At 52.5% G+C, this 485751-nt stretch overlaps 9 protein-coding genes and 4 long non-coding RNA genes across 32 annotated transcripts in view; 5 read left to right on the forward strand and 8 right to left on the reverse strand.

Moving 5' to 3' along the window:
- TCF20 (transcription factor 20) overlaps positions 1-19997 on the reverse strand; it is a 91469-nt gene extending 71472 nt beyond the window's left edge. For 2 of the 3 annotated variants that reach the window (XM_081310339.1, XM_081310337.1), the window contains exon 1: positions 19691-19996. The gene's annotated coding sequence lies outside the window, so the exon portion shown is untranslated. Of the gene's footprint in view, positions 1-19690 lie in introns of all 3 variants that reach the window. The other variant, XM_081310338.1, reaches the window with a different exon arrangement.
- On the forward strand, positions 19025-25790 carry LOC308657983. The gene is made up of 4 exons (XR_014024115.1): positions 19025-19447; positions 22573-22922; positions 24584-25055; positions 25202-25790. It is a non-coding gene; the product is annotated as an uncharacterized lncRNA (long non-coding RNA).
- Positions 25791-111386: 85596 nt separating this feature from the next.
- NFAM1 (NFAT activating protein with ITAM motif 1) lies at positions 111387-143116 on the reverse strand. 2 transcript variants are annotated; one of them, XM_081309561.1, is made up of 6 exons: positions 141762-143106; positions 126841-127176; positions 125554-125666; positions 122057-122155; positions 114667-114753; positions 111387-113283 (listed from the first exon to the last, which is right to left on the reverse strand). In XM_081309561.1, exons 1-6 carry the CDS (start codon positions 141877-141879, stop codon positions 113224-113226), a joined length of 813 nt encoding a protein of 270 aa, XP_081165687.1. In that variant the 5' UTR covers positions 141880-143106; the 3' UTR covers positions 111387-113223. The 2 variants fall into 2 exon arrangements, with proteins under 2 accessions (XP_081165687.1, XP_081165686.1); XM_081309560.1 differs by lacking the exons at positions 111387-113283; positions 114667-114753 and adding an exon at positions 118695-119539 and having other exon boundaries at positions 141762-143116.
- Positions 132801-324457, reverse strand: CYB5R3 (cytochrome b5 reductase 3). Of its 4 annotated transcripts, none has more exons than XM_081309557.1 (11): positions 324299-324457; positions 317531-317662; positions 314651-314723; positions 314193-314299; positions 312669-312798; positions 312143-312226; positions 311974-312059; positions 310676-310775; positions 144091-144188; positions 134572-134966; positions 132932-133073 (listed from the first exon to the last, which is right to left on the reverse strand). In XM_081309557.1, exons 1-11 carry the CDS (start codon positions 324317-324319, stop codon positions 132947-132949), a joined length of 1353 nt encoding a protein of 450 aa, XP_081165683.1. In that variant the 5' UTR covers positions 324320-324457; the 3' UTR covers positions 132932-132946. The 4 variants fall into 4 exon arrangements, with proteins under 4 accessions (XP_081165684.1, XP_081165683.1, XP_081165682.1 ...); XM_081309556.1 differs by lacking the exon at positions 132932-133073 and adding an exon at positions 133877-134033; XM_081309558.1 differs by lacking the exon at positions 134572-134966 and having other exon boundaries at positions 132801-133073.
- Positions 236780-255663, forward strand: SERHL2 (serine hydrolase like 2). Of its 3 annotated transcripts, none has more exons than XM_081309223.1 (12): positions 236781-236904; positions 239165-239314; positions 239403-239516; positions 239776-239817; positions 240150-240169; positions 240591-240665; positions 241887-241996; positions 243077-243156; positions 248205-248239; positions 252946-253028; positions 253901-253997; positions 254887-255663. In XM_081309223.1, the coding sequence occupies exons 1-12, from the start codon at positions 236901-236903 to the stop codon at positions 255004-255006; spliced, it is 930 nt and encodes a 309-aa protein (XP_081165349.1). In that variant the 5' UTR covers positions 236781-236900; the 3' UTR covers positions 255007-255663. The 3 variants fall into 3 exon arrangements, with proteins under 3 accessions (XP_081165350.1, XP_081165349.1, XP_081165351.1); XM_081309225.1 differs by lacking the exon at positions 236781-236904 and adding an exon at positions 236911-237088; XM_081309224.1 differs by lacking the exons at positions 248205-248239; positions 252946-253028; positions 253901-253997; positions 254887-255663 and adding an exon at positions 247925-248189 and having other exon boundaries at positions 236780-236904.
- Positions 252297-253894, reverse strand: LOC308657492. Its single transcript, XR_014023947.1, has 2 exons — positions 253503-253894; positions 252297-252640 (listed from the first exon to the last, which is right to left on the reverse strand). It is a non-coding gene; the product is annotated as an uncharacterized lncRNA (long non-coding RNA).
- RRP7A (ribosomal RNA processing 7 homolog A) lies at positions 255580-262812 on the reverse strand. The gene is made up of 7 exons (XM_081309226.1): positions 262662-262812; positions 261619-261761; positions 258563-258688; positions 257736-257853; positions 257311-257408; positions 256735-256933; positions 255580-255719 (listed from the first exon to the last, which is right to left on the reverse strand). Exons 1-7 carry the CDS (start codon positions 262795-262797, stop codon positions 255634-255636), a joined length of 906 nt encoding a protein of 301 aa, XP_081165352.1. The 5' UTR covers positions 262798-262812; the 3' UTR covers positions 255580-255633.
- POLDIP3 (DNA polymerase delta interacting protein 3) lies at positions 272118-303826 on the reverse strand. 2 transcript variants are annotated; one of them, XM_081309221.1, is made up of 9 exons: positions 303237-303785; positions 290634-291024; positions 289851-289937; positions 288582-288677; positions 285698-285877; positions 285092-285169; positions 281545-281674; positions 274018-274084; positions 272118-273060 (listed from the first exon to the last, which is right to left on the reverse strand). In XM_081309221.1, exons 1-9 carry the CDS (start codon positions 303293-303295, stop codon positions 272883-272885), a joined length of 1266 nt encoding a protein of 421 aa, XP_081165347.1. In that variant the 5' UTR covers positions 303296-303785; the 3' UTR covers positions 272118-272882. The 2 variants fall into 2 exon arrangements, with proteins under 2 accessions (XP_081165347.1, XP_081165348.1); XM_081309222.1 differs by lacking the exon at positions 289851-289937 and having other exon boundaries at positions 303237-303826.
- A 3395-nt stretch (positions 324458-327852) lies between the features above and the next one.
- Positions 327853-335892, forward strand: LOC308657653. Its single transcript, XR_014024031.1, has 4 exons — positions 327853-329123; positions 330123-330229; positions 332837-334062; positions 335401-335892. It is a non-coding gene; the product is annotated as an uncharacterized lncRNA (long non-coding RNA).
- A 27098-nt stretch (positions 335893-362990) lies between these two features.
- On the reverse strand, positions 362991-406997 carry A4GALT (alpha 1,4-galactosyltransferase (P1PK blood group); the record flags this gene model as incomplete). Of its 10 annotated transcripts, none has more annotated exons than XM_081309342.1 (4): positions 362991-364743; positions 365961-366100; positions 383413-383798; positions 406651-406997. In XM_081309342.1, 3 exons carry the CDS (start codon positions 383654-383656, stop codon positions 363637-363639), a joined length of 1491 nt encoding a protein of 496 aa, XP_081165468.1. In that variant the 3' UTR covers positions 362991-363636. The 10 variants fall into 10 exon arrangements, with proteins under 10 accessions (XP_081165468.1, XP_081165471.1, XP_081165470.1 ...); XM_081309345.1 differs by lacking the exon at positions 406651-406997 and adding an exon at positions 365282-365589 and having other exon boundaries at positions 383701-384020; XM_081309344.1 differs by lacking the exon at positions 406651-406997 and adding an exon at positions 365282-365593 and having other exon boundaries at positions 383701-384020.
- Positions 383885-406643, forward strand: LOC308657555. Its single transcript, XR_014023969.1, has 3 exons — positions 383885-384026; positions 384064-384243; positions 406167-406643. It is a non-coding gene; the product is annotated as an uncharacterized lncRNA (long non-coding RNA).
- Positions 406998-423865: 16868 nt separating the features above from the next.
- Positions 423866-469469, reverse strand: ARFGAP3 (ARF GTPase activating protein 3). Of its 2 annotated transcripts, XM_081311121.1 has the most exons (16): positions 469292-469469; positions 464293-464411; positions 456406-456478; positions 453535-453666; positions 452451-452534; positions 449683-449770; positions 444956-445015; positions 443098-443144; positions 442367-442506; positions 437202-437330; positions 436454-436576; positions 432096-432227; positions 430882-431005; positions 429876-429966; positions 426293-426414; positions 423866-424891 (listed from the first exon to the last, which is right to left on the reverse strand). In XM_081311121.1, exons 1-16 carry the CDS (start codon positions 469358-469360, stop codon positions 424874-424876), a joined length of 1551 nt encoding a protein of 516 aa, XP_081167247.1. In that variant the 5' UTR covers positions 469361-469469; the 3' UTR covers positions 423866-424873. The 2 variants fall into 2 exon arrangements, with proteins under 2 accessions (XP_081167247.1, XP_081167248.1); XM_081311122.1 differs by lacking the exon at positions 464293-464411 and having other exon boundaries at positions 469292-469444.
- Positions 438395-439231, forward strand: LOC308658445 (signal transducer CD24-like). Its single transcript, XM_081311131.1, has one exon. It carries the CDS (start codon positions 438794-438796, stop codon positions 439025-439027), a length of 234 nt encoding a protein of 77 aa, XP_081167257.1. The 5' UTR covers positions 438395-438793; the 3' UTR covers positions 439028-439231.
- Positions 469470-485751: the final 16282 nt, after the last annotated feature.

The raw sequence follows: 485751 nt of genomic DNA on the forward strand, positions 1-485751 counted from the left end.
CTTGTCGAGCACATGTGAGGCACTGGGTTTGATTCTCAACAACACATAAAAAAATAAAGGTATTATGTCCATCTACAACTAAAAATATTTTTTAAAAAACCTCACATAATGTATGCCAGAGTGAACTCAAGGATCAACTATAGAATTTCATTAATAATAAAATAACAAGGACTGGGCTTGTGGCTCTGCTGTAGAGCGCTTGCCTAGCACGTGCAAGGCCCTGGGTTCAATCCTCAGCACCATATAAAAAGAAATAAATAAAATAAAGGTATTGTGTCCAACTGCAACTAAAAAAATAAATAAATATTTTTTAAAATAATAAAGTAACAAGCTGGATGTGGTGGCACACGCTTGTAATCCCAGCAACTCGGAAGACTGAGGCAGGAGGATCACAAGTTCAAGAGCCACCTCAGCAACTTAGCAAGGCCCTACAACTTAGCAAGACCCTATCACAAAATAAAAAATAAAAAAGGGCTGAGAATGTGGCTCACTGGTTAATGGCCTTTGGGTTCAATCCCTAGAACCAAAATACCAATACTACTAATAATATATCAATAACTTATTTTTCAATTACAGCAAATATACCACTCTAATGTGAGAGATTAACAGGGGAAACTAATTGGGGGGAGTGGTATATATAGTAATTTCCTGTACCTCTCATTTTTTTTTCTGTGAACCTAAAATTGCTCTAGAAAAACCTATTAATTAATAAGGGTGTGTGCTGGGGACAGCCCTTTTTTATATTTTATTTAGAGACAGGGTCTCACTTAGTTGCTTAGGGCCTTGCTAAGTTGCTGAGGCTGGGTTTGAACTGTGATCCTCCTGCCTCAGCCTCCCAATCTGCTGGGATAACAGGTATACCACCACTCACAGCTTCATTAGTTTTTAATAAGAAATCCATACACTGCTTGGACATGGTGACCCATCTATAATCCCAGCAATTCAGGAGGCTGAGATAGGAGGATCACAAGTTTGAAGTCAGCCTCAGCAATTTAGCAAGGCCCTAAGCAACTGAGAGAGACCCTGTCTCAAAATAAAAAATAAAAAGGGCTGGGGTTGGGGCTGGGCTGGGGTTGTAGCTCAATGGTAGAGTCCTTGCCTAGCATGCATGAGGCACTGGGTTCAATCCTCAGCACCACATACAAAAAATAAAGATATTGTGTCCACCTAAAACTAAAAAATAAATATTAAAAAACAAACAAAAAAGCTGGGGATGTGATTCAGTGGTAAAGCATCACTGGGCTCAATCCCTAGTACAAAAAAAGAGTTAATAATATCAGGGAACAAAACCTCACAAAACCACAACAAATATACACATTTTTAGTAGCACTATTCAAAACAGTCAAAAGGCAGAAACAGGGGTTGCAGTTGTGGCTAAGTGGTAGAGTACTTATCTATCACACAAGGATCACTAGGTTCGATCCTCAGCACCTCATAAAAATAAATACATAAAGGTATTGTGTCCATCTACAACTAAAAACTATATTTAAAAATTAATCAAAAAAGGCAGAAACAACTGAAAAGTCGATTGACAAATAAACAGATTGTGCTAGTATTCAGCCATAACCAGGAATTAAGTATTTATCCATGCCACAAAGTGAAGGAATCTCAAAAGCACCATGTAGGGGGTGGAGAGCAGCTCAGTGGTAGAGTGCTCGCCCAACATGCACAGTTCATGGGTTCAATCACAAATAATAATAATAATAATAATAATAATAATAATAATTATAAAAATAAACAAGGAAAAAAAGGCACTATGCTAAGTGGATGAAACCAGATATGAAAGATCATATACTGTATGATATCATTTATCTGAAATATCCAATATAAATTAGTCCATAGAAAAAGTAGGCAGATTGGTAGTTGTTGGGATGTGGGAAGAGGGTAATGGATACCAGATTTATTTTGGGGATGATGAAAATGTTTTGGAACAGGACAGAGGTCGTGGGTGTACAACACTGTGAATATACTTAAATGCCACCAAATTTTTCAATTAAAAATGGTTAATTTTGTTGTGTAAATTTCACATTAATTAAAAAAACGGGGGGGGGGGAATCTCACATCACTTATCTCTACCTGTAAGAGCCCAGGACACCCAAAGTCAGTAATTTCATTTCTTGGTCTCCCCTTGACTCACTTCCCTTACTCCTAGCTCACGCTCAAGGCAGTCAATCTTAGTCCTGACCCTAAAACGGCCTCCTCCTGCATGATGCCAACCTGTCTCCCACCTGCTGATATCACTGGCTCTAACACTTGGACCTTTTGTGGCATTAACTGAGGCTCCCTAGTGCCTTCCCTCCTCCGTGGCCAAGTTCTTGCAACATATTGTCATGATCTAGTGGTTGTTTCTCCTCCCTGTACTCTGAAGATCCTAAGGACAAGTACTGGAGCTCTTCCCTGAACTTGATTTTTTTTTTTTTTTAATGTGGGTATGTATTGTTTAAGGATTTTTTAAAATTGCTGATGGACCTTTATTTTATTCATTTATTTATATGCAATGCCCAGAAATGAACCCAGTGCCTCACACATGCAAGGCAAATGCTCTACTACTGTGCCACAACCCCAGCCCTTCCCTGAGCTCTTTATCTGGTGGTTTCCCTATTCAGTTTCTTGCCTTCTCCTCCAAAACGCAAGACCCCTTATACTTAATTCTTTATCTATATAAGGTTCTTGATCACTAAAACAATCCTTGGATAAGAACAAGTCTTTCTTGTGCCAAAACTAAACATAATACATTTGATCAATCAGTTTTTATACTTGTTCTTTTCTACCCAAAAAACTATTCAGGAAGCCAAGGCAGGAAGATTGCAAGATCCAGGGTGGCCTGGGTAACTCAGTGAGATCCAGTTTCAAAATGAAAAATAAAAAGGGCTGAGGATGTGGCTCAATGGTAGAGCACCCTGAGATCATCCCCAGGGCTGGAATGAATGGATATTCCATTTGCTCGTGTGCTCAATGTACTGCAGAGGACTCAGGAAGGAGGGAAAGAATACATCCAAGAAAGGTATCACAAAAAAAGAAAACTGAGCTGAGGATGTAGCTCAGTGGTGGGGCACTTACCTAGCATGCTTGAAGCCCTGAGTTTAATCCTTAGCCCGGGGGGGGGGGGGGGGGGGAGATTAGCAATACCTAAGAAAATTACAAATGAAAGAGACTCCTGATTGAGAAAATATTGTTTCACAGAAAAAGAACATTTGAAAAAGTCCTTAAAAGGTAACAGTCTCAGGAAATGGTGAATGGGAAAAAAGGACAGGGACCCCCCCCCCCCCATATAGGAATGGGGACACAGCTGCAGTGGAGGACACATGAGGGGAAACTGGGAAATGACTGCAGAGGCAGGGCAGAATCTTCCCGTGCAATCCTGAACACCGAGGTGAAGCAACTGCATTTCCAATTCACAAATACAGCAAGACCCTCTCTGGCAGAGGTCAGGAAAAAAATCAGAGACTAAGAAATTTTCTATTTATGAGGTTGCAAGAACAGCTCAGGCAGGTCTATCACCATGCCTGTCCAAACCACTTCCAACCTACTTCCACAGCAGCTATGACTTCTCTCATACACACAAGGTTCCTTGGCATCTCCACAAGGTACCCCTCTTCAACACCCTCACTTAAACCACTGCCTATGGTTGGGCACAGGGGCAAAGCCTGAGGCAAAAGGAACACATATTTGAGGCTAGCCTGGGCAACTTAGCAAGATCCTGTCTCAAAATAGAAAATAAGGGTGGGGATGTAGCTAACCAAACCACATACCCAACACTATCTTAAAAGCAAAAAAAAAAAAAAAAAAAAAAAAAAAAAAAAAAAATCCTATGAAACTGATTATAAGCTAATATTATAGAAGACATAACCTTACAGTACATGTTCTTTTTTTTTTTTTTTTTTTTGGGCGGGGTCGGGGTGGGGATTGAACCCAGGAGTACTCAACCACTGAGCCACATCCCCCCCGCCATTTTGTATTTCATTCAGAGATAGGGTCTCAGTGGGCTGCTTAGTGCCTGGAAGCTGCTGAAGCTGGCTTGAACTCACAATTCTCCTGTCTCAGTCTCCCAAGCCACTAGCATTACAGGTGTGCACCACTGCACCCAGCTTATGGTACATATTCTTCACAATAAATATGTTATTTTTCACTGTGTGCCAGGCACTGCTCTGGGCAACAAGAATAAAGAAGGCAAGGCTTTCATCCAATGGGGCCTACATTTTAGTGGCAGAAACAGATAAAAACCTCAGAAGAATGCTATGAAGAAGAAGAGAGGGAAGACCTTTCTGTGCATGCAAAAGCAAACAGTCATGTGATGTGTATTTTTTTTTTTTTTTACACATTTTACATTAAAAAGGAGAAACAGGGTTTGATGTTGGTGGTGGTGGTGCTGCTGCTGCTGGTGACTGAACCCAGGGCTTCGTGCATGCTAGGCAAGCACTCTATTAACTGAGCTATTTCCCCAGCCTCCAGAAACGGGTTTTGAAGTCACACAGAGCTGAGTTCCAGTCCTGGCTCTATCACCTTGTGGCTGCGTGACCTCTCCTAAATTACCAAATCTATTCCTTTAATCCCCATTTTACAGATAATGTATTGACTTTGTTAAGGGGCTATTTTATAAGAATTACATAAAAAACACTATGCCTAGCACTTGATATGGGATCTATAAATATTAGCCACTGATTTATTACATTAGTGGTTTACTACTAGATAGAAGTTAGCATAAACTATCTGAAACAAATATGGTCTCCCTTTGTATGTACAGAGGATTAGTTCCAGGACCCCCACAAATACCAAAGTCTATGAATGCTCAAGTCCCTTACATAACAAGATGCAGAATTTGTATAATTTACACAGATCCCTCTGAATACTTTAAATCATCCCTAGATTACTTATAATACCTAACACAATGTAAATGCTTTGTAAATAGTAGTTATGCTGTATTTTTTAGGGAATAATATGGGAAAAAATGTTGATATATGTTCAGTGCAGATGCCTTAGAAAAAAAAATTTTTTTTTGTAGATTTTAAAAACATGGTTAAATCGGTAGATATGGAATCTACCAGTACAGAGGGCTAACTGGGAGACATACCACTTCCAAAGAGAAAACTGGAAAAAAATTTGTGAAACAATATTATGAATGAATCACCTTCATGCTGGGCATGGTGGCACACAACTGTAATCCCAGTGACTCAAGAGCTGAGATAGAAGGATTCTAAGTTGGAGGCCAGCCTTAGCAACTTAGGGAGATCTTTAGCAACTTAGTGAAAACCTTTCTCAAAATAAGAGATAAAAAAAGGCTGGAGCACACACCTGTAATCCCAGTGGCTCAGGAGGCTGAGACAAGAGTCTCAGCAAAAGCAAGGTGCTAAGCAATTCATTGAGACCTTGTAATAAAATACAAAATAGGGTTGGGGATGTGGCTCAGTGGTAGAGTGCCCCTGGATTCAATCCCCAATAACCCCTTATCCCCACCCCCCAAAAAAGGAATCACCTTCATCCATACACAAGATGGTTCTACAAGCTGGTTTAACCAAAGCACAAGGCGAACAACTGTGATTTTTTTTTTTTTTTTTTTTTTTAATGCTGGGGATTGAACCCAAGGCCATGTGCATACAAGGCAAGCACTCTACCTACTAAGCTATATCCCCAGCCCCAACTGTGAAATATTTTAACATATACAATTCATTTTCATAACTATTTCAGCAAAATAATTTTTCATATGATCATTTTTAACTCTAGAATAAAATACTGTTATAATAGTATTTTTTTTCCAATTTAGTAGAGTCAATGTTGGACATAAAAAACATTAAGAGGTATATATTTTAGTAGGGCTAATAAGGTAAACCAAGTCAACAAGAGAAACAAGAACTAAGTCTATTGGTTTATAGATTGAAAACAACATTTCCCATTTTCCTATTCTTGTATGACTTAATTCAGAATGAACTAAAGCAGAAAACATTAGTCCATTCTTCCTTAGAAACCTACATCATCTATTAATTTGCTAATGAAATCAGATATATGGCTTCTACATGATCAATGTTGTGACTTTACATTAGCAGAGACACTTCTTGAATTGTATTATCTTTGGGTTCCTGGAAGAGAATTTCCCAGTGAACCACTCACTAAGGAAGCTTCTTCAGCAAGATATAGATGGATCAGTATCAAATATTAAGAATACTACTGAATAATAATAATAATAATAATAATAGAATCTGTTAAGAAATGTTTATTAAACTTCTCTAAAAGGGATTACATACAAATGTTAGCTATAATAATTGGAATTCAATTCCAATACATCTTAAATACAGGCATATGAAAAACCAAAAGCAACAATAAAAGAAATCTAATTTATATAGAGATTTCTGTTGAAATCTTAAAAGTTTAATATTTTGATTTTGAAAATATTTTTTTTTTTAAAACCAGAAAACAGTAAGTAGAACCAGAAAACCCACGGAACTCTTTAATGGCACATTCCTTCAAAAGCTGGCAGCAAAATTCCACTTCATTTATTGCTTCACTCAAAAAGTACTCACTGAGGGCTGGGGTTGTGGCTCAGCAGTAGAGCACTCACCTAGCACGTGTGAGGCCCTGGATTCAATCCTCAGCACCACATAAAAATAAATAAATAAAATAAAGATATTGTGTCCAACTACAACTAAAAATTTTTTTAAAAAAAGGTACTCACTGAGGGCTGAGGTTGTGGCTCAGTGGTAGAATGCTTGCCTAGCACATGTGAGGCACTGGGTTCAATCCTCAGCATCACATAAAAATAAATTAATTAAGTTATTGTGTCCATATACAACAACAACAGCAAAAAAGGTACTTGCTGAACACTACTACATACCCAGGACTGTTAGATGCTGAGTATACCATGGGGAGCAGAACAGTACTTGCCCCCTATAGCTGAGGTTCTTGCAGACAGGTCCTAGGACGGCATTTCTAGGCTCCCTTTTGCTCTTTCTACAATCCAAAAACAAACTCTTCCCCTTCAAAAAGGCCACAAACTTACTCAGCAAGTTATTTTCCAGTTCATTCAAATTAAACACAGAATTGCACTAAGTACAGGTTAAAGGCAGAGTCCAAAGCCAGGGTGCCCCATTCCAAATGCTGGTTCTGCTCCTACTTGGGTGTGGCCTTCATCTAGTCACTCAACCTTTTCTATTCAGTTTTCTCATCTGAAAAACAGAGAAAACATTATCTCTTATTTTTTTAAGTGAGTTAATATTTGTCAAGTGTTTAGAACAATGCCTATCACCCTGATCTTTATTATATAAAGATTATTTGTTACATACTATTGAAGCTTTTGGTAAATATGCTACATTGTTTAGGGAATATCTATCCATCTGTTTTGGTAACAAAGCAACTGATCTCCCCAATTTCCTGGAAGTCCATTTTATTTAAACCAATTGCTACATTTTAGATTCTTCTTATATAGATTAGGGCTTTGGGCATGGGAAAACAAAACTAGAAAGAGGCAAAGATCATCAGTTCCTTATTTGGTTCCAGCGCTCCCTTTCCTTTCCATGACCAGTCCTTCTCACAGTCAGAACCTTCTCTCAACTGTAATGTCACACCCCCTTTCACAAAATTTCGTTCCATTTATGAGAGTCAAGTGTCCAGGTTTAAAGCCTATCACCAAGCTATTCACCTCACTCCACTTGGGCCATGTTCCCTTTTGACCTCCAATGCCTGTCATCTTTAGAATCCCTACCCCAAAAGCCCATACTTGGCTATGCAATATGTCACACACTTTTTGAGTCTTGGCTTTTTTTTTTTTGCCAATGGGCCTTTATTTTATTTATTTATATGCAGTGCCAAGAATGGAACCCAGTACCTCACACATGCTAGGCAAGCGCTCTACCACTGAGCCACAACCCCAGCCCCTTGCGCCTTGGCTCTTGATGGACCTATCCTTGGAATTCTCCTTCCTTCATCCTCCCACCTGGCTCTCTCCCATCTATTCTTCAAGGCCTACACAAATGTCCCCTCCTCTTCAGCCTTCTGATATTCTTACTCTTTCCTGGTTCTACTACTCCATCTCTGGCTACACCACTGTTATAGCCTCAAGATCCATTAAAGATTTTACAAATATAAATTTTCTGACTGAGTCTCCCACAGACATTGACTCTAGGGAAAGGGAAGATATTTAATTTTGGTTTGTCTTGTGCCTATAGCATGGTACCTCCTTAGCAATCTTGTTTGAACCAAAATATTCTATTTCTCTGATGCATTTCCTTCCCACAGGCTTCAGGGGAAGCCAACTTCTAGCACATGAGCTGGTCAATATAGTGTTTTGTTTTGTTCTGTTTAAGAGACATTTAATCACTGATGTAGATGACAACATTCTTCAAAAAATTTCCCATGGTGTATGCTATAACTTAAGTCCACTTCTACAAAGTCTTCAACCAAACAAGATGAAAAATCTACCTATTTTATTACATTAATTAATTTTTTGTGGTGCCAGGGATCAAACCAGGAAAGAGAATGTGTGTTCTACCACTGAGCTATCACCCAAGCCCCCACCCATTATGTTTAAACTCTTATCAATGGGGAAACATACACAGAGAGAACTAATTTCAATGTAAACTACACTTTTTCCATTATGTCTGTTCACAAATGTACAGGTACTTGTAAATCTGTTTAGGTTCATTTACACTGATTGTGCATGTCGAGTTTATGGGAATCATCTTGCTGGATTTTTCTTTTTCTTTTTTTTTTTTTTTTTTTGTACTAGGGACTGAACCCAGAGGTGCTTAACCACTGAACCACATCCTCAGCCCTTTTTTATATTTTATTTAGAGACAGGTTCTTGACAAATTGTTCAGGACCTTGCTAACTTGCTGAGTTTGGCTTTGAACTTGGGATTCTCCTGTCTCAGCCTCCTGAGCTGCTGGGATTAAGGTATGCACCACCACACCCAGCATTTGCTGGAATCTTGAGGGCATATTCCCTATACATCTGCTATTAAGTAGGAATTATTGAACATAAATAAGTCTATGCTATTCTAAAATTCTCCAGGAGAAAGTCCCAGTGTTCCTTATGAGGCAAGGAGTTCTCCATTTTCTTCACCTAAATCACCAATACTCCCTGACATCTGCTGTTACTTTTCAGAGTGGAGGAACAACTGACTATTGTTCTTTAACATACTCTAAGACCAAGATTCCCACCAACTCATTGCTTAGAGTACTTTATCAGGATAAATTAACTTAGTTCTTTGGCTTATATTCCCTCAGAGCTACATTCCAGCCCTTTTCATTTTTATTTTGAGACAGGGTCTCACTAAGTTGCTGGGGCTGGCCTCAAATTTGCAACCCTCCTTCCTCTACCTCCGGAATCACTGGGATTACAGGTATGCACCACTGTGTTTGGCTCTTTATCGATTTCAATTGCTCTTAGGAACACTTCACAAGTTTTCTACAACAAAATCCAAATTCAAAATTACTTTAATATCTACTATGTGAAAGAGCATGTTGGCCATCTAAGAATACACAAGCATGGTACAACAGAGACATTTTCTGTATCAATTGTAACATACAACCTGCACTAATATGGTTAAAGACCCGCAGAGGGTAGGGGATTCTAAAGAGGCTCATAAGCAAAATGGTGCCCTTACTCTCAATGCACTGACAGGCAACAAATGAGATACTGGGGCTATAAAATAAAGCAATGTAGAGGGCTGGGTTTGTAGCTCAGTGGTAGAGCACTTGACTAGCATGTGTGAGGCACTGATGAATAAGACTTCATCACCACTGTCAAGACGGAAAAAAAAAAAAGACTTCATCAAAACTGAAAAAAAAATTTTAAAAATAAAATAAAATAGTAAAGCAAAACATGGACTGGGGTTGTGGCTCAGAGGTAGAGCACTTGCCTAGCATGTGCAAGGCCCTGGGTTTGATCCTCAGCACCACATAAAAATAAATAAAGGTATTGTGTCCAACTACAACTAAAAAAAAAAAAAAAAAAAAAAAAAAAATATATATATATATATATATATATTTTAAATAAAGCAAAACAGCTCTAACCAGAAGGACCTCAAAGCCTGTCAAACAGTATATGAAAGTATTTTCTGAGACACTTCAGTAAAAATAATAATTAATTAATTAATGTAGATACCCCAGAGATAATACAAGAAGAGATATTCCAGCTGGAGCTGGGAAGAGGATGATCCTCACACGCTGCCCAAGCCCCAGGATGCCTCTGCAGATCTGGGGGCAGCCCAGCACTGAGGGGATGACTACTCCCCACTTATTCTGCTATTCTGACAACACAACACATTGCATCTACCTGCACAGTAAATGCTATGTAAGTATTTGTTAAATAAAACATGAAGGTCACCGGTCTAATAATGAATGGGGATGGCAGGTGTGTGAATTGGGGAGCTGGGGGTGATGTATGAGATTGCCAGACACAAGTAGGAGAAGCTGAGTCCAAATCACTGAAATCCAAATCACTGAGTCCGTTGACAGCTCTCATTCCATCACCATCATCCTTAGTGACTTCACTCAAGTCAACAGGTCTGGCCCAGGTGTGTCCAATACTGCTGTAGACATTAAATATACAGAAGTGAACAAGAAAAGCTCAGTCTTAGAGGCGGCAAACAAAACAAAATTCCTAAAGGTGATCAGTTTCTCTAAAAATCCCAGGAGGTAGAAAACTCATCTTAACCACTTTTTACTTTCCTCCTCCAATTTTTTTCCTTAGTCAGCTCCATCTGCTGCCACAGCAATTTCTTCAAAACTTCCAGCTCTGCCTCCCTCTGTTCCTCAGTAGGACCTTCCCAGCACACACAACAGCCATCCTCACCAACCTGCGACCAAGTGCACCATTTCCCACCCACACTTTGGCTTTGGCTTGCCTTAAGAAAATCTTAAAATCCAATGCCAACTTCCCTGGATCACCCCGAGTTCCCTGGAAGGTCCTCAATGCAGCAGCACTCTCTTGCATCTCAATGCTGTCCTCTGTGCTGGTTCCTTCCCATCAGGATTTACACACGCTCTTCTTCTGACCCCTTCTCCCTGCAGCAATTTTTTTTTTTTTTACTTTTCTTCAACTGCCAGATTTGGGGAAGGTTGGACTCCAACCTTACTGCCTCCATCTCTGCACTGCACGTTCTCATCAGCACACAGCAATCTGGCTCTGGTCTCCTCTCCTCCCCAGAAGATGCTTCCTCCCCACCCAACTGACATTTCTCAGTCATCTTATTCACTGCCTCTGATGTAAAACACACTCTTTCCTCATGTCACACTCTCTAGGTTTTCCTCTTGCTCCCTTAAATGTTCCTCTGGGTTCTGTCCTGAACCCTTGAGTACTTGTCATTGTTAGCAACAATAACATAACTCCTTGGCAGGGAGGGTGTTCAAAACTACAAAACCTCCAGTAAGTCCCCAATACTGACTGGAGATGCCCAACACTCAAGCAGGAAACACGAAAGGAACCACTTCTGTACGCAGTCAAGCTGCTTATTTACCCGAGACCCACCTCATACACTCCAGGCTGGAATTATTACATATGTATGAACCTCCAAGTCATAATTTACAGTCCAGTTACTTTGCCTAAATGTTAGATCTGTGCTCAACCATGTGCTGCCTTACAAGCATTTCAAACTTAAGTTCTAAAACTAAATTCACTTTATACCCCACTTCAATCTTCTTTTGGCCACTGTTTTTCTATTGCAGTGCATGGCACCCTCACCACCTAGCCTCCCACCTCAGTGAGTCCATCAACAACTCTCATTCCATCATAGCATAAGTAAGTTCTTAACTTCTGCCTGTTCTAGACTGTCTTTCAAGTAAGAATCATCCGTTATGTACTATTTTTGTGTCTGGCTCTTCACTGGCATTTTATTACATGTATCAGTAGTTTGTTACTTTTTATTGTTGAGTGACCTTCCATTGTATGCACATGCCAGTTTGTTTATCCGTTCTGCTGATGGACATTTGGACTGTTTCTAGTTATTTGGTTATTATGAATACAACTGCTATGAACATTCTTATATAAAGCACACTTAAGAATATTTTCATTTTTCCTCTAATAGCTAAAAATAAAAACTTCCAGATTGTAGATAAATGTCCAACTTTTTAATAAACTGCCAAAGAGTTTTCCAAAGTGGTTACATCCTTTCATACTCCCATCAGCAGCATATTCAATTCCAGCTGCCTAAATGATAGGTGTTTTACTTGAATAACTTCACTTATGACACAACCAGATTCACATTCCTTCAGTAATCCAGATACACCTTTACACACACACACACACAGAGAGAGAGAGAGAGAGAGAGAGAGAGACAAACACACACACACAGTTTTAAAGAACTCTGTATATGCATGCACTCCAAGCACACTGTTTTTTCTTACCGCATCCCTGATGCTGCTTTCTCATGGTATTTATTCACTCAACAAACATCCTGAAGGATGAGAAAAGGCTGGGCTGCCTACAGTGTTCTGGATAGAGAAAGCAGCATATAAGAAAGTTCCTCAAGTGAGAAAGAGCTTGGCACCTTTAAGGAACTAGAGGAAAGTGAGTGTAGTCAGAGGACAGTGAGCAAAAGCAGAAGAGGCAATCAGAGAAGTAGCAGGGGCCAGGTTATTCAAGGCCTATGAACCACAAGAAGGAGCCTGGATTCTTTTCAAAGTGCTATGGGAAACCGTTAAAGGATTTTAAGCAGGAGAGAGACAGAAAACTCTTGGCAGCTCTGGCAAAAGCCGAATAGTGGCAGATGTGAACAGAAATAAGGAGGCCATGTTAAGAGGCCACCACAGTGTTCCAGTAGATGAGGGCAGCTAGGAGGGTAATGGCAGTAGGAATAAAATAAATGGAAGTCTTACTGGAGATAGCACTGACAATAACTGGGTGGACAATTAGAGGGTAGTAAGAGAAAAGAAGGAATCTGATTTGAAAAACTAGGTAGGTGGCTGCACCACTCATGGAGAAGGGAGCAGATGAGGGAAATTTGTGAGTAATGTTCAGTTTTGGACTTGAAGGAGCTCAAGATACCAGTGAGAATTCCAAGAAGCTGTACCAAGAAAGAATTGGAGAAGCTGAGAAAAGTCTAGCTAAAGATATTAAAGTGGACATCATCAGCTTATGGAGAATCATGACAGCCCAAGGCTACCCAAGATCACCCAGGAAGAGAGTACAACGAAAACAGAGGGTCCAGAGAATACCAATGGTTGAGACAAAGAAAAGGAACAAGGCACTGAGGTGAGAAAAGACAACCAACAGGAAGCACAAGCTCCTTCTCTGAGAAGCCTCCAGGGACCTTTGAAGTCAGGGTTATTGCCTGATACAGCACCTTGTATTCTGTCAGAGTCCTTCTGATAACCCTGTTTACTCGCCCTTCTCTACTGGGCAGGTATTTAAGGATATAAAATCAATAGCATCAGCAAGAAAGAGCTGAATGAATAAGTACCATGAGTTCTAGTCCAGCATCCTGGCACACAGCACAATATGGAATGCTTGCTAACAGACAGCGACCATTCTGAGCACCACCCACCAGTGATGCATTCCAGCACATACTTTGCCATTTTAATTCCTTTTCCCAATAGCCTACTAAGGTTGCTTTAATTTCATTTTACAGATGAGAAAACTTATGGCTCAGACAAAATGCCCAAAGTCACTGTGAGGAAGTGATGCAGCTAGATTGAGGGGGCACATCCTCCTTTCCATGTTCTGAAATGCTTCCACAAAGTGCCCATCACATGGACTCTTTACAGCAAGCGTGCTCTCTAACATTACCACCAAAGGGACACACCATCTGCCCCTAGGTAACTGGCCCACCACATCACTGAGTCAGGGAAACGCCTAGTGAAGAACCTCTGCACTTCCCCAAAACCCTACTCTTGCCAGGCACAGTAAACACTCTCCAGGCTCTCAAAGCAATGCTTCACACTCAGGGCATTGTTGTTGTTGTTGTTGTACTCTATCATTGGGCTACATCCCCAGAGGTGTGCACCACCTGGCCCAGCCTTACTTACAGCATTTCTAACTATAGAGATGACACTCAGGCTTCCCTGAAACTGAGGTTTGGAAGGAAAAGAACTTAGAACTACTGGGACCTTCATTCTTTTGAATTCTAGAACTCATTTTAACCACATTTCAGAAGGTGCCCTGACATCTAGAAGTCCTCACTTTAACTGAGAATTAATGCTGAACGTGACAGATAGACTCTGACCATGCCATCCATTGTGGACCTAAAGAATCCACTAGGGCTATGAAGCCACCACTACAGGTTTTTGTGAAAAATAACAATGACACAATTTTCTTTGTCCACACTCTGCTTTATATTGATGTGTCTACTCTCCCTTAATTTCTCAAGATTGGAACTACATGGGCTTTTTTATTTCCTAAGAACATTAGAACCCAAGGGCTTCCTTTTTCTACTCAGGAGCCACTGTCAGCTTTCAGTGTTCTGATGAGAGCCTGGATTGCAGCAGAAAGAACACTGACCTAGCTGGTGAAGAACAGGGTCCTATCCTTGATCCTGTCAGTGAAACACTGCATGTCTTTGAGAAAGTCATCACCCTCCTGGTGTCAGATTTTCTGAGCTATAAAGCCAAAGGGTTAGAGTAGACAGTTTCTTTGGTGTCCCCAGCTCTAAAATGTTGTAATCAGAGTATGGAAAGGGTGGGAGAAGGCATGCTGGATGCCAGCTGGCCAGGAAAGACAAAGGATGAACCCTTCTAACAATGGGTAATGAACTCTGTCTGACCTGTACTACCAGAGCCTCTGCACAGAGTTACCCGTGCTTCCCTCAACATCCTTCCACTCAAGTTCCACTCAGTCACTTGGGATCCTCTATTTTAAGCAATACCTAGCAAAATGTCCTAAATACAGAAGTGACTAGTGTTTACTGGCTTCATGTGTAGCTTTAACAAAATACAATGATTGTAATATTCCAATTCAATTCTTCCAAAAAGAAACATAAACACACCCAAAGGATGTTTCCTACCTTGCTTAATACTCACCAATTTTATAACATCTCTGCATTTTTAAAAATCAGGACAATTAAGTAAAAAAGCAGACAACATTCTCTCTTCCTAGCCTTTACAAGGTACCACTAATGATCTCCCTGAAGTTCTTCTGATCAGGTCCCTATCCACAAACATGAAGACATAAACAGAGGGAAAACTTCTACCAGCTCACTTCCATCCTTCAGATTACCTTCTCTAGCGGTTCAGACAAGCAAATTATTTACTTTAATTCTGTTCTCCTTCATCCTACAGACCAAATTTGACTGCCCTGCTGGCAGAAAAACCTTCAGAACAAGGAACATCTTTGAGAACCCCCTGAAGTAGTACTGCGTCTCTCCGTCTTCTTATTTTGTTTTTAAACTCTCTTCACAGCTATTATTACCACCCGAAATTCTTACATATTTAATGTCTGCAGTCCATCTCCAGAGCAGACTCCTCTATCTTGTCCACCACTGCATCTTCCATGCTTATAGCAGTGCCTATAAGCACTGGTTACTGAAAATCAGAACATACACAGAAGGACCTTAATCCATATTCAGGGATGTGACATTCAAACATGGAAATCATCTTCCCACTGGGCTAATATTCAAGTGTTCCATAGAACAGATATCCTTTCCTACAGAACCTAGATGTGCATATTGCAAGGAGGATATTTCCCCCAAGAGCTAATGTTTTCTCTTCCTTAAAGATGTTTTCTACATAAAGATGCCTCAGATAATAAGCCACAGACATACTAACAACTTATGTTATGTAGTGCATCTTCCTGATGAGTGGTGCACACCACCTGCAATACCAGCATAGTTCTACTGTCCAGAGTCCTGTGTTTGTTGTCATGAGAGCCTTTTCACCCATATTGAAGGTACTATGGGTATTAAAGGTCTTTAATACTCAGGATGTAGCTCAGTGGTAGAGTACCTGTGTAGCATGCATGAGGCCCTCGGTTCCATTCCCAGCAGGGGGGTGTAAGAGGCAGGACATTCAAGAGCCTAATAAAATTATACTTGAATATGAAGAAAGCAATGATGGAAGCCCCAGGTTGATGTGATGATTGCTAAAGTGCCATGAACACAAAGCCCCCAAGAGGAAGTGTGCTTAAGTCATACTGAGGAAAGGACTGTCTTTTGTAAATATATGTATCAAGACCCATCTGGTCAAAGTAAGAGCAGCCACAATGTGATTCCTGTGCATTGTAAACCACTAACAGGAAGACAGACAGCATTTTATGTACTATATAATTCTTTGAGTTGAATACAAGTTTTCAGCTCAAGACAGAATGGAAGAATTGGGTATGAAAGAGAAACCTCTTACAGATTAAATCTCAGGCACACAGGCCAAACTGGCCAGGTAGAGGGAAAGTGAAAGTTCAGAAAATTCCCAGGGGCCACAAAAGTAAAAGCAGTCACAAAATCATGCTTTCCAGTATTTTGCCCAAGTCCAAGTTTCAGGTTCATCACAGCTTTAAAAAAAAAAAAAAAAAAAAAAGGGCGGGGGGGTGGGCAACAGGAAGATAAAGATTCCAGGACCACATCCACATCTACCACTAGCTGATTTTTGCCTTGAACAGGCAGTGAACTGTAACAGACCTGGTACAGGCTTTGAAGCCAAGAGGAGGGCTCCATCCAGACCCTGACTCTCCCTGACTCTATAATCTTTGAGGAAAAGGGAAGTTGAAGTACCTCTCAGGTCTGTTGGATGGCCATTGTAAGACAATTCAAAATACCTTGAATATGCAGCCGAGCATGGCTGGCGCATGCCTATAATCCCAAGGACTTGGGAGGCTGAGGTAGAAGATCCACAAGTTTGAGGTCAGCCTCAGTGACTAAGCAAGACTGTAAACAACTTAGTGAGACCCTGAGGGCCTGGGATGTGGCTCAGTGGTAAAGCACCTCTAGGTTCAAGTCCCCAGTACCAAAAAAATCAAACAAAAACAAAACAACAAAAATCTTGGACAGAGCCTAGCATATGTGTTTGTGGAGTTTGTTTTGATTTGGTTTTGTACTGGGGACTGAACCGAGGGGTGCTTTAACACAGAGCAACATGTCCATCCCTTTTTAATTTTTTTATTTTGAGACAGGGTCTATAATTTTGTTGCTGAGGCTGGCCTCAAACCTGTGATCCTCCTGCCTCAACCTCCTGAATCACTGGAATTATAGGCATGCACCACCACACCTGGCAGTTTTTTTTTTTTTTTTTAAATACAACTGTTAATATCCTTTTCTATCTATATGAAGATGCTGAACTTACCAAGAGCCTAATTCTAATTTTCTGGTCAAAACAGATGTGATCATGCCAACTATATTCCCTTTTATTTTATATCATTAAGAAAAAGGTATACTGCTAAGGTTACGAAACCTAAAAGTTCAAGTCTCCTAACAGTTTACTTAAATTTAGCAGCCTTCTCTCACATACATACACACAAATTACCTCAGTAGAATAAGTTTTATAATTTTCCCCTATGTTATAAGCGAACATAATATATACATGGGAATGTGATAAGTACTTATAATTTTGAGTAACTATGGTTGTTTAAACCTAGGATTTGAGTAACCAGTAACTAAGGTTGGTTTAAACTGCACACAGTCATAATTCAAATCCTAATAGAATAATTGCTTATTTGTAAAATTTCAAATAATTCGTCTGTGTAATCATAAAAAAAAAAAAGTGACTATATGATAAGCCTGATGTTAGCACAAAAGAAAACCTCTACCAACCCATCTCCAAAAGTGTCATTATGAGCACAGCTTCCAACCACCCTAAGATCCTTCTGGAAACCATGCGGACTGAGTAAAAAAGTGAATCTAAGAAAGGCATATTACACCACATTAAGTACATGTCCCTCAAGTATCACTAAAAATTTAAGACAAGCAAGACCAAATTTGAGGTTGGTCTAGAAGTACTTACCAGTCAAAAGCATGGCCTAAGGCCCTCACACACCATAAAATAAGTGAAACTAATTGGGGTTCTTCAGCATCTGTGAGGCGGCATCTTGCTACCATTAAGGGATAAATCGGGGATGCAAATAATTAGTGCACCCTGAGGTGACAGTTAATTCCTCTAGCCTACCATTTCACAGGAGATTTTATGGATGCCTACTTCACCCCGACTGAGAATACCAAAGCTGGAAATTTCAAAAGCTAGCCAAATGTCCCACTGAAAGAACTTTAAATAAGATGTCTCTACAATCCCCAGCAAAGAAAGATCTTCAAACCTACAAAGACCCTGTTGCACACTAGCCACACTTGCAAAGTATTCAAACATTCTCTGAATTTTTTTTTTCTGAAAACTCTTTCATAAAGAAAAAAATATATAAGGCGGACTTGGCATAGAACAGAATAACAATACTGCACAGTTTCTGTTCTGAAGCACAGAACAGCACCTGGGATTTGATGAGGAAAGCCTACCCTGGCCAACTTTTACGCTCTGGTGGAAAAGAGGCTGGAAGCTAAAGGGCAGGTTTTTTTCAAAGCCAGGTTAGGTAGAGCTAGTATTTCTCGAAAAGTTGCCTATGGACAAATGGAAGCACAAAACAGGCAAGCCCCAAAAACAAAACGAAATAACGCCAACCGAGGCATTCAACGAATGGGGAAATGGGGCCTTGGGAGGGGCGGTCACTTGCCCTGGGTTACAGTTTATTTGGTGGTAAAGCTGGAAGCAGAGTCCTGGTCTCCCAGGTGAGAATTCAGTGGTTTCGCATTCACCAAGCTGCCACCCCACGTGAGGATGTTTTATAAAACTCTTCACTCTTCACTGAGGCTGTTAACATAAGGGTCCAATTATCATTCAAAGATCAGCCAGTTAGATAATAGCTCAAAAATTCCATCCATTTTACAGCATTTACCAGAGTCATCTAATCTCCTAGGGCAAAGGAAAGCAAAGGAAAGGGAGAGATCCTGATTTTGACCTGTCCCCTAAGGGCAAACCACAGGGAAGGATAGAGACAGCCGAAGCCCCCACCCACAGACCCAGGAGGGCGGCCGCTCCTCGCCACCGCCCCCCCAACGCACCGAATTCCACTCCCACCGCGGCGTACCCCCGACGTTCCACCTCCCGCCGCAGCCCGAGCGGGTCGGCAACTCGCCCTCAACCACCGCTCGGCCCCGAGAGGAGGGATGAGGCGCTCAAGCCGCAGGTCCGCCAACGATCCCGCTCGCAGAGCCCGCGGCGGCGGAGCGGGGAGAGCCACAGGAAGTGTGTCCTGCGCCCGCAGCTCGCGACCCGGCGGGTACCTGCCCTCCGCCGCCAGCAGGCGAGCAGCAGCCGCGTCCACATGGCTTCAGGTGTTCCAGGGCCGCGGCCCGCGCTCCGACTCCCGGGCGCCCCGGCGCGGCCCCTCCCCGCGCGGCCCCCCGCCCCGCCGGCCTCGCCTCCGGCCCGCAGCGAAGCGCCTCGGGTCCCCCCGGGACGATCGCGGGCCCCGGCTGTGGCGCGCACCCCGCAGCCCCCCGGAGCCGCCCGTTCACACCCGCCGCTTTTGCACCCAAGGCCGCGACGAGCAGGTACTCCTCCCCGCACCCTCGGGCTGTCCCGGCGCCGCCGGACCCCTCGCCCCGGGTTAGGCCGGGCCCAGTCCCCCGCAGTTCCGGGCCGGGACAGTGCCCTCATCACCCCCGGCCGCGGCGCGGACTCCGGGGGGCTCCCCCTCCCAGGTCCAGCCAGGCAAGGAGCCCTGCGCCGGCCGCGAGAGCAGACAGGTCGGCCCGCCCCGGGCTGACCCCTCCCCCGGCCCGGGCGGCGGTTACCTGCGGGAGCCCCCCCGCCCCGTCCCTCGGCCTCCGCCGGGGGCGGGAGGGGAGGGAGCGGCGGTGGCGGGCGGCGCTGCGCGGGGTGGGGGTGGGGGTGCCTCCGCCGCCTCCAGCTCGGACGCCCGGGCCGGCGGCGGGGCCGCAGCCCCTCGAGGCTCGCTCCGGCCCGCGCGCTCGCTCGCTCGCTCCTCGGTCGGGCACGCCTCAGGGTGGGCTCCCCCGGCGGAGGCCGCGGCCGCCTCGCAGGGGCCGAAAGCGGCTCGGCTCGGGGTTTTTTCTCTCCATTCTCCCAACACACAGGAAATAACAGAGCGTCAGGTGACGGCGCGCGGCCAATAGGGAGGCTCCGGGCCGCGGCGCGCGGGCGGGCGGGCGAGCGCGCGGCGGGGCGGGGCGCGCGGCGGGGGCGGGGCGCAGGGGGCGGGGCCGGCGCGCGCGTGCCCACCCGCGTGCGGCGGCGTCGAGGCTAGCGCGCGCCGCGCGGAGGCCGCCGAGACTCTAGCGGGGCGGCCGGGGTCGCGTGGGGTGGGCTCTAACGCGCTGAGCGCAGCACGCCGCCCGCCCGGGGCCTTCTTCGGGGTGGCCGGGAGCCAACTTTCTGGGAGTTGGTGGCCTGGAATCTCACTGGGATTTCTGGAGTTCTCTGGAGCCTCCAGTGCCAGAGTCGCGCCTTTCAGCAGCCTGGGGAGGCCGCGGGCGAGGGCCGGGTCTCCTCCCCGCAACGGTGTAGTCGGGCGGGTCCTGCCAGCCAAGCACCCTTGGCCCTGGGGAGCCCAAGGCCGTGCCAGGCAGGCCTGGTTTTCTTGCCTCAGCTCCATGGCGCCTAGTTTCTTTGGACTTGCTCCTTCTGAGCCTCTTTTTCCTCCGCAGTAAAAGCGAAGGGCAGCAGGAGGGAGACCGGGCTACCTACCTCACCAGACGCTCCACAAATGCCAGTTGACTTCTCCAGCTGCGGCATTGAGAAGTCAATGAAGTGTCTGGCAGGCCGGACCCAGCGTCCACGACAGACTTGGGAGACTTGCAGTGCCTCTACCTCAGCCCCTGCCCAGCCTTCTTTGCAAACCTGATGTGTTTATAGAGCAAAAGAAGGGCTTGACGTATTTTTTTTTTCCACTAAGAAAATCTGTTGTAGAAAACCACTGTGTGCATGGTGGTGCCATGGGACCTTCTAACAAAGCGAGGCCAATAAGGATGGGACATGTTTGGAGTATTTGTATCCTGCCTCATACTGGCCCAGTGACCTGGCCAAATTCTCTCTACTTTGCCTCTGTCTCCTAATGGTATAATGGGAAGGAGGAGAGTTTGAATTAGATGTCCCTAATGTGAGCTAAAATAGCTGATTTTTAGGCCAATATCTGTTGTAGATGTTAGAGAAGTATGTGGCTCCCTCTCCTGAAGCAGCCCCGCTTCAAAGTGCATTAGGACTGGAAAAGTGCTTCTGGCAGCAGATGAGGCCTGGGGTACCTCACTATATTTGAGCTACTTTAGCTCCCTGAGGCCGGGATTTACCCTTTCACGTTTCACCCCATTTGGCCAGAGCAGTTAATGCTTTGCTTTGCCTCAGGCCACCCAGGGAGGGCCTGGAGTAGTTCTGGGCACCCTGGCAGGATGTGGTTGGGGAAAGCAGTGATTTCCCCTGGCTTCTGTCCAACCTGTCAAAGTGGAGGACCGCTCCAATGCAGGTCAGGACTGTTCCTGGGGATTTGATTCCCAATATCTCCTGCATGCCAGGCAGGGTGCCAAACTCTTCGGGGCAAAGCTGAACAGGCCACCAGGCCCTTCCCTCTGGCTGTTCCCATTGTTCCTCTGTGAGTTTCATTTTCAAATTCTCAGGCACAATGACTTTAAAAAGAGCAATGCCTGGCTTCAGCCTGGGTCAGGGCTGCAGAAGCAAAAGTAACAGGACTCAGCAGGCTCACGCCTTCTGAACAAACATTGGAGAAGCAGAGGAGCTTCCTGAAAACCACGTTGGGGGCACCCTCTGCTTGAGAGAATTCACAAGGAAAAGGGGAAGCCCCTTTCCTCAGCCTCCAGCCCCATCATCCCTCCTTCGCTCATTGGTCTAAGGGTTAGGGGATGAGGATAGGAGACAGGCTTCAACAGAGCCCTATTCAAGAAAGAATGCAACAGATTGCTGGGTCCAGGCTCTTGGGCATTTCTGCCTCCTGAGATCGACCCTGGCCCCACTTTTAGACCCTGCTGGACACTGCCTAGATGACTTCTACCTGGAAACTACCCAGTTCAAGCCAAGTCTTCTGGCCTCTGGTGACTTTCCCTTTTGGTATCATTGGGAGGATATGCACAGGCATCATGGACAACAGACAGAAATGTGTTACTCTTATGCTAGGTGGTCACTTCACCTCTCTGAATGTTGGTTTTTTCACCTGTAAGATGGGGATATTATTATTCACACATAGGTACTATGGGACTCCAAAGAGATTTGCATAAAGAATTCAGTACAGTACCAGGCACATATTAACAGTAGCTACAGTTGCATGATGTCCACAATGTGACACAGGAGCCAACTGAAGCTTAGAGGGGTTAAGTTACTGCCCAGGGTCCTATAGTATCAGAAGCTCAATAACTTCCTCTTTGGTCACATAAGTATCTCTGTTCTTTTGTTGTTTCAAATGTATGGATCCTGGTTTTCCTTCAGACTGTATACTCTTTAAGGAAAAGACAGTAGATCAGCTGTTCTTTTTTCCCCCTGCTACTAACCCAGTCCACTAAAAAAAAAAAAAAAAAAAAAATCTTATTGAACTTGAATCAGTATCAATTCCAGAAGCAAAATTAATCCTTTCCCTCCTCCTCTGGCTCAAAGATGACTTTTGGAAACCCATGTCACTCCTTTTATTACAAACTCCTCTGCCCTCCTCCAGGCGCCTGGGCCACTCTGGGATTACAAATGGAGCCTTCTGCCTCTAGGTCACTGATTCCGCTACCATCTGTCAGCACCGATTGATTGAGTAGACTGGCCCTGCTCTGCAGATCAGTGACTTGTGCGAAGTGAGCCGGGGTGTTGGTGCCTTCGGCAGCAGGCTGATGTCCTTCCTCTCACTCACTGGCTCTTGAGCATGCAAACAGCCCTCACCTTTATCCTTCACCAGCCCTGGATCTCCTTCCTCTTGGGAGGAGCCAGCTGCTCACAACCCCAGTATACCAAGAGGGAAGCCTGGAAGCCCTGCTTCTCAAGCCTGAGCCCCGGGCTCCGCTTTCAGTCTTCCAGAAGGTAACTCACAGAAATCTCTGGTTAACAGAGAGAACACTCCACACAGCATCCTGCTGGGCCTGTCCCAAGCCAGACACTATCCCTGGTAAAGTGCAGGGGTGGCCTGGTGTGGAGCTTTGTGGGCACCCTCTCATTCCACCCCAGCACCTGCTGTTTGTGAAGCTCCCAGCCCTGAATGGGGGGTGAGGGGTCAGGGGAGACTCTAATGCTGAGGGTAGGGGTGTCCAAACAGGGCCAAGGAATGCCAAGATTAGATATGTGGGCAACAGCCAGCAGCTATGCCCAGGAGGGCTGTACCCAGTACAGAACCCTGAAAGGTATTGTATCTGTGACACACTTGAGCATGAATGTTTCATTAAGTATCACGGTGACCTCTGTTCATCAACTTGCCCCTCCATCTGCTCTCCAGAGCCAAAGATGTGGCTCCCACTGATCACCCTGTGTACTTGGTGCATGTCCAACTCTCCTTCTAGACTAAGGATTTGTAAGGCAGAGATACCTCTTTGTCTGGTGTGAGGCCTCCTATGCAGGGTAGGGCACTGTGTCCACAAAATGACATGTTTATGATGACAATACAGAGCAGGGAACTCCAAGCTGACTAAGAACTTGGTGCTGGACAGATTTCCCTTTATCACCCCAGTTAATGTTTGTAACAACCTGATGAGGTTGGTACTGATGTCACACCCCACTTTACAGATGAGACCTCTGAGTGCAGGGAGTTTAAGTAACTGTTTCTGAGTCACATGGCTTGGAAGAAGCCTAGCAGGGCTAGAACCCAGTCCTCCAGAGCCACCTCTTCGCCATGAGCTCCCTAATACTCAGTAAACACAGGCAAGATGGGCATGGACATGGGCAGCTGGTGGGTCCAAAAGTCTGCAGGTGGACAGGGAAAGAGATGCCAGAAGACAGCAGGGTCAGCCCCAGTCTCTCCCCTCCAGTGATGTGTTCAGGCCTGGAGATGGGGCAGCCTGGGGGCTGGACTCTCAGGCCCCATACCTGGAGGACCTGGCCTGCCTCACAGATGGTGGCCACTGTGCCTCAGCCTCCCCCCGGTTAGCAGACCTGAGAAACTGGAGACCTCTGCAGCCAGGCAGCAGGGGAAGTCACCCTCCACCCCTGGACACTCACTGCCTGGTAGCTGGACTCTCCCTGAGCAGCTGCTGGCATGGTGGTGTCAACACAGGTCACTGAGCTGGGGACCAGCCTGGTCTCACTAATGTGTCATTTTCAGTCAATCATTCAATGGCTGTGAGTCTCAATTGCTTCATCTGTAAATTGAGATTGTGGGGGAAGGGCCTGGTGCTGCCAGGAAGTCAGGTCCCCCATCTGGGTGATGCCACTCATTGCTCACAAGCAAGCTTTGAGGCAGAGATCATTGTCTTCATTGTACAGAGCAGGGAATGGGTGCACAGAGAGGTTAATAGATCCATCCCAAGTTACACAGCTAGCAAAAGGCAGAACTGAAATTTGAACTCAGACTTTTGGCCCCAGAACCTCCAAGTTGCTCAGAACACTACAAAGAATAAAGATGAAATGGTGTCACAATAGTAGTGGCAAAGTCACATGCTAAACACTTCACCTGCATTAACCCATTTAATTCTTGAGTAAAAAAATCTAACAAGTGGAGGTATTTGTCTTAACGTTCTTGCTTCATTTTGCAGATGAGGAGACTGAGGCACGGAGCAGTGAGGAGGAATCAGAGCTGGAATCCAAACACAGGCTAGTGGGCTGCAGAGCCCCTGCATCTTCGCTTTATCATGAGATAACAATAGGGAGGTTCCTTTCCATTGGGATTATTTCTGCTTGAAAGCACAAGACTTTTAGCCACATCATTGTCTGGGCTCCACAGGAAGGCAGTGCCACATGCTGAGGCATGCTGGGAAAAGACTTTGTTCCATCCTGTTTTGTTGACATGCTCTTCATTTTTAAGCCTGAAACCCAAGCTTCCTGCTAAGATTTCAAATCGTGGAGAAAAACCCAACCATGATAATGGCCACGACTTCCTAAGCCTCCAGTGAGCCCTGTGCTTGGGGCTCCAGATATGTCATTTAACCTCAACCTTCACAATGACAGGAGCAGCCCCCAGAACACAGCTGGAGAAACTGGAGGTCAAAGTTGCTAAGATGCCTAAAGGTACGCAGCTATTAAGTGGTTTTACCCTTAGGTCCTTGTCCCTGGATTCTCCACTCTTGACCATGGTTGCTGCCTCCCTACAGAGGCTCAGGGGGAGACTGTTCCTGAGCATTGACAGAACTGTTTCTGCTTATCTTCTGCCACAGGCTGGCCCAGGATGCAGGTGTGGTGTGGCCCTAGATGCTGCCTTCTCCGACAGCGGGAGCTGAGAGACAGGGATGCCCATGCTCCCTCCTCTCTCGCTCCCTCCAGTGACTCAGGATAGCCACCCTGCTGTGCTTAAAAAGGCACCTGTCTTCTGGAAGGAGCCCCACCACTGAGGATCCTCATCGATGCCTGTCTCCCCACCAGCTCCTGGGGATAACCGCCAGAGCAGGTGTGCCCTGCCTCAGGACCAGCACAGCAGGAGTGGGGGCTCCTCCGACCCTCAGCCAGTCCTTGACTACAGCCTCTTTTCCCAGCCCACCCATCCCTGCAGCCGACTCATTTCCACCCCAAACCAGCTTTGACCTTACTCTCCCTGGATCAGTGGTTTTCAGTGGGTGCCGAGTGACACCAGAATTCACGGAATTCACGTTTGTTCCTGTCTTGGAAGGCAAAGCCCTCATCTGGCTCAGCTCACCTTTCCCACCTTCACTCCTGCCTCTCAGTCTGTCTCTGCCCGACTAAACAGACTGTTCCTGTCCCGAGCCTGCCTGTCCCCAAGGGAGAAATGTCCTTTCCTTTTCTTTACAGATAAAAGCTACCCTCTTTCAAATCTTACTCAGATGCCACCTTCCCCATGAAGCCCTGCCTGTGTACTCATTCATTTACTCAGCAAACCCTCACTGAGCCTGTATTACATGTTAGGCATTGGACCCGGTGGCCCTTGTGCTTATGACCCACGGGGCTACACGATGAGGTTAGACGAGAGTGCCTGGCAGAAGCACTGCATGGGCAAAGGCCCTGAGGCAGGAAGGAGCAAGTAAGTCTCCACAAAAGGGAAAGAGGCCAGAGTAATAAGAGAAAAGAGGAACTGTAGATGCTGCTGGAGCAGGGAGGAGCAGGCCATAGGGGCTCTGGGACTTCATCCCAGGCCAGAAGGAAGATCCATGGATTCTGAGCAGAGGAATCAAGCCAATATTCATTTCTAAGCCATCTTGCCTGCTGCCCTGTGGCTGACCTTCTGGGAAGCCCAGATGCTGTGTCAAGCCACCCCTGCACCCCAGTCATCTGTTCATTGGGGTGTTTTTGCATCCTTCCTCCTGGACTGTGTGTGTGTGTGTGTGAGAGAGAGAGAGAGAGACTGACCCATGGCCTCATGCATCTATAGGCAAGCACCCTATCATTAAGCTAAATTCCCCAGCTCTTTGGAAATTGTTTTATTAGGTGTCCAAACTGGCCTTGATCCTCCTGCCTCAACCTTCCAAGTCAATAGGGTCACAGGCATGAGCTCTCCAGAGCAGGGCTAACCTCTGGTCAACGGGCCTTATCCCCACCAGCCAGCCCAGTGCCCAGCCCAGGGAGCTGTTCAAAAACGTAACGAACTAATGGACAGGATGAGCCTGAACCAGAACTACCCTCACCCCCCGGGGACAAGGCAGCCTGAGGAGGCCTTTCATGTTCTCCATAAGTTACAAAGTTCAGGGTTTTAGTGAAGCCCCAACTCAGGGAGGCCTTGGGAGCAGAGCTGACATAGCATTGATGTCCACATGCAGTCAGCACACAGCATGACACCACACAGGACCTGCCCATGGTCATCACGTGAAAGACCAGAAACAAAACCAAAAGATTTCACAGTTGTAAGCAAGGAGGAGCAGAAGCTTCCAGGCACACAACATGCATTTCACATGCAATTCCCACAGAGTCCGCCCTGGCGGGGGGGGGGGGGGGGGGGGACAGTTACAGGTCCATTTTACAGATGAGGAAACTGAAGCTCTAAAATGGAAGGTCCTAGCAAGGCATGCAAAAGCCAAGACTAGCACACAGCCTAAATTCTGGCTGTGTATGGTCTCTTTGGGATTAAGAGAGTTTTCCAGAAATTTCTTTTAAACTGTTTTAGACTGACATATTTCATCAGATGTCTGTCAGGCCAGCAGTGGGAGCTAACACACCGATTCTCAGAGGCTGTTCTCCTTCCTCAGCAGATTCACATGCTCAGCCCCCCGCCCAAGCCTGGTGGCTTAGCCCAGGCATCAGAGGAAGCTCCCTGGGCTTGGGTTGGCATACTGCAGGTGCTCAGTATAGTGGGTGAACGAGGAGAATCTGAACTGGCTTGAGAGAACCACAAGGGAGAATATTCCGGTAGCTTTCCCACGTGCTGGGCAGTGCTGAGCACATTAGCCACGTTAACCCCGTCCTTCTCAGGATGCTGTGAGGCGACTGCAGTGGTGGTCCCCAAACACAGGTAGAGAACCAAGCTCAGCCCAGGGAGTACTCAGCCTGGGATTCCAACCCCTGGAGTGCCCGGAGGCAACCCCATGCACTGGCCAAGTGCAGGTGGGCAGAAACACCGTGGTCAGAGGAACCGTGGCTTATACTCCTCAAGGACATGCCAAGTGGGGTACCCCCCATGCCTGATGACTGCTCCTTCCATTTTCAATACATCTCTGAGGCAAACAGCAGCAACACCTGCACGGCGCCACCTCAGCCCAAGTTTTGTGTCTCCCCAGTCCCCTCCTCTCGTGGTGGCCTCTGGACTCCCACCTTTATAACCTGCTCAGGTTGGGTGTGAAAAGAACCTTGAACAAACTCCCTAAGCTCTGGGGCCCTCAGCTTTTTCGTCTGTACAGTGGGGATACTGACATCACCCATGGGGGGGGGGCTGCATCCCACACACTTTACCACCTTGCGCTAAAGGCCATTTCTCTTAGGTGCCCCGAGAGGTGGAATTGTTCGCCTCAAGAGCCCCAGGCTCAGGGAAGGGCACCCCCAATCACCTACCCCAGAGCAGTGGGTGGGGCAGGGGTGAGCTGGTTCCAAGATGGTAATGCTGGGGAGGAAGTGAACTGCCGGTCCTCGTGCAATTAGCTGCCAGCTGCAGACACCCGCACCTGGGTATTCCCTGCATGCAGTACATGACAAGGTACTGGATGGCCCAGGGCCCTCAGGATGCCCCCTGGGGACCATCCTACTGCCAAACCCTCTGGGTCCCCACCCCAGCCTAGGTGCCATGCTAGTGGGGCTGGGAGAGCACCATGAAGGGCCCCTCTGCAGGCTGCCTGCAGTGCGAGAGGAAGGAAAACCAGGGGGCCGACGACACCACCCCACTTTCGTGGACACCGTCCAAGACATTCAGCAACAGGAGCATCACCACCCCTTAGAGCAGCAAGGGACCTAAGAGGTGGACAGACCCAAGTCCCCATTATATGTACGGGGAAACTGAGGTCCAGGATGGTGACTAAAACATGCTTGAGGGCTGGGTGTGTCAGTGACTCTGCCATGTAAGAGGGGTGCCTGGCCCCACGACTCATCTGCAGTAGTGGGTGGGCCCTACTGGCCCTCAAGACTCTCCAGTCCTCCACCATCCACTGGTCTTGCCCACACTAACCAAAGGCACAGGTTTAGCCTCATCTGGAAAATACCAACTCCCTGGGCCTCTTTTCCTGCATACTTTCAGCTCCGGGATGCCCAGGGCCCCACCCTGCTCACACATAGCTCAAAGCAGGGAAACCATTAAACAAGCTAAGATAGGTGGCTGGACACTGCCTGCCCAACTCAGTAATGGCTTCTAAAATCTGAACTATTATTACCACCAGCACAATAATCATCCCATTTTACAGCCAGGAACCTGAGGCATGGAGGGACTATGGCATTGGCCCACAGATACCAGGTGCTGAGGCTTCCCTGTGCGAGGCTGCCTTTTCTTAAGCTAACAACGTTGTGTGTGTGTTGGGGAGGCACGGGATTGAATTCTGGGGTGCTCTACCACTGGGCATCTGTGCTACACCCCTAGCCTTTTTTATATTTTGGGACAGGGTCTTACTAAGTTGCCAAGGCTGGCCTTGAACTTGTGATCCTCCTGCCTCAGCCTCCCAAGTAGCTGGGATTACAGGTGTGCACCAGCCTGCCCAGCTAAGCTTCCTATCAAGTGCCCCCTAGGAGCCATGCTCTGGGCTGAGTGCTCTCTAAGAATTTAACTCATGTCACCTTTTCCACAGCCCTGTGATATGGGTGCTACTATTAGCCTAGGACACCAAGACTCTAAGAGGGCAGGTGATGTGCCTAGGGCCATACAGCTTGGGGCCAAATCACCTTGGCCCCTATTCTTTGGTTCTCTATACTGCCATCTCAGTCAGGGATAGGGCTGGGGACTGTCACCCCAGCCTCTTTTAGGAGCTTCCTATCACCTCAGGGACCAGCCTGGAGAAACTGCTTTAAGAGCCCTCACCAGAGGCAGGCCCTTGACCAGGCCTCCAAACTGCTTCCCCCAAAACCTTGGCTCCAGCTCAGAATATGGCCTAGGCCAGCCCTAGGCCCCAGGAGTCCAGAGATTTCAAATTAAAGGAATCCAGCATGAGATTCTGGGTTCAATCCCAGCATGGGGGAGAGAGGGGAAAAAAAAATCCGGGCTAGTTCTCAGAGTGTGGGACCACCTGGGAATCCCCACACCACAAAGCAGCTTGAAGAGCCTGGCCGGGGAGGAGCTAGGACAAGCCAGCTCTGCAGGATCCTGGAGAACGTGTCCACAGTAAGTTGCTAAGAGCCGAGATGTTTGGGAAGATCTCACCTAGTCTGTCAAGTCAGCTCATCCTTCCTCCAGAACTGGCTCCCAATGTCAAAGAACTGGGCCCCCTCTTCCAACCCTGTTCACCCTCTCTTTGACATGCCGAAGACCCCCTGGAAGCTCTGCTCTTGAGCCCATCTCTAGTGGCACAACCTCCCTTCTTTGCCTGGCAGACTTCTCCCTACACTTCAAAGACTACCTCCTCTGGGAAGCCTCTTTAGATTACCCTGTCAGAATTCACAAGGGGACCCAGGGAGAGCATTTTTTATCTTGCTCCAAGTTACCATTAACACAGCTGCCATTAATTGAGTAACTGCTGTGTGCAGATGCAGTACCTGTGGTCTCCTTAATACCCATAAGGAAGGGATCACCACTCCTACCTTTTAAAACTGCAGCTCTGAGACTAAGTAACTTGCCCAAGATCACATAACTAGAGCATAACTAGTTGCATCCAGGAAGGCTACAACTTAGGTCTGGCTCATCGGAGTGGAGGTGCCTGGAGGCGGGGGGGTGTGCTGTGCTTTTCCCACCTGTCTGCCAGACAGGCTACCAGCTCCAAGTGGGCAGGCACTCTGAGGACCTGGATAGGGTAGAGGGGGCTGACAGGGACCAGCTGGCCCTCACTGTGGATGCCCAGCCTGGTGCTCCCAGCACATCTGGCCAGGAGGCACTCCAGCCCAGGGCTTGAAATGGACCCAACACTGTGGCCTTCGGGAAAATCTATCCATACCTCCCTCCTTTCCCATCTGGCACAGAGTCCATGAGGCACCAGAGCCCCAAAGGTCATCAGGGTGGCTAAACCCCAAAGCTAAGTCCATTCAAGCAGGCAACTGCTCCTCCTCACAGCCCCTGGTGCCCCAGCTCAGGTTCCATGTCGCCTCTCATGTGCATGGCTGCACATGCCAGACTCTGTGGGGGAAATGCCCCTTTGTGTGGGTTTGTCCAAAGTGAGCCCATTACACTGTCAAGGATGGGGGCAGGGGGGAGCCACTCCATCCTGGTGGTACCACTTCCTGGGAGATCTCCAAGTCTGTTCCCCTGAGCTGCAGGAACAAACCCCTGCTCAGTTTTGAGCAGGTGCCAGAGATGCAGAGGGGATGCCTGAAAAGTCAGTGGACTGAAGGACACCCACCCAGGCTCCATAACCAAAGGCCCAGCAGAATGACAGATCCACCGCAGTGTGACCAGGAAGACAAGAGGGCCCAGTGGTAAACAGGGTGCAAGCCCCCAGCCCACCCAGGGTAAGGGCAAGGGAGGCTTCCTGGAGGAGGGACTGAGTCCAGAGGATTAGACCAGGCAAAATAGGAGGTGGTGAGGTCCAAGAGAAGGACCAGCTCTGGGGGAAGCAAGACTAGAATGTGGGCAGCAGCCTGAGGCCCAGAGTGTGACAGGCTGGGCCCTGGCCAGAGCCTTCCCCTGAGCCTCTACCCGTAGAAGGTTCCCACTTTGTTCCTCAGCTCAGATCATCTGGGCCACCTGGGCCTGAGCTGTGGCCCATCCCTCTGAATCCTCCAGAAGCTTGCTCTGAACACACTGACCACCTGTGTCCAAGTCACCGCACCTGCTGAGCCCCATGGCAGCCCAGGTCCTTGGGCTGTGGCTGCTTTCTGGCCAGGGGTGTGCTCAAGCTCCCTGTTCCAACGGCCAGTCAGGAGTCAAGATCCTGGGACATTTGGCCAACACCTCCCACAGGCCAGGCCAGCACTGCAGCTGGGGGTGTGCCCAGCCCTGGCCTTCTCCAGGGCCTTCTCCAAGGCCCCATCCCAGCCCTTGTCCCCACGAACCCTTGGGAAGCAGTTGTGCAAAAGTAGTCTTCAGAGACCTCAGGCCACCAGGCTGAGACAGTGATGGAGTGGTGACCCTGGCTAGGGACAGAGAGACCTGAGCAGGAGGCGGGTAAGATAGGGCAATGGTTGGGAGGGTTGTCAGGACAGCTGCCCAGGCCTCCTGTGGGTGGGGAGGGGCTGACAAGCCAAGAGGAAGGGGGCCCAGCTCCTCCGGCCATGCTGGCCTGTCTATCTCCAGCTCTTCACTGTAAAATAAATGGAAGCAGCACAGCCAGACAGAGAAAAGGGAGGAACAAATAAAACCTCAAACCACCCAGCACCGGCTCCCTTGGTGGGTCCAGGCCAAAGCCTTGGCCTGGGTTACTTGCTGCTGCTTTTCCCGGGAAACCACTGGTGCCAAATTTGCATTTACCACAAACAGAGACAGCACAATGTCATAATCCTTCTCCTGTCATTCTCCCTCTCTCCCTCCTCCCACCTCAGACACACACGCTAACACAAAATGACGGCTCCCTCGACAGCCTGAGCAGCAAAGCCCTCGATCTGCCTCTTAATTGTTGGCGTTTCTCTCCGGCCTGCGCTCCATGCCCCTCGCCCAACTCGCAGCAGACCACCCACTGCCCCCTCCTTTGTCCCCCATCACCGCTGACAAATGGCCTGCTGGAGGTGGAAGAATCTGTCTGGAAATAATGGGGGGCTCCAGAGTCACCCCCGCCCCCATGGCCGCTGCACCTCGCTGCTGGGGTCTGGGCCACCGACGGTGGCTGGACCAGAGGGGACAGAGTGACAGGAACTGGGCCCCTGGGCCCCTGACCCGGGGGCCTTGCCCTTGGGCCCCGCTCTGCCCGGGCCACGGCACCGACAGAGCCGCCCCCGCCCTCCCCGCGGCCGCCTCCCGGCGCCGCTCGAGCTTCCCCCGCGCTCCCTCCCTCCATCGCTCTTTATGGCAGTTTCAAAGCTGCAGCCGCCACTCGAGCAGCTGCGGCCTTTTGATGGGGACAAGGCAGTTAAGGCCGCCTGGGAGGCCCCGGCCCGGCCCGGCCCTGGCCCTGGCGGCCCCTGCCCGCCCCCGGGGAGCCTGGGGCCCGGGCGCCCCGCGCAGCGAGCGCCCCGCGGGCACGCCTCGCTCGCCACAGCAAACTTTCCCGACCGAGCGCCCCGCGCACGTTACCTCTGCAGCAGCATCCTGCCCCGCACTTGCCCCGGGCCCCGACAGCCCTGCCAGCCGCGGAGGAAAACAACTCCCGGCCGGCGGGGAGGAGGGGAAAGGGAGAACCCAAGAAGGAAAAGGGAAGGGGGCAGTTTCTCCTCAGCCTCAGCTTCCTACAGCTCCTCCTGCCCGAGCCGGCAAGTGAAGTCACAGGGCCGGGGCGGTGACATCAGCTGAGCCTCTGACATCACGGCCCCTGCCGGAGCTCACCTCTGCAGGGTGGAGATGGAGGAGCAGCAGGGAGGAGATGGATGGATGGATGGATGGATGGATGGATGGATGAGGGAGGGGAGCCTGAGATCTCTCCTCTCCTCAACTGCAGAGAGCGTGTGCCAGCGTGTGTGTGGGGGGGGGGGGTAGGGGAGGGAGGGGCGGGTGGCTCATCTCTGAAGAATGCGTTTTATCTCCATAGATAGGGGCCATTATGTGTCTATTTATAATTGGCCCCAGAGTGAATGGCTTAAAAGGGGTGAACGCCCACTGAGGGTGAGAATCACAGTTCACTGCTGTTCTTGGAGGCCGTGAGGTACACAGAAGGGGGACTGTTCACAGAGCACCTACTGTGTGTTGGAGACACAGGCCCAGCACCTTGGGTGGTGTCGTGAAGACCAAAGAGGGCTCCCTGTCACATAGGGAGGATCAGAGAGGGAACAGCGTCCCTGGGGCTGCACAGCAAGAAGCTGAGCTTGGGGTCACAGGAGATAGAAAGGGCTGGCCAGGGCCAGTCGAGCAGCTCCAGAGCATTCCAAAGCTTCCCCAGGCCACTGGCATGAGCCCTTGCATCTAATTTCTCAGCCTTTCAAGACCCCTTACAAAGGTGGGTTTCAATAGGGGTGGGGTAAGGCAGAGCAGTGCCAGCTACCCCTTGCCCTGAATCCCATCTCAGGGAGATGGCATTCAAGAGAGGCCTGGCCTGAGGTCCCACTCTGCCCCTCGGTATCCCACAGTGGTGCTAGCTCTGAGGGGCCAAGGACCTACTATGTGCAGGCCTAGCACAGGGCACATCACACTTCACATCTAACCCTGTGACAGTGCCTGAGAGGTCAGTACCAATGCTCCATATCCAGAAGGGGAAACCAAGGCCTAGGAAGTGGTAGGACACCACAGGGACCCATACTTCAGGACCTAGGCCAGATCCTTGGCCCCCAGCGAGCTTCCTGCTTCACAGCTGTTCACGCCACGCCATCCTTGGCTGGTAGGGCCTCCCCTGTCTGATGCCCACCTCCTCCAGAAAACCATGCTCTACCCTCACCCTTGGAGGAGAGCCACCAGCTCACTCTGCTGTGCTCCCTTCAGTCTGTGGCACCAGCCTGGCCGAGGGCCACCCCAGACCCTGCTCGGCCAACTCCACAGCAGAACCCACCCTCTTTCCTGGTGCCACAAGGCACCCGGGAGGGTGACCACTGGCCATCCCCAACTCAGCACACACCTGACCTTTGATGAGGGTCTACTAAATACCAGTCCTCAGTGACTTCATCCTTCCCACATGCAAACTTTAGGGTTACCAGGGAGAACATGAAGCCACTCCACTGCCTGGAAAGCACTTCTGTCCCTCCCGGCCTTTCCCCACCCTGAGCCAGGGTTCCCACCTCAGCCCTGGGGACACCACCGTCTTCTGCGTCAGTCTTCCCTCCTCCAGGGCTGGGACTCTACACAAGACCCGCCATGGTGCAGAATCCCCACCGGGCACTCAGCAAGCCCGTGTAATTGGCCCTCCTCAGAGGACCTGCTTGTAACTACAAGTGCCAGGGAGAAATCTAGAACACCTTCATTTGGTTCTCCAACCAACCTTGCTCTCTCCTGCCTGCAGGCCTTTGCACCCACTGTCCCCGCACTGGACACCTTCTCCTCGCCCCTCTGCCTCCCTGCCCAGGTTCCATGAGGCTCTCAACTGCCACCGAGAAGCCTGACCTTGAGTCCAAGTCGGGCTCTCCATGTTTTCCCCATGGCAGCTCCTACTCAGTGTCCTAAGAGGAAGCAAGAAGCAGTGGCTGTGAGGCAGGCTGCTCAGGTCCAAATCCTGGTCCCCATGCTCGCTGTATGACCACAGACAGGACACCTAGCCCCTCGGAGCCCATTTCAGCCTTTGTGAAGCAGTAAGATCAGTGCTGCTTAAGAGGGTCTCAGCATAGCACAGACCCTCACCAGACGCCAGCAGTCCCACACCTGGCTGTTCATTTGCCAGTCCCCACAAGTGGGGCTTTGAGGCTGGCCAAGGACACAGGTCTGTCCTGTCCTCGGACCCTTGGCTGGGGCCCCTCTGATCTTGCATAGAGTGGATGCCACAAGAAATAAGCATAGAGGAACCCAGGCAGGGTCAGCTGAAACAGTGGATTGGAAAAAATACAAATATACAAATATTTATGTATGTTTATATATATTTCTTTTTTTTATAGTGGGGATTGATCAGAGGGTGCTCTATCCTTGAGCTACATCTCAGTTCTTTTCATTTTGAAACAGAGTCTCTCGAAGTTGCTGAGGATCTCACTAAGTTGCCTCAGCCTCTTGAGTCACTGGATTGCAGGAGGGCATCACCTACCACACCCAGATCAGGCAGGAAAATTTTAATTCGATTTGGAAGCAACTACACCAGGCTGTCTGGTTTTAAATCTCAGCCCTACCACTTCCTTCCTGCGTGACCTGAGGCAACTTGCCCTCTCTAAGCCACATAAGCTCCACCTGTAAAATGGGTGCAAGCATCAAGTTGCTGTGGGATGATGCGAGGGATGCAAAATGCTTAGGGCGGACACTCAGCAGGAGCCGATGGACATTTGCTGCCATCATTATTACTTCCTCTGGCCAGGGCATGCAAGGTGCCCAGCAGAGAGCACTGGAGGTGCAGCCGGGCTGCAGGAAGGAAGTGAGCTGCACAGGGCTCCTCCAAGAGCCGCACTCCCCCCACCCCTGCCACCGAAGCAGAGTGACACTCCACTTTCCTGAGATTCTGAGTGGTAATATCAGACAAGGAATGCAAACAAATGTGCCTGCTAACACAGGGTCAGGCACTTAGTAGATGAGTAACAAATGTGGGTTCCCTTCAGTCCCCCTTGAGCCATGGACACACACAACTAGTCGCTTCTTGAATACCCCATTATGAGTGAGGCGGGGGCTCAAGTCAACAGCAGAAGATGCAGGGAAAGTACAGAGCAGGCACCAGGAAGGGCTTCCCAGAGGAGGAGGTGTGTAAGCTGGGTCAGGCACCCAGGCTGGGGAGGGGAGGGGGCCAACACATGGACAGGGGCATTGGGGCACCCACACCCAAAAGCAAGGCTCATTTCCATGGCAACAACTCCCATGCACCCTTGGGTGGAGGGGCTCTGCTGCCTCCATTTGGAAGCAAAGGTTTTGGGGCATATGTGGGTAAACTGTAGGGTTTGGGGTACACTGAGTCTATGGGCACATTACTATTTGGGGAACGAGGCCAATATCACAGAGACAAAACCCACTGAAGTAGGAGGGATGCTGGAATCATCTGGTCCAACTGTTTTGCAGATGAGCAAACTGAGGCCCAGAGAACTGAACTTGAGCTACCCAGAGGTTCTCAGCTAATAAAGAGCAGAGCCAGGATTTATCTCCAGACTCTCCAGCTCCAGAGTCCGGGCTTTTAACCAACACCCTCTCCTGCCTGTCATCATAGCACGCATCCTGCCCATCATGCATGCATGCACCCATCCACCCGTCATGCGTTCATTCAAGCAGGGCTTATCTCAGCTCCAACTGTTCCAGCCACCGAGGTGTCAGCAGTGAATGCACAGCCAACCCCATGGAGCCCGCCTGCCTCTCCCTGACCCTGCTGCCTTGCCCTGGACTGTGCCCAGCTGTTCCAGAGCTCACTGAAACCGGTCCTCCTGAAAAACCTGGTTTTGAATGTAGCTGCTCAAGACCACAGACCACTCTACTGCTGGGAAACCACAAACCAACCCCCTTTCAAAGGCCATTATGTTGCTTGCATGGGAAAGGGGGGTGGTGAAGATGATTGATCCAGTATCCACTACTGGACAGAATGATGAGTTGCATGGAGATTCCAGGCCTCACTAGCAAAAAAAAAAAAAAAAAAAAAAAAAAAAAAAAAAATCCTACAAATCAGATTTGGAAATGTTCCATCAACAGGGCTTGAAGCAGTTGAATACAAAAGCCCAACAGTTGAATTCTACCACCTCAATAGCGCTTGGCAAAGAGGCAGCATGCCCCCATGTGTGCTGGGTCTCCTTTAGAATGCCTTCTGGGACCCCCAGGCCTTTTCTGGCTAACAGAGCCGAGTGCCAGCTCTGTTCCAGGCCCAAAAGGCTGACACAAGTGTCCCATTTTGCAGATTAGGAAACTAAGGCTTAGACAAAGGAAGACTTGTCCAAGGTCAACATAGATCTGTTTGGCTCCAAAGAGGGGATCCTCCTTCAACACCGCCACTTCAGTGCCACCTTGGCCAGACCTCAGTCACTCTCTGGTCTCTGGTTTCCTTGTGCTTAAGGAGAAGGCAGTAGGGAAGACCAGGAGCTCCCTTCCAGCCCTGGCATCTGGGGCTTCCATCTGAGGCAGCCAGACTGGGGCTGAGGGCTGTGTAGAAGCCCAAGTAGACATTTCCCCGTCCTACACCACCACCAGCCTCCGCTCACCCCCACCAGCGCCCCAGGTTAGACTGTAAAACAGCCCCAGAACCACAGACCCTAAAACAAGAATTGGCTTTTCTGGCTTGGGCCCCGATTTCAGGGATTTGAGGTATTTCTATGCCAATTTTACAGATGAGACCACAGATTCAAACCTGTAAGATAATCAGTGTTCCATCCCTGCCATCACAGCCTGTGGACACATGCTGGGAGACTCCAGGCAACGGATCTGCTGTTGCCCAAAGAGGAGAGACAGGGCAAGAGGAACTGGAGGCCACTGAAGTCAGGTTATTAGTAGAATTATTAACAATGATCCCCAACAGCTGTGCAGCAAAATGCATTTTTGCACCACTCCTGAAAAATGCCACAGCCTGTTTCCTCCTTCATGAAATGGTGTGTGTGCGTTCTGGGGGTAGATATTTTCATGGCGGGGCAGGAGTCATGCATCCCTTTAACAGATGAGGTAACTGAGGCCCAGGAAGGTGACTGGGAAGGGTAGAGTGAAGCCACCACTCAGAGCCGGTGACCCTGAATGCAAGAGAATGAAAGAAAGCCTGGGCGGGGGTCCGGAGGGCTGCGATTCTAACTGGCACGCTTCTATCAGCTGGCAGTTCGCCAGTGGCTGTAAACCAGGGGTGATCTGTCCAGCCAGGGCCACCAGGAGCCTACAACCTGCCCAGGATACAGCTGCTACCCTGGCAGGCCCCTAAAGAGCCCCCCCAAAGATCACTGCACTCCTGAGCTTTTTTCCCATTCCAAACATGCCAGAGCCCCGCGGACCCCGGAGGCTGCTACTTAGCGCCAGATTAATCACACCGAATTCTCCATCCAGATATTGCGTGCAGGCCGAACTCCCACCGCTAATCGCCGTAATATTCTCCTCGGCGTGTGCAGCCGGCCGGGGCGATGTTCCAGGAATATTAATTCTCCACAGCCGGCTCACTCCCGCCGCACGCATGCGCCCCCTGCACCCGACGGCGGCTGCTGGGGAATGGGGGCCAGCCAGGGGGACAGGGGCCTGCAGGAGGTAGGGCTAGGCCCCCACCCTCCCTGGGACCTGGCCAGCCAGGCAGGAAGCTGCAGCCCCAAGGTCTGGTCAAGGTTTTAAAGCCAGGCCGGAGGTGGGGCTGGGACTGCAGCAGCCTGTCCCATTCATCCTGTCCGGACCCCCAGTTCCCTGCCCCAGTACCTGCAGGAGGCTCAGGATCCCTGAAAAACAGCACAGCACAGGACCTCTGGTGTCTCTCAACAGAGGGCTTTGAGAAATGGGCAGCCAGAGACTGGCTAATCCGGTCCCCAAAAAAAGCACACAAAAAGGAGTGGAAATCTTTCATCTGCTCAAAAATATAAAAACACGCATGACAAGGGGGACCCCACAGAAGGGGACAGGGCTCAGCTGTAGGTCTGACCTGTAGGGGACAGGCTGTGGTCTGTTGGAGCAGCCCTCTGCTCCTGACCCTTGCTCAGCACAAGAAAGGACCCTCTCCAGATAGTGCAGCTGGTGATATCAGAAGCCCGGGGAGGGCACAGAAGCAGAAGGCTTCTGGCTTCAAGGGTCCCTGAGGAGAAGGAGCACATGCCTGGCTCAAGCTGACAGGTCCGGAGGAAGTGTATGCCACTGGCCTCCTCCTTTAGTGGAGTGAGGGGCTGGCCTGTTCTTAGGCTGCACCTGGTGATATAAGGGAGAGATCAGCCTCCCAGAGCACACGAGGACCTCAGTGCTGCCCACCCGGACCCCCTAAGGCCCTCAGAACACTGCTAGGACTTTGCAAAGTGTCCCCTCTTGCTGTACCTAGATTGAATCTCACTATAACCATCGTATGCAGTTTTAACATGCTCACTTGCAAATAAGGAAACCGAGGCACAGAGAGGTAAGTGACCCAGGTAGGTCCACCTCTGAGCTCCCAGATTCAAACCCAGGGCCCTTTCCTTTACACCAGGCAGCTCTCTGCACCCTAGTCCCATCCCTTTATGGATGAGGAATCTATTTCCTTTGCTCGGAAATGATCTTTAAGGTTCTTCCAGCTTCCATATCCTGTCCAACAAGCACAAGCATATATTGAGTGCCTACTGTATGCCAGGCCCAGAGATCTGGAAAAGCACAATGTTCCTCAAGAAGCTCACAAACTGGTGGGAAGAAAAGTAATACCCACATCCAGCCTGAGCCCTGAGGGTGGACCCTTCCCCACAGGCCCTGGGAGTCTGGCAGGGTTCCAGAAGGAGATGGTCATTGAGGGATCTTCACACTAGTCCAGACAGAGCAGACAGACAGGTATACTACGGCTGCTGTGGGTCACAGGCCTTAGGGCTCAAGCCAAATGGCCAGGCCCTGGGCTGCCGCTCCACAAGGCACCAAGAGCAGCAGTCCCTATGCTGGCGCCATCCCTGGGGAGCACCACCTCCCAAGAGAGCAGTTCCGTTAGTAGCTGTGCATGCGGTGAATGCAGCCTCTGCGTGGGGAATCAGATGAGCGCAGGAAGGGTGTGGCTGAGTGGAAGGGTGTGCAAGGCAGGGCAGGGGAGGCCCAGGGTGGCTGTGGACCCAGGTGAGCTGAGCTTGTCCCTGGCTCCAGTGCCCTGAGATGGCTCAGCCAGGTGAACTTGAGGCCCTGGCCAAAGGGTGCTAAGGAGGCAACCTCTTGAATCCTATCTCCTGATTCTAGTCCAGTGCTGTCTGAATGGGAGGCAGAGAATGTGGCGGGGCCTCAAGAAACAAATGCAGGGGCTTCTAAGGATGGGGCTCAGCCATTCCCTTCAGTAGAGATAAAGAATATCAAAGTTTAGACTTCAGATGTGAGGGACGCAGGGCTCCATGGTGCCCCCAACAGCAGCCAGTGCCTATCCAGGCTGAGGAACCCTGGTTATGCCCCTGCCCCTGTGGACTGGAGGCCTTTGACCTGGGCAAGTGCAGGCACCTCTCACCACCATGCAGGCATCTCATGAACATGAGAAAACCAGAGCATTTCTCTTCCATTTCTCAGATAAGGAAGCAGAGTTTTGGAAACACAAAAGCACAAATGAACATTCCTGGGCCCCTTCTACACACTAGGCCTCTACTCCTCATCTCAATGTCAAGGTTAACACACCATCCACACTGGGAGCTTGCCCAGCTCCCATAGACAGTAAGAGGGTCTGGCCTAAACCTTCTGGGTCCTGTTCCTCTGAGGCCCCAGTGCTCAGGACAGTGTATGCACAGGGACAGAGGATGCAGTAAAAGGACGATTTCTGTCCTTGTCCTGACTGTGGTCCCCATGGACCGGATTTACTTTATGGATGAGGAATCTGAGGCAGATTTGGGACTAAGCAGGGACCCAGCAGATGCTAGCTTGAGGACCACACTGGGGTCTTCTAGGAGATAACATCATAGTGTGCCAATTGCAGCCAACACAGGCTGAGGGACTGTGGGGAATAGGCAGGGAGTGGGCCTGGCAAAATCCTAGGAGTACTCCAGAGGGGGAGTCTAAGCAGGAACCTGGCAGACAAGGAGGCCTGCTTGAGCTGCAAAGCACCATGCACATGATAAAGTGCCCCAGGGCCAGGGCCAGGGCCAGCATGAGGCCCAGGCAGCTCTCTGGTGCCTTCTTACTCCAGGTCAGCGTCTACATGCCTCTGTTCTCTGCACCTCCAGGGAATGTTTGCCCAAGGCCTGTCCTAGGACAGGCCCAGTCCCAGAGCCCTACTGAGTGACTGGTCTGACCATGTGTGGCACAGATCACATGCTCTGCAGCCCTTCCACAGCCCTCAGCCCTGGGCTCTAGATCTCATACAGTGGCCTTCAAACCCCACCCTGGTGCTCTCCACCAAGAGAGGCAGGGCCTGGGACCTACAGGCACAGGAGGGGTCAGGAGTCTGCCCCTAGAGCAAGGCAGGAGCAGAACAGGAAGCCTGGGTGGACCAGAGGCCCAGCTCCTCCCTCCTCTCCACAGAGAGCCTCCTGGCCAGGCTCAAGGCCTAGAGCTTGCTGGCAAGTGCCTTCATTGGCTTTCCAGCTTCTCAAAGGGGAAAGACCCAGATCTGGACCCAGCCTGCTCACTCCTGGCTGCAACTCTGAGCAAACCACCTTCCTGCTTTGAGCCTCAGTTTCCTCCTCTAAAACATGGGCTGACCACACCTATCTTTCAAGATTAGGGCCAGCATTCAGGGTGTAAAGTTGTCACAAAGTGAGTGACAGAGGAGCAAAGGTTGGCTCCTTCCCTAAGACTGGGCATTTAAAAAGATCCAGGGGGAATAAAGACGGCCTCTCCTGGACAAGGAAGTGCACATTTTACCTCTGTTATTGCTTATGACAACCTAGAGAGAGAGAAACAGCTGTCCTAATTTTACAGGTGAAAATCAGAGGGCAGACAGGTGTGGGGCTAACTCAAGGTCACAGCTCCAAATTGCAGGTGTGCCTTACCTGACTCTAAGGGAGTGTTTCAGGGTAGGGAAGGGATGGAGAGAGAAGCAGCCCGGGGCACCTCACACCAGCCTGAAGGCCAGGCCGGGAAGGAAAGGGCTTAGCCGGGCCCATCCCCAGCTCAGAAAGAAAACAGCCCCTTGCCCTGGCTCCCACGCCTGCAGCCATCTTGGCTCAGACAGGGGCTGGTTTTGAAATCCAGGGGCCCAAGGAGCTCCAGACTCGGGCCAAAAAGGGCCTGGGAAGTGGGACATGCCGCAGGGCGAGCCTCGGGGTGGGAATCGCCGCCAGCGCGCTCAGCTCCCCGCGCCGCGCCCGCAGTGCGGTGCGTTCCGAGCCCCGGAGCCGCGCGCACACCGGCAGGCACCTGCCAATCTCAGCCCACGGCCCCCGCCCAGCCCCCTCTCCCCGAGGACAGATAATTCTCTCGCTCTCCTAGCCTGACAAAATAACTAATGCTAACTCAATAAAGTCCCCCTTGAAGGTTTTTAATTACCAGACTGTGCCGAAGACTAGACTCCAGGAGCAGCGGGGGAAGGCCTGGGGCGCCGATAGGGATGGGCGTGGCAGAGGCAGGGACGCCTGCGGGTGGGAAAGGGACCTCCCTCCCACTCCGGGAGAGGGCAGGGCCAGGCCGTTGCTGTCCAGGGTGCTGGGCCCGGCGGTCACAAGGATTTCGGATTCATATTTGCAACAGCGGCCACTGATGGAGCGGGGCTAGGCTCCTGGCAGGGACTCGCAGACTCTCCTTTAAGCCTAGCGGCCAACCATGGTGTCCCCACTATACAGACAGGGACAATAGGGTCGAGGGGGGCAGGGGTTTGCGGAGATTGTTCAGTTTCACCAGTTGCCAGTCCAAGAGTATTATGCTGCCCACAGGGGAAAACACAAACCAGAGAGGTGGTGGAATGGCGCCTGAGCCCCCAAGGGCTCAGTGGCTTCAGTTCAAGGAGATGTGCTTGGTTCAGAGCACAGAGAGCATGGCCAGGCACCGGCAGGGCTAAGGCTGCCCAAGGGGCCTACACAGAGCCTACAGGAGGGCAGACGCATTCAGACTGGGCCTGCTCAGCACACCACCAGTCACAGGGGACTCAGAGACTCCACGATAACTGTGGTGCAGGGCACAGCAGGAAAGCTGGTGACAACCTGGCATCTAACTCTCATAACCCCAGCCCAGGCACTTCCTCCTTGATGGAGAAAAAATACAACACCCAAAGGGAAAGGCACACTACCTCTGCCAGAACAACCCTCAGACTCCTCTTCCTGCAGCAGCCCGCCTCCCGCACACCAGCCTGGCTTGCTTGGCTGCACCCACCCTGCACACCAGCTCCACCACGCCAACCCTGTTTCGGCCTGAAGACCTCTGCCTGGCTGCTTCTCCTCCCTGGGATGCTCCTCCCTTATGGTCTTGCACAACTGGCCCATGTGCCTCCTCAAACCAGCCTTCCCTGAACTCCCCCCTTGGCTCTCGGGCAAAGGTGGCTGCTGGCTTTATCCAGGGCAGCCTTCAGCCCACGCCCCAGCATCATCCCCTCCTCCAGGCAGCCCTCTGGGTCCCATGCAGAATGACCAGCTCCTTGAGTGCTGCCCTCAATGCTCAGACCCAGGCACCACCCAGGGTTCAGGCGCTGAGGCCAGCCTGCTCGAGTACCAGGCTTGCCCAGGCCACTAATGTGCTGGAAATGGATCTGTCCCCTCATCTGAAGGGTGGGCAAGCACAGCCTCACCTCAGTGGCGTTTTGGGGGACTACTAAGCGAGCTTACAGTTGTAAGGACTCCACGGGCACCTGGTGAGGACGTGCTTGGGTTGCCTAGCAGCACCACCACCACCACCACCCTCTTCAGCAGCAGCCTGTCCTCTCCCCACCAGGCCTTGGCCCCTGGGATGCTCATCTTTGCCTCCACACAGGCCTTGGACACATGGACACTGAGTGCTAGCAGGATATCTGGCCCATGAAAGAGGCCACGGGGGTGTGCACCAGCCCCACTCTCTGGACGTGGACAGGGGGCTGCAGGAGGCGCCATACCACTCCATGGACCCTCTGTCCTGCCTGTGCTCTTCTCACTGCTACTCCCACTAATCTGCTCTACAGATTCCACAGATCCCTTTGTGGAGGCACCAACTTGGGGGGCAGTGCTAAGAGCTGGTGCAGCTGTGACCAGATCCCCAAGGGCTGCAAGGGGCGGTTGGAGGCCCCAACATCCAGCCCTGCCTGGAGTCTCCTGGCTGGGATCACAGCCCTGCGGCGTTCGAGCTGCTGCCCACCAGCCGGCCCCCTGGCATCGGGCCCGGGATGGCAGCCAGCCGGGAGAGGAAGCAGCTTGGCTGCCAGCCAGCTCACAGTGCTCGAGCTGTCAGCCGGGAGGCAGGCCAGGCAGGGCTGGGACCCCCGCCCCTGAATGGGGCCCTGGCCAGGCCACCATGACAGGGCCAAGTTCCTCCTCACCACCAGAGCCTCAAGGGGGTCCTCTCGATGCCAGACCCCAGGCTCAGAGACATCATCTCACTAGGTGGGGACCTGGGAGGCCCTGTACCCATTATTCAGTCAGCTTTTCATGAACCACAACTATTGTGGAACAGCATGCGGAGCAGGAGAAGATTTTCAAGTCAAATAATAATAAAAACAGCAGCAACTAGAGCTGACACTGAGCAAGTACCTACTCCGTGCCGGGGGCCTGACGTGCTGCTGCCCTGACTCCTCCCGGAGGGAGACGCGATTATTGTCACACATGGCCACTGAGCTCAGAGAGGTGCTTAATAACTCACCCAAGGCCATGGAGCAAGATGGAGGGGCTCAGGATTGGAACTCAGCCCTCAGAGCCTATACCCCAGTCTCGTGTTCCATAGGCTCAGACAGGCCTAGGCACCCGGGGCCTGCGCTGGCCTACCCAGCCAGAGATGCTGGGCGAGGGAGCTGCCCATCTATAAAATGAACAGTCAGAGAGGGCCACACTGCTGAGCCAACCAGGGACCAAAAATAGAAAACAGGCAAGGAGACACTGCCCATCACCCACCAGGCCTGGGCAGAGGACAGGTTCCCTAAATACACTGGTGGATAGTGAGGAGTTTCAGCGCTGGGAGGTGTGCCTCAGAACCACAGCAAGGGCCTGTGTCGCTGACGCTCTCACAGAGCAGGCATCTGTGAGCATGTACTGGGTTCACGGCTGGGCACAGAGAATACAAAGATGAACACTCAGCTCAGCTGCTCTCATTTGTTCAAAGTGCTGCTTTCCCCTGAGGCCCCCCATCTATCTTCTCAACCTATTCAAAACAAGCCTGTGGGAGAGAAGATATTGCCACTACCTCCAGTTTTCATGCACCCAGAGAGGGCCAGTGACTTGCCCAAAGTTGCACAGCTAATCAGGGTGTAAACCAAAGCCCCAGAGGCTCCTTTCATCAGATTTTCTAGGTCAGGGGAGGGCCCAGAGCTGCTGCTCAGCTCCCAGCTCAAGTGGGAGGCTGAGAGGGAGCAGGGGATGCCCCAGGACAGAAAGGCTTCACAGGATGAAAGTACCTCTAAAGGGACAGGTGAGGGGCGGCACCTGGGCAGCTACCCTCATGGGCTGACTGTGGTTGGGACTCCCAGCAGGTGAGGAGCACCTTCTGTTGAGAAGGCACTAGAGAAAGGCAGGGCACCACTGTCACTAACTCCAAGGAGGGAAACAGCAGACTTGGGATGACCTGGCGAGGGAAGGGCTTCAAGAAGTGGCCAGAGCCCTCCAGCAGAGGGCCCCAGACCTGCTGCATAAGTCTCCACACCTCTGAGCCTGGAAGGGTGTAGTGATGGTCCCTGGAGGGGGGAGCAGGATAGATAATACCTACATGTCCCCACGGGCCTACGGGCTGGCACAACGACAAATTTCCCCTGCTTCTGCCTCTGTACTTGCCTTTGGTGGCTTTGCCTGACTGACAGACCTAACTACAGAAAGTGAGCAGGGCAGGGCCAGAGACTGGAGTCGGGGCAGGGGACAGTCCTCCCCATAGACAGGCCCAATGGGCCTCCCCAGGCCAGTCCAGAGCCAGCCTCCCAAGAAGCCACCCCTGCAGTGAAGGGATGGAAGGGACCAGGGAGGGAGGCCCCTGGCACCATGCCAACGCAGAGGAGGCACCCACTGATGTGTCTTCACACTGGGATGAGGACTACAGTGACAGGGAATCACACACCAGGGCTTTTTCAGCCACCTCCTGCCCTCTGTTGGGGTTGTGGGGGGGGGTATTCAAGGAGTCTAGACTAACCTGGACCGGAGCCCTGGGAGTCCAACCTGAGAGCCTGGGAGGATGGTTGAGGCTGGGGGTGGTGGGCAGAGATAAGGCCAGCCTGCGGTCCTGGAGGACCTGTGGGGGTGGGGCACCCCTCAGCCTCTCCTGTGTCCACTGCCTCCCCATGCACCCCAGTGCCACTCACCCCAACATGCCCAGGTTAGTCTGGGGTTCCCAGAGCCCTCTCCAGCCACTCATCACCCACAACCCTGGCCCCTCAAGAATGAAAAGGGCTGCAGCCCTAACTGGCCTCAGAGCCCCAGGGGACTGGGATGGGGTAGAGGTGGGTCACGCCTCCCCAGAAGGCACGCCCCCCTCAATCACCACTAGCTCTCCCCTGCACCTCTCCCCATGCAGGGCCCCTCCCACCACCCCAACATCTCAGCCTCCTGGGGGTGATCTGGCTGGGTCTCTCCAAGCCAGGTAGGTAATGAAAGGCAGGAGCAGGAGGCAATTAGCAGGTACCTGGAGGAGGCGGGTGGAGAAGAGCAGAGGAAGTGGGGGGAAGAGGGAGGAGGAAGTGGAAGGGCGGGGGAGGAGGGGAGGGGCAGCAGGGAAAAGTGGAGGGGGCGGAGGGGGAAGGGAGCCGAGGAAGAAAGGGGGGAGGGGCGCGCAATCACCGCAACATCAAAGCTTCCCCCGCCGCAGAGCACGGTCACGTGCGGCCTCGTTCCTTTGGTTCCTTCGCTGGGAGAAGCCGCTGGGCCTGGGGCTGCTGAAGGAATTTTAAAACGAGGCAGATTGTGGAGAATTTTGGGGGGTTGGGGGAGAACACAGTTTTATCTTCAGGCGGAAGAAGGGGAGGCGGGTTCAGCCACCGGTCCCCTGGAGAAGAGTGGCGGGACAGGAGGGCCCCAGCTCAGCCGCCGGGCAGGGGGCCAAGAGTTAGGACCACCCAGCTCCTCCCATCATAGAGCTCGTGGCGGGCCAGCCCAGTTAGAAAGGGAAGCTGGAAAGCTGGGTTTTTATGTGAAAAGCTTCCCTATTTTAATATTGGCTCAAGTTTAAGAAAAAAGAAAAAAGCCCACGTGGGTGAAATGGAGCAAGTGGGGATGGTTGGGCCCAGGACCTGAAATATTCATGGAAACCACCATCACAGTCACCTACCAGATAATCCCCTGTGCCAAGTTCTGTGATGCAGAATCCAGCTTTATCCTCTCCACCCCCACCCTGTAAACAGAGGTCATTCACACTGTGTACTGAGGGGGACTGAGGCCAGAGAGACCCTGCCCCAGTCCTAGATCATACAGAAACAGTAAACCTAGCAACTGACAGCATCTACTCAGTGGGACAGGGACCCCAGCTCAGCCTTGTTTACTCATTTCATGAGCACAGCAACCCCCAGGGCAGCTCTTACCACATCCCCTTTCCCGGACCAGGGTACGAAAGCCCGGGGACTGCAGCAAGGGGCTGGGCTGGGTTCCAGGCTGCTGGCCTCACTCCTGATCACCTTCTCAACCAGCCAAGGTGGACAGGAGGGAAAGCCAGACTCACAAGCGCAGCTGGTCCTGGGGGCCTCTGCCCTTCACACATTTCCCCAGGGGACCCTTGAGAGAAGGGACGCATCTGTGGGTGGGTGGGAGATGCAGGCCGTGTGGGGATGGTTCAGACCCAAGGGAGGAGGAGGAAGAGCAGGAAGGAGGAGAAAAGAGGAAGAGGATGTGGGGAGGAGCAGGGGGCAGGGAGAAGAGGTGGGAAGAGGAGGGGGTGCAGGAGGGAAGGGGCTTCTCTCCAGGTGCCCCAAGACCACAGTCCAGTCCACCTGGGGCCGAGGCTGCAGCCCCTTCTGTGCCAGGAAGGTCTGTCCCCTCGCTCCGCGGCTAGAACATCAAAGCTGGTTCCCAGCCAACCCAAAGGTAGCATCCTTTGAGGTTTGGTGGTGATGGGGCCATATTTCAGGCTGATACGCAGCGGGCTGTGCCCCACCCTCTCCCGCCCGCAGGGAGATCCCCATCTGGGCTGTCGACTTAATACCCCATTACCAGGAAAATATACCGCTGGCTCCTCGGCCTCATCTGCCCACTCCTCCTAAAGATCAAAGCTGCACCGGATTCCCGCCTCGAAACTCTGTAAATAGATGTGGGAGACGCAGGTGGAGTCCAACATGGTGGTGACCACAGAAGGTGGGGCTGGGTGCTACAGGGTGTCACCAAGAGGTGGCAGGAGGGGAGGGAGGGGAGGCACACGCCGCAGCCAGGGCTCCTCAGCCTGCTGCTCATAGGCCTCCTGGTAGACACTGTCCCTGGAGGGAAGAGGCGGGGTGGTCAGCCTTCAGCGGTTGTGCCAGGCAGGCCACTGGCTGTCCATTTAGCCCCCGCCCACCCTGTGAGGAGGGCAGAATCATTTTACAGCTGGGGAAACTGAGGCACAGAAAACTGGAGTGGCCCAGGGTGCCGAGGACCTCCAGGCACTGGGCTGCCGTCAGGAGTGCCCTGCGGCCTGGGTGGCCCTGGTGAGTGTGAACCAGGTGTGGTCTTCCCCAGGTAGACCGTCAGCCACACCCTGGACAGCCAGGAGTGGGCACTGGGCCTCCTCTAGGTTTGGAGTGCCCACAGTTCCAGCTCAACCTGGCCCAGTTCCACCAGCAGCCATGCCCCAGGGTCCGCCTGTCTGCATGGCTCGTGCCCTTTCCAACCGGGAAGCAGGCTCCGAGAGGCTCAGAGACCCCTGGGGCAGCTCTGGATGCACCTGGTTACCCACAGGGTGACCTGCACCCCACCTGATCCCCTCCCACAGCCCCCCTCAAGCACTGCCAGCACAACCCAAGCCAAAGTCACCTCCCTCCTCCCCTCAGGGAGTGGCACTGTCACCAGAGTCCCCAGTATTCTTCTTGGTCCTCCTGCATTCCTCTTCCACACTCCACGTTGGCCAACCATAGGTCTCTCCACACTACACACCTGCATAAGTATCCCCCAGCTCCCCGGGGAGGCCACACTCTTCACTCTGGACACCTGGTTCATCCTGAGTCCAGGGTGTCACCCTAGCAGCTGCATAACCGCCATCTATGGACAGACGGACAATGTTTTCTGTTCCTTGGCACATGGTACTCCTCTTCCCCACCCACCTCCCAGACTCTTGGCCTCCATACCCCTGGCCATCCAGCATGAGCCTTAGCTGCATGTGACCATCAGTGTGCCATCTACCTCCCCAGGGCCCTGGGGGACCATCCCTCATCCCCATCCATCTCCACACAGGCCTGGCCACAGAAGACTCAAGGCAGGACACTGGCAGCTAGAAGCCCACTCCAGTGGCACTCAAGGTGCAGGGGGCAGGGTGACCCCAGAGACCTCTGCCCCTTCGTGGTCCACAAAGGCTGACACTGGCAGGTCCCCCTCCACCTCCTCTCACCAGCGCCACCAGGGATGGAGCAGCAAGCCCAGGGCCAACCAAGCAATTTCCCAGACCTAGTGGGGCTCAGCGAGCCAATTTGAGCACAGAATAAACCTCTGGCCTCTGCGAGGGGGCACAGCACACAGTGCGGGCACAGTGGCTGCTGCTGCCACCCCCTCCCACCACCCCCCACCTCGAGCAGAGAGCACGGCTGGGCCAGCGGGGCCGTGCGGCTGCCAATTCCCCGGCTCAGCAGAAAGCCTCCATTTTGCAGGGAGAAATTAATGAAAGGGAGAAGCCTGGGAAATTACGAGTTGCCACCTGCAATTTCTCCTTCCAAGGAAAGCAGCGCGATGGCTGATTAAAGCTGCAGCCGCCCTGCCAGGCTGGGCAACAGCTGAGGATCGTCCGCCTGCTAGGAGGCAGGTGGGAAGCAGCAAGGGGGGAGCCACCGGGGCACCCCAGGCTCAGGCAGCTCCTCCCAGCAAACTCAGAACAGGGAAGCCTCCAGCCGAGACAGACTCCCTCACCCTCCATCACCCGTGATCCCCAGTGGGCTTCCGCTGGGAGCCAGAGAACCCCATGGACTACGGGGCACAAGAGGAGCCCGAGCTGACTCCTGGCAGGCAGGCTGGTGGGAGACGGGGGGAAATGTCACTTCGCCCATGCCTGGGGCTGAAGCTGCTTAACTTCAGTGTCACCTGGGCACTGTCACCACTGCAGCTAGTCTCCTGGCCAGGGGGAGGACAACACTTGTTCAAGACCGAGGTGAGGGAGAGCCAGGGCTGGCACCCACCCAAGACGCCTGGTGGCAACAGCACAGAACTGTCCCCCAAGGAGCTGAGGGACACACCGGACATCCACTGTGGTAGCTATGCCCCACATCTGACCAGTGGCACTTGGCTGTCAGATCACAGCCATCTTCCTAGATGGTGAGGGCAGACCCTCTCTGGTGACCACCCTGTGGTTCCTTCCGCAATCCAGCCTCATTGATTCCCAGCCTCCCAGCTGTGCTCAGGACTAGAGCAGCAGACAGCTGGAAAAGAGGACTGGGATGCCGCTGCTCCAGGACCCACAGTGGCCTCACCTACTCACTGAAGCCAGCCATTCCTTCCTTCCAATAGCCCACTGAACTCTGGGTCCCTCGGATCCCAGCCTGCACCGGGATGTGAGTTCAGGCTAAGATGGGAATGAATGACATCAGCTCCCCCTCTAGGGTCTGTGCATTCTAAAGCACTAAACTGGACTCCCCAGCTGTGAAGAAGACGATTCACAGAGGTAAGGAGCTGAGTTAGAGGCCCTCTGGGAATCAGGCAGCTCCACCCTGGCTCCAGGTTTCCTGTACAGAGTGCGCGACCTTCCAGAAGAGCAGGTCCCCTGTGCCACCTCACCCCCAGCAGCTGTGCATGCTCTGCCAAGCCCCCAGGCCTCTCTGAGCATCTCTTCACACTCTCCCCAACCCATCTGTGTGACCCCAGGTAGGTCCCTCAGGCTCTCTGGGCTCCAGCTTGGACAGGTGGGAGGCAGCCTCTGTGGTATCCTCTGGAAGGCGAACTTTGAGGCACCGCTATCTCCCAGCTCCGCGGCCCTGGCCATATATTATTATAATGGCCGTGGCCAATAGGGGCGCAGGCTATTAGAATGAGTTAAGACCAGATTAATCTGCTTAAAAAAATATGCCTGGTTTTACGCTGTGCATTCCCTCCTAACAACTCCGGCTCCTTCCAGGCCATTATCTCGTTTTATCGTTAATTCAATTCCATAAACATGTATTAAGTGTCTATTATGTGCAGATCCCTGGTCTGGTGGCTGGGGTGGGATGAGGGGCCACAGCGGGGTGGCCCCCAGTCCCCAAGATGTCTGCAGTCAGGCAGGAGACCCAGCTGACCCTCAGGCCCCAGCCTGGGCCAGGAGTTGAGACAGATCAGAGGAAGGAGAGGTCCACCGGCCAGAGGGTTTGGAGGTGCTTCCTTGACGGCCAGAGAGCGCTGGAGAAGAGACAGATTCAAGAGGGAGCCATGATCCCTGTGGGACCGTCACAGGGGGAGAGGATGACTCCTTCCAACCACTCTGGGGCAGGAACCAATGTCACCCCATCTCACAAGTGAAGACCAGAGGTCGCTTACTAGAAGTCACAGAGCACCCTAGGTGAAGTCTTAAACGCAAACATCATGGCCCAACTTCAATTTCCTCCGTGCCAGGGCCTAGAGAGGTGCCTGAGGTGGTGGTGGGGGCACCAAACACCCAGAGCGAATGGACCAACAGGCCTGTACCTTTCCCACGCCAGGACTGGGCTTGGGCGCTCCGAGTGGGCCCCCAAAGGATGGCTAGACTATGTTGAGCCGGGATGCGGTGGGTACCAGGGAGGGCGTCACCCCTAAGCCAGGGGCAAGGCAGGCCTGTGGAGTGAGCCAGACCTGGCTCCCAATCCCGACTCCACTGCCTGCATAGACGTGGCACCTGCCTGCTGGGCAGAGGTGAGGTGAAATGGGCTGGGACTACCCCTGCCATCCCAGGTCTATCCAGTGTCCACACAGGCCTGAGAGCAGTGTTTACCGAGGGGCACTGAGCGCTCGGGTGGACACTGGCATCTGCTGCCAGGTGGAGGGCTGAAGGACACACCAGGGAGTCAGCTGGCCCAGACTGCTGCTGGGGGGGCTGAGAGGAATGGACAGCAGGTCAGGGAGCAGGGGCCCGAGGATGGCGGGGGGCAGACAGCACATATTCATTCTGCATAAGACCATCCCTGAGGGACCGTCACTGGGCTCCTTAAGTTCACACAGAGGGTTTCTTCGTGGCACATGCTCCCCAGGAGTAAGTACCAGTAGTCCTTGTCTGCCCGGCCGGCCTGGAGGGGACGCGGCTAGGGAGCAGGGCAGGCATTAGACAAGTAAAACTGAGGGACCACAGAATCTGGGAGCTGCCAGGAGCCAGGGCTACTGTGGCCACATGCCAGAACCACAGCGACAAAGCACATGCCGAGGCTCAATGCGCCACTAGGCGCCCGCTGGACACCCCTGCCCCCTCTGGCCAGTCTCCTTCCTTTCTGCTCCCCTCCCCCCCACCTGCCCCAGCAGCCCCCTGGCTCCTGAGTCCCCACACTTGCCCCCTCCCACCTGTCCACCTTCTGCCCACTCCTTTCCATTCCCACCTCTGCCTACAGTCCCCAACGCCAGCAGCGTCCTTCGGCACCCTTTCCTGGAGAGTGTGCAGTCTTCTTCCAGGCTCAGCTCAGACCTCCTTCCCCAGAAATCACCACAACGACTCCCCCTCCCCGGATGGAGCTGGACAGTGGGTGATGAAGCTTTAGAGTCTGGCTTTCCAGGGACTTGCTGCAGGTTACGTCACCTCCCTGAGCCTTGCTGTGAGATGCCAGGACCTCCCAGTGCCGCAGTGAGGGTGGAGGCAGTTTTCACAGACACCCCCACATCAGGACACACTGAGGTCCTGTCCACGGGGCCAACTCCCCCAAGGCCGTCTCCCGAGCCCTGCACACAGCTCGTGAGCAGCAGCTGCTGAACTGGAAGGCTCCACAGGAGAGGTGGTGCCTCTTTGGGCTCTGAAGGATGCCTAGGAGTAAAGTGAAGGAATGGAGCGGCCAAGCCCAGGGAGCTGTCGCCCTACTGGCAAGTTCAGACCTCCTCCTGGAGGCAGCAGCAAACAGAAATTTTTAACCTTTCTTTTTTGGGGGGGCATGTTACTGGGGATTGAATCCAGGGGAGCTTAACCACTGGCTCCCATCCCCAGCCCTTTTTATTTTTTATTTAGATAGGGTCTTACTAAGGCTCTTGCTAAGTTGCTGAGGCTGGCTTTGAACTTATGATCCTCCTGACTCAGCTTCCTGAGATTCTGGGATTACAGATAGGCACCACTGCACCTGGCCAAAGTTTTTAACCAGGGCAAAGAGACATTTGCTATTCATGCACTGAACATTTGCTGAGGGCCTACTATGTGCTGGGTACTGGAGATACAGAGGAACAGCTCCCAGAGGTCCAGAGCCTGTTTCGGGGGAGACAGACCGCGTAACAGAATCTCACAGAGAACTCGATGGTTCTAGCTGTCTGGAGGGTTCAGCAGAAGAGGCAGATGGTGTTGGGACTGTCGAGGACAACAGAAACCCAGTCTGGTGTGCGTGTGAGCTCTGAGGGAGCCGTGTTTCCCCCAGACCTGAAGGACAGGACATGCAGAGGAGGGAGTGGCAGATCAGGAGGGAGGGGCTGGCGTGGGCCACTGCCTAGAGAGGGACAGGCCTGGGGCAGAGCTGAGCAGTTTGCATTTTATCCCCAGGCAATGGAAAGTTTCCCAGACATGGTCACCCTGCAAATTCCAGGATGGGAAACCACCAAGCAGCCCTGACAGGTAGATCCGTGGTTTACAAAGACCCTCTGGGAGCCTGAGGGCCGCGCACCCTCGCCCTCCCCCTCCCAGCCCCACCGAGCCTGTAGGCAGATTGATGAGGCACGGGCTCCATCCGTCTTGAGTTCAGCTCAGCTTCGGGCTGCATCTTGGTGACACTGGCTCATCAATACCCGAGAAAATACAGCCTGGAGGGGACCAATTAGGAACTGCACAGCTGGCCAGGGCTGGCCCGCACGGGTCCACGATTGCTCCCCTTGGAAGACGGACATGTGAGCGCAGTGACAGCAGGTGGGACACAGGTGGGTGGCCAGGCTACCGAGCTGCTGCTCACACGTAGCCTGCTGGCTCTCCATGTGCCGCAGGCTCCAGCCAGGGTCCCAGCACAGCTACTGACAGAGGCATGTGGTTGGGAGGCAGAAGGTGCCCAAAGATGTCATCTCCTGGCACCAAGTCCAGGCCAGAGAGTTTTCCCAGCTGACCTGGGGTGGGGAAGCCCTACATAATGTCCATGTTCACAGCCACCCCCCTCATCCCTCACTGCCCAGAACCATAGCTGCTCTTGCCCAAGTCACACTGTGAGGTCCCAGTCGTCTTCCATCCCTTCCTGAGCCTCAGGCTTCTGTCTGAAAGATGTAAAGTCACTCCTCCGTGAAAAGCCAGGAGACCCAGGTCCTTAGGGACTCAGAGCACCTCCCTCCTGGTCTCTTGAGCAGTAGGGCAAGGCAGAGGTGCCCAGCCTCTGCCCTCCAACCTCCCATGCCCATATGCCTGACAGGGACCACATATGCACAGCCCAGGAGAGATGCCCGGAGGACATGTGGCTCCCAGGGAGCTGGCATGGTGTTGGGGTGGTTTGCGGTTCTCTGTCCAGGTATATTCAGGACAACCAGGTCCTAGCAACCTTCCCAGCATGGGTTTCCCTGCCTGGCCCACACCATTACCATGCTGTGGCCCCAACACAAGCCGTGCGACCTCTCTGGGCCTCCCTACCTAGGAGTGCAGATAGGCGTTCACGTGCAGTGATAGTCTACAGCGTTTGCTATGCAGCTTCGGTGAGGCTGCTGAGATGTGGGCGAACCCCCCCTCCTGGCGCACAGTAGGACTCAAGCCCTAAGGCTGCTGGTCCCACAGCGCTGACCCAGCCCAGCACGGTGTCCTCTGCCTGTTGGGGAGGGGCTGGCTTTGCCCGCAGAGCCCCAACCAGGCCTTCCCTGCCTGCTGCTCCTGCAGGCCCCCCCACGCTGACTCCACCAGGCAAAATCCTGCTCCCCTTCCTGGCTCGCACCCAACACCACCTCCTCCGGGGCTTTCCTTGATCACCTGCCAGGGTTCCTCTCGCCTTCCCCGGGATGCTGCTGGGGCTGTTTGGACCTGGCTCTACCCCTGACGACTCCCAGGCACCCGGGGCTCACTGCAGCCTAAACAGAAGCCTTTCTGCAAGCGGAGTCCCACCTCGGGGCCTCTGCGCAGTCTGTTCCCTCTGCTTGGGATGCCTTTCCTCAGACAGGAGCACGCAGGCTCCTTCCTGTCCTTCACCTCTGAGGACAACGGCAGAGCCCTGACTGGGGTGCCTTTGTGCCCAGCCAGTGCCTAGGACTCGCTGGATTCAGGGGCAGTTCTGAGGGCCCGGCTGGGGCTGCCCACAGGGCCCCACATGGTCACCTAAGACAGGAGGAGACATCTGCACCAACCCCATGACCTGCAGATAAACCTGGGTGTGTGTCTGGACCGGCCGGAATCCGTCTCTTCCGGACGCGTGCTCTGGGGCAGACGCCTAATGCAAATCGCTTCTGTCATCAGGACACCGAGGGGCTTGACACGGACCAGCTGCCGCTGCCGGGGGACAGGCTGCCAGAGCGCCAGTGGGCTCTCAGCAAAATTGATGGCCGCTGTCAGAAAATGATTTCCCCACGGCCGCATCACAGGCCCTCGGAGGCGCTCAGATCCCAGGCAGCGGTGCCTCCTGCAGCGGTGAGTGGGCAGGCAGCCAGGCGGGTGGCCAGGCGGCCCACACCTGGCCCAGCCGCCGCCCAGAGCAGGGAGCCAACAATTACCAGCGGGAAGAGGAGCCCACGGGGCCTGCACCCATGAGGCCGGAGCCAGGCCGAGGGGCAGCAGGAAGCCCTGTCTCTCTCCAGTGAGAATGAGGAGCCTGCCCTGGGCCCCCGTCATTTACTCTACCCCCAGGCCAGCGGAGGGCTGGCGCAACACAAGCACCCAGCAAACTGGGCACAGTGAGCGAGAGAAATTCCAGAAGGCTCAAGACTTGCACCTGTGGAAGGGACTCTAACAAGCACACCAGGAGTGGGGGCATGAGCCTGGGTGCCAGAGCCTGGCCATCCACCCCCACCCAGGGAGGGGTGGGCCAGGTCCCTCCCAGCCGGTCTCCAGATACAGGTGCAGCAGCCCATTCGGCCTGGGCTTGCTGCTGCAAGAGAGGCAGCAGGGAGCTGGACCGGAACGCACACAGCTTCCACCGAATTTTCCAGAAATGCTGGGAATCAGGAAAGGCCCAAGGAAATGCAGGGGCTGAGGAGAGGCCCCAGCACCTCCAGAGAATCCTGCAGGACACATCCCGCCTCGAGGGAAGGTTCCAGAAAGGTTCAGTCCATCAGCTGTCACCAAACACCCAACAAGACCGAAATACCAGAAAGTGGGAGAGGACAACAGGGGCCTCAGGGTGCCACGCCAAGCCGGAGGCCCAGGAGAGAAGCTCGGTGGACGCTGCCTGAGGTCCCTGGGAAGGTGGGTGGGAAGGTGGGCGCCAGCCCAGGGAGGATGCATGGAGGGCAGGATGCAGGGTGGGAGGTGTGGTCCAGGCAGGTGTGTGGGCTGGGCGGAGGCAGGACAGCAAGGCCCACTTGGAATGTCCTGAGCTGGGGTAAAAATCGAGTCACACTCCCACCTCTGGGTCACTCCAGGCTGGTGGTGGAGGCAGGACCAGGAGCTGGTGGTCACAGAAAGGTGTAGGCAGAGCCGCTGACAAGGGGCCCGGGGCCCCGCTCACTGGGAGCACAGAAGTCACCCACCACCTGGCAGGACTGGTCAGGAAGGACTTAGAGGTGACATCATCACAGAGTGGCAGACGGGCCAAAGGTAGCCGGGCAGAGGAAAGGCATCCAGGCAGAAGGAACAGCATGAACAGAGAGAGAGAGAATAGAGGCTGCGTCAGGGGCTGGGCTTTCTATCTAGTCCCAGGGAGCCCTACACAGGTTCTGAGAGGGGAGTGATCTGCCCCCATTTGCAGGCCAGGAAGGGCACAGGGTACAAACAGGGTGGAAGCAGCAAAGTGCCATGCAGACTCCTGGGGTCAGGATAGTGACAAAATGCTGTGGGGACGCCACTGGACCCTGACCCTGTGGAAACACAGCAGCCCCAAGTGCACGTTGGTCTCCGCTCAGCCCAGACACTGGGTTCTCCACCAGCAGCTGGGGACACCATGACAGTCCAAGAAGGCCGACTGGGAAGACTTCACGGCTCACCCTCTCAGGCCAGGAGGGTCAGAGGAGCCCAGCCATGCCTGGCCTGGACAGTCCACGCTGCTTCGCAGCCACTCTGCCTCAGGATCTGCTCCCTCAGGAGTCAGCCCCTCATCCAGGAAGCCTCCCCCATGGCATGGGGGAGGGGTGGGGCCTCCCCAGCCCCTGGTGACCTCACCCAGCACTGGTCCCCGAGGGCCACAGTTCACATGCACATCTCCAGCCCTGCCTATGAGCCCCTGGAGCGCAGGGCCATGCGTGGCCATTGCCAGGCGCCCAGGGCCCTGTCTGACCCTGGCACCAAGTCGGGGCTCCAATACTGTGAGCTAAGAGGAAATGGGGTCTCGGAGAGGGGAGGAGAGGTGGCTCCAGGGCCACTTGGGTTTCAGTATCCGACTTGAGGTCCCACTGGGGGCACCAGGTCCTACTCCAGGAACTGCCGAGGGCCATCAAGACAGGGCCTAGAAGGTTTCAGCAAAGGTCCTTGGTTGGCCCTCGTGTCCCTTAGCCCTGCCAGCTTGGACCCAGTCAGTCTCCCAGTTCCTAGAAGTTCCAGAGGCCGCAGAAAGGTCCCTGGCCACACAGGGACCTTCCCTGCCACCCTAGCAGTCCTCATGGCCCCCCAACAAGCTGACCTTCAGCACCCTGCTCCACCTCCCTCTAGATCACCACTGGACGACAGTGGTGGCCAGACCCGCAGCCCTGAGCCAGGACCCTGCTTAGTGGCAGCAGGAGCCTCCGGGGAAGACCAGGCCAACGTCCCTGCACACACAGAAAGGCACACACACCAGAGCCCCAGCGGGGACCAGCACCTGCCCCTCCCTCCAGGGCATTTGAGGCAGCAGCGCCCCCCCCACACCCCGTCCCAGGACAGTGCGATATGCAGACCCTGAACCTCTTTCCACCACTGCCCCACTTGGCAGCTGAGGAAACCAAGGCCCAACGACAAAGGACGTTCCTTGGCCCAGGCAAAGGGCAGCTTGTGGCTACGAGGGCTCCCAGAGGGACTGGAACTGCTCTCCGCCATCAACGCCATCACCTGCATTTGGAGTGCCTCACGCCAGGCCCTCTGGCCCAGCTTTTCTTTCTGAAGCTGAGATCTGACCGCCCCCTGCTCCAGTGCCATCAGGGGCTCCCGCTGACCCCCAGATCACACCCCAACTCCCTGGCTTCCAGCCCCTAAAACTGGAACTGGAGAAACCTTCCGGTCTCATCCCTCTGACTGTCCAGTCTAATGTCACCCTCCTCCAGAACGTCAGGTGTCTGCACCTCGGAGTCTCAGGGCTCACGCACTTCTCTCCCCCTACCATGTCCCTCCTCAGACCTCCGCACTGCCAAGGGGGCTCTGGCGTGCCCTGAGGCCTCGCTCCAAGAGCCGATGCCTTGGGCAGTCCTCCCAGACACCCCAAGTCCCCCAGGGAGCACTGGCCAGTCTCTGCCCCTCCTGCAGACCAAGTGCTCCCCATGGGGCAGTCTGACTCAGCCCACGCTCCCCAGCCGCCTCGCTTGCCTGGCACACCCTGGACACTTGCTGGAATGAACACATTACCTCATTCAGCCACAGCCGCCCGGGTGCCGGCAGTTGAGCCAAGAGCCCTGGCGTGGAAATCACCACACTGAAGGTGGCAATACTTCACCTCGCCCAGAAACACACTGCCAGTTCTGGAGTCTTATCAGAAAGGGCATCTGTGTGTGGTGCTGAAGGGGTGGCGTGGGGATGCCGGGCTGGGCGGCAGTCACTGCGGGCAGGAAGCCCCGTCCACCTCCCTGGGTCTGGCCCACCCCAGGCCCCAGGCCCTTCCCCAGGGTCTCCTCAAAGCTCCCTTGTCGGCCTCCTCACCACCCTACAGAGGATGTGGGTGGAGGAGAGCCTCCACTTCCCGGAGGCAGATGCGAGCTCAGAGAGGCTAAGGGACAGGCCCAAGGCGTCATGGAGGGTCAGGCTGGCCTCAACCCACAGATACAGAGCTCTGCTGGGTCTGCCCTGCTGGGGTGGGTGGGAAGGGGTGCGGGCACAGCAGAGCAGCTAGAACACGGCAGGGACGGGTGTCCACGGCCTGTCCCAGGCCCGGGTGGGAAGGGCTTGCTGGGAGTCGGGTGGGCTCAGGCTGCTCGCCCTCACAGACCTGGTAAGAAAAATGGCAGGCAGCCAGTAGGGCCCACTTAGGTAGCTGGCTTCCACGTGCCCATGAGCCATGAAGGGCCAGATGAGCTCGAGCCTGGGCAGGGAACCATTCCAGCTCCTCACCACGTGTGCCTGCTCATCCCCTAGCTGCCCTGTTGGCCCCACTCCCAGAGCCCCAAGGGGCAGGCAGGCCCAGGCAGGCTGGGCACCTCACTGGAGGCCCAGACAAGCCCCAGAACAGGGCATGTGCCAGGCCAACTTGGGCCCTGACCCCACCAGCACCCCTGGCCCACTTACCTGCCGGAGGCCCTGGCCATGGCCATGGGCCCTGCTTGGGCACCCCAGGCCCCGCCCTGCTCGCCAGGCCTGATTTGCATATGCTAATTAGCAGCACATCCCTTGCTCCCCTTGGAGCCAGCTTGTTTGGGGAACGGCTGGATCTGGCTATACCTGTACCGTGCTGATGTCACGCCGAGCTATTTCCAGCCTGGTTACCATGGAAACCACAAGGCCTCAGCTCCAGTTAGGAGTTCAATATATAATTTACTTACTCCCCCATCCCCCCCAGACCCACCCCAAAGAGACTGGGGCGTACGGGGAACAATCGGCTAAAATATACAATAACACCCTCCACTTCCCTCGGCAGCCCGTGAGAGGAGGGGGAGGAGGAGGGCGGAGCGCGGAACGGTAAATCCATTTTGGAAGCAGGGGGGATGGCAGGGAGGGAGAAGAGCTTCCTCATTAAGAGAAGAACAGCCTGGCACTGGGGACGATTCCAGGAGGCGGCCTTGGCCTGATGAGGGGACGGGACGGGCCCTCTGCCCAGCGACCCCAGCACTGCCCGGCGGAGCCTTCATTAGGGGCCACGGCTGAGGGACGGCTAGGGGCCAAGTCACCAGGCCACAGGTGACCAGCTTGTGAAACATCAGCACTGCTAGCTCAGGTGTCACCATTCCTGGGACCTCCAGATGCAGAGATGTCACCAAGGGTTAATCTCCCAAACAAGGGGTGGTGGCTACCTCCAGGCCTAGTGTGCAGGTGCTCCCGGTCAACAAAGTGGTCAGCTTGAGGCCCGGGGCCAAGAAACCAGCCAGGGGTGGCAACTTCCCAACGAAGCTCAGGCCCCTGCCACCCACCCAGTCTGACAGTTCCACAGCCTGGATTCACTGACACCTGTTCTGTCTGTGCCCTTCCCTCGGAAGGACGCTGGGGGCCCAGGAGGACTCAGACACAGCTACTCATGCAGGGAACCCCCAGGTCAGCTGCAGAGGGCAGCCAGGTCTGCTCTCCACTCTAGTGACGTCAGCACAGGTGCGTAGTGTCAGAGGCAGCCAGGGAAGGCTTCCTGGAGGAGGTGCTGGCCTGAGCTGGAGGGCTGGGAGCGGACGCTGCCGGGGAAAAGCATAGCATGAGGCCCCACAGGCACGGCGACCTGCGGGCCTGGCCACCTGATGGGGCACCACACTCTCCAAGTGTCCCAGCCTTCCTCAGGTCTTCTGGGGCCTGGGCATCCAGGGCAGGCCATGGGAGCCTTGTCCAGGCTGGGAGAGGCAGGGTCCCAGCCCCAGGCTTCTCTCCCCGGGTTCCGTGGCTTCGAGGCCTGGCCATGTTAGGACCTGGAAAGGGCTCTGGGCAGGCTGGGTCCCTGCCCCAGAGTGGGGACCTGATTCTAACCTCGCCCCCTGCTGCAGCCCTCCTGAACAGCAGGACCTGTTTTCTGGATGAAGAAACCGAGGCCGTGAGGGAACAAGGCCAAGAGTCAGGGCGAGCTTGCGCTCCTCCTTGCCCCCGGGGAGCCGGCTGCACTGATCCCCAGAGCAGGGCTGGGATCCCGAGGCACCCGGATCTCTCACTGACCCAGGAATTCCCCCACAGGCACCCCAGATCCTGCCCACTGAGCTGCACCCCAAGGGCCCACTCTCCCATTTCCATCCTCCTCCAGCCCCCGCTGCGCCTTGGTGCGGGAACAGGGCACTGAGCCCTCGAGGCCAGCCTCCCGCCTATCCCCGGTCCCCCCTTCCGCCCTCCCCCTGCTCGCTCGGCTCCAGCCACCCCAGCTGTCCTCAAACTCCCCAGCCACATCCCAGACTCTGGGCCTTTGCACAGTCTGTTCCACCCACTCAAAAAAGCCCTTTTCCCAAGAGCTACACACAGAGCCGTGAGAACGCCGACCCCTGAACGGGACAGCCGGGTCTGACACTGGCTCTGACGCCTGGCAGCTGCTGACCTTGGTGCCCACAGCCCCTCATGGCCCCGCTGTGTGGGCTGAGTTAGCACAAGCAGAGGAGGGCCCGGGGCCTGGAGGCCACCCTCAGCACTTCGGCCCCTCCCTCCTGCAGGTCTCTGCCCCCGTGAGCCTTGCCACCCCCTTACCTGGCCTTAATTTCCTCTCAAAGACACCCCCAGCCCCAAGCATGCACTTTATGATTATTTGTCTGAGTTAATGTCCCTCTCCTCAGCACACCCTCCCTGGGAAAGCGGAGCGTGGTCAGTGACACTCCTGCTGTCTGTCTCCAAGGTGGGCACACGGAGGGCTTTCAGCACGTGTGTGGGGATGGATGAGGGAGGGACACACCCCTCGGCACACCGAACAAGACACACGACCCAGGGGCCTGGCCTTCCCGAGCCCTGGAGCCATCCCCAGCCGGATCCCAGTTCTCCTTTGCAACTGTGGGGGAGCTGGGCACTGTGAACACCTGGCTGGCAGGAAACACCTCTCCTGGGGGGCCTGCCAGAGGTGGGGGTCCCCAGGTTGGCCGCGGGGACTGGGCACACTCACAGCTATGTTTGTCCACAGGCGCGGCCGTTCCCTTCCCTCACCGCCCCAGTAATGTACACACAGCCTCCCAGGAAACTGCAAAAAATGAGTTAATATAACATTATGGCTGAGAATTTAAATACACAGGAGTCAGGCAACGCAGACTTACAGTTCCCCAAGCAACTGTAAAAACCGCACAAGCAATTCAGCACAGGGCGGGAAGTGGATCTAAGGCCTCTCGGCCAGAGGCAGACTTGGGGGCTCCTGCCCCAACCGCTCAGTCACGGCCAGGTTCAGACAGATGGTCCCGTGGGGCTTAAGGGGATGCTGCACCAGGGACATGCTACTCAAGCCACATGGCTCACTGGACACAGCCCCTTTGGGGACACCAAGGAGTCCCAAGCAGGAGTTAGAAGGAGGACCCCTGCCCTAGGGTCTTGCAAGTGGAGCCCTCAGTTCTACCCTGACATTCTCCCATCCCCAGCTCCCTCTTAAGGGCTCAGGACCTGGCTGGTGGCTTCGCACTCCTGCCTGTGCAGGAATGTCCCATGGGACTACTTTCTAGGACCCTCTGTCTCCCCTTCCTCCAAATGGATGGAGACCTGAGGAGAGCTGCCCATCCACTCGAGCCTCAGTTCCCTCGTGGACAACAGGCCTGGGGCAGTAAGAGGAACCAACATCCGTGAAACATCTGGAACAAAGCCAGCACACAGCCAGGGCTCAGTGAACAGGAGCAACGACTATCCCCACCGTTACCAGTGCTGCCATCCCTGTTTCCCTTTCTCACCCCAAAACAATCTGGGGGACACAAAACACAGAGGACTGGAGGAAACCAGGGCAGCAAAGGCTTCCTCGGTCACTTGGCGAAGGGCCCTAGGGCTGCTCCCGCTGGGCCTCATTCTGAGCCTGGAGGGGGAGCTGTCAACACCCAGCAGCCCTACAGACGTCCCGCACACCTCGAGGTCCCTTCCACAGCTGGCTGCAATCTGGCCCCGGCTTCCCTGGCAGCATGGGGTGGGGGAGGGCTGAGCGGGGTGACAGCTGAGCAGGGTGACGGCTGAGCAGGCCCCTCCTTGATCAGGATCAAAGCTAGCAGTGAGGGTCCAGGTCTCCCTAGGGAGGAGCCTCCTCTTGGGGCTGGGATGAGCTTGAGCCTGGAGCATGAGGCTCCCAACAGAGAGGGAGTGAGCGAGTCAAAGCATTTGGATGAGCAGAGGCAGGTGGACTCCGAGGCTCCCAATGGTGGGGCCCTGGCATCTCGAGCCCCAGGTCTGGATCGCTCACCTGGCTTGGCTTGCGTGGACCCCCGGATCAGAGGCCACAGCTCCTGCTGGGCAACCCCCTCCAGGACCCCAGTCAGGAAGGTCTGGACCAGGCTGCAGGGTGGACATGACATCAGGGGACCCCCAGACAGGAGTGCCGGATCCCAAGGGCAGTGAGGTTGGGGGCCTTCAGAGGTGATCCAGTTCAAGCCATCAGCACACAGGGCACAGGCTCAGGTGAAGGGACATAATGACAAAGGGAATATGCTACTTACTATGAGTCCCTGGGGGTGGCCTCCCAGGGATGGCAGCTGGCTGAGTCACAAGCACCTGGGTGAGAACTGCCCCAGGATCAGAGGCAGGACCCAGCCGACCGAGGAACAGGAGGGATTCCCACTGAGGACACGGAGACCGGCCCCAGCTGGCCTGACCCTGGCCGCTGCCTGGCTCAAGTGCAAGGGACAGAACCGAAGGAAAAACCAGGCCACGGAGGGCACCAGGGTCCAAAGTACAGAGCCAGAGCCAGGGTCCCAGGTTTGAACCCCAAAGAAGCCTCAGTTTCCTCTTTTGTAAAATAGGGGTAACAACCACACCTGCCACCCAATGAAGCTATGAGGATAAAACAAGGCCCACAAGCAGGTGTCGTGGGAGTAGGAGCTGCTGCTACTGGAGGGGGAGAGGGAGGGGAGGGGAGGGAAGGGGGGGAGGGGAGGGGAGGAGTGGGGCAGGGGGAGGAAGGGGAGGGGAGGGAGGGCATACTGGAGGGAGGACAGGAACCAACCAGCCACAGCAGCAAGAAGGCATGGGTTAATTCCACCAAAGCTGATAAGCGGGGAGAAATGGAAGTCAGGAGACAATCAGAAGTGGTGGCATCAAAAAGCCTTCACTGAGACAAACCCCCTCGCCTGCCATTTGTTCTGAACCAGGCAATTTGCTAATGTCCTTTTCCAGCCACTGCCTTGTGTGGTCTCCACACAAGGACAGTGCGTGATCCCCATCTTATAGGACAGGAGAGGACACCCAGGCCTGGAGGGGCAAGGGCCAGCACATGGTCTGGCACAAAGGGAGACCAGAAGAATCCCAGATCTGGATGCACCGGCAGGACCCTGCCGTCACAACCAGTGCTGCGTGCTCCTCGTGCCTAGCCTGGTGCCTTGAGGACACGGGCCAAGATGTGACCTCTCCAACCCCAGGCGTTGCCCAGGGCCTGCGTGGATGGTAGAGTGGGAAGAGGGTGGACGGAGATGGATGGACAGCAGGCACACACCAGTGGGCCTCACACTGGCTGGCCGCTCATGCTTCCCGGTGCCCAGGCCTCGGCCTCCTCAGCAGGGGGCACGCAGATGTGCAGTGGTGGCAGCACCTCTGGGCTCCTCTGTCTGCTCTGGGGCTGGGTCAGCACGGGACAGCCCTTTCCGGGAGTCCAGAGAAGCAACAGCCCCCCCCCCCCACTCCAGATGGCTCCGGGAGGCAAAAACTTCCAGGAAAACTGTCCCAAGGTGTCCCTTCCTTCCCACTGGCCCTTTATCAGGCTCCTCTCATCTGATGGGCAGAGTCCCTGGGCCTGGCCCAGCTGACTGTCCCCGCAGTCCCACAGCTTTCTGCCCAGCAAACCCTGATGGCCTCCCTGAGGTCATCACTGAGGCAGGGCTGGCAGCGGTCAGGCGGCAGGCCACCCCGGCACGGGGGAGGGGAAGGGCCCGAGATAGTTTTCCATCCACACAGCACCCGGGGCTGGGCATCCTGCCAGGTGTCCCCAGCAGGCAGGCCACACGCAGGGTCACATCCCGGCCTTCGAGGAGCTCACAGTTCAGACTAAGTCAAAGCTGAGCCAACCCAGAGCAAAGGGCCCCGAGGACGGAGGCCAGGGCACGCTCAGCTGTCGGGGCTTCTAGAAGCTGTGAGAAGCCAGGCACCATGATCCCAGGACCCCTGAGACCAGTACACGGGTCTCTGGAGCTGCCAGGCACAACTGTGTCCCTCAGTAGAAGGAGGTCCCTCTGTCATAGGCAGACCCTCTCCTGGTGACAGTGGCACCGGCAATTGGCTAACACAGGTTAGAATATTAAGTCCCCTGCGTTGGACTGGAACAGCTCTGCAGGCCATGGGGCCAGGGGGATCACCGGACGGCCCCCCACGGTCTAGTGCCTGACCCTTTCCCCGTGAGCCTTCCCCAGGCCACCCCCAGTTTGGCTGCAGCCAGAGGGCCGTGGGGTTCAGTGGCCAGCAGACAGGAGAGCAGCACTGTCTTGTGGGCTCTCCTGGAAGATGCACCCTGCACTGAAGTCTGCACAGATCCCGAGGTGGCAAAGAGCTGCGCCCACCCCCACAGGGCCACAGCGGCCCTGCTCTGCACCGGGCTCTCCTTTCACTAGCGTTGCCCGAGGGTCTCTGATCGTGAGGGAAGCGCAGCTCTTTCTCCTCGGCCTGAGTCCCTGGGCATCAGACAGGAAGGGGAGGAGGGGACGGGCATCACAGGACTGCCGGGAGCAGGTGCTCCCCAGACCCCAGCCTAGGCCGGGCCTGCCAGGTGAGTGGTGCCACCCAACTTGGAGCCGGGAAGGGCTCGCCCTGGCTCTGCCTCCAGAGGTTGGCACTGCTGTGGCGGGGCCACTGAGAAGCCCTGTGCACAGCACCTAAGAGCACTGCTGGATGCCGTCCTTCCTGATGACATCCCCAGAGAGGGACAGGCCTTGCCCTGAGGAACAGGAGGGAGGGGTGGCCCTGCCATGGGCCACCAAAGACCCAAGTAAAGTACCCTGACCCGGGCCTAGAACTCGCCTTCCCCTGACCTACCGATGACACAGAAGCCAAAGGCACACGGCACAGGCTTCCCCACCAACCCACAGCTGGGCCCAGAGGGTAAGTGGAAGCCCAGGAAATCAGAGGGTGCTCATTCACTTCCCGAGTGGGGCCTTCAGGCCTGGGGCATCCACACACATGGCTACACCAAGATTTGATGGAGGGCAATAAGCCCATTTTACAGATGTGGAAACAGAGGCTCAGAGATGACCTGACATAGTGGGCAGAAGTAGAACCAGGCTATAGATCCTGAGATTTCCTGACCCGGGGCTCTGACACTGCAAACTCACCAAATCCAAAAGTCCATCTGTGACATCTGATTTGACCACTTCCCAGAGGTCCTGCCTGGTCAGGCACGACATCCCCACTCAGATCTCCTTGTTCCAACTACCGGTGCCACTTTCCATTTCCCCAAACTACACACTCCCTGCACCAGGGCCTTTGCAACAGGACTTTCACCTCTGTCAGGTCTGACGTCCACTGCTGACCCTGGGTCAGGCCCTGTCTTCTCCCACCTGAGCTAAGGCATCTTCACCACTCGTCTGCCAAGGGCCAGCCATGCAGGAAGACCACCCAGCCTGGCTGCTCTGCCCACAGGGTTACTCCAGCCAAGCTGGACACGGCCTCTGCAGAGCCCAGCTCTCAGCCAACGACCAGCCCAGCCTCCCTGAGGGCACCCTGGTGGGATTCCTCAAGGCAGGGCAAAATGGTGACCTCACAATCCAGGCACCTAATGGCCCTGAGGTCCAGGCCCACCATGGGTCAGTCCTGAGCGCTCAGTGGCCCCTGAGCCCCACCGGCTCTGGCCAGTTCTCCGGCACTGCTCCTGGCCACAACCCACCTTGAGCCTGGCCTGGTCTCCACCCACCGGCCCTCCTGCCATCCAGCTCTCGGCTACAAGCCCTGTCTCTGACTTCAGATGCCCACTCCCTGGCTGTGTGGCACTGACCAGGTCACTTAACCTCTCTGTGCCTCAGCTTCTCATCTGTGAAATGAGGAAGGGGACTGCACGGCTCATAGGGTCATGGGTGGATGAAGGGGGTGCCACCTGTGACGTGTGTGGCCCAGGACCAACACATAGCAAGGGCCTGCCCACCTCTGTCACTGAAGCTGTTAGCAGGGCCTGCGCCAGGTCCCAGGGGTGACCTGGGCAGGCGAGAGCATTGGTGGGACAGTGCCTGGGCCGGGGTGGGCAAGGCCCGCCAGCCCTCCCGAGGGTCGTCCAGCCCCGGCCTCGGGAGATCTGAGATGCCTGAGCCAGCCCACCCCCACCTGGCCGCCTGGGCCTGCCCACCCCCACCCCTCTAAGAGCCAGGGCAGGTGGGGTCAGGGGTTCTGAGAGGCTGGAGCAGGCCGCGTGGGGCTGAGGCCGGGAGGCCCCTGGTGTGGGCTCCGGGTAACAGGGAGCCAGGGACGCGCAGAGGACAACAAGGAGGCCACCACAGGACGTAGGAAGGGGGTCTGGCTCCTTCACTTGACAGCTGGGACACTGTGGCCTGGCACAGAGTGGCTACGGGAAATGGCTCAGGTGGCTGCAGGAGCTGGGCTCTGAGGGACAAGCCATAGCCCCACCTGCTCCCTCCCTCCCAGGTCCTCTCCTATCCCATCCCCGGCCAAGCCACCAGCTGAAAGCAGCTTCACAGGCAGCAACAGGAGCGGGACTCAAGACCACCAGGTTCAGATACAGGTCCTGCCCAGAGTAACAGGAGACCCTGGACTGCCCCTGCCTGCCCGCCTCCACCAGGCCAGCCTTCAGCCCTGGACAGGGCACCAGGTCCCCGCTCTGCCCCTTCCTCGTCCCCAGTCCCTGCAGACTCTGCCCCAGGCTGAGCAGCCAGCCCCTGGCCCAATGCCTCCCAGGAGGCCACCAGGCAGGCTGCGGGACACCACCTTCCCATACAGTGAACCTTGGTTCCCCATCTACAGCATGGGACAATTACCCTCCCCCAGAGCTGGCAGAAAGCTCAATGGAGAGATCGTCAGAAGGAAGGTGCCCAGCGCAGGGCAAGAACAGTCCCTTCCTGGGAAGCACTGACACCTTCAGCATCTGGAAGCTCATGTCACACCACTTCCTCTCGCTACCACAGGGTCTTCGCATCTGCTCTTTCTCCTGCCTGGAACACTTGTCCTGTTTCTCTTCCCATTGGTTGCTCTGGGGTCAGATGCCACGTCCTCCAGGAAGCCCACCCTGGCATCCAAGGGGGCTGAAGGTCTCCCGAGTCTCCGGTACCAGACCACAGGCTCCAGGAAGACAGGACAGGACCTGGCCTGACCGCCGCTGTGTGCTCTCGGTACACATTTGCTGGACGAGTGGATGAGTGAGTGAATGAGATACAACTGCTCCGTATCGTCTCCAGGGACAAAGCGAGGCTGTCATGGTGACAGAGCCTGTCCTGAAGGGCTGTGGGTGCCCGTGGAAGGCCCTGACAGCCAGAGGGGCCGGGAAGCACTCCCAGGGGAGGAGACACTTCAGTCCGAAACCCAAAACTTAAAAGTTGCAAGGTTCCAATGCCCACTTCACAGATGAGGGAACCGAGGTCCAGGGCCAAGGACTGCCCTGTGGCCATCCTAGGGACCAGGCCTGCTCATTTGTCCAAGGCTCTGCCAAGTCACTTGCCCAAGTAGCCCATTCACTCCATGGGGGCTGCCCTACCCAGGGCCACCACCTCCCGCCCGGCCACCCTGCTGGCAGGGCCGCCTGAGGCTGGGGCGGTGCTGGGCGCTGGGCACGCGGTGCACTGCTGAGCCGGGCAGCTGGCAGCAGCGCAGCTCCAAACCAGCTGTTTGGATGACAAACTGCGTTCAAGCTTCATTAGGGTAATCACGGGCTCCCCTCCCGGCAGCGCCGCGGAGCGCGACTGTCAACCTGAACTAATCAAACCCGGCCCCAGGACACCCGCCCGCCTGGCTGACAGGCCGCTAAGCCGCCGAGCCACCTCGCGCTGCGCAGATCACGGCGAGGCCTGATCCCTGGGCCCTGGAGACGCCAGCCTTGGAGACCTGTGGCAGCTCAGGGGACCTCAAAGGCCCAGGCCCCACCAGCACTGGGAATCCCAACAGCCACTCCTCTGTGACAGTGGGGAGCTGCACTCAGAGGGAAAGTGATCCAGGGCCACCAAGAGCCAGGGGCGGGCCCAGGCTCGAACCCAGGTCGGCCAGCTGGCCCGGGCCCGCCTTCCACACCCCGCAGGCCAGAGCTGCAGCTCCAAGGCTGGGGTCAGCTGGGTGGCCTCGGCAAGTCCCTTGATGGAAGTGGCCTTACGCCCTGCATCCTGACAGGGGCTCCAGTCCAGAGGTGTGGGAAGCAGACTGCCAGGCCCCAGGGTGGGGCTCAAGCCGGCACCGCCGTCCGGTAGAAACCCAGTGACCCCCCTGCTCAGCTGGGTGGCCACAGGTGGCTGCCCCATGTCCTTGGAATCAGGCCTGGGCCCAAGGGTGGGGGGGGGGGGTCTGGCTCCTTCACTTGACAGCTGGGACACTGAGGTCCAGCGAGGGCATGGAGCCCGCAGGGAGGCAGCAGACCACGCCCACTCCCTCTCCACAGAGCCCTGGCACCACTCAGCCAGCGGTGGCTCCGCCGGGCACGGGAGCTGCTGAGTGAACACACGGGGAGTGAAGGAGCCAACACCGTGTGCGGATGGCCATGAACCCCCCAGACACCACCCGGCCTTCCAGCCTGTCCGGCGGGGGAGCAGGTGCTTCAAAGATACTTCATTACAAATGGCACCAGCCACGTGGAAACAGGAACCGTCGGGTGACATCCACCAAGAGGGCCACTGTCTGGCCTGGGAAGGCCCCAGTGGGCTCCCTGGAGGCGGCAGCCCTGCAGCCGGGGGCCCCTGAGGGGGAGCCCAGGGTAGGCGGGTGGGGGTGGGCAGCAGAGTGGAGGCCCAGAGCTGGGAAGGAGCTTGGGGCTTTTAAGGACGAAAAGCCCGTCTATGTTGCCAGAGGTAGTAATGGGTGCAGGAGCGGAGGCTCCTGGGCCAGGGGCAGGACCAGGCCTTCATTCCCAGGGAGAGGCAGCCTCCAGACGACTAAGCAGGAGCAATGGCGTTGGGTGCCACGGGGAGAATGAACAGAGGGCTCTGACCCACAAGAGCACAGCCATGGGGCCTATGTGACAGGGGACAGACCTCAGGAAGCTGGGCACGGGAAACACACACAGGGACAAAGCCAACCTCCAAGGTAAGACTCCGGGGCTGCCGGGTGGCAACTGGGAGATGCAGAGGGAGCCTCCTGGGGCACCGGAGGGAGTGTTCCAGGTCTGCATGGGGGGCTGGTTACCGGGTGTCATGACTGTGCGCTCAGGCCTCCAAAGAAAAGATCAAAAGCCAGGCTCCACGCCTCAGCCTCTCCAGGTTTCCGTTTTTGCATCTGCAAAATGGGGACAGTGACAGGAGCTGCCTGGCTACACAGAGGTTTAGGAAGATGGCGTGTCCCCAGGGGCGCTCAAGCCCGGCTGAGGGCCACTGCACCACGCAGGCAGGTCACACCAGAGCAGGAAAGCACGCGGCACCTGCCCAGCATGCACCAGGCTCTGGGCTTCGTCCCCAGCGCCCCCAGGAAATAAAAATCAAAACAAAGCAGCGTTTCCCGCAGGCCCCTTGGCCTTGTCTGGTCCTCGGTCTCCTCATCTGGGAGGGGCTAGGGGTATCCAGCTGCCTCAGTGGCAATGGGGAACACAGTCCGCACCCTCAGATCCAGGCCCCATGAGCCCGCACTTCCCAGACTCACCCTGAGCGCAACTTCGAGGACAGAGCGCCTGCCTCACCGGTGTCACCCCGATCCACACACAGCAGGCGCCAAAACAGCACTCAGGGCCAAGGCCACACACCCAGCACCAGCAGGGGACGGCTGGCTCTGGCCTCCAGGTCCCCACCCTGACTTGGCTTCTTCCTGCTCACCTACTGTGTGCCAGGCCCAGCTCTTCCAGGGACCCACTGGGCAGTGGGAGCACAGGATGATGGGCACTGGGACCCAGCCCTGGGTGCACCCCGCCTGGGACAGAGCTCGGGGCGAGTCCTGCAGGAATAGGGTCTCTGAGGCCCGGGGCCAGGGCACAGGGAGCTGGAGGCTGGGAGGGGCCCTGTCCCCTGTGGAGCCTGAGCGAGTCCCTGGGTGGCCTTGGGCAGTCATGCAGTGCCACCAACACCAACATGCCTGCAGGCTCAGCGACCTGGGGATGGGGCCTGGTGTCAGGGTCATCGTCAGCTCCACTTTACAGGAGGCTCTGAGAGGTGTCCAGGACTGCCCCAGGGAGGGGCCAGGAAGCAGCCGGATGGCTGGGACCCCTCGAGTCGGCCCACCGGGCACAGCTCAAGCTCCCAGAGGAGAAGCGGGTATGATCTGTGCCCTGTCCGCCCACCACCTGGGGCCGCTGAGTCAGTCAACACACACCCACTGTGCGCCACAGGTGCAGTTCTCGTGGCTGATTCATAGCAAATGCCAAGAATCCCAACACCCAGCACCTGCCCTGCGCCCGGTGCTGCGCCCAGATCATCGCGTTTCTCCAGGCAGTCCTCCGAGAGGCACTGCCATGGCCATTTTGTAGATGAGGACACTGAGGCTCAAATTAGCCGCCCTGCCTGAGCCTGGCCTAGGCCTCTCAGCAGCGAAGACCAGGACAGCGGGCTCCTCAGCTGAGTCTTGTACCCACATTACCATATGGGACCTGCACCCCGGCCATGGGCAGCAGGTACCCAGCGGGGCCTCAGGATGAAGCCAGACCCAGAACTCCAGGCCTGTCCCCTCTCCCAGGCCCCGGCTGGGGACAGCACCTACAGCTGCACACCTCCAAGCCCATAACCCAGACTGGGCTTTCACTTCTGCCTGTGCCCATGATCTGGCCTCTGGGGATATCAGAGACCACGCCTGCTCCCAGGGCTCTGCTCACACCAGTTCAGCCCCATTAGAGGTCCTGGCTCCCTGCTGGACCCCACAGACATGAGAAGACACGGGACAGACAAGAAAGTAGGCCATACCACCTGGGATGCTCGCCCCCCTACACCTCCCATGGCTGGCACCTTCTTTCCCCTCAGGTCTGGATAAAGGCCTCCCTAAACCATGCTGCCTACATTAGCAACCGCCCCACACCCATTCTCCAGGACCTCCACTTTCCTACACAGCTCTGCCCACAACCTGACACAGGACACAGGTTTCTGTGTCTGCTGGTTTACTGACGGTGTTTCCTACTGTCCGGTGAACCCCACGAGGGCCGAGACCTTCCTGCTTTATTCAGAGGTTCCCCTCCCAGCACCACATCCGGAACACAGGAAGGCCTCAGTGTCCTTGTTAAGTGAATAAATCTGCTGATGGGCAGGGGGGACACTCACATTGGTGTCACCTGTGACCCCCCACCTGGAGCAAAGGCAAGGCAGAAGTGAAGCCTGGGGCCAAGAAAGCAAGGACAGGACTCTGGGGGACTCCAAGGGCAGTCTTGACAGTCTTGAGTGTGACGGAATGTAAGCTGGAGGCAGCAGAGTCGCGGAGCGGTGACGGAAGCCTTCGGGATCCCAGCTCCAGCCCAGGCTGCAGGGCCACTCGTCTGCCCCTTCCCACGGCACCAGATGCACGTCCTGGTGCCCACCCACAGGTCGAGAGCCAGCTTGCCACCCATGCAGGCCACATCCCGAGACCTTGGCCCTGTTAGCATGGCCTCCTCCAGCTGGGCGCACCAGCTGGTGCCAAGACAGAGCAGCTCAGGTGAGCGACTTTCTACAGAGGGATGCCGGCCGGAGGCTGTGTCCCTCTGTGCTCCAGCCAGGACCTGCAGGGGCAGGTGTGTGTGTACACATGCACTTGTGTACATGTGCCAGAACTGGCTGTGAGCTAACAGCTCTCAGCCCCACGATGGACTCACCTGGCACGGGCCTGGGTCGGGTGGGAAACTCGCCCAGACATGGTCCTCTCTCTGGCCCCAGCCAGGCCTTGGCTCCCACCTCCCCTCCGGGTGCACCAGCTCGAGAGGCCCCTGCAGCCTCACCCCAAGAGGTCCCTCAGGTAGGCCTGCCCCAGGCCTGGACTCTCTAAGCTCCAGCCACACTGCCACCTCCCTCTCCCCCCACCTCTGCCTCCAGACCTGCCACCGACAAACCCCAGCACAGGAGAACAAAGTCCGAGAGAAGGGTCTTGGCCCCACAGCCTCACATGGTCTGGCCCTGTACCTCCCACAGCCCTTGTGTCCACTAAGTTCCCGCCACACTGGCCTCCGTTCTGCCGCTTGGCCAGCAAAACTCAGACTGCCACAGGGCTGTGAGCCTGCCTGCCTCGAGGGTCTTTCCCCTGATCTCCCGGTTGGTGCTCCTCATCCTTTGGGTCCCAGTTCAAAGGCCTCATGTCAGAGAAGCCTCCTCAGAGTACCCTGGCCAATGGAACCTCCGTGTCCGGCCCAGCTGGCGCCGTTCCCATCCTCACGCACCTTCTTCCTTGTGCACGGCCTGCCCTGCAGCCCAGGCAGCTGCTACATACGAACTGACACTACTGCTGCGTCCTCAGGGCCCGGCCCGCAACAGGTGCTTCAGAACTGCTTAACGGATAAGCATGAGAACTGCCGGTCTCCACCATGCAGGCGGACCTGACCGCCAGGGACTCCCGGGACCTCTGGAGGCCACTGCCCCGAATCCAAGGCCCCTGTGCTGTGCCCTTGCTACTTCTCCAGCCCCGATGCCCTCCCTCACTCTGCTTCGCAAACCACCTGCTGTGATGCTCAACTGTCCCCTCTGGGCCACCGGTTTCCATTCATCTTCCCCAGGTTCTCTCTCTGACCTGCCCAAGCCCACACGTCCTCCCCTGGCCACCCGGAGTCCTGAACTCCTCCCCACCTCAGCGTTACCGCCTGGCCTCCGCTGCCCTCCTCCCCGCTTCCTGTCATTTCTGCTTCAGGTCCTGGAGCCGCAGCCAGTTCTCGGTCCCCAATCTGTGCTTTCACCCCCCTGCCTCGCCCCCTCGTCCCTCTGGCTCAATGCCTCCCCTCTTCTCTGCTGAACAAACTCCTATTCCCCCTTCAAGACCCAAATTAAAATGTCACCTCTTCTGTAAAATCCTGCCTGACTCCTCTCCTCCTACAGCAGTCAGGACTTTATTGGATGCAAGAGAAAGAAACTCAGCTTAAATAAAAAAGGGACCATGTCAGTTTATATAGCTGAAAATTCCAGGGGTGCCTTCAGGCATAGCTGGATCTAGAGGCCCAAGTAAAATTCATCTGTCCTCTGCCTCAGCTCTCCCTCCCTGCATGCTGACCGCGTCCAAGACTGCCTCCTGGATGTGGCCGTGGAGAGGGTGGCCAGCAGCCCACACTCACACCCTCCAGCTTCGGCAACCACAGCCGAGTCAAGCTGGCGTGGGCCAGGGCAGCCGACTCGGTCCACATCCACTCAGCTCTAGGTACAAATCTCAGGGAGGCCTCGGACTGGCTCTGAGGAGACTTGTGCCCATTTCTCCATCCCTGTGGCTGGAAAAAATGGGGTCCCACCTGGGTCTCAAGCTCACCCTGGGAGGGAGGGGGAATGGTTCCCACCCATCAGACGTGTTCCACTCTGCCCAGACCTCCTCTGTCAGTCTCCAAGTATCCCCTGTGCTGCATGTTGTCTGCCCTCCCAACGCCTTACATGTCCATAGGTCTATGGCACAAAGAATTCCACCTCCCTCACAGCTGGGTCCCCATGCCTGCAGAAGGCCTGAGAAACCTCGGCTTGCTGAATGGAGGTCCACTGTACGGAGACGGCACGTGCAGGGTGTGTAATAACGGGTTAACCATCACCCCTGGCAGGCGGCAGATCTGCATTTTCACGGAGGCCTCAGGGGGACACAAAGCCTAAATGACAACGCGGGAAGTCAGGAGGGAGGTGCCCAGGGGGCCCTGGGCAGAGCCCAGTCCCAGCAGCCTAGCCTGCGGGGGCCACTCAGCCAATCCCGAAGAGCTGGCTAAGGGTCTGCGAGTGGAAGGGCTGGGAAAATAATTACCGAGGAGGCCCGGGAGGGAGGCGGGGAGGCTGGCGAGAGGCTTAATGAACCTGCTAGCGCGTTAGTGATTCCTGCCTGCTCGGGGAAGGCGGAGGCAGACAGCCATGTTGCCAGCTCCCGCGACTGAGGCTGCCAGGCGGGACGGGCGGCAGGCACCAGGCGGCAACAATAGGCACCGCTTCATCATCTGCCTTCCAACATGCGACTTTCAGAGGGCAATCTTAATATATTAAAGTCCAGATGACAGCCTGTTTCAACACATCTCTTATTAAATTGGGCTGGAGTCCATTCAGATGCATTATAAATACAACGGCTAAAATTTGGATTCAACTCAGAATTACAGAGAGCTGAAGACCAGGTGAGCAGGGCGCCCAGTCCACTTTCCAGAAGAGACACAGGGCCCCCAAAGGTCCTCTGCGTGCAGGTGGGCAGGCTTGATCCAGAAGGCATCCAGCCCTGACAGCCCTCCCATGGTAGCCCCTTGCTTCCCCCCCCCCCTTCTCGTCAGTCTCAGAAGAGTCTGGAAGGTGGCAGACGGCACTGCCCCTGTAAACAGATGACCCGGAAGAGTCTGGATCGAAATGCCACCGTAAGGGCAGGTGGGGGCTCCACCCGGGGCAGAGACTCCTGTCCAGCACTCACCCTCACTCTCACTCCCGGGTCAATGAGAGCCACACTGTGCTCTGCAACTCACAGCAGCTCCAGGTGGGAGAACAGGCACAGAGAAGTTAAGCAATGCGCCCAGGCCACACAGCTGGGCAGCTTACAGCGCCAGGGCTCGGATCCCAGACATACGCACTTTTGTTCAAACATTCCTCAGGACACTTGGTATCCCCTGGCTGGCTGCAGGAGAGACCTGGGGAGGCAAAGAAGCCCAGGCTCCACCTCACCAGGGTTCTTCGAGCAGCCAACTGCCAGGAGGGCCATGTCAGAAGTTAGGGCAAATGCCCAAGGCCAGAAACGACCCTGAAAACAGTGGTCTGCTTCCGCTTTGTGTCGGTATGAGCTGGGCACCCAGCAGCGAGAGTCCCCACTGTGGGATGAGGAAACAAGGACACTGAGGCCTGGAAGAGCGAAGTCACATGCCCTAGACAGGGACCCTGAGGAAGTGAGTAGGTGCTGCAGCCCGAATGAGATCCACCCACCCCAGGTGGTCCTGCTGCCAGCTCCTGGCCAGGGGGGGCTCATAGAACCCAGTCTCAGGCACACACTGGGACAGGAATGGAGCTGGACCTGACCCCTCCCACTACCCCAGGAACTCCAGGGCTGGGAGACACAGGTCTGGGGGAGGGCCTCGTCCCTGCACCCCACCCCTTCAGCAGTCCAGTCTGGGTGCCCAGTGGGACAGGAACACTAGCTGGTCCCCCACAGCAGGGTCTAGTGCAAACAAGGCCTTCAGAAAAGCCTCCCCACTTCCACTGCCCGGTGCCTTGAGGCCTCCCGGGCATCCTAGGCCCAGGAAGGCTGCTTTCAAAGGGTCCCAGAAGCTCATGAAGTCTGTCTCTACTTGTCCCTAGGTCTGCTTCTCCAGAAGGGTATAAGAGGGTCACCTCTGAACCACCTCTGTGGGCATAAGACCCCACGCCAGATGTTATTCTGGTGACCAAGTCAGTGAATAAATGACAGAGCCAGTGCCACCCCACCCAGTGCCGCGGTCACGCCCACAGCAGCCTGCTCCCAGGTAGAGCCCTGGGTTCTGTCCAGTGAAAGGGACCCACTGTCTGAGATGAGACCAGCCTTGGCCCTCAACCACCGCAAGTCAAGGAAACTGAGGCTGGGAGGGCCGGGGCCTCGCAAGAGGGACCTGGCCAGGATTCGAACCCGCAGGCTGTTCCGGCGGCAAGCGCTGCCCTGCCCACGTCCATCCGCTGACACCTCGATTCCACACCGCCCTGCCCCCACCCCACCCCAAGGGACACAACCATGCCCATGCCTCTGACAAGGACCTCTGGCTACAGAGCAGTCGAGGACCCAACCAAGGTCAGATCGTGGCACACACAAGGCCTGGCTCAGCGGCTGCCTCCAGCCCCTCGCGTCTCCTCCACAGCTGAGGCTGCTCCTTCCCCATCATCAGCGATAAAGAAGGGAAGGGGGAGGGGAGCGGAGGGCGGAGGGGGGCGGAGGGGAGGGGAGCCCCCCACAGCCCGCAGCGGGCTCCTTTCTGGTCAGGGGAAAAGCCTCTAATGAAGGCCCCACGATGCCGCTGAGCTGGCGGTGTCAGCCCGGGAGCCCCGCGGAGCTGCGGGCCGCGCATCTCTGCCCCCAATTAGCACACAGGTCCTCCATCAAAGCACACGCCTGCTGCCAGGAGCAGAGGCCACGGGGACCGCCCTCCCAGCAGTGGGAGGAGGCCGCCACTCTCTAGCAGGCCCTGGCCTCTGCCCCTTGCCTTGGGGGGTGGACACCCAGCCCCCCCACCCACTCACACCCTCTCCAATCAGCCAGCTCAGGGCAGACGCCGTCACCCTGGGGGACGCACTAATGAAGATGGCCGACATTAATCTCTTCCCTCTCCCGACAGGTCAATTTATAGTTCCATGGGGAGCCCTGGCACTCGGCCAGAGGGCCTGACATAACTCTCCCTGTTCCCTGGGAGGACATCGGGGGTGGGCTTGATGGGCTGAGGGGGCTTGGGGTCCCTGGGGACAAGTCTTCCATCTCAGCACCCACCATAACTGCCTCAGCAAATCCAGGCTGGAAAGGACCTGGGCCCCTGAACTTGATGCCTGCAGGGACCTGAAAGCAAAAGCAGCCCTGGCTCCTCAGTCCAGGGCACCCTGCTCACCAGGAGGCCACCCACCCGAAGGGCCAGGAAGCTCTGACTTTCTGCTCTCACTGACCACAACAGGATTCTGAGAGCCCCTGTAAGGAGCAGTCTGTCGGCTTGTGCCAGGTTCCCAGATTCACACCTAAAAGATCGCCCAGCTGGCCACCCTGTGCAGACCCTGGGGACACTTCAACCCCAAGCCCACTCTACTGGAGCTGCCGTCTGGAGGGGGCGGCAGGCCTGACAGCATCCCACCCCACTGCAAGCCCTAGGACAGCGCTCCAAAAGCTGGGGCCCCAGGGGGAGGAGCACTCAGTCCTCCACCTGAGGGAGGGGGGCACCGCTGGGTCCCGAGGACAGCAGGAGGGAGCTGCGTAGGAAGGAAAACCAGGCAGGGAAGACCCAGTGCCCAGGGGCTCTAAGACCAGAGGACACCTGGCTCTCAGGGGGTGAGGCTAGAGGTGGACAGAGGAGGTTGAGGCAAAGCCCAGCCTCGAGGGATGGCTCAGGAGTTTGGCCTAGTTTAGGTCTGTGGACAGCTGAGGAGCCTGCCAGCGCAGAGCTGCATTTAGAAAGACAGCTTTGGCAATGGTGTCCCAGACCCATGGTCATGGTCACGGTCACGGTGGGGGAGGAGCCGCAGGTACGTCCAGGCCAGAGAAAAAAAAAAGAAAAGGCCCTGGGCAGAACCAACAGAACGCCTCGTGAACTGCATGGGCAGGGGGTACCTGGGTGTCTGGGAGACCCCTGCCCTGCGGTCTCCAGTTTGTGGACTGTGTGGGAGTGATGTCACAGGCCTGGAGTGGACAAGGATGGACCTGGGGAGCTCCCAGCAGGCCCCAAAAGCAAGGCCTGTGCTTAGGAGAATCAGGACCCAAATGCTGGCCCCAGGTTCAAAATTCTGCGCAGCACTGCTCCTGCTCCTGGGGAGGCCCGTTTCCTCAGGCAGAGATGAGGCCAGAGGAGAGGGCCGCTCAGGGAGGAAGCAGGGCCTGGCAAGGGCAGAGTGTGGGCGAGGTGTCCCCGCTGTGCTGGACAGAGCCCATCTACTGGAAACAAGCATATGGGTAGGGCTGCCCCGACCTCCCAGTTCCAGAGGCCAGCACTGCCCTGCACTTAGGTGCTCCATGAATCCCCTGAATGATGCCCCCTCCCCCGGGCGGTGGACCCTCCTCCCTCCTCCATCCGGAGTGGAGCTACCAGGTCCCATTTCGTCCCTGGGTGATACTGGGAGGGTCCCCTTTTCCCTAGGCTAGAGGCCCAGGCCCTGAGGGACTTAGCTTAGACGTCATAGTCACGACGGAATCAGGGTCCGACTGACCCCAAAGCACACTCTTATGGATAGGAGGAGAAAGAACAGGCCTAAATAAAGAGCCCAGACGCTTACAGTGGCTGCATTATGGTGGTGGGACAATGGATGGTTTTTTTTCTTCTTTTCTACAATAAAAGATTCATCCGCTGACTGCTCACTCTGGGCCCTGTGTGCCCTGGAGAGGAGAGCCATGGCTTCGGCGTCGAGCAGTGCTGGGGTCAAATCCGAGCTCGGCCACTTCCAGACCAGGAACCTGGAGCCAGCTCTTTGCCCTTTTGGCCTCCGTTTTCTCATCTGTACAATGGGGACAAACGCCCCCTCACTCCAGATGAGCCGGTCACGGCTGGCGCACAGTAGGCACGCTGTCAGTGCCAGCCTTTGAGCATCACACCCCCGCGTTCTCGCCACCTGTCCGGCCTCCAGAGGGAACTTGAGACGCCCCCACGTGCCAGACGCTGGCGCTGGGCCGGCGCCGGGCCCCCGGGGAGGACGCCCACCCTCCCCGCCCCCCGCCGCGCCCGCGCTGCCCCCTTACCCTGGCGGCCGGAGGGCCGGCATCGGTCCCGCAGGAGAGCCCGGGCAGCGGGGCCGGGCTCCGGAGCGCGGGGCGCGGGCGCGGGCAGGGCGCGCGGGGGCGCGGGCCGCGCGCTCCGGGCCGTGCGCCCCGCGGCCGCCGCGTCCTCGCCTCCAGCGCGGGCCCCGCGCGCCCCGGCCGGCCCGGGGGCAGGCCCTGCGCTGCGCCGCGCGGGGTGGGGGGCGGGCCTCGCGGGCCCTGGAGAGGCGCCCGGGCGGCGCGGGCTCCCGGCGGGCGCGGGCGGCGCCGCTGCGGTGGCCCCGCTGCTGAGTGGTGGGACGCGATTTACTGGCTGCAATTCCCGGCGCCCCTCGATGGCACTTAAGAGAGACCGGGAGGGAGCCGGGGAGAGCGGGCGGAGGGCGGGCGGGCGGAGGAGGGGCGGCGGGAGCCGTGCGCGCCGGCGGGGGAGGGGCGCGGGCGGGGGCGGGCGGGCGGGAGGTGGGGAGAGGCCCGGATGGAGGCGGCGGGCGGCCGCGGCGCGCCGGGCTGGGGTAGGGGGGGCCCTGCCTCCAGCCCCCGCCCACCCGCGCCCAGCCCCCCACGCGCCGGCGCCGCTGGGGGCTCAGGCCGGCCCCGACTCCAGCGGCCCACCCCACCCCGCGCCTTCGGAAGACCCGCCACCCACTCGCCCTCCTGCCCCCTTTCCCCCTGCACAGACCTCCCTTTAACCAGCTGCTCCACCCTGTGCACCCCCATCACCGCCGCCACCAGAGATCAGGAACTCTTGGCCCACGCGCCCTATGCCAGCCTGAAGCCATGCTTGGTTTGACACCATAGTATTTTTTGTTTTTAATTGGAATTAATTCCTATCATTTAAAAATCAGGAATTTTCACATGAAAATCCACCTAACTGCTCAATTTGGGTATGAGGAGTCTCGACAGAAGCCTCCCCCTCCGGCGGTGCCACTTGGTAGCGGTCTGGGCAGAAGGCTGACCTGCAGCTGGCTACAGTCCCCACTAGGCCCACCTGCCCGGCCCTTGAGGCATGCACGATCTCGCGCCAGCCTGTCATATCCCAAAGCCTTTGCAGGCCCTCTCCGTGGGATGCTGGGATGCGTACCTCTTGCTCCCTTAAGGCCCTCCTCTGGGCACTGCTCACAGTCCCTTCCTGCACCCACAGCACCCCCCCACCCCCCCGCGCCAGAAGGTAGTGGTGCCTGCCTGCCTCCTCACTGGCTGGCACCTGGGCGGCCTCTGTGGCTGCACTGCCACCACAGGGCTGCTGCTCTCTGGCTGGATTCTCCCTGTGTTCTGGCTCCAGGCCTGGCCCACAGTAGGCGCTCAATAAGTGTTGGCTTAGAGGCAACCAAAGAGGAATGGCTGGGATTGGGATTCCTCCAGGCGGCCTGGGCCGCGCTGGGCACAGGGCACTGGTCCCTGCAGCTGATGTTCGTTTTAAAAGCCCCAAATGTTCCTTCCGGGCAGCTTTTGCCAACCAAGAAAGCTAATGATTTCCACGCTTCATTTTTCTCCACCTTAATCCCACTGCCAAGGCTTCTGGGCCTCTGTTGCCACTGCCTTCCAACGGGCATCAAATCCCTCCCAAAAGGTGCAACCCACCTGGGGAGGACCAGGGGAGGCCCCACTCTGCTTCCCTGGCCCATGTGGCGTCATTTTCAGTTGCAGGGCCACAAGGTTAGAGAGTAAGAGCTGGCTGGCGCTCCAGGGGAAGGTCAGTAGCCCAGACAGCTCTGATGAGTCTCCTAGGCAGGTGTCTCTGCCATCCCTACATCCTGCTGCCTCCTGAACAAAAGGTAAAGCTAGACGTGGAGGGAACCAGCCAAGAGCTGCCCCTTTCCAGCCACCGGAGACATCACAGGTATTACTAAAGCTCTGTCACAAACCCAGCCAACATCCTGGATCCCACTTTACAGAGAAGAAACAGAGTCAGAGTGATCTCAAGGTCAAGGCTGGTAGGGCACTAAGCCAGGAGTATGGGTGTCCCAGAGTGTCCCTGCCCAGAAGGGAAGTGAGACTCCCTCAGGGCTGGATCCAGAGCTAAGTGCATGTGGTGCAATTGGTCTGTAATGCGGAGAAGTAAGTACCTGCATCACAGAGCTGGCTATAGACAGGTCTCCCTCCTGGAGATCTGTGTAACCTGTCCCTACCTCGACAACCACGCCCTCACCACAGCGGCCCTGCCAGGTGCCCTCATCAGTGAGCGGGCCAGGAAGCAGACCTAGCTCGAGAGTCGGCAACTCCCTGCAAGTCACCTAAACACCTTCTTGGGCCTCAGTGTGCTCATTTGTGATGTGGGGGAACAACCCATAGAGGGTGAACACCCCTGTACAGGCTACGGGGATACAAGACGGTGGACCAGCAAAGAGTAGGGACAACCAGGAAGTTAAATGCTCAGGCTCTGGGGTAAGCCAGCCTAAGTTCAAATCTAGATTTCCTGACCTGTCAGCAGTGACTCATCTGCTCAGGGCCTCCACTGCCTTCTCTGCAAAATGTGTCAGGGCTGAAGAGAAGACAAATGGATTTAAGACTGTAACAAGGCTGGCATGGGGTGATGCACGTGGAACCCTCAACACAACCAGACGACCATAGGTTCAAGATTTGCCACCCTGCCCAGGGAGGAGAAAGAACAAGGGAGGGAGCAGTGAGATGCACAGGCCCAGCAGGGCCCAGTGGCACACGCCCGTGATCCCAGGAGACCAAGGCAGGAGGATCACAAGTTCAAGGCCAAGCTGGGCAACCTAGTGAAACTCTGTCTCAATATGAAAAAGATTGGGGATGTAGCTCAGTAGTAGAGCACTTGTCTAGCATGTGCAAGCCCCTGGGTTTCATCCTCTGTACTGAAGGGGGGAAAAAAAAGAGGGGGTCCTGGAGCATTCCTGTCCCAGCTTTACTGCACAGTTATGCAGCTCTGAATAAGTCGCTTAACCTCACTGGGCCTCAGTGACTCTGTTTGTAAAATGGGAATATTAATGAGAGTTCCCACCTTGTCAGATTGTGCTTGGAATTAAATTAGGTAACTTGGGACCTGTGCTTAGATCAGTGCCTAGCACTAGTGATGTTCAAGCAGCATCAGTTTGTTTCTCATTACTCAGTCTCAAGTTCACTGAGACTTTCCTGCTGTCCCCAGGAGAGTTTGATTTTTTTTTTTTTTTTTGGTGTGTGTGTGTGGTTCAGAAAATAATCAGACCAACCTCCATTCAAATTCCACCTCTGCCAGCTGAGCTGGCTGGGCCCTCCTGGCAGGCCTCAGTTTCCTCAGCTAGAAAGTAGGGACATAGTGGCACCTGCAGCAGCCACCTCTTGGCACTGTGCCCAGGTAGCAGCCTTCTAATGCTTCTGAGATAAAGGGCAGACAGCTCAGTGGGGGACCCTGGCCACAACTCCAATGGTGGCCAGATGGGGCAGCCCTTTGCCTGGGATCAGAGCTGAAGCAGAGCTAAGTCCAGGTGTAGGGCTGGTCTATCAGGGGAGACAGGTGGGTGCCTGCTTTCCAGAGCTGGCTCTAGATGGGCCTTACTCCTGGAGTCTTGTACAACCTGGACAGTCCCTTGTCTGCAGGTCTGGGAGCTCCAGGACTGCCTAGTGACAGTCCTTAGTAGTAGTGAATTGGGGCAGGTGGTTGGAAAACCAGCTGAGCCTCTCAGTCCTAGGATTATTCTGAAGGTGATGAAGAGGGACCTACCTGGACAGAGGGGCAAAGGACCCTCAGAGAGGCCTCTCCTGAGCCACCTTCCCAGTTTCAGTAGTCCCCAATTCTGCCATATCACTGTTACTATAGTAACAATCATTATTTTTAGTCATCTTCATTCACCTGTGGATTGTCTTCATCCTCCTTCCTCTGAGTTCCAGGAGAACTGGCGTTTGGGTCTGTCTCTATCCCTTCTGTACTATAGCCCAGCATCTCATACAGTGCCAAGTACATAGTAGGTGCTCAACAAATATTTGCCACTTAGTAAGAATTCTCAGATGGTGACAGGAGCTCCCCTTCCATACAGCCCAGTCTGGTCCCAGCTGCTGCCCCCTTATCTCCCCACAGCTGGGATCAGGAGGAGTCAGTCCCACTCTGAAGCCGGGGAGCATGTCACCCTCGAACAGTGCTACAGGGCTTCTTGGGTGAGGCAGGGACCTGGGCAATTTCCTGGCTCACAGCTCATTCCAGGGCTGCCTGGTGACACAGACTGGCTTCCGCAGGCCCAGGGAGGCCCTGTTCCAGCAGAAGCAGCCTGGGACTCCCGCCCCAGAGCCCAGCAGGGCTTCTCCAGTCTGCCCACCCCCAGAACTGGAGGGGCTTCATGGCTGCGCCCTAGGATGTCATCTGGGGGCTGGGTTCCCGCCCCTCCCGCGTACATGGCACTCCCCCGCTACAGTTTACAAAGTGCGTTCACAGACATTATCACGTCGGCTCCTAAACGCCCCCTAAAAACCACAATAAATCTCTCGCTCTGGCTCCCGAGCCCACCGGCTGCTGCGTAATCAGTGAGCAGAGAGGCCTCAGGGCCCAGCGCCTGCCAAAGCCGCCGCGGCGCCAGCAGGGGCAGAGGGGGGTCCACGTGGGCGGGTGGCAGGTGGCGGGTGGCAGGCCCAGCTGGGGCGCTGCAGCAGCGAGGAACAAGCCTGAGGCCCAATCCTGCAAAGGCGAAAAATGCTGTCTCAACCCAGAAGGTCTCCTGGGAGAGGGACCAGTGGCCAGCGGGCCTTGAGGGGACAGACTGGGGCACGGGAAACAAGAGAAGGGGCAAGGTTAGGGAGCAGGAGGGGACGCGGAGGGTTTGTCAGCCCCGTAGGAGCATAGTTGTGGCTCAGTGGTAGAGCGCTTGCCAGCATGGTGGCACATGCTGGGGTCTCCTGGGGACAACAGGAAAGTCCTAGCAGCTCAGGAGGCTGAGGCAGGAGGATCGCAAGTTCAAGGCCAGCCTCAGCAACTTAGCGAGACCCTAAGCAACTGAGCCAGACCCTGTCTCTAAATAAAAAATAAAAAGGGCTGGGGATGTGGCTCCGTGGTTAAGATCCCCTGGGTTTACTCCCTGGTTCCAAAATGAAGAGTAGTGAGGCGATAAAAAACGGTCCACTTGGGACCCAAGGACAGACAGCCCCAGCTGGCTCTTCCCACCACTCCCAGGTAGCCGCCCTGAGCCGCAGGGTGTTCAGGGTACCCCCAGAGGGTGCTCCAGCAACCAGGCCTTTGCAGGGCTGTTCTCTGCCAGAAACATCCTCGCTGCCTTTTGGAAGTCCCTGCCCTTCTGGAAGGGCGGTTCAGGACCCTCTCACCCCGAGAACCCTCCCCAGCTTGCAGAGGCTGACCAGGATCCCCTCTACCTGAGCGGTCCAGCCCCTTTTCCACTTTGTTCTTCCTTCCCCAGAGGGCAGGGCTGTCTTGCTGCCTGGCAGTGGCCCAGAGCTGCTGCACACAGGTGGGTGAGTGAACCAGTCACAGGCGGTGACTTAAGGGGGACACCCACACCCAGAGGGCCAGAGGCTAGACCCGTGGGGCAGCCTCAGCAAGCACTGCTTCTGTTTTCCGCCCTGGGCAGCTGCAAAGAAAGAATCCCCCAAATGTCTGAGTCAAATCAGCCAGTGGCTGCGGTCGGGCTTTCGTATTTTGTAGGAGCTCAACTTACAAACTGTGGAAAGTTCAGGAAAGTTTAAATAAGCAGGGAGAGGGAGAGTCTGGCCTGAGGGGGCTGTGGCTGCTCTGGCAGGCCTGGGCCTCTCTGCCTGCCACCCAGGGAGGCCTTGGGCTTGACCTCTGGGCTTGGAAGTGTCTATGACCGGGTGGCTGTGGTCGTATCATGGCACACAAGGAGCAGGTGGTGGCTTCTCTGTGGCCACTTCTCAGAGGACCCAGAGTGTTCCTGTCCCAGCCTTCACAGGGCCTGCAGAGGGTGGGGCGTGGTAGGCCCTGTGAAGTATTGGCCCTGCAGTGTCTGAGGCCAGGAGATGCAGAGGACGTGGGGACTCATGAGCAGATGTCCACTCTCCAAGGTGAGGCCCCTAAAGTCCACAGCCCCAGGGCTGAGAGTTTATAGCTCAGGCCTGGCTCCTTGGCCTGGCGTCCCAGTTCCTTTCCCCTGCTAAAGGACTTGTATCCAAAAAGATGCAGAATTCCTACAACTCAACAACCCCATTTTAAAATGGCCAAAGGATTTTAAAAGATTTTTCTTCTCCAAAGAAGATGTATAGGTCTTGGGTTGTAGCAGAGTGCTTGCCTCGCATGGGTGAGGCACTGGGCTTGATCCTCAGCACCACATAAAAATAAAATAAATACAATAAAAATGCCATGTCCATCTACAACTAAAAATATATTTTTTAAATATACAAATGGTCAATAAATACATGAAAAGACACCCAACATCATGAGCCATTAGACAAAAACCACAAGGAAATGCCAGTTTACATCCACTGAGATGGTTCTAATAAAAAGACAGGCAGTAACAAGTGCTGGGGAGGATGTGGAGAAATGGGAATATCCGCACATCGCTTGTGAGAAGTTTAAAGGGGGGCTGGGGCTGGGGCTCAGCGGCAGGGCGCTTGCCTAGCACGGGTGAGGCCCTGGGTTCGATCCTCAACACCACATAAAAATAAATAAATAAAATTAAGGTATTGTGTTCATCTACAACTAAAAAAAATTTTTTTTAAGTAAAAAGAAGTTTAAATGCACGAACACTGTAGAAAACTGTCCATCTGTTTCCCAGAAGGTAGACTGGGCTACTAGATTACCTGGCAATCTCACTCGCAGGCATGCGTACCCGAGAGAAGTGGAAACACACGTCCACACAAAAACTTGGATACGAATGTTTACAGCAGCGCTGGTCACGATAGCCAAGAAGTGGGAGCGACCCAAATGACTGCTGATAGACGAGCCGGCAGACAAAGGACGGTAAGTCCACTCGCTGGACTATTATCTGGCCGCGAAAAGGCCTGAAGTTCTGGTTCCTGCCACTTCATGGATGGACCTTAAAACCATTATGCTAAGTGAACGAAGGCAGACACGGAGGTCACATATTGTCTGATGCCATTTGTGTGAAATGTCCAAAATTGGCAAATCCTAGAGACAGAAAGTAGATTAGTGGTGGCCGGGGGAGGGGAGGAAGGAGAGGAGTGATTGCTAATGGGAACAGGGTTCCTCTGGGGGATGACCGGAAGGTTCCAGAGGTAGACAGTGAAGATGGTTGGACAACTCTGAAGACACTAGAAGCCCCTGAATTAAAGGGGTAAATTGTATGATTATGTGAATTATATTTCAATGAAGCTGTTTAAAAAAACCAAAGGACCCCCACACTTTAATCTACCCAACAGGACACCCGGAACTAGCACGACCACCTTCCAGGCTCAGCCACTGCCCCTCCTCCCAAGCCACCATCCTACAACAGTGGGACTCAGTGGCGGGTACCAGACAGTGGGTGCCTTGACACAGGGACGCTGCTCCCTCCGTGGGTCTGGCCACCCTGCGCAGGCCCCTGCCTCCAGCCACTCCTTCTTCCTGAGACACTCCTTCCCCGCCTGCTCCCCCGCGGGGTCTCAGCTCCACGTCCTGGTCCCCGGAGGCCCTGCCTGCCCTGCATGCTGTGGCTGGTTCTCTCCACCTCAACGCAGCGCGGAGAGGGCGCAGGATACCACTGCCACCGCCGGGACGGAGGACGAGAAGCTCAGGAGGAGGCTGGGTGCGCTGGGAGGTGTGGGCAGAGCCAGTGGAAACCAGGAAACCGGGAGGATGAAGAGGGTGGCCCGTGGGACCCAAGCACCAGAGGGGTCCCTTGGCTGTTCTGGAGTCGGTGGAGCAGTGTGAGGCTGCGGCAGGAGGCCAGGAGGTTGTGGCCTTGGCCAGGTCTGGAGAGGCTGCACAGGAGAGTCTTGGGAAAGCACCGACGTGGAGAAGAGGGGCCCAGGACGAGGACGTTGCCTAAGCAGGGAGCACAGCGGGAGGAGCACTTCTAGGATGAAGCCCTCTGTGGTGGCTGACTTAGAGCCCAAGCGGGCAGCACGACCCCAGGTCCATCTGCTGGGCCCTGTGACATTTTTCATACCCACCCCCCTTGACACCCCACCACTTGAGGTAAGGTCTCACCCCTCCTGGGCCAAGGCCAAGGCCTGCCCACCTCAAACTCTTTGCCCTTTCTCATTTACCCTCCACGGTTCCACCAGTTAAAAATCGGCCCTGGGTGGTCGCTCTCCAGCTCACAGACCCTCAATGGTTCCCCTCGACTCTCAGAACAAGGGCCAGACACTCTAGACAGGCCCACAGACTCCTCAGTGAGCCCCCCTGGCTTTGCAGGCTCCCATCTCCCCCAGACCCAGCTCTTCCCACACCCTCTTGCTGACCCGGAGTCTTGGCTCATGCGGTGTGGCCCTCCCAGGACCCTCCGCCCTTCTCTGCCTCCTCGGAGCCTCCTTCCCTCTCGCAGCCTCAGTGGCCTGGAGCTTTCTGGAGCTTTTCCTGACTGTGATATTATTTTAAATGACTTGGAATGATGGACAATCAAGTCACATGTCGTCACACACTTGTTGAGTGACCTCAAATTGGAAAGAATTCAGAGTATCCATTGGTGCATTCTGTCCCGTGGGAAGGTGGCTGCAGCCTGGATGCATGGACACCAAGTCCAGAGGTGCGTGGGGTTCATGGAGGAGGCCTCAGCGCCAGGGACACCCACCTCAGGTGGCTGGGCACTGGGAGGAGGGATGGTGGCTGGAGAGGAAGAAAAGGGCGGGGAGGGGCGAGGAGGGAGGTCCGGGGTGGGGGCAGATGGTGGGTGGGCGGACAGGTAGAGGGCAAGTGGGGAGGGCTCATCAAGCCCGCGCCCTCGAAGCTCAGCCCCCACCTGGAGCAGATGGGGGGGGATTTGCGTTGCCCTGGGGGCTCTCAGGTGCAGAAGTCCCAGCCTTTAACCACAGCCCCCCACCCCCAGCTGGAGCCCCTCTTTGCCACAGGCGTCTGCCCATCTGACTTTGAGGCACCCCGCCCCCCACAGGTCCTGCTCCCAGCCCATCCTCAGTTCTGCCTCCCTCGGGCACAGCTGAGCCTCCAGGCCTCCCCAGCAAATTGACCAGAACTCTGTGGCGGCAGCCTTGACACCCTGCTCTGGCACATCCAATCCATCAGCAAATCGGTTAGATGATCTTCACCGGCCTCCTCTCCTCCTGCCCTCGCCCTTCCCCCACTAGTCTAACTCAGCAGCCGGAGGGATCCTTTCACACGGTGCCTCCAGGAGGCCTCGCCATCTGGCCCCCATTTCCTCTTGGAGCTCATCTGCTACCACCTCGCTCCCCCCTTCCCGCCCTGATTGTGCCAGGCCCAATCCCTGCTCCCCACATCGCCGCCACCCCTGGGACCCCTCCCCGCTTTCATCTCCGACCGGCAGTGCCTCCCCGGGAGCCATCCGCCTCACCTCCTGCCCATCTTTGCTCCAGGGGCACTCAGGAGGTCGCCTGGGGAACAGGACAGCGCCCAGCTCCCCTTCCCTGTCCGACTTTTCTCCTTAGCCCTTGGCACTCCTGATCACAACGTGGTCCCTTCCGTGTTAGCTCTCTTGTCCATGTTTCTCTGTTACAGCGTGACTCCATGAGGACAGGGGTCTTGTCTACCTTGTGCACTGCTGTGTCCCCAGCACTGATCACAGGGCCTGCAGGACGCATGTGCAGAAGGAAGGAATGACCGAGCGCACGCACCTCTCCACGGTCCAGCCTCAGCCCTATGGACTGGCCTGCCCTAGGCCCCCCAGAGAGTCCAGCATGCCCAGGACCAACTTGGGGCTTGTCCCTACTGCTTGAGCACACCAGGTACCTCCTTCTGCCTGCCCGCCTTCCTTCCTGTCCTAGGTCAGAACCCAGGGGCCCCTTGTTTATTGAGACACTAAGTTGTCCGTGCTGGCCTTGAACTTGCCATCCTCCTGCCTCAGCCTCGAGCGACTGGAATCACAGGGTGTGCCACCGCACCTGCTTCCCCACGCACTACTCTAGAGTCCCCCACCGTCCTGACCTGAGCCCCACCCAAGGGCCTCTGCCCTCTCCCACTGGCTGAATGGGCACAGCCACGGGTGGTGCCCCGAGCTGGACTGAGTTCAGTGGGAGACAACCGGGACAGGCGAACCCACACTTGGCTCATAGCTACCTACGCTGCCCCTCTCCAGCCGGCCAGGTGGAGCATCGTGGACTCCTCTGAAGGCCACCAGAAGCCACCAGGGACGCCTGGCACTTCTGCTGTCCCCCTCAGTCCTCTTCGTCCCTCCTTCCAGATGAGCCTCATGTCCAGCCTGGCCTGGTAGAGAGTGGACGAGGGACTGTGAGGCCACTCAACACACAGGGAGAGAGCCCACAAGGGGTGGGCTGCCTGAGGGCCCCGGTCCCCCTGCTGATGACCCTGGACAGACGGTGCTGGTTCCTCCCATGCCAGGCCTCTGTACCCATTCACTGGGCCAGAGTGGGGGGCCCCTGAACCCCATCCCACTCCCTGGGTGCTGACTGTCTGGAGGCTGAGGCCAAGGAATCGCTGAGCAGCATTTCACAGGGCCTTTGGCGGGTTCCCGGCGGTGAAGACAGGCCGGACACTGACCTGCAGACAGGGCTGGAGGAACGCGCCAGCTAGACCATGTGTGCTGTTTGCGCATGTACACACACGCACACGTGTATGTGTTACAGGGCACAGGTTCATGAACTGATAGAACACTCTGGGCCCCCACATCTACTCCCCTCATCCCAGCACTCCAGGCGGTGGCCTGGACATGGGCAAGGACACCAAGAGGGAGGGAAGGGGTCTGGGCCATTAGCAAGGGGCATGAGAGGACAGAGTCCCACCCAAGAACGTCAGCCAGACTCAGGTGCCAAACCCGACTACTCTAGTGGTCATTACACAGGCAGCCTCCATGCTCTAGGCCTCAGTTTCAGTCTCTGCAAAATGGGTCTAATAATCCCCTGTCACAGGGTGGTCAGCATCAAACAAGATGATGCAGGGATCCCATGGTGACCATTGCTCAGGTTGCTGGTTTCCTTAGGGATCCCACGTGAGCAGAATGGGGTGCCCATGCACTTAGAAGCAATCACCAAGACCCCAATCCTGCCTCACCATGAAGTCAGCACCAGACACGAGGCCCAGCTCTCAGGGGACCTACAGATCATGGAAATGACATGCATGAACAGGTGTGTCCCAGCGGGCTGACCTTCTGAGGCAGTGTGGTTTGCTGTATCAGAAGCACAACCTCATTTAATCCCCTAGAGAACCCTGAAAACTGGGGCTGCTCCTGTCATCCTGCAGATGAAGAAACAGAGAGGTGAGGCCACATGCCCAGGGTCACCCAGCAGGCATGGAGTCAGGGTCTGAGCACCACACCTCGGACAGAAACCTGCACAACCTGGTCACTGACTGCTCAGACTGAGGCAGCATAGGGGTCTGTGGGTATTCTGGGGTAAGGAGCAGCATTGGGTTGTGACTCAGGGAAGGACTGACAGGGGATACCAGTGATCAGGGCCTTAAAAACATGAAGGCTTGGACAGGACAAGAAGAGGAAGGCCAGGCCAAGCAGGGAGGACAGCCTGTTTAAAGGGCCAAAGTGGGAGAAGGGAACCCCACCTCAGGCCTCCTCTCTGCCCAGACCCTGGTTCTACCCTCCAAGCTGATGCAGATCTCGAAGGGCCTCATATCTTCTTGCTTTTGCCCATGCTGTTCCCTGTTTGCATGCTGTTCCCCATATTCTTCTCTGCTCCAGGCTCAGGGGTGGCAGGGCAGGATTTGAAAGCAGAACTGCTAGACTGCCAGTCATGTGACTGTCCCTCCTCACAGAAAGGGAGAAACCCAAGTCTGGGAAGATCAAAGTAGAGAGGGGGGATGTGCCAAGGTGAGGACAGAGCCAGGATGTGCCTGCGTTTGTCCTCTTGCCCAGCCTGGGATCCCCCATGGCACTGCAGGGCTCCAGAGCCGGTGCCCCTTTCACTGCCCTGCCCCAGGCGATGGCAGGACAGGGACAGAGAAAGCTCACTGACTTGGGGATCCCACGGCCCTAGGTCAGGGCCCCAGGTCTGACATTGCTCAAGTCAAGTAGCTTCTCCCTGAGCTCTGGCTCTCTCCTGCACAATGAGACTGTGCCTCAAAAATCATTCAAAGGTAGCGCGCTCGCCTGGCATGCGTGCGGCCCGGGTTCGATCCTCAGCACCACATACAAACACAGATGTTGTGTCCGCCGAAAACTAAAAATAAATATTAAAATTCTCTCTAAAAAAAAAATTATTCAATTATGTGTAAGGAAAGCCCCTGGGGCAGAGTAGGTGCCCACAAAAGCAGCTGTCTGCACCTGCTCTCTGGGTCCTGGTTGCAAAATGGATCTCTCTAGGTCCATTTCCTAGTCAGGAAGTTCTGAGGGGCAGCGGGCTCTGGCCTCCGCCTGGCGGGGCATTTCTGTGAGCCCTGCCTCTCCTGGAGGCCAAGATCCGAGGAGGCCCACGTCTCCGTGCACAGCCCTGCTTTTGCAAAACTCACGTGGAAGCTCCGGTTACTCAAAGTGCCAGCCATGGCCCAGCCCAGCTGACAGGTGAGCCTGGGAGACAGATGCGAGGGACCAACGTACCCAAGGCCTGGACACCCCATCTCTACCATCTAGGAAGAAGCTGGGGCTTGTGACAGGGGCTGCTCCACGGGGACTCTGTCCTCTGGCCATTACAGAGCAGCTTAGAGGCACCTTTCTGGGGCTCAGAAAAAAAAGTAGGGTGCCTTCCAGTCCTCGTTGACTCCTGGAGATTGTGACAGCTGGGAATTAATAGCCCCATCCCACAGATACAAAAACTGAGGCTTGGAGAGTCTCAGAAACCTGGACGGCTCAGCATAACCTGTGGCTTTAACCTCCTGCCTCTCACAGGCAGGGTTGCTTGAACTCCACTGGTGACTGACAGCTCACGCCCTCCAAGACCCTCTCCCCACAGACCTGCTGAAAAGTTTTTGGTAGTGTGGGCTGAGGCTGGCCCCTGACACTCTCCCACAGGCCTGAGGCTGCGCATAGAGCCCGCCCCTCTGTCCCCCAGACAGTGAACACAGCAGTTGGCCCCAGGAGGACATCCCCAGCTGAATAAAGATGGACCTCCCGGTGGCTGGTGTTCCTCCCTCGGGTTACTCTTCTTCTCTGAGCCTCAGCTTCCCGAGCTGTAAAACAGGGACCCCCTGCTGCAAGGGGGTGGCTTTGTGGCTTTCAGGAGCCCAGAACACTCATCCCAGAAGCATCTGGAGTCTTCAGAGAAGCCCCCGCTGAGGGGAGAGGCTCCAGGGCTTTCCAGAGACCTGACTCACCTTCCCCAAAGGAGGGGTGGCCACGTGGAGGGCAGCTCCCCCAGGGCTGCATGGTGAGCCTGTCACAGGCAGGGGCCTGGCTCTCCCAGCCGGCATGAGCTCACCAGGCCACCCAAAAGATGTGGCTCAGTCTTGCTAGAGGACCGCAGGGCTTGGGGCCAGACAGGTTCAGGTCCCTCATCTGCCATTTATCAGCTCTGTGGTGACAGCAGCTGTGGGTCACCTCTGTGCTCGGAGGCTCGGCTTCTCCGCCTGCTCTGTCAGGTCTGTGGTGCTCTGCAGAGGGTGAGGCCAAAGTTGGGTGGCCCATCAGGCAGAGCCCAGCAGGCCCCTGACCAAGGTCCTGCTGGGGACAGCCGGCCCACCCTCACCACTGTCCTCCCCGGTCCCTGAAGGAGGGACCGGAGAAACGCAGCCTGGGAGAAGACACCCGCTGGCACGTTCTGCACCCCACTCCCCACGCGCTTCCTGGAGATGCCACTCTACCCTCGGCTCCTCCAAGCACAAGTCTCCGCCTCTCCGGAGCAGGACAGCACAGCCGCAAGGGGACTTCCAAGAGTCCACTGCCCGGACTGCAGGGAGCATCCAGAGCTCCTCTCTGGGGGCACTGAGCCCCAGAAGTGAGTGAAGCATCTAGGATCCCGAGGCTGGGGGAGGAGAGCCTCGCTGCAGCCCAGGGCTGCCCCGCCACAGGGCCACAGTCCTGAGGCTGGCCTTGAACTTTGGATCCTCCTGCCTCAGCCTCCCCAGTCTCTGGGATTACAGACACGTGCCGCCAAACCTGGCTCCACTTCTCCTCCTCACACCTCTCCACACACACCTAAGTCTTTCCTCAACCTGTCCCCAGGCACTCGCCCTGCACCTCCCCTCCTGGGGCCCAACCTACACACGCCCCTGTCTCCACCCCCGTGGGTCTTTTGAGCTCTAAGGCCCTGTCTATGCAGGGAGCCCCCAGAGCTTGCTGTCCACCAGACCCTCAGCACCATCCAACTTCTCTTCTCCTTTGAGGCCAGCTCATGTAGACCCCCGTCTTCAGGGAGCCCCCTCCAAAGGGTGGGACCACTTGGGCCTCTAAGCCTGCTCCTGGACACCACCCACGCCACCTGCTTGGGATTTTTTGCTCAGAGTCAGTCTCCTCCCCTGCCCCCGGGCGAGGGCTCTGTAGACGGGACAAGGGATCTTGCTCAGAATCCAGCACAGAAACCGGCACAAACCAGCTGCTCAATACCTGTCCCCCTGCACGTGCCTTCACCCCCACACCCCACACCCTGAGTGGAGCATGTGCCCTCGGCTGGGAGCGAAGACAGGCAGAGCCCGCTCAAATGAAGTTCACCTTCCAGTAAAAAGGTGTACCGGAGGAGGTCGGTGGCAGGAAGTGCCACGAGAGCAGTGCAGTGGGACAATGACCTGGCAGGATGGTAAGGGAAGGTCTCTCTGCGCAGGTGACCTTTGATGAGAGCTCTAACAGAAGTAGAGGAGGGAGTGATGCCAACCAGAGGGAAGGGTGCCCTGGGCAGAGGGAACAGCAGGTGCACGTCCTGAGGCCAGGTACCCCGGTGACACGTGTCCTGGCGGGAGGGGGGAACAGAGGTCGGTGAGGGGATGAGCCGCAGCCACCTTCAGGAGCACTCTGACCCTGAATGAGCTGGGAGCCACAGCAGGGTTCTGGGCGGAGGAGCCCAGGATGTGACCTCAGTTCCAAGGGGATCGCTGAAGAGCGGGCTCCGAGTGGGTCAGAGGAAGCAGGGAGACCCAGGAGGAGGCCAGCAGTGCAGGTGGTGGCAGTGGGTGTGGGGGAAGGGTCACGGTGCTGATGCAGTTTGAAAGCTAAACCGATGGATCTGCCAATGGATTAAAGGCACAGGGAGACAGGGAGACCAAGGAGGCCCTGGAGGCTCTGGGCCTGAGCAGAGGAGGTGAGGGGAGGCCAGGTGCGTGGGCCCAGGACTGACTTCAGCGCAGTGGGTGACCGGCTGAGGTGGAGCCGCTGGATGACCACCAGAGCGGAAATGTAGCCCAAGGCGTTGCCTGGATGGGCCTGCAGGGCCTCGTGGGGTACAAGAACTGGCCACATCCCAGATCCTGGCTCCCGGAGAAGTGGACAAGGGACCTGGAGAGCCACCATGGGAGAAGAGCAGGGAAGCCCCTTGTCCAGTGCCCCAAAGTCTTGGCTGAGAGATGGGCATCATGGGCAGGCAGGTGCCCCAGTTTCGGGGCAAGGCGGGAACAGGAGGAGGAAGACCCATGCAGCCAGGTTGGAGGGCAGGAGCCCCGCCCTCATCCAGTCAGGGCTCTGGGGCTTTGGCAACACACCTCACCTCGGAGCAGGAATGACCGCCCTCCTTTCACGGTGGGTGTGAGAATCCAATGAATTCATCTGCATCGAGGCCACAGAACAAAGGGTGGCAGGTGGCAGTCAGTGTGGACTACCCACTAGTATCGTAGCCAAAGACAGTGGTGTGCCCAGCAGCCGGGAGGGTGGATGGAGCACAGAGCGGGGAGAACCGCCTGTGGGAGCCAGCACCAGGCACACGACCCAGCCGAGTGGGGGGACTTGGCTCCCTTTGGGCCATGTGGAGCCACGGAGAGTTCTGTGTGCAGAATTGAAGGGACGGTCCCACAGTCCTTGATCATCCTCTTCCCGTGCTCAGCTCGACAGGCCCCCTCCCAGCCTGGTCCCACGCGGGGACCATGTCATGACAGCGAACACTTGGTGCTCACCGCTATATCCCAGGCCTTCTGAAGCCATTAATCCCCTCAGCAGCCCGTGTGTGAGCGCAGGACTATCATTACTGTGGCTTGACAAATGAGGAAACCAAGGCACAGAGACTGTCACCAAGATCAATGGCGTCATGCAGATAACAGGTGGCAGAGCCAGGATGCAACACCAGGCATCGGACTCCAGAATGCACACAGGCCTCTCCCAGCTCTAGGGGGTCCGCTGACAGTGGCCGGACCCCCGTGTCCTGCCAGGCGCAGCAGCACGGGTTCTCTCAGCGGGCCGCGGGGTCCTGTGCCTGCCGGTAGAGAGAGAAACAGAGGGGGGGTGACTTGCCCAGGGACCTGCAGCAGGTCCACAGAAGAGCTGGACTCCAAACGCCCAACACAGAGTCTGAGCTTCCCTACACCTGGGCCTGCTGCACAGTGAGTGGATACGGACTGGAGCCCCTCCGCCTGGGGCTCTTGGGCTTTTCGCTCCCTGTTGAAGGGGGACACAACGAATCACCCTCCTAGGCTGCCCTGGGGCTTGTGTCACAGTCCCTCTACTTCATCCCCTCTTGACTCTCCTTTCAAAGATTTTTCATCTCAAGAAGTACCCTGGCCTATAGGTCCCTGTCCCTGCCCTGTGGACACACTGTCACCCCTCAAGCCCCACCAGGAGAAGTCCCGAGGGCTTCACAGCCAGGACACCCAGCAGAGGGAAATACAGTGTTTGTAGCCCCAGCAGGTCCAAGGTCACTCCATAAAAATGGATTCCTGGAAACTCACAAACCAGCAATTTACCCTGGCCTTAAAAAAAAAAAAAAAAAAAAGCTATCTCATTTGAATAATGAAGAGAGAGAAACCACTCCCAGTCCCCCTTTCTGATGAGTGAGGATGCACACTGTCAACAGAAACGAGACATTCTTGGGGAGCTCCGGGTCCGATTTCTTAGCCACTTTTGTTTCATAAAACCCAGCATTTCTATTAAGACAGGATGATGTCCACACAGTTTGCTTGTTTTTAAGCAAACTGTCTTGCATACGGAGCAAGACTTCGGTTTTGTTTTTGTTTTTTAAAATTTCTTAGACAAAGCTCTCATCCCCGACTTCGAGCCCTCCCCTCCGGCCCGAGGGGAAGGGATTTCCAAATCCATCTGATATGTCGGCTTCTTTGTAGCATCCACTTCATCGCTCAGAAGCCAGCCATGATGTCATAAGCCCATCAGATTTCCGGCAGGGGGAAAACGCTGGGGAATTGGAAAGAATGGATGTTTCTTCCCCCGTCAGGAGGAGGGGGAAGGGGCTGGGTGTGTTTGGGAGGAGAAGCCTGGTGGCCGGCGGTGGGGGGGGGGAGGCAGGCGCAGTGTTTGTGATATTAAATGTCAGGCAGAAACCTGAAAAGCCCAGCCACCCAGATGTTTTCTCCATATCCAGATGTCGGGCGCGGAGCAGACCGTGCCCCCCTCCCAGGAGGCGCTCGGCATTTCGGCGGCTTTGACCTCGGGGCTGCAGCGAGCGCCGCCAGGAGCTGGACACCCTCGGCTGCCCACCCTCGGGTCTGGAATTTTCTTTCCTAAATCTTTACACATGGATGACAGGAGTAACTAGGTCCAGATTTTTAAAAGCTGTTGAAGCAGTGATTTGAAAAGTTCAGTCCTTGGAATCGGCTGCCACAGAATCCTCTCTGCGAGCCAAAAAGGAGGGAAACAGCCCCAGCCAACACACACACACACACAAACATATGCGGCTCCCGAGCCACAGGACTTAAAACCCCACACACAACGGCGGGTCTGGGAACAAGGCGCACGGAGGAACCAGGAGCCTCCCCCAGGAGCCCACCTCCCCCAAATCAGAGCAACACGGAGCAGCTTTGTTCTTCCTGACAAAGCCCCTCGCTTCCAAGGCACCGGCGGTTGCCAACAAAAGCACCGAGTAGAACTCATTTACACTCGGCTGGAGGACTCATAAAGTACAGGAATGGAAATGGCTTTGCCGGGGAAGCCCCTCCCCACAGCTGGCAACAGGGACCCCTCCCTAGGCTTGGGGGAGCCCTGTAAGCCACAGACAGGCAGGGTGCTGGCCTCCCGGTGGCATGGCCACGCGCCCTACTGAGGCCACCTCCTAGACCTGTGACATCACAGCTAATTGCCCCTGAAAATGAGCCAGGAACTGCAGGCCCCTCAGGGCCATAACCCTGCGACTTCACAGGGAGCCTGGGAGGCAGCTGGGGAGGGGAGCGCTCCAATTAAAACCCAGGAAAAAAGAGTGGCCAAGGAGACCAGGGGATGGCATCTGGCAGAGGGCAGAAGAGGTGAGTGGGGGCTCAAGACTAAGGGTGGGGGCCTCCTTCAACAACCCCTGTGTTTTACAGATGAGGAAATCGAGGCCCAGGGTGGCAGAACGGCCCGCCCAAGGTCACCAGGCTAATTAGCTGGACAGCCAGGACTGGGGAACAGAAGACACAGGCCTGGCACCGCACTGCTCTTCCCTGAACGTTATCTAATTTAATCCTCAAAGCACCCTACCAGGAAGGGATTACCATTAACCCCAGTGTCCAGAGGAGCCAATGGAGGTGCAGAGAGGTTAAGTCACGTGCCCAAGGTCACGAAGCTTATCATCAGCAGAACTTGGCCTGAACTTCTGTGTCACCTGATTCTGAATCCAGTGCTTTTTCTGCTGGGAGGGGGGAGGCAGTCGAGATTTAACTGGGAGCAGTGAATCTGATTTAAATACATATTTAAAATGCTGGTGATCCCCACAGAACAGAAGGGAGTAAATCATTGCAAATTAATTTTTTTAAAGCCATTCCAGGCAGGAGGGCTGGCTGGCCGGGTGGGTGGGTGGGGAGGCTGCTTTTATTCTGTCCCTGCCAGAGCCTGGATAAAGCATGGAGACGTTTCTCTAGCCGTGCGTGGCGGCAGCTCAATCCCCTGAAGCGGGGCGGGGTGAAGGGGGGACGTGATAAAAGCTTTGTCGGGCATCTGCGAGAGCATAATCTGCCACAGGAAAGGTGCCAGGCGCACAGGTCTGCTGGAGCCAGGGGAGGGAGACGTTCAGAGTGTACAGAAAAAGTGAAAAAATAAAATAAGAGTCAGTCCCTCTGTGCTGATTCCTACCTTCCAGCTCCGAGTTCCAATGAGCTGTGGGCCTCCTGAGCACTTACTTGGGACCCAGAGATCTGGCTCCAGTTCAGGGAGGTGCTGCCTAGGGTGGTGCCTGCCCAGGATGGGGGGGGGGGGCGGCGAGGCCATCCCTGTGGCCCTGTACTGTGGCCATCTGGAGGGCTCCCATAGTACCACCTTCTCCCAGAGCAGTGATAGAAGGAGACAGCCTCCGGGAGCTGGGACAGAAGGACCGGAGTAGGCCAGCCTGAGCCCAAGGCAGCACAGGAGCCACCTCTGGGCCTTGTCCCACCAGGCCACTCTCCCCACAGCATCAGACCAGGCCTGCTGATCTCTTTCACGTGTTTCTGTGAACCACAAATGGGGTGTGGAGCCCAGGCCTGGGGCCAGAGAAGGGGAAAGAAAAGTTTCTGCCATCTGGACACCTGGCCCGGCTGAGCAGCTCCTGTTTTTCTGGGGAAAACCTATTCACCCTTAACGCCCTTTGCCTCCCATACACCCAGAAGAGAATTGGCTCCTGACCTCGTGGCACTTACAACGGAGGGCAGATGAACATTACCAAGTAAGGACACAACAGGCTATAGGGGCCCATTAGAGTGGAAGTGTCAAGCCGAGAGGACAGGAAGGCTTCTTGGAGCAGGTGACATTGGCCCTAAGTCCACAGAATGAGGAGCATTAACACCTCTATTCCTGTCTTCCCTTCTCGGACGGACATCCACCCAAGGCTGCCCTCCTCCCCAGGTCTTGTTCCCTTCTTCACTGTGTGTTGTCCATCATCTATGTCCCTGCCCTGGGCTGAAGTCCTGTGAGGCAAGAGACATGGTCCATCTTATTCACTGCTGTGTTGCCAGTGCCTTGCACATAGTAGGTGTTTCTAATTTTTTTTTTTTTAACTGGGGATTGAACTCAGGGACAATTTACCACTGAGCTACAGCCCCAGGCCTTGTTATTTTTTATTTTGAGACAGAATCTTGCTAAATTACCAGACTGACCTATAACTTGGCCTCCCCAGTAGCTGGGTCCACAGGAGTGAGCCACCACACCTGTTTCACAGTACATATTTGTCCATCAAAAGAATAAACACATACAAAAGCCTTGTGGTAAAAGGAGTCACAGAGGAGAAGGAATGGGGGCAAAGGGCACAGAGGGGGAGGGGAGATGAGACTGGCCCCCTCCAGGAGAGGGACATGTTGTTGTAGGTGTCTCCTAGACATGCAGGTACCTGCCAAGGAGCTCCTTTCTGCCCTCCCCTGCAGCAAAAACGGGGTACAGTGTTTCCTTCCCCTATGGGAGAGTGTCACATAATATCCTCCCTACCCTATCTTCTGGGGCAGAGTACCCTGGGGACAAAGCAGGTGGGCATCAGCATCCCCTCCCCAGCACTCTCTTGGCTACCTTTCCTCCTCCATTCATTCCCTGGCTGTGCCGCCACCTAGTCACAGTGGCAGTAAGAAGCAGATCCAGAGATCCCAAGCCAGGGCCTCTAGGCCCCCCACCCCTAGGTCCACCTGCACACACTCATGCCTGGCCCCCTTTCTCCTGACTGAGGCTGGGTGAGAGGAGAAAAGGAGACAGACGGGTGATGGTAGTCCCCTCTGATTTCCAGCGTGTGATGGGGACACCAAGTTGGCCCATCTGCCTCTGATTTCCCACACGTGCAACGCAGACACCTCAGGCGCCCAGCCAATCCTGTGGGATGGAGCAGGAGTTGAGTGAACCGGTTCAAAGGACTCTAAGTGAATCCCCTCTGATCCTGCTCTGGGACTCTTCACAGCCAACTCCTCCCACTCCGCGGCACGTGAATTCCAGCGGTGGAATCTGGGGCTTGGGGAGGGCGGCTGAGAGGCGACAGGTGAGCTCCGTCGGGCCCCCGGCGGCGGGGAGCCCGGCCTGTGGGCAGCTCCGAGCGCGCCCAGCCCTGCCTGCGGCTCGACGCACTCCAGCAAACTTTCTGCGCCTGGGACCCGCGGGCGTCTACACCTGCTTGCGGTTCTGCGACGCCTCAACCACAGGCGCGCGACGGCACTGCCTCATCTGCCCCCAGGTCGCTGCAGCGTGCCTCAGCCATACGTAGGTCCGCGTCTGCCCAGACTCACCAGCCGCGAGTGAGCGGGACGGCCAGCCTCAGCCTTGGGGAACAGTCTTAACCACCTCCAGATCTTGGAGGCGCCTCAGCTGCACCGCCTCCGCTCGTCTACACCGCCTTGACAACCATCAGGTCGCTGAAGACGCTTCAGCTTACGGACCGCGTCTACACCGCCTCGGCCATCCCCGGGTCACCGGAGATGCCTCAGCTCAGGGGCCGCGTCTACACCGCTCAGCGCTCACGAGACCCTTCAGGGGGCTGAGACGCCGCGACTGCTGCTCATTGGGGGATGATGCCCCCGATTTTCTCCGGGTGCCCCACATCCCGGGCGAAGCCAGCCGGGGCAGCTTACCTTTGCCCTCGCCCTCACGCTCCTGTTCTGGCTGAGCCGTCTCCTTCACACATTTTGCAATATTATCAGTGGCCAAAAGGAATGTTGTAAATCCTCCTGCGTGCACGTGGCTGCCCTCCCCAACCCGCTTCAATGCTTTTTTCGTCCTTTAGCACAATACTCGGCCCCAGCTGCCGGCCGCTGGCCACGGGGCTCCAAACAGGCGCGGCTGGCCACGGCGGGGCGGGGCCTGGGCGGGGCTGGGGCGGAGAGAGGGCGGGGCCTGGGCGGGGCGGCGCACACCGGCCCTGGCGGTCCTCCCCCGGGAAACCACAGCCTGAGACTGAGGCTCCTGTTCCAGCTCATGATTGGTCGACCGGCCGGCAATGCTGGCGTCTGATTGGTTGAGAGGAAGAAGGGCTCAGGCTGCGGTGGTGGTGGTTTGCAGATTTCATTCTCCAAGGCCTTTTCTTTCCTGCAGCCCCCTTTGCTCTTTGGAGCCCTCCTGAATTCTGCAGCGTTTTCCTCTCTGCTTCCGTGCTCATAACGCTTACTACCACCCCCAATGTACCTGCGTTCTTGTCCTTCTCTGGCATGTAGCACTTTTAAGTACTGGGGGTTTGTACTGCTCACTACTATCTATATCCCCAGGGTCCTGCACATAGTAAGTGCTCAAAACGTTTGTTGATTAAATTAATAAATTAATGGAAAATGTGTATATTTAGAGCTTCCCCCCCCCCCCCAGTACTGGGGGTTGAACCCAGGGGGGCTCCACCACTGAGCCACATCCCTGGTCATTTTATTTTTTATTTTGAGGCAGGGTCTTGCTAAGTTGCTCAGGCTGCCCTCATACTTGTGCTTCCTGCCTCAGCCTCCAGAGTTGCTGGGATTGCAGGTGTGTGCCACCGTACCTCACAGAGCTATCTTTAATGCTACCAACTTCGCTTGGGGGAAGGAAAGTGCAGGAAAAATACAGTCATCTGCCAGCGGGTGGCTGAGCTGATACCAGGACGTACTTACAAAACTGGACCCCAGTTCTCTACACAAAGATGTCCTGTGAGGTATCAGAGCCTGTTTCTCCTGTACTAAAAGAGTGTTGTATGAGGGCAGAGATGGGTATTTCAGTAAAGGTGCTGCATGTACCCAGCACAGTGCTGGGCAGTATCAATTATCCCATGTTAAAATCCTAGTTTCCCTTCATGGAAACCCACTCCCCACCCCAAATCATGGGGAAGTGAGAAGTACCCTGCTCAACCCAGGCTGCATTGCCCATCTCTGACAGTGGGCTTGTGGGGACAGTCGTGAGGACTGTCACTGAACAAACTAACTTGAACAGAAATACTGTTCTTTCATGGTGGTGTCCTTGGGAATCCCCTCCGTGGGTCCCTTTGATGGGGGGCGGTATCTGAGATGGAACCGAGGGAGAGGGCTTCCTCTGATGAAGGAGCATGTAGGATCTGCTCCTGGAGAGGGCTGGAGAGGGTTAATTGACCAGAAAAATGCTTACGGAGATCCTGTCTCCTGCGTAGTGGGTCACCAGAGGCAGGCACGCAGAGGAGCCGGCTTGGTAGCAGATGAATGAGTTCTTCCTCTGTCTGTGACTTTACATGGCCTTCTTACAAGGACACCAGTGGTTGGATTTAGGACCCACCCTAATCCAGTGCGACCTGATTTTAAGTTAATTGTATCTGCAAAGACCCTATTTCCAAATCATGTTCCATTCACAGATACCCATGGTCAGGTCTTGGGAAGCTATTTTTTCAACCCACAATGAGGCTCAACAAGACAAGAGCATTTGACTCTGAGAACAGGAGCAGAGCCCCTGAGGCTGCCCAGGTGGATTCCCTTCCCGGCTGGCCACTGCTCTCTTGGGCTTCCTTACCTCCAGCTCATCGCGATCCCAGCACCTAGCCGCTCCCTAACCAGAGCAAGGAGGAAGGCAGCCTTGAATACCAGGCCTTCTCAGGCCTGCCCTTTTGACTGGCCCAATCCAGCTGAGTAGGGCCCTGCCTGCCTGTCTCTCCCCACTGCCTGTCTGGTCCCCACCCCCACCGCATCTGAGATGGACAAGGACAATAAAAGCTATTTCACAAGCAGCTGGTGATTAATCACCAAGTTAATTAAATAGGCAGTAATTGCACTTCAATTCCAGGGGAAGGAATAATGTCTTGGGCAGGGGTGGGTGGTCAGCCTAGGTCCCCTGACAAGGTGGGGCCAGAAGACAGAAAGGGTTTGAAAAGGCAGGAAGAAGAAGCCAAGCAGCAATTTTAAGGAGTGGGTGCTACCACCAGTCCTGAAATGGTTATTTGTCAGATGGTGGGGCTACACGATTAAGCTCATCGCTGCGCTTTTGCGTGTCTGAAATATTTCATTAACAACCACTACCACACACACAAAAAAAAGTCAGGGGGGCGGGTTAAGTATTTCTTAACTCTAGTTTCGGATTTATAAATGGGCTCAAAGACCAGTGTGCCTCACTTTACTCAATAGAGAGGGCCTTAAAATAATGTGTAAATCGAATCCCGTTTGCCCACCCAGTACATCTTAAGGCCGCTGATGCTCTGTCTTCATTTCTGATTGATTTTCCCTGGCAGAGGCGCCAAATTCTTTGCTTTAAGTGTCAGGCTCTCTCTGTCAAGTAGTTAATGACCTATAAAGCACTTAAAATGTACTGGAGGAGATGCTATTTGGAGGCACCCTGCTGCGTATCCTCTCCTATTGTCAGTAATCACCCCTCATTTATTTGCTCTTATTGGTTTAGGATTTGCTATCAGGTTTCCCTAAAGCTGAGCCCACCAGGAAGGGTCCAGTTCTCTGGAGGCCCAAATGGGTGCTGGGGTGGCTATCCAGGAGCAGTGGCAGCGGGTGTGGCCTCTCTTCTCAAGAGCCCTTCAGTTTGGGTGCCGCGCTCAACTCTTGGCCACATGTTCCCTGGCTCTGCCTTTCTCCAGCTGGGTGACCTTGGGCAGTCACTGCCCCCCTCCCAGCCTCGATTTCCTTATCCACAATGCCCCAGAGCTGGTGCCTGTCCTTGGGCAACACCCAAGGATAACACCAGCCTGCAGAGGTCAGTGCCGGGAGCTAGAGAAGAGGCCCAAGGTCAGTGTGATCACAGAGGCTATGGCAGACACATGGTCAAAGCCAAGGCCAGAGTTGGGAGGAAGCATACCCAAGGGGTAAGCCACTGGCCAGAGGGTGAGGAGAGCTTCCCAAAGAGAGCTGACTAGGTCCCCCAGAAGGCGAAGTGTATTAGCTTTCTGTGGCTCCTGGAACCAATTACCACAACGCGGTGGTTTAAGACAACACACATTTATTCTCTCACAGCTCTGGAGGCTGGGAGTGCAAAATAGTTTCAACTGGCAAAAACCAAAGTGTCCGCCGGCTACGCTCCCTCGGAGGCTTTTGGAGAATCCCTTTCATGGCCCTTTCCAGCTTCCAGAGCTGCATCCCCTGGCTACTGCCCCTGCAGTGGGTATCTCCAAGCCTCACTCTGCTCCAGTGACACATGGCCTTCTGCCTGTAATCTCCCCCCGCATCCCTCTTATAATAATCCAGGATGATCTCCCCATCTCAAGAGTCTTAATCACATCGGCAAAGTCTTTGCCATGTAAGGTAATATTCACAAGTTCCAGAGACTAGGAATGTGGACATCAGAGGGTTCTGACACCATTGCTGGGGCTTAAACCTCAGCCACACCCTCCATCAGCTAGGGGGACTTGAGCAAGTTGCTATATATGGCTGAGCCTCGGTTTTCCCATCTGTAAAATGGGACCAGTGCTCATCTCCAGATAAGTCAGGAGGCATCTAACTATCAGGCTGAGGGAGCTTCCTGTGCAAGCCTGGAGGTTGAAAAAGGACCTAGAAGGGCCCTTCTGTAGGAGGGAAGGAGGGAGGGCAAGAGAGGGCACAGGGCAGGGCAGGCTGGAGTGTGTGTGGGGGGGGAGCTGGGCCAGTTCCCAGGAACCATACATATGTGCACTCTGACCTGGGGACAGTGGGCAGGGGACACAGAAAGAGTGTAAACAGTGATGTTTTGTGTTGTTTTATTGAAGTCAAATTCATATAGTAAAACGCACCCTCTTAAAGCGTCTCATTCAGTGGTCGCCAGCCTGTTCATAAGGTGGGGCAACCATCACCCCTATCAAATCCCAGAGCGTTTTCATTATCCCATAAAGAAGCTTGTACTCCTCGGCGGTCCCCAAGAGTGGGACAGTGGAGGATGGAGCATCCTGAAGGGTCTCCACAGTCTCAAACCCAGAAGGAAGACAGGGGCCCCCTGAGCACTGAGTTGTGGGGGGTAGTGAGGTGGACTCAGGGCGAGACCTTCCTGATGCCATGACCCTCTTCAGCGCCCCCAGCTTCCTCCCCTGGTCCCCTGGGGGCAGGAATAACCCAAAGCCCTGGACTGAGGGGAGGCTCCGGGCTCACTGGGCAGGCAGCACCTCGGTCACTGTTTCTGTCTGTGGATCTGGTTCCTCCTTGGAACTCAGTGTGTGCACTTGTCCCCACCGCTCAGAGAGGCCAGCCACTCTATCCCAGCATGCGGCACATCAGCGTCCTCAGCCACAGGAGGCGGTAGGCTGCGGGGCTGCTGCAGGCAGGTGCAGGGTGGGGTGGCCCTGGAGCCCGGAGCCTGACTGAGCAGCCCTGAGACTCCCCACCCCGATCCAGACACGCTGGGTGGCTGTGACCCAGGGGGATAAAGAGGGACCCGGAGGGGCTTCTCTAGGGCTTCCCCGCCCTCTGTCCTGGCTGGGCTCACTCCTGCTGGATTCTGGAGGGTCTCGGGCCCTCCGTGGCCAGGGGGTCTGGGCCTGCCTAGAGGCAGCTGAGACAGGAGGAGGCCATCTGGCGAGGCGAGAGATCATGGTGAGGACATTGCTGAGCCCGCTGAGGCATCCCCTGGCAGTGACAGGGGCTTCTGGGATCAATTAGCAGAACCACCCAACAGGGCTCCCAACCCTGATGCAGTCTGCAGGCACGCGTCACCAGAGCCTCTTGACAGCCTTGGTGGCCAGGAGTTGGGTGGGGGAGTGCTGCTGGCCTTTCCCCCTGCCTGGGCCTCGCCTCCCACGCCTTGGCCCAGAGCCTCTTCCTGCCTGGCAGACAAGAGGGTACTGGCCTTCCAGAACCTTCCTGAGCCTGATTTTTATTGCCTCTCTTCTCCCCATGTTGAGGATATAACCGCATGTCTGGCTTGGCTTTCACATATGTAAAATGGGTCACATACTAATTAAAGATCACTCCTTACAAATTGAAAAGAAAAATCATTCTCCTTTTGCAGCAAGAACAGGCACTGAATTGACAGCAAAGAAAAGGATCAATTTATTCTCTTTTGCTTGTTTGTTTTGTGTTAGAGACTGAACCCAGGGGCGCTTAACCAGAAAGCCATATCCCCAGCTCCCTTCCCCTTTTTGGGGGGGTATCAGGGATTGAACTCAGGGGCACTGGACCACTGAGCCACACCCCCAGCCCTATTTTGTGTTTTATTTAGAGACAGGGTCTCGCTGATTTGCTTAGTGCCTCGCTTTTGCTGAGGCTGGCTTTGAACTCTTGATCCTCCTGCCTCAGCTTCCAGAGCCACTGGGATGACAGGCATGCTTCACCTCACCCACCTTGTTGTTTATTTATTTATTTGTTTATTTTTTAAATATTTTCTAGACATTGATGGACCTTTATTTTATTCATTTATTCATATATGGTGCTGAGACTTGAACCCAGTGCCTCACACGTGCAGACAAGTGCTCTACCACCGAGTCCCAGCTCCAGCCCCTCGTTTACTTTTTAAACAAACAAGACTCAGAGTCAGAGCTCTGACTCTTGAGTCAGGCACAAAAGGGGAAAAATAACGTTCTCCGTGGTGGTGACACTTGGGCCTCCTGGGGAGCGGGCTGTGTGTGGATTGACTTGCTGTGATGTGGTGAGAGGACCAACGAGACTTGGTGAGGGAGAGGGGCCCCCAGAGGCCTCGTGGAGGGAATGGGATTTGAACATCAATCCTCGGGCAAAGAATGAGTGAAGGTCCTCGGGACCAAGAGAGCGGGAGCAGCACAGGCTCAGAGGTGGGGAGTCGGCACAGTGGGTACAGGAGCCATGGATGCGGCTTGGGTCCCGAATGAGCTGACTGACCCTGGTGGAAACGGAGGGGCCTCTTTCCAGCCCCAGCATAGGGCCTGGCGCACAGTCAAGCTGAACCATGTTGCTGAAAGAATGAAGGGTGACAGGAGCCCTGAGGGCAGGGCTAGGGTCAGCCTGGATCCTGCGGACAGTGGAAGGCTCCGTGAGGTTGCAGTGGGTGTGAGGTGGGCCCCACGTGGCCTTGGATGTCCAGGACCCCCAGAACCATTTGCAGAGAAGCCTGTTCCTTCCCTGTGGAATGATCTTGGACCCTTCCTTGGTGATAATGCAATGACCATGACCACAGGTTCCTACAGGGTTTTGAGAGGGTCAGGGCGTGGTCATAGCTCCACCGTAGAAAGGTCTATTAGGTGCAGAGACAGGGAAGCGCTGGAGGAGGAGGGGGTGGAGGGAGGCTCTGATGGTTGAGTTTGGCAGTGGGAAGATCGGGGATAAGGGAGAAAAGTCAGCCCTGGATCAGGACCATTGTGTGTGTGTGTGTGTGTGTGTGTGTGTGTGTGTGTGTGTGTGTACATGCACCCCTTCATGGGTGCATGTGGGCAGCACTGTGTCCTGAGCCAAGAACAGGAGCTCAGCTAGGGTCTGACCTACAGGCCCAGAGTGTCCAGTGGGGAATGGGGACGGGGCAGGTAAGGGGAGACAGAGAAAAATCCAGCAGTCCCTGGCCCCTCAAGGCCCATGAAGTAGTAAAATAAAATCAGACATAGCCACTTGCAAAGTAAGTTTTCAGGTAATGAGAGGGTTGTAAAGCGAACAATGCCAATTACAGCCGCATTAGCCTGGATTATAAAGCTTCTAAGGGGTGACTCGCACCCCAGGCCTGCTGTGCGGGAATTTCCAGAGAGACCTGGGATCCCAACGGCCAGCTGCCAGGACCAGGCCTCACAGCAGGCGTGGGCTGCCAGGCAGGTGCGGCTCAAGGACCCCTTGGGCTACCTCCACTGCCCCAGGAGACTGAACACCAGGAGGCAGGAGGGTCCCTATTTTACCGCCAACACACGTACAATTTGGGAAACTGAATATGAGCCTTGCAAGGATGACAGTCTAACTGAAGGAAATGTGTCCCTCCGCGGCTCTTTCTGCAACCCCCCCACCCCGCAATCCATCGCCCCTCACCTGACCCGTGGGGGCAGGAGAACCATACGGGTTTGGAGCCAGCCCAGGTTTGCCCTCCCCGGGCTGTGTGACCCTTAGCCAGTCAGCTTCCCTGAGCTGTAGTTCCTGCTTTGGTAAATTGGGGCTATGGGTTCCCTACTTCCTAGCACTGTTTTTAGGATTAAATCAAATTTCATGGCATGATCTCTGTGCCTGACTACTGGGCACTGTCATTGGGACTTTAAATGCCCACACCCTGAACCCCAGGAGCCCCTAGCCATGTTTTGTAGCCTGGCACAATGACAGGAGCCTGTAATTCCAGACATTCAGGAAGCTAGGGCAGGAGAATCACAAGTTGGAGGCCAGCCTGTTTCAGATTTAAAAAGTGAAAAGGGCTGGGGATGCAGCTCAGTAGTAGAGCGCTCCTCCGTTAAATCTAAGAACTGAAAAAAAAAAAAAAAGTTTTGTAGATGTTGTCCAAGGAGGCGCACACAAGAATGTTCCCTGCAGAACCTTACTCGAGGTTGAAAAATCGTAAACAACTGAAGAGGCCATTGGTAGGGGCCTGATTAAATCAGGATCCATCCGTCCTGTGAGTCCTCGGCTGTAATTAGAGTCTGGCAGCTCCTACATGCTGGCTCGGGCACATCCCCACCACGTGGGGCCGCGTGAACAAAGCCAGAGCTGACAACTTCTACAGAACGGCTCCACCTCAGCTCTCAGAACCCCCGCAGATGCCCCGTATGTCCCCATAGGGGTATAAAAATGCGATAAGAACCGTGAAGAACGCTGGCATTGTCGCAGTGTTGTGACCCTAAAATGGCAGTGACTTGGGAGGCTGAGGCTTGAGGATCACAAGTCTGAGGCAACTTAGCAAGACCCACCCTGTCTCAAAGTAAAATTTAAAAAGGGGCTGGGGATGGGGCTCAGGGGTGTGCCCTCGCCTGGCATGTGGTACAGCCTAGGTTTGACCTCATGTGCCACAGACCTAAATAAAAACAGCAAAGAGGAAAACACTCCCATGTGACCTTGGGGTTACCTCTGGGAGGGGCCTAGGGTGGAGGCTGGGGTGGAGGCTGGGGTGTGGCAGGCACAGCAGAAGGAATACCGTCTTGCTGTAGCTCTACCACAGCATGTGTCTGTGTCCTCTGCTTAGACACTCGCTCAAAATGGGCCAATGCCAAGTGCAGAGAGTACGGCCTGACCCACACACTGTCAAGACTCCGCCAAGACCCAGAGGCCCAAATCACGACCACAGTTCAAGGGAGGAATGAGAAAGGAAGGTGTCTCAGAGCTTCACGTTGATGTCCCCAACACTGAAGTCTGGATTTAGAGCTGGCAATGCCCCTCTGGGCAAATGACATCCCCTAGCATTGGGCAGCCGGGGGTACACCTCAGCCTGGCTGGGCTGAGGCAAAGGCCACCTCTCCTGGAGGAGCCGTCTGCCAAGAGAACTATTGAACTACGTAAAAATCCATCCCTGAAATCCCAGAGGCATCCTCAGAGTGGAGCGTGGCCTTTAAATTAGACGGGGAAAAGGCAGGTTTGTTGGTAACTTGATTTCAGGTTAGTGAGGGCTGGAGGCCAGAGCGGTAGCAGCGCCCGGCTGAGGCCACCTGCGGAAGTCCTGCGGTCCTGGCTGGGAAGGGAACCCAGCCTCACGGAGGATCAGGATTGGAGCCACAGGCACATGTTCCCATGGAAACTCAGCTGCACAGAAGCCTCTGGAAATTTTTTTTTGCTGAGGAGGGGCCACCACTCCTGCACCCACTTCAGGATCCTGGGCTCGGTTTCCAGGAAGGATTTTCTCACGTTCGTGTGTGTTGGGAGGAGCAGGCGCTAGGGAGGGTGGGTGGCTGAAACCCTCTGGAGCCCCAGACAGGGGCCATGGTTTCTAGCCATTTATCGCCCTGTTAGAGGCCAAGGGTAAGGAGCCTGCCCGGTCAGAAGTCCTTGAAAAGACTCAGATGCCCTGAGGCTCTGAAGAGCAGGTGGCCTTGGAGGGTGGGCAGGCTGGGCCACGAGAGAGAGTGGGCTGTCCCTCAGGGGCAGGGCAGGGGCAGGCAGAGGCCGCATCACTAAGACCCTGAGCCACAGGGCGGCCCTTTGGCACGGGCCTCCTTCCCTCCTAAGCTCTGTCCACGCTCAGGACGGTCACAACCACCCTTCCTTGGTGGAGCTCCAAGGACCCCTCCCCCCTGTCCTACTCTATCCTCTTCTCCTCTTCCAGGGACCCCCTGGCCCCAGAACCCCTGTCCTCCTCTCTGCTCGCCTTGCCCACTCTCCGGCCCTGGACAGCTCCAGCCTGTCGCCTGAGCAGGCTGCTTCTCCACAGCTGTGGCGTCCCGCCCAGGGAAGCCTGTCCCCCACTCAGCACACTCCCTGGGCTCTGCCCAGCAGCCTGCTTCTCTGAAGGATGAATCCCAGAGGGAACTGCACCCGCTGGGCCCTGCGAGAGCCAGGGAGTCCTCCACCGTCCTCTCAGACACACCAAGGGGCCTGAGGGTCACTGGAAACCAAGGCTCGGGAGGGCCAGGACTCGCTAAGTCACACTGTGGCTGGAGGTGGAGCTGGGAGCCAGGAGGCCCAGTGGCCACCCTGCCCTAGAGGGACAGCTCCTCTCTCTCTCCCGAGTCACAGCTGCTCCCTCGCTGTCTCCTGCTCCCCTCGACCCTGCACCAGCTCACCTGAGGCTCTCAGTCCTGGCGGTCTGGGGCCAGGTGCCCCGTCTTCTGTGCTGCCCACTGGGAGTCCCAGGACATTCTCCCCCAGCCTCCCTCCCGTCAAAGGCCCTCTCAGTCCCCCCTTCACCCCGCACCCTCTTCCTCCTCTTTCCCCCTCTCTGCTCACTCACTGGAGCTCACGGCACCTGCTGGCCTCCCGGCTCTGCACCCATCTGGCCAAGTCTGTGTCCAGAGCTCAGTACTCAAGGGTGTCTCAGGCCACAGACAGGAGCCGGGATTTTATTCCACACGAAATGGGAACCAGGGGTGGTTTTGAGCAGGGCAGGGATCCTTGAGCTGCTTGGTAGAAGAGACCGTGGGCAGGGCCACTGCAGGGGGCTGTGATGGGGGGGCCTGGGCCAGGACACACTGAAGTCCCTGCCAGGGTCCCCTCACTCCCCTGGAGAAGGCTAGAAAAGCCCAAGTCCCAGTCAGGAGGTTCAGGGGTCAAGGACAGAGAGGCCCAGGAGGCGGGGGAGGCAGCCCTGGCCAAGAGGCTCCTCTGGTCCTGCTGGCTGCAGTTTTCACTCCCCTGACCCCCACCGCAGGCTGCTGGAGGCTGAGTCTGAAGCTGGCTCTGAGCGAGGCTGCTGCCCTCCCTCCACAGGCTTGGACCTCACCAAACTCAGCCTCCGCAGCCCAGCCTGGTGATCCTGCTCAGGGTGGCCTAGAACCTAGTCAGGAGGCCAACAACCATCATAAGGGCCCAGGGAGGCCCCGTGCCACCTAGCAGAGTGCCTGGGGACACCTGGCGGTCATCAGGGCCACCCTCAGCCTTTCTCCCCACAGAGGACCTGATCTGCAGAGCAGGAGGTACTGACCGAGTGCTGGTGGCCCAGGGCTGCTTGGGTCCCCCACCCTACATGGGGATATTATAGTGGCCTTGAGGCACCCTAGAGACTTCTGGAGCAGCCTGGGAGGGAGGACCCAGGGGAAGGGGACAGATGACAGCCTGTGTGACCCTGAGCCCGCCTGCCTGGGGAACAGTGGTTCAGCTACCTTGCAGGGCTGCTTCCAGGGTGAGACGAGGAGTCACTTGAGCACCCGGAGGAGCAGACAGGCTCTGGGTCAGGCCCTGGGGAGCCACTGTTCTCCCAGCCTCCACCGCAACACAGAGACCATCTGCCCATCCAGGGGTGGGGCACCACACCAGGCAGCTGGACCACCATGGGAAAGGGAAGGGCTGAGGCAGCCAGGGTGGGCACGGTGTCCCATCTGGGTCAACACACGGGGGCCAGGAATGGGGCCGAGGATGGGAGTCAGAGGAGGCTGGATGGAGCTGCAGGTGGTGGGTTCAGGACCTGCCAGACAGAGCAACGTTGGGGGATAGGGTCTTGGGATGGAAAGGAGGAGCCAGGCCACGGAGACAACCCGGGGAGTCTCGTGGGGAGAGGGGAGAGCTCTGGCCACTCACCCAGCTCCTGCTCAGCCGGGCCTCTGCTGCACCCTAACACACCAGAACCCCCTTCTCAACAGCGTGCACAGGACCTTTTCTGCTCCAGGCCCCAGTCTGACGACCACCACTTGCCACATCCTCAGCCTGCGTATCTGTCCCTTGAGCCCCGTCTTGAGCCCCATGCTCCCGTGCCAGCCTCCTCCTCTGGGCAGGTGGGGTGTTCGCCTCTCCCCCCAACAGCACTTGTACACAGCACTGATGGGGGCCCTCGCTGTGTTCTCTCGGAGGGCTCATGGGCTGCACAGCAAGATGCCGGCTGGCACCAGGTGAGCCACACAGGCTCTGTGGGCAGGCACGGGCAGGTGAGGAGGCCTTCAGGAAGAGGCTGGGTCCCAGCGAGCCCCCAGGAACTGAGCAGCACTTCGCCAGCTGCAGCAGGGGAGGGAGATGGGACAGCCTAGGGAGGACCTGAAGAAGGGAAGCACTTGTCTGGGTGCAGGATGGGGGCCAGTGGCCACGGCAGGAGGACCTCGGATGTGAGGTTGAGGCCATGGGCGGGCCCTCACTCTTCATTCAGGTCAAGTTCTTGGGTTCAGGTCAAGGCCACACCCTGGGCTTCTGATCCAGGACAAGCGCTATGGCTGATGGAACCTGTCCTAGAGATTTTCATAGACCAGGTTCAATTCACTGTCGTCCTCAAACCTACGCAGTCTCTCCTGGGAAAGAAAGAATGGGGAGGAATAGAAGAGGGAGAAAGGAAGGGGTGGAGAGAGAGAGGAAGGGGTGGAGAGAGAGAGGAAGAAGAGATAAGAAAAAAGAGAAAGGGATAAAGAAGGAAGGAAAGAGAGAAGGAAGGAAGGAAGGAACATTAGGTAGGTAAAAGTGGACTTGCAGTAATTCAGTTTTCACGGGAGGCAAACAGATCACTTCCTGGGCAGAACTGACAGAGACGGCTGCCCTCCGCCCAAGGCCACCCCAGCAGCCTCTCCTGTCACCACGCTGCTGCCCCTGCCCCTGCCTCCAACTACATTGGCCCTCTGCCTGCCCCGCGCACCCCACTCCCTGACTCCCTCCCACTCACTTGCAGGGTTCAGGTCTCAGGGAGCCCTCCCTACCCCCAGCCCTGGCCTGGGCCCTTCTTGGAACCACCCCTCACAATGGGACTTTATATGTCTCTGCGTGTCCGTGGGGTCAGTGACTTTGTTCTTACAGGCCAAGGCTCCCAGAGGACAGGGACATACCTCACTCCTCTGTCCAGCACCCAGGGCCTGGGACAACGGTGGGCACTGCCTGACATCTTTAGGGGTCCCCGAGGCCCTGCTAATCAGGGCCTAATCTGGAGCTTGAGAATGAGATTCACCATGCAGTCCCAACCTGGGCTGGGGGGCACCCTGCACACCCTGCCGGCTCTTCCATGGTGCCTGGGGACCCCCCCTTGGGGGCTCCTATCCTGGCTTGACACCCTTTGCACTTTATAACGTTCAGAGCTCCAGTGCAGGTGTTACTCTTTTGGGTTCTGGGATGGATGGTGTTGCAGGAAAACATCACTCATCCACTTAGCAGATGAGCAAACTGAGGTTAAGGAGAGAAACTGTGATTGAGTAATTGGCCCGAGGCCCCATCATGGTCCCAGCAGAGCCCTGACCAGGCCACCCAACCTGGCACAAACTCAGCTCCAGCTCTAAATTAGTGAAGCCCAGCCTGGGGGCATCTATGTGCCCAGCACTGTCGACCAGATTGGCCAGTGTAGACACTGCGCTGTGCCCTCCAGGGGTAGCTCTAATGGCCACACTCATGGCGCCCACTCCTGGGCAGCCCTCTCAGCACAGCAATTGCCTCTCCTTGTGGCAATTCTGTGAGGTGGAGACTGTTTTAACTCTTCAGTTACAGACCAGGAGACAGCCCAGAGAAGGTAGTACCTTGGTCAGGGATGCCCAGCTGCTAGGGGTGGCTCGGAAGTCGGAACCCCCTTTGCCTTGGGAGGGTGCTGGGAGACAACAGCTGGGGTGAGTTCTGCCGTCTCCGCAGCCCCACTGTACAGATGAGAAGGTAGGGGCCGTGGAGAGCCGGGCCTGGCCTGCGCCCCAGCCTCCACATACCTGGGAGGGGCGGTTCCTGGCCGAGGGTGGGCTGCTGGCCTCGCTCTCGATGTAGGCGTAGACCTCGGGCTCGGGGTGCTCCAGGGCCTGCGGGAGGAAGACAGGGAGCAGGTCAGAGGCAGGTGCCGGGGAGCCGCAGCCCCAGCAGCCAGCCTCTCTGCCCGTCACTGTCCCGTCGTGTTGCGGGAGCCCAGGGGCAGGCAGTGCCATGCTGGAGTGGCCACACTGCCCCACGCACTGACCCACCAGGCCATCTCTGTCACCTCACCTGCTCCCCTCCTCGCCCAGGGCCACGTCCTCTCTGCTCCAACCACCTCCTCAAGGACCTCAGCAGAGTATGTGCTGGGCCCCGGGTCCAGACGCCCACTCACCTGGCAAGACGAGGGTCCCTGTCTGCCCCACCAGCCTGCCTGTCCTTGCCCGTGAGGGCACGGCCACCAGCAGCTCCTGGGTGACACTCATACCTACTGCTCCCTTGGGCACCCGCCCAGCATCCGCCTCACTCCTGGTTCAAAGTCCTTACCCCTTCAAGGGTCCCAAGCCCACCCCACTAGCCTCTCCTGCCATCCACACCGTTAGGCCTCCCCTGACCCACTGCCCATCGGGGGCTCACGGATAACCCAGGGTCCTCTGAGACCACACTCCCCACCCATCAAGCCTGGACCCTGGGGGGAGTCTGAAGCCCAGCTCAGGCTCTCAGTGCACCCCCCTCTCATTTTCCTTGTACTCCGCCGCTGCCCCTCCCAGCCACCTGGTTCCAGCCATTCCCACTCCCCATTCTGACCACAGCCCACGCAGCCCAAGGCTCCCTGGTGAAGGGGGAGCAGCACTGGGGCCAGGGCTGGGAGCCTGGCCCCGAGGCCCCCTGAACCCAGCTCCATCAGAGACTGGCTCTCCCCAGGCTCCTGCCAGATTGGAAGCCCCTGAGGCAGGGACTGTGTCTGGTTTGTCTCTGATTCCTGAACCTAAGCTGCTCTTGGCACAATGAGAGCATCACCAAGTCAACTATGAAGGGGCCACCTCCCTCATTTGGGTGTATCCCAGGGTCACACTCTCTTGGCCCAAGCTCCAGAGGCCTGACCACAGACCTTAAGGTAGTAGAGAAAACCAGGCTTTGACGCCAAATGAGACCAAGTTCAACTCCTAGTTCTAATATTTGCCAGCCAAGGGCAAACCCTTAAAAAAAAAAAAACTCTGTGCCTCAGTTTCTGCATCTATTAATGGGGGCTATCTTGAGGTCCAATGCAGGATTAAATGAGATATTATACACCAGGGGACCAACACAGAATTGGGCAAATAGTAGGTGCTTAATGAGCAGTGATTGAATGTCTTGAAGAAAGATATCATTGTCCTCCTCCCTCTGAAGCCCTAGCCTGGACTCACCCCAGACCTCACTGGGCTACAGAGCAGAGCCCCCCAACAGCCTGAGTAAGAGGCAGCAGCCTTCCCTTCCCTGAGTGTACGTGTCATATGGATGCCGGCTGGTTGCCAAGGAGGCGGTTTCCCTGGCAACAGTCAAGCAGGGGTTGCTGAGGCAGGCTGGAGAGACAGGTGGTGCTCAGAGGCAGGAGGAGGGCGGGGAGGTGGGAGGGGAGGAGGGCGGGTGGCGCTGGGGAGCAGCGGGGCATGAAAACCCGCGTAATCAACCATTTGGCACTTGGGAGACCCTCACACTTCAAGGGCATCTGACACAGGGATGCTGGGGTTCCCCAGAGGTCCTGTTTAGGGGCTCTCTGAACCAGAAAGAGCGTGGGTCTTGGGAGAGAGGTTTCTAACCTGCCTTCGTTCCGAGGAGGAACCCCACTTTCAAGGGAAGGAAACTTCCAAGGCCTTCTCTGACCCTTGCGGGTCCTGGCGCCCGTCCAGAGACCCAGGACGAGGTGCGCTGCTCAGTGGCCCGCACTCCCCACCCCTCCCCCAGGCCCGGGCCTCTCAGGTCTGACAGGCCGGACAGTCCCTCTGGGCTGGGCATTTCTGGTCACAGAGCAGGGGAGAAGCAGCCTCCTTGCCACACCTCAGCTGGGTGGCAGGTCTGGGTCACAGGTGGCCCCTTCTGCCCCGCCCAGTACATGTGGGCTGCCTAGCACAGGTGATCCCCAGAGGCCAGGGCTATCCCAGCCAGAGAAGAACACTTGCCCTGCGACCCTTCAGGCCTCAGACCCACAGATTGAGCGTGCTGTGGCGCAAATGAGGGGCCGAGAGCAGCAGAGATGGCCACCAGCAGCTGCGAGTGCAGCCTGTGGCAAGGCCTGACCGGCTGGGTCATCGTACACAGGGTCTGACTGCAGCAGCAGGCTGTGGAACACAGGGTGCCGCCTTGTCAGCGGACACCCTGACAAGGCCAGGTGCCCTCCCTCCACTGTGCCCGATGGGAGGAGGCAGGGCTGGCCTCTCCGGGGGTTGCCCGTGGGCTGTGCCGGGCAGGGCTGTGCCGGGCAGTGGTCATTGGTCTAAGACTCAGGTCCTACGGCCTTTTGCCTCCTGCTGCCCAGGGTAATGGTGCCGACCTGCCTGGTCACCAGCCAAGCAAAGGTGTGGCAGCAGTGCCAAGGCCATGCCCTGGTGGGCTGGGGCAGGGCAGAGTCAGCTGCCTTGGGCCTGGTGCTGGGTCCCTGGGTGAGAGCTGAGGGTGCTGCATAGAAAGGAGCTGACTCAAGGGAGAAAGAGCACCTGCTTTAGGTCGGGGGCTCAGCACGTCTGAAGTGAGCAGCCCCCTGCTCTGACGGCGTGGGGACGGCTTTTCCAGCACTGTGTCCGAGTTGGGTGCTAGAAAGGTCCTTTGGCAGCAAAGAGAGCAGGGAGGGCTGGAAGAGAGAGCAGGAAGGGGACACACATGGCCAGGCGGAGCTGAGGGGAGGGTCCAAACGCTACCCAGGGAAGCCAACCCCGCACCGACGCCCCACGTTGGCCACGATGTCCCTCTGTCCTGCACCCCGGCCACCCTGAAAAGGAAGAGACGATTCCTGAGCACCTATGTGCGCGGGGCGCTGGCTGCTGTGGGGCGGGAAGGAGGCTCCAGTCAGAGACACTCACCGAAGCTCACGGTGGCCATGAAGGCTACCGCGAGGCTGGAGAAAGGCCACAGAGTCTGGGTGGGGGTGAGGGAAGGGAGAGGTCAGGAGAGCGCCCGGAAGGCCTCCAGCAGAAAGCTGGAGGGAGACACCCTGGGGCAGCAGAGGAGCCAGCGTGGGGCGCTGCAGTGGCTGGGCAGCACCTGGGGACATGAGAGCTTGGAGGTTGTGAGCTCTGACTTTAGGTGCCAGGGAGCTTCCAAAGGACCATGGTGACTTTGAGAATTACTTCAAGGACTCCATCTGCAGGGATCAGGATGGACTGGGCCCCAGCTACTGGCTCTGAAACCCGCGAGCCTCGTCCTGGGCTCTCCCAGGGCCTTGCTGAGGGGGACTTCCTCGCGCACATCCACCTGCCCTCCCTCCCTCTTCCCTCACTGGGATGACCCTGCAGTCTGTTGGCCCTCCAGGAGTCCCCAGCTCCTCGCCGCCTCCCCTCTCAGGGACTTCTCTACCAGATCGCCGCTCCTCTAGTCCCCCTGCCCCTCGGGGACCTCGCCACCGAGGCTCTGAGCAGAGGGGTACGACCTGTCAGTGGTTTAGTGGGATCGCTCTGGCTGCTGCCATCCTAGGCAGACTGGGGACAAGGATGAAAATAGGCCACTGATTAGAGACCCACAGCAGTTCTCCAGGCAAGGGGCGGGGGAGGCCAGAGCAGAACCGGATCAGGATACGGTTTGAAGCCAGGTGTGCCGATGGGTCAGATTTGGGCGATGATCAAAAGAGAGAAGGAAAGGACAGCTTCAAAATGTCTAGCCTGAGCCACGGGAGAACAGAGTATCGTCTCCTACGACGGGAAGGGCGGGAGGGAGACGCGCTTGTTGGCTAAAGAACTGGAGCTTGGTTGGAGGCGGATGCCCATTAGACATCCAAGTGAGGAGGGTCTGGCCTTCAGAGATGTCCCGGCTGGAGATACAAACTTGGAGGTAGGTGTTCAGCACCTTGAGGCCAAGTGAGGTCACCGGGAGAGGGGAGTGAGGACAGAAGTCAGGGGTCCCAGCACTGGGCTCTAATGGTTACTCCATGTTTAGAGGTGAGGGTTCCACAGTTCCTGGAAGTGGGGCAGTGAGCCAGGGCAGGCTCAGGAGAGAGTAGAATGTCCCAGAATCAAGTGAAGACAGTATCGAGGAGGAGGGAGAACTCAGTGGTGTCAGATGCTGTTGATTCTTCAAGGAAGAGGAGAACCAAGAACTGCTTGCTGGATTTCACAATTCGGAGTCGTGGGTGTCCCCGAGGAGGGAGACTGTTCTCTGATTATGACAGAATTATCCAGAAATAAAAAACAGAATGGTCACTGGGTGTGGTGGTGCACGCCTATAATCCCAGCTGTTTGGGAGGCTGAGGCAGGAGGATCATGGGTTCAAAGCTAGCCTCAGCAATAGTGAGGCACTAAGCAACTCAGTGAGGCCCTGACTTTAAATAAAATACAAAATGGGGCTGGGGATGTGGCTCAGGGGTTGAGTGCCCCTGAGTTCAATCTCCAGTACCAAAAAAAAAAAAAAAAAAAAAAAAAAAAACCCAGAAAGATCTCCAGAAAATAATAATTAAAGTAAGCAAAACAGTTTAAGTAACCAGTAGGGCAAGGAAGAATTCTCAATGGGAAGTTTAGATTGAAAGATCATAAAAGTATGACATATCCAAAATCTTACGGGGCTGGGGATGGAGTTAAGTGATAGAGTGCTTGCCTCATGTGAGTAAGGTCCTGGTTTGATCCTCAGTACCGCAAACAACAACAAAAAGAGAATCTCCCCTGAGTCTTTATGGGATGAAGTTAAAGCCATATTTAAGGTGAAGTTCATATCCTAAAATGCACAAATTAGAAAAGAATGATCAAAAACTAAGTAGCTGGGCACAGTGGCACACACCTGTTAATCCCAGCAACTCAGGAGGCTGAGGCAGGAGGATCACAAATTCAAGGCCTAAGGCAGGAGGATCAAAAGTTCTGGGCTACTTAGTGAGACCCTGTCTCAAAATAAAAAATTTAAAGGACAGGGGATGTAGTTCAGTGGTAGAGCACCCCTAGGTTCAGTACCCAGTACTGTCCAAAAAGAAGAAGAAAGAGAATTTAAAAATCCTTCCCAGAGGTCTTAGGCAGTACAATAAAGTAGGGGAGAGAAAGGAGGTGGGAAGATTAGAAAGAAAAAAGTCAAATTTTGATGATTCATAGAGGACATGAATAGGCTCCAAGAAAATCCAAAGGAATCTACAAAGAAAGTATCAGAATTAATGAGTAAATTCAGCAAGGTCACTCTATATAATGCCAATATGCAGATCAATCACATCTCTGCATACCAGCAGTAGGTGACTTGAAGACAAAGACAACACCTGTGCCCTAAAGCCTCATCAAGAGGGTCAATGACACCATCAACGTAGTCTATGACAGTGCTGGGCGCACAGTAGGCACACAGCCAACGTCTCCTGAGACCATTCTGATTGTTGTTAGAGTCATTTTTCTTTGCCCAGGTCCAGTCCCAGCCTGTGGACCCTTGTCTCAAGGGCTTAGCAAAGTCCCGTGGTCTCTTCTCACACCTCCTTTCTGGTCCTGAACTGCTCCTGGGACCTGCAGACCGTTGGGCCTCTGCCACACTCTCGAGTCAGCTGACCCCCAGAGGATACTGCACACAGGCAGCAAGATGCTTCAGTTGGAAGAGAGTCTCCTCCATTAAAAACAACCTTAGAGAAGGCTATTTATTCATGTGGAAAAATATTCATGAGAGATTGTAACATGGGGAAGCTGCAAACTCCAATTTTCTTTCTTTCTTTCTTTTTTTTTTTTTTTTTTTTTTTTTTTAAGAAAAGTGCCAGGCGTGGTGGCACAGGCCTGTCCTCCTAGCTATTTGGAAAGTGAGGCAGGAGGATCCTGAGTTCAAGGCCAGCCTGGGCAACTTGGTAAGACCCTGTTGCAAAAAAAAAAAAAAAAAAAAAAAAAAAAGACCTGGGATGTAGCTCAGCAGGGGAGTGCTTCCCTAGCAGGGGCAAGGCCCTGAATTTAATCTCCAATATCACAAGACAAATAAGAAAGGCCTAGGAGCTGGGGGTGTAGCTCAGCAGGGAAGCTCATGTGTGAGGCCCTGGGTTCGACACCTAGCATGAAAAAAAGTGAGTGCATATATAGGTCCCTTTCTATGCATTTATAGAAAAAAAATATATACACATATATGTACATATATACACTCCTTCGTGTGTGTGTGTGTGCGCGCGCGCATATCCGTGTGCACGTGGAGGCAAAGGCGTTCCCACCAACAGCTGACACCAGTGCCCTCGTAGGGGAGTCCCACCAGTGGCTGGGCCACGGGACCCTGTGGGGGAGTCTGAGGCCACATGTGAAGGAGCAGCTGGCGGGAACCCTGGGGGGCAAGGCCGAGGGCCCTTTGAGAACTGCCGCGTTCTGGGAGCTGTTAACGCTGCCCCATGGGGACGTTCTGTTGGCCTCTCGGCCACCACCCCGTCCTCCGCCAGCGCTGCCCTGAACGTGCTCCGCGTGGGGTTTTGTGGCATCGGATGAAGCCCCGATTCCGCTGTGAATCAGTGGCGGGGACAGGAGCAGCGGAGGCTGAGAATGCCGGCCTGCGGAGGCCGCGACCCTGCAGGGCTTTGAACCCCCAGGCCCACAGAGAAGGGGGCCCAGCCCGGGGCTCTGGGTCCCACAGGACGGAGACCGGCTGACACTGGTGGTGTTTGTTCTCCACAGCGAGCTGAGAGTTTCCCAACTGGCAGAGAAGGTTCTCGCCCTCCTCAGCCCCAGCCCCAGGGGCAGGCCTCGTGCTGCGGGTGGGGAGGCAGGGCCTCCTCTGGCCTCTCCCCCACCAGAATGATGAAGACCCTGGTGTCTTCAGGGTGTGGGACGCAGGGTCCCAGCTGTCCCGGCTGTGACTGGGAGGACAGAAGCAAAGCCTGAGGCGGGGAAGGCAGAGTGAACAGTGGGAAATCACCCGTCTAGGGGGTGGCTGGCGCCTGACCTCTTCTTCTCATGGTTTTTGCTGTTGTCACCTCGGTGTTTGTGCAATCAAAACAGGAAGAGGCTGTGAGCTGGTGGACTCATGAGTCAGGAGGAGATTTCTTCATTCCCTCACTGCCCCTGGCTCCAGAAGTGGAGGGGGTGCCAGGGAGGGTGCCTCCCTGGGCAGGCCCACCAGGGGCCCATGCATGGGCTCCCCTTTCACCTTCTCAGACATTCCACAGGTAGGAATTCCTGTGCCCATTTTTCAGATGAGGAGCTTGAGGTTTGGACAGGTCCACAGCTGGCATGGACTGAGCCGGGGAGTTGGGCCCTGAATGAGGCCTGAGCGAGGTGGAGGAGCCCAGGCCCTGGGACTCACCGTGTAGATGGATTCAGCCGGAGCCTGTGCGGGTCTGCTGGCCGAGCCAGGATCCGGGTGCTCCTTGGTGGTGCGCTTTTCTGGAACCAGCATCTGTTTCTGAGGAGAGAAAGGAGCAGGCTGCTGGGGTTGGGATGAGCAGCTCCCAGTCCCTCTACCTCACAAGCCACCAGGAGAAAGGGAGGCAGACGTCACAGACCACACAGAAATCCATCACTCACACCTTCCACCCGGCCTCCGGGAGGCAAAGCCAATGTCTCCAGCACCTACAGGCGACCACGTGTGTGCCCGCGTGTGCCCGCGTGTGCCCGCGTGTGCCCGCGCTTAGGAACCCAAACCACAGGGGCAGAGGACTGGCACAGGGGAGGCAGGGGCTGCAGGGCCTGGTGCCAGCGTGGCAGGACCCAGACCTGGAGCTGAGGCTGTGGGTGGGCCCAAGCATGTGCCAGTCAGCTGGGCCTCCGGTCCCTCTGCCCTTTACTGGCTCTGGCCCGGAGCAGGCCATGCCCCGCCCACCCCTGGCCTCCAGAAATAGCCCTCCTTTTTGAGACTGTTCAAGTATTGGAGCCACAGCGAGGGCGAGCCCGGGGCGGCCGGGCATACCCCATCAGGCGGAGGTGCAGCCTTCCTGGCCTCCTGGCCTCCAGGGCCTTTGGAGAGATGGACAGAGAACCGACGGCGCTACCAAAATGTGGTGCGTGAGCGAGGGGCACGGAAAGGAGGAAACCAGAGGCCCTCGAGGCCACGTTGGCAGGATCTGAAGACAGAATCCATCAGCCAGGAGTGGGGCGCGTCCCAGGCACAGGGACCAGCCGCACCGGGCCTGAGAGGAGGCCAGCGCGGCCGGCAGGTGGACCTGCCCAAGGTCAGGACGGCTGCGTGGACGGTGTGGGGGGACGGAGGGTAGCGAGCGGAGCCCCCGAGGCACTGGTGGAGCCGTGGGCCTGGGGAAGGCCAAGGGCCGGTGACAGTCGGAGGCGCAGAGTGGGCGGCCGGACGACCCCTCATCACAGGCACCACGCTGCCAAGAGTGGAGCGACACCGCCTCGTCGCGGGGCAGGAGCTAATTAAAAACCCTGGCGGCCTGCCAACCCCAGCCCATTTACTTGGGATTAGCTCTGAGAGCCACTTAACTCGCAGGCAGCAGCCGCGCCGCCCCAGTCCCAGCGCTGTAATGGCTGGGAACACGGAGCCCAGCAGGGCTCTGCTTTATCTCTCGGCCCGTTAACCAACCTGCAGACAACCAGCCCTCCGTCCCCTCGGCTCTGCACAGGAGGAAGTGAAGGCTCAGAGAGGGCAGGGGCCTTGCCAAGGCCACACAGCCGGGAAGCGTCTGAGGCAGCACTCGAACCCAGGCCCGCGTTCCACCGAGACGCTGACCAACTTCACCTGGAGGTTGTCTTGCTAAATGGCAGGTCTCACGGACACTGTTGGACAGGCGCTGGCATGTGTGCGGTTCTTTACAGTGGACAAAGACCCCTGGGACTTGTCCTTATTCTCATTTAATTCTTGTCACAGCCTGAGGAGGTGGGCATGGATGGCCCACCTAACCAAGAGGAGACTGAGGCTGGTCCAGCCGGGAAATGGCAGCCCTCCGAGCAGGCCTAGGGGTCCTGTCCTCAAATCCCCTGCACGGCAGCTTCTGGAGGCCACCATTTCTGTCAGAGGTGATGGTCACCCCGGGCACCTCGGTGCCTCTTCTTGTCAAGACAACTGGGATCCCAGCCCTCTCCCCGGCGAGCCAGCCAGCCCAGGGTGGCCAAGGGTGGGGATGGGAGCGCCCAGGCAGGGCTCTCCTGAGGCCCCCTGGGACCAGCTGTCCAGAAAGTGCGGCCCCTGGATGCCAGACACCTCCCCAGGCGCACGCTGGGCCTGGCTGGGCACGGAGGACACCATGGTGTGGCCCCCTGGGCCTCCTAGTGGGTGGGTGGGGTCATCCCCCGGACATCCAGGGAGGCGAGTGCCCCTGAGGGTCCCAGGAAGGAGCCCCAAGCCTGCAGGCGAGTTGGTGTGCAGAGGAGCAGGACGGGAAGGGAGAGGAGAGCCGGGAGGCGGTCAGGCAAGGTCACGAAAGGTGGAGCGCCGTGTCTTTACCCTGTGGACAGCGGTCCACCAGGCGCAGGGTGATTGGAGGTTGGGGCAGTGGGGAGGAGGTGGGGGGCCTCCCAGCGGGGGCTCAGGAAGCCTGGGCCTGGCAGAGGGAGCTCCGTGGGAGAGCAGATGGGGGCCACTTTGCTGTCGCCGCAGGTGTGAGAGGCTCTGTCCCTGGAGCCAGCTCTGCCTGGTCAAGCTGTGGGCCTTTGTCCTTTCAAAGGTGATTTTTTTTGTACCAGGGATCGACCCCCAGGGCACTTAACCACTGAGCCACACCCCAGCCCTTTTCATATTTATTTAGAGACAGGGTCTCACTGAGTTGCTCCATCCGGCTTTGAACTTGAGCTCCTCCTGCCTCAGCCTCCTGAGCTGCTGGGATTCCAGGCGAGGGCCACTGTGCCCGGCTTCTCAATGGTGATTTCCAAGTGGAGAAACCGGCCAGGGCAGCCCCCTGGCCGAGGGCAGCCCCCTGGCCGAGCCCAGCCCAGGTGGCGGGGAGGGTGGCCAGGCCTGGCCGAGCCCGGCTCCGCACACCAGGGCTGATGCCTGGCCACCCTTAGTGTCCTCCTCTGAAATGGGAGGGATGGTGTTGCCTTGCCCATGTTGTGCCCGGTCACCTCCAAGTCACTTCTGGTGTCAGTGTGCCTGTCACCTGTCATTCCACCCACAAGCACTGACTAGGTGCCAGGGCTCCCCAGGACACACCAAGTCCCCACCCTGCAGGGGCGGCGCTCTGGAGGGGCGAGCCGTGTGAACCCAGGAGCCAGCGCGGTCAGCGGAGGACGGGAGGCAGAGGGGGAGGCAGAGGCCTGTGTTCCAGAAGAGGGGTGATGAGGTCGCGGGACCAGGTGGGCAGCAAGGGAGAAAGGGCTGGCCCTGGGCAGACTGTGGGGTCAGATGGGCTGAGAGGGGAGGAATACAAGCCCAAGGCTTGGGCCTGAGGGTCTGGGTGCCCAAGGCCATGGGCTGAGATGCGGAAGACGCGGGGTGTGGGGGGGTGAGGGGGTGGGAGGGGGTGGGGGGTGTCAGAGGGCTGCTCTGGACATCAGATGGGGAGGCCTCGGGCTCCACGCAGCGCCCTGGGGGGAGCTCGGAGGGCTATGGGGGTGTCACGGATGCACGGGGAATGTAGCCCCCGGAACAGAGTCCCCCCAGGGAAGAGCTCCGAGGAGGGAGCCTGGACTGTGCCAAGGCCCTGTGGCCCTCCAGCCAGGTCAGAGCTCCTCTCATGCAGGCGCCGTGGTCACCTCCATTTCCAGGACGGAGGCCTGTGCTGGTCTCTGAGCACCCGGGCTCCCCTGGGGCCCTGCATTCCCCTTGCAGCCCCACTGGAGAAACAGAGGCATGGGGGAGGCCAGCGCCCTGCCCACCCTGTGTGCTTCTGCTGTGTGTCCGTCCCGTACCTTTTTCCAGAGCAGCAGAGCTGTGCCCAGCACGCCCAGGGCAGTCAGGAGGCCGGTGAAGCTAAAGAGCAGGGGCTTCTGGACGCTCTGCGGGGGGTCCTGGTACCCTGTGTCTAGGAGGAAGGGCAGGAGAGCGGAGGGTTAGTCCCCAGGAGGAGCCAGGGCCCAGCCTCACCAACCCCGGCCCCACAGCCCTACACTCTCCTTCACCAGGGACCCTCCCCACAAGGCCCCCAGGTCCTCGTCTCAGGCTCGCTTTGCTGAGCCTCATGGGTAAGTGGCCTGCCTCGGTTTTCTTGAAAGATAAGGACATGTCCTTTGCTTCTTTAGGACCTGCCTTGGTGAACCGGATCCCCGGGGGGCTGCCTGTGGGACCCAGGGTGAGTCACATTGTCTTTTAGGGGCTCCCCTTTTCTCTATTTAAAATGGTGATAACGAGGATGGGTGTGGTAAGGGTTGGAGACAGGCTGGTACTGGGGCTGACAGGGGGCTGGGGGGACTCACAGGGCCGCTCCCAAGCCCCCATCCATCTCTCCTTCTCTTGCTCCTTCTCTTTATCTGGTTGGCAAAAACAGAGTGCCACCCAAGGGGCAGGCGCATCATTGCTATTTATCAAAGTTCCTCCTATTGCCCGACACTGGCCCGTTGGTGCAGGGCCTCACTGGGCCTCACCAAAGTCCTTGACAGACTGGGTGCAGTGACACGGGCCTGTAATCCAACAACTTGGGAGGCCGAGGCAGGAGGATCACAAATTTGAGGCCAGCCTCCACAAGTTAGTGAGACCCTGTCTCACAATAAAAAATAAAAAGGGCTGGGGATGCGGCTCAGTGGGAAAGTGTCCAGCCCCTTTCAGTGGGAATCACAGAGGAGGCCAGAGAATATGGCTTTGGTGATAGGCTTGTTCTTAACTTTCAGGGGTCTCACGTCTTTAAGAATGTGATCAAAACTAGGAATTTGTTCCCAGAAAGATGATCTTACATACATCCACACACCTGATTCTGCAGAGACCCCCTCCCCCTCCCCCGTAGTGCTCATGGGACACTGAGACCAAAAGGCCAATGACCTCTCTTAGGTCACCTGCCAGAGGTGGCTAGAGGCAGAGCCACAGCCCAGCCCCTCCCCAGCCCCTTTCTACACCTTCGGGCAGGGGGCTCTCTGGGGATGCTCTGTTCTGCTTTGCCAACGCTGAAGGTCAAGGCCGCCAGCTCCCCCCTTCACATCCTGGGCCCCCAGCTCTGCCAGGGACCCCAGCAGCCCTCACCCTGGAGGAGGCAAGAGGGGCTTCACCTCTGACCAGGATGAAGGTGCTGTTGCCAGTGACGGTGACCGTGGAGCTCGGCCAGAGGAGGCAGCAGTAGTAGGAGCCTGTGGCAGAGGCGTTGGGCAGCCTGAGGGTGACTCTGCAGTCCAGCGTGTAGGTCTGGTTCTCGGTGCCCGAGGCGGGTCGGCAGCTGGTGGGCTGCTTCCTGCTGGTCCTGCCCTGGAGATCCACGTGGAAGTAGCTGACAGTGAAGGGCTGGAATTTGGGGGTGTACTGGTAGGTGATTTTGCAGGTGAAGGAGACGGCTGAGTTGGCCAGGGAGGCCACAATGGGGAGGCCAGTGTGGGTCACCGACTGCCCTCCTGCAGGAGAAGCAACAGGAGACAGGTCACATGAGGCTACCTCCACCTCACTCCTCCCGTGCCCTCACCATGCACAGATGTGGTGCTGAGCGCAACCCACACAACTACACCTCTCCTGATACACCCCGAGGCCAGGCAAGAGCCCTGTTTGGCAGAGGAAGAGACTGAGGGTCAGAAAGGTCAAGTCACTAGCTCCCGATCCCTCACCAGGGCTGTGCTCCCAATCCCTTGCCCCCCCCCCCCCCCCCCCCGCAAAGGCCAAGAGGCTGCGCTGAATAAAAGCACAGCTGGAGAATGAGGAGCAAAGAGGCAGGAAAATGCAATGAACCCCAGAGTTTCCTGGCCGAGCTTGGAGCGGGAGCAGGTCCTCCCACACCTCTCGGTGCCAGAGGACGAGGCAGGTGGCCAGGCAGCCGAGGAGACAAACCTTTCCCAGAATCACAGCTTGATTTGTCAAGTTGCTGTGGAGTATAACAAGTGAGACCCCAGAGGGGAGCCGTTTCCAACAAGCAGAGTGCTCCACGTGTGGCCGCTCCAGCCGTGACCATGGCGCTCAGCGCTGGTGGCAGTCAGTTCCACAGCTGCTGCCCCTCCCCCTCCCGCACAGCAGAGCTCTCAGGAAAAAATCAAAGACCCCCGAAGCGATGCGACGGCCGGCCTGGCTGGGGTCCTAACCCCTCCTGCGGGCCTCTGAGATGCCGCTGACACCCAGGCGCGCGGCCGGGCTCAGCACTCCCTCTCCCGGGGCCTTCCTGTCCGGCAGCTGAGGAACAGACAGTTTTAAATTGGGGTCGGCAGCGAGCAGCCGAGAACACGCAGGCCGCCTTGTTAATCGGGAGAAGATCGTGCGTGTGAGATGCTCAGAGGGAGCCAGGAGATTTATTTTGCTGGAGAAAGTGAGGCGTGGGCCTCCTGCTGGTGGAGGAGGCTGGCCTGAGGCCAGGCCTCTCTTCTCAGGTCCCTGCAGCTCAGCCCAGGTCCCTGGGGGAAGCCAGGCCTTCCAGGAGACCCCGGGCGGGATGAAGATGGCTCTCCATGCCCATGTAGCTCTGGATGTGTTGATATTTGGGGTTTCCTGTTGAGCATTAGATAGATACCCCCTGCCCCCAAAGATCTGAAGACTCGGTTCCAGAGAACCCACCAGGTGTCCACTGTCACTTTGAGTCACTTTGTGATGATTAACATGACAGCGCTCACTGTGGCAGTAGCCACTGAGCAGGCAGCGGGCCCCCTCCGGGGCAGGGACCCCTGTGGCTGCCCCTGGGCTCCCCTGGTGAGCAGGTCAGGAGGGGTGTTGCAGGGTCCTTTGTATTCCTGGACTCGGGGGCAGGTTACAGTTTTGCAAAATCAACGTATTTGTTTTGTCATAAAACAAGGAACCTTGCTTCAGAACAGAGGTTGTCTGAGAGGCAGCAGGCAGGGAAGAAGGGGCAGGGGCTGGGACCCTCTGGGGTCCCCTGGATGCTGGGAGGACCAGAGGGTAGGGTGATCCATGAAGGACACGGCGTCTTCACTCCGCCCAGCAAGCCCCAGGCACAAGCCCCTTCTGGCTCTGAGCTCTCACTCTTCCTGTGGCCCCATAATGGCCTCCATTGCTCACATGACCTCAGGCCCCAGACTCGGCTCAGGAGTGAGGGCAGCGGGCCCAGCTGGTCCAGGGTTTCCTCACGAGGAGTTGGGATTACAACCCAATCAAAGCCACCAAGGAAATGCCCCCCAGGGAGCTCACTGAGACCTCTCTTCTGCTGGGACCTGCTCCTCCTCCAGTGCATTAAGAGACCACCCAGGACTGGGGGAGCGGGGACCTCCTGCCAGCTCCAGCCCCTTCCAATCTGTCCTGCAGGAAGACGTTGTCTTGAAAAATTCTCCCTATTTGAGGTCCCCTCCTGGAAAACGAGGGGACCTGTACTGCAATGAGGCTGATCTTCGTGAATCCTGGGATTCTGTAAAAATAGACACCCATGGTTCCACAGTCTCCTGTGGTTCGTTATTGTAAGGTCAGAGGTTAGGATCTTGAAAGTGCCAGCCCTGGCCCTGGTCAGCTGCAGGGAGCAGAGGCTTGGGAACGAGACCCTCGGGCCTCTGATGAAACTACCATCTCTCCAGAAAGTAGAGAGAGGAGGCGGCCTGCAGGGCTCCATGAGTAAGCTCAGCCCATCCTCAGACATCAGGCCCACCCAGGGGCACAGGGCTGGGGGACCCTGAGGCCCTGACCTCCCCATGATCGCCTGCTCTGCTCCTTTGCTGGGCCTCAGCACCCATCCCGGCCCACGGCAGCTGCCCAGCTCCCACACTTCTCCTGAACCTGAGCCCCAGAGGCCCCTGGGGTTTGGGCTGTGGGGATCCAACCCCCCTGTTCCAATGGGCCAGTTGAGGTCAGTACGGCAGGGAGGCCCACGGTCATTTACTTCCACGTCCACGAATGCTGTTCAGTTATCACGTCTTTATGCCTTTCGCTAATCAGGTGGGTCCCGTCCTGGGCCTGGGGGGCTCCCTGATCCTGCAACAGCCCCGAGTGACAGGCGAGGCTGACGTGGAGCAGATGGAGCCAGGGCAGGAGGACCGGTGGTCTGTCAGGGGTGGGGAGGGGCCTGTTGGTGACCTGGGCATCAGGAGGGCCTTCATGGCCTGGAAACAGGAGCACACAGTCAGCAGGGAAAGAGCATGATCTGGCCGGGTACGACACAGGCCCTGTGTCAATCAGACACCACCACAATTTGTCCTTTGAGACAACAATTGCAACCCCACTCCACGGGGAGAGAAACAGAAACAGATGGTCTCAGAGGCCCAGAGTTACAGAATGCAGGAGTGATGGAGCTGGGCTTTCCTCGGGGCTGTCTGTGCCGAGGGAGAACCCAGGCTGGGAGCAGCAGTCAGAGACAGAGCCACGTGGGGGCGCGACAGGCTGAGGGCAGGTGTGCGCCCGGCAGCACCAGGCACAGTAGCCACCAGATGGGTTTGTCAGACTCTAGGCAGAATTCCTAAGTTTGCATAGTCGATGGCTGAGAGGCGACTGCGAGAGCCCAAGGCCTGGTGGAATTACACCTCTGGATTATGTCTCATGGATCTTTTTCCCTTGTCCTAGCAAAGCCAGTGGGTCCCTCATGGGACAACGTGGGCCAGGGACAGTGAGCTGGCTCGGCGTCCTCTGAGACACCACTCACGCAGCTGCCTGGAGGGACACACACCCCGGAGGACTGGGAGAGCCAGGGAGGGAGGGAGAGCCGCTGGGCCGTGCTAACACACCCAGGGGTCCCTGAGTGGTCCATGAAAGTGCCCCCGGAGACCACCCCAATACTGCAGGTTTCCAGAGCACAGCAGCACTCTGTTCCCAACACCTGGTGAGGAAGGACACTGTCCCCACAGCGCTCCTCTGCCCTCCCTGCCTCCGCCCAGAGGACCATGAGGAGGGGTCTGAGTGGCAAGAGACAGGAGGGGCCTGGTCCCACTTTCACACAGGCCCCAGGGGGCCGGGGAACGTGTCAAGGGTCATCAAGTCAGAGTTTTGTCTATTACAGAGTTGAAGGTTTGCAGAACTAGGACTTAGCCTTGACTCTAAGGGGCCAGAGGACTGCGACTTGTTCAGAGTGACTGGGGCCACTGAGCCCCACTGGGACAATTCTTCCCATATGGAGGGTCTAAAGGGCCCAGGAGTGACTCCACGGTGTTTTTCTGATCATCCTCCAGGCCCTGCGGGCTCTTGGGAGCAGTGGGCTGGTAGACGTGGTGCAGGGGTAGACACTGGGAGGAACCTCCACCCACAGTCTTGTCTGGAGGGGTCCGAGATTGGCAGGCACTGGGCCCGGAGGGGGCGGGGCGGGGAGTGAGGACAGCACCCCTGCCGGCTGCTCCTTCCAGAGCCCAAGTAGGGAAAGGAAACGGGGAGCGACTTGAAGGTCAGGTGCAGGGGAGCTGTTCTGAGGGAGTCCCGCAGCCTGCGAGAGGTGGACGGGTGGCACAGGGCAGAGAGGGGAGGAGGCACCCTGTGGGTGAGGGCCTTGGGAGCCAGGGGCAGGGGGAGGCTGGGGACAGAGCCAAATAGAGACAGGGCTAGCAAATGCTTGTGTCATGGTGCCTTCAGGGGCCTACCCTCCGCAGGGCCACCACCCTGCCCTAGTCCTGCTTGGCCTCAATCCTTCCTCCCCCACTTCACCCCCACCCGGCTGCAAGCAGAGGTGCCCCGGCGGGGAGCCCAGGCCACTGCTAAACCTGCCCAGCCCACATTTCAGGAGTTCTCAGGGGTGACACCTCCTCTACCCCGCAATTCTCTGCAATTTTCCAAGGCTCGGGAGAGGCTGAGAGGAAGCCTGGAGCTGGGCCAGAAATGGGGGCGGGGACAGAAGAGGCACAGAAAGCCCAGGTCCCGGAGGCAACAGACGCAGATTTCGGTCCTCGCTCTTCCACTAAAAGGCTGTGCAGCCTTGGGCATAGCCTTTACCTCTCTGAGCTTTGGTGTCTCCCTGCAACACAGGGAGAGGAACAATGGCATCCTTAGGGGGTTCCTGTGGGATTCACTGGGACCAGGAACTCACGTGCCTGCCAGGAGGCCTCCCCTCAGCAGACAGGGAGGAGGCGGGGACGTTGGAGGAGTGCTCTCTGCAGAAGTTGTCTTGCCCTGTCTGCCCAAGTGACCCAAGTGGCCCACGACATCGGCAGGACAGAAGCCCTAGGGGCCTGTCTCTGCCACCACTGGCCCTGTCTGACCAACCCTGGGTGTGACCCCGGCTCCCCCCACCCCACCCCCGCTGCAGTGTAGCCCCAGCAGCAGAGCCCCCTCCCCTGCCCCTCCTTCTGGTCCCCACCTGCTCTGCGTGGTGGGAAGACCATCTACCACCCGCTGCTGCCGGGTTCTTCCTTTTCCGGCTCTCCTTAGGAATCTGAGGCTCCTTGAACTGCTGCCTGAGAGCTGGGTGGAGCCCCCCCCCACCCCTGTGGGCACGCCCCTGACTGCTAGGGCCCGGGTGAGTCCCTGGTGAGTTCCAGGATGCACAATCAAGGAACCTGACCACTCCCCCCACCCGTGTGTGGCCGTCTGCACCAGCTTTCCTCTGGTCACCCCTGCTCAGGATCTGACCTCCCGCCCTGGCACGACACCTCCTTCCTCGGGGCCCCACCCAGCCCCGGGCCCAGGCAGCCCTCTGTGCCGGGCTCTGAGCTTCTGGGAGAGGTCCACACATCCCTCGTCCTCCTGCCCTGCTGGAACCGGCAGCGGCTCCCTGCTGGAGGAGACCCAGAAAGGAGTCTGAAACCAATTTACAGGGTCAAGACAAGCAATTAAAAAAAAAAAAAATTGAACATGGAGCATTTCAAGCATAGCAAGATCGCCGTTTGTGACCTTCTGGTTTCAGTTATATTCATACAACTGGGTTCAGACAGGATCACGCTAAAACACACTTCTCTCAACTTTGGGCCACTGTTGGAAAAATCAGAAAGTCCCTGGGCCAGAGGATCCAGTCCACGGCTCCCAGGCCCCGCACAGCCCTGCCCAGCTGCCCGCTGTCCCTCACTTACTCAAGCTATTCCTGCTGCTGGGAACATTCTCCCAGGTCCCCTCTTTGAGGCCATCTCCATCTCCAGGGGAGGCTCCCTGCGCCACTCCTGGGTGCCTGGCTCCCAAGCACAGAGCACACTCTCCAGCTTCATTCTGAGGCCACGTGATGAGGAGAGCTAACTTCCCCTGGGCACGGTCCCCTTTTCTGGATGAGGAAACTGAGGCTCAGACCAGGGATGAGGTTTGCCCGGGCGGCTGGCAAGCAGTGGAGATGGGATTTTAGGCTGGTCTCTCTGAGCCTGTCACCCCACACACCTCTCCACTGCTCTGGGCTACAGTGTTTAAAATCTCCAAGCAGACAGAACGAAGACTTCTCAAATGAAGAAAAGAAAAAAGAAATACCTCCCTGAAAGAGAATTAAACATTCAGAGGTCATTTCCCTGAATGTGGGTCATCTCATAGGCAGACATGGCTGGCAACATGCAGGTGTTTGGGGACAGCGGTACTCGGAACAAAGCCTGCAGCATTAGGGGGTTGCTACTGTCACCCTGGCTCAAGTACAGCCCGTGACTCTCAGAGCAGGAGCAGATAGACTGTCCCTAGAGGGCCAGGTGGTGCCCTCACCTTGCTGCAGAGGAATGCACACCTGAGTCGCTGGGTACAGGTAACTGAACATGCTCAATAAGCACTTAAGGAACACCCCGTGGCCCAGGATCTCGCCCAGCTCTCCCCCTCCTCCTCCGTCCCAGCTGCCCTGGCCTCCTTGGCAAGCTCCTCAAATCCAGCAGCTCCCGGCCAGCTCCCCTCTTCCTGGACCGCAATCCCTTCTACAGTACGGAGCAGGGCAGCAGGGCCCAGACGTGCTGATCAAAGGGATCCATCCCGACCCAGGTCGATTTTAAAGGAAAACACTTTGATTCCCCAGCTACAGAAGAAAGCCGTTCCCACGGTTTGTATTTTAGGCCTCGTGTTTGCCCTCCAATTTAATTTTGGCATCTCTTGAAGCGGGGCTTTTAAAAAAGCCCTTCTGAAGGGCCCCTGGGAGGACACCGACCAGGCTCCTGGTTTATCCAGAGCTGCTGCCATGTGCCCGAGCCCGAGTCCCAGGATGCCACAGAAACCCCCGCAGGCTGTTCAGGACACGGGCCTCAAATGTGGGCACATGGCCAAGTTACTGGCGCAGGAGGGGCAAGCGACCTTTGAATGGAGTGTGTCTTACAGGGTTTAGCACCAGTGGCCTCCGAAAGGCGCCCTCAGACTGGCTGTCACATCTTTCAACACCTCTGAATCACAGCGCGGCATACAGATGTAGCTGGCTTGGGTCCTTCGCACAGAGGCGCTGGGTCCCACTCTTGTACCTCCAGCTCTGGAACCCATGGCGCAAGGTGGCCACAAGGGGACACAAACCACGTGTGGACTGTCAAAGGTCTGGTCCTGTATAAACTCCACAGGTGCCAAGTGGGGATTTACTGTCGCCACCTCCCCTCCAGTCGTCTTGGGAGGTGAGCTCTGAGAGGGTGGCCTGGGCCCGGCAGGGACTGTGTCTCTGTGCCCACCTCTGCGCTCCAGAGGGCTGGGGGCAGGGCTCTGCTTCTTGTCTCTGAATGAGGGCAGCTGACATGGAACAGACTCCCTTGGGTGCACCCTTCAGGGAATGGGTGCCCACCCACAGTCCCACCCCTGGGAAGGACTTGACTGATGGAACTGGAACATTCTGGGATAAAGGGAAGCCCCTAGGGCTGCAGAAGCCCCGGGGGGACCCCTATCAGGCTGGGAGCAGGAAGGGGCTTCCTGGGGAGGAGGCCTTGGACTGGATCATTGGTTTCTGTTTTTTAATTACAATTCTTCAGTCCATCCCACCTCCCACCCTGTCCCCTTCCCCTACAAGAGTGAAACAGGCTCACCGCAGACATTCTGGAAACCACAGGGAAGGATCAGAAGAAAGGTGGGCTTGTCTGCAGCTCACCACCCCCCCCCCCCGACGGAGCGGCTGTGCACATTTGATGTCTTTCTTTCCCATCTCTTTACCACGCTGAACTTTGAAGGAAGAAAGAGTAGGGAGGCAGCCAGGTGGGGGAGGGGCATGGAGCAGAACTTTCGGCACCAGAAAGCTCTTGGGTGAAGCTTCTGGAAGTCTCAACACAGGGCAGGGAGTTGGGATCTGCAGAGCAGGTAGCTGAGAGAAGGTGTTGTGGCTGGGGGCAGGGCGAGGAGGTGCTGGAGAGGTGGGAGGTGGGCGTCCTGGGAATCTGGTGGAGCCTCGGAAGAGGGATTTTCCTCTGGGAGGTGGTGTGACAGTCTTTGCATTTTAGAAAAAGAACAGGAGAAATGCTACAGAGAGCCGCTCTGTCTCCTCTACTCCCTGCGCCTGTGCCTCTCGGTCCTAGGATGTCTCAATCCCAGCCGCTCCCCAGGATCCTGCAGCCTGGGCACAAACTCTCCCTCCTACCTCGTCCCCAACCTGCCAACCCCCTACCCTACCCCCCGGGCTGACCACAGGATGCTTTCCACTGGCTGCCTCCGCTGCCACCAAGGAGGCCAGCAGACCCCTGCCCCGTGGGGCTCCGCGGCATCTCTGGCTTTCCTTACACGGCCCATCCCTGGGGTTGGGTGCATGATCCTTGGCTCGGCCCACAGCCTCACCTGCCCCTGGTGGCCTCTGTCACTCCCCAGGCACCTCTGAGAGCCACAGGTGAACACCGTGGGGAAGCAGCAAAGGAGTGGAGATCAGGTTTGTCAGGGGCTGGGAGAAGGGCCAGGGGACACCACAGAGACGGTAGCCTATGCGACACCTTGACAGAGACCTTAGAGGTCACCAGGTGACAGGACACTTTCCAGGCCAAGGGAGCAGTAGAACAAAGGCTCAGGGCGGGACGTGGCTGGCTTCTCCAGGGAGGGGGGTCAGCCGGCCACTAAAGAGCCGGCCTGGCGTAGGGAGCTGCCCAGGAGGAAAGGACAGCCGGGTTGACAAGGGGCGGCTGGTGGCAGTGAGGCTGTACACCTCATTCCCAATCTGCCAACACCCCTACCCTACCCCCAGGCTGACCACAGGATGCTCTCCACTGGCTTTGGGGTGCTTTGTGGACCTACTGTCTGCTGGTCCCCTGGCTGCTTAGGACAAGGGCCGAGAAGGGTATTGCTGATTAAAGGATTCACATGTTTTAAATTTGATGTGCTGCCAAGTGGTCTTCAGAAATGTGCCTGTCAACCCTGTGACCAGCACTGCAGCCCAGGTCCTCCCCGACTGTGTGAGGATTGGCCCACCTGGTGGGAGGCACCCCTGCCTCAGCTCAGCGTCCCCCTTCCTGTAGCCCTTCAGTGGCAGCAGTGCCTGACCCTGAGTCCCCAAGGCTCTGGCTCTGGGCCCCCTCTTTTGAGCCATCATACACAGTCCTTGGGCAGGAGAGCAAGTCCCAGCCAGGCCCACTAGGCCACCTCTCTTGGCTCTTCCAGGCACCCTGCACAACCCCCAGCCCTAGAATGAAGCCCCGAGGCACCGTGACTCATCAACAGACCCTCAGAAGCCAGGAGTTCCCAAGTCCCAGCCAAGACTCCCCACAGCACAGCTGGCCAGGGGCCTTCCAGCCTTAGACCTGCGGCCCAGTCTGTGCCTGGCCCTGTGCTGGACTCAGCCTCAGAGATTAGACTCAGGCCCGTCCCAGCCCTCAGGACCTCCTGTTCTGGCAACATCTAGGCACAGTCTGGTGTGTCCAGGGACAGTGCATCACTGGAACCTGTAGGAGGTGTGGGGAGGCCATGGTCAGATCCTTGACCTCTGAGGATCCTGAGCCCCAGGCCCAGAGGAGTGGGTGGCAGGGGGCACTTGCTGGGGTCCAAGGAGCCAGGTTGGCAGGACACACACTCACCTGCCCTGGAGAGGTGAGCACCAAGTCCCACCACTCGCCCTGCCCTGGAACCCTGCACCCACAGCTGAGGCCTCAAGACCCCCCGAGGGTCACAGGTGCTGGTCCCTGAGGCCATGAGTGGTGCTGGATATGCCTTCTTGTGCTGGCAAGAGGCCTGCATGAGAAGATGTGGGGACCTCAACAGTGTGGGCAAAGGAGGTTCAGAGTAGCCAGGTGACTTGGCCAAGGTCTCCTAGGACTCACATCCAGACGTTCAGGCTGTCCTCATCTGAGGACAGTGAGGATAATCCAGCTTCTGTCCCTCTGCCCCAGGCTCACCTGGAGACCCCCTCCCTTTCCTCTGGCTTCAGCCTCACCCAGTGTCCACTGGCCAGATTCCCACGCTCCAGGGCCTCACCTAGGTCCACCAGGAACAGGGGAAATGTCAGATCTTGTTTCTAGACCCACGTTTATCCAGACGCCGTGACTACTCTCCCGCACAAGACACGCAGGGCAGGGGCTGGGGCGGCTCAGTGCACTTGCCTCCTGTGAGCAAGGGCCTGGGTTCAGTCACCAGCACCCCCCAAAATTAAAATTTATATATGCTTACAATACCCAAGGAAGTTTGTATTGTGTCCAAGTCAGAAAGGAGTCTGAGATCCAGAGTGGATAGGGACCCCCCCCCCCTCACCCAAATGATCACCTAGACCTGTCTTTTCCCCTAATGTACCTGGCCAGGGACCCTCTAGCCCTGGACCTGCAGCCCCTGGTCTGTGCCTAGCTCTGTGCTAAACTCGACCTCAGAGGTTAGACTCAGGCCTGGCCTGGCCCTCAGTACCTCCTGTTCTGAAGCCATCTAGATACAGCCTGGGTGTGTCCAGGGACAGTGGTCACTGGCACCTTAGGAGGTGTGGGGAGGCCATGGGCAGACCTTTGACCTGTGAGGATCCTGAGCCTAGAGGAGGGGGTGGCAGGGCCAGCTGCTGGACCCTGAGGAGTTTGGCTGGAGGGCACACCCTGCCAATCCCCCAGAGCATCGCACTTGGGCCCTGCTCAGGGTGCCTCCTGGGGCTGTCTGACTGTGTAACTCTTGTTACTCTGTCCTGGGCATCAGCTGGAGCCAGGCACAAGGCTGGAGTCCACAGAATCCCCGCCCCAGGGACGCTCTTGTCCACACAGGAGGAGCAGCTACACTGGAAACACCCTGGAGTCACCCAACACGCACACACGTGCAGACCACACACGTGTGTCCATAGCCCTGGACTGGCAGCCCTGGGATGCCAGGATTACTGGGGGAATGGCCGTATATTTACTGGGCAGGATACTCCGGGTCGAGAGTCCAAAGCCGTTTTCTGAACAGGGCCAGGTAGCAAACATTGCAGGCTTTGAGGACCATGTCACTTGCACCACAACTACTCAACCGTCACCATACCACAGCGGCAGCCCTGGGTGACCTAGGTACAAATGAGGGTGGCCATGTTCCAATAAAACTTTATTTGAATTTTGTAGAATTTCACACCATCAAATATTCATCTTTTGATTTTTTTCAATTATTTAAAAATATTTAAAAAGCCACCCACAACTCAGGAGAGGCAACGGGCTGGACTTAGCCACAGGCCATGGTTTGCTATGTCTGCTCTGCAGCCTTGAAAACAAACGTCAGCCGTACCATCAACTAGATGTACCTTAAAAAGCATAAATGTGGAACCAAGAGGCGCATCACCAGAGTATACACGCAGTGCTCCTAGATACGCAAAGTTCAAACCAGCACACGAGGCTGGGGGCCTGACTCAGTGGTAGAGGGCCTGCCTTGCACCCGTGAGACCCGTGCTCACCTCATCCCTAGCATCACACACTCACATGAAAGGCCAACTCCTCCCTGTGGCTTAGGGACATGCACTACAGAAAAGCTATAAAGAAATGCCCCAAGAGTCAGGAGGCTGGTGCCTCTGAGGGCAGGTACCACCTCAAGAGGGTGTCTTTGGAGGAATGTTCTGGAACATTCTGGAATGACCTGGACTGTTCTCTTTCTGACCTCCTTGTAGTCACACAGGACTGTGAAGTGTTCATATTCAGCACAGGACTTTTCTGTGTGTGTTTCATATTTCACAATCACAACGCAGAAAGCAACGAGGACAGGCGCTGCGGGGACAGCATCTGAACCCCACCTGACGGGCGTCTGTAATCTGCTTGGAAACCATGTGGCCTCCCACTGCTCTGCCAAGAGACTCTCCAGTCAGACGGTCCTCCCCTGGCTCTGCCTTCTGGCCTCCCTGCCTTTGTTCACGCTGGGCCTGCCACCGGTGCCCCTCCAGCCAGAGGCCTTCCCAGCGCTCCCTGGCCGCGCTCCAGCAGGGCCCTGCGGTCCGCCGCCCGCCTCTGCTTCCCAAGCTCTTTATTGGGATTAGACAAAGATAAAAGCAGAGGCCAGCAGTGAGGAGGCCAGCGGCAAGAAGGGAGGCAGGAAGCCCTGGCCTGTAAAAGGCAGAGCATCGTCTACCTTTCAGACAACAAAGGGGCTGCCACAGAGGCAAACCCCCTCAGGCGAATTCCACCCAGGGTCGTTCTCAGGGTTGATGCTCACAGTTTCCACCTGGCTGAGAGTGAGGCCTGTGGCTTGTTCTCCGCTGGCCCCTCCAGCACCTTGAACTGGTCCTCCTCAATGGATATTTGATAAATAAATATAGCCCAGAGTTCTGGAAAGGCCAAGAAGAAAAGGAACCGATATTTGTTGAAGACACCGAGGACCAGAAAGGTTAAGCAAATTGTTTGAGGTGACACAGCAGTCAAGAGATGAAGAGAAGGCTCTGAACTCAGGTCTGTCTGGCCCCAAAGTCCTTGGGGGTCTCTGAGGCCTGGCAGAAAAGGGTGAGAAGCTGGGCCTCTGGCTCAGGTAGATCCCTTCTGGGGGGAGCAGTTGCCCGTGAAACCAGATGGCCTGTGGCTGCCAGAGTTTTTGAGAGACACAGAACTCACAGAGGGCTGAAGAGGCCCGAGGGTCACAGACCCGAGTCCCAGCTCACCCAGGAGAAGGAGGAGGAGGAGGGCCATGCCAGGGTAGGCTGGAGACCACCAGGCAGGAGTCTGTGGGCTCTCCAAGATGTCCTGAGTCTCCATTGGCTGTGCCAGGCTGGCAGGCAGCTGACGATACTGATGTCTCAAACAGCAGGCTTGGTCTGATTATTGTACCCATTCAACAGATGAGCCAATCAAGGCACAATGACATTAAGTAACCTACTCAGAGTCCCAGGGCAAGAGGTACGGCTTAGACTGAACTCAGGCTGAATGTCCCTGGCTCATGCTCTTAACCCCAGATCCTGCCCAGATCATGATCCCAGAGACTCAGGAGAAGGAGGCAGGAGGACTTTGAGCTGGAGGCCGGCCTTAGCAACTGAACCCTGCATCCTGAGCCTGGACCTCAGTGAGGACACTGACCACGCTCCCTCCGGTCAGGCACAGTGCCCCCTCCGGCAGGACGCAGTGAGGGGTGGACAGTGAGGGGTGCAGGCCCGTCTGTGTGGGCACTGGGGAGGGTTGGAGGAGGGGGCAGGATTCCTGCTGTCAGCCTCAGGCAGAAGCCTGAGACAGGAGTGTGGAGGAAGGGCCTGGGGCGGCTGATAGATGAAGCAGGGTGCCGTGAGCTGCCCCAGTGGGTTCCGGGGACCTTCCCCTCTTGTGAAAGAGCAGGCAGAGTTTCTCGCGGTGCAGCGTTTGTTGCAATCCTGGGCATAAGGTCTGCTTTGGTTCCCACTGTTACCAAAGAGCTTCTCCGCAGAGGCAGCTGCGGCCCCAGCGCCTGGCGAAGCCTCGGGACTCAGTGACAGCGTGTGCCAGGTGTCTTTCAGGGCAGGGGACCACGCAAAGGGAACATGATGGGGACTGGGGGAAATGAAGAGGACCAAGTGGGAGTTGGAAAGCCTTGTCACCAACAAGCAGCGGTCCCCACGCTGGTCCTCTTGGCACCCATCTGGTGTGTGGGGCCACGTGGGACGCACAGGTTGCAGGCTGGGCCCAGTCTACTGTAGAGACACACAGGTCAGCCCTGGCCTCCTCAGGATAAATTATAATTTTGGGGATGGAGAATGTTCTTTGCAATATGTTGGGGGGAGCCCCAGAGCCCATGGCCAGTGGTCCTGGCTGGGGCTGAAGTGACTGGGGTCAGAGCCCGACCTCTGCTTGCATCTAGGCCCTGGGCAAAGGTCACTGCCTCCTGGACCTCCATTTCCCTGTCTTTGAAATGGTGCTGGGGAGGACACTAAGTACCCTCCAGGGTGTGGTGAGGGTGGACGGGTGCCGCCTGTTGAGGGCCTGGGAGAGGCGAATTCTGACCCTCAGATGATCGTGGTATAAACGCTCGCTCCCGGAAGCCTCAGAAAAATTGAAGCGGATACAGAGGAAACTGCCCCTGACCTTCACAGAAGGGTGACCACCGTGGGCAACGGGCCAGCTGTGCCCAGGCCAAAGAAGGACCCGAGGAAATCTGGCAGAAGTTCCTCAGTGCTGCCAGGAAGCCACAGGGAGCCTGAGGGACCCAGGGAGGCTGCCCTGGAGAGGACACTCCGGGAAGACCCCCGCCGCCTGGGCGAACGACCCCCAGGGAACCCACCCTAACGCCTGGTTTGGATCCAGGCCACCCAACTTCTGGGGGAGCCTGGGACCAGGAAGGGGCAGCAGCAGTGGCCCCGGGAGAAGCAAACGCCTGTTGTAAAACACTTGGCTTTGGGTTGTATTACAAGAAGTGGGAGGGGCCACTCTCTCCGGTCACAGTGACAATTTTGTACCCCAGGGTGCCGTGCTCTGGGCGGCTGGCAGCTGGCCTCCCCTTCTCTCCCTGGCTAATCAATGTCAGCGACAGACCAGGCAGGCTCGGGCTGCTTGCCAGGTCCAACCCAACAGCCACATGACAGTCCTGAGGCTGGAGGCTGTCCCTCCCCAGGCCCCAGGCCCCACCCTGACACCCATCGCCCACCCTCCTTGTTTAAGGCCAGCAGGCCTTGCTATGCTAGGAGGGGGCTGTTAACACAGCAACAAGGGGGACAGTGCTGTTCCCCACCCTCCAAAAGCCACCTTGGCAAGGCATTAGCTAGACATCTTCTAGGTCCCTGAAGGGTCCCCTGTGAAGCCTGCCATGTGCAAACAGCAACCGGCGAATCCCCAGAGATGGGTCCCGGGGAGCCAGCGCGCCGGCTGGATGAACCCGCTGTGCTGTTGTCACCAACAGGAGGGCGATGAGAGGAGACAGACGGTACCTGCCAGCTGCAAGGTCCAGGGCACCAGGAGCCACCCCAGGATCCGGGAAGCCATGGGGCAGCCAGGAGGGTGCAGGGGGCCCGCCGCGGCCTGCCACCACAGAAGCCGGCTTTGCATCCCGGGCTTCCTTGGTCAATGTCCCTCCTTCCTCTTTAGTTCCCAGGAGGGCACAGCCCACAGCGGCAGCCACGGTTCCACAAGCTCCTCCCTGATCACCCTTCTGCTTCCTCAAGGCCGCCCTTGGCTACCCCTGGCCATCACCCGAATTTCCTCTCTAACAGTGGGGGTGGCGACAGATGGGAAGTCTGGGACTGGGCTTGTCCAGGCCACACAGGCAGGAGCAGAGCTGGGGCGGGGACTCAGGCCTCCCCAGGAGGCTTCCGCCCTCCTCAACCCCTCCCAGCGGGGCCCTGGCCAGGGGACAGTGGGGGCCATAGAGAGGAGGGAACCGGGTTTCCGTGGGTGACCTCAGGTCCGGGGTAGCACCTCATTTCTGAAACACTTTTCAAACAACCACAAGCACGTCCACAAGAACTTCCCCTTTGAATCCGGGAATCTTGATAATGTGCTACCGAGGAGTGGGCTTTTTTGGTGGGGGTGTGAGTGGTTGGGGAGATAGGGGGCTGGTGGAGGAGGGGCAGGCTGCAAGGGTTAGGGGACAGCCCCACGTTCTCAGCTGTGGACAAGGCCCAGCATCTGCTGGGGCTGAAAGACAGGCTGCCGTCCTTAGCCCAGGGAGGGCCTCTGGGGCCTCTGGCAGAGGCCAGGGGACACCTCCCCGCGGCTTCACTCCATCCCCCCACCGTGAGACTCCCCGCTGCTTCCCCACCGCTTCCCCACCGCAGCCCACTGCAGCTCTGGCCTGGCTTGGCGGTGCCCGCACACAGAGAAAGGTTGCTGCCTGGGTCCCCTCCCCCAGAAGACTGGGAGGCCTGCCCCCTTGGCACCCTGGAGCCACTGCTGGGCTGGATGGGGTGGGCATCTGGAGTGGCAGAGGGAAGCGACCCAGGGTGGGGTGCGTGGGTGGGATGAAGTTGGCCTCCGAGTGCACTGTGCCACCCGCCGGGGCTCACCTCCATCCGCGCCCACCGACCCCCTGAGAAGAGGCTGTTCTCAGCTGCACAAAGGAGACTGTCCACGAGGAGCTGAAGCAAGTTGCCCAAGACCATGGCAGACGGAGGGGCCGGAATCCAAGGCCAGGCTGCGAGGTGCCGGGGCCTCCTCCACCCCCGCTGCCCCTGAACACAGCTGGGTCTCCTGGCTGCAGCCCCCAGGATGTCACAGCAGGGCCCTGCCAGGGCTTTGCCCCCATGCGTCCCCCGTGGCCACTTTGCACATGAACCATGACAGCCCAAAGGTGCTTCCCTCCAAGGCCAAGAGCACGGGAGGATGGCAGGCAGGAGCAGGGCCACCCCCAGGAGAGGAAGACGGATGAATGCGAGACGTTCCAGCGCACGAGGGCGGGCCGGGACCCGGCGGTATTGACTGTTGATCCATCACGGTGATACATGATCGTGTGTGTCACAGCGAGACACAGATAATCTGCTTCCTGCTGCTCCCCAGCTCCTGGGGGGAGCAGGTTGTCTAAGCACCTCGATGCCATGGTGATAGACGTCATGTTAATGCCGCGGTGCAGAGGGAGCGTTTTAAAGGCACCGGTCTGTGCCTCTGCGAGTCTCGTTACAACTTGGCACCGGGAGGTGGCCGAGTGCCAGGCTGCATGAACACAGAACCCTGCTCCTCTGACACTGGCAGCGCCCCGGCACCTGCCCAGGTGCCAGCTTGCTGCACCTGCCTGTCGTGCTGGAGGGCTCTGCCTCCCAGAAGGACACGCGGCAGCCTGGTCAGCCGAGCTCCTGGGGACCTTGACCTCCTCGGCACCTGGGTCCCACCTCCTTCACCTCCCATGTGTCTTCATACTGGTGACGGCTTTGCACGGATGACTGAGCATAAGATGCGGGGAAGCGTCTCCCTCCCCGGCTTGCAGTGAAGGGGCTGCCTGTCCGGCGCGGGCACACAGGAGGCTCCCGCCTGGCCGTGAGGGGCTGGCTGGCCTCCAGGTGGGGCAGGAGGAGGCCCACACCAGCAGGCAGGCCATGGGCGACAGAGCACGAATACACCTGCAGAGGGGAGGCTCAAGTCCTGAGTTTCTGAGCCACTCCGCAGCCACAGGGCCTCTTGGAGAATGGCTGGGGCTGGCCTAGGAAAGGAGCCCCAACTAGCCCAGGCTGTGGGCCAGGGCCTCGGGTCCCCTGGTCGGCCACAGGAACCAGGATAACGGAAACAAACCTTGGCACAACAGAAACTCAACTTCCCATCGTCTCTTACCCAAGGGCTGCCAAGCAGGGACAGGCTGGGCCAGCTTCGTCTCCTCTCTTCCCCGTGACCTCGCAGAGCTGTGAATATGCAGGTTAGAGGCCCAGAAGCTGAGGAGGAGCAGAGAGAGAAACCGGCTGTGTGGATCCCCAGCGGGCAACCGAGGTGGCGCAGCCCCGCGCCACGCTGTCCCAGAGTAGGCGAGGTCACGAACAGCACCTCTCCACTGCTGGCTGGGGTCCAGTTGTCTGTCCTTCACACTGGGCACAGCACTGGCCTCCCAGCAGGATGCACAAAGGAAAGGCCCTAGCATGGAGGAACCCGTGTCTAGAGGGGACAGAGATGATCCCAGCCCAATTTAGTAATGGAGGGCAACTGGGGACAGCATCTACATGCCACATACTGCTCAAGCACTTTTGTTTTGTTTTGTTTTGTTTTGGTACCAGGGATTGAACCCAGATGTGCTTAACCATGGAGCCACATCCCAGCACCCCCACCTTTATTTTATTTATTTTTTTGTGGTACTGAGGATCAAACCTGGTGCCTTACATGAGCTAGGTGAGCGCTCTTCCACTGAGCCACAACCCCAGCCCCCCCCAGCCCTTTTTTTAATATTTTATTTTATTTTTAATTTTTAATATTTTTTAGCTGTCAATGGACCTTTATTTTATGGATTTTTATGTGGTTCTGTGAATCGAACCCAGTGCCTCACACGTGCCAGGCAAGTGCTCTACTGCTGAGCCACATCCCCAGCCCGATATTTTATTTAGAGACAGGGTCTCACTGAGTTGCCTAGGGCCTTGCTAAGTTGCTGAGGCTGGCTTTGAACTCATGATCCTCCTGCCTCAGCCTCTCAAACGACTGGGATTACGGACATGCTCCACCGAGCCGGCTTGTTCAAGCACTTTCCATCTCTTGATCAACTGAGCCCTCGCTGCAGTCCCGAGTAGGCACTCCAGTCTCTTCTGTTTTACCCGTGAGGAAGACGAGGCACAGGATAAACTCATTGTTAACCACCACTTTGGTCCCGCTCAGCGGGAGAGGGATACACAGGACACCGAGGGACACGGGGAAAGAGGGAATGATCCAGGGCAAGGGGGAGAGGGGCCCAGGGGGGCTGCGTGGAGGAGGTGGCAGCCCTGAAGGAGAAGGAAGTGGAGTGGGAATGGGGGGAACGCGGGTGTCCTCCTGAAGTCCCCAGCGGCCTCCTCTACACGAAGACTGAGACTCTTCACACAGGACCACGACTGTTGGCCTCTCCGTGTTCGGCTTAGCTCCAGGGACGTTCATTTGTGGGGGCGCCTTCTGTGTGCCAGTGGCGGGGTACAGAACAGCCACCTCTGGAGGGAAACCGAGGCCACCCACACATGTTTTCCAAATGCCTGAGAGAGGGCGGCAGAGGCCCCGCCGGGGCTGGGCTCCCGGAGCTTCCTCTTCAGGTGCACAGGAAGCAGAAGTGGGGGCTGGGCCCTCCCTCCCGGCTTGGCTTCCGAAGTCACCTCCTTCCCCTCCCAGACACAGCCCCAGAGGCCATCAGAAAGACCTGCGCACTGGCCTGGTGACCGAGACAGAGGGATCCTTTCCTCAGGTCCTGGGGTCTCTCTGCGGAGCCCTCCAGGGTACATCCTGGTTCCTTCCCTCCCAAGTGCCCTAGAATGGAGAAGGCAGCCCCCCCTGTCCTCCGGGAGACTCCCTCTTGCCCCACCCAGCTGCCTGCAGGTGGGTGGTCCTGACTCTCCTGAGCCAAACACTAGGCCACAGACAAGGCGGAGAACCAGCTGTGACTCCAGGGAAGGACACCAATCTAAGCTGAGCCCACTGACAGTGGGTAACCTCCTTTCTTGGGAGGGGGTGAGCTCTCTGTCACTAGAGGCAAGCAAACCTTGCTGGAGGCCGTTGCCCTGCACACGGATGGGAGGTTCCTGCCCTGGGCAGGAAGCCCGGCCTGGCCAATCCCCGAGTCCTCCTCAGATCAGGCTGCCCTGTACTTCTGGCTGTTTCTTGGGCGTCATTTCATGTCAGAGGAGTTCTAAGAGCTGTCACGTCCTCACAGAAACCTTGGGTGGAAGGTGTTGTCATTGCCCCTGACTGACAGAAAAGGAGACTGAAGTTCAGAGAACACAGCCACTTGCCCAAGGAGGACACAGCAGGATAGGGACCCTGGCTCCTGCGACTGTGCTGCCCACTGTGTGCCCCTGCAGCTCACGATTCTCAGTCAGGGCTGGCATCACAGCCCTGGTTCACAGACTTAGTGATGGACAGGAGTACAGCAAAGGACACTGGAGGCCAGCGATCAGAGGCCCGCCCGGGACCAGAGTCCAGGGTTTCCCCACAGACACCAGCCGGCAGTTAGACAAGCCTTTGGCCTCTAGGGCTGCTATTGCCCCGCCCCCAACCTGGCCACACTAATGTCCATCCTGACCATCTGGACACAAACTCCTGAGGTGGCCCCTTGTCAACACTCATTCCATGGGCACCATACACTTTGCGGGATTCGGGCCCTTAACATAGGTGTGTCCTGGAAAAGATGAGCGCCAGTGGAGAGGCCAATTGCTGGAGGACCCCAAGGAGACCGTGCCAGAGCCACAAGTCCTGCCCTTGTGCCCCCACCTCCTCCTGGCCAGCTGGGCAGCCCCGGGGTTGTCTTGTGCCGATGTCGCCACCTGGTGGTTGACATGGGAATGCCCTCACCAGAAATTTCCTGCACTTGTTCCTTCCTCCCCCTCTAGGGGTTCTGGGTGGCCAAGGTCCCCACCCTGCAGGTCAGGCCCAGGGCTTGAATGGCATCAGGACAGGGCCGTGCAGCTGGGGACGGCCAGGCAGGCCCGGAATGTGCATGGGAGGGGGGCTGCGGGGCACAGGGTGGTGGCAGGTGGCCCCTCCAACGTCTGACACACTTCCCTGGCACTGCCAGCCTCTAGCTCCCTCACGTACCCTCCTCTGTGGGGAGCACCTCGTGATCTCTTCCAGCAGACCCGCCATCGGAGCCAGTTACCAGCCGCCAAGCAATCCAGGCCCGTCCTTTGTGGGCACAATTGGGGACTTTCTGGGCAGGATTCCCCAGGGCGGGCTCAGCCAATTAAGGAAATAATTAGCCTCCTCTGAGGCTGGCTTATGCTTGTCAGCCAGGGTTCTCTGGTTCCTTGGGACGGAGGGTGTGCTTGGCTGGGGACAGTGACTAACTGCAGATTCCTGACTCCACCTCAGAGATTCCACTCCACTAGGCTTGGGGGTGCTGTCAGGAGCCTGCATTTTAAGATCCTGTCCTCACACTGAAGAACCTGTCCCAAGCCCTCCTGAATCTTGAACAGGATGGTCCTGCCTGCCCCCCCCCCCCCCCCCGCTCCTCCCTGGGAAGGTCAGCAGGTGTACCAGGTAGAGCTAGAATTCAGAGGATGCCCACTGAGGTTTGCAACCGGCCTTGTCTCCCAGCCTCCAGGGGGTCATTTACCTACCAATGAAACACGGGGCAAAATGTCACCTTGTAAGAGTTGAAGTCACAGAGGTGAAAGCAGTTGATGAGAACAAGGTATTTGCCAGACATGATGGCCCAACCGGCGATCCCAGGCACTCGAGAGGCTGAGGCAGGAGGATTACAAGTTGAAGGCCAGTCTTGGCAGGTTAGCAAGACCCTGTCTCAAAATAAAAGATTTTACAGGGACTGGAGTTGTAGCTCAGTTGTAGAGCACCCGCCCATCATGCTCAGGTCCCCGGGTGCAATCTCTAGTTCTGAAGGGGAAAAAGAAAAAGTTCTCGATAGAAAGAGAATGTTCCGCCTTGATCTTAGTCAGCCTGTTCCTGGTGCAAGTCTCTTTAGGAGGGGGCAGGAGGACAAGTCACAGAGAACAACCCAGAGTCCAGCAAGGAGAGATGCAGGGGGCGTAGACCAGAAAGTGTGGTGTTGACCGAGTGGCAGGAATCCTTACGAGAAGGGTGGCCTGGGAGGAGGGGAAGGCAAGGGGGCCCTCCAGGTACCACCCCATTTGCCAAGGCAGGTGGGGTGCAGGGACTGGCAGCAGCAGCAGCCTGGGGACTGCCTGCACCTCATCCTCCTGCCTCGGGAGGGCCCTCCTCCCCTCCCCTCTCGGCCGCTCAGTTTTTCTTCCACTGGGCTGTGGCTGGGCCTGCTCCGCCACCCCCCAGGGCGGGGGAGGCTAATGACATGACTTGGGTCAAAGTCACAAGGCCTTGGATCCCAAGATGGCCAGGAACTCGGGCCAGCACCTGTACTCCCTGCAGGGGTCCTGATACTCCCTTCAGGGATCCACAAGGAACTTCGGGTCACTTGTTTGCTCATTAACCAACCTCTGCAAGGGACTCTCTGTGCCAGGCCCTGCCTGGGAGCCTGAGGCTTAGCCTGCCACAGTATCTCAGGCCAGGGCGGTCTCAAGCCTCCTTCGAAGCTCCAGAGGAGCAGTGAGAGGCTGAGCGAGCCCCGGGAGCCAGCGGGCAGCCCCTCCTCCCCTGAGCCTCTGATGAAGACTGCCTCCTCCCAGATCCACAGTCAGATGGAGAAAACCATTTATTGTTTCTGCTCAAAAATTACTGGTACTGCAGCTTCGCATCGATTTCTCCTGCCTTCATTTCACACACAGAGATTCGCAGCGCTCTGAGCCGAGCAGCTTCCTGGCCGCTCCGGGCAGCCCGGCACCTTCCACGACATGATTTCTGAGAGGAAGGGCCTTCTCCAGAGGAGAGCTCATTTGGAAGCTGGAGACTCCCTGCACTCATGGGACCGGAGATCTCATTCTCTAGAAAATGCTCTGCAGGCTGAAGAGATGCCATGGTCTTTCGAGGAGCCGGAGTCTCCAAGGGACACGCCGAGCGACAATGACCATGGTCCATCGGGATAGGAAAAGAGGAAGGAAAAAATCCGCTGCGCCCAGCGCTGTGCCCAGCCCTTTGGCTCTCAGTGCCACGGTGCTTCCCGCAGGTCACAGCCCCTGAATCCAGCTCAGCTGCGACTGGCTCCCAAGTGCTGTCCTGTGGCAGCCTTCGGGATGTCCGCCCGCCCGGCTACCATGAGCTCTCTGTAGCCTCCTCTCCCCGAAGCCCCCTTCCTGGGTGACAGCTCCTCCAACTTTGCAGGTGCCCGGGCTCAAGCATGTCTCACTGAATGAATGAGTTACAGGGAGAAGAGTCCCCAGAGGAGCACATTCCCTTAACGCAGAGGGGGAGTGCACCTCGGGGGATTCTAGCTAAAGCAATAAGCGCTAAGGAGGCCTCTGGTCACAGTGAGTGTCTGAGTCTGAAAGCGCGAAGCCAGCCCTGCACAGGAGAGCGTGGGCCTCAGATCGGCTTTCCCTGTGGTGTTAAAGGGGCACCCTGTGGCCAGCCCTGGGCTGAGCACCAAGACGCTGCTCCTGAGCCTCTCTCACCCTCCCTGCCGGGTCGTGGCCTCCCCACCTACAGATGTTGCTGAGTCCTGCCCAGGACACAGGGGCAGAAACCAAGGGGGAAGGAAGGGGTGTGAGGGAGGGGTTGGGGAGGGGTGGCAACAGGCAGCACCAAGGGGCTGTGGGTACAGCTCCGTGCAGAGCTCTTGCCCAGAATGCATAAGGCCCTGAGTTCCATCCCCAGCACCAAAGAAGGACCAGAGGGCGGGGCAGGACCCTAGGCTGCTTGGGGACCAGGAACGGGGCTGGTCACCTGCCTGCCATCCCTGGTGTCCAGCTGGGATCTAACCAGGACAGAGGCCAGAGAGACCACGGCCCCTCCCTCATTCTGGACAGATGCCTCCTGGGGTCCTCTTGGGTCCCCCTCTTCCTTGGAGGTGGGGTTGGGGCCAAGCAGCTGTAGGGGACCCCATGCCCTGCCACTTCTCTGCCCCCAGAAGTCATCCTTCCCCTGAGGACCTGGGTGGCCTTCAGTGATAGACTGTGATGCTGATGGCTATGTACCACATGGGAAGTCCCTCCTGCCCCATAGAATTCCAGTCAGGTGGCCCCCAGAGAGAGGGGCTGCTTTGGAAGACCCCCTTTCTGGTGCCCCATCCTGCAGCCAGCCGCCTGCATGACCAGCGGAGACTGTGCGCCAGTCATTGTGATTCACAGAAAGGCAGGATTGGGCCGTGGGCTGCAGGCTCTGGCACCCACTCTGTGAGGAAGGGTGGAGGTAGAGGGAGAACACGCCCCGACTGAGTGTGGCCTCCCAAGGTGCAGAAGCTGCATGTGGGGTGCACATCAGGAAAAGATGGGGCAAGGGGAACGAGGACCGGCAGGTGCGAAGGGCCGCTGGCCTTCGGGCTCTTTAGACACACGATCTCTGGGCTGGGGATGTGGCTCAAGCGGTAGCGCGCTCGCCTGGCATGCGTGCGGCCCGGGTTCGATCCTCAGCACCACATACAAACAGAGATGTTGTGTCCGCCGAGAACTAAAAAATAAATATTAAAAATTCTCTCTCTCTCTCTCTCTTTAAAAAAAAAAAATAGACACACGATCTCACAACCTGCTGTGAGGAACAGGGTTGTCCCCACTTCATAGGAAAAGAACCCAAGACTGAGAGAAGCCAGCTACCCAGGATCCCAGGGTGAGGACGTGGCAGACCAGGATTTGGACCCCGGGGGCTCTGGCCCCCAGGCCTGTCTCTTTTCCATATCTTCCTGTTTCCACTACAGGGGAGGTTGGTCACCGTGCCAAGCTAGCTTTGTGGGGTTAGAGGCTCACACAGTGCCGAGGTGCCTTTCATTGAAAACCTAAGGCACAGTTACCAAACCGAAATTAGGCCTGGAAGCCACAGGTGCTCTTTCACTGAGCCACATTCCCAGCCCTTCTAATTTTTTCCTTTTTTTTTTTTTTCTTTTTGGCGGAAGGGAGAGTAACCAGGGATTGAACCCAGAGGCACTCAGCCACTGAGCCACATCCCCAGCCCTATTTTGTATTTTAGTTAGAGACAGGGTCTCACTGAGTTGCTTAGTGCCTTGCTTGATCCTCCTGCCTCAGTCTCCCCAGCCACTGGGATTACAGGCGTGCGCCCCTGCACCTGGTTATTTTTTTTCTTTTGAGACAGGGTCTCACTGAGTTGCTTAGGGTCTTGCTAAGTTGATGAGGCTGACTTTGAACTTGTGATCCTCTTGCCTCAGCCTCCCAAATCACTGGGATTACAGGTGTGCACCACTGCACCCGGTTCCCTGTGTTTTTCTACAACAAGGGATTCCATAAAGCTTTATTCTATGGAGATACTAAAAACGTTCATCAAGTTTCTTTTGTAGGAGCAGTAAGAATTCAGGGTATGGTGTGTTAGGTTTTCTCATGTGGCAACTACTCTTAAATGCACCTCACACAGGCCCCATTCATTACCCAGCGTGGCTTTGATGTTCTCAGTGCAGCAGCCTATTATAGTTGTATGTGATCTTTGTTGATGTCGGTATTTCATGCTAAATTACAAAAATTTTAAATCCACTGAATCTGTTGGATTCATTTATTCATTCTTTCTCTTTTTAAAATAGGGATTGAACCCAGGGGCACTCTACCACTGAGCTACATTTTATTTTTCAAGACAGGGTCGAAGTAAATTTCCCAAGCTGGCCTTGAACTTTCAGTCCTCCTGCCTGGGCCTCTCAAGTTGCTGGGATTACAGGTGTGCACCACTGTGCCCGTTAGATTCATTCTTCTTCATTCATGGGTAGGAATATTCCCGGAAGCCATCTGTGCCCTCAGACAGCCAGGAATAACTAAACTACGCGTGGATGAAACTTCGAGTCACATAATATATACCCCCAGACCCAAGCTAAGTGCATACCCAAATCAATTTCCCCCAAAATATGGCCATTCCAACATCACTCAATTGGATAGGAGGTAGGAAGGGGGGGAATCAGAACAGAAAGAGACTGAGCCAAATGAGGCTAAAAAGTGTCACGTTTGCAAACTTTACAGACATGTAGGCCCATGTGAATACACTGCAATTACATATTGCAAGTCAGGGATGAAAGAAAGAAAAGAGAATGGGGGAGGGGGAGAGAAAGGTGAATTGATTTTCCTGGCTTTGCAGGCACACAGAAGCAGGTGGAGTGTGGGGACCACTCCTTGGCCATTCCAGAGAAAATGCCCAAACTCCTGCTAGTTTCTTACCTCACTCAGGAGACCTAGGTGAGGGGGTGGCCTCTCCATTTAGGATCCTGAGTCTTGATTCAGAGGCAGGAGATCTGGGTCAGAGGCCCAGCCTTGCTACTTCCTAACTGTGAGAACTTGGGCAAGTTGTGCTGGTCTTCTGAATGTCCATCACCCTCCTCATCAGCAAGGTGAGGATAGAATAGTTCATATTCCTGCAGCAAAAGTGCCCTGTGAACTATAAGAGGCCACAGGTTTGGATGGAGTTGTTCTCAGGGGCAAGGAGACCAGCCCTATGCGGGCAATCCTGCCACCTCGGGTTCTGCTGAAGGGTCCCTGGAGCTCACCTACCTCCCCAGGCATGGAGAAGGGGTAGCATTTCTGAACCAGGATTCTGAGCCAAACTCCAAACTGGACTTCGGCTCACCAGCAAGCCAGGCCCCAGCATGCCTGTTGCCCTGGCCAAGCCTGCCCTTGCACACCTGGGCGCTCTGCTGGGCAGGCCAGGGTCGCCTCCGTAGCCAGGCAGGGGAAGGAGCCGCTGAGAGGCCTCCCTGCCTTTTCTCTTCCAAGCCTGATGAATGACAAGACTCCTCCTCCCGCTCCGGAGAACTCCAGCCCGCACTTTGCCTCCAACCCAACCCGCCTCCTCTCCATCCTGGCATCAAACGTCTGTTTGATCAGCTTTTCATCCATTTTCTGAAAACGTGGCCATTGAGGGATGTTCTGAATCTTGCAGAATTATACGTGCTGCATCCTGGCCATCTATCAGTGCAGCCAAGAACCTCACGCTGGGTGAACGCCCTGCTCCCTGCCAGCCTCTCATCACTCCCGCCCCCGGGGCTCCCGACTCTCCCCTCCGCCCCAGCCACCCAAGGGTCAGAGCGCGCTCTGGGCCGCGGGTCAGGAGAAGCGCCCGCAGGTCCCGGCCGGGCGGAGATCGGGTGCCCCCTGGAGGTCGCTTCGCTGGGTGGGGGCGGATCGGATCTTGGAGAATAAAGTGGCGGCTCTCCCCCGCGGCCCCCTCCGCGGCCTCTGACAGTAAAGGAGATTGATTGAGCGCCGCGGAGCGTTCTGCATCGTGTCTTTAGTAATAAGCTTCCTCATTTGGTAGCAAATCCCAGGTTTACCAAGCAGTTTCTCAACCATTTTCTCCCTTGAGTTTTGCAAGAAGCCCTTGGGAGGGATGGGAGCCAGGATCTGAGCAGCTGCACCTCCTCGGGCTGCTCGGGAGAGGAGGCTCAGGGGCTCACGGGGACCTGCAGGCATCAGGCTGCGGGTGCCAGGATGGACCCTGCCCGGAGCTCAGGATGGAAACCCTGAAACCGTCAGGGCGAAGAAGGAGGCAGACGAAAACAGGACAGAAACCACAAGAGTCCGCGAGGGATGTGGGGTCGGAGGGGAAGGTCAGAGTTCACAAAGAGCATTAAACCCCCAAATCTACACGGAAAAGGTGAATGAGCCCTTCCCTTCCCCCACAGGGGTCCAGTCCTGCAGGTTCCCGGGCACCTTTGTTGTTCTGACTCTGCAAACATAAAAGCACGTCTCAGTCAGATCTCAGCCAGGGGAGTCAGGACTTGCTTTTAGTGAAAAAGGGACGAGCTGAATCCGGCTCAGCACTGTGTCCTTTACGCTCCAAGGCGTCCTGTCGTCCCCACAGACCTAAAGCAGTGAGATGTGCCTTGGGCTCACAGGCTGGCTGGCCGGCTTGGCTGGCAGGTGGCCCCGGGAGGAGCTCCCCCTCTGACCTCAGGAGGACAGGGGTCAGTGCAGGAAAAGCAAGAGGCTGTTCCTGGGGGGTGGGGGTGCTGAGCAGGCCAACCATAGTGGAGCCAGGCCAGTCACCAAAGGCCTGGGGAAACCCACAGTCACCTCCCTCCTGCTTCCCCCTTCAGCTTGCTTCACCACCAACAGCTGCTGGGACATTGCTGGGAGGGGTGGGGGCAGCCAAGGGCTTCCCTAGCAAGGGCGGGTTTATGATTCTCTCTGCCAAGTGGCAACTCAGCTTACTTTCCCCAGGCTGGGACTGGGACAGAGATAGGAGAGGAAGGGCAGCCCTGCCCTCAGTCTGGGGGCACAGCTGAGGACAACCAAGGGCTGCCGGGCCACCAGCAAGGCCCACGGCTCCAGCTTGCTCTGCCCTCCCTAAGACAGTCTTAATAACTGTAGAGGGTTGAATTGTGTTTCCCAAATACATGTCCAAGTCCTAACCGCCCTCCCCCACACCCCTTCCCCTACTGAGCTATGACCCCAGCCCCTTTTCTTTCTTTCTGTTTAAGAGGAGGAAAGCCAGCGATTTGAAACCCCCTCGAAGCCAGGCTGGGAGCAGCCTTTCCCAAGCTGAGAGTGACAGGAGGGGAAAGAGGGTCACTCTCCTGGCTAAGGCACATATCTTCGGAAAAGTCTGGGAGCGGAGGACAGTTGTCCATGATCCACGACCCTGGGGACTCTGCAGGACGGGTTCAAACCTCCCCCAGCACCTTCCCCTGGAAGGTCATTACTTCACCTCCCGAGCCTCAGTTTACTCATCTGAACAGTTGTGATAATAATCCTGTGCTGGCGAATTTCTTAGGGCTAAAGAGATTCCCCTGTGTACCTGGCTACTCAACAAATATCAATAAGGTATTCATCGATACAGAAGCCTCTTTCTGATAGAAAACTCTAAAATGATGAAATTAGGGTTAACATCCTTAAAATTAGATGTTACAATTTTCTTATTTATCTGGAACCAATAAAATTACTTTCTTTCCTCCTATACCTTTATTTTTATAAAGTGCTGAGAATTGAACCCAGTGCCTCACACATGCTAGGCAAGGACTCTACCACTGAGCTATGACCCCAGCCCCTTTTCTTTCTTTCTTTTTATGATGCTGTGAATGGAACCCAGGGCCTTGGGCTCACTAGGGAAGTCCTTCACCACTGAACCACACCGCCAGCTATTTTTATTGTATTTTGAGACAAGGTCTCACTAAGTTGCTAAGGCTGGCCTTGAACTTGCCATCCTCCTGCCTCAGCCTCACTGGGACTAGAGATGTGTACCAGCACATGTGGAAGTTCTCTGGGTTTTGACAATTGCACACAGTCATGTGGCCACAACCATAGTAGTCAAGGTCCATCACCCACCCTCAAATTCCCCGCGCTGCCCTTGGCAACCACTGGTGCGCTTCTGAGCCTGAGTTCCTTCCTTCCCTTAGCACGAAGGTCCCCATGTTCATCCATATCGCTGTGGGAACCAGCACGGGCTTCCTTTTAGTTGCTGACTTTCAGTGTCCTCTGTGTGGATGGCCACAGTGCCGTCATCTGTCCACCAGGTAAAGGACAAGGACTCTTTCCAGGTCTGGGTGATTGTGAACAAAGTTCTACAACATTCACAAACAGGTTTTCCACTTCTCTGAAGTGAACTTGCTCAGAGCTTTGGCTGGGGAGGACAGCACAGCTGGACTCTCTCGGGCCCTGAGCCACAGGGCAAGGCCTGGCTAGCCATGCAGCAAGCACTGGCTGACAGCTGGGTCCCCCCCGCCCCAACTGGGCCTCTCTCCCCAAGCTCATGGAGGGAGGTAAAACTGTTGTTTTGGTTTCATCTCCTTTTATTTTCAATAATATTGAGAAGTGCCAGGAGCAGGGAAAGAAGGGAAGATGGATCATAAAAGGCCTCCGTGGTCCTCAAACTGGGTGACCAAATCCTGGGAATCGACTGCAATGAAAAAAACACTTTTAAAATGCTTATTATATTCTGTTTTTTTCCCGCTTCTGTCATGAGCATTATACTCACTTCTACCCTGCCCTGAACATAACAGCAGAGGGGATTTCTAAGGCATAGAGAGCACGGCCCTGAGTGAGCTAGGTGAACTCTCGCTCCTGGGTGACACAGTGACACTGCAATGTCCCCAACAAGGAGCTATGGTCAGCTTGACATGGCCCCAGATTGCTGCTGAAAGCTGTGGCTGCCCCCCCCTAATTACCCTAAGCCCTTCCTCTGACGTGGTGTGGCCTGGCACCTTGTCCCAGCATTGCCATTCCCAAAGCAGACCTGAGGGCTAGAAGCGTCTGCGAAACTGTGTCACCCAGGGCTCTCCAGAGGAGCAGAGGACAGGGAGAGGGAGGGATTTTATACGGAACTGGCTCACGCAGTCAGGGAGGCTGCAAAGTCCAGGATCTGCAGTCGGCAAGCTGGAGACCCAGAGGGGCCCTCCGTGTGGCCCACGGACAACGCGGATGCTTTCACTCCTTTTGTTCCCTCTTCAGGCCTTGGAGGATGGGACACGACCCGCCCACACTGAGGAGGCCTTCAGCGACTCCAATGTTAATCTCACCCAGACACACCCAGAATGATGTTTAGCCAAATATCTGGGCACCCATGGCCCAGCCAAGTTCTTGCACAACATGATCCATCCCAGAAAACACAACAGGCGCCATCAAGCCCACCATGCTCCTGGCTCTTCTGTCCAACTGTCCTCCCAGGGGGTGGCACAGGAACCCTGCACTGGTGGGAGGTCCTGGGTCATGTGAAGGTGCCCACAAGCCACTTCCTGGCCGTGGGGAAAGGACACTGCTGATCCTGCCAGGAAGAAACAGGGGTTCCTGACACCGACCTCAGAGGCAGGGCCTCAGCCCCTCTAGGTTCAGCAAGGACAGTGTCAAAGGGGCACTCTGGACCCACAAAATACTTCAATTTCTTTTAAAATCAAAAGGAAAAATGGTTTGTAGCCAGCCCAGCCCCAGCCGGGTTACAGTTGTCTTTATGTTAATGCAGCCTTGACATGTAAGTTGGGGAGGAAGGAAGCTGTTCAGTCAGACACGGCTCTGCTGGGTGGAAGGTGGACACTCTTGCTGGCTGGTGGCTTCCCCAGCCCTGAGGCTCAGCTCTGCACTCTGCCACTGCAGGTCCCTAGCAGGGATTCCAGGGTCCTTAAAAGTCACAGTCACCATGTAATTATCAATGTTTTTCTTAATGGAGGAAGGGCCCCATCACAGTCAGAAAGTGGCCTTGCCCATGGCTCCCCCTAACTGGCCGGGTCTGCACAGCCGGCCACCACTTCCTCAGGCCTGGCTGCGGGCACCGTTTGTGGGTCATGCTGTAGGCCCCCTGGCCAGGCCGGGGAGGAGGGTAATGGTCAGGCAATGACAGGCTCCTGTCAGCTGAAACTCTTTGCACCTGGCCGTGGCCAGGAACACGGGGCCTCGTGGTGTCATCTCCACCTGTGTTCTGTCACATCCTCCTCCTCAGGGCTGTGCTCCAGCCCTGGTGCTGCTGGGCCTGGAGGGACACCCGCACCCTCCCTGCTCACAGTTTCTCCTGGCTTTATTAGATTTCACCTCCTCAGGGGGCCTCTGCAGTCCACCCGTCTGCCACAGGCCTTCCGAGCTCTCCGCTCCCTGCCCCGCATGTTCCCCTCCTTGGCACCTGGCGCCCTTATTTATCTTTACCTTGTTTTGTGTCCACCTCTTTGTGCTAAACCGGAAGGAAGCTCTGCGTGAGCAGGGAGTTTGGTTTCTTCGCTGCTGGACCTGGTGCCTCCACAGTGCCGACGGGTGGCAAGGACTCAAACGAGTCCCCAGCAGCACTTGGCCCCTGTGACTGTCCTCCCTGAGCCTTCACTGGAGCATGTGGCCTCAGCAACTCTCCTGAGGGAAACCCTCCCAGGTCAGGTCCAGCAGTAAGAAAATGTGCAAATACGGGTGATTTCTCCCTTCTTAAAAAACAGCACAAACACCCATGGAACCTCCTTTGGCTGCTATCAACTTTCTAACAGTTTTGCCATTTCTCTGACCCTCCTTTTAGCAAAACCTTTGGGAAGACTGTCACCTCCCTTTTTTCTGTCCCCCAGAACCCCTCGGTTCAGCTCTCAGCACCCCCTCACTGGAGCACTCCTGCCAAGGTCCCAGGAGATGGCGTGGGAACCTGGTGGCTTGTCCCAGGCCACAACCCACTTGACTTTCAGCCACATTAGTGAGGGATCCCCTGGTGAATCCGGGTGCCCGGCCTCACCCTCCTGGCCTCCCCTCTCCCCCAGCTGCTCCTCCTTTGCTGGCTGCTGTCACCCCATCTAAAATTGAAGGCCAGGCCCCTGCCCCCTCAAACCCCTCTCCTCTCCGCCCACACTCGCGCCCAGGCCATCTCATCTGATTTGTGGCTTCTCTACCAGAGCTGGGGCTCCCAACCTTGTGCCTGGCCCAGCCCTCGCCTCGCTCCAGGTCGGCCACCCGGCGTCCTGCTTGGAATCTCCACACAGGTCAGGGCTCCTCAGACCTGGTGCCTAAGCCCGCAGTCCCTGCCCTCCCCTCTGCTCTGCAGACGCACAGGAAAGGCCAGAGGGTTGCCTGCCCTTCTGTTTCTCACACCCCTCGCCTGCTGTGCCAGCGAATCCATTCATCTCCCTTCACGTGCCTTCGCTGTGGCCCCTCTGCCAGGCAGTCCCTCTGCCAGGCCAGCCCTGCTGTTGCTCTCCTGGTCCGCTGTAATGACCCTAGGTGGTCTCTTCCCCCGTCTCCCCTTGGCCTTCTCACCACTAGCCAGTCCCCCACAGGGCAGCCAGAGGGACTCCTGCACTGGGAGTCAGGGGACACAGTCTGGCTCAGAATCTGAAGCAGCCTCATGTTAAGTAGCAGAGAAGCCAAAGATTCCCCCCCCACCCCCCCACCCCCCACCCCCCGCTTCCCTCCATGCCATCTCCTCAGCTGTGTTGCAAAACGCTGGGCCTCCTGCCTCGGGCCCTGGCATTGGCTACTCCCTCTGTCTGGAATGTTCTCTACCCCAAATCTGCAAAGCTCCCTTCCTACCTCTTACGTCTGTTTTAAAGGTTTAAACAGGTCCCCTCGGGGGCACACTCTGGACAGGCAGGGTTTTGTCCCTTTGGATTAACTGAGAAATCCGTGCTCCAGGAAATGCACCCCAGCTTCGGCTCCCTGCACCCTGCTGTGGATGGCGGGTGGGGCAGTCGCTTCCTGATGGACATCTGGCACTGACTGCAAATCACAGAAGAATGCACGCTCAGGCTAGGGCGAAGCCAGGTCAGGAATTTTGAGATATAAAATCGGTTGGGGGAAGATTCTGAAATATTTTTGTTCAAGTGGCTTCGGCCCAGGGTGGAGCCTCTGTGGGGCTTCTTCCGGTCATTGATGATCCTGCAGAGTCCCTGTCCTCCAGGGCTCCAGCATTTTGCCCCAGAGTTGATTTCCAAATCTATAGAAAATCCAGAGCCTAGTCAGCTCCCCTGCCTGTGGCCCCCAGGGCCTGTGCTTCAGCAAGTCCCCCCTCGGCCCCTGAAGGGGATGGGCAGTGATTCCCCCCACCCCAGCATGCCTCCATTCCACACAGGTGCCTTGGGAGCCTTGGGCTCCATGACATAAAACTTAAGAGGACAGAGTCCCTGGCCTGGAGGGGCCACTGTGGAACGGGTCGGTGGGTAAACCATGGCTCAGGGTGGGCCATGGAAGCCCAGGATGCCTAGAGAGGCCGCCAGGGGATGCGGTGCAGATCTAGACGGGGATCTCGTCATGCATCTGAAAGGATGGACTAGCATCAAGGAACCTCTGTGTTAGAAAAGCTGCTCTGGGCTGCTGGGCCTCAGGGTGTACCTGTGATCCCAGAGACTCAGGAGGCCAAGGCGGGAGGATTGCAAGTTCAAGGCCAGATTCAGCAATTTAGCAAGACCCTGTTTCCAAATTGAAAAATAGAAATGGCTGAGAATATAGTACACAGGTAGAACACTTGGGGTTGAAACCTAGGACCTCAAAAACAAAAATGAAGAAATAAAGCTTTGGGCTGCCTCAGGCATGTTGGGACCCGTGCTGACCACCGGCTGATGACTACTTACCTCCAGGGCTCTAGGAAGACATGGTGGATGCTGTGGTTTAGCTATGTGCCCCCCAAAAGCTCACGTGTGAGACAATGCAGGAAGGTTTAGAGGTGAAATGAGTGGGTTATGAGAGCCTTAACCAGATCAGTGGGTGGTGGCTGAAGGCGGGCAGGGTGTGACTGAGGAGCTGGGTCCCTGGGACATGACTCTGGGGTACAGATTTTGTCTTTGAGCAGAGCTCTCTCCCTGCTTCCTGGTGTGAGGTCTTGAGACTCTTCCCTCCGCCACATTCTGCCACCAAGATGTCCTGCCTCACCTGGAGCCCCGAGGCACAGAGCTGGCTGTCTGCCGACTAAGCCCTCTGAAACCATGAGCCCCAGTAAACATTTGCTCCTGTCATTGTCCTTGTATTTGGTCACAGCAGTGAAAAAGCTGACTAAAACAGTGGACAAGGGGACAGACACCTTAATGTCACAGAGTTGACATTCTAGTGGGCACTGAGTACTTAACAAAACGCACACATTAATGCAGCGACGTCAGGGAGCAGGAGGTGGAGGGGTGATCATTGGTGGCCGCAGTGGCCTCCCCCTCCCCTCACGGAGCCCCTTCCTGCCCCTGCCCTGGCTGCTCCTGTCATCTCCTTGACTGTCTCCGGTTTGCATTTCTGTTTTCATAGAGGCCCAAGTGGACCTGAGACGGCCACCTTGACTTAGCTGACACAGCATAGGGAACACAGAGGTGCTTGAGCAAGCGGGCCCACTGGCTACGCTGGCCCAGGAAGCTCCAGCCACGCTGGCTCTGGGTCCCTGGGTGAGTGCGCACCTCTCTGCCTCAGTTTTCCCACCTGTAAGTGAGGATAGACGTCCTCCCTCCCGAGGCTATGATGCTTCTGTGAGTATGAGCCCCAGCTGCTGGCTCCTGGTACTCACAGCCCGTGGAGCCCTCCCCTGTGTGGGGGCCGCACTCGCTGCCTCCTTCCACCCAATAGAACGGGGAGGACCAGGGCTTTCTCCTTGAGGCCCCTCCCTCTCTGGCTCTCTCCTCCTTCCCCTCTCTCCCTCTCCTCCTCCCTGTCCCCCTCCTGCTCACCTGCTTGCTTTGAAGCTGTACTGTGAACTCCCCTGCAGAGAGGCCCTCGTGAACTTGGAAGGGCTCCTTCCCCTGTCAAGCCTTGAGGCGACAGCAGCCTGGCCCACAGCCCGACTCGGCTTCATGAGAGACCCCCAGCCAGAGTGATAGACCCAACCTGATCTTTTATTAAAATTGGGAGCCAACTTGCCACAAAGCCATGAAAAGCTAATTTCGGCTTTACTATAAATTACTGCAAATTCTGAACCTGCTTGGTATGCCGGCCCGTGCCTTGAACTCACCCATGCCTGGCTCTCTGACCAGATAGCAGCCCTCTCTGAAACTTTAGTGACGCCTCATAAATATTGGCCTTCCCTGGCCAGACAACAACCCTCTCTGAGGCTCTAATGGTCCTCATAAATTCTGATGTTGGGGCCAGCAAAAAAAAAAAAATGTAAACTACCATTAGTGTGATGCTTGTCAGAGTTCTGTTATCTGTAACCCCCCTTTTGTGTAACTTTCTGGGCTATAAAGCTGGGCTATAGGAAAGGTGGGGTTGCCGTCTTGTTCCCGCTGTTTTGGGAGGGAGAGGCAGCCCGGCCGGTCGAAATAATAAGCTTGCTTTAATTTGATTTTAATTGGAGTCAGTGGTCTTTCTTGCGTCCTGGTCTAACATTTTGGAGGCCCCAGCGAGATGACCCTGCCCGACCAGACCACAAGACCAGACTGCTGGAAATTCTGAAGCCGGCCTTCACTCCAGGGCTCCGGGCTGGAGAGCCACTCTAAGGGGTGTGCACCTTGAGACGTTCCAAGGCCTCGGAGTGAGCCTTCGGTCCCTGGAGCACTGCAGTGAACTGCCGCACTAAAACAATTAGCAAGCACCTGGTGGAGGAGGCCTCCATAGGTAAGTGGCGCCTTTATAACATCTGGTATCCGGTTAAGGGAGATCTCTTCTGATGACAGAGAGGTGGCCTGGCGAGGCTCACATATACTCCTGTCCGGACAGTAACGAGAAATCGTTCTGTCTTCTGTTCTGTTCTGTAGGGAATTCCTCTGGAAGGGTAGAGAGGTGCCGACGGGCACGCACGCGCTCCTACCCCGGAGCTTTGGCAAGACGTTGCACTGCTCCTCTGTTTTCTGTTTCGGCGCCGGGTTTCTGTTTTCTTGTGTTTTGTTCTGTGTTCTATATGTTTTTTGTTTGTTTGTTTTTGTGTGTTTTGTTGTGTGATTTCTATGGTAAAAACTTAAGGATATTGGACGTGAAAATGGGTAATAAAGCAAGTCAGCCTGACACCCCTTTGGACTGTGTTTTAAGGAACTGCGATGAACTTTACCCCCCTTTGTTAAGCAGCAGGAGGAGAGAAGCCCCTGGCTGGCTGCTGGAGCACACCCACTGCAGAGGGCAATGCCTGCTGGGGACCTAAGAACTGAGTATCTCCCAGGTTAACAAGTGAGACTCCTTTAAAACCTCTTGTCCCTCCAGATCAAGAGAGTCACAACCTTTGGGCAGAGTCCCCGGTGTCTCTCCTTTGTTAGCAAAGCAATAAAACTCCCTTTTTCTTTTTCTCAAAACCCTGTCCTCATTATTAACTTGGCATTAATTGGCTCTAAGGTCAGGAACCGAACTTTCAGTTACAAATTTTGATAACACCCCCCCCCCGAACTTTTTGAGAGCTGACTACTGAAATGTTAGGAGATGGAGCGTGCTTGGGGTGGAATCCTGTAAGTAAAAGGAGGGACTGAGGGACTCCCAGCAGCTGCCGAAGCCCTGTTGCTTCGGGGAATTCCCTCCTTCCTTCCCTGCACTGTAAGGATTATGCCACCTCTGTCTTCTTAAAAAGAGAAAAAGAAAAAGGAGACACTTAATGCAGTAAAGTCACCATTGAGACCCTTGATTTTACATTTCAGGTTGCCCCTCTGTGAAAACATCTGGTCCCCTTGTGGGGACATCTATGGTGCCACTGGTGTAGGAGATTTTTCTCTTATCTGCTCTGTTTTAAAGGTTTCTGTCTGTCAGCCATAGTCTGGAGCTCCTCTCTGTCTGTCCTGTGTCTTTGTTTCTGACCCTTTAAGACATGTGCAATAGTGTGTTGATATTACAAATTGTTTCTTGGGAATGATCTTGGCTGAATGTGTGTCTAAAAGATGATGTTTTATTGTAACAATCTGGTATCTGAATGGGTTTTTGATGCATTGCACAATGCTGCAGTTAAAAGTTGGATTTAGGTAATTGTTTAGTTTATGATTTCAGATAATTCATGCCAGAGAACTTAAATACTTAGGATGGAAAACTAAAGAACTCTACTTCCAAGTTGGCAAGCAACTTCCCAATCATTCAGTCTTTTTTTCACCAATTTTGAATTGGGTAGCCTGGAAAAATGTTACTGTGTGTACCAGTGCGTTAATTTGGACAAGGATAGTAAATCATAGTATGGTATCTGTTGACAAAACAAAATGTAAAGATATAAAATTTTGTGAATTGTATCTTAAACTTGTATCATAATTTTCAACATTGGAACCTGAAAATTATGACTTATGGTTAAAATGCCTTAGGCCTGAGGTGTCTGCTCAGAATAGCAGTTTTTCCCTGCTCCTTCAGACCTCAGCCAGGACTTATGTTGAAATGCAAATGAAAGAAGCCTGCAAGCTCAGTAGGAGATTGATCTGAGGCCTAAGGAAAAAAAAAAGTAAATTGTATGGTATTTACTAAATACTGGCCAGTATTTTTTTTCTAGGACTCTTGTTTTTCCTTAGATTCTGTATTTTTTTTTTGAGCTCATGATTTTGACCCCACAGACCTAGGTTAATGTTTTTCTGATCAGTTCTATCTTTGACCAACTGTGGAGTTTTTGAAACATTGTAATGGAGATTTCACCTGCGAAAAGCTACAAGGCCTTTACTATTGTTATGTGTGCACACTTTTGTTATGTGTTGTATGTCTATATATACATATGTCCGTATATCATATATATGATATACAAATTAACATATATAAGGAGCGCTCATAAAAACAAATTTAAAAAAATGGATCCAAAGATCTTTAATTCATGTGATTTAAATGGTTCAATTTAAATTGGATAAACAGATAAAAATAAATGTCTTTAAATTTAAGCTTACAAGTTTTTCTAGGTGTTCAAAAAACTCATAAAATATTAATGTCTATAAAATGTCTAATATGCCTTGGTTCTAGGAGCTCTCAGAGCCTTCTGGTTTTTCTGGTTTTCTGGTTTTGGGTTGGCAGAATGTGGTTGTCAGTGGAGAGCGTGAGCTCCCCCTGGCGGTGGTGGATAGACGTGTCCCTGAAGCCACAGACCACGTCTCCTCAAGGGTCGCTTTGGGAGACTCTGGGGGGGACGGAGGTGCCCCCATCTGGGAGGGACAAGGTGCCCTCATCTCTATTCTGCTGCCAACCCGTCTGGTCTTGCCGGCAACTATTCTTTCTCTCAGGTTGAATTCACTGTCTGTTTTTAATCTTTGCCTCTGAACTTGTGTTAAACGTTTACTGTTTACTGTGTGTCCGTGTTTGTGTCACGTTTGTATTGTCCCTGTCTTTGTTCAAGTAACTTTCATTATGGGACAGAGTCATTCCACGCCTCTGTCCCTGACCCTTGATCACTAGACTGAAGTCCGCATAAGGGCTCAGAATCTTTCTTTTTCAGTAAAACGCCGGACCTGGCAGACTCTCTGTGCCACAGAATGGCCCGCCTTTGGAGTTGGATGGCCTCCAGAAGGATCTTTCTACTCCCCATTGATTCAAAAAGTCAGAGATCTTGTTTTTCAGCCGGGGCCACATAGCCATCCAGATCAACAGCCGTATATCTTAACTTGGCAGGACCTTTGTGAATCTCCTCCTCCTTGGGTGAAGGCTTTTCTTGTCCCTGTTCCTGCTCCTACCCCTCCCCCTATGATTCTATCTCTCAAACCTCCTCCTCCACCCTTTGTTCTCCCTGAGTCTCAAGATTTGACTCTGCTGGACTCTCCTCCCTTTCCTTATCCCCTGCCTCCGTTCCCCAACCTCCAACACCCTCTAAGTGATTCCCCTGCTGCTGACTCAGCTTCTCCACCATTGAAGGAGGTTAAGCAAGCCCAGCACCCTTCAGATGACTTCCCCGAGGCACACATAGCCCCTCCTCCCCTGGAGGAAGCTGGCCCGGCTAAAGGAACTTGCCGGCAGCGAATGATTAAAAACCCTGAAGCCCCTGTGATACTTCCCCTCCGTCCTCATGGGCCAATGATAGAGGATGGCCATGGTGGAGAAATGCAAGTCTACCAGTATTGGCCTTTCTCCTCTTCAGATCTATATAACTGGAAAAATAACAATCCCCCTTTTTCCGAGGACCCCACCCGGCTCACAGGTCTGATCGAGTCATTGATGTTTTCACACCAGCCTACTTGGGATGACTGCCAACAACTCTTAGGCACCCTCTTCATGACAGAGGAACAAAAGAGAATCCTCCTGGAAGCAAGAAAAAATATCCTCAGACCAGATGGGCGACCGACACAACTTCCCAACATAATCGAAACTGACTTCCCCTTGAACCGACCTAACTGGGACCCCAACACCTTTGAAGGTAGGGAGCATCTGTCCACTTACCGCCGGGCTCTAATAGCGGGTCTCTGAGCAGCTGCTAGACGGCCAACTAATTTGACCAAGGTAAGAGAGATTATTCAGGGGCCTAATGAATCACCCTCTATGTTTCTGGAGAGAATTATGGAGGCATATAGGAGATATACTCCTTTTGATCCTCAGGCAGAGGATCAAAAGGCATCTGTCACGATGGCCTTTATTGGGCAAGCTGCCCTGCATATTAAAAAGAAAATTATAACGCTTAGATGGATTACAAGATATGACTTTGAGAGATTTAGTCAGAGAAGCCGAGAAGGTATACTATAAGAGAGAAACTGAGGAAGAGAAGGAACAAAGGAGAGAGAAAGAAAGGGAGCAAAGGGAGAAAGACAGGGAGCAAAGGGAGGATGAAAGAAGCAAGAGACAGACTGAGGCATTGACTAAGGTCCTGGTCACAACAAATAGGCCAGAAGTTAGGAGACAGGGAGACAGAAAGGGATACTGGGGCCCACGCCAGAAGCCACCTCTGGCCTCTGATCAATGTGCCTACTGTAGAGAAAAAGGACACTGGGCCAAAGAGTGCCCTAGAAAGAAGCAGCCACGCCAGCCAGCCATTCTAACTCTGGAGGATGACTAGGAAAGTCGGGGCTCGGATCCCCTCCCCGAGCTCAGGGTAACTTTTGAAGTGGAGGGGACCCCAGTAAACTTTGAAGTGGATACAGGGGCAGTATACTCAGCCCTTAAGGCCCCATTGGGCCCTCTTTCAACTAAAAGGTCTCTAGTTCAAGGGGCTAATGGCAGTAAATATCAGGCTTGGACAACTAAGAGGACCATGGACCTGGGGAAAGGAAAAATCCATCACTCCTCATAGTGACCCCAGAGTGCCCGGCCCCATTGATGGGCAGAGATCTGCTCACCAAACTCCGGGCCAGAATAACTTTTAACCCTGAAGGCCCCCAAATGGAATTTCTAAATCCTTCAGTAAAAACTCCTATAGTCATGGCTTTAACTATGTCAGTAGAAGATGAACATCAACTCTTCACACCCCCCAAGACTGATCAAACAGGCAAGCTACCCCAGAAATGGATAACAGATTACCCAGATGCCTGGGCAGAAACTGCTGGGTTAGGCCTAGCCGTAAAACAACCTCCAATAATGGTGGAGTTAAAAACCTCAGCCTCCCCAATTAATATTAAACAATATCCTCTGAGCAAAGAAGCTAAAGATGGGATAAGGCCCCATATTCAGAAATATCTGGCCTTAGGGGTCCTAAGGCCTTGTCAATCGGCCCGGAACACTCCCCTGCTACCAGTAAAAAAGCCAGGAACCGGGGACTATTGCCCCATTCAAGACCTAAGAGAGATCAACAACAGAGTGCAGGACATTCACCCCACAGTACCTAATCCGTACAATCTGCTTAGCACCCTTAACCCCAAGCGAAAATGGTATACTGTCCTGGACTTAAAAGATGCTTTCTTTTGCTTGCCTCTGCATAAAGATAGTCAATTGGGGCTGGGGATGTGGCTCAAGCGGTAGCGCGCTCGCCTCGCATGCGTGCGGCCCGGGTTCGATCCTCAGCACCACATACAAACAAAGATGTTGTGTCCGCCGAGAACTAAAAAATAAATATTAAAAATTCTCTCTCTCTCTCTCTCTCCTCTCTCACTCTCTCTTTAAAAAAAAAAAAAAAAAAAAAAAAAGATAGTCAATTGCTGTTTGCTTTCGAGTGGGTAGACCCAGAAACCGGAATATCTGGTCAACTAACTTGGACCAGACTTCCACAGGGGTTCAAGAACTCCCCCACTCTTTTTGATGAAGCCCTCCACAGAGATCTCAATAACTTCAGAACCATGCACCCTGAAGTCACCCTACTCCAATATGTGGATGACCTGCTACTGGCAGCGGACACCAAGGAAAACTATGAATCTGGGACCCAAGCACTACTATCTGAGCTTGCTCAACTCGGGTATAGAGCTTCTGTCAAAAAGGCCCAAATTTGCCAGCAAGAAGTAATCTTCCTGGGCTATTCCCTTAGGGGCGGTAAACGATGGCTCACTGAACCCGGAAAATAAACTGTGGTGCAGATACCACCCCCATCTAATAAGAGGCAACTCAGAGAGTTTCTTGGGACTGCTAGCTTTTGCAGGTTATGGATACCTGGGTTTGCAACCTTAGCTGCTCCTTTATACCTGTTGTTAAAGGGAAATGCCCAATTCCAATGGAACCCTGAACACCAACAAGCTTTTGATAACATCAAAAGGGCGCTGCTATCTGCTCCGGCCTTAGCACTCCCAGATGTAGAAAAACCCTTCACTCTCTACATTGAGGAAAAGAAAGGAATAGCACGAGGAGTGCTTACTCAAACTTTAGGACCTTGGAGAAGGCCTATAGCTTACTTATCTAAAAAGCTGGACCCAGTGGCTAGTGGATGGCCTCATTGCCTAAAAGCTATAGCAGCGGCGGCCCTACTAATCAAAGATGCTGATAAGTTAACACTGGGGCAGAAGCTAACCGTTATAGCCCCCCATGCCCTAGAGAGCATCATCCGCCAGCCACCAGACAGATGGCTATCAAACTCTAGAATAACACACTATCAGAGCCTGTTGCTTGACAAAGACAGAATAATATTGGGACCCCCCGCCCCGCTTAACCCGGCTACACTACTACCTGAACAATCTTCAGAACCCGTCACTCATGACTGTCAACATATACTGGCAGAAGAAACCAGTATACGACGGGATCTAAAGGATCAGCCACTGTCCCACCCTGAGGTCATATGGTTCACTGATGGCAGCAGCTTTCTCCAGGACGGTAAGCGGTGGGCTGGGGCAGCAATTGTTAGCAGAACTAAAGTCATCTGGTCCTCTAGCCTCCCAGAGGGAACATCGGCTCAAAAGGCAGAGCTGATCGCCCTCACGAAAGCGTTAGAGCTGGCAGCAGGCAAAAAGGCCACCATATACACAGATAGCCGCTATGCCTTCGCTACCGCTCATATACATGGGGCTATCTACCAGCAAAGGGGACTATTAACCTCAGCGGGAAAAGAAATAAAGAACAAAGATGAGATCCTCCGCCTCCTCTCAGCAATACAAAGCCCTAAAGAACTAGCTATAGTGCACTGTCCAGGACACCAGAAAGGAAAGGGAACAGGAGGGCGGATGAAGAGGCTAAATTGGCAGCTCTAAACAGAGTAACCATGTTAACACTTTCCATACGGGGGAAATAGGAGTCAGGAGATTTAACTCCATCAGAGCACCCCGGCAACTTAACGTCTGAGGACACTGACACTGAATTCCTTGACAACACTGAACCCAACTTGCAATTTCAGAAAGCCCTACACTACGTCAAGAATGCACATCAACTCACTCACCTTGGTTCAAAGAAACTGCAGGCATTCCCGAAGGATCAAGAACAGAGTTTTCCACTAACCGGCTCACAGCGAAAAAAATTAGCTGAACGAGTAACAAAAGCCTGTCGGGTCTGTCAACTGGTTAATGCTTACCCCTCCAAGCTTCCTATAGGAAGGCGTCTTCGAGGAACCAGACCAGGACAGTTCTGGGAAGTGGACTTTACTAAAATTAAGCCAGCAAGGTATGGACTTAAATATCTCCTAATCTTTGTAGATACATTTTCAGGATGGATTGAAGCCTTCCCCGCAAAAAAGAAGAAACGGCGCAAATGGTGGTCAAAAAGATCCTAAAAGATATTTTTCCAAGATACGGCCTGCCTAAGGTAATAGGGTCCGATAATGGACCGGCGTTCGTGGCCCAGGTAAGTCAGGGGTTAGCTAGGACCCTGGGGATTAATTGGAAGTTACATTGCGCTTATAGACCCCAGAGCTCAGGACAGATAGAAAGAATGAATAGAACCATTAAAGAGACCTTGACGAAATTAAGCTTGGAGACCGGCATAAAAGATTGGACTATGCTCCTGCCTTATGCACTGTTTCGTGCAAGAAATACTCCCTCTGTTTCTTTGTGTAACCTTACCCCCTATGAAATTCTCTATGGTGCCCCTCCTCCAGTAAGGGACCTGACCCTAACTCTAAGACCTAACGATTCCTTTCACACCCCCTTGCTTGAACATTAGGACCCTGTTTGCTCAACCGTGTAGTTTCCTTTCTCCAGGCCCAAATTGGACAAATCAAACTTATGGTAATCAGACAACAATATACCCCACTAGCAGACACGGAATGTGACACCCCCCAATGATCACTTTTATGATTAAAAGTAGCCAGAAGAAGAAGTGGGGAATGAAAGGTTAATAAAATAGGTACTTGTCACTCCGTTTCTCTATATGCTTAACAAAACACTGTTGAAATCTTAAGAACTGTTTGCTAATCTTGTTCTCAGAATGTGCTGTCCCTAACTGTGGACTGTCTGCTAATCTTGTTCCCAGAATGAGCTGTCCCCAACTGCCAAACTACAAAATGTAACTTCTCTCGCTGCCCTCTCCAGGGCAAGTATATAAGCTCTGCTCAAGCTGTTCTCAGGGCTCTATCTCTCTTTGCTATAGAGAGAGCCCTAGCATGCTGGTCTCCAAATAAACCCACCCTTCTGCTGTTGCATAAGACAGTCTCTTGTGGTCTCTTACTCCGACGTTTCGCCGGACCCTTACAAGGAGCACTCATAAAAACAAATTTAAAAAAAATGGATCCAAAGATCTTTAATTCACGTGATTTAAATGGTTCAATTTAAATTGGATAAACAGATAAAAATAAATGTCTTTAAATTTAAGCTTACAAGTTTTTCTAGGTGTTCAAAAAACTCATAAAATATTAATGTCTATAAAATGTCTAATATGCCTTGGTTCTAGGACTTTTCCTTCAACAAAAAAATGGTTTACACTGTTCAATACATTTGTCTAATATTTTGATAAATAAGTAAAGTAAATTTGATATGGGATTACTCATTCATGAGTACTTTTGTTAGATATCTGATTGATTTACTAAGGTCTGTATAAGTTTGTACTAAAGTCTGTGTAAGATTGTAAAAATCAGTCATGTGTTAAAGAGACAAAAATTTCTTAAAACATAAGTTTACCCATAACATTGTGTTTATTAAGTTTTATTTTTTTCTAGAGCAAGCAACCATAAAAATTAAACAACTGGTTAAATAAGAACTGTTATTTTAGAGCACTGTACTGCCATTTCTTTAAAAGCTAAACTTGGTTAATGTAGAAACATCAATGTAATTGTGATGCTATTAATGTGCTCATATCTTCCAGGTATACAAGTCTGTAAGGTAGAAACTTTGAAAGAGCATTATATCAAGCTGGTGTTCTGAAGTTGTATGGTAAAAAATATATTGGGGGGGCTGGGGATGTGGCTCAAGCGGTAGCGCGCTCACCTGGCGTGCGTGCGGCCCGGGTTCGATCCTTAGCACCACATACCAACAAAGATGTTGTGTCCGCCGAGAACTAAAAAATAAATATTAAAAATTCTCTCTCTCTCTCTCTCTCTCTCCTCTCTCACTCTCTCTTTAAAAAATATATTGGGGATTTATTTACCTGTTATCAATAAGATATGTAAAGTTTTATGTTACTTCTTACATTGGGGAACAATTTAAATGTATTTTTAAGTTAATGAGAGCCTAATCTATGTAAAGGTTAAAAACTTTCAGCCTTTCTTTAATTCATGTTTTAAATGTGATATCATATGGTGTTAGCTAATGTTCATGTGACCTCAAACAATTTATGTAAACTTTGTAAAATGATATTTACAAATACAAAGATCAGCTTTAGAACTAAAACACTTAAGATTTATAAAGAGCCCTGCCTTACCTGAGATGAGGCTCTGTGTCCCATCTTACTACATGTGAGAATGACTATGAAAGCAGTAGGCCAGATTTTAGTTCATTTAAAGTTATGTTCAAAAGTTTGGTTTTTTTTTTTTTTCTGTCAAGATTACTAGGATCTCAAACAGGGGATATAATGTATAACTCAGCCAAAAATTCAGGGTAGCTGTTACACGAACTAAGTGTTTTTAGTCTTGTTAATTTTATTTTGTAATTTCCTTATAAGTGATCTAAAGATTCCCTGTTAGTGTTTTACAGAAGTGTTGCTTTAAGAACACAACATGGGTTAATTTGAGATAATAAGCCATCACCTACAAGACAGATAGGATAATACAGATCCCAATTAATAAAAAGATGAATAATTATAAAGTTATAGACATGAAAGCCCAGTACTCTTAATATAAGGCTGTTAAAATTTATTTGCTGGATGTTTAAGATTAAGTTTTAAAATTAAAGTTAAATTAAAAGGGCCAGAAAAACCAATATTTGGCTCTTGCCCTCTGAGTCAGTCTGAATCCAGGGAACAGGGGACTTCTCTAAAGAGCTTTGCAACTCTGGGCCACATAACCTCCCGATCAGGGAGACTAATGAGACCACTGGAGAACAGAAAGCCAATCAGTGCATTTGCTATGAAGAGGAGAGTCATCAGAGAAGGGAGACATCCCTGGTGCTTCCGAGAGAAGCCACATGGTCAAGCAAGACCTAGACCCATCCTAGCGCAAATGGCACTAGCAGAACTGAGAAGTTTCCCCAGGAATGACTCCCATAAAAGCTCAGCTGACTGTTAACAATAGATAGAAACAAAAGTCAGTTTGACTGCTTCATCTTAAACACTTAGCAAAGACAGTTAAAACCAAAATACAGCCATTCCTGGGCATTTTAAATAATAATGATGATGATGATGATAATAATAATAATAATAATAATAATAATAATAATTTAAGGTATACACTTTATGTTAGCCTCCCGAAATAAGTAAGACTGGAGGCTACAAAGAAGGATTCTCAGACAGAAATGCCTGATAACTATAAAAAAGAGACTATCAAGAGGAGCTGCCAGAGACAGAAGTTTTTAGTTTAAGGCCTACAGATATTCCTAACCTACACAGATAGGCTTCATGTTTGCTAGTATGATTACCCAGCCCTGAGTAACAGAATTAAAGGTTTCTCTATTAGACACAGAGCTCATACTAGTAAAAGAATTTTGCAAGATCAGATGACATTAAATTATTAAACTGTATCTTATGGGGAAGGACATCTGTAACACTAAAAGTTAAATGTTATGCTTATAGTCCTGATAACTGGGGAGGTTAAAGCCTGGTGAGGGAACTTCTATTCAGTGACACGTTCCAGCTGCTGCAACATTACTCAGTACTCAGTACTCATGGTTTTTGTTTCTCTCATAGAAGCACCCATCCCCAGATGACTTTACAACCTGTTCTTCCCCAACCAGACTTCAAACCGAACTGACTTCTAAAAGGCAACTCATGTCCCTCAACTGACTTCTAAAAGGCAACTCATGTCCCTCAACTGACTTCTAAAAGGCAACTCATGTCCCTCACGCCGTGCCCCCTCACGTCACCCTCTCTCAGCTCAGAAGAAGCCAAAATGAGTGACGCCTCTCTTCTTACAACAATGGAGCCAAAAATAAATAGATTATCAATATAAGTAATTAATTAAGTCAGGTAAAATCAGGGAGACCGGTTTTGGGTGAGTTCTAAAAATTTGGAGACTGTTACCTGAGGGATTAAAATTCCCTCAGTGCTCTTCCCCTACCCTATCAAAGATTTGAAAGGGACACATAAGAAAAGGGGGGAATGATAGACCCAACCTGATCTTTTATTAAAATTGGGAGCCATCTTGCCACAAAGCCATGAAAAGCTAATTTCGGCTTTACTATAAATTACTGCAAATTCTGAACCTGCTTGGAATGCCGGCCCGTGCCTTGAACTCACCCATGCCTGGCTCTCTGACCAGATAGCAGCCCTCTCTGAAACTTTAGTGACACCTCATAAATATTGGCCTTCCCTGGCCAGACAACGACCCTCTCCGAGGCTCTAATGGTCCTCATAAATTCTGATGTTGGGGCCAGCAAAAAAAAAAAAAAAATGTAAACTACCATTAGTGTGATGCTTGTCAGAGTTCTGTTATCTGTAACCCCCCTTTGTGTAACTTTCTGGGCTATAAAGCTGGGCTATAGGAAAGGTGGGGTTGCCGTCTTGTTCCTGCCGTTTTGGGAGGGAGAGGCAGCCCGGCCGGTCGAAATAATAAGCTTGCTTTAATTTGATTTTAATTGGAGTCAGTGGTCTTTTCTTGCGTCCTGGTCTAACAAGAGAACCCCTCCAAGCTGCAACCACAGAAATGCCAGGCACTAGATGTGTGCTCCCTCAGGCTAAGATTCGGGTGGTTTGTTACTATCAAAAAATAACACATAAAGTGCTCAGTGCAATGCCAGGCTCAGGGCCCGCGCTGACAATGACCAATGAAGGCCACTCTGCATATACGAGGGGGAGTCACCATGCCCAGAAAATTGAGGAGCACACACCTTTCCACCAGGCACTTGGCACGAGCCCTTACCAGTGGACTTGTGTCCACTGCAAAAGTCACAGTTGAGATATGGTGTCAGTGTCCACTAGAGGAGAATCGGGGTACAGTGCACGATCGTTTAAGCCAGAAGGGAAGAGGGACCAAGCCCATAAATGTATTTGTTTATATTTAAAAAAGAAAAACCGAAACTTTAAATAAGATCACACAAAGAGGGAGGAAAGGGACAGTGTGTCAGGGGTAGGATCAACTAGACTTCTCCAAAGGTCCTTTGTTTATCAGCTTTGACTTTGGAAACGCAATAGATGCTTTATTCAATTACACACAGAGTGGGAGGGACTAGGGTGTTGCCCAGAGGTGGAGGGCTTACCTAGCACGCCCAAGGCCCTGGGTTCCATCCCCAGAACCACGGAAACAACAAAATCCCAGACCACAACAAAACTGAAATTTAAAAAAAAATCCCCTAAAAAAAAAAAAGCCAAAATGAAACAAATAGACATAACCTTGTGTACAGCTGATGGCTTGATTACTCAGGAGCTATTTCAAGAGAAATTAATTTGATCATACACCCCAAATGAGATACCCAGCAAACAAATAAAAAGTCAGAGAAACCTTAAATTGTTTTCAGTAATCATAGGGTCAGCAATAATATTGATGTTCTGAAATATATGCTATACATTAAATATACTCTGCTACATATAATAGTATAATGTATAACCTATTATACACACAGATAAAATAAGTAACTATTCATTTCAGAAAGAAATATTTTCAACATGAGAGAAAAGAAGAAACGAATATAAAATCAAAGAAGGTATGTGTAAACCCTGTCATCCCAAATTTAAGCTAGAAATATTGCTGCAGTCTGTCTGGGCACAAAATAACCGAGCTGCCACACAGCCTTGTAGATTCAAACAGCAACTCTTTATTCCCGAACTCTCACCAACATTCTACCCACACTTCCCGTGAACACCCTGCCTCCACCGGGCTCTGCCACCAATTCTCTCAGAACCCCGGGAGAACTCAATGGGAACTCCAAAGGAGTGGGCGCCTGAGGCATCAGGATAAACCCTAATCCCAGCAGGATCCGCCCTAATCCTGGAGCCACCCTATTCCCAGCAGGATCCACCCTAAACCTGGAGCCACCCTAATCCCTGAGCAGGGTCACCTTTCAACCCAAAATGCCATGTGTCATTCCTACTTGGCTATGGCTCTCAGCAAAATATAAATATAAGCTTATTATCCATTTTCTCCTTTAAAACAAAACTATTTCCCAATTCCATCCACTGGAAAAACACAGGGACTAATAACCCACCAGTAGCAGAGAACTTAGCGAAAAGATTGTGACCTCTAAATACCATTTTCTACTAAAAGGAAATAGGGCTCCTTAATTGAGGGCTTACACAAAAACAAAAAGGAAAGAAGGACAAATGAGCCCTTTTAGTTACGCTAAGAGGAAGAAAGCTCTCACAGACCCCTTCGGGGCTCCCTCTGCCTCCTTGCCAGGGTTTGGAAGGGACCCCAAAGGTCGTGTGCTAAAGGTTCCGTCCCCAGCCTGGAGCACTACTGGGCACCACGGGAGGCAGGGCCTAGGGGAGGAAGTTGTGCCCCTGGAGAAGATCTGAGAGGCCCTTGCTGTCTCCCTCTCTGCCTGCCGGCCGCGGTGGGGTAAGCAGCTTCCTCCCTCACTCATTCATGCCCCCCAAAGCAATGGACCAACTGACCACGAACAGAAACCCCTCCAACTATGAACCCAAATAAACCTCTCCCCTTATAAGCAGATATTATGTCGCAGTGATAGAAAGTTGACTGATATATTTTCCTACTTTATAAAAATATTTGCTGGCTTTTGCCTTCCTCTTTTCTTCAAAAAGTCACAGGCAGATGGGAACAAGGTGGGTTGTTGGGAGCAGCTATATCCAAGTCCAGTTGTGGGAGTGGGGTCAGGCCCACACTCAAGGTGAAGGGCAGCCCACAAGGTCGGAAGAGTGGCGTCAAGCAGAGGAACTGAAATAGCAGGAGCCAGAGGAAGGAGATACAAACAGGGAAAGGAGGAAAGCTAGGACGAACCTTGTCATGTGGGAATGGAACTGGAGGTGATGCTACAAATTTATGTATCTTTTTAATAGACAGGAGGGGAGAAATGGAAATGCCCTATTGTAAGGTTCTTAGACTTTAAAATTTTTTAAATTTGTTCTTTTTAGTTACACATGGCAATAGAGTGTATTTTGACATATACATACATGGAGTATGTGGAGTTACACTGGTCGTGTATTCATATATGAACACAGGAAATTTATGTCCAGTTCATTCTACTGTCCTTCCTATTTCCACCCCCCTTCCTTCCCTTTATTCCTCTTTGAGGTTCTTAGACTTTATATGAAGTGGTAGAGTAGCACTTTCAGGTAGACTGTGATAAATTGAAGTTGTATACTGTGAACCTTAAAACAATCATTAAAAGAACGAATTATAACTCATAAGCCAACACATCAGATATAACAGACTCATTAAAAATATTTAGTCATGGAGCTAGGGTTGTAGCTCAGTGGTAGAGCGCTTGCCTAGCACATGTGAGGAACTGGGTTCGATCCTCAGCACCACATAAAAAATAGATAAATAAAATAAAGGCATTGTGTCCATCTGAAACTAAACAAGTCTTTAAAATATATTTAGTCATGTGCTTGCTTTGGTAGCACAAATACTAAAATTATAAAGCAATTCATAAATTTTTTCTTTAAAAATAAAATTATTTCCCAACTCCATTCACTTGAAATGCCAAAAAACTAATAACACACTGGTAATAGAGACCTTAGCTAGAAAAGAATGATACAGAACAGATTAGCATGGCACCTGTGTAAGGGTGACACACAGATTCATGAAGTGCTCCATATTTTTTTTAAAGTATTTAGTTTCACCAAAAGAAGGCAGAAAAAGAAGAAAAGGGAAACAAGAATAGGTAGGACAAATATATAAAATGGGTAACAAGATGTCAGAGTTAAACCTAACCATATCCTAATCACGTTAAATATAAATGGTCTAAATCTCCAAATTTAAAGGTAGAGACCATCAGACTGGACTTAAAAAGCAATATGCTATCTATAAGAAACACATTTCAAATGCTGAGGATGTAGCTCAGTAGTAGAGCCTTGCCTAGCATACCTGAGGCCCTGGGTTCAGTCCCCAGTACTACCAAAAAAAAAAAAAAAATGGTAAGGAAGAAAAGCACTTCAAATTTGAAGACACAATCAGTTCAAAGCAAAAGGGTAGAAAAGATATATCATGTTATCATTAATCCCCCCCAAAATTTCAATGATTTATTAATATCAGACCAAGTACATATTAGAGCAAACAATATTACCAGGGATGAAGAAAGTAATTTACAAATGATTAAGGGGTCAATTCATTCAAAGGATATTGCATCCTAAATATTAACAGTAGAGCTTCAAAATGCTTGAAACAAATTTTATAGAACTACAAAGAGAGATAAGTTGATAATTACAGTTGGAAATTTCTTTTTTTTAATTTTTTAATATTTATTTTTTAGTTTTCGGCAGACACAACATCTTTGTTTGTATGTGGTGCTGAGGATTGAACCAGGGCCTCACGCATGCCAGGTGAGCGCACTACTGCTTGAGCCACATCCCCATCCCCGGAAATTTCAATAATTGATATAAAAATAAACAGAGAAGTAGAAAATATATAGAAGATTTGAACATTATCAACCGCCCTGACCTAATTGACATTCATACTTTACCCAATAATAGCAGCAGAAATACAAACTCTTCTCAAGTTGGCACAGAACATTTATCAAGATGGACAATATTCTGAGTCATTCACAAGCCTCAGTACATTGAAAAGGATTCACATCACACAAAGTATGCTTTCTTACAACAATGGAATTAAATTAGAAATCAATAACAGAAAGATCCCTGAAAATGCCCAAATAATACACTTTTTAAAAGCCTATTTGTCAAAAAATAAATCAAAAGGGAGATTGTAAAGTACTTTGAACTGACTCAAAATAAAAATTGAAAAGATCAAAATCTCTGGGATTCTTAGTTGTAGAATTTTTTTCAAGTGTTCTTTTTAAATATATATATATATATATATATATATATATATATATATATATATTAGTTGTAAATGGACACAATATCTTTATTTATTTATTTTTATGGGGTGCTGAGGACCAAACCCAGTGCCTCAAGCATGCAAAGCAAGTACTCTATCACTGAGCCACAACCCCAGCCCCTGCAATGTTCTTTATCAAGTTGAAGAGCAGTCTATTCTCAGTTTGCTAAGAGTTCTGTTGTTCTTGTTGTTTGTTGGAAGTGATAAATGGATGTTGGATTTTGTCACATGCTTTTTCTGCATCAATTGATATCATCATGTAATTGTTCCTCTTTAGCCTGTTAATAGGCGGGTTCCACTAATTGATTTTGTTTATTTTTGCATGTTAGGGGTCGAACCCAGACCTTGGGCATGTTAGGCAAGAGCTCAGACGGACATTGATTGATTTTTGAAGAATGAGTCAGCCTTGCACAGTGAGATATCCTTTTCCCCTTGCCTTTCCTACTGACAGAGGCAGACAGGCCTTTTTGGATAGTCAATCCAGATGATGGCAGGCGCATGCAAGGTCTCCAAGTCACTGTATGGAGGAAAGCCCCCACCCGACACTACCATTCCCATTAGTCAGTTCTGTGGGTGAGAAACGCGTGTCTCTGGGGTGAAGCCATTAGTGTTTTGGGAGTCGTTTGTTACAACAGCTAGCATTTCCTTGCTGCTAGCCTCAAAAATCAGCAATGTATCTTGAAAGACGCCTTCAATAACCATCGAGGACATGGCACCCAGAAGCTGTCTGAACTCATTGGTGATTGCATCTGGGATCAATTCCTGAGTATTAAAAGCCTTAAGTTTACTAACATTTTATATCTACTGTACCAAGGACATAAAAAAAAATAAAATAAAGTAGCTCATTTTGGACCTGATGAAAATTTTGAGTTCAAAACTTGTGGGAGTGATTTAGAGCCCACAGCTGACCATGCTGCTTGCCCCTCCCACCCCGTGTCACTGTCTGCTGAAGACAGAGACCTGAGCAAAGGAGTCCCTGCCCTGCCTCACCTGATGGGCACAGAAGCCTCCTGGAGGATGCACTGACCCTGCTCTGCTCTCAGGGTCTTTCCATTCAGCCCCCAACTGCCTCTCCCTGATTCCCCTGGAAACACCACCTCGGATGCTCCTGGACCCCTTTCATGTCACTTGCCATTTCATTCTCATTGGCCTCTTCTCTTTTAGCCAATGTGCTCCTATGTGAAACAGAAATTTAGTGGCCATATTTTTAAGCGCTGGCCCTCTTCTCCCACTGATGGAGGGCGTTCCCCAGCTTTCTCCCCTGCACTTGTCTCCCTCGGAGCAGCAGCGACTGCTCTGGGGCTCTGGGAAGCGGCTCGCCTTAGGAGCGGGATTTTCAGAACAACCCTCCTGCGTGCGCCTGACTCCAGGCTGGAGGCGCTGGCGGGGAGTCGGCGGCGGCCCTGCCCCCGCGCTTAGCATTCACGGCATGGAGAGATCCGGAGGCCAGAGCAATTTCATCAGCCTCGGAATTGGCCCACTGTGAGCCTCCTCTCCCCAGACTGTCCTGTACCATAAATAGGCACCACGTGGCCTCCTTTTATGATAAGGTCAGAGGAAACGGGAGCACGGGAGCAGCGTCGTGGAGAGGGAGCCTTCTTGCCCCGGGCGCATGGAGAGCAGGAGCCAGCTCTTGGCCTCCCCAGGCGCTTCCTTCGGCTGCCAGCAATTCCCTGACTCCCAGCAGCCGCTCTGCCCTCAGCCATCTTTATCACTCCTGATGGGTCTGCAGACCCCCTCCCTCCCCACCTGGCCTTGCCGGGCTTGTGGCTCCCCGGGCTCATTTTCTGATAGAGCTGTCAGTTTTTATTGCTGATAGGAGGAATCATGTTCTCTCTTAGCTGAATGTTAATTGGCCCTTCCCCCCTTTCGTTCTGTTAGTACAGTAAAGCCCGTGTCCCCCCAGCCCAAGGGGAAGGGCCTCGGCAGAGAGGCATTCCAGAAAGAAGAGGAAGGTGGTTCTTGCTAAAGTGCCAATTGGTAATTGCTAAATCAGAAGCAAAAGACGGGTGCAAGGAAGGAATTGTGCCTTGCTCCTCCATGGCTCCCCAGGACTCCCACACTCACCAGGCCCAACCGTGAAATCTGCAGAACTGGGTCAGGGTGAACACGTGTGCACTGAGCCCCATGGAGGTGCCAGGCAACGAGTCAGGTCTTGGAGACGAAGTTCCAGGAGACAAACTGATAAAAGTGGAGGAAGCAAAGCTGCAGCTCAGTCTTGTAGGGTAACTAGGAGTCGGCTGGAGGAGCTGGAGGCCAGGATGTTCCAGGTGGAAGGGACAGTTCATGCAGAAAGTCACAGGTGCCATGAAACAGGGTGGTACTCTGGAGGAACAGTGAGAACTTTGATATGGTGGGGGTTGAAGGTCACAGGAAGGGCCACTTCAGGGGAGCTTTGGATGCCCAAGCAGTCTCCCCCACCCCCTATCATAATTCTCATGCACTTAAAAGACAAATGAATGGCCTTACTGAGATACTAGTAAGACCATATGCTGGGTGTAGTTCAGTAGTAGAGTGCTTGCCTAGCATGCACGAGACCTTGGGCTGCATTCCCAGCAACACACACACACACACACACACACACACACACACACACACAAGCTTCAGACCATAAATGTACTGACTTGAAGTGTACAATCGGATGTATTTAGTGTACTACAGAATTGTGCACCTGTAACCCAGAACTAACTTTAGGGCATCCCCAAAAGAAACCTGAGCAGGATTTTTGACAGGGGCAGGGCCTGACCAAATAATGTCTCTTGCCAGTTTGGCAATACAGCAGAGACAGGTTTGGAGGGGGCAGAGCTGGGCCCTCACCGATCCAAGGACATGAGCAATAGCCCAGTAGCAAGTGTTCATGGGGCGAAAGATTTGAGGCCATGACAGGGTGAAGCGTGCTCCATCTCCTAAATTCCTCCTCTTTGCCAGGAAAAGGACTGAGTTACACACACTCAGGCCATTTTTGCTGGCTGGCTATTTAGTGACAGTCATACAAATCAGTGTTATAGATGATGTTGGCTGTTTACAAGGAAAAACTGACAGAGAAGTGACACCACAGCAAAATCCAGAAATCTAAGGTCTCTACAAAATGGGGACAGCACGGCTCTGGCCCTCCAAGCTCTGTGAGGGGCACATTCAGACTGAAATACAGGGTCAGTGGCCAACCCAGGGCTGTGGGCAGGCCTGCTCTGGGTAGCATAGGTGGCCCATCCAAGGTCCTTAGCCAAAAAAGGATCAGAGAGAGCTGAGTGCACCCCTGCAATGGCTTTGGGGACAGGCGAGTTTGATTTGAGTATGATGTTATGATAATGGTATCAGTGGCTTTTAAAATTGCAAATAGGAAATAAATAAACAAAAAAACTAAACAGACATTAGGAATAAAAGAACTGGGTGCAGTGGTACACAACTATGATTCTAGCTACTCAAGAGGCTGGAGGCAGGAGGATTGAAAGTTTGAGGCCAGCCTGGGCAACTTGGGAAGATGCTGTCTCAAAATAAAAATAAATAAATAAAATAAAATAAAAAGGGCTGGGGAACTCAGTGGTAGAGCACCCCTGGGTTTGATCCCTGGTACCAAGCAACCAACCAACAACTCAGTTCTGACCAAATCTTCCACTAGGATAATGTGAGAAACCTCTCCCTCCAATAACATCAAAATGCTGGCTAAAATACAATCAAATAAATAAATAAGTAGTCAGCGCAGGACTGAGTTAGCAAGCAAGCAAGAAAGGAATATCCCGGGGGAACAGAAACAAAGAGGGCGAAGCCGGAGTGGAGATCACATGACCCAGTCCCAAGTCTCCTGGGGGAGGGAGGCAGGATGGGGTGGAAGGATAATCAGAGCCCGAACCCGGGCCCAGGCGGCTGCCTGGGGCCTGGAAATAAGATCTTTGGCTGACAGGCTGGGGCGAGTGGAAACTAGGCCTTCCCGCCTGCAAAGCCAGATCCTCTGAGGGCTGATCTTTCAGTAGAAGGAGAACTAGCAAAACTTACCCCTGCTCCAGGAGATAACAAGGCGCTGGTGCCTCAGCTGTGGGTGGACAGCGGGGAGCTGAACAGACCCCTGGAAAGATCCAGACCTCATTCGTGTGCTTTGAGTGGGCTGAAGCCCAAATTTGTACTGCATGGCCTGGGATTTCTAGGCTGAAAGAAGAAAAGTGGCATCAGGCGGTAACCCGGGACCACCTGGTGAAGCAGCGCAGCCAGCCTCTGGGGGGCGCTCTCCCCGCTCAGGAGGCAGGAAACTCCCACCCAGAAGAAGCTCCTCCAAAGAGGAGCTCCCAGGACCAAAGCCCAGTTCAAGGGGTCACCCTGAGCGTCAGGGTGAATCAGAGGCCCAAGACTCCAAGCCACAGAACCCTGTGGAGGGAAATATCAAGCTCAAGATTCAAACTCCCAAGGAAAGCATGCTACACCACAAAAAGAAGGACAGACAAGACAGTGGACAATATTTACAGGTGAAATGAGAGGGTATCCGAGATCGGCCTCAAAACAGGGTGGGGAGCCATGGGGAGGCAGCGAGGATTAAACAAAGTTGTCTGGATTGATACCTGTGGATGGCGAGTAAACAGGGGGTTATGGGTCCCCTGTCCCTGATGCTGTGTACAATTGAAAATACCAGTAATAACAAGTATAAAATGAACAAAACAACAAAAGCTCCAAATAGAACTACTAGACATGAACAACGCAAATCATGAAATTTAAAACTCAGGACAGGCTTAATGCCAGGCTGGACAAAGACAAAGAGAAAATGGTCAACTGGAAGATATGAAAGACACCCAGAATGCAAAGCAGAGGCGAGGACACCCGGAGACACCGTCTAAGACACAGTCTAAGATGGCTCATTGACTAGAAGCTCCTGGGGCTGGGCCCAGCCACACACTCCTGGAATTCCAGCAGCTCAGGAGTTCAAGGCCAGCTCAGCAATTTAGCAAGGCCCTGTCTGAAAATAAAAAGGACTGTGATGTGGCCCTGAGTTCAATCCCTGGGAGTGGGGGAGAGAAAGGTACAGGGGCTTCGGGAAGGAGAAAAGACAAAGCAGAGAGAAGAAGAGACTTAGAAACAAGAATGAATCCCATTATTGAGTGCTTGCTGTATACCAAGCACTGTTCTGAAGCCCTTTCTCCTCCTATTCCTCTAATCCTCGTGACCACACATTGAGTGGGTACAATACTGTCATTCCCCCTTCTGGATGCTAAAGTGTAGGGAGGTTACACCCTGCCCAAATCAGGCCTAGGTGTAGACCACTCCCCGGGCTTAGCAGCAAAGTCCATGTTCCTAAGTACGAGCCATCTCCGGTGGACGCGGAGCGTGCCACACTGCCCAGTGTGTTCAAAGTCCACAGATACCGAACTTCAGGATTAGAATTAAGAAATCAGAATTCCCTGGGGCTGGAGAGATGGCTCAGTGGCAGAGCACTTGCCTGGCATGCGTGAGGCACTGGGTTTGATCCTCAGCTCCACACACACACACACAAAAACAAACAAAAAAAATGAAATAAAGGCATTCTGTCCATCTACAACTATAAAAAAAAGAAAGAAAAAATCAGAATTCTCAGGAATTCTTGGAAATTTCTCAAATCATTGGAAATTATTCTTCAAGTACCTCCAACATCATTCATCCTCTTCACCTAATAACCTAAAACCTTTTAACAAATAAGAAAAATTAAGATTAATACTATTGGGGCTGGGGTTGTAGCTCAGTGGTTGAGCGCTTGCCTCGCATGCCTGAGGAACTGGGTTCGATCCTCAGCACCACATAAAAAAATAAATAAATAAATGAATAAATAAAACAAAGATATTTAAAAAAAAAAAAAAGATTAATACTATGTATACAGAACTGTAGCCCATAGTGAGTGTTGAGATCCTAGAGGAGCCAGTGAACATTCTGGAGCTATATTCAAACAATGCAGCATATGGCTCTCCCGGCAAGGTTAACAGCCCCTCATATGTCACTTCAGGAGGCTCCACACGTGTCAAAATTGCCAATTTTAAGACTTATTTTGCTTCCAAAACTTGTTCTTGTTCTTGGCACACCCCTGATGGGATTTATATAAAGTGCACTGTGCGCACAGGCTAATTGATCATTGTTCTTGTAGGAGTGACTCAGCACAGCCAGGGCCACCGTCACCTGCTGACAGTGTGGCAAAAGCTGTGTTAGGACCGGCTGATTAGCAAGGTGGCTGTGGCCATTTTCCCCGAGACGTCCTCTACCCTTCCCTTTGTGCACCCACGTCCCTGCCCTGGTTTTTGACTCAGTGTCAGCGGGTTCCTCTGTGCCAGACACATTTCTCCATTGACTGCTGAACTTCAAATCTCACAGGAAAATTATAATCCTTTCCCCCAATCTCTCAACTAGTTTGTCTTGGGATTCAAGATTTGATAGAAGATAAATCTGAGCCGGGATGTAGCTCCGTGGTAGGGCACATGTTAAGTAGGTGTGAGGCTCTGAGTTCAATCCCTAGGATGAAAAAAAAAAAAGATATGAATATGAGAAGAAATGTTGGGAAGAAATTCCAAAATGGAATGCTAAGCAGCAAAGACATCGAGAAAAAGTGGTTGAATTCAAACAATCATTGGTCACATAAAACAATAACAACAACAACTCATCGGGGTTTAAAAGCTGGGGCAGTGGTGCAATTCTGTAATCCCAGTTACTGGGGAGGCTGAGGCAGGAGGATCACAAGTTTGAGGCCAGCCTCAGCCACTTAGCGAGATACCCATTTTTAAGAAAACAAAACACGGAACAAAAAAACAATAGCACTCTTCAATAAATGGTGCTATGACAATTTGTTTTCCAGATGGGAAAAATGAAATTGGATCTCTACTTCACAGCACACACTGGAGTGACAAATCTTAGACAAGGAAAAGATGGAACACACATGTAACAGGCCAGGAATTTGTTTCCCATATGCATTAAGAACTCCTAGAAATAAAATGGAAAAGACAAACAGTCCCTTAGAAAAGATGGGCACAGGCCAACAAAGGGCGGTCTACAGAAAATAGAAATAGTCAGGGCTGGGGCTGGGGCTGAGCGGCAGAGCGATCGCCTCGCGTGTGTGAGGCCCTGGGTTCGATCCTCAGCACCATATAAAAATAAGTCAATAAAATAAAGGTTAAAAATAAATAAAATAGAAATAGTTAATGTAAACACAAAAAAAGATGCTCTACTATTTGATATTAGGGGAGATGAACTCTTGAACCACAACAAGATATTATCAATTTGTCCAAAGAGCAGAGCTAAGGATACCAAAGATACGGAAAGATCTGGAGAAAGAAATCCCCCTCTCTGCAGAGCAGTCTGACCTCAGCTAGTGACATGAAGGTGCACCGATGCCGCAACCCAACAGCTCGACTGCTAGGCAAGCAGCCTAAAGAAATCTTCATAGGTGAGCCCCGGGAGCTGTGTATGAGGATGTTCGCAGCAGCGTTGTGTAAATAGGAAAAAGTTGGAAATAAGCTAAATCTCCTCCAGTGGTAGGGAAGAAGGAATGCATTTTATTCACATAACAGACTAACGTAGAACAGTAAATACAAGCCGTGAAGACGCGTGTCAGTGTGACCGAGTCTCACAGACCCCGAGTAACACGCGGAGGAAAGCTTCAAATGACGCCTTTATTTCCAGTTTAAAAAATGTAAACACGATATCACGTACTGTGAGGAATAAGGAAGGTTATTGTGTACAATAATGGGAACGATTCATCAAGAAGATCTAGTAAGCCTGAACTCATTATATGTCAGATTGTCAGAGAAAATAAAAGTGGACAAAAAAGGGGGGGGAAAGGAAGAGAAAAGAATTGTCCGACTTACAAAGAGAAGTTGGCAGACCCACTGTCAGCGGCTGGCTTGGAGTCCAGGAAACAGAGGCCAAGATGAACTAGATATGGGGGGTGTGACGCAGCAGCACCTGGGACGCAGGCCTGGCATCCGGGTGGGGAGGAGGGAAAGAGGCTCAGACTGCAGCATGACCATGGGAAAGCTGTGGCCAGTCCCCAAGCAAGGACGGTCCTTTAGTGGAGGAGTCTCACACCAAGCGGAATGGCTCTGCTCCGGTGACCCCCTGGTGCCAGTCGCTGGCTAGGAGCCCTGGGTAGAGGGGGCGGGATCACCCCACAGTGGTTTGAGGGTGTTGCTGTTGGAGGCTGTGGCTGAACTGTGCCTCCTGCAGCCAGTGCCTTTGAGGGGGGCTCTGAGCTGCCACAGAAAACCCTATGTCACACGTGCTGTCCGTCTCTTGGTAAGTGGTAGATCAAGCAGGCAAAAATGGAGATGGCAGGATTAACGGTCAACGATAGACTCCTGTAGCCATGACCAGAGGATGCACCTCTTCACGACACAGGGGCCCTTACAAACATCTCCCGTGTAGCGTGTTCAACGCCGTCCTCGACCCAGATGTTGAACTGACTTTGGCTGTAAGGCCGTAGATTCGAATAAATCATAAGGCTACCCGGTGAACCCACATGTTTTGAAATTGAACTTCATGCATTATCTACTGTAAAAGTGAAGGAAGCCATCATAAGGGAAATCGGAAACTGTTTAGAACGGAAAGGTCATGAGGCCGCTGTGCGATAAACATGACGAACACCACTCAAAGAGTCTGCAGGGCCAAAGCGTAACCTTGAGCTCCCACGTCGGAAAGGAAGGAGACCCCAACTGGTGGGCCGGGTGCCCTGCAGAAGGAAGCCACGGAATCAAGAGAAAAGGAAGAAAATAAGGGGAATCTCTAAGAGCAGAACTGAAACCAACCCAAGAAGGACCTAGGAGGATCCACCAAGCCACGGCAGGGCCTTTGAGAAGACACAACCATCCGGTCCTGGGCAAGAGTGGCTGGGGGAGCAAGGAGAGGCCCCCGCACCAGGACCCCGTGCCCAAGCCTCAGAAGTGACCACATCTCACGTCATGAGTGAGTCGCAGTCCCCATCTGTAACGCGGTATCTATTACAGTTGACCCTGGAATGCAGCCCTCTCCAGGGTCCTCTGCTGGCTCAGCAGCAGGGTGGGCCCTCGTGCCACACCCCGGGAGCCACACCCTGGGAGCCACCGTACACCTGCCAGGCTCTCCCGGCCTCTGTGCCATTGGTGAGGCTGCTTCAAGTGGCCACAACTAAACTATATTCCCAATCTCCCCTGAATCTCATGATGGCCAAGTGACATCGTTTTGGTCACTGAGACATAGGTAGAATTTTGCTAGGGGTATTAACTGATCTATTGCTACATAACAAAGGTTCCCAGAGTTTACTGGTTTGAAGCAACAGACGTCTGGATTAGGTCACAATTCCATGGGTCAGGAATCCGGGTGGCTCTGGCTCAGAATCTTAATGAGGTCTCAGTCACGGTGTCAGCCAGGGCTGCAGGGACCTGAAGGCTCGACTGGGGCTGGAAGACCCTCATCCAAGAAGGTTGGACATGTGGCTGTGGGCAAGAGGCTTTCTGTGCCCTGGAACAAGTCCAGGTACACGGAAGATGTTTTAAGGGTTTTGTTGCTGCAGCAAGGATAGAGTGTGCAAAATGATGTGAATCTAAACGTTTGTCGATGTCAAACGGTCTCTTCCTTCACCTGTCCCTATTGTCTTCTATCCCTTTCTGGTTTCCATCCATCCACCTTCCTTTCGTCTACCCTCTGTTCATACACACACCTACGCATGTCCCCACCCAGGGCTGGGGTTGGTAGTGGCCAAGGAGGGTTCTGAAGGGTGGCCCCACAGGTTGTGCTCCCTCCAGCTTGGAGTCTGGGAAGCAGCTCAGACCTCCACAGATCAGAAGGCCAAGGCCAGGCTGGGAGTCCTGGACTGGGGCCCAAGAACCAGGCAGGATGGCAGCTTCTCAGTGAGTTGGTCACTGCCCCAGCCACAGGCCTCAGAGCAGGACCAGGGGTCGCCTTAGCTTGCCTTGCCCCTGTCCTGTCTGGGAGGAGCAGGGAGAAGAGCCTCCGTGGGGAACTTGAACCTGACTTTAATCTTGGTGAGTTAATGAGGAAGGGAGTCTTTGAAGACTGCAGAGGCTGAGTCAGCTTTGATTAGCAAGTTCAAGTGCTTTTCCTTTCTTCCACCTTGAAGAGGGGGCCCTGTGAGCTGGGCAGACTCCGCTCCAGACACCTCTGTCTATAGTCCTGTGGGCGTCTTCACTAGGCCTGTGGATTTTCAGGCCCGTGGAGACACGCACAGGGGACTCTGCAGCCTTCGGGAGGCCAGCTCTCTCAGGACTGGGTGCTGGCTTCCTGGGCTGCAGCTGGGGCGGTCACCCAGGGCCCCGTCCTCCGAAGAGCCCTGCCTCTGGCACCTCCTGCGCGGTGGTTGCGTCTTGAAAATCTTCGTCATTTTATCTTTGTGTATTTTGAGTGAAAGTCAGATGACACGAGATTCTGGGGCTTGGGGACTCTGCTTGAGATACTGCCTGCCGCTACCTCTAGAACTAGGCGGTTCTCAGACATCTATCTGTTCCCTCTCTCCAGACACCCAAGTACCACCCAGCGTGCCCCTCCCCGTCCCAGACTGCTTCTGCCTTCAGCTCCCAGCAGGGGCCACGGTTTAGGTGTAGAGAGAGCGAGTGTTGGTGCCCACGGTGTCTCGAGGCAGGGCATGGGGGTGGCCGTCCTAACCCGGGAAGACCCCCATCTTGTATTTTGCAGACCATTTGGAGAGAATGAACTTCTGCCCACCCCAGGTACCCAGTGTGCTGGACACGGAGCTGCATTTCCTAGGGGGTCCTCATGCACCCTGAGTCAGGGTGGCGGAAAGGGAGACTGACCCCTGGCAGGGTCCAGGAGCTGGTCCTGGGCACCTCTGGAGTCTGTGCTTTCCTGCCTGGGGAGTGTGGCCTTAAGTGGCACATAAAACACATGGCAGAGCTCAGAAGGAAGGAGGCGCCTGGTATGCTGGTACCTTTGGCAGCACTTGCCCCGACTCTTTGGGCGGGAGGCTTGCATTTCAAATTTTTCATCTTGCACTGGACCCACAGATCAGGGGAGCTTTAACCAGGGAGGAATCTGTGGGCCTCAGCCTCTCCACAGGGCTGCCCCCCTGTAGCAGGCCTCTCCACAGCCACAACCCCTAAGGCATCACCCCTGAAGCCTCAGCCCCCCCCAACTTCCGATCAAACAAAGTAGGGCTCTGGTTTCAGGGGATGGGCGAGTCAGACAGCTGGCCGGTGTGGACAGATTCACAAACCTGAATCAAATCACTCTCTCTGCCCCAGGGCCCCTAGGAAGATAAAGCAACTTAACGCAGGCGGATGGCCAGCGGCGACCCTCAAAGCCACGTCTACCCACAGAACATTCCCACACACCAGCTCTGGTCCAACAGAAAGTCACAATGCTACATGTCGTTGCTTTAGAAATCAGAGTTAGATTTTAAAATCTTAACAGAGGCCGTGTGCTTGGCCGTAGGTGATGTACGTGGAGGGTCCCTTAATTCCCCTGAGTTCACGTTGGATTCTCCAGGTGGATTCACGGCTCCCTCACTCACAGACTACAGCCCCACAGAGCCCTGTCCATCCTCCTCTGACCGCAGGGTCCCTCTCGTCCACGCGTGGTTTCTGAGGGTCAGGCCCTTTCTAAGAACCGAGATGTCTCTGCCCAGGATCGATGGCGTCTGGCCCAGGGTGCGCCAGGAATCTGTCCTATTTTCACCATCTCAAGGCAGAGAGTTGGAGGAGGCGGCGCTGTCCCTCCCAGGATGAGCCACCCTTTCCCCATCAACAGGGGAGAGGTTACACTTTGAAGATTAAGCTCGTCATATTTAGAACCGTGACATTTTGGATACAGGAATTTCTGGGAAAGTGCCGCATTTGGCTTAGACACGCTTAGATATTTGCCAAAGAAACCTAGAATTAAAATTCAGTTATTTTCAAATGAAAACTAGGGTTTGGTTTTTTTATTTTTTATTGTTATTGTTGTTTTGTGGTGTTGGGGATGGAACCCAGAGGCCTGAACATGCTGGGCAAGTGCTCCACTCCTGAGCTACATCTCCGGCCCTGATTTTAAAACTAATATCCATCTCTGTGCTTTCTATATGGGTGAACACATACACACAGACACACACAAAAATATATTTTTAATGCATGTGAAACCAAGCCATAAAATAGCAATTTCCCTGTTCCTAAAACTGTTCAAGTTGTTTTTCAGCATTTAGGTGCAGAACCCTAGACCTGACCTAAAATGACCTCAAGAACCCAGTGGAAGCTGGCACGGTGGTGCACGCAGTAGTCCTAGCGACTCGGGCAGCCGACTCAGGAGGATTTCAAGTTCTTAGGGCAGCCCCAGCAACTTAACAAGGCCCTAAGTAACTTAGTGAGACCCTGTCTCAAAATAAAAAATATGAAAGGCTGGGGATGTGGCTCAGAGGTAGAGTGCCCCTGGGTTCAATCATCCCTGGTATTAAAAAAAAAAAAAAAAAAAAAAAAGTGCTAAAGTGAGTGAGCAGAAAGTGAGAAGAGAGCAGGGCCTTGGGCCCAGAGGAGGAGGGCTCTGTCACATTTGCATGCTGACCAGAGGAACAGAGGCTGGAAACTTCACAAATGCAAAGTACACACTTCCTCCTGGACATACACCCCCCACCAAGACTCCGGGGACACCCCATCAGCCGGCCTCCAGCCCCCCTTCCCCCAGCCCTCTTAAATTCCTTTGCTCCCAGCAGACCCAGGAGACAGATTTAAGTGGCCTCCTGTCCTTGTGGATCAATCTACAATAAAGCTGCTTCGTTTTGCTAAAACAGTGCCACAGTCTTGGCATCTATGTGTGGTGGACAGCGAGACCTTGCCTATGTGCATATTTAAATCTCCTTAGCCCCCACTTCACCATGGGGAAAAAAAACGAAGCAAATGAGAAAAGCAGAGGCTATTTATTCTGATCCTACTGTAGAGAAGGAAATGGCCACCGTCACTTGCCTTTTGACAGAGATGAGAAAACAGGTAGGGGAGAGGGAAGATTCTGAGGTGGAAGGAAGGGCTTCGGGTGTCCCCCCAAAGCAGTGGGACTGCAGACGCTGTTGGCGGCCGACTAGGGGGTCGTTCTATGTGAGGTTGCAGATAGACATTTGGTTTGCTCGGGTTGGCCCTAAATTGGAAGTGGGGACAAAACTTAATGAAGCTGGAGTGCAGGTGGCACACACCTGTAATCCCAGAGGCTCAGGAGGCTGAGGCAGGAGGATCATGAATTCAAAGCCAGCCTCAGCAAAAGTGAGGTGCTAAGTAACTCAGTGAGACCTTGTCTGTAATAAAGTACAAAATAGGGCTGGGATGTGGCTCCCTGGTCGAGTGTCCCTGAGTTCAATCCCCAATAACCACCCTCCACAAAAATAAATGAAGCTGTTAGTTATTAATTCAGTCCTGGCCGTCTGAGGCAGATGATTGCAGAAGTTATTGTTTACCCTTCTACAGCTCAAAGTCTGGCTTCCTACAAGTCTGGCTTCCATAAGGCTGGTTTCTGGGTAGATTTTCTTGGCATGTTGCTACAGGTTATGAGTCAATTTTCTATTTTTTTTAATATACGCTCTGGCCATTGTTCACTTGTGTATTCATACATATTCATGATCAATATGTAATAATTGGTCAAAAAGTCCATCCCTTCTCTTTGGAGGGTGAATCAGTCCACGTGGGAAGCGTGAGAGTGAACTTCTGATGAGTAGCCGTTGTCTGCTTCATGAGGCATCAGACAACGTCTCAGGACAAATCCACAGGATCACGCTGCCAGGTTTCTGTTCCGGCGACTAAAAGGCTCAGGGGTCACTCTAGTTAAACTGGGCTAACTGGGCTGCACGAAATAACCACACAAGAGACACAATACCTTTTGCTTTGGGGTTGCTGTGACGGCTCCTCTGACCTTAAGGGTCCGCAGAAAGAGAGAGCGAGAGCACGCGCTGACCCCTTTTATTGAGGAGAAGCTATTCAAATGAGGCAAGGGGTCAGGTTTCAGGGGGCTAAGTCTATCTTCATGATGTCCACTGTCAGCAGGTTGACTGACACCTGGGTAGGCCACACCCCAGGGCACAGTAAGAGAAGGGGACACACACAAGGCACTTCCATGGAAGATTCTATCCTAAACAGGGCAAGGGGTTAGATTACAAAGGAACAGGTGAGCATAGCTTCACCCATGGGGCTGTAGCAAGACACACCCATTTCTGTGACTGAGCGCCTCGGCACCCAGCTGGGGAGTATAACTCAGTCACCTGTAAGGTTGGCCTCCCACATCACGCATCATGAACACGCAGCTGCCCCCCACACAGACCCAGGCTTGTGTCTGACAGCCGTGTGGAAATGAAATATTCCAGACCTGGAGAGAAAACCTCCGTGACTCCTCTGGAGCCTACAGGCCGCTCCCTGTGCCTCCTGCTGCAGGATCTGCCCTGGGCCTCACCAGGCAGAGCTACTGGATGAATTATGATGGAGAACAGAAGATGGTGGAAAGGCTGAGACCGCTGGCTAGTGCAATTGAGAACTAGGCATGCTGGCCTCCTGGATGTATTAGGAGGACTAGCTCCACCAGGCGAGACTGCCCTGTGCAGTTGGTGAGGCAGACAGACCACCCCCGCCCCCAGCTCTGTCTAATTTGGGGTTTTTTTTGTTTTTTTTTTTTAGTTGTAGGTGGACACAATACATTTATTTTTATGTGGTGCGAGGATCGAACCCAGTGCCTCACCCGTGCTAGGTGAGCGCTCTACCTCTGAGCCCCAGCCCCAGTTCGCTCTGTCTGCTTTGATGGTGGGGATGGAGAGGCCACTCCTGAGCCTTTGGGATTGACCCAGAGCTGCAGAACAGCTCCATGTCCTCTGTACTGGGGCCTCTTGGGCTTCTCTCTGTGAACTCAATTTCTAACCAGGTGCTTCCAAGACCATCGCTTCAGTGTGGTACCAAATGTCAAAGGCAAGAAAGAGAGCGACGATGTGAGGCCAGGAGACCCTGAGCCACGACCAAATGCTGCAGGAGGGGAGTTGGCCCATCCGTCCTTGTGCCCAGCTTCGTCAGGGAGTCACTAGTGACTCTGGGAATCTTTAATCAGCCTTACGAGACCAAAATACCTGGCAAGGACTGAAGAGGAGGAAAACTTTACTTGGGCTTGTGGTTTCAGAGGCTCAGCAGCCCTGGGCCTGAGGGCAGGTGGGACTTCATAGCAGAAGGGTGGGGGTGGGGGGCCAGGAGGCAGAGAGTGGGAGGAGCCAGGACTAAATAGGTAATCCCCAAGGCAGGCGCCCAGTGACCCACTTCCTCCAGCCCTGCCCCACTGCCTACAGTTAACAGTAATTCATTCAAACTATTCATCCATGACATGGATTAATCCACTGATTAGGTTAAGCTTTCACGATCTGATCACTGCATTGCTCAGGCACTTTGGGGGTCACCTCATATCCAGGCCTTAACAGGCAAACACGGATTCAGTTTGGTCTGTGTCAGATTTCTTCCTGGCACAATGATTACTAAAATGCCAGCCCTTCTCTGTCCCTTAATGCCTGCTTGGACCAGCTCCTCTATGCCAGCCAACTCCCCGCCCTGAGCTCTTCCACCAATATCGACACAGAGGACAAACATGTAAACAAAGTAGGACTTTCAGCCAAGTATGGTGACGCCCGCCTGTAATCCCAGCGTCTCAGGAGGCTGAGGCAGGAAGATCACAAGTTCAAAGTCAGCCTCAGCAACTCAGCGAAGCCCTAAGCAACTCAGCAGCAAGACCCTGTTTTGAAATAAAGTATAGAAAAGGGCTGGGGATGTGGCTCAGTGGTTAAGCGCTCCTGGGTTCAATCCCTGGTACAAAACAAACAAACAAACAAAAAGGTAGTCTTTCTAGACTGGAAAAATCTGCAAAGGAAACACGATGCTACTCAGGGTGCCCCTTTCACTCACCCCACTTCCTGAGTGAGAGCAGATCCTTTCACCCTACTGTCAAACTCAATTTCCCTGAGTCCACTACTCAGGGTCCTGGGGGGTCCTGGGAGCCCTCAGTGGCCTCTCTCCTCTGCCCTCTTGTCCTTAGGGTTAGTCCCTGCCCACCAGCTAGGGAAATCCTCTAAAAACACACTGTCTTATTCTGCTCAAAACTCCCACGGGTTTCCGACTGCCCCAGCCACCTGAATTCACTGCTTGGTGACTTCTGTCCAGGCTCGTGCCTGGAGGGCGGGCACGGTTATTAACGTGCCACTTGTGCTCCCCAAAGGACGCTTGGCGATAGACAGATCGATGCCCTGCCGCGGACGCTCTCTCCTCCGCCTGGCCGCTCCTCCCCCAGAGCCCCTGCCTCCCCTCATCTACTCCCGCCTCCGCCTCTACCTTCCATGGTGCCTTTCATGACTGAGACCCTCCCCAGGTCCCAGCTTCCCTCTCCTCAGGGCTCTGCGTCCCTCACTCCTGTCCTCACATCTGCCATGTGTTTATTTTTCTTATTGATTTATTGTCCCCCTGCAGGGACGTTATTAGCATCTTGTTCACTGCTGTGTCCCTAGAGCAGTGCTTAGCACCTGCCCAAGTGCTGGAGTTTGGATCCTGTGTGTCCCCCAGAGTCCCATGTGGTGACAAAGGTTTGATCCTCAGGGTGATGTTTTGGGGAGCTGGCCGGCCTCCTGGGAGGTCTTCAGGTCCCTGGGGGATGGCCTTTGAAGGGACTGTGGGACCCTGGACCTTCCTCTCCATCTCTTTTGCTTCCCAGCCACAGGTGAAGGGCTCGGCTCTGCCGTGCCCCTGCCATGACGTGCCAGCACAGGGCAGTTGATCATGGACTGAAAGCTCCAACCCGGTGAGCCAAGATAACCCTTTCCTCTCCTAAGTGGCTTCGCTCAGGTATTTGCCGTAACCGCACACCAGGACAGCAGCCGCACACCTGGCTCTGGACAGGTGGTCGGGGAAGGCTCTCCCTGCAGCCAGCACTGAGGCTGAGGCTGGTCACAATTTCTAACAAATTACTGCAAATATAAGTGGATCAAACCAACAAACTCATGTTTTGGCAGTCAGAAGGGGTCCCTTAGGGAGACCCAAAAAGGTACTCATTAAGCTAACACCAAGGAAGCTACAGGGGAGAATCTTGTAGCTGCTTCTTCCAGCTTCTGGAGGTCACCCACAGCCCATGGCTTGTGGCATCCTTCATCTTCAAAGGCAGCAACTTAGTGAGACCCTGTCTCAAAATAAATAAATAATAAAGACTATAATATGAAGTGGCGATTTTGCCAGGACTTTAGGCCACAGGACAGAGGAACCTGGGGAAGAAGAAGAAACATTGTATGCAGCCATCACTTTTTCCTATCTTCTCGGGAAGTCTGTGACAGGCCCCCCCACCACCACCACTGCTGCATCCTGTCCCTCAGATGGCCTTAGAATCCCCAGGAGGACACTGGCCACCCTGCATTTGAAAAAGGAAGTAGTGCGATCCCTGGGAGTTTGCAAGACATCCTCGAGCCACAGCAGGTATGGGGTTAAAGGAGGATTCTGGGATCCTTCTCACACTTCTCTTTCAGTCTAGCCTGGCTGAGCTCAGGTGGCACCAGGCCTTGGGAGGGCTTGTAGGTCAAGAGCTGCTGCAATGTGCAGCGAGCGCAGACTGCAATAACCAGGGATCCCGGGTTCCAGTTAGCTCGGGCCTAGAAAACGGCGTCAGCAACCCAGTGCCCGCAGGACCGTGCCAAGGGGATGCGGGACGTGACTGCCCCCGGGATGCGAGGTGAGGGTTGGGGGGCGAGGGAAAGAATTCACCAGATGTTTAAACGGACGGCGCTCCTTCCGGACTCACTGTCTTGGTGGGTTCCTGCCTTTGAGTTCTGCTCAACTTGCAAATGAACTTGCACAAGAATAAATGCCCGCACCGCAGAGCCGTGATTTCCTCGGCAGGTGGAAGCAGGGGCTCGGAGACCTGTGATAATCGCCCTCTGCGAGGAGCACTCCTTCTTCCCGCTCATTACGGGCGGCAGCGCGGAGAGGAGACACTTGGAAACCTGCTGGGGGACGGCGCTCTGTCACCGGGAAAGACAATGGAATACATTAAAAATGTCTTATTTTCCCTTGTTCTGTCAAGCAGAAGCTTCGGAGCCCTTCGGGGAATCCACTTGACAAGAAAAGAAAACGCAGCCTTCGTCCCGCCCCGCCCTCGCCGCCAGGTGCGCCCCTCCGCCCCTGCGCCTGGGGACACCGCGGCTCCCGGCGGTGGCCTTGTTGAGAGGCCTCCTGGAACACAGTTATTCTTCGCAGTGGCTGATTTCCCTTTCTGTTTTGAAGGCGCCTCTGTTTATTCCCATTGAACCCGGGCTCAGAGAACCGAGGCGAGTACAAAGCCGGGGAGCGCGGGTGCTGGCTCTTTGGTCCTCACAGCGCGGGTCCTGAAGGCTCACGACAGCTCGGCATAGCGACCCTCACTAATGCCGAAGGGTGGACCCCTGACTGTCTACAGCATGAAGTTGCAAGAGAACGCCCATTTCTTATGCTTTAAAATATTTATCTTGCCAAAAAGGAAGTCACCAAAGAGTGACTGTAGACAGTGACTTTAGAGTTGAAGAGCTTGAATTGCTCGCTCTGAACTTATTGAACCACCAGGCCATTCTGGTCAATGATCTGCAAACCAGCTGGGTCAGGAAGCAAAGTCCAGCCCAGCACACCAGGTAACAACAATGAGAGATAATTAGGCCATTTTGGCCCATGGGGGACCCTTGGGGGCCGGGGGAGAGGACTGTCTTGAATCCAGCCTGAATTAAGCAAAGTGTAATAACATAAAACTGTTTTAAATAGTCTCTTTACAACCCCTCCCCCAAAGGTATGAAGGATGGACAAGGGGACTTGTCACATGCTAGGCAGGCGCTCTCCTAGGAGTAATATCCCCTGTTTTAAATTTTGAGACAGGGTCTTGCTAAGTTGCTAGGGTCTCACTTAGTTGCTGTGACTGGCCTTGAACTTGGAATCCTCCTGACTCAGAATCCCAGATCACTGGGATTATAGTCATGAGACACTGAGCCCTTCAAAATGATGTTTTGACTCTTATTACTAATAACATTGAGGATCAAAGTAAATAATTTCAACTTCCCTCAATAGCCGGGAGGAAAAATTCTTCATTCATTAAAATTACAAAATAGTAGTAGGTGCACATAGTGGCTCAAGACTGTAATTCCAGTCTTTCTGGAGGCGGACACAGGAGGATCAAAAGTTGAGGCCCTAGGCTGGGGATGTGGCTCAAGCGGTAGCGGGCTCACCTGGCATGCGTGCGGCCCAGGTTGGATCCTCAGCACCACATACAAAGAAAGATGTTGTGTCTGCCGAAAACTAAAAAATAAATATTAAAAATTCTCTCTCTCTCTCTCTCTCTCTCTCTCTCTCTAAAAAAAAGAAAAAGTTGAGGCCTGCCTAGGCAGCACAGCCAGACCCTGTCTCAAACAAACAAATAAATAAAAAAAAAGATTTATGAAAATCATCAAAGACTACTTAGGGGCCAAAGTGTCCTTTTATAACCAGATTATAAAGTTGTTTTTGCTTGTTTTTACAGTGCTGGGAATTGAACCCAGAGCTCCACACATGCTAGGCGACTGACTACTCAACCACTGAGCTACACCCCCAGAAACAGAATGCAAGGTTCTTGGGCTGGGGCTGTCGCTCAGTGGCACAGCACTTCCCTAGCATGCATAAGGCTCTGGGTTCAGTCCTCAGCACCACATAAAAATAAACAAATAAAATAAATGGATTCTGTCCCTCTACGACTACAAAAATTAAAAATAAAAAGAACAGTTTCCAGAAAAATTATTTCAACCATCTACTAATTCTCCTTAATAGCTTGGAGTTTCTCAAGATGTTTAAGTCTGGACCTAATTTGTGCTACTCATAGTTCTGCAGTTTGCTAATCAATCTGAATTTAGATTCTCACAATACTGAGCTTCCCACTAGGTCATGAATATCTGCTAAGCACCTTTGAGAAAAGATCATGAGTCCATGGCAGGATGTACAATAGACGACCTACGCGGGGAATATGTGCATGTGAGTTTTTTTTTTAATTAAAAAATTTCACATGCAAAAGAGACATTTTCCAGAACACTTGTGCCTAATAATTGTATAATTACAGGAGAGGCAGGCCAAACTGTTGGAAATGGTTGCCTTTGAAATACATTTTGGATGGAGTTTATGGGATCAATCACATCTTGATAATCAGGTATTTTTTTTTAATCAGGTTGTGGCTTTGGTTTCTGTTATGCTCTGTTTGCAAAGTTCTTTGTCAGCATCCATTTTATAAATCAAACACCTGGAGCTCAGAGGCCCACAATGAGCCAGGGATAGAAGTGACTGAAACAGGAGGTGTCCTTTCTCTGTAACCTTGGTGCCTTAGCCCTCATCGACTCCACGCCCACCCACTCGTCTATTTGTGGGACCCAGTATTTCCAATAATCCTAGAACTGAACAATTCATGTCTAAATGCAAAGTTTATTTAAAAGGATGCCTGAGGTTCCTATAAGTTTTCCCCAAAGCCTTATTCAATATATAATAAATGTTGCTATTGCGTTCACTTTCCATTCCTGCAACAAATGGGAATTATTGCCCATGAATTGATTTACACTGGGTGCTGGTATCATTGTAGCACCTAATCACAGATGAAATCAAGAAGACAGCAGGCATGGTCTAGATGAAGACCCTACCATTGAAATCAGGAGACACTGGACAAATCATTGAATTTCTCTAGGCCTTAATTTCTTGCTCCATGAGGTTAAGGGTTCAACCCACAGCAGTATCCATGACCTGGCCTTTCTGCCTGTGTTCTGGGCACCACATCTCTCCCAGGCTGGCAGCACCACAGAGTTGACACTGTAACGCTTGCCATGGTCAAGTTCACGCAGTGATAGAGAAGCAGGTGCCAGCGTGTGCCTCTGCCTGAGGACAGATCCTTCCAAGCAAGGAGGATAGCAGAGGTCTTAGGAGCAGTGCCATTGGCCCGACTTTGGGAATTGCCTTTCCAACACAGAGTTTGAGAAGTTCTCTGCCTTGGCTTTAAGCTTCTAGAAGCCACCAAAAATGCATGCTATCTTAGGAGCACCATATGATGAGTTTTAATAAGTGCATATACTTATGACACCAGCCCAGGGAGCATCAATACCGACAAATTTTCATCTTCAGGAGGTGAATTTTATTTCTGGAAATATGCAAAAGTTATAACCAGTCTGATAAATAGAGATTTGAAAAAAAAATAAGGAATATCATTTAGGACTAAAAGCAAAACAAAACTCAAATATAGCAAACAAAGTAATGATGTTGTTGTGTAGCTCTGACTTCCTCCGAGGATTCTTTGTAAGGGAAGTTCCGAAACTATTTCTCAATCAATGATCATAGCACCCGATGTAAATATTCTAAAAGTCACTTCTTTATTTAAATATATCACATATAATTTATCAGCACATGCAATACATTTAAGCAGGGATGTGGAAAATATTTTTCTAAAAGGGTATCCATTGCCTAATAAATACTTTCTAAAAATCACATTTAAGCATAAAAATTACATTATTTATTTAATTGGGGAAAATATGTCGTTCATATTTCCACATACTTGTCCTTGAGACGTCTATCTGAACCAATTCACTGAACATTCACTGAAGTCCAAACCTCTCGGGGCTTGTAACACAAGTACAGTCCTCTGTGACACCAAGGAGAGTCATTGTAATGCTTCCTTTTGTTCTCCCCCCTCACCAACTTGGGTACCAGGGGCACTTAGCCACTGAACCACATCCCCCCAGCCTTTTTTCTTTCTTTATTTTTTTTTGGGGGGGAGCGGGGAGGCTTCACTGGGTATTCTTATTTTGAGGCAAGATCTCACTAAATTGCTGAGGCTGGCCTTGAACTTGCGATCCTCCTACCTCAGCCTCCTGAGCTGCTGGGATTATAGGTGTGGCCACCACACCCAACTTCACTGCACTATTCCAAAGTGAGAAACTTGAGGCAGAAAGACCTGAAAGCAACCTTCTCTGGGGGCAGAGGGGTTGTCAGGGACACCTAGATGCATTTGGGGCTGTCCTGACTCAGGAGCTCCTAAAGCGTTGTGGGCCACAGGTCCTCAGAGACTCTGGTGAAGGCTCTGGACATGCTCCTAACAAGCACACAACACATGTGATGTGCACATGCAAACTTCACACAGGACACACGATCATCAAACATGTGTGGATCCAGATTAGGGACATGCCTTTGCTACCTGTCCTCATCTGAGATGAATTTTTCTCTTTCTGAAATTTAAAATAATGTTTTTCTTTTTTACAGTACTGGAGATTGAACCCTTGGCCCTGTGCAGCTAGGCCAGTGCTCCCCCACAGCTTCGTCCCCAGCCTTGACATTTACATTTTTTTTTAATTTGCTAATTTCAATAACTGAAAAGTTTGGAATGATAGATCATTAATTCTTCAAGATCAACGTTCCATACATCTCTGCCTCCTAACTTCCTCACACCCACTCCCTAGTTAAAAAACAAACAAACAAACAACAACAACAACAAAAAAAAACACTTTGTGGAAATTCTGAGAATAAATCTCTCTGAAACCCCCAGTTTTTGGTCCCCAGCCGTTCTTAGCACTGCTCAGCGGGTGGCAGAGCCCCGAGGCCATTGGCTATCAACACACATTCATTTGTTCCTTCTATTTCACAGGTGCCTACTGGCCCAGGGACTCAGAGCACAAGTGTGAACAACTGTGTCCTGAAGAGCTTGACACACACCTGTAACCCATGCCTTGGGAGGCTGAGGCAGGAGGATCAAGAGTTCAAAATCAGCCTTAGTGTTAGGGTCTGTAAACAAGTCAGGATGGTGCCTGGCATTTTGCAGAGGGAGTGGCTTGTGAAGTCACGCCAGCGAGCCACTGAGTGTGGAGATTCCTGATTGGTTGACGGCTGTATCTAGTTTATGTTAATTAGATAAGCTGTGTGGAATGTATATATACCCCTCCCGTGCTACAGTAAACGGCTCCCACTCCTGCTGTATCAATCTACACAAGTTGCTCGTCACCCCCCCGTTATTTTGCCCAGCCAGCCGGGCTGCGGCACCTTAGCAACTTAGGGAGACCCTTCCTTAAAATAAAAAAAAATATATAAAAGGGCTGAGGATGTGGCTCAATGATAGAGCACCCTGGGCTCAGTCCCTGGTACCTGCCTCCCACATGCTGGTGTAAGGATGCTGGCATTTGTGGAGGGGGTGGAAGGGTCAGTGCAAAATTTTGAGCAGGGCATCTGTGTTGAGAAGAGATTTTAGGAGGCCAAAGGAGAAGCAGGTGGCAGATGGAGTGTGAGAGCTTAGCATTCCTGATGAGAGAGGAGGGGCGGCCGAGGGGTGAGCAGGGAGCGGCTTCTGCACTGAATTTAACCCAGAGCTGATGTGTCCAATGACAAAGTGACTCTAGGGTGAAAGAGAAGGAAGAAAGGGTGACTAAGGGTTTGGGTCTGAGCGGCTGAGGGATGGGGTGCGGTGGACTCAAAGGGGAAGATTGAGGGAGCCTGGGGGCTGGAGGACCCCTCCGCCCCCAGACCATGGATGTGCAAGCCCGGATCAGAGGCGGCAGTGGGCACGGGAGGAAGGTGTCCAGGGGCAAGGCGCTGGCCAGAGATGTAACCATGGGAGCTGTCAGGCACCAGGGGGTTCCAAGCCAAGGGACAGAAAAGGTGACATTTAAAAATTAATTCTGGCTCATGTTAACCTCACCCAGAGGGAAGGGTGTAAATATCTCCATTTGGAACTTCAGTTGTGACATGTATTGTACTATTTTTTTGGGTGCTGGAGATGGAACCAGGGCCTTGTGCATGCCGGGCAAGTGTCTACCACTGAGCTACGCCCCCAGTCTCCAGATGCCATGTATAAAATTGGTACAACCTGTAAGAGGAGATGATACCTTCAGCTTTTAGTTCAGGTTCTGAACTTTTTTTTTTTTTTGTACTGGGGATTGAATGAATGCGGGTGCTTTTTTTCTTTTTTTGTCTGAGACAGGATCTCACTACCTGATTAAGGGCTTAGGGTCTCACTAAATTGCCCAAGCTGCCCTTGAACTTGCAATACTCCTGCCTCAGCCTCCTGAGCCACTGGGATCACAGGTGTGGGTCACGACACCAGGCTGAATCTAAAACAGTAGAGTCGTTTAAAAGTGTAAAAACGAAGCTGGGCACAGCTTCACATGCAACTCAGTGAGAACCCATCTCTAAATAAAATACAAAATAGGGCTGGGGACGTGGCTAAGTGGTGCTCCTGGGTTCAATCCCCGGTACCCTCCTCCTCCCAAAAAAAGATGTTTGAAAACAAGGCAGTCCCGGCCACTCCAGAGGCTACTCAGGAGATGAAGACCAGCAGGCGGGCAACATGGAGAGACCCTGTCTCAACAGAGAGGGAGAGAGTGTGTGTAAAAACATCAGATAATCTAGCTTCTAGGATTATTTATCTTCTTTATTCAGCTGGCCTCTCAAAATGACCAAACATGACGTGTGCATAATCTACTTTGAGATTAAAGTCTGAATCTGCACATGTGGCCAGACGTGGTATCATATTTCTGGACTGCAACTAATTGTCTACCCCAGCATCTGGTTTGATGGGGAAACCATCCATCAGTGAGAGGACCGTGTTGAGGACTGAGGGGCCCCTGGTCACGGAGTGCCTGACCCACTTTCCCGGGCTCCGGGAGAAAGCAGGAGACAGACAAAAGCTCAAAGAGGCTAAGAAAGAAGGAAGTGGGACAGAGCAGAACCGCAGCGCCGGCACCCCAAGGCGCTCGAGGCCCCGAATCAGAAGACCTGGGCTGCAGTGTGGCACGTGTTAAAGTGACTGGGCATCGTGAAGGGGACACTCATCCTGTCCTGCTCCTCGGTAACCCAGAGCCCTCCGCCCAGCAGTAACATTCCTGGGGTAGAGCGTGGGACGAACCCCAGGGGCCCTCTCTCCAGTCCGCCCCTGTCCACTAAGGGCTGCCCCGCCCCGGCGGCCACCCTGTCCAGGTCTGCCAGGGAGACTTGCCCCCTGTCTGCTCTGCCTCCTGCCCTCATCAGCTGCTCTGTTCTCTTGACAGCTCTTTCGTTTCTTTGGCCGCCCTCACCTCCCCAGCTCGAGTCTTCCTTGCCTCCTCCTAGAACACTGCGAAGGCTTCCCAACCCGTCTCCTCGGGGTACATCTGTGGAATTCCCCGCTAAGCACAGTTGTCACCATGTCCTTCCTCTGTTTATAAACAGGTAATAGCACCGGACGGCAGATACAGGTAGGGGTGGCTGCTCCCAGGGCCTATCCCCTTGTAGCAACTCCACCACATCTACCTGTTCCCACCCCAACCCCTGCATACCACTGAAAATTCTGCCAAAGAACATCCCAGAGGCTCAGGAGGATGAGGCAGGAGGATCGCAAGTTTGAGGCCAGCCTCAGCAACTTAGCGAGGCCCTAAGCAACTGAGAGAGAACGGTCTCAAAATAAAAAGCGGCTGGGGATGTAGCTCAGTGGTAAAGTGCCCCTGGGTCCAATCTGCAGAGCCACCACCAAAAAAGACCCAGATCCAAGTTGGGCCACCCCCAGTGGCTCAACCCTGGTCACAGAGTTTGGTCGAGGGGTGGGCATGAGGCCAAGCCCAGAGAGTCAGAACAAGAACACCTTTGCCCTAACTGGAAAGGGCACGTGGATGAGCCCAAGGCTGCTGACGTGGGTGGAGGATGCAGTATCTGGGAAGGAAGCCGAGACACAGAGTGAAGCCACTTCCCAGAGGTGGTCTCCAAGGGCAGCTCTATGCCCACCTCCTAGGTTACAGAGCTGATGAATCTCCTCGGGGACTTGGGCTCATTTAGGTTGGCCTTCTGCCATTTGCAGCTAAAGAATCTATATTCTGCACATCCATCTGCTAGCTAAACTGCTCGAGCACCCTGTGAGCTTCCTCTGATGGATCCGTCACCTCTGACGCCTCACCTGTCCCTCGTAGACACCCATGGGCCATTACAGCCAGGTGGGTGGCCGTTCCAAATTCTTGCCTGTGGGCTGTCGCTCTCTGGCCTGTGCTTTCTCTTCTGCCTCCCAGTCCACACCCTCATGCCTCTGAGTTCCTCTGAGTCCAGGCTCCCACATCAAGACTTGTCTCAGAGGTCTCCTCTGCCTAGGAATAGGTCCCCGCTGCTCCCTCAGAACACAGAGAATTCAGAATCTCTGTCTCCTAGCTCCCTCTCGCTCTGGGTTTTCATCAATCTCTCTGTCCCTCTCATGCCCCAGGGCCTGCTCTGGGCCGGACTCCCTCCAAAAAAGGCTGGTGGGGGAAGGAAACCCCTGGTATCCTAAAGGTTTAAGAAGAAATTAAAACAGTAGATCTGTTAGGGCAAGAGAATTCTAGATGATGTTTGGTATTTCACAAGGAAGATGCTACCAGCAGTGATCGCGATGACACTCCTTTTGGCTTTCTTATTAGGGACCTGGCACAGGGATAAAGCTCATCATGCTGTGGTCAACCAGGAACTCGGTTTCCTCTTCCTGGGAGTGGCTTCCCATCCCTTCTTCTGCTTCCTTTGGGGAATTCCACCCTCATTCTGTACGGCCCTGATGTCAGTCCCAGTACCCCATTCCCCGAGGTGGGCGTGTGATCTTGACCCACCAATCAGAGTTCTCCACTTTGCCCCCAGGCTTCAGGAATGGGTGGTATCTATGGGAAAATGAGCAATTGGGGCTGCAGCCCATCTTCCCTGAGTGCTTAGAAGAAACCAGCAGTTGTGGGACAGAATGAATCCATCACACAGGGAGCCCCTGTCTCCAGCTCTTCCCCAAACGTCCACCTTGGATGTCTCCAACTGTCCTTGTCCTTTATGGGCCTCTGTAACAGAATTCTACCAACTGGACAATCCGTAACAATACTTTATTTACTGCCTGATTCTGGAGGCTGGAAGTCCAAGGTGGAGGGGTGGCCCCAGGTGTGGGCCTTCCTGCTGGGCCCCAAGGTAGCAGAAGGCTTGTCCATGGCAGGAGAGCAGGGAGAAGGCAGCCCAACTCTTCTATCAGGTCCACATCCTCCATAACCAACCACTCCCACAAGAGCATGAATTCATTCAGGAGGGCCCTCCTAGTCACTGTCCCCCACTCAGCAGCAACAGGACGGCCTCAGCAGATGCTGGCGCCCTGTCTGACAGACCAAGTCCACTTAGTGCGGTCACCCCAAATCCCAGCCCCTGTGCAGCCTGAGGCAGAAGCAGCGTGAGTTCCCAGACAGCTTGGGCAGCCAGTGAAACCCTGTCTCAAAATACAACTTTAAAAAGGCTGGGGCTTGGGGCTGGGGATGTGGCTCAAGCGGTAGCGAGCTGGCCTAGCATGCGGGCACTGGGTTCCATCCTCAGCACCCCCCCCCATAAAAATAAAATAAAGATGTTGTGTTCACCTAAAACTAACTAACTAAATAAATATTTAAAAATTCTCTCTCTCTTAAAAAAAAAAAAGGCTGGGATGTGGCGCATTGGCGCAGTGGCACAACCCTGTTGGCACGTGCCCTGGGTTCAATCCCCAGACGTGAAAACCAAAACAACAAAGAAGCAAAACCAGAGGTGGCCCTCGCTGTGTTTTACCCTCGCTGGTGTCTGACCACGCACAGCTGAGGAGCCCCTCCTAAGGTGTGTCGCTCCCCGTTTTCTCACCTGGGAAGAACCAAATTGTGGGCGGAAGACACTGACCAGAACTGGCAGCAGAGCGCCAAGGGCCGGGGGCTTGGGAGGGTCCCCCTGGTCAGCCTCTGGGAGGCCACGGGTAGGGACCCCTGGGGGCGCTCCTGTCCCGCCTGCCTTGTGCGGCAGGTCTTCCAGGGTGGCTGCCCTGCGCCCGAGGTCGCGGCGCCTGAGGTCTCCTGCGATGAGGCTGCAGGTGCCCCGTGCGCCGGGGTCGAGGGTTCGGGTGTCACCGTTCCGCGCTCCTCCGCGCCCCTGTGGCTCTCCGGGGCTGGACGCGGGGCTGCAGAGCGCGGGCCGGGAAGCCTCCGGCAGTCGCCCTTCCTGCCGCCGCCCAAAGCCAGCTTTGGCCAGGACACAGTCGGAGAGCGCACCCGCTGCCCCGGAGCCGTGAAGCTGTCGACCCGCAGCCGCCACCGGCCACCAGGGGGCAAATCGGCGCCAGGAGCTCATCCAGAGGGCCGGTGGCTGGCGGCGGGAGGGGTGGCCACGGGCTGGGCTAACCACGCACCTCCCCTTCCTCAGTGGCACCCGAGGGCCCAGAGGGAGCCCATCCAGGACGTCCCGGCGCCTCCGCTGCCTGGGCACTTCCCCAGACTGTGAATACGGGGACCAAGGGACCGCGCCAAGCTGAAGGACCCCGAGCTGGCAAAAACGCAGCTGCCCTAATTAAGGCAGCGGGGCGGCCAGCAGAGGGGACCCCAGGCCAGGAAGCTGCCAGGAGCCGACCCCTAGTGGATGGCAGTGGGGTGGTGACCTGAACCTCACCTCGCAGTCCCAGCACCGGGAGACCCCTCAGAAAGCAAGTGCCAGGGATACACTGGCACTCACCCCTTGGCCACGTGGCCCCTGACCTGCCCTGGTGTGCCAGAGGCCAAAGTGACTGCCGCTGGCCTCCCTCCAGCCGAGATTCACGGAGCTCAGGGCATCATCATGACGACCTCCAGCTTCAGGCCCAGAGGAGCCTGCGGGGAAGGCTCTGGTCTTAGGCTGGGGTCTCTGAAAGGGGCAACAGAAAGCCTGCGGTCAGCACTTCCAGGAGAGATGCCAGACTGGGCAGGAGGGGGGGTGCCCTGGGAGCCTCAGCCAATTCCACCCAGTTATCCTAAATCAGGGTAAAGGACTGCCCTTTGTACCACTGCTTCAGCTGGCCACTGGTCATGGGCTGCTCTTGGCAAGACATAACCCTGGTAGGGAGCTGGCTCTGTCCTGCTGAGTTACTCCATGGTGAAGAGAACTGTGGTTTTCAGGCCGAGCCCAACCCTGAGTCGTCCATTTTATACAGCAGTAGCTGCCCTGAGCTGCTCCATGGGAGTACAGGGCTGAGGTAGGGCTCCACACCTTATCTGTCCAAGGCAACCACCCCCATCTGCCCGGCTCCCACCCATAAACCAATCATGCTAATAAGGGACGACCACCAGTGACCTTATCAAGTTAAACCAGTTGCCATGGATGCCGGGGTGTACCACTCCAGGCCCATGAGCTGATCAAACACCCGGAGCTCTGACGGCAGCAAGCCCCTCACCTGAGAGCACCGAGGAGGAGCACCCCAAGACCCATTGTGGGGGCACACACCCGCCATCATCGGACCATCTTGTGAAGGGGTCATGAGGTCCACAGGAGGTCACCGTGACCCTCCGACTCTGTCCCCAAGCTTCAGCTCGGCTCCACCTCCTGCTCGACAAGGCCCACCTTTTACCGCCTGCCTGCCCCTGGGCCCCGGCCGAGAGGGAGCCCTGTGCTCTGCCAGCGCTGCACCCGACCAGCCTTCAGCCGGCCCCTCGTCCCCCTGAGCACTGCAGCCACTCTTGCTCTCCGCCTCCAGGCCCCGTGGCCACCTCAACCCTCTCTCTTAGCCTTTCTGTAGACTAACTATATCATTGTGTAAAGTTGCTGTGTCACCTCAGTGTTATAATTAGAAATTAAGATGAAATGAAATAAAAGGACCCGTGACTGCCCAGCCGAGGACTGCCAAGTGGCCCAGGAGTGCTCCAGGCACTGCGACTGACGAAGCTGGTGTAGCCGGTGAGTTTATACCACTCAGTAAATTCTGCTACCGTGAAAGACACAGACGCCTTGGGTCTGGGAGTGGCCCTGCTTGTTCACTGCAGCTGGCCAGGGCAGCTCCCTGGGAGGAGCCCAGCTGTGCGCTGTCAGGCCCGTGCTCCCTGGCAGCCAAAGGATGGCACCCCAAGACCCAAGAACGACACTCCACTGGGCCCCGGGGAGCCTGCTGCGTTCTCTGCTTCCTGCACATTTGGGTTTTTTCTTTCTGCCACTCAGGCTGCAGTGACAGATGACGGTCATAACAAGGCTTCTCAAGTAAAAAGTTCCATTTCTTTCCTCTTTCTTTTTAGAGAAACCCTAAAGATGGAATATAAAACACAATTCCTGGGACACAGACCAGGACCTGACATGGCTCAGGTGATATGGCCTAAGGACAGTCACAAATACCTTTATGACTGTGTGGATGGGGTGGGCAGGTTCCCTCAGAGGAGGCACTCTGGGAATTAGGCATGCCCATCTGAAGGTGACAACTGCAATTTAAAGGTAACCACATCCAAAAGGAACTTGGGCTTCCAGGCTGAAGAAATAACATATGCCAAGGCACAGAGTGTGAAAAGGTATGACATGTTCCACAAATTCATACATTTATTCATTCAACAAATATTTACTGAGCACCTGCTAAGTACCAGACGCTATTTCTGGCTGGAGATACAACTGTGAAGAAAACACAGCCCCTGCCCTGGTGGAGCTGACATTCGAATGAAATAGACGCTGAAGCAGCATGTGGCGAATCAGGTGGTGCTCAGCCCCTCAGAGACCGGGAAGCCTGGGAGGAAGGACTGGCTGTGCCCATTGGAGGGGGAGGGGACACTGAAGCTGGTCAGAAACGGAAGCTTGTGAGCAAGGGCCTGCAGGAAGAAGCTGGGTCTGCCTGAGCTGGAACCCTGGGGTCGGGGAAGCCCCTAGTTCCACCAGGGGCCATGAGAGCATGAGCAGGACTCTGGCTCTCCATGGGGTGGGAGGAGGGCAATCCTGGAAGGAGCGGCAGGTGTCCTCCCCCGGGATTGGCAAGCGAGGCACAGTGACTTCCTCTCAGGGCTGTTACCAAGGTCCTGGGCCCAGAGGTCTGACTCTGGGGGTCCCAACAAGCCAGGTCCAGCTGTTTACCCCCCAAAACAGACAGAAAAGGTAATGGCAAAAAGCAGGAAAGGCTGGTAGTGAATTGGCCATACTGGGAAGGCAGAGTGACCTCAGGGTGCTGAAATGAGCTATAGAACTGGGGCAAGAGGCAGAGGTCTTCATAATTAAGTAGTCTTGCCAGGTGCCTATAATCCCTCAACTTGAGAAGCTGAGGCTGGAGGATTGCAAGTTCAAGGTCAACCTCAGCAACTTAATGGGACCCTATCTCAAAAAATTAAAAAGGCTGGGGATGTAGCTCAGTATTAGAGCACCCCTGGATTCAATCTCCTGTGAAAACACACACACACACACACACACACACACACACACACACATACTTAGTCTTGGTCAACCTTCAGTTTGGTTGATCCTTCTCAGTTTGGGTTCTTTCATTTGCTCTGGATAAGTCCTATATCATCTGAGGGGTCAATTTCTACTTGTTGCTCAGGATGTTTATCTATTGGACCTGTGATCCTAAAAGGGAACTAGAAAGGGCAATATAATGAATTCATTTGGAAAAATAAGGGACCCAGAATAGCCAAAGCAATCCTTAGCAAGAAAAGTGAAGCAGGAGGCATCCCAATACCAGACCCTAAACTATATTACAGAGCCATAGTGACAAAAACAGCATGGTATTGGCACCAAAACTGGCTTGTAGACCAATGGTATGGAATAGAAGACACGGAGACAAACCCACACCAATACAGTTATCTCATACTAAACAAATGTGCCAATAATATTCACTGGAGAAAAGATCGCCTGTTCAGCAAATGGTGCTGGGAAAAGTGGAAAGCCACATGTAACAAAATGAAATTAAACCTCTGTCTCTCACCCTGCATGAAATTCAACTCAAAGTGGATCAAAGACTTAGGCACTAGAATAGAGACCCTGTGTCTAATAGGAGAAAAAGTAGGCCCAAATCTTCACCACATCAGCCTAAGATCTGACTTCCTTAACAAGACCCCTAAAGCACAAAAAGTAAAAACAAGAATCAACAAATGGGATGGATTCAAACTAAAAAGCTTCTTCTCGGCAAAAGAAACAATCAATAGGGCTGGGATTGTGGCTCAGTGGTAGAGTGCTTGCCTAGCACGTGTGAAGCCCTGGGTTCAATCCTCAGCACCACATAAAAATAAATAATAAATAAATAAATAGAGGAATTATGTCCAACTACAACTAAAAAATAAATATTAAAAAAAGAAACAATAATATGAAGAGAAAGCCTACAGATTGGGAGAAAACGTTTGCCACATTCACCTCAGATAAAGTATTAATCTCTAGGGTATGTAAAGAACTTTAAAAAAAAAAGAAAAAAAAAAAACCTTAACAACAACAACAACAAAAAATAACCCAATCAATAAATGGGCTAAGGAACTGAACAGATACTTCACAGAAGAAATATAATCAATGTGAAAAATGTTCAACATCTCTAGCAATTAGAGAAATGCAAATTAAAACTATTCTAAGGTTTCATCTCACTCTCGTCAGATGGCAATCATAAAGAATACAGGCAACAATAAGTGTTGGTGAGGATGTGGGGGAAAAGGCACACTCGTACATTGCTGGTGGGACTGCAAATCGGTGAATCCAATATGGAAAGCAGTATGGAGATTCCTTAGAAAACTTGAAATAGAACCACCATTTGACCCAGTTATCCCACTTCTAGGTTTATACCCCCAAAGACTTAAAAATCAGCATACTACAGTGACTTGGCCACATCAATGTTTATAGCAGCTCAATTCACAATAGCTAAACTATAAAACCAACCTAGGTGCCCTTCAATAGATGAATGGATAAAGAAAATGTGGTATATATGTTAGATGGAATACCACTCAGCTTTACAGAAGAATGAAATATGGCATTTGCTGGTAAATGGATGGAGTTGGAGAACATTATGCTAAGTGAAATAAGCCAATCCCCCCAAACCAAAGGCTGAATGTTTTCTCTGAGAGGCGGATGCTAATTCACAATAAGGGGAGAGGTGCAATAAGGGACGAATAGAGATACTTTAGGTAGAGGGGAGTGAAGGGAGGAAGGATAGTAGAACGAATCAGACATTATTACCTTATGAGGGCATGACCCATGTGATCCTATAACGTACAATCAGATGAGAAATTATACCCCGTTTATGTATGATTTATTAAAGTGCATAAATGCATTCTACTGGCACGTATAACTAATTAAAACAAATAAAAAATTTATAAGGTAGAAAAAAATAATGGGAGACTTTAGGCAGTACTGCAGGGGTCTAATGCTGCAAAAGCTGACAGTTCAGTGTCCCTGCAAATCTTATCTCAGTCTTGAAGCAGGGACAAGATAGGTTAGGTCAATCCAGAGCTAATAAGCTGGGCACACATCTATAATCCTAACAACTTGGGAGACTGAGGCAGGAGGGTCGCCAAGTCAAGGCCAGCCTCAGCAACTCAGTGAAGCCATAAGCAACTTAAAAAGACCCCATCTCAAAAAACAAGAAGGGCTGAGGATGTGGCTCCGTGGCAAAATATCCCTGGGTTTAATCCCCAGTACAAATAATAACATATCTTGGGCTGATAAACCTTGTATCACCAGTTTTTAGATGAACACTCCTTAAATGATTAACAGGCACCTGACCCAAAGGTTAAGGTGATAAGGAGATCCATGAGAGCGGCAGGGAGGTGCCAGGCTTCCTCCTGCTTCCAGTTGTCCCCTGGGCGTCTGCAGGCCTCAGAGTCACTGCATTCAATAAAGGCAGCCTTTGTAAATCCCTGCTATGGGCCTGATGTTGGCATGTGGTATATTTTACTTAGTAACCCCCCATGCCCCTCCCCCTCCCTCCCATCACCACCCTGCCACTCTGCCTCTTGGATAATTTGCTGGAATGGCTCACTGAACTCAGGGGAGCACTTTCCTTACATCTACTAGTTTATGTTAAAGGATGCAACTCAGGAACAGGCAGATGGAAGGTGGGGGATGCAGGGAGCTCTGGCTAGGTATGGGGGATGGGCGCTTTCTTGCCCTCCAGGCACCTGCTGTTGCTCACCCATGGGGAAGCTCATCAGATCTCATTGTTTGAGATTTGGATACAGCCTGACCTCTGGTCCCCCTTTCTGGAGGTTGGTGGGTGAGACTGAGAGTTCCACCCCACTCATTGATAGCCTCAGGAATGGGGCCGGTCCCCAGAAAGACCTATCTAGGGGCCCCTCACTAAGCTGCTCATTAGCATGAACTCAGGAGTGATCGGAACCTACTGGAGAATTTCAGAAGATACTCCCAGCACTCAGGAAATTCACTCTTTAGGAGATCTGGGCCAGGAACTGGAGACAAAAACCATATATATTTTCTTATTATAATACAAGTTCCAAGTTGTATTATCCATATGAACCTCTTACGCCCACTCAACATGGGATGGATAAGTGAAGCGTGGTGCAGTCGTACCGTGGAGCACCGCGGGAGCAGACAGGAGCTACCCCAACACCACCCGTGCGTGAGCGTGGGCCAGCACAGCGGGCAGAGGAACCCAGCAGAGCCTGAGCCGGTCCCGGGCCTCGCTTGCTCTTAGCTGACTTCTGTGTCACTAAGTTGAGAGGTCACAGAGCTGGGCAGATTCCTGGACTCCCCCTGGTTTTGCTGTAGATAACACCTCCGACTTATGGGTCAGAATAGTGACGGTGGCCTAAGGTGTGCTTCAGGAACTGAGAGGCAGCCTTTGTCTTTCAAACTGATCAAAGTCACTGTCCTCTTTGCTTGGGTCTGTACAAATATCACCTGGGTGACCTTTCCTCACCAGAAGTTCAAAACCCCACCCCAGATCAGGCTAAGGCCACATTTTCTGAATGCCGTCTTATGAGAGCCGTGATGTTTGACTACGTACGCAGGTGTCGACCGCAGATTGCCTTTCCCCATGCCTTAGGCCACCTGCTTCCTTATCCCATGACAATCCTAAGCCCTGTTGACCGTGAGGCGGATCCCAGACTTGTGTAAGACGTCACTGCTTGGCATATTGCACTGGCAAAGCAGGCCCAGTTCAGTGATATTCTGCTGTATGAATCTGCTTATAGAAAAACAGACGAAACTAACTTATGCTATTAGATTCAGGTTAGTGGTGATGTAACCAAGGGAAGATTTACATCAGCCCTCTAGCTTCACCTGCTCTTAGTTGACTTTAATAATCACTGGTTTTGGAGGCCACTCAGCTAAGCCATCTGTACCTTCACCTTGAGTCAGGTTTCTGCTCTACTGTGAACGTAAACACGTTAATCATCTCTTTCCCCTAGAGCCCAAGGCTAGAGGAGAGGCCTTCCTTTGGGCATTAAGATAAGCCAGGTCTGGCCACTCACCCCAAAAGCCAAACAGAAAAGGTGATGGTGAAATGCAGGAAAGGAAAGTCTAATCGGGATGGCCCACTGGAGGGCAGAGTCACTGGTGACAGGTCTGTGGTTTGCATGGGAGCCTTAGGGTGAGAGGTCCGCAGAGTTACTCGGTCTTGGTCGAGCTGCAGTCTGGATGCTCACTCTCTCAGCTGATTCTGCAAGGGAGCTCTTGAGGGGACAGTTTCCACTTATTGCTCAGGATGTTTATCCAGCCTGTGATCCTGGAAGGGCACAAGTCAGTTCCCATAGGTGATTGCTCCTGTGGGGGGAGGGGCAGTCTCGCGATGGGTGCTGTGTCCGCCAGGCTCTGCTGTTCCTGGAAGCTGTAGGCAATGACTGGAGACTTGTAGGTGCCACTCTAGGGGTCTTAACAGGACGCTGTAAAACCTGACAGTCAGTGGCCCTGCAAATCTTGTCTCAGTCTTGAAAGGAGACAAAAGAGGTTGGTTATCAGGGCTAATGAACCTTGGACTGCTAGTTTTTAGATGAACGTTCCTTAAATGATTAACATGTCTACCTGCCAAGGTGAGCTGGAACGTGACCCAAAGTTTAAGGTAATGAAAGAGATACAAAATGAAGGCAGAGATGCCAAGCTTCATCCTGCTCTTGAATAGTTGGAAGAGTTACCCAGTAAAACCAGGTAGACAGGGCCCCAAGAGAGGTGGGGGGAAGTTGGTAGAAAGTGCAGATTGCTGCCTAAAAATGGGTTGTTCCATAGAAACCTTCCAACCACCATCCAAGGGCATAATGCGGGGGTGGGGGACAGCCTACTCCCCTGGTGACTTCCCGGTGGCCCAGAGAAGTGAGAAAGAAAGCAAGGTGGGATGGGCCTGCGAGGAGCTGCAGATAATTTCAAACTCAGTGGCTAAAAGGACACAGATAAGCAGAATATCACGACCCAACCAATGAACAAGTCACCTTCCAGACACCAGATTATCATATAAGTCAGGCAGCACCCTGAGCCATGTAGATAAATACCCCTAGGCCCAAACCCGCCCTCTGCAACCCTCTATGGGGACCCCTCTTGCTCAGTGAGAGCGCTTTCCTTCTCTCTCAAAAAACTCTTACTCTCTCACACTTGGCCTTATCGACCGTGAATTTCATTCTTTGAGAACACAAGACCAGACCCTGAGAAGAAATCCCTGCTGGTCTGCTGCCGAACAACGATGCTAGCAGGCATTGCCCGCTGGGGAGCTAGAAGAGCTGGAACACCAACAGTCCCCACCTGCCACTATCATGACAGCAGCAGAAAATTCGGTTTTACTTTTAATTACCCATCAGGGACCTGCAGGCCTAAGCGTCACTGCGTTTAGCAAAGGCAGCCTTTGTAAGTCCCTGTTATAATTTAAGGTAACTCAAGATTGATTGGGGATTGGCTGGGGATGTGGCTCAAGCGGGAGCGCGCTCGCCTGGCATGCGTGTGGCCCGGGTTCGATCCTCAGCACCACATACCAACAAAGATGTTGTGTCCACCGAGAACTAAAAAATAAATATTAAAAAAAAAATCCTCTCTCTCTCTCTCCCTCTATCACTCTCTCTTTAAAAAAAAAAAAAAAGATTGATTACCCCTAGGTTTACCCAATCTCTTCCGTCCCCCAAGACTGAAGACATCAAGACAGAGATGACAAAGATGTTGTCAAGATTTGCAGGGGCATCAGGGTCAGCAGATGGCCCACCACCACATCCCGTAAGACCTCCAGAGCGGCACCTAGAAGTCTCCCGGCTTCAGTCAACAACTTGTCCTCGTGGTGACTAAGAGGAACCCGGGTATGGAGGGTGCTGGGTGAGCCAGAAGCTGTGGGGTGCTGGGACTGCTCCTTCGTCGAGGTGCTGGGCACAGTGTGTGTTTGGTCTGTGAAAATCCACCCAGCTATACGTTGGTGAGGAGGTTCACTTTTCTGTGTTATGTTCTACTTCAATAAAAACATAACTTAAATCTTTGCGTATAGTCCTAGAACGATCGATCTGACATGTTTGCTAAGTGAGGACGTTTTAATGTCGGGAAGCTATGGTTATCCTAACAAACTTCCTTGAAATGGCATCAATTCCAACTTTTTGAGAAATCTTCCTGTGTGGTCTTCTTTGGCCATGAGCTGGTATTTGGGGCTCACTGGGGTGGGAAATGGGTGGAGTGGGGAGCAAGGAGCGCTCCCATAACCTGACAAGGGTCGGGGCAGCCTGGGTGACAGAGCAGAGACGGCGGAGGGCACAGCAGGGCTGGGAGATGCGTCAGCTTTTTCGCTGTTGTGACTAAAAGACCTGAAAGAAACAATTTTAAGGAGGAAGAGTTTAATTGAGGACTCATGGTTTCAGAGGTCTCAGTCCATAGGAGGCTGGCTCCATTCCTCGGGGCCTGAGGTGACGCAGAACTTCATGGTGGAAGAGTGTGGTGGCAGGAAATGGCTCACATGATGTCAGGAAGCAGAGAGACAAATCTATACCCCAACGGTGCCCCCAGTGCCCACCTCCTCCAGCCGCACCCTGCCCCCTTCATTACCGCTGTGACTTCTGTCAGGGGATCCATGCACTAATTGGGTTAAGACTCTCGCAACCAGATCATTTCTCCTCTGAACCTTCTTGCATTGTCCCACGTGAGCTTTGGGAGGACACCTAATATCTAAACCATAACAGGAGACACCTCAAGACTTGGTCCCTGAGGGTTGAGGGTGACCGACCATTTTTTTGCTTGAACCTGGAAGACGGTGAAATGTTACTTGAGATTAGAAAATAAAGAAGAGCCCCCTGGGAAAGTATCCAATTTAATCATGGACGCGTTGCCCTTCAGGCACCTTTTGAAATATTCAGGAAAAATTACGCAGGAGGCAGTGGTTATAGAGGCCTGGATGGATCAAAGACTCAAACTTAGAGATAAAAGTGGGGCTGATGTAGCTTGGTGATAAAGTGCTTGCCTCGCAGGCATGAGGCCCTGGGCTCGATTCCAGCAACACACACACACACACACACACACACACACCACAAAAGCCAAAACTAAAGCTGTTACAAGAAAGCACTGGGAAAAATCTTGTGGCACTGAATTTGGTGACAATGTTATGGACACGACACCAACAGCATAGGCGATAAAGGAAAAAGACTGACACGTCAGACTTTGTTAGAGTTAAGAACTTTTGCACATCAAGATACCATCAAGAAAGTTGAATGAAAGGGAGAAAATATTTTCACATCATATATTTGATAATGGTTAGGATCTCACTAAGTTGCTGAGACTAGCCTCGAACTTGCAATCCTCCTGCCTCAGCCTCCTGAGTCACTGCATTCACAGGCATGTGCCATGTGCTGCCTTCAGCTAAGACAAAGGGCTTGATTCCTTTTGAAGGAGGAGCTGGAGAGGCAGATTGGGGGGCAGGCAAGAGAGGCTTCCTGAAGATCACTAAAGATACTGAGCAATACCCAGGGATTCTACACATCAAGTTCGTTAAGTGGGATGGAGATCTGAAGGAGCCTTGTGCGAGGTCCTCTGTCACCCTGCTGCATGTAATTGTAACGATGGAGGTGGACGCTGCAGCTCAGCGGGCTGAGCAGTGAGTGAGCAGTGAGAATTCATCAAGTTTGGATTATGGTGAACCATTTGAGGCTCAAAGAGAAAGAACACGTAATGGCCTGGGAAGAAGGGGGACAAAGTAAGTGGCTTCCTCTGTTTATAAGATGTAGGTCACCTGAGGTAATGATGGAAAGAAGGGGACGGACATAGAGGGCCTCAGAAGAGGCAGGATCGTGGGACCAAGAACCGGAGGGAAGACCGACCCTGCAGAGACAGAGGCTGCCCCCTTCCTAAACACAGAGATGGGGACTGGGATGGTCACGTTGCTGGGCCACCTTGACTGGCTGAGGGATGCCCAGGGATCTGCTAAAGTATTATTTCTGGGAGTATCTGGAAGGGTGTTGGGGGAAGGAGTAGCAAGTGAGAGGGTAGCCCGAGTGCGGCAGAGCACCCCACCAATGGGTGGGCCCCATGGAAGCAGGGCGGAGGCGGCGGTGGGCAGGCTCCCTCTGCTAGAGTGGAAGGCCACCTAGCCCTCCTGGTTCTCAGGGCATCCAGGTGGACTGGGACTCACACTCTGGCTCCCCTGCTCCTGAGGCCTTTGGGTTTAGAATGGAATTCACGCCGCTGGCCCTCCCAGGCCTCAGCTTACAGACAGCAGATCCTGGGCTCCTCGGTCTCCTAATAGCATAAGCCAGTCCCTCATCACTCATCTCTGTGTATCTATCTCCCTCCTATTGATTCCGTGTCCCTGGAGGACCTGGACTAATACAGAAACCATTATAGGGGAAGTTGACTATGCTTTTGGAGCCAGAATAATGATGTGGAGTCTGAAAATGCAAGCAAGCTTTTTTGTTTGTTTGTTTGTTTTCTTCCAGTACTGGGGACTGAACTCGGGCCCAGCTCCCGCTGGGGAAGCATTCTACACCTGAGCTACCTCCTCAGACCTTTTTATTTAAGACAAAGTCTCGCTAAATTACCTAGACGGGCCTCTACCTTGGAACTCTCCTTCCTCAGCCTCCCAGGTAGCTGGGATTACAAGTGTGCACCAATAAGTAAATTTTTAAGAACGAACCAAAGTCAGGTATGGTGTACATGCCTGCAGTCCCAGCTCCTCAGGAGGCAGAGGCGGGAGGGTCACTTAAGTTGACGAGTTTGAGACAAGCCGGGGCAACCGTGAGACCCCCATCTCAAAACAAAGCAAAACAAAAGAACAAACCAAAACAATGGTCACCAGGGCCTCTCAAATTTCAACACCCAGGCAAATCACCTGAGCCTCCTGTCAGGGAAAACTCTGATTGAGTGGCTCCTGGATTTGTTTTTTGTTTTTTTGGTTTGTTTGTTTTTGGTACCAGGGATTGAACCCAGGTTGCTTAACCCCTGAGCCACATCCCCAGCCCTTTTTATATTTTGAGATAGGGTCTCAGCTTTTTCCTCTGCTATGGCTAGAAGATCTTACCAGAACAATTTTTTTAAATTTTTAAATTTTGTTCTAATTAGTTGTACTTTATACAGAATGTACGTTGCTGTATCATATATAATGGAGAATAATTTCTCATTCTTCTGGCTGTACATGATATAGAATCCCACCAATCGTATAGTTGTATAGGTACATAGGGTAATGATTCATTCTACTCTCCTTCCTACCCCCAACCAGAACAATTTTTAAAGGAGGAAAAGTTTATTTGAGGGCTCATGGTTTCAGAAGTCTCAGTCCACAGAAGGCCGGCTCCATTCCTTGGGGTCCAAGGTGTAGCTGAACATCATGGAGGAAGAGGGTGGTGGAGGAAAGCAGAGAGGGTCCACTCTCCAGATACAAAATATATACCCCAAAGCCACATCCCACCTGCCTCTAGTTACCGATCAGTTCATCCCAACAGGGATCAATTCACTGATTAGGTTAAGATTCCCAGAACCTTCTTGCATTGTCTTACATGTGAGCTTTTGGGGGACACCTCACATCCAAACCATAACCTCACTAAGTTACTGAGGACCTCACTAAGTTGCTGAGGCTGGCCTTGAACTTGTGATCCTCCTGCCTCAGCCTCCCAAGTTGCTGGGATTACAGATTTGCACCACCACACCCAGCTTTGGCTTTGCATTTCTAACAAGCTAGCTTCCAGGTGAAACAGAAGCTGCTCATCTGTGGGCCAGATGGGAGCACCAAGTACCTAGCACGTGCTGTCCCATACTGTCGCAGCTAGCACCCATGGCTATAGAGCTTGGAGTGCAGCTGGTCTTGGTGGAGGTGTGCTGGGGGTGGGGGGTGGGCAAAGCCCCAGATTTTGGGGCTGGGGATGTGGCTCAAGCGGTAGCGTGCTCGCCTGGCATGCGTGCGGCCCGGGTTCGATCCTCAGCACCACATACAAACAAAGATGTTGTGTCTGCCGAGAACTAAAAAATAAATATTAAAAAAAAAATTCTCTCTCTCTCTCTCGCTCTCCTCTCTGACTCTCTCTTAAAAAAAAAAAAAATTCCCAGATTTTGAAGGCTTGATATAAAATGAAAAGAGAATATAAAACGTCTCAGTACTTTTCATGATTGCATGTTGAAAAGATATTATGTTGGATAGATTGGGTTAAATAAATGTTTCCTTTTCAGTTTTTCAAATAGGTTCCTAGAATAATTTTAATTACACTGCAGCCTGCATTACGTTTCTACTGGACAGAGCTACTGTCAAATATTGGAAATGGAGCGACCTTCCAGGAAGAATCTGGGCCCCCCATCACTGTGGTTCCAAGTTTGAAGATGGCACCTCAGGGCACAGGTGGCATTAATGAGAGTTCATTCATAGATTGGCGGAGGGTGGGGGAGCCAGACGGAGGATGGAAGTCACGAGTGGCTTGGCCCGTGTGAGTCTCCTGCAGAGCGTGCACATGCGTGTGGGCATGATGAGGTGGGACTTGGAGACAGCGGTAAGAGCTGGGCCAGCCCCTGGGGCTCATCAAAGCCAGGTGAGGAGGGTCAGGAGAGGCCGCACAGTGGGAGCCTGCAGAAGCAAGGGGATACATATATAGATATTTTTTCTTTTCTTGGTCCCAGGGATTGAACTCAGGGGCGCTCGACTACTGAGCCACATCCCCAGCCCTATTTCGTATTTTCTTTAGAGACGGGTCTCACCGAGTTGCTTAGGGCCTCACTAAATTAGTGAGGCTGGCTTTGTATTCATGATCCTCCTACCTCAGCCTCCGGAGCTGCCGGGACTATAGGCGAGGGCCACCGCGCGGGGCCAAGGTAATATTTTTTTAGCAGACGTGCGAGGCTCCAGATGTGGAATAAATTTCCTCCTAAGAGTTAAACTGTACAGTTAATGCCACACACGGCACATTGAAGCGGAGATTGAGCAAATGCGCTGGGAGGCAGGATGCGTGGTCCCAGACCCGCAAAGCGCTAAGTCGCAGTGTGTCCTCAGGGAAGGCGAGGCCAGTGCTTGGCCCCAGAGCTGGGCGTGGAGCTCAATGGTGAAGCTCTAGTTTAGCACTCAGGAGGCCTTGGGCTCGCTCCCTGGAGTTGCAAAAATAAAGCAAAACAAAAATAAACAGCTGTCAATCAGCCCAAACTGGCTGCTCCTGGGAACTCAGTAGCTCCACCCACGACTGCAGCCGCACCTCCAGCCCCTCGCACATGGCAGCCCCAGCCCTCCGCCCGTCGGCTCCTGCCACCCTGGTCCCCACGCCTCCCTGCCTGGCCTTGCTCCTCCGCGCCCCGTTCCTTCTTGGCAATCAGGGACTGCAGTTCGAACAGCAGGTTCAGATCGATTGTTCTGTCAAATTCCTCCAAGGGCTTCAATCTCAGGCCCAGGAGTCCCTTCATGGGCTATGCTAACTGGGCACAGTGGCGCTGACAGGTCTCCCATGGCCCTGCTCCACCATCCTGGCCACCTTGTGCCCACACCTCTGGCCTGGACATCCTGCCTGCAGATCCCTGATCCTTCCCTGGTGTCCTTCAGGTCTTCTCTCAAATGCAGTGTCACCACTTGAGACCTTTCCTGACCCCAGGAAACGGTGGATGGCAACCCCCCACTCTATCCACAGGACTTAGCGCCACATCAGTGCTCCTGAGCGCTCTAGCCCCTTCTGTTTGTCCGTCTCCCGTCACTGTGGCAAGCTCCGTGGGGCGGGGTCTTGACTGCTGTCCCGCTGGTTGGCCATCACAGTCTGTGGACCCAGCGAACGGCCAAGCCGCCATCAGTCAGCTCCTCTGCGGTAGAGGTCAGGGGCACTCTGCGGGCTGTCCCTGTGGGGAGAGAGGGGCAGCCAGGGCAGGGGAGGAACAGGGACAGGGACACCCTCACCAAGGCCCATGGGGAAGTGGGAAGCTGAACTGGTCCTCTGAATTGAGGAGACATGGACACAGGGTGTCCCGGTCAAGGCAGCTCTCATAGCCAGGGCCACCATAGCTGGTGACCTTCCTGAAAGCTGGGGAACAAGGGCTTGGTCCTGGAAGGAGGGGATCCTGTGGTGCAGGGGTGCAGCGGCCCGTCCAATCACCCATGGCCAAGGGAGGGGTCTTCTGAGCCACCAGAGCAGGCCGCCCCCTGCCCCGTGTTGGAGGGAAGAAAGCAGAGAGAGCGAAGGGAGGGGCTGAGAGGGGCCAACGGCTGTTACTCTCAGGAGCACCCGGGGGCCACCGAGGAGGGGAGGGGACTGACACAGTCTGGGTCTGGGGTGGAGCCTGGCCCCGCATGCTAGGCGAGCACTCTGCACGGAGCTGCACCCCAACCCTAGCTTGAATCTGAAGGTCCCACAGAGGCCCAGGTTTGAAGCTTGGTTCCTAGATTGTGACACTGTTGGGTGGTGGAGCCTTAGGAGGGGGGACATAGAGGAAGGAAGTTAGGCCATTGGGGGTGCCCTCAAAGGGGACTTCATGTCCCCACCCTTTGCCCCCCTGCCCGGAGGCGAGTGGGCCTCCTCTGCCGCTGGCTCTTGCCATGATGAGCTCCTGTCACAGGCCCAAAGCCACAGGGCCAGGAACCAGGGACTCGAACCTCTGAAACCACGAAAATAAACTTTCCATACTTTTAAGTTGATGATCTCAGACGTTTTGTCACAGGGACGGGCAGCTGGTTCACCCAGGGAGGCCGAGCAGGGACTTTCAATGACTGGGGTGACTTGCTAAACTGCAGCAGAGGGCCACCCAGCTGCAGCACGGGAGGGGAAACGGACCGTGTTCAGCGGCCTGAGAACATGCAACAGCCAAGCAGCCATGCCAACATGGAAGAACCCTGCACTTGGCAGGTTCAAGGCCCTGGGTTCATTCCTGGCACTAAGGAAAAAAAGAATCCCCCAGGAAATGTTGGTCAGTAAGTTCGGTTAGCACAGCCAGAGGCGCCCTCATCCCCGTGAAGATGGTAAGGAAAGAAAAGCCTCCTGTTCCGTGATCCGGCAGGAGTTGGAGAGCTCTGGTGTGTTGTTCCTGTTGTCTAATCAACCACAAAGAGCCGGGTTCTCTGACAGAGACCAGGGGAGAGCAGGATGCAAGGGACCAGGACGGAGCTGGGAGGGGCAGCCAGTGGCCGTTCATCAGCACAACAAGGTGTGCTGTTTGCACCCTCATTCTCTGGTCCAGGGGGCCAGGAGAGGAAGAAGGTTCTAGAAGCAGCCAGTGTGGCTCAGTGGTAGAGTCCTGGCCCAGTATGTACAAGGCCCTGGGTTCAACACCCAGCAGAGCTTTTTTTTTTTTTTTTTGTAAAAAGAAAATAGTAAAGGTGTTTGTTGTGAGACTCTTGCCCTCTCTCGTTTGTTCATTTAACTACTGTTTTGGTGGTGCTGGGATTTGAACTCAAGGCCTGGCTCTGTACTGTGTGAGTGCACTCTCATTTTTGAGTGAAGGTTTTTCCCCCCTCTTTCATCTTTTTTTTTTTCATATTTATTTTTTAGTTGTAGTTGGACACAATACCTTTATTCATCTTTATGTGGTGCTGAGGATTGAACCCAGGGCCTCACACGTGCTAGGTGAGGGCTCTACTGCTGAGCCACAACCCCGGCCTCTCCCTCTTTCTTCTTAAATGAGATGCTCATGAGTTCTCAAGGACAGGGAGAGAGCAGCTCTGGGACAGAGGTGGGGCAGAGGGTGCTGGAGAGGGGCCGGGTCCCAGGATGGGCACAGTAGGAAGCTGAAGGGTCTTCCTGAGACTGGGGGAGGGTGGAGAGGAGAGTGGAGCCAGGCAGCAGGTAGGTCTCCCTCCATTAGCCCTGGAGGCAACATCTTCTGCTGAGAGTGAAGGGTGGCCGTGGGGACAAGGGCGATGTGGGTGCAGGAGTTGGAGGTGAAAAAAAACTTCTGGAGAATTTGAGCCTATGATTTTTAAAAATTTTTTTATCTTTTACTTTGGGTAGTTGGAATTGAACCCAGGGACACTTTACCACTGAGCTACATCCCCAGCCCATTTTATTTTTAATTTTGAGATAGGACTTTGCTAAATTGCCCAGGCTGGCCTCAAACTTGTAGTCCTCCTCCCTCAGCCTCCTGAGTTGCTGGGATCACAGGCATGGCCACACCCAGAAAACCTAGTATCACTTTTAAAATTCAGTTGATCATTGATCTTTTTTTTCATTAAAAACAATTTATCACAGAGCCAGACATGGTAGCCCTCTCCCATCTTCCCAGGCACTCAGGAGGCCAGGGCCTGAGGATCACTTGAGCCCAGGAGCTTGGGACCAGCCTGGTTGCCGCAGTGGGACCAGCCCGTCTGTCTTGTGGACCCTTCTGTTCTCCTGTATCCATTGTCTCTCAGTGCAGACCGCGTCACACAACATTAGCGGCCTAGGACACACTGAGGTCCTAGGACACACTGAGGTTTGTTACTCCCCGTGGTTTCTGAGGTAGGAAATGAGGAGTTGGTGGGGACAATGAACCTGAGCTCAGGTCAACACAGGGTGGAGGAGTCAAGCCCTTGAATAATCTTTTTTTTTTTGGGGGGGGGGGGGCTGGGGATTGAACCCAGGGCCTTGTGCATGCAAGGCAAGCCCTCTACCAACTGAGCTATGGCCCCAGCCCTGAATAACCTTGATACAAAGCTAAAAGGCGACAGGGAATATAGGAGTTTTTTGTTTTGTTATTTATCATTTTATTATGGAAAATTTCAAACACAGTAGAGATTAATATAACAAACCCCAATACACCCATGTTCTGGGTTGTATTCTGTCTCCAAAACACAGCTATGTTGGAGTCCAAAGCCCCAGTACCTATAAATGTGGCTTATTTGAAATTAGGCTCTTAAGGAAGACAATCAATTAAAAATGAGGTCACTGGCGTGCCTTAATCCAATACCATTGTTGTCCTTATAAAAAGGGGAAACTCGGGCTCAGAGACAGACACACACAGAGGGAAGGGAACACGAAGTTGCAGAAAGAAATTATCATAAAGAATTTCACACTCACAGGAAAGCAGAAAGAATCTGCTTCCATCATGTGAGGATGCAGGCAAAGATGGAGGCCAAGGGATACCAAAGAATGCCAGTCCCCCCAAGGCCCAGAACAGTCTCCCTCACAGCCGCCAGGGGAGCCAGATGCCAGCCCTGTGAGGTGGGGGGTAGAAACAGGTGATAGGTGGTAGGTGGATTATAGACAGACAGACAGATAAGCAGACAGAGGATGGACACGTGAAAGATAGTGATCAATAGGTAAGTAAGTAGATAACAGATAAATAGATGAAGATTATTAGAAGACAGAAAACATAATCATAGATAATTACAGATAAACAGATTATAACTAGGTAGGTAGATGGTAGATTATAGACAGGTAGGTAGATGATGGATAGACATGACAGCTGGGTAGTTGATAGATGATAAATGAATTATAAATGGATGATAGATGATTGATAAATGACAGACAGATGATAAGTGAATGATAGATGCTAGATGGATGGACGATGGCCATAGATATCCTGCATACACGGGAGAGGAAGGGGCAGGCGGTGTCCACTGGCCTTGCTGGCCCGTCCTCTCTTCAGCTCTCTGTCCAGGCCTCGGCCTCCCAGGTGCCATCCACACTTCCTATTCCTCCCTCCCACACAGAGCTCAGCCTCCTTCCTGCCTGCTCCTCAGGTCAGGTGGTCTGTCCTCGCCTGGGTGGCCCCTCCTGCAGACGGTCCTCCACCAGTGAGGGGCCTCCCTTTTCTCCTTCTCACGAGACTGATGTTCCATGAGCCTGGGGCATCTGCCCTGCGTCTGGCTGTCATCAACGTCCCCGTTCCCCCAAGCCCACGGAGCAGCATGTGTTGGACATCCGTGTACCAGAAGGGTCCCTTCTTGTCAAATGTTCAGCCCGAATCCCCCCACCCCACCCTCCATAACAGCGGGGTTTCCGCTGACGCGGGATAAGATGGCACAGACGCGGGCCTCTCCCTCCCCATATGCTGAAGTTGCTGAGTTGTGCTGCCCCCAAAGATGCTGAAGTCCCAGTACCTCAAAATGCCCTTATTTGGAAATGGGGTCATTGCCACTGCAGAAGTATGACAAGGCCGTGCTGGAGAAGGGCCTTTAACCGCCCCCCCCCACGGTGTCCTGCCAAGCTCTGGAGCGTGAGAACCCATTTCTGTGGCTCCAACCCGCCCGTCAGTGGTGGCACTTCGTTAAGGCAGCCCGAGGTCTCAGGCAGCCCCCAAGCCCGTGAATTGCAAGAAGGGAGGGTGGTGGCACTGGGGAGGTGGGGGCCCCTGCCTTGAACAAAGGGGCGGCCCCTCCCGAGTCACCTTTCCGAGTGAAGGCCTGTCATCCCCAGCTCCCGGGAAGCTGGAGAGCTGAATCCCAGGGGGACGTTCTCCCAAGTTGCCACCGTTGGCGGCTGAATCCAGTTTTTGAAAAACACCCTGTGGGCCCGATTGAGGCTGTTAGTCTGCAACCTTGGCGCCCAGAGGAAGGGATCCAAGGAACAGGGGGAGAGGCAGGGTGGGGGCTGTCGTGTGGCTCTGGAAAGTCCCCCAAGGCTCCTGGGTTGACAGCGAGGTCCCGGCCTGTGGCATTCCTGGGGATTGGTGGAACCTTCAGGAGGAGAAGGAAGTTCAGTCATCAGAGACGCGTCCTTCAAGGGACCCGGGCCCTCCCCTCCTCTCCTTGTGGACTGGCTGCCCTGAGGTGAACAGTATGTCCACCACGATGTGCTGGCTTCTCCAGGGGCCAAGCCACCGTGGACGGAAACCAGGGGCCGAAGCAACCTGTGCCTCCCCTTCGGTTGGTCGCCTCGGGTGTTTTGTCACATGACAGAACACTGCCGGGTTCGGAGCCGGGCAGGGCTGTGACTGTGTCATGAGTGGAGCCCAGGGACGGGCCTCAGTGCTGGAAGGGCTCAAAGGCCAGACAAGGCAGAAGTGAGGGACGCCCTCCTGGTGGGGCCTGTGCTGGGTGGGGACGGTGGCCTGGACAGTGCCATAACCTGTGTCACTCAGAAGCACCTCGTGTGTCCTTTCACTCCGGTCTCCAACAAGCCTGATCAATTTATCTGGGGACAAAACCCAAAGTTTAAAGCGGGTGAATGTGCCACCCTTCCCTACCTCTGTCTTTCCCTTCTACATTTGTAATTTGAGGTTTTTCTTTCGTGTTTTGCAGCACTGAGGATTCTAGGCGAGTGCTCCTCCACCGCCACGCCCCAGCCCTGTTGGGGTTTTGTGGGGTGAGGTACTCCCAGGAGGGAGCTCCTGCCGCCCTGGCCCCCAGGTCTGGCCTCCTCAATCCCCACTGGCCATCAGCCTCTCAACGTTCTGTATCCGCCCCACTCACCCCTGATACCGAGGCCCGACTTCACGCTGGGGACACCACTGTTTTAGACTCATTTTTGTGAACTTCACTGCAACTTCTGACCCTGTTGGCCACTTCCTCCCTTGGGAGGGGGGGTACTGGGGATTGAACTCAGGGCCACTCCACCACTGAGCCACATCCCAGCCCTATTTCGTATTTTATTTAGGGACAGGGTCTCACTGAGTTGCTTAGGGCCTCACAGTTGCTGGGGCTGGCTTTGAACTCGGGATCCTCCTGCCTTGGCCTCTGAGCCGCTGGGATTCCAGGTGCACACCACCACCTGGCTCTCACTCCCTTTGGAAACCTCCTCTTCCTTTGGCTTCAGGGAAGTAAGCATGGCTGTGAGCGCCGAGTTCCCTCCACCTCGGAGCCATGATGGCAGAGGCCCCTGGTGCCTCCCCCGGGTAATCACCCTTCCTTATAGTTCCCTGCCGCGGCCTGCTCTGGACACTGTATTGTCAAGTGCTGCGTTTCCACTACGGCCCAGTTGGCTTCTACTGAACCATCTTCCACAGATGACGGTGTAAAGCTGTGGCCTGGAATCACCAGGAAACCACCACACTAAGGCAGACGCTGGGTGGGGGTGACTGGGAGAAAAGGGAGGGTCTGAGTGTGTCCCCCTCCTTCACATGAGCGTTGGCCTAAAGGCTGCCCAGTCTTCACCACATGGACAGCTTCTGCTTCCCTGGCTTGGAAAGCTAGAGAACGGAGACTAGGGTGACCACACTGCCACAGAGTGGCAGCTGGAAAGTGGGGACAGAAGTTCTAGAAGGTGAGAGCTGGAGAGGAAGAGACTCAAAATCTATGTCCACACTCAGCCCAAACCTCTGATTGAGAGCCGGGCACAGTGGCACCCTGTAATCCCAGCAGCGGGGAGGCTGAGACAGGAGGATCGTGAGTTCAGAGACAGCTTCAGCAGTTTAGCGAGGCCCTAGACAACTCAGCAAGACCCACCCCAAAATAAAAAATCAAAAGGGCAGGGGATGTGGCTTGATGGTAAGTGCCCCTGAGTTCAATCCCCGGCACGGGGCTGTGTGGGCACAGCAGGCTCCGAGCAGCCCAGTGAAGGGGGAAAAAAAAACACTAAACCAAAATTTGAGTTGCCTCCACCACAAAGGAGACAAATCTACAGAATTTCCACCAAGTAAATTGTCTGTTCAAACAGATGAATTAATAGTCTCTGGAGGGTCGTAGCAGAATCCAGACTCCGGATAATATATCATTCACGATAACCAGGACAAAACCCAGGTCTCTCAGTATTCAGAGAAACAGGGAAAAGTGGCCAAGGGAAAAGAAATCAATGGAAATGGACCCAAGCCAACCCCGATGCTGGAATGAGCCAAGAGCCCGGCAGACGCAGGACCTCCTAAGAGCCCCCTCTCGACACTGTTTCAACGGCGTTAGAGATTTCTCTCTGCTTTCCCTTCTTTCTTCCTTCTTTCCTTTCTTTGGTGGTGCTGGGGATTGAACCCAGGGGTGCTCTTTTTTTATTTTGAGATGGGGCTCACTGAGTTGCCGGGGCTAGCCTCGAACTCACAATCTTCCTGCCTCAGCCAATTCAATGGCAATTGAATTTCAGCACGTGTTTGGAGGGGACAGTCACACCTCAGCATCCAGCAGGATGGATTTCACCTCTAGCCTCCCAGCACCTCCTGTCCCGCCCTTCTCTCCACAGCACGCACCAGTGTCCTGAGGCTCATCCTGCCAGCTCCTCTCCTCCACAGCCACCCATCCTGCCCAGTCGGCCCTGAGCGTCTCTAATCTGCACCTCTTCTGGTCCCCTTGCCGTGTGCTCCCCAGTGACAGGTGTCTCTAGGTCTCTCTAATCTAGACTTGGTCTCACACAAACTCACTGCTCAGACAGTGCTTCTCAATGAATCTGAAAGCATAAGGGTTTGGGGACCAAGGAACCATGATTCCTCTCCCGTGAGATACCTGGAATAAAGGGCGTGTAAATGGCTTACGGCCCTGTGACTGCAGCAATGGATCAGGTGGCAGCCGCGTTGATGGGGGCTAATCTGAGCCCCTGGGCGGCCCCACAAGTGGGACACTCGGGTCCTGGCAGTGGGTGGGAAGGGGCTTCCTCGTGCCCCTCCCCAGGGACCCTCTTCAGACCTGCCCAGGAATGGCCACAGCCGACCTCCCCAGATGGAGGGTCACACATCCCGAATAACACAGTCTCAGGAGGCCCGTGAGGAGGCCAGGAGCCGTTGTCCAGTCAGTATCTGTTGGTTTCAAAGGCCCAATGTCCCTGAGCACGGCGCTGGGGACAGGCTGTGGGGCAACTAGAAAGAGCCTCTTCCTCGTCTTTCCCCTTGGTCCAGCCCCGCCCCAGGGGTGGGCAGGAGGACAGGGCAGCTGTCCTGGCAGAGCGTGCTGGGGCCACTGTGGCTTAGGCCAGTAGCCAGGGGACAGGCTGGCTGCCATGTCAGCCACCCGGAGTAACAGAGGGTGGTGGTGAACTCCCGTGTCACCAGAGGGGGTGACAGGAGGTCCCAGAGAAGGCAGCGGGGTCCTTGACGTATGTGATGGAAAGATCCACTTAGGAAAGCGAGGAGGACACCCTGGGAGGAGAATGGAGGCCACCTGTCCACTGAGGAGCACTTCGGGGCTCTCGGGCCCTTCCTTTAAAGGATCTTGGCAGGACATGAGGGTTATGTGGGCTGGCACCCCCGCTGGTCACAGCTGCTCTGGGGGGACTGGAGTGGTCAGGCCCTCGGGGCCTACCTGACTGGTGGCTGATGCTGGCAGAGTGCGCTGGCTCCGGCCTCGGGGCTCAGCCTGTTCTGAAGACGCGGGGACTGGGGCTGATGAACGGTGCCCGGGGGTGAACTTTCCAGCGATTTTCAGGCTGTGAGTGAAGATCCGTAGGCTTCCCTGAAACGTGGAAGTGACCGACCCGGGAGGAAAGCTGCCCGGGGAGGAAGGTGTGAGGGGCCCAGTGAAGGCTCTGGGGGAGGCCAGCCTCCTGCCGGACCTTGGCCTCCTTTCTACCTAGGGTTTATTTACTCTTTTATCCTGACTCATTTCCATCCCTTGTTCCTCAGCGTCCGCCATGAAGGGTGAAGGTCTGGCTTCCAGAACGGCTCTGAGCTGGACAGAGACAGCGTCCTCCTGCCTGATCTAAAGGAGACAGACAGGAACTGGCCGACGGGGACAGTTGTGGGATGGACTGGCATCCTTTGGTTGGTTGGCTTGTTTCTGTTTAGGCGCAGACAGTGATTCACTGAGGAAGCAGAGACACACTCAAGGGAGATTGTGGGTCACCTCAAGACAATGAGAAGCAGCCCGGGGTCCCCATTGCCCGCCTCTCGGTGTGGAAGGCTGCAGTTGAAGATACGCACTTTCACGTGGAGATTAAGGGGTGGTGCACCCCTGGAATCCCAGCGACTCAGGAGGCGGAGACAGGAGGATCCAGGCTCAAAGCCAGCCCCAGCAACCTAGCAAGGCCCCGCCTGAAAATAAAAAATAAATAAAAAAGACTAGGGATGTGGCTCAGTGGTTAAGGGCCCCTGGGTTCTGTCCCCAGTTCCCAAAAATAAGGCAAGGACTGAACAATGGGGAACACAACCGAAGTCCTTGGAGTGGGAACAGCCGGGGGGGGGGGGGGGGGGGGGGTGCGCGCAAAGGTCAGCCCCACCGAGGGTGTGCGCCTGGTTCTGTGGGAGCTGATGGGTGGCCAAAGGACTTCCCCACAACCAGAGGAAAACACCCACAAGAGGGGCTGGGGCTGGGGCCCAGTGGTGGCGTTGGCCTAGCACGTGCGAGGCCCTGGGTTGGATCCTCAGTATGGTGTCCAACTACAAGAGCAAAAAGGCCCAAAGCCCTGGTTTATACTACAGAGGGGAACTTAGCTTAAATAGGTTTTTATGTTTTTATTTTTTGAATAGGACTTGGACATCCTCTAGTGGCTTACATGAAGAGGAGTTCTTTTCCTTCTCCTCTCTCTCTCTCTCTCTTTCTCTCTGTGTGTGGTCCTGGATCTGCAAACCTCAAGTGGGACAGGTTTAATTTTGATCGGGGGTCCATGATGTCCGCCCATGGAGATCCACACTTCGGGGGTCTTGGGGGACCTGCACAGGCCCTTCTGCCCAGGAGTCTGAGCCTGGCTCCTCCTCTCCCTGCTGGGGGCGTACTTGCCCCTGGTTACCCCGCTGCTGGAAGACCAAGCAGGTCGCCCTGTGTTGGCTGAACACCAGTTTGTTGCTGGGTTGTTAAGGTCAGTCCAGGCTTCTTGGGGTTACCCTTGGGGACTTTGTGAGAAGCTTCTCAGTTCCTTTAATCTTTTCCTCTACCAGTCGTGCCATCTGCCAGGATGGGCCAGGGTCTTGCGGACCACATGGCTTCCCTTGGAAAGGCTGGGGACATTCCCTTGTCCAATGGTCTTCGTTTTTGCAGAATATGCACTGGGTGGCTCCTAGTCTCTGGAGTCTTCATAATCCCCGAGTGAGAGGTCGATGACTCACTGGAGTTGCAGTTCTGCTAGAGGGAACTGTCATTCCCTGGGTTCTAGCTGATCTTAGAGGGTGAGGGCCAGAAAAATGATCAATTTCCCCTCTTTATACTTTTTATTTCTTGTTTTTATTTTCAAGTTTCTGATGTTGAATAGTCAGAAGATCAGTTCCACTGGTTCTTTTTTTTTTTTTGGAGGGGTGGTACTGGGGATTGAACTCAGGGGGCACTCGACCACTGAGCCACATCCCAGCCCTATTTTGTATTTTACTTAGAGACAGGGTGTCACTGAGTTTTTCAGAGCCTCACTTTGCTGAGGCTGGCTTTGAACTCATGATCATCCTGCCTTAGCCTCCGAAGCTGCTGGGATTACAGGCGTGCACCACTGAGCCTGGCCATTAGTTCTTTTTAATGAATAGGGGTCAATATAGCCTATCTGTCCTGTAGATGATGGCTATCATATTAAAATATTGCTTAGGTTGTTTCATTAGAAGTTATAATTCTGTAAAATGTTAACTTTAAGGAAAATAGAAAACAAAGTTGTTGTTATTTATTCATCTATTTTTATGGTACTGGGGATTGAAAACAGGGGCCCTCTATCACTGAGCTACTTCCCTAGCCCTTTTGATTTTTTGTTTTGAGACAGGATCTTGCTAAGTTGACCAGGCTGGCCTTGAACTTGTGATCCTCCTGACTCAGCCTCTGGAGCAGCTGAGACCACAGTTGTGTGCCACTGAAAATGGTTTCTAAAAATAAGATTAAGAGCAAAGAAAATCCAGTGTCTATAATAGTTTTGAAAATATTAGATATCACAAATAAATTCCAAGTAAAACATTATTTTTATATCTTATTTTCTTGTCCTAAAAATCAATGAAAAAAATTTTTTAAAAAGTAGAATGTGGGGGGCTGGGGATGTGGCTCAAGCGGTAGCGCGCTCGCCTGGCATGTGTGCGGCCCGGGTTCGATCCTCAGCACCACATACCAACAAAGATGTTGTGTCCGCCGAGAACTAAAAAATAAATATTAAAAATTCTCTCTCTCTCTCTCTCTCTCTCTCTCTCTCTCTCTCTCCTCTCTCACTCTCTCTTTAAAAAAAAAAACAGTAGAATGTGGGGCTGGAGTTGTGGTTCAGAGGTAGAGCACTCGCCTATCATGCGTGAGGCACTGGGTTCAATCCTCAGCATCACAAAAAATAAACAAAGGTATCGTGTCCATCTACAACTAAACAAAAATAAATAAATAAATAAATAAAATAAAGGTATCGTGTTCACCTAAAACTAAAAAACAAATGTTTAAAAAAAAATAGAGTGTACTTATTTGCAGATGTTTTTCCTAGGTGATCAATGCTCAATCGTTTTGGCGGGGGTTCTAGGATTGAACCCAGGGGTGCTTTCCCACTGCCACACCCCCAGTTCTTTTTATTTTGAGATACAGTCTGATTTAGTTGCCATGACTGGCCTTAAACTTGCAATCCTCCTGTCCTAGAGTCACTGAGGTTACAGGCATGTGACACTATCCCCATCCAATGCCCGGTCTTTTAACTGCCAGAGTATCGTGGTTTGGAACACCAAGTGTTTGAGCACATCTAAATAGTTTTGTTGAAAGACAACAGTCGCAATACAATTAGGGGTACACAGATAAACGCTTGAGAAAAGCTCTCCTTACTAACAAATTTAGTTTGGAAGACATCATCTTGGTAGAGTGTTTTCCTAAGCTCTGCGTTTTAGAATGCCTATATACCTGGCAAACACAAGTGCATTCGGCATACAAGATCCTCACACTTACCTAGAAGTCCTTTATATATTAACTTAGCTTTTACTTTTGGAGGGAAATTCAGACTCCTCGGCTCCATAAGATCACTATAATTACAGGTCTACCTGGGCTAACAGCATGGATCAAGAACCACTTTAGACCTCTTCTAAGTTCAGGAAACAGTGTTAATGACCATTCATTAACTCAATTAACAAAGAACCTTCCGGGCTGCTTGCAGATACCGTTGCTATTCCAGAAATCTCTTGTTACATAACCATCCTCCCCAAATGCCAGACAGAGGCTCTTCTGTGGCTGTTTTAAAATCACCCTATCTGGGGAACAAGATATGTGATTCAAGTCACAGAGAAAGAATGCATCTCTCTATTACTTAAGAGTTCTAAATAACAATGGGCTGGGGTCAGCTCCCAGCTTGCCCCGCATGCTCGCCTGGGTTCTGTCCCCAGCACCACAAAAGAAAAAAAGAAAGACAGAAAGAGGGCTGGGAATGTGGCTCAAGCGGTAGCGCGCTCGCCTGGCATGCGTGCGGCCCGGGTTCGATCCTCAGCACCACATACCAACAAAGATGTTGTGTCCGCCGAGAACTAAAAAATAAATATTAAAAATTCTCTCTCTCTCTCTCTCTCTCTCTCTCTCTCTCTCTCTCTCTCTCCCCTCTCTCACTCTCTCTTAAAAAAAAAAGAAAGAAAGAAAGACTAAGAAATAAGGAAAGAAAGTGAAAAACCATGGAGAAGGAACATGTAAAAATACAAGTGACCCTTAAATATGTAAAAATATGACTAAGTTAATTTATAAAAAGAAAACTTCTGATTATAAGTACCCTGAGATATGATATCCTACTAACTGACACAAATTCAAAACTTGGACCCTCTCCTCATCCATCAAGGCCAAGGTGGGTTTGTCCAGCTCAGGTGGGATACAAAGTGGGACAGTCTGGTGATGGAGAACATCTGGCACAACGACGGATGCTCTGAACTTTAGCTCTGTCTGTGAGCCTCTGGGACTGCATCTCGAGGTCACTGCTGACCATGTCATTCCTTGCAGCACTGTTTATAAAGCAAACAATGGGAAAGATCCCACTGTCCCTCAGTAGAGGGACAGATAAAATTGTGGACTAGTAGAAGACTGCACAAATATAAAGAAGTAGGAAGAAGCTTTTGGGTCCTTCTTGACAATTATGGGGATAGCTAGAGGACCCTTGCTAAGGTGGAGAACAGTGTGTAAGCTAACCTGCTTTTGAGGCCAGATTAACCTGCATATGCATTTTAAAAACTGAAGAATACTGAGAAATCTCAAACCATTTGCTAAGGTTTGAAAGTGTCCCCTAAACTCCAGAGGCTGAGGCAGATATAGGGGTGCATACCTGTAATCCCAGCAATTTGGGAAGCTGAGGCAGGAGGATTGCAAATTAGAGGCCAGCCCCAGCAACTTAGTGAGACCTTATCTATACGAAAATTTTTAAAAAGGGCTGGGGATTGTAGCTCACTGGTACAGCAACTGTGGGTTCTATCTCCAGTACCGCAAAAAAAAAAAAATGCTTGTTAATGACTACATTTTGCGGTATGACCTAAGTGCAAGCTCCTCGAGTACATAATTGAATTTGAATTAGTGAAACCAAATGTTCTCATCTGGGTTATTAACAAAAGTAAACTCTTAAGTGCTGGTGTAAGTCTAGATTTACAGAAAAACTGCCACCACAGTGCACAATCTCCTCCCTGCCCTTCATCCCATTTCAGCCAGGGCAGCCTGGCGCTGCGTGGTACAAGGCTAGAGTAAACACTGCTCCTTCACATCAGCTAGCTCCAGGCTCTATTTGGATTCTCCCAGCCTCTCCACCTACATTCCTATTCTGTTCCAGGATCCAGTCCAGACCCCCGTGCTGCGAGCACTTCAGGGACCTTGCTATTGCACAGGCGTCCTCAGCTGATGCAGGAGGCCACTCCTGGGGACCCATCTGTCACTCGCAGCTGGGAATGTGAGCTCCTGATCACCCCTCCCATCCCTCGGTGCCGGAGGACTCTCTTAACTGAGGGATGTTAACCAGGGGTAAGAACGAAAGACCTGAAGAATCGCCCATGGTACTCTCACCCCACGGGGGGCTTCCTGTACGCGCCCCCAGAGAGCCGGGGAGAGAGGTGCTCATCCTCAGATTCCATCAACAGACACTGACTGAGCCTCTACTGTGCGCAAGGTCCTCTGGCAGATGGCGTGGGGGGAGACAGAGTTGAATAAGCCCTTCTCTCGCTTTTAAGGGCTGCCATCCAGCCAGAGAGAGCCTGACCCCCAACTCTGGAGGTGGGGCTGAGACACAGGTAACTGGGCGGAGACAGAGATGAGGAGATGTGCTTCACCGGGGAAGACTGAAGGCTTCAGGCCTGAAAGGAGGGTGGGATTTCAATGGTAACGGCAAAAAGGAACAGCAGAGGCCAAGGTGCAGAGGCATGAGAGTTGGGGGCAGGGGCCCAGGACTCCTGGAGCTGAATGTAAGGGGAGAAGGGCCCCAGGAGGGTAGCGAATGCTGGGGCAGGAAATCCTCTCTTCTCCTGCAGGCAGTGAGAAGCACCTCAGAGTCCCACACAGGGAAGATGGGAGCCATGTGTCTTTTAGGGAGGAGCTTGTGGCAGTAGGACAAGAGGGTGAAGGATCACAGGAATGGAAGAGGATGAGGCAGGCAGAGCAGAGACGGAGATGGACAGTGGCTGAAATACGAGGATGGGGTGGAGGTGGGGTGACAGAGACCACAAGACAGAGGGACAGAAAGTGGGGAGCTGATGCCAATCTACTGAAGGGGCCGGCTGGACCAAGGGATTTTGAGGTTGAAGGTGCAGGAGATCCCTCCCCAGAGGTCACACTGAGCCTGGTGCCTAGGTATAAATGAGGTACCATCCATGAAGAGGAAGTGGCAGAGGGTCCTCTGGGCAGAAGAGGAAGCAGATCACCCTGCTTCACAGGGGTCATGTCTGCAATGCCTGTCACCCACAATCTATGACCCCTGCATAACTCCTTCAGGATCCTTGTCACAGGAGGTCAAAGCTTTTCCTGGGCTAATGACATCCCCATGTGTGCACCCCTCATAGAAATGGTCTCACTGCCTGCCCCCAGCTCCTAGTCTCCTGGACCCCAGCATGCACAGTCCCATCACAACCTGCTGCCACCCCACTCTCAGCCCCTGGCCCTCTGGGGCCCACATTTTCTAGCCACTGACAACTTTCCCTGCATTGTGTGGCTGGGGACCCCCTTACCTTCTGCAGACCGTGGTCTTTTCAATCTTCAGGTCTGGGCTCCCTATCATCCTAGGGACAAGTCACCACACAGGTCTTTCTCCTGCCCTCTGTGGTTCATCAGTTATGGGCCCCGGTGGGACTGTGAGCCTGGAGACCATATCCCGTCCTCTCCAGGGTTCCAACTAGCCAGCGCAGTGAATGAGCAGGAAGTATTTGCCTTAATTTGTCCTAGACTTCCCACTTTAAAGATTCGAAGGGAGCATTTTTCTTCCATCATTGTAGGCCCTCCTATAATGAAATCTCCTCACCCCAAACAGGGTCTTCCTGATGTGGGGCTCTTGACCTTTTGCACACTAGATGATATTGGTTAGAAACTTTCCCCACCTGGGCTGGCGGGGTCCTTCACGTTCCCAGTTTACACATTTAGTCCTCTGTCTGTACAACAAATATTAGGCTGGTTTGCGCCAGGCTCTGTTGAGGACCTCAGGACACGGTGGAACACGTGGACGCAAGCCGGCCTTCGAGGTAGGCATTAAACGGTCATCGCACAGCCGAGCGTTGGTGGCGTATTCCTGTAAACCCAGCGACGCTGGACGCAGGAAGATCGCAAGTTCGAGATCAGCCTCGACAACTTAGTGTGACCCTGTCTCAATAAATAAATAAATAAAGCGAGCTCCCGCCCCTGCTCGCTGTGGGTGCCCGCTGGGCAGCTCCGGGTACTGCGCTAGGGCCAGGGTCCCGCCACCCGCGCGCCCAGCAGAGCATGATCCGCTCCCTCGGACGCTGCCCGGGTGCAGCGAGGGACTTTGGAGGCTGTGAGCCACCTCCCAGGGCTCCGCAGCTCAGTCTCCGTCGCGCGGCTCGGCCTCCAGGGCAGACCACACAGGGCTCCCGGGCTCTGCAGATAAGCCTCCTCCAGGCGCAGGGAGAGCGGAGGGGAGGCGGGGCCGGCACCTGGGGCGGGGCCTGCGCCGGGGCGGGGTCTAGGGGCGGGGCTGCGGGCGGGACCTGAGCTCCGGGCGACAGCTCTCCTCCTTGTGGCCGCGACCTCGCCAGGCTAGAGAGACTGCCGCGCGCCGCGGGAGCGGAGCGATGGGTGAAAACGCTGGGCCAGGGCCCCTTAGACTAGACCCGGGCGGGGGAGGCCACGCACGAGCACCCAGGTGCCCACCCATCTTCTCGGGCCCGTGAGCAGGGACAATGACCGCCCCCGCACTCCTGAGTGTCGAAGCTTCTTTATCTGCTGTCCCGGGAGCTAGCCGAGCCAGACCAGCTGGAGGGTGGGTGCCCACGCTGCCGCGCGTGGCCGCCCAGGGTCTCGGGAGGAGAGAAGCGTGGGTATCTGGGGGCGCAGAGGTCTCCAGCCCGGCAGGGCGAGCCCGCGGGGGAAAATGTCAGCGCCGGGCCAGACCTGAGCAGGGTAGGCCCGAGGCAGCGCGGTGCTGGGCAGTAGCGCCCGGGTCGTGGAGTGGTGCTGCCAGCTCCAGACCCGCTGTGCATCGCGTTCCCCTGAATGACCTTGGGCATGAAGTAGACCTCCTGCTGTGTGAAGCGATGTTGTGGGGAGTGGGGAGTTCGCTGTGTCAGGTGCCCAGCACCCACGTGGCCCTCAGTGAAGGCTGAACCCCGTCTGTCCACAGTTTTCATTTCCAAGCTTCCAGTTATCCGAGGTCCAAAAATATCCAATAGCAACTCCAGTTTGAAATTGCCCACTATTGTGAGTAACGTGATAAAATCTCCAGCTGCCTGAACAGGACTCACCTTCACCTTTTGTCTCTCCTAAGGTATTTTGAGAGAAAGAGAAAGAGAAAGAGAAAGAGAAAGAGAAAGAGAGAGAGATCAGTCGCATAACTTTTGTTTGCTGCCCTGGGATTGAAACTAATTGGCTCTTGCTGGTGATGCTCTACCACCCGGCTGCATCCACCAGTGCCCCCCACCTGTTGTACTGGCGTTATTTATTTTATTTTATTTTCACTAAGTTGCCCAGGCTGTCCTCAAACTTAGGATCCTCGTCCTCAGCCTCCTAAGTAGCTGGGGGTTACGTGTGTGTGATATTTTACCCTGCTCCACATAACTTTTAATACAGTATATTGTTATAACTGTTTTATTTTATTATTAATCTTTTTCTCTCTTTTTTTGGGGAGTCCTGGGGGTTGAACTCAAGAGTACTCTACCATTGAGCTACATATCTAGCTCTTGTTTTTGTTTTTTGTTACTGGGGATTGAATCCAGGGAGCCACATCCCCAGGCTTATAACTAACTTTCTTTCTCTTTCTTTTCTTTCTTTTCTTTTCTTTTCTTTTCTTTTCCTTCCTTCCTTCCTTCCTTCCTTCCTTCCTTCCTTCCTTCCTTCCTTCCTTCCTTCCTTCTTTCTTTCTTTCTTTCTTTCTTTCTTTCTTTCTTTCTTTCTTTCTTTCTTTCTTTCTTTCTTTCTTTTTCTTTTGTGCTGAGGACTGAACCCAGTGCCCCAGGCATGCCAGGAGAGCACACTACCACTTGAGCCACATCCCCAGCCCCGACTTTATTTATTTTTATGTGGTGCTGAGGATCGAACCCAATGTCTCACATGTGCAAGGCAAATGCTCTACCACTGAGCCACAACCCCAGCCCTCATTGAGTTTCTTAGGGCCTCACTAAATTGCTGACCTGGCTTTGAACTTGCAATCCTCCTGCCTCATCCTCCTGAGCCACTGGGATTACAAGTGTGTACCACCATGCCTGGTATCCCTAGCTCTTTTTATTTTTTTATTTTTTATTTTATTATTATTATTATTATTTTTTTAGTTCTCGGCGGACACAACATCTTTATTTGTATGTGGTGCTGAGGATCGAACCCGGGCTGCACGCATGCCGGGCTGCACGCATGCCAGGCGAGCTCGCTACCGCTTGAGCCACATCCCCAGCCCGCTCTTTTTATTTTTAAGGCAGCGAATTGCCAAGGCTGGCCTTGAACTTTTGATCCTCCTGCCTCAGCCTCTGGAGTCCTCAGGATTATAGGCATGTGCCACCATGCCCAGACTTTACTCCACTTTTACAGAAAAGGAAATTGGGATGCAGAGACATTTCAGGAACTTGCCCAGGGTCACACAGCTAATTAGTGGTGGGTCCAGGCCACCCAAACCCCAGCCCACTCTCCAGTTCTGCCCCAGTACAAATGGGTGCATTCTATCAAGCCTGCCAAGGCTTTCTCTCCCTCCTCTGGGTATCTGCACACCCATGTCTGGCAGGGGTCCAGCAGGGGCCAGGGCAGGGGTCAGTGGTGCTAATGTCCTGGGAACACTGGGCCTAGATGAGGGCCCAGGAAGGGCTGGCTTCATGAACAAACGAGTGAACAAATGAATGTCGCGGTCCTTCAGGTCTGCTCTCAGAGCTGAAGCTGACAGTGCCCTGGGGCCACATTGCTGCCAAAGCCTGGGGCTCCCTGCGGGGCCCCCCAGTTCTGTGCCTGCATGGCTGGCTGGACAATGCCAACTCCTTCGACAGACTCATCCCTCTCCTCCCACAAGGTAGGGCGGGGGTGAAGGGAAGCTGAGGGGCCGCCTGCAGTGAGAGGCGGCTGATGGGGACCCTTCTCCTCCCTTATCTCCGGCCCAGACTTCTATTACGTTGCCATGGATTTCGGAGGCCATGGGCTCTCATCCCATTACAGCCCAGGTGTCCCGTATTACCACCAAAACTTTGTGAATGAGGTCCGGCGAGTCGTGGCAGGTGAGCAGGAGGCCGGGGTGTGGGGGTGCCCTGGGATGCGCCCTCTGTGCTTGCAGCTGGGTGTGGCTCTGGTCTGGCCCCAGTTCCACCAGCAATTCTTGGGTGGAACTGGGGAGAAAGCTCTTCTCCCGGAAGAGCTCGCTTCCTCCAGTGTCCCCTAAACTGGTCTCCTGGGGGAGAGGGATTTTCCCAAGCCTGGGACAGCAGGAAAGAGGCCCGTGGGGGCGCCATCCAGACCTCCTGCTTTATGTATTTTCAGCCTTGAAATGGAGCCGTTTCTCTCTCATGGGCCACAGTTTCGGTGAGTACCCTTTGGCCAGCGACTGACTGGCCTCTTGCAGGGGCTGTGGGAGCCCAGGAGTTGGCACCTGCTTCCTTTCTCTGCACCTCTGAGAACTGCAGAGACACAGACGTCTTGGACATTGACCTTTGGCCTCTGTGCACTCTGACCTCAGACATGTGGCTCAAAGGTGGCTATTCTCTGACCTGATGAGGGAGAGGTGGCCCCATGAGTGGACATGTCTGGAAGGGGCCTGATGAGCCAGGGGAGGGGGCCTGAGTTTGAGAAACAAAGCCCTGGCTGGAGCAAGGGTATGTCTGCTGACTGCTCCTTTGTCCTCTTTTTGTCCCCAGGAGGCACTGTAGGCGGCATGGTGAGTAGATGGCTTTGCTATGGCCACCTGAAGTGGTGGGAGTGGGGGAAGCAGGAGGAGGAAGTTCCCCCGGAAAGGAAGGGCCTCCTCACGGTTCAGTAGGGGCCTCTCGTCAGCCGGGCAGCACATCATGGTAGTAGTCGCCCTGGTGAGGAAGTTGGTGTCAGGAAGTGGAGACTCCTGATAGAGTTCAGAGTTTCCACATTCCCGCCCATCAAGGGGACCCTGGAGTCCAGCTGTCACCAGGGTCTGGAGCTGGGTGCGGGTGCAGACTTGGGGGGTCCAGGGGAGGAGCCTGAAGGGACAGAGGGTTCTCACTCTGACCTCTAGGGGGCCCCTTCGCCCAACCAAAGCCTTTTCAGGAAGCGCAGGGGAGAGCTGCGTCCTCGCTCGGCTCACCCTTCCCTTTCTGTTCATCTAGTTTTCCTGCACCTTCCCCGAGATGGTGGATGAACTTATCTTGTTGGACGCGTCGCCGTTTGCCATGGACATTAATGTAAGGAGGGGGCTTCGTGCCCCAGGGAAGCCCCAGGCCCAGCTGGTGCCCTCAGCCCTGTCTCCTTTGGTAGATCAGGGAGGCTGGAGGAGGTGGCGGGGTGGACCAGGTCGGGGAACCTTCACAGAGGGGAGCATTCCATGCTTGTACCCAGGAGTGGTCAGGTGAGGGCCCGTGGAACCCTGTGTGTGTCCTGGGAGCCACAGAAGGCAGGTGGATCCTGGTGGGGGCGGGGTGGAAGAGGAGAGGAACTGCGGGTTGAGGAAGTGCGGAGGACACAGCCCGTGAGCCCACGACACTCACGCTCAGCCAGATTACTTTGTGCCATGCACACTTGCACAACCACACAGAGCACGCTCGAGTGTGGACTGACCGGAAAAGTACTGACCCCTCCAGCTACCACCACCAATAACAGCTAGTGCTGTCCCCTTTATCTGAGACCTGGCTCTGTCGTTTATGTTCTGTGTAGCCCAAGGCAAGTCACTTGGCCTTTCTGAGCCTCAGTGTCCTCACATATAAAATGAGAAGTTGCACTCAGTGCTCTCGGAGATCCCTGCCCGCTCTGGTGGTCTGCTGTTCTCTTTGGAAGGCTCAGCTCTTGGTGGTGACACATCTATTTCATCAGTTTCAGTTTTCTTATCTGTAAAATGACCACAGTTCTGCAAGGACAAGAACGTATCTTTTTATCACCATGTCCCGGGGCCATGCTTAGTAGTAGGTGCTCAGTAAGAGCCCTTTGCATGAACCCGTACTATAGTGAGGACCCAACTCGCGGACCACCAGGACTGACCTGCTTTCTTCCTGTATTTCCCCACTGATGGGACAGACAGCACCCAGGGCCCCCTCCTGGGGCTGGGTGAGCGCTTGGGTCTCCCTGTCCCCTATTCTCAGGTGGGAGTGGGAGGGCCTGGCTCCACACCCCCTCGCCAGCCCTCCCACCAGCTGGCGTGGTGGCATTAGTTGAACCAAGTGAAGTCGCCCACCCTTGGTGGTCATGACTGATCCTCTGATATGTCTTTACAATGCACCTAACAGAGATGTCCTTCCTTCTCCATCATCCAACCTGGTCCCTGCAATGTCCCTGCAGGCCGGGTTGAACTGGCCATGGCTGTCAGAGGACTCACTGGGTATCACTAGCAGGGGCCCAGAGAGCTGGGCCAGGGAAGGGACCCCTAGTCTCTAGCCTGGAGCCCTGCCTACCCAGCCAATGGCAACCCTTAGGAGATGGAGAACTTGCTGACCTACAAGCGGAGAGCCATAGAGCACGTGCTGCAGGTGGAGGCCTCCCAGAAGCCCTCGCGTGTGGTCAGCCCGGAGGAGATGCTGCAGGGGTGGGTGTTGGGAGCAGGTGGGGAGGGAGGCTGGGGCACTGCAGGGCACCCTGGGAGGAACCCTCTGCGACCCAGGGAAGACTCTTCCCACCCATAGTTCCACACCAGACCTCTGTCTTCCTGTGGTTGCCCTGAGCACCAGCCTCCTGGTGGACGCCCCAGAGGGGCTCTATCTGCCTTTGTTCCACCCTAGGCGTTAAGCCATGCCTGCCACTTCTGCCACCCTGCTCCAGTGGCCCTCCCATCTACACACACACACACACACACACACACACACTCACTCTCCCTCCCTCCCCCTTCCTTGCTCTCCCTCCCTCCCTTCCTCTCCCTCCCTCCCCTTCCCTCCCTCCCTCTCTCTCCCTCCCTCCCCCCTATCCCTCCCCCTCCCTCCCCCTCTCTCCCTCCCCCTCCCTCCCCCTCTCTCCCTCCCCCTCCCTCCCCCTCTCTCCCTCCCCCTCCCTCCCCCTCCCTTCCTCTCCCTTCCTCTCCCTCCCTCCCCCTCCCTTCCTCTCCCTCCCTCCCCCTCCCTTCCTCTCCCTCTCTCCCCCTCCCTCCCCCTCTCTCCCTCCCCCTCCCTACCCTGCTATCACCCTTCCTCACATTGTCTTACCTCCTGGCCTCCAAGACTGCAGCTCCCCCAGCCTGACCTGTGATCCTCCCCTGCACCTCGCTGGCCTCCCCACTCCTGCTTCAGCCTCAGTGGGCTGCTTCCCTCTGGAAGCCGGCCATGACTACCCTTCCTTCCCTGGAGGTGACTGCCCTGTCCTGCTGACTCCCTGTCTCCTCATTGGCCAGGAGCCCCACAACCATGGATGGGGACCGTGGCCATTTGGTAACATCTGTCTCTCCTGCTCCTAGCAGTGTGCCCAGGGGTCAGGGCTCACAGTACTTACCATCTAGAGTGGAAACACACACACTCATATTCATAGGACACTTAGCGACATGCTGGCACAATACACTGGCACGGCCTGCGGCACCCAGGCGCGTCCTTCCTGGGTGCCTCCCTTTCACCGCCCTGTTCCCCTCTCCATCTGGCCCCTGGGCCGGCCGTGGCCTTCAGCATCCCTCTGTCCCCCCCAGGTTCCTGAAGAACAACAGCCATGTGGGTGAGGAGTGCGGGAAACTCCTCCTGCAGAGAGGAGCCACCCGGGGGGCCACAGGTAAAGGTCTCCCTCTCCAAGCTTTGCGGACTGTCACTGGCATGGCATCGAGGACTTGCATGGACCAGGCTTGATACTTAGTGCTTTGCAAACACGTCCGGGCTGCATTCAGGTCGTGGGCACCATCTGTTGGACTTGTGCACTTTAAACAAAAACATTGGGGGAGGGGATAGGTCACCTGTATTTAAAATAGTAAGATTTTATGTAGAAATAGAAATTCTGCTTTATTTTGAAAAGTTGGGAGATCTGGCAACACACTCTGTTCCCTACAGGCAAGGAGTAGCCCCACAGAAGCCCCTCTCCCTGTGAACAGGCACTGTGCCCGCTCTGCCAGGCTTCTGCTGGCATCTGTGTCGGTGACCTCAGGAGGTCCCAGCAGAGGCCTTTGGGTTTTGGGGATTGGCTAACTTCACTTAGCATTATCTTCTCCAACTTCATCCATTTAGCTGCAAATGCCATAATTTTATTCTCCTTTAATCCTGTGTAATATTCCATTTTGTATATATACCACATTTTCTTTATCCATTCATCTACTGAAGGGCATCTAGATTGGTCCCACAGTTTAGCTATTGTGAATTGTGCTACTGTAAACATTGATGTGGCTGTGTCCCTGTAGTATGTTGTTTTTAAGTCCTTTGGGTATAAACCGAGGAGTGAGATAGCTGGGTCAAATGGTGGTTCCATTCCCAATTTTCCAAGGAATCTCCATAGTGCTTTCCATATTGGCTGCACCAATTTGCAGTTCCACCAGCAGTATACAAGTGTGCCTTTTCCCCCACATTCTTGCCAACACTTATTGTTGTTTGTACTCTTAACAGCTGCCATTCTGACTGGAGTGAGGTGAAATCTTAGTGTAGTTTTGATTTGCATTTTTCTAATTGCTAGAGATGATGAACATTTTTTCATATATTTGTTGATTAATTGTGTATCATCTTCTGAGAAGTGTCTGTTCAGTTCCTTGGCCCATTTATTAATTGGCTTATTTGTCTTTTTGGTGTTTAGCTTTTTGAGTTCTTTATATACCCTAGAATTACTGCTCTATTTGATGTGCAACTGGTAAAAATTTGTTCCCAAGCTGTAGGCTCTCTGTTCACTTCACTGATTGTTTCTTTTGCTGAGAAGCTATTTAGTTTGAATCCATCCCATTTAATTCTTGATTTTTTTAATATTTATTTTTAGGTGTAGATGGACACAACACAATGCATTTTATTTTTTATGTGGTGCTGAGGATCGAACCTGGGCCCCACCCATGCTAGGGGAGCGCTCTGCGCTGAGCTACAATCCCAGCCCTTAATTCTTGACTTTAATTCTGGCACTGTAGGAGTCTTGTTAAGGAAGTAGGGGCCTAATCTGACATGATGGAGATTTGGGCCTACTTTTTCTATTAGACGCAGGGTGAGACCCAGATCTTGATCTGCAACTATGAAAGGAAGGAGGCAGAAGACAGGGAAGTGGACCAGCCCCAGGAGGGCTGGAATTGACCAGCATGGGTCCTCAGGAATCAGGGTCCCTTGGTTTACGTGTGTGGACACCAGGGCCAGAGGGCTCTGCGGCCTTTGAGGGCACCCGTCCATTCGCACATTCAGCACATCTGACATACCAGCCTGAGCCCCCACCCTGAGTGGGCCGCGCTGCCTCATGCAGTGGGTGAGAGGGTGGGCAGAGATAGAGAAGCAGCCCAGCTCCCGCCCTCACAGAGCTCCCAGCTGGCGGGCAGCTGACAGGAAGTAACCACCACCCACCCGCACACTGTTGGCCCAAGCAGCTGGGTCCTGCCTGGTGCTGCTCAGTGACGGGCAGAATGGATCCTTGGAAAGGCTGGAGGACGTGGCGTCGGACCTCAGGCCATAGGAGACGGCGCTACCCTCTGAGATAACCCCCTTTTTGATGTATTTTCCTATGCTTCGAGCTGCTGGAGCCTCGGCAGGAGGAAGATGGACCTTGGTGGGCTCTGGTCCTGCCAGGCAGTGAGGGCATCATGGTGAAAACCCAGAGAGCCAGGGGCCGCTGCCTGGGATTCAAGAGGCTGGGGTGATCTGTGGGTGCAGCAACCAGAACCTCCCAGGCACAGGGTCCTTCTAAGCATGCAGAGACACAAAGCCCTGGTTAGAACCTCTATCAACAATTAAACATTACATTTATCATCTAAGAGTTCCATAATCTCTAATTAGAGTGGAAAACATAATAATTACGGAAAATATCTCTCCTTCATGTCTCTGTGATTGTTTCTTCCTCAGAGAGCCACATCCATGTTCAAATGTTGGCTTTCCAGCAAGGAGGCCTATCCCCGCCCTACTTCTTGAACATCCCTGGGGGTCATGGCTTTTCCAAAAGGGCTGGGCAGAGGTGTCCACCTAGACATGATTTTAGTTTCATTTTTCAATTTAATATTAACTTTTTTTTTTAGCACATACTAAGTCACAGGAATAGAAAATCTCACAGACTCGTTGTTCCCATCCATCTTTTTCCTCATCTCACCTGCAAGTTAATCCCCCTTCTGAGCTTTTTCACATTCATCTTGGTCTGCTTTCTGTTGCTCTAACAAAATACCTGAGGCCAGGAAATTTATAAATAATAGAAATGTAGGGGCTAGGGCCTAGCTCGGTAGTGATTGCCAGGTATAGTTCAGTCAGAAGGAGATGAGGAGAAAAGAAGGTGCAAATGGACAGACTTCTTCCACTCTCCAGGTTCTGGAGCCGGAAATCCAAGAGCACAGTGCAGGCATCTGCCCGGCATCTGGCGCGGGCCTTCTTGCTGCAGAGGGCATCACATGCACGAGCGTCGGAGAGCGCTCCAATTAATCCTTTCATGAGGGTCACCTCCCAAAGGTCCCCTCCAGATACTGGAGACGAGACTTCCAAGACAGGAGATTTAGGACGTGCTCAAGCCACAGCGACATCCTTCCAGGCTTTCCTGGGTGGAGCACAGGACTCCCCTCCACCTGCGTGGCTGGTTGGCACCGGAGAGTCTCCTTGGAGGCCTCCCTGCTAGGAAACTGGAGGCCGGTCCCCATGTTCCCTAATGGTGTCAGGCTAACTTAGCAGTCACCTGAGGAGGGACACTGGCTGTGAGTGGTCTGTGCTGTCCCCTGGCCATGTGGATGTCTGCACAGCCAAGGACGAAGGCAGGCACACAGACCAGAACCCAAACTGAGGCACCTCTTCCCTGGCCAAGGTGAGCGCAGGGGCCTCCAAGACATTGCCAGTGTCCTCACAGCTGCGCCTTGGTGTCCTCTCAGCCAACTCTGCTGGCTGAGAGGCCTGTGTCCCTGGATGTCACTTGTTTGGAATTTTGTCCATTTCCTAAGAACTGGTATCTTCCCGTAGTTGTAGTTCTGTCCTCCTTTTTGGGTAGGACCTACGTTCCCTGCTTTTGCCCCTTGCCCTGCTTGACACCCGTATCTCAGTTTGAAGACATGTTCATCTGTGGGGAGACTGGATTGCAAATACCTTCCCCTGGGTTTTATTTTATCTTTTGTCTTTACTTAAGGTAGTTTCTTTTTTTTTTTTCCTTCTTGCAATGAAGAATATTTTTTATTACAATTGAATCTATGACTTTTTTATGGCCTCTGAATTTTGAGTTGTAGTTAAAAGCTCATGTTTGAGTCTAATACTGTTTTGTGTTTAGTATTTGCATTTAAATATTTAATACTGTGTACTTATCTAGTGTAGAGAATGAGGTTTGGATCTGACTTTATCTTTTTCCAGATAGCTCCTCGGTTGCCTAACACCTTTATTCTTTTTTTTTTTCTTTTTTCTTTTTTTTTGCTATACTGGGGCCAAATCCAATGTTTTTCATATGCCCTCAGCCCTTTATAAATTTTGAGACAGGCTCTCATTAAATTGCTGAGACTGGCCTCGAACTTGTGATCCTCCTGCATCCGCCTCTTGAATAGCTGGATTACAAGTGTGCACCACTGCACCCAAATTCCATTCTATTCTTTCCTGTTATTTTTCCAAGTGAATGTTAGAATCAGATAGTTAAGTTAAAAAAAAACAAAATAAAACCTTTGTTGGTATGTTATTTATATATACATTGAAATATTAACAAGTAATAATGTTAATAGTAATAACGACTACTCATCATCCAACAAACAACAATAGAGTAGCATCCACTCCTTTGAGCCCTCCCAGCCTCTCCCGCCTGCGTACTCCTTCCACAAGCGCTCCCGGCCAGCTCCATGTCACGTGGGCCAGACTGTGTTCCCATGGAAGCTGTGGTCTAGCAGGGGAAAGACGATAGTGCACTTTAGATAGTGCCACGGTGGCCAAGGGTGGAGCTCAGGGGTGTAGCAATGGAGAAAATCAATCAGAGGGGCCTAGGGAGGCCCGGGCGAGGCGTGTGCAACTTTGAACAGGAGGGCTGCTGGTAGGTGGCATTTGACTAAAACTTGTAGAGAGGGAAGGGTGGCCTTATTTTCTCACCCATGTGGATGCCCGCAGCTCGCGTACCCCTCTCCCCTGCTAAGAAGGTCCCCTTCTCCCCCCGGCCAGCCCTGGGCAGCTTCCAAGGTGGCACTTACCCACCGTGCAGCAGGGGATGCTCCGAACCCCCAGGCCCCACGTGGGTGTTCTCCCTGTGGCACTGTCCAGGCATGGCGCTGCCACCGTTCATCCTTCCTAGGTGGTGCAGAAAGCCGAGTCACCGCCTGAAGTCGGTGGCCCGCGGCCTCAGTGCCTCTAATGTGTCTGTTTCACTTTCCCTTCAGCAGGGAGTGACGTGATTCTTAGCTGTCTGCTGCTTCTGAATGACGTTTTCCGTTTCCCAGGGGAGTTTTCTGATGTGCTCAGACTCGCTGTTCCCCCCCATCAGCACCGCCCTGTGGGGTGGCCGGACTCCCGTGGGCTCCGCGGGTCTGAGGTCCAAGGGCTGTGGTCAGGCTCTGCTCCAACAGAATCCCAAGACTGGAGTCCAGGGCTGGCCCAGGACCGCAGCGGTGGCCTCACCAGCCCAGGGGGTAGAATTGTCCGAGCTGAGGAGGCCCCAGGGGAGCGGCGGTGAGCCCCTCTGACTCAGACCACTGAGGACCCTGCCTTGTGCCTCTCCAGGTCTGGTGCTGAACAGAGACCGGAGGATCACTTGGGTGAGTGCTGCCGTCCTCCAGCTCCTTCCTGGCTTGCCTGCTGCCCGGTGTTGGTTTTAAGTTGTTCTTCAATTATGCACCTAATATAGACATACACAGTATTCGTCGTTTTAACCGCCTGTAAGGAAGCAGCTGAGTGGAAGTGGTAACCTCTAATTTTGTTTCCGTCTCCTGGGTTTGCCTATTAGGCACCTCTAAGGGGGATTGTGCCATGTTTGTCCTGTGTCTGGCTTCTTTTTTAGTTGTAGATAGACACAATATCTTTGTTTATTTATTTATATGTGGTACTGAGGATCAAACCCAGAGCCTCACATCTACAAGGCAAGCACTCTACCACTGAGCTACAGGCCCAGCCCCCAAATCTCCTTTTTAAGGCTGAATAGTATTCCATTGTGTATTCCACATTTTCTGTATCACTCATCTGTTGACCTACACCTGGGGTTCTACCATTGGGCTACTGTCAATGATGCTGCTGTGAACGTGTGGGTATAAGTGTCCGTTTGGGTCCCCGCTCTCAGTTCTCTTGGCTATACCAGAGTGGGACTGCTGGGGCACACAGTGACTCTCTGTTTAACCTTTTTTAAAACAATATTTTTATTAGTTGTTGATGAACCTTTATTTTATTATACACATGAGGTGCTGAGAATCGAACCCTGTGCCTCTCACCTGCCAGGCAAGCACTCTGCCACTGAGCCCCAGCCCAGCCCTCTATTTAACCTTTTGAGAAACCACAGAATCGCTGATCCCTGCAGTTGCAGAGGGTCTTCTGAAGGCTCCTCCTCCACCAACACTCATCTTGCCTGTTTTTGAGGATGGTGTCCTAGTAGCTGTGCAAGTGCCTCCTCGCTGCGGTTTTGACTTGCATTTCTCTGCTGACTAGTGTTGTGAACACCTTGCTGTGTGCTACTGGCCACTTGCGTGTCTTCTTTGGTCCATTTTTTAATTGGATTGTGTGGGGTTTTGTTGTTGTTTTAGTTCTGGATCTTAATTCCTTATGAGATATATGACTTGCAAATATTTCCTCCTACTCAACAGCCTATTATTTTTTTTTGGGGGGGGGGCAGTTCCAGGGATTGAACCCAGAGGTTTTTAACCACTGAGCCTCGTCCCCAACGCTTTTTTATATTCTGTTTAGAGACAAGGTCTCCCTAAGTTGCTAAAGGACCTGGCTAAATCATTGAGACTGGCTTTGAACTCACAATCCTCCTGCCTCAGCCTCCTGAGCCACTGGGATTACAGGCCACTACACCTGGCCTCTTCACTTTTTTTTTCCTAATATTTTTAATTGTGGGTGGACACAATACCTTTTTACTTATTTTTACATGGTGTTGAGGATGGAGCCCAGTGCTCACACGTGTGAGGCAAGTGCTCCACCACTGAGCCACTTTCTTGATGCACAAAAGTTCTAATTAGGGCTGGGGCTAGGGCTAAGAGGTAGAGTGCTTGCCTGTGTGAGGCACTGGGTTCAGTTCTCAGCACTGCATATCAATAAATAAAAAATAAAGGTCCATTGACAACAACAAAAAATTTTTTTAAAAGTTCTAATTATTTTTTTGGGGGGGGTCTTTTTTGTTTGTTTTTGGTAATTGAACCTAGGTGCTCTTAACCACATCCCCAGTACTTTTTGTTTGAGAGGGTCTTGCTAGTTGCTGAGGCTGACCTCGAACTTGCAATCCTCCTGCCTTAGCCTCCCAAAGTCAATGGGATTTCAGGTGTGTGCCACCAAGTCCAGTTATTTATTTATTTTTGGTACCCAGGATTGAACCCAGGGGTGCTTAACCACATCCCCATCCCTTTGGTGTATTTTATTTATTTATTTTATTTTTTAGAGAGAGAGAGAGGGAGAGAGAATTTTTTAATATTTATTTTTTAGTTATTGGCAGACACAACACCTTTGTCTATCTGTGGTGCTGAAGATCGAACCCAGGCCGCACGCATGCCAGGCTCTTGCGCTACTGCTTGAGCCACATCCCCAGCCCCTGTGTATTTTATTTAGAGACAGGGTCTTACTAAGTTGCTTCAGCCTTGCTAAGTTGCTGAGGCTGGCTTTGATCTTCCTGCCCCAGTCTCTTAAGTTGCTGGTATTAGAGGCACACACAACTGTGCATGGCTCTAATTTTTTTTTTGGGGGGGGGAGTGTACTGGGATTGAACCTAGGGCCTCACACATGCTAGGCAAGGGCTCTACCATCAAGCCACATATCCAGCCCCATCTCATTCGATGAAGTCCAATTTATTTTTGTTATCATCTGTGCTTTTGATATCATGTCCATAGCAGCATTGCCAAATACAGTATCATGAAGGATTTTTCTCATTTTCTTCTTTTTTTGGGGGGGAGAGTGTGGGTGCTGGAGATCGAACACAGGGCCTTGTGCATGCAAGGCAAGTACTCTACCAACCGAGCTACATCCCCAGTCCTCAATGTTTCCTTCTAAGAGTTCTATAGTTTCAGCTCTTAAGTTTAGATCTTTGATGTATCTGGACCACTTTTCTAAATAGTTTTTCCGAATGTTTCAGAAGATTCTGAAGTGTGACATGTCCATAATTAAATTTATACTTTTCTCAGTAGGTTCCTTTGCCTACCCTGCCCCTAGCTTTTTTTTTTCTTGCAGTGCCGGGCATTGAACCCAGAGCCTTGCTCATGCTAGGCGAGCAGTGTACCACTGAGCTATACCCCAGTCTTTTTATTTTGAGACAGGTTCTCACTAAGTTGCTGAGGCTGGCAACTTAGAATCCTCCTGTCTCAGTCTCCTGAGTTGCTGGGACTACAGGCATGTGCTATGCTCCTAGACCTCATTTATTTTCTGTCTCAAATGACACATCACCATCTTCTAGGTTCCCAAGCAAAACGATGGCTGCCTGATGTTGGCCCAGTCACGGACAGACTCCATGTCCTGTGTTGTTTCATGGAAATGATACACCCAGCAGCCCCATGGCCGCAGATGCTCTCATGGAGAAAGGGCCTGTTGCTGGTTGGGAAACTGCTGCAGAAACATAAGCCTGTGTTGCTCCCACCTCCAGAGACAGGAGTGGAGAGAATGTCCCTCCATCCCTCCCTGGGAGATCAAGTTAAGTTCAGCCAGGGCCTCACTGTGCCCTGGAGCTAGACAGCCCCAATCTTGGCAAGAACAGGAGTGTTAGAGAGGCCGGGCCCCCTCCTGAGCTTGAGTGCTGAGCTTGAGTCCTGGCGCCATCTCCTGTTAGCTGTCAGCTGTGACCAAGTTCCTGGCCTCTGGGATCTAGCCTGCCTTCTGGAAAGCGCTTGCTTTAATGTTTGCCTGGGGGGGTGGGGGGAGGCAGCCCGCAGTGCCTGGTCACAGCCCCTGGGACTCAAGTCCACAAGAGTGTGGGCCTTGTGCAAGATGTGGAAACCTGCTTTGGGAAAAGCACCAGAGGTTGTTTTAGTCATGAAAAGCAGGAAATGGCTGGAAGAGCCTCAGGACAGAGTTTTTTGTGGCCATGACCAAATCTTCAGGATTTTGTCCCCCTTTTATGTGGTGCTGGGGCAGGAACACAGAGCCTTGTACATGCTGGGCAAGGGCTCCACCACTGAGCGACACCCACAGTCCCCAGAGGGGTATTATATTCATTGCGGTGGTGAAGAACCTTAAGGAAGGCTTACTGCAATCAGTCCTCAAGGGAGCTTTCTTGAATCGATCGACGCACCTGTACTTCTCTGTCACCACATGCTGAGAGGTACAAACATGGACAAAATTTGAGAGCTCCTGTCTCTGAGAGTTCTCAGACTAGAGTGCCAGGCCAGTGGTGAGCCTCATGTAATAAAATTTTCTAGAAGCCCTAAGAGTAAAAAGAAAGCAGGGCTGGGGTTGTGGCTCAAGTGGAAGCGCGCTTGCCTGGCATGCGCGTGGCTCTGGGTTTGATCCTCAGCACCACATAAAAGTGAAATAAAGATGTTGTGTCCACCGAAAACTAAAAAAGAAATATTAAAAAATTCTCTCTCTAAAAAAAAAAGAAAGCAGGCAAATTAATTGTGGTTCTGGGGACCAAGCAGAGGGCTAGCACATACTAGGCAAGCTCTATTCCACAGAGCTACCTGCCCCAGACCAACTGTAATATTTTTATTTAACTCATCCAAGATGCTGTCATTTCAAGACATGATTGACATCAAAGTTGATTGTTATTTTTCCAGTTGAGTCCCAAACCCAGCAGCATTTCACAACAGGGCACCTCAATAGCCCTAGGACTGGTGGTCACAGCACTGGACAGCACAGCCTAGACACACTCAGTGGTCATGACAGCATGGTCAGGGCTGTGGTGGAAGACAGCAGAGGCTGGGTGAAGTCACTCTGCACTGTGATCCAAGCGAGTTCCTTTCTCGTGGAGAGGTCTCATGAAGGTCCGGGGTTCTGTCTGGTGTCCAGGTGACAAGGTACAGGGCAGCCTGTGTAGTAAGAAGGGAGCTGTGAGGACCACACCTCAGTTCCAAGATCTAGGTCCAGAAGTACCCTGAGTCACTTCTCTGCCTTCAGTCAAATGGCCACACAGCTGAAAAGGGCTCAGGCAACAGTCTGGCCGGCAGCCATGAGCCAGGGAGAAGACAAGAACAGATGTGGGAAAGTGGGAGGCCTGGCAGAGGTGCCATGGTGGGGCTGGGCTTGGTCTGGAGCAGGTGCTGAGGTGACCTCACCAGGACCAGGACTGCAGGGCTTCTTGCCACAAGGATTCACCCTGGCTTTGTCCCCACAGCCGGAGTACAGCTTTGACTTCATCAGCAGGGAGCTGTTCACACACTCCATCCAGCAGCTGCAGGCCCGCGTCCTGCTTGTCAAGTAAGTCGGACCCACCACCCTTCAGTGGTTGGCACCAGCCACCCCCATCATAAGTCAGCTTCCCCAGACACCTGTGGGAAGGTGTGCGGTCTTCCTGGGGAAACCTGAGGTGCAGTGGTTCTTTGGAGGCTTTGACTTTCCGTTGGTGCACAAGTAGAAACTGCACTTGGACTCTGTACTTTTCCTGAGCTAGCAACACGCGACCTTATTCTCCCGACACTGGGCAGTGGCAGCACCCAGTAGGCCCTGAGATCACAGGGAAACTGGCAGCACCTACAGTGCTTGGGTGTTTGGCAGGCTTGGCGTCATTGAGGCATTTTCCACCTGCCATGGAGCCATAGGGACATAACCCCACCACGAACTGAGGCGAATCTGTACCAAAACCATTAAGTGGTACATTTTCAATAGGATGACTGTATGGTGGGTATGTTGTAGCTCAACAAATCTTAAAAAATAAATAAAGCAAAGCCTGACCTTAGGTGGGCACAGTGGCATACTCCTGTAATCCTAGTGACCAGGAGGCTAAGGCAGGAGAATCACAACTTTCAGGCCAGCTGCAGCAACTTGGCAAGACCCTGTCTGAAAATAAAAAATAAAAAGGGGTGCAGATGTAGCCCAGTAGTAAAGCAGTTAAGCTCAATATCCAACCCCAGCATTCAGTGGCTGTGACCCTGGGCAGTCCTGTAACCTTGACCCCCCGAAAAGTCAGTCTGGCCTGTGGCTCATACTGAATGACTGTGCTCAATAAATCTAAGCTTAAAGGGAACCAGCTGTGGGAAAGTCAGAGGTAGCAGGTAGCCTAGACCTGGTGTCTTCTAAGGCACTGCTGGGAGGCAGGGTCCAAGGGGGAACCCATTTCTTCTTGCTTCCAGAGCAGCACAAGGATACAGTGATGTGAGACGGGAGAATGATGCCAACAGGGAGCCCCTGATGTTTATGCTGGACATGATGGGATCCATCCTAAAAGAGGTAACAGCTGGGCACTGTGGTGCATACCACCAATCCCCACAGCTGGTGAGGCTGAAGCAAATCACAAGTTCAAAGCTAGCCTGAGCAACTTAGTGAGACTGTCTCAAAAAAGGACTGAGGATGTAGCTCTGAAGCCTGGAGACAGGAGGGCAGAGAGCACTGTGGGAAGCAGTGCATCCCTGGTTCAAATGCTACCACCTTAAAAAAAGAAAAGGCAACACGTGCAGGCTCGGGGAGCTGGTGTCCAGGCCATGCTCACCTGCCCAGGCCCAAGTGTCCTGAGGAACTAGTGGCCTCAATCCCCACTGTGGTCAGTCCAAGTTCAGGCAAGAGGCCTTTCATCAGCACAATCTTTTAGTTTTATTGTTCTCACATGTGTCCCCTGGGTCAGCCCCACTCACCGCCCACTCGTCCTGCTAGTGGGTGTGCTAGCTGGGGGTGGGGCTTGTGCTATGACCCGGACCCCTGGGAGCACCAGCACTCTGTGATCATTATCCACACAAATACCAGAGTCTGGGGCAACTGTACCCCCTCACAAAAGGGCAGCCCTCCCATGGGTGGCAGGTGAGAGCTGTGGCCAGGCCTCCCTGGTTGGTGTTCCCTCAGGGACTTGCCGGTGCTATGACCTCACTTCTCCAGGGGACCTCACCTGTCAGGATCACCGGCAACCCTGACAGAGGCCTCCCCACTCAGTGCTACAGCTTCACAACTCAGATGGTCCTCAACCCAGGTGGCCTGAGTCCCTAGAGTCTGAGGAGCCCCAGGGAGTGCCTGGCCCACTGAGAAGCAGCAGGCCATGGGAGGGCACAGTTGAGTTCCTGGGCTCAATGGCCACAGGTGGGCACTGCCGCTTCCTTTGGCCACACCTCACGACCCTCCCTTCCTCCAGCGGTTCCAGTTTGTACAAATCCCCGGCAACCATTATGTCCACATGAATGCTCCCCACCTCGTGGCCAATGTCGTCAGCTCCTTTTTACAGAGCAAACGCAGGATCCCGGCCCAGCTGTAGCCTGGGCTATGGACATCTCATGCTCACGCCAGTCAGCCTCCACATGGCTGGCATGGTGGCAACAGGCCTTACTGAAAACCAAGATGAACAGGAGAGAATCCTGTGATGGAGGTGGGGGAAGGGGCAAGATTCTGACATTAACATCTGAGACTTCAGGGGGACAGCATTTAGACTTAGGGTGTCCGTTTTGTAGTTAATGACCTGTAATGAGCTGCTACAGGCAGAAGGAAGCTTGCCTGTCATTTGGTGGCTTCTGAAGCCTTCTCCACTGCCAGCCTGGATGCGAAATAAAATGTTCTCGCCTTTTCCCTGCCTTCGAGGCTGTTCCATGGCCAGCAGGGGGTTCCGTTGAGGAGAAGGGGAGACACAAGCAGTTACTTGTTTTCCTGACAGGCAGGAACCACTTCTGAGGGCCACATCTTCCTGCTGTGCTCCAACATGCTTCAGCACAGGGACCCGGGGTGAGCCTGTCCTTTGCTTCCAGCCCATGCAGACCTGATGGGGCCAGGCCGCAGGACACAGTGGCCCTTTGGCCTACTGTCTTGCTTTACAGAGCACAATCTCAGGCCAGCAGGCCCCGTGTCCTCACTGGCCAGGCCCTGCACTTCGGGTCACAGCCTGGCAGGCTCAGTAGGGTCGGAATTTGCGCTGGGCCCGCATCAGCTCAATCCTCTGCTTGTCCTCTTCGAACTTCTTGCGCAGCTGTGCAAGGTCTGTGGTGTGAGAGGTCACAGAACAGGGTCAGGCAGCATCCTGTGGGAGACGCCCGCTGCCCCCACTGAGAGTGCTGGCACACCCCTCACTTCCCAGGGTCGGGGGGTTCCACCAGGCCTCCCCACCCTGCCCGCTTTGGGTCATGGTCTGGATTCTGCAAGGAATCAGAACACAGTACTTGACTGCAGACCAGGTCAGAGGCAAGGCTGAGGCAGGAGGTGACATGCCAGAGTTTTGAGGTTAGAAATGCACCAATGAGAAGCCCAAAGAAAACAAAAAGATCCACATGCCTACTCCACCCCCAGGTGAAGGAGTCCAGGTGCCTCCCTCTCCAGCCCTAGTGCCACCAAATTCAGATGGTGACTAGTCAATGAATGATCTAGGTCAAAGGGTAGGTGGGGATCTGGAGTCTAAAGGAGAGAAGGTTGATGGAGGCCATGAGGTAAAGTTCAGGATCTGGAGAGAAGAAAAGGACCAGTACAGGAGAAGTGTCAGTGCAGCAGTGAGTCTCAGAGTGCGCCAGCAACAGGGCTGGGGGTCAAGACAGCTGCAGAGCCCACCCTCCAGGCTCAGGCCAGGACCCTTTCCTCGAACCACAGACAGCTGACCTACAGGACAGCTGAGACAGCAAGAGACCAAGACAGTGGAGGAGGGAGCTTAGCAGCAGCACCAAAAGCAAACCACAGGTGAAGAGATGGTGAACCGCAGAGAGCCCCAGGGCCCCCCGGGCCTTCTCTACAGCTCAGCGACTCTGGAGATCACCTCCACATACTTCTTGCTGGCTGGAGGCTAACAGGTTCCAGCGTAAGGGCTCAGGGGCTTGGAGGTGGGTCTCCATCCCAGATGCCTCTGTGGGTATGAATAACCCCACCCACCACTCCTGGGCAAATGCAGCTGCCCCTGGGAAGCAGGAGAGTGCTGCCAGGCTGGAACTCTAAGCCCAGAGCACGTGTCCAAGGATGCACTCCCATCCCAACCCCCAAGGCCATCCCCTGCCTTGGAGGAGGCCCTTACGCTCCATCTTGGTCTCCCGATGCTGCCAGGCATAGAAGTTGAGCAGCTCCTTGCGCGCACGCTTCCGTTTCTCCTTCTCCAGCACCCGCAGGCTCGCTGCCTCAGTTCGTGGAAGCACAGGCCGCCGACCCCGGCGGGTCACCTTCACCCAGCCCTCCTCATCAGGGACTCCCTCCTCCTCCTTGGCCTTCTCCTCCTCCTGCAAGGAATGGCACCCTGCTGACCCATGGCAGGACTCCTCTGCAGGACAGTGCTCCTGACCCCTCCAAAGCCTCGAGGGACGGAACCTCCCATCCTCCTCCAGCAGTCAAGACCTGCCCTGGCAGGTCCTGCTAGCACTCAGCCCCATGGTGCAGGGCACGGGCTGAGTATGGGGATAGGGCACCCAGGTGCCAATGCTGCTCCTCCCCCACCCCCCTACAGACCATCTATTTTCAACGTCACCCAGCCAAGTAACCAAAGATTCAGTAGAGAAAGCCTGGACTCATATGGTGACCAAGGACAGGCTGTCCCCCTTGGGAGTCACATCACATACTTGCAGCCCCACCCTCCCACACGGAGGCAGTGTCCCTTTACCGCAGCAATCTTCTGATCGTAGGCCTCCATGAATGTGTCCACCTCAACTCTCAGGGCCTCAGGGTCAGTCACTGAATCTGCATAGTCACTGATCCACTCTGGGGGATGGGGAGACAAGGAGAGCAGCTGCCTCAGGCCTGCCAGGTGTCAGGACTTTCTGACACAGGCTGCAAGGCCTCGAGACCTGTGGCCCAGCGGGCAAGTGCTGAGATTCTAGTGGCAACAGGCTGGGTCTCCACCTTTGTCCACCTGGTGCTGAAGTTCCAGGCTAGCATCTCCTGACGCACCCCAACTAGCCCTGTCTGCCTGCGTCTCCCTCGCACTGCCCTCAGGGAGCTGGCTATGGCTCGTGGCACCCAGAGGCGGCTCCCAGAAAGCTTCCCTCACCAACCCTGGGCCCAGAAAGGAGGTGCTATAGCACTGACTATGAATGCCACTCTTCACAGGGTGACTCTCCGTAGAGACCAGCAAAGGGCCCTTCAGGGTCAAGGCGGCCGACACTCCACTTGGCTTCTGGAACACCACGTAGGCTACCTGGAATCCCTGGGGGAAGAGAGAGGTCCGAGTGGGGGAGCCCTACCCACACCAGCACAAGTTCCCACACCTGCCCTCACCTTACCTGCTGCTGGGCCAGGGAAGAGTTTAGGTGGGGGACAGTCACACTCAGTTACCCAACTGCTGCTGGAAGGGAGACTCATTCCCAGCTCTTCCCCCAAGGACAGGGGATACAAGGGACATTTCTTCCAGTTTCAGGAAGGAGTCAGTGAAAAGTGGGTTCAACCTTAGGGCAGGCTTGTGGAAACCAGGCCCAGAGAGGAGAGGACAGGGCACTCAACCGGTCAGACTCTCCTGTGCTAGGAGAAGGAGTCAGGTCCAGGCACTTGGGAAAACATGGAAGGCATAGTGCTCCTGGAGACCAAACCCTGGCCTAAGGAGGCCTCTACCTCAGGGAGAAGCAAGCAGGGAGCCCAGGGGGCCTGCAGGAGAGTGCAGAGATAGTCCCAAAGCTCTAACATGGAGAATGGAAACCACCAGGCAGGAAGTTCAAAGATGTTGCACAGCTGGCTCCTAGACCAACTGGAACTACGGAGGTTGGGAATGTCTATTATAGGACTACAGGACATGCTCTCAGAGTCCCACTGCCAACCTCTGCACCTACATACACACCACCATCCCCTACACAAGGGACACTAATTGCCCCCACCCCGCCTTGTGCTGCCATTCCAGTGGAACCTGGAACTTGAAGGCCTACCGGAATGGGCGTAGGGTGAAAAAACTTCGACTTGGGTTCCTTTGCGCTCTCAGCAAGGTCCGGCTTCTCCTGCAACTCCACAGACTGGACAGTGCCACAGGGGGACAGCAGACGAGTCAGGCATTCCTGCCATGGCCAGAGGGAAGCACAGGGTGAATATTCACAGGGCTTTCCCCAGAGCCTCCCCTACACCTGGGTGGACAGTCACATCCTTTAAAAAGGGATCCCAAAGGACCAAGAGCCCAAGTCTACCCAACCGAGAAAGCCAGGGTGCCATGTCCAGTTCCCACATTCCCAACCTCCATAATAAGAAAGGTGGGGACACTCCTGATATTCTTCTTCTAAGACAATTAAGTTAAATAAGAGTCAAATTTAGGGGCTATGAATACAGCTCAGTTGGTAGAGGGCTTGCCTAGCATGCACAAGGCTCTGGGTTCAATCCCCAAGCACCACCAAAGAAAAGAAGGAGTCAAATCTACACTTTCAGAATCAAGATGGTGATGACCCAAAGCAGAAAGGGCATGAGGGAACATCTGGGGTGTGGTGATGTTTATCAATTCACACATTGATTATGTACGTGGCCATGTTCAATTTGTGGAATGCATCAAGCTATACACCTATAGCCTGCGCCCTTTTCTCAACATTTGCTACACTTTAGTAAAGGTTATCTCTCATTAAGTTGCTGAGGCTGGCCTTGAACTTGTGATCTCCTGCTTCAGCCTCCCAAGTTGCTAGGATTATAGGAATATGCCACCAAGCTTAGCTAGGTTAACTTTCTTCTTCTTTTTTTTTTAATTTCTTTTTTTTTTTTTAAGAGAGGAGAGAGAGAGGAGAGAGAGAGAGAGAGAGAGAATTTTTTTTTTAAAGAGAGAGTGAGAGACAGAGACAGAGACAGAGACAGAGAGAGAGAGAGAGAGAGAGAGAGAGAGAGAATTTTTTAATCTTTATTTTTTAGTTTTCGGCGGGCACAACATCTTTGTTTGTATGTGGTGCTGAGGATCGAACCCGGGCCGCACGCATGCCAGGCGAGCGCGCTACCACTTGAGCCACATCCCCAGCCCGAGAGAGAGAATTTTTAATATTTATTTTTTAGTTCTCGGCGGACACAACATCTTTGTTGGTATGTGGTGCTGAGGATCGAACCCGGGCTGCACGCACACCAGGCGAGCGCGCTACCGCTTGAGCCACATCCCCAGCCCTAACTTTCTTCTTAATGCTTCTTTCTCCCTTGACCTTAAGAGGAATCTTTTAGAAATCAGTATTTATTTTCTTGGGCTGGGGATACAGCTCAGTTAGTAGAGTGCTTGCCTCACATGCAGCACAAGGCCCTGGGTTCAATCCCCAGCAAAACAGACAGACAGACACACACACACACACACACACACACACACACACACAAAAAAAAATTAATTTTTTCTTCTGAAAAAAAAATTCATTCAAAATCCAGCAACTCCCTGTTTTACTTCTATAAATGTATGTAATACTAAATTTAATACTTTCTGTGGAAAAAATTAAGGTGTTTCTAGACAGAATTAGAGGTAATTTTTATTTTCTTACATTTTTCTTCACCTCCCATGGATAGGTGAAGCACTCAGCCCCATTTTTAAAAAAAAAAAAAAATATTTTTTTAGTTATAGTTGAGCACACCTTTATTTTATTTGTTTATTTTTGTGTGGTGCTGAGGATCAAACCCAGTGCCTTGCATGTGCTAGGCAAGTGCTTTACCGCTGAGCTATAACCCCAGTCCAGATAGGTATCATTTTTACATTCAAGAAAGAACAATGTGGACTGGGGTTGTAGCTCAGTGGAAGAGTGCTTGCCTAGCGTATGTGAGGCATGGGTTCGATTCCCACCACCACATATAAATAAATAAAATAAAGATCCACCAATGAGTAAAAAATATTTTAAAAAATAAGAAAGAACAATGTAATTCAAACAATTCTGGGTAACATATCCCTCAAATAATTTTTAAAATTTTATTTTTTAGTTGTACACAATACCTTTGTTTTATTTATTTTTATGTGGTGCTGAAGATCAAACCCAGGGCCTCACACATGCTAGGCAAGCTGTCTACTGCTGAGCCACAACTCCAGCCCTCAAATTATATTTTTAAAATATTAAAGCTGAGCATGGTGGCATACACCTTTAATCCCAGCTACTTGGGAGGTTGAGGCAGGAGAATCATAAATTTAAGGCCAGCCTCAGCAATTTATTGAGACCCTGTCTCAAAAAAAAAAAAAAAAGGAAAAGAAAATTAAAACTTAAAAGGGCTGGAGGTGTAGCTCAGGGACAGAGTGATTAGGGAGCATGTGTAAGGTCCCAGGCTCATTTCCAGTACCACCAAAAACAAAACAAATACTTTAAAAAGCCAATTTTCTTGGCTGGGGTTATAGCTCAGCGGTAGAGCTCTCACCTAGAGCGTGTGAGGCCCTGGGTTTGATCCTCAGCACCACATAAAAATAAATAATATAAAGGTATTGTGAACAACTAAAAAATAATAATAATTTTTAAAAAGCCAATTTCCTGAAGCCAGGCGAGGTGGCACACGCCTGGAATCCCAGCGTCTCCACAGACTGAGATGGGAAAATTGAAAGTTCAAAGCCAGCCTCAACAAAAGCAAGGCACTAAGCAACTCAGTGAGACCCTGTCTCTAAATAAAATACAAAACAGGGCTGGGGATATGGCTCTGTGGTTGAGTGCCCCTGAGTTCAATCCCCAGTATCCCCCACCAAAAAAAAAAACTCGCCAAAACCCGATTTCCTGGCTGGGCTCAGTGGTGCATGCTGTAATCCCAGCAACTGGGGAGGCAAAGACAGGATGATTGAATCCCTTTCTCTAAATTAAAAAAAATACAAAAAGAGCTGGGAATGTGACTCAGGGGTTGAGTGTCCCTGGGTTCAATCCTTAGTACTAAAAAAAAGAAAGAAAAAGAAAAATCCAATTTCTTTCCACAAGAGGTAAAGGCAACCTTCTCAACATTTGACACCCCTCCACTTTCTGAACATTTTGACCCTGGGGCTCCCATTCCAGAGCTCACAGGTCCCCTGCCAGTTCACCTCGTTGCAGTATGGCGGCACATTGAGGACAAAAAGGGTCCGCTTCTGAGGCCATGTAGACTGGGTGCCTTCTCGAACTCTGTGTTCTCTCACATAAAGGTAATGAGAAGCTCGCTGCTTTGCTGAGAACTTGATCGGAATGGCTGGAAGGGAAATGGTGGCATGGGAGTCAGGGTCAGGCTACCGTGAGTGCAGGTGAGCACCTAATCCACCCTTTCTCCAGGACCCTTCCTAGGCCCGTCGGGCATCGCGCATTCTTCCTTCAGTGAGCCCAACCTCTCGGCAGAGCCTCACCACCTCTGAGCGTGAGCACACACATCCGCAGAAGGGGGACTCCCAAGGGGGTGGAGGAGAGAACTCATCTGGCAATTACACGGGGGCGCATGAGAGGGGGGCTCCAACTCTGCTGCTGTTGGGGTCAACACTCAAATCCTTCTGGAAGCTGTGTGACCGGCCTGCCACGGTGTCTCTTTTCACCCTACCCTCCGCCACCCCGACTCTCGGTTCCCCAACAAGCCGGGCCTCACACCTGCTCTCTCTGCCTGCGCACCAAACCTCGTCCCTGCACCCATTCTTCAGGTTCTGGCTCAAACTTCCCTTTCTCAAGGGAGCCGCACCCTCGCCCGGCCTCCGACCGGCTGAGGTCCACCTGCTGTGCATCTAGTCCGAGGGCCTTTATCGGCTCGACTCCCTAAGGGCCACCTTCACGAAGCTAGGGGGCCGCTCACTTTGGGGACGCACGCGGCCCCGGGGCAGGAGGCTGGGGAGCAAGAAAGCAGACAGCAATCTTGTATCGGCTAAGAAGGAAGCACTCAGGGCGAAGGGAGGCAGGCAGTTTCCTCGCACAGGCCTTCAGAGACGGCTCTGTGAGGAAGGCTCTCACCAAGACGGGCTGACCCGGGAGAAGGGCGCCGCGTGGGTCCCGCGGAGCCAGGGCCTTCTCGACTTGCCGTGGCCCAACCAAGCGGCCGCTCCCGGGGCTCCCGGGACACCTCCCAGCAAAGCCTTTCCGTCTCCCAACCTCGCGTCCCCGAGCCGCTCACCGTAGTAGCCGGGTGGGCTCGGAACGCCCGCCTCAAGGTCCCTAGCCGCACGCTTTCTCCTACGCGCCACCATCTTCCCAACCGGAAACGCGGGGCTTGCTGGGAACTGTAGTTCCGCGCGCGAGCGCGTTTCCATGACGACGGCGCCGCGAGGGCCCCGCCCTCTCGGTCCCAGCCCTGCCTTCCTGGCCCTTCCCGCCCCGCCCCAGGCGCAACCCTAATAAGCTCAAGTAAGGGAGAACCTGGACCAGGGCTGTTCAGGGTTGCGAACCGCGAAGAGCTTTCCTCCCTTCCCCCTTTCCTCCCTCCTACCTTGTCTGCCTTTCTCCCTTCCTCCCTCCCTCCTTCCTACCTCAAAGTACCAAGCGTTAGAAATACAAAGGCGAAGCCGGGCTGGGTGGTGCGCGCCCCAAATCCCAGTGGCTCGGGAGGCTGAGGCAGGAGGATCACTAGTTCAAAGCAACCTTAGCAAAGGTGAGGCCCTCAGCAACTCAGTAATACTCTGTCTCTAAATAAAATACAAAATAGGGCTGGGGATGTGGCTCAGTAGTTGAGTGCCCCTGAGTTCAATCCCTGGTACCAAAAGAAAGAAAGAAGGAAAGAAATACAAAGGTGAAGCAACATCCAGCCCTCCTGGAGTTTATATTCTAACAAGAGAAAGAAACAATAAACACATAAGCAAACCACAAACATCTGCTATGAGATGTCCTTCCTTGCCACAGAGCCAGAGGCAACAGCGCCTACCAACCATGCACTGAAAACTCCAAGTCAGGGGCGGTGGTGCACATCTGTAATTCCAGCAACTTGGGAGGCTAAGGTAAAAGGATCATAAGTTCAAGGCCCGCCTTAGCAACTTATCGAGGCCCTAAGCAACTTGGGGAGACCCTGTCTTAAAATAAAAAAAGAGCTGGGATGTGGCTCAGTGGAAAAGAGCTGCTAGGTTCAATGCCTGGTACATTTTATTTGGTACCAGGGATTGAACTCAGGGGCACTCAACCATTGAGCCGCATCTTCAGGCCTATTTTGCATTTTATTTAGAGACAGGGTCTCACAGAGTTACTCGGTGTCTCCCTTTTGCTGAGGCTAGCTTTGAGCATGCGATCCTCCTGCCTTAGCCTCCCAAGCCACTGGGATTGCAGTTGTGCACCACTGCGCCTATCTTAGATTCATTTTTGTATCTAGAGACAGTTTTTATATTCATGTGCACATATCTATGAAAATAGTTATTTGCTTTATGAAGAATTTCTAGGTGTTTTCTAAGATGAGGGTTTTCCACATTACCCAGTTCTCCTTATTGCAGGAAGCAAAAGTCCTATATTTTAGCTTTAAATGGCTGCTGTGGCAGGCATTTTCCTGGGACAACCTCCACTGTTCCTCCCACTCATGGGGGTGCATGCTACCTTCCAGTCTAGAGGTGAACCCTGCAATCTTTCTTGAACCTGGCTGTCCATGATTTGCTTTGTGTTCAGAATGTAACAGAAGTGAAATACAGCAGTTTCAAGCCCAGGATTAACAGGTTTATAGCTTCTGCTCTCTTGAGATCCAGTGATGTCAAGTAGGTTGACCTAAACTTCTGAGTGACAAGAAAGGGAGGCTGCCAGCTAAGTGACAGTTACATGAGATAGGTGATATGTGAAGTTTCAGCCCCAGCTGAACTGGTGGAACACACCTACACCGGTGACCCCCAGCTCTGATCCCAGGAGAAGTCTTAGAGGGCTTAAAAGAGATGGCTAAGCCCAAATTGCCCAAATTACAGTCTGTTGAAAAACTAACTTATTCTTGATTAAACCACTAAGTATTTTTTATTTGCTGAAAAAATGGACAATTTATCTTTCAATTACTACTTGGTCACATCACAATCTTTGGGGATACTAAGCTAGAAACCATGTAAAAATCATACACATCTGCTTGCTGAATTGGAAAATTAAATGAATTTCACCTGTGAATGAGATATTTGAATAAAAGAAGATTATAAAGCAAACCACTAAGTATTTTTAAAATAACTTTTAAACATATAATTCACATGCAATAAAATCTGCCCTCTTAGTATATACAATTTAGTGAGTCTTAGTATACAAGGTTATGTATTTATTATTTGTGGATATAATTGTCCCATGGCTGAGTGGTAGAGTCCTTGCCTGGCATGCTCTGGGTTTGGTTCTCAGCACCACAAACAAGCCAACAAAAACAGTTGTCCCTGTACCATTTGTTGAAAAGACTATTCTTTCCCCAACTGAATTGTCTTGACAGATTTGCTGAAAAATGAGCAGAGATGAGGCTTTATTTCTGGAGTTTCCATTCTGTTCCACTGATCTATATTTTTAGCCTTATGCCAGTGCCACATGGTCTTGATTTCTGTAGTTTAGTAATCATTGTAGTAAATTTTGAACTCAGTGTCATTCCAGTGTCTTCTTTTTCAAGTTTGTTTTGACTACAGTATCTCTTTAATTTCTTCTGATGTTGAGTAGTTTTCAGAATGTAAATTTTGCACTTATTTTGTTAAATTTATTCATAAAGTGAGTGTGTTAGCGCACGCCTATAATCCCAGCAGCTCAGTAGGCTGAGGCAGGAAGATCATAAATTCAAAGCCAGACTCATCAATTTAGGACCTAAGCAACTTAGTGAAACTCTTGTCTCAAAAAAAAAAAAAAAAAAAAAAAGAGCTGGATGCCAGGTGTGGTGATGCACACATGTATCCCAGCAGCTTGAGAGGCTGAGGCAGGATCGTGAGTTCAAAGCCAGCCTCAACAAGAGCGAGAAACTAAGCAACTCAGTGAGACTCTGTCTCTAAATAAAATACAAAATACAGTTGGGGATGTGGCTCAGTGGTTAAGTGACCTGGGGTTCAATCGCTGGTACCAAAAAAAAAAAAATTCTTTTTTATATTTTTTGATCTATAAGTATTTTATTGATTTTGATGCTAAGAATTGTTTTCTTGTTTTTTGCAGCATTCAGGATTAAACCCAGGGGCATTCTACTCAAGGGCTACCTCCCCAGCACACCTGCCTTTTTTTTTAAAGAAATTCTTTTATTTTAAATATTTTTAGTTGTATATGGACATAATACCTTTATTTTATTTATTTTTATGTGGTGCTGAGGATCGAACCCATGGCCTTGCATATGCTAGGGCAAGCACTTCACCATGGAGCTACAACCTCAGCCCTCCTTTTTTTTTTCTTTTTTTTTGATACCAGGGATTGAACCCAGGGGTGTTCAGCCACTGAGCCACATCCCCAGCACCCCCCACTTTTAAAAAATATTTTTATTAGTTATTGATGGACATTTATTTATTTACTTATATATGGTGCTGAGAATCGAACCCAGTGCCTCACACATGCTAGACAAGTGCTCTACCACTGAGCCACAACCTCAGCCCCCAACCCTTTATATATATATATATATATATATATATATATATATATATATATACACACACATATATATATACACACACACATATATATATATATATATATATATATATATATTTTTTTTTTTTTTTTTTTTAGATAGGTCTTGCTAAGTTGCCCAGGCTGGCCTCCACTTTGTGATGGTCTTGCCTCAACCTCCCAAGCTGCTGGGATTATAGTCATGCGGCATTGCAAGGAATTGTTTTCTGATTTTGATTCTTTCCCCAACTGAATTGTCTTGGCAGATTTGCTGAAAATTGAGCAGAGGGCTGGGGTTGTAGCTCAGGGGTATAGCGCTTGCCTTGTACACGTGAGGTCCTGGGTTCAATCCTTAGCACCACTAAAAAAATGAATATATTAAAAAAAGATATTTAAAAAAATGAGCAGAGATGAGGCTTTATTTCTGGAGTTTCCATTCTGTTCCACTGATCTATATTTTTAGCCTTATGTCAGTGTCACATGGTCTTGATTACTGTAGTTTAATAATCATTATAGTAAATTTTGAAATCAGGAAGTTTCATTCCAGTGCTCTTCTAATTCACCTTTTTTTATTTATATGTGGGGCCTAGTGCCTCACATGTGCAAGGCAAGCGCTCTTATCAGTGAGCTGCAACCCAGCCCCTTATTTTCATGTTGTAAATTGTTCATTGCAAGTATATATTGATCTTGCAATTTTATTAGTTCTAATGTTTTAGTGAATTCCTTAGGATTTTCTATATGCAAGACCATGTCATCTGCAAATAGTTTTCTTCTTTCTTTACAATTTGATGTTTTTTTTTGTTCTTGTTTTGTTTTGTGCCTAATTTCCTGGCTAGTACTTCCAGTGTAATGTTGAATAGGAGTTGTAAGAGCAGGCACTCTTGGATTAGCTCTGATTTAAGGAGAGAACCACCCAGGCATTGACTCCATTGTGATCAAAGAATACTCTGTGCTGTTTCCATTATTTTTGCAAGTTATTTGTTTTTTACAGTGTTGGGGATTGAATCCAGGGCATACACAAGCTCAGCAAGCACTTTGCCACTGAGCCACATACACTCCCAGCCCTGGTTCTTTTGTTTTGTTTTGCTTTTCTTGCGTTTGAGATGGGGTCTTGCTGTGTGGCCCAAGTTCCAACTTGCCATCCTGCCTCAGCCTCCCAAGTATCTGGGATCATAGGCTCATGCTACTGTACTCAATTTATTTAATTTTTTTTTTTTTTTGTAGTTGTAGATGGACAGAATGCCTTTATTTTATGTTTATTTTTATGTGGTGCTGAGGATCAAACCCAGTGCCTCACAAGTGCTAGGCAAGCGCTCTGCTACTGAGCTACAACCCCAGCCTCACAACTTATTATTTTTTATGGCCAGGATATAGTCTGTGTAGGTGTATGTACCATGAGGACTTGTAAAGAATACTGTTGTGCTGATGGTGTTCTATGCTGGTTTGACATTGGTGGATGGTATTAAGATTACATATCTGCAGATGGTTCTACCAGTATGTTAAGAGTGTTAGGTGTTTTTTTAAAATTTTTTTGCAGTTGTAGATGAACAGCATGACTTTATTTTGCTTGGTTATTTTTAAGGATCAAACCTAGTGCCTCACACATGCTAGGCAAACGCTCTGCTACTGAGCTACAGCCCCAGCCCTCCCACTGTCTCTTTTAATGGGCAAATTAAACCACTTACATTTAATGTACTTAGTGATATTTTAGGACTTAAGTCTCTCATTTTATTTTTTTGTTTTCTGCCACTCCATGGGTTTCTTGAACATTTTTGAGAATTCCGTTTTTATTTACTTAATAGTATTTTTTTTAAGAGAGAGAGAGAGAGAGAGAGAGAGAGAGAGAGAGAGAGAGAGAGAGAGAGAAATTTTTTTTAATATTTATTTTTTAGTTTTTGACGGACACAACATCTTTGTATGTGGTGCTGAGGATCGAACCCGGGCCGCACGCATGCCAGGCGAGCGCGCTACCGCTTGAGCCACATCCCCAGCACTACTTAATAGTATTTTGAGCATATTTCTTATCTTTTTTAGTGATTGCTTTAAGAGCTACATCATACATAAGTTATCACAGTATACTGTTATTAACTTAAAATCATAGTTCATACATACGTAGTTTGTGTGAATTTAGAAACCCTCTCTACATCCTTTTCTCACCCACTTATAAAATTTCCTCTACACACATCATATTTTTTCTTCAACCATCATCTGTAATTTAGAAAACTCAAGATTGCCTAGTGTGCACAAGGCGCTGGGTTCAAGTCCTAGCACCACACACACAAAAAAACCCCTCAAGAATTTGTATTTTTTCAGTTTTATTCTTTCCCTTATTCTTCCTTCCCAGTGTTGCAAGTTTTCCTCCTTTAGTTTTTCCTTTGTTTAGAGAAGCTTTTTTTTTTGGTACTCGGGATTGAACCCAGGGGCACTGAACCGCTGAGCGACACCCAGCCTGTTTTTAAAATATTATATTTACAAACAGGGTCTCACTGAGTTGCTTAGGGCCTAACTGGCTTCGAACTTGCAATCCTCCTGCCTCAGCCTCGCCTTTTTGTTTAGAGAAAATTTAATAAAAGAGCCATTCTCTTAGGTTAGAATTTGTGATAATGAATTCTACTAGTTTCTCTTCACCTGAAAATGTCTAAAATTTCCCCCTTGATTCCTGAAGAATATTTTTGCTGGATATAGAATTTTTGATTGGCAGCCCCTCTTTCACTACTTAAAAAATGTGCCACTTTCTTATAGACTTAGGAGAAATCTGTTGTTAAAATTGTTTTTTCCACATAGGAAGATTTTTTTTGCGTTTTGAGATGCTTTTGTATTTACAAATACAAAAATACATTGCTTGACTGCAATGTATCTTGGTGCAGACTTCTTAGTTTTTCTTTTTTTTTTGGCTGGGCTTCACTGAGCTTCTTGAATCTGTAGATTTGTGTCTTTTGTTATCTCTGGGGAGTTTACAGCCTGGGACACTAGTGGCACAGAAATTTTAGATTTTTTGTTGTAGTATGATAGGTCCCTGAGGTTCTTTCTTTCTTTTTTTGGTTCTAGAGATTGGACACAAGGGCACTTAACCACTGAGCCATATCCCCAGCCCTTTATTTTTTTGAGACAGGGTCTTGTGAAGTTGCTTTGGCTCTCACCTAGTAGCTGAGGCTGAACCTTGAACTTGCAGCCTTCCTGCCTCAGCCTCTGGGATCACAGGCATTTGTCAGCACAACTGGCCTGAGGTTCATTTAAGAAACAAAAAAATTATTTTCTCTCTTGTTCAAATTGGGGAGCTTCTATTTTATCTTGAAGTTCACCGATTCTTTCCTATCTCATATATTTTTTTTTAATCTTTAAATGGTTCTCTATTTCTTTACTGACTTTGTTCTCAAATACGATTCAAGTGTATTCATAGTGGCTTCCTGAAGCAATTGGATAGTTGCTTTAAAATCCTTTAGGTGATTTCTAATGTCTTGTCCCCGTGGTATTGATGTCCACTGATCATCTTCTGATTCAAGGTGGGATTTCCCTGGTTCTGGTATGAGTGATTTTCAATTGAAACATGGAAATTTTAGATACTACTGACTCTGGGTCTTATTTTCTTATTTACAACTTCTGTTACAGCATACCTCCTCTGACATCACTCTTTCAGGTTGGAAAAGCATCACTGTTACTGCCAGGTATGGGAAATTCAGGTTCCTCTCTTGGTATCTGCCAGCGCCCAAGATGGGAGGGTCTCCTTGCTACTGCTAGGTGGGGGCCAGCTCATCATCCCTCTATTCTCTGTGGCTGACTCCTGGAGAAACCTCATTTCTCCACCCCATATGGACTCCAGTGACCACCACCAATCTCAGGCTCCCCACTTAGCCTTCTGTGACAGCACCCCAGCAGGGGTCTCAGGATGCACCCAACGCAGTCTGGTAAAGAACCTCTATGACCCAACCTGACCTTTGCTGGGAGAGCAGCAGCTGCGATTCCTTCTATGCCCATGGCTGGAGTTTTCAGACTTGGCCAGATGGGACACTTTTCTCAGGCCTTATTATTTTTTGTGGGATGGGGGAGGTCCTGTACCTGTTGGCATTTCCAGGTTAGCAGAAAGAAAACCCAGGAACTCAGTGCTAGTCTTTCCTTGTGTCCTGAAGTCCCAGCCTATGTGCCTCCTCTTCATCTTTCTCTCTCAAGTTTCATGTGCACAAGAAATGAAAAATGAGCCACCTTATTGTTTGTTTTATATAATATCCAAGGTTGCATTTAGTGGGGAGGATAATTACTTCTGATCCATTGTAAAAAAAATTTTTTTAAAAATATTTTTTAGTTGTCAATGGACTTTTATTTTATTTATATGCAGTGCTGAGAACTGAACCCAGTGCCTCACACATGCTAGGCAAGCACTCTGCCACAGAGCCACAACCCCAGCCCTTCTTACCCACTTTTAATTGCATAATAAAACCACAAATAATTTCTTCTTTTCTAATGCCACAGTTTATGTAAGAGATAAATTATACCCACGAGTGTAACTTGTTCAATCCAAGGCAAACGCCCTTTGTCTGGCTGCCTTGTTCCCTAACAGTTCTGCTGGAGCAGCTGCTGCTCACAGCCAGGGCTTCATAGATGTCATTACACACATTCTCAGCTGTGGATAATGAGATTCAGTGAGTACTGTGAGTAATGCCCAAGAAAGAGATCAGTAAAGCAGAGAGGTCTAAGGGCCACTTAGCACAATCTTCTAAGAAATTACAACTTAAAGGTAGGAATAACAAACATTTATTCAGAAATGGATAAGTAATACAGAATCACCTCCATCCCTCAATGCCTCTTCCTCGCCTTCTCAACAAGAGACACTTGATGAACAATGTAAGGGAGCGGGAGGTAGAGGACACAAGGGTTGGCCCGCCACCTTCTCTTCCTTGTTCCCAAGATGACATCCTGTAGAACAGGGGAGGTAAACAGGTCCCTTCCTGTTCTCAACGTACCATATGGCCAAAGACTGCGGCTGGACTCAGTGAAATCTGTGAACACCAGAGCATGCCTGGCTTGGGAATGGGAGGTAAAGCCACCGTAGGAAGGCAGGGTGTTGACCATCCCTACTCTCAGCACAGTCCAAGCTGTTCCCAGTATCTGAGAAGTCAGGTCCTAGTGCCTTCTGGGTGTAGACACCAGTGTAGAAGGAATGTCTTCCAGCTGCTATAAGAGACATAAGTTTGTACCCATTTGAAGGGGGTAAGAGAAGAAAAGCAGCATTCTTCAAAAACACAGGAAAGTGGAGCACCACCTTTCCCGGAATCTCTGGCTTGGGCAACCTCAGCGCTGGAGGACTGAATCTGGATCCAACCTTTGGATCCTTCTTGCTTGAAGGACCTAACTGTGGAAAGGTGCGTTTCTAGGTGCTATTCACTGGGCGTCTAAGAGGCTCCTGGTATCTCAGGCCCCTTTGCCTCCCGGGCTTCTCCTTTTCTTAGCATGTGCTCCTGATTTTGTACAGCACCCAGAATTCTAGCCCTCAACCCACTCCAGCTCTGCCAGCGTGGATTCCCTTCACAGTCCCAACAAACCAAAGAGCCTGCTCCAGGACAGCCGCTCTGGCATTCACACAGTGCTTCTATAATGTATGGGAGCATGCTGGAAAACAGCTGCCAGCTTGCCTGGCAGGACCGCTTTCTCTCCTAACTTCTCTTCCCCACTGCCAAGGCAGGAAAATACCCCTCTGGTCATGGCCGGGAACATCCCCACGGCAGTGGGGACAATGCCCCTTGTGGCAGCTGGATATATGCATCTGGCCTCCATGATGTTGTCCTATAGACAAGTTAGGACAGAAAGGAAGAGCCACGAGCAAGCCAACATCTCCCATTCAAATATCCCCCCAACCCTCAGTACTACAGTACAGGAAGCAGAGCCTTTGAAAGGCCCACTAGCTAACAGCTGGCACTTGCACCAAAACAAGGATGGGACAAACACCAAGCCAGGTGAGAAATGGGAGGGCTGACAATGCAAGCCCCGGGCTGGGGATGTGGGTCAAGCGGTAGCGCGCTCGCCTGGCATGCGTGCGGCCCGGGTTCAAACCTCAGCACCACATACAAACAATGCAAGCCCCTCCCAGAAGTGACGCCCAGAAGGCTCTGAACTGGGGTGGGGCATCTGGCCCCCCTCACAGAAAAAGGGAACATGGATTCTGGAAATTTAGGTTGCTTGAGACAGTGCAGGCCCTCAAAACCGAGAGCTGGGTGGCACTGTTCCTAGCAGAGCAACAGCCTCAGCCTGCCCTTGACACAGAGCCCTCTGTGGACAAGCAGTCAGGCCTAAAGACAAAGAGGCCCGGGACCCGATTCCCCTAGAACATCTCCACTGGTCTGTGGGTAAGCAGCACTGCTCTCAAGCTGACCTGGCTTCCATTGGCAAAGGACGAGTTCCCATTCCCTACTTTATTTGAAAAGTTTGAAAAACAGAAAGGAAAGGCAATCCCTCAGCCCCTGGAAAAAGCAGTGTCTTTCAAACAGCCCTGTCCTGTATCCCAAGGGGCCTTAAGAAAGCCCACCGGGGAAACTTAGTGCACCATTCCAGGTAAGGAACCAGCGTGGGGCCGAGGGTGGAGGGAGGTACACTCAGATACACAGGCCTACCATGGTGATGAGGTGGAGGGCAGAGGAACACACTACAGGAAATGTTAACATACAGAAGAGCACAGGGGAGACACAACACAGAAAGGTGGGTCCCGTCCAGTGAGGAAGCTCCACCCCTGGCGACCCTTCCCACGCTCAGGGGGCTTCAGTCCGACGGCCCATTGGTCACAAGTGTTGCCTTGGGAAAACAGAGCCACCCTCCTCTGCCCCACTTCTGGCTGCCTTCCTGCTCAAAGTTTGATTTTGAATTCTGTGGGCTGTGTGGTCACAGAGGCCCCTGATGACTTGAAGAGCGCCTTCAGGATGGTGTCAGGGTCCACCTCGGCAGGAGGGTTGGAAGAGGAGGTGGAATTCACCCTTCGTGGCAGCTCGCTCTCCTTTTTCACTGAGGGACTGTCACTCAGCCGCCTATAAAGAACAGAGCAGATTGAAAATCCTGGAAGGTTTTCTAAGAAAACCTGCTTCCCCGGTGAACTAGGCACTGTGGGCGGGGCTCTCCTCAACCCTTTGTATCACTTCTTCTTGCAGCAAACCCATCACGGCTCTTATTTGCTGCCCAGAAAACTGAGATGCAGCTGCTGTGTTAAGTTTTAAACTTAGGAAACACTGCTCCTCCCTCATGGATGGTAACAATAAAGTCTTAAGTACACACAATTCATTAACTATCCATTCCAAACTGAGCAGGTCACCAAACCCTAAAAAACATATTTGGGGGCTGGGAATGTGGCTCAAGCGGTAGCGCGCTCGCCTGGCATGCGTGCGGCCTGGGTTCGATCCTCAGCACCACATACCAACAAAGATGTTGTGTCCGCCGAGAACTAAAAAATAAATATTAAAAATTCTCTCTCACTCTCTCCTCTCTCTCACTCTCTTTAAAAAAAAAAAAATTTGGAACATACTACATTTCTGGAACCAGTTTTAGAGACTTGTCAAAAACACACCATTCATTACCCAGGTTCAAATCCCAGTATTTCTAAATCTCAGTCTGCTTCAGGACTGCCCTGCACCAACTATCCACCCACCTTGGCAAGTCTAATCTCCTCCCTGGGTATCTGCTTCCTTTTTGTGTGTGTGTGTGTGTGCAAGAGGCAGGCCTCTGTTTTCCTCACAGCTGTCTCTAATTTCTAAGGCAGCGGCAGAGGTCATAATGCCAGTCCCTCTAGGGTCATGGTGAGACAAATGATGGGAAATGAGGAGACAACCACTTCATCCCACTTTCAGCACTTGACTAACCATTAGCATCAGAAGGAGAACGAAGGAAAGCTGTGACATGGCAACTGCCCCTCAGAATAAAAGAGGCGGCCCTGCAGGGTGAACAAGCAGAGAAGCCCTGTCCACCCCCACCTCCCTGCCTTTGGGACTCACAGCAGGATGGGCTGGTCTGAGGTGATCACGTTCCCATTCATGTGAAGGTTGCACTTCATCGGCTGCCCTGAAAAAAACAGAGAAAAAGCTCTGCCATGAGACCTCAGCTCCTCACACCAGAAGGACAAGGCCAGAAGCGTAAGGCTGTCACCTCCACATCAGGTAAAGCCTCACCATGGGCAGCTCTGGCTCCACACTGGGAGTGGCCAGGTCTCAGACAAGCCTTTGCTATAGTCTGTGGACATGTTCTGTCCCCAAAGGTTCCTGTGCTGGAAGCATGATCCCCAGTGGAGCTATGTTGAGAAGCAGTGGCACCTTTAAGAGGTGGAGCCTCAGGGAGCTAGCTGGCCATCAGGGGCAGACCCAGGAATGACTAGATTATCACAGTTCCCAAGGGACCCCATTCTCTTCACCATGATGAAACAGGAAAAACCTGAACAAACCTTCTAGCTTCATTTTCTTTTTTTTTCCCTGCCTCAGCCTCCCCGTAGCAGGGACACCAGGCATGCGCTACTGGGCCTGACCTGCTTCACTTGCTTTTAGCATTTGCTTTCCTAGCCAGTTTTAGAGGTCGCAGAGCTAAGTGATATAACCCCACCATCAGCTTGGCTATAGATGACACTTCTGATGTCTGTCCACAGTGGTGATGGCTGCCTAAGTTGTTCAATGAAAACACCAATCCTCTGCTTGGGCTCCACAAGTGCCTGAATAGTGACAATATAGGTCCAAAAGGCAACCCTCAGATCCTAGTAATGTCACCATTTTCTGAATATATACCTTAAGAAGAACCATGTTTGATTATGCACACACAGACCACGATGGCTCTTCCTTCCCAGGACACAAACCTTTGGGGGACAGAACATGTCCACACCTTTTCCCACGCCTGTTTTCCTATTCTGAGGATACCCTAAACACTATCCTCAGAGAGGTGCTAGGAGCCTTGCCCTCCAGTCTCCACACCTGGCTCACTAGTGAATAAATCATTTTTCTTTTTCACAATTCATCATTTCACTGAGGTACATACTGTGCAATGGGCAAAATATGCCTGGTTCAGTAACAATGAAGTACCAGAGCCAAACCAACGCCAGCAGAATGCCCCTGAGCCTCCAGAACTGTGACCTAAACAAACCTCTTTATAAATTACCCAGCCTCAAGTATTTTGCTATATAACAGAAAATTGACTAATACACACAGACACTAAGAAAATGCCAAGGTGCAAGGAAAACTTGGCAATGAGAACACCAAGCAAACTGACAAGCCTTGCTTCATACAGGAAGAGGTGAGCATGGAAATGAGAAATTCTTCAGGGAGAAGCCATCCAATCTTATCTGTGAAGCACGTAATAAGGAAAAATGTTTATGCTATGTAATTAAATGAAAACAGGACTCAAAAGTATATGTTCAGACTCTCCCATCCACAAAGGATTAAGTGCTATGAAGCTGTGCTCCCACTGCCTATAAGATGTGACGTGTCACAGAAATGGCCCAAAAGAAAGGAAGAATGAACTATATAGGAATAACATTTCACTAATTAGAACTAAGTCAGCATTAATCTGAAAGGTTCAGATAACTCACAATGTACACTGTAAATCCCTGAACAACTAGGAAGAAAATGATTCAAAACACACACTAAAAAGCTCATTAAAGGAATTTAAAAAACTGAACATATAAAAACCCACATACAAATAAAACCCCTGAATAACTATAAAAATGACTGAAAATACATGCTGAAAAACTCATTTAAGAAATTAAAAGAGGGGCTGGGGATGTGGCTCAAGTGGTAGCGCGTTCGACTGGCATGCGTGCGGCCCGGGTTAGAACCTCAGCACCACATACCAACAAAGATGTTGTGTCCGCCGAGAACTAAGAAATAAATATTAAAAATTGTGTCTCTCTCTCTCTCTTCTCTCTCACTCTCTCTTTAAAAAAAAAGAAAAAGAAATTAAAAGAAATGTCTCTAAAATGCATATTAAAAATAAAATGTATTCGATATATATAAAAAATATATATGTGAGGTAGTGCACGCCTATAATTTTAGCTACTCAGGAGGCTGAGGCAGGAGGATCCTAAGTTTGAGGCCAGGCTCAGCCATTTTAACAATACCTTGTCTTAAAAATAAAAAAATAAAAAGGGCTAGAGATTTTGCCCAGTTATCGCGAGCCATCCATGGGCCGTGTGTGTGAGCTACGCGCATTGGAGCTATATGAGGGGACAGGTATGGCAACGCATGCTGACTGGGCTATGCAACACAAGTGCGCCTCTCCTCTCACTCTGCCTGTGATCCCACACGGCACCTGAGATAGGTTTGACTTGTCAAGATGTCAATCAATCTGCTGACCACAAGACATCACGAAGCAAGACTCTCCAACCTTATCCCCTGCTTTATTTAGTGAAGAACATTCCATCAAAACTCCTTTGTGTGTCCCCCCTATAAAAATAAAGAGATTCCAGGTGCATGCTCTCTTGTCTTCCAGCATGGAAGAGGACTGAGGTCGCAGAGCAGTCCCGCCCTCAATCTGAGAAACTCATGTTCATGTGTTGCATGATTTCTTCACCATTTTCTTGGTTAAATGTTGCAGTCTGCTCCTTTGAATCCAGCTCATCTCATCAGTACAGACTGCTGGAGAGACCCAGTGGTGGAACACCCCTGAGTTCAAACCCAGTATTGGGGGGAGGGGTTGGGAAGCTGGGTGCAATGGCATATACCTTATAATCCCTGTGGCTTGGGAAGCTAAAGAAGGAGGATCCTGAGTTCTAAGCCAGCCTCAGCAAAAGTGAGCCACTAAGCAACTCAGTGAGACCCTGTCTCCAAATGAAATACAAAAACAGGGCTGGGTATTGCTCAGTGGTCAAATGCCCCTGAGTTCAATCCCCAATACCCCTCCAAAAAAAGAAATAAAAAGAAAAATTCATGTAACATAAAAGAAAGTCACAGAATTTAAAAATAATAAAATAAAATGGTAGATAGAAACCCAATTATCAATAACATCAAGTGTGGCTGGAGTAAAATTATCTGATTAGATTATAAACATGCCAAACTATGGGTGAAGCTCATTTTTTTTTTAAGAGAGAGTGAGAGAGGAGAGAGAGAGAGAGAATTTTTAATATTTATTTTGTAGTTCTCGGAGGACACAACATCTTTGTTGGTATGTGGTGCTGAGGATCGAACCCGGGCTGCACGCATGCCAGGCGAGCGCGCTACCGCTTGAGCCACATCCCCAGCCCCCGGGTGAAGCTTAATTTGTACTTAATTTTACTGCACTCTGTAGATATCTTTTTTTTTTTTAAAACAAATTGTAAGTTCACAGCAGCTCTGCTTTGAGGTTTGTTTTTAAGGCTGGTGGGTACCAGGGATTGAATCCACAGGCACTGAATCATTGGGTCACATTTCTAGCCCTTTTTATTTTTTGAGACAGGTTCTCACACTAAGTTGCTTAAAGGCTGCGCTAAGTTACTGGCTTTGGGCTTATGATCCTCCTGCTTCAAGCTGCCAGGTTACTGGGATTATGGGTGTGTGCTACTGGACCAGGTATTTTGAGCTATTTTATCATTGACACTTTTCCAATAGTATGTGCTCACATTTTGGTAATTCTTGCAATATTTCAAGCCTTTTCATCATTGTTATATTTGTTTTGATGATCTGTGCTCAGTAATCTTTTATGTCATTATTGTAATTGTTTTGGGATGCCATGAGCTGCACTCATTTAAGACAGTGAACTTAATAAAATTGATGGGTTCTGAATACTCCACCAACCAGCTGTTCCCCTATCTCTCTCCCTTTCCTCTGTCCTCCCTAATCTCTTTAAAAAAAATACTGAAATAAAGTCAATCTATAATCCTATAATGACTTCTAAGTGTTCAAGTAAAAGAAGTCACATGTCTTTAACTTTAAATCAAAAGTTAAAAATGGCCGGGCTTTGGGCTGGGGATATAGCTCAGTTGGTAGAGTGCTTGCATTGCATGCACAAGGCCCTGGATTCAACCTCCAGCACCACACACACACACACACACACACACACACACACACACACAAAGGCCAGGCGTGGTGGTGCACGCCTGTAATCCCAGCTGCTCAGGAAGCTGAGAAAGGAGGACCTCAAGTTCAAAGCCAGCCTCAACAACTGTGAGGTGCTAAACAACTCAGCGAGACCCTGTCTCTAAATAAAATAGAAATTAGGGCTGGGGATGTGGTTCAGTGGTCAAGTACCCGAGTTCAATCCCTGGTACCAAAAAAAAAAAAAAAAAAAAAAAAAAAAAAGTTCAAAATAATTAAAATATAGGCTTCTTGCACCAAACAGTTATCCAAGCTGTGAATGAAAAGTCCTTGAAGGAAATTAAAAGTACTACTCCAGTGAACACACAAAGACAAAGAAAGCAAAACTGCCTTACTGCTGATATGGAGCCAGCTTCAAGTGGTCTGAACAGAGATTTAAAAAGCCAAAGCGTTCTTTGAAGCTACAGTTTAACCCAGAGCAAGGCCCTAATTCTCTTCAATCCTATAAGGACTGAGAAACATGAGAAAAAGAAAAGCAGCATGTAGCTAGCAGAGGTTGACTGTGAGATTTAGGCAGAGAAGCCATCTCTGCAACATAACAAGGTAAAGCAGCAGGTGCTGATGGAGAAGCTGTGGCAAGTTATCCAGAATAAAGTCACAATCTTTGATAAAGGTGGCTCTGAGGAGATTTACAATGTAGCTGAAATAGCATATGATTGGAATATGATACCCACAACTTCCATAAACAGAAGGACGTCAATGCCTGGCTTCAGAGCTTCAAAGGACAGGCGGACTCTCCTGTTACGGGTTAATGCAGCTGGTGAAGGTAATGCCAATGTTCATCTACCATTCTGAAAATCCTGTGACCCCAAGAAGAATCCTTAATCTACTCTACCCGTGCTCCTTGAGTGCATGGGACAGCAGAGCCTGGATGGCAGCCCACCTGATTCCAACATGGTTTATGGCATGTTTTAAGCTCACCATTGTAATCTACTGCTCAGGTAAAAAAAGATTCCCTAGATTCCCTTCAGAATACTACTGCTCATTAACAAAGTGCTTGATTACCCAAGAGCTCTGCTGAAGAGGTATAATAAGATTAATTCATGCCTCCTAATATAATATTTATTCTGCAGCTCATGGATCAAGAAGTAATTTTTATTTAAAATCTTATTTGTTAAGCAGCTCAGTGAGGTGCTGTCTCTAAATAAAATACAAAATATGGCTGAGGATGTGGCTCAGTGGTCAAGTACCCCTGAGTTCAATCCCCAGTAACCCCCCCCCCAAAGGAAAGAAAGAATACATTTTATTAGGGTATTATTGCCTTAGAATAGTGATTGCTCTGGTGGATCTGGGCAGAGTGAACTAAAAATCTGGAAAGGATTCACTATTCTGGATGCCATTAAGAACATTCACTGCTGGGTGCGGTGACGCATGCCTGTAATGCCAACAGCTTGGGAAGCTGAGGCAGGAGGATCATGAGTTCAAAGCCAGCCTCAGTAATAGTGAAGTACTAAGCAACTCAGCAAGACCCTGTGTCCAAATTAAAAAAAAAAAAAAAAAAAAGGGTTGGGAATGTGGCTCAGTGGTTGAATACCCTGGGTTCAATGTTCAATAACAAAAACAAAAAGTTATGAGCTGGGCTGGGGTTGTGGTTCAGTTGTAGAGTGCTCACCTAGCATGTGCGAGGTCCTGGGTTCGACCCTCAGCACCACATAAAAATAAAATAAAGATATTGTGTCCATCTACAACTAAAAAAATAAAAAATAAATTTTAAAAAAGTTATGAGCGATAAAGAGGACACTGGTTAACTGATGAGGAAGAAAAGAACTGTAATGTAAATGCAACTAACAGCATAAAGATAGAAGTGAGGAGAAATGCATATAAACAATAAGCTGAAAATTTCAATACTTCACTTTCAGGAATGGACAGAACAAACCAAGCAGACCAACAATGCAAGGGAAGATCTAACCAACATCATAGGCCAACTGGACACAATAGTCATCTCTATAAAACACTCCACCCAACAACAGGGAAACACATATTCTCTTTACTCATGGAATAGAAAAAAATTCAGAAAATTCATGCAGATATGGAAATTAAATAAAACTTATAAATTGTAGCAAAAATAATGCTTAGAGGAATATATAGCTTTAAATGCTTATATTTAGAAGGAGGCGTGGGAAAAACCCTACAGATTGCAAGAAATTACTAGTGAATCATTTACATGTAAAGGGACTTATATCAAGAATATATAAAGAACTCTTGCAATTCAATAATAAAAGTGAACCCAACTGAGCCAGGTGTGGTGGTGCATCCCTGTAATCCCAGCAAATTAGGCAGGAGGATTGAGGCAGGAGGATCACAAGTTAAAAGCCAGCCTCAGGGGCTGGGGATGTGGCTCAAGCGGTAGCGCGCTCGCCTTGCATGCGTGCGGCCCGAGTTCGATCCTCAGCACCACATACCAACAAAGATGTTGTGTCCGCCGAGAACTAAAAATAAATATTAAAAATTCTCTCTCTCTCTCTCACTCTCTCTCCTCTCTCACTCTTAAAAAAAAAAAAAAGCCAGCCTCAGCAATTTAGCAAGGCCTTAGGCAAGTTAGCAAAATCCTGTCTCAAAAATGGCTAGCATTGTGGCTCACTGGTTAAGCACCTCTGGGTTTAATCTCAAGTACCAACAAAACAAAACAAAACAAAACAAACACCACACAAACCCCAACTAGGCCAGGTGCAGTAGTGCATGCCTAAAATTCCAATAACTCATTTGGCTGAAGCAAACTAATGAGACCCTGTCTCCAAATAAAAAAGAAAAAGGGCAGGGGATGTAGTTCAGTGGTAAAATGCCCCTAGGTTCAATCCCCAGTCCCTCCCCACCCCCACCTCACCCCCCCAAAAACACAATTAAAGAGTGAACACAAATTCTGAAGAGACATTTCTCCAAAGATGCATAAATGGAGAATAAGCACATGAAAAGATGCTAACATAATTAGCCACCAGAAATATGCACATAAAAATCTCACTGGCTATGTTTTTAGTAGTCTCTGCTTCCCTACTTCTAGCACAGGGCCCTGGCCAAAGTAGGTCCTCAATTCATACAGAAAAAACAATCTTGTGGAAAAGGACCAGGTCAGAGCTCCTCTCTACAGGCCATGCTGAGATGAGGAAAACAAGCAGTTACTCATTAGGACCTCACCCACGTGACAACATATGGACACTACTCCAAGCCTTTGAGGAACCTGTATCCTAGCAGTAAGTAGTCCCACACTGGGAAAGGAAGGCTGTGGCTCTCGGCTTTTCTGGTAAGGCCCCTTACAAGAGCCATCTATAGAGAAATGGTGTCACTTTCTTGCAGGGCTTCAGTCTGAACTCAAACCCACCAAGAACCCACATCCCTGCCTGTCCTGGCGCATGCAGGCTCCATTTCACCTGTCCCAAAATATCTTCTACCCATCTCAGAGGAAGGCTAATCCCAGAAGGCCTGACAACAAGAGAGGGAGGACTAGAAGGCAAGGTGACCATTTTCTCCCCAACTTACCGTCCAGACACCGGTTGTTGTACTTCTTATAAGCAGTGATGGCGTCATCCTTCTTCACAAAGACCACCTCTGCTACCCCAGGATGCACCAGGCGAGCCCGCTTGAGGGCTCCACACACACAGAAAAGCTCCTGCAAAGAAGAAAAGGGGTTGGGGAAGAATTTGTGACTGCCTGCCATGCACGTGCACTGAGGGCTCTGGGGTGACTGTGTTACAGCTGAATATGCCCAAGACTTCAGGAGGGCTCTATTTTAGGTGGTATTCTTTTTTTTTTTTTTTTTTTTTAAGAATTTTTTTTGAGAGAGAGTGGGAGAGGAGAGAGAGAGAGAGAATTTTTTTTCAATATTTATTTTCTAGTTCTCGGTGGACACAACATCTTTGTTGGTATGTGGTGCTGAGGATCGAACCCGGGCCGCACGCATGCCAGGCGAGTGCACTACCGCTTGAGCCACATCCCCAGCCCTTAGGTGGTATTCTTGAGACAATCACAAGCCCCCAAGTCAAGAACAGATGAGGGACAAGCTGTAAGGCAGTGAGAAGGGGGTCTAGGTTTTTAAGCCTTGCAGTACCTGTGATGTCTTACCAAGTCACTGCTAAGGTTCCCACTTCCCCAATTGGGATAGCAGCCATAAAATCTGAGAGCTGTCATAAAATTGGACATGCAGGCTCACCAAAGGGACAGTCTCTAATATATTACCCATGAACCTGTTAAACCACCACTTCTATATTCTACCAGCGTGACCACAATTCCTAGGCTGAATGGATTGAGGCATTTCTCAGGACAAGGGACTATGAGTGTTAAAACCAGGAGAAGGATCCCTAGCAAAACTGGGGCAGTTGATTACTCTGAGTCACACAAATAGGATTTGATCCCTGGGACTCTGCCTTCTACCAGCTGTGGGACTGCCTGCAAGTTTCTTTTTTTTTTTTTTTTTTTAAACTTCCCTGAAACTACTACCTCTTCTGAAAACAAGAAAAGGTCTGTCCACCTCCCAAGGTTGCTGGAAAACTCAAAAAAAAAAAAAATTTTTTTTTTGTACTAGGGATTGAATCTAGGAGCACTTAACCACTGAGCCACATCCCCAGACCTTTTTATTTATTTTGAGACAGGGTCTTACTAAATTGCTTAGAGCCTACTAAGTTGCTGGGGCTAGCTTTGAACTTGTGATTCTCCTGCTTCAACCTCCTGAGTTGCTGGGATTATAGGTGTGCACCACTATGCCCAGCTTCAACTGAGTTAGTTTTTAAGATCATGCTTTGTACCTGTGTTCATCATTAACTCTAAATTCCTCATTTTACTGATAAGGAGTCTAAGGCCAGACTAAGATCACCACAGGGAGATGTAGACAGAGGCCAATTAGCATTCAAAGCATTTCTTCATATGTAATTGCCATTTACAGGGTTGTTGCGAGAAAAAGATGGCTTATGAAAAGATCCTTGAAATGATTTGGTTTTTAATGACAAAGGGGAAAATGTTAAATATCAAACCATATTATGGGGCTGGGGTTGCGGCTCAGTGGTGGAGCACTCACCTAGCACATGTGAAGCAGTGGGTTGGATCCTCAGCACCACATATAAGTAAATAAAATAAAGGTATTGTGTCCAGCTACTACAACAACAACAACAACAACAAAACACACTATGGAATTGAATAATAGGTATCCTCCCAATGATATTATTGTTCTTTTAACGTCACCTATTGGGGTAGAAAAGAAGTTGAGGGTAATTATTATTGGCAATTTTCTGAGGCGTAATCTTTACAAATATATATATTTTTTTAAGTTGTAAACGAACAGAATGCCTTTATTTTATTTATTTTTATGTTGTGCTAAGCTGTTAGGCAAGTGCTCTGCCACTGAGCCCCAGCCCCTACAAGTAATTCACTTTTCATTAGCATATTTTCACAGAGCTCTCCTATAATGTGCCAGTGCTCAATAAATGGTGGCTATTTCTCCTTTTTTTAAAAAATATTTTTATTAGTTGTTTATGGACATTTATTTGTTCATTTATTTATTTGTATGTGGTGCTAAGAATTAAACCCAGTGCCTCACACATGTGAGGCAAGCACTCTACCACTGAACCACAACCCCAGGCCTATTTCTCCTTTTTTGTTTTACTTTGAGATGCAGACTAGCTAAGTTGTTCAGGCTGGCCTTGAGCTTACGATCCTTTGTCAGTCTCCCGAGTAGCTGGGACTACAGGCATATGCCACTGTACCCAGATACTTTAATAATTAAGAAAATTAAAAAAAATTAATAATATTTATTGTTCAGTTGTAGTTAAGACACAACACCTTTGTTTTATTTATTTTTATGTGGTACCGAGGATGGAACCCAGGGCCTCACACATGCAAGGTGAGCACTCTACTGCTGAGCCACAACCCCAGCCCAATTCAGAAAACATTTTACTTCTTTGTAACATGTCCAGTACGACCCAGAATAGGCCACATTTCTACTCTTGTGCACACCACTGGCTGCACTGTGCCTGCTAAGGAAGGGGAGTACACTTAGTTCTAAAGCCATTCATGTGTTTCACAGTTCAGCCCCTTAAAAATCATGATGGCCAATGTGAGCTGTTACAGAACCTGAGACTTAGCTACAGGGTGCAGCTGGAGTCTCCATCTGCATTCACTGAAATTTCTAACAGTTCAAAGGATGTCTGGATTTCTAAAATGTTTTTTTTGACTGACTAAACTAAAACAGGCCCCACTAACCTGCCACCTGATCTAGGTTTTGCCCATGTCTGCCATGGGAGGGCAGAATGGACCAAGAAGGCAATCCTGAGGAATCAAACACCAGTCACTACTAATACATCTCACTATATTAATATGACAGAATAATCACATAAAACCCCCAAAGTAGACAAGAAGTTCCAAAGACTCATGGGAAAATACCCACCACTAGGTGTTGCATAGCAATGCTAAAGGATCCCATTTAGGACCCATTATGGCACAGATATCCCATGATTCTGAGATTCAGGCCAGGCCAGCGGCACTGGTTTAGAAGCTTGCAGTACAGTGAACAGCTGGCCTGGCTGCTATACTGAAAGGTCTGCTTCCAGGTGGGCCACTGGTTGGCATCTGGGAACCTGAATTCCAGGAGGACTCTACCACCTTAAATGATCAGGTAGCCCACTGTGCCTAAACTATGTAAACAATATGGTTCATGCTGAACACTTGCTTGCCCCCTGCAGAGTGTGGAGTTCTGGTACATGCTAGGCAGAGAATGATTAAATGACTAGTCCCCAATGAAACCTTTGGGCACTGAGTCTTTATGAGATCCAGGGTTTCATCAGTCATTACAATGTGGAGAAATAAAATACAGTGACTTCACTGGGAAGGCTCTGGAGTGCCGATTTCCCCCAAACTACACCCTGTCTTTCCTTTGGTGACTTTGCTTTGTGTCCTTGGGCTGTGCTAATTTTTAGCTCTAGGCCTGATTATATGCAAAGTCTTGAGAGTTCCAGCCAATCAGCAGACTGAGACTTGTCTTAGGGACCCATATCAGAGTGGTTTGAGATTTAAAATTCTCACATGCCACAATACTTACAACGATGTCCTCCTCTGTGACTCGAGGATGCAGATTATTCACAGTCATCTTGGTGCCTTCCAAGGGGCTGAGAACAGGCTGCCACACAGACAAGAATATTACCAGGAGCTGAAGGGCAGACATGCCCCCACAAGGCCCAGAGGAAACAACCCTGCAGAGTCTACCATAACTGGGCTCCTCAGATCCCGATGTCGATCACATCCCCCCCAACTCCATGCTAAAGGAGCCAATGCTCTTCAGGTCCCTGAACATTTGCTTGAAATGCTACTCATCATTCTAGACCTGGCAGCTCAAATGCCATGTTCTTGGAGTCTCCCCAGATCCCTAAGAGGAACAAAATGCTCCTTCCTCACAGCTTCAGCAGCTTTCTTTTGGGAAACCCTCCACAGTGTCACTACACACAGTGATCTCTCTGCTGGTCTGGTGTCCCCTTTGGCCCATGAGATTTGAGGATAAGGGTTCCTGGTTCTTGGATTGCTCATCTGTAAAATGGGGACAGCAACACCTACTTCACAGGGATGTTGTAAGGACCCACTGGGATCCATACAGCACACTGCCCACCCAGCATAGGCCAACTCTCAAGTAGGGTGGTCACCTTCACCTTACCTCGGCAGGTGGCAGCTCTTTGGGGGGTTCTTCCTTGTTCACCAGTGTCCGGGACATGTTGGCCAAGGCTTTTGTTCGAATAGTGGAGGGTAAAGCAGGAGCAGTGTAGGCATCATTTTGAACCACTTTGGTGAGAGGGAGGGCCTTGGACATGGAGAGCTTGGAACTGCTCAGCCCGGCCTATAGAGAGGCAGAAAGGAATCTGAAAAGCCAGAAACCCAGACTCTTCTGAAAATGCCCTGAAGAGCCAACAACTAGATGAATGCATGAAGCTTTGATGTTGCTCAGCTCCAAATCCATTACAAGTTTGAAGCAAAGAAAGGCTGCCAATAATATCCGCTAGGGAAGGGGCAGAAGGGGAGAAAAGCACATGGCCCAAGCATGTGACTGTAGAAGACAATTCCCACAGTGCTATAAGTTCTGGCAGGAAGCTTCCAAGTCTTGATCTAGAAACTCCCAGGAGCCACAGGCTCACCCATTCTTTACTTCAGACTTTCCAAAACCTCTATAATTTGGGGCTGGTCAGAAGACCAAAAGCTTGAAGTCAAGTTCATTCCTAGATAAGCTTCTATCACAGTGGAATGATCACCAGCTCCAGGCTGGCTGGGAACAGGAACTTACTCTTAAGAAGGTCCAGAAACCCTAGCTTTTTGGTCACTGATCTGAACACACAGAAGCACCAGAGCCATGGCATCCTCAGCAACCAAACTGTCGGGGACTTGCTGGCACAATCAGAACATACAGACCACCAAAAATGATTCCTATTCCAACTGGGGATGTGGTCCCATGGAAACATAAAACTCCCCTGTATTAATGTGTCTGAGAAAAAAGATGCTTGATACAGAAGCAGCAGGTGGTATTGCTGATCTAGGACACCTGGGTCTATAAGGCACAGACTCAGGGATAAAGCAGCAATGCAGCAGCCAGAGGGGTAATCAGAATACAAGGCAGGCCCCATTCATCAGGCCTCTCCAATGGAGTGAAGTATCCTCTCCATGCTGGATTCCAGATCTCTCCAGCTGCTCTGTGTCTCAGTGTAGTGGTTACACATGGGCCCCAGGAACCACACTACTATGGCAACAACTACATCTACTACTTACAAGCTGGGTGATGTTTCTATATCTGTTTCCTTATCCATAAAATGAGAGTAAAAATACACACTTCACAGGGTGGGAGGACAGAGGGCCTTTTGTTTTGTTTTGTTTTTTAACAAGGGATTGAATCCAGGGTCGCTTAGCCACTGAGCCACATCCCCAGCGCCCTCCCATTTCAAAAATTTTTAATTTTTTTAGTCGTAGATGGACACATTACTTTATATATTTTTTATGTAGTGCTGAGGATTGAACCCAGTGACTCACACTTGCTAGGCAAGTGCTCTACCACTGAGCTACAACCCCAGTCCCCCAGCCCTTTTTAAATATTTTATTTAGAGACAGGGTTTCAATAAGTTGCTTAGACCCTCCCTAAATTGCTGAGGCTGGCTTTGAACTTCAATCCTCCTGCTTCAGCCTCCCTGGGATTACAGGTAAGTGCCTCCATGCCTGGCTTAGAGAAGGTCTTAAATGAGTTAATGTAAATACTGTTTTTAAAATTAGGGTAAACCACTAACTGAGCCAGTTGATAAGCTGTTCTGGCATCAGACACAAATGGTCTATTTAATAGAAAGGATTGGTCCCTTTATAAAGAAATAAACTGGGCTGGGGATGTGGCTCAAGCGGTAGCGCGCTCGCCTGGCATGCGTGCGGACCGGGTTCGATCCTCAGCACCACATACCAACAAAGATGTTGTGTCCGCCGAGAACTAGAAAATAATTATTGAAAATTCTCTCTCTCTCTCTCTTAAAAAAAAAATAATAATAAAAAAAAAGAAATAAACTGCCAACATTCAGCTTCACATACCATTCTAAGAGCTTAATTATAACCAGGAGATTGGTCCATACACTCAGGTGGTGACTAAAACTGAATCTTCGAGCCTCAAGGTAATACAAAGGCGATATATGCCCCAAGGAACTGGCTGGGCAGCCCATCAACCTCCCTGCTGTGGCTCAGTGGTACCCACTAAGCTGAGTGCTAGAAACACTTTGATACTGTTTGCTTCTCTGCAGGACGTCTGACCAGCACCACAGCAGGCAAGCCTTTCTTGCACAGAGGCTGTACCTACTGGAGCCCACCAATCAAATGAGGTTTATTCCTTACTGACACCAACCCAGGGAATCCAGAATCTAAGATCAAGGTCAGGGAGTACCAAGGAAAGAAAAGGGATTCCCTCCTGTGGGATTGATACTATGATTCGAATGTCCTCTCCAAAACTGATGTTGAATTTTCATAACAACAGCATTAATAGGTGGGACCTTAAGAATTGTTTTGGGTACCAGGAAACCATTCTCATGATTAGATTAAGGCCAACCTCATAGGAGTGGATTTTGCTATCTCAGGGACGATGCTCCTTATTAAAGAATAAGTGCGGCCTGATCTCTGTCTAGGGCATGCTTGCTTATTCTCCGATGACTCAGCAAGAAGGCCCTTGCCCTGTACAGCCCCTCAGTTTTAGACTTCCTGGCCTCCATAACTATGAGCAGAGTAAATATCCATTATTTAAAATTCACCCAGTCTGTAGTATTCTGCTACAGTAGCAGGTAACAGACTTTCCCTTGAGTGTCTCAAACATAGTGCCTGGGACTGCAGCTCTGCACTCCACCTGCGGTGAGACCTTGAGCAAATCCCTAGACACAGCCTGTATCCAATTTTTTAAAAAGCAAATGGCTGGACCAATTCCAGCTCTGAGAATCTTACAACCCAAATCATTGAAAGATCCTGTTATCCTCAATCTCTGCTGTCCACCAGATCAGACACATACAGTGACAGAAAAAGAAACAATGCCATACCATGTGGTGGTGAAAGCTGCTGGAGGGTGAAAACTTCATCTGCTTAGTAGGAACGGGTGCTATGACATCATCATCTTCATCCAGGTCATATAAATTCTGAGAATAAAGAAATATAAGCTAATGTAACATGCAGGTCCATAAAAGACATCCAGCCCCAGCATTAAATGAAAGATCAAGGGAAAAGGTGGGCATGGCGGTAGTGGTGCCTGGAGAGACTGGCCTTGGAGTCTGGGGTTCAAGTCCTGACAGGGTGACTTCTACTAATGAGGCCCAATTAAAAATGCTCCATGTACATCAGAAATACATTTTCATAAGTTCATAACACCCCTCAAGAATCCCTAAATTAGCCAGACATGTGGGTACCTATCAGTAATCCCAGAAACTTAGGGGGCTGAAATAGGAGATTTCAAGTTTGAGGCCAGCCCCAGCAACTAAATAAGGCTCTCAGCAACTAAGTGAGACCCAGTACAGGAGGGAGGAAAAAAAAAATCCCCAAAATGTTTGTTTACAGTCATGTATCTCAATGACAGGGATATGTTCTGAGTAATGAATTATTAGGTGATTTTGTTGTTGTGTGAACATCACATACTTCCACAACCATCCAACTACACACCTATGCACCCCAATACTGACCCAAATGTCACTAAGCATCACATGACAGTATATCCTTTGCTTTGGAAAGTCCATTCCGGATAATTTGGCAAACAGCAGTAAACTCAAACCCTATCCCAACAATGCCTACTGTTGGGATTTTTAACAGGGAATTTTAACAGGATTTTTAACAGGGAAAATGGTCTAAATAAAATGTCCAAACAAATAAACGTCAACTCAATGAATTGAGCAGTTATGAAAAATGTTTACACTTAATGTGAAAACAGAAAATGCTTGAGTTAAAATAAAAAAGGGCACAAACTTAAGAATAAAATTGCAACTATAACTAGTGTTAAATGTAAAACAACACAAACACACACAAAAAAGCAGGAATCTTAAAAACAAACAAAAACCCCAAAAATCTATGACCAAATTTCAACAGTGGCTGACTCTGGAGAATAGGAACATGAAAAACATTATTTTGTGTGTGCAAATTAAATTATCCCCTCACTAAGAAATTTTTTGTTAAAACTCTCAAATTAAAAAAAGTCAAATGTCTCTGGGCCTGGCCCCAGCCAATCCACCCGTTAGCGTCATCAAGATATGTGTGCGTGCGTGTACACACACACACACACACACACACACACACACACACACACACTCTTTCTCTCTCTCTACCTGTTTGGCCTGGTGGTTATTGACAACATTGATCCTCATTCCAGCTGGATGGGCATGAAGTGGCACCATGGCCTTCTGCTGTGGAACCTAGAAACACTCAGTGATCACAATCTATCCCATAGGGTTCATGAACATCCTGCGAGTATGAGGTCACTGAATTTAAATACAGTAGGCATGCAGTTTGGGTCTCTGGTAGGGCTAGAGTGCCTTGCCCCTAAGTAATAAGGTATCCCCATGCAGTAATGCAAGTGCAGGGCTTTAAATTAAACTTGGCTCCATCAATGTCTGTTGTCACTATGCCTATTACCAAAGCCAAGACATTAAATGACATTGTTTCCTTTCGGGGGGTAGGGGGGGACCCTTGATTGGCAGCCAGATCTGACTGGGCTTCTGCTCTGGTCCTTCCACTACTGGCTGTGTAACGCTGGACATGGTATTTTATCTCTGAGATTCAGATTCTTCTTTAATAAAACTGGGGACATAGTCCTAAAGTTGGAGTGAGGAATATATAAGTTCAAATACACTAGGTGCCTGCGCATAGCACATGGTCAAAATGTTTCATCCTTTCCCTGCTCTTCCCTCTACTATTTTTCACTTAAGAAAGTCACTTCATGCCTTTCTCATGTTTGCTTGGCTATAATGTATACAGAAAGCCTTTGTAAACAGCCAAGGGCTGTACCAACACTTGAGAGAACTGCACTTTTGCCCAATCCCCTCTCCCTGCCCAATCTTCCTGCCTAAATCTGCCTGTCTTCCGAGTTCATGACAGCAGTCACAACCTACCTGGATGGTTTTGGTGAGCTTCAGAGCAGGCGTCACTGTCCCAATGGGTGGGCTTGTGAAGGCATCAGGGGAACTCCTCCTCAAGCTAATCTTCTCCCGGGCATCAGCCACTTGGCGAGGCTTCTGTGGCACCGTGCTCTGCTGCTTGCGAGAGTTCAGCATCTCTCTGGCATCCTGCACTTTCCCTTTGATCCGAAACCGTGCATCTTTCTGCAAAAGTTTCTCCCGAGCATCTTTGACTCCCAGCTTGAGCCTGGCATCTGAGAGGCCTATCTTCTGCCGGGCATCAAATCTCTGCTGGAAGGTGGCTGTGCGTGCTGGCTGGCTGAGAAGGTTCTGCTGGATTCCAACTCGAGATCGGACACCTCCAACTCCTGGTCTGGCACTGAGCCTGCAAATACAAACTGCAATAGTAAGTGGATCTGAATATCACCAGTGGCCCATGGAGGAAAGCCTGGGAATCTGGGTATACAGCAGATCCTACAGAAACCAGAAAGCTGCTTCCTGCCTGCATTTGAGTCAATAATTAATCCAACAGAAAGTAATGACTTCCTTCCTATTTCTTGCCTTTTAACTTTCTATCATAAACAAAATAAAGAAAGAGGGTTTGGATTTTCACCATTAGTTAAGTCTGCTTTACTCCCCAAACCAGTGGGGTTTTTTTTTGTTTGTTTTTTTGTGGTGCTGAGGATTGAACCCAGGGCCTTGTGCATGCAAAGCAAGCATTCTACCAACTGAGCCATATCCCCAGCCCCCAAAATCAGGTGTTTTGAGAGATCTTTTTGGACAATAACCTCAGACAACGCCAGTCAAATAAGAAACTATCTCCAGGGGCTGGGGATGTGGCTCAAGCGGTAGAGCGCTCGCCTGGCATGCACGTGGCCCAGGTTTGATCCTCAGCACCACAAACAAACAAAGATGTTGTGTCCGCTGAAAACTGAAAAATAAATATTAAAAAATTCTCTCTTAAAAAAAACTATCTCCAAAATATCAAAACCCCACTCAACTGAAGAGCAACTTGTTTCCAAAGCTCTTCCACATCACCATTCTTCTTCTTCTTCTTTTTTTTTTTTTTTTTTTTGCATTAGGGATTGAACCAGGGGCACTTTTTTTTTTTTAGTTCTTGACAGACCTTTTTTTTTTTTTTTACTTTTATGTAGTGCTGAGAAATCAAACCCAGTGCCTCATACATGCTAGGCAAGTCCTCTACTATTGAGCTACAACCCCATTCCTCATCCCTAGCCTTTAAAAAATAAATTATTTAGAGACAGGGTCGAAGTTGTTTAGGTCCTCACTAAGTTTCTGAGGCTGGCCTTGAATTTGCAATCCTCTTGCCTCAGCTTTCTAAACCACTGGGATTACAGGCATGTGCCATTGCTCCTGGCCACATCCCCACTCTTTATTTTTTTTTTTAATATTTATTTTTTAGTTTTTCAGAGGACACAACATCTTTGTTTGTATGTGGTACTGAAGATCGAACCCGGGCTGCACGCATGCCAGGTGAGCACACTACCGCTTGAGCCACATCCCCACTCTTAATCAACCCTCTCAGCACCTAGAGCGGCACCTATCACGCCTGCTTTATAGTGGGAGAAGCAGACCTGGCGAGGCTGTATGATTAACAAAGAATGCCTCTAATGCAGGTGCCTCTAATGCCTCTTTTGGGCTGGACCTAAGGAAGTTAATATGTGGGTCTCAGAGCTAGACAACTCAAATAATAAAGATATAAAGACTTAGAAAAGAAAAATAAATGCTTTCTGAAATAACAAATATTCAGAAACTGTTAAAGACAGAAATTGATTAAACTTCATTAAACAAGTTCTATTCTTTCTCTTTCAGCAGCTTAAGAAAAAAAAAACAATGCCTCCTGAGTATAACACTAAAGGTCCTTCCTGGGATCTATGGGTTTTTCCTGACTCACCCATCCATGACCCACCCCCAAGACTTCTCTATTCCACCTCTGTGCCCTATGTCCCACCTGGAGACTTCAAGGTCAATGTCTCCTTTTCGGGAAATCCTTCCAGATTCATCCTCCTTTGTGTTTATTAATATACCTGCTAAGTTTTCTGCCTGTCTTAGTCTATTTAGGCTGCTATAACAAAATAGCATAAACTGGGTAGCCTATAAACAAAGGAAATGTATTTCCCCTGGTGCTAGAAGCTGGGAAGCCCAAGATCAAGGTACTGGCAGGTTCCATATCTGGTGAGGGCCTGCTTCCTGGTTCTAGAGCATCTTTTCACTGTGTCCACATAGAGGGAAGGAAAAAGGGGACTCACTCCTTTTATAGGACCAAGTACCTTATGAGTGGTGCTGAGCTCTGGCTAAGCCTTGAAATTCCTGTGGAGCTTCTAGACCCTACCCCAGAGCTACTAAAGCCTCAAACTGGGGGAAACCTGGGTGACTACATTTTGAACTCCACAGGTGACTGAAGAGCTATATTGAGAATCCCTAATCTGGTGCTAGGAGGTCAAACTGTGCTGAATAACAAGTTTATCTACTGTTTCCCACTTCACTGCCTGGGCCTCCCAGGAGGCTTCCTCATACTGCCCAAGTCAATGGGATCCTCCTACTGCTTACTCACCTATCCACCTGCTCTTCGAATAAACAAAAGTGTACCCAAAGGTGAATCTACTTGGTACCAATAAAAGCAAATCTGGCCAGGCATAGTGGTACATTGTTTGTAATCCCAGCTACTCAGGAGGCTGAGAGAGGAGGATTCCAAGTTCAAGACCAGTCTAGACAACTTAGTTTAAAATTTTTAATATTTATTTTTTAGTTTTCGGCAGACACACATCTTTGTTTGTATGTGGTGCTGAGGATCAAACCCGGGCCGCATGCATGACAGGCAAGCGCAGTACCGCTTGAGCCACATCCCAGCCCCCAGTCTAGTCAACTTAGCAAGATCCTGTCTCAAAATAAAAAGGGCTGGGGATGTAGCTCTGTGGTAGAATTCAATACCCAATACCCAGCCCCACCCCACAGAAAAATCTAGACCTTTATCCTCTGAATAATGCAAACACACCTGCTGTCTCCAATATGCCAGAGACTTAAAGCAGTAACATATTGAGTGTTTATGTCCCCCAAATTCCTTTGATGAAACCTAACTCTCAAGGTGATAGCATTAGAGGCAGAGTTCATAGGTTATGAGGGTAGAGTCTTCGCAATGGGATCAGTATTCATATAAAAGAGGTCTTCAGAAAGTTCCCTGGCCCCTTCCTGTGAAGTCACAGTGAAAAGATGGTCTAGAACAAGGAAGCAAACCCTCACCAGACATGGAACCTGCCAGTGCCTTGATCTTGGGATTTCCCAGCCTCTAGCAGTAGGAGAAAGAAACTTCTCTTGTTTATAGACCACCCAGTTTATGCTACTCTGTTATATAGCAGCCCAAGTAGATTACTACAGTGATGCACAGTACCATTTTTCTCTTTGGGAAATGGCAACTTACTTTAGGATTTGTTTTCCAGTGAGTTTGACTGGGTAGGGAAGAGGATGGAGGGGTCATTAACAGAATCACTTAGACTAAGTTTAAGGTTGAGGGGGCTGCTATGCCTCGTAGTGCGTGCCTGTAATTGCAGTAAGATTCGGGAGGCCGAAGATTCTAAATTTGAGGCCAGTACCAGAAACTTAGCTAGACCATAAGTTGTAATTCAGTGGTGGTAGAGTATCCCTAGATTCAATACCTCCAGTTAAAAAAAAACAAAAAAAAAAAAAAAAAAAACGTGGTGACGGCTGCATGTTCAGCCTACTCTATTTCCTCATGTAAAGACACTGGAAAGGCTGGGTGTGGTGGTGCATACCTGTTTCCAGAAGCTCAGAAGGCTGAGGCAGAAGGATTGCAAGTTCACAGCTAGCCTGAGCAACTCAGCACCCTAAGAAACTCAGTGAGACCCTGTCTCAAAATTAAAAATAAAAAGGGGCCAGGGTGTGGCTCAGTGGTGTGTGTGTGTGTGTGCGCGCGCGCACACACACACACACACACACACACACACACACACACACACACAAAAGGAACCTGGAAGATGAAGGCATTAGAGAAAGCAGAGCCACAAGGAATGGGGTGTGGAGGGAGGCCGCATACACAATTAGGGAGAAGGAAACAGCTATGTGGTGGACAGCATCCACCTCCCCTGGCCTAGGCTACCCTAGGCTTCATGGTCCATGGACTGTAAAGCCATGGACAATAGTGGGGTTATATCCAGAAACCTGTAGCTACTCTGAAGGGCTCTTGGTGAGAATAAAGATCCTACCTTCTTGCAGGGTGCCCCCCACTGACCTTTTTTTATTAACAGGGATCGAACGCAAGGTTGTTTAACCACTGAGTTATATCCCTAGCCCTTTATAATTTTTATTTTGAGACAGGGTCTCACTAGGTTGCTTAGGATCTCACAAAGTTGCTGAGGGTGGCTTTGAACTTGCCATCCTCCTGTCTCAGCCTCCCCAGCCTTTGGGATTACAGCCATGTGCCACTACGCCCAGCCCCACCACCGCTGGCTTTAAAAAAAAAAAAAAAAGTTTTAAGTTCTCTCATATCTGTTAGCAATGCCCTTTGGAAAAAAATACAGGATATGGGTTCAGACCAGGAGCTGCTACTGAAATCTACTCACAAAATAGGAAAACAGGTTTTGGTCAACAATTGCCATTGAGATCCATATAAAATCAGGGCCAATAGAAAGCATCCCAAATGAGAATGTTCACTTACTGAATACCCATCGAGGCCACAAGTCTTGGGTCAGGCAATCAAATTATCAAAAGTAACATGGTAAAGTACAGGTCTCCAGGTCCTCCAAACTGAAGTGAGGCATACAGATCCCCAAATAATCACCACACTTCTACTCCAAGAGAGGGAGATACAAAGTGTGAGAGGATACCATAGGCAACGGAACACCCAGAGGGCCGTGGGAAGGCTAAGAAAGGGCATTCTACATGGGCCAGATGCAGAAAAGCCTATTCCAGCCCATGGCCTGCAGCTTCTTTGCTCTTATGGCTCAAGTAGGTATGTGCTCTCTAGATGAAGGCCTCTAGATGAAGGCCTCCTCCTCGGAGAATTCATTCAACAAAGTTTCCAGTAAGGCATTTACCATGCTGTATCACACAATGATCTGTTTATAAGCCTGCATCTCCCACGGAACTGCTAGCTTCTCAGGGGGCACACCCTGTACCCACTCAACTTTGTCAAACCTGCATCAGGGTAATGGTTGGGCTCAAAGGGCTTTCTTATGTCAAGGAGGCTATGAAGCTCCTAGTATACCTTCATCCTCCTTCTGGGCCCAAAATCTCTGAGGTTAGCTGCTGTCATCTCCACCTGATTACTAGAAAAATCACAGAGCTAGTGGTCATAAACAGAACAGAACTCCAGGGTGACCTGACGCCACAGGCTACCCTCATTGTAACAGGCTCCAAGTTTCCCTCCTTCCTACTCCAAGCTCCAGGGAAGTAAGATGGAGAAATAATGGTTGCCCTGAAGGCTTCTCCTATAGGAGCCAGCCCTTATTGACTACCCACTACTCTGCTGGGATCCTGACCTCCAACCAGCCCTGCCAGCAGAGAGGGAGGCACCCATGTAGCCAGGGCACAGGAACCTTAGAAAAGGTCCCCTGGAAAAGAAAGATGATGGTGTCGCACTGTGACAGAACATCATAAATGGATAAACAAAAGCGGAGGACTTCGTCAGTAATGGTGTCTGCCCTACAGTGGAGTCAAACACATTCCAACCAAACTTGACCCTTCCCAAAGACTTCCTAACTTCCATCTTCTCCAAAATCTACCTCCTCCCATCACCAGGGCACCTCTTACAAAGGGCTCCTGATATTTATAACTAAAGGAGACGAGACGTCTTATCTTGTAAAATTTCATGTTACGATACCATAAAACTGGGTAAATCTAGAGCTCCAGCGCATCAATTTTGCTTTCAAGAGTTAACTTACCCAGTATGACCAATCACAAAAGCAATAAAACACCACTACCAAGACCAGGAAGAGTATGTGGGGTGATGAATAACTGAATGCCTCATTTTAAATTAAGGTTAACAATGAGATTCTTAAAGAAAGCCTACAGAATGGGAGATAATATTTGCAAATTGTGTACTTAATAAGAACTTGTATCCATTAAATCTGTGTATTTAAAAAAAAAAAACAACAACAATGAGATTCTTTTTTGGACCCAGGATTAAACCCAGGGCACTTAACCACTGAGCCACATCCCAGCCCTTTTTATTTTTTATTTTGAGATAGGGTTTCACAAAGTTGGTGAGGCTGGCTTTGAAGTTGCAATCTTCCTGCCTCAGCTTCCTGAGTTGCTGGGATTACAGGCATGTGCCACCACACCCAGCAACTGTGAGATTCTTAAAAACAAATTTCATATCCCTGAGTGGAGAATGGATAAAAGGGCAGATTCACATTTTCTGGCTCACTCTAACACTGCATTTAACCTTCACATGAGGAGGGGTAGGGGAGGGAGGTTAGGTTTCTCCTATCTTAACTTATTCATATTCCTCAATAGTTTCCATTCTCTTATAATCAGCAACGACTGTCTGAAGTGCTATATTGAGAATCCCAAGGGAATTTCCAGACTCCACAGAAGCATAGGGTAGATAAGCAATGCCTGCTATGGCCACAGAAGAGGCAACTAATAGGGTTACGAAAGATAAAGATTTGAGGGGCTGGGTGTGTAGCTCAGTGATACAGCACTTACCTAAGAATGTCTGGGGCCCTGCATTTACTACAGGCTGACAGATTTCTAACACACACCTCCTTTAAGGCTCACAATAACCCTGTGAATAGGGTAACTATTCACATTTTATAAATAAGGAGGCAAACTCAAAATCACAGGCACTCATGTTGAAGAACAGATTTGAACTTCATTATATCTAGTTGAAACACCAATAATGCATGTGTCAAAAGTAAAGACTAGATCTTGAATCAAAACTAAATAATCTTCAGTATTATTAACGTCTATTTTTTCATTCTGTTATGAAACTCTTCAAAATTAAAATAAAACAATACAAAAGTTAAGGGTGAATACTGTCTCCAGATGGAGGAAAACCTTGGAACTCCAGTCACACCCAGGAACACACATACCATCATGCTTTTTTGGCAGGAAAGACCATTGAGACAGTTTGTCTTGGCCTTTGTGTGTGTGTGTTGCGCACTGTCCTGGGGATTGAACCCAGGAGTACTCTAGCACTGAGCTAGATCCCCAGCCCTTTTAAATTTTTTGATTAAGAGACAGGCTCTCACTAAGTTGCTGAGGCCGATCTCAAACTGCCTCAGTCTCCCAAGTACAGGGAGTACAAACATGGGCCACCTTGTCTGGCTTGTGCTGATATTTTAATACACAGTTATGCCTCACTTAATGGCAGGGACATAATCTGAGAAGTCCATGTACTTACAGAAACTAAGATGGCCTGGCATCACCAGGTTGATATAACTCTAGGGGACCACCCTCCATGGATGTAGTCTGACATCACTGCACACAGCACTCGACTGTGTCTGAGCAACAGAAAAGGTGCATGTGCAGGAGGGAGGTGCGGGCAGGGGATGTAGTAGCTACCCACAGTGGGAGTGAGCAAACAATTCCTCAATCTGATGCATTCAGTTCCCTGGTTATGCCAGTCCTTTCAACTCCTTTCACAAATAGCTTTAGGGGGCTCCAGTGTTCAGGCTTTTTATAATCATGCTCCCTCTTCTTGCATGAAAAGACAGCTATTCATCCCAGCAGGCAGCAGTACTGGTTTTAAGGCAGGCATTAGTCATCAGGAATTTTTCAAATAAACACCCCTGCTAGGGGTAGGTCTCTAAAACATAGAGTCAATTATGTTACCCTCCTGCCTAAGAACTGCTGAGGGCTCCCCCAACAAAGCCCAACCCCTGGGGGGAGCCTCCAATCTAACCCCAGCTTCTGCCTGCAGCCTCACCTCCCACTGTAGGGACTACTTGTGTTCCCAAAACACATTCTGCACTTTTGTTCTCAGTAAATGTTTAGGAAGGATGAGGGAGGGAGGTTTTGAGCAAGTCTTTTAATTGTTCTACTTCAGCCAACAATGTCAACAGTGCAACTGTCCTCCGTGGTGTCCTGGGGAGAGTACTGCAGAACAGTGAGAGGGCAATGCCCCATTGAGCCCTCCCTGCCCCCATTCCTGAGACTGGAACCTGGCACACTTTTGAGAATCAGGGAGGGTCTGTAGCGGTTAGCAATGCCTCACCCTCCTGGCTCTGTGGAAGGCAGAACTGCAGGAGGCTCTGGACAGATGTCTAATCCGAAAGACTCAGGCCCATGAAAGGGGGGACCTGAATGATATACAGTGGACTATAATCCATGGGGATTTCTGGATTATAGTAGGTATATGTTGAGTTTCTTTCTTTCTTTCTTTCTTTCTTTCTTTCTTTCTTTCTTTCTTTCGAGAGGGGAGAGAGGGAGAGAGAGAGAGAGAGAGAGAGAGAGAGAGAGAGAGAGAATTTTTTAATATTTTTTAGTTTTCGGCGGACACAACATCTTTGTTTGTATGTGGTGCTGAGGATCGAACCCGGGCCACACGCATGCCAGGCGAGCGTGCTACCGCTTGAGCCACATCCCCAGCCCCTCTTTTTCTTTTTCTTTTTTTAAGTACTGGGGATTGAACCCAGGGGCTCTTTACCACTGGATTACATCCCCAGTCCTTTTTAAAAATTTGAGACAGAGTCGCTGAATTGTTGAGGCTAGTTATCAACTTGCAATCCTCCTACTTTGGCCTCGGAGTCACTGGGTTTGCAGGCATATGACATCATGACCAGCTTTGAGGTCTTTTTTTTTTTTTAAGTATATATTTTTTAGTTGTATGTGGACACAATACCTTTATTTTATTTTTATGTGGTGCTGACAATTGAACTCAGTGCCTCACATGTGCTAGGTGAGTGCTCTACCACTGAGCCACAACCCCAGCCCCTTTGAAGTCATTTTTATAAGAAAGACACTAAGACACTATCCCTTTACCCAAGAGTCCTAAGCAAATGTTTCATTTTAAAATCTAATCCTTCCCCTCCAAATTATGTAACAACTCACTTGTGTTTAGGTCTATATTTCCCTTATCTTATCTCAACAAGGAAACAGGCAATGAGTACAAGTCTGGGGCCTTGGCCTGAACAGGAAAGTTCACTTGCCCCCAACCCCCACAGCTCCAAGGACTCCCCAAATGGGGCACCTTGCCCTGAGCTGCTCAACTCCAATACTTTCAAAGCTACTTGAACTAGTTGGAGGCAGCACAGCTATCCTCTGAGAGCTAGACTAAACAATCCAAAGAAGAGCTGCTTCAACTAACTCAGTGACACTATCACATCTGAAGGCAGAAGTCAACACACCACTCAGGTCTACAATGTAGGTGGTGTCCAGTACTGTCCTATCATCTATCCATTCCTCATGCTTGAAGTCACTAGAGTTGGATGGCGGGAGAAGATGGAGTCCTAGGGTTTGGGTGAAGTGTCACTCAAAGCACCTCCTCCAGTTCTAGAATTTCCCATTAAGCAAGAAATCTTAAGATGATTAATTGGAGGACCAGGTAACAATAATGACTCTTTTCTTGACTTACAAGTCTTGAGGAACACAGCAGCAGGAGAATAAGCACATTCTATAAACGCTATCTTCAGGGTCACAAGAAACAAGTGGCTAGACAGATAGGGAAATAGGCTATTTACACTTTCACAGAATCCATCTTTTGTTTATTTCCACTAAAAGGAAAAATGCTAAAATAGTCACAGGTCCTACCTAAAAATTACTGAGCAATTTTTTTTCCCTGAGATTTCCATACAATTTTAAGACCAAAGTTCCCAGAATGGTGATTTCTTCTAATAAATACATAAAATAGAATATATTAACTACAGGAAATGACATTGGTTCACTGAAATTTGTTCAGACACCTCATATCTTTTCCCCCCCAGTATTGGGGGTCAAATGCAAGGGCACTTTCCTACAGAGTTACATTTCTAGCCCTTTTTATTTTAAGGTAGGATCTCATTAAGTTGCTGAGGCTGGTACTGGACTTGGCCTCCACAGTAGCTGGGATTACACCCATGGCCCACCATGCTCAGCTACCTCCCCTGTCTCTGATAGAGAGCCCTGGATAAAGTTTTTCTCTTTGTAGGCTGTACAAGTTTCCAGAAGAGATTTAATCCAAACACAACATGTTCTCCAGTTTCTTTACCCTAGTCTTCCGCCCTGCACACCTGCCCTAACATTCTTCACCTAACAGCAGTACTCTTTCACTGAAAATTGGATCATGTTATTTCTTCACTGAAAAAGCCTTCAACAATGACAATGACAAAATAACACCTACTGAGCGCTTAGTACTGCCAGGCTCTTTTTGGAGCACTTTAGGTATATTGATTTACTCAGTCCTGATGAAGTAGGTATTACCCACTTCTATACGCAAGGAAAGGCAGACAAGGAACAGTTAAGCAATTTGCATAAGACCATACGGAAGGGAGGAGGAGGAGGGAACTGAACTTTGGCAATCTTACTCTAGAGCCCCCATCTTTACCTAGTCTGTCCCCAGGGGTCACATGTTTCTATTCCTTTAAGGAGATGTCCATGACAACTGCCATCATTTGCTAAACACTTACTACAAGGTACGGGCTTAAAACATTTACTCTTGTATTTAATTCTATCACCAGGAACACTATTATAATATGATCTAGGACACTGGCCAGCTCAGAAGTCACCTGGCTAGGCGCACAGAACCTAACAACAGTGGAGCCTGCTGGGTGGCTGGCTGCACAGCCCTGCTCTTTCTGAGGATCCACACATCTCCCTTTCCTGCAGCCCTACCCACCTCAACACAAGACTGCACACATCAAGGTCAGAAAAGTACAGATTGGCGGGGCTGGGGATATAGCTCAGTTGGTATAGTCAGTGCTTGCCTCAGATGCACAAGGCCCTGGGTTCAATACCCAGCACCATCAAAACAAGAAGAAAGAAAGAAGGAAAGAAAGAAAGAGAAGTACAGACTGAATAGATACTACAGAATTGAGAGGAGCAACTTCAGAGAGCTCAGAACCCCCCTGGGAAGGGGCTCACTCAGGAATTACTGAGGGAACTTCTAGATTCAGAAGCACCAGAGGATCCAGCACCAACTCCACATCAGTTACATGAGGGGAAGACCTCGTTGACAAACATACTGCTTAGGTGTTAAGAACCAGAATCCAAGTAAAAGTGCCAGCTGGTGAATCACAGGGTGGTGGCAGTAGCAGTTGTAGTGGATATGCGTGTGGAGGGTGTACATTTCAGGCAAGAATGAGTTTAGGATGAATTTAGAGAATGAATTTAGAATGAATCGGGCATAACTTTCCTAAGTTCATATATGAATACACGACCAGTGTAACTCCACCTCATGTTCAACCACAAGAATGGGATCCTAATTAGAGAAGTTATACTCCATGAATGTATAATATGTCAAAATACATTCCACTATCATGTATATCTAAAAAGAACAAATAAAGAGAGAGAGAATGAAATTCTGGCCAAAGACACAAGGAGTCATTAATAATAAACATCTGCCCAGGGAATGTATGTTTGAGAAAACAGCGATGTTTCTCAGCCTGACGATTTTACAGAGACGTTTAAACTTATTTAGTGTGTACTGGAAAACTACTGGCCAAGGTCCCATTTCTTCATACAGGCAACCTTAGCTCACGCCAAGCTGGAAATGCCATAATATTTAAGAGTCCTTGAGAAAAGTGCGGTGCACAAGCTTGCAATTCATTTCCAGGACTCCTCCCCCAGCAGCTCCAGGACATCCGGAAGCCCGTCCCACCTGTTTTCTGCCCTTGCCTGAGGCCAACTGGGCAGCGGTGACAGGTGACAACGCTCACAGAGGCTCCGTAGCCTCGGGCCAGTCACCCCATCACTCCCAGCCTCGAGTTGCCCGTCGGTAAAATAGGGGTGCCATTAACAGTTAGCAACCAGGGGCCTGAACCCCCACCACTCGGAGCACCGTCTGAGCCCAGGAGTTTTAAGGCCAGCCTGGGCGACACAGCGAGACGCCTGTCTCAAAAAAAAAAAAAAAAAAAAAAAAAAAAACCGAAAAGGGTGGTCAGGGAGCAGGCGAGGCACTCCGTCTGTGGAAGCGCTTAGGAAACCTAAAATGCTGTGCAAGGGGGCGGCTGCTAACAGGCGGCTGGGAGGGGACTCGGAGCTCCGGGCTGGAGCCCCAGCTCCGTATTCCGAGTCACTTCCCCGCTAAACTTCGGCTGTCCTGACTCGAGGGGGGTGGAGACGCGGGTGGAGACAGCGCCGGGATCCCGCAGGACCGGGCCCCTTGCCGAGGAGGGGCGCGGCGCGGGGCCCCGGGAACGCGGCCCTGCGGGGCTACCGCTCCCTACGCGCCGGGCTCCGACCTCGCAGCCGTCCCACCCGCCGCCCGGGGTCCGCCCGCCCGACGGCGCCGCCAGCCAGTGGGCGACGGAGCGGCCGGGGCGGCGGCGGCGGCCGCGGCGGCGGCGCGGCCAATGAGGAGCGCGGTTGAAGCAAGGGGCGGGCGCAGCCGGCCCTCGCGTTGCGCCGGGACCGTTCCCTCCTCCGCCCTGAGCTCTGCTAGGCCGCAGACCCCGTGTTTCGAAGAGAGAAAAGGCCACTCACCGTCCCTTCGTCGCCGCTCCGCGCTTCCGTATCAGCTCGTCCAGGGAGATGTCCGCCATCTTGCGCCACCGAGCAAGCCAAGAGCAGCTTAGACGCCCTCAGCCCGCGAGCCCGCCCCTTCGGCCGCTACGGTGAGACGATCTGCTTCCGGCGTCCGTCCAACCAACTCTCGCGACAGTTCACACGAGGCAAGGACCGGAAGGGGCGTGGATATTCCCATCAGCCTTCGCGATGTGTACTCCTTATCTGCGTAAAGAGGGTCTGAGCCCAGGGGGTCCGCTCTTTTTCCTGAACAAATGAAATTTAAAAGGTCATAAGAAATTAATAACAAGTAAAACAAACCTCAAAAGAATGAGGCTGTAAGTTTAACGAGCAACTCTGTACTCACCATAGGTTTAATAAGAATAGAATCTGCTACCCAGGAAGTGTAGAGCTCCGTTTCTTTATGCCTTAAACTTATGAGTAAGGAAAATAACGATTCGGGGTGACGCCCGAATCCTCACTGCAAATGTGAGACGAATTTTTGAGCGGGTAAAGGTTGCCCCTAAGGTGACCCGCCTACTTCGCGGGATGCCTGGGAGTTGCGATCTGCCCGTCCCCTATAAATTAAAAAAAGTACAGGTTTTTGAAAAGTTTCTATTTCTCAGTGGCTAGTGACGTTATTTTTCAGCGTGGGAAATTTCTTCTGTTTTTGCAAGTGTTTCTGTATATAGTGAGCCACAGTGGTGGTTAGTAGTGACAAGTACTGTCCTCGGGACGGGAATTCCTCAGGTCCCACTTGCTTTCAGGTTTTCATCGTGTGATGTTGGTTTGGGTGAAAGCTGCAATTCCATTGGTCGCAGGATTTTCCCAAGCAAATCGCTCACGATTCTGCGCCTCTGCCCTCCTGTAAAATGGGACAAACGACGCTTGCCATTGGGCAGTTAACTAGTCCAGTTCGTTACTGTTCCATATGTGCCATTGGCTCTTCATCTTGCACCCTCAAAACCTAGCTGTTAAGACGCTGGGTGGGATCCCCAGCGTCACTGATACAAAACACACGATTAGATCAAGTGGAGTTATGTCATTTGTGGGGGACAGGGATGGAACCCAAGGCCTGTACCAGTAAGCTACACCCCCAGCCCTTGCATTTTGTACTCAAGGAAGTTAAGAGAAAGGGAGGCCCACTGTTGAACTCAGCGCTGGGGCCAGATGGACCTCAGGGCCAGATGCAGGGGAACCTGGAGGGGTCGGAGGAGCAGGGGTAAGGCCCTCTCTTGCCCTAACCTAGATAAATTAAAGATTAAAATGGTACTTTTTCCTGAAGCCAGTACAATGAATCATTAACTGTATCATTTAATTCTGGGATGGTGTCTCTCCCCTGGGCTTTGGGACCTTCTTGGGATCTTTCGTTGTCCAAAGACAAGGATCACCTGCACTTAGGGGTGGGGACTGAGGTGGGGCAGCCCAGGGGCACTTCAGGGTCCTCCCAAGATCCCTTGCTTTCCTGGAGGGGAGAGTCCCTTTACACACCTCTGAACCAGGCCTTGGGTCTGTCTGTGGACGCACAGGACTTTGGTGTGAACAATCTGGAACCTCCAGCAATGCAGCTGGGCAGCAGCCAGAATTCCACTCCAAAGTGTTTGGAAATTGGCCCTGTTGTCCCAGGAGTGCACTGCACATGTGGGGCTGGGAGAGTCCGCAGGGACCTTGCATCTGTGCAAACTGCTGTCCCTGTGGGGTTCTGCCTCCTGGGGCACTTGGGCTCAGTGCTTGCTTAATGATATATGCACGGTTTGGTGTAAATACTTCTTTATTGGGCTCTTTCATAAGGTAGTTGCAGCTTTGTGTGGATCTACTGAATTCCTTGCATAGGAAGGTGGTACTGCCTGTGAGCTCTTTCCAGGGAACATAAAAGGGGCAGCTGAAAAAGTTATTCAAGTGACCTCGGCCTGGGAGGAAGGGGACTTGGCTCCGTGAGTGAACTGACCTGGTTCACTAATTGGTTCTGTTTTTGAGGTGCTGGGGATTGAACTTGGGGTCCGTAGGGCATGCTGGGTGAGAACGGTCTATCACCCAGCCAGGTCCAATTCCTCTTGTGGACTCGAGCAAGACCAGTTTCAAATCCTGATATTCTGGCCCTGTTTTCTCATCCTCAGACGGGACAGGAATGAGACCTGGTGTGTGTCAAGTGCTCCAAATAGTCCCTGCACACAGTATGGGGAAGGGCCTTGGGGGCCTGCAATTCCTAGGCAGAGTCATGGCCTTGCTCCTGTATGTGGCCCAGGACCAGGGGCAGTATGGAAGAGGGGCCATACCTCTCAACCCCTGAAGACGGGCATTTCTTCCTGCTCCACTCCCCTCCAGCCTCCCTGGCCCTCACCACTTCCTCTGCCCCAGGACCTTTGCACCTGCTGTTACCACTCTATGGAACACCTGCCCCAGTGGAATCAGCTCCTTCCCTTTTTGGAGCTCATGTGCGTCTCCTGGGAGGTTTCTGCAGCCCAGCTTTAAGAACATTCCTCCCCTGGGCCTTGACCTATCTGCTGCCTTGAAGTCACCATCCTGCAAATGGTACGTCCTGTTGGTGTGCAGTGTCCTTCCCAGTGAGTGCCAGGACCAGGGGGCAGTAACAGGAAGGGGACCAAGTCGAGCCCCATACGTGGGCCCAGGTGTGAAGGAGTGAGGGTGTGTGGCCGCCCTGGCCCTGGGAGCCAGTACAGGGCTTTGTGCTTCTGACCAGTCTCCAGCCAAGAGCCGTTCAGGCCAGAGCCGACCTGGCCAGGGGACAGGGGGGCAGTGACCCGCCCCCTTCCTCAGGCTGGAGGCCCAGGGGGGTCCTGAGACAGGCCTGGGGGCCTTTCCACCAGCCAGGGAGGGACAAGGCTGAGCCCCCGGGCCACACCCTGGCTGGACCTTCTTCCCAGAGCCAGAGCAGGAGAGCTCAGTGGTGGGTGCTGGTGAGGAGGGTGGGGGGCTGCCATCACTTCCAGACCGTCAGCTGGAGGCAAATGCATCATGGTCACCTGGGCTTCCGTCAAGGGCCCGATGGGGGGAAGCCGCTGGTGGACAGGGGCCCAGTCAGCCGTGGCCGCGCGGCTCTTTCCTAACTACCCACAGCTAACTCTCTCCGCGGCAGAAACAGACCCGGCTGAGGCCACAGTCGTCGGCATCAGCAGTTTTACTTCAGCTCTCAGCTGGGACAGCGGACAGCCACCGGCGGAAGGCACCGTCACGGCAGCTGGGACAGGAGGCACCGCTCAGGTCTCAGCGGGGCAAGGCAGGCGGGTGGAGGCCGGGACAGAGAAATGCCAGGTTCCCTGCGGGGTTACTGCTACCTGCCAAGTCCTCCCCACCAGGCTGCTGGGGCCCAGCTTCTCACCCCTGCCACGCCCTCCCAGGGCCTTTAGGTGTGACCTGACTCTGCAGCATGGGGGCCATGTCCCAGGGCCCTGGCTGGGACATTCTGGGTCACCTGCAGCTCTGGGCTGCCCTTTCCGTTTGTCAACTGGGGCTGCCAGGAGGGCCGGGTGGGGCGCGGGCAGGCAGCCTCGGCCTGTGCCTTGCTGTGGGGGGACCAGGGGTGGGGGACCGGAGGTAGACCAGGGGTGGCATCTCCGGTAAGAACCAGCTAGTGCCAGATGGGAAGCTGTTCCCAAGGTGGCCAGCAGTGGCCCACCTGAAACGGAACCTTGCTCCCAAAGGGCCCCTCAGGGGCCAGCTCAGCTGGTGACCACCAGGGCACGGGCAGGCCAGGCTGAACCCGGGGCCCCAGTGTGTGTGGGGGTGGATGTGGGGGAACCGATGGGAAAGAGTGGCGGTGGGGGGCGAGGACGGATGTGGAGAGTTCCTGGCGATGCGCGTGGGGCCAGCGCCCGGCCATCAGAAGGCGAAGCAGAGCTCCTTAGGGTGACCCACGCGCTCCAGGTTGGGCAGGCAGGCGTACTGGATCATGGGCGGGGGGCCACACATCAGCACTAGCGTCTCCTCCCCGGGGGGCGGCAGGTGGTCCCGGATCATCTCCTCGTTCACGAAGCCCTGGCTGTAGTCCCAGGCTGTGGGCGAGAGACCAGGTGACTGAGGCTCGCTGACTGCCCGCTGCCCCCCACCTGGCTCCCGGGGCTCTGTGCCCCCCACCCCCTTCCTTTCCAGCAAACACAGGCTGCAGAGGGTGACCAGCGGGCCCCACCCCAGCCCTAACACCTGTGGCTTTAGGCCCTGCCACTTGAGGGGCCAGGAGCCCTTCAGCGCTCCTTGCGCTGCACTTCACAGTTTGCAAAGCCTCTTGCCTCCATCTGGCCTCTCTCGTGGCCCCCACAACCACCTGTGGGCTGACAGGGCGGGGCGTGCTGGCTCCATCTTATAAATGTGGACCCACCGCTCAAGGTCATGCCAGGAGGCAGGGACAGTGGAGACACAAGCTGCAGGTCCCACGGTCCCCGAGCCAGTGCCGGGCCCTGTGCAGGTCAGGGTGTGGTCCTCGTCCTCCCACAGGTTCTGGCCTGACTCCGCCCCCACAGGACATGGGCCCTAGGAGAGGGTCTCGTCCACCGGCTGTCCTGGGCCTGGCACACAGTGGGTGCTCAGTGACTGAGCACGGCGGAACTTGTCCCCTGAAGCAGGGCCGCGGGCCTGCAGCAGCTCAGCCCCACCTGTCCATCACAGTCCATCTCTGTCCCACAGACCCCCAGGCACACCGTTTCCCCGGGGTCCGCTGGGTCTGGAGCGCCTTTTCATTCCTCCAGGTAACTGGCAACGCGGGGGAGGGGGCGGGTGCCCGTCGACCCCCAGGGAAGAAGTGGACACCAACCTGCCCACACAGTGGCCAGCAGGGGTGTGGCCCTGGGCTGGCAGGGCTGTGAGGGAGATGGGGCCAGGTGGGGGCAGCAGGGAGGAAGAGGAGGCGGGCGTCCACCCTGGCTGCAGCCCGCCAGGCACCCCACACGCCCCTGTGCCCCCGTCCCCACGTGTGGACTCTCAGTCCCTCCCGCCTGTCCCACAGAGGTCCAGGGGAGAGGGGTTCCCTGCTGCTCCTCAGCAAGGAGGGCGCCCCGGGCCTGGAGCGCGGGGCAGGTGCTGGTCACCACGCTGTGCCCCAGTCCAGGCCCTGTCGGGAATGCACCATTTTTTGAGATTTTTTTCAGTGGGACAAACACCAGTTGGGACCTAAGGGCACCTGCGGCTGTGGCCTTCCCACATGACCGTGCCGAGCAGCTCAGCCCCAGAGGGTGCAGGGGCAGGCCAGCTGACGCCCACCGCCCGCCTCGTGCTTCCCACCTGAGGAGCCGCGGTGGGAGCCTGACCCCCGCCAGCCCCCAGTTCAGCTGGAGGGGTGACACTCGGGCAGCTCCTCCCGCGTGGCTTGGGAGGGGGACAGGGATGGCCAGAGAGCGCGGCAGCAGGGAGCAGGGCTGCACGCCCGCGGGGTGGCATAAGGAAGTGGCAGAACAGACAGGGACGCTGGGTCACCAGCACCTGCCTTTGGTGCTCCTACTGGCTGGGACAGTGGCTCCCTGCCCCACGTCGTCCCCCAGCCCTGAGCACCCAGGTTTGTTCTTTGCCCCCGGAAAGAACCTTCTCAAAGGCCAGGGCAACGCGGTGCTGCGGATGCCCAGGGTGAGGGGCGCGGGCTGACGGGAGGCAGCTGCCAAGAGGGACCGCGCCCCCCGCGGCACCCAAGCCTGCTCACCAGGGCTCCTGGGGCAGGAGGGACCGAGATGCTGACCTGGGCCGGGAAGTCTACTGCCCTGGGCAAGGGGTCTTCTCCTGGACCCCGCCAGCCTCCCCTTGGCTGCCAGGAGACAGAGCGAGGCGCAGGCCGTGCGCTCGTGGGCACCTCGGCGCGTTGGTCCACCTCATTCCCGGCTCCGCTTCATGGCCCTGCCCTGGCTCCTCTTCCACCCCCTCGCACCTGCACCCCTGTGACTCCCCGTGTGACCCCCGAGCTTTCTGTCCCCCTCCTAGAACCAGGGGCACAGGGAACGTCTTCACAGCTGGGCAGCAGACTTGGAAGGACTTTGTAAAAGGCCACCTGGGAGAAGCCGTGCGCCAGACGTGAAATGTGTGGCTGAAGACACGCGTCCCCTGCAGGAGGGGGACTTGGTGTCCTTTTCTTTACACACGTGCTGGAGGGGGTTCCTGGGGAGACCGCAGGGGGCCGCCCGGCCCAACATCCTCAGCTCCTGTTGGACTGTGGGTCAGGCGGGAACAGATATCCCCAAGACCCTAACTCCCCAGGAGGTGGCCCACATTGTCACATGCCACCAGCAGGGGTCAGCACTGGCCCTGCCTGGCCGGGGACTTTCCTTTGGGGGCTAAAGTTGGACCTACCCTTGGGGCACCATTAGTCACTGAAGCCAGAGGGGCCACCAGAGGCCCCCCTCGGCCCACCGCAGCCCCCTGCCCCCTACAGATAAGTAAGATAATGTTCCTTTTGTTACTGGAGGAAAAAAATGCAGCTCCAGCTCCCAGGCCAGTGGCCCTGCGGGCTCCCCAACAACCGGTGGAGGGTGTGGCAGGGAGGGGACTGGCTGGGAAGGGCTGACACCAGTCCAGCCAGAGGCCTGAGGACACAGCTGTCAAGACCCGGAATCCACCAGGCCCAGGCCTGGCTCAGTCTGGAAGGCCTAGAACCCAATTTGGTCATCTCAGAGGGCGCCAGTCCCCAGAGCCTCCCGCAGCGGGCGCCGTGTGCCCCGTGCTGTGGAAGAGTCTGGGGGAACGGCCGCACTGCTCAGAGCAGGAGCAGAGCCAGCGCAGGAGGGGGACGCAGACCAAGAGGGTGCTCAAAGAGGCGAGCAGAGGAAGGGCCTGGAAAGGCCTGGCCACACAGGGCCCAGGCCAACCCCACAGGCCACCTCTGCAGGGGCCGGACACTCAGTTACCACAGTGCCCTCGGGTCTGGCTACCCTGGAGCCAGCACCACTGGCACTGTCCCCCAGCAGCTGCGGCTGCCGCTCTCCTTCTGGCCACGGAGCGAGGTGCTTCTTGTACCCACATGTTTACCTACAGCAGGAAAGTGGAGCTAGCCTGGTTCCCAGAGGGCAAGTTTTGGGGTGGCCCTCATTCACCGCCTCCTACACAGTCAACAGCCTGCCCACCTGGACGGGCAGAACGGAGGTGGTCACACCAGCCAGGCCCGCTCCCAGGCTGTGGTGGGAGGAGAGTGGAGTACGGCCGGCGGCCACCCTGCCTCCCAGCACCACCCCAGAGAGCAGCCTCCTCCGTCCAGAGGGGCAGCGTCCTGGCTGTAGGACTGGAGCTGAGACCTGGAACAGGTCCAGCCCCGGCTCTGGTGTTTCCTAGCTGAGCAACGTGGGGCACTCACTTCCCCTCTCTGAGCCCTCGTTCCTCATCTCAAGAGGGGCTCACACCACTGCCCTCTCACAGGGTCATGGGGACACCAAATGGGACGCACCAAGGGCCAGGGCAGCCACCCCCCTGGGGCCTCTCGCCCTCACCTTCAGGGGCTTTGTCCACCGTGTACCAGAGCTTGAAGCGGGCGGAATGTTCATTCCTCAATTCCTCCAGCTCAGGCCGCAGCAGGATATCCTTCTCCGTCTGCAAGGACAGGGCCACATGGTGGGTAAGGGGACAGGGACCACCCTTGGAGACGCTCGCCAGGGGCAGCCACCGCTCCCACACTGGGCAGACTTCCAGCAGGGCAGAGGGCACAGCCCACCAGAGCCCTAGGGACGCCTCGCCTGCCCCCACCGCCCACCTAGGGAGCCCTGAGCTGCCACCAAGAGGGTCGTGGCGCCCACACGGGGCTGGGCAGCTTTTCAATGACGCACACTACAAAGACAAGTGGCAAGACAGAAGCCAAAACCACAGGGGACACTCAACAGGACTCAGAACAGCACAGGGACGGCCACCCCGTCACCACGACCCCTAGGGGCTATGAGACCACGCAGGAACCGTCCCCTTCAGATGGAGGCTTCGCTGCCCTCGGCCCTCCAGGCCAGCTTCGCAGCTCAGGGATCAGGGTGTACAGCCCAATCAGGATCGCGGACACCACCCCCCCTCAACCTGGCCCAGCCCCTCTGCAGCAGCCCCACCAAGCAGCTCCCAGGCCTGCAGGTTTCGGTCCAGCATCACCCCCTCCAAGAAGCCCTCCAGGACTCCCCTGGGGGATCAGGGAATCCCCTTCGAGATCCTCTAACGGAGCCCCTGACCACAGGCCGATGCCCAGTGTCAGCAGGTCATTCAGAGACAGGGCTCCTCAGGTCAGTGTGCAGTGTCCCTGACCTCATGGGACTCTGAGAAACAAGGCCCAACAGCACTGCCAGCCAGAGAGGGGCAAACAGTGCTGGGTGAAGGGCAGGGTGGACACTCCCCAGCCAGGCAACCCAGGGACGGTGACTTTGACCTTCAGGTGCATGATCCACGGGGCCTGAAGGCACTGAGGGACACAGGGCAGAGGGCAGAAAGAGGACCAGCATGTACCTAGTACTGCAGTGGGTGGCCGCCTTGCTGACAGGGAGCAGCCCACACGTGGTCTGGCCCTCGTGGGAGGCGCAGGCCCCTGCTGGCCCGGGAGTGGGCGTCGACTATGTTCCCAGGCTGTAGGGGGCAGCTCCCTCCAGCAGGGCCCGGGAGGTGGGGTGCACCTCCGCCCGTCTGCTACACAGAGCCTTCAGAGACCCCTCACGTGCCAGCCACCCCCCATCCAGAGCCATGTGGGACCCTGGGCAGCCTGTCCAGCTCCATCTCCTGGTGGTGGAAGCCAAGCTTACACATTTGGGTGACGTCCACTGACCTGGTTGGCAAAGAGCAGGTGGCAGACAGTGTGGTCACCCGGGTCCTTCATGATGGCGCGGATCACCTGCAGCATCGGGGTGATGCCTGCAAAACAGCACCTGCTTGTACCTGTGCCTCCTCCCACACCTGGACCTCGGCCCATGGCAACCCAGTGGGGGTCCCCGTACCTGTCCCTCCTGCGATCATGCCCACAGACTTCACCGTCTTGATGACAGGGTTGGATTTCTTGTCCGGGCGGATGGCAAACTTCCCTGGGGGAAGAAGGGGGGTGAGCCGGCTCAGTGGGCCAGGGTGGACTGGGCTGCAAGGGTCCAGGGAGGGGGGCAGCGCCGCACAACCCAGGACAATTAGGGTGAGAGAGGAAGGTGGAGACCCAGGGCCCCACCAAAATGCCAGAGGGGATTCCAAGAGGAGTCTGCAGTCGTGGAGGCAGAGTGCAGAGGCTGGTGCAGGGGAGGCTGCCAGGGTCTTGTGCTGGCTTGTGTGGGGGCACTGAGTCACCCAGACAGGAGGTCTGCAGGATGGATCTGGCCCCAAGGGCAGCTGGCCAGCAACCCCTGTGCTGGCCACCTATCCCCTAAACAGCCGGGGAGGCTAAGGATGGCTTGCCCCACCAGTCTGCACCAGAGACTCGGGTCCCCCCAGCACACGCCTCTCTGGGTCCATGCAGCCCGGGGAGCCAACGCAAATCACCTTTGCCCTGGTAGACCAGCAGCCCGTTGGGGCCCCGGAACTCGATGGTGTCTCCAATCTGCATGTTTTCCAAGTACTGCGACATCTTCCCTCCATCGGGGAACTTGGGGTGGGTGTCCTTGAAGTAAACCTGCGGGACAACTCGTGCAACTTGGTCCCTGCCTCAGGAACTCGGGGGTGCACCTCCTCTGGGTTCTCATGAGGCCCGTGTGGCCTTCTCCCGGAGGGACCCTCCCCCACCAAAGCTCACCACCCATGTTCTGTGCCCCAGGAATCTGCCCTCCACCTAATGTCCCTGGGAGAACAGGGTCCCAGTGCTGGGACTCCGCTGACCTGCACAGCAAAGGCCCCGGGACCTCAGTCCTCCTGGCCCAGGTCTCTCCATCTGTCCAGTCATAAAACCATCGGCCTTGGAGCAGCCCCCTCCCCAGCCCTCGGGACCCCGGCCCTGGGAAACGGGGATAACTGAACTAAGACGCCCTGGGAGATGTGGGGAGACGGGACAGCGGCACTCTGCCAGGGCTGGGCCGGCGTCCAGGGGCACCATGCTGGGCATGGCTCACGGGTAGAGCACCTGCCTAGCAGATGCGAAGCCCTGGGTTCCACCTCCAGCACCAGGAAGAAAGGGGGGCCCAGTGACAGGGCTCAGGGGTCCCTGGAGGCGCTGGGCAGGGAGGCCAGGGACGTCTGCATCTTGACTGGGGAGTCTCTGGTACCCGCGGCCGACAGCCTGGGGGCTCTCACCTGCTGGACGTGCTCTCAGAGACGGGGTCACCCCCTGAGCTGTGTTTCTAATCTTATAACGTGGGACATGCTGCTGGTGGCAGTTTTCTCTCTTTCCACTCGTGCATTTTTTTGTTTTGGGGGGTACCAGGGACTGAAACCAGGGCACTTAGCACTGAGCCACGCCCCCAGCCCTTTTCTGTATGTCATTAGAGACAGGCTCTTACTAAGTTGCTTACGGCCTCACTAAGTCACAGTCGCTGGCCTTGAACGTGCCATCCTCCTGCGTCAGCCTCCCAGGCCTCATGACCGTGCCCGGCGGCATGGTGTTATTTAAGATCCCTGCCAGGTGCTCGTCTCTGGCCTGCTGCTCTGACAGCTGCATCCTGTCCACGGTGGGCATCCACTTCCCTCCCCGTGACAGACCCCGGGAAAGCCCTGGGCCCAGCTCCCTGAAGGACATTCACAGTTTCCTCACAGGCTCCCTGTGGACCTGTGGGCCACACAGGCCCTCTCCTAAGCACACTCGTCACCCGGCCGTCGCTCCTCGGGCGTGTGTGTCCACTCCAGCTGGTCAGCTTCCTGGCTCCTTTCTGCAGATCACCTGTCCTTGTTTCGAGACGCCCATCCTGGCCCCTGGCCCCACCCTCTGCCGAGACCCCTCATTTGCTGTTGCTGGTAAACTATAATTTGCTGTTAACTCAGAAACAGGGGCAAGGAAACACCGGGCCTTCAGAGACTGTGGGGACTCGGGTGTGGCTATGCCACACTGCCCCCTGAAGCCACGCCTTGGGACCTCACCTTGATGACCAGGTCCACGAAGCCCTTGTCGTCATCACTGGACACAGGTGTGTAAGGACGAATGACCAGGTTCCCGTTGATGCGAGTGGAGAGGTAAATGTGCTGACCTGCAAGACAGGAGGGGTCACTCTGGGCAGGGGCGATCATGGCAGACCACCAGGGCCGTGCACCTGCCTGCATTCAAACCCCGGCTTGGTCTTGGTTCCCACGGCGGGCGCCACCACCACCCCAGGGGGCCCCCAGCATTCCCAGCTTCCTACCTCTGTCCCTGCTGGCGCCACCACCCAGGACCCCAGGGACCTTCCACTCACATTCTAACAGACTCATCCCCCAAGGCCTGGGACACTGTCACCTCCCTCTTGAAGCCCTTCTGCTCTCCCCGGAATTGCCAGGTGCCCACCTCGCTGACCTAGCGCCCAGGTCTGCAGCTCCCTGCGGCCGGGTCGGGTGGGACTCACCGATAGGGAGGCCCAGGATGTGCTGGGGCGATGGCAGGGCAAAGCGGAAGCGCCGGGTGTCGTGGCTGATGATCTGCAGAGAGGCCCAAAGCTGCCGATGGCACCCGGGGCAGGGGAACTGCCGCACCCCAGGCCCCCCCTCCTCAGGGTCCCTGGGCGTCCTTCTGAGAAGTGACGCTGACACAGGAGACGCACACACACCAGGGGCCCTCTGCTCCTGCTGGTCCCCCCCTGCCACAGCCCCAACAACAAGGGGGTCAGAGCAAGGATGGACCCAGGGCTCCAAAGGGAGGACATCAGGTGCCCAAAAGTGCCCCAGGGGAAGGAGGACCCAGCCCCAGCTGAGCCAGGGCCTGGGAAGAGCTGACACAGGCCACACGTGGCCCAGCTGCCCAGGTCCCACTGCAAGACGGGCTCTAGTAGCCACTGCGGTGGCCCTCGAGAGATGGCACAGCCAGGGCCAAGGGAGCTATGTAGGGCGGTGGCCTGGCAGCCCCCACTCCCAGGAATCCGGGGCCTGTCACACCAAGAGCCCACAGCCAGGCCTCCGCTCTGCACGCTGGGCCCCGGGACAGCTGGGCTCCCTCGAGGTGGCTAAGAGCCAGGCCGGCTGAGGAAGGAGCTGAGGCCAAGCCCAAGTCCTCCCTAGTTTTTTTTTTTTTTTTTTTAAAGAGAGAGTGAGAGAGAAGTGAGAGAGGAGAGAGAGTGAGAGAGAGAGAGAATTTTTGGACACACATCTTTGTTGGTATGTGGTGCTGAGGATCGAACCCGGGCCGCACGCATGCCAGGCGAGCGCGCTACCGCTTGAGCCACATCCCCAGCCCAAGTCCTCCCTAGTTAAGTGGAGGGTCCATCAAGGCCAGGGAGCAACATGGTGAACCGGTCAGAGCTGGGACCAGACCCAGTGTCCTGACTGTCCCCTCGGCTCTCTTGCACCAGGTGTCCGTATGTGGCAAGGTCCCCAGTGGACAGAGAACCATCACTTGGGGGAAGGACAATGGACTTTGCTAAAGGGACAGGATATCACAGAAGCCTATCCTGGCCAGTCTGAGAACTCCTGACCCTTCAGAGGACAATGAGCTCTGTGGTTCGTGAGCAGAGACAAATGTCAGGGAGGACAGGGCCCAGGTGCCAGCTGGCATGGGCTTGCGGGTGGCCTCTCTGCCCCAGCCCAGACCTCAAAGCTGCCTCCCCAGACTCGGCCCTCAGGGCAAATGGAGCCTCAAGCCTCCCAGGAGTGGAGTCCAGGATTACTGAGTGGTCAGGGTCAGACATTTTTTGTTGGGATTACAGAAATGAGAGAAGCCACTGGGAACTATGGGGCTGGACAACCTCCAGGCTCCAAAGAAGCAACAGCAGGCCACTGGCCACCGGCCAAGCCAGAGGGCAGAGACTGACTGCAGGACATCTGCACCTGCTCAATCAAAGGGACTGGTCCTTTGTGTAACATCCCTGTGACAAACACTGGACTGTCATTCAGAAACGAAGCGGCTTTGCATTAATCATGAACAGATATCCATGCCCCAGGGCCGCGCCAAAAAGAAAACCAGGTTATCCACAAAGAACCCCGCGTGCCCCTATCTGTCCTGCACACGTCACATGCGTGTGAATGTCATGCCCAGAAGACGGCCCACGTTACAGGCCGACTCAGGGCCAGCGCCCCCCACTGGGCCTGGGACGCAGCGACGGGATGGGGCTGGGGCCAAGGGACCATGCAACCTCACAGTTTTCACAGTGAGCGCATCGGGACCTTTTGTACTTCTAGAATCCAAAAACGTCAACAATTTTAAAAACTGGTTTCAAAATATTATGGTTTCGGGCTGGGGCTGGGGCTCAGGGGCAGAGCGCTTGCCTAGCATGTGTGAGGCCCTGGGTTCGATCCCCCAGCACCACATACAAATAAACAAACAACTAAAACAATTAAAAAATGAAAAAAAAAAAAAAAAACTACCATTTCATTTTGGTTAAAAAAAAAAAAGAGCGTGTGTCCACGTGCATATAAAATATACGGAAAGGGTGAGAGGAGCAATTTATTTTTTATTTTGCAATTTTTTGTTTCTGTCTGGTTTTTAATTTTTCTAAGAACTTGTGGTCCCAGAAGCTGCAGGCTCTAGCCGCAGGGATCCAGCGGGACTCAGGTCAACCCTGCTGGACACCAGGGTGGGTGGAGGCCGGGCCTGGAGCAGAGCCTTTTGTGCCCCGTGACTCAGGCCTCCCTGCCATGCCTTCCTAAGGCACCGAACAAGGCCAGGAAACAGCCCTGACCAGGCGGCCAGGCGACGGATGGAGCAGCCTTCGGTCCTGCTCAGAGGACCAGGAGAGGAGATCAGAGGGGGCAGGTGGCCGGGGCCAGAGCAGAGACCCCGCAGGGAATCCATGCAGACGCAGAAAATGGACAGATCTTCCGGGTCCGCATCCCAAGGGACTGGGAGCCCTGTTCCCTCATCTTCTAAACGGGGTGCGCACCCCAAGTCATGAGGAGCTGAGGCCAAGCCCAAGTCCTCCCTAGTTAAGTGGAGGGTCCATCAAGGCCAGGGAGCAACATGGTGAACCGGACAGAGCTGGGACCAGACCCAGTGTCCTGACTGTCCCCCGGGCTCTCTTGCACCAGGTGTCCGTATGTGGCAAGGTCCCCAGTGGACAGAGAACCATCACTTGGGGGAAGGACAACGGACTTTGCTAAAGGGACAGGTCATCACAGAAGCCTATCTTGACCTTCCAGGGGCTGAGTGGGGTCAGAGACCTGGTTTCAATCCCCCTGCCACTTCCTGGTGGCCTCGGCAAGAGACGTCACCTTGCTCTCTGCACCTATAAAATGGGCAGAGAACTGACAGGGACCAGAGTAGGTGCCCAGGACACCAGGGGACGCCGGGCACCCACCTCCTTGTCGATGAGCCGCAGCGGGTACTTGATGTCGGGACTCTCGAGGGTGATGGCAGGCGAGGACCGCTGGAACAGCTTCATGAGCAGGCTGTAGAGGAACCAGACCGGGGACAGCACCGCGTGGCCCAGCTGCAAGGACAGGGGTGGACCCACCAGGTCAGCGCAGGGCAGGAAGGAGCCCGGCAGACACCAGTCGGTTCCCACCCCACCGCCCACCTGCAGGCGCTCCCCCATCCACCCCGCTGCCTGCTGGGGGAAGCTACAAAACTGGACAAATGACACCCGTCCCCACACTCCTCAGTCTTCTGAGCTCAGCACCCGGAGAAAAAGTCCCTGGAAAAGTTCCACGTCCCCTGGAACAGGGACTCAAGACAGTGACACATCTGAACAGATATTCCTTTCTCACTCTGGCCGCTGGGAAGCTCAGCGTGAAATTAGCCCCGAGCACTGTGTCTTCGGGGCACTCGCTGGGAGCCGTGCCCTCTGAGGGCCTCCGCTGCACACAAGGCAGAAGGCCAGGGCCCAGAGAGCTATGGCCCTCGCCTGCGAGAAGTGACTCAGCTGACCCAAGCCCCACTGGCGGCCCTAAGAAACTGGGTTCAAAGGGGCAGTGGAGCCCCGCAGGCCTCTTAGGTGTGGACGGTGGGTGGGTCCTTCGGTGGATGGGAGTGGGTGATCATTGATTCGTCTACACCTACTTAGCTGCGCTTTGTAGACTGAGTAAGGGAGGAAGCTCCAGGTGGGGCTCAGCCCAAAGAAGCAACAGCCTGCCACCGGCCACCGGCCAAGCCAGAGGGCAGCGTGGGAGGGCAGAGACTGACTCCAGGACATCTGCCACCTGCTCAATCAAAGGGGCAGGTCCTTTGTGTAACATCCCTGTGACAAACACTGGACTGTCATTCAGAATGAAGTGGCTTTGGGTTAATCATGAACAGACATCCATGCCCCAGGGCTGCGCCAAAAAGAAAACCAGGTTATCCAAAAGGCCCACAGCTGTCATCCCAGCAGCTCTGGAGGCTGAGATAGGAGGATCGGGAGTTCAAAGCCAGCCTCAGCAATGGCGAGGCACTAAGTGAGATGAGACCCTGTCTCTAAATAAACTATAAAATAGGGCTGGGGGTATGGCTCAGTGATCAAGTGCCCCTGAGTTCAGTCCCCAGTACCCCCCACCAAAAAAAAAAAAAAAAAAAAAAAAAATCTAAGGCCAAAGAAGTAGACCAGCTACAGAGGCTCCAAGGGGTTGAACGGCACCCCCCCAAACAATGTGCAAACCTGAACCTGCGCCTGACTTGGAAATGGGGTCTCTGCAGACATACGTAGGACCCATCAAGTGGCCCTCGACCCTGAATCCACCCAGCAAGGGACACGTGGGAGAAGAGCAGAAGACACAGAGAAGCCCGTGTGAAGCCACAGGTGCCGGCAGGAGTGACGGCCACAGCCAGGCAGCAGGCCAGGCCACCACCCCTTGACTGCAGACTTGTGGCCTCCAAGATGGTGGGAGCAAACATCTACAGCCTTGAGTTACTGTTTGTGGTGACTCAGGGTTGCGCTGGGGACGGCCGAGGCCAGGGAGACAGAATGATTAAATGCACTGGTGGTTTCAGATGAGCTCCTGGGCCAGGAAAGAAAGATTTACAAAGAACAGGGCAGAGCCTACTGTGAGACTGGAATGAGGACTGCGGATCAGACAGTGCTCAGAGCTGCCTCCGGTCTGGGCTTCAGTCTGCGGCTAAGCAGAGGGTTCACGAGCTCTTAGGAGAGGTGCACGGAAGGATTCGGGGTCAGAGGAACAAGTTCCAGTCAAATACCTTACACACACAGGTGGGAGGCTTCACACACACACACATACACACACACACACACACACGTGCGTATCTTATCCTAGGTAACGCAGGAGGAAATGAAGCAAACCTGACATTCCTGCAGCTATACTGTAACTGTGAGATTATTTCAAAGCTAAAAAGTGTCACCAGGTGCAGTGGCACGTGCCTGTGATCCTAGTGGCTTGGTAGACTGATACAAGAGGATCGTGAGTACAAAGCCATCAAAAGTGAGGTGCCAAGCAACTCAGTGAGACCCTGTCCCTAAAAAAATATATATATACAAAATAGGGCTGGGGATGTGACTCGGTGGCCAAGCGCCCCTGAGCTCAATCCCCAGTGCCAGAGGGAAAAAAAAAGTCAGAGGCTGCTGGCTCAGTGGCACCCGCCTGTAACCCTAGCACCAGGGAGGCTGAGGCAGGAGGGTCACAAGATCAAGACCAGCCTGGGCAACTTACTGAGACCCTGTTCTGCCCCACACAAAAAGGCTGGGGGTATAGCTCAGTGATATGATAGAGACCCCTGGATTGAGTCGGAGGAGGAGGATGGGCGGGAGGAGAAGAGAGGCGGGTGCATACTGGTGGTTCAAACAGATTGAGAACCAATGTTTACATAAACTGATCTCAAGAAAGCTAGCCCACCACTGGTCCATGTATCCTCCCTAGTACATTTTCCCAACTTTCATTCTCTCAGCAAATGACCCTGTGTGTTCTCTTCTTATCATAACCCTACAGTTCTCCTTTTCACCTTGGATGCCAGGAAGCTCAGATCCAAGTTCCCGGCTTGCATGCAGGCCTCTCTGCTCCCTTGGGATCTGCACAGGCCTCTCACGGCAGCACATTCTCACTGCCCCTCTCCTGGAGGCCCCGCCGGGACCCCCTGCCCTGTAATAACTCAGGCTGGGCCTCTGTGCCCTGTCTAGAAAGAGGGTAAGGCCCACAGTAGGGCTGTCCTCCCATGGGACCTGTGAGGTGAGACCAGGCGGGGCCCAGGTCACAGAGGGGTCTGTACCCTGGTAAGTGTGGGGTGGACGCTCAGGGGGAAGGAGGGCAGAGGTGCTCTGAGCTGCCCGTGCCCGTCGGCAGTCACAGACCCTTTGTTGGGCTCAGAACAAAACGCCTCTCCCAGCTGAGGCCTCGCCCTGGGGGTTCCCTGGCATGTGACCAATGGGTCTAAAAGGAAGGGCCGAAGGTGCCCATAACCCACCCGTGCCACAGCCACGGAGCACGTCTCGCCACCACCCACTTCACAGGTGCCCGCTGTGTGCCAGCCACCCCGCGGCGGCTCGCCCATTCTGGGGCTCTTGGCTCTGGTGGGCAGCATGGGCTCTTAGGTCAGAAAGACCTGGGTTCAAGTCCCAGCTCAGGACCTTGGGAACGTCTTCCCAGGTCCCGTACTGGACTATGACAGCCCCGGCCCCTCTCTGGAATCCATGGGGACAAGGACACTCTGACGATTCCCCTGTGATGGACGGGGCCATGCCAAGCAAGAAGCCATATCCCCCGGGGCAATCGGTGCAGGGTCAGGTGAGTGAGGACAGGTTCGCAGAAGTCACCCCCGTTGGGAGCCCTGGCCATGAACTTGAATGACACGAGCCAGTGGGGCTGTGTGGTGCACCCGTGAGTTTTAATTTCCCCCAGCACTGCCGTTCAAGTGCACAGTCAAGTGTAACGCACAGCCCCCTGCCCTGGGGACACATCCTGCAGCTCCACCCCAGCCTCCACCTCAGTGGCAGGAGGCAGGGACACCTCTCTTCCCGTCTGACAAATAAGGGCCCTGGGGGGGCCTGGGCCTTGGTTCCCAACGTTCTGTGGCTCACCCCACCTCGCTCTTGCCTGAGCCCATGAGCGCTGGCCTGTGTCAGGGCCCTGGACTCTGGCCAGTGCTCACACCCACCCGGACCAGCCCAGGGCTCAGCTGCTGAGCCAGCTCCCGTGTGTTCCCAGGTGACCCTGGAGGGTCTGGTCCCCACTGGCCCGTCCTCAGTGCAGGAAGCACTCAGCAAATATTTGTGGAATTAATTACTGAAGAGACAACAGCACCCCCCCTCCCTTTTTGTCTGGAAGTTTCCAGAACCAGGACAAGAGCCCAGCCCATCCTGTTTGTCTCATGCCCTCCGCCAGGCGGCCTGGGGTCTGGGCTGCTCCTTCGCCTGCCTCCGCCCTGAGAGTGCACAGGGTGCAGAGGAGCAGGCTCACAGGGGCGCCCCTGTCAGCGCACAGCCAACCAGCGCTCTGCCCCACGGCCTCACACCACCCCAGGCTGCCGTCCACCACCAGGGAGTTGCTACCACTGCTCCCTCCCATTTCAGGTGAAGACAATGACCTAAGCCCAGGGGCACTTATGGCCACTGAAAGCAAAGCAGTGGACTTTTTTGTGGGGGCACCAGGGATTGAACTCAGGGGCACTTAACCACTGAGCCACTCCCCAGCCTTTTTTTAGATTTTATCTAGAGACAGGGTCTCACTAAGTTGCTGAGGCTGGCTTTGAACTCGCCATCTTCCTGCCTCGGCCTCCCAAGTCTCTGGGATTACAGGCGTGCGCCACTGCACCTGGCAGAGGTGAACTTCTGATGTGTAAAACTTCCTATCTGGCAGCTGTGGGCAGACCCCCCCCACCCAGGAGCACGAGCCAAAGGGGCAGAGGTCACCGTGGCCAGGAGACTGGAGGGTGAGGCCTTGGTCTCTGCTCCCGCCCATGGGAGTAGAACAGGCTTGGCCCCATCCAGGTCCCCAGCAAACCAGCAACAAACCGGAGAGATGCCACGGCCCTCCCCAGGTCCTCCTCAGCTGTGCAGGGGGCACGCACACCCCACCCCACCCCAGCCAGCCACCTGGAGGACCTCAGGGCAGCTGCCTCCCAGCTCTGCCCCACCAGGAAACCCACCGCCTGCCTCTCCTTGCACCCAGGACATCCCCAGGGAGCCCCGAGACAGTCCCTAGCTCCCTCACCATGGTCAACAGGCTGCTCCCAGGCAGGTGCCCTGCCCAGCTGCCCACCCCTGCAATTCCTCACAGGGACCCTGGGACCCACTCTGCCCAGGCCAGGGATGGGAGGGGAGAGAACCAGCTCACCCACAAGTGCCAGCTCCCTGGCCTGGGGCTCAGACAAGCCAAATAGCAACTTGTTTACCTGTCCGCCACCAAACCGCCTGCTGTCCCACCAGGATCTGAGGGCCCACCTCCCTCACGGCCCTATTCTAAGCAGAAGGAAGTGGGAGGGAGGAGAGGAAGTCCTGTAAGGGGGGCTCTGGGCTGGGCTAGGAGTGTGAGTGAAGGAATCAGGAGGCGGCAGGTGGATGGCTCAGCTGCTCTCCACGGGGGAACAGGGCCATGCTTCCCTGGGCTGGGGGTGCTGGGCCACAAGGCACAGAGCTTCCAGGGGCAGTGGGAATACCCTGTACCCCCTACCTGTGGTGTGGGCCTGTGGGGGCCTGCTGAGCGCTCAGGCTGGGCTGGAAGCCAAACCGCCAACGTTCTCCCCAGATGGATGGCCGACTCTAGTGCCAACCCCTGGACCAGGTCCCCCAAAGTGTGGAGGAGGCCTCCGGCAGGGCCTGCACCACCCAGATAAGACCTGATGCACTCAGCCCAGCGGCCTCTGCCAGGGCATGCAGGATGCCTTGGATGGGCAGGTCCGGAGGCCTGGCTCAGGGCGTGCTGTGGGTGTCAGGGCCCAAGCTGGGGTCCCAGCAGAACCTACAGTGCAGGGGCAATCCCAGACACCCTTTGGACAGATGAGGCCAGGGATTAGTGGAGATGTCCCGCTCCTAGACATGGCTCTACCTCTCACAGGGTCTGCTCACAGCACAAGATCAGATCAGCAGGGTATCCAGCAACTGGGCCAGAAAGCGAGAAGCCCCTGGAAAGCAGAGCAGGGAAGGGGCGGGCAGGAGGCCTCAGACCTCTGAGGCTACCCTTGGTCCGAGTGTCCCCCAGGTCCTGGGCAGGCTCACTTTGATAAGCAAATGCCCAGCACAAGAGGTTTCTGCCTAGATCCCCAAGCAGGAGCCTCAAAGCCCAGAGTGGGGAGGAAGGTGCCCTGTACGAGGTGGTGCCTGGGGTCTGGGGTGGAGGTGGCCTCTGCTCCCAGTGCCGCCTTCCCACTCAGTGAGCCACCCCTGGGGCCAGGGGGTGTGCCTAGGGGCGGTGTCCGCCCTCTGTAGTCACAGCTCTGTCCACACCGGGCACAGCCTCCACTCCCTCCACAGTTGTTTTTAAGAAACTGGAGAGAGGGAACTGGCCCAGGGGTGCACACCTGTCACCCCAGCTACTTAGGCAGAGGTGGGAGGGGCACTAGAACTTAAGATCCGTCTGGGAAAAGCAGGGAAAGAAATCAGAGAGGACAGGCCTGGGGGGAGGGGAAAGGGGCAGGGCGGGCCTGGGGGGAGGGGAGGGGTGGAGGGAGGCCCTGGGCCAAGCAGAGTGACAGCATGAGTGGACAATGCTGCCCCACAGGTCCAGGATCCCGCGGTGCTGCGGGCCGCGGGCCAAGTCTGGGTGGCATTTCTTCATCTTCGCAATGGAGCTAACGGCGCCGCCTCAAAGTAGGGTGGCCGCGCAGCCTTGGTGGGGCAGGGGCAGCCGAGCCTCGGGAGCGCCGCGGCCCGCCAATCAGACCAGCCAAGCGGTCCCACCCAGCGACTCGGCGCCGCACGCGCCCCCCGCCCCGCATGCCACGCGCCCCCGCGCCCACCCTCCCGCACCCCGCCCCGCGCCCTCCGCGCGCGCCCGCGCCGCGCCCACCCTCCCGCGCGCACCCCGCCCGCGCCCACGCGCCCGCCCGCCGCACACACCCATCTGCGCACTTCAGCTCCGCACGCGCCCGTCTCAGCCTCGCCCCGGCCTCGGCGCTGCGCGCGTCACACACCCGCTCTCCCGGCCGCCGGGCAGGAGCCGCGGTGGCCCCCGCCCGGCGTCCGCCGGCCGCGCACCCCGCCGCCTACCGTGCTCAGCTGGGCCCCCATGGTGCCGCCGCGCTGCGCTGCTCCGCCGCCGCCCCGACCGCCGGCCGCCGCCCCAGCGCGGCCCGCCCCGCCCCGGCCGCGTCACCTGGGGGCGGGGCCGCCCGCCGGGGCCAGTCGCGGAGGGCGCCGCCCGCTTCCGCCCGCGAGGGCCGCGCCCCGGCCGCCCGGTGGCCCGCGGCGCTGGGGACAAGATGGCGCCAAGCGGGACGGAGCTGCGCGAGCTGGCTCCGCCCGGGTCCTCGAGCTGCGCCGCCGGGCCACTGCCCACTGCGGCCCAGGTGCCTCGGGCCAGCCCTTGAGCCTTGTTCAGGGGTCAGGTCGTCTGGCCCCTGCTCCACCAGGGCTGCCCTGACCCTTAGTGTCGCAGTACCTCTCCACAGCCATCTCTGTACCACTGGGCATTTATCTGAAGTCACCCTGCGTGTTCCCTCCGGAGGGTCTGGCCCACGCGCACCACCTGCTAGTGAACTCTAGGCTCCTTAGGGCTGGGGCCTGGCTGCTTAGGAGTCCACTGCCTGCCTGGAGTAGCACAGAGCTGCTTGGTATTAGCATGTGGCTTTAGCACCTTGCTAGGGTGCTTTCTAGGCCACAGAGTCTTGTCTGAAGGCAGCAGAGGGTCATCCTGAGGCTCCTCATGTCCCAGGATCATCAGGTCTTCATTTCCTTATTACACCTGGATTAATAATGTGAACAGGTGTTATGTTGGAGTTTCTTGTGACATTTGGAGGGGACTGACTTGATTTTCTCTTCATCATTTTTACAAGCTGTCACAAATTCCCACCACACTCTTCCCTGAAAGACTCAGCACCCCGAGGCACCTAATAAACAAGACTTAAGTGCATTCAGGTTAAGGTACGCGTGTCAGGCCAGCAAAGGATGCTACAAAATGAGGGCCAGGGTGGAATCCATCCATTTGTCTGCCTTGTGTGGTCATTTACATTGTTATATGTATTTGTAGACTAAAGTTGTCACTCTGTCCCCATTCCCAAACCAGGCCTGTTCTGCCTGCCACACAGTATGCCAATCAATGAAATAATTATCTTTGGGAAAGAGAGAGGCTTATTCACAAAGTGGCTGAGTACGTGGAGAGGGGAGACCAAGGCTCAAGTCTGCCTCCTGAAGGATCAAGTTTGAGGATATTTATGGGGTAAAGAAGCAGGGAGGGCTGGGGTGCGGCTCAGGGGTAGAGTGCATACCTAATATGTGTGATGCCCTGGATTTGATATGGTGCACTGTGAAGAAGAAATCAGTGTTCTGCATTTGCATAATCAATCTCTTAGCTCTTCGTTGGACACATGTTCAGAAAATAGAGGTGATAGCTCCATTAGAGGGTGGAACATTGAACCCTCTGAGGTCAAAAAGTCACCCACTGGACAACTGTACAGGCCCAGGTAAAAGATTGGGGGTTTCAATAATAGCAGGCATCAACTCCCTAAAGAGTAACCTAGGCAACCATTGTCATGACCCATATTTCAGAGGTGTCATCTACACAGCAAAGATAGTGCAAGCCTGATAGTACATCGTTAGCTGGCACGGCCTCCAAAATAAGTGACTCTTAAAGTGAAGCTAGTGGTTTTATTTAGATTTTCCCTCGGTTTCATTACTGACTGTCCTAAGATCATATTAATTCGTGGTGCATGCCTGTAATCCCAGCAGCTCAGAAGGCTAAGGCAGGAGGATCACAAGTTCAAAGCCAGCCTCAGCAACTTAGGGAGGCCTTGAGCAACTCAGCAAGAGCCTGTCTCTAAATAAAATATTAAAAGGGCTGGGGATGTGGCTCCATGGTTAAGTGCCCCTGGGTTCAATCCCTGGTACTAGAAAAAAAATCATATTAACTGCCCAACATTTTTCTCACTTATGCGGTTGAGCCTCTTCAGAATTGTTTCTGTATGTAAAGTGAATGCCGTGGAAGCGTTTTCTGCGCTATAACAAGTTCTGTCTCTGGCATCATTGCAATAGGTAAAGGGCAAAAGGAGATTTCACCCCTAGGTACATCTGAGCCTTTCATAGAAAGTGACCGCCATTCCGTGCCTGTCCCCATGCCGACGTCGGCTGTCGACAAGCTGTGTGTGCTCCAGGCCCACGTCCCAACGTGAACTCAAGGGAGGCAGAGCAGGTGCACACAAGTGGACGATGGTGGACACCGAGGCTGAAACAGGAGGCGGATTTTGTCTGCGTGGGGTGCCCTGTGGTCAGGACAGTTGCTGTGACCTCTGTGCCATGGAGACCATGAGTCACCAGAGGCCCCTCGCTGCCCACACCCTCCAGCTGGCTTGGTCCCCAGACCCGGCAATTCTGTCTTCTGGCTGCCTCCAGCCCTGGCAAGGGATGGGCCCAAGAGTGTGTGTCATGTCTGATCATCAATCCGAGCCTCGCTCCCAAGAGTTGCCCCCTGGGTTTGAGTCAGTGTGCAAGGGCTGAGTGAGGCTCCAGGACTTTTGCTCTCCAGGGGACGTTGTTACAATCCCTGTCCCTGTTTCTCTTCCCTCCTGTCTGATCCTGCCTCCACCTGGGTAGGTGGAGCTATCTCCAGAAGTGATGGTCGAGCAGGTGGAGGGAAGTTGGGGTCCAGTACCTGTGGAGAGGGTGGGCTGGATCTCTCAGCCAGACCCCCCAAAAGCACTTGTGTTGAAGACTTGGCCGCGACCCGGGGGTGGGGACGCAGGGGTGGGGCTTTTGTGAACGATTAGATCATGAGGTCTGTAACTTCATCCACAGATTAACTCATCTGATGGGTAAAGGTTTTGATTGTGGGGGGGGGGGAGTGGGAACTGTAGGCAGGCGGTGACATGGGGGGGGGCGTAGGTCACAGGGGGTGTGTCCTTGGGACTGTATCTTGTTCCTGGCCCTTTCCTTCCTTTTCTTTCTTCTTCTCTCTCTTTCTCTCTCCCCACTTCTCTCCGTCTTGGCTGCCGTGAGCTCGGGGGCCTTGTATCTCCGTGTGCTTCACCGTGATTTCCTGCCTCACCTGAGGTTCTGAGCGCAGGGGTCAGCCCACCATGGACTGAGGCTCTGAAACCCTGAACCAAAGTGAAGTCGTTCTTGTCAGGTATTTTGGTCACATCACAGCAGAGATGGAGCTGCCCGTGGGCAGCCTGAGGGACTAGGGAAAGGAAATGGTGACACTGATTCGGTGTCCCCCTCCTGTTCTTGGGGCCCAAACTCAGGGCTGAGGCCTTGTGTTTGTAGCTAGTAGGGCAAGGGCAGGCCATCTCTGCGCTGCTGCCGCTGCTCACTGTGTGACCAGAGTCCTGTTTAAGGAAGGGCAGGCAGCCCGCAAGGTCTTAAGGTCTGTTAAAAGAAAACCTTCTGGTTCTCTCTTGCGCGCGCGCGCTCGCTCTCGCGCTCTCTCTCTTTCTCTCTCTCTCTCTCTCTCTCTCTCTCTCTCTCCCTCTCTCTCCCTCTCTCTCCCTCTCTCTTTCCCCCAGTGCAGAGGATCAATCCCAGAGCTCAAGCCTGACAGGCAAATGCTCTACAAGGGAACCACATCCACATCCACAATTTGAATTTAGCAGTCTTTTGTAAAGCAAATTCGTGAATCAGGCAGCACCCTAAACCAGTCAGAGTGTCACGAAGGCAGAAAGAGGCCGCCTGCAGGAATAACTTGATCGGTGTCAGTTGCTGTACCCTCATTTGGACCCGTTCTGGTGGTACAAAGCCTGTGGTTGGTGAAAACTCTGCTTCTATGATTGGCTGAGACCTGGCTGTTCATTACAAGAACGTGCTCTCAGGTTGCAGTTTGTTTACCTATTAATTCAGGTTACAATTTACTACCTCTCGAGGCAGCTTTAAGCCAAATTTAATTTAATAAGCCCTCTTCTTCTACTTCTGTTTCACCCCTCTACTCCCTGGTACTAGGGATTCAATTCAAGGGTGCCCTACCCCTGAGCTACAACCCAGGTCCTTTTTTTTTTTTAAATTTTGGGACAGGGTAAGTTGAGGAGGCTGGCCTCCAATTTGGGATCCTCCTGCCTCAGCTTCCCGAGTCACTAGGATCACAGGCGCTTGGCAAGCCCCCTCTACTTTTGCTATCTTATTAGCAATGTGTGCTCCCCAAACTTTTGGTTTGGAACAATATTCAGTGTACAGAGAAACTGCAAGAAAAGTACAGTGGACAATTAGATTAATCACTACTCTCCTGCCTCCTCCCTGGCCTTCCTCCGCTTTCCCTATCTCCTATTTTCTCTTCAGAAACCATGAAAGAGTCGCTGGAAAAATATTCGATTCCATCCACATAGCCTCAGACCAATGTGTAACTGTCAAGTTCGGGACATTTTTGCGTGGATGCGACCCCATTGTCTCCTCTGCAGAACCTGTTGATGGTGGCGGTGGCCCCAGGATGCTCTTTCTAGCTCTTCTTTGCCGATCTCAGGGGGGACCTGCAGTCACTTGGCAGGTGTCTTTAATCTGAGGCAGATCACAGCAGGAGGTGGATGTCAGCTGCCCCAGTGTTGGTGGCGCCTGCCAGCTCTCCCAGGGTAAGGTGACCCTTTACTTTTGTGATCACACGGGGTTCAGTCACTGCTGCCAGTGGAATCAAGGAAACCAGAGGCAGAGTGACGGAAAGAAAGAGCTCCGTTGGCAACAAGCCGCCTTGTGGGCAGCCGGTTGGCTCTGGCCTTCAGAGACCCTCTCACCTGAGGAAGAATCTTGTATATGATTTTTCAAGGGGAGATATGAGGGTCCTCAATCGTCCAGTATTCCAAAAAGTCTCCTCTCTGGAGCCTGGCCACGGGCGTCTTTTCTCGTTCACAGGTTGGCGAGGGCTCCCTAGCGGCTCGTGTCTGCGTTTGTTGAGGTCAGTGTTTCTGGCAGGCACCTCCTGGGGTGGCCTGAATCCGTCATCAGTGCGTGGTTTATAAACTGCTCTGGAGGAAGGGGAGAGGAGACCCTGACCCAAGTCCCTCAAGGTCAGCCATTCCCTACAAACTCTTCTCTCCTCAGGCCTGTGGGCCTGGAATCCCAACTCAGGCACTTAGTCTTTAGGAGGGGCTGGGGCGGCAGGCAGAGAAATCCCAGAGAGCAGAGAGTTGGGGCAGTGGTGACGCGATTCCCCCAGGAGTCTCTGGGCTCAGCCTCTCTGTGGACACTGGGGTTGGGGAAAGAGGCTCGTAGGCAGAATTCCAGGGCAGATTGTGGTGCCTGAGTTGGAACTTCCCTACCCCAGGCAGTCCCCCAGGTGTTGGTTAGAGGTACAGGAATCATGTTGCTATGCTTAGTATAAAAAAAATACAGATGCCAGGCCCAGTGGTGCTTGTCTGTAATCCCAGCAGCTCCGGAGACTGAGGCAGGAGGATGGTGAGTTCAAAGCCAGCCTCAGCAATGGCAAGGCATTGAGCAACTCAGTGAGACCCTGTCTCTAAATAAAATACAAAATAAGTCTGGGGATGTGGCTTAGTGATCAAGTGCCCCTGAGTTTAATCCTTGGCACCCCCTTAATAATAATAATAATAATAATAAATAAAATTAAAATACAGGACATATTGTCAATTAAATAAAGAATAGGGCTTTAGTATAAATATGTCCCAAATATGTCTTGGGGGGCTGGGGTTGTGGCTCAGCGGTAGAGCACTCGCCTAGCACGTGCGAGGCACTGGGTTTGATCCTTAGCACCACATATAAAAAAATAAATAAAAAAACAAGTTAAAAAATATGTATGTCTTGGGACATACTGATACAGCAAGATTCCACTCAAACTTCAAATGTCTGGGTGGTGGGCTGTGAAGGATCTCCTGGAGGGGCCGTGTTTCTGGTTCCTGCCCCCAATCACCCCTCCCCAATGTCATTTCTGCTGCAAGAAAAGCCCGCGAGACCCTAGGGTCGCCAACCCCTTGTGGGGGAAGCAAGGAGAAGCTCACTATCCTGCCCCATGCACACCCCCAGCTGGGCCCTGCCCGGCTGAGCTAACCTGTAAGTTCCCTGGGGCCCTGGTGAGGTGGAGATGGGAGGAAGGACGGAAAGGGAGGTGCACCTGGGGAGGTCTCCCTAATGCCAGACCAAGGCGTCAAGGGCAGGCCTGTGGCACCTGCTGACTGGGAAGGGAGGGGGCGCTGGGACAGCGAAGCTGCCTCCAGTCACCCAGGCTGTCACCAGGGCTCTTTTGAAGCCCCACAGTGTATCCTGGTGCAATCTCTGAGCAAGCAGAGCTGGTCTTGTTGAGACAGGAACGGGCGCCCGCGGGTGAGCTGTGTGGGAATCCTATCAGCGTTTCTCATCAGCGGCATCAGCGCCTCCAGGCCTGGAGGAGCCAGACCCCTGGGGCAGGAGGAATCAGGCCAGGACCCACGGGCCGGGAACAAGCGCTGGGCCGGCCGAGCGGCAGAGCAAGCACCCCATCCCATCCAGGGCATCCCTGGCCCTAAGGCAAGGCCAAGGTCCGAGAAGGGGAAGCCTGGCCAAGGGCGAGCAGCTGGACAGGAATCTACTCATTTCTGCACCCTGGCCGCCGGCTCCTGGAATTCTGCCTCTGGGCTTCCACTTGCTGTTAGCCGCCAGACGGTGGATGGCGGGGGCGTGCTCTGGGTCACCCCCATAATGATCTCCTTCCCAGGCCAAACTCCAAGTCCTGGCTCACACTGTTGACCTTGGGCCAATCACTCCTCTCTCTCGGCCTTTGTTCTCTTGGCCAATGGAGGTGATTATCACCTAGAACCTAGATCAGAGCTCAGAGGGAGCAAAGGTTGCAAAAACCAGGCTGGGGGACAGGGACCCGCCCTGGAGGAACCTATCCTGCTGGCGCCCTGTTTGAAATGGTCTTGCTCTCGCTTGACTCTGGCTTCTTGTGACCAATCCCAGCTTGTTGAGCCGGCTCCCAGCTGTGGCCCCGCAGGCCCTGGTGCCGGCCTGGAGGTGAGGGTCCCGATTTCTCAGTGTCTCTGGAGGTTCCCGGCACGGTCGGTCGGTTATTCTCCTGTGCCTTCTTCCTGAGAAGATTCCACAAGCTCTGGCCTGGGCCAGCCACCTTCTTCTCTGGGTCACGTCTGTTAACTTGTGCAATGACGTCACATTCATCTGGGGGGGGGGCTGAGGAGCCAGGTCAAAAGGTCAAAGCTGGCTCTGTGGACAGGCGGAAATTAGACAAGAATCACCATCACCTGAGGGTCCGTGTGCCCTGGGAGCTCTGAGATGAACGAGGCACAGTTGCAGAGACACACACACCAAGCCGAGGAGCAGAGGAGGAGTGGCAGACCCAGGCCCTTCGCTGGGGGGGTGAGATCAGTAGGAGGCCTCCCAAGGGCCCCCTGTTTTCCCCAGGACTTGAGCTACCACCACCGGATTTACTCATTCCACGTTTCTTTACTGACCACCGACTAGGTGTTAGGTGTTAGGGGTACAGCTGTGACCAAAATGGAGCCAGGCCTGGTGGCGCACACCTGTGATCCCGGAGGCTTGGGAGGCTGAGGCAGGAGGATCATGAGGTTCAAAGCCAGCCTCAACAAAAGCAAGACGCTAAGCTTTCAGTGAGACCCTGTCTCTAAATAAAATACAAAATAGGGCTGGCGATGTGGCTCAGTGGTCAAGTGTCCCCGAGTTCAATCCCCAGTGCCAAAAAAAAAAAAAAAAACTCACACACACACACACACACACACAATGTCCTTGAATGGCTGTAGCTGACATTCTAGTGTGGGAGAACAGAGTGAACAAGAAAAGTGAGAAAGAAACATGTAATGTCAAGTGGAAGGAAAGGCAGAGCAGGGCAAGGGGCCATGGAGTGGGGACAACTATTTTATAGGAGCTGGTGGGTGGGGGTGGGGGGCTTCCTGAGGTGGTGACATGGAAGCAGGGACCTGAAGGAGGTGAGAACAGAAAGTGCAAAGGCCCTGAGGCAGAAGTGAGCTTGGCTTCTTGAGCAGCAGCTGCCACGTGGGTTTGCCCTGGTGCTGTAATGCCAGCTTCGCCACGCCCCCACGGCTGAGCCACGTCTGCCAGGTGTCTTCCTCTGAAGGGCCCTTCCAAATGAGGGGTGATCCCTTGAGACTGTATACGTGTTGATTTAATCCCCACAGCAACTTATGGCAGCTTAAAATCCTGTCTGTGAATCTCTGACATGTTAGCCAAGGGGGGGACGCACACCTGTGATCCCAGCTGCGGGAGGCTGAGGCAGGAGGATCACACATTCAAGGACAGCGTGGGAAACTCAGCAAGTCCCTGTCTCAAAAAATATAAAATGAAAGTACAGGGTGGAGCTCGGTGGTAGAGTGCTCTGGGGGTCAACCCCCAGTACTGAAGGGGGGACTTTGTCATCCTACCTATCAAAAGAATTGGGGGCCTGCTAGGGCTGGGATGTAGCTCAGTTGGTAGAGGGCTGGCCTCACAGGCACACGGCCCTGGGTTCAATCCTCAGCAACACAAAAAAAGAAAAAAAAAAAGAGTCAGGGTCTGCCATCCCCTCTTCTTGAATCTGAGCTCTGTGCTTGGCTAATGGAGCGTGTCACAAGTGTCTGTGCCTTTTTCTGGCTGTGAGGAATTGGTGGCTTGCAATTTCTGACTATTGGGACATCGACTCTTGAAATCCAGCCACCATGCCGTGAAGAAGCCCACGCATCCTGGAGAGAACCCCATGAGGAGAGAGGGACAGGGACTGAACCCTGCGCTCCTGGCTCCCAGCCAATACCAGCCCCAACCCGCCAGCCATGTGAGCAGATCCTGGCGCCCCAGGGAGCTACCTGTCTGGCACCCTGGAGCAGAGAGAGCACCCGCCCTTCCCACCCCCATTAATCCCCGTCCAAATTTCAGACACATGAGTAAACAGTTGTTTTGTGCCACTATGTTTTAGAGTGTTTTTTGGCTTCTTTTGGCAGGGGGAATTGATTCCAAGGGTGCTTAACCACTGAGCCACATCCCAGCACTTTTTATATTTTATTTAGAGACAGGGTCTCGCTGAGTTACTTAGCGCCTCACTAAGTTGCTGAGTTGAATTTGTGATCCTCCTGCCTCAGCCTCCTGAGCCACTGGGATTACAGGTGTGAGCCACCATGCCTGGATAGAGGGTCTTTTTTAACACAATAATAGTTAAAAGGAACAAACCTTGAGTCTCAGGTCTCCCCATTCCACAGATGAGAATGGAGGCACAGAGCATCAAAGTCCACCAGAGTCTCACAGTTAAGGGGAGACCTGGGATTTCACAGTTGTTTGTTTTGTTGTTTCCCGTTCTGGGATCAAACCCAGGGCCTTGCTGAGGCTGGGCAGGCACAGCACTCTACCCACTGGCGAAATCCGGCCCTGAAGCTGGCTTCTTAATTTTGGTAAAGCCCAATTTGTTATTCTTTTATGGTCTGTGTGTTTTTGTGCACCATTTTGAAACATGGTATTTTTCACATGGGACTGCAGAGCCTTTTTGCAGGTTCCGACTCCTCTGGCCTCCGCCTTCTGAGTTGCGGGGACCACAGACGCGCGCCACTAAACGGGGCTGAGAACAAGGTTTGGAAGCTCCTTGGCCACACGGCCAACCTGCCCAGGCCCCTCTGTGAGCCTGGTGAGTGACCCAGACCTGCCTAACCAGTGTCCACGGCCGGCCAGCTTCCACAGACCGAAACCGATGATGTCACCACTCAGGTGGCGCGAAGCTCTGGGCCAAGGCGCTTCCCCCTGGAGTCTCCGAGGGAAGGTTTCTGTGTCCTCTCCTCTTCCTCACTCCCCTCATGGAATCATCCAGTGGTGCCAGTCCCTGGAGTCTGGGCCTACTCTGAGCGCACGACGATCCCATCCTGACATCTTTATATCTGCAAAGACCTGGTTTCCAGGTAAGTTCACCTGCCGAGGTCCTCCATACTGGGCAGAGGCCGCGGTCCAGAAGGCACAGGACCCAGAGTGGAGACTGTGGAGGGCTTCCTGGGTGTGAGGTGCGGCAAGAGCTCTCGGTTGACAGTGGGGTCACAGCTGGGGAAACTGAGGCAACGAGCCGTTCATCACCTGCCAGGTCACACCCTACTGAGTGCTGGAGAACGCCCGGAGCCAGCCAGGACATGAGCCCGTGGAGTGTTACTACCTGGGACCAAAGCCTAAGGAACCAGAGGCAGGAGGCGTTTCTGAGGGTCCCTGGCTAGCCCCTTGCGGGGGAAGGAGGGGCCTTGGGACGGGGATGACCCGAGCCAGGGCCCTGAGGCTGCGGGGCCCTCCCCACCTCTCTGGCCCTCTGCCGGAGAACCTTCTCCCCTGCCAGCCTGGGCTTCTTTGCACCTGGACAAACCCTTGGACCCATGTGGGTTGGTTTCAGGTAGAGAGATCCTCAGGAAGGGCCTGGATTGGTCTGTTTTGTCACATGCCCAGCTTCAGCCCAGCACACTGCAAGGGGTTGGCTCTCTAATTGGTCCAGATTCGGGGGGGGGGGGGGTGGTGTCCAATCCCTCCAGGGAGGAGGGCGGGCTCAAGTGAGGAGCTGGTAACTCCCCCTGGAACCCCAGAGGGGGCAGCAGTGGTCCCCAGAAGAAGAGCCCGCACAGGCCGGCTGGGTGGACAGAGCTGGCAGCCACCCCAGGGCTTTGAGCAGGAAGCTCCGCCCTGACGCACTGTGGCCTGGGGCAGTGGGGGGGAGTGTGCCCGGACCTCAGGACGCTGTGCTCTTGTGCACACCAAGGAAGAGGAGGGCCACGGAGCTGCCCCCGCAGGGGAGAGGGAGGATCCGAGAGGTCCACCTGGCTCTGCTCTGCTTTCTCACCACTCCCCGGGCATCTCCCCTTCCCTTCCTGGCGCTTGCTGCCCCAGGAAAAGTGCGATGGCAGAAGGCTGAGGCCTGCCAACGTGAGTGGGCAGAGATTCCCCACTGGGCAGAGCTCCTGGGGACCCACGGAGGAGGGGGGACACGCACCTGACCTCAGAGGCAGGCCCAGGGCAGGTGCCGGAGGGGAGAGGCCCAGGGAGCCCAGGGCCAGCACTGCCCCTGGCCTGTAGGATGGCTTCCCCAGGCCACGCTGGGCAGGGGCTTGGCAGGTGGCCAGGCTGGTTGTCAAGCTCCTCTGTGCTCTCCTGCCCTGCTCCCTGGTGGCCCTGGTAAATGGTGGGTGGGGCTCCCAGGTAAATGGGGGCTACCAGGCCCCAGAGGGGTGAGGATCATCAGGCGTTGCCCCCTCTGGTTTGTGAAGATGGACGTCCCTGAAGACCTGACCCAGGACCAGCCCACCTGGTGCCTCACCCCGAAATCCTGACTCAAGAGCTGAAGCCGTGTTTCCCACCAGACTGGCAGAGTGGGGCTTAGCGACTGAAATACCCGGCAGAAAACAGAAACCACTCCTTACACAACTATGTGCCTGGAGTGGGATTCACATCCAGCACGCTCACATGACCTCCTGTTACTCCCACGTTCACCCTGGAGGTTGGAAACCCTGTTCCTGTCTCACAGATGAGAAAGGTGAGACAGACTCAGAGGGGTCGAGGAACCTGCCCTGAATCACACAGCCTCAGTCCTGGTACCAGCTGGCACCCCGTCTCTAACTTCGTCTCTCTCCTGCTTGGCCCTCTCCTCTCTGCTCATCCCTACTTTCACTCATTCCACAATTTTTTCAAGCACCATTTATAGCCCTCACACCCTGCTAGATCCTACGGCGTATGGGGGGGGGGGGACTGGCCAGATGGATCAGGATAGATGTGCCGCGGAAGAGCAGAAACATGCCCTGCTTCCTAGCTGTGTTGCCCCCAGCAATTGATCTAGTGCTTGGCCTCTCTGTGGCTCGGTCTCCTCATCTGTAAAACGGGGATGATAATGGTGCACACCCAGTGGAGAGTTCTTGATGGGACCTAGCCAGCCGCACTCCTGGAGGGAAGTGGGCATGCGTGGCCACCTTGAGGCCGAGCCTGCATTCTCACGGGAGACTCATCTCTTCTCTCCCATTCACTTACTTATCCAGCAGAATGGATTCATGGTGTACAGTCTTGTAATCCAACACCGCACCTATTTGTGGCTCAGATTGTTCCATCTTTGGCTACTGGAGGTTCCTTCAGTTGTTTTTTTTGCCTTTTAATTGTGTGTGTGTGTGTGTGTGTGTGTGTGTGTGTGTGTGTATGCGTTTAAGCACTACCTTAGTTTCTGGACCCACGGATATTCCAGGCTCATTCTGGGTCTTTCTTGCCAAACTCCCAGAATCAGCCATTCTCCCATCAATCTCGGCTCCTTTAATTGCAGAATTGGAGAATGATGTTAGGAGCCAAGACTCCGTGGGTATAGACTATACTACGTGTTCATGGGCTCATGGATATTTAGGCTGTTTCCACTTTGGGGCTATGAATGCATGGATTCCGCTTGACGTGACTGCAGCCATCTTGAGTGGCAACCACCGTGAATGATGCCTCAGAGTCACCCCAGTCAGGTTTCCCGCATAGATTCCCAGCAAACGATGAAGGGACCAAACCGTCACGGTAGTACGTGGAGCCTTACGACTGGGCCGGGGCTCCTGGGATACGCCTGGTTCTTCGACACTGTTTAAGGTGAAGCAGTTCTGTTCCAGTCAGGATGAAGTCACCGTTGTCCTAACTCTACTTTACATCCTTCTTTCTGACCCAGATTGCAGGATCCAACTGGTTTTGCTGCCTCCCGGGACCACCCTTCCGTAAGTCCCCAGTAAGTAGCACTCTGCAATCCTGGATCTGTCTGCTTCTCTTTCTTTCATCTCATGGCACCTTGGGGCTGGGTTGTTGCTGAGCAGCTGCTATGAACAGTGCTTCTGTGAACAAGGGTGTTGACATGTGTCATCATTTCTCTTGGACACACACCTAGGAATGCTCAAACGCTCTGTGGCCACCTTTCCCAGGAACCACCAAACTGTTTTCCAAACTGGCCGGGTGAAAAAGCTGGGCACGGTGGCTTGGAGGCTGAGACAGGAGGATCCCAACTTCAAAGCCAGCCTCAGCAACTTAGGGAGACCCCGTCTCAAAATGAAAAAATAAAGAAAGAATGACCAGGGATGAAGCTCAGTGTCAAAGTGCCTCTGGGTTCAATTCCCAATACTGATAAAAAAGAAAGAAAGAAAGAGAAAGAAAGAAAGAAAGAAAGAAAGAAAGAAAGAAAGAAAGAAAGAAAGAAAGAAAGAAAGAAAGACGAGCGAGCCAGGTGTAGTGGCGCATGCCTATAATCCCAGAAGGCTCATATCGTTCAAAGCCAGCCTCAGAAAAAGGGAGGCCCTAAGCAACTCAGTGAGGCCCTGTCTCTAAATAAAATACAAAACAGGGCTGGGGACGTGGCTCAGTGATCGAGTGCCCCTGCGTCCAATCCCTGGTACCTCCCACAAAAAAACAAGCAGCCATGCCCCTCCACAGTCCCTCAGCAACAGGCAGGATTCTGACTCCACACGGCCTCCTATTGCTGCCTATTACTTGAACCCAGGGCCTCCCACATGCTGGGCAGGGGATCTACCACTGACCAACTCCTCCATCCCTTTTAAAATTTTTTATTTAAAAAAAATCCCTGCCATCTTTTTTTTTTTTTTTAAGAAAGAGTGAGAGAGAGAGAGAGAGAGAGAGAGAGAGAGAGAGAGAGAGAGAATTTTTAACATTTATTTTTTAGTTCTCGGCGGACACAACATCTTTGTTGGTATGTGGTGCTGAGGATCGAACCCGGGCCGCACGCATGCCAGGCGAGCGCGCTACCGCTTGAGCCACATCCCCAGCCCCTCCCTGCCATCTTTAATTGGATTAGGATCACGGCTCTTGGTGTCCCTTCAGTTTTGCCCCCGAGGGCCCCTCTCTCTTCACCCTAGTCCCAACTCTGATCTGCAGGGGAAGAGCAGGGCCCCGAGCTTCAGGGCAGCTCATCGGTTCCCAAAGGCTTTCAGGGCCAGGTGTGGCACGAAGATTTGGCCATAAGGACGGAGGGCCCTCGATCTGGGAGGGTGGACATCCTGGAGGGAGGAGGGAGGGGACCAGGGGGTGCACTGTCGACCCAGTCTGCTGAGAACTGGCCTCGCGGGGACAGCTGCTCTGCCTGGGAACAAGAGGGAATTTCCAGGGTTCCTGCAGGGGACAGAGGCAGGCTCTGCTCTGCTGGTTGGCACCTCACTCTCTGTGCCCACAGGGAGCTGGGCTCCTGCTTGTCCCTTTCCAGGCCACCCCTCCCACCTATGCTTGCTGATATCCAGGGTGTTTGTCCCCAAACCGGTTTGCACCTGTCCCGTCTCTCCATTGTGCCCCTGACTATAATTAACTGTTACATAAGCTGCCGAAACTCGAAACTGAGAACAAATAGAAAAAGTGCGGTGGCTTCTGTGAAAATAAACTTGAATCCCATGGAAAAGCTCAGCATAGGCCAGATGCTTCAAAGGCGGCTGCAGAGTCAACGGGTCTTCTGAAGGCACGGAGGACTCTATCTCCGCTTTAGAGAGTCAAGCCCAGAGGGCGACGGCAAGGTGGGGTAGGCAGTCTTAGGTCGCTGCCAGGCTCCAAGGAGAGGTCTGAGGTCCCCACCAATAGAATTATGAGAATCTGTCACCTACGCGAGTTAAAGCCAACGGTTCAAGGCATCACGGACCACTCAGCACCGCGGCTCTCATTCAACCTAACGCCTTCTGTAACTGGCACCTGCTGGTCCTCCCCCCCCCCCCCCCCCCCGCCAGTGAGACCAAAGAACTCTGCTTCATGACAGCCTCCAGCGTGGGGGACAGAGGGAGTAGACCCTGGGTCAGAAGGAGGAGGGACACTGAGGGAGGCGCCAGACTCCAGGCCGATGGCTTTCTGCCCCCCTGGACCCAGGCACCAGCCCTGTGCATGAGGCAGGGCTGGGGTAACAGCTCCCCTGCCCAGATGTTGCAAGTGAGGCTCTCTGAGGCCCCTATGGGCAGAGTAGATCTGCAAATGACACCTGAGTCTCTGGGGCTCGGCTCCTTTGCCACAGAGGGGGCTGTGCAGGCCTGTGTTAAGAAATGCCACCAGTGGAAAATTCACATCACTTGCCAGAAATAAAAAGTAACCATAAGGTAAGCCCCACGAGGCCAGTAATGTAATGAAATCCCAGGCCGACACTGTCCCACTGTCACTTGGCGGCTGGACTCAGCCCACACCTCTTCTTCCCTGGACATAAGGTTACACAGCCCATGTCACAGAGGGTCACCCTCTAGGGCACCCCATGAGGTGCTGGGGCACCCAAAGGTTGTTTCCTCCCTGCCTAACCACAAGAGTGGAGAGAGACTCTTTCCCTCCATGGAAGTCTGCACGAGTTAATGCCAGGTCCACATAGCACCAAATGGACACCCCGGGGGACATGGCCACACCAGCGACAAGGTAGGGCTTGCTTGGTGAACCTGTATCCAAATCAGATGCACCGGGCCTGCAGCTCAAGGCCTCCACCACTCGGTCAGCTCCCCTGGGCAGGGGACCCCCAGGCGTGCCCATCTGCTGATACTGGGGACTTGCGCTCCGTGCCCCTGCTCAGTTCCTTGAGTCTGGTTAGTAGAAAGGCAAGTCCCAGGGTTCAGCCATGCTGGGGATGCTGGGAGGAGAGACCCAACCATAGGCCCCAGCGCCAGGTCCTGCTCCTCCTCTGTCCTCTCCCGACGCCCCCCTCCCAGGGGAGCCTGCGCTATCCCTCCATGCTCTGCATGGAGGCCTCCTGGGGCCCACCCTGGACGGTCGGTCGTCAATCAAGGAAAGCCGAAGAGCCCAGGGAATCAGACCCAGACGAGGTGACTACAGAGAGGGGTGAGAGGAGGCTGGGGCGCCAGGGAGGAGGGGTGGACTGGCCGCCCCGTGAGGCCATGGTCAGGTTCAGAGCAGAGAGAACACAAGGGGAGTTCTGGAAGGCTTGAGGGGAATGTGGCTGGGGCCTGGCTGGCAGGGGGGCCAGCATGGCTGGTGCAGGCTGCTCAGCCCCGTTCTGGGCCTGCGAGGTGTGAGCCTCCATCTGCCCAGGCCTTGCCCTCCTTCCACCTTCCACGACTCAGGGCTGGCAGCTGGGTGGGGGTGGGGGAGCCAAAGAGGGCACCTGGCGTCTGCCCAGGTTCCTGCATGGATGTGGAGGAGGAGTGAGCCTGGGGGATGGCGTGAGTTTGTCTCCGGGCAGCAGGAGGGGTCGTGGGCCCTGCAGGAAGACGTCCAGTCTGCCTGGGTGGGAGTTCTCAGCCAAGCTCCTGCCGCAGCTTCAGAGCCAGCTCCAGCCACGATCCCTCTGCTGCAAGGGCAGCCCAAGGCCACCAGCACCCCCAGGTGGATGATTTGAGAAAGACCGAGCAACTCAAGGGACAGCCTCCATCAACCCGACTGAATCCTCCTCCACCCCGCACCTGATCTGGGGCCCCAGAAAGCTCACTGGACTTGTTGGTTTTGTTATGTGCAAACTAGGATTCTATCTTCAGATAGCTGGGCTTCCTCCCCACACCATTTATTTTCACTGGCATGGCCAATAGGTGACAGGAGGACATAGCCACACGGTGACCTCAGAGGTCTCAGAAATCCAGAAGATTCAAATTCTAATCATAGTCAAGGGCAGGGGACCCTAGCTCCTAATAACATCACTATCCCCATCCCTTGCCAGGCCACCAGCAGGGCCGACTTCACTTGGCTGCTCCAGGCCCTGCTCTGATCCCTCCACTTGAAACACTTTCAAACAGGTCACAGGTGGTTTGTTTGTTTGTTTTCTTTTTTTTTTTCATTTGTTTTTGGGTTGGGGAGTGACATATTTGCAGGGTGAAGGAATCCCAGCACTCTGAGGGCTATACACTTAGAGTTAGGGTCCTGCCACCTCAACATGGGCAGGGTGGTGTATTGATGGAACCGCTCTGAGCCACTGTAACTTCAGAAAGAGCCCCTGGCCCGTCATTTCCTACCTGCAGAGGGCACAGGATTCTCTCTGGAGCTCTGTCCCTCATATACCACGACTGGAGAAGAGCCCTGGCGCCCAGAGCCCAGGGACTGGGAGGCACTGACCCTGCACAAAGAGGCTCTCCCGGAGCAGGCTGGGGTGGTGGCTCAGTGGTAGAGCACTTGCCTAGCATGTGTGAGGCACTGGGCTCGATCCTCAGCACCACATATAAATAAATAAAGTTCCTTAACACTAAAAAAAAAAAAAAAAAAGAGGCTCTGGAGCAACCCTTTACCCCCCACAAGCCACCACCCCGCCACCCGCTCCTACACATCTTAGTGCCACCCCTAAAATTTACTACTCAAGTCCAGGTATCCATCTGTCCTATCATTCCTTCATGATTTGATTAGTTTTTGTCCAAAAATTTAAAAAGTATCATGTTTTCATCATTTCTTTGGGCTTCACTCTCATGTGAAGATCTCCATGTGCATGTAGAATTGATAAAACTTCAATGCTACCAGCCTCACACCTGTGATCCCAGTGGCTGAGGAGGCTGAGGCAGGAGCATCACAAGTTCAAAGCCAGCCTCAGCATCTTAGCAAGGCCCCAAGCAATTTAGCGAGATCCTGTCTCTGAACAAAACATAAAAAGAGAGTTGGATGTGGCTCCATGCTTCTGGGTTACATCCCCAGTACCACACACACACCCACACACACACACACACACACACACACATACACACACTCACACACACACACACACTTGGATGCTTTTGTTAATTGGCACCAACATCCGTCCGCTGGGTTCCTAGATCCATCTGGAGACCCCACAGAAGGACCAAGGGGCGGCCAGGGGATCTCTCCCAGCCTTCTGTATCCTGTTGTCCCTCCCTGTCCCTCTGGAACCATTCAGTCCCAAGGCATGAGGTAGGGCTGGGAGGCAAGCAGATGTCCCCCTGAGTGTGTCGGGGGTCCAGAGCTCCCGGTGACAACAGAAGTGCAGAAGGCAGCTGCTGGAGCAGTTGGGTGAGTATCTCGGGCTTTGGGGGCCGTGAGATTTCTGTTGAGGCTCCTTGAATGAACTGGACGGTGCCCCAGAGGGATTTCAATTGCAGGCCACAGGTGGGTCAATGGTGCCAAGGACAAGTTCTCCACACGATTCTTCGAAAGATCTAAATGGCCTTTATGAGCGACTTGTAAGTGGGGGTAGCTTCTCCTATTGCAAAACAGACCCGGCGCTGAGCAGGGAGGGGGCTCTGTGGGCAGGACGGGCTGAAGCAAGCAGGGAGAAGGAATCAAAGTGCGGACTGGCCATTTCCAAGTTCCTTTCCTCATAGAGTGAAAACAGAAGGGACTTCCGGTCACCAGCTCAGGTGATCTGGGCCCTTCTGTTGGGTTGCTGTGAATCTTCTGGTTTCTGGAAAACCGACTCCTTCAAGGCTCAGTTTATTAGGAGGCCCTTGGCCTGCGTGACCCCACTCTGGACTGGTCTGGTCTGTTGAGTCGTCAGGAGGAACTCAGTCCTGATAGAACGTCCCCACAGGCCAGGGAGTCAAGGTTAACTCCTGATGGCGCCTGTGAGATCAACACTCTGGGGGGTTTGGGGTGAGCATCAGGCTGCCACTGAACCTCGGCAGCCCCCGGTGGGCTGAGGTCTCCGCATTGTGGAGCAGAGGAAGACTCCCAGCTGTCCTGGTGCACACCTGTTGGGCCCAGCCTGTGATCAATGATCCAGAAGCTCACTGAACTCTGTCCATTGGGTTTTATGGAGGTGCTATGCAACCTGCCGGATATGGGTGTGTCGTGGGCAGAGCTGGGCTGACCTGACCCATCCGGCTGCTCCAATGGGGGGGGCATGTGACCACCTGGCCTGCCCAGTGCCCCCCACTGGCTCTGGGCTTGTCTCCTGTGGCTTTAAGCTGCTCCTAGGTCTTTGGGCAAGGGCTGAAGAGGGCTTGAAGGGGACCAAGGGTTTGGGGATGTCCCAGGAGCTACAAGGGGACAGGAAGAACATAGGCTCGGCCAGGTGCAGTGGTGCATGCCTGTGATCCCAGAGCTCAAAGACCAAGCCGGAGATCACAGGTTTAAGGCCAGTCTCAGCAGATGAAGGCCCTGTCTCAAAATAAAATTTAAAAATAGGCTGCACAGGTCGCTCAGTGGTAGAGCCCTTGTCTAGTACCCGAGAGGCCCTGAGTCCGATCCTCAGTACCTAAAGAAAGGAGGAAGAAGAAAAGAAAAAAGAAAAAGGGCATGAAGTCAAAGGAGCCAAACTTTGTCACCTGTCTGTCTACTGTGTGACTTTGGGCAAGTCATTTGACCTCTTTGATCCTTGTTTTCTAAATTGGAAAAATTAGTAATTTGACCAAATGTGTTGATTATGGGAGAAACAGCAAGTGATTATTTTGATGGATGCTAAGGAAGAATTTAATAAAACTTAACAACCTGTAATCCCAGCAGCTCTGGAGGCTGAGGCAGGAGGATTGGGAGTTCAAAGGGAGCCTCAGCAAAAGCAAGGCGCTAAGCAACTCAGGGTGACCCTGTCTCTAAATAAAATACAAAACAGGGCTGGGGATGTGGCTCAGTGGTAGAGTGTCCCTGAGTTCAAACCCTGGTTCCCAAACAAAACAAAACTTAACAATCATTCTTAATTTTGAAAAAGACTCCATTAAACTAAGAATCAATTTGGGATTGGGGATGTATCTTAACTATAGAGTGCTTGCCTAGCATGCAGAAGATCCTGGGACTATCCCCAGCACTGGGGGAAAAAAGTAGCTAAAATAGAAATACATTTTATGTTTTAATGTGATGCTAAAAACATAAACATGAGCCAGGCCTGGTGGCACACGCCCATAATCCCAGTGACTCAGGAAGAGTCACAAGATTGAGCCCAGCCTTGGCAACTTAGTGAGAACCTATCTCAAAATCAAAATAAAAGAAACTAGGGGGCTGGGGCTGGGGCTCAGTGGCAGGCGCTTGCTTAGCATGTGTGAGGCACTGGGTTTGATTCTCAGCACCACGTATAAATAATTAAAGTCCACTGATAACTTAAGATAAAAAAAAAAGGACTGGGGAGATAGCACCCCTGGGTTCCATCTCCAGGACCTCAATATAGATACGAAATCAGAAAAAGATATAGATGGAGAGATACACATGTGTCACCAGAACCCAGCATCATCTACGTGTCTCCAGAACCCAGTGTCACACGCCATGGGGAAACCTAGAGATATTTGCACCAACTGCAGGACCAAGGCAGGGCACTTGCCACAGCTGCTGCTGATCGCTAGGCTGGGGACAGCCCATGCCATCAGGCAAGACAGCTAAACATGGGGGACAAATGTTGGACATGCATCTGCAAAATTCTACCCTTGGATTATTACCTGTAAAAGCAAAGAGAGGTCATTAGAAAAACTTAGGAGGCTAGAAAAATAATATTTGAAAATCAATATATGAAGGCACAGGTACACAGCAACTGATTAGACTATGTCTGTGAAGAACAGGTCTCATTCACAGTAGCATGATTTTAAAAAATGTAAAATGTCAGGAAGTTAGCAAGGATCACATAAATTCTTTTTTCTTTTTCTGCTCCGCTGGGTTGGACCCAGGGCCTTGTGCGTGCTAAGCAAGTGCTCTGCCACCGAGCTACGCCCCGGCCCAGATTGTGTGAATTCGAGGTGATGAATGGGGGTGTCAAGGAAGACCTGGATTTTAAAAATAAAAGCTTTTATTTTTATATCAGAAACCCTAGTCATAAAAACACCCATTTTTTTCTGAATCAGGTATGATTTAATAAAACCCCAATGGTATATTTAAAAACTAATGAAGTGATTCATCTAGAAGTTTGAGAATTCCTGTAGAGAGCGAGCAATGAGCCAGGCTAACTCCACCAGCTGTTGAAACAGGTAGCGCAGGACCCACCACGTCACCGCCACCGCCATCCGAGGCACCTCATATGCTCCAAGTTCTGTTTGGACTTTATAAGAACCAAGTCACTTGATCTTTACAGCAACACTTGAAGTAGTGGACACCAGTGTTCAAGGGGCTCTCGATACCCTTCTCCCTGGTCCAAATTCAAAGCCATAAGAGGGGGTTGGAGATATAGCTCAGGTAGTAGAGTGTCTGCCTCGTATGACTAGGGCCTGGGTTCAATTCCCAGCACCACCAAAAAAAAAAAAAAAAGACAGGGTGCCCGGGGAGGGGAGGACCAGTGCGTCTTCTGCACCCCTGATGGAGCTGGACAGAGGGGGGCTGGGCAGAGGGGAGCAATGAGTCTCTCAAAACAGAGCTCTCTGAAGAGCATGAAAAGAGAGGCTCAGACTGGAAGAGAACGTCTGTAAAATACATATGGAGAAAGGACTTGAGTCCAGAATGTACAAAGAACTGTGAAAACTCAACAAGAAAACAACTCAATTAAAAAATAGACAAAAGACTGGGCTCGGTCATGCACACCTGGAATCCCAGTGGCGCAGGAGGATGGCAAATTTGAGCCCAGCCTCTGCAACCGAGTGAGGCCCTAAGCAACTGAGCAAAATCCTGTTTCAAAATAAAAAATAAAAATGGCTAGAGATGTAGCTCATAATCCCAGGGACTCAGGAAGAATCACAAGATTGATTGTGGTTAAGTGCCCCTAGTGCAATCCCTGGTGTTTAAAATAATAATAATAATGAACAAAAGATTTGAAGAAAAGCCCCACCAAAGAAGATATCCATATGGCAAAGCCTCACATGTATTAGGGAACTGCAAATCAAACAACAACACACCATCAGACCCCTTTTAAAAGGGCTTAAATTAAAAGAAAAAGCTGGCACTATCAAAAAGCTGCTGAAGATACGGGGCAACGGAAGCTCTTACCTGTTGCTGGTGGGGACACAAACAGGACATCTGTGTGGCCGACAGTTTGGCCGTTTCCGACAAAGTGAAGCATCCCACCCCCTGGTACTGACCCCACTGACTTGAAAACTTAGGTCCACACAAAACCCCACATGTTGATGTTTTCAGCAGTTTTATTAACATAATTGCCCCAAACTGAAAGCTACCAACTTGTCCTTCAATAGGTGAATGGATAATGAAATGCCCATTTATATGATGGGATATTATTCAATACTAAAAAGGAATGTGCTATCAAGCTGGGCCCACCCGTAATCCTAGCTACCCCAGGGGCTGAGGCAGGAGGATGGAAAGTTCAAGGCCAGCCTGGGCAACTTAGCCAGACCCTGTCTCAAAAAGTAAAAACTTTAAAAATGGCTGGTGATGTAGCTCAGTGGAAGAGAATTTGCCTAGCATGCGTGAGACCCTGGGTGCAATCCCCAATACTGCAATTGTAATAACAAAAAAGTATTATTAACAAACAAACAAATTCCAAGAGACGGGCTGACTTTCCCCATCCTGCCAGTATGGGAAGGAGCTAGAATACACCTCTCTGTTGCATTGACTCTTAATTACTTTTTGTAATTGTAGATGGACAGTGTGCCTTTATTTTATTTGTTTTCTTTTATGTGGTGCTCATGATTGAACCCAGTGCCTCACATGTGCTAGGCAGCGCTCTGCCACTGAGCTGCCGCCCCAGCCTGTTGTATTGACTGTTTAAATTAAAGGCACTTGAAAAACAGCTTAAAATAACAATGACAAATAGCTCAGATCTTCATGCTGCTTGTTAGAAGCAGAAGCTGAAATTCCCATGGGTTTTTGTCAGGTTTTTCACTGCTGTGACTCAAAGACCCGAACAAGAACAATTTTAGAGGAGAAAAAGTTTATTTGGGGGCTCACTATTTCAAGAGTTCTCAATCCATCGACAGCAAGCTCCCTTCCTCGGGGCTTGAGGTGAGGCTGAAGAGAAGCAGCTCACAGGAAGATCAGGGAGCAGAGAGGGAGACTCCACTCACCAGACACAGTATCCCAAAGCCACGCCCCCAATGCCCACCCCCTACCCACCTCCAGTCCCCATCACAGAACCAATCCGCTGACTGGATTAGGCGCCAGTGGCCCAAACCTTGCATTCTTCACACATGAGCTTTTAGGGGACACCTCACATCTATCTATGACACCACGTGAGCAGACCTTGCTGTCCCCAAAGACAAGAAACCAAGACTGGAAGAAGTCTGTAAGGGACTTGTTAAAGCAGCTCTCATTGTCCAAGTGCCCGCGTCCTTCTGTGGCTTCTCCCCCGCCCACTGTTGCGTCCACCCCGCACACAGCTGGCTCCCGCTGCCCCTGCAGGAGGGCTCCTGCGCCCTGTAAAACTTGCATTAGTTAAATGTGGACCTTTCTCCTGCTCACAAACCGTCAGCTTCACTCTCTGCCCTGACGTGGACCCTGAGAGGATGGGGGCAGAGCTCTGCTGGCCCTGCATATGTCGCCAGCTCCCCAGGTCGGAGCGATGGGTAGGGAACAGGCCCGGGGTACAGTTTCTCTCTCCAGCTCACCAATGGGGTGAGATGCTCTCCTCCCACTGGGGCTCCAGGTCTGAGTGTTGAGGACAATCCCTTCGAGTGGGAGTGAGGCGGGAGGAGGCTCAGGCTGAAGTCCTGGTGGGAGGTTCCCTGCTGCCCTGTGAGTAGAGGACAGGTCTGTCCAGTGCAGAATAGGCCTCACAGAACAGTGGACACAGAAACAGATGGGAGCGGCATTTCAACTCAGGGAGGGGGAAGATTAATGACTCAAAAACAAGGTTGGGGACAGCTTCCCCCACACTGTCACTTCACCTAAAAGCCCACCATCAGAACCAACTCGCTTTGGTCAGGGAGTGGTCACAGCAGCCCACTGTCACCCCCATTCACCCAGCTGGGCTAGTCCACCCCATCTTCTGCTCCCCAGGCCCTGGCCCTCCAGGGGTGATGTGTGATTGGCCTGGTTTGGAAGGTGGGCACCATCTGGGGATCCCAGGGAGCCGGAATACTACTTATAAAGACCCGGTTCTGCTGAACTGAGTTGCCAAGGGGAGGGAAGGCCGAGGGCCTGCGGGACATGGCACCCTGCGGCGTACCCAGGGGTCTGATGATGAATCAGGGGAGGCAAGATGAGGAGCAATGCTGGCCCCCACCCAGAGAGGGCAGAGTGTCTGCGGCTATGTGCCGCTGTGTGCGTGTGCGTGTGCCTGGGCGCGCATGCCTGTCCATGTCTGCAGTGTGTAACGGGGCAGGCGGGTGCCCGGTGTGTGCTCCCCGCAGTGCATAAACGCTCACGGATGGCGGCGGGTGGGGCTGGGATGCAAAGCCACGGTCCGCCCCGGTGTGGACACCCTCCGCTCTCTCCCTTTGTCCCTGGTACTTGAGGTGGCAACGCACAGTCTTCATAGACCCCCAGTTGGGTGGGGGAGAGGGTGGAAGGGGACCGAGCGGAGGAGCCGGGGCCTTGGGGTCCTGGGCGGTCGCCCCACCCGATGAAGGCTCTGCCCTCTAGGGGGCGCCCCCGAGCCAGAAAAGGGCTCCGGGTTCTGCGGTGGCTCGGTCCAAAACCTCCTCGGCCACCGGCGACCCGCAGCCTCGGCCCTGGCCCCAGCCCTGAGCCCCGCGTTGCGCACCCTCGGCCCCTTCCTGGCGCCCAGCACGGGTCCGCCGTGGCCCCCGCGGGAGGGTGTGTCTGGGGGGCTGCAGGGGACGTTGGCGCCGCGACCCCAGATGACCCCTCGGCGGGGGCGAGGGGCCGCGGGGAGAGCGGGCATCGGTCCGGGAGGCTGTGGGTCCGCGCGGGCGGGGACACATCGCCTTTCCCGGTTCATTTCCTCCCGCTGGTGGCCGGAGCGCAGCGGAGGGCCCAGCAGGCGTCTGCAGGGCAGGGGATGCCCAGGGCCTGGAGGGCCCTTCCTTGAGCGACCCGGAGGACAACAGGCCCCACCTGCTGGGGTGGATGAGGTCATGGGGGTCAGCGCCGAGAATAGGACCTGGCACAAAGAAGGTGGCCCACCCTGGACATTTCTAAATCCTTTCACGACACGTCCCCCCCTTCCTCCTTTCCACTTGACCCTGAGAGCGCTCCCTGGCTCCCCTGGGGGCAACCTCCTACTTTATGAGAAAGTTCTGGCTCCTTGGCTCCTGGAGCAGGGAGGAGCTGCTTGTCTCAGGCACAGTGCCAGGCCCCTCCTGGCCTGCAGAGAGCCAGCCTGCCCAGAGTTGACCAGCGAGCAGGGGTGGGGTGGGCCAACTTTTCCCAGGGACTTCCTGCAGGGCCTGGGCCGGCCAGGAACCTGAGCAGGTGAGACCCAGGCAGATCCTGCCAGAGAAGCCCAGCTACTGGAAGCCTGGGTGGTCTCATGCCCACTGTCCTACACAGCAGGGGCCAGGACCTCCTCCCTGGTGAGAGCCATCTGCACCCTCAGAAATACCACCTCACTGAGTGCAGAATTCTAAGGAGGGAGCTGTGCTGAAGGTGCAGTTGGGGCCTGGGCTTTTGCTTTGACACTGGTGACCTTGACCTTGAGCTGGTTACTTAACTCTCTGAACCTCAGTTTTTTTTTTTTGTCTGTAAAATGGAAACAATTGTACCTATTGTGTCCCCAGCAACCTTTTTAATGACTCCGTTTCATTCCTGGAGAGTGGGGTTCATCTTACACTTTTCTGTCTACCTGACAATTTGACGATTGAGTTCATTCATCTACTCATCAAAGAATAGTCATAAAGAATGTGAGAGCTTGATATTTGCCTGGCACCCTGTATACGCCTGGCTCATCCAATCCCCTGCCCATTCCCCTGCCCACGCTGGGAGGTAGAAGTCTGTATTACTTCTATTTCACAGAAGAGAAAATGGCGGCCAGAGACTCAAGGACTCATGGGTCACAGAGCTGAACGTGATCCAGACCTGGGTGGTCTGGTTTCACAAACTGCCTCTCCAGGCCAGAGACCGGTGCATGGTAGCCCCTGACTAAGGTAAGCAAGGCCTAGCCAATTGGATAAAAGCACAGATGATCTCTGGGTCAGATCTGCTGGCTGAGTCAGGGTGCAAGGGCAGGAGCTGGAGCAGCAGCTTTGGACCATGAGATGAAGGCTGAGTGTCAAGGGACAGAGAAGGGTTGCAGGACCCTGAAGGGTTTGGATGCTGGACTAGATGCAGATGTTTTCTCTCCTTTATTTTACATGTGAGCTGTTTCCCTCCACCTCATTTCTGTTCTTCTGAAACCAACCTGGGCCTGCACTGAAGACCCAAATGGAAATAAGGCGTGGCCCAGTCCCTGGGCTCTGGGTGCCAGGGCTCTTCTCCAGTTGTGGTATATGTGGAAGTTGGGAGGGTTGAGGACGATCTTGCAATGGCCAGACATCCAGCTTGTGAAATACTGTTGTTTTTTTTTTTTTTTTTTTGTTTCCCTTGCCAAAATCTAATCATTTAGGGGATTTTTATTGACTGTTTTCCCAGTCAGCTTGGTTAGGATGTAGCTTTTCCTGGTGAAGAAATATTGAGGTTCATTTGACTTCTCTGAGGTCTGATGGGAAGTGGGGGACTTTCCTGGGATAGGAAATGGGATAGGGAGGCTCAGGGGTCATGTGACAGAAGAGAAGGCAGGGTCAGGGCTGGAGGCCAGGCCCTGGACAAGGTCAAGCAAAGGCAGAAACGGAGGAGGGTGACAGGCCAGCCCTGGCCCAGCACAGAGGCCTGAGCACAGGAGGCTTGGCGGGGTTCAGGGGCACACCCCCAGGCTCAGCCTCTCCTGGTTGGGGCGATCCTCTTATGCCTCTCTAGAGGAGGCAGACTGGCCAAACGGGAAAGAAGTAGACACTGAGCAAGTGAAGCCTCTTGACTTAGAAGACACCTTAGGGCCTGACAAAACAGGCCGGGCGCGGTGGCACATGCCTGCAATCCCAGCAACTCTGGAGGCTGAGGCAGGAGGATCCCTAGTTCGAGGGACTTGGGGATTCAAGTAGCTTAGTGAGCAAGCACCTAAGCAACTTGGCGAGACTCTGTCTCAAAATAAAAATATAAGCCCGGTGTGGTGGCACATGCCTCCAATCCCAGTGGCTCTGGAGGCTGAGGCAGGAGGACTGCAAGTTCAAAGCCAGCCTCAGCAGCTTAGTGAGGCCCTGAGCAACTCAGCGAGACCCTGTCTCTAAGTAAACTATAAAGTAGGTCTGGGGATGTGGCTCAGTGGTCAAGCACCCCTGGGTTCAATCCCTGGTAAAAACAGTAAAATCAAGTCAGGGGAGCGCCTTCCTCAGAGGGGAGTGGAGCACCTGTCAAGTATCCCCCTTGTGCCTGGCTGAGAGAGAGCTCAGAGCTGTCAGTGCTGCGGCCATCACTGTCCCGGTCACACGTGAGGCCAGCGTGTTCTGTGGCTTGAATGTCCCCTCAGCTTGTGCGTGGGAACATGATCTGGCATGCCGTCGTAAGGGGGGACTTTGGGGAGATGGCTAAAAGCCAGCACCCTCATGAGTGGGATTGGTGCCCTTCCGAGAGAGGCCGAGGGAGCCCATTTGTGCCTTCTGCCCGTGGGGACCCGGCAGCAGGTGCCATCTGGGTCTGTCAGTGCCGTGACCTTGGGAGCCGCCCCCAGCCCTGGGAGGACGCTCTGTTATCCTAAGTGACTCAGCTGGGTACGGAGCCGGAGGACCCACATCATCCTTGTTTTCCACACGGCCCCGCCCTGTGGTCATGGGTTTCTCTTGACCAGGAAAGGTCTGGCCGTGAGAAAGTTCCAGGCTGCTGTTAAAACACGGATGACGAAGGCAACAGGGCAGGCCCTTCCGTCTCTCTCGGTCTGGGTTTTCTGTCTCTGAGTACAGTTGGCACCGACAGGCATCTGTGGCCTGCACGTCCCCAGCGTGACTCTAGTGATTTTTTAATTGTGGCAAAATACGCACAACCTGAAGGTACCCCCCCTCCAGCTTCTGCAGGGCTGAGGCGGCGCCCAGGGCCCGGGCACCAGGCCGGCTTCAGCCCTGAGCTGCACCCCAGGCTCCCCCACAATTTAGAAGTTCAGTAACGTCCTCCCCGCTGTGGGGCACGCTCGCTATCATCTTGACCATGATCTTGCAGGGCTTGGAGATGCGAGGGGTGTCTCCCTAAGCCTCCCCGGGGCCAATCTCTGTGCCCCCGCCAACCTCTGTGGTCTGAGCCTCCACTTTCCATTTCAGCCTGGCTGGAGGTTGCACCCCAGGCTCTTGACCAGGCTGCAGGTAGAGCTGGTCCCCACCCTCGCCCCCAGACCTCCGGAGAACAACTGTGTGGCCATCACCACCCGGTGTAGGTCCTCAAGCGTAGAGTGGCCTTTAGAACACTATTGTCTCTGAGATGTCCCTCCAACGGGAACAGACGGCCACTCAGCTGTGACCTCAGTCGGGGGCAACACGACAAGGTGGGGCTCTGGCTTACGGGGTACAGAGAGCGCACTGCAGCAGAGAGCGGCCGATCCCCTAACAGACCCGAGCCAGGATGCGTGACCACCCCCGGGGCATCCTGCAGACAGCTGTTTCCTGTTCCCAGACCTCGATGTTCTGCGGGTGTTTCTACCAGGGATCAAACCTGGGTTCCACTTAGCTGGGAACCGGGACTGCCACTGGCCACGTGGGACTCCCTATCCATGGCACCAAGAAAAGGAAAGAAAACAACACGTAAATACATATCCACACACATGTATGTATGTTTTCAATAACAACGTTACTGAGACATAATTCACCTGCCCTAAAATTTGTCCTGTGGTTAAGTCCCTCTGGGTTCAATCACTGGTACAGAAAAAAAAAATCTTTCCACATGTTTATTGCACATATCTTTGGAGAAAGCCTTTTCAAAACCATTTCCCATTTTTAAATCGGGTCATTTTATCTATCTATCTATCTATCTATCTATCTATCTATCTATCTATCATGGTGGTAGGTTGTGCAGTTCTGCTGCACAGCATGCTGATTTTATTGTTTTTGGTGCCCCCAAAAGAAGCTCTGTGCCCACCAGAGGAGCCCCATACCTCCTCCCAGCCCGCTGGTCTGCTCTCTGACTCTGGTTTTGCCTGCTGCAGACTTTTCCCTGGAAGTGGAATCACACAGCATGTGTGGCTGAGGAGGGGGTCGCCTGAGTCCGAGGGTTGGAGGGCAGCACGGGTCACAACGTGAGACCCCCATCTCAAAAGTTCCATATTGCTGAATGATGGTTCCTTGTGCGGCTGCGCCCGTCTGTCTCAGGGCTTCCCAGGGAGCCAGCACTGGGCGTGTGGAGAGATGCGAGGGGGGATTACGAGAGGCACTGGCTCCTGGGATTCCAGAGGCCTTCTCTCCGCGGGGGACCCTGGTTCTGGGTTGGGTCGCTCAGTCCAAGTCCAAAGGCCTCAGAGCCTCCAAACCAGGGAAGCCGAAGCTTTCATTCCCAGTCTGAAGCCAAAAGCCTGAGAAGGAAGGGGCTGCTGGACAGGTCCCAGAGCCCACAGGCCACAGATCCTGGGATTCCAATGTCTAAGGAGCAGGAAGAGTCCATCGGGGCATGGAAGACACCAGTCACCTTCTGTGCTGGCTCTCTGGGCCCCCGGCAGATGAGATGCCGCCCACACCGAGGGTGTCCTCCCACCTGGCCCACTAGGACCCCCTGCTCACCCTCGCCGCGAAGCCCTCACAGACACACTCCTCAGGCGGATTCTCACGTGGGTTCCACCTTTGGGCTGCCACGTCCTGCCACCTATGCACGCTCCCTCATGACTTTGCATGTTCATTTCTCTGCAGGCGTACCTGAGGGGGGAAGTGCTGGTCATGTGGGGACTGGCTGAACCTTTTGAGGAAGTGCCAGGGTGTTCTTCTGAAGTTGTCTTGCCTTCCCCAGCAATGCCCTGAGTTCCAATTTCTTCACATCCTCGAAGTCACTGGTCTGTCTTTCTGGTTACAGTTGCCCCAGAGGGTGTGAAACGCCACCACTCGTGGCTTTGAGTCACATATCCTTTTTTTTTTGGGGGGGGGAGGTGGGTACTATGGATTGAACTCAGGGGAACTCACTCACTGAGCTACATTCTCAGCTCTATTTTTTTTGCATTTTATTTAGAAACAGGGTCTCACTGAGTTGCTTAGTGCCTTGCATTTGCTGAGGCTGGCTGTGAACTCATGATCCTCCTGCCTCAGCATCCTATGCACTGCACCCTTCGAGTTGCATATCATTAATGATTACTGATGCCAAACATCCTTCCGGCTGGGCTTGGTGGCACGCTGTAATTCCAGTTACTTGGGAGGCTGAGGAAGGAGGATCAAAAGTTTGAGTCCAGCCTAAGCAACGTAGCAAGGCCCTAAGCAACTTAGCAAGACCCTGTCTCAAAAAAATAAAAAGGTCTGAGGATGTGGCTCAGTGGTTAAGTCCCTCTGGGTTCAATCACTGGTACAGAAAAAAAAATCTTTCCACATGTTTATTGCTCATATCTTTGGAGAAAGGCTTTTCAAAACCATTTTCCATTTTTAAATTGGGTCATATTTATTTATTGGTGGTGGTAGGGGTTGAACCCAGGGGCACTTAACCACTGAGCTCCACATCCCCAGCCTTTTTTATTTTTTATTTTGAGACAGGGTCTCACTAAGTTGCCCAGGCTGGCCTTGAATTTGTGATCCTCCTTCCTCAGCCTCCGGAGTACCTGAGATCACTGTGCCACCACCCCCCCCAATTCCATTTGTGCTTTTGATGTCATTGACTAATCCAAAGTAATTCCTGTTTTCTTCTTAGAGTTTTATAGCTGTAGCTCTTATGTTTAAATCCTTGATCCATTTGGAATTAATTTTTGGACGAGGTGTGACGAGGGGACCCAACTGCCTTCTTTTGTGGGTGGCCGCAGCTTCCCACGCCTCTGGTGGAGAAGTCCCTTTTCCCCATCGGACTGTCTTGTCACTTTGTCAAAACTCATCTGATGGTGACTGGAAGGGCTTATTTCTGGGCTGTGTTCTGTTCCACGGGTGGCCGTCTGTCCTTAAGCCCGCACCGTGCTGTCTCAATGACCCTCGTCAGTTCTGAAGCCAGCGAGGGTGAGGCCCTTGTTCGGGGCGTCCCTCTCTTTCCACTTGCCTTGCGTTTCCATTCAGCTTTTTGGGTCGACTTGCTGATGTGTCCAGATCAATTCTCCGACAAGCACTGATGGCGGTGGTTGACTTTATTTATTTTTTTTTTTTGAGAGAGAATTTTAATATTTATTATTTTTTAGTTCTCGGCGGACACAACATCTTTGTTGGTATGTGGTGCTGGGGATCGAACCCGGGCCGCACGCATGCCAGGCGCCACATCCCCAGCCCGGAGGTGGTTGACTTTAAAACGGGGTCTTTAGGTTGCGGAGTCACATGGGGAGGTGACAATCTTGGAGGGTGATTAGCCCTCTCAGAGATGGGTACAGTGATCACTGGGACTTTGTGTCCCTTTTTGGGGACAAGGGTGACTGCGCAAAGGAAGTGTCCATCTTGTGAATCGAAGCCTGGGAGGGCAGCCGCTGCTGGTGGGAGCCCTCGCGTGTGCCGCGGGCCTCACGGAGCAGCTGCTGGAGAACTGGAGGGGTGGACTGTGCTCGGGACCGTGGCACTGTCCCTCAGCTCCAAGGCCACCCTGCTGCGGGTGCTGCAAACCACATTGCTCCTTTGCCCACGGGAAGCCTGTCCTGCTCTGCTGATGGCACATCCTAGAAGGAGACTGGGGCTGGAGGAGGAGGGAGGACCCCTCATCTGCTCAGGGTCCTGCCAGAACCATCGCCCTGGCCGCGGCTCTCCAGTGGGCAGTGGACTTAGTCCCAGCTTCAAATCCCTCTCCCCCTGGCAGGTACCAGCTGCAGCGTGTCTCTTCAGAGACTGGCCCTGGCTGGCCGGCACCCCCTCCACCGAGGCCCCCCCTCCACTGAGGTCCCCCCCAGGCTCCCGAGGCAGCAGCACCCAGGTCGGCCACGTCTGCTCCTCGGGTGTGAGCAGCAAGCACAGCGGCCAGATCAATCCTCGCCCCTCCCCTTCCCTGTCCTTGTCGCCCACACCCTCCATCCCCGGGAGCTGCTGTGGGGGTGGGTGCAGATGGAGGTTGCATCAGCCCCCCCCCCCCAGGCGAGGGGAGGAGTTTCCCTGGGGTCCACTGAGGCTTCCGGTGGAGCCAGCTTCTGGGATCCGGAAGCCTCCACTGCTCCAGGGCCGGCAGAGTCTGGGTGGAGGCCTGAGAGCCACGGGGTGGGCCAGGCGTGGGCATGGCCGCCAGCAGGGGAACCGCCAGGTCCTCGACCCCAGGCTCCACTGACCTCCATCCCCACACTTGGGGGCCCATCTCCCGGCAGCGACACCTTGGGCTGGTGGCTGGTGTGATAGCAGGAGCCAAGGTGACCCCATTCTGTTTTGTGACTCCATCCTGTAGAACAACCAGGCCAAGTAGAAGGGTCATGACTGGGGCGAGATGTCCTTTCCCTTTTCCTTTAGAAACCTTTAAGAACAAGGAACTACCTAATGGGGCATTGCTTCTGAAACTAGGGTCACAGGGCTCTGTTTCTGTAACGGGGGTGACTGGGCTGTGATTGGTCAGGCTTGCCGCCACCTGACGGCCCTCTCCCACTTCTGCACCTGGCTGCCTTGCATTGGCTGGACCCCCGAACATCCTTTTTGTGGTTTTCAGGCTTATAAGGAGCACCCTGGCAATTGTTTGGGGCTGATCAGGGGAACAGCTGTGTGTTCTGGTCAGCCGCCACCGGGGTGCTTCAGTAGAGGCTTGATTCGATGATAAGTGAGTGGTCTGGGAGTCAGTTGATGAAACCCCGAGACCAGCTTCAACGACAACACTTGGACAGGGGATGTGTTTGCAGGTGGAAGGACGCTGGCCCTGTGCCCCCCCTGCCTGCACCCCTCCCATTTGTGAGGTGGCCACTAACTAGCTCCCCAGCACACTGTGTTCTCCTTGGTGAGGCAGAGACCCGTCGCCCTTGAGTTCTCCTGCAGGTGAGGGTGGGGGAGAGCTTCGGGAAACACAGATCCTGGCTATTCCAGAGCCTGGCCTCGTCCTTGGGACTCCTACAGCCTGTGGGGGACACTGACTTTCTGTGCCTGAAGGACCCTGGGCTGAGACTGGAAAAGGACCACCGTGTCAGGCCGGTGGCTGCCGTTTCTGTGCTCTGGACGGAGCTGTGCCGGGCACCGGTGGCAGGAGCTCGTGAGCGAGGCTGTATGAAGGGACCCACTTGCTCTCTTTGAGCACTCATTTCCTCTTGGCAAAGTGATAATCGTGCTACCCACTCAGAAGGTTGGAGGGGTCGGCACATGACAAACGCCTGCCCTTGGATGGCACTTGCCACATGGGGACACCATGTGGGCCTCTATTGCTTTCAGACTTTGAGATGTGGCCTCCTGATGTGGATGCCCTGCTGTGGAGCCCAGGCTGCACCTGGAACTTTCCTCCCAGGCACTGAAACAGGCTCCCCGACAAGGCGGCTAGGTAGAGCCCTTGGTCCCATCCAGGTCTCTTAGAAATCTGTGGTTGTGCTGGGCCTGGGCCTACAATCCCAGCAGCTCAGGAGGCCGAGGAAGGAGGATTGCAAGTTCAAAGCCAGCCTCAGCAACTTAGCGAGACCTTGTCTCAAAATAAATAATAAAATGGCCTGGGGATGTGACTCAGTGGTTAACTGCCCCTGGTTCAATCCCTGATACAAAAAAAAAAAAAAAAAAATCTCTGTGGTCACTTTCCAGTACTAGCCCCTGAAAAGCCTCATCTATGCGGGGACCTCGGGACCAGAGACTGCAGGGTTCCCTGCTCCCACTTTGTCGAGGAAGCAGCTGAGACTCGTATTAGATGTAACTTGTTCAAGTCTCACCGGGAGTTTGTGACCAGGCTTCTGGGCCCTAGAGCACTGTTCTGCCTGTGACGCTGCAGGGACCCCAGGACCCCTTCTTGGGGTCTCTATGGAGCGGGGATTGCGCACCCCCAACTAACTCTGAGCGTCTCAGGGAAGTTTTGAGGTGAATGTCCCGGAGGCCTGCCCGGCCCCTCTCCACACTGTTGTTTTTTATTTCCTGTCCCCTCCATCCGTCCCTGGCCCCGGCACACGGAGGCCGCAGGGCAACACTGGAGGGTCCTGAGTGGCCCAGAAGGCCTGAGGTTCACGGGAAGGAAGGCGGGTAGGTCCCCGGGCCCGCGGGGACTCAGTTCATGGATTCTCCCCTCAGCAGGCAACCACATCCCATCCAACCTGGGTCAGGCTGGGGCCAAGAGGGGACCCACCCGAGGTTCTACGAGGAGTGATGTTCTGATGGCAGAAGCAAGTGGGGTCTTCTGTCCCTTGGGGACACTAAGGGAGGAGAGGAGCTTCCTGGGCCCCAGATGCACAAAGCTGCTGCTCTGAGGCCCAGCTCTGCCCACTGTGCAGGTGGCCCTCGGTCTGTGTGCACCTCTTGGGCCCAGGCCCTCCTGCTCTGAGGGTACGGTGACCAGCCAAGTCTCCACTGTCATCAACTGGTGGTGTGGCCCTGAGCTGCCACTGCGATCTGGTGCTCTGAGAGGCTCAGCTTTCACTCTGCCGCGGCTCCAGAGCTCCTCCATCCCGCCCTGGTCGCGTCCGGGCCTGCAGGCTTCCAGACTCTCCACGCCTGGTGCCCCTTCCCCAGGACCACTCCTGGGGCAGGCAGTCCCCTAAAAGGGGCCTCTGACCTCTGCCTCCTCACCCAGCCAGGGCCTCTCTGCGGCGTCACCTGACTCTGCAGTCCCGACCCTGCTGGCCCAAGCTCCAGGGAGGCCCTGGCATTTAATCTCAGCTGATACCCATCTTCCGCTCCAGGCCCTTGGCCGGGAGCCAGGATGTGCCCCGTGCCCCACATTCAGGCCCAGACCATGGCCCCTGGCAGCCACCTCCCACCTCACTACCTTCTTGTTCCATGTTTATGTTATTTATTTATCTATTCACTCTTTATTTTTGCAGGACTGGGAATCAAGCCCAGGGCTACTCTACCACTGAGCTACGGCTCTTTCTATCTTTTCTTTTTGAGACAGGTTTTCTCTCTGGGTTGCCGTGAACTTGCGATCCTCCTGCCCCAGCCTCTTGAGTACCTAGGATGACAGGCGTGTGCCACTGTGCTGTTGTCATGTATGTTATGGAAATGCACAGACCCTGCATGCGAGAGCAGTGAATTCCCACCAAGAGACACGCATCACCAGCATCGGATCAAGAAATGACAACCATCTGGGCCTGGTGGCCCAGGCCTGTGATCCCAGCTACTAGGGAGGCTGAGGCAGGAGGATCATGAGGCCCTGAATCAAAAGATAAAAAGGACTGGGGCCGTGGCTCAGTGGCAGAGTGCTTGCCCAGAATGTGTGCGGCGCTGGGCACCATCCCCAGTACCTGCTGCCTGTAGGACGTTAATAGAAATGACAAGTAAAGCCCCCAGAGTATCTCGCTAAAGACGTTTGTCTTGAAGCCAGGCATGGCGGCCCAGGCCTGGGATCCTAGCTACTCAGAAGGTGCGGGAGGAAGATCCCTGAGAGCAGGGATTTGATAGCAGCCTGGGCACCCTAGTGAGTCCATCTCAAAACAGACGTTTGCCCAATAGCCTTGAACACTCTCCCCTCCTCCCCATTAGCTGGGAAGCAGCAGCCACCAGAGCGCTTTGCAAACCACATGTGGGGGTGGCCGAGGGCCCCACTGCCCTGGAGCGCTGCCCCTGGGACTGGGCTATGAGGCATTATTCTACATTATTTAAGCCTTTTGATTCGGGGTCTTTTTGCTGTACTTTAACCTACAGAAGTGGGAACACTTGACTTCCGCCACTCAGTGGCAGGTCTCCTGTCTGATCTTGAGTCTCTCCTTGGATGTTGGAGGGGGCTGAGAGGGGCTGATTTGGGCAGGTGGGCCAGGGCCGTGAGGACAGACTTCAGGACCGTTTGCCTTCACTCCATACGACCTCCCTGGCTTCCTCCTGTCATGGCTACCCTGGAGGTGAGCACTCTACCCCTACCCACCCCCCTGCAGAAGCTCAGGTCACTCCTGAGTCAGGGCCCCCAGCCTGGCCCCTTCCCGACCTTCAACCTCACAGCAGAATTCCCAGCATGCCTTGTGTCGGGCTGGCCCAGGTCCGGACAAGCGAACCGCGAAGCCAGACTTTCAGGGGCAGGGCCCACGCTCGCCCACTCTCAGCCTCTCTTGGGCACTCAGAGAGGGGACCTTCCAATTTAATATTTAATCAAGAAGTTGAACATTGATTCCCCAGTGGGAGGAAATGATCTCCCTGTCCCCATCCTGCTGGGAAACCGACTTCTGTCCTCCCCGGGCTCGGCCAGCCTGGAAGGCTCACTGACAGCCTGGCGGCTCGAGCCCCTGCCGGCCGCTCAGTGCCCCCGAAGAGGGAAGGTCCGCACCGTCCTCCTCAGTCTTGGACAAAGACCTCTGAAAACACAGTCCCCGGAAACAAGCCGAGAAACTAGCAAAGGGTCTGAGGCCGTCCCAGGGCCGTTCCACTGAGCCTGTCCCCCTCTCCTCTCCCAGAACTCAGTGTAGAGCCCATGTTCCGGCTCCTTCCCCAGAGGCAGCGGCCGAGGCTGCCAGGGTCAGGCCAGGCGAGCTGGGATGGGGCTGGAGGAGTCAGACCCCTCAGGCTGCTGTGGGGGCTCAGGGAGGACACGGGACTCTGGGCCGTGGGACTTGGCACGGGGAGGTGGTGAGGAGTTATGCCCCTACCCCAGGCTGGCTCTGGACTCATCCCAGCCGGCCTTCTTGCTGCCCTGAGCTCAGAAAGCCAAGGCCTGGGTTCGAATCCTGACACTACCACCTAGTTTCTTAGTCTTGGTTTCCCCACATGGTAAGTGGGGGGCAAAGATAACACTTTTAATAACTAAAAAGTTATTAGAAGAGGTAAAATGGGGCTGGGGACGTGGCTCAAGCGGTAGCGCGCTCGCCTGGCATGCGTGCGGCCCGGGTTTGATCCTCAGCACCACATACCAACAAAGATGTTGTGTCCGCCGAGAACTAAAAAATAAATATTAAAATTCTCTCTCTCTCTTTAAAAAAAAAAAAAGAGGTAAAATGACATTGTAGTTGGAGAAATGACTGGCTTAGAATCCATTGTCTTCACGGGCCATTCACTTGGTTCCACGCCTCTTGGTTCATTTGATAGTCACAACCCTGTTAGGAGGCGGGCTCCACCCAGCTTCTCCGTGCAAAAGAGAAGCCAGGCAGAGCCCTGGCCAGGGCTCAGAGACAAGGAGAGAGGCAAAGAGGATCTCTGGGTCCCCTGCCCTCTTTTTGACACCAGCCCGGAGTTTCTCCCAGCCCAGATGAGGTGCAAGAATATAGCATAATGTTGGGTGGGGGCCTCTGGCGGGCTGGGGTGAGGATGCTGGGCTCCTCCCAGCCTGGAGGGCAACCAGTCTTTCTCCTGTTCCTCAGCCCCACCCTCAATCTCCCACCTCAATCCTTACAGCAGTTGCATCCAGAGGCCTGCATGGGGCAGGCAGGGCAGGGTGGCACCCTCACCATCCAGGCTGCTGGATGGAACAGCCTCACCAGAACTTGGAAGGGAGAAAAGCAGCCTCCTCCCCTGCCCCTGTGCTGCCCAGTTTCTCAGAGGTGGCTGCCAGGAGCATCGAGAGTTCTCCCTCCCAGTCTTGGACGGGGCCCTGCCTGGCAGGATGCGAGGAGGGTCTGGGGCCAAGGTTGCCTCCTGGATCCTATTTCCAGGACACGGACCTCTGGGAAGGCCTGCACACTCTTGGCCGCCTGCAGTCATACAGATGGGGTGGCGGCTGCCTGCTCTGGCTGCCTCTCTGGGTCAGGGGCCAAGGATCTCTTACTGGCACTCTCTGGGTAGAGACAGGCCAGGGCTGTCTCTTCTGGGTCCTCAGCTCTGCAGGGACAGACAGGTGCCCACATAGCTGCATGAATGCCTTGCCCCCACAGTATGATCCTGAGCCCACCTCCAGGAATGACCCCAGCCGACTCTCCCCTTCAAGATCTTGGTGGGGACAGGCCAAGAACCCAACAATCATGGACGATGAGCTGTGGGGCAGGAGGAGGGGTACTCGGGAGGCTTCCTGGAGGAGACCCCGGCACTGTGGGGAGGAACAGGCATTGGTTGGTGAAGATGGCTGAGGGGGGCATCGCAAGCCACATGGGCTCAAACATTGAGCACCCACACACTCCTAGGGTGAAGTGAAGGTAGCAAAATTAAGTTGGGTGTGGCCTGGGAGGGAGGCAGGGCCTCGTCTTGGGGCCTTCGAGGCTGGGCTCAGGAGCTACTCCTGCTCCGTGGCCCACGGGGAGTCGTGAAAGAGCAATGCCAGACCCTAAGAGACCGTCTCACTTGTCCAATATATGGTCACACGAATGACCTGTAGTATTAAAGTAAAACTGGTAATTCTAAAACATTATTAAAATTTAGGTAAAATGATATTGTAGTTGGAGAAATAATTGGCTTAGAATCCATTGTCTTCGTAAGATAGATAGATAGATAAATCTCCTGGTCCCGAATCCCCTAGAACTGACAGCTGGCTCCTCAAGGTGTCACCCCCCCAGTGGGCAGGTGGAGTCCAGAGGCCCCAGAACGCCTCTCCTCCCACCACTGAAGAACAGCCCACTGTCCCAGGGCTGCTGGCAGCACCCCAGGCCTCCTGGGGGTGCTTCTCCTGCCTGGAAGGAATGCCCAGCCCTCAGAGGCCAATCCCACAATGTGAGCCAGCTGGGGCCTGGCCCTGCAGAGAGTCCTCCTCTGGCTCAGACCTAGGCCACCCAGCAGGACACTATGGCGCTCCCTGGACCTCACCCAGGCTCCACGGAGAGTCCTGTGGGCCCCGTAGACCCTCATAGGTTCCTCGCTGTGACTCCCACCAGGGGGTCTGGTATCCTCATTTAGCCCCATTTAACTTAAAACAGATTCAGGCTTATTATGGGGTGGAAATGGGAGGGGCTCAGGGACTCAACCTAGACTGTTTGTGTCTGGGAAAATAAAGGGGGAAATGGACTCCTCCCACCAGAAGCTCAGTGAGCCCCCCATCACCCGGGGGCTGACCTGGAGGCCACTGTCGGCGGCTGCATGACCCCCGCGGCTTCCCGGGCTGAATGCATGAAGGCACAAGGACCACGAGGCGCTGGACATCGAGCCACGTTTATTATAATTATTCTCCTGAGTTTATAGGAGGGTCTTTCAAATTCTTCCCCTGAATCAAAAGACTTCCTCAGCCCTGTGCCCATGAAGCGGGCAGCTGGCACAGGTCACCTGAGCAACATCCCTGGGTGAGAGAGGATGGAGCCCCCAGTCCAGCGCTGCCCCCTCAGTCCTCCCCAAATAAACCTCCCATGCCTGGATCTGCACCTGCGCTCTCTGCTGTGGCCGCCTCTGCTCTGCCCGGGAGCCCGTCCCTCCTTCCTTGTCCCCTCGGCTCAGGTCTCCCGGAGCTCCCCTCAGGGGCCCTCAGCCACCACTGGCTGGGCTCCGGGTGTCACCCAGGAAGTTGCTTTGCCGTTCCAGGTGGGAGGTGCACTCTTCTTGCCACGTGTCTGGACAGCCTGCCGGGCTCACCGGGCACTCCCGATGGTTCTGGAATCCTCTGTGGGCCTCTGACCCGAGCCAGGGCGCCAGCCGAGGGGGTTCCCACCAGGCTTACCCCTGCCTGGAGCAGCTGCGGGGCCTGTGGAATGTGCTCAGGCCTCAGCCTGCCCCATGCCCGGCTGTGGCTGCTCGGACCTCCCTCTCCTGCCCGCCCACCTCCAGGAGAGGCGCCAGGCCAGCTCCTCACAAGTACATCTTCATGATCTTATGTGTCGTGGGGCAGTAGCGGGCGTGGAGCTGGGCCAGCAGTGCCCTGGACGTGGCCTCGAAGCGCGTGCCCTGGCTCTTCTTGTTCCACACGTGGACAGCGTAGGTGGCATTGAGCAGCCGAGTCAGCTCCTCGGGCCTGATCTCCTCAAAGTACCTCTTCCAGCTCTGCCAGGGGATGGGGTAGAAGGCCTCCCGGGGCAGGGTGGTGACCCCGCGGCAGGTGTGGCTCTCCCCCAGGCTACGGATGGAGCACCACTTCTTGAAGACCCGCGTGAGCAGCTGGGGCCCCTGGTGGCCCCATATCCAGCCGTTGTAGTGGGCCACGAAGTCCCGCATGCACAGAGCCAGGAACTCGTGCTGCCGCTCGAAGGCCAGGAAGGCCCCGTTAAGGACGTAGCGGGACTGGGTGCCCAGCACGTTGGTCAGGTTCCTTAGGTTCTTGAGGACGATGAAGTCCGTGTCCAGGTAGATGCCGCCGAATTTCCAGAGCAGCGCGATCCTGGAGGCGTCGGAGAGCACGGGCAGCAGGTAGGGCTCCCAGCGCCGCCGCGCGGCCCGGTACCAGGCTGCCAGCGGCGTGTCCCGGAACAGCTCCTCCAGGTCCAGCGGGAGCAGCTGCACGTTGGGGAAGCAGCCCAGGAGCGAGAGGCCCAGGTGCCGGGGCAGGGGCGCATGGCCACCGGGCAGCCCCTTCATCAGGACCACCACCTGGGACTCGGGGTGGGTCCTGGCGGCTGACTCCACGGAGCACATGAACAGGAAGTTGGGGTTGGTCCGGTCTGAGGTCTCCAGGAAGAAGATGTTGCCTGGAGGGGGGGTGCTGGAGGACGGGGCTGGGGGCATGAGTGGGGGGCAGGGGATGTCCACAGGCAGGCTATAGAGCTGCCCTTGGTCCTTGGGCTCTCCCACGACATGCCAGTAGATCATGACAGAGACAAAAAACGTGAACTTGAAGCCGATGATGAACAGGGTGCAGACCCGCTGCCTGGGGGTGCCCCGGAGGAGCCGCAGCAGGCAGTCGGAGGGCTTGGGCATGGTCTCCCCGATCACACAAGGAGCCTCCCGTGGGAACTGGCTGGTCTGCAAGAGATGAGCACCATCATTCAGGCAGACCACGCGCATCCCCGACCCGCTAGAGAAGGGCTTCCAAGCCCAGCGTCCGGGCGGATCCCAGCCACCGGCTGCTCACCTGGGTTGGGAGCAGTGGGCCACAGACTTGCTCTCTGTAACAAACCCGAGACCCTGGAGGATGGGGCCAGTGTCACCTATGGTGTGTAGCCAGGCAAGGACTCTCGGAAGTGATGGCCTTGCTACCCGACACCTAGGCCTCTGCCTGGTGAGGCCTGCCTCCCTGGGCCTGCTGGGGTGGGCAGCCTGTCCTATGAGAGCCAGCTCAGGCTGCCCTTAGATGCATGACCAGGGCAGATCCCCACAGGCCTCGCAGATGCTGAGCGTGAAGACGGCAGCTCAGGCCACAGCCTGTAACCTTTACTGGTACTACTGCCTCTGGACACTCACTCTTCCCTGGTGACCTTCATATGGCCAGTTGCTGAAACAAGTGGCTGGGAGAATAAGACAGGCTTGAGCCCTGTTCCCCAGGGCAGGGCCGTGTGAGTACCTGGGAGGCACAGGGCGCCCAACCCTGCCTGAGCTGGCAGTGAGACCTGGGCAAGTCACTGAACTCGGAGCCTCAGTCTCCCATCTGCAGGACAGGAGCACTGGAGGCCACTGGAGAGTCACATTCTTTTATTCATTCAGTAGACACGAATCTTCCCCTACAGGCCAAGCGACTTCTTCCATGTGGGGGCCATGCTCATCTCCGTCTTCCAGATGAGGAAAGGGAGGCACGAGACTCTCCAAACCTCACCTGGAGTCCCAGAGCCACAAGTGGCAAGGCTGGGGACCATGAGCTCACAGCTGCACCACCTGCCTGGAGAGGGCACGGAAAGGTGCCCAGTGTCAGAGGCACTTGGCCACAGTGCCCTGTTCCATAGTCACTACTAACAGCAACTGACCTCCTTATTCCACACCATGTTTACAACCCTTGGAAAGTCCCAGGAACACCTGCATCACTTTTCTTTAAGGGCTAAGAAACATGGGCACAAAGGGGTAGAGAGATGGCTCAGGCTGGGTGCTAATAGGAGCTGGGAATCAGCTCCCTCCTACGACAACTGGAAACTTCAAGTGGCTGCCCCACCACTTGAGGGTAGTGCTGGGAGCCTGGGGCTTGAGCAATAGGCTGGACTCCCTGGGGTGGAGGGCAGGGAAGCTCGACCACTTCTCTGGTTGCAACTGACCAGCCTGGGCAGCCCACTGCAGAGAGGCGGGGATCTGCGCAGTCTGCAGGCCTCCTGGAGACATGCCCGGCTCAGCAGCTGGCCTTCTCCGACAACGGGACCGTGGCCTTTCCACACACTCTTGACGCCTGCACGTTCATCTGCAAAAGATGGCAAGAGACAGAATGAGGAGGGCTGCAGGCTGTCTGTTCCCTTGCTCAGCCCCGCAGGGAACGCTTGCAGGGTCAGGCCCTGTGCTGCACCTGGGAGCAGGCAGGAATTAGACAGAGGCTCCCCTGCAGGAGCTCTGGGCCTGGTGGGGGACATTTGGAAACAGATGGGACAACAGGATCAATGACTCCCCAGGGGAAAAGACATTTGGACGGAGCACCAGGGTGAGAAGGCAGAGTGTGTTGGATGGAGGAGGCAGAGACCGGTCTGCAGCTCCACAAGACTCTCAGCACAAGAGTGGAGTGTGGGGGACCCTCTCTCCCCAGTGCCCAGCAGGGCGCCAGCACACAGTATGCACAAAGGAAGTCAGTTCACTGGCTCATCATCTCGCGCTCTCATTGACTGGCTCACACCTGGCAGCCAGAGAGATGCTTTAGAAGTCAGAGCTGGGCACAGGGGCCAAGGGCAGAGGATCACTTGAGCTCAAGAGTTCAAGATCAGCCTGGGCAAGGCAGCCAGAGCTCATCTCAAGAAGCCAGAGTCAGCCCGGCACTGTGGCACACGCCTGTAATCCCAGTGGCTTGGGAGGCTGAGGTAGGAGGATCAAGAGTTCAAAGCCAGCTTCAGCAATGGTGAGGCGCTAAGCAACTCAGTGAGACCCTGTCTCTAAATAAAACACAAAATGGGGCCGGGGATGTGGCTCAGTGGTAGAGCGCCCACCTTGCACGTGTGAGGCACTGGGTTCAATCCTCAGCACCATAGAAAAATAAATAAAGTATTTTGTCCAACTACAACTAAAAAAATTTTTTTAAAAAAAGTAACAAAATAGGGCTGGGATGTGGCTCAGTGGCTGAGTGACCCTGAGTTCAATCCCCAGTACCAAAAAAAAGAAAAGAAGCCAGAGTCAGGCCCCACTGCTGGAGGCTCCACACCCCTGACCTCAAGTCCCACCTCTGCTTTAGCCACACGGGGCCTCCAGCTCTGACTCAGGTCTCACGCAGCCACTACCATGGGGCCCTGGCACCTGCCACTGCCCTGCTCAGATCGCTCTCTCCACAAGTGCTCACAGGGCTCTTCTCAGACCTTCACCCCCAACTCATCTCCTCACCGAGACCCACCCTAAAATTCCAAGGCCGCCATTTGAGAGCCCTGCTGCAGCCGACCCTCTGGGCTCTCACCCTGACTCACGGCCCCTCTCTTCCTTGTTTGGCCCCTGTGCTTGGAACGGGGCTCCACGGGGGCAGGTGTGTTGGGCCCAGGACTGTGCCCAGCTCTCGAGGTAGACTCCACAAGGGCTGAGCGGGAAGGCTGGGGCACAGCTCGGGGCGCAGCACCCACGGAGCACGCCGAGGCCCAGGTTCCATGGAGAGTGAGTCGATGGACAGGGTGGACCAGGGGGCGAGTGAACAGGGAGCCGTGAGAAGAGCGGCGCCAGAGCCCAGAAAACCGCTGGGACCCACAGGTCCTCGTGACAGAGCTGAGTGGTAAACCAAGACTGTGCCCACTTCCCCTCTTGTTCCTGCAGGGAGGGAAGCTGGTTTGGTCCTGAGCATTTTTAACCTAATGTGGGCCACACTGCTAGGTGGGACAGACAGGTAGACGGACAGCCGGGAAGCCTCAAGCAAGGCCTGGCTACTTGGGACCCTCGTGCCAGAAGGATCTGAGTCCACCGCGGGGTGGGCGGGGGCTAGGTCTGACATGGGGACAGGAAATGCTGCCCGCACCCTCGCCTGACCATAGCTGGGGGTGCCAGGCTCGGGTGGTACCATATATGGTGCCAGAGCCCATGACCCAGGAATAGAAGCTGTGTATGGGGCCAAGTTGGCCACAGCCCAATACCCGAATGACCTCAGGCTCAAAGCATGCTCTTGGTCCCCTAAATGGGCTTTGAAGCTGTGGCACAAGTCCTGGTCCTTGTCAACCGGGCCTGGAACACCCCTGCCATCTCCTCCTGCCTCCAGGCTTCCGGCCCTGTGGCCAGCAAGCGAGTTAACCATTGTCACTTTGGGCCTTTCCACGGTTCCCTGTTGGGAGGACCCCCACTCCCATGATTCATCTCAGGTAAGAGGCAAGGGTAAGCAGGGCGAGGCGGTGGACACGGCCTGGACCCACCGTGGGGAGTGTGGACACCGGAGCCGGGCCCCAGCACAGGGAGCAGCTTTCTAAGCTGGCGGTCAGCACCCCTCAGGGCCCGCATCCACGTCTGCTTCCCCAGGAAGAGCCCCTCTGGCCCTCTCTGGGCTCCCGTGTCCAGCCTTGCTCAGGCCAGCCCTGGCTGACTGTGGCCCAAAAGCAGAGTCATGGGGATGGTCAGATCTGGTCCACAGCAAGCCCCACGAACCCGGCCTCCACGCTGAGTGGCTCCCCGAGTGCCAGCGCTGGGCCCTTGGAGAGCCAGGTGTCCTGATGGGGACATGGAGAGGGAAGGGGACTCAGGCAAGGGAAGAGCAGGGCCTCGGGCCTCGGTTGGGGGCTTCACAGCTTCCCCTGCTCCCTGCGGGCAGCGTCTGCACTTTCATAACCTTCTGGAGGGACGCGAATCCCCCCCCCCCCAGTCTCCATCCAGCAGAGGGAGAGGAGAGAGGGTGGCCAGTTCTTAGTCAACCTCCTGTGGCTGCCAAACAGATCGCACAGACTCGGTGGCTTAACACTGACATTCTCGCACAGTTCCAGAGGGCAGGAGTCCAGCGTCAAGGCACCAGCAGGACGGCATTCTCTTCTCAGGCCCCAGGAGGACCCTTCCTGCCTCTTTTGGCCCCTGTTGGCTCCGGGCATGGCGGGGCCTGAGGCTGCCCTGCGCCAGCTCTGCCGCCTTCTCACCCCCTTGTCCAGCGTCCCCTCTGTCTCTTTCGACACTCGCCATCAGATTCACAGCCCAGCTGGGTCATCAGCACGAGTCTCTCATCTCAGGACCCTTAATCACCTCCGCAAAGATGGCTTCCCACCGAGGTCACACTCGCAGGTGGGTCAGGACACCCAGGACTGTCTCTGAAGCTCTGTTGGTCCCACCACGCTCCGCCCTGGAACCACCCTGAGAAGGGAGACAGTCTGTCCGCAAGTCCCAGGTGGAGAAGCCGAGGCTGCGGCACAGAGCGACTTCCTCACGTCACAGAGGATCAGAGGCACAGTGGGGATGAGGACCCAGGGCCTGACCTGGGGCCCAGGGCTGCATCCCCTCTCCGTGCACCGATGTCTTGCAGCCCTGGCTTCACGGGGCCCTTCTCAGAGGGGCCCTCCTTGGCCACATGGCCTTACTTCTGGTCACTTCGTGGGGTGGAAAGCAGACTGAGACCAGGGGAGCCATGTGTGGGGACTGGGAGTGTCCTGGGGACTGTGAGGGTGAGGGCGCAGGGCAGGCAGGGGAAGACCTGGGCCGAGGGGCCCCACAGGGGCACTCAGAGCAGCCCCTCAGGAGGCAGCAGTGAGGGCCACGCATTGGGAGCCTTTTCTCTGACAGGATGACCAGGGGTTTCTCTGTGCAGGATCCATCCAGGGGCTGGGAGGGAGGGACATTCAGGGAGCATGACCCTCTGGCCCTCTTCCGCCCAAGGCCAGCAGCCTTTATCAGGACCCCCAACTCTCGAGATTGGCCAGAGCGGGGTGGAAAGACTTGTTTCCAGTAGGAGTACCGGGTAGGCGATGCAGGGACCTGAACTGTAGTGATTGGCCAGCGCCTTGTGCTTCAGGACAGGAAGGTGTGGTCCTCAGTGTGCCCCCACCCTTCTGCCTTGGGTTTGTGAAATCCCAGGTCCTCCCTGACCCACGTGTCCCCAGCAGCCCTGGCTCTTGCTGAGCTCTGTAAGAGTAGAGAGCTGGCCTGGGCTTGTGCCCACCTGTGCCTGGGCTTGTGCCCACCTGGGCCTGGGCTTGTGCCCACCTGTGCCTGGGCTTGTGCCCACCTGGGCCTGGGCTTGTGCCCACCTGTGCCTGGGCTTGTGCCCACCTGGGCCTGGGCTTGTGCCCACCTGGGCACTGTTTACCAGGTAGCTCGTGAAGCCTCCTGGGGCTCTGCGAGGACACTGTGATTGTCCGCATTTGGCAGGGAGAACCTGCCCCCAAACCAAAAACCCTGGAAAAAGTAATCCCAGCCCCAAGGAAAGAATAGAAAGTCATGATACCAGTGCTGGAGATGAGACGGGCAAATTGAAAGGTATCTGATGAGGACCCTAGTGAGAACTGATAGATCTCAGGAAAAAAAAAATGCAGAAGACCAAGCCATCTCCTAACTGAAGGCCAGACTGCAGGCAGGACCCAGGAGAACTGACTCCATGATCTGAGCAGCAGCGCCCGTCTGCAGTCCTGGCTACTTGGGAGGCTCAGGGAGGAGGATGGCTCCGGCCAGGAGTTTGAGGCTAGTCTGTGCAGCACCGAGACCCCATCTCAAAAAAGAAAAGAGTGCAGGGGGCAGGGAGGTATGGACAAAATCAAACAGGTAATCAGACATAAAAGAATCCAAGAAGGACAAAATAATAATAACAAGATGGATCCAGGAACTCTGTCTAAGAGACCCAACACACGCACAACTGGAGACCCCGGAGCAACTGACAGAATCAACGTTCACAATGATAACTCAGGAAAACCTCCCTGAAATAAGACCCGATTTTATGAGTCAAAGGAGGACACCACGTACTAGCAAAAACAGGGACGCCAAGTGGCACATCCCCAACGGTGTAGCATAATCCCTGGACTTTAAAGATACGAGACAAAAAGATGGGAGTCCTCATGACGCCAAGAGAAGCGGGTCTGCCTCAGGCTGCTGGACAGAGAGCCAGGGCAGGTCCTCAGGTCCCCAAGGAAGGGAAGTCTGAGGCAGAGATTCGGCCATTCTGTTCCCAGCCCGGAGGGACGTTACAGTCCATGTAGAAATGACACGGCCAAGACCAGACTGGCAGGGATGGCGGGGACAGCAACAAGCTGATCGCTGTGTCCTATTTAACTGCTGGGACAAAAGCTGAAAAAGCCACCAGTGGACGTTTAGGCACCTTTAAGATGCAAAGATGACCACAGTGAGGGGTAATGCCACCTTATTGAATTTGATACACCAGTGTTTATAAGATGCATTGTTACGTTATGTGACACTAAAAAGTTGAAAATGCTGCCAATCACACCAGGACGCTTCGGTTTACAATGTAGAATTTAAAAAAAAAAATTTTTTTAGTTATAGTTGGGCACAATACCTTTATTTTATTTTATGTGGTGCTGAGGATCGAACCCAGCACCTTGCACGTGCTAGGTGAGCGTTCTACCGCTGAGCTACAGCCCCATGTAGAATTTTTTAAAAAATGTTTATTTTTTAGTGGTAGTTGGATACAATACCTTTATTTTATTTATTTATTTTTATGTGGTGCTGAGAATCAAACCCAGGACCTCGCATGTGGGAGGCCAGTGCTCTACCACTGAGCCACAACCCCAGCCCCTAGAATTTTTATTTAGAAAGAAATATTCTTTTTCTTCCCCAGAGTGCTGGGCCTCCAGGAGGCTAGGTGGATACTGTCCCCTAAGCGAAGCCTGATTCCTCTGAATGACTTTGGCTCAGGTGGGGGCATCCACCGCCACCTCCCACAGCAGCAAGTGCCTGGGTAATCAGCAGTGGCTCCCTCCCAGCCCCAGGACTATTGCCCAAGCTGCAGATACTCTCCTGCCCCCGGCGTTGCATGTGTGGGCAAGGGTGCCATCCTGAAGGCTGCTGGACACAGCTCTCAAAGGGGTGAGGATGGAAACACCCACCGGTACAGAACCTCTCAACAGAGCAGCTAAAATGAGACCCGACAAGAGAAAGGCAGCGGACAGCAAGAGACACAAGTGTTAGTCACAGAAGAAAAATCAGGACATGTTGAAAGAAAGAGGGAGCTGGGATCAGTACAGACCCAGATACAAACATAACAGTCACCACTAAAACAAAATGCTGGAGAGACCAAAGACAGCTACCAATAAATATAAAGAGGATGAACTCGCCTGTATTTAAGAAGAAAAAGTGTGTCTCTTGTTTTGTTTTTTTTGGGGGGGTTGGTGCTGGGAATCAAACTTAGGGCCCGTTATCACTGAGCTACACCCCCCAGCCCTTTTTATATTTTGAAACAGGGTCTCCCTAAATCACCCAGGTTGGCCATGAACTTGTGACCCTCCTGCCTCAGCCTCCAAAATGTTTAGATTAGATCCCAAGCAAAACCCAATTTGATGCTGCATTCAAATGAAGTGATTTAGAATGGTTCAAAGTAAGAGCAGGAGCAAAGGTGTGTAGACAAATACAAACTGGGTTGGGTCAGTGACACACGGCTGTAATCCCAGCAGTTTGGGAGGCTGAGGCAGGAGGGTCATGACTTCAAAGCCAGCCTCAGCAACTTAGTGAGGCCTAAGCAACTCCGTGAAACCCTGTCTTTAAAATACACAAAAGGGCTGGGGACGTGGCTCAGTGGTTAAGCCACCCCAACCCCTTCAATCCCCAAACAAACCAACAAACTGGCATCAAGCTCAGTTCAAGACAAACATGATTTAATGAGCCATAGAAGACAATCTATAATGCTGATGGTATAATTCATAGTCAAAGGGCCAGGCAGTCAGGGTAATGGTCCCAATTAAGGTTGGGCCTTTTTCAAATGTGAAGACCATGATTAAAAAAAAATTTTAAAAAAGAGCAAAAATAAAAATAAAAAAGATCATGAGGCTCACTGGTGGGAACATTCTAGAAACTCCTTTAGGAAATGGAAGGTGGGGGTGAACCCCAAAGGGAGTTACAAGCAGGATTGAAACAAAGTCTCTGGGACCCAGCCAATGTCCAGGTACTTTCCCGACACTTGTGTAACATGGATTTGGATCAATGCTCAAATGCAGATGCTCCCCGAGGTTAACACACCAAAATGGGTTTTCGGCTTAGGGGACAGTGTCCCACCCTGGGGGAGTTCCCTCTCTCTTAAATAAAACCCACTCAGTTCACTCTTGCCTTCTGTTATTACTCATGGATTTCATTCTTCAAGTTTACAGACAAGAACCCAGAGGGAAACTGGCAAACCCAGAGTGAGTCTCATCTCACACTCTGGTTTCTGCAGCAATTTTGAAGAAGAAAGTCCAGGGACTCCAAGATAAACAGATTAAAGCACACGAGGGGAATGTTCACCTCACTTCTCACAGTCCAAGGAACATTAAAGAGAACACTCCTAAATGAGAATTCAGAAGACCTCGTTAAAACAATCACTGAGATACCACAATATTTCAAACCCTCAATCCCAATAATAGAGAATGTACTTTCTTTTCAAGATTTGAGATAAGGGATCATTCATGACAATTGGCTACATACCAGTCCACAAGGAAAAATCTCAATAACATCCAAAAATATGTTTTAAAAAACATATCATCACAAGAGTATAATTAGTTTAAAAATCAGGAAAAAACATTTTTAAATACCTTGGGGTAACTTTTAGATCACAAAGAAAATACAAACTGAATTTGTGGTATGCCTATAAAATAAGAATACTCAAAATACTATGTAGCCAGGCACAGTGGTGCACACCTGTAATCCCAGCGATTCAGGAGACTGAGACAGAAGGATTGCAAGTTCAAAGCCAGCCTCAGCAATTTGCAAGACCCTAAGCAACTTAGTGAGACCCTGTCTCAAAAACAAGGAAACAAAACATTAAAAGGTAAAGCTCAGTGGTTAAGCACCCCTGAGTTCAATTCATGGTAGCAAAAAAGAAACAGTACAAACTATGTAACCAAATCTATAGGCTACAACTACAAGAATAATAATCAGAAGAATATTTTGTATCCAATACATGTAAACCAAACAGAAAAGATAAAGATAAACAAATGAAGTACAGCCTAAAAATGTTAGAAAAAGAACCATAAGATAAACAGAAATAATTTATAAGGATTAAAGCAGAAATAAGCTGGGCATGGTAGTGCACACCTATAATCTCAGTGACTCTAGAGGCTGAGGCAAGAGGTTCACAAGTTCAAAGCCAGCCTGGGCAACAGCAAGACCACCCCCCTCCAAAATAAAAAAATAAAAAGGGGTGGAAATGTAGCTCAGTGGTGGAATCCCCCTGTGTTAAATCCCAAGTACTTCAATAAATAAATATTTTTAAAAAGAAAGAAAGAAATGCCAAATGAAAAAATAACCAAAGAGCAGTGAATTTTTTAAAAAATAAAATAGTACTTTCTAAGGGCTGGGGTTGTGGCTCAATGGTATGGTGCTTGCCTAGCACATGCGAGGCCCTGGTTCAATCTTCAGCACCACGTAAAAATAAATAAATAAAATCAAGGTATTGTGTCCAACTTAAAAAAAAAGATTTAAATTAAAAAAATAGTACTTTCCAAATAAAATGTAAAACCTGAATAAAATAATTTCTAGACAAATGAAATAAATAGATCAAAACTGATCTCCAAAGGGAGTCTACACAGGCTGAGGTCTATTTAAGAAATAAAATTGTTAAGAAAAAAAATACAACTGGGCTGGGTGCGGTGGCACGAGCCCATAATGCCAGCAGCTGGGGAGGCTGAGGCAGGAGGATCACAGTGTCAGCAAAGTCGAGGTGCTGAGCAATTCAGTGAGACTCTGTCTCTACATAAAGTACAAATCAGGGCTAAGGATGTGGCTCAGTGGTCGAGTGCCCCTGATTTCAATCCCTGGTCCCACCCCGCCCCCCAAAAAAATAATAAATTGTAGAAGAGCCACCATTACTAAAGAAAAGCATCAGGGCAAAACATTTTTTAAATTAATTTGTTTTTTGGGCACTGGGGATTGAACCCAGGGCTGCTCTACCACTGAGCCACATCTCCAGCCCTTTTAATTTTTTTGAGACAGGGTCTTGCTAAATTGCTAGAGGCTGGCTGTAAGGATGACCTTGACCTAAGAAGGGCTTTAGCTTAAGTAACTCCATTTTGAAATAAAAGTGCAGTCCCCACCAGGCACGCCTATGGAGCCCTCCAATAGGGTCATCATCGTAGCCTGGTAAAATAAGTCACTTGCCATTTGCCTTCACGCTGATAAAGGCTAAAGGTGAGAGATCAGGGCAGAGACCACCAGACCAGATGGCTTGATCTCAGAACGAAAGACCTCACTGAGAAACCCAGTAACAGCTGATAGGGATTGAAAGGGAGGTCAGAAGCCCCAAAATTTAGCATAAATGATGGAGCAAATGAACAGACATTCGGCCAGCCGACACTGATGCCCACAAGCCTGAGAGCCTGGTGAGGACCTGGGCTGACATCCCAGCTCTTCTCATCTGCCTGATCCTCTGCATCGTCCTCGCCACCCTCAAACTCTGCAGCAGCCTCCGACTCTGGTGAGACAAGGACTTCTTCTTAGGACCACCTCCTCAGCCAGCCGTCAGCTCCACCCCAGGAGAACCCTCTGTCAGTTCCCGCCCTGGTCGCTGCCGTCTCGCTGTGGTCTGAGTGAGGGTGCATCTGCTGGACTTGACCTGGCACTTGAGCTCAGCACGCGGAGCGAATGTCTGTGTAGGTCTGTCATGGTGAAGTGTGTTTGCAGTGCTTAGCGTTAACTTAGAATTGTTTGCTTTGAATTGTGTCTACTGCAGTGCCCAGGATTAAGGATTATCATTCCTTGATTAAGAACCTATGGAGTGAAATTGTGTTGAGTGATTTGAATAAATAAAGCACTGAAAAGGGCAGAAGCTCGTGGACATGCTTTATCTCTTCCCTCCACTGCAGACGTCCTGCTTTTGCCCATCCAAACACTGGCCTTGAACCACTGATCCTCTGCCTTTGCCTCCTGAATCCCTGGGATTGTAGGCACCTGCCACCAGGCCAGCTGAGCAAGACATTAAAAAAAATTTTTTTTTTGTAGATGTAGATGGATAAAATACCTTTATTTAATTAATTAATTTATTTTTATGTGGTGCCAAGGATCAAACCCGGGTGGGCCTCACACGTGCAAAGCAAATGCTCTGCCACCGAGCTCCAGCTCCAGCCTTGAGCAAGACATTTTTAGGAGGAATTCTCCAGACTCTTAAATAACACAGAAAATTTAAACTGCTCTGTAACAAAATATAGGAAGGAAATTTTCTCTAAAAAATTCTAAGTACAGTAGGGATACCAAAACCTGACAAAGACTGTACCGAATACTCTATTTTTCAATTTTTGAAATGAATATTATTATTATAAAGACCCTAAATAAAATATAAGCAAATTGGCCTGGGGATGCAGCTCAGGAGTAGAGCACTTGCCTAGCATGCACGAGATCCTTGGGTTCAATCCCCAGCACTGAAGATTAAACAAACAAAAACCAAGCAAACAGGATTCAGCAGAATGACATGTGAGAGGAAAAAAAACATCCAATCCAAACGGGGTTTATTCCAGGATGGTTTGGTACTAGGAACTCATTAACATAATTAATCAGCCTAATAGATCTAAGTAGAAAAATCATCTGGCTAGCCCCAGTGACTTTAAAAATATTTTGAATAAAATCAACAACATTTGCTTTTGTTAACTTAGAAATTAATGAACATTTCCTTAACAAAGTTACACAGAACAACACAAAGGTCAGAAGCCAGATTCACACTCAGGGGCTTAGATCAATCTGGGGTCAGGAAAAAGCAAGACTCCACCCCTGACCACTGTGCTGAATGCACTCACCAAAGCCACTTGACAACAGGGAGAAATCAGAGGCAGACGCTGGAAGAGAAATAGTTAAGGCTGCTCTGTTCTTGCCTGGGGCGCAGTGCCTGTAATCTCAGAGACTTGGGAAGCTGAGGCAGGAGGATCACAAGTTCAAAGCCAGCCTCAGCAACTTACTGAGGCCTTGTCTCAAAATAAAAATTTAAAAGGGCTAGGGATATGATTCAGTAATTAAGTGCCCCTGGGTTCAATCCCAGGTACCAAAAAAAAAAAAAAAAAGAAAGAGAAAAAAGTCAACAAAAGGTGTTTGAAATCTGTGTGAGAAAATTCTTAAAAAGTAAACTTGAACAAAGGGAAAGACAAACTGTACTTCTGGACAGAAGGCTCAGCTCTGAGCCAATTTTCTGAGCCAATTTATAAATCATATGTGATTGTGAAGTTAGACAATTGAGAATAAAGTTGATATAGAAAAATAAACAGGCAAGAATCTACAGAGACTCTGAGGAGGAAAGAGCGGCCGGCCCTGGTGATATGAAAACACCCCTATAAAGTTTCAATGACTTAAGCCACACAGCCTTGGCATATGATCAGAACAGACCAACGAAGCAGGAGAACTCACAGAAGCGATAGGGCGCCTTCAGGTACAAAGGAAGCAGCTCTCAGACCAGAAGGATTAAAATGGGCCTTTGAACATGAGGTCTTGGGACACTGGGATAGCCCGGCTCACACCTCAGAACCTGCCCCAGGATCAACTCCAAATGTAAACACTAAAACCCATAAAAGTGTAGAACAAAACATGAGAGAAACTTGTTTATAACTTTGGGGTTGGGAACGTTTTGTTAATTTGGCCATAAATTCAGAAGCCATAAAAGAAAAGATGAATGGACATGACCACTGGAAACAACCAAGTCTCTCTACACTCCCCAGACCCCAAACAACTGCCGTCCAGTGAGACGCCTCCAGAGTGCCGGCAGGACTCAGGGACAGGTGCACCTGGAGCACAGAGGGCTGATTTTCCTAATGTACAAAGAGTTCCCAGAAATCCAAGAGAAAAAGACCAACCCCCCCCCCCCAATGGGCAAAGGACGAATCACAGACATGCAAAATGCAACTCTTAAACAAGTGAGCAAGACCAAGGACCTTTATAAGTCAGAGAGATGCAAATGGAAAGGCTGAGATAGCATCTCTCGCCTATCTGATGGGCAAAACCCCCAGCACTTGCCAACACATTCTTCTGGCAAGGCCAAGGGGAAGAAGCCATCATCATGTGGTGGGCAGGGTGCCACTCAGCAGAGGAGGGCAGCTGACCCTCCACCAAAATTACACAGGCACTTCCTCCAGCAGTGAGCCCTCCCATGCTGGGAACTTACTCCACACAAGGGTGACATTTGTACAAGGTCACAAATTTGTTTACAATTGTGAAAGATTACAAAACTCAAGGACTTTCTTGAGAAGCTGAGTCAATAAACAATGACAAGCTGATACCGTAGAGAGTAATGTCTGGGTCCCAAGGCTGCTTTGACTCACTGTTAGGTTCCTGCTCCCACCTCCCACCCTGACCCTAGCACACAGTATGTGCTAAGGCACATACTTTGAACAAATGAGTAAATAATCCTTATCCTGTCCACAAAACCAGGATCCAATATGATAACTAAATCAGAGCAAGCTATTCGCAAACTATAAATCATGTCCAAATGCAAATTTTAGCTGTTAGAAAATGTTATTAATATATCTTGCCTTACCATCTAAGGGTACAAAATAAGGTCACATGCCTTTTACTCTCTCTCTTGAAGTACCTGAGTATTCACCAGTCTCAGGAGTACCTTTCTTGTTTCCTTGAGACTATCCCATCCTCCCCATGTCTCCCCAGAATCTACATGGGAGGCTGGATTTAAGACCAGGCTTAGGCAGTGAGGTTGTGCATTCCTGTAATCCCAGCTACTAGGGAGGCTGAGGCAGGAGGATTGCAACATCAAGGCCAGCCTGGGCAACTTAGCAAGACCCTGTCTCAAAATAAAAAATATATTTTTAAAAAGGGTCTGGGGGAAGGGGTGGGGTTGTGGCTCAGTGATCGGGTGCTTGCCTAACATGTGACGCACTGGGTTCGATTCTCCAACACAACATATAAATAAATGATTAAAGGTCCATCAACATCTAAAACAAACATTAAAAATAAAAGGGTCTGGGGAAGTAGCTCAGAGGTAGAGGGCTCCTGGGTTCAATTCCCAGTACCACCAAAAAAGATTAGGCGGCTGTGGTTGGCTTCCCAGGGGCAAGATGAAATCACTCTCACTGACTTTATGCTAGATAAGGGAGAAATAGTCACCATGAATCTGGGCTCCTATCCATTCCCTCTGGACCCAGGCACATGGCCAGGTGCATAACACAGTGCTCTGGTGGCCACAGAGATGAGTCTTCTGTCACTTGCTCTGCCCAGAGATTGTAGAGATGCAAGCAGCAGGCAAAGATCTTCATCAGACAAATGCACACCTGTGGGGAAACGCCATGCAAAGCGCACCTAAAATTTTCAGCCTGAATTAGGAGAGTCCCGAGTTTGCTCTACTTGAAAAAAAGTTCATGTATTGCTTCACCTTCTCCTTTTCTTACTTTTTGTATTAAAGGTTAAAAATAGGTGTGAAGCTAGGTGCAGTGGTACATGCCTGTAACACCAGCAGCTCAGGAGGCTGAGGCAGGAGGATCACAAGATCAAAGCTAGCCTTGGCAACTTAGGCCCTAAGCAGTTTACCAAGACCCTGTCTCAAAATAAAAAAAACATAAAGGGCGGGGGATGTGGCTCAAGGGTTAAACACCCCTGGACTCAATCCCCAGTACCAAAACAAATAATAATAATAATAATAATAATAATAATAATAATAATAATAATAATAATAAAATAACAGGCAGCTAAATAGACTGCCACCCAGCATCATGGTGACTGGATACTCCCATTCTTCACAATCTTCTGCTAACCGACAGCCAAGCAAGGGTCCAGGTCTGCAGCCACATGAGGAACTGGAGGACATGATGGGAAGTGAAGTAAGCCAGGTTTAGAAAGACAAATACCGTTAGTACTCACTCATTTGTGGAAGCTGACAGTCCATCTCATAGAAGTGGGAAGAACAGAGGTCACTCGAGGCTAGGAAAGGGAAGGGGGAGGGGATGGAAGTAGATAACCAGGACCAAAATAAGTTAGAGAGGGGAATGCCCGTGGTGTTCACAGCACATAGTACAGCCCTGGTCTAGAACAGTTTGTGATACATTTCACAAGGACTAGAAGAGTCCAAAGATTCCCAACCCACAGAAAGCATAAATGTTTGAAGCAATGCCAGCGCTAATTGCTCTGATTTGATCATTACACACTGTGTACAGGTGCTGAATGACATCACCATCCATCATATGTACAGACATCGTGAGTCAATTAGACATTTCTTCTTCAGTACTGCGGATTGAACCTAAAGACACTACACAACTGGGCCACATCCCCAGCCCTTTTTAATTGTATTTCCAGACAGGGTCTCACTAAGTTCCCCAGGCTGTCCTTGAGCTTGCAATCCTTCTGCCTCAGCCTCCCCAGTAGCTAGGGTTGCAGGTGTGTGTCACCATGCCCGGCCCAATTAAACAATTTAAAAATTAAAAAAAAAAAAAAAAAGCTGAAGAAGCCGAGGCACAGCTGGGAAGCCCCGCAGCTGGGCTCAAAGGCCCTTTGCCAGGTGAAAGGGGTCCGCCCAGCTTGGTTCTCCTGGGGAGAGGGTTCCGTGTCATTGGATAAAGAGCCAAGTGGAGGGAAGAGTTTAGCACCACGGAGGCTAACAGTCTGGCCCTTAGTGGGGCTCAGGTGGTTCATGGATGCCCCCAACCCGAGGGCAGCCCTAGAGATCTGCGAGAAGCAGCGAATAGAGGCTTTGCCCACGGGGCGAGCGCCTGTTGGCTGCGTCCTACGCCTGCGCTCTTCCACTCAAGTCCGGCTCCATCCGCGGGCTAAGACTTTGCTTTGACGTGACCCCGGGAGGCCGTGATGCTCCTGCTGGAATGGGCTCATGGTGAGTGAGTGTGGGTACAGGGGAGGGCATGCGGGTACTGGCATGGAAAGGAAGGGTGCTCCCTGGGTCCTGCTGCCGACTCCACACGGTGAGAAGCTCCTGGACCCACTGACATCTGCCCAGAGGGAGACAAAGGAGGCGGAGAGGAGAGGAGAGATTGCTCACCACATACCAGAACAGCAGAGTGGCACCACTCCCCCAAAACCCACCAGACATGTAGGGTCGCGGAGGAATCATGCGCTGAGAGTGCACGGCTTGCGGTCCGCAGGACGAACTTTGAACCCAGCCCTGCCACTCACTGACTGACTCGGGCAGGGCGCAGGGCACTTCCCGTCCCTCTGGAGCCTGTCAACAGGGATGTTAACACCTGCTACCTCCCAAGGAAGAGGGCTCAGGGGATGAGGCTCATGGAAGGCCCCCTCAGCGCTGGCAGCTGGTATCAAGGGGGCTGAGACTGCACTGAGACCTCTAAGGAGACCAAAGCCTGCTCATCAAGTGCCCGCTCAGCCCCCTCCTGGCCTCTGGTCCTTAGGTCCCTCTGGGGCATCCCCTGGACCTCCATTTACAGACCTGCCCATCCTTTTCCAGGGCTTCTGCTCGCTCTCTTTCCCACTCGCTGCTAATGCAGCCAAGACAGCCTCACAAACGCGCACACACAAGTAGAGCAAAACCCCAGCACACACTGCGAAAAGCCCTTCACCACAGGAGACCAGACAGGGCAAAAACCTCACTGATGAGCTCAAGCAAATCGATAAGCAACACAGGAAGACCCCAGGTTCTCAGACCACTTTCCTACAAATGCCATTTCTAGGAAATGGTGAAAACCCTCACCCGCAGCCCCAGGAATCGCACATGGGCACAGGCCCTCTGTGGAGCCAGCTGGCTGGAGGCACAGCCTTGTAGAAGTTCATTCAGATCACAGACTAGCAGGTGAATTCCTTTCCATGAAAAGTACATGCATAAATTCAATGAAGTGTTTAAAAAGCCAAATATTTATTGAAAAAACCTAAATATCAAAGGCAATCCATCAAATAAATATGATGTAACAAGATGTAAGAATTGAAAAATACAAAAATGACAGGTGAGAAACGCTCATTAAATTATCGTATTAAAACAACTGTACAGACAAGATATTCAAATATGGAAAAAGGTGTTTTTTAAAATTCTGGCAAAGGCTGGGGTTATGGCTCAGCAGTAGAGCACTCATCTAGCAAGTGCGGGGCCCTGGGTTCAATCCTCAGCACCACCTAAAAATAAATAAATAAAATAAAGATATTGAGTCCAACTTCAACTAAAAAACAAATATAAAAAAATCTGGCAAAAAAAGGAGCAATTTTAATAGTAGTCAGCTCCAAATGATGCAAATGTGGAATTTTTCCTCCCTACTTTGTTCAGTTAATTCATTCAAGCAGCATTTAGTGAGCACCTACTAGGTGCCTGAGCACTTGGACACCAGGATTTGGAAGGTCCCTTCCCTCCAGAAGCTTCCTTCCTCCTTGGAGGTGAGGAGGGGAAGACCCAAGTGAGAGGAACAAAATGCAGGGTAATCAGCAGGAGTCGTGAGCACATCTAGGAGGTACCTGAGAGGGAGGCAGTGGGGAGACTGTGGTGGAGTGTGTTCCAGAGCTTGGGGGGGTGTGCTGCTGGTGACCTCGATGCTGGGACCTTGGAGGTCTGGATGGCCGGGGTGTTTAGGAGTTGCTGGCTGGGGCTGGTGAGGTGGATCATAATCTCCTGATGAACCAAGCCACCTCTAATGGTTCTGTGAACCCTGTCACTCACCAGCCCTGACCCAACCCACAAGGGGAAAACTCCTATTAGCCTAGACAGCTGCAGAGAGCAACTGGTACAAGGAAACAAAACACATTTTTTTTAAGAGAAGAATCTGCACTTCAGAGGTTGTCTTCTAATGCTGGGCTGTCCTAGCAGCCATGCAGACACACACCTGGGGCACAAGGAGGACACCTGGGAGAAAGACGGCTCCCCTCTCCCCTGGTTTCCTGTTGTTTTGTTCTTTGCTTTGAGGACTTTCCTTTAGGGGATTTCAGCTGTGAAAGCACAGGGTGGAAACCAGGGGTCGGGACCCCCATCAGGTTTGAAGAGCTGGGGGTGGGACTATGGAGACCAGGTGGGGGGCAGCACAGTGGGTGGAAGTCCTGGCCCACTCTTGGCCCTGCTCTGTGTCCCTGGGCAGGGTGGCTTCCTCGTTCTTTGGAAGGTGGCAAAGCAGAAACCCTTCAGCGGCTGGAGGAGAGAACAGGAAGGCCTGAGGTACAGGCCAGGTGCTGGGGCATTTGATGAATGAGAGGATAAATGGTTCTCAGTGACCCCAGAGGGAGGGCAGGGAACAGTGAACCACTCAGAGCTGGGGGGAGGGGAGGGCAAAAGGGCCGTGTCAGTGGGTGCAGGGGACGCGCACTTTAACCCTCTCAGAGCCAAAGACTCAGCTGAACCTGCCAAGGAGGTGGAAACTCCCCCCCCCCCCCAGTGACAGAAAAGGAAGCCGAGGCAGGGAGGTCCAGCCCAGCGGTGAGGCGGCGCGGACCCGGGGACCGGATCTTCCAGCGCAGCTCGTTCCAGCCCACCAGGGCTCCGCTGGGACCTCGGTGTTTCCCAGCTGGAGACTGGAGGGGCGAGCGGACCGCCTAGGAGGGCGCTCCGCGGCTTTCCCGGGTCCCAGCCCTTACCCAGGCGGTTCCTCCACCTGGAGGGTCCTCCCCGCGCACGTCCCGAGCCTCCGCATCCCAGGGCGGGCGCCGCCGCCGTCCCCGCAGCTCTGCCCCCAGCCGGCCGCTCCCTCGCCCTCCGGCGGTCGCACCCCGCCGCGGCCTCCCCAGACCACTCGGCACCCCCGGACCCGGCGCGCCCAAGGTCGCAGCGCAGGGCGGGGTGAGCGGCTCCGGACGGGGCTCCGCGCCCCGGGCGCCCCATCCCACGGCGGAACTGGCTGGGCGAGGGCTCCCGGGGGCTGCTACCTTCTCCGCTCGCCACCAGGGCTCAGGGTCCCGCCGCCGCGCTCAACTTCGGGCGCAGTTGGGTGAAAGAGGTGGCCAGGGACCTCCACGCGGGGTGTCTGTGTGCACAAACGTCGCCTCTAGAACAGGTGGCCAGGGCGGCGGCCGAGCCCTCCCGCGCCTCGCAGCCGCCCCGGCCGGGACCAAGCCCGGGACCCCGCCCGCTGGCCCCTCGTACCTCCGGCTCCCGCGGAGGCGAGCAGCCGACACCGGCCCCAGAGGCTGCTCCGGGCAGTGCCGGGAACCCCGCGGGCGCCAGCGCCCCCCCCCCCCCGGCCCTGGGCGGGGTCAGCGCCGCCCCGCCCCGCCCCGCCCCGCCGGCAGTCCGGTGCCCAGCTGCAGGGTCGGTTCACGCCCGCGGCCGGCTGCGGGCCAGCACCTCCTTCCCGCTCCTTAGGGTCGGGCCTGCGCCCAACAGGTACGGAGCCAACCTCACGGTTTATAACCCCTTTCCCCATTTAACAGATGGGAGGCCTGAGGCTCAGAGGGTTCAGTAACCTGAATGTCCCGCAGTCCACGAGCAGCATCACCGCGGGAACCCAGGTCTGTCAGCCTGACACCACCGCCCAGAATCCATCACCCCCCACCCCAGGTGAAACTGATTAGGAAGTTAGGTCAGACATTGTGCTCAGACAGCTAGCTCACCCTGCTCTGGGAGTTGGCCCCCTTCCTGTAGGAACCCACTCGCACAGAAGCTGGCACCCCACCCACTTGCACCCTGACCACAACGTCTTTAAACTATGGAGCTGTCTGAGTAGATACTAGAAGTGTGAATTCTAAAAATATTCTGTTAGTGGTACTTTCCGCTTTATGACTTATGGTTGTACGTGTTCCTCTCCCACCCCTTCTTGGTTGGATTTCTGTGTCGAATGGCCCCTCCACCAGCATTCAGTGTCTTGGGCTGCAGAACTGTCTGATTTCTGTTCCCCTGGCCCTGGACAGAAGAAATCCTTTGTCTTTTCTTCAAAAAGACCCAGAGTTTTATTTGGAATTTTAGGATTGGGCCTTAACAAAACGGGGAGTGGGGGTGGGGGAAGGGACTTCATCCCAGTGTTGTACTGATGTTCAGCTATTTTCTTGAAAGCTCCGATCCCCACTTGCTTCCTCCTGGGTTGGATGCGCAATCCTGTGGTCTTTACTTCCTCCCCGCCCAGCCTCTCCCCGAGCAGACAAGCAGGGGCCCATTGCAGCTGTGAGAGCTGGCACACAGTAAGTGCCCACTAAATGCACTTTGAAAATCCCACCAGCTTGGGGCTGGGGATGTGGCTCAAGTGGTAGCGCGCTTGCCTGGCATGCGTGCGGCCCCGGTTCGATCCTCCAGCACCACATACAAAAAAAGATGTTGTGTCCGCCGAAAACTAATAAATAAATAAATATTAAAAAAAAAAAATCCCACCAGCTCTCACCCCCACCTGCTGAGTGGCACCCACTCCCCCTCCCTCCTGAGACCAGGCAGACATCTCCAGGCCTCTGGCCCTGATGGCCCTTTGCATTGTTGGTCCAATCCTCAAGTCAACGTTTCTGCCTCTCTCCCCTCTCCCTGAATCCTTCCCATCCAGGCGCTGTGACTGAAACACGGATGAATGTCCCCCAGTCCACGAGCAGCATCACGGTGGCAACCCAGGTCTGTCAGCCTGACACCACCGCCCAGAATCCATCGCCCCCCACCCCAGGTGAAACTGTTGATTAGGCTGATTAGAAAGTTAGGTCAGGCTGATCCCATTGTGTCAAATCCCAATTTGACACTGATCCCGTTGTCAAACAGGAAAACTAATCTCCCCTTGTTACCCCCCCTCCCCCTGCTCAGGAACTGGCACCTCCCTTTTCTCCTTCCCATGTGGCTGACTTCCACCAAGAAGGGCCAGGAAGGAGGGCCAGGTGTGGTGGTGCATGCCTGTCATCCCCTCGACTGGTAAGGGTGAGGCAGGAGGATCCTGAGTTCAAGGCTAGCCTCTGTAATTTAGTGAGGCCCTAAACAGCTTCTGGAGATCCTGTCTCAAAATAGAAAATAAAGGGGGCTGCAGATGTGGCCCAGTGATTGAGCACCCCTGGGTTTAATCCTTGGTACTAAAAAAAAAAAAAAAAAAAGAGGTCCTCAAAGAATTGACCACAAATCTCTCCCCCCATTCTCCCTGAAAACTCCTCCAGTGGCTCTTGTCCCCTCCCCATCCACAAAACTGCATTCTGTTTTATTATTATTAAAATTATATATTTGTAGTTGTAGATGGACAGCATGCCTTTATTTTACTTATTCATTTTTATGCCGTACTAAGGATTGAACCCAGGGCCTCCCCCGGGCTCTACCACTGAGCCCCAGGCACAGCCCTCAACTGCATTCTTTTACCGAGTTGTCTGTGTTACCGAATCCAATGCCTGAGCCTCAGGCCTTTTCCTACTGGGCCCTCCAGATGTGTTTGTCACAGCCTACTCCCTCCTTTTAGGGCTCCTTCCTCTTGGCTTCCTGGACACCTCACCTGCCCAGTACTTCTTCATCCTTCCTGGTCACCTCCCCATCCTCATGGCTGGCTCCCCTCCCAACCTCTAAAGGCTGTGAGGGCCCATGCTCTGCTCTTGATCTTCTGTCCCCATAGAGCTCTTTGCCCAAATAGTGTCACCAGTCCTGTGGCTTTGAAGACTATCTGCTCTTGTCTGAATGATTGTCCCCTACCACCACCCACACACCCACTGAATTCATATGACAGTACTGGGAGGTGGTTCGGGACAGGGCCTGAGGAATGGAATTACAGCCCTTATAAAAGAGATCTGAGGCTGCCGCGGTGGCACTCGCCTGCAACCCCAGAGACTCCACTTGGAAGGATGAGGCAGGAGGATCACAAGTTCAAGGCCAGTCTGGGCAATTTAGCGAGACTCTGTCTCAAAATAAAAGTTTTTAATGGGCTGGGGATGTAAAGATAGAGTGCCCCTGGTACTAAAAATAAATAAATAAGCCCGAGATCCCGTCCTCCTCCACTCTGTGAGGACACAGCTAGATGCCATCTATGAGACAGCAGGCCCTCCCCAGACTGGATCTCCCATGTGTTAGACTTCCAGAACTGTGGAGGATGAATCTCTGTTATTTATAAGCCACCCAATCTGTGTTATCTTGTTACAGTAGCTGGAGAGGACAAAGACATCACCTACTGCTGACAATCTCCACGTGTTTTCCTCTTGCAAACTGAACACGCTTTCCGTGTCTCTTACGCACTCCTTTGTCCTGCCGGTCCCCTGCCCTAGAACATGAGCTATGAGGGCAGAGGGTGCCCTTGTTTTCTTCATGACTGTTCCCCTTCCTGGAACAGTGTGATGCCAGGGCAGTTAACTCTGCAAACAGAATAAACGATCTTGGACCCTTTTATCTCTTATAAGAAGATCTCTCTCTCTCTTTCTCCTGGGATAGAACCCAAGCCCTCACTCAGGCTAGGCATGTGCTCTACTGCTGTGGGAGATCCCCAGCCACATGTAAAATCCTTAATGATTTTCTTTTTTTAATATCGTTTTTGAGGTGTAGATGATCGGCATGCCTTTGTTTCATTTACTTATTTTTATGTGGTGCTGAGGATCGAACCCAGCGCCTGGAACCTGGCGCCTCGCGCATGCTAGGCTAGCGCCGTACAGATGAGCCACCACCCAGCCCCTCAATGATTTTTCTTTACATTGGCTTTTTTACTCCAATAACTATTTTCAAAGGAAACGGTGTACTGTTACCTGAAAAGGAACCCCGGTGTCACTAAGAAGAAAGAGCCACAGGAAGTGAAACCCCGGTACAAAGCTCACCAGCCTCCAGGTGTCAGGGTGGAGGCCTCTTCCCCTGGGGAGTGGGAAAGAGCTGGAGAGCCAGGCCAGCCAGCACCCAGCAGAGACCTGCCCTGGGCACAAGCAGTGAGGAGCAAGAGCCCTAGGAAGGAGTGGCCTCTGGAGCCTCCAAGTCGCCAGGCAAGCGACCTCCCAGCAGCCAGTCCTTCCCACCGCCCTCTCCGGGCACTCCCACTTTACAGCCTGACAGCTGGAGCCAGGAGGGGAACTGCCCAGAGTCAGAGAGCAAGTAAAAGGTGAGAGGCCAGAATTGAAGTTTGACCCCAAGGTCCCAACCGCCTAGGGCCAGATCCCTTCCTGTTTGAGCTGGCCTCACAGTTGGGGAGCAGGGAGGGTGGAGGGGACCTTCTGGGCTGCCTTGCTCCGGCCTTCCTGTGCCCATCTGTAAACTGCTGCCCAGGTCACGGCCTGGCCCAGGCTGCCCTGGACTCTCCTCACACCCTGAGCACCCTTTCTGCCCACTGCCCCATGTGCCCCCTCGGCTGCCATCCCAGTGCCCACGCAGGTCCCCTTGGTCCCTAGGAGGACTTTGAGAGGAAGGGAAGGTAAACCTCAGGGCTGGACCTCAGAATGGCCCTGAGACCATCATGAAAGAAGGAGAGTCTGCGTGGGCTCAAGTGGTCCGTCTCTGTGGCGTGGTGGGTGGGCGAACGCTTACGTTCTCTAACCCTCTGTGCCTCCCTGGTTGGTAAACCAGAGCTAGGAAAGCACAGGGCCATCTGTGCTCTGTCCACCCACAGTGAAGGATGGAGGAAGTACTGGCGGTGACCCGGATGGGGCAAGACTCGCACCTGCCAAGCCCTTTCCAAGGGCACCTCCAACCCAGGAGCACCCCAGGCTCGGGAGGTAGGCATGGCCTCCCCTGAAGGCCCTCAGCTAGGCCCCCAACACTCGCATCTGCGGGGCTGTCCTGGGGGAGGCACGTTCTCTGCAGAATCTGAGTTCCAAAAGCAGATTTAAGACCCACATGAGAAAGAAACTCCTGACCGTTGGCATGGGCAGAAGTCACTTGGATGCAGCTCAGAGAGGTCACTTGCCAGGGGCAGAGCGCTTGCCTTACATTATAAGGCCCTGGGTTCATCTGAAAACAGACCAAAAAAAAAAAAAAAAAAAAAGTGTCTTTCCATCAAATTCAGGCTATCTCCACTGGGTTTTTCCTAGGCTCTTGAGCAGGGGTCAGAAGGCAGATTGCAACATCCTTACCTCAGTTGGCAGGGCAGGGGACTCCCTCTCTAGCCCTGTCTTCGGTTCCCTTCCCTTCCCTTCCCCAAAGGATATTTTATGTTTCTTATTTTGAGATAGGGTCTCATTCATTTGCTGAGGGTCTTGCTAAGTTGCTGAGGCTGGCCTTGAATTTGCAATCCTCCTGTCTTAGCCTCCTGTGTCGCTGGATTCCAGGTGTGTGCCACCAGGCCCAGCGATGGTAAACATTTAAAAGGACAGGAGTTTTGTTTAAAACAGTAGATAGGGGGCTGGGGATGTAGCTCAGTGGTAGAGCATTTGCCTAGCATGTGGGAGGCCCTGGGGTTGATCCCCAACATTGCAAAAGAAAAGATTAATTACAGTAATTCCTTTTCATTTGAATGAACTAATTCTGTGAAAAGCTGTATCTCTAATGATAAAGGGAAATTAATGTGAAGCATTAAAAATGTTGTAATATAAAGAGATAAACATTTGAATTTTTATTGAGCTTAACAGACTAGGACATGTTGGTCTGTGCGTTCTTTTTTATGATGGGGAACAAAGAGATGTTTTGCTTTCTCTGTGTAAACCAAGAGAATAGACGGGGCTGGTGGCTGGAACTCTAAGCAGAAACTGGACCACAGAACAGCAGCGCAGGCTCATGGCACTGCTGGCCACATGATGGCCAGAGGAAGAGGCGCCTTTCACTGTGAGCATGGTCACCCCCGATTGTGAAGGACAAGAATTCAAGAGAAGGTTAAAAAAATGAGTAACTAGCCACGTGTTACCCCAGAAGGGACGAGCTCTGTTTCCAGCCACGGACCAAGGGTCACACATCCAACCAGAGACCTCAGGTCAACTTGGAAGACACAGGAGGACAGGGAAGTCCATCAGAAGTCCATCAAGGAAGTGAAGGACCCCAGATTCATCCCAACCAGGAGGACGCAATCTTCCCAGCCTGCCCCGCCTGCTGGTCCTCTGCCCTAGACCACCCTGGCCTACTGCTCTGACCCCTAACTTCTCAGTAGGACTTCACAGTTTTCATATCTGAGTAATTCTCACATAAATGTAGGGTGCCTTTTTTTTTTTTTTTTTTTGGTACCAGGGATTGAACTCAGGGGCACTCGACCACTGAGCCACACCCCCAGTCCTGTTTTGTATTTTATTTAGAGACAGGGCCTCACTGAGGTGCTTATCACCTCACGGTTGCTGGGGCTGGTTTTGAACTCGAGATTCTCCTATCTCAGCCTCCCAAGCTGCTGGAATGACAGGCATGGGCCACCTTGCCGGCTATTTGAGTCTCCTGAAGGGTGGGTCACTAGGGCCAGGCAGGCAGGAGGGCACAGGGTGGCTTAGAGGCGCTCCTTCCTCCCCTGGCTCCTTCCTTGGGCTGTCAGAGTTGGTTTTGACTTCATTCACATTCCCTGTTGAAATGGCCAGTGTTCTCTGGAACCAATAGCATTACATAATTATAAGAGGATTGATTGCAATGACTCATGCCATCAGAGGCTGGGAGGTCCCACAACGGCCATCTGCAGGCTGGAGAGCCAGGGAACAGTTGCTCAGTCCAAGAGCCTGGAAGCCTCAGAACAAGAGGGATTAATGCTGCAGCCCCAGCTGGAGACTGAAAGGCTGGGAGCCCCTGGAGAGTGGCCTGTGCAGTCCACTTGGCAGGGCTGAAGAAGCTGGCGTCTGACGGTCAGTCCTACGGCAAAGGCCGCAGCCAAAGACCCACCCACTCAAAAAGAACCCAACCTGCATGCGCTGGTGGCGTCCTCGTCCCGCCTTGTTCCTTGGCCCCCACCCCATACCTATTGCATGGTGCTGACCACATTCAGGGCAGGTCTCCCCGCCCAGGTGACTGTCCCAGATGCCAAAGTTCTCTGGAAACACCCTCATAACACACCCAGAGTGTGTTTTACTAATTTCCTCGGTGTCTCCATCCAATCAATTGACAACCAAGATTCACTAGCAAACCTGCTGTTGAGCCGGGGTTGGTGGCCACGCCTGTAATCCCAGTGGCTCCAGAGGCTGAGGCAGGAGGATCGGGAGTTCAGAGCCAGCCGCAGCAAAAGCGAGGTGCTTAGTAACTCAGTGAGACCCTGTCTCTAAATAAAATTCTATACAGGGCTGGGGATGGGGCTCAGTAGTCGAGCGCCCCTGAGTTCAATCCCTGGTACAAGACAAACAAACCCCTCAGTCCATGATGATGCAGATGAACACAAGGTACAGAGACACAGGCTGAGCCCAGGAGGCTGGGCCATCTGTCCGTTAGGTGCCACAAGAGCCGGGCCTGCGCCTCTTGCAACTCATGCGTGGTGACGTGGTGTTAGTGGCATGAAGCTGGCCACGGTGGGAATATTACACCCCAGAGGTCAGCAAATGCTTCTTCCGGGTGAGTCCAGCTTCTCTGTATCTTACTGGCCTGGGAGACCAGGGCAGGCTCTGGGGAGATGGATCTAAGCTAGGCCTGCCCGGGGGGACGGCTGTGGACAGGTGGGCCTTCACCTGGAAGGTGTTCTGGCTGCCTGAGCCCCACAGGAGTGAGCAGAGGTCTGTGCTAGAAAGGGAGCCCGCCGCTTCGGGGGAGCAGAAGACGGAGCAGAGGTCGCCTGGCCTGGCTGGGAGGTGGAGGTCTGCGAGCCGGTGAGCAAGAGATTGCATCCAGGGCTGCACACATGCTCGACAAGTGCTCTACAACTGAGTTGCACCCCCAGCCTCTATTTCACTCTTTCCCCCCAGTACTAGGGGTTGAACCCAGGGTGCTTTACCACTGAGCTCCATCCCCAGACCTTTTTAATATTTTTTTATTTTGACAGAGTCTTGATGAATTGCTGAGGCTAGTCTAGAACTTGGGGTTCTCCTGTCTCTGTCTCCCCAGTCGCTGAGATTACAGACACACACCACCCCCACACCTGGCTCTATGTCACTCTCTTGTGATCTGAATTGTGCCCTTCCAAAATTCCTGTGATGAAGGTGTGACTCCCAGTGCCTCCACATGGAACTGAATTTGCCTTTAAAGAGGTGACCCAGGACAAGACATTCAAAATGTGGGTGTCTCTCCTGTGACTAAGCAAACTAGCCTGTGGTGTAGAGGGGATGGCAGGTGACCTCTAGGACCCGCAGGCTTCCATCCTGCAACTTCAAAGAATCGAGTTTTCCCAATAATCAGTAAGCTTGGGAGAGCAACCCAAGCAAGAGATGCACAAGACCCCGGCATCGGGGTCTCAGCCTGGGGGACCCGAATAGAGGATCTGTTGCCGGAAGATTGTCCTTGTCCCCATGCCCATCCAATAACAAGGACACAGTTTTGAGAAAAAGGAAAAAGTAGTGAAAAAACAGCCTCGAACTCAGAGCAAAGCCTGTTCAAGGAAGGGACATGACCTTTGTCCTTGGAAAGACCCAAAGAGCACTCCTCTTATCTACAAATAACAGGAAAGATCTGCTGCCTCAGGTGTCCCTGACTCAGTCTGGCCAGGTGAGGACCCATAGCAATCCCCTAGAGCCACCAATCAGCATGAGACAGGGAGATACCTGGGACGCCAGATGACCCTCCCTGTAGTTTATGGTGTTGGGAAACCACGTAGTTCAGCACGTACACCCCTCTTGGCTTAAACCAGTCAGTTCAAATGAGTCCCCCTCTTGTAGTAACCAATCACCCCTACCCAACTTGTTCCCGCCAGTGAATGTGCTAATCATGTTTTAGAGTTGTTATTTGATTTTCCCTCGGTGTGGATGATTTGCTAAGAGATGCTATGATGTATGTGGGGTCCCTGCCTTCCCCAAAGAGTGTATAAAATTGCTGCAAACCCTGGGCTCGGGGCCTCTCAGCGTCACCAGTTGCTGTGTGTGCGCGTGGAGGACTGAGCTAGCTCTCAATAAACACCTCTTTGCTGCTTACATCGATCTTGGTCTCTGGTGGTCTTTTGGGGTCCCGAATTCGAGCATAACAGTAGGTTTATTGCTTTGTTAGCAAAGGAGAAGCACAGAGGACTCCTGTCCCAGGCTATGATTCTGGGGCTGGGTTGTAGCTCAGTGGCAGAGCGCTTGCCTCCCACGCATGAGGCCCTGGGTTCAACCCTCAGCACCACGTAAAAAATAATAAATAAAAATAAAGATATTGTGTTCATCTACAACTAAAAAAAAAGGCTATGATTCTTCCCATCAGCAGGAACAGGGGGCTTTTATAGAGGAGATTCAGAGAAACTGCGATCAGGGAGGTGAGATCAGGAAGGAGAAGGTCAGGGGCAGGAAGAGCAGGGAAGAGAAGGTTAGGAGACAGAAAACACACGGACCTTTCAAAGCCACAAGGGACACAGTCAGATATCCAGTGAACCCCTGCTACAGCCTCAGCCGAGCTGGAGAGAGGGGCCAGGCGTCCTGCCTGGGACAGCTGTTTGAGAAACATCTTCTGGGCTGCCCTAGCTTCACAGTTACTTGAGAAACAAATCAGCGGGGCTGGGCGCGGTGGCCACGCCTGTAATCCCAGTGCTTCAGAGGCTCAGGCAGGAGGATTCGAGTTCAAAGCCAGCTTCAGCAACAGTGAGGCACCAAGCAACTCAATGAGGCCCTGTCTCTAATAAACACAAAATAGGGCTGGGATGTGGCTGGGTGGCAGAGTGTCTGGAGCCATCCATGGCTGTGGGTGTGAGCTATGCGCATTTGAGCGTATGAGGGGACTGGTCAGGCCTTGTGTGCTGATTGGGCTGTGCCACTCAAATATGCCTCTCCTCTCGCTCTGCCTGTGTTCCCACGCGACACCTGAGATGGGTGTGACTTGCCAGATGTCAATCAATCTGCTGACCACAAGACATCAGGAACCAAGACTCCACCTTCGAAACCCTATTCCCTGCCTTCTTTGGTGAAGAACATTCCATGGAGCCTCCCTTGTGTGTGTCCCTTATAAAATAAAAAGGATCCGGGTGCGTGCGCTCTCTTTCCTGGCACTGCCAAGCATGAAGCTGACCCTTGGGGTCACTGAGCAGTCCCTCCCTCGACCTTAGAAACTCATGTTTGTGGGGCTGGGGATGTGGTTCAAGCGGTAGCGCGCTCGCCTGGCATGCGTGCGGCCCGGGTTCGATCCTCAGCACCACATACCAACAAAGATGTTGTGTCCGCTGAAAACTAGAAAAATAAATAAATATTTTTTTTAAAAAAAGAAACTCATGTTTGTGTGTTGTGTGGTTTCTTCACCGTTTTCTCAGTTATTGCTTCAGCCAGCTCCTTTGAACCCAGTGAATCTCAACAGCGCACCCAGATGGTGACAGCTGAGTATCCCTGGGTTCAATCCCTGGTATTCCAACCCCCCCCCCAAAAAAAAAAATCAGCCAGGCCTGGTGATACATACCTGCAATCCCAGCAACTCGGGAGGCTGAGGCAGGAGGATTGCCAGTTTGAGGTCTGCCTCAGCAACTTAGTGAGACCCTAAGCAACTTAGCAAGACTCTGTCTTGAAATAAAAAAGGCTGGAGGTGTAGCTCAGAGGTATAAGTGTCCCTGGGTTCAATCCCTTGTATCAAACAAACAAGAAACCCAACAAACAAATCAATAAATGAGTTATTTTAAGCTACTAATACAGCAGCGGTAGAAAATGAATACAGCCCTGAGCTTATAGATAGGTCATTTTCCCATCTGGGTTGTCACTTAAAACTTATATTTTGGAGCTATGTTATTAGGTTCATAAATCTAGCAGTATAACATCTGGGTAGTGAGTTAACCTTGATGTCACAATGAAAGTTCCTCCATCAGCTCTAATAAAGCTGTTTGCCTTTAATTAAAAAAAAAAAAAAGAAAGAAAAAAAAAAAGTAAATGAGGTCACATGGGGCAGGTCCCACTCCAGTGCCACTGACCTTCTGCAAGAAGAGATCAGGACACAGACACACAGAGAGGGGGACCGTGGAGGACAGGAGCCCAGGAGGGGACCTCGGGAGATACAGACCCTGCTGATGGGCACATTTTAGACGTGGCCTCCAGAATGGAGGACATACGTCTGGATGTGAAGCCACTGGGTGGCACTTGGTCACGGCAGCCCTGGCAAACTACCCTCCATCTGGTGGTAGTTTCCTGCTCAGAGAACGTCACCTGTCCCTGGTCCCGTACGAGCACTTCTGAGCCTTCCTGTCATCTGTACGTAAGTCTCCTGGCGTCTGGAAGGAAGGCGTGTTCACGATTCAATCCCAGCTAAATCAGCGCCATGGATTGTGTCACTTTCCCTTTTTGCTCTTCCTGCTCACCCCCCCCCCCCATTCCCAGTGCTCGAGCTCGAGAAGAACAGAATCCGTGTGAAGGAAGCCCCCCTCTTCTCCCCTGGGCCCAGGTTAGAGCACTTACATTCTCACCTGTGGCTTCCCCCGTTCTTTCAGCGAGAGTCCTCCATGGACACAGGTTCGCCATCTGTGTCTTGGTTGTTGAAGCTCATCCTCTAGTTGTGCCTTCGAGAAAGGTCCCTGGCGCCATCCTCCCTGCATTCCAGCGTCCTTGGAAATCCTTGTCTGCAGACAAGCCTGGGAAACCAGGGTAGTTATAAAACTTTGGGGTCAACCAAGCACAGTAGCTTGTGCCTATGATCCCAGTAACCTGGGAGGCTGAGGCAGGAGGTTCCCAAGGTCAAGGTCAGCCTCAGCAACTTAGCGGAACCCTGCCTCAAAATCAAAAATGAAAAGGCCGGGGATGCGGCTCAGTGGTAAAGCACTGCTGGGTTCCATCCCTAGTACCCCAAAGAATAAATAAACAAATAAAACTCTGGGTCCTGCTCTCTCTCCCTGAGGACGGGGTAAGCCCAGTCCAACACTGAATGCTGCTGTGGAAAATTCTTTTATGGATGACTTTATCTTTTTGCCTGGATGTTCAAATAATTTTTTTTAATATTTATTTTTTAGTTCTCGGCGGACACAACATCTTTGTTGGTGTGTGGTGCTGAGGATCGAACCCGGGCCGCACGCATGCCAGGCGAGCGCGCTACCTACCGCTTGAGCCACATCCCCAGCCCCTGTTCAAATAATTATTAAAAAAGTTTAGTACATTTACTAAGACGTTAATGTTCCGTCATTTTTTCCCCAGGACATAATGTACGTGTTCTTTTATGAAATTTAATTTTCATTCTTATCTAAGTCAAACATGTACATTGTTTAAAGTCACTCAGTCCTATGCGGCATGATTTAAAACACCAGTCAGTCCTCTGCAGTTGGGACCTTCTTGCTTATTGCTCCCCGTGGGGGCCGATACTCCCAGATGTCCAGCTTTATATTTACCCTCTGTGGTGGATACTGTTGATCAGCTTGCTCAACACCCACTTCTAATTCTCTCTTCTTTCACAATCTTCTAACTGGGGAGGTGATGTGGCCAGCTGACAGAGGTAGAAGTCTTCTGTGAGGCTTCTAAGAAGATTATCTTCCCAACGCAATTGCTGTCTCTCCCCCTTCATCCTGTAGGAAGACTAAGGATGTGGTGGCTGAACTGGGCTGCCATTTTGTAACCATGAGGTATCAAGCATTCAGAAAGGCTAAGAGAACCTCAAGTAGTTGGCTCTCACACCACTGCCCACTTCCACAACTCTTGTTAAGTGAGGCGAAAAAAAAAAAAAGAGAAAATGAAAAAGAAAGTTTAAGCCTTTGAGATTGGGGTTTGTGATTTTGTTGTCATTGTTTGGGTAGGCAAAGGCTTTGCTAATGGATACAACTTCCATAATTTTAAATTTAATGGGGCTGGGGTCGTGGCCCAGTGGTAGAGTGCTTGTCTAGCACGTGTGAGGCACTGGGTTCCATCCTCAGCACCACATATAATAAACAAACAAACAAATAAATAAATAAATAAATGTATGCTATTATTATTATTATCATTATCATTATTATTTGGCACTGGGGATTGAACTCAGGGACACTTTACCTAGCATAGGCCTGAGCTACATCCCCAGCCCTTTTTATTTTTATTTTGCTAAGTTGCCCAGGCTGGCCTTGAATCTGCAGTCCTCCTGTCTCAGCCTCCTGCAGAGCTGTTGGCTAGAGGTGTGCACCATCACATCCAGCAGGAAGTCTAGGTCTCTCCCTCCCCCCACCACCCAGTTTCCATTCCTCCAGGACCCAAATCTCCTCTCTGCTCCTCAGAGGTGCTGCTGGTCTCCTCGCCTTTTATCCTGTGTGTCTTCAGAGTTCTGCAAACCTGGGGGCAGGGAGGAGTGGGGTTCACCAGATTGGACAGGGGGAGTGGAGGGAAGGGAGGGAGATGGGAGAGGGAAAGACAGTAGAATGAACTGGACGTCACTTTCCCGTGTTGGTGTGTGACCACACTGCCAGCGTAACTCCACGTCGTGTGCCACCACAAGAATGGACGGTCATACTCGGTGTATGGATGAGACGTCAAAATTCACGATGCTGGGGGGGGGCTGGGGCTGGGGCTCAGCGGTAGGGCGCTCGCCTAGCACGTGCGAGGCCCTGCTTCCATCCTCAGCACCACATAAAAATGATAAGTAAAATAAAGGTATCCTGTCCAACTACAATTAAAAAATAAATATTAAAAAATACACGCCACTGTCATTTATGATTAAAAAGAACCAGTAAAAGGTAAAACTTATTTGAAAAGAAAAATATTAAAGAATTTTTTTTAATTCTGCAAACATTTAATAAACAGGGATAGCTCAATTCTTGGTCCTTCCTTTTTTTTAAAATGCATAGTATTTTTTAAAAGAACTTGACCTTTGTTTTACTTTCTTGGTTTTCAGTGGTGCTGAGGACTGAGGCCAGGGCCTCACTGGTGCCAGGCAAGCGCTCACCGCGGAGCCCCAGCCGGTTCCCTCCCCTCCCGCTGGGACCCAGCCCTTGCATCTCAAGGTCTTGGTCAACAGCCTCTCCAGACACAAAGCTTCTCTGGCTGCTCTGCCTCTCAGTGGCAGCCCTCTGCCCAGGCAGGTCATTTGTCCCTGTGCCTGGTTCTTGCCCTGGTTTCAAGAGAGCAATGGCCTGAGGGACAATCTGCTCCAGAGGTGGCCCTCCTTCAAGATCATGTCCCCTGGTTGGGCACTTCAGCAGCAGCCTGGGATGGCCTGGGATGGCTTCGGGCAGATGGCTCTGGTTTGGGTCTGCTCCGCTTTGCCTTGGCATCCAGTCTGGCCGCTCCAGCTGTGGGATCTGGACGCTTTGCCAGCTCCTCCATCTGGGTCCAGCGCACTTCCAGCCGACGCTGGGCCACCGACTAGTCTTCAGAGGTGCCTGGGCCTCTCTGAGCACTGCAGCTCCCGGGCTGTGCCCGCGCTGGCTGTGCTGTGCCCGCGCTGGTCGTGCTGTGCCCGCGCTGGTCGGGCTGTGCCCGCGTTGGCTGGGCGTCATCCTCCCTGGATGGGCTTTGGTGAGTGTCCTCTTTTCCAGTTGCTGCCCAGCTTCTAAAATGTCTTCCTCTCCTGTTCTTTCTTTGTTTCAGGATCTGTCCTTTCTAGAGCACCCTCTCATGTCCTTTTGGCAGGGTTTAGGGGGAAAGAGGAGGAGGTGGTTCAACACACAATCTCCATCTCCCCACCAGCTGTGTGAGAGGGATTTGGGTCCCACTTTACAGAAGAATAGGAACTCAGAGAGGTTGCTGACCTCCCCAAGGTCGGCCCAGCAGACGTGGGACACACCACTAAGTCCACCTGCTGCCCCTTTTCTCAGCAGGTCTTGGTTAACCCCCCAGCAAAACTTCAAGCTGCTGGCCCTGCAGGAGCCCCTGGGAGAGGCGGAGGCAGTAACAGCAGGTTGGAGGAGGGACTTTACCGCTGGCCAAGCACTGCTGTTGGGGGTGGGGGTGGGGTGGCAGTTCTGGCTGCCGCAGAGACTTTGGTTAGATCCCAGGCTTGGGGACAGAGGGCCCTGGTATTTATTTATTCTTAGTTGTAGATGGACACAATTCCTTTATTTTGTTTATTTATTTGTATGCGGGGCTGAGGATCGAACCCAGGGCCTCGTATATGCCAGGCAAGTGCTGTGCCACTGAGCCACACCCCCAGCCCACCTTGGTTGAAGGCCCACCCCCTGGGCTCCCACGGCTCAGCCCAGCCCACAGTGGCATCTGTCCTGTCTTCCTGAATGGTCCTCCGCACTCCGAGGACCTGCTCTGTGGAGACCAGGCAGCTGTGGCTCAGCAGGTCAGGTGGACCTGAGAGCCTGCATTCCCCACAGGCCCGAGGGTGCCAATACAGCTGGTCCAGGACCCCGCTTTGAGAGCCAGTGGGTAGGGCTTTCTGGTTTGCCCCGGGGCCAGCAGCTGGCACTGGGCACAGTTGGGCTTCAGTCTCATCATTACCCCACCCTCGGCTCCTGGACCAGGCCGCCTCCCAGAAAAATGGAAAACCCGAACAGAGGTGGGGCCGCTTCTGGCTTCCTGTTGACTCATTGTGAGGTGGGGATCAGGAGAGGGCTCACCCCATCCTGGCTGCTGCCTGGTGGAGGATCCTACCCCAAGAATGGAGACCCCAAGGGCCCCAAGCTCCTGAGCCTTCTCAGCCAAGAACCCTCTGTCCTCAGAAGGTAAGCAGAAGTCAGAGGCTGTCCCAGGGGACCCCTGTGCCCAGGGGGACGCTGGAGTAGGAGGCTGAAACTTGGGTTTGGTCTGGGCTCTGCCCTGCCTCCCCCTTCCCACCCTCCAACAGGACTTGGTCACATGATCCAGGCATAGCCAGCTTTGTCCTCTCTGGCCCCAGTGACCCGAGGGGCAGGAGTGTAGTCTACGTTCAGTTCAAGCCCAGGGCCTGGGAGACACTAGGTCCTCTGTGTGTGGGAAGGAAGGGTGGAGGAGATGTCCCCAGAAGGGCCTCACAGGTGCCTGTCTGAATCTTATCCCTGTCTGGTTGTTATGCTCAAATTCGGGACCCCCCAAAGACCACCAGAGACCCAGATCGATGTAAGCAGCAAAGAGGTGTTTATTGCGAGTTAGCTTGGTCCTCCGCGCGCACAGCAACTGGTGACGCTGAGAGGCCCCGAGCCCAGGGTTTGGGGCAGTTTTATACACTCTTTGGGGAAGGCAGGGACCCCACATACATCATAGTATCTCTTAGCAAATCATCACACACCGCGGGAAAATCAAATAACAACTCTAAAACATGATTAGCGTATCAAGTGGCGGGAAAGAATCTGGAAAGAATTATTGGTTACTTCAAGGAGTTGACGCACTTAAAATCGATTGGTTTAAATCGTGAGGATGTCGCAAGGGGGGTACGTGCCAAGCTGCAGGCTTCTGGTTTAGATACTGGTCACCGCACCTAGGTGGGGGCCGTCTGGAATTTCAGGTATTTCGGTATCTTGGCCGGTCTTAGGCGATCACCTTCTGCGGTTTCCACAGAGCTTTTCTGTAGTATTTTCCTTTGGGACTACAGTAGGTCCGAGGTTAGGTTTCAGAGCAAAATGAGGTCCCAAGTAGAACGAGGTTGCTTAGGTCTTTCATGGTCTCAAAGAAAGAGGAGCCTGCCTAGGCCACTGTGTGAAAAGACGAAGCCTTGTGTCACGGGGGCTTCGGGGCAACCTGAGACACAGGTGAGTTGGGGGACGGTCTCTGCTCCACAGGTGAGGACACGGGCAGCGGTTCCCGGTGGCACGCCTCCCCCTGGGGCCTCCCTCTCTGGGCTGAAATCAGATCAGGTTCTGGAGGGTGAGGCGGCTCTGCAGGGCAGGTGTTGGTCTGTGGCCTGCTGGGGCTGATGGGCACAAGGGGCCGAGGGGACAAGCTGCTGTGCAGTGAAGCAGTGAGCTTGGTTTTAATGTGTAGGGTCTGTGGGGTGACTCCTGGGGGACCTAGAGGGCCTTGGGGAGGCTGGGCTAGTGGCTAGGACTTGGGTGGATGTGACTGTCCTAGGAGGGAGGAGGGGAGAGGCCAGGACAGGGGGGTGGGGTGGGGAAAACAGCAGTCAGATACTGCCAAGGTGTGGGAAGGTGGAGGCCGAAATCTCAGCAACTCCAGAGGCTGAGGCAGGAGGATCACAAGCTTGAGGCCAACCTCAGCAAAATAGCAAGGCCCTAAGCAACTTAGCAAGATCCTGTCTCTAAATAAAAAATAAATCTGCTCCACAGAATCAGTTTGACCATTTACAAGTACTTTTTTTGAGTTAAATTTATTTATTTATTTTTAAATACTTATTTTTTAGTTTTAGGTAGACACAATATCTTTTATTTTATTTTTATGTGGTGCTGAGGATCGAACCCAGTGCTTCACACATGCTAGGTGAGCACGCTACCACTTGAGCCACATCCCCAGCCCTAAATTTATTTTTACCTGATACATAAAAACATCAAAATTGTACATAGTAGTGGCTGGGGATGTGGCTCCGTGATCAAGCACTTGCCTAGCATGTGCGAGGCCCTGGGTCCCATCCCCCAGCACCACACACACACACACACACACACACACACACACACATACACACACACACACTCACACACACACACACACACACTCACACACACACACTCACACACATACAGATTGTACAGGGGGTCCCATGTGATGTCTTGTAAAATGTGTATGCTGAATAATGTTTAAATCAGATCAAATATTTATTTATACAGGTATATTTATATATCCTCAAAAAATAAATAAAGGGCTGGGATGTGGCCCCTTGCTAAATCACCCCTGGGTTCCATCCCCATCACTCACCCACCATCCCCTCCTGCTCTTTGGGTGTCCTGGCAGTTTCAGTGGGCAGCAAGGAGAGACTCCATGAGGAATGGGGACAGCGCAGGCCATACTCCCGAGGAGAAGTTAGGGGGGGAGGGACAAGGGACCAGAGGGGGGAGGGAAGGACCAGGAGCCAGAGGGGGGAGGGAGGGACCAGGGGCCAGAGGGGGGAGGGAGGGACCAGGGGCCAGAGGGGGGAGGCAATTGCTAGTGTTGTCTGTTTTAAGTCATTTTTTTCTTTTTAGCCTTGGGACTGAACCCAGTGGTGCTTTCTACTGAGCCAATCCTTTTTACTTTTGATTCTGAAAACAGTCTTGCTAAATTGCTTAGGGTCTCGCTGAGTTACTGAGGCTGGCCGTGAACTTGTGATCCTCTTGGGATTCCAGGCGTGCACTAGGTGCCTGTCCTAAGTCAGTAAGTCACATCTTTTACTTAATGGTCCACGATCCTCTCCGTACTGGTCCAGTTTTAGTAATGTACTTCGAGAGCAGGCCTGGGAGTGTCCTTGAGCACTGAATTGGTGGCAAGCCTCAGAAACCCAATTCACATTCTCTGATTGTCTTGTGGAATCTGGAAGGTTCCAAACCAAACCTGGGCCTCCAACATCCCCACGCTGTCTCTGCCCAATCTGGTCATCTTCTTGTAAGGGAGTCACTCTGGCTAGAGACTGGCCTCCTCCATGTGGTGAAAAACCAGCCTCTATCTCAGAGCAAAGCCTGTCCAAGGAAGGGACATGACCCTTGTCCTTGGAAAGACCCACAGAGCACTGCTAGGCACATTGCCACCCTGCTAAGTTGTTTATCTACAAATAACAGGAGAGATCTTCTGTGCCAAGTGTCCCTGACTCAGTCTGGCTAGGTGGGGACCCATAGCAACCCCCTAGCAGCCACCAATCAGCATGAGACAGGGAAATACCTGGGACGCCAGATGACCCTCCCAGTAGTTTATGGTGGTTGATAACATGTTGGGAAACCATGTAGTTCAGCACGAACACCCCTCTTGGCTTAAACCAATCAGTTCAAATGAATCCCCCTCTTGTACTGACCAATCACCCCTACCCAACTTGTTCCCGCCAGTGAATGTGCTAATCATGTTTTAGAGTTGTTATTTGATTTTCCCGCGGTGTGGATGATTATCTAAGAGATGTTATGATGCATGTGGGGGTCCCTGCCTTCCCCAAAGAGTGTATAAGACTGCTGCAAACCCTGGGCTCGGGGCCTCTCAGCGTCACCAGTTGCTGTGTGTGTGCGCGCGGAGGACCGAGCTAGCTCGCAATAAACACCTCTTTGCTGCTTACATCGATCTTGGGTCTCTGGTGGTCTTTGGGGGTCCCGAATTCGAGCATAACAGTGGCATGAAATGGGACCACCACAGGCTCCCCTGTCACCTGGGACATCTCCACAGCAGGGGAAGGTGACAGGCTCTTCACAGCCTACAGCGTGCCAAATCCCGGACCTCTGATTGGGTCAGGTGGCCTGTACAGGCAGGAAACTTGACACCAGGAACTTGATGCCATTTCCCTGGGTCCCCCTCTGGCCAGCGCACAGTGACTAAGGCACTCTTGGTGGTGAGCTCCTCTCCCAGAGTCCTGGCAGGACCCTGTAGGCCCTGAAGTGGCCATGTGACAAGGCAGGAGATGGAAACCTGTGAGCACTGGTATCCCTGACACTCACTGGACTGGGGAACCGCCTGTCCTGGGCTTCCCTGATGATCTCTCAGAGGAGCGACACCCTATTCTTCAGGACTCCAGTCTGGCCCTCCTACCTCCCCCTGGGGTACCTCCAGGGGACCTCAGGGGGCATCTGGAGGCCCTCAGAGCCTGGGGAGGAAGACCGGGTGTGGGCGGGGAGCAGGCCTTTGGAGGCCGACCCGGGCCGAACCGTGGGGACAGCCCTACGTGGCCCTTTGGCCTCCGTCTCCGGGGGCCTTGCTGTTTCCACTGTGGGTCCCCAGTTCCTAGGAAATTTTCTTTGGTAAAATTCCAGCTGGACTCAGCTGAACCAGAGTCCAGCAGTCACTCAGCCTGCCGGGTGGGGCCTGGGTCCTCCCTGGAGATGGGGAGACAAAGAGGGAAACATTCTGGAACATTCTGGAGACAAAGAGGGAAACCAGGAGCCAGAGGGAGAGCTAACTTATCAGGGAAGGCCGAGGCCGCGGGGAGTGGGAGGGCGAGGTATGGCAAGGGTGGAGAGCAGGCCCTGAGGAGGGAGGGAGCCTGGACCTGGCCCTCCCCACTCCCAGGCACCCCTGGTCAGCTGAAGAGCCCTGGGCGCCCCGTTTGATCCCTAGAGCCCAGAGCAAAGGGAGTAGAGTTGCAGCAGGGACCGCAGGGCTCCTGGCTTGGATGGATCTGGGAACCGTGTCCCCAGGGGTCACCACTAATGGGGCACATGAGCTCCCTGCGGATCTGTGTTCCTGGAGTGAGCCAGTCCCCAGGCACCATCCCTGGGAACACTGGAGCCTGCTGAGGGCGGGGCTGGACCACGGGACCAGCCCCACCTCGACCTGGCAGAGCCTCCTGGGAACGGCTGGCTGCTCAGCCACACCAGAGCTCACGGTGCAGCCAGGTGACAGTCAGTCCTGCAGGGGCAACATGGTATATCCAGGGGCCAGGGAGCCCAGAGAGGGCTCTGACCCAGTGGTGAGAGTCAGCTGAAAGAAGACCCAGAGGTGTAGGCAGAGCTCTCCTGCAGCCACCGAGGACCAGCATAAGGACCAAGCAGTTTCAAATGTTCTGGATGAAAAAGATGAGATTAATGACTGAGGAGGGCAGGCAAGGCAGGAGGATCACAAGTTCAAGGCCAACCGGGGCGATTTAGCAAGACCCTGTCTTAAGATCAAGATTTTTAAAAAGGGCCGGGGTGAAGCTCACTGGTAGAACACTTGCCCAGCCTGCGTGAGGCCCTGGGTTCAATCCCCAGACCTCAATGAATAAATAAAATGAAAATCAAAAGAAGAAGAGCTAGAACCAAGGAAACACTAGTGTGGAGCATGGTGTCAGGAAGAGCTATTTGAAATTAAGTTTTCTAAGGACTAAAAGATATTGGGGAAGGATTGTGGTATCGATGAACCTTAGACCTCAGTAAGATTCCGTAGTAAAGTTTTATAGATAACTGATAGTAAGATTCATAGATTACCATTGAAATCATAGAGAACCTTATAGAGTTGTCCCTCTTAATCCTTGGAGATTGATTCTAGGGCCTCTGAAGTTACCCAGATCCAAAGCACTCAAGTTCCTTATAGAAAAGGTATAGTATTTGCAAAGAACCTTTGCACATCCTCCTGTGTACTTTTTCAAAGGAACTTGGCACATGCTGGGCTAGGGCTCTACCACTGAAGTGCATCCCAGCCCTCTCTCATATACTTTAAATCATCTCTAGACTACTCACGATACTTAACACCCGGTGGATTCTGTATATTATTGAGCATAGCAGTGCATGCTAGTAATCCCAGGTACTCTGGAGGCTGAGGCAGGAGGATTGCAAGTTGGAGACCAGCCTCGGCAACTCTAACTCAGAATAAAAATAAAAAGGGTCCAGGACCAAGCAAAACAACAACAATAAACAAAAAATCGGTGTTTATAGCTGTCCCACCATGTGGAATGAGGAGGGGCAAATTCTACCTGAAGGGAAGGGTTTCCAGACAGGACTGCCCTGGAGGGCTGCAGGTGCTGCCTACCCTGGAATAGGGGAGGGAGGAGATCTACCCTTGGACTCTCCCTGCCCCCATCCCTGGGCAGACTGGGCAGGGCTGTGGGAGGGACACTTGGCCTGCTCCCCTTCCCTGAGCTCAGGACTGCCTCCAGCCTCAGCGGGTTGCCAGTCTTGAGACAGTGGGCTCTGGTGCCAGCTGCCAGGTTCAATGGTCCCCCCACGATTGGCAGCCAAACCCAGCGCTGGTTCTCAGGTGTCCCCGGCTCAGGGCAGCTGGGCTGCTTCTTTGCTCCTGCGTGCTATGCCCTTCACAGTGCTCCTGAGGCAAGATGGGATCGCACAGAGCTCAGGGGCTGCCCCAGCACCCACCGCGATCGCGGGTCCCTGTGGATTTGGCCTCCTTGGGATCCTGGCAGCACTGACGGGGAGCCCTGGGGGCACTGTCCCTTCTGCCTGCTGGTGTCCAGCTCCTGGTCTCTTCGGGGAGATGAGTGGGTCCCCAGTGCAGCTTGTCTTACTGGGGCTGACTCTCCAGGGGCCTGATGGTCTCTGTCAGGGGTGGACATGGGCCGGCCAGGCCTATGGAGGGTGTAGGCCCACGGCTGATGACCAAGAGCCTCAGCCTGGTGCCCAGAGAGCCTACCCGTGGCCACCAGGCACCGTGACCCTCCTGCTCTTCTGTCAGCGGCGCTCAGCTCCGGCCATTTGTGTACACTCTGGGCCCTGAGCACCCTCGGGGACGGGCCCCTTCCAGAGCCTTTGTGCCCGTGCAGCGCACACCGGAGTCTGCAGGAAGTGAGACCTGGAAGGTGGCCTGCAGCGGGCACGGTGACCAGGTGGCTTTGCCCTCGCTGCTGCCTCCTGAGGTGGCCGTCTCCATTTGCAGAGGAGGAACGGAGGCCCCGGGCACTTCCCGGGAGGAGAGGACTGTGCAAGGCGTGGGGGACGGGGTGGGGCTTTGGGGCCCGGACCCCAGCGCTCTGAGCGGAAGACAGGGGCCAGAATGTCCTTAACCCCGGGTGGGTGCAGTGGGACGAGACCCCGCGAGGGGCCACACCTAAGGTCAGGACACTCCCAGGCTTGGCTCCTCCCACTGAGTCCAGCCCCAGGGTCCCCAAAACAAAGGGCAAGAGGCGGTGGAGAGAGTTCCTCCCTGCCCAGCCCAACCGCGGACCGGCTAACTGAGCGGGGAGCTGGCCAGTCTGTGGGGGCCCTGGCACTGGGCCTCAGCAGGGCCATCGCTGTGTCCATGTCCAGCGGGAGTCAGCTGCCCCTCTGCCTCTCTCTGACTCCCCAGCCCAAGCGGCCTGCAGGCGGGACTTAAAGTAAAACAAAACCATCAGAGGTAAACACGGGGTCCCCTCCTGGAGTTAAGAACGGTTCTCTAGGAAAGTCCGACATGGACAGGGCTGTCAGTTTGGGGAACTGAATGTCCTTGAATCATAGAAACATAACCCAGGATCTGGGCCCCCAGGCAGCTCGAGGGCAGGCTCCCTGGCTGAATCTGTCCGGTGGCCCTGGGGAGAGCAGGGGAGTGGCCGGAGGGACAGAGGCCCAGCAGGCTTCTCACCACCCACCCTGTGTCCTCCTCATGCGCCCACCTCCCTGGCCCATCGCCATCAGCCTGCACCTTGGACGTCAGTGAGTCCCTGGTGACCTGGTCAGATGCCTTCCAGGGAGCCTTGGGAAAGGGTCCCAAGGCTGGCTCTGGACAATGGAAGGGACCGTGGGAAGGGAGCCTGGAGGGCAGCCATGCCCGTCAGAGAGGCAGACAGAGGGTCTGGACGGTGACACGCCTGGATTGGCATCTTTCAGCTGCTCATGCTCCGTACGACTGGGGCCATCCAGACCCCGGTTTCCTCCTCTGTGAACCGGAAAGGGTTGTCCTCCTGGTCTCAGGCTTGGGGCCACATGATGGTTACCGGGGGTCTCTCCCAGGAATGTTCTCCTGGACTTTTGCCTCAGCCCTGAGGGTCTGTGGTTCCAGAGCCTGTGGCCTTTCCCCCAGGACACGGGTCAGGCTGTCCATGTCTGCTCAGCTTCAGCCTTAATCGAATTATCTGGGCATCTGGCTCCAGTTCCGGCAGGTTCCCCTGCTGTTCCACCCTCCCCTAAGGGACAAGGCAAATTAAATCACCACTGCATGCCCATGATGCATAGCTGGTTTCACCTCGTCTGACATGGGATTTTTCTTTTTCTTTCTTTCTTTTTTTTTTTTTTAAATATTTTCTGAGTTGTCAATGGACCTACTTTTTTGTGTGGTGCTGAGAATCGAACCCAGTGCCTCACACATGCTAGGCAAGTGCTCTACCATTGAGCCACAACCCCAGGCCACCCCCTACCCCATGAGATTTTTCTAAGGGAGAGCAGAAGAGATGGACCCTGCCGTTTCCAATGTCCCTGTGGAGTTCCAGGAAGACTCAGTCTACCCCACAGTCCTGCAGGTCACCTGCTCCCGGGAGCCTGGGAATTTCCACGATCCTGAAATAAATTGCCTGAAGCAGCCTTTGCTTCTTTGGGTGGTTCTGACTCTTCCTTTGGATTCTGAGCTACCATCCTCTGACCATAGCAGTGAGGGACCATGTCAGGAGTCCGAAGCCTTTCCCTGGATGCAGGGATGCTCTGAGAGCTGTAAAATTATCAAGATCGTCACCACCACCATCACCACCATCACCATCACCACCATCACCATCACCACATCACCACCACCAACACATCACCATCACCATCACCACCATCACCATCACCACATCACCACCACCAACACATCACCATCACATCACCACCATCACCATCACATCACCACCATCACCACCACCAACACATCACCACCATCACCACCTCCACCACATCACCATCACCATCATCACCATCACCACCACCACCACTACCACTACTACCACCACCATCATCACCATCACCACTACCACTACTACCACCATCATCACCATCATCACCACCATCGCCACATCACCACCTCCACCACATCACCATCACCACCATCACCATCAACACATCACCACCATCACCACCACCAACACATCACCACCATCACCACATCACCACCTCCACCACATCACCATCACCATCACCACCATCAACACATCACCACCATCACCACCACCACCACTACCACTACTACCACCATTATCACCACCATCACCATTACTATCACCATCACCACCACCATCATCACTACCACTACTACCACCACCACCATCATCACCATCACCACTACCACTACTACCACCATCATCACCACCATCATCACCACTACCACTACTACCACCACCACCACCACCATCATCACCACCACCATCACCATCACCACTACTACCACCACCACCATCATCACCATCACCACTACCACTACTACCACCATCATCACCACCGTCACCACCATCATCACCACCATCATCACCATCATCACCACTACCACTACTACCACCATTATCACCACCATCACCATTACTATCACCATCACCACCACCATCATCACTACCACTACTACCACCACCACCATCATCACCACTACCACTACTACCACCATCATCACCATCATCACTACCATCATCACCACCACCACCACCACCACCATCATCACCACCATCACCACCACCACCACCACCACCATCACCACCATCACCATCACCACCACCACCACCACCACCATCACCATCACCACCATCTCCATTACATCACCACCATCACCATCACCATCACCACTACCACTACTACCACCACCACCACCACCATCACCACCACCACCATCACCATCACCACTACTACCACCACCACCATCATCACCATCATCATCCTTCAAAACAACTTTGTGGAAAGCCAGGTGTGGTGATGCACACCTGTAATACCAACTACTCCAGAGCCTGAGGCAGACGATAACAAGCTTGAGGACCCTGTCTCCAGATAAAAAAATAAAAAGGGTTGGGGAAGTGGCTCAGTGGTAAAGCACCCCTGGGTTCGCTCCCCAGTGCTAAAACAAAAAGCCAAAACCTTGAGGGTCCATCCGGTGAGAGTGTGGCCCAATAGGACTCCCATCAGCTGCTGGTAAGAGTGAAAATGGTCACATCTTTGGAAATCTTAGTGTGGTCTGCTAAAGACACACAGCCTCTGACCCAGTAGCTCCTTTGGGAATATAGAGCAGAAAACATACAAGCACCTCCTACCCGGGATCAGAGCAGCTGCACTCGTAATAACCCCCACCCAGAACCAACCTAAAGCTGGGAAATTGTGGTGCCTTCACACCTCGGAATACTATACAACACTGAGCACGAGTCAACCATAATGATACACCCGGCATGGATGGCAGCCATGAAGGTGACGTTGGGTGAGAAAAGCAGACGTGAAAGAGAGGCGGCCCGCTGCAGGCACTCCTAAGAGGACATCATAATGACCCCTGGGGACACGTTTCTGGCACTTGTAAGATGGCAGTTTGATTTGTGGAAATTCATCACACCCTGTATATTTTTGAGGTTAGGAAATCTTTTAATGCAAAAACTTGCCTTAAAAAGGTGACAGTAGCAAGCTCAGCGGTAGAGCCCCTGCCAGCATGCGAGGCCCTGGTTAAACCCCAGAGTCCTAGCAACAAACAAAACATTTTTTAAAAATATTCTTTACTTGTAGTTGGACACCTTTATTTTACTTATTTTTATGTGGTGCTGAGGATCAAAGCCAGGGCCTCTCCCATGCCCCTGAGCCCAGCCCCAGCCCACAGGAACATCTGAATGACCAGAGAAGGTGACAGTGGTTACTTACAAGCCCACACCAAAATCTGCCCCTGGAAGCAAGCTCGTGTGGTTGGGCTCCCCGAGGGCACCTGCCCGGCTCTGCCAGGCTCCTGTAGCCAGAGCCCGTCTGCCCGTCTTCGCCCCTGTTGGGGCAGTGAACCCCAACTCCACTCCTAGGCCACTGGGCTGGCCTGGGACCTCGATGGTCAGTCTGATATGTCCCCCAGGCTGGGCCAGTGTCCCCAGGGATTTCCTCACCCCTGAGCCAGGTGCTGCTGTGCCGGGATTGTGTGGAGGTGGTTCAGGTCAAGGACCCGGGGACTCACACACAGCAGATTCTCCTGGTGGCGTGGGGGGCCGGAGCCCATCTTTGAGAGACCTGAGAGCCAGCCCCAGATTTCCACAGGGGGAACCCTCGCCGTGGACGGCTGCCCCTCTCCCGCCCTCAGAGCTGCAGGCCTGGAGGATTCAGGGCCGCTACCAGGTTCCCTGTGTAGAGCCCCTAACCCCCAAGGTGATGGTGTCGGTGGGGAGGCCATTGGGAGGTGACGCGGTTGTGAATGGGGACAGCTCCGTGAGCGGGATTAGAGCCTTCATACAAGCGGCCCAGAGAGCTGCCTGTCCCTCTACCGTGTAAGGACAGAGCAAGAGCTTGGCATCTGTGGTCCAGAAACGCCCTCGCCAGACCCCCACCCCGCCGGTGCCTCGGTGGTGGACTCCCAGCCTCCAATGTGCCGCTGGGCGTGAGCCAGGCTCATGTAGCCAGAGCCCGTCTGCCCGTCTTCGCCCCTGTTGGGGCAGTGAACCCCAACTCCACTCCTAGGCCACTGGGCTGGCCTGGGGCCTCGATGGTCAGTCTGATATGTCCCCCAGGCTGGGCCAGTGTCTCAGCAGCCGGACGGGGGACAGGGCCTTCGGAGGGTTCAGGGGTGACATTTCCGCAGAAGGCTGTGTGGGCTGCGGCCCCAGGAGCCACGTCAACAGCATGTCACCCTCCTGACCCGGTGTCTCTGGGAAGCAGGGCCCCAGGCCTGTCTTTCTGGTGGCCTTGGCTTTGTGGAATTTCTTGTCTGGAAGTTAGATACAGTGAGGAAGGGCCTTTGAGCATGACTTGGCCTAGCAAATAGCACCAGGTGACAGTGCTGCTGGCGGAAACAGACGCCCTGGGCTGCTGTCCTGGTCCCCGGCAGCTGCCTCATCCTACCTGAGGCCTTGTCTTCCCACCGGGAACTCTGGCGTAGGACGGTGTCGGCCAGCAGTTTGGCGCCAGCCTCGCGTGTGCCAGGAGGCCCGTCCCACCCCCAGCACCACGGGTTCCATGAACATGGAAACGGACTGCTCGGCCATTTCCAAGGGCCACGCTGGATGTTCCAGGGCGGGCTTTATTTTTACTGTAACAAAGCACTGGGGACTGCGGCTGCAGTCTTGCAGAAGTTCCCACGGCTTGCCCCTGCATGAACGCCCTGATGCCTGGTTATGAAATAGTCTCATGTAAACAAAATACTTGCTGTTTAAATATGGAAGTTAATCCCCATTGTGAGGCCTGAGGAGGGCGGAGCGGAATTGACTGGAATGAAGAAATGTGGCCTGTGGGAGGTGATCAGGGTCAGATGAGGCCACCAGAGTGCGGGGCCCCAAGGCTGGGGATGTAGCTCGGTTGGCAGAGTGCTTGCCTTACCTGCACAAAGCTCTGGGTTCGAGCCTCAGCCCCACCGAGGGCAGTCCCATCGCTGAATCCCCGGGCTTTAGAAGAGGTCCCTGTGTGGTCCCTGAGTGTGCTCCCTGCCTCTGGCCGCACGATGTTGCTTTCTATCTTACCGTGTCTGTGGTGTTGAGCTGTTAGCACAGAGAATGCACTGAGACCCAAACCCCCGCAGCTCAGGAGGCTGGGGCAGGAGGATCAGGAGTTCAAAGCCAGCCTCAGCAATTAGCCAGCTTCAGCAATTTAGAAAGGCCCTAAGCAACTAACTCAGTGAGATCCTGTCTCTAAATAAACTGTTAGAAAGGGGTGGGTGTGGCTCAGTAGTTAGGCACCACTGAGTTCAATCCCTGCTGCTCCCCACCCACCCACCCCCATTCCACAAAAACAAACAAACAAACAAACAGAAATGGAGTCATGGCTTTTCCTGTAATAAACAGTATCAGGAAAAAAACCACATCCTTGATTTCAAAGTTTCCTAATCCAGGTGAGACCTGCACACACGTCAGCCCTGGGGAGACAGACACAGAGGTACATAGATGACAGGTACAGACATGCTGAGTATGTGGTACGCAGATGAGACACGTGGGGACACAGACACACAGGTGACGGTGGAGCCAGACAGAGACTGGCAATGACCATGACCCAGTCGGATCTGGGTCTGGGAAGAGGGTGGAAACCCTGAGGCCCCCAGAGCCCCTCCCTCCTCCCCCAAGCTGTTGCTGCGGTCCCCCCGCTGCCGGGAGCTGCTCCCCCCACAAGGCTGTTGGAGAAGCACAGGGCACCCCGGACGGCTCCCTTCTCACCTTCTGGCCCATCTGTGTTCTGGTCCCTGGTCACCTACGCAAGATAAGGTGGGGGAGGGCATGAGAACAAAGAAAATCTAGAATGTATGGAGGGACAGGACACCCACTTCCCCGCCCTGGGACCCCTCCTGTGTGGAGAAGGTGTCTCTGTTCTATCCTTTTGTTCCCTATAACTTAATTCTGTTTATTTATCTTTATACGGTGCTGAGGATGGAACCCAGGGTCCCGCACGTGCGAGGCCAGCTCTGCCCTGTTCCAGCCTTTAGGTAAAACGTGTTTCTCCGCTTGCTTTGCGTTTCTTGGGTGTTCAGTCCTCACATCCTGGGAAATGGAACTTGTGGTCACTGGTAACAATAGGCACATAGACACACACCTAGGTGACAGATGGTAGGTAGGTAGGTAGACGATGGACAGACAGACAGACGGCGGGTTGTGGGAAATGGCTCTCTGGATCTGGGAGGTCAAGAAACCCCACGGTCTTCTATTTACAAGCTGAAGGACCAGGAAATCGGTGTGGAGAGCAGCCCAAGTTCAAAGGTCTGAGGACTAGAAGTTCTGATGTCGGGGAGGAGTGAGAGACTCTCCCTGCCTCTGTCTTGTGGCTCCACCTGGGCCTCCACTTGGGCCTCCGCAGGCTGGGCGATGCCCGCCACAGGGCTGGGAGGGATCCTCTTTACCCAGCGACTGACTCAAACACAAATTGCTTTTGAAATACCCTCAGAAATTTTCCCAGAAATAGTGGTGTTTTTTGGTCTGTTTTTGTGGCACTGGAGATTGAACCCCAGGACCTACTGAGTTTCATCCCCTGCTCTTTCTATTTTGAAGCACCAGGAGGGAGGAGGTCTCTGGGGACCCAGGGTCTTGCTAGGTTTTTGAGATTAGTCTTGACTTGCCACCCCGCACCTCACCCTCCCTGGCAGCCCGTCTCTGGGTCACCCATCACCCATTTGTGAGAGCCAGGACCTCATCCTCCAATCAACCCCAAATCTACTAGCATATGAATTTAGGGGGTAAGTTTCCAACACATGAAGTTTGAGGGGCACAGTCACCCAGCCTCCAGGGAAGCCAGCTTCCATCTCTCTTTTCCGTTGGTGCATCATAATCACACATCGTGGTGGGACTCGCTGGGAAACATCCACACACACACAACATAACAATATAGCTTTTGTTCCCCAGGACCTCTCCCAAGCTGCCGTCCTCCCCCTTCCCCAGGCTCTGGGGATTGAACCCAGGGGTGCTTTTCCACTGCACCACCTCCCCAGTTTGTCCCAGTGCATTTTACATTTTGAGACAGGTCTTGCAAGTGGCTGAGGCTGGCCTCCAACTTGTGATCCTCCTGCCTCCGCCTCCCCAGCTGCTGAGATCCCAGGTGTGCACCACTGTGCCCAGCCGCAGTCTTTGAGTGAGAGCTCCTTATCACTTCAGCCCTTGTTAGCAACAATGCATCACAGTCTCCCCTGGAAGCTGGGGCTACACAGAGCCTAGAAAGTCAGTTCCTTCCTCCTCCTCCTCCTCCTCCTCCTCCTCCTTGTGCCTGCCTGCTCCCGTTGCTGGGTTGGGAGTTTCAGGCCGGAGCATTTGCTGGCCTGGAGGACGTGGAAGCGTCTTTGCTTTCCTCTCTCCTCCTGCCCCTGTGCTTGTGTTTGCAACATCTTCCTGGGTTGTAGAACCCATGGGCTCACTGTCCCTGGTGAATCACTCTGACCCCCGTCTCCTCCTCGCTCTGAGTTTGAGGATATAAGGCAACACCGATATAACAAAGACAGTCAAATGTGGGCCTGGAAGCTCTCCAGGGCACATCACATGCAAATGTCTCTGCTGAGCCTAGAGGATGCAGTGACCCTTAGGAACAGGGGGGGCTGGGTGCTGGGCCACTGCAATCCCAGTGACTCAGGAGGCTGAGGCGGGAGGATTGCGTGTTCAAGGCCAGCCTCAGTAACTCAGCAAGACGCTGTCTCAAAGTAAAAAATAAAAAGGGCTGGAGGATGTGACTTTGTGGTAAAGAAAAAAAAAAAAAAAAGGAGATTTCTGAGAATTGTCACCGTCGATCTTGTGTTGCATGTTTGTGAAATGTAGGTAACAAAAGGGGACCTTTCTCTGTCCTTGTTCTCCATCAACTTCCCAGAGAACCCTTCGGTGGACAAAGGACAACCCAGGCCCCATTGGAGAAAGAGTCCCCTGGGGTGGGGGACTTCAAGACCTGAGCTGTGACGGTGTGAGCCCGCAAAAGTCCAGGCTCGGTGCAGGGGTGAGCCCACTGCAGCTCCCAGAGACCTGGGTCCCCAGAGACCTGGATCTGGGTGCCAGGTCCCCGCTCACGAGGAAGGAGGCGGAGCGGGGCGGGACTCTGCAGTGTCTGAGGCCGCTCACCCTGCCCTTCTCCTTCCGTTTCTGGGAGCAGCCCTCTCGTGGGGTACGAGGACCTTTCTGCAGCCTCTGCGGTCACCGCCCCCATCTGGAGGCACCTCGGCCTTCTCTGTTCCCAGAGCAGAACGAACCGTTGAAAGTCTCGGTGAGTAATTTCACACGAGGTGCTTCCTCTTCTCTCCACGCCCCGCCCGCCCCACCGGGGACCAGCTCGTCCTCCCTCCCACCCTCCCTCGTTGTAACCCCTTGTTTTTCTGAAAACAGGTCCCTGGGGTCTCTGCTCACCCCACACCCACCCCGGGGGACTCTGGGCGGCCCCTCAGCTGGCTTGTGCAGGGCTCCTGGGGACCTGGACCTGCTCTGGCCTGTGGCCTCTGTAGCCAGGGTCAGAGCCTTTCGCTACCCCTGGCTGGAAGGCTTGAGGCTGGGCCACCAGACACCCAGGTCTTCAGAGGGACCCTGACTGCTGCTCCGTTGGGGTCAATGCAGTCCCCGTTGCCTTTGACCCCAGGGCCTTCTCCGAGGCTTGCTTCCTGTGGGGGAGGCTGCCCAGGAGATCCAGCCCTGCCTCCGCGGCACATGCCCACGTCGTCTCCACCGCCTCCACCCCCCCCACCCCCGTGCTGCCGGGGCCTTGTCTCCCCAGCTGCGTCTCCCAGAGCCAGGCCGTGAGGTCGCGGCTGGTGGCTCCTGGGGACCCAGCACACTGAGCTGTCCCCGAGAGAGGTTCAGGTGTGCACTCTGAACCCCTGGCTCAGCTGATTGTCTGAGGGAGGGGACCAGTCTCTGGGCCTGACCCTTCCTGCCCGGAGTCCCCAGGAGTCACCAGTCATACCCTGAAATGGATTTTTTTATTTCTGGAGCTGGGGATGGACCCCGGGGTGCTCTACCAGGGGGCTATGTCCCCAGCCCTTTTTGTTCTTTGAGACTGGGTCTCACCAAGTTTCTGAGGGTCTGAGTTGCCAGGGTTGGCCTCAAACCTGAAACCCACCGGCCTGAGCCTCCGAGCCGCCCCGTCACCAGGCTGCTGACCTGTGGCTTGGTGTCCAGGGACAGCCCCTCCCTCCTGCCTCCTTTCCCTCCATCAGCGAGGGAAGATAAGGACTGGGCGGCCTGGGGGACTCCCATTTTCGTGGGGACGTGTCTCTGAACTGTCCCCACCTCCGGCCAGGCCAGAGTCTGAACACTGCCACCCGCCGGGTCATGCTGGGGCTCCCTGCAGGACCTTCTCTGGCCTGAGAGACACCCCCGAGTCCCAGGGGCTCTGACGCTGGCCCCTTGGGGGGCTGCTGGGCATCGGGACTTTGAGCTCTGGCTGTCGGACCCCAGACCTCGCTGCGACTGTCATCTGTGCCCCGGGGCCGTGGCCCGAGGCCCCCTTCTGAACCGCCCCTGGGGGTCCCTCTGGGGCTGGAGCCAGGGGAGGGGCACCGAGTCCCCAGGAGCCACTTTCTCTGCTTCCACTTTGGCCACAGGGTGGCCCTAAGACACCTCCCAGCTGACCCTGGCTCCACTGGACATCCAAAGCCGCTTGGTGACATCCTGCAGCAGTTTGGGTGGCCTGTCTGTCCCAGACCCTCTCCCCACCCCGCACATGCTGGAGCCCGCCCCGTCCCTGGGAGTCTGCGGCTTCCCGCTGTGCGCGGTGAAGTCCCCTCTCTGGTGGCTCCTCTTTCCTGCGCCTGTGCGTGGAGGGCACCCCGCATCCAGGGCCAACTCTGAGGCCAGCTGGCAGCCCCAGGACTGCAGGGAGCCCTGGGGGACTTTCAGGGCCCTCGAGGCTCCAGGCTGCTGGCTCAGGGGGTGGCTGCTGGTGATTTCTGTCCCCAGGAGACGAAGTGCCCTCAGCCAGCTGGTCAGGCGGAGGCCAGCCCGAGGCCCAGCGCAGGCTCCCCCGCCCTGGCTGGGTGGGACTGTTCTGGGGACACCTCAGGGCAGGCCTGGGTCACGGGCCTAAGTTGTCCCAATGACTCCTAAGACAGCTTCCTGGGTGACCTCAGCCCTGCTCCTGCAGGAAGCTTCTCTGCCTGACTGGGCGCCGTGACACGCCACTGCCCCGGGTCTGTGTGGAGTCCTGAAGCTCAGATGTCACAGCAGCGTGGGTGTCCTTCGAGAGCTCCACGTGGGCGTGACGGGCATTCCTACTGTGGCGCCTTTCACCCTGACTCTCGTCTTCACGTTGCGGCTGGGCGCAGGGCGCTGGGCACTGGGCACAGGACATGTGGCGCGGCGTGGGGGGATCCCGCACAGGGAAGCTGGGCAGGGAGTGCTTGGCCGGGTGGACTGGAATCCGTTCCTGCCCTTGGAGGTCACGGCTGGGCACCAGGTGCCACCACCTGGGCACATTTTAGGGAAATGGAGCGAGGTCCTCCAGGCTGGCCCTGGGGACGTGTGCGTGGTGGGGCACGAGGACAGACGAGTTAGCAGGGACACTCCTCCCTGCGGCAGAAACCTGCCAGCACCTCAGGGCCCGGCGGGAGCTGGGCGCACAGGCCCTTCAGCCAGTGGTGCCAGGAAACGCCGACACCAGTCTCCTCTGCCAGGGGACCAAACTACAAAGTGTCAACCAGATGATCAGAGTAGAGGAAGGCCAAAGAGGACGGCCTAGCGGGCCACGGGAGGTCTCTAATGGAATGTTGCGCTAACTCGTTGGATTTCAGTATGCTGATGCTGCTTCCTGGCTATTTATTTACTTAATTTGGAACCAAGGATTGAACTTGGGGCCCTTAACCACTGAGCCACATCCCTGACCCTTTTTATTTTTTTTATTTTGAGTTGCTGAGGCTGGACTCAATTTACGATCCTCATGCCTCAGCCTCCCAAGTCCCTGGGATTAGGAAGGCCCACCAGGCCTGGCCTGGCCTTTTATTTTGCATATTGTTATCATTCCGTGCCCACCGAGGCTTCGATCCAGGCCCCATCTGGGCCACCCCTGCACCACGTCCGGGCCAGTTTGTTTGTTACATTGTGTCATTGTTGTGACTCTTTTGCCCTGCCGTTCTTTTTTTTTTTGTGGCACCCAGGACTGAACCTGGGGGTACTTTACCACTGAGCCACTCCCCCAGTCCTTTTTATATTTTTATTTTTAAATTTTGAGACAGGATCTTGCTAAGTTGCTGAGGCTGGGCTCTAACTTGTCCTCTTGCCTCAGCCTCCTGGTTGCTGGGATTTCAGAGTGTGCCACGTGCCCCGCTCAACATTCATTCTGAAACCTGATTTCACAGTGTTTCATATTTTTTTTTTCCATAAAGAGGCCCCCAGAATGCTGTGCTCCGAGGTGGCCATGCTGGCCATGTTCAGGTGGGATGTCCCCCACCCTCGGGGTCATGCCGGTCCTCTTTCCGTCTGTTAAAGGCCACAGAAGGGTTTGCTTTGTCTCGGTGCTCTGTGGGGCGTGTTTAGTGTGTGTGGGGGGTGAGCTGGGAACCAGGCGTGGTCAGCCTCGCCCTCCGTGCCCTGCCAGGCTGCAGGACTCATTTTCCACCTGTCAGAGATGTTGACTCAGAAGCACCGTGCATTCCAGTTGCCTGCCTGTGGGTGTCTTCCTGTGTCTCAGTTTCCTCACTTATGAAGGTGGAACGATTCTAAGGCCCGGGGCTCTGTAAAACCAAGGTGGTGCACACTTGCAATCCCTGTGGCTCAGGAGGCCGAGGCAGGAGGATTGCAAATTAGAGGCCAGACTCAGCAACTCAGCGAGGCCCTAAGCAACTTAGCGAGACCCCATCTGAAAACAGAAAATAAAAAGGACGGGGGATGTGGCTCAGTGGTTAAGGGCCCCTGGGTTCAATTCCTAGCACCATGAATAAATAAATAAATTAATTAATTAAAATAAAAACAAAACCCTTGATGGTGAAGTAGGTGTCAGATGGGCGCCTCGCCACTAGCAGATTGCCTTCCTGCTGGCCCTGAGCAAAGGGGAGGTCAGGGTCGGTGTGTCCTCTGTGTCCAGTCACTTCCTCACTCATCTTCCCTCTGGAGGCACCCTTCACTCTGACCTGTCCCTGCAGCCCCGGGGCTTCTGTGGTCACTGGCGGAGGACCCCACGTTCCTCACTGGACTTTCAGGCCCCTACAACCTGCCCTCCAGACCCTGCCGCCCAGGGCTCCTCTGGGAGAGGCCAGGAAAAGCCTGGAGGCCTGGCTGCCTCCACCTGGACGGGCTGTTTCCTCTCTAAGAGTCACTCCCAGTTCAGGAGAGGAGGGGAGGCTGCCAGGGCCCTGCCGGGCAGGAGAGGGCGAGGAGCTGCTGGGGCAGAGCCACACCCAAACACACTGCCCCAACTGTGGACCTGACAGGTCCCCTAAGGGCTCTGGCGGAGGACCACTGACTCCCCAAGACCGGCGAGGAATAGGGGAGGTGGGGGGCCCTGGCTGCTTCTGGGTCTGTCAGGACAGAGTCTGGGGGTGGCACTGGGACTGACTGACAGGCACATGCTCCTGAACAGCCAGGGACCTCAGTTGTCTACAGGATGTGACCCGCCTGGCTCCTCAGGATGACTGCAGGCCGAAGCCTCTGCCCTGAGCTCCCGCGGACCTGCCTGGGTGTCACCGGCACCTGAGGCCCTGCACCCCACCCTGCATGGCCTGGAGGCACCTGCGCTCCCCGCCCCTCTCTCAGCCAAGCCCTCAACACAGGCCACACGGCCCCTTGTCCAGCCTGCTCTCGGGCACCGAGCACTGAACCCTCCGCCCCTGACTGTCACAGTCCAGTGGGAGAAGCGGGGCGGGTGGGGTTCGGAGGTGGAGAGGCGGCGGCTGGACCTTGCAGAAGCCCATTCGAGGGCAGCTGTCCCCACAGGAACACAGATTGGGCTCGCATGGCCAGGAAGTGATGGCCCTTGTCCCGCGGGCTGTGCATGGCCTCTGAACCTGCCGTGGACGCAGGCCTGAGGGTCCCGCCGCTCTCTAGCACCCTGGCCTGCCCTGAGCACACAGGCAGGGCGCAGCCGACCCCAGGAGGACAGGGTGGCCCTGGGGGGGTGGCCCTGGGGCGGGTGTGCCTGGGGCAGGGCAGGGGGTCCCAGAGCCAGGAGCCAGCCCCAGGTTCAGGACGCAGGCAGGTCCTGGTCAGGCTGGACGCTCGCTCCCTGGTCAGCACACAGCCAGGCAGAGGGGGCAGAGGAGAGACGTCCTCTGTGTGGAGCGCCTGTCTCATGAGCTGGGAACTAGGAACAGGGAGCTGATGGGCAGCGGAGCTGATGGGCAGTGGAGCCCACGGGCCGCGCGAGTCCCTCAGGACGCCTGGCCGCAGTGGGAGGAGAGCCACCCTCTGTGGGCAGCCCCAGCAGCATGGTTCTCCGTGTCTGCCCCTGGGTCATGGTCACTCCAGCCGCAGGGGCAGCTCAAGCCGAGCCAGGGTGCCCAAGCCCGTCTAGCCCTGCTGCCATGTGCAAGGCTGTCCCTCCTCCACTCACCAGAGCCACCTGTTCCTCATGCTGCTGGACTTCCACGGGCGTCAGGGTGGGCAGGAACAGGGCGCCGACAAACTCAGAAGCATGTGCTGGGAAGGGGTGACTGAAAGGGGCCCGAGACCCCCGAGGGAGGGAGTCTGTCCCCAGGCTGGTTCTGAGAACCCTGGGTTCCAGCCCAGGGTGACTCCGCCCTCTGGCTTCAGTGCTGTCTCCTGTCACCTGGTGTCACCTTCCTCAGGGGTGGGAAGGACCAGGTTCCTCATTCCAGTGCTCACTGAGGGCCTGTGATGGGCCAGGCACACCTCCAGGCACAGGTGACATCAGTGAACAAGAGACCAACAGCCCCGTCCCCAGGGTGTGGCACAGGGGGACTGAGACACAGCCAGCGCAGGTGGCCATTTCTAACAGGGCGGTCAGAAGCCACAGGAGACTACCTGGCCGAGGCCCTGAGGGGGTCCCCCAGGGCCTGAGGGGGCTGGTGTGGGGCACAGTGGGCCTGAGCCACTGCATGACAGGGAGGGGCTGGCAGGCCTAACCTGAGCTCCTCCAGCACAGTTTGAGCCCAAGGCCGAGGCGGGGACTCCACGTTGTGTGCACAAGTAAACAGCCGCCATCTGCCTGGCGGAGCACAGGCCCAAGCTGGTGAGTAAGTTAATCAGCAAATCAAAGGACCACCTGGAGCTACGGCACTGATGGGCAGCCAGGAGGGAAAACCAGGCCCTGAGCCTGGGGAACACCAGACCAGCAAATGGTGCAATTCCTCGCGCGAGCCCATGGCAGGGTACCCTGACCCTGCCACCTGGTCACTCGTCATGAGCCTTGCCCAGGAAGATCACTACAGCAACCAACCCCCAAACCTCTGTCCTTGGACTTGCTCAAGGTGAGGTGCCTGTGGCCTGTGATGACCGCACATGGCCAAGTCGTCCCCAAGCTGGTACTGGGAACCCAGCCGTCTGGAGCTTGGCCCAGAACGAGCTCCGAGCTCCGCTGGCTATCTTATCTGAGTGCCCACAGGTCTGCCTGGTCAGCCTCCTCACCCCGCTGCCCTGCCTTAACCCTTCCCTAGCCTTTGTCCCTGTGTGTGTAAAATCGTGGGAAGTGTGATGTGATGTGAGCGAGGGTCAGATATTAGAAATTAAGATGGAATAAAGAGCCTGTGGTTCCTGGCTCACACCTGCCAGGTGACCCTCGGGTGTCCAGGGAACCGCCACTGCTGAAGGGGACAGCCTGTGAATTGACTGTGTCCAGTGAATGCTGTCTACCTTAATGACAGCTGAGCAGCGGGAAAGGGGGAAAGGGGCAGGAGAGTTCCCAGGACTGGAGGCCTCGGGACAGAGCCCTGGAGAGTTCTAGAACTAATAGGACTTGAGCCCTGAAACCGGAGAGTTGATGGGGGGGAGATGGCAGGGGTCAGCAAGGAGACCAGCTGGGCACCAGCACGGTGACCTAGGCGCCTCAGCAGGACTCTGGGTGACTAAGGGGACCTCCCAGCAGACTGCTACACTTGTGGGAGGCACGTGTCAGCAGGTCTGCAACCTGAGTAGCAGGCTCCTAGCTAAAGGATGGGGTGACTCTTGGCCAGGGGTGGTCAGTCTGTCGTGCCTGAGGGTGAGTGGGGGGCAGGGTGTGGCACGGGGGTCCTGGGGCTGGAGCTTCACCCCTCTGGCTTTGCTGGGGTAGTGAGACGGGGCCACTGTGTCCCTAGGAGCTAAGGCCTGGCCTCCTGGAGCTGTAGAGGGGCAGCGCCTCTGTCCTGAACACTGCCTTCCGTGGGGCCGGAGCTCACAGGTGGCACCTAGCTCTCTATTTACATCTGTCGATGTCCGTTCCTGGCAGCTCTCTGGGGTGATTAAAACATGCTGCACGGTAAACATGAATCCCTTCCCGGGAAGGCTCTGAGAGCAAAGGCCTCCTCGCCTCCTCGCCCCTCCTGGCAGAGAGGGTCAGCAACACCACCTGGTGCTCATCACGGGCCTTCAAGAACAGAGGCTCCGCAAACACCCAATGCATCAAAGCACCCCTGCCCAAGCCTGCCCCAGGGCCTTGTGCCTGGGCAGGTGCTCCGTCCCATTTTCTTTTTTAATCAAAAGATCCCACGTGTTTTGCTAAACAGACATTAACCAACATCCTTGATGTACGAAGCACTCCTCAGATAAAACAAGCCGCCAAGGCCCAAGGATAAATGGGCCCAAGTCAGACTCCTTCACCCCTGCTGGGGGACAGCCCACAGAACGGCGCAGGGCAGCCAGGGGCCCACACCCCCTGAGACGCCTGGGAATGCCTCACACACTGCCGCGAGGAAAGCTCCAGAAAGTCACCCCCAGGCCTGGGGTGGGCTGGCTGCTGGCCAGGAAGCCCAGTGAGGGGGCACAGGGCCGCTTGCCGCCAGCCGCGGTGGCCAACACGGGTGGAGTCTCCCGTGGACACTGCAGGGACGAAGTGTCCCTCCCAGACTCATGCTGAAGCCCGAGTTCCCCTGTGCCAGTGGAGATGGGCCTTACGGAGATAGCTGAGGTCAAGAGAGGTCAAGGGTGGTCCCTGACCAAGAGGGCTGGTGCCCGGGTAGTGAGAGGGGGTAATGGGAGGGGGTAGTGAGGGGGGATCATGAGGGGGGTCAGTGAGGGGGTCAGTGAGGGGGGATAGTGAAGGGGTAGTGAGGGGGTAGAGAGGGGGGTTAGTGAGGGGGTAGTGAGGGGGTAGTGAGAGGGGGTAGTGAGGGGGGTCAGTGAGGGGGGTAGAGAGGGGGGTCAGTGAGGGGGTAGTGAGGGGGGTAGTGGGAGGGGGTGGTGGTGGGGTAGTGAGGGGGGATAAAAAGGGGGGTAGTGAGGGGGGTCAGTGAGGGGGTAGTGAGAGGGGGTAGTGAGGGGGGTCAGTGAGGGGGAAGTGAGGGGGTAGAGAGGGGGGTCAGTGAGGGGGTAGTGAGGGGGGTCAGTGAGGGGAGGTAGTGAGGGGGGTACAGAGGGGGGTCAGTGAGGGGGTAGTGAGGGGGGTAGAGAGGGGGTAGTGAGGGGGGTAGTGGGAGGGGGTAGTGAGGGGGTAGTGGGGGGGTAGGGAGGGGGGATAAAGAGGGGGGTAGTGAGGGGGGTCAGTGAGGGGAGGTAGTGAGGGGGGTCAGTGAGGGGGTAGTGAGGGGGGTAGTGGGAGATGGTCAGTGAGGGGGTAGTGAGGGGGGCATAGAGGGGGGTAGTGAAGGGGGTCAGTGAGGGGAGGTAGTGGGTCAGTGAGGGGGTCAGTGAAGGGGTAGTGAGGGGGGTCAGTGAGGGGGGTAGTGAGGGGGTAGAGGGGGGGTAGTGAGGGGGGATAGAGAGGGGGGTAGTGAGAAGGGTCAGTGGGGGGTCAGTGAGGGGGGTATAAAGGGGGTACTCGTGGGAGGGTAGTGAGGGGGCAGTGAGGGGGGGTAGAGAGGGAGGTAGTGAGGGGGTCAGTGAGGGATAGTAAGGGGGGGTAGTGAGGGGGTGCCTTTGAGGTAGCCATGCTCCACCCCAGGCCCAAATGACAAACAGGGAGGGATCCCAGAGGGGAGATGACAAAAGCGTCCTTAAGGCAGGGGCTCCCTCAGGCAGGAGGCACCTCACCAGAAACCAACCCTGAGGACACTTCCCTGGACTGTGAGGAAGCACCTGTCCACTGTCAGGCCCAGGCGGACCCACACCCCCGTCCCCATCAGGAAGTGGGAAGAACACCCCAGTTAATGGAATCCACCCACATTAAGAGCATCGCCCGGGTCTGTGATCACATCATGAGTCAATGCTGCACCACGGCCCTGACCCACAAAGACTTCAGTTAAAACGAAGCAAAAAAACACATGGCTCACGGGATCTGCTGCGACTGTTTATTGTATTTAGGAGTCTACAAATTTGAGCTTTTAAGAAAGATTCACAAAATACTCATTTGAAATCACATTTTTGGTTCATCAAATTTCAAATATATTTTATGGCTGAACAACATAGCCCAGTGCCTCTATCACACAGCCAGATTGTCTTTATTTATTGATTCACAAACATTCTGTGACTTTTTGAAAACCAAGATTAAGACAAAAAAAATCATAACAAAGCTATTTCACTACGATGACTGCTGTCTGCAGTTGTGCCCCCTCGCCTTCTCCAACCGTAATTCTGCCACTGGACTGATTCATAAGCACACGCAGGGAGCTCTCGGCTTTCAGTTCTCATAGATTCAAACAGCAACACCTCGTCAAAAGACCAAATTAATTCCCTTGACAATGTGGAAGCTTAGGTTTGTTAAAAGCACTACGGGGAAGTATTTTTAACTTTATAGAACATAACAAATAATTTACAAAGGGACATTATTTTGAAATCACCTCAATATATGGAAATAAAAACGAACAGTCAGTCTGTCAAATCAGACACCAGTCATTTTTGGTCTTTGTTTTATTCTCTGCTCCCTTTTCAACGAGATGTGTGCTGTGAATTTGTTTCTCCAGGCCAATCCCCAGTCAGTGGACAGTGCGCGCCCTGCTCCCCGGAGGAAGGCTCAGTCAGGGAGAAGGGGCGGAGGGGACTGCAGCCCCACTGCTGGAACTAAAGATTCCTGGATATTAAAGTGAGGATCCGCTGGGACGTGCCCACAGGGGGCATGTGCAGGACTGGTGCAAATGGAAATTACAATAAGGCTTCTCTCTACATCAAAAATAGGAATTTCTCAAAAAGAAATACCAAAAATCAGAAGTGTATATATACCATGTGAAAAAGTAGCAAAACAATCTTGAAAACTGGTGTATCTGGTCTTTATCACAGCCTGTGATGCGGTCACTGGTCCATGAGAAGAGGCAATTTCTCCAGGAAGCGCAGAGCCTGACCTGGGGATCAGGAGCCATAGCGATCCTGGGGAGAACCAAAGCCAGGGTTTGCTCGGGGCTTCCCAACAGCACAGCGCAGCTGATGCGGCTGTTGACCCAGGGCACGAGAGGTGGGGACGGGTGTGTGTGTGTGTGGCATCGGCACCGACGCTGGACCCCAAGCACAGGGCAAGACACAGGTTGCTGGGCCTCCCGATGTTCTCCGACGCCCAGGACATGGCGAGGGTTTTGGGAACCTGCGGGTGGACGTGCTGCAGGGTTTGTCCAGGGCCCGTGAGCGTGTGAGGCAGGGGCGTTGGGAAGGTGATGGCCACATGCTGAGCCCTCTGGGGAGGACAGAGGAACAGCGGCCAGTCTGAAACCCTAAAATTTGGGGCCAGCTGCTGATGGTAGAGAAGTGACTTGCCCTCTGGGCCTCCACCTCTTCACTGTAAAACAGGGACATGAAAAGGTGGCGATCTGTACAATGGGGCCACCACCTACCAAATGGGGGTGCTACTCACTAGAAGGGACCCATGTAGGCTCAGCCAACCGAGGAGTGGGAAGCAGCTCTGTGGCTCTGCAGAGAGCCTGGGACAGAGACCCAGTCAGGCAAGGTGACCCCCACAGGGATCCCCACCCTACCCACCACAGCAGCAGCCCCTGGGACGAGGAACCCCCTTGGGGGCACCAGAGACCACCTGGATTCAGTAACCTGCCAGAGCCATGCTTTTTGTTTGTTTTTCGATACTGGGGATTGAACCTGGGGTGCTCCACCACTGACCTGCACCCCCAGCCCTTTGTATTTTTTATGTTGAGACAGGGTCTCACTAAGTTGCTGAGGCTTGCCTTGAACATGCAATCCTTCTCCCTCAGCCCCTGAGTTGCTGGGATTACAGGCGTGCACCACTGTGCCCAACCAGAGTAGTTTTATGTTAACAGAGTCCTTCTAAAATGATACAAATTAGAAGGTTCCAGAAATAAGCCTTTCACATAATCTGAGATGGCTTTATTTCAGATTCCATCTCTGCTTTATTTAAAAGATTGAAATACAATCTAAATATCCAACATGGGAATAGTAACTAAATTGGATGTCCTAAGGATATAAAATCATAGACTATATAATCCCCTTTTAATTTAATGACTTGCATAGAAATCTGGAACTAAACTATACCAAAATATTAACAGATTTTTTTCTCTGAGCAGGGGCATTAGTGATGATTTTATAAAAACGTTCTTCTTAATAATTCTCTGTTCCAAACTAGGAGAAAATTAAATATCATGCCATATCCATGTTATAAGTTAGAGAATTTTAAGCCGATATAGAATTGTGACTTCTGGTTTCCGTGAGGCCCTGGGCCACACTGCAGCAAACACACAAAGCAGCAACCCACCACCCACTGCCCTGCGACTGTGGGGGGAGGGGGTCAGAGCATCCCTCACTGACCTGGATGGAAGTCATCACTCCGTTGGCAAACACAGACAGCTTTCCAGCCACGGACCTCACGCCCTGCTTGAACTGCGCCATGTCGGGGGCGCTGGGCAGCACGTTGGAGAGGTTGTAATTTCCTGCATACACAGGGCAGATGCCAGTTTGTCCCTCAACCACAGCCAGGACACTAGTGACTTTAGAGGACAAGGGCCGCCCCTCCCGCTTACTCCAGGCAGCTATACAGGAGGGGCCCAGCCACATTCTAGCAGCTGGGAGGGGACACCTGCCCTGGGCACATGCTCTGCTCTTAAGGCTGGTATGGGAAGGGAACATCACCACAGCCACCTGGCATTGGCCGTGGGACCTCAGGGTGCTGGGCAAAGGGTCCACACATGTTCCTGCAGCCAGTGGGCAGGCTCCCAGGCCAGCCAGTGTCTGGATGCTTTGGCTGCCCAGCTGCCCATCACTCATCCTGCCAATGCTCCACCATGTGCCTCGGAGAAGTGAAGAGGCAGTCCTTCCCCAGAGAGCTCCTCGGTTGTCAGGGGGACAGCGTGGGATGGTCTCGCCCCTGCTGTGAGGCACCTGGGCAGAGCGGGTGGGAGACGGGGTCCTGGGGTCCTGGAGGAGCCCAGTGTCTTCAGGCCTCCCAGGCTCAGGCGGTAAGTGAAAGAAATGAGGTTGGCAGGAGCCGAGGTGGGTGAGTGGGCAGGGGAGCTGCAGGCCCACCTGGGGCAGGATTCTAAACAGAGGGTTGAACTATTCGGGCAGGAGGCCACCGCAGCAGCCCATGGCCATGGCGCAGGCTGGACCACGAGGATTTTTAATGGAACATTATGTACCAATTTCCCCGAAATTGAGACAATCAAGAGAAAAGTATTTCCAAGATTAAAAGAACAACGAATCCAACGAGAACAAAGTGCTCTCCACAGATTGCTGCTTCTGAGAAGGGTCAGGGCTGGGATGCACTGAGTCAGTGAGGACTCTGCCTAAGGGACTCTCAGCCTCCCAGCTGCGATGTCTGACAAATGCTCCGACCAACAGCCAAGCAAGACCTCAGGCCGACTGAGCACAGTGCTCCAGGGCCTCCAGCCATCAAGCCCCACAGGAGAGAGCCAAGGCCTAGACACGAGGGGCAGGCTCTGGGATGAACCGGTCTCCTGCACCCTGGGAGAGCGTGTGCTCTAACCCTGAGCCACCCCCAGCGCCCTACAACTGGTTTTCTTGAAACAAGTATTCTGAGAAGGGCGGGTGGGGCTTCCAGCCACTTTATTCTCACATGGCTCTCCAGTTACCTGCACTCTGTCACCTGGGCCCTGAGCTCCCCTCTCCCAGGCAGGGCCCAGTCCATGGCAATCCATGTCCCCATTGGCCCTGCTCCCTGGGAGTGACCACAGGCACTGCAGGAGCAGGCTGGCCAAGGGTGCTGACACGCATTTCCCACTCAGCCCTTCCACCCCTGAAGGGGACAGCTGCCAGAAGTCTTGGTGCTCCTGGTGGGGACACAGTGGGGGGGTTACTTCACAGGCAGGAGTCTCAACTGGAACTACCTTCCCCTTCTCCCCAGGTTAAATTACGAGGCCCTAAGTTCACCCACACTCCACACATTGGGCAAGCGCCTGAAGCTAAGGAACACAGGACCATTTCTTAAAACCAGCGTTTGCTCTGCTGAATGCTCTCTAAGTAAAAAGTCAAAGTTTCCAGAAAACCACGGGATGTGCTGGCGTCCCGGGGGAACCTGGAAGTGCAGGAGGGTGGCCTCAGGTCTGCATCACTTGGCTCCGAATGGGGGCAAGCCCAATAGAGACCACCCGCCTGGGCCAAGTCTAGGGTGGTGGCGCCCCAGGGTGCACCTTACAATGATCTTGAATTGTTATGGTCGGTTGTCTGACACAGGGTCAAAGAAATCAATGAACCTTTGTTTTCTTACAGGGACAGGATGCAGACAGGGGCTGCCTCAGTCCTCCCGCAGCAACAAGCAGGCCACTGCCATTTGACCTCCAAGAGTTTAAAAACAAACAAACAAACAAACAAAAAACCATTTTTAGAAGTAAACCTCCCAGCAACTTGAATTAGGAAACCATCCACGGCTGGGGTGCTTCTATAACCCAGGTATCTGGCCTGAGAAGACCGGCGGTGCCAGGACCCGGCGCGAGCCCCGGAGCTGACCTGAGTGGGACCTGGGGTAGGTCTGCTGGGAGCATTGGAAGGCGGCCGACGTGCCAGGCTGGTGGAAAGAGGAAGTTGTCTGACAAAGGCCAGGATCCTGAAAGTTCAGAGCACATGGCCCAGGGCCACCCTTGCCCCAGCAGACCTGGGGCTGGGAAATGCTGGTCAGACTGAGATTGAGCAAGACCAACAGCCCCCTCGCTTGAAGTCAGAGGTGAGGCACAGGGAGCCGTGGCCCTGGCTGCCCTGCCACAGTGTAGCAAAAGTTGAGGTGCGGGGCCTGCCCACTCTGGCACAGTACCCACCTGCCCCCTGTCACCCTGCCAGCCACTCTGCCAGCCACACACCTGGAGAGAATGCTCTTTCCTGCACAGCATATTGATCTATCTGGTGGTGCCGGCTGTACCCCAAGGTACAGTGGGTCTCTAACATGCTCTAAGCCGCGTCACAGAAGGCCCTGGACACTGGTGGTCTGTGCTATGGCCTTCTATGTCACTTCTCCATGGCTGGAAGCCACTGAGTCACTCAGCCACCCCTGCAGAGAGACCCATGACCTTCCTCTCCAGCATATCCAGCTCCCTACGGGTGCTGGGCCTGGAACGCTCGCTGCTGGGGTCCCCTCCCCTCAGCTCTCTTGCTGAGGAGGGGTTCCTAAAGTGACCTCAGAGGACACTGCCCTTCCACGTCAACCACACAGCCTCCCCTCACACCTGTGGCCCGGGGGGCCCATGGCCATGCACCAGGCCCTTCTGCAGCTCGGGGTGTGGAGCAGAAGCCGGAAGGCAGGGCTCTGGGTGGTCCCCAAGTGGCTGCACTGAAGCTCACACCTGCGCTCTCAGGCCATCCCCTCCCAACCCAGCCCCCAGCCCTGGGATGAAAGGACACCTGACGCTGGGGTCCCACCCTGAGGCAAGATGGCATAGACAGGCACTTCTTCACCTGCCGGTTCCTGGATGTTTGACCTTCCTGGGGGATCCCTGTTCTTTTGGGCTGCCACCCACCCCTGGGGGCTGAGGCCCGTGAGGCACCTGCTGTGAGTCAGACCCGACTGGGTGGTACCGAACACACAGCATCCATCTAAGCTTCACTGCGACCTTGAGGCAGGCCTTGTGCGTCAGCTGGCGGGAGCCCCGTGTCCCCAGGGCCAGCACCCTGTGGCGTCTGCACACCCACATGTGCCAGGAGACACCAGTTCACCACACGTGCTAGGAGACAGCCTGCCAGGTGCTGTGCGCGCCACTGCTTAAGTTTCACGACGTGGCCTCCCCAAGAGTGACCCCAGAAGAGTAGCCTCCACTTGCTCGGCTTCACAGGACACAGGAGGTGGAGGACGCTTACTCAAGTATTTTGGGACAACAAAACCCCCAAGGAAACATGATGTGCCTGTGCGGTGGACGCAAGCCACAAGCCGTGCCCGTCAGCCTCTCACCTGCTGTCTGCTTCCTCTGCTCCTCAAACAGGTCAGCGGAACTTATGGAAGAACTGGCCGCCAGCCGCTCCAGCCGGGCCCTGCTCTCGTCCTAGGAGAGGAGAGGGCCATCAGGCTCCCTGCAGGGAGCGCAGCAGCAGGAAAAGGCTCCCCAAGGTGCTGCTTCCCTCTAGGCTCTTTTCTCCCAGTTACTGTAACTGCCAGGCAGGGTCCTGGGGACGGCACAGGCAGCCAAATCCACTGTGACATCAAGGCCATGTGAGCGGTGCAGGGGTAGAGGCTAGATCTGTGCTGCGTTCAGCCAGCTGCCAGGTATCACGCCATTTTAGAACCGAGCCTGAATGCTATCAACCTTAACTGAAAAAGGCTTTTGCAGTGCTGGGGGCCGAACCCGGGGCCTCAGGTGTGCCGGCAGGTGCTGAACCACTGAGCTACCCCCAGCCCTGCCAGGGACTTGAAAACAAAGCAGATTTTACGGGTGGGGGAACACACAGGAGGCCATTCTATTCTGAAAATGATGGTATTGCTGTGAAATGAAATCTGCAGAGTGGGGTCCAAGAAGCCTCGAGAATAGGGACCTCTAAGAGTGTGGCAGACAGAGCTGCGCCTCGTAACCGGCTGCCTGGGACCTTCCACCCCCACCACAGCCCCCAGTGCAGCAGGCCTCCTCGGCATGGCCCCAGAGCAACCCGCACATAACGCAGCCGCCCACAAACCAACCGTGTTCCCCATTTCACGATGGCTAAAGATTATCAATTAATTAACAGCTGTATCAAAAATCACCTGTCATTCACTCAAACACTGAGGGGAAGAGAAAGGAGGCCCAGCCTCTGCCGCCCAGCACTTGTCTTGCTGAAGTGGCCGGCAATGAGTGGTCAGAAAGGCCTCGCTCCAGTCCTGGCTCGGGCACTCAGCCTGGGGCCTTGGCAGCATCCCCGCTGCCCCCACCCCCAGGCCTTCTTCCTGCCTTGTGGGGTTCCCTATGAAGAAACTCTCTGGACCTTACATCAGCCTGGGCTTGTCTTCCAAAGTACATGTCTGATGAAATGGCCTTGACGTTACCAAACTTCTTCTGGGCCTCATCTGTGCTCTCAATGGGCTCATAGTCAGGCTTGCGACGAGCAGTAGCTCTACAATTACAATAGTCAAAGGAATTAAACCAACTTGTGAGACAGAAATCGCTCTCGTCTGTAGAGTGCACACAATACAGTTTATAATTTAAAAATCTAATAGCAGCAATTTTGTAAAAGAACTCCAGGTTACTTTAAAAAGTCTGAAAATCCTAATAAAAAAATCCAAACAATAAAACATTTAAAGGAATTCTTGCCTAAAACAGGTCTGTTGTTTCTTTTCAGTTCTGACGTGTAATTGCGCATGTCGGATATGACACTGCATACACGGTGTGTGGTGCAGGGAGGGTGCCGACACCCCAGGTGCCTAGACCACCTCTGCTTACACACAAGGGGCCCCTGGATGGGACAATAAATTATACGGTCCTTCATGATCTCTAACAGCTAGAGAGTCCTGTAGCAGGTGGAAAGATAAGCAACCTTGGTGATAAAGAGGGAGACACAGCCTGATAAGTTGCAGCCAAACACGTGAGGAGAGTTACGGAGGCCGGACAGGAGGGGCCACCACTGGGCCCATTCACACAGCATCCTGAGAAAGCCAAGGGTAAACCAGGGTACCAAAGCTGTCTACACAGGGCAGCAGGGGCTGGGGGAGGGGGGAAATGTTCTGTTCATTGCCTTCGGCGGCCAGTATACAACCGTACATGTTTGCCAAAACCTGCACAACTGTAACCTAAAAAGATGAGAGGTGTGGTGGCTCAGGCCTGTCATCCCAGCAACTCAGGAGACTGAGGCAGGAGGACTACAACTTAGCCCATCTCGAGCAAAAAAAAGGAAAAAGAAAGAAGAAATATCTATACATATATACATTGTACTGTGTTTAAATAAGACTTTGAAATGGGAAAAGTGATGCATCTTGGTCCAGACCACCCAGGGCCGTGGGCTGGGAATCCCCAGGAAGAGGCCTCCTGCTGTGTCTGTCTGAGATCCATAGGTGAGGCTGTGCCTCCAATGAGAATCACTCATTTCACTTAAAGAGACAGGCTTCAGGGACAGTGCTGCGGAAGGTCTCCATGCCTCCCCTCCCCTCCCCTCGCCTGGTGTTCCCCGCTGCATGTGTCCCCATGGCAACCCCGGGCTGTGCTCATACCTGTCTGAAGAGGCTGCACCTTTCACAACCACCTCTGAGTCCCTGCTGCTCTCTTTCTTCCAGTAGGAATCTGTACTGTCATCCCAGCTAGATAAGGAACCGCCTCTTAGCTCCATGGGGTCATCAAAGTACCTGTAGGAACAAGAGGGGACAGTGACATGGGAGGTCAGTGGGGACACCCACTCCAGTTGCAGTCTCTCATTTCCCTGCCCCACATGGCTGTGGCTGACAAACAGCAGCAGACACAAGGCGTCACTTCTAAGGCTTTTCAAGTGCTGTGCTCAGCCCACCTGTCCCCTCTCCCTGTTACTGCAGGGACATGGCTGCGTTTTCCACATGGATAACCTCAGGCAGGTGACCCTCCATCAGCCTGGACATCTGAGGCACCACATGGAAGATAGCTCCAGACAATCACCTGCACTGCAGCTGACTTGATGTGCACAGAAATAAACTGATGTGACGCCCTTGAGATTTGGGGCATGTTTACACCGCAGCATGACCTGGCCTTTCCAGGCAGCACGTGACATTGCTCAGTGTTATCCTCCACTGGTCACATATTTCATTTTCTTTAAGTCTAGTTACGAGTAATGCTGCTTGGCCAGGGGAACTGACTCCACATCCTAGCACATCCCAGCACAGCACTGCTCAGAGTAGCCCGCGATGGCAGTGTCCTGTGTGGTCAGAGCAAGATTTGCCTGGAATAGGACTAGCATGGCAGGCGAGGTGGACAGGACAGACCTTGATAAACAGTGACTGTGCTATGTCAGAGTCCATGGACAGACTGGCCCCCACACCGCAAGGGACTCTGAGGAAAGGCAGGTCCCAGGGCTCAGGGTTTGGAAGGCAGGTGAAGAGAATGCACCCTGCCTGTCCCCAGAGAGAGAACCAGGAGCACAGGAAGAAAGGCCAGTGCCAAGCTCCACCTTGAAAGGAGCTGCACAAAAACTGGAAATGCCAGGCGCAGGGTGTGAGATGGGCAAGAGCGTGAGAGCCTGCAGGATCCACCTGCTGGGACCCAGGAAACAAGATCTGGGCGGAGGCACAGGGTGCAGGAACAAAGGCTCTTTTTTTTTTTTCATAATGTTTTCTTAGTTGTAGGTGGATACAATACCTTTATTTTATTTATTCATCTTTTTATGTGGTGCTGAGGATCAAACCCAGGGCCTCACATGTGCTAGGCCAGCACTCTACCACTGAGCGACAGCCCCAGCACCCACAAAGCTCTTTCCAGGCAGAAAAAAGCAAAAGAGGGAGGCAGGATAAAACTGCTGTTGAAGCAGGTGGTGCGACTTTGTAAGGACTGTGGAGAAGGCTTCTACTTGCCCTGGCAAGAGGGCACTAGGAACACATCATGTGGGCTGGGGCTATGGCTCAGTGGTGAAGCACTTGCCAGCATGTGGGGGCCTGGATTTGATCCTTAGCACCATATAAAGATAAATAAAATAAAGGTGTTGTGTCCATCTACAACTAAAATATATATGTGTATTAAAAAAGCAACAATAACAAAAAAAAAAAAAAAACACGTCTTGTTGCACGAGACTCCTCACCGCCGTGCCAGGCTCTGGCTTTCAGCTCGAAGGGCCCTGTGCTCCTGCTGGTGAGCAGCTCAGCATTGTGGGCCACAGCTTGGAGGAACAGAGACAACCCATCTTCAGAGAACAGAGAACAGAACAATGAAGGGATTGGAAGTCACATCAGAGGAAGGGTCCAAAGATGTGGGACACATCCTGGCCTGGAGAGAGGCCCTCCCATGTTTGACAGACCGCTTTTTAAGGGAGACAGACCAATTCAATGAGAAAATGACAAACCACTCAATAAGCACTTAGGAGGGCGGGTACTCTGCTAGGGGACCCAGGTGACTTATGGGGCCTTTCTGCCTGCCCTCATGGGGCTCAGGCCCTGGTTCCGGGAGAGGCTACTGTAAGCTCAGAAACCCAGGGAGCATGTGAGCAGTGCTTCTTCCTGAGCTGCTCCGAGGACGGAGAGTCCATGGGAGGCTGGGTGGCCCTGGAAGGTGCACAGGGGCCTGGGCATGGAGGCCGGAACCTTCTGGTTCTTCACAACACTGAGATTGAGGCACTTACAATTGCAGACTTAGCATCACTCTAAGGAACTAACGCTTTCTTCACACAGCCGAAGTGCTCTTCTTAGAGCGGAGGGCACTGGGCGGCTTCTAAATGGCTGAACTATCCAGGTCAGGAGGCAAGAGAAAGCCACTGCGTGGGTCTCCTGACCAGCATGGCTCAGGCAGCAGCAGCCACAACAGCAGCTTCTCTTCCTACCACTCACCACGAGCAGCGCTCTGTGCTCTGGCAACTCGCAGGGGACAGACAGACATCCAGCCAGGCCTGAGCTGCCCTGGGAGGATGGGAGAGTAGGACTGTGTCTCTCCTGGGTACTCAGCAGCCCGGCTCCAGCCTCACTGGTGTCCCCTCCCTGCTCCATCTTTGGTGTCTGCCCTCACACAGTGTCCTCACTCCACCCAGAGCACCCTCCCCAGAGCCCTTGCTGAGAGCCCCTGCAGGCACACTGGTAGAGGCCGAGGAGCCCTTTGGCTGCACAAAGTGCTCCCTGCTCACTTTGAACTCAGTATGTAATTGCATTGTTTATATCCTGGAAATAATGGAACTCACTAAAGCTCAAAACCCAAGGATGGGCTTGATCTTATTTTTAATAGAAATGACACTCCTTTATAATTCATAATCTGCAAGTTCTAATGGCTAATGAATAATTTGGAAGCAGTAAGAGCTCTTCATGGCACTAAAATGCTGGATCTCGGAGTCCCTGTGTGCCAAAGAACCTAACTAATAGTGCCACGCTTGACTAACAGTGGTCACCTGCTCACAGAGAACTAGACAGACATTTATGTCCCTGGACAACCCGAGGGTCACAATAAACAATGCACTAGGGTCTCTCTGGTGGGAGTCCAGACAGCCTGGTCTACAATAAAACATTGAGGGCTCCCAGGTTCAAATGGTAAATAACTGCCCCAGGGCAACAAGGGCCGACTCTACTGTCTAGAGCCCTGAAGGTCCCCAAGGCCACCACCTGGGGCCATGAGGATCTGGGGCTCCCAGTCAGCAGGTGAGCCCACTTGGGGCCCTTCAGCCAGGCTGCTACCAGGTGACAGCAGGGTTCACCTTGAAATTTGCTCCTTACTTCCTACGCCACCATCTGCAGGCATCAGTGAGCAGTGAGATTACCACAAGGCGCGAGCAAGTCAAAGGGGCAAATGCGAGAACCTCCTCCCTGGCTGAACACCTATTCCTGAATAGGTGGCCAGTGCGCGCACAGCTTCCAAATCAAACTGCAAATTTAATTTCATCCTGTACAAAAGTATTTAAATGCTTTTAAAGGGCATGATTTGGATATAATCCCCAAGTAAACTGAAACCTGGTGCTTTACACAGGTCATAAAAATAGGTAAACATAAACCATGCAGGTCCCTGAAACTACTGAAAGGGAATATGGGAGGCTGTTTTTTTTTTTTTTTTTTTTAAACGGGGATTTGAAATAGTGTTAGAGACAGCAGTCTTTCACAAGTCCTTTTCTTCACACTTTGATAGGGAAATAAATAACTCTACCATGAGTCTAGCTAGCATGTATTTACATCCATCCTCTAGGTGACACACACACCTGTTATACAATGACATCCCTGAAACCAGTGTCTTTGCTAGACAACTCCATGCCCGCCCCAATGCTATGCAGCTTTCCCCAGCTCCTAGCCTGAGGGGGCTTTTGGTGTGGTTAGTTTAGCCCCAGCAAGAGTGATCAGCCACAGAACTGAGCCAAGCGACTCAGGCTGTTTCCCCATCACAGAGCAGCTAAGCTCACTCGGCCCTCAGAGGCCCCGGGCTGCTTGACTGCTCGGATCCCTGACTTACAACAGGAGGCTCGGCTGCCAGCACTCCCCACGGGGGCGGCTTCACACCAGTTATGCTCATTAGTACCCACACACTCAGGCCACAGGAGCCTCCCAAAGGCATTCTGAAGCAGGAGACTCTGCTGAAGCCCAGGGCAGATGCAGGTCCACCTCTAGGGCGCCACACCCAGCAGCCATCCCTTTGACTGGGGGACTTTGCATATCTCCAATTTCATGTTTTAGATAAACACATCTATCCCCACCTCTAATTTGAACTCTTAGATGCTGATTTTATTATTGGACATTTTAATATTAGCACACACTGTCAACTTACAAATATTTCCCCAATTTTTATTCCAGAGCACAGCCTTGGCACACCAGCCAGAGCATTAGAAAACAATGCAGTACATGGATTTGTACTATCCCCATGCCAATCAATGAGTACCCAAGTGCTCGTCACGACTGTTCAAAGTGGTGGTGAGTCTTACTGGATTTACCTTGAGCAGGAAGTAAAGTAAGAATCCTCGCTGTCCTCATGGTACTTTTTTCTCGGTTTTGCCAGGGTGGGAGACTCCTGCTCTATGGTCTGCATATCTGAAGTCACTGAATGAGAAATGCCACTTGAGAGAGCAGAACAGAACAGGGAAAAGTTACATGTTAGTTCATAGAGATCCGCATCTCACTAAGGGAAAAAAGCATGCTTTAAGCTATATTCCAATCAGAGACAAATTGATCAAGAGGGTTAAAAACACGGGACAAAACAATTTTTTTGGTTAAACTTAAAAATATATAAAATCTTTGTGAGATCGCTGGGCCCAATCACACCTGTAATCTCAGCAACCCTGTGCTGAGTAGGAAGATGGAAAGTTTGAGGCCAATTTCAGCAACTTAGTAAGACTCTGCCTCAAAATAAAAAACAAAAAGGGCTGGAGATGTAGCTCAGTGGTAGAGCACCCCTGGGTCCAATCCTCAGTACAAAAAAGGAAATCTTTCTATAACCACACAAAACACAGTCATGCCCATGGTGATGCTTGTGGCATGGGCTCTGGTGCTAGCTCAATGACAAGTCAGACCCCTTTCCTTTTTCTAAGGACCATGTTTGCAATTTTTCATACAATTCTGAGTCCTGGAGTAAAGCAAACACAATGAAAGAAGGGCAGAAATACCAAGAGGACACCTTCAGGGCTGAAATGCACACAGCCCCAGGAAGATCCATTCCTGATTAGGAAGCAGAACCACACCTACCTCCTGCAGTTCCCAAGCCCCATGCCCAGTCTCTCAGCGTCGGCTTTCCGTCTCCCACTCAGGTTCATCTTCTCATCCTTCTTCATTTGAATTTCAAGATCCTTATAGGCTAATCGTAAAGATGACACACTGCCAGAGAAAACAAATGCTCCTGAGCTGAGGGTCGACCCTGTGCTCTTACAGAATATACCAGGCCAAATCAGATGATGATCGATTCATACTTCAGCTTTACAACACTCCTTTCCACAATTAGCGATTATGGAGGAAGATGGAATTTTTTCCTACTAGTCTTTTCTGAATAGATGCTCAGGACATTTGAATGCATTCTACAGATGCTTTTGGTCCTTGCTTTTCAAGTTTAGCTCATCTGACCTATTATTGTGTAATAACAACACAAGTCTTAATGACTTCTCTATGGGACAGTAAAAGGCAAGACTTCCTCCTTGGGTTGATATTTTATCACACTCCCCCAAAGGACATCAGAATCTGATGCCTCACTAATTAGTCAAACTAATCTGCTGTGATTTAAGATTAAAATATATACAATTTTGTCTTCGTAAATAAATGAAAGGGGAGATAATTAGTTACACAAGGATTCTTCAGTTTACAAAAGAACCCCCCATGGGATCTCTATTAGTCAGGTATCTGAGCATTTAAAATGGGACATTCACCAGCCAATGCTCTCCAGCACCACTGATCAGTACTGCTCCATCAACCAAACACCTGTTACAAATAATGCACCCAAGAGGTCTGAAGAAGTAGGAAGGTCCTTGCAGTAAGAACCTCAGTTTTCATAAGAAAACTAAACCAGGCCTCTGTGGTATCACTGTAGGATTCCAGCCTATCAGTGAGACAACAACAAAGTGCCAGCACCTCAGGTGACACTCTCTTTGTGGGATTCTGAAGTTATCATCTTATAAAATCAGGAAAAATCAGGAATCCCTTGTAAGAGAGGCATGGCAAAAACACTAGTAAAATAAATTCTGTGTAGTAACAGATCTCAACAGAATGCCTAAGAAAGGAAAACATGTTTGCTTTGCTGTTCCTGCTGTTAATGATCAAGCAGGGTTTTGCTCTGTAATATTACTACTACAGAATAGGTCAAGTCTATTTTATTCCTTAGCAAATAAATACTATTCTTTCAAGTGTAATTTTTGGAGAAAAACTATAGACCTGTCGAGAGGGATGTGACAGGAGGTCTGCCGCCTGCTACAGCACGCACTGGACAGTGGCTGGAGGGCTGCTCTGGAAGCACCGGCAGAACCAGGAGGCCAGACTGTCCCCCGATCCTCAGAGGCACAGAGCCTCCAGGCCACACTCCGCCTCTTCTTAACCCTCCCAACAGATGGCCTCTGAGGACCACTAGAGGCTGCCAGAAGGCCAGCACTGGGATAGCTCTCAGGCCACGCAGCTCCATAGTGTGACGCTGTAAGAAATGATGCTGCACCAGGGAACAGCTCACCCAACTGAAGTCTTGATTTGCAGACATTAAAAATTACCCAGGGCCCCACTTTGCCTGCGTCCTCCCGGAGCCGTCCTATCTCCTCGCACCTAGCATCCAGGGAAACGCACCACGCACCGACGGAGCGGACATGGGCAGAGCGATGGTGGCCAGGCTGGGGCTGGGGCTGCTGCTTCTGGCACTGCTCCTACCCACGCAGATTTATTCAAACCAAACAGCTGTTGTGACACTTTCAAGTAACTCCTCACAGAGTACCTCCGCTGCTCCCAATTCAACTAATGCTACACCCAGCACAGGTGGCAGTGCCCTGCAGTCAACAGCCAGTCTTGTGATCTCGCTCTCTCTTCTACATCTCTACTGTTAGAGACTCAGGCCAAGAAATGTCTCTACTTCCCCATCTTCTAAACCCAATCGGAATGGCGACTAGAAGTCCAGTGTCAAGGAAGAAGCTGGTCTGCATCAAATCTACCAATTCCACACCTGATTTTATTGGCACAGAAAACGTTGAGAATTCCAAATTGATTGGTTTGAAGGACATGTGAAGGGTTTCACACGTGATGAATGCCAATATTAAATCTGCTGGAGTTTCATGTGCAAGATAAAATTGAGACATGATTTCCTTGAATGAGGCAAAAGAAATATGGACATTTAAAACTCTATCTTGAAAACAAGAATAGATTTTGTCTAGAGATAAAGGATGGAATGTGGAATGGAGATTTCAGTTTTTATTTGGTTTATGAGAAATCTATAAGGCCATAAAACAGTTAGGTAATATAAAAAGCTTCCATGATTCTATTTATACGTACACTAGAGGGAACTTCCAGGTGTTACTGTAAATCCTCAATGTATTGTTTCAGCAGTACTAATTTAATGCTGATATATTCTAGAAAAAGTTTCACATTGTTAAGCTATTTCTGTTCCTTTGGGAACTGAACTCTTTCCTCTGTGGTTTTTGGATTTGACATTATATTTGAACTTTTATGTAGCAATTGACATGTGCCAGGGCAATGATAGATTGGAATTCACCCCAAATCCAGGCATCATGAGTAAGTCTTGCTTATCCTCTCAAAGTCAAATGGTAGGCATCTCCCATCTCCTGTTTTCATTCAACAAGAGTGCCAGATTCCTTTAGCTAAACTGATTCCAAAGAGTAGAATTGCATTGACCTCAACTAATTTCAAAATGCTGCTTTTTATTTCTACATCTGTTGAATACTTTTCATAATTGAAAATGGTCCGCTTTGAAGGTAAAATGGCAAATCTTGAAATTAGAAAGGCAACTATGTGAAGAAGCCAAATTTATAAATCAGCATTTGGGAAGTGAAGACTGGAAGCTAGCTTGCATATTAAATTCACAAAAACTTTTATACTCTTTCTGTAAATACTTTTTTTTTTAAACTATGGATCAGAATTGCCACATTTTGGAACACTTCCTGTTATCAGTCAATATTTTTAGGTAGTTAGAACCTGATCCTAAGCTTAAAAGCAGTCTTGATCTTTTAAATCTTTTACAACTGCCTTGAAACACAGAAACCTTTTGAAAAATACACACTCCCTAAAATGTTTTGTTCGCATGGTCACACACTGATGCTTACATGTTCCAGTATCTAATATGGCCACCATAGTCTTGATAACCCAAATCATTTTTTCTCATCTTTAGAAACCTACACGGAACAACCAGATCAAACAGATCTAAAGCTACTGTGTGTGTGAATGAACACGCCCCTTTGCTTCATACCTGAATGCTGTACATCTATTTGGATTGTATATTGTGTTTGTGTATTTATGCTTTGATTCATAGTAACTTCTCATGTTATAGAATTGATTTGCATTGAACACAAACTGTAAATAAAAATAAATAAATGGCAAAAAAAAAAAATTACCCAGGGGCTAGGGCTGGCACTCATCGGTAGAGCACCTGCCTAGCACGTGCAAGGCCCTGGGCTTAATCCTCAGCATCACATAAAAATAAATAAATAAAATATTGTGTCCAGCTACAACTACAAATATATATTTTTTAAATTGCCCAACTAGTAGAACATTTCGATGCTCAGGACAACACCCCCCCCCCCCATGCTCCTGGTCAGCACAGCACTGGTTTGTGACACCAAGGCGAGACAGGTCTGACATCAGTGGCAGGCATTTGGGCACAGTGCTGCAGTGTCCCCAACAGAACTGAGAGTGGCCCACCTGGGTTCCCAAGGCAAATTCATAAAATATCCCTTCTGGGCACCTCTGCTCTCTCGATGCCTTACAGAGCCCAACGGCAGGTGCCAGGGAAGGCTGGGAGTGGCTTCTAGTAGGAACACACTTCTCGGCTGCCTCCCCTGCAGCAGGGCATGGTCACTTCCCAGATTCCATCTCTGTTCCAAGCAGGCATCGACCCTTCACCCTCTGGGAAGCCTTAAGGACCAACAGTCTAGACAGAGGCCACTCCCAAACACCAGCTGCAACCCACCCCTTTGCCCTGGGCCGGAAACCTAGCTTTGTATGTGGAAATGAAAGCCTGTCCGGGGTGTGTGGATCTGGCAGGAACACTCCAACATGGGGCAGCGCTACCCCTGTGTTCTGAGTTCAACCACCCACTGCAAATGACCTGGGCTGGCCTCGGCAATCCCACTTAGCAAAGCGCTGGGAGACGGCACCGGCTGAGCACCTCCTGTGTGCCAGGTGTCACTGGACGCACGTCAGTGAACATTAACTAAACTAATCCAAAAACAACCTCAAAAACACGTCTGTGTATTTTCTTCATTCAATAGTCTATAGGCGTTCAGGCTAAAGCAGACAAAACACCCACAGAAATAGGAAAACCCCCAGAAAGATAAATACGCATAAAAGTAGGGGTCCGAGTGGCCTTTTGGTGCTTCCCCCACCCCGCCCTCCCTCACCGTGGATCTCACGTGGACCAGGTCGCCACTGTGTGTGGTGGTGGGTGACCTAGTGACTGGTCTGCATCTCAGCACAGACTTTCAAGGTCATCCATGCTGTGGCAGGAGTCAGTGTTCTCTCCTTTCCTGACTGAACTCAACTCCACTGTGTGGACACACCACCTGTGGTCAGGCTTCTCTATTCATTAATCAGTTGAGATAAGGCTTGTTTCTGCTTTTGACAGTAAGATTAATGCTGCTGTGAACATTCACACAGAAATTTTTGCGTGGACGTGTGTTTCCATCTCTCTTAAGTACACTCAGGAGCGGAATTACTAGGTCATAAGGTAACTTTAAACAATTTTGGAGGTTACTGAGGATGGAAGCAGGCCTGATCCATGCTGTGCACACCCACCACTGAGCTGCAGGCCTGGCCTTGTTCATTCTGCTGCCCTGGTGGATGTCAAGTGGCCCCATGTAGCTTGGGTCTGTATTTCCCTCACACCTCTGAGGCTGAGTGTCTTTCACGTATAACACCTCTTTTTTAAAAACTCTGAGCACCGTACCTGATGGCTCATATTATATTCTCCAACGAGACGATGGTGGAGGAGCAAGGAGGTGTGTGGTCAGGCTTCCTGTGCTGTGTGCAAACACCTCTTGATGTGCCCCGTCCCCTTCTTGCTGATGCCAACAGTCCTGCCCTCACAGCCTCCATAAAACTCAAGTTGGCTTGCCCTCCACACACCCTGAGATAAGTGGCCTCTGGAAGACAGACCCAGAGTTGTCGGAGCCAAGTTTGCACCCCCAAATGTCCCACTGTTACAAAATCTCACTTACATGGACTCTTCCTTGGGCGCCGCCCTGGCCAGGTCCTCCTGCTCCTTCATTTTGTCCACTGCTTGCGCTTGTTTTTCAATTTCAGTAAAACACGTATTTGCCAGTTTCTGGGCTCCCAAGCTTCCTTTTTTGGCTCCAAGCTGGAACACATGGAAGATTATATCCACCCATTGGGAGGAAACTGGCAACCGTGGTTGATGCTGATGGAGGTTAGGACCTGCTAGGTACCAAGACAAGCACTGACGCTTGTGCTCCTCCCAGTCCCCACAGCTCTGGGAGGTTGGCGTTATCACTGCCCTGGCTTACAGAAGAGGACCCTGACGCTCATGGGAGTCCAGCAACGTGGCCAAGGTCACACAGGAGGTGGTGAGGCCAGGGTTCGAGCCCTGACACAGGCTGCCAGGGATGGCGCTCCAGCACAGCACTGTGCCAGCTCTGCAGACAGCTGCCCCTCTGCCTCACAGGGCGGCACTGAACCCAGGACAGGCAGGAGAGAACTCGGCCTAGAAGGACTCTGCTAATTGTTTTTAGTCGTATCAGGGACAGAAGGAACATCAGACATTCGTTCTAAAAACTTTACTAAGTTCAACATTCATCTCATTGAACAAAAGCACATGTCAAAACCATGTTCAACACATTATTGCTCCAAGTAAAAAGCAAATGAAACCACAGGACAAAGAGATTCTTTAGCTTTAGAGACAAACTACCAGGTACTTATACATAATACTCACTCCTCTTTTAGCTTGGTTTGGCTTCTTTTTTATGATAGAGGAAACCTCTGCCAAAAAAAGGGAAAATTTAAAATTCAGACCAATGGAAATTAAGTACAATTTTTCTATTTACCATGTATGTTAAAAGAAATTTAAGATGCTGTATATTACTAAAGACTATTAAGATTTTCCCACTTTAGTTTGTCATCCAGAAAACTCATGTACATGAGTTAACTTAGATCGACAGAGCGTAAGACAGTGTCCTCTGCCTCTCCATGCAGTGTGCAAACTCAAGAGAAAACATGAATTCTGCTGCCCACGCTGAAGACAAAGGACGAACCTGGGACCATCCCATTCAGCATTTTCCTTAGGAGTATTTAAAAATGTATGTGAAAACGAGCTCTACTGTGCTCTGCTCTTCAGAAACTTTAAAAATTATGCTATGATGATAATTTTGTGTGTGTGATGCTGGGGCTCAAACCCAGGGCCTTGCATGTGCTAGGCAAGCTCTCTACCACTGAACTCCATCTGCTCCCCAGTGAAAATTATTTTAAAGTACAAAGTTAGCCCAGCATTATGTGTACAACTAAAGCTGTCAGTAATGAGCCTTTTCACATCAACTTATACAGATTTTTGTCATATGAGCCACTAAGAAGTATCAAGCAGTCTATTATTTCATTAGCAGTAATTTCATTGCTTCTTGGTCTTTTGGCTAAGATCAAGTGAAATAAAACATATGCTTTTAGAAAAAAATTTTTCGTTTTGTTTTGTGTTTTATAGTAGCTGGAACTACAGGTGTGTACCACTGAGCCTTACAGAGAAAATTTATTTAAAAATCATTTATTGAGTAAACTTCAATCAAAGATTATATGTTTTATTTGTATAGTAATGTTTAAGATACCCAACAAAAGAAAAATCTTAATTTTTTTCCCTACAAAAATGAGTATGTGCAGGCTGGGGTGTAGCTCAGTGATAGAGCATTGCCTAGCATGAGTGAGATCCTGTGTTCCATCCCCAGCACCACAGAAAAAAGTATTCTATGATTGGGAAAAAAGAGCAAGAAACCACAAACAGCAAAAGATGATCATTAGTCCTAATAAGAGAACATAATTAGAAAAGATACCCATGAATAAAACTTTTCTACCATTTTCTTTTTCTTTTTAGGTATTAGGGATCAAACCTGGGGCACTTAACCACTGAACTACATCCCCAGCCCTTCTGATTTTTTATTTTGAGACAGTATCTTGCTAAGTTGCTGAGACTGGCCTCAAACTTGTGATCCTCCTGCCTCAGCCTTGAGCTGCTGGGATTACTGGTGTGTGTCACCATGCCAGGATTCCATCACTCTTGTTTAGGTTTATACTGCCTTTGTCACATAACCCGCTTTTAACCTCTAATGAAAATGTCAGGAACATTTCTACACAGCTTACTTGTTTTCACCAAAGCAGCTATGTCCAGTGAATATGCATCAATTTCAAATGATTCCTTAATAATGAAAAGTCAGTGTTAAGTTCATCTATTATAAAATCAAAGGGGGGCTGGGGTTGTAGCTCAATGGTTGAGTGCTTGCCTCGAATGCATGATCCTCAGCACCACATAAATAAAATAAAGATATTGTGTTCATCTACAACTAAAAAAAAAAAAAATTTGAATCAAAGGGAAGAGAATTCTGAGTTCTTGAATGAACCGGAACGGTGTGGTGCTCAGCTCTGCTCATGCTGTGCATCACCACCCCACTCACGCCTGCAGCCACCCTCATCTTTGGGTTCTCCAGTCTGGCTCGCGAGGGATGGAAGTCATGACGCGTCAGCACTCGACAGCGAGACATGATACAGAAGGCAAAGACAGACCTGACTGTCTTGGGTTGTAAACACATTACCTATAGCAGCCTTCGCTGGGGCATTAAGACCTTCCACACTCGGGCCTTGCTCTGGTCCCCCTGAAAGTTTAAAACATTAACATTAATAAAGGAAATATGCTCAACAAACTTGCTTTTGCATGCGTAATAATTTAACTTGCTCAATACTGTACATCTTATCCAATTTTGTCAAATATCATCTTTCTCTGTAGCTCTGTATTCTATTTTATCATCATAATTTTGGGGGGTGGAGCTGGTGATGGAAGCCAGGGCCTCACCTATGCCAGGCAAGTATTTATTTCACTACTGAGCTACATTATCAGACCTTATCATAATTACACAATAATTATACACATTTACAGGATATAGTATGACATTTCAATGCATGTCTACAATGTGTACTCACATCTTATCATTTCAAACATTTAGCATTTCTTTGTACTGGGAACACTTAAAATCCTATTAACTATTTTGAAATATATAATTAATTATTGTCAATCATAGTCATTTTATTATACTATATATGAATTAGAAATTATTCCATCTATCCAACTGTACCCCATACTCAGTAACCATTCTCTCTACATATGTCCTCCCTCGAGTATAAGCTTTTTGATTTAAACTGAATTTTTGTTTGTTGCTGGGGGTTGAACCCAGGGCCTCACTTGTGCTAGGCAAGTGCTCTACCACATAAGCAATTTGATTTAAAAGTCTGCCTGTGATCCCAACAACTTGGGAGGAGGCAGGAAGACCACAAGTTCAAGGCCAGTGTCACCAACTTAGCAGGACACTCTCAAAAAAACAAAAAACAAAAAACAAAAAGACTGGGGATGTAGCACAGGGGTAGAGCACTGGCTTCAAGCCCAAGTTCAATCCTAAGTACTAGGAAAAAAAATCCACTCAAGAAGTGTATTTTTTTTTTTTTTTTTTTTTTTTTTGGTACCGGGGATTGAACTCAGGGCACTCAACCACTGAGCCACACCCCAGTCCTATTTATATTTTATTTAGAGACAGGGTCTCACTGAGTTGCTTAGCACCTTGCTTTCAAATAAGGCTGCTTTGAACTCGAGATCCTCCTGCCTCAGCCTCTGGGCTACCTAGTATATACATACTCAATATACTGGAAAATTTAACACCAGCTTCATTGATGATAGAAGTTCAAATTTCAGTTGCCAAGAAATTTACTGTTTTCTAGTTTACCTAAAAAAAATAGTCCTGGTTGGGAGCTATGTTAAGACTTCATTTAAAATATATTTTTCACTGTAATTTGGTTTTACTTATTACTTTAAAAATGGCCAAAGAAAATGTAGTATGTGCACACAATATTACTAGGGCTACAATCAGGAACAAGGTGAGCCCTAAAACATCCGTGACAAGCATGAGCCGCCAGTCATGGGAGGCCACGTGTTGTATGATTCCACACGTGTGAGATGTTCAGGTCAGGCCAAGCCACAGAGATGGGACGAGCCCAGCGGCTGCCAGCAGTGGAGGGAAGGGGGACATGAAAGGAGTGTGGGCTGCTGAAAATATCCTGAAATCATTTAGTGGTGAATTGTGCCACAACCTTGTGAATATACTAAAAACCACAGGAATGTTCACTTTTTAAAAAGGGTGAATTTTAAAGTTTGGAATTATATGTCAGTAGAGCTATTTTTAAAATGTCAGCCCCAACACTGAACCAGGGGAAACTCTACTTGTCACTTTTGTAACTAAAACGTAAGCTCTAGTTACATGGGTGTTTCAACAGGCACAGCGGGGGGGAGTGTGACCTACTGAGCGGGGCTCTGCTCTGACACCAGAGAGGCAGGGGGGACTAAAGGACCTAAGGTGGGGGGCGCTGGGTGAAGAAGCTCTTTTGTTCTCTCTTCACTTGACTGAGTGACTAAGGTCACTCAAGAGGCTGCCCCTTGCCACCTGTGGGGACAAAGATATCCCAGGTAAAGCGCCATCAAAGGTCTCCTCAATCCTCAGCAGCTTGTGTGACCTTCCCGCGGGGACAGGAAGGTGCTTCCCCATAGTAAAGGCCTTTCAGGGGGAGCTGTCAGTTCAGGGAGCAGGTCACAGAACGGTTCCTTGTCCGAGTTTGGTTGCTGAGGTTCCAGTTAGTAAAACGAACCGAGACACTGGACCCTAGAGGACCCCCAACACCTGCGGCCCGTAACCTTCAATCCCAAAGGGCCTTTTATGCCACTAAATTGTAATAGTAACAACAGTCAGATCATCACTTGTACTTTCAGAAAATACATGACCCACCCTCCCTCATTCATTAGGAAAGTGCTGGAATTGTTTTTCTCTTCTCTCTTTAGGGATAAGGGGACTCAATCGACAGCTCAGATAGATCCCACATCTTAAAAAAAAAAGCAGGGGAGGAGACACAGTGACATGCAAACTAAGGGACACAGTCATTTCCAGAACAGGGTGTGCTGTGCCATGAGGAGACAAAGTACAAGTATGCAGCTGGGCCGGCAGTGCCTGTGGCGGACCTGGAGCCAAACCGCCAACAAAAAGCCAACCCATGCCAATCAGGGGACAGTCCCGCACCCTACGCAAAACAGAGAGCACATCCAGGAGAGACAGGAAGGGCCAGAGTGGCCGTAGTTTTGTTTTTCAGGAAATAAGAAGCCAAATTGCAGACAGAGGTGTGGAAACCACTTCTGTGCAGCCTCAGAAGTCACACAAGGAATGCGGGACGCGGGGTCTAGCTCAGGGTGGTGCACCTGCCTAGCAGGCTTAGGCTCTGCTGCAATCCCCGAAGGGGCAGGGTGCAGAACACAGGCCCATAGTCCCAGCCACTTGGAAGACTGAGGCAGGAGGATCCCAAGTTCAAGGCCAGACTCAGCCACTGAGACCTTGTTTCAAAAAATAAAAAATAAAAGCGGGGGTGGGATGGGTGGGGGGCGGGGCAGGAGGGGGACAGGGCTAGAGCTCAGTGATAGGCTGCCCTGGGTTCAATACTCAGGACCAGAAAACAAAAACAAACAAAAACCTAGGAAGAGGCCAGGGATATGAGGAAAAAAACCCTACAGGTTGCAAATCATGCAAAAAAAGTCATGTTAGAGTTTGAGGAACAGCCTTTTACCTATATAAGAATTGCAAATATTTATCATTTGTCTTTATTTTTTCAGAATGGAAATGTTAAATATGCATGTAGCCAGCCAGATTTATTAATCTTTCCCTATTATGAGGTTTGATTATGCACAGAAGGGCTCCCGCTCCCAGGTCACTGGAAGCTTCTCCAGTGTTTTCTTCTAGGGCCACCATGTTTCCATTTAAATCCTTGATCCACTAGAATTTAGTTTAGTGTCAAGAGGAAAGAAGGGGCTGGGGCTCATTGGTAGAGCACTTGTCTAGCACGTGTGAGGCACTAGGTTCCATCCTCAGCACCACATAAAAAAAATAAAATAAAGGTACTGTGCCCATCTACAACTAAAAATATATAAATAAATAAATAAGTAAAGAAGGAATTATGCTTTTCTTAATTCTTTTTTTTCCAAAATGTAGATTTGTGTTACAATTCCTCTTACTAAACAGTTCACCGTTGCCCAGAGCTGGAGGGCGTCTTCCTGACCCCTGGGCATGTCTCCTACACTGCTGAAGCCAACACTGGCCCTCTGAAGCCTGTGGTTTGAGCCCTCTCAGACATCCCACTGTGACTCAGCACTGGCTTGGTGACTCTGTTCTCCTCACACTGCTCCAGGCTACTTTACAATACCTTGTCCCAAAGCTCACTGCCCAGCTGTCAGAATGTTCATTCTAGTTGTTAACTGGCCTAACACTCTGGCTAACAAAAGATGCTCAATTTGGGGATGGGGACATAGCTCAGTTGATAGGAACCTTGCATCCACAAGGCCCTGGATTCAATCCCCAGCACCACAGAAACGCCCAAAAACCAAAAAACAAAACACAAAGGGCTGGGGATGTAGCTCAGTGGTTAAGCAAGCCTGGGTTCAATCTCAAAAGATGCTCAATTTTAAGAGAAAGGGATGACTCCTAATATCACATAAGTGATTTTTAATATTTATTTACAATAAATATCCCACAATAAACTCACCAAATGTAAGTCATTAGGTGTCAATTATTTAGGGAATAGTTTTAAAATTAAAATCTTATTTTCTGATTATATAAGTAGCTTGTACTCATTATAAAAGTTCACACACTTTGGGGCTAGGGAATGTGTCTCAGTGGTAAAGCACTGGACTAGCATGTGTGAGGTTCTGGGTTTTATCACCAGTACCACCACCACCAAAAAAAAAAAGGCACATCAATGCTGTATCAAGAAACCAAAAAAATCTTATGGATTTCACTCTTTAGTTAACAATGTGGTACATGCCTTCCAGATTGTCTCCTGTGTGTATGTTTTTCTTGCTTTTTTTTAAAAAAATGAGATCATATTGCACATTCAGAAATCTCCATGATCTATCATAATCTCTTTTGCTAACACAGAAGGGTTCACATCTTAATTTTTTTGCAGGGCAGGGGACCTGGGATTGAACCTAGGGAGCTTCCACTGAGTCACATCCCCAGTGCTTTTGTTTTGTATTTTATGTAGAGACAGAGTCTCAGGAAGTTGCTTAGAGCCTTACTAAATTGCTGAGGCTGATTTTGAACTTGTGATCCTCCTACCTCAGCCTCCCGAGCTCCTGGGATTACAGGCATGCGTCACTGTGCCCGCTTCACACCTTAATTTTAACAGTTTGACAACATGCCAAGGAAACAAACAGCATTACGTGACAGCTCTAGGACCCCACCTTCCTTATTTTCTGGAGTGGCTTCCGTGGCCCGTGGTCCTAAGGGAGCTGGTTCTGGCTGTGCTGATGGCTGTGTTGTGGTGCTCACCTGAAGCAAGGTGAGGAAAGTCATTAGCAAACAAAGCAAGAAGAGTGACAAGAAAGCAATCAGTGCAGGGCAAAACCCAACACCAGAACAGCCGCCTTCTGAGGGCCTGCATAGTGGAGAGGGCAATGCTAAAACAGTCACACCTGAGCCTCTGCTGCAGGGCTCAAGTGCTCACCGTCCCACCTTTTTAAAAATAACACGTGTATTCTGAAGGCATTTCAGATCTGCCCGAAAGCTGCAAAGCTAGTGCACCGAGTTTCCATGTGCCCGCCACTCAGCCTCCTGTGACGTTAGACACCCCTGACGCACCTGTCAAAGCAGAAAACGAAACCATCCCTTGGATCAGCTAACCTTTAGGCTTTATCTGAATTTCACCACGTTTTAAGCCAACGCCTCTCTGGCCCAGGATGCCACAGTAAATGTAGCTGTCCTACTTTTTTGGGCTCCTCTGGCTTGCGACAATTTCTCAGTCTTTCCATGTTTTTGATGACCTTAAAACTTTTGAAGGACATTAGTCAGGCACTTTGTGGAATGTCCCTTGGATTGCTTCTCTGATGTTCTCTCCTGCTTAGGCTTGGATCTGGGCAAGACACCACAGAGGAGAAGGGCTCCTCTTATACCACGTCAATGTCACTCAACAGTGTGACACTAGACTTGACACACTATTAAGTGTCTGCCAGCTTCCTCCATCATAAAGTCACTTTCTCCCTTTCCTTACGCCAGTCTCAGGAGGTAACTCCCCAAGCCCAGGCTGTGCGTGAGGGGAAGGCAGCTGAGCGCCACTCCTGAAGGGGCAATATTCACATACATGACCTGGGATTCGATGAGGAAGACTGTCCCTTCTCCCCTATCCATTTACTTATTTCCCAATCACTTATTTAAAACAGTGTGGACTTGTAAATATTTATTTTGTTCTTTGGATTACAATTCAACACCTTCCTTGTTTATTTTCTTGTCCCAGTTGCTCCAGCTTTGAGCACAGGGGGTGGGGGCTCTTTCAGGTTGGTCACGGTCCTCTGGACAGCACTCCCTGACTTTCTATTTCCAACACAGGATGCTCCAGACTCTTCTGGCCCCAACAGCCTCAGTTGCCATTTCTCCACAAGTAACCTGGCTCTTTTATGGGACAGTGGTGTTTGGAAACCAAGATCTGGACCCCAGGTGTGCTTTTGTCTCAGGCTGCTGCTGCCCTAGGCCCTCTCTGGGACACTGCTAGGTGACCTCTGTGTGTGCTGATCCCCATACACACAGGTATCTATAGTTCTCTGTCTCTGCATGTATGTGACATACTTACATATTTTATATACACAGATCACACACTGAGGTCAACATGGATTAGATTCCAGTCTAATATCCATACACATTGCTCCTATTTCTCCTCTTTCAGCCCATCATTTCTAACACTTCTCATCTATTAATCATGGATATTCTATGCCTAGTTCTTTATAAAACAAAAGCAACATACCATAAGACACCACCTTATCTTTTGTTTTCTGTTTCCCTCTTTTTTGGTAACCACTGACTACACCAGTGATAATGTGTGTGCAAATTATAACAGAAAAAAAAAACACAAAGTTTGGCCACTGCTATGGCCTGCATCTTAAATGCTCCCCAAGGCCTGTGCATCAGAGCTTTGCCCTGGCCCACGGACTAGGAGGAGGTGGTGGAGCCTTTAAGAGGCGGGGCCAACGAGCTCTTTGGATCACAGGGGGGAGGTATGCTCTTGAAGGGGACTTTGGGACCCCTTCTCTTCTCTCTCTCCTCTTCAGTCCAGCCTGGCCACAGGTGAGCAGCTTTGCTCGTCCACACACTCTCTGCCATGATGTGCTGCCACAGGCCCAAAGGAGCAGGGCAATGGAGCGTGGACTAGGACCTCCAAACCATGAGCCCAGATGAGCGTCTTCTCTTTATCAGTTGATTCTCTCAGGTATTTGTTTCAGTGACAGAAAGTGAACCACAGGAACTCATACAACTGTACGTAATTTTAACTTGGAAATTAAACATGAACTGAAGAGCACGTAAGCTGCGGGAGGGAGGGCAAGGTCAAGTGAATGCATCAAGCTTCTCCGGTGCCTAGGGCTCTGGGGAAACCTCCAGAAGTGGCCTGCTGTCAGACCTCCAAGAGAACAGCAACATGGCATCGACAGAAAGCTCACTAGGTATCAAGAACCTTTTCCTTGATTCACTTATTCATTTCCCACAATGCTCTTGAGGCATATGCTGTGCTGCGTGGCAAAACTGGGCACTAAGACCCAAGTCCCCAGTGAAACCACCCTCATCTGCCAGGGGCACAGCTGAGTCGACTGCACATTTGAGCAGTGTGTCCTAGCCTCGCGGGCAGCTTGGCACACACGGGCAACCGCGTTCCTGAGCAAGGTGAGCTGCCTCCACACTGCTCCGCACTGAGCTCCGTCCTCCGCCCACAGGCTGGGAAAGGCACAGTGGACGCCCCGAGGGAAGCCACATGTGGAGGACAGCAGGGGACCCTACCAGGAGACCCCGGGCAGCCTGCCTCTGACCAGCGGAAGTCGATTTCTGTCTTATTCATGTCATGAACATCTCAGGGCTTAGCCTGACACCTCAGCAGCTTAGCCTGTATCTTAATTGAAACGTGGTAAATATGTATCTTTTATAACTTTCAGGAAAAGCAGTTTAAATTCATGTGAAGCACAATACATACCTCAGGAGAGACGTGAGAGGCAAAAAAATCTTCCTCCTTTGGTGGAGGAGACAAAGGTGGAGCCACACAGCTGTCAAGCCACAGCTGGAATAGAAACAAAGCAGCCTCAGCTCGGCACCCCACAGTGTGCAGGGCTCTCCCTCCCCTTGGACAGCTGCCTCCTTCAGACTGGACCTCCCACGAGCTGCCTGCCCAGGGCCCCAGTGTGGGCACTTCACTTCCACACTTGAGGGGCTCAAGTGCCTCAACTCTAAGGACAGATCAAGGCCTTCAGATGGAAGTGAGGTTCCATCTACAGCCAACCCTCAGTGTTCTCGGATTCGATATCCGGGAAGGCACCCACTCACTCACAGTACTTGTGATCCCAAATCAGTGCTCACGGTATTTTTGTGTTCATTCCAGACACACACAGAGCAGCAAAAACCAAGTAGCAGAAGAAGCACATTCGAGCCAAGGCTGATAAGGCAAGGCCCGCTTCCCTGCCTCAATGCTCGGCCTGGAAACAAGGTCCTCTTAGCAGACACTCCAGTACCACACTTCTCACATTTTTTGGTTTTTTATTACTAATTTCATTGTTTAAAATGGCCCCTGAGTACAGTGCTAAAGGCTGTCAAGTGTCCCTAAGCTCTGAAGGCTGTGGTGTGTCTCCATGAGAAGACGATGTGTGAGGTAAGGTCCACTGAGCACGAGGTCCAGCCCCGGCTGCTGGTTCAGTGTTCATGAGTTACCACATGTTATACGGGCTTCATTCATTCATTCATTCTTACAGTGTTGGGGAGCAAACCCAGGGTCCTGCACATGCTAGGCAAGTGCGCTACCTCTGAGTGGCTCCTCCAGTGAGCTACCCCCAGACAAAAACACATGTGCCATAAGGGCCATGTGCTGGGTGATGAAGAACCTCACCCTACAGCTGCCAGGAGTGAGGCTTCAGGACTCGCTGATCCAGTATTCACTGCCAGTTTATGGAAAATAACTACCTTGAATAAGGAGAGCCACTGCACACTGCTTCTTATAAGAGGCTCCAGGGGAAAGTTCTACTGTGCTGGGAAAGCACCACGTCCATGAGAGACACTCGCCTACTCACATCGGTGCCGTGTTTCCGGGTAGCCTGGGAGGCCAGAGACTTGACCCTCTCCCTGTAGAGCTGGGCTGCGCGGCTGTTGTACTTGGCGTTGGTGTCGTTGGTGGCACACCCATGTTGATGGAAAAAGGAAGACTGCAGGGAGAGCGGGCAGAGTAACAGAAATGACCGAGAGCCCTGTTCCACATGACGCGGGGTCCAAGACCAAAATACTTTGAACACCACCAACAGTTCTAAAATAAATTTCCCTTGTAAAATCCAAAGGTAACATAATGCATCAATAAAACTGGATGTGAGATGCGCTTTATAATATGAAGCCAGGGACACTCTACCACTGAGCTACACGCCCTGCCTTTTTAAACTTTTTATTTGAGACATGTTCTAAGTTCTTGAACCTGTGATCCTCTTGACTCAGAACATTTTTAATTCATGAGCAATCAATTCCAACTTGGACTTCATTAAATCAGAAGTCTTGACAAGTTTGTTAGGTGCTCTGCGAACCCCTACCCTGTGCAGCACCCTTTCTTCATCAGCACAGATAACGGCACCCTTACACAGGTGAAGTGACAGCAAAAATGTTCAAACAATTAGAAGAAACGGCCTTCACCACTTCACGAGAGTCCACACATACAAAGGAATCACAGAACTCATGTCTGAGTTAAAGCGGGTCTTCTAGAGACTGGCACAGGCCATCCTTGCAATCTGATCAGGGCCAGTACTGACGGCCCACATCTCTCAGTTCCTGTCCAAAGCTGGGCGTGGGCATTGTCCCATCAAATGCTCACAGTCACTCTGTCACGCGGTCACCACTGCCACTACATTGGACGGGTGAGGAAACTGAGCACAGAGGGACTCAACAACGTGCCCAAGGTGACAGACAGCAAGGGCAGAGCTGGGGTTCAAAGCCAAGCAGACGGGTTCTAGGCCCAGTCAGCAGCTCTGCCGTCTCCCCTCTCCCAGACTCCCTGTCTCCTTCTGTTCACTGGTGGGGGCGAGCTGCTCTCTGCACACCTGAAAGGGTGAGCTGGAGGACTGGTGACTCCAACCCTCAGCAATAAGGGCAGCACTATTGAGTCTGTGAGCATTGTGCTAATGAGAAAGGGTTTCTAACAATGTGCTGGAGACACCTAGTGTACACATGAAGAGGCACAGAGGGAAAAAGGAATGGTTATTGCAATGGTTCCTGGCCCTCCAGAGCTCCCCCCTACCTGACCAGATTGTGTCCCTTAGCACTTAATTTCCCTCATTAGGAAATATCCAATCCAACTTAAGACAACAAAGTTAATAGAATTTTTCTGCTAAGGTGGTAATAATGAAAACGAGATGAGAAACATTGACCTAAGGAATTCTGGCATTTTGTAAACTACTAATTTAGATATTAATTTAATTTTAAATATTATGCACTCTTTTAAAACTATAAATTATTTGAACTTTTTTGGGGGGGGAGGTACCTAGGATTGAAATCAGGGGCACTGAGCCACATCCCCAGCCCTATTTCCGTATTTTATTTAGAGACAGGGTCTTACTGAGTTGCTTAGCACCTCACTTTTTTTTTTAAATATCTTTATTTTACTTATTTGTTTTTATGTGGTGCAGAGGATCAAACCCAGGGCTTTGCACATGCTAAGTGAGCGCTGTACCACTGAGCCACACCTCACTTTTGCTGAGGCTGGCTTTGAATTCGCGATCCTCTTGCCTGAGCCTCTCAAGCTGCTGGGATTACAGGAGTGTGCCATTGTACCCAGCCTTATCCGAACATTTTTAAAAGTTACTTTTATAGGGCTGGGGTTGTAGCTCAGTGGTTGAGCACTTGCCTCACATGCATGAATCACTGGGTTGGATCCTCAGTACCACATAAAAAAATTTAAAAAATAAAAACAAAAATATTGTGTGCATCTACAACTAAAAAAAAAGTTACTTTTGGGGCTGGGGTTGTGGTTCAGCGGTAGAGCACTCACCTAGTACATGTGAGGCCCTGGGTTTGGTCCTCAGTACCACATAAAAATAAATTTTAAAAAAAGGTATTGTTTCTAACTACAACTAAAAAATAAATATTTTTTAAAAGTTACTTTTATATAGAAGTTACTATTTATAAGTTAATATGTGATATTTGTCTGCTATTATTGATATACAGGTTTTGTTAATACATATATGTTTTATATATGTATTAACATATATATTAATACATATATATGTTATTATATAATTGGGATTGAACCTGGGGCACTTTACCACTGAGCTATATACCTAGCCCTTTTACTTTTTGTTCTGAGAGAGCCTCCCTAAATTGCACAGGTAACCTTGAACTTGATCTTCCTGCCTCAGCCTCCCAAGTCCCTAGGGCTTACAAGCATGTGCCATAGACTGGTTGCAAAGTACAGGTTTTTTAACATGTAGATTTTATGCCTGCTATTTTATTGTCAATATACTTATTTTTTGGGGGGAAGGGTATTAGGAATTGAACCTAGGGGCACCTTACTGCTAAGCTACATCCTCAGCCCTTTTTAATTTTGTATATTGAAACATGGTCTCCTTGTTAAGTTGCTAAGCCTGGCCTCAAATTTGTGATTCTCCTGCCTCAGCCTCCAGAGTCACTGGAAGTACAGTCCTGAGCCACAGCTCCTGCCCCATTGTTGATGTTTAAGCTTTCAGTGTGCTCCAACTCTCTACTCATGAGAGGGGGGTCTTGTCTGTCACGCATACGCAGCTCCCTGTCCAACAGCTTTCTGCTTAAATCAGATGTTCAATACATTTTTTGCATAAATAAGCCCACCAGGTCTGTCTCTTAGCGCATATGGCCTCCCAAGCACACAGGAGCTGAACTTCTTTACCAGGGAATTTAAGCAAGAAGGAAAAGGACTGAAATGAACTCACGGCATTGGCATTTCCTCCAACTTGCATGCATCTCAGCTGAAACCATGACCAGTTAGAATCCAACTCTGTAGATCTAAACAAAAAATATTCCTAAACGTTAATACTTCTCATTGCTAGAATCAAATCACTAAGCTTTTTTTGGGGGGGGAGGGGGATATCGAAAACAGTCGTACCTAGCCACTGAGCCACATCCCCAGCCCTTTTTTATTTTTTATTTTGAGAGAGGGTCTCACTAAGTTGCTTGGGGCCTCCCTGAGTTGCTGAGAATAGCCTCAAAGTTGCAATCCTCCTGCCTCAGCCTCCTGAGCCACTGGGATTACAGGTGTGCCCCACCACAAATGGTAAATCACTTTTGAAAATAAGGTTTCCTTGGGCTTTAGGATCCTGCAGAAGTCTGTGTTAACAGAGATACATACTTTCAGGATATCAGGCCTTCTGGCCAGGACAGTTAAGCAGCCCCTGAAGCCAAGGCCTCCCTGGCCCTGTGGACTGCTGTCCTTTGCACTGCCCATGGGCAGGCCAATGGCACTGACTCCTGTAGGTCATCTCCTATAGGGCACAGGGATGTGTCAGGGTCCTGGGGCTGCTGCAATTACTCCAACTGCTTGCCTCTCATCTTTAGGGAGTTATTAGCTAAAATTTTGTAACACATCTCTACCCAAAATAAATGTGCCATTTGGATGTCTTCAGGTCAGCTATCTACTTGCAAATGTGAACCTCAAGAAGCCTGCAGGATGCGCATACTGTGATCATCAGGTGGATGACATTACCACCCACAGGAAGCGGGGAAAGGCAGGTTGCCAGGCTCCTGAAGTGCAAGCTGCATGCCCCCCTCCTCCCACCATGCTTGACGTTCTCATCTCCGGTGGGACATCAACTCAGAGAGGGCAAAGGCAGTAGTGTGCAGAGTACTGATGACGCAGTGTCACCAAAGGATTAATGGTAATCCATCTGGCCAGGTACCAGGTCCACAGACGTGAGCAAAAGCAAGGCAGGCCTGTCATCCCCATCACAGATAGGAGGAGGCGGAGCACGCTGCACACACTGACAGCAGGGGAGAGGACAAGCAAGCCCAGATACACCAGAATCTCCTTCTGGGCTACCCTCCCCTGGCTAATGCCTATGTCTGCTGGTGTCATTTAACTGTGTAAGTGTTAAACTTCAAGATACAAATACACAATGACAAGTGCACTCCATGGTCATGTATAAAACGTAGAGATCAAACCACACTTTGTAAGAGATAGGCTTCTAAAATAAAAACAAAACAAGCAAAACTCCCCTCTGTTCAGAAAGTCTCACTTGGTAAAGGAAGAGGATCAGGCGATGCACCTTCCACCGAGTAAGCAATTAGCTCTTCTGAACCCCTCTCGGAAAGGTCTTGCTTAGGCACCTTTTCAGGAACATCCTCTCCCTCTGTGACCTCCCCACCTCCCCACCTCGCTCTGTGTCACAGGGAAGCGGCTGACAGTACAGCCTCTGGAGAGACTGAGAGTGCCAACCTCAACTCTGCCTCTTGCTGGCCATGTGACCTTGGAGAAGTGTTCACCTCTCTGTGCCTTCTTTTCCCATCTACAAAGTAGGAATGATGACAGTGTTATTCATCCTGTTGGTGTAGAAGTGAAGTAAGCTAATATCTGAGAGTATGTGGACCTGGCCCTGATAAATAGCTTGTGGCTGGAAGTCCCATCAACGCCATTGCCATTGGTGGCCTGGACACCCTATTCCAGACAGGGCAGGCCCAAGCTTCCCCTGGTGCTCCTAGGCCAGAGGCGTCCATCACAGGTAGCTGAATACGGGCTGCCTTAACGTGTGTCCTCAGGTGAGGCCCTGCCTACTCTGCCTTGCTCTGACTCTGTGACTTTAGTCCTAAGTTCTCTTTACAAAAACGAAGCCCAAGAACTCTCTATGTATTTCTTAGAAATACAGTTCTATAAAAACTAAGGATGAGGGGCTGGGGTTGTAGCTCAGCAGTAGAGCGCTCGCCTAGCACGTGTGAGGTGGTGGGTTCGATCCTCAGCACCACATAACAATAAATAAATAAATAAAATAAAGGTATTGTGTCCAACTACAACTGTTAAAAAAAAAAAAACCCAAGAATGCATTGTTCTTGAACTGAGCTGCCAGGATTTTCTGTCAGAACACTGGACTTCTAGCTCTGAGTCTCTAGTGATAGGAAGAAAGTGAGCTCACAGCGCCTCCTCCCACATGGGGCCAGGACTCCCTGCAGGTAATTTCTTATCTTCAATTTAGATTAGGAGATAAGTGAAAGCAGAGAGTGTAAGAAGAAAGTAAAGAGGAAGGCAAGAAAGGCTACAGAAGTGGGTGTCCCAACGGCTCCCATTACCAACCAGGTAAGCAAGGACACAGGGTCCCCAAATCCCGACAATCCTGAGTCAAAATATAACCTTAAAAACTGTAAAAACCAGCTTCCCTTGAGGCTGCCAAAGTCAGCACTTTTTCTAAGTAGAGGATTTAAACAGATTTCAGAAGCTTATGAAATCAGAATGATCTTGCAAAGTCAACAGAACAGTTTTCATATAATCAAAACTTAAAAGGGAATAAAGTACACAATTAACCTAGACGTGTACTCACAGACAGGCTCAGGAATGGCTTCTGGGCACCTGGTTGTTTGTGTGAAACTGTTCCATACAGGGTCAAGAAAGTGTCCCCTTCTAAACTAACACAATGAGGGCGGCCTCCAGTGTCCCCTGAGCAGGCACCTGGCTGACTGGTAGCTGGGCTGGTTTCCAGTTCTCATGGAGATCTCTGCAGTCTGCCTTCTGACATCCTCGTATTCACCCCGGCCCCTGCCCCCTCCCCACAGAATCATGTGGGGCTCCCATTTCATAAGCTCAGGAAATACTTAAAAGCAAACCTGAGAAGAAACAGCTCGAGGGAGCGGAGCAGCCTGACACTTGGGCATTCCAGAAACACAGGTGAAGAGTTCCAGCCCTCAGAGGTGGCGGGACGGGGCCACTTCAGTTGGGCCCAGCTTGCCATTTCTGTACGCTTCTAACCTGCCTTCACCTGGTTTGCCGGCAAAAGCCATAGTTTATACTTTTCCTTTGTAAAATGTTGACTTGACATTCTACTTACAAAATAACAAACTCCACTTAACACTCCTCCCATGACACACTGTGAACAGTGGCCACGCCTGGGAAATGTGTGTGTGGCTGGCAGGGCAGGAAGAAGGGAGAGGGGATCCTAGAAGAGAGACTCTTGCATCTTACTTTATACTTCGGGAACGCTTGGGACTTTTTTCCAATGAACCAGTGTATGTAATGTTTTTTTTCATCAATAAAAATATTTAAAGAATAGCCATCCCCCAAATAAACCCCAAACCCATGCTGAGTACCTTTTCACCTTTGACTTCTCTTGTCCACATCCTAGACTAGATTATTGCCCTCTGTTTATGCACTGATTTTTAATTGCTGTTTTTGAATCATTCATAAGCAATATGATTCATACACATGTATTTATCTGACCTTTAAAAGACTAGTGGTGAAGCCTGCACCAGCCCAAACAGATCCTGCCATCCAGCCTCCTCCAGATCCAGGCCAGTCCTTCCCTCAACAAGGAACATACCAGAAAACTGCCTGCCTTCCTGGACCAGCGTACTCTGGCAGTATGCTTTAGAGGTGAGGAAGAGGGGGGCCAGATTATAATGGGAGGGAGTGGCAGGGAGAAAGAGGGAAAGAACACCGTCAGCAGAGAAAGGGAGTGTACTAGTTACCTCTGGTCTCAAGCCCAGTCCTCACGTGCTCTGGGCACGCTGTTACCATATGTTAACTGCTATCAATCTGGGGAAAAGTACATCAAAACAAATCTAGACTGGAGGAGTAGCTCAGTTACAGAGTGCATGCTTTGCATGAGCAAGGTCCTGGGTTCAAGCCCCTGCAACTAACTAACTAACTAAATAAATAAAATCTGGTTACATGGGCAATGAACAGTCTTTTTAACAACCAGTGCTGGCAAAACTAAATATCATATGCAAAAGAATGAAGTTGTACTCTTGCCTCACACCATAAACAAGAAATTAACTCATCATGGATTAAAGACATAAATGTAGGACATAAACTATGAAAATACGAAAAGAGGGAGAGCATCATGAAAACGGATTTGGCAGTGGTTTCTCAGATATGGCACCAAAAGCGCAGGCAAAAAGGAAAACAGACAAACCAAACTTCATGGAAACTTAAAAATTTTGTTTATCAGAAGACTTATCAACAGAATAAAATAAACAAAAAAAAACAAAAAAAAAAAAAAAAAGGAGAAAACACCTGGGAATCTTATGTGTGATAAGGAATTAATATCCTCCAAACATACAGAACTCCTAAAATTCAACAACAAAAAGCCAAAATAACCTGATTTTTAAATGGGCAAAGAGTGGAGTATGGTGGTGCACAACTGTAATCCCAGTGACTCAGGATGCTGAGGCAGGAGGATTTCAAGTTCAAGGCAACCTTCAGTAATTTACCAAGATCCTCAGTAACTTAGCAAGACCCTGTCTCAAAATAATAGATAAAAAGGACTGGGATGTAGCTCAGTGGTAAAGCATCCCTGGGTTCAGTCCCTAGTATCCCCCCCAAAAAAGTCGGATAACTTGGGTAAACATGCTTAAAAGAAGATAGATAGCCAATAAGCACATGAAAAGATGTCAACATCACTAGGAAACTGCAAATTGAACTACAATGAGACACGATCTCATATCCATTAGGATGGCTACTATAAAAAATAAGTCAGTGGAGAGTGGCTCAGTGGTAGAATGCTTGCATAGTATGCATGAAGCCATGGGTTCCATCTCCAGAGATGGGGAAAAAAGAAGAAAAAGAAAGACATCGATGGAGAGCATGCAGAAAAACTGGAACCCTTGTACATTACTGATGGGAATAGAAAGCGGAACAGTCATTGTGAAAAGCAGTATGACGGCTTCTCAAGATATTAGAAGTGGAATTACCATCAGATCCAGCAATGCCACTTCTGGGTATGTGCACAAAGGAATTCAAAATAGATTCTTTTTTTTTTTTTAAGAGAGAGAGAGAATTTTTTTTTAATATTTATTTTTTAGTTTTCAGCGGACACAACATTTTTGTTTGTATGTGGTGCTAAGGATCGAACCCGGGCCGCACACATGCCAGGTGAGTGTGCTACCGCTTGAGCCACATCCCCAGCCCCTCAAAACAGATTCTTATAGAGACTTTTTTTCCTTTTAAACAATAAACATTTATCATCAAAGAGATATCTGCATATGCTGTTCACGGCAGCACTGTTCACAGTAGCTGAGATGTGGAAGCAGCCCAAGGTCTATCCATGCTCGATGGACAAGCACACTGCAGTCCTGAATAAGGCAGGGTAGGGAACAGCCCCCGAGTAAGGCTTCTTTAATGTAAAGGCCACTCCATGAAGTTAACCTTCCAAACCTTCCCGTCAACTCCTTTGTCCAGCTGGAAAAGGGAGACAGGACAGCGGGGCAGACCTGAGCGGAGGCCACAGACTCGAGGGCTAACCCGCAGGCTTAACCTTTTCCAATACCTGTTTAGCACAGATTTTGACCAATAGCCTGGGTAGTGTACCAAGACCTGATCAGCACAGCTATTGCTCAGCGCCCCTAGACTAGCACATTTAAGTGGTAACCCTGCGGGTCTGCTCTTGCTGGAGCTCGGTCTCTTTGCTTCTCACTTGAATGAATCCTACTCTTTTAGGCTCACCCTTCCTCATCCATGGATTTCATTCTTCAAATTCACAAGACAAGAACCAGGGAAGAGGAGACAGGCAGGTGGCTGAGGCTGGCTGTTAACACTAGGGGCATGGCCCGCCATTAGCACTATGACATGCTGCTTGGTGGCAGTGGAGGAGAATCCAGCTTTGCCAGTTGCAATGCTTGGAGCTGACGCTGCAGACATCCTCTGCTTTAACAGGTGCTAACACTAACAAAGGCTCCTGGGCTGCACAGGCCTGCTACTCAAGCAGCCTCCACCCATGGACAGAAGCAGAACACTGGTTTCATCTGGAACTCTGGTTTCAGTACATACCTACAATGGAATATTATTCAGCCTTAAAAAGTAAGGAAATTCTGACCTATACTCCAATATAGATTATACTGAGTGACAAAAAAGTCACAGTGACAAAAAGACAAATACTTCTGACTCCACTCATATGAGGCACTTACAGGAGTCAAAATCATAGAGGCAGAAAGTAGAATGGTGATTGCCGGGGACTAGGGGGGACGGAAACAGGGAGCTATTGTTTAATGGGTATAGAGTTATCTTTACAAGACGGAGAGTGAAGGAGATGGCTGGCAGCGGTGGTGGCACATCATAAATGTGTGTACATATCTAGGCATTTACTCACTGACTTACCTATTGATTGAGAGATGGGGTCACACTGTGTTGTCCAGGGTGGTCTTGAACTCATAGGCTCAAGTGATCCTCCCACTTCAGCTTCCTGAGTAGCCGGGACTACAGATGTGAGCTACCACAGCCGGCTCATGAACGTATTAAATAACTCATAACTGTACACTTAAAAATGGTGATAAGTTGCCTGTTATGTGTATTTTACTATAATAAAAAAACCTGTAATACATAAATAAACTTGCCATGGCAACTAAATCCCTCAATATTTACAAAAGAGACAAGAACAGGATATTATATTCAAAATATTTTGTAACCAAAGTGTAAGAAAAAAGGGGAAAAAAAGAAGAAAATGATAGAAACCACAAGAATACAAAATAACTCCCTTTATAAATAATTATCCAGAATTGTATAGCTATATATTTAACTGACAGTGCCTTTACAAGCTGGTTTCTAAATTAACTCCATGCACTAGTAAGGTATTTTAATATATGAAAAAAGAATGCTATGCTGTGATTATTCCTAGATTTTTGTGCCATCACACAAAATGTCGTTAGGAGTTACCACAGATTTTAATCCCACAGGAACACTCGCTCTGTTACAGCAATCACATCGTATCAATACTCCTTAAGTCATAGTAGAGAATAAAACTGCCATGATTCCAAGTAGCCTGGCCAGTTGGTTCTTTCCTTGGAAAAAGAGGTGATAGGAAAGTGGGTGAGCTGGTTGGAGGAGGTGACTCCTCCAGAGACCTGAGCCGTGGCTGCTCCATGGACCCTGCAGAGGGGCCTAGCAAAGGCCGCGGCCACTGACGTGCAGACCTTGCTCAGCTCCAGGCCTTAAGCCTGAACAGAGGCACTTTTCCACTTTTTATTTCAATTTATTTTGCTTCATAGGGTGGCCCTTCCCACCTCCCACTGTGGGCTCTCTGTGGAGAGGGGCCGCCTCTCTTTGGTGCACACAGAGGTCCCACAGTGGCTCCAGCCATACTGTCAGAAGTGGAAGACGACTGGCAGAGGCCGCAGCGTGGCCCATGTCCTCAGGGAGAGAGCAGAGAGGCTCATGTTATAAATATTTGAAATCGTTACTAAAGTCAAATGAAAATCACTTACTCGGACTCTGGGCTATCAGTGTCCTTGGGAGCCAAAGCCAGAAGGGGACGTGGGAAGTGGCACCCTGATATAAGGGGGCTCCCACCTTACCTGAACGCCCTCCTTGGTGTGTAGGAGAGACCCACAGCACTGAAGCCCTCTCCCAAGAGTGTGCACCTCCCACTAATAAAGGGACGGAAGGAAATGTTGCGTCACAGCCTCCATTCTGACTTGGTTGTCACAGTCACAGCCTCGTGTCTCTGACAAAATCTCCACTGTAGATGATACCTGAGTTACCAGGTTACTGAGGGACATAAGACTCAATCTCTATATCTCACAATCACCCTGCCATCTTGCGTGATGTCAGAGCAAACATAATGAAAAAAGGGGAAAGACCCCACATAACAATGGAATCTCTGCTGCCCAGCAAGGGAACAGTCACTTACCGAATGAAACTCAGGTGAACACCAAGTGATCGGTGTGACCCTGAGCAGTCAATGCAGAGAAACACCCCATAGGTTATGCTTGCCCAGCTGGGGTTTTTGGCACCACAATCAAAGCACACCTGAAATAAAAATGTTAAATTCAGTTATTAATTAATTTGTATTAGCCAGATGAGTCACCAGCAGGGTATAGCTCTGGACTGGCCTGAAAGTTGTATTACCTTCATAATCTAAACTTCAGTTATTAGAGAATGTTTCATTTAGGTGTTTAAAACTCTCAAATTTCCACTCCTTTTATATTAGATCTAAGTATATTAATTATGCTATTATTATAGTTAGATGAACATACAGATCAAACTACATTATTATGTACATGTAACACTCTGCATTGAACGTAGTGGAGAATGAGGCTTGTAGGCCATCTCAATTATTACTTATCCAGGAAGCCTCAACAAGGACCCTGTAATCATGTAAATGAGTCCTGCCCAGGGATGTGGACTGCTGGACATGCTCAGCTCTCACCATCACTGGGCAGGGGCTGTATCTCACATGGTAGGTCCTCCATGTGTTCCTTCTCTTCTCAGCCAGGGGTAGCCAGACGGTACCAGTGATCCCCACCCTCATGTAATCTCCACTCTCACTTTACCAAATTGATCTGTGTGACACACAGAAGATGGCAGAAATGATGGCGTGTTGCTTTCAAGGTCCTTCTCTCCCACCATGGGTGGATCACTAGCTCTGGGTAAAGCAGCCCTATCTCAAGGACACTCAGATAACCTGGTAGAGAGGCTCAGGTGCCAAGCAACTGGGGTGAAGGCTGGTTCAACAGCCGGGGGAGTAGAGACCTGCCCACACCACTTGAAGAGACGCTCAGAGGACTGAACCAGCCAGCTAAGCTGTCCCCACTCCTGGCCATCAGACCCCGTGTGAGAGAACATATGTTCAAATGTTCATTGGGGGTAATCTGACACACAGCAACAGCAACATGATAGGTGCCGAGGCACATAGGAGTTGATAGCATCACAGATTCCACCAATAAATACTCGGTTCTATTTCCTGCAAGGCCCCTGCTGGTCTTGAAAAGCTCACTGTGTAGTGAGAGAGACAGACATGACATTAAACTGCCCTAAAGTAACAGCCATTCAAGAGAGAGCCTCTCCTGTGGGGCACTAAACAGCGTGACTGTTGAAAGTGCGCTATTTCCAGAGGCTGGCTGTGACACCACATTGCTGTCAACTGATGCATGCTGTCATTTGCTATCCAGTACTATCCCCGGCACACACAAAGTGGACCCACAAAGATGATTCAGGATGTGTCTGCCCACATGGAGCCAGGGTCCAGCGGGCAAGACAATGAGTTATACGACTGTCTTAGCAAGCAGAGCTGGAGTGCAGGAGGTTTTCTCGACAGGGTCGAGGAGGCATCTGGGATCTCCAGAACAGTGATTGGCATAAGCCTGCTTAGGACATTCCCTGTGGCATAAGCCTGCTTAGGACATTCCCTGCGGGGACAGCAGAGGTTTGGTGTGTGTAGCTCTAAGAAGGAGAGTTTGAGAGTTACTTCTGAATGGTGACAAGGATGGCTATAAGAAGATGGCAGTGGGTTCCCAGATTTGTGGCATCCGCCTCCCACCCCTCACCCAGACCTGAGGAATCACTAAACTGCAGCTGCAGGGGGCGGGGCCATGTCCATCTTGTTCTCCTGAGCTTAGCACCAAGCCTGGCACACAGTGGCTACTATTAAATGGACAAACATGGGGCAACAGTGTGTGGGTGAGGGCTGGGTCCTGTGGAGGTCCGAAGGCAGCTAGAGAAACAGGTCTAGCACTCTCAGTGCTGCCTCGATCTCCTCTGTGAACAGAACCCAGCGCTCCCAGAGAAGGGACTGCACTGTGCTTTTTTTATTTGTTTGGTTTTTGGTCCTGGAGATTGGATGCAGGGGCACTTTACCACTGAGCTACACCCCCAGTTCTTTATATTTTTTATTTTGAGAAGGGTCTTGCTAAGTTACCAAGGGTTTTGCCAAATCGCTGAGAACTTGTGATCCTCCTGGCTCAGTCTCAGGAGTCGCTGGGATTATAGCATGGACCACTGCATCCAGCTAATCTTTTTTTTAAGCTGGCTTCTCACTCTGTTGCCAGGCTGGCCTTAAACTCCCAGGCTCAAGAGATCCTCTTGCTTCAAGCTCCTGAGTGACAAGGACTATAGGCATGCACAACCATGCTGGTGCAAAGTAGATCTCTATCATATATAAGGGGAAAATATTGGATTCCATATCCTAAAAGTAAACCAAGTTGTTTAACTGCCTTTCATTAATCTTAGAACTTTTATAAAACTCCATTTTAAAAATGCTTATTGTTGTCTGACTCTTCCACATCATTAAAACTGTTTTTCATTTTTGTTCAGGTAATGGTTTCAAGATCAAGAAATAAAATAAACTACTGTGAAACATTACCAGAATATATTTTTGCAAATTGTTTTAAAATTTTGTTATAGAACATATAAAAATTTCCAATGGTATGTTCCTCATGATAAAAAATTTAAAATAGCTGACATTTACGGGATACTAGTCATGCATGTATTGCTCCAAATGTCCCATCTCATCTAATACTTAAAATAGTCCTTGAATTAGATTCAATTCATATCCTCATTTTCAGATGAGGGAAATAAGGCACAAAGTGGTCAAGTAACCTGCCCTAGGTAACAGAGCTAGAATAATAGAGTCTAGATAATTTATAAGCCTACACAAATCCCTCAAAATTATCTCTTGGTATAATGACAGACTTCATCCTTTCCCTTTGATGAATTTTTTTTTAATATTTATTTTTTAATTCTCGGCGGACACAACATCTTTGTTGGTATGTGGTGCTGAGGATCGAACCCGGGCCACACGCATGCCAGGCGAGCGCGCTACCGCTTGAGCCACATCCCCAGCCCCCCCTTTGATGAATTGAATCAAAGAGAATACATCTTGATATGTACTGAGATAAAGCAGATAAAAATATTTTCCACTTTGCTAACTGCAGATTCAGTCTTGTCTAGTAATGCAATAACCATGATTACAAATAGATCAATCTGAATTTGAAAAGTAAGAAATGGGCACTGGAAAGTTCCTGGAGCCTTTCTCCTCTCATTCTCATACATCAAACAGACACTGCCCTCAATAAACTACTTCCTTCCTCATTTCTCTTAGGCTATCAAAATAAATCTCTCTTCCACAATGAAGATTTAAAATGTACTGGGCACAGTGGCGCCCGCCTGTAATCCCAGCGATTTGGGAAGCTGAGACAGTAGGATTGTGAGTTCAAGGCAGTCTCAGCAACTTAGCAAGACCCTCAGCAACCTAGTGAGACCTTGATTCAAAATAAAACATAAAAAGGACTGGGTGCCGTGGCCATGCCTATAATCTCAGCAGGTCAGGAGGCTGAGGCAGGAGGATCCCGATTTCAAAGCCAGCCTCAGCAGAAGCGAGCTCTAAGCAATTCAGCAAGATCTTGTCTCTAAATAAAATACAAAATAGGCCTGGGGATGTGGTTCAGTGGTCGAGTGTCCCTCAATTTAATCTCTGGTATCCAAACCCCTCCCCCCAAAAAAAGGGCTGGGAATATACTCTGGGTTCAATCCCTGGTACCAAAAAAAAAAAAGAAAAAAAAGATATAAAACACTTAAATTTTGTAAAATTCAGAAACTTTCTATGCCATCACATTAGAGCTCATAAGCATACTCATTAACAGCTGTTCCCTTTGGATGACAGTGGGGACCAGATAGAACCTTAGGAAGGGTGGGGTGACAGGACAGCCCTTTGCACTCTGCAGGTTCCACTCTCCTTGTGATCCTTAGAAGGTGTCACCTTAGCCCCATGTGTCATCATTATACCTCCAGCCAGATGCTGAAAGTTGTAAAAGTTGTACAAGATGTGGGGGGGAGAACCCTGGAGACAAAAAAAAAAAAAAAAAAAAAAGGAGTGTGTGTTGGGGGGGGGGTGCCCTATCTCCACGGAGAGCCAAAGGGAGGAAAGAGAGGGTCTGTGGTGGGATTCCTTAGGAATGGAAAAGAGTGGGAAGCCACTGAGAGATGGCTTAGCAGTGTTACTGGAAAGGGAACCTGATGCTGCCACTCAGGAACAAAGTGAACCAAGAGGTTCCAAGGGCTTCCCCCAATTCCCTGGAACACAGTGAAGGGAGAGCCATGCTTTCCCAGTACCCAGTTCCACCAGTTGGAGTTTCTGACCCCTGGGACCTGCTAGGTCCAGGGGCCCCTTGTGTCACTTGAGCCCTCCACTTGCAGCAGCCCTAGTATGATTAATGTATGCTCCCAGCTCTTCTCAGAGACGCCCTAGGAGCTGGCCCCAGACCTGGCAACTCATATTTGTCCACTACCCACCCCTCTGATCAAGTGTCAGGAACCCACAGATGCCCTGGCCTCTTCCTCCCAGGACCCCCAGGTGCCAGACCCAGCCCTCTGTTGGATCCCTTAGGAGCTCTGGCCTCCACCTCCAAGAAGCCCCCTTCTGGGAGCAGAAGCCCAGGTGCCCAGTCCCTGCCCTCGGTTGGAGTCCCCATGTGTTCTGGCCTCCATCCCCTAGGAACCTCCAAGTTCTCTGGTCTCTTCCTCCTAGGACCACCAGGTGCCCAGCCTCTGCCCTCTGTCGGAGCTCTCCGGTGCTGTGGCCTAGACCTCCCAGAAGCCCCCAGGTGCCTGGCCCCGACCCCCACGTCGGAGCCCTCAGGTGCTCTGGTCTCCACCCGGCAGGACCCCCATGTGCCTGGCCCGGGCCTCCACCCCCCACCCCGCACCGCCCCCTCCCCACCCCTCCCTGGCGGGGGCTGGGAGCGGCGCGCCTCCGGACCCGGGCGAGGCCCCGCTGCCGCGGCTCCACAGTGCGACGTGTCACAGGCCGGGCCGGCTCCTCCTCCCACGGCTTTGGCCAAGGCGCCCGCAGGGGCCGCCCGCGGTGTCCCGCGGCGAAGCCAGGCAGGCCCGAACACGCCAGGCGCCGTTACCTTGTTAGTGGGCACCGAGCGGAGGCGCTTGAAGATGGTCAGGATGTCCTGCTTGCTGGGGTCCCCCATCGTCACCGGAGACCCGAGGTGCAGGGGCCCCACCGACCGGGAAGGACCGACCAGGAGCGGTTGCCGCCTCCTGGAAGCTGACGGAGCCGGGGGGCGGGGCTGCGCACGACGGAGGCCCCGCCCACGTCCGGAGCGCACGCGCCGCGCGCCTTCCTAGGGGCTCCCGCGGGCCCCGCCTCGCCCCCGCCCCGCCCCCGGCGCCGCACGCGCGTGCGCAGGAGGGTCGCGCGCCCTCTACATGCCTTCTCCCGCCCTCGGCATCCCGCGTCTGCACGCGGTGTGGCGGGACGAGGCTTTCCGGGGCTGGGGCTCTCACGCGCACGTCCCCGCCTGCTCCAGCATTTCGGCTGGGTGGTCGCCGTTTCGCCTGCGGGCTGTTTACGAGGCTAAGGTCTTCTCGCGGCCTTCTCACGAGAGCCGCAGATGTAGCTCTGCAAATGGGGCAAAGGAGTTGGGGGAAGGGAAGGGCAGCCCTCACACCGGTTGTCGCCGTCGCCTTCTTTTTTAATTTTCCTGCTCCTGCATAAGCTAAGCTTCAAGTAGAAATCTGTGCTGGAAAATTAGTTCTCTTGAAGCCTGGTGTCACGTCAGTGAGGACGTCGTGGTCCTCCTAGAGGCCCAACGTGCACCTCCAGCCAGGAAGACCCCGGGACAGAAGCTTGACTTGTAGCCTCCGCCCCGTGGGCGCGCTGGCATTTTTAGCCAGAGGTTGGAACTGAGGTGACGCTGGGAAACGCGGCCCGAGGTTGGGGCCCCTGTGGGAACTAACAGGTTTTGCCATCAAGTACAAGACCTAGGCGCCGGTCCCAGTTCATCCAGGTGCTTCCGAGCTCCGCGGTCAAGTTACTCTAAAAGCATGGTTTGCTAGTCTCCACGAGGAAGTTCCAGACAAAGCAACTGCCCAGCAGCCCCAAGAGCTGCTTCTGGGTGCAGTTGTAGAAAGGCCGTGGGGGAACCTTCCACTCCCAAAGCTGGCAGTGCTGCCTGGAGACCCTGCGGGGAAGTGGCGGATTCACACGCCCAGGGCTGGACCTTTTCCAAGGAAGGAAAATTTACCACCTTCCAGAACAGTGCATTACTTTTGCAAGACAGCTCTGCTTGAAAATTATTCCTTACATTCATAGTATATAACCGAGTAGTTTGTGCCCCTTCGGTGCCAGTTTGACTCTATATAGAATGCCTGACATGTTAATGAGGATCAGTCTTATCTTTCCTGATAGTAACAATGGTCCCATTTATTATTTGGAGCTGAGATCTTACTAAGTTATACCAGATTAGGGTGGAGTATTGTCCATGCTCCACTCTAGAGATTCTCCAGGGTAATTTTAAAAGGGCAATGACGTGTAGACAGAATCTACAGTAATAAGGAGGTAGGCAGGTGCCATTTGTACAACCTTCATTTTCTTTTCTTTCTCTGATTAAATATTCATGGAACTTATTGCCACCTAATAGTATGTAGTATTTTATTTGCTTGACTGTCTGCCTCCTCTCAATGGAATATAAATTTCTTGAGGTCAAATGCTTTGTCAGCTTCTCTGTCCCCAACATTTAGAACAATGCCTTGCACACACTGTGTATTTAGTAAATATTTGTGGAATGGGCTTGTAGAAAACTATAAAATAATAATGAGAGAAGGCTAATATTCTACGAAATCATAGTAATTCTCTTGAGCCCACCAGAGAGCTGAGATTTCAAGACAACCAAGTAAGTGGAGTTTCAGAGAACTAGGCCATGAGAACTTTCCACCAGTGGCAGAGCAGAGAAGAAGGTGTCTGCCATAGAAGGTGGCAATAGGAAATAGCTAAAATGTTAACGAATTCTTAAAGGTTAAATATGGGTTAGCAGATCAGTTTGATTGATTTCCATGGAGGTTCCAAGGTAATTCAATGGAAAGGGTATAGTGTTTGTATCAATGGTACAACTGGTCATTCATATGCAAAAAATAAAATAAACCTCAACTCATTCTTCATAATCATATGAAAACTTAATTTGAAAGCCAGCTGCAGCTGTATGCACCTGTAGCCCCACCTACTTAGGAGGAAAGAAAGAAAAAAAGAGGGAGAAAGGAAGGAAGAAAAAAAAGATTAACTTGAAAGACTCAGACCTAGGTTTGGTAACTATACATAACTTCTGCTTCCTGTTTGTCATGTCCGGAGCTGCTTTTCTCTGCCATGTCCTTCCACCAAGATGCCTGCCTCATCTCAGGCCTAGAGTAATGGAGTTGGCCGTCTATGGACTGAGACCTCTGAAACCGATAGCCCTAAATAAAACTTTTTTTTTTTTAAGAGAGAGTGAGAGAGGAGAGAGAGAGAGAGAAAAAGAATTTTCAACACCCATTTTTTTTTTTTTTTTTTTAGTTCTCGGCGGACACAACATCTTTGTTGGTATGTGGTGCTGAGGATCGAACCCGGGCCGCACGCATGCCAGGCGAGCGCGCTACCGCTTGAGCCACATCCCCAGCCCCTAAATAAAACTTTTTGTCTTCTAAAAGAAAGAAAGGAAGAAGAAGGAGAAAAGAAAATATAGGCGAAATATCGTATTTTAACATTCTCTTCTCCAGAAGAAATTGCAAAGAAAATGAAGACTAGGAGAAAACACTTGCACAACATGATCTGATAAAGGACTTGTAAGCAATAGCAAAACAAATGATTTTTTTTAATCTTATATTTTTTTGGTGGGGTTCTTTTTTTTTTTTTTTTGTCTTTTTTGGAACTGAGGGTCAAACCCAGGGCTTTGCAAATGCAAGGCAGACGCTTCGCCACTGAGCTACATCCCAGCCCCAAATGATTTTTTTAAAAAGGGCACTTTGGGAGGTGGGGGCTGGGGTTGTGGCTCAGTGGTATAGCGCTCGCCTAGCACATGCAAGGCCCTGGGTTTGACCCTCAGCACCACATAAAAATAAATAAATAAAATAAAGGTATTGTGTCCAACTATAATTTAAAAATAAAATATTAAAAAAGGGCACTTTACCAAATGCCAATGTCTCGGCTTGGCACAGAATCACGAGCCACCACACAGCTTTGTAGATTCAAACAGCAATTCTTTATTCCCGAACTCACACCGGCCTCCACACACGCTCTGGGGCAATCCCAGTTCTGCTGCCACCCAATTCACCTACTCCACGAGGCTTTCTTCCCAAAATACTCTCTGAATCTCAAGAGAACTCAAAGGGAGCTCAGGTAGCAGGAACGCCCTATTTCCAGCAGCAATAATCCTCAACATCGAACTTCCCTAAAATCCAAGGTCTTAAACTGGGAACGCCCTTAACCCAAGGAGCGTGATACTTCCTCAAACTGCAGGATACACCCGAATCCTGGATCCACCCTCGTCTTTGAGTAGGGTCATCTTTCTCAAACACACATGCAAGGTCACAGCAAATTTAACATGGGGTACGCTGGCAAGGAAATCGATGCGTCATTCCTACTTGGCAATGGCCCTCAGCAACCAAAGAAGATATAGAGGTGGGAAGTTGGCTCATGAAAAGATATTCAACCTCACTAGTCATTAGAGAAATATAAATTAAAACAACAAGGAGTTACCACTATATACCTATTATAATAGCTAAAAGTTTTAAAATTTACAAGGCTGTGGAACAATTAGAACTCTCATACATGGCCCCACATTGGAAACTCTTGAGAGTCCACCACCCAGGGAGTGGATAAACACATTCTGGTATATTTACACAGACTACTAAAAAATAAAGAAACCTATGTGGGGAGAGAATAGAAGTTCATTGGATTAGACAAAGAGGAATGAAGGGAAGAGAGGAGGGTAGGAATAAGAACAGTAGAATTAATTGGATGTAACTTTCCTATGTTCATATGTGAATGCACGATCGGTGAAACTCCACATTATGAACAACCACATGAATGGAATCCTAACTAGGATAAGTTATACTCCATGTGTGTATGATATGCCAAAATACACTCTAGTGGGGCTGGGGCTGTAGCCCAGTGGCAGAGCACTTGCCTGGCACATGGGAGGCACTGGTTTCAATCCTCAGCACCACATACAAATAAATAAAGGTATTGTGTCCATCTACAACTAAAAAATATTTTTAAAATGCAGTCTACTGTCATGTATATCCAAAAACAAACAAAATTTATAAAAATAAAGAAACCTGATAGCAACATAAATACATCCCAAAAGGATTACACTATGTGAAAGAAGCCAGTCACCTAAATCTACATACTGTATCATTCCATGTACAGGACCTTCAGGAAGATCCTTGTGGGAGAAACAGCATCCACTAAATATTGCACCTTGTGGTAAGGATGTAACTGAGATTCAGAAAACCACAGGAGAGAAAGTCACTCTTCTGAGGAACTAAAGAGAACTTTTCATAGAAGGACCTGTTCTGCTGGGTCTTGTCCTTCTTGTGGAGCACTTGTATTCTGACAGGTATGGAACTTTATTATAAAGAGATTTTCCTCTAAGGTCAATGCCCCAGGGTGGTGCAGATGTGAGGTTTTATCGTGAATCTGGTGTCCTGAGTCCTCACTCATTTCTGCCTGGGTAAGTGGGAAGATGGGTCTTTCAAAAGTAGCAATGAATAGTAAGAATAATAGAGGAGAAGAAAGAAAAGGCACATGGGATGACATTTGAGAAATGAGGGATAAAAAGAGCACAGGAAGATTTTTTTGTTTTGGTTTTCATTTTTTTTTTTTTTTGTGTATGACAGTGTACAACAGTGGAATTTGTTACGTATTCGTATGTGCACATGACATAACAATGTCAGCCCCTCTCCCTCTGAAAGAAAGGCTTGGCCCACTGACCACATTGCTTCCTGTGGAACTGTCCTTGCTCACCAGGTGAGGACCTCCTGGCAGGGTCACGACCTGAGCTTATTCACAGTTCAGTCAGGGCCCGCTGAGAGCCAAATGCTTCCCTGAAGGAAAACTAGACGTGCCTAGACAGTCCCAGGATGAATCACAAGGAAGGATAAGTACAGCCTGTGTTCCTTGCCCCTGGAGGACAACGCCCATGGACTTCAGTTCTGAAAGAAAAAAATGAACACGTGTCTCTTAGACACGTCACTTCTGTGTAGGTCAGAAACATTTGAAACCCAATCAACTGAATTGGGACCAGACTTGTGACTTGTGTCAACCCATATGTACTCAGACAGTGCACACTTGGAAATGCACAAATATCCCATTTTAAAAGATAAAATATTTACATAACACTTGATAAGAAGTAAAAGTAGAAGCTGACGCATTTCCTTCTTTAAGGGGTAACTGGTTTGGAATTTCTTTATTACTGCGATATTTGCAATTTCAGCAAAAATAATTGGAAAGTTAAATTAAAGCGAATGGATACACAAAGACCTGTACTTGAATGTTTATAACAGTTGCATTTTCAATCTGTTATGCTTTATTTGGAAACATTAAAAACAACACAAATATCCTTCAACTGGATTAATGAATTCTGTTACATTCCTTCTGTGGAAACTCCCAACAATAAGAAGGATCAAAATATTGATACATGAAACTGCATGGATGAATTGCAAATGAATTGTGTGAAGTGAAAGAAGATAAGACCGTCCTCAAAGGCTAACTATGATGTCATTCCACTCATATGACATTCTGGAAAAGGCAAAAGTATAAACACAAAAAAGAGGTCAGTGGTTTCAAGAGACTGGGGAAGTAAAGGATGGCATAGACGTGGGTGGAAACAGTTCTGTATCTTAATTGTGGTGGTTACACAAGTGTGTGTTCTGTCAAAACTCGAATTCTACACTGGCACAGGAGCATTTTATTATGTGTGAATTACCTTAGAATGAAAATAGAAATAGGAACTAAAGCAAGTGCTCGGCGATGTGGGAGTGGGGAATATCAGTGCGTTAGTGGACACGTGCTTAGGGATGCGAGAAAGGCTGGGGATGAGATCTCCATTTGTAATACTGTCCCAATTGTGTTAGACACATACAGGAGGATGGTGACAATGACAACAAGGAAAACACATGAAAAACGGGAAAGACGACCATTGAATGTCAGCAATGTGACCTCTGGATGTCAGGATCTTGGATGACTTGACTGTGTTGCTGCTTCTTTTTACTAAATTTCCAAATTCCCTCTGAGCCTTTGTTTCTTGGGTAATGAAGAGACTTTTGATTGCTGTGTGAGACGATCCAGAGGGCAGGAGTGGGGAGGAACGGCTGGGCGCCTTCACCTGGGAGTGGTCTTGCGCAGCCCACGGTTCAGTGCATCATGTGGCCTTGGTGATCTGAAGGCCCAGGGCACAGGCTCCCTCGATCCTCCTACCTCTGGCCTGGGCACTGTCCTGCACCTGAGTTTTGGCCCACAGTCAGTTAGGTGTCCTTTCCTCAAAAAGAATGATGTTGCTTATTTAGTTCACTTGTTCTTTTCTTGGTCCTTCCCACAGGATATGAAGAGGCCTAAAGTCATATAATTTGGTTTTCACAGGATGGGCCTAAACTTATTTCTTCTTTCTTTTCAGTTCAGCCTTCTGGACACTGGGGTGAAAGATGTTCTTGTCCCTGCCTCGAAAGTTTCCTCAGGGGAGAAAAACCAGCAGTGACAGGGCGTGTGGCTGTGTTGTGGTGAGGGGCTGAGGGCACAGGAGGGGCCTTTCTTTTTTTTTTTTTTTTTTTAAGAGAGAGAGAGAATTTTTTTTTAATATTTATTTTTTTTTTAGTTCTCGGCGGACACAACATCTTTGTTGGTATGTGGTGCTGAGGATCGAACCCGGGTCGCACGCATGCCAGGCGAGCGTGCGCTACCGCTCCAGCCACATCCCCAGCCCCCAGGAGGGGCCTTTCAAGTCAGGCAGTTCAGTAAGTGTGGTAACTCCAGTTGTGGGAGGTGACATTGGGTAGGCACAGCACATGCAGGCAGAGGGCCATCTGCTGTACCGCTCAGGCAGGGGCCCTCATAGTGAGGGCCTGGGTCTGAACCCTAGCTCTGCTTTGCAATAGCTGTCACACATTGGGCTATTACCTAACCTACAAACAGGAGGATCCTAACATTCCCTAGTTCATGCTGTTGCTGCCAGGGCTAAAGGAGTTAACGAATGTTAAAGAGTTTGGAACAGGGCCTGGCGCAGAGCGAAACGCAGATGCTTACTATTGTTGTTCCCATTTTAGAGATGAGCAAACTGAGGCTTACAAAAATCAAGTGCTTTATTCAAGGTCACACAGCTAATGTCACACAATTGGATCCAAATTTGAGTGCAGGGAATATGACCTCACAGTGACTGGCTTTTCTGTCTTTGTAGGATTGCTCATCGTCATGAAGCTTCAGAGAAGATAAACCCTTTGTCAGTAGTAGGGACAGTTCAGACGCCTTCGGGGCTACTCCTCATGGCTAGAGGAGCCCTTGGTGCCCAGCGGCTAGTTGGGGAGGATTGGCATCTCCACTGGGACCTGCATGTTTTGGGTATGACTGGCTTGGGGTGGTTTGTGGGGTGGAGACAGCCTCCATACACAGCGTCCTTGACCTTGGTGATCATGAGGGAAGACAGGTATGCACCACTTCTCATTTTCCAGACAAGGAAACCAAGGGTCAGGGAGATAAAGGGGTTTGTCTGACGACATGCAGCTCATCAGTGACCCAAGAAGCCTGTTCACCCCTGGAAGACACCTTTCCCTCTACCACCTGGCCACCCCCTAATCCTTCCTGCCCTTGCTTGGGAATCAGGACAAGCTCAGGCTGAGATGTCACACTGGCCTGTGTCCCTCTCCTTGGATCCTCCTTGTCCATACTGTCCCCACCCACTTGGGCCAGGCAGATGAGTCCTTGGCTCCTGGGGTCCATCTCCTGTGCCCCAGAGCTGGCATTATGGAGTGTTTGCTGGTCACACAGACAAACCAGTAAGCACATAGCATTGCTGGTGCTTGGGCAGCTCTTTTGTAGTTTCAGGGGTTGGTGTTGTCAAATGTGATCTTGGGCCAGCATCAACTGGGGACTTGTTAGATATGCAAACGTGAGGCCCCATTCCTAACCTAGTAACTCAGGGAGCCGAGTTATAATAAACCCACGAGGTGACCAGAACTACTGTTTAGACAACAGCCACTGAGAGTCCATGCCTGCTGTCTGGAGCTGGGCACACCTGAGGGCCAACCCCAACTCGGCCTGACTTGCTGTGGGGGCCAACAGAAGTCACTCAGACTCTCTTGCTTAAGTTTCCTCCCCTGTACACTCACGTTCATACATCATGAGGTTTACGTTACTGTTTTCAGGGAACAGTGCTCAGCCCGGGGTCTGACATGAAGCTGATAAATATTAAGCCCAAGGGTGGTTGGAAATAATGGGCTATGTCACCTTTTCCACTGAAGGTGCCCAGGAGTATCAGTGAGCTCAGCTGCTATGACAAAAAAACACCACAGACTGGGGCTGGGGCTGGAGCTCAGGGGCAGAGCACTTGTCTCGCATGTGTGAAGCACTGGGTTCAATCGTCAGCATCACATAAAAATAAATAAAGATGTTGTGTCCACCTACAACTAAAAAAAATTTAAAAAAAAAAAAAGCAAAAAAACCACACCACAGACTGGGAGGCTTAGACACAAGAGAAATTTTTTTTTTTTATTTTATTTTACTGTGTTTTTTTCAGGGATTTTTTTTCTTTATACCTATGTCCTCCCATGGTGGCAAGGGTAGGAACCCTTGGGCCTCTCTTATAAGGCCACCAATCCCATTTACAAGGGCCTCAAACCTACCTCACCCTCATCCTAATGCCATCACCACAGGGAGAGGATTTCAACATATGAGCTTTGGGGACACAAACATTTGTACCATAGCAGTGGCTCCTTTGACCTTGTGCCTGGTGGTGGCCATGCCGGGCTGCAAATGCACCTTGTACTCAACTGTGGCCTCGACAGGCTCAGCTCAGCCTAGGTCCACCCTTCAGGCTTCGTGGAGACGAACCATCCAGGCCCCAGGGCCCATTTGCTTGTTCCCACCACAGTCAGGCTCTGAGGTCACTGCCAACACTTCTGTGGGGAAAGCCAGACCAAGAGGGGTATGTGTCCCTGCAAGTGTCTGGGGATTGGATGGGGAGGGGACTGCTCTGCCATGGAGGGGACCTAGGGCAGATGGGCCTGGGGAGCTCCTGGCTCCTGGCTTGAACTGTGCGAACAGGTACAGGGAGAAGGGTCATTACAGGCTCCAATGGGCACCGGGGACTGCTGGCAGGGTCTCTTGGCTTCTCCGCAGTCATCCTAACTAGTCATCTCCACCTTGCAGGAAGTGAGGCTCAGGCCACACCTGGGCTGCATCCTCGCTGCCCATTTACAGTCCAGCCTGACTGACCTCCTGCCTAAAGGGGACTCAAGTGCTTTGCACTGTGGATAGGGGAACAGCTCAAGGACCAGAGCCTACCTTCCTGAGGCTTCCAGAATCCATGTGCACTCTCAAGACATTCCTGCCCCTTCCTCTCCAGATCTCCTATTCTGAGTCAGAATGGCGTGGTCCCTGAGCCTCCGAAGATTCCCCAAGGGCAAAACCTGGCTCTTCCTCATGCCTATCCTGGCACCACAGTCTCCCCCACAGTAGACAGCCAATGAATGCCCATTGAGTGAATGACCCTGAGTGGATACGTAGGGGCGACCTAAGGGTCAGACCTTATACACATCCTTCCTCATCCATGGAGAGGATTCACCCTCCTCTCACTTGGCTTCAGTCACCCCAGGAACTAGAGGGCAGCTGATCAGGGGTTCACAGAGGCCCTTCCCTGCCGCAGTCTGGCTGGGCACAATTCAGGAGCCACTTGTCAAGCAGAAACAAACTTTATTTTTAGAACACAGGCCGCACCACAGAGCTCTTCAGGAATTCCCTCAGAGCCCAACTGCCACCACCGGCTTCCCACAAGCGTCTCTACCCGCCCACTCCTCCTGCTCTTCAGGCCGATTGGCTGGGTCGCGTGGGCGGAGCCAAAAGAGTCCCCCAATGAGCAGCTCCGTGGTCTGAAAGGGCAGGGAAACAGCTCAATGAGCATCACCGCAGAGGAGCCAATCAGCTGGAAGTTTGCTGGGGCCACTGTGAGCCAATCAGCTGGAAGTTTGCTGGGGCCGCTTCTGCTGTGGCTCTCAACATCTCCCCCTCTCTGTTTAATTAAACAACAAGCATGTGGCTTAGGGACCGTGCCTGCCTTAGGTTGTCCAATACTACATATGGTCCTTACCCGTCATCGGATGAGCCCACGTCAAGGCTTCAGCCTCCTGTCTTAGGTTGGTACCATTGCAATTGGATCTTACCCGTCATTGACTACCGGTCCAGCATATAGCCACACCTGTGGATAGGCCTTTGTACGAGTGGGGGGGTGAGGTTCTTTGCCTCACCTCTGTTGGCCCCCAAATTTTAGCTGAATGACCATCACAAGCAGAAGGGAGGAGGATACACCAAGCCAACTGACGGCTCCTTTTGGAAAAATTGTACCACTGATGACACCATCAGCAAAAATACCCCAACACTACCACAAGTCCCTGCACCAACAGATAGTTCATAATGCATACAAGTGATACATAGTCCAAGCAAGTTCTGCAAGCAGTTCAGTGATAGCTATTGCAGAAGCTGTAGGTTGGTTTTATCTTTGTCTTCACCGGCACTGGGATGAAGATAGGAATTCTGGCAATAATGGCTAAAGAAAAAATTACGTAACATTCCAGCAGGCACTAAAAGAAAACAATTTTCTGAACAATTTACATTATCCTGAATAGAATTATTAAATATAATGAAAAGGAAAGGTGAAAGTAAACAAACAGATCTGTTAAACTCCTCTTTTGTTCACATATTAAAACAATCCTCTACAGCTGTTTACTTAATTTAAATTAAACCATTTAAATCACGTGACTAAGAAAAAATATATATTTGGATCCATTTTTTCATGAGTGCTCATCATATATGATATATGGACATACGTACATACAAACATACAACACAAAACACAAGTGTGCACACATAATACATACAACACAAAACATAATAGTAAAGGCCTTATAACTTTTTACAGGTGAAATCTCCATTGCAATGTTTAAAAACTCTATAGTCAAAAAATAGAACTGATCAGCAAAACATTAACCTAGGTCTGTATGAGCTCAAAAAACAAAATAGAACTTCATGATGTGGGAAAGGGCAATAATAAAATAGATATTGAAAAAAGCATCCTGGTTCTGTCGCAGATGTAAGGATAGCCAAACTGGAGTTCTGGATATCAGCTGTTATGGATTTGAGCCAAATCATCTTCTTTTTGGTCTGTAGAAATCGCTTTAGTTAATCTCTCTGGAATCCAAATCAGCTGCTGTTCTCCCTGTGGAAACACACAAACAGACCCCCGACTCCAGACAATCACTGGGTCAGAACCTTTCCATTGTCCTGTTAGAATATCCTTCCAAAGTACCTTGGGCTTATGTACATTTTTTGGACACATGAGCCTTTCCGCAGCACTAAGCCCTGATGAATCCAAATTTTAAAAGTTTAGAGTAAAAAGGGTTATTTTAAGTTTATCTTTGGGGGATATATACCCCTTCCCAATTCCCTCTTTTTGCTTTAATAAGTACATTTTAATAGTTTGATGAGCTCTTTCAACTATGCCTTGTCCCTGTGGATTGTATGGGATTCCTGTTATGTGAGTAATGCCAAATGATGAGCAAAATTGTTTAAAAGAGGTAGAGGTATAGCCAGGGGCATTATCTGTTTTTAACTGTTTTGGAACGCCCACAGTGGCAAAATTTTGTAAGCAATGAGCTATAATATCTTTAATTTTTTCTCCGGTATGAAGGGAGCCCATCAAAAATCCGGAAGAAGTATCAACTGTAACATGCAAATATTTTAATTTTCCAAATTCTGGCAAGTGTGTGACATCCATCTGCCAAATATGGTTAGGTATCAGTCCTCTAGGATTGACTCCAAGATTAACTTGTGGTAAAAAGGTCACACAATTTTGACATTGTTTTATTATTTGTCTAGCTTTTTCCTTAGATATTTTAAAACGCTTTTGTAAAGTATTAGCATTGACATGGAACTTTTTATGAAAATTTGTAGCTTCTTCTAGTGTAGAGAAAATATGTATGTCATGTGTAGTTTTTTTTTAAAGAGAGAGTGAGAGAGTGAGAGAGAGAGAGAGAGAGAGAGAGAGAGAGAGAGAGAGAGAATTTTTAATATTTATTTTTTAGTTCTCGGCGGACACAACATCTTTGTTGGTATGTGGTGCTGAGGATCGAACCCAGGCCGCACGCATGCCAGGCGAGCATGCTACCGCTTGAGCCACATCCCCAGCCCTGTCATGTGTAGTTTTATCTGCTAAATCATTGACCAAACCAAGGGCTCCAGGCAATCCTGTATGTGCCCTGATATGTCCTATAAAGAATGGATCTTTTCTGTCCCAGATTAGACTTTGTATAGTGGAAAACAAAGAGAAAACAGTAGAGGGAGGGGAAATCCTACCAGCATCTTCAAGGGATACTATAGCATTAACTATATACTGACTATTGGAAAATAAATTAAATACAGAATTTTTAAACATCACAAAAGCTTGTAATACTGCATTAAGCTCTACCTTTTGAGCTGATTGTTTGGGTACTAAAAATGTAAAAGTTTGATCAGGTGTAACTACTGCTGCTGTACCATTATTTGACCCATCAGTGAATATATTTGGAGCATTCATGATAGGTGTTTTTCTTGTCATTTTTGGAAAAATTACAGGATGCAATGACCAAAAAGACAATAAAGGATTAGATGGTAAGTGGTTATCAAATGAAACATTAGATTAGCACATGATTATTGCCCAAGTATTTAACTCATTAGCTAACTCATCAATTTGATCCATAGTATATGGAGTAATAATTTTATTGGGAGAAATTCCAAACACTCCCTTTGCTGCTTTTATTCCTTTGAGTATTAATTGTCCTACAGCCTCAGGATACCTAGTAAGAATAGTGTTAGGAGAATAAGATAAATGTATCCATAATAATGGACCTTCTTGCCAAAATACTCCTGTAGGAATATTTTTTGTTGGTAGTACAATAAATAATAAAGGCAAACTTATATCAATTATATCCAAATGCATACTTTCCATATATCTTTCAATAGTTTTTAATGCCTTTCTTGCTTCAGGCGTTAACATTCGGGGTGAATTTGGATCTGATGGACCTTTTAGGATATCAAATAAAGGTCCCAACTCTCCTGTTGGTATGCCTAGATAAGGCCTTATCCAATTTATGTCTCCTAATAACTTTTGAAAGTCGTTAAGTGATTTGAGTTGATCTACTCGTATTTGAATTTTTGGTGGACGGACCATGGTTGAGAATAATAGAACTCCTAAATAATTAATTGGAAAATCTAATTGTACTTTATCTATTGCTATCTCTAGATTATAGTTTTTAAATAAGTTTGTAAGTATGGCATAACATTCTAGCAATGTGTTTTTATCTTTGTGTGCTAACAATACATCATCCATATAGTGAAATATTTGTAGTTCAGGATTTTGATTTCTAAGTGGCTGGAATACTTTGTTAACATAAATTTGACACATAGTTGGGCTGTTAGCCATCCCTTGAGGGAGTACTTTCCATTCATATCTATGATCAGGACCTTCATGATTCAGTGCAGGGATAGTAAATGCAAAACGTGGACTATCCTCAGGATGAATCGGAATTGAAAAAAAAACCAATCTTTAATATCTATAACTAAAACATACCAAGTTTTTGGCAAAGCAGACAATTGAGGAATCCCCGATTGAGCAGGTCCCATAATAACCATCTCATTATTAATGGCTCTTAAATCTTGCAAATAATCTCTATTTACCAGATTTCTTTTTGATGACAAAAATGGAAGTATTATGGGGAGATACGGAAGGTTGTGTATGTCCCTCCAATAATTGTTGTTTGACCAGATCATGGGCTGCTTGTATCTTTTCTTTAGTCAGGGGCCACTGAGGAACCCACACTGGTCTTTCTGATTTCTATGTAATTTTAATTATCTCAGTGACCCCTCCTGAAAACCCAATCCATGTCTGTTTGTTCCTTCATCTATTTGTATTGGTGGTGCTATACCTTGTTCTCCTAATCTTTTTCCTTTCCTAAAACCTTGTCTAGCCATAATAGTGGACGCATTTGAGTTGATGTTATTTGTTAATGTTAGTCCCAACTGATCTAGGACATCTCGTCCCCATAAATTTACAGGAAGATGATCCAATACATATGGTTGTATAGTTTCCTTACATCCTTTAGGATCCTCCCAATCTAATACCATCGCACTTCTATGGGGATTAGTTGCCACTCCTAGGCCTCGAAGAGTTTGAGTGGCCTGTTGTAACGGCCAATGTTTTGGCCATTCTTTTTTTTTTTTTATTGGTTGTTCACAACATTACAAAGCTCTTGACATATCGTATTTCATACATTAGATTGAAGTGGGTTATGAACCCCCAATTTTACCCCAAATGCAGATTGCAGAATCACGTCGGTTACACATCCACAATTTTACATAATGCCCTATTAGTAATTGTTGTATTCTGCTACCTTTCCTATCCCCTACTATCCCCCCTCCCCTCCCATCTTCTCTCTCTACCCCATCTACTGTAATTCATTTCTCTCCTTGTTTATTTTCCCATTCCCCTCACAACCTCTTATATGTAATTTTGTATAGCAATGAGGTTCTCCCTTCATTTCTATGCAATTTCCCTTTTCTCTCCCTTTCCCTCCCATCTCATGTCTCTGTTTAATGGTTTTGGCCATTCTTGATGAGAGATGATGCTAAGGTCTGCACCTGTATCCAGTAGCCTATTAAATTCATGTCCTTGAATATTTAGTTTTAGCATAGCCCAATCCACACCTGTGGTGCCTAATCCCCTGGAACCTCTTTCTACAGTACGACTGGAAAATTTATCATGCAGGCTGGGTATTATTAGTAACTGTGCTATTCTATCTCCTGGTGAAATTGCTGATATACCCTTTGGAGAACTGGCTATAATTTTTATTTCACCTTCATAATCGGGATCAATTACCCCAGGACTTATCATAAGTCCTTTTAGAGTAGAAGAACTGTGTCCCAATAATAAGCCTACTGTTCCTTGGGAAAGAGGCCCTTTTACCCCTGTGGGAATGATTTGAACTCCCATCTCTGGAGTTAGTACTGCTCTGGCGGAGGCACAGATGTCCAATCCTGCGCTTCCTCTGGTTTGTCTAGTGAGGGATCTAATGGATAATGTGTCCTGGGCACTACCCTGATGGTGTTGCTGGGTTCCTTCAGTGCCCCGTATATTTTTGGTCATGGGCCCCAGAGCATTGGGCCCCCCTGTCCTTTTTTTGGCAATGGAGCCCGATGCCTTTCTCCATGATATCGTGGATAAACACCTGGTCCTTGTCTGTTTTTTGATAACGGAGTGCCCTCTATGGTGGTTTGAGAACGGCATTCATTAGCCCAATGTCTCCCTCTATGGCATCGTGGGCAAATACCCGGTATTCTACTCCTTTGATACCTAGTTTTGTTAAACCCTCCTTCTATGGGGCAATTCCTTTTAAAATGTCCTGTTCGTTCACAATTATAGCATGTTTTTGGCCTGGCATCTAAAGCCTGTTGTACTGCAGCTGCCAAGACTTGCCCTTGTTCATTAATGTCTCTACATAATTTAATATATGTGTTTAAATCTCCATGTTTCCATGGTCTAATGACCTCTCTGCACCAACGATTCGATTGCTCATAAGCCAGTTGTTTTATTAATGGCATTGCTTATTCTGTATTCCCAAAAACTCTGGTAGCTGTTTGAATAAGCCTATCTACAAATTCAGCGTAAGGTTCATTAGTTCCTTGTATTACCTTAGATAATTGACCTTGTAAACCTCCATGTCCTTGTAAAGTCTTCCATGCTCTAACTGCATCTACAGCATTTTGTGAGTATATGGCAGGATCATATGCAATTTGTTGCTGCTGACCCTCATAAGGTCCCTTTCCTAACAACATATCTAGATTTCTCTGAGGATAACCAGCTGCTGCATTTTGCCCAGCCATCTCCGTGCAAAATTCCTCATTGGCAACCTTCCATAACAGGTATTGTCCTCCATTTAGCACAGCTTTACACATATTAGCCCAATCTGCTGGCGTCATGCTCAAATTGGTAATGGATTCGACCATGTTTACAGTGAAGGGTGCTTGAGGACCATAGATCGTTACAGCCTCTTTTAGCTGCTTCACTGTTTTGAAATCTAAAACACGGTGAATTCGCTGCCCTCCTGCCTGTTCAAATACAGGGCATGCTAATCTTTGAGGTCCTGTCTCAGGATCCCATCCATCAACTACAGGGGTTGGGGGCCTCCCAGCATAGGGAGGTGGAGCTGTTGGTTGGACACTTCCGCCCTCTGGTGATAGAAAGGTGTTAGTAACAGCCTCCTGTTGTAACTTCTCCCCTGATGGCTTTTCCTCCTTTAAGTTTTCTTCCTCTGA

The sequence above is a fragment of the Spermophilus citellus genome (assembly GCF_964194105.1).
Source record: "Spermophilus citellus genome assembly, chromosome: 10".
In the NCBI taxonomy this organism is placed as follows: Eukaryota; Metazoa; Chordata; class Mammalia; order Rodentia; family Sciuridae; genus Spermophilus; species Spermophilus citellus.

Coding starts and splice junctions, on each gene's coding strand:
- NFAM1 (XM_081309560.1), bottom strand. CDS start 141,879: ATGCAAAGCCGGCTTCTGTGGTGGCAGGCCGCGGCGGGCCCCCTGCAC. Junction 127,177..141,761: donor CTGGACCTTGCAGCTGGCAG/GTACCGTCTGTC, acceptor CTTCTCCTGCAG/GAGGGCAGTCGGTGACCCAC. Junction 125,667..126,840: donor CACCTTCATCCTGGTCAGAG/GTGAAGCCCCTC, acceptor CCTTCCTCCTAG/ACACAGGGTACCAGGACCCC.
- SERHL2 (XM_081309223.1), top strand. Junction 241,997..243,076: donor CCGGAGGAGATGCTGCAGGG/GTGGGTGTTGGG, acceptor TGTCCCCCCCAG/GTTCCTGAAGAACAACAGCC. Junction 253,998..254,886: donor TGGGATCCATCCTAAAAGAG/GTAACAGCTGGG, acceptor CCCTTCCTCCAG/CGGTTCCAGTTTGTACAAAT.
- RRP7A (XM_081309226.1), bottom strand. CDS start 262,797: ATGGAAACGCGCTCGCGCGCGGAACTACAGTTCCCAGCAAGCCCCGCG. Junction 261,762..262,661: donor GAGCCCACCCGGCTACTACG/GTGAGCGGCTCG, acceptor TTTCCCTTCCAG/CCATTCCGATCAAGTTCTCA. Junction 256,934..257,310: donor ACGATCAGAAGATTGCTGCG/GTAAAGGGACAC, acceptor CATTCCTTGCAG/GAGGAGGAGAAGGCCAAGGA.
- POLDIP3 (XM_081309221.1), bottom strand. CDS start 303,295: ATGGCGGACATCTCCCTGGACGAGCTGATACGGAAGCGCGGAGCGGCG. Junction 291,025..303,236: donor GGAGCGGCGACGAAGGGACG/GTGAGTGGCCTT, acceptor TTGTATTTGCAG/GCTCAGTGCCAGACCAGGAG. Junction 289,938..290,633: donor AGCTCACCAAAACCATCCAG/GTAGGTTGTGAC, acceptor GAGTGTTTCTAG/GTTCCACAGCAGAAGGCCAT.
- CYB5R3 (XM_081309556.1), bottom strand. CDS start 324,319: ATGGGGGCCCAGCTGAGCACG. Junction 312,799..314,192: donor TCGTGGACCTGGTCATCAAG/GTGAGGTCCCAA, acceptor GTTGTCCCGCAG/GTTTACTTCAAGGACACCCA. Junction 134,034..134,571: donor TGGTTTCCAGAATGTCTGCG/GTGAGCCTGTTT, acceptor CATGGGTTCCAG/AGCTGGAGGTACAAGAGTGG.
- LOC308658445 (XM_081311131.1), top strand. CDS start 438,794: ATGGGCAGAGCGATGGTGGCCAGGCTGGGGCTGGGGCTGCTGCTTCTG.
- ARFGAP3 (XM_081311121.1), bottom strand. CDS start 469,360: ATGGGGGACCCCAGCAAGCAGGACATCCTGACCATCTTCAAGCGCCTC. Junction 464,412..469,291: donor GCTCGGTGCCCACTAACAAG/GTAACGGCGCCT, acceptor TTTTTATTTCAG/GTGTGCTTTGATTGTGGTGC. Junction 453,667..456,405: donor TTGGAGGAAATGCCAATGCC/GTGAGTTCATTT, acceptor CTCTCCCTGCAG/TCTTCCTTTTTCCATCAACA.